General features: G+C 44.2%; 1 protein-coding gene across 1 annotated transcript; it reads left to right on the top strand.

Moving 5' to 3' along the window:
* The first annotated feature begins 143,622 nt into the window (after window positions 1-143,622).
* LOC147703607 (serine protease 27-like) lies at window positions 143,623-456,781 on the top strand. Its single transcript, XM_086931943.1, has 6 exons — window positions 143,623-143,806; window positions 235,916-235,942; window positions 301,467-301,632; window positions 332,711-332,982; window positions 440,352-440,521; window positions 455,064-456,781. The coding sequence occupies exons 1-6, from the start codon at window positions 143,767-143,769 to the stop codon at window positions 455,388-455,390; spliced, it is 1,002 nt and encodes a 333-aa protein (XP_086788069.1). The 5' UTR covers window positions 143,623-143,766; the 3' UTR covers window positions 455,391-456,781.
* Window positions 456,782-576,716: the final 119,935 nt, after the last annotated feature.

Genomic DNA, 576,716 nt, shown 5'->3' with positions numbered 1-576,716 from the left:
GGTTAACAAGAAGCTTGCGGTCAAATGACCATTGGATATTTGGTCTTTTAAAGCCGTCCAAGTCAAAGATCATAGTAAGCGCATTATGGTCAGAAATGGTTTTAGGGGATTTATTTATGTCGATTAGGACCATCTTCTGCAGTGATGTCATGATGTTGTCCAATTGGGCATATTTATTATGGGGGTACGAGTAGTAAGTGAAGCCGTTATCGTTCTGCCTCAACATGTCCCATACATCAGATAGGTCATGGCTGTCCATAAGATGGGATAATGCCCTATAAACTTTAGGTTTACAACCGTTATAATTCTGGGGCAGTTTGTTATTTACTAATTTCCCTATATCCACATTAAAATCCCCACATAGGATGAGTGGGCCAGGCCAGGAGGCCAGTTCTAATTCTAGATCGATGAAAAGTTGTGGATCGTCCAGATTAGAACCATAGAGTGAACAGATGGTAATGCCCGACTCTAGTTGAACCACTACCCACCTACCATGTTTATCAACTAGGCGACGTCTGGGAGCCCCCAAAGGGGGTTTTACCAAAATAGCAACCCCCCGTGTTTTAGATGTTTGGGATGTTGATGCAATCAAATTATATCAAGGAATTTTTAGCAGGTTTTTATCACTTTCATATATGTGGGTCTCCTGGATACAAAGGATGTCAACAGGATCCTGAAGTAGTGATTGAAACAATTGAGCCCTTTTTTCCCCCTCATTAAGACCAGCAACGTTCCAACAACGCAGTTTTACTCTCCCCATTCAGAGCTGTTCCCTAACAAACCGGCACCATCTACACAGTATAGTATGAAACAACAACAACAACTTATACATTCAATGTTAATGTTCCAATACAACTTCCAGTTACTCAAAGAGGTGTAGCTCTTGACAGTTAAAAAGATTAAGGAAGACAGTAGATTTTTTACATCTCTTATACTATTGATCAAGCTCATTTTTATAGTTTTTTCCCCAGTCACACCCACACCCTCCCCTTCCTCCTCCCTCCCAGCCCCAGCTGCCCACCCCCACCCTCCCCCATCCGCATACTAAGGCAATTAGACTCTATCAGAGTCTTTAGTGATGGAGAGACACTCCCAAACCAGACCTAGACAATATATACGTGGGAGGATAAAAAAAGAGAAAAAAGCAAAGAAACAGCCTAAAAGAAGAAGAAAAGAAATACAAATAGAAAATTGAGGAAGAGAAAAAAAAGGAAAAAAAAGGAGGGAAAAGAAGACAAATTATACTAACATATCTAGATAAGATCTAAGTAATGTCTGAATAATGTCTAAATACGCTCTCTTTCCTCTTTCCTCCACTCTCTGGATCAATGTCCGGGTTTCCATCATCCCTAAGTTTACCCAGTTCTCAAGCTACAACCAATAGTCAGCAAAAAAATCATTATACCAGAATTTATCAGAATTTATCAACATTAACTCATTAGGTCAGACTATCTAAGAACTCTTCAGCCTTTATCTCGGAGGTGAAAAATTTGGTCTGACCATTGTACAAAACTTTCAGTTTGGCTGGATTATTAAGGTAAACTTGCCCTTTCTTCTCCATAAAAGGTTTGATAAGTTGTCGAAGGTGCCACCTCCTTTCCACCTTAGTATGGCAGAAGTCCGGTCTCACTAAATAGGAGATGGAGTCTCTAGTCCGTCGGGCTTCTGGCCTGACTCTATCTGAAATGGCTTGTCGGAGAAGAAAGTTTCCAAAAAAACCCAGGACTGCACGTGGATACTTCCCATGTTTCTTGGAGGAGTTAAAGGTAAATGGGGTTCTATGTGCGCGTTGCACCTCTAGCTCCTGATTCCATGAAGAGAGCTCAGGAAGTGTGTCTTTAAATAGTTGGATTATGAAGGCTCGGATATCAGTGCCTTCGACATTTTCAGGTATCCCAAGGACGTGTAAATTATTACGTCGCAGGCGATTTTCCATATCCTTGAGCTTCCATCTGACATCACTTAGTTCTGCTTCATGTAATTCGACCTGTTCCTGTGTGGCTGTAGCCTCAGCCTCATTGATGACTATGCGGTCTTCCATTTCTGTCATACGAGTATTGAAGGTATTGACAGATTTCGATAATTTACGTACTACGCCCTGTACCTTGCGTAGAGCTAGTTGCGCCTTATGTCCATCCCTTGAAGTTTCCTCTCGATGGGAAGCGATAGCCTGGAGGACTGTGCCCATCACTGTGGAGAGTGTAGCATCTTGCTGTTGTGGAGACCTCCGTTGTATAGGGCGAGAGCCAGTGGCGTGCTCTTGAGAACCCAGTGCCATAGAAGGGGAATAATCCCAAGTTAGTCCCTGAGCCCTTTTCTTCCGTAAGGCAGTTCTCTTATTTTCCTTGGGTTCAGCGGATCTCACCTCATGGTCGCTTTCTGTCTCAGATCCAGTGTTGGTCTCGATATCTAGTTCAGAGTCGTCTGACCATCTTGTGCCTTCGATCCCTTCTGAGATCGAGTAAAAAACCGAGGGGTCCCTATCAGTGTCAGTAGGATCAGGGGTTATCTCATCTCCATCTGGTTTCTCACTGCAATCCGGAACCTCCAGCAAATTCTCCAAATTTTTTGAGACATCTCTTGCCTCTAGTAACCGCATATCGCCATTTGGCACATTGCTTATAACCTAATTCAGCTCAAACTGCGGCGTTTGACCATCCTGCTCAACCACAGTCTCAGTAGTATTAGGAACCGTTAGATCGACCTCAAGTAATGTTACTGGTGCTAGCTCTGGTGGGGCTGCCGCATTTAATTGTGTAACTGGCATTGCTGGTGTTACTGGTGTTGATAAGGCTATAGAGGCAGTTGAAAAAGCAAGATTATCACATGCAGAGTGGCTCTCTGTACCTTGTGTTCCATTGTTAGAGTCTGTTCCAGCTATAGGGTCTGCTGCTGCCGCTGCTGTCACTGCAACTGAGACTATGGATTCCTGGAGTATCATAGAGGAATCTTCTGTATTTGCTGAAGTATTTGCGCTAACGTCTATTTTCCCCACATTCCCTGTTTTGCCATTCCTGATTTGCCCACTGGATGTCACTGTAGATCCAGGAAAGAGACTCTGAGTCTTCAGAGTTGATGGTCGATCTGCTGGCGTTTGGATTGAAGGAACCGGGGACAGAGCCGGGACCGGAGCAGGAGCAGGCGTCTTCCTGAGGAGTTCGATCACTGAGGGACCGGCTACGGGTGTATTAGGCTGTTGTCTGGACCCTCTTGCCGGTTTGCTCACTGAGGTATCAGAGTCTGCCAACTCACCGCTCCCCTCCAGTCGAGCGCCACCTCGTTTGGTCAACAGTTCTCTGTCACGGAGAGCCGGCTTTGCCGCTCTCGTCTTGGCCGCAGCGGCGGCTATCGTTGCAGCGTTTTTCGGAGCCATAACACCAGAGTTACTCCGTGAAGGTGGAGCCACGTCAGAAAGCCGAGCTGAAGGGCCAAATCGTTTCCTTTTGCGTGGCCGCTTCACCGTTCTGGATACGAGCAATTAATCTTAGCACTAGCACCCCAATCAATGAAGTGCAGAATGAGAAGCGGAGTTGCAGGGCAGTTGGATCCGGTGTAGATATCAAGAGTCTGTCCTCATCTTGATTCCCGACCATCTCTTTGAAATCGTCATCGATTAACAGTAGGACGATGGGTAAGTCCTTTCGCACCAGTTATTGTTTATTATTACGTAGATAAAACATCTCTGTTTCTTCGCCTTATTCCAGGAGCTGGTTTAGGAGTTGTCTCACAGCGGTCTAGCACACCGCCGCCATCTTGCCTAAACTCACCCGTTTTTACTTCAAAATGTACATTTGATTAATGATGGTTCTCCACCCTTTTATTATTTTTTTTAATGAAATCAAATAAAAGTATTTTTTCAGTTCATTTAATTTCATTTTTTCATTTCATTTCACTAGGCCTTGTATTAAATTGTAGATTCTTTGTTTTATAATTTCAGGAACAATGCCTCTTTTATTTACAAGTACATACAGATTTTTTATCACACCACCCAATACTTAGTGATATCTCTCTACATTTGAAAGTCTACCTTTCAAACCCTATATTAAAAATGTAAACTTCTAAAACAGCTTTTAACTCACTAAACCTTGGATAGAATAAGTGTACCAACAGTTATGCACCTACTGACACTTCTCAAAAAGTTAATAACATATACTTTTTTATATTTCCTGAACTTAGAGCAATTGCTTAAATACAACTGAAGACACCAGTCTGTCTCAGTTCCAAATTCAGTCACTTCTATAAAGCACAGATGCAACAGACTTCCTTCTCCTCCAAATCACGAAGAACAATGTGTACTATCCCTGGTTCTGCACCCAATCACATCACAGCATTTCTTCAACCTTGTAATAAGAATGGCAACTACTGGTTGAGTCTTGGCCTTTTATTTTACTCCTCCTAGTACAATCTCAGGAGATTCTGGAGGGATCATAAAGCACCTCATGGAAGGCCCAGTAATTTTCCATGTGCATCTCTTGAGACACTCGCAGGATTGCACAAGCCTCATGTGGCAAGCCTCAACCCCCAAACTTGCATACTACTCTTGAAAGACTCTCATGAGAAAGCAACACAATTCAAAGGAAATAGTAGTATATAGATGGGACCAGCCTCTCCTCTGGGAACCTTCTCTTTGATAATGGGTGTCCACACTTGGGTGAGAGAAGGGACTGCCCTCTCCTTTCAATGGACTGACCTTCAACAACTCTCTCTCAGATGATGGTTGTGCATAGTAGGGTATGAAGAGGGACTTCCCTCTCCTTTCAGACCACTGTCCTGGATGACAGGTGTATGTAGTACGCTGTGGGTAGGTACTGGCCTCTACTTTTAGGGTTCACTGACAGAATATCAATGTACAAAATATAGATGTAAAAAATATCAGTGAAAAAATATAGAATGCAGAAATATCGACTCCCTATACTGAAGAAGTAAGTACAAAAATATTGAGAAAAAAATATCGCTGTCAAAAATATAGTTGTACAGAATATCTTTTTTTACATATATATAAAATATTAAATAATAAATATGTTAAATAATAAAATTATTATAAAAAATAAAGTAGATTCAATTTACATTTTAACAAATATAAAATAATTGGAAAAAGTTAAACACATACATATAATGACTATATAATATAAATGTATATACATTTACTTTAAAACAATTAATAAACTATTATTTTTAATTTATTTTTTAATTTTAACATTCTAAACATTTTACATATATATATATATTCACACACACACACACACACACATATGTATATATGTTGCCCAAGGTGAGGAGGCCGCCTAGAGTTCCTTTCTCATAACCACTAGGGCCCCAGCAGAATCAGCCTAAAAACCATCCACTGCGCAGATCAAAGCGTTTCAGGCCAACCGCCCTTGTTCACGAGCCTCAGGTAATGCAGAAACTGCACTGATCTGGAACACCTGCTTTATTTTGAAATAGTCCGCTCACATGGGCGTGTCTTTAAGCCACTCACTGCAATGACATCCAATTGCCTTCTGGTATTTGCAGTCCAAATCAGTTGTATTACCTCAATGGGTTCATAAATAGTGCCGTAGTTCAAAATCCCAGCTTAAAATCCCCAGTGGGTGAAGTGGACAGAGTAAGGTGAGTCCGCTGGGTTATGCTACCCCCTCATTTGCGACGAACTCTGCTCCATTGACGCCTGTAATCCTGGCACCTGGATCCGAGCCAGACCGCTATACATAAGTCAATCAGGTTGCCCAAGGTGAGGAGGCCGCCTAGAGTTCCCTTCCCATAATCACGAGGGCCCCAGCAGAATCAGCCTAATTACCATCCACTGCGCGGCTCAAATTGTTTCAGGCCAACTGCCCTTGTTCACGAGCCTGTGAACATTGGCACCAACCCACTTGGGATAACATATCTATTTTGACTGCTGTAACCAGAATGCACTAGTTGCATCAACACCAGGAGGTGGAAGTACACGCCAATTGGGGTTGTACTTTTCAATAAAGAGCAGGTGATCTAAATCGAGTGGTTGCTGTGTGTCCAGTCTTGTCAGGCTCGTGAGCAGAGGCGGTGACCTGAAATGCGTAGACCCGTGAATTGGGAGAAAGTGCGAGCTGAAGCTGCAGGGGCCCGCGCTGCAGACAGTAAAGCCTCTGGGGTGGCTTTCCTTACAGGGGCAACCTTCGTGTGATATATATATATATATATATATATATATATATATATATATCCGCTCAAAGTTTTCCTCCCCCCTCAAAGGAAGGAAGGAATGGCCGCAGTTGCGTGGTCAAATTTCAAGTTTTCACATTTTATTCAGCAAAACAGAATGCACAGAACGCGTTTCGGCATACGTGCCTTTTTCCTACTGTGTATACTATCAAAGCTAATAAGCGCCATTTTCTATACACAAGTTATCGCATTGTTTATCGGAGCCACCAATAGTGATAGAAAGTGGACTGCTATTCGACCTTCATTACGGGCGCCATATTAGAATATGTATATGTGCCAGTATTACATATCTCAGTATTGTAAACAACATTACTTTGAAAAATTAAATTCATTAACTTTCTAAAGGCAGTTCATTTCACCTTTCTGCAGTCTTTTTTAAAAGAACATAATTGAGCCCTGAATGGGTTTTTAATTAATCAAACTAAATCCTCATTTACTTAATCTCAGTCCTTAATTAAATATAACATGATTCTTCGCAGCATGAATTTAAATCACTAGTGACAATCCTCATTGAATCATAACATCCTTTAGGCCTAATATTGCAGCATCAATAGCATTAAGAAATTCACAGTATTCCATCTCCTTTCTTTACAAAATTTATGTTTAACCTAGATGTATGGACAGTTCCTCTAAGGAATTATCATGCGTAGATCAATTATATACCTTGATTCTAGTCTACGTAATCTCATTTCTCTGTTTCCACCATGTTCGCTATTCGGAATGTGGTCGATACAGAAGAATTTAATGAGATTACGATCGCTATCATGGAACTGAGAGAAATGCCTGACTACTGGGTACGAGGGATCCCTGTTTTCAATTGCTCGTGCGTCTTCCAGGATTCTGCGCTTTGTAGGATGTATTGTGCTGCCTATATATATATATGTACCAATAACATAAAATCTAATCAAAAAAGTCAGTCTATCATTCTATTATAAATTAACATTAAACTATTTAAAAATCTTTAAACTTACATTTCCCACTCCAGTGAGTTCAACAGTAGGTAAAGTGTTGGATAGCACAGGGGTAAAAATTACTATTTCCACTCCAGTGAGTACAACAGTAGGGACAGTTTTGGACAGCTGAGGATTATAAATTACTATTCCCACTCCAGTGAGTGAGTGAGTGCAACAGTAGAGAAAGTGTTGGATAGCGGAGAGGTAAAAATTACTATTCCCATGCCAGTGAGTGCAACAGTTGGGCAAATGCTGGAAAGTGGCAGGATAAAGTTAACTATTCCCATTCCAATCAGTGCAACAGTAGGGAACGTGTTGTATAGCGGAGTGGTAAAAATTAACATTCCCACTCCAGTCTGTGCAACAGTGGGGAAATTGTGGAAATGCGGAGGGGTACAAATTACTATTACCACTCCAATAATTGTAACACTTGGGAAAGTGTTGGATTGCAGAGGGGTAACAATTAATATTCTCACTACAGCCAGTTCAAAATTAAAAAGAAACAAAATATTAACAACAGAAATATTTAAAAAACAAAGTAAAAAAAATATTTAAATATGTGGAAAATTTTAAAAACAAATATATACCTTGATTCTAGTCTACGTAATCTCATTTCTCCGTTTCCACCACATTCGCTATTCGGAATGCGGTCGATACAGAAGAATTTAATGAGATTACGATCGCTGTCATGGAACTGAGAGAAATGCCTCGCTACTGGGTACGAGGGATCCCTGTTTTCAATTGCTCGTGTGTGTTCCAGGATTCTGCGCTTTGTAGGATGTATTGTGCTGCCTATATATATATATGTACCAATAACATAAAATCTAATCAAAAAAGTCATTTTATCATTCTATTATAAATTAACAATAAACTATTTAAAAATCTTTAAACTTACATTTCCCACTCCAGTGAGTTCAACAGTAGGTAAAGTTTTGGATAGCACAGGGGTAAAAATTGCTATTTCCACTCCAGTGAGTACAACAGTAGGGACAGTTTTGGACAGCTGAGGGGTATAAATTACTATTCCCACTCCAGTGAGTGAGTGAGTGCAACAGTAGAGAAAGTGTTGGATAGCGGAGAGGTAAAAATTACTATTCCCGTGCCAGTGAGTGCAACAGTTGGGCAAATGCTGGAAAGTGGCAGGATAAAGTTAACTATTCCCATTCCAATCAGTGCAACAGTAGGGAACGTGTTGGATAGCGGAGTGGTAAAAATTAATATTCCCACTCCAGTCCGTGCAACAGTGGGGAAATTGTGGAATTGAGAAGGGGTAAAAATTATTATTACCACTCCAATAATTGTAACACTTGGGAAAGTGTTGGATTGCAGAGGGGTAACAATTAATATTCTCACTACAGCCAGTTCAAAATTAAAAAGAAACAAAATAGTAACAACAGAAATATTTAAAAAACAAAGTAAAAAAAATATTTAAATATGTGGAAAAATTTAAAAACAAATGAATTCAATATTAAAAATTTCAAAAAACATATTAGAATGTTAAATAGGTATGACAAATACATACAAATATTATGTTAAGTAAAATAAAAAATAATTTTCAACCAAATAAGTATTTTGAATTACAAAGATTTAGAAACATACACATTAATTCTTACATAAATGTACTTTTTTTTATTTCCTACCCTATAACACCACACAATTCACAAACCACATCTAAATAAAAAGAAATGTACTTCCCTAATGAACGCAATTAATTACCAATTAAAGAAGTATTGTTAATTATAAAACAAATTAGAATTAATAAAAATTACTTAACTTCCCAATCTTTACCCCTTGAAACCCCACCACCGAGAGCTAAAATTCAACTGTAAAAAAAACAATGACACAATTAAATTATTTTCAATTAAAAAGCTAATAGTATTAACAACTAATTATAAAGTACGTAAAATTAATTTAATCCCCACACTTTACCCCTACAAAGTAAAACCCACACACAACAAAAAATTTAAACAAATACCCTAATTAAATATCAATTAAATATTATTAATGATCAACAAATTATTAATTAATTAAATATAAATTACTTCCCACCCTATACCCCTATAAACTCCAAAACCCATGCCTAAAATTAATTACACAATTTCATATTTAATTTTCAATTCATTAATAGATAATAATTAACAACTATTAATGATTAATTACAAATAAATCACTTCCTACTCTTTACCGCAGGAAACCCCACAACCTGCACCTAAAATCAATTACACAATTTCCATCATTAATTTTCAATCGATAATTAATAAAATTAACTAATTATTAATAAATCAAAAATTACTTCCCACCCTTTATATCATACAACACACAACCAGCACCTAAAAAAATATACAATTACCATCATTAATTACCAATTCATTAATTAATATTGAATATCAACTAATTAAAAATTATTACAAATAAATTACTTAGTACCCTTTACCCGTATAAACTCCACAATCTGCACCTAAAAAAAACACAATTGCAATAATTAATTACCAAATAATTAATATTAATTACCAACTGATTAATAATTAACTACAAATACATTACTTCCCACTCTTTACCCATATGAACCCCAAAACCTGCACCTTAAAAAAATCACACAACTACCATAATTAGGTACCAATTAGGTATTTAATACTAATTAACCACTAATAAATAATTATTTACAAATAAAATACTTCCCACCCTTTACCCATATAAACACCACAACCCACACCTAAAAACATTCATACAATTACCATAATTAATGACCAATTTTGAATTTATTATTAATTACCAAATAATTATTGACTAATTACAAATAAATTGCTTCCCACCCTTTATTACTATAAACCCCACAACCCGCACCCAACAAAATTTCACAATTATAATCATTAAATACCAATCAATTATTTAAGATTATTTAACAACCAGTTAATAATTAATTACAAATAAATTACTTCCCACAATAAATACTATAAAATCTCAATTAAATAATTATTAAATAACAAAAATCTAATCATAATTTATTATACTTAAATGACTTCCCACCCAATTCCCCTATCAACCCACAACCCACTTAAGAACTGAAAAAGCAAAATTTAAATAAAATAATAATTGATAAGTACTAAAAATGATACACATATGTTAAAAAACATAAACAATACTTATACAAAAAATACATTTGAAATATAAACGTAAATATATAACACTAATTAAAAAATTTATATTTTAAACTATATTTTGGCAAATTAAATTAATGACTCCTATATTTTTAAAAACAATATTTCTTACCTTAAATTCAATATTTTTGCAGTTGATATTTCTGTGTCAAGATATTGCCACCTGGATATTTGTATAAGTTGACATTTCCAACTAAAATATTCTGTCTGCATACCCCTTTTAGACCTTTCTCTGTGATGATGGGTGTTCATAATAGGGTGTGGGGAGGGGCTGGCTTCTCTGCGGACACCTCTCACTGTAATGATAGCTGAGCTTAGTCGGATGTGTGGATGGGTTGCCCTCTCTTTCAGGCCTCTCTCTCAAAAGACGGATGTACCCAGCAGGGTATGTGAATGGACAGGCCTCTTCTTTCAGGCCTCTCTCAGATCACAGGTGCTCGCTGTATGGTGTGTAGATTGGCTGACCGTTCCTTCAAGACACCATTCTCAGATGAGGGATGTGGGTAGTAGGGTGTATGGAGAGAAAATTACCTCTCCTTTAAGATTTCTCTATATGATGACAGGTGTGCGTAGTACTGAGGGGGGCGGGTTTGGCTTCTCTTATGAGATCTCGCGCTCAAATGACAGGTGTGCATAGATGGGTGTGGGGAGGGACTACCTTCTACCTTTAATTATTTCTGTTTTGTAATTCTTCATTGAAAGTTAAAGAAAAAACATAACAGTATGAATCAGTTACGGCAAAACATATCCGCAAAGGCCTATTTACATTGTAGGTACAATATATTTGTACTGTTTCAAAGGGAAGCTGCACAGCATGGGGGGCAATTGGTAGGAGAACACAAGGAGTCAAAGGGGAGGGATAAGAAAGGAACCAAATGAAAGGGAAGGGGAGGGGAAAATGTTAGAGAGGAGGGCAAATCAGGTAGATAGATGCATTTCATAAAATAAAAACATCACGGTGGATTATTCAGAGGCAAACATCTGTATTGTGATTAGTGATAGATAGCAGTATAGTTCAGGGGAAGGGGGGTTGAATAAAGTAAGAGGTAAGACCTCTCTCTCAGATTATGAGTGTGTGTCGTAGAGTGTGTAGAAGGCCAGGTTTCTCTGCTGACACCTCTCTCTGTAATAATTGGTTTGAGTAGTAGGGTGTGAGGTGGGAATGCCCTATACTTTCAGACCCCTCTCTCAGTTGATGGGTGTGAATAGTAGGATGTGTGAGTGAACTAGCTTCTCATTTGAGACCACTCTCTGAGATGACAGGTGTTAGTAGTAGAGTGTTTGGATGGACAGGCCTCTCTTTTGAGACTGCTCTCTCAGATGACAGATGTGCATAGTAGGGTGTATAGGGAGCGACTAGTCTCTCCTTTGAGACTTCTCTCTCAGATGACAGGTGTGCATAGGTAATGTCGGGAGGGACTGCCCGCTCCTTTCAAACCTCTCTCTCAGATGAAGGCTGTGCATAGTAGAGCATGTAGAGGGCTGACCTCTCCTTTCAGACCTCTCTCTCAGATGACAGCTGTGCATAGTAGTGTGTATGGAGCAAGTGCCCTCTCTTTTCATACCTCTCTCTGATGGAAGGTGTATTTAGTAGGGTGTGTGCAGGGACTGGACTCTCTGGTGAGACCTCTGTACCTAATAATAGGTGTGTGTAGTAGGGAGTGGGGTAGGACTGGCTTTCCTTTCAGACATGTTTCTAAGATGACAGGTGTGTGTAGTAGGTGTGTGGATGGACAGCCTTGCTGGTGAAACCTCTCTCTGTTATGATAGGTATGCATAGTAAGTTGTGTAGAAGGAATGACATCTACTTTCAGACCTCTCTCTGAGATGGTGGATGTGCATAGTAGGGTGTGGAGGGGGACTGGCCTCTGCTTTCAGGCCTCTCTCTCAGATGATTAGTGTTCGTAGGAAAATGCATGGAGATTTTACAGTTTAGGACCACCCTATTTTCTGGGCCCCCGATGGATGGATCACCCAAAAACATTCCAGGAGAGTACCTACTTACTCTTAATGGTTGTATAGGGTATTATATGTAGGCCATCAGGAAATTGCTCTTTATAAGTGTAAAGAGGTAAGGGCCATGAGGAAAGGCAAGAATATATGGGAACCTCTTACAACATGTATGGAAAGAAAGGAGCGACAAGGGATCAGGGAGATATTTATAACTATGGATGAAATAGGATTTGGACTTTTAGTAAAAATGTTGTATCTATATGGAAACAGCAAAAATATTATGGTATCCCGGCCAGTATGACATTTGGAAAAATGCTAACTCTATGTAAACAATGTGATAAGATCTGTATGATATCTCTGATCTCAATACAAAATAAAATAATACATAAGTTTCCCGGAACCAGCTGAGGTGTATGACAATTTTTTGGGAAAAGCATCATCAAAATTCATCAAATAGGGCCAAAGTTATTAACAAACCAAAAAATGCCATGTTTATGGGAAAGCAGACATGTGATAACTACCTACTGGCGTATGTAAAACCTACTGGCATTCATCAGTAGGTAGGTATAGTTATGACCTAGTTTCCATAGGAAAAGCGTTTTTTGCTTTTCTAATAACATTGGTACCATTTGACAAATCTCCAAGAAAATTTCAGACTAGTTTGTTACTCGCTTCAGCTGCTGTTTGGAAAGTGTTAGGTGATTTGAGAAGTGGGAATCAAGAAAAAGGGGAGGTCCGAATGTGTGTTTACCATGCAATTTCCCATAGGAATTTTTTGCATGACTACAGCCCGAACTGTCAAACGGAATGGCACCAAATTTTAGACAAGACTGCTTTTTGTAATTTGTTGTAAGTACGTTCAGTAATTTTAGAGTTATTAAAAAAATATATTTTTTTTATATCTAGGGCCATGGATGCAGTGATTGGAAAAATTGAAAAATATAATTTTTTTTGCGCCACCCCCCAGGTGGGCCAGGTTTCGGGATGAGGGAAACAATAAATACATTTGGGGGAGGGGCAGACACAGCTCCCCAGGCTGTTTGAGCCATGTGGACCCCATCCCCCAGCCAACTGTAAGAAGGGGGAGGGTGTTGAGCGGCTGCAATTTTAGCCCTGTTGATTCCATACCCCAGGGTCCAGCCTTTAAAAAACAAATGGGTGTGGGGCATGTAACCCCCTCCTGGGGCGATTTTGGCTCTGAGGATACCATCCTTAATCAAAAGGGGAAGGGGGCATGCAGACCCTATTGCAGAGCAAATATCGGCCCAGGTACCCCATCCCCTGGGACCTGGCCTTTTAAAAACACGAGGAGTTGGCCTAACGGCTAGGGCGGTCGACATAGAAACCTGGGGAACTGGGTTTGAGTCCCGGCAATGACGCTGACCTTCCTGTGATTCTGGGCAAATAACTTAATCTCCCCGTGCCTAACAAAAATTAACGTGTCCTAATGTAACACAACTGGCGCTATGTAAGGCGCTCTGATACCTGATACCTGATACCTGATACCTTCGGGTCAAGTTCACGCTATATAAAACTCCATAAAATAAATAAAAAGAGGGAGAGGGGGCATGCAGCTGTCCTCCCTGGCTAATTACGGCCCCCGGGGACCCCATCTGCAAGGGCCCAGTTATATATATAATGAGGAAGGGTTTGGAAAAAAAGGCAAGGTTACAGGGATGTTATGGTTAGGCTCAGGTTTGACACATACAGAAAAATTAGAGCTAACTATAACTCACATCCCCACAATGCACTGCTTATGACCCCACATATTACATCACTCACAACATCGTCACTGAATCACTAAAGACATCTGAAGTGACATCACATATGACATCAACCGTTGACTGTGAGTGTTTTTAAAAAGTTTATGTGTGTTAAATATACACCAGTGTGAATTGGTGAATCAGTAGGTGTATGAGGGCCTGATTGGATGATTGTGTCAGGTTTGCACTCTTTGGTATGTGCGGGGGCAGAGCAAGCCGGAAACAAAAGGGGCTGTGCAGGACGGAAGTGTTCTGTGTTCTTTCTGACACATGCGTGTATCTCATCCGGCCTTTTGTTACTTACTTGACTTCCTCCAGGTAGCTCCGATGGATGTTGTTGTTCTCGGTGGAATCCTTGTTCTGCTCCACTGTTCTTCCAGATGCCGTGAGGGCCTTCAAACTTGGTTCCGCTCCGCTGACGTTACTCCATACCATGGGGGCCTTCACTCCATGTTCTGCTTCGCTCACATTTCCTGACACCACTATGTCCTTCATTCCATGTTTTGCTTCACTGATGTTTCCCGATGCCTCAGGGGCCTTATGAGTTTCCTATAATTACGGTGGTTCTCCTGATGCCGCGAAGGCCTTCAAATCCTTCCCATATTGGGATATTTCGCTCAACGCCACAGGGGCCTACATATGTTTCCTATAAAACAATACATAAAGAAACCGCTCACAAAGAATCCACATTTGTCTATGTTGTAACATTTATTTTACTATTTCATAAATCATACATGGTACTCATCTGAGATGGTCTTCTTGGTGCATGGAGATTCTGCTCCCTTGCTGACATTGCTTGATGGCTATAAACAATGAAAAATACATAATATTAGACTCCTGAAACTAAAGGGGCTTTATTATATTCTTGGTAATTTATTATCCTTTCCATGAGACTATGCTTTTGTTTTCTCCTCGTTCCATTGGATATGGCTGGTTATATACATACCTGTTTTGATTACTGTGTCATGTTTTCCTAAGTATATATATATATTCACTGAAAAATCATAGGTTTCAGGGACATTAAATGGATAGAAATTAGCATTTAAAAAACCTTAGAAATTCACTGACAAAAAGTCACAGTTTCAGGGACGCTATAGTTAGTTGGACATTTCACTCGTACAAAACCAGGAAATTGGGCCCCTATAGTTATTGAGCTATGTATAACTCTCACACCCGCTATGCACTGCTGATGGCGTTACATATTACATCACTCATGACATGGTCAGTGACATCACTGATGACATCTCATATGACATGAATGATGACATCACTGATGACATCATCCAGTGACTGAGTGTTTCTGAAAAGTTTAAGAATCTTACCTATATATATGCCAATGTAAATTGAAGAATGAGTGGGTGTATGAGTGTCAATATGGATGACTGTGTGGGTGCGTGACTGACTGTATAAGTGAGTGATTAAACCTGTTGAATGGTTTAGGTTTCCTCAGACACAGCAACAGGAAAAATACATGTTTCAGATGTGTAACAGCCTTTCTCAATCAGAAAAGTGTCATTTTGGTGCTGCATTTATAGTTATAAACAAAATATATTGAACTTCATGTTCCAGTAATTGACCACTTTTTACACCGTATTCATAACAGTTTTCAATTGTCGTGTGTAAAAAGATTTTGGCATTTTTACCATCCATTACATCTTTGCAAAACAACTCTGTTGTTGTTTGAACGTTTACCTTCTATTGTGAACGGTAGGTTGGAAATGTTTCTGAGTTGTCGGAAGCACAGGTTCCGACACGGTACAGAAAAATCTGAATGCTGTTCGGAGCCTTTCTGACTGACATTGTAATTAGGCCCAACATTTTTTAGCACATTGATTTGCAGGCACCCCCTTTCACCCAAGGCTTCTAGTTTACACTGGATAAGGCTTTGGTGCTTCAGTGGCTCCTAGTAGCACCTACTTTGTCTGAAGAGGGGGGAGCAGATTGCAATTGGGTCTTTGCAGTTCTCACAAGGCCTTTTCCATGAGAACAACAGAAAACAGAATATATTTCATTAGAGGGCTGCAGAAGGTAACCTGTTACTTTGTGGGACCTGGATGTATCATGTAATATGCTTGTGACTTTGGGCTCCTAGAACCACCTCAACAAAAGTTAATGGTGTTGCTATTGTTTTTGTCCACCAACTGGGCAAGCAGACTCATTGTCTGCCAAAGAGTCCAATTACCATCAGCCCACTCTTCAGACAAACATTTTAGAAGCAGTTAAAGACTATGAGCCCAGTCTGAAACCACTCCGGTCAGATCAGAGGTCTAGAATGGAATGGATGGCTGTTCAATTTATTGCAGAAATTCTGCTGGTAAATGCACTATTTTACATCAATTAGTTAGAATTTTCTTTGAAGAAACCACTCGAGAAACCCCCTTAGGAAACATTTACATCGCTTGTGTGACAAAGTTCATAACTTTGTCCTAAGTGCCACCACTTTCAAATACCACCAACGATCACTACACCCTAAGCAATCTGTATATTCAACATTTTGATATCACATAAACAAAGAAACTAATCCTTTCAAAACCAGGATCTGGAAGGGATATATTGACTATATATCCAGCATATGAACAGGAGATGAAGAGGAGTGTGGGCCGTCATTTCATGGATAAATGATCTTGATCTTACTCCCACATACTCTAGCTCTGTGAGCTGCACAACTCTGCCCTCATGTCCTCTTTTGATAATTCCCCAAAGAAGTGGTTTGATGATGGAGGGTTTATGCTGCAGCTACTGACTGCAACTCCTGGCAATGTTATGAAAGCCAACACCCATGTTCACCTAGAGAAAATGTACTGTTTGATCAGTTTTTACAATAGAGATGTTATTATTCAACATTACAATTATTTTTGAACGCTCTGGGTATCTGCCACCATTGTGACGGAGTAATCGTCCCCCAAGATCTAAATCAGGCCCTATTTTACACATTTTTGTTTCATTTTTTGAACACTGGTGTGAGAAGTTGGCCTGATGGGTAGTGTTTCCAATTCTGGAACCACTGGTTATCAGTCCAAACAAACCCCAAAGGTGTCAGGTTGTAAGTCAACCTTGTAGACAAGCTATCCTAGTGGTAGCATGGACTAAGCAGCCTTAAAGGCTTAACTTAAGAGGTCGTGTTAAGCGAGCTGTTTTACCACATACAATCCTGTAATCAAATGAAAGGACACCACACAAGTATATATTATAAAAATATATGTATTTATTTCTAAATTACTCCCCAGTACTCTTTATGAGGAAAGGGGCACAAGCGTTAAATCAAAAGCACTGTTACACATATAAAGTTGCACGTTTATGGATGAGGGCGGGTGGCCACTCAGACCATATATTAAAAAAGTGGTATAAGTAACACTTATCGAACAATGGTTAGGCCTAGGGCCTAGAGATTCGCTGGGAGCAGTCAGGACAAGCAATGAAGAAGTCGGGAGTAGCCCACAGGAGACGGGTGCAGCACGGAAAGTGCGGCGCGCACCAATGCACTGTCAATGGTGCGTAAAAGTCGATTAAAGTGAATTAAAAGATACTTCCGCTGAACCTAGGAACACAAAACTTTAGACCCAGACCCTAGAGGTGTGTACCAGTGTAAAGACACCGGCGTTGCAAAGTTACCTCACCCACAGGCCGTGGGTGCACAGGGTCGAAGTGGCGTCGGGTTCTGTCACGCAGGTTCTTGGTGCTTGGAGCTGTTGCAGCTGCAGGCGCTGTGAAGCAGAAGTGTCCGGTGCGATCCAAGGGTGGATCGATGTAGAAAAGTACCTGAAAGCAGAGGGGACAGAGTCTGGGTCACTCAGCAGTGACCAGGGTGTAACCAGGACGGAACCAGGCAATGTCGGGCGCAATCAGGCGGTTGTCGATAGGCTTCTCTCCGCTGTCACGTGGGCTCTGGGGCATCTGCGACGTCCAGGAGCAGGTCACGATCTGTCCCACGTAGGCTCTCGCCGTCAGCACCGTCGGCTTGAAGATTGTAGCAAACAGCACTTGGCAAAAGCAATCCACGCGGAACCGGGAGATTGCTTATCACTCGAACCAGGAGGGTCAGAGTGGGTGCTCCTTTTTACAGGAGCTGGTGCAGATCTGGAGCAACCAGAAAAGCAAGTCGGATTTCAAAGTTCGTCGGCACAGGGGCCACAAGCCAGCTGGCAAGTGACCGGGCCAACGCGTTGAGCGCACACAAGCAGAAGGGCCCCACGCAGCACTCGTCGAGTGTGGAGGGGTGAGCTTTAGTGCAAGTGGAGCTCGGGGCTGGGGCTTCTCAAACCCCGGTGTACAGCTTCGAGGGTCACTCGTGGGCCGCACGGTCAGCGTCTCGTGGCCTTTTCAAGATGGCGTGCCCCACGCTTCCGGTCGCCTCCACGGGTCTCAGCTCTGCAGGGACTGTGGATCGGGCAGGTAGAAGGCAGGCAAGCTTGATCTCGTCGATCTCTGTCGCTCGAGTTCCGGCGGGAACTGCAACAAAGCAAGGGTCGAGGGCTGGATGGTGCCTGTTTGCACAGGGTGGTCACTCCTTGACCACAAGGGAGATTCTTCAGTCTTCTCACGTCGTGTAGAAAGTCGAAGGGTCCAGATTTCGTTTCTTATGTTTCTTCAGGATGATCTGAGGTCCGTTGGGACTGCTCCCCCTCTTATTCGAATCTAGGGGGTTGGACATCCTGCTAGGTCCCCTCCTATGGGTGGGACCCAGGAAGGGGGTGGTTACACCCCTCTCCTTTGATCCTGGCCGCGCTGGGACAGGGGCTGGGAGGCCCCAGAACCGGTTTGGCCGGATCCTGCAAGGGGCAGCCTTGTGCTCCCCAGGCAGTGTCTGGTTTCATTGAAACCTCCCTACTCCAATCCACTATCTCCTGTCTGGGGTGGTTTGACACCGCCCTGTGACAGGAAACTCTTTGTCCAGGCCTCCTCTGCCGGGTTTCGGTCAGCAGCAGGAGGTCAGACCTGTGTCTGTGGCAGGGGCATCCATTTTGTGGATCTGAGGCTCATTTTAAATCAACCGCGTTTCAGTAAAGTAACATGTCTTCTCCCTCTAGAAGGGTGGAATGCTACCCCCGTCGCCAGAACTGGCGAGGGGGTAGTATTCCAATTCGTATGACACCTTACACGACATGTTTTGATAAAGCCAAACCAAAGTTGCTATATAACCGCGAGGATTATAATGCGCTTAAGAGTATATGGTATGGCATTATCCCGGATCAGCTTAGGGAGTTGTTCCCGACAGCTGCAGACAGGCTCAGCTCATGCCAGAGCACCATCTCACATAAAACCACGCACTCTGCCTCCAGGATTGATGAGGCCTTCCATAGGAGTGGCTTACAGGCTATATATGTGTCCAGATATAGGTTTAGATATAGGTATACTATATCTAAGCAAGGGGTGATTACACCCACTTGCCCCAGCTGAGTGATCAGCCAGTTGTGTCAATTTAAGAACCAGCCAGGGGTGGCAAAAGCTATGCTTCAGCCCCTGGTAGGCCTTGGTGGCACCTATGCCCTGGGCACCTATAGTGCATGGTACAGGGGCTGACAAGGAGTCCATTTCCAATTGTGGTATGTACCTATAGCACATGTATTATAAATTTAGAGAGAGAACAGCAGGCTGGGGGTCTGATTAGCAGGCCCACAGCCTCAGTAAGTCGAAAACCAGTGAAGCAAAAAGCAAAAATTGGGGTGACCATAGGATAGCAGACCCTACTCTCCTACAACTGGGAGATTAAGTGATTTCCCCAAAATCACAGGATGTTGGGTTGAGGGCAGGATTCCAACCTGGTTCCCTTTGTTGTAAGGTCAGCAGTTCTAGCCGCTAGACCACACTACCTTCCCCAATATTTCTGTTTATGGGTTAAGAGAAGGTGAGGGAGGATCGGAACTGATCCTTCCAACAACAGAAAACATTGGATCGAGCTGGTGGACACAGCTTTTGAAGATCTGGTGGGATAGTAATGCCTTTCTTTAGGCCTACCTGTAGTCCTGCGTACCATCTCAATCCTCAGATGAAAGGGGGAAATTTTGGGGAATCCTTCCCAGGCCCATCCAATGTGTGTGTGATGTCACTAGTGACGGCAAATACATACTGAGACAATCTTGACAGAAGCACAGGGCACCTATTCTGATGTGTGCTGGTGTCCAGATAGAATAATGTCTCCTACTAGCCCCACAATGGAGAGGTACTTGTGCACGACTGGGTAGTAAGGGAGATCAAAGAAGAGATTGCATGCCCTTGACAGCTATGACGTACAAATATGTCATTGGAGAATTCTGGAGACAATTTCCATGATGTATATATATGTCTATAGGTTAAAGGGGTTTGTCATGCCTTTACTGATCATCTACTGTTATTGTAGAATAATTTCAAAATATCATGTGTCCATAACAATGATGTCACATGTGTCCCAGCAGAACACCTTTGCCCTTTGTAGCACTGACAACTACCACCCCAAGAGACTCGAACTATATCTATCCATTTTATGCACCATACTTTTAAGTTTAATGAACCCTCTCACTTGCTGCTTTTAGAAAACTTTGGAATGGATGATCCAGTTTCAGAGCTGTGATAGGATGGTCCTTAGAGGCTAGTCTCTTGCTCAGTACTCACACACTGGCAAGTCAGACAAGTTCCATCTAATGAAACATTAGCTATATCAGTTCCTTGTTATAGTCATCAGTACTTCATTTATTTGTTCCTATGTTAGGACATGAATGTCCCCTGCACTGTTAATGGGCATGTAGCCCTACCCAGAGTTCCTGACTGTATAGTAACTAGTATCCTGGCATGAATTTGGCCCTGGTGTCACATTAACCTAGCATTATGTGAAGAGGCCTAGGCCTGTCTCTGACAATGAAAGGTTTACAGCCTGTCTCATGACCTGGAAAGGTGCAACAAGTGTGCCTTCGTATTAGGCAATGGACTATTGTCTGTGCCTTTGGTACATCACTGAAAGTGGTTTTGGCAGCATACCTTGTTTGTTTAATTCATAGCATAGGCAGAACTTTTTTTCTGTGTCAGTTAGAATGTAATCTACTGACCTCTCATGTAAAGTTGTTTTGTTAAATGACACTTAGAAAGTTGTTGTGATTAACTGTAGATATGCAGAGACAGAGAGAGAGAGAGTGTGTGAGCGTATGTGATGGTTGTATATTTTTTTTACATGTATGGTAGTACTCTGTGTGTTTTGTGAGTCTTCGTGCTGGGACAGTGGGATCTGTTTTAAATACCCATGGTTTACTGTGACTCAAGATGGAGGGTGGGAATAACTTCTGCAGGCAGTGGAAGTGTAATGCCTGCATTCTTTTGGTTGAAGGGTGGACACTGGAGGGAATCCGGGATTTAATGATAGCCTTGTTTGCAACAGGCTACCGATTAGTTCTTCCTGAGCACTAGTAAATGGCATGGGTGGGACAACAGTATATGTTGTTCATGGTGGAAAAGTTTCTCAATAGAGCTTGCCCTTTTGTTTGTTTCAGATTACTGCTTCTAGAAATTAAAGGCAGCCAGGGCCAGCGAACTCACTCTATTGTGCACATGTATTGCATACCGTTATTTTCAGAATCTGCATATGCTGATTATATAAATGCTTGTTGTAGAGTTCAAAATCTCATAAAATAACCATTATATTTAACTTCTGACTACCATAATCCGAAGTCATCCGGCAACCATTTCATAACTCTCATGTATCCAGGCCGTTGTTTATTATGCACGATGTGCCCTTACTAAATCGGCATTCAGTCCAAAATAGTTTAATGCTGATTGCTGTGAGTATGCACTATGCATAATAATGAGCAGTTATACAATCAACATATGCTGTTTGTGAAATTAAAGGTGGTGAGACTCAGGAAAGAAATAACATAACCCAGCATTCTATGAAAAGAAATGTAACACTTACAGATTCGAGTTCTATGAGGTATCACATTTAGCACTGAGAAAGTGGAAGAAATGTCAGCTGTTGGCTATGGTTCCAGGGACAGTACCTCACTTGTTGTTTTCCCAAAGCTGTAAGGTGCCTTTTCAATTTTTCTCAAGTAATATGCACAATCGAAATTTGCCTAGCATAGTAACGGTAAGTTTCAATTCTATTAAGGACACGGAGGCGAGGATTATGCTTTTCTCTCTCCGCTGTTTATTAACAAAAAACACATAGCAGCCAGAAAAGCAAAACTTGTAAAGGATATGATATACCACCCAACACTGGGATAAACATATCACAAAAACATCAAACACATGGGATAAACTACAACTCCCATCAGTCCATAATCATAGTCCTTCCATAGTGTCCACTGCGCTAAGGTAGGGCGTCCCTCTTGTGATCCCTTCCTCTTTCTTCGCGCGAGTCACTCCAAATCAACCACGATCCTGTTTAGATTCGCTACCTGGAAGGAAAAGAACAACTGCGTCAGCGCCGCAAACGTTCATAAGTAATTTGAACAAGGCAAGAAACAATAACAATGCCGACACGTCAGAAGCAAGCACTGTCAAGTGCTATTATTTACACCAATACAGTAGAAGCAAGTACCTTCAAGAGTTTTACTTACACCAATACGGGGAGGGATCTCCGCCGGAGAGTGGGTGGGATAATCCTCGCCTCCGTGTCCTTAATAGAATTGAAACTTACCGTTACTATGCTAGGCAAATTTCGATTCTATGTCAGGACCGGAGGCTTCAGATTATGCTTGTTTAAAGCTGACCGACCACCAAACTCGCAATATCCACCACTGGCTTGAAATAGAACCGTTTGAAAGTGGAATCCGAGGACCAATCTGCAGCACGCATTAAGTCCTCCAAACGCGCTCCCAAGGAGAAAGCTTTTGAGGCCATAGCACCTCTGGCCGAATGAGCTCCAAACTGCTTGGTATCAATGCCAGCCTCTTGCAATATCCACCGTACCCAACGGGCTATGGTGGGAGAGGATACCGCCTTATGCGGTTTTCGCAATGCGATCAGGAGCTGCTGTTCGCCCGGAGGACGAAGTTCTAAAGTCATATCTTCATATGCTTTCAGGCATTGGACCACACATAGTTTGGGAACGTCCACGAAGGCCGGATAAGATATAGATCTCGTTGCGGACTTCGTTCGACGACCCACCGTGAAGGTAACTCCATCCGGAGAGAACACTCTCGCTGAGATATCCAAAGCACGTACATCAGATACCCTTCGACACGACACCAGGCACAATAGCATGGCCAATTTTGCCGAGAGTTCTTTCAGAGAAAGATACCTATTCTGTTGCCAGGAAAGGAAAAGGTTCAAGACCAAATTAACGTCCCAAAGGACAGAATACCTCGGCTCCGGGGGCAAAGCCAGACGTACCCCCCGAAGGAGCCTGCACACCAGGGGATGTTCCCCAACCGGGGCACCGTCTATCTGTTCGTGTGCCGCCGAAATCGCCGAGCGAACGGCATTAATTGTTCGATAGGCCAAACCACTAGTCGCTAATTCCGCCAGGAAATTTAGTACGTGAACGATTCCTGCGACCAGGGGATCCAGATCCCGTCGAAGACACCAACGCACCCACCTGGACCACGCTGATCTATATCTCTTCGTGGTACTGCTGGCCCATGCTTTAGACAAAAAGGAGTCAGCTGCTCCCGAAAGGCCAGGGAGCGACCAGCGTCTCCGGAAAGCCTCCATGCCATGAGGCGGAGAGAACCCTGCATTATCAGGGGATGCGGGTCCCCGTCTGGATTGAGGAGAAGATGAGGGAGCAGGGGGAGTAGGATTGGAAAATCCCAAGAAAGTTCCAGAAGAACCGGAAACCAAACTTGCGACCTCCACCACAGCGTCACCATCACCACCTCCGCCTGCTGGCGGTGAAGATGGGCCGCCGACCTCATTAACATTGAAAAAGGTGGAAAAGCATACGGGCGCTCCTGACTCCAGTCTTGTAGGAACGCATCCGTGGCCTCCGCCAGAGGATCCGGCCTCCAGCTGAAAAACCTCGGTAACTGGAAGTCGAGACGGGACGCAAACAGGTCCACCGAGAACGGGCCCCAAATGGTCTGCAGCCAATGGAACACCTGCGTGTCCAACTTCCAGAGACTCGAGTCCCGCAGGTACCTCGAGTGCCAATCCGCCACCTGGTTGGCTCGACCCGGAAGGTACTCCGCTGTCACCGAGACCTGGTGGGCTAGGCAGTAGTCCCAAAAATCCTTTGCCAGGTTCGCCAAGGCTTTGGACCGAGGGCCGCCCAGGTGATTGACATAGCGCACCGCTGAGATGTTGTCCATCCGGAGAAGGACGCATGAGGACGCTGAATCCTTGGTCCAGCAACGGACCGCGAAAGAACCTGCGAGGAGCTCCAGACAATTGATATGGAGTTGCTGCTCCTCTGACGACCAGCCTCCGCCTGTGGAGAAATCGCCGCAACGGGCGCCCCAACCAGATCTGCTGGCGTCGGACTCTATCACTAGATCCGGAACCGATCCGAAAATCGCCCGGCCGTTCCAGGCCTCCATGTGGGAGAGCCACCAGGACATCTCCTCTTTTACCTCGTCGGACAATGGGACCAACTGTTCGTAAGAGAGACCTTTCCGAAGGTGGTACGCCTTGAGGCGCTGAAGGGCCCGATAGTGAAGCGGACCTGGAAAGATCGCCTGGATGGAGGACGAGAGGAGTCCCACCACCCTGGCGATCTGACGTAGGGATGTGCGCTCCCTGACGATCGTCTGCCGGAGTTCGTGCCTGATCTTGGCCATCTTCCGCGATGGCAGACTGAGCGAGGCCTGCACTGAGTCCACTAGGAACCCCAGGAACTCCATCCTCTGGGAAGGTGTCAAGACAGACTTGTCCTTGTTGATGATGAAGCCCAGACCCTGTAATAACGTTACCGTTTGGTTGAGCTGAAAAACTAGCTTGTTGGGACATTGCGCCATCAAAAGGATGTCGTCTAAATAGACTATCATCCGGATGCCCTGACTCCGGAGGACCTCCACTGCTGGATGCAACAATTTGGTGAAACACCACGGGGCCGAGGAGAGTCCGAAAGGAAGGGCTGTGAACTCGTAAATCTGGTCCCGCCAGAGGAACTGCAGGAACCGACGGTGAGGCGGGTAGATGGGCACTACCAAGTAAGCGTCCTTCAGGTCCAAGCGGACCATCCAGTCGTTCACCCGTAGGACGTCCCTGAGAAGATGGATCCCCTCCATCTTGAAATGGTTGTAAACCAACCAACCGTTGAACTCTCGGAGATTTATCACCGGTCTCTTGCCGCCATCCGGCTTCCCCACCAGGAAGATGTTGCTGCGGAAACCTGAAGGATGCCGTGTTGAACGACAGATGGCGCCTTTCTGGCACAGCGCCAAGACCTCCTCGTCGATCAACCGGGCATCCTCTTGGGAAAAAAGAATGGGCCGTGGATCCCTTAATTGAATCGGGTGATCGTAAAATTCTATGTGAAAACCACGCACTGTCTGAAGAACCCACGCGTCCTTCGTAAGTGCCGACCAGGCTTCCCGGAAGCAGGCCAGCCTCCCCCCAATCTGGACCTGGTCCGCCGGGATTACACTCACCGTGAGAGTTGTTGCTGTTTGCGTCATTCCTGAAGCCGCCGCGGCCTCCTCTGAAGCGTTGACCCTTGGAGGGGTAAAAGTTCGTGTAGGTGGCCGAGGAGTTGTACTGCCCTCTGCCGGAGCCTTGACCCTTATTCGGTTGGTTCTGTCCACCACGGCCGGACGTGAGGCCCCTTCCACGACCGGCCCCCCGGGAAAAACGTTGGTTAAACACCCTTTTTATTGTGGACTGTGCTTTGTCTAAGGATGAAAAGGTGGAGACAAATTTCCCCAATTCTTTAAGGAATGGATCTCCAAATAGGCCGCCCTGCGCTACTGCTCCCGCCTCTGACGAGGCCAGGTCCCCCAGTTTAGGGTCTAACTTAATGAGCAGCGAGCGTCTACGCTCTGTTGAGAGGGCGCAATTAGCGTTGCCCAAAAAGATCACTGCCCTCTGAGCCCAATTAGAGAGAACTTCTGGTGAAATGGCGGAACCGGAAACTTTGGCCTCCTCCGCCATGTCTAGGATCTTCGTTAAGGGCCCTATGGTGTCTAAAAGCTTGTCTTGGCATGACCGCCAGGAACGGTCAATGCCTTTTCGCGGGTCCTTAACAAACTTTGCCATAAAAGTAGCCATTTTCCCGTCTAACTCAGGGGTCAGGGCCACTTTTCCCTCCAGTGTAGGCCGCGGACACTCTCCCCTGAGGCAACTACGTGCCTCCTTCTCCAGTGGCCTGCGTAGACGTCCCGCCACAAACTTCGCGACTTTGTCGCCCGGTGCCCAGGCTGCCGACCTCGGATGGATAATATCGTCCGGGTCAAGCATTCCTGAGGCATCATGAGGCAACTCCGCCGCTGATCCGGACGGGCGCCACGAGCGCACTGAATCCTCGTCGTCATCCGTGTCCGCCGGGGAGAGCCCTCCATGGGAGGAAGGGGCTGTCGCGGTCGACCCCGAAGGGCCTTGGGCTGGGAGCGACGCAGGGGTGTCAGGCTCTGTCGCCTTAGCCAGGAACGCATCCCGGAGGCGTTCAAAGGCATCCTTATCCACCCCTTGCGACCCTCCGGAGCCACTATCCCTGCAGACCTTCTTGGGGGCAGGGGGGTTAATCACAGAAGAGGCAGGGACAGAACCCTGGGCACCCAGAGCCGTAGAGGCCAATTTAGTGCACTCCTCCACAATGCGGGCCGAGAGTCTATCCTCCATAGGCCCCACGATCTCCTGCACACACCTATAGATTGACTGATCTACAGCTTCATAAAACTCATCATCCCCCAAGTATTGGTGGGTTTCCTCCTCCACATAATATCCCTCTGCCATGACCAAGTCCTTTAGGGCAGGGAAAGGAGGTTAGACTGGCCCAGGCACCAGCAATGTGGGCTAACCAAAGATTAGCAAGGCTTTTAAAAATCTGGCACACCAGACAGCAAGAGGCAGCACTCCTCGTAACGCGCTGACCCTCTTAGGCAAGACCGGGTCTCAAGCCGCCCCCCAGCGCGCTCACAGAATAAAGTTGAAAACACGCCGAGCAAGATCGGCAAGTGCTGAAAGAATACCGCCCGTAGGCGTCAGCGCGGTAAAACCGCAAGTACAGACCCACAAACGGGCGTCAAGATACTGGGGCAATACAACCCTGGCCGGGCGTCACGGTGGGGCAGCAGTCGAAGGCTCTGGCGCGATCGCTCTCCTCAGCGCGGCTCCCGATGAAGGGAAAGACGCGCCGAGGAGAACGAGACGCGGCAGCGCCCTCTAGCGGCAATCGAAGCGAGCCGCAATTCCGGGGACAGTCGCGTCAGGGGCGAAACGTCCCCGCGACAAACAAGAAAAATACGGGCTCTGTAAGGGAAAACAACGTTTTTCAAACCCCCACAACAAGAGCCCACACAATCGATTAATACACACAGTACCCAAAATCCCAAACGCTCTCACCACCCCAAAAACGAGGGAGAGAACAGGAAAGGCACTTAACTGGCTGCGAAGCAGCGAAGAAAGAGGAAGGGATCACAAGAGGGACGCCCTACCTTAGCGCAGTGGACACTATGGAAGGACTATGATTATGGACTGATGGGAGTTGTAGTTTATCCCATGTGTTTGATGTTTTTGTGATATGTTTATCCCAGTGTTGGGTGGTATATCATATCCTTTACAAGTTTTGCTTTTCTGGCTGCTATGTGTTTTTTGTTAATAAACAGCGGAGAGAGAAAAGCATAATCTGAAGCCTCCGGTCCTGACATAGAATTAGTAAGTATCTAACCCAAAAATGGAACTAAAGTATAATGTATAGGCACAGTTCTCCATCTGAGGGATGATAAGTTGCTACTACCACTATTGTGAGCAATTTCCCTGTTTTATAGTAACCCTCACACACTCTAATAGTGTCATGCTTCATCATCGAGTTCACCCTGGCTCCTAAAGACCAGGGTGGGCTCAACAGTATTTCAGGGAGTTCTTATGAGAAAAGGCCAGGGGGTTAAAGATTAAAAAACCACCATACACCCCAGGTATTCCTTTACTATGGAGAGACGGTGGTTATTAATATTGAGAAAAATAGGGTATTCCAATGATTCAATGGCCTTATGACCCTATGGATGCCAACGTGTTTCAGCCAGTAAACAGCCCTATGGGTACACAGCTTTCTTCAGGGCACAAATAGATGATAAATCCCTCCCTGGAATTATCAGAACAATATGTCAGTTTGAAAGATATATAATCAAACAAAACAAATCAACGGGGAAAACATGGCGGCCGCTGGTTAGGGCGGTGCGCACATCTATAACAGACTTCTCTACCCTGGAGTAGCAAGCGGCGTTTCACCAGCATTTCTGCATGTTCTCTGCACCGGACTTCAAAACCGTGAAAATCTTGTACCTGGCAGCTTACCGTAGGTAAAAGCTTATTCCCAGAGAACCCCTGCTTTTTTTCCCCAGTCGCATCTGTAATTCGGCACCCCGAAGCGGCTTGTAAGAGACAGCTCACTTCGGCCAGGATCTGCCCAGCGGTGATGTGTGTGAGCCTGAGCCTGACACCGCCCCGCCTCTCTCCTGCAGTGGAGGAAAGCCACCGTGGAGCTTCGACAGGGCCGCAGCACAGCAGCGCTCGGACTCCTTAGAGGGAGTATTTGCGTTTCTAGAGGAGAGAGCGAGACAGAGATTGTGCCAGGAGCTTTAAAAGAGAAAGAGCTGAGGACCACAGCAACGGCAGCCAGCGGATCTCTCCCAGCGCCAGGGGACAACACTTCTGAAAGTAAGGAGAGGGCGCAAGGAGGGGGCGAACTCCTGATTTGTCCCAAAACAGCTTGCAGTACTATTGGTAGGCGTGGGGGAAAAGGCAAAAGACGAGGGAAAAGCACAGAAGGAGGCATATCTGCTATAACCTTAAAGCATACACCTGAGCGTGGTCCTGAGCCCGAACTGGGCTTGGAGGAGGGAGGTGAGCCAGAGAGTAAGGCGGGAGCTGAGGCTGTGGCTTCCGTGGGTAAAATTCAAGGGTCCAACATAAGAGAGGGCGCTACCAACCTTACAAAAAGCATCAGCGCCAGCTCAGGAACCCAGTTAAGGGGGGAAAGCAAATCCAAAGGGGCACGCAGGAGTGCGACATGATTTACGCCATCATTGCGTTCTTATTTTAAAGTGTTGACCCAAGTCATTGACATTTAGCATAACACAGAGGTGGTCGGTGGCAATCATGAAAGAAACATGAGTGACACTAACACCAACACGCAGGAGGGAGAGTCCCCCGCCTCAGCCAGCACTGATGTGGCGCTCAAGTCAGTGTCAGCAGTAGATCCTGGGGCGCTCATCTCTGTCGGTCTCACCATTGGCATAGAAAGTGGGGGCAATTCGGTGGCGGCACTTCTAACGGCTATGAGGGAAGAGATTAAAAGTGACTTTGCTGAATCTAAGACGAATCAAACCGAGATTAGGGCGGCATTTGAGACCCTGGAAAAAAAAGTGGACGGCCTCTTTGAGATAACAGAGAGCCTGGAAAGGTCAGTGGAGTAGTTAAAAGCCAGTTTGGAGTCTGCAGAGATCAAAATCCAAGGCCTTCAGAGAGAAGGGGACGCAATGAAGGACAGGGTCGAGTCCTTGGAAAATTACTCACGAAGGAATAACCTTAGACTTTTAAAGATCCCAGAGGAGAAAGAGGGGGGTGACATCAAGGCATATGTGGTGTCATTACTGAAGAATGCCCTCAACCTGGAAGAAGCAACGGAGGATCTGGAGAAAGACATTCAGAGGATCCACAGAGACCCTTTCCGCCTTAACCCAGGGAGAGTGATGCAGAGGAAGATCTTGGTGAACTTCCTCACTTATGCTATAAAAGAAAAAAATTTGAATCTCGCACTAAAAGCAAAGTCACTAAAGGCCCCTTATTGTTCCTTTGAAGTCCGCTCAGACCTGTCAAAAACTACACTAGACAGACAGTGGGAGCTGGGCCAGAAAATGGAAAATTTTAGGGCCTTAGGGTCTACTGTACAGATGAGATTCCCTGCCTTCTTAAGGGTGATGTATAACAACAAAATGCACAACATCCATTCAACTTTAGAGGCTGACGCGTTGCTAGCATCCATCAGCGACCACTCAAGGGGGGGTCACTAAGGTCCTTCTACTCCTAGGTTAAACACCCATACAGAGGGCTTGGAAAAGGTCACAATTAAATGTAAAAAAGAGAGCAGTGTACTTTAGTAAAAAAAAAAAAGATTACAGGAAAAAAAAGAATATAAAACAACATATTAATAAAATAACTTGTTTATGTTTACACGTTGGCTATACAAGGTCTTGAATTCTGTCACAAATGGGGGAGGTGGTGGGGCACCCCATCCTGTTAAACTAACGCCTGCTTAACAAATATTCCGTCAAAAATGCCTGTGTATAGCCGTATCTTAATTAGATATAGGGTTGGCAGGGCAAGAGGAGAGGGTCTGTTCACAGACGTAAAGCTGGCTATCCATTTGGTCAGCGTAAGGGGGGGGGAGTAAAAAAGTCCTTGTATGCCGGTCCTCATTTCTAACGTTCCGATCCTTAACTTCTTTAAGCGCCCCATGAATAGGGCAAGCAAGGGTAATAAATGGCACATTGAGAACATAAGAGAGGGTGTTGCTACAGGTGGGTGGGAAAACGAAGAGGAAAAAGGGAATGATGGGGTTGCAGTTCCTATCCTGGAATGTCAATGGCCTGCGTGTGAGGACTAGGAGACATAGAATTTTACAGTATCTGAGAGACTCCCCCGCGCAGGTCATGATTATCAAGGAGACACACCTACTTAAAACTGAGGTCAACGATATGTTGAAGAAGCTGAAGTGGGTAGACGGATATTTATGTACGGATCATAACTCTAACACTCAGGGAATCCTTATTATATTCAAAAATCAGGCTAAAGTTCAAATCATGGACTATAAGGAGGACCACAGCGGCAGATGGCTTCTTTTAAATATTCGATTAGACAGCTGTACTCACACTCTAATAGGGTACTATGGCCCAAACTGTGAGGACCCCTCATACCTGAATAAGATCGAGAACCATTTGATTTCCTCCCCAGACCGGGTAATATAGGTGGGAGATTTCAACATTGTTTTAAATCCAAAGTTGGATAAGTCACCTAATTCCCGAGCAATGAAGCACTCAAAATCCAGTCAAACCCTATTAGCAATAACGTCTACACTATGTCTAGCGGATCTTTGGAGGGAGAGAGCGGGGAATTCTCTAGGAGTCTCTTTTCACAACTATAAATACAAACACAGATCAAGAATAGATTACGCCCTCTTCAGTTATTGTCTCAAAGACGCATTGAAGGGGTTAGTCCATATCCCCTGGCACATGTCTGATCATTCAGCTATCCTTTTCACATTAAATCTTTTTCAGCCTTCTAAACACCCCTCCTGGTCTTTTGACCGAACGATCCTGCTGGAGTAAGAGGAGACATGTTTTCTTATGGCAGAGTCAGCCTCTTTTTTAGAAATTAAGGTGAATTCGGCCAAAACAGTGATTGTGTGGGAAGCTTTCAAAGCCTACTTAAGAGGGTGCATAACCAACCGCGCCTCTTATAGAGCAAAGGTTTATAGAGAAGCGATCTCAAGTATAGAAAGGGAATTGACTCTCTTGGATTGGGGGAGTGACTTCGTCACTGGATCTTCAGTCGACCAAGAGAGGCGGGCGGAATTAAAACTACATTTTTAAAACTTACTTCAAGAAAGGGTGGCTAAGAAGTGAGAGGCAAGTAAGCTTTCACACTTCGAGTATGGTGAAGCAGCAGGCAAGATTCTGGCACGGAAAGTCAAATCAGACCAAGTCAAAAATTACATCAGGGAAATAAAAGTGGAAGGGGAGATTACAACTAGGACCTCAAACCCAGGAATTGGAATTGCCTTCAGGAATGTTTCCGGAATATCTACAAGGAGGAGATTACAGAGAACCAAACGGCCAGGGATTAGTGGCTAGATACAGTTAGACTGCCTACCCTCTCAGTAATGCAGAGCAATCGTCTGGATGAGGCAATAACCGAGGCAGAAGTCAACACGGTTATCAGTAAATTGAAGCGGGGGAAGGCTGCCGAGTACTGGGCCCTGTTATTATTCCAACCTTGACTGCCATTTTTAATGACATCTTTGTAAACGAGGGGCACCTCCTGAGACGTGGAATGAAGCAACTATCGTCTTGATCCCCAAACCTGGTAAGGACCTGACTGATTGCGGATCCTATCGGCCTATCTCTCTCCTAAACAATGATTACAAGAACTTCGCTGCAATTCTGTTGGCACGGCTTGGGAGAGAGATAGGCTCAATCATCCATCAAGACCAGTAGGGATTTATATGGGGGTGCCAGTTGGCTGAACTCACACAGGATCTGGTAGGTGCAATAGATATCGCCTCAGCTTTTGGTCTCCCCCTGTCTACCTTGACCTTGGATGCTACTAAAGCATTTGATAGAGTCAGCTGGCCCTATCTGGCTGCAGTGATGAGGAAATTTCAGTTTGGAAATAAATTTTTCCGAGCCACCAACCTTCTATATCGGGACCGTAGAGCCAGACTGCTGGTCAACGGTGCCCTCACTGAACCCTTCCAAATTATGAGAGGTACGAGGCAGGGCTGCCCGCTTTCCCCGCTCCTATTCAATGTATATATTGAACCTTTCGTGCAAACATTTAGAGGAAGATCAAAACATCCCCCCATTTGAATTCGGAGGTTGGGAAAAGCGGGTAGGACTCTGTGCGGATGATATCCTGGTCTATACAACTGATCCAGTTCGAGCCTTTCCTGTAGTAGTAAAAAGGGCGGAGGAATTCGGGCGTATCTCGGGGTATGAAATCAATGTGGGAAAAACCGAGATCATGACCTGGAACATTGACAACCCATAGCTTGTAGCGACTCCATCCATGCGCTACCTGGGAATTAGGATCACTCAGGACATCAATACCCTCGCACAGACTAACTTGGACAGGGTTTCTAGAGAATACAGGGCGCTGTTAAAATCTTGGTCTTTCCTCCCTTTGACTATTCTCGGGAGAATAAGCCAGGTGAAAATGTCCATTCTTCCCAAGTTTACGTTTCTTTTCAACTCCATCCCAATATCCTTCGACTCAAAACAACTGTATAAATGTCAGCAGGAAATCAATTCCTTTATTTGGTGCTACAAGTCAACCAGGCTGGCATGCAAGAAATTAAGGAGGAGGAGGGAAAAGTGAGGACTCGCACTGCCAGATCTAGAATATTATGCTTGGGCATTCCTGTTGTCTCATTCAAGGATGCTGTTGAAAACTCCATCAGGCTCCGCAAAAAGGATCATGTTGAAGGCTATGTTAACTGGGGCGAAATTGCAGCTTGACGGATTTTTATTCAAATTCGAAGATCAGAGATACTTCAAGAAGGTGAGGTTGAAGACTTTACAATCCTTGGCGAAAGCTTGGATACAAATAAAAAGAAGAGTAGGGTTAGCTTACTATTCAGCTCTTGCCCCAATCTGGGACTCCCCTGGGCTTCCGATGTGCTAAATGATAGGCTTGCAGTCCCCATAAAGGAGGCAGGAATACTAACATGGGGGGAGTTGCTAGTAGAAGGATCACTGGTTAATTGGGAGGATTTATACGGGAGGGTTGGTCCAGCCTTATCCAAATTCAAATATATACAACTTGTCAGCTGGTCCAGGGAGCTGATTAGGAAAAAGGCCCCAGTTGGAAGGAGTAGCTTTTTGGAACAACAACTGGTAAAGAGGCAAGTGGGGGGTAAAGAGGTAGCCTTTTGGTACTGGACTATTTTAGAGGAGGTAGATGGGGAGCTCACTCTCCCGGACGAACTGTGGGGAGAGGTCCCGGGTGTCCAGTGTGAGGAGATATGGACAAAATCGTTAACTCTCTTGTTTAAAACAGTTACGTCTGCTTGGCTGAGGCGCAACCATTTGTTTAGGTTACATCGCGCATACCTTTCCCCCCTTAGGTTATCCAAATTTCAATCAGGGAAGTGTTGCAACAAGTGTCTCCACCCTGCAGCCTCCGACATTCACATGTTTCTGGATTGTCCCCTCATCAAAGTCTTCTGGGACGTAGTAAAGGGCACTTTGGATTCAATCCTTAAAACATCAATACTATTCACCCTGTCCCTTATAATATTTGGCTTGGATGAAAACATCACCGGGCCTGCAAGGTCCTTCTTGTTCTATGCAATTCTCCTCGCGAGACGGCAGATCTGCAATTTTTGGGTTGAGTTGAACGTACCATCGCATGCAGGTTGGCTAATGACTCTGTATGAAACCTCAAAGGTGGATTTGGACAGGTCCTGTAGCAAGCGAAACCTCACCTTTTGGAACTTGTTGGTCAAGTGGAGTTAGATCGATCGTCAGGTCCGCTGGTTTTTTTTTTTAATTATTTTTTTTTTCCCAGGTCCAATGATTAAGCTGACATACTCCTCGAACCGGTTTGTGGCTTTGCCCAACAAAGAGAACAAACTGGGTCAAACAGGCTGAAAGACGCCTTGATGGAGTAAAGATTCCTGAAAGCTTCTCCCGCCAATCTGGTACAGTTGTTTTGGCTTGGGAGAGAATCATGTTTTTTGCCCTGTGCCAATTGTTACTCAAGGTGGTTGGTGCTTTCTATGGAATGAGAGTTCGGCAAATGAGGACAAAAAAAAACAAAAACAAAAATAAAAAAACACTGTATGGATATATTTATCCTTGAAGAGGATTCCCCATTTCAAGTTTGTCCAGCCAGACTTTCGTGGCCTATGCCCTTCCCACAAGTGCAGAAAAACACAGGGTGGTCTTATAGTCAAACATTCATCAAAGATCCCGACTCCGGGATGTGACCTAATCGGTTCTGCACCTCTGAAACATGATGGCATCCATGGGGTCATAGGACCATTGAATCCCAGGAATACCCTATTTTTCTCTATTTTAATAACCGCCTTTTAACTGACCACACCGGATCTGATTGTCCTAGAGCAGACACTCAGGCAGCTGTGCCATGCCTGGTGCTACCAATGGCACTCGTCCACATGAGACCCTGCTTGTCACTAAGCAGGAAGGATATTTTGAAAAGTCCTGCCTGGCCCGACAACCTCAGCAACCTCCAAGGCAGATTCCTGCCACCCAGAATGAAAATATTCACCTGTCTAGCCCTCCTGCCTCACCCCCACGTAGGGTTCACAAAGTCTTGTAGCATCACTGAGAAGGGCCTGGCAGACAGTCCAGAACCTTGATGTAGCAAGTGCTAGGCTCAGAAGAGAGATATGCTGCAGAAGAAAACTCAGATCCTGACGTTTTTTAAGTCTCTGTGTGAATACCTTGCAGACCCCGAGCTCCTTGAGTTGATCTGTCCTTTAACACTTTGTGACCAATTGCATATTACTGATACTGCAGCCCCTGAGCCCTTCAAAGCCATTTATTTGTCAGCCTTGACTCTAGAATCTTCCCACCTCTACTTGAGGTGAATCTGATAGAGTTGACTGTGGCTGCATACAATCCCTTAATGCCTTGAACCCTTTCATGTGACAAAGCTGCCCCTAGAGCCTCATATACCGTTGAGGTAATTCTCACCTGGTAGAATGGCACTGTTCATTCAAAAAGGGTAGGTCACCTAAACTTTTTAATGAATTAAGAACTTCTACATGCCCCCAAACTCAATGAGCTACTGCACCACATGTGATAGCTGAGAGGTCAAGGTCAAGGCTAAAGGTATGAAGAGTCACTGACTGCACTCTTAGGGAGTATGTGCATTAGTTACTATTTTACATTCCTTCTGGGCCTAACATTTACTATTTTTTACCTCAGAGGCGATGATGCCCTTTAATGCATATTTTACCATAGTAGTGGGGGGGCAGCAATCAGGGTATCCTGCTGTCAGCTACTTAATGAGGACACGTACTCATTAGCCGTCACAAACTGGAATTTAGATTTACACACACTAATCTCAGGGCCATGCTATAGAAATAGGGTATCACAATTGGAAGATTTAATCTCCTAAAGAAAGTCTTACTAGTATTATGCACACTAAGAGCTCAGTTGTTGCAACACAAAAAGAGCAAAATAATCTGGTGTCTTGAAAATAGTTATGATTTTCCTTGCAGGACATGTAGACATCAATACTTATATGCACAGTTTAAACTTTCACGCCCAAGTACTAAAAGAACCTTACACACTGTAGAAAATATTGAAACTGTCCCGTGCGGAGGCCAGAGCGAAAGCACATGCCAGACAAATGGAAAACAGGAGAGCACGGATGGTGGAACAAGCTAATCACATGGCTGGCAATGCCAGGAGACTTGACAAAACTCAGCCACCCCGGATGCCAAAACAAGACGGAACATGCTATTGTTGTGGACTTGAATTACCTCATGTTAGTGCCTGCCCTGCCATGGGTCACAAGTGCCTGAAATGCAACAGGGAAAATCACTTTGCGAGTACATGCATGAGTGGGCAATTCAAAACGGAGCGAGGGAGACAAGCAAAACAACAAACAACGACAAACAGATACGCACTGCACATGTACACACAAAACCGCAGTCCGTCAGCTGACTCAGAGAGCAAATGCACAAGAGACCTCAGAATGACTGTATCTGATGTCATCTGTACCAACAAAATGTCACATGCCTGAGCACATCTAACTAATTTCCAAATAGCAGATAAAGAAAACGACGGCAGTGGACATGGAGGTAGGCCACCAGAGCACAAGTTTTGTGCTAGACAGTGGTGCCACATGCAACTTCATTTGCATGTCAGAATATGAAAAGATGAGATGCAAGCTGCTGCTCTCACCATCCACCGTTGATGTCTTCACATGGGGATCAAGGAAACGGGTGGTTAACATGGAGGCGTTTGAAGAGGCACTAACATACAAAGTAAGGTAAATGATAGAAGAAGTGCATGTCCCATGTGGTCATATCCCAGCACAATGTCTACTAAGAAACTTTACCACACAGGTGATGGGTCTCTCAGCAATGACATACCACATGTCAGAGCAACACAACATTCTGAAAGAACACCCAGAAATTCTACATGTACTCAGGAAATTGATAGACACGTAAATAATGCTGCACATCAACAAAGCAGTCATGCCAGTGCCTCAGCACGACAGAAGAGTGCCCATACACCTTCAACTACAAGTAGAAGAAGAGATATAGCGCCTACTAGTGCAAGACATCATAGAGCCAGCAGATGGACCAATTCTATAGGTATTTCCAATAGTAACTGCACCTAAAAAGAAAACATCAAACATTCACATCTGCATCTATATGCACATCCCAGACACAGCAATTGAGAGGGAAAGACACCCAGGGCCTCACTTAAACAACATGATTAGCTGTATCACTGGAGCATGTAGATTCTTGAAGCTAGACCTGTGCAAAGGGTACCATCAACTGAAGCTTGATCCGCAATCACAATACATCACCACATTCTCCACTCACATGGGTCTGTTTCGATACAAGCAACTCAGCTTTGGAATATCATCCGTAGCGAAAATCTTCCAAGTGACAGTGAGACAGGTGATAAGGCACATAAACAACGGTCTAAATTACACCAATTATATACTGGTAAACGGATGCTTAGATGAGGAGCACCACAAGGCCCTACGAGAAGTGTGAAGTCAACTGAAACACGCTGGCCTGACCCTGAATGTGAAGAAATGTGGGCTGGGAAAGGGAGAACTATTGTTCTTTGGACACATATTTTCAAAGAAAGGAATGAGGCCAGATCCTGCTGCAAAAAGCAAGACCTCCATCAGATTTAGCAGAAGTGAGGTATTTCTCAGGCTGGCGAGCTACTGCGCTTGCTATATCAAAGATGTTGCCACAGTTAGCCCCCCACTTCGGTAACTAACAAAGCAGGGCCAGACATTTCTTGGGACCACTGAATGTGACAGGGTGTTTGAAGCCATCCAACATGCAGTCACATCAGTGGACCACCTTGCCTACTTCAACCCTTTGCTATGCACTGAGCTCACAGTGGATGCAAGCCCGGTGGAGCTAGGAGCCATTCTGGCTCAACACATGCCAGGATGAGACTCACCCAGGCATGTCACGGCATCGCCCACCATGAGCACCAGAGTTCATGTCCATGGTGGAGAAGTACCTAAATTTCATGTTACGACAAAACACCCTCGCTCTAATACCAACAGAGGTACTGGAGCAAGAGACCCCAGGAGATGCTACACTACAAGCAGTTAGAACAACAACAGGAAAACAGAGGTGGAAACATAAACAACAGAAGCCCAATTGACGAAGGAGAAAGAAGGGAGGAAATGTTAGTGTTTAAACAAATACAAGAGGAGCTGTCGGAAACAGAAAGAGGAGTTCTACTACAAGGAACAAGGATAATAATTCCAAAAACACTACAGTGGCAGATGGTGAATCTAGCGCATGGGTCCCACAGGGGTACAGTGGCAACAAAAATGATGCCAGGGGAAAAAGTATGGGTCCGAGGTCCGGATTGACTGGTGGAAGACACAATAATGAACTGTCACCTATGCTAAATAATGGGAAGGCCAGAAAAGCCAGAACAATTGCACATTTCCTACCTCCCCGAGGTGGTATGGACGACATTGGCAGCTGTTTTCTATGGGCCACTGGAACCTGGAAACTACTTGCTAGTAGTCATTGATGCTCCAGATTCCCCATAGAACGACAAGCATCATCAACGCTAGCCACAGCCAACTTGCCGATGCTAGAAGACATATTGCAGCAGTCCCCACAAACAATGAAAACAGACAATGGGCCATCATTCTCTGGAGAAGAGTTTTGCAGATTCATGGCCTATCTGAGAATACATCACAGAAAAATAATGCCTCTGTGGCCACAAGCAAACAGCGTGATGAAGGATTCATGGGAATCATCAAGAAGGCTGACCAACGTGCAAAACTGGTGCAGATCTCAATGGGGCAAGCACTATGCCAAATATTGTGAGACTAACAAAACACCCCACACAGTTCCACGGAATGATGCCCAGCAGAACCTTTATTGGGGAGAACAAGCAGAACAACACTACCCCAGCTGGAAGCATAAGAGCCACATGAACTCAGTAACATCACTGAATGAGATCAAGAGGCAAAAGCGAAAATTAAACAGTATGCAGACGACCAGCAACATTTTACAGCACCCCAGCTGAAGTAAGGTGATTTAGGGCTGCTGCATCAATGGCAAGCAAGGAAGTTGGAGAGCCCTTTTTCAAGTGAATCGCTAACAATAACAAACATTGAGGGGTCTATGATAACAGCAGCAGCAGGCCCCTACCTTATCACCAGGAACAACTCTCACTTCAATGGACTCAGGACCTCAGATAAGGAAGACGAAGAAGCAAATCCTAAGGGAAATGCAACATCTATCAAAGAGGAAGCTGTGGACAGCACAGAAGGGACAACACAAAGCAGTGACTGACAAGACTTGGTGGAAGAGACACCGAAACAGGGAAGAAACATGTCCTGTCCAAACAAAGTGAGCAGAAAACCAAAGAAACTTATTGAGGAACTATAGCGATAGAGGCAGCAAGCAACCACCACTAGCTACAAAGCAAACAAGGACGATGAGAGCATTTCAGCAATGGCAGTGGTCTTTCTTTCTTCTCTTTCTTTGTTTCTTTCTTTCTTTCTTTCTTTCTTTCTTTCTTTCTTTCTTTCTTTCTTTCTTTCTTTCTTTCTCCTCTCTTTTCCTCTTTGTTTTCTTTCATTTCCACAAAAGGGGGAGATGTTGGAGTGAGGTGCAGAGGGAAGAGGGACCCTGCACAAAGGAGAAAGGGAGGTGCCAGCCACCAGGCACTACTTCTGGTCAGGGAAGGGGGGCGGGGCAGAGCAAGGAGATAGGGGAAGGAGCAGGATGTGACTGCGAGCTCAACCAAGAGACAAGCAAGTTTCAAACTTTATTTTTATTAGCGTAGTTACTGAAAACCATTGCTAGAAAATGTATTGATCAAAAGTTTCATTGTAAATTACGTTATAGGAAAAAATTAATTAAGAAGTTTGGTTAAAACAAATAATCATTTGTTTCCAATGCAGTTTATAGTTTGCTGAATGACTATTAGCTGCCATGCATTTGGGTGAAGATGTTGCTCTGCCGAGTGTAATGTTAGTGCTGGCACATTTCTCTCACTGTTATGGCATTTTCTTACACACCTGCTTCAAGAACTTCACCAGGCAACAATTCAGCTGCGGCTCCTCAGGTGCAAAACAGGCCAACACAGCTTGTCTCCACGTGTGAATGCCTCTATGATTAAAACATGTTTTTAAAAGTTGTTTTCGTTCAAGTGTCAGTTCTTTACAAGTACAGAGTAGGTGCCGCATGTCCTCATGTGCTGTACAACATAAACGACAGGTGGAGTCGGTTTGGACCTTCAGCCAGTGCGTAAAGTGCTTTGTGCATGGTAGTAGGCACAGTCGATACTTTAAGATTAGGAAAATATCTAGCATACCCCAGGGCTAGATAGTTTTAAGTGGCGGGGTGGAGTAGCTGTGGGTCCTTTTTGATAAGGCTGCTTTTTCCTTGATCCATGATAAATGCTTTACTGTTTTCCACGCTACTTTTTCAAAAAGGCAGTGATTGGTGGGTGTTTTCCCAGAGCTCGGTTAGCCCCAGTGTGATCTGACTTGTTTGTAGATAATTTGTGGCTGGTGATGATGTTTGCTGTTGTAACTCTAACCACAATCACCAATTAAGAGTCCCTGGTCCACATTTTTGTTCCTTGTCCCAAAGATGACGTAAGCTCCTTGTCTTGCCAGGGTCTGCTTTTGGACACTAAAGTCTAGCATTATCTGTGTAGGAGAGGCTTTTTTTGGCAAACCAAAGATTATTCGGTATGCTGTTGCAACTGTACTGTCTAGTAGTTTAGAGTCCCTACCCCTCTGTGCCTTGCTTCCATAAGCAATTTTTGGTAGGAGTTTTCCCTGTATTACTTCGGCTCATTAGAGGAGTGATAGGCCTCACAACTTGGAAATGAGGATTCTTATTGAAACTGTCAGGTCTGTTCCCTTCTTTCTGACTGAGTTGCTTTGGGCAGTGAAGTGGCCGCCTTTGTCGATGACCACTCCCAGGTATTTATATTCTGATACAGAATCAATGTGGGTGTGCCACCAGAACCAGGCTGTTGATTTCTTTGAATTTGTCTTGATTGTCATGGTCTTAGTTTTCTCCAGGTTGGCTTCGGAGTATTCAAGTGTGGTGGTGAGAAGACGCTCTAAACCCACGTTAGTTGACTAAATAAAACTAAGTCATCTGCACAGAGTAGACATGGTAACGCTGAGTTCCCTAACCTTGTGGTGTGTGAGTTGCTAGCGTTTAGAGTGGGACAAGGTCTCCAAGGAACAGATTGTAGAGACAAAAAATAAAACATACGAAGACAAGTCTGGTCTACCTTATATAAAATGTACAAAAAAAGGTGATGTAATTGGCCCAATACATCATCACACATGCATGGGTTTGTTTCAAGACTATACACAAAACCATAGGAAAACAGAGAAGATATTTCATAGTATCTGACTTAAAGCAAAAAAGTAGAGAGAAATCCCAGCGGCTGCGTGCCCAGAAAACATAATCAGTGGGGTGGTGGAAATCATACAGACTCATGTAACTGGTCACATTAGGCATCCCCTCTAAAACCCTGAAAATCTCAGATTCCGGAAATAGGCGGAATGCATGAGCCACCTTCTTTTAACTTGTAATGATACAGGAAGATGGATCAGTCATAAGGGACTTCATCCTGATGTTAAAATATGCAGTCATTATATTAGCAATCCATAGGAGTAATTGCCCTCTATCCAGGGAGAGACAATCAAGTATATTATCTCTGGGCAAGCAGTCTCAAAGTTATGCTAGATTAAACTCCAGAGTACAACCAGGCGAGCCCAAATTAAACCTATTAAAAAGGGAATCCCTAATCCATTATGGAGGAAAAATTGTGCAGCCGAGATAGGGATAGATAACAAATTTCTACAAAATCTGCTTTCTTCTTGACACTGTGTTTCATAACCTTGTAGCCGTGGTATTGGAGAGCCTCATTCCCCCCAGGTTGAGGAAAACTGCATATTGACGCATTAGAAAATGACAAACTTGGTCAAGCGATGTGTCATATTTGGAGACCATGACCTCTGAGTAGAAAAAAGAATACAGAAATATGAAAAAGTATTAGTGCCGGTTAAGCAATGGGTGCCAAATCATACATTTGGGAGGGATCTGTGTTTGGGACCACAGGACATGATATGTGATATGGCAAATTTCGTCTGCAGATCGAGAGAACCCATGAAGTTAACAAAGGCATGGACTAACATACGCAGTGCCTGAGGAGTTCATGCCATCAGCACTGTATCATCCACATAAAGAAGTGTGAGGAGGAGATTGCCAGTAATCATGGGTATATCTATAGTGGCGTGTGCTAAAGCAAGATGGAGATCGTTTACTTAAAGAATGAAAAGAAGCGGATCATGACAGCCTTTTTTTACCCTGCGATGAATACCTATTTCACCAGCCACCTCCCCCTGTGCACTAATGCAAACTCTAGCCCTCATGTCATTTTGACGGTAGGTGAGAAAAATGAGCAGCATTATATCCGTCTCCGTGCAATGAGGAGGTGCCACAATTTGGCCCTGTAAACAAAGTCAAACACTGATGATAGGTCCATGAATGATAGGTACAAGGGTAATTGCTTTGCCACCGTTTATTTCCCCAAGACAAGATTTAGGTGTATGCATCGGTCGATCATTCCTATTTTGTGCCTGAACCCATACTGGCTGCAATGTAACAATAAAGCCTCATGGACCCAGTCCATTATCCTAGTATAAATGATGCTACCCAGGATTTTTACAGTGGTGACGGTTAATGAGATCTGTGGAAAACAGCCAGGCTGGGAACGTTCTCTTTTCCTAAAAATTAGCACAATGACGGATATACGCAATGTACTAGGTAGGTGTATGGGACAAGATTGTTCAAGACATTTGTTAAGAGTGAGGTAATATGAATTTTCATGTCCAATTGTGTCCCCTATCGTAGACCCCACCGGCTCCATGTACGTGCTTTAAGTATATGTATGTTCCCTCCACTTCCAGCTATGAAGACGCAAATACATTTGCGTCCAACGTTAGCATGTCCTCTTTCAGATCCACCATGAATGGGTCAGATATTCCGTTCCTAAGTGTGCCTTGCCAACGTCTTTATATGGTGCACTTTTATGTGTTTCTAGCTCTGGCAAGTTAGGCCCTGATTTCTGCCATCGAGCCTTTTTCTGCCTTCTGTCTCTGGATGCTACAGCCTGGACCTGCATCTGTATCCATGACCTTTGTCTTACTTCCTGCGCGGCTAGCGGTGCCAGGCTCGGCCTGCTCGCCTGCCAAGACTGTATTCAACCTTCAAGTTATCTGCTCCGCTCCTCGAAAATACATTCCTGTCTAGTAGTTTACGAAAACATCCTTCCCAGCTGCAGAGCAAAGGGCCCGGCCTCACTGTCTCCATGCAAGTAATTCATAGCTCCCGTTACCATAGTAGGCCCATGGCCCCTCGCATCTCATGTAGACACGTAGTCGCATATGCACGCACTAGCAGTCAGTATAGAATAGCCTCTGCCCGAGAGACCTTTCCTTCTAGATAATACAGTTCCTTAAACACAAGATATAGATATGATTTGGGTTTAGGTTGTTCTGACACCCCAGACTTCTGTCTCCTCATGTAGGGCTAAATGTCAAGTCCCCTTCACCCTCCAGTTACACGTCAATTACACGTCATGCTGCTGCGCGCGCATCTCTGCCACATATTTCTGCTGACACTGCAGGATTCTTCTATGGATCCACCCACCTGTGTTACGTTTCCAGTGACGTTGTCTAGCACACACCTCCGTGTACGCCCTTGTGCACGCCTTCTGTTACGTACACATGTTCTTATCTCGTTTCTCTCAGCTGTTACGCCTTCTGCATCAATCTCTATTGTAAATGCATTGACTATATATATGATGTTCCGTTAATAAATCATTGTACATGTCCATATCCATTCCCTTGCACATGATACCTGGTTCGAACCAATAACCAATTCCTTTTTAAGGAATAAAACCCCTTTTTGAAACCTCAAATACCACGGATTCTGTCTCTTATTTTTGACTGAGTTATTCTTATTGATATTTACCGCATAAATTCCGCATAGGTAATTTAAATTTACCACATAATTGGCGCCCGAACAGGGACCTCTCCCCCACCCCACGCGCCGGAGGTGCGTTGCAGGCCCGGTCCCCTGCCACAGCCGGACGGACAACTACGCGTACCCGCAGGATTTCCTGTATCTCCCTCAGGCCAACGGAGGTGACTGAGGCTGCGATCGACACCCAGACGAGGCGATGAGGAGTGCGGAGGATCCCAACCAGAGCCTAGCTGAGAGAGCAAAGTCCGAGGTATTCAGAGGCTCACCAGGTTCTGAAGTTCCGAAGTATTTACGTCACGAGTCGAGTCGAGTCTGGTCCAGTCCAGTATCGAGTTTCCGAGGCCTTCTGTTCCGTGCTTCCCGGTGAGTACCGTTGCTGGGGACGCATCTAGACGAGTGCATTAATTTGTGCCCGGTCAAGACGGGGTTGGGTACACAGCCACGGTCTGCACTGTTTAGCAGTGTATCTGTACTGTTTAGCAGTATATCGAGTATGGAGGTAGCTAGTTTCATTTTAATCATTGTTGTTCGTTTTCAAAATGTTTAAATGTGTTTTTATGTCGTGGTATGAGTGATTGTTCGATCTACATTACTGTGCTCATTGTATTAATTGTGTTCAAATCCAAGTAAGTATCAAGTATTAAGTAGTACGGCTGAAACATGCCGCTGTTCTCCAAACTAAGACAGATAAAAACTAGAAAAGGGATACTAGAGGAAGCTGTTCCCATTCCACCTAGGGACACTCCAGGGTACTTTATGTACCACAAACATGGCCTAGACGCCGTATTATATCTCGATTTGTGGGTAGACTACACCAAAGATTTAGCAGAGAATCAGAGATGGCCCGCTGCAGGGACATGAGATGCCGAGTGCATCATGAGAGTAGAAGAAGCATTATGGAAAAAGAAAGCCAGACAGTCACAGAAAGATGCCATTGAATTATGGCGTAAAGAATCACACAGACGGACAGAGAAAGCACTCAGAAAAGCAGAGAAAAGTAGAGAGGATTCAGACAAAGCCCGAGAAAACGTATGAGTTGAGGAAGGTATACGAGTAAAAGCAGAACAAGTAGACAGACAACGAAACACTCTTATGAATGGTATGTATCCTCTTCTGGCCGAGGGTTTACCTAAGGCCACTCCGGAAATACCGAAGAATCTGCCCCCTCCATTGCTCCCGACTAAAGTACGTCACAAGGCCACAAAAGACATATTCCTTTCTTCCTATTTAGACGATGTAGCCCCCGAATATGTTAATATTCCGCCGCCACGCACACCACCTGCTGACGGCACTCCACCCCGAGATAATCTACCCCCACTTCCGCAACAACAAACTCCTCCTCCCGTTCCACATCCTGCGCCTACTCTCCCAGCCCTTCCGGCACCTATTCTCCCTACTATTAATCCACTAAATCCTTTTGGACCTGGTACTTCGGGAGGGGCAGCAGGAGGTTTTCAAACACCGCCACAAGCACACCGATTGACTTATAGGGATCTAGCACAACAACGTACACCTCAAACAGCGAGTTACGACATACTTAATGAGCCTCTTACAGACTGTAGATATGATCCCGTACCCGGTAAAGACGACAGAATGATGCTATCATCAGTGCGTCTACGACGAGTTGCAAACTATTTAATGTTACTACCTGGAATGATTGACCATCTAGACAGAATATATCATTTTGTCCAAACGGGGGAAGGTCCTGAAAGTATTGGCGAGGCCATGGCATACCAGAAAGTTGACACTCAAAAAATGATATTACGTTTCTTTATAAACTGCTTGATAAGAGACCAAGATAGGCCTGGTGTAGACCAGGAAGAAATGAAAGCACTTAACAAATGGGGTCAGAATATAGCAGACGGAAAACATGATAAACAGAATAGTATAGAAACTATGTACCGAAGGATCCGAAAAGCAGTAGAACAAATACATGAAAGAAGACAGCCTGAAAGAGAAATAGATACAGACAAGACTGAATCCTCGGGGGAGGAGGAACAACCAGAAACGACAACAGGAACATTGCAATTACCAGTTAGAGAAACGATAGCATATGTAGGTAAGGGAAGACCTTTTAATAATTCAATACGTCCGGTACGTCCAGAAAGTAAGAGACTTTTTCAAGCTGCCATGTCAAACCCGAGGACGCCTGAACACTTATTTCAGGCTACCGATAAAATACTTCAAGAACGAATGGGGTACCACGTACTCGATTCCATGGATGAACAAGAATTGGCCAGATCAGCAGTCCAATGGGCTGACAGTTCTGATAAATATAGTGATGATGGCTTAGCGCAGACCTTTTTAAATCTTTCCCCTGATGAACAGAAATTAGCCGGAATATACATGATTCAGCATCTTCTTATATTGTATAAAAGCCAACATTCTGATCCAGGTCCCCTACCTGATATTTTAATGGAGCTACTCTCGAATAGATGGAGAGGTCTAGGTACCGACTTAATTAAAATAATTCTAGAGCATCGGCACAGATACAGTACTTTTCTGAATACACAGTTTGTTCCAGCTCCACCTCCAGAAAGAAAAATGTATTACATAGACAGACAGAATCCCTTGCGAGAAGTACATCCAGTCAAGAATGATGATAATACCTTTAGACGTGTGTTTGTGTACACACCCATAACTAAAATGGAACTGTTAGAAATGAAGAAATTAGTGCCTAGTCATGACAAAGATCCAGCAGGTTTCCACCGTGAAATAAAAGACATGTTACTCATGGGTGATTATACCTATCCCGACATCATGAAAATATTGAAAGTATTATTGCCTGCCGGTATTTACGAGAAAATCAAGGAAAAAGAATGGGAGGTGGGAGAAGCAAAGATTGATTGGGCTGCATTAGAGAACGAAGAAAATACCAGAACCCCAGGTTTAGGGCTTGGGGACAAAACTAAAGCATTACCAGGATTGTTAGTACAAGTATTGCCACGTTTGTTAGCAACGAAAAAGGAGGACTGGGATGCAATCTCAGCCTGCAAACAGAAACCCGATGAAGACACTAGTGATTTTTATTCCCGATTTGAGAAATGTTTTGTTATTAATAGCGGCCTGAAACCAAGTAGCGAGTCATATCCACATCTTTTTGTATCTAAATTGGTCGAAAATTCTCTGCCCCAGGTTAAGAATCGTGTTCTGAAAGTCGAGAGCACATGGCAAGCTAACACGCCTTCACAAATGTTACAAATGTTACAGTACCACCAGAATAGAATTAGAGAAGAACATGATCACGAACAAAGACGTATGAAAGACACGAAAATGAAAATGTTAGTTGCTCAGTCAGTTCCAGCTGACGGTCAGAAAAAGGGTATGACACAGTCCAACAATTCAGCAGCCCCCGTTAAAGGGATATGCAACTATTGTAAACAGCCAGGTCACTATATAAACGATTGTGCAGTTTTGAAACACAATATAGCTACAGGTAAAACTAAAGAAAGGCCGCGTCCTCCTAGACAGGACCAGGCCCAACAACAAGTACCACAGAATATCCAGCCTATGCAAGCTTCGCAACAGACAGTACAGACCGTAGCCGTATCACAGCCACAGCCCATTGCCGCAACACAAAACACGACACAACAGATGTACCAGTATGCACAGAATGACTATCCCGATTATCAGCGATACACATGAAACAGCCTAGAGAGGGAAGTTGGCTTGCCTCTTATTGAGGTTCCTGTAGATCAAGAGGGTCCTTACGTACATAGCCAAGTGTTAGGAAAAGATAGAAAGTTTTTGATTGATACAGGGGCAAGCAGAACAACTATAAGTCATGACGAGGTTCCAGGGGCACCCCTCTCAGGCTCACAGAATGTTTCCCTTGGATTTTCAGGCAAACCTATTGTAAATGAAGTATCACAACCAGTACCACTTTTAGTTGGTCCGTTATCTCGCACTACAGATTTATTGTTAACGAAATCATGTCCAGAAAACCTGTTAGGTATCAAGACTCTGAAAGCTCTAGGAGCTGTGATATGCTGCTCTCCGGAAGGAGTAAGACTGTTTCTACGTGACTTTAAGGGTCACTATGTGTTGAGAGATAGTGATCCCAGACTACAGAATGTTCCTGCACATTTATGGGCACAAGGCCCCACTGATGTAGGTTGTATGCACATTACACCATATCGAGTCACACTCAGACCAGGAGTAGTCTTACCACGAATCCGACAATACAAGTTACCCCCAGATGCTGTAGCGGCTTTACTGAAAATCATTGACGAGCTCATTGCACAAGGAGTGGTTGTAGAAACCGACTCGAATCTATGTAACTCCCCCATCCTTCCGATTCTTAAACGTACTGATCCAAATGCACCCCCAGTTTATCGATTAGTCATCGATTTGCGCGAATTAAATAAATGCATTGTACCACAGTACCCCGTGGTCCCAGATATCTCATCTCTATTGACAGCTATTGATTCCGAAGCAACGTTCTTTACTGTAATTGATCTGAAGAACGCCTTCTTTAGCGTCCCCATTGATTCGGAAAGCCAATACCTTTTCGGATTCTGTTTAAATGGTCGAAGCTTCAAATTTGCACGCGCACCTCAAGGATTCACAGAAAGCCCCAGCATCTATAGCCAAGCACTGAAAAGACAACTAGACAGTATACACATGCCTGATAACACTGCCCTGTTACAATACGTCGATGATCTACTGATCACCGCCCGCAGCGAACCTGAATGTGAGCAAGCGTCACTGACGGTTTTGCATTTCCTGGCTGACAAGGGACACAAGGTGTCCCCTTCGAAGCTACAATTCTGTGTTCAGCAAGTTGTTTACCTTGGGCACTTGCTGACCAAAGGGGGGAGACAGCTGACACCTGACCGCATCCAGTTAATTGTAAACATGTCACAACCCAAGACACAAAAGGAGGTACGAGCCTTTATAGGCCTCACTTCTTACTGTAGACAAAGGATCCCTCAGTATGCATTTCTAGCGAAACCACTCATACAGTTGACAACTCAGGAGGCAGCGACATCGACTGTCCTCCCTTGGACTCAGGAACATACACAAGCTTTTGAAGACTTAAAGAAAGCCTTATGTCAAGCACCAGTTTTAGCGACACCATGTTATAGCAAGCCTTTTACACTTTTGTCACAGAACGTGAAGGTACCGCATTGTCGGTACTCACTCAGGATCAAGCAGGTTCATACAAACCGTGTGCTTATTTTTCTAGTACATTGGATCCAGTAGCCCAGGCTCTGCCTGCGTGCTTGAAATCAGTAGCAGCAACGGCTCTAGCAATCAGACAGAGTGATTCCATAGTGTTAGGACACCAATTGACAGTACAAGTTCCACACTCTGTGGAAGTACTTTTAAACCGAACACAGACCCAGCACTTGACTATAGCACGACTGACAGGTTATGAATTGACATTGTTTCAGCCACACATAGAAATCAGACGTTGCAATACATTGAACCCTGCTACACTTTTGCCATTACGTGAGACAGATCCATTGGCACATGATTGTATTGAAGTCATTACAATTACGACGAAACCCAGACAAGACTTGACAGACACTCCATTACCAGATCCAGACCTGACACTTTATGTGGATGGTTCATGCATGAGAACAAGTACAGGAGAATTAGTGGCCGCCTACGCAGTCACGACAGAAACTGAAGTCATAGAAACAAATTGTATTGACACCCTGTCAGCTCAAGCAGCAGAGCTCATCGCTCTAACTCAAGCCTGTATTCAAGCCAAGAACAAGAGAGTTAACATATACACAGATTCACGCTATGCATTCGGAGTTGTACACGACTTCGGTGTACTCTGGCGAGAGAGAGGTTTTTTGACCTCTCACGGAGCCAAAATTCAACACGGTCCCCTCATTCAATCTCTGTTAGATGCAATACATCTGCCTACAGCAATATCTATCATGAAGTGCAAGGCACATACCAAAGTCACAGATATCATTTCCCAGGGTAACGACCTGGCAGACCGCACAGCCAAGCATACAGCTCAGACTCAGACTCACACAACTGACTTGACAAAGACAATAGTCCAGACACCGACACATTGCATGACAGTTAGGGATCCCGCCCTAGATGTAATTGACATACAGACACATGCTACACCAGACGAAATCAAGAAATGGACTGAACTAGGAGGGATCCAGACAGAACAGGGATGGATGACGAAGGGAAAATCTACATGGTTTCTCCCCGACTCTATGGTCCAAGTAATCATTAACACAGTACACAGTCCTGCACATTTAGGAGAAAAAGCCATGTTAGACAGTATTCAAAATATCTGGTTCAATAAACATTTACGAGCAGCAGCCAAACAGAAAGTGCGTACTTGCATGATCTGCTGTCAGTTCAACCCAGGTAAAGGCATTCCCGTAGAGCAAGGTGGATTTCATCCTCCCGATCACCCTTTTGAAGTCCTCCAGATGGATTATATCCAGATGGAACGTTGTCGAGGATTCAAATATGTCCTCGTAGTTGTATGTGCACTCTCCCGTTGGACAGAAGCATATCCAGTTCCAGATTACACTGCTCCGACCACTGCCAAGCAGCTGGTTCGTGAATTCTTCCCCAGATATGGTTTGCCCCGCATCGTATACTCCGATAACGGTCAGCCATTCTCGTCCGAGCTAATGAAGCAGGTATCTCTCCTGCTCGGCTACCAATGGAAGTTCCATTGTGTCCGACATCCCGAGGCAGCAGGCCTCGTGGAACGCCATAATCAGACTCTGAAAATTCGTCTTGCCAAGATCTGTAGAGAGAAGGGAGTCGACTGGATAGTAGCTTTGCCAGTTGCACTCTTTTACCTAAGAATGGTCGCACACTCCAGAACAGGGCTATCCCCGTGTGAGGTGGTCTTTGGTAGGCCACCGAATATGTGGGGGACGCCTCTGCCTCGTAAAATTACTGATGTTGACTGTATTATGCTGACCGATTACCTTGCCTCCTTGATGTCTGCACTACAATCATGTCGTTCACAGGTTGCTGCAGCCTTTCCCGACAACACCGAGGTGAAGCCCCATGAAGTAGTTCCAGGAGAATACGTCTTCATAAGGAATTTCGACCGAAGAAGTCCGCTGGAGCCCCGTTGGCAAACACCAAGACTAGTACTTTTAACAACAAGGACAGCCGTGAAAGTGGAGGGCCGCAAGGGCTGGCTCCACTCAAGTCATATCAAGAAGTTTCATGGACTGCCTCCAGATTTGAACTCTCAGCCCGGCCCTCCTCCACAGACTGACTCAAAACTCCCCCTGGTCGAGAAAACTTCTTCCCAGGAATACAGACTTAAATTGAGGTCTAGCAAGTCAGACAGTTTAATTGTTTAAGTCCTCCCCTAGGTGAATCGGTTAGACGAGTTTCTGACATGTATCCCCTAGACCCCAATAGAGAGAGAGATAGACAGAGACAGCTCAAGAAACGTGAATACTGTAAATCTCTTCGCAGCCATTGCATCGTGACACTATTGATTATGTTTTTTCTAAGTCTTCTGATTATTGCTGCAAGTATACTGTTACATATCTACTACCCTATTTTCAAGCGTGCACATTCTCCCTTCAATGTTACTGCCGAGCACTCTTTCAGTGAACTGCCCCCGCATGAATTGTCTTACCGACTTGCGCTGCGCAACAACACATTCATTAGTATGTTACATCACTCCCATCAGACCAGCAATGCTACCAATTGTTGGATATGTGGCCGACTCCCTCCCTATCAGAAATACAAGGGAGTTCTGCCTCTTTTTCCGTACCCGTTCACACATAATGGCTCATGTGGTGCATGGTTTAGTTTAATTAATTCCTTAGATTCTGTTTCCGTAGTTTACCAGGGCAACTGGGTATGGGGAAATCTGAACACAGTTCTGCATGGTACACAGACAAAATATCGATTTTTTAATATCGATAAGCAAAAATATCGAAGTTTTAATATCGATATACAAAAATATCGAAGGTAAGTAATATCGACAGTCTAAATATCGATATTGGTATGATATCAGTAATATCGAAGTTGTAAATATCGATGTTAATAATATCGAAATTAATAACTTTGATGTTACTAATATCTATTTTTAAATAAATTTAGTGTATATTATATTGTATTAATTATGTTTTAATATTTTTTTTAATGTTATTTTATTAAATATTGTGTTTTACTACTGTAGCGGGTTGTGGGTTTATAGGGGAATAGGGTGGGAAGTAATTTAATTATGTTAAATTAATTATTAATTATTAGGAATTATTAATTAATTAATTGAGAATTAATTTTAAATTATTTTAATTAATTTATTAATTGATAAATATGTTCTGTAGCGGGTTATGGGTTTATAGGGGAATAGGGTGGGAAGTAATTTAATAATAATTAATTAATTGATATATGTTTGTACATATTTTAAATAATTAATTGGTAATTAATTTCTATTAATTAGTTAATTAATTATTATAATTTTTTATCATATTTATAATTATTAATTAGTTGGTAATTAATTATTATTAATTATTTTATTAAATTAATTAAAGTAATTTTTATATATTATTTATTGTTATTAATTAATTAATTGTGCAAAATAATATTAATTATTAAATTAAATTAATTACAGCAAATGTGCTAATATATTTATTTTATTGTTATTGTTAATTAATAATTAATTGGTAATTAAATAATATTAATTAATTGTGGGTACAGGGGTATTTTTAGGGTTCAGGGTCAGTTTTCAGGTCATGGGTACAGGGGTATTTTTAGGGTTCAGGGTCAGTTTTCAGTTCATGGGTAAAGGGGTATTTTTAGGGTTCAGGGTCAGTTTTCAGTTCATGGGTAAAGGGGTATTTTTAGGGTTCAGGGTCAGTTTTCAGTTCATGGGTAAAGGGGTATTTTTAGGGTTCAGGGTCAGTTTTCAGTTCATGGGTAAAGGGGTATTTTTAGGGTTCAGGGTCAGTTTTCAGTTCATGGGTAAAGGGGTATTTTTAGGGTTCAGGGTCAGTTTTCAGTTTTTGGGTAAAGGGTTATTTTTAGGGTTCAGGGTCAGTTTTCAGTTCATGGGTAAAGGGGTATTTTTAGGGTTCAGGGTCAGTTTTCAGTTCATGGGTACAGGGGTATTTTTAGGGTTCAGGGTCAGTTTTCAGTTCATGGGTAAAGGAGTATTTTTAGGGTTCAGGGTCAGTTTTCAGTTCATGGGTAAAGGGGTATTTTTAGGGTTCAGGGTCAGTTTTCAGTTCATGGGTAAAGGGGTATTTTTAGGGTTCAGTGTCAGTTTTCAGTATTTGGGTTAAGGGGTATTTTTAGGGTTCTGGGTCAGTTTTGGGTTTTTGGGGTACAGTCGTACAGGGTAAAAATTAAATAAATTTAAATTAAATCAATTAAATGAAATTATAAAATATAAAATTACATTAAATTATTACGTTTTTAATTTATTTTAAATGTATATGTATTAGTTTCAATTTTTTTATTATGTTTTAATATTTTTATTTAATATTTGTAAAATTATATGTATTTTATAATTATTTTAACATTATTATTAATACATTTAAAAAAACGATATTTTTAATTCCGATATTTTTGTACTACGATATTATTTTTTCGATATTTTTGTACTTACCTTGTTAGGGATAGGATTCCGATATTTTTGACTTCGATATTTTTGTCCCGATATTTTTGTATGTCGATATTTTTGATTTCGATATTTAGTCAGACATTCGTTCTGCATAAGGTATGTTTCCCTGACAAGGAGGGCCTGCCAAAAAGAACAGGAACTGATTTAGAAAATGAAGTATATGGATTAGGTAACTTTACACTTAACCTCATGATTCTGAGTGTTGAATCCGAATCCGAACCAGTCTTGCCTGCTATGTCCGTATTACCAGTCAAAGGTGAATTATGTGTCAGAAAGAATGGTTCAGTACACCTGGGTCATAGTAAATGTACTACTGTGATCGAATTCAGTGATAAGGGCAAGTCTACATTTAAAGCTTCACGTCATTCCTACTTCGTTTGTGGTCATACCGCATATATACGCTTACCTCTAGATTGGGATGGCACCTGTTACATTGCATTCCTTCTGCCACCCGTTTTCCTAGCCCCTCCTGATTATCATAGGGACACCCATCTAGTACACAATAGACCACAGAGAGATCTCCCGATTGTCGACTATACTGAAACGGCATGGGAACAATATACAGATTTCAATAAAGGCTTCTTTCCCTACTTAGGAGCTGTCTTTAATAGTAAACTGATACGTAAATTAACTAGAACCCTTGAAGCAGTAGTGAATGAAACTACTTCCGCCCTAGGTAACTTAACAGAGGAGCAGTCTGCTATGCGGATTGTTGTTCTTCAAAATCGTCTCGTCCTTGACGTCATCCTGGCCGATAGGGGCGGAGCCTGTAGAGTCATCGGGTCGAGCTGCTGTGTTTTCATTCCAGAAAACGCGCCATCAGTATATAGAGCCATCACTCGTCTTCACAAGATTGCAAGTCTGATACACCAGAATCCAGGCACCTGGACTTGGTCCGGTTGGTTCTGGACCACGTTGTCAGCCTGGGGATGGAAAGTCCTATCCTTCCTAGGTATTGCCCTTCTCATAGTATTCAGTTGTTGCCTATGTCTACAATGTGGGCCAGCGATTTGCGGCCTGTGTGCCACATCATGTATTCCTCATTCAAGTCCTCATTCAAAACGCAAGAAGAAAGAAGAGCAAATGATGTTACATGAACAAATTAATAGATTAATGAGGATTGATATATCATGAAGGGTCCGTAGGGGACAAGGAGGGAATGAGGTAATATGAATTTTCATGTCCAATTGTGTCCCCTATCGTAGACCCCACCGGCTCCATGTACGTGCTTTAAGTATATGTATGTTCCCTCCACTTCCAGCTATGAAGACGCAAATACATTTGCGTCCAACGTTAGCATGTCCTCTTTCAGATCCACCATGAATGGGTCAGATATTCCGTTCCTAAGTGTGCCTTGCCAACGTCTTTATATGGTGCACTTTTATGTGTTTCTAGCTCTGGCAAGTTAGGCCCTGATTTCTGCCATCGAGCCTTTTTCTGCCTTCTGTCTCTGGATGCTACAGCCTGGACCTGCATCTGTATCCATGACCTTTGTCTTACTTCCTGCGCGGCTAGCGGTGCCAGGCTCGGCCTGCTCGCCTGCCAAGACTGTATTCAACCTTCAAGTTATCTGCTCCGCTCCTCGAAAATACATTCCTGTCTAGTAGTTTACGAAAACATCCTTCCCAGCTGCAGAGCAAAGGGCCCGGCCTCACTGTCTCCATGCAAGTAATTCATAGCTCCCGTTACCATGGTAGGCCCATGGCCCCTCGCATCTCATGTAGACACGTAGTCGCATATGCACGCACTAGCAGTCAGTATAGAATAGCCTCTGCCCGAGAGACCTTTCCTTCTAGATAATACAGTTCCTTAAACACAAGATATAGATATGATTTGGGTTTAGGTTGTTCTGACACCCCAGACTTCTGTCTCCTCATGTAGGGCTAAATGTCAAGTCCCCTTCACCCTCCAGTTACACGTCAATTACACGTCATGCTGCTGCGCACGCATCTCTGCCACATATTTCTGCTGACACTGCAGGATTCTTCTATGGATCCACCCACCTGTGTTACGTTTCCAGTGACGTTGTCTAGCACACACCTCCGTGTACGCCCTTGTGCACGCCTTCTGTTACGTACACATGTTCTTATCTCGTTTCTCTCAGCTGTTACGCCTTCTGCATCAATCTCTATTGTAAATGCATTGACTATATATATGATGTTCCGTTAAGAAATCATTGTACATGTCCATATCCATTCCCTTGCACAAGATACCTGGTTCGAACCAATAACCAATTCCTTTTTAAGGAATAAAACCCCTTTTAAAACCTCAAATACCACGGATTCTGTCTCTTATTTTTGACTGAGTTATTCTTATTGATTTTTACCGCATAAATTCCGCATAGGTAATTTAAATTTACCACAAGAGGGGTACCAAAAAACAAGTTATTTTTTAATAAATCAATGGGCACCCCATCAGGGACAGGTGCCTTCCCACCTATGCTTTGTTTGTTAGTGTCCTCCACTTCTGATAAGGTTATACAAAAACCTGAAGATAACCCATGGTCTATGATTAAGATGCCAGATGATGTAGGTGCTGTATACATGACTATGTACACTTCCCAGGTACTGCAAGGTATGTGGCAAGTAATGAAACTAGAGGGCCTTGAGTCACAACACTTTAGCTCAAATACGGTGATCCAGAATTATTTGCTATTACCCGCCTGCGAGGCCTGTGCTTACCTTTCCCAATGACCTATGACTACATCCTAGTGTAGTTACTCAGTAATGGCCTTATACTGCTTATGTCAAAGGGCCACTAAAGCAGGATTTCTTGGTCTAGCTACCAGGGCTTTTCAAAGAGCTCTATTAGCTGCCGAGCACTAGGCATTAAACCAACGAGGAGTATGGGATTTGGTCTGGAAGGGTTTAAAAAGCGCATTTGTAATCCAGGCACAAAAAATCAACAGATGCCTCCACCACCTGGCCATCACAAACACCTTAGCTCAAGCATATAATTACCAGTTTTAAATTTGCACCTATCACCTCATTAAACAGCTGTGCAGTGTCACTAGAATTCCATTCTAGTGACACTGTTCATCCCTTTACCCAACAGCGACACTACATTAAGTGTCTACATACTCCACTGTGGTCTCATAAAGCAGCACTTGAATCCTAAATAGGTGAGCTGATATACACTCACAATGATGTTCAACTACTCTAGCTGGTTGCACTGAGATTGTAAGTGTTTTTTAAAATATAAAAGAAGGCACACATAGAACTTGAGATGCATGAAAGCATTGTGTTTTTATCACTTGTATAGATATAAAGAGATTATGTCGATGTGACACACCTACTGGAATTGATAGGATCATGTACCACTATTTCTAGTTGGGTGTTTTGGTCCTTTTTGTTTGTACTCTAGGTTGGCTGCTTTTCTCCGGTGCAGATTCCTACTGAGAGAAAAAGTGGTATGTAGAACCACATCACACACTGTAGATAGTTTTCATTTAGTTACTTGGTCCTAAGGAATCGCCAACTTATCCATTAGGTACATTTACAAGTGAGAAACATGTTGACCACTAAGGGGTAGAGCTTACTTTTTGTCAGATTAAAACAAAATAGTGGCCCTCATTCTTCTTTTTACTTTTTAATCAGGTTGTGACCTCTCCAGAATAAAAATAATTATAGAGGATTTCCTTACCTGTTTTAACCCATACACCACATCTACATCTCACTAGGCCCCTCACACCCACTGCACCCATGCGGCAAGGAACAAAAGATCACAGATAAAGAGCCCCTTTATGGGTGCCCATTGAGCATTGCAGCGCCGGCTCGACGAGGAGCAGACTCATACAATGAAGCATGAAACCTGGCTTGCTGGATGTGTGAGGGTCTTCGTTTCGAAAGGAGGTATTCCCCACCTCCCCACAACTCTGAGTACTTACCAGGTGTTCAACTTGCCACCTAGGAACACCGTACCTCTCTGGTCTTCTAGCTTTACTCAGGGCAAGTACGGTGGACCTTTATCGAGTACTCATTGTCCCCCAGGTTGTTGACTAAGTACTACACGGGACCCCGTGGGACTTTTTAGGTTACCAGAAGGACAATATCCTTCATTGGCCCATTTCCTGGGACTGACTGCTTAGTCCCTCCCCTTCTATCTTGCCTTCTTCTAATCCTCTGACATACCAGTCATTATGGATGACAATCCAGAACTTAGCTTTGATGATGCAATTGCTGCGGAGATTCTCAGGAATACACCATCTATCCTGGGAGGTGAAGGTTCAACAGCCTCTGGATTACAATCTGAAGACTGGACCTCCCTTGCCAAAATGAAAAGAGACTGGGTGAAAATAACGCTCCACGGTGCAATGATGATGGAGTACTTGAAGGACAATATTGCACCAAACGGCCTAATAGTCAAGAAGTTCCCTAGACTTTTCCTGGATGGTTAATTTGTCACATAGACAACTGACACCTACGGAACAAACAGTATTGGAGAAAGGCCTTGGCTATATCCCCACTCCCAAAGAGGACAGCTTTCGGTAGCAATGTGAAATCCAGAACCTGTTTAGAAAAATACGCCTTAAAACCTACTTCGATGGTAGTGAGGAACCTGCCAGACTGGATTCAGATCTTCGCAATCCCTCGACCCTGGTACCAGCGGAGGTTGTGACTTTTGAAAAAGCTGTCCTAAAGGAACTAAAGAACCAGGACCCCAGGGGCCCGTTCCATAATCTTTCTAATCTAGAACATGCAGCAATTAGATCATTGACTGAGGACACAAGTATTACAATAAAGCAAGCTGACAAAAGGGGTGCCACAGTCATACAATCCACTTCGGATTACAACACTGAGTGCCAACACCAACTACGGAATAGTAAATTCTACACTCCGATAACAACAAATCATCCGACTCGACTAATGACCGAGATACCCACCCTGGTCTTTCAGGCAGAGAGTAATGGGTGGGTCAGTGGTAAAGAAGCTAATTTCTTGATTACCAAACATCCTAAAACACCCTATTCTTACACTCCACTGAAAGTACATAGGGGACCACCCCTGTCCCGGGCAGACCTATAGTTTCTGGAATCGGCTCACTTTTAGCTCCGCTCTCTAAATTCTGGGACCAATACCTACAACCTTTAGTCATGCAGACGGGAAACATCCTTTACAACGAAACTTTTACCACGCAGTGCTGTTACAACGCAAGTATTACAACAAAAACCTTTACAACACATTACACTGGGGGGCGGTCTAGGATAGGGAATAGTTTTAATTTACTATCCAAAACCTTCCCTAATGTCCACGGGGACTGGAGTTGGAATAGTAAATTAAACTATTCACCATCCTGCACCCCCAAGTGTAATGTGTTGTAAAGGTTTGCGTTGTAATACTTGCGTTGTAACAGCATGCGTGGTAAAAGCATGCGTTGTAACGTCATACATTCATTGACCTCCTGGTCACACTGGATGTGAAACAACTATATACCAATATCCCACAGCAAGAGACATTGGCAGTAATAGAATCTGCATTTAGTTGGAGTGAATGGGCAGCAGTGACACCTATTTCGTTCATCATGCAATGTGCCACTCTTGCCCGAACAGAAAACTTTTTGGAGTTTGAGGGCCAACTCTTCCACCAGTCTCAGGGTACTTCGATGAGGAGTACCTTCGCTCCCAGTGTGGCATGTTGTATATGGCGGCATTTGAACAGGAGACCATTCAACATGCGAGCAACCATTTTGAAGCTAACCTGAGACTGTGGAAGAGGTATATAGATGACATACTCATCTTCTGGCAAGGTGACATACAGAGATGCACTGAATTTTGTGAGTGGATCAACACAAGAAACCAGCAATTGAAATTCACCCATATAATATCACTGATGAGCATTGCCTTCCTAGATCTTACCATCAGACCACACAATGGTAGAATTATGACATCCCTGTACAAAAAGCCTACCGACAGAAACAGCTTGCTACTGTACAGCAGCTATCATCCTGCTACACTGAGAAATAACCTTCCTTTCAGCCAATTTCTAAGAATTAGAAGAAATTGTAGTTCTACAGAAGACTACGAAATTGAAGCAGAGACACTGGCTGATAATCTACTGAAGAGACAATACCCTAAGAAACAAGTTCGCTCCTGCATTTGAACAGGAGACCATTCAACATGCGAGCAACCATTTTGAAGCTAACCTGAGACTGTGGAAGAGGTATATAGATGACATACTCATCTTCTGGCAAGGTGACATACAGAGATGCACTGAATTTTGTGAGTGGATCAACACAAGAAACCAGCAATTGAAATTCACCCATATAATATCACTGATGAGCATTGCCTTCCTAGATCTTACCATCAGACCACACAATGGTAGAATTATGACATCCCTGTACAAAAAGCCTACCGACAGAAACAGCTTGCTACTGTACAGCAGCTATCATCCTGCTACACTGAGAAATAACCTTCCTTTCAGCCAATTTCTAAGAATTAGAAGAAATTGTAGTTCTACAGAAGACTACGAAATTGAAGCAGAGACACTGGCTGATAATCTACTGAAGAGACAATACCCTAAGAAACAAGTTCGCTCCTGCATGAAACAAGCAAGAAACAATAACCTTGAAAGCCTCCTAGAGGTGCATGAGAAAGAACCCACAAATATATTGACCTTTGTGACCATGTACACACCTAGATCTAATCTAATCAAGAAGGCAGTGAACAAACATTGGGCAATTCTGAACACGGGTACACTGGGATCCCCACACCAAGGTTTGAGTTTAAACGTACAAGCAATTTGAAAGATATGTTGGTGCACACTAGACCCAAGAACAGAAATATCCCTGACCAGAGGAATCTCTCACCCGTGACAGGACACTACGCCTGTGGCTCATGTACTGTATGCCCACAGACCAGACACACAAAACAATTGGTTCTGTCAGACACTTTTACATGGACGCTAATCAAACACACCAAATGTAACACCCCACGTTGTGTGCACATGCTGACCTGCCCGTGTGAAATGAGATATGTTGGCATGACCCTGAGGTCCGTTAAGGTCAGAATCACTGAGCACAAGAGCAATATTCGTTGCCAGAAAACTACCACAAAACCATACACGCACTTCTCTGAGCTCAGACACCCCCCCCGAGAGTCTATACTGCGTCATTCTAGAATCCCACCAACAAATAACACAGATTGCTTTGTTCAGGATTGAACAAAGGTGTGTGTTCCATCTTGACTTAGCAAATGATGACCTGAATGACGCCATACCTTGGAGCACCATTAATTAGTCTGCCAGATATAAAACAATTGCCTGCTAAATAAACAAATGAGCTAGGGAGTCCACACAATTCATTACATCTCTGCCACATGATATTGACATCATGACATCGACATCAGGCTAGGCAGACATGGAGATTAAGCTATGTTGGGATGATATATTCTAAAAGCTGCTCTCTTTAACAGTATCCTCGGTGGGATGGAAATCCCTAGTACTTGGCTGGGGGCTGAGGTGGTCCCAATATTCAAAAAGGGATCCCCCCTCCTCCCAGCCAACTACAGACCGATTAGCCTGATAGATGTAGCACAGAAGCTGTTCGGCAGGGTTATCCTGAACAGGCTTCAGGAATGGATAGAGGAGGTGGGCGCCCTCAGTCCCTATCAGGCAGGATTTAGGAAAGGGGTATCGACTGTGGACCAGGTCTTTAGACTGAATCTGGTCTATTGGAGGACAGCGAGGTTCGAGGGCGGCAGTTTGTACACGATTTTTGTAGACCTACGGGCCGCCTTCGACCTAGTTCCCAGGGGGAAACTTTGGAGCATCTTGGCAGGGATGGGTGTACCCCCAGATATTCTATTGACCTTGCAGAGGCTGCACCATAATAATTATGCCCAGGTGAGGTGTGGGAGGTCGGGGGAACTGACTGATAGATTCCCCGTTGGCAGGGGGGTAAGACAGGGTTGTGTGCTGGCGCCGACCCTGTTTTGCCTCTTCGTCAACGGGGTAATCGCCCATCTTAACGCCACCGACTACACAGACGCTCCCAAATTAAATGGCAACAGTGTGCCCGCAATAATGTTCGCGGACGACACACTGTTGCTATCTAAAACACCCATGGGCATCCAAAGGATACTCGATGCCTTTGTGGCTTTCTGCCAGGATAGAGGGCTGGAAATCAATGCCACAAAAACCAAATATATGGTATTGAATCCGAGCCCCAAACAGCGCCCGAATCCCCAACTGGGAGCAGTGCGGCTGGAAAGAGTAGCCACGTTCGAATATCTCAGCGTGACGCTCAACGAAACTTTGACCTGGGGGCCCCATCAGAGTAGGGCCAACCTTAAATTAATACAAACTACCGGGGGTATATCCCGGATGATGACCGGCTCGTCCTACCGTCCATTGGGGGCCCTAATTCAGATATACAAGGCCCAGGCCAGGGGGGCGATTATGTATGGGGCTGAATTGTGGGGCCACACCCCATGCCGGAACCTGTCTGTTACAGAAAATAGGTTTATAAGACAGATAACCGCACTTCCCCCTAGCACTCCACTCCTTCCTCTGAGGCTTGACTTAGGGCTACGGCCACTTGCTGATGAGATAAGTTTAAGACCCATTGCCTTTTGGCGTAGGTTATGGAGCAGCGATGATCTCGCCGATTATAGGGCGGAACTGGTCGAACTATTAAATCACCCCAAGGCGCTCAGCATTCCCTGGGTCCAAAACATCCAATCAATTTGCACCGATCTGGGGCTTCCTGATTTGTGGACTGATCCGGCAAACGTAGCATCAAGAATCTCCAAGAGATCCCTGGCGAATCTGTATCATGAACACAAAAGGGCAAGGGCCTTAGCTACCCAGACAGAGGGGTCCCTTTCTTCCATATTTCTGCAAACCAAGGACCTCTACAGATTTGAGAAGGCTTTCGATCCTATATATCCTATACTTACCAGAAAGCTATTTCTACAGTGGCGATACGGTACATTGCCTTTTCGGTCCTTTACAAGCTCCTAGTCACAAGTCCCCTCCACCAAGCAGTGTCCTCTTTGTGATGATAAAGAGGAAAATGACTTGCATGTGGTCTTTTTCTGCCCAGCCTATAAGGCAGCCAGAAAGCATTGGCTGCTTCCCTTGATTAAGAATTTGGGTGGCAGGGAATACACACCTATGTACAGGATTTTAAAATCCGATGTTTCCGGCCCAACTGTTCTTGCACTCTCCAAATTCTTTATGAATGTTTGGTATACGCGCAATCGCCTTTTAAAAAATGCTGGGTAGACCTTAGATTTGTTTTAACTCTCATTAACTGTTTTTATGTCTGTGTTGATCTTAAAATCATGTATTGATGTTTTATCAAATTTGACAGAGTTCATGTGATTTTATTGTAATGTGTATCTTTTATGACCAAATGGTCGAAATAAAGATTGGGAAAAAAAAAATGAAAAGCAACAATAGAGTACAATTCTACACTCTAAGATGGCCGACATATGAATCACACAACCGGCAGCCACCAATAACTACCATTGAGATGAGTGATGAACACCTTATGATATAAAAAACTACCCATATAGGAATTTGACTTAACCCCTCAATACATTCGATTGGGGCTCCACGGAGATACTCAGAAATAAACCTGGTATTGCGAAGATACTCCTATGGAAGAATAAACATAAGCACGAATTAAGCACAACGACGCAAGCATTTTGCACCATGAACGTCCGTGTTCACTTTGTTGATACAACCGCGTTACTCATTACTAAATTTGAAGCCCTTGATGGTTGATCACATCCATGTATAAGCCAGAACTGTAGACTCACAACTCACTCAAAGATGGCTGCCATAGTTAAGCTGAAAGGGATGTCACACGGACACCACCTCACTATACGCCAGGTGCGACTGATTTACCATGCTCAGCGGCACCGAGGGAGGGCATTTGAGACAGGCCCAGACTACCTGTCTTTTCCTTCCTGATGCGGTGGAGCGGGTAGGTGAGTAGGACTGCTCTTAGCAGGAGCAGGTGAGTATGGCTTACCACGTTGACACTATGCCCAGCCATAAGCTTATGAGAGAGGTAAGAGGTGCTGGGAATTGCTGGCAAGTGACTGCTGGTCTTTGGGAAGGGTACGCTGACTCTTGTTCTTTAGAGCTCTGCACTGTGACATGACTTGGGCGCTGTGGCCGCTCACAACATGTTGCACGATTGCCATAATGTCTGAGGGCAAGTTGAGGGCACCTACAGCTACACAGGCAGGTCTGGGGCACCTTTTAGTATGTTGAACAACCTTGTCTATGGTGCCAGTTTCACGACTATAGGCTCACTCTAACCTGAACCATTCCCACTTTCAACTATAAAGCTCTCGAGCCATGGCCTTAGCGACTAAACGAGGTACCTACACGCTGAAGCCCAATACACTGTTGTTTGTTCTTCCCTTTACCCAACAGCGACACTACGCTGAGTGTCCCCATAATCTGCTGTGGTCTGATGAAGCAGCACTTGAATCCAAAATAGGTGAGCTGATATACACTCACCATGATGTTCAACTACTCTAGCTGGTTGCACTGAGGTTTTAAGTTTTAAAAAAAATAAAAAAGAAGGCACACATAGAACTTGAGATGCATGAAAGCATTGTGTTTCTATCACTCGTATAGATACAAAGAGGTTGTGTACGATGTGACACACCTACTTGTATTATTAGGATCATGTACCACAATTCCTATTTGGGTGTTTTGATTCTTTTTGTTTGTACTCTAGGTTGGCTGCTTTTCTCCGGGGCAAATTTCTACTGAGAGAAGAAGTGGTATATAGAACCCCACCACACACTGTAGATAGTTTTCATTTAGTCACTTGGACCTGAGGAATCACCAACTGATCCATTAGGGACATTTACAGGTGAGAAACATGTTGACCACTGAGGGGTAGAGCGTAATTTTTGTCAGATTAAAACAAAATAGTCGCCCTCCTTCTACTTTTTACTTTTTAATCAGGTTGGGACCTCTCCAGAATAAAAATATTTATAGAGGATTCCCTTACCTGTTTGAACCCACACACCACATCTACATCTCACTAGGCCCCTCGCACCCACGGTACCTATACGGCAAGGAACAAAAGATCTCTGATAAAGAGCCCCTTTATGGGTGCCCGTTGAGCATTGCAGCGCCGGCTTGACGAGGAGCAGACCCATATGATGAAGCATGACACCTAGCTTACTGGGTGTGTGAGGGTCCTAGTTCTGATAGGAGGTATTCCCCACCTCCCCACCACTCTGAGTACTCACCGGGTGGTCAACTTGCCACCTAGGAACACCGTACCTCTCTAGTCTTCTAGCTTTACTCAGGGCAAGTACGGTGGACCTTTAGCAAGCGCTCATTGTCCCCCTTGTTGACCAACTCAATTAGCTATCTTTTTAGGCTCCACAGTGGTGGTGGGCCTCAATGTCAAATTCTGCTAGGAGTTTCAGATGCCAGAGCTATCTTGCAACACACTTTTTTAGGGGAGCAGGTGCCAATTGACTTTAGTTGATGGTGGCTTTGCAGCACATCAGAAGCATTATTTTTTTGTGGTTGAAAGTCTTTATTTTGTACCGATACATACGGTAAAACAAAAACGAAGTGCAATGATAAATAAATAGGAACAAATTAACATACTATATTAAGTACTTGAGAGAAGCAGTAAAGTGTTTATAGTTTTGCAAGGGTGGGAAAGGAAAAAGGGGTAATGAAATTAAAAAGGAGAAAAAGAAAACAATCAGTGCCACAAACAAATTACCTGAAAAACAGTGTGCTCACCTACAGCTTAAACAGCATAAATAGAACAAGTACTGTATAATGAATAATGCCATTAAAAATTCAAATATAATAGAAAAAACAGAGAGAAAATACTTATGTAGGATAAAAATGTTCAGATAATGCAGGAATAGTGTTTAACATAACATTTCATAACATTTCCAAACTGGTTCAGAAATGTAGTAGGAGGAAACCAAAGCAATTCAGCATTCTGAAAATTCAAACATTGAATAGTGTACACAGTATTTAATTTATGATGCAAACATACCGAATCAGACCATACCTTGCAAGATAAAATGATTCACTGAAAAGCAATTGGTCGTAAAATATCTAATAATTTATGCTTAGGCTAAGACGGGACAAAGTAATTTGTTAAGTAACCTAGAAAAATATGAAAAATATTAAGAGAAAGAGCCAAACCAAAAATCTTCTTAATCTGGGACTTAACCTATGCCAGAAGGAAAGTGTATTGGGAAATCTCAACAACATATGCATAAGATTTGTCATAGGGAAACCACAAGGCCAACATTAATCAGAGACACCTGAATCAATCAATCAATCATAGGCATTTATATCGCGCACTACTTACCCGGAGGGTCTCAAGGCGCTTGGGGGGGGGGGGGGGGGGGGGTCCGCTACTGCTCGAACAGCCAGGTCTTGAGCTTCTTCCTGAAGGAGAGGTGGTCTTGGGTCAGGCGAAGGTCGGGAGGGAGGGAGTTCCAAGTCTTGGTGGCCAGGTGGGAGACCATTTCCATTTGACTTACAGGCTTTGTTGTTATTTAGGTAGTCTTACAGGGGGTATTAGCCTGTTTTGTCGTTAAACACTTCCCTCGGACCCTCTCTTACGAGTTGTTTAGATACAGGTGGGAGAAGGACCTTCCTCCTGTTGTCGCTCTGCGGATGCGGGGGACGGCGGCGAGGGCGTGACTGGTCGAGCGGAGGTGGCGTTTGGGAGCGTAGAAGTTGAGGCGGCTGTTGAGGTAGGTCGGGCCTTGGTTGTGTAGGGCTTTGTGTGCGTGGGTGAGGAGCCGGAAGGTGAATCTTTTGTTGATCGGGAGCCAGTGCAGGTCTCTCAGGTGTCTGGAGATGTGGCTTCTTCTGGGGACGTCGAGGATGAGTCTCGCCGAGGCGTTCTGGATCCGCTGGAGTCTCTTCTGGAGCTTGGCGGTGGTTCCGGCGTAGAGGGCGTTGCCGTAGTCCAGTCGGCAGGTGACAAGGGCCTGGGTGACCGTCTTCCTGGTCTCGGTGGGGATCCACCGGAAGATCTTACGTAGCATGCGCAGGATGTTGAAACAGGACAAGGAGACGGCGTTGACTTGTCTGGTCATGGAGAGGGAGGAGTCCAGGATGAAGCCCAGGTTGCGTGCGTGGTCTGTCGGTTTGGGTGCGTTGCCCAGGGCGGGGGGCCACCAGGAGTAGTCCCAGGCGGAGGGTGAGGAGCCCAGGATGAGGACTTCCGTCTTGTCTGTGTTCAGTTTCAGGCGGCTGGTCGTCATCCACTCGGCCACGTCTTTCATCCCTTCGTGTAGGTTGGCTCTGGCGGTGGCGGGGTCGTTGGTCAGGGAGAGGATCAGCTGGGTGTCATCGGCGTAGGAGATGATGTTCAGGTTGTGTTGGCGTGCGATGGCTGCAAGGGGGCTCATGTAGACATTGAAGAGGGTGGGGCTGAGCGAGGATCCCTGAGGGACGCCGCAGATGACTTCCGTGGCTTCTGATCTGAATGGGGGGAGGCGGACTCTCTGTGTCCTTCCGGTGAGGAAGGAGATGATCCATTCCAGTGCTTTCTCCTCGATTCCGACGTTGCTGAGGCGCTGCACTAGGGTGCGGTGGCAGACAGTGTCGAATGCCGCGGAGAGGTCCAGGAGGATGAGGGCCGCTGTTTCTCCGTTGTCCAACAGGGTTCGGATGTCGTCGGTGGCAGCGATGTGGGCGGTCTCGGTGCTGTGGTTGGCCCGGAAGCCTGACTGAGATGGGTCGAGGGATCCAGTCGTCTCGAGGAAGGCTGCCAGTTGCTTGTTGACGGTCTTCTCGATGACTTTGGCTGGAAACGGGAGGAGCGAGATGGGGCGGTAGTTCTTGAGTTTGGTGGGGTCCGCCGTTGGTTTCTTTAGTAGAGCGCTGAGTTCGGCGTGCTTCCAGCTCTCAGGGAAGGTGGCGGTGTCGAAGGAGGTGTTGACAATGTCCCGCAGCTGGGGTGCGATGACAGCGTCGGCCTTGTTGAAGACGTGGTGAGGGCAGGGGTCGGTTGGAGATCCGGAGTGGATGGAGTTCATCGTGCGGATGGTGTCTTCGAGGTTGATCGGTGTCCAGGCGTTGAGGGTGGTGGTGGGGGGCGTTGGTGTGGTCGTGGGGAGCGTTGTTTGTGTGCTGAAGCTGTTGTGTATGTCAGCGATCTTGTTGTGGAAGTAGGAGGCGAGGGAGTTGCAGAGGTCTTGCGATGGGGTGATGTCGTTGGTTCCGGCGTTGGGGTTGGAGAGCTCTCTCACGATGTTGAAGAGTTCCTTGCTGTTGTGTGCATTGTTGTCCAGCCGGTCCTTGAATGCTCTTTTCTTGGTGGCGCGGATCAGTTGATGGTGCTTTCGGGTGGCGAGCTTGAGGGTGGTCATGTTGTCCGGTGTTGGGTCTCTTCTCCAGGCTTTCTCGAGGGCACGGCAGTACTTCTTGGAGCTCTTGAGTTCGTCAGTGAACCACGGGGCCTTCTTGCTTCCGGGTCTGCTGGGCGGGGTCCTCAGAGGGGCGAGTTCGTCCGCGCAGGTGTAGATCCATTTCGTGAGGTTGTCGGCAGCTTGGCTGGGGTTCGCTGAACTGGCGGGAGGGTGGTGGCTCAGGGATGCGGCGAGTTGGTCGGCTGTGATCTTGTTCCAGCTTCTTCGTGCGGCCTGTTGCTGGTGGTGGTGGACCGTGGTTCTTCTGAAGGTGAAGTGGATGCAGCTCTTATCCGTCCAGTGGAGTCCAGCGGCGTGGCTGAAGGCGACGTCTTTGCTGGACGAGAAGACGGCGTCGAGTGTGTGTCCGGCGAGGTGGGTGGGGGTGGTGACCAGCTGCTTGAGTCCGAGGGTGGCGAGGTTGTTAAGCAGGGTGGTGGTGTTGCGGTCGTTGTTGTTCTCCAGGTGGAAGTTGATGTCCCCGAGGAGGATGTAGTCGGCGGAGGGGAGGGCGTGCGGGCTGATGAAGTCGGCGATGTCTTCGCTGAATTGAGTGCGTGGTCCCGGGGGTCGGTAGATCAGGGAGCCCCTGAGGGTGGTCTTGGGGTCGGTGTGGATCTGGAAGTGCAGGTGTTCGGCGGTTGTGAGGGTGTTGTCGGTGTTGGTCGAGATGCGGATGCTGTTCCTGTGGATGATGGCGATACCTCCTCCAGTCTGTTTGTCGCGGTCTTTCCGGATGATCTTGTAGCCCTCTGGGATGGCGATGGCGATGTCGGGCGCTGAGGATTCGTTCATCCAGGTTTCCGTGAGGAAGGCAACGTCAGGAGCTGTGGTGTCGAGGAGGTTCCAGAGTTGGACGGCGTGTCTGTGGACGGAGCGGGTGTTGAGCAGGATGCACTTGAGGTGGTTGCTGCTGGTGTTCGGCTTGGTGGGCGCTGGTGCAGTGCAGGTCCGGATGCAGGTGAACTTGCAGGACTGGCAGGTGAAGGGTCCGTGGGTGCATCTCGGGGTGGCTCGGTAGCATCCAGGGGTTCGGCCGGAAAATCTGGAGCAGTGTAGCGGAGTGAGATATAATCTATGATATCTAAAAAAGAGAGATTGAGTGATACTAGCTGATAGAAACATTCTATAGATTCATGCCCATATCATATTCCAAAAACAAACCTTCCAAACAATATACAGGTCCCTTTCCCATAAAAACTCCTACTTGGATTCGGTTCAAGATGGATTCGGAAGAGAAAGAGATTTAGAAATAAGCAAGTTTTTGAGAAGTCTGTAAAACTGGAAGAAAGAGACACTGACATTGTGGAATGTTGCAATGAAAAATAAACATCAAGAATAGCATTCATCAATGATAAAAACCAAGGACGAAAAGTTTGAGCCAATGATAAGTAAGACAAAACTGAGGAAAAGATATAGAAGATTTATTATAAAGGAGTTAAGACACGCACATAAGACCCCTATCCGTTTAAGTATGCCAAAAGAGACGTATGTTATTATTTTTAATCAGAGAATTGTACCATATCATCATCGTCAGGAATATAGAAGTCAGATTAATAGGGAGATACGTAGATTTGATCAATGAAGCAGTTTCTTTTCAAAATAGGAGACTGGAGAAACAGCTTTGTAGAAGAGAAAGATAACACCTCGTTGAAAGTGAAAGGAAAGTGGAAGGCTTTTCAAGTTCAAGCCACAAGGGAGAAAAGTATGAGGCAAATTGCAGCTTAACAGACAGCAAAAGCCCTATGATAATCATAAATATTCAGAAAAATCACTCCTCCAGCCAATATAGATTTTTGTAAAGTATTAAAGGTACTCTATGTTTTTTATCATGCCATAAAAATTTGAGAAGATTTGAATTAATTTTTTTAAAGAAATGTATTTGAATATGAACTGGCAACATAGAGAGAACATATAACTAAAGAGGGAAATCATCATAATAATAGAATCCAACTAACCCCACCAAGACAATAATAAGGGATTCCACAGAGATAGATGTTTCTCTATTTTGGCACTGAATTCTTTAACATTAATTTGAATGGTATCTGAAATAGAATTAGTAAACCAAAGACCTGAATATTTAATCCTGGCAGAAGTAGACCATTTATACCCCGTAAAACAATAGGAATGATTAAATGCATATTTAATACGTGTAAGAATTTCATTTTTTTCCCTATTCATTTTATAGTCTGAAAAAGTGGATAATAAGGAAATCTCTTGCAAATTTTAAATGGCGATCACCAAATGTGGGAGAGAAAGGGTTCAAGTGCTAAAATAAATAATGAAGGAGAAAGTGAGCACCCCTGCCGAACTCCCCTATGAAGAGAGAAATAGGAAGAGAGTCTACCATTGACCAAGACTGATGCACGAGGATCACAAGAAAGAATTGAAATAAGAGCTGTAATTTTAGAACTAAAACCATGCCAATGTAACTATTTAAGCATAAGCTCCTGGAGTATCCTTTCAAACACCTTTTCAGAGTCAATTGTTATAGCTGCAAGGGAACATTTAAATATAGGAGCATTACTAAGAACATTAAGAAACAAACAAGTGTTAACTATTATAAGTCTCCCTTTATTCTAAATATTCTTTCCCAATAAGATGTGGAAGGAAGGACTTCAGACGAAGGGCTAAAAGTTTGGGAAAAAATGTATATTCAACAATTAATAAGGAGATGGGCTTATCATTTGTACAATCTTTGGGATCCTTACCATCTTGCTAGATCAGACAAAAAATTGCCTCTTAAAAAGGCAACTAATATAAATAGGGAAGGAGAAGATGAGAGAAATGAAGATACATAGAATTCCATTGTAGAACTATCAGGGCCAGATATTGTCCCTAATTCGAAAGATTTCAATGCTCCATTAGGTTAATCAGAATTAAGATCATCCTTTAAAGAGTCGAAATCCAGGTCAGAGGACCATGGTGTGAAGTCTGACTTAAGTATTCTGCAATTGTAGTAGATTGGATCCCTAATTCTGGAGTATACGGAGACTTTAAAATTTGAACAAACTCTTCTAAAATAGCTTGATGGTTAGTATCAGACTGCCCTTGTGAAGATGATACAGAGTCAATTATATGTTTTTCTTTCCTAACCTTCACATATTTTGCTAACTGTTAGACTTGGCACTTACCCTGACCAGAAAGAAGGGTCCCTACTGAGGTTCCGTGACAATTGTAAGTGGTGTTTTCGACTCGCACGAATATGGTCGAGTCTAGTATCTATGAACCGCAAATGACGAGTTTAGTAAGTGTGCGCAGTTTCGCTGTGCTAACTTAAACCGTTCGTTTGTTACGTGGGCTTTTCATCTGTACCCACGGGTTCCATCTTAGATACGGCATCCATTTTGTCTCTTGCCCTCAAGTAGTCAGCGAACGGACGCTGTCCGCTTCGCGACCCTGGGACTCCCAAGATATTTGCGGAAGACACATGTCCTTTGAAAGTGTCTTTATGACGAGGGGGTTGCTACTGTAAGGCAGGTGGCGCCGCTCGAGGCTCATCTTGCCGCACGGACTTATTGTCTCAGCCGTGCATCTCATTAGGCACGTCCCTTTGATGCCTGTATCTCGTGCTTCCCGGCACCTCCCCTTTTACACCCTTTCCGATCTCCCCACTGTCTCCGTCTTCCTCTGCACCTGTCTTCGTTCCTGTTTCAATCTACTTTACTGCTGATTGGAATTTGCTAATGGTGGGAAGATGGGTTTTTACAGTTGGGAACCGCCAAATGTTTCCGCACTTATGTTCCGGACCTTGTATGTTTCAAAGCGACCAAAGCGACCCCTCTGGGAGCTAGATGTGGGAACTGAGTTGTAAACCTTTGTGTTCAATGTTAGCCTATGGGTAAAAACTGTATAAAAGGAGCGATCCACAAAACCAATTTGAAGCAGTCTCCCCAAGTTGCACGTGGTGTACTTGCCGTGACTTCTGTGTTCCCTGCAGTAAATAAACCTTGACTCTTTGACGCCGAAGGAAGTGTCCCGTGTCTCTGTGACTTGTACGCCGGAGCAGGTTACCCACGAAGGTTTCAGGTGTTGTGCCCTGGCACCGCTGGGTCCAAAAGAACCCAGTCCTTCAGTTGGCGCCCAACGTGGGGCTGCATCAGTGGTACCGGTCCAAGCCCGACGATCGTGAGGAACTTCGTGTGAAATCTCCGAGGGAAGGTGCACCCCGCTTCATCGATCCTGTTGTCGAAATAAGTGGCCCGAAGACTTTTCCCGCGAAGATTCCCGCCTCCTAACGGCTGCGACGGACTGCTGCCCTGACTGTAGACCTGTTTTGGCGCCTGGCGTAGACCTTGGTATAGCGAGACGATTGACGGGCCTTCCTGAGGACGCCATTGATCTTTGAGTTAAGTATTTGTGGGTCGCTCCCAGAATCCTTGGTTGTAGACACTTTAGCGAGTGTCTTTGTTGTAAACACTAGTGGTTTGTTGTTGTTGTACACGCTGTGTGAGTGTTTTTGTCGGTGACACTTTTTCTAAGCGTACTTTGTTGTTGTATTTGTTTGACGACTGCAGCCGCCAAAGACCGAGGGTTTTGTTCTTGCTGGGACTTGGTAAATCCCGTAACCCTTGAAGTTTGTGAAACTCGGCTAGCGTGCAAGATGCCTGGTCGCAGTACTTTGTTCAGTTGCTTTAGATCTTGTGGTGCGGATTCCCTGCTGGAGGACTCGTGTCCGATACCTCCGGTAGGAACTCCTACTTATGACTTATATAGCAAACATGGGCTAGGCCCGATTGCTTTTAACGATTATTGGATAAAATATACAAAGAAAGACGGCGATCTTCGTTGGCCACCTCACGGTAGCTTCGAAGCGTCGATCTTAGATAATTTGGAAATTAAGTTGTTCGAACGTAAATCTAGGCCGGCCATGTTTGATGCCTTTCGGTTGTGGCGCAAAGAAGCCCGACAGAAAGAGATCAGACAGAATAAACGTAGTGAGCGAGATAATGTTGCTACTATTGTAAAGAAAGCTGAGCAGTTTCAGCGTGATAAGGAGGATAAGGATAAGGAAGTGTTTGAGAGGCTGCAACGTATGACCATAGATAAATGCTATCCTGCTTTGCCTACGGAGTCGGATAAGAAGGAAGAGGCAGTTGAGGATCCTTTAATGTCCTATCTTATGAAGTCGCCACCTCCGTACGTACAGGGTACCGCAGCTCCTGTGGTCCCTGCCGTACCTGTTCTTCCACCTGTTATTCCTCCGCCTATTCCTCAACCTGCACCCGCTCTTCCGACTATTCCTGCTCCTGTGCCTGTGTCTATTCCTACTGCTCCTCCGCTTCCACATACTCCTGCTCACACTACTGCTCCTGTGTTGTTAACCCCTGTCGTTGCTAATGTTTCTACTCCTTCCCTTGTTAGTCCTGTGTCTTATTCTTGTCCTTCTACTCGTAACCGTAATTCTCCCATTGTGGCTAGCTTCTTTCAGTCGCTCGGACCTGTTTTTGGGTCCGCTGGTTCTGATGGTCCACCGCAGAGGCGTAGTCAGCTTCCTGGTAATAGGGAACGCGCTGCGCTATACAATATGGCGATGAGTTGGATGGACAATCCGCAGAGAAATCCACCCCGTGTTGTTCTTGAAACATTTAGTCAATTTAACATACCGACTCAGAGATATGTGTTTGACGAAATGTGTAAACTTTTACATGATCAGATAGCGGCAGTTGCGCCTGACGAGGTGCTGACCGCCCTGTCTAATCTTCGGCTTCAGTTCGCAACTGGACTGATAGTCGATACTAATGTCCGACGTGCTATCGAGCAATTGCTGTCTTTTCGTCTAGCTCCTATTCCTCACGCACTGTTTGTAGAGGATCTTGAACGCCAACAAGCTGAGTCTGGCCAATATCCTATGCGTGAAGTTCCGCCGGTTTGGGTACCTGCTGATAATACCGATGTTAATAACCCAATAGCGGCGCATTTCCAGAGAGTGTGGATACATCTCCCATGGAAACGATCGGAAGTGCTTCAGGTGAAACAAACTTTGCCCGATCCTCGCAAAAATCCTGCTGGGTATTATAAGGAATTGTCGCAGCTCGTAGATGCTACGGTAATGAATCTTGCCGATATCGACATGTTGTTTGGCAATGTCGTACCGCAACCGGTATGGGCCAAGATTCGTCACCAAGATCACGCAAATGAATTAGGTGGTGATTGGAATGCCATTACAGCGGCAGACGCTGGACAAGCGGCTGCTACTAAACCCGATCAGTTGATTGAACTTCTTCCCCAGCGAATCATTACGTTAATGAAAACGCTTATGCCAGCTATGAAGGTAAATTGGGATAAGTTGTCAGCCTGTAAGCAAAAGAAAGATGAGAGTGTTTCAGACTTCTTTACGAGGTTTGAGGAAACATTCGTTGATCACAGTGGACAGGATATGGGTACTGAGGGTGGACAAAGGCTGTTTGTTGATAAATTTGTATCGAACTTATTGCCCGACTTGTGCAATAAATTGAAGAATTCAGAAAGTGCGTGGGCCGTTTCTACCTCAGCTCAGATTCTGGCTACAGCACAATATTACGAAAATAGAGAAAAAGAAGAAACTGACCGCGCTGATAAAAAGACAAAAGAGCTGAAAACTAAAGTGTTGTTGCAACAAGCATATCCGCCGCGTTCTAATCAGAATGCGTCTCAGCAGAATAGATCACAGTCGCAATCGAATCGATCGCAGTCGCGTAATGATTCCTCTTTCAACAGATCTTCATTAGGGTACAATCAATGTGCTTATTGTAGACAGGAGGGACACATTAAATTTGATTGTCCTGCTTTAAATGATCGTAATAGTGGTAATTCGTCTAGAGGTGGCCGTGGTGGTCCACAGAATGCATCACGTGGTAGAGGTCGTGGTGCTCAGAACGACCGCTCTGACAACTCATCAAATTCTAATAATTGTTTCGATCAACGTGGATCATCGCAAGGACGATCTGCGCAGTACAATGTAGACGATTACTACGTCGATCAGGGAACTGACGACAGTAATTACTAGGACAGCCAAAGACAAGGAGAGGGAGTGGTATCAGTTCCGGTTGATCAGAGAGGGCCTTACGTCGCAGTTGCTACATCGGGCGTCGTTGAGCCTTTTCTGTTGGACACTGGTGCAGCGAAAAGTTCTATCATGCATTCGAAACTCCCTGGCGCACCTTTGTCTGGCTTAACAAATGTATCCGTTGGATTCTCTGGCGCCCCCGTTAGCAATCCAGTTTCACGCCCTTTGCCCCTTAAAATTGGGCCTCGTGAGCTCGAAGCTCCGTTGATTTTAACCACTGGTTGTGGTGAAAATCTTCTGGGTCTGGATTTGCTTAAACGTTTGTATGCAACTTTGTATTGTTCTCCTGCGGGTGTAAAGCTTACGTTCGGAGAGAAAGTAGTCTCTCCCATGTATTTGTCCCTCGATAAGCTTCCACCGGAATTGGATTCTCTTCCTGCGTCTTTGTGGGCGACGGGTCCAAACGATGTGGGCCTACTTGATATCTCCCCTTATGTTGTTCAGTTGAAATCGAATGTGCGATTGCCACGTATTCCCCAGTACCGTATCTCCCTTGACGGTGAACGAGCTTTGTTAGCGATCATCTATGATTTGATCGAGAAAGATGTTATTGAAGAGACTCGGGGAAACGTGTGCAACAGCCCTGTACTGCCCATTCTTAAACGTACTGATCCTACCAAACCGCCTGTTTATCGTTTTGTTATCGATTTACGGGAGGTAAATAAAATTGTGGTTCCTCAATTCCCTGTTGTGCCTGACATCACGGCGCTACTGACTCTGATTCCAGCTACTGCTTCATGGTTTTCGGTGATTGATTTGAAAAATGCGTTTTTCAGCATCCCGATTGCCGAAGAGAGCAGGGACCTTTTCGGTTTCTCTCTTGGTGGACGTAGCTTCCGCTTCAAACGCGCTCCTCAGGGCTACTGTGAAAGTCCATCGATTTACAGTCAAGCTTTGAAGGGTCAACTGGATGCGTTTAGGTTGCCGGTTGGTGCGGCTTTAATCCAATATGTCGACGACTTATTGGTGGCTGCCGATACTCAGGACATTTGCAAAATTGCTACGGTATCGTTGCTGCAACATCTCTGTGAGTTAAATCACAAGGTGTCACCTTCTAAACTCCAATATTGTTGTCAAGAAGTAACCTATCTAGGTCACTTATTGTCAAAGGAGGGAAGGAGATTGACCCCAGAGAGAATTGCAGCGATTGCGCGAATGGCTGTGCCACAAACCCAGAGAGATGTGCGTGCCTTTCTAGGTATCACGTCGTACTGCAGGCAGTGGATTCCTAATTTTTCATTGCTAGCGAAACCATTGGTGGCTCTTACGTGCAAGGATGTTTCAACTCCTTTACCATGGACGGAAGAATGTCAGAAAAGTTTTTCTGAATTACGTGATTCATTGTGTTCGGCTCCTGTGTTAGGTACCCCTGATTACAGCAAACCGTTCACGTTATATGTTCACGAGAGGGAAGGTTGTGCGTTGAGTGTCTTAACGCAACCTTTTGGTGGTAAGCAACGTCCATGTGCATATTTTTCCTCGACCTTAGACCCAGTAGCTAGAGCATTGCCGAGTTGTTTGAGAGCAACTGCGGCAGCTGCGGTCTCTATCCGACAATCAGCAGGATTGGTCATGGATAATATGCTTACGGTGATGGTTCCGCATGCAGTCGACACTCTTTTGAATCGAACGAAAACTCAGCACTTGACGAGTGCAAGGTTGTCTGGGTACGAATTGACGCTCTTGGCAAGCCATATTCAGATAAAACGCTGTAATGTCCTAAATCCGGCAACTTTGTTACCAATTAGTGCAGAGTCAGATGAAGTAGCAGAACATGACTGCTACTTGCGTACAGAGGAGGAAACAAAAGGTCGAGTGGACCTTAAAAACACCCCATTGGAAGACCCTGACGGCACCCTGTATGTGGATGGGTCATGTTTTAAATTGCCGAATGGTGATGTGACTACTGCTTATGCTGTTGTGACGTTGAATACTGTGGTTGAGACTGCGAGATTGAATCAGAATTCTGCCCAGGCTGCAGAGCTGATTGCTCTTACTAGAGCATGTGTATTAGCAAAAGGGAAACGTGTGAATGTGTACACCGATAGTCAGTATGCTTTCGGTGTAGCGCATAGCTTTGGACGGTTGTGGCGAGAGCGTGGTTTCTTCACGTCGCATGGCACGAAAATACAGCATGGCCAGCTCGTGAATGATCTTTTGGATGCATTGACTTTGCCTGCTCAGGTTGCAATTGTTAAGTGTAGTGCGCATCGTAAGGTGACGGATGATGTTGGTCGTGGTAACGCGTTTGCAGATGAGATTGCTAAGGAGACTGCCCGGAATCTTAGCACTCGTATGTATGTGACGAGTTCGGTTAGGTGGCCTACAGAATCAAGTATGTGTGAGAATACTATAGAGAGCGTGAAAGCGATTCAGAATGAGGCCACCGACACTGAAAAGATGAAATGGAAAGAAAGTACGGGAAGGTTGGATGCGAATGGTTGCTGGATTGATTTGTCGGATCAGAAAAGATGGATGTTACCGGATGCGTATGTACGAGCCGTTGTGACAATGGCACATGGGTTAGCACATATTAGCGCGAAAGGTATTTGCAAGTTGTTGGCTGATGTGTGGAAGAATGATGGTATTACGAAGTGTGCTGAACGTCTGGTGAAGAATTGTATGGTGTGTATAATGTACAATCCTGGCAAAGGAACCCCAACTCCCCCTGGCAGTTTTGCTCCTCCTTCGTATCCCTTTGAGGTGATTCAATTGGACTTCATCCATATGGAGCGATGCAATAACCTGAAATACGTTTTGGTTGTAGTTTGCGCATTCTCTCGATGGATCGAGGCCTATCCCCTCAAAGATAATACTGCTTTGTCTACTGCGAAAATCCTACTGAAGGAATACTTCCCTCGGTACGGAATGCCTAGAGTCGTGTGGTCAGATAACGGAAGTGAGTTTGTTGGAAGTGTGATGAAGAGTGTGTGTAAGGGCCTTGGAATTAATCAAAAATTCCATAGCGCCAATCATCCCCAGTCAGCTGGATTGGTTGAAGGTTACAATGGTACCCTTAAACTAAAATTAGCGAAGATTCAGGCTACGACTGGACTTTCGTGGCCTGACGCTTTGCCTCTAGCACTACTGTCAACTAGGGCGACTGTACACTCCCGAATAGGGCTTAGTCCCTATGAAATAGTGTTCGGCCGTCCTGCGAATGTGTGGGGGGTTCCTAGGCCAGGTATATTCGTTGATCTTGAGTATCCGATGTTGATTGACTACTTACATGACTTGACTGCTAAACTGAGGTTAATTCATCAACAGGTTTACGACGCCTTGCCGACGCAGACGGAGGGTCCAGGTCACCAGCTCCAGCCCGGTGATTGGGTTGTCACCCGTAATTTTTCGCGCAAGAAGAATCTGGACCCCCGCTTTGTTGGACCTCACCAGGTGCTCCTGGCCACGAGGACTGCTGTTCGTCTTGAGGGGCGGAAGAATTGGGTACATGCTACCCACTGTAAACGAGTCCCTATTCCTTTACCGGCAGACCCGTGGGTGAGGAAAGGCATTGCGTCAACAGAAGCAGAGACATTGCCGGCGTTTGTACCTTTTAGCGACGCACAGCTTGTTGGTGAACACTCAGCGCAGCAGAAAGACACTGTTGGAACATTGTCAGCAAAAGACTCAAGACCAAATCAACAAACTGATCAGCAGGACGCTGTCTCTTCAACGGATCCTTTGTTTGACGAGCAGACACGTCCCGGGAAACATCGATATTCTTTGCGTTCTCATACTAAGGACAAATAAAATTGTTTTCTTGCTTTGCTGAAACTGATAACTGCAATATCCTCGTTTCCCCTGATCAACTTTGAACATTTCGTATCATTGAAACTTGTTTTGTGCATATATTAAGCTTCTTCCTTGTATCTCTTTTTCCTTTCTCAGCTGAATTATTGTGCTAAATAAATACATATTGTGTATTGAGGGCCGTAGGGCCGCGCGCGTACTTCCTTCTGGACAGTAGGTCTTGACGCTAGGTTAAAGGCCGTCGGTTCCTAGGAACTCCTGGGGATTGACTATTGCTGCACAGAACGAAGTGCGTCAAGAAACGTTGCGGACGGTCGTAGGGAAATGGCATTTTCGAAGCTGAACGATTTGGAAGGAGCTCAGGCGTATAGAGTCAAACTGCAGAAACTTAGTCGTACTAAATGTGTTGTATTCCAATTGTTTGTACTGTTTTTAACTGCTTCTGCATTCTTGGCGGGTGGGGTGTATTATGCTATGTCTCACTTCTTACTTCCTACCCCTACTCCTACTCCTTACCCTAACCTTACTCTTACTGCTACTACTGCTTCTCCCCATTCCTTTCACATTTTACCGGAACACGAACAGGCTAGACGTGTAGAATTCCGCAACAATTCCTTTATCCAGCTCCTCCATCAGCATCAGTTAGTGGTTAACACTACTAATTGTTGGGTGTGTGGGTTGATGCCACATACTACGGGTAAGGGAATTCCATATCTGGTGTTACCGTATAGTTCCCAAGGGTCAGCTCGAGCATACCAAACAATGCTTCGAAGCGCACTAGGTTTCCAACCCACTCCAGAACAACGTTCCCCCAAACCTGGTCCTACCTCGTACCAGTGGGTGCTATCGATGGCAATACAGGATTTGGAAGATGAGATCCATGATGCTTTTCTCATCCCTAAGGAAGAGGTACAAGCCTATAGGGCCCCGAGTAGAGGGGAATATAGTATGTTCACTAATGAAAAGCAGCTTCAAAGCTCGCCTCCAATATGGGTCGTACCCCACACTGGTAATCTTTGTCTCGTGGGTCGTGGTTCGCAAGCCTCACTTGGAGTCAGTGTTTGCACTGAAAGTTACGTTCTGCCAATGTCCCCGTCCCCTGTGTTTCTGGCTGCCAAGGGTACGTACTTCATCTGTCATGATCGTGCATATACATGGTTGCCCTCAGACTTCATGGGCTCATGTTTTGTTGCAAATCTGTTGCCCCCGACGTTCACTGTAGATGCCGATTACCATAAGACTAGAGTTGTACGAGGCGTAATTAGCGAAGAGGATACTGCCGGTCAAGAGGCAGGAGACTTTTTCAAGGGTTTCCTCCCGTTTTGGGGACCTATGGTTAATAGTAGGAACCTGAGACATTTGACTCGAGTGGTAGAATCGACAGCTAATGTTACTGCCAGTGCCCTTGGTAATATCACCACAGAACTTCAGGCGGAGAGACTTATGACGTTGCAAAACCGTATGGTTTTAGATGTCGTCTTGGCAGATCGCGGTGGGGTATGTAAAGTGATCCATTCGAGCTGTTGCGTTTTCATACCTGATAATGCTCCTACTGTCTATCAAGCCATCTCGAAGTTGCATAAGATCTCCGAATCCATACACGTGGATGTAGGGGATTGGACGCTACTCGGTTGGTTTTGGGGCCTGATGTCGACTTGGGGTTGGAAGATTCTGATGATCATCGGGGTTGTGGTAGTGTTCCTGTTCACGTGTTGCCTTTGTGTGCAGTGTGGTCCTGCCTTATGTGGCCTCTGTGCTACAACGTGTATGAGACAACCACCTGTTACCAAGGGGACTCGGTTGGACAGATCTATGCTGCAACGACATCTTGATGGTCTGATGAATATCGAGTATGATTCCGACTAGTGCTTGCCTACATGAGGGCAAAAGGAGCGTCTGAGGTTCCGTGACAATTGTAAGTGGTGTTTTCGACTCGCACGAATATGGTCGAGTCTAGTATCTATGAACCGCAAATGACGAGTTTAGTAAGTGTGCGCAGTTTCGCTGTGCTAACTTAAACCGTTCGTTTGTTACGTGGGCTTTTCATCTGTACCCACGGGTTCCATCTTAGATACGGCATCCATTTTGTCTCTTGCCCTCAAGTAGTCAGCGAACGGACGCTGTCCGCTTCGCGACCCTGGGACTCCCAAGATATTTGCGGAAGACACATGTCCTTTGAAAGTGTCTTTATGACGAGGGGGTTGCTACTGTAAGGCAGGTGGCGCCGCTCGAGGCTCATCTTGCCGCACGGACTTATTGTCTCAGCCGTGCATCTCATTAGGCACGTCCCTTTGATGCCTGTATCTCGTGCTTCCCGGCACCTCCCCTTTTACACCCTTTCCGATCTCCCCACTGTCTCCGTCTTCCTCTGCACCTGTCTTCGTTCCTGTTTCAATCTACTTTACTGCTGATTGGAATTTGCTAATGGTGGGAAGATGGGTTTTTACAGTTGGGAACCGCCAAATGTTTCCGCACTTATGTTCCGGACCTTGTATGTTTCAAAGCGACCAAAGCGACCCCTCTGGGAGCTAGATGTGGGAACTGAGTTGTAAACCTTTGTGTTCAATGTTAGCCTATGGGTAAAAACTGTATAAAAGGAGCGATCCACAAAACCAATTTGAAGCAGTCTCCCCAAGTTGCACGTGGTGTACTTGCCGTGACTTCTGTGTTCCCTGCAGTAAATAAACCTTGACTCTTTGACGCCGAAGGAAGTGTCCCGTGTCTCTGTGACTTGTACGCCGGAGCAGGTTACCCACGAAGGTTTCAGGTGTTGTGCCCTGGCACCGCTGGGTCCAAAAGAACCCAGTCCTTCACTACTTGGACACAGGTGCAAGCCCTTGCCAACTAGAGACCCCCATTTCTAACTTTGGTGGCAGTGGTGGGATGGGACCTGGTTTGCACTTGACTTACATTGATTGGTGTGCACTGCTACCATATCACAGACCATTATGTGCCACATACTAGTCCTTTTTTTTTTTGGCCTATTTTTTGATCTTGCCAGTTTGAACTTGCTACTTTGTCATGCCGGAATTAAAAGCATCACCTGTTACATCCCTGCAAATTGCCTTTAAAGAGTATAGGTAGAAACTCTACAATGTTAGGAAATTGAAATCCACCTGCAAGAGCCAAAAAGTCCAAGTCAGAGGCCTCACTTGGAAGGACGAGCTACAAAAGGTGCTGAGGGTCTGGGTAGCAGCCGGAGATGCAAGTGGGCAATCTGGCGATCTTATGGAGAGGTGGAGGGGCCTATTCCTGTCTGGATGTGCTTCTGGGAGGGGGAACCCTTCAGGCAGCAGTAGCCTGTCCCTAGAGGAGCTGGAGGACAGGTGGGAAGCAAGGAAATTTGAGTTGGAAAAACTCAGGATGGAAAGTGAGAGGGAAAACAAAAGAATAGCCATGGAGGAAAGGAAGATGATGTTAGACCATGAGCGAGGTCTTAAGGAGCTGGAGCTAAGGAATAGGCCCCGCTCAGATGGTGGCAGCAACTTGTCAAGACAGGTAGACAGAATCATGCTCATCCCTAAGAATGTGGGCAAGGAATTCAAGAATGGGGATGACATACAAAGGCGGTTTCAGGGGTACGAGGCAGCAATCCACATGAATGGGGTCCCTGAGGATAATTGGGGACCAGGATTGTGGCCTCGCTTCCCTGAAGAAGCGATGGACACTTTAATAGCTTAGGGTAAGAGATATCAAGAAAGCCTGCTGAGACCAGCCCCCACAAATGTTTTTCATGTGATCAGGTGGGGCACACGAAGGGGGACCCGGTGCTCCATGGGGGCAATGCCATCCACTGGTGGGCAGTCCAAGGTGTTTGCTAGTGTCGCACTTGGGGAGGAGGAGGAGTACCCACAGGAGGGTGGGGACCCCGCAGAAATGACCCTGTCTCACTAGGGGACAGTGAGATGGTTTCAGGGTGACCGTCAATGGGAGAAGGGTAGAGACTCTTGGGGATACTGGAGCCAGGTGACCTCAGTCCGGTGTCACCTGGTCTTTGAGGAGCAGGGAGTCCCCAGGGCATTCCACCAAGTAATTGTAGTCGACAATTCAGAGGCCCAGTGCCTGGTAGCGCAGGTTCCCTTCAAGTGGAGGGGGGTCTCTGGTCCCTTGAGGGTGGGTGTGGGCCCTTCCATGCCTGTAGATTGTCTGCTCGGTAACAACCTGGAGCTGTCCTTGTGGAAGGATGTTGAGCTCAGGTCCCCCTTGGAGATGCTTAGGGTTGCCAGAGTGGGCATGCGTGTCCACTCGGTCCATGGCAGCCAGCGAGGGTGATCAGAGGGACCAGGATCCTGAAACAGTGACCCAGTTCCCTGTCAAGAGAAAGTGCACGGGTGCGGGAAACCAGCCCCTGAAGTTTCCATGGCTCGGAAGGAGGCGGACCTTGAGGGGTACGCCCTGGTACCTGCAGTGGAATAGGTAGTCGAACTGGGGGACATCTCTGAGCTGACCCATTGGCAGCAAAAAGTGGGTCCCACCAGAGAGGAGTTCTGCCGGGAGCAGAAAGAGTGGCCTTCTCTGGAGGGTCTGTGGCAGCAGGCCCCAGCCCAGGCGACTGGTGATCAGTCCAATCCCATTGGATCTACTGGAAGAATTATCTCCTGTATAGTGAGCCTGAGGTTGCTGAGCCTGGGTCAGCCCATGTGCTGGTGGTACCCCAGCGTTTCAGGACCTTCCTACTGGGTCTGGCTCATGACATGCCTTTGGCAGGACATTTGGGGCAGGACAAGTCACTTGACCTTGCTTGTCACACACTTCTCCTGGACCTAAATGTGAAGACAGTCAGATGTACATTTCCGGTCTTGCCAAACTAGCCAGGCAAGTGGTAAGAGTGGGAGGAAAGTCAAAGCTCCTCTCCAACAGTTCCCCCTTGTTGGGACACCCTTTGAATGGGTAAGGATAGACATTGTGGGGCCACTGGATACCAAGACAGCCATGGGCAGCAGGTACATCCTGGTCTTGGTAGACCATGCCACCCAATACCCGGAGGCAATCTCTCTCAGGACAACAATGGTGCCAGTGGTGGGCCTGGTGTTAATTGTTAATGGGAATCTTTTCCCATGTGGGCTACCCCCGAGAGGTGGTTTCCCACAGGGGGACCAATTTCATATTGAAGTATATGACATCCCTGTGGAAGGAGTGTGGTGTCTGGTAAAAAGGTTTAACCAGACCTTGAAGGGCATAATTAAGGATCTAACAAAACCCATGATGTGTAAGTGGGAAGTCTTCTTGCTGTGACTTCTCTTTGCCTAAAGGGAGGTACTTCAAAAGTCTCTCGGGTTCAGTCCCTTTGAGCTTCTGTATGGTCAACCTGTGAGAGGACCTCTGAGTTTGGTAAAGGAAGGCTGGGAGGCAGCTCCCTGGAAATCTCCCCAGGATGTGTTTAGTTACATACTGGCCTTCCAGATCCAAACTGCCCGCTTCAGGAAACTCGCTCAGGCGAACCTCAAGGTCAGCTAGGAAGAAATGAAGAAGTGGTATGACCAGAATGCCACTCTGGTTGAGTTTCAACCTGGACAAAAAGTGTGGGTCATGGCCTCAGTGGAACCTGGTGCCTTACAGAACAAGTGGACTGGGCCGTTTGAGGTGGTGGAGTGCAAAAGTGAGGTCACCTAACTGGTGGATTTGCAGGTTCCCAGGAACACTTTGCGGGTCCTCCACGTGAACCACCTCAAACCCCACTTCGAGAGGTCTAAAGTGAGCATGCTCTTGGCGAAAGATGATGGGGTGGAAGAGGAGAGTGAGCCTCTCCCCGACCTCCTGTTGGCCAAGGAGGGTGATGGGTCGGTGGAAGGTATGATCCTCTCCCTGACACTGACTCCCGAGCAGAAGAGTGCCTGTCACCAGTTGCTGGGACAGTTTGCCCCGCTTTTCTCCCTGACCCCAGGTGCTACTCACTGGTGCACCTATGATGTGGAAACCGGTAACAGCCCCCCTGTAAAGCACAACATTTACAGGTTGGCTGACTGTGTCAAGGCAATCATCAAGGAGGAGGTCTCCAAGATGTTGGTGTTAGGTTTGATTGAGCCTTCCAGTAGTCCGTGGGCCAGCCCAGTGGTCTTGGTCCTAAAGGCCACTGCACCCTGGGCCACTCCAGAACTGCAGTTTTGTGTGGACTACCGTGGGCTCAATGCAGTCACCATTACTGATGCACACACCATCCCCAGAGCTGATGAGCTCATTGACCGGTTAGGAGCTGCTGTGTTCCTCAGCATGTTTGATTTAACATCTGGGTACTGGCAGATTGCCTTAACTGATGGGGCCAAGGAGTGGTCATCATTTTCAACCCCAGAAGGACATTACCAGTACCGAGTGAACCCTTTGGGTTGAAAAATGCCCCTGCCACCTTTCAGAGGTTGGTCAACCAGGTGTTGGCTGGGTTGGAGGATTTCAGTGCTGCCAACCTGGATGACAGTGCAGTGTTCAGTTCCAGCTGGGAAGAACACTTGCAGCATCTTGAAGTGTTAAAGGCGCTGCAAAGGGCAGGCCTCATGATCAAGGCCAGTAAGTGCCAGATCCGGCAGGGTTCTGTGTTGTACTTGGGACACCAGGTAGGGAGCAGCCAGGTCGTGCCCCTACAACCCAAGATTGACACCATTCTGGCTTGGGAGCCCCCCAAGATGCAGACACAGGTGGGGGCCTTTTTAGGACTCACCAGGTACTACAGGAGATTCGTTAAGGGTTATGGCACAATTGTTGCCCCTTAACCGAGCTGACTTCCAGGAAGCAGCCCAAGAAGGTGATCTGGACTTCCAGAAGGCTTTGGTGCCCCATAGGCCGCCATGTGCACAGCACATGTGCTCAAGGCACCCGACTTCTCCAAGAAATTTGTTGTGCAGACTGATGCTTCAGAGCATGGTGTGGGAGTGGTGCTCTCACAGCTGATCAAAGAGGGCCTAGACCAGCCTGTAGTCTTCATTAGCAGGAGACTACTCCCCAGGGAACAGAGGTGGAGTACCATAGAAAGGGAAGCTTTCGCTGTGGTCTGAGCACGGAAGAAGCTGAGACCCTACCTGTTTGGGACTCACTTTTGGGTTCAGACAGACCTCAGGTGGTTAATGCAAATGAGGGGTGAGAATCCAAAACTGCTGAGGTGGTCCATCTCCTTACACGGAATGGACTTTACGGTGGAACACCATCCTGGCACAGAACCCCCAATGCAGATGGTCTGTCCAGGTTCTTCCGCCTTAGTGAAGAGAACTCCCAGGAGGTTGGGCAGTTCTCCCTACTTTCAGCTGGGGGGGATATGTGTTAGACTTGGCATCTTTTGGAGTGTTTCCCCTGAGTTTTTGCTTTCTGCCCTCCTGGTTTTAACTCTGTTTTTGCTGGCGTAGGGTTTCTGCGCACTTTTTCGCACTGCTGACCAGTGGTAAAGTGCAAGTGCTCCTGTGTGTTAAAGTATGTTATGGATTGGTGTTTCCATGATGGGCTGTTTGATTTTCTTGTCAGCCCCTAATAAAGTGCACTGAGTGTGCCAGGGCCTGGAAACCAAAGGTTACGCGTGAGCCTGCAGTACGTATTGTGCCATCCACGTGAGTAGCCCGGAAAAGGTACCTCAGACCTGCCATTGCATAGTCCGCACGCAGCTTGCAAGTGTCATGTCGACTTGGCCCGTGCACACACGGGCCAGTCCCTAACCTTCCCTTTGCTTACATGTCAGGCACCCCTAAGGTCGGCCCTAAGTACCCCTCTGGGCAGGGTGCAGTGTATGTGGAAGGTAGGACTGCCCATTTCGTTTTTCACTATTGCAAGGCTATCTGTTCCCCTATAGGACAGAATGGGAAGTTTGTTTATAACATCTAATAAACATAACTGCCCGTAGGAAATAGGTGGGAAAACAAATGTAGTATGCATGAACATTCTGTGTTTGAAAATACCACTTTTAGGAAGTAGGAATTTTCTTGCTCAGTCATTCTGAGTGTCTCTGCTGGAATGTGGATTGCCTGTCTGGGTTTTGTACAACAGATGGCTAGGAATCAAGGGTGGCGCCCCCTTTGGTAGGTCAGGAAAGGGCTGAATAGACTTGGGCTGTGATGGGGGAAGAGGGTGGAGATTTCCTTGCACCTCAAAGGGCCTGGTCTGCCTCTGACAATGCCGTTTCCAACCCCTGCTGGGAATTCACACCAGAGAAGTCAGAACTCGTTCTGGCTGGGCACAGACACCCTCTGCCTAGAGGATCAAAGGATTTTTGGATACAAATACTGGGGTCCAGGCCCCTGAACATTAGAACTTTTGGGGATCAAGAAGACTGCCAGGAAAAAGAGCTGGAGAAGCGGTGAGGAGGGTCTACCACTTTGCTGTGTGCTTTGCTGTGTTGGCCTACAGTGGCTGCGTCTGTCTTGTGAAAGTGAAAAGAGATTCTTTTACACAATATCACTACCCCATTCTTATTATTCACTGAAGGAGAAACAAATAAATGTACAACCCAGTTCTGTTTCAATTTCAATGCTTCAGATGGAGTAAAATGAGTTTCTTGCAGAAGATTGAGGTCAAGATTAGATTTACCTAAATCCGATAATACTCTGTGTCGCTTAACAGGATCAAGAGACCCTTCAATAGTCTAGCATATTATTCAGAATTATACAAAATAAATAAAGATTAGACGGTGTGAGAATATTAAACCTGCTAAAAGATAATGCAAAAAATATCAAGAGATAGAAAAAGAAGAAGAATGAAAAGAGAGAAGAAAAGAAGAAAAAGACAAACGAATGAGCAAAGGAGAAGAATAACAAGTAGAAAATAGAGGAAACCAGTAAATGCAAAAAGGGAAGGTGAAAAAGAGAAATGACAAGCAAGAAGAAGAGACAGTACGTATTAAAAAAGGATGACTGCAAATACATACCTGAATAAATAACAAAGGGAGAAGAAATGGGGTGATGACGACACATGAAATGATGACACACCCAGAAAGAGAGGAATCCATGTCACACCAGGACCATATACACTTAAGATCGAGGACTGCACAATGCCAACATATAAGATGAATCTGCAAAGAAGACAAGGAGAACATCATAAAACAAATAAAAAAAATACTGAAACATTACCAAAAGAAAATACATATGAAAAGTATCCAGTGCTTCAAGGAAACTATATTAGAACATCAGAAACATGGAAGCAAGCAAGAATATAAAACCAGCTGTATCCAAAGTGAAAAAGATATGCATTTGTATGAACTTGTTAGGTTCAGCTGGGTCCTTAAATAATGTAGCATTATTCTGGAATGTCACCTTAAAGTCACAGGGATGAAAAAGACCATATCTGGCACCAAGAGAACGAAGAGGAGCACAAAGATTAATAACTTCCTTGTTTCTGGCTGCAGTGGCATTGGAAACATCTTTGAAAGGAAAATTCTATGACCTGTCCAAGTCACTTGAACCTTAGGTTTGGCCTCAAAAAGAACAGTCAACAAGTCAATGAACTTCAAGAATAATATACTGAGTTCCTTTGGTGTGGCAGGGGACACCGACAATGCAGAACGAGGACCAAGCCTGTGCTGCCTTTGAATACCCAGCGTAGTTGAGGAAGGCATATCTAACAATTTTGGAAGGTAGGAGATGAAAAAAGAGACAGGGCCATCCCCTTCAGCACAGTAGCAGCACCTACACGTAAGAGTGATGGGGCGGTGGGTCCAGGTTGGGGGGATTCGACAGATGACCATGAGAGAAAATTAAATAACTAATTAGTTTTCCCTTATCATCTGTCAAAATCCCCCCCCATCAGGCCCCTGCGCTCTTACCTGCATGGGCTATTGCTTTTCCAACACCTCAGGAAGGCCATAAATGCGGAGATTGTTCTGCCTATCCCTGTTTCCAAATTCTCTGTATGCTGTTTGAACCAAAGAACTTCCTTCTCCTTCTCCAAACAGGGAATTGTATCAGTCTCATGCAGAAATATGACCCTCCATCATTGACCATTTGTCATCCAAATGTTGTATCCTAATATTAGTCACTTCAGCAATAGGACGTAGTGCATAAAGTTCCTCCAACAGCAACTCTAAAGAATTAGGGGACATGGACTTCAAGCTGTACTTTCAAAAGAAGCTGCACACAGCATCACTCCACATTCCTCTGCCTCTGCATTCCCAAGTCTCTGGGGAAGCGGCGTCAAGAATGCCAATAGGCCAGCGACTGGTCGGCAATAAGATGAAGACTCTCCAAGAAGTGGATATCTTAAGTGGCATTGCAGCCACGGCTCCAATCAGGAGCGTTCTTAATAAATCAGGCCAGTGACTTTACATTTTAGGGTGTTTTCAGAAAATTCATGGCCTGTTCAGATCCCCTCATCGCTCAAAGGGAGGTTATTTCTGATATTTTTCTTTTTACGTGGACTTAACCTGTTGGTTTTACTCACAAAAAAGTGCCACTCGTTTGGCAGTATGTCATTCTTGCACACTCAAAGCATGGAAATGTCACACCTACGCAGTGTGAAAACCTGGTAGCATGCCAGCATCGCTGGGAGAGAAGCTGATCTTCATTCTTTGTTGTTAACTGCTGATGGCATTTGGTCCATTTTGGCTCATACAGTTATTTCATTTACTACAGTCTTAAATTGCCCATTGAATGGAGTTTTGGTTGTATTTGTTAGTTCAATAGTTTAAAAACAATTGGAAGCAAGAACGTGTGAAGCCTGTCCAGTGGAAGGTGGGGCATCTGGTAAAAAAAACAAGTGAGAGAAAATATGTGAAAGGATGATTCAGGGACATGAGATTATTTGAGCTGTTAAGAGAGAGATGAAGTGTGCTGAGTGCATGAAAGAGTGCTAAATGAGAAATGGACTCAACAATAAGAACAATAGAGGGGAAGAGACAGGACGTGTTCTCTGAAATGCTTTTTTGAAGCAGATGTGTTGTGGATCAGAAATTACAGGGTTGTTTCAGTACTTGAACAAAGCTGCTGAAATAAGAAGCACCCCTCCTTCAGATGTCCTGGCATCTGCAGGTCTGGGCAGGTAACAAAACTGGAGCTTTGAAACATTTCAAAGTCACAGCCAGATTACAAGTAGGAGCACATAGGGTGCATGGCATGCAAGGTGCCAGGAATTGAAATACACATGATGAGTGTGGCAGAAGCAAATATGAGAGAGGACTAATACTGCTGGCTCAGGGTAATGACATGGAAACTAGCAGTTTGTGGCTTGCATTAGCAGCAGGAAGGCTGCACACACAACAGAGGGAGTGAATACGCAAACTAGTTGCAGGGATGTTTTATACAAAGGAACCTACATGAAAGCAACAAGCCTTACATCAAGCGACTACTGCCTCCAAAAATGGCAATGTTCTTCAAAGGGTTTGGCTGAAATCAAGTAATAGCTGAACAATATCACTTTCTGTAATATGTACGCAATAAAGCACTAGAAGAATTATGTCAAAAAACAAATTCCCATTCCTGACTACTTTTTTAATTGGGGTAAAATAACTGATTCACATAGTCCTGCTCTCTTTCAGTAACAGTATTAAAATATATACATAACGTGGTTCTCGTGAACCAGCCGAAATGATACTTGAAGAAGATTGCAGTAGCAGCTTCTCTCCTCAATATAATGTAAACCCCAGTGATACATTAGATCATGGGAATTCACAAAAATGTTCCCAAATGAACAAAAAGCTTAGTCTGTGGTGTGACCGAGGGCCACATTGATACCAGCAGTGTGTCAGCGGGGGCAGGGTAAGTAAGTAAGTATATTTTTATTTGCATAGCTAATTAAAACCATTGCAATACAGAACATCAAAATTAAAAGGAAATCAGCGTACATTATTAAAAAAAAGTAATTCATAATATGCATTATTTAGCTTATTAAAATCAATTTTTAAGGTTTTAAAATGTATACCTTTTGACAACCATAATTGTAAGCGCTATTTGTGTTGTTATACTATTTTATAGAGGATTAGAGATCTAATCTTGGCATTTTCCTTTCCACCCCCTTCAGGGGCAGGGGGAAAAGGGGGCGCTGTAAGGTGGCTGTAGGGGACGTGAAGCATGCACATCTAGTGGTTGAATTGCATAATGTGAAATAAGAAAAACTGAGATAAATCCTGGCTTCCCCTCTTTGGGTGATCCTTGCCAATTATTTTATTTCACTTTCCTCCTTTTACTTTGTTATCACATGTAAGAGGACCATGAAATACAGGGTTCGTGACTTCAGGATGTTCGCTGTACGAAACCTTCTCCTGTGTATGATTTAATAAACTATAATGTTGTCTATGCATACTAGCCCACACCAACCAAAGAGTGCACATAACAAGTAACTTGCCTCTCAGTTCACTATTGCAACTGTGTCTTTTTGGGTGGAAGGTAGCATGAATGTTTCTTAAATTCATGTTTGAAAAATGTATCTTTAAAAAACACTTCTCAATGCACTGACATAATTTGGTGTACTAAGGTGAGCTGCATGTTAAAGAAATACACTTTTGCAATGTTGCAGAAGTTTTATCATAATTTATAGGTTTGTTGCAGGACTTTTTTCAATTAATTGTGGTAGGAAACCTTAGTTACTTTCTTCCTATGACCGCAAATAACCTGAAATTTAATGCTTGCCCCTTTATTTAACATTTTTTTTAATGTTATGGCTGATTCAAGTAAACAGCAGCCCAGTACTGCTGTTGAACAGAGGGCTGCATATCAAGGCCAGGAGGGCCGCATGTGGCCCCCAGGCGGTACTTTGAGTATCACTGCATTAGATCCTTGCTTCCTCCTTTCAGCAAAATGTGTGTTGCTCCACGCAAAGATCTATCTGGCCACGCAGCAGTCATCACCCACAGGGGCACGTTGTGAATAGTGCAGTAGATGCAGTGGCTTTGACCCCAGCTGTGAGGATCATTTTGCACCCCAACTGTGGGTGATTTTTTTTGTTGTTTTTATTTTTACTAGTCACAGAGGAGGCCCATTTTTCCTGATTGATCTAGAGCCGACAGCACCCTGCTGTGCCACAGGATAGCTTATATTCAATCACATTCGCTAGCTCCATGCAAGTCAAAAGCGATTTGTACGGTGAATCACTTTTAAATTTCACCATCTGCCACTTACCACAGGGCACCAATGCCAAACAACCTCAACCACCACAGTGGAGTCCAGTAGCCTCTTGAACAGGATCTGATTACCTATTTTAAGAACTGTTTTCGCAATATAGTCTTTTAAATCCTTATTCACTTAACTCAGAAATGCCCTTGGTTACCATTCATAATTTCACCTCGGTCCTCCAGCTATGTGTTGCCCAGAATTTTTTTTTTTTGCAGAGTTTTATATAGCGCGAACTAGACCCGAACCGAATCGGGTATCAGAGCGCTTTTCATAGCACCAGTTACATTACATGAGGACACACATTCATTTTAGGCACTGAGAGATTAAGTGATTTGTCCAAAATCACAGGAGGTTTTGGCATCGTTACAGAGACTCGAACCCAGATCCCCAGGTCCGAGGTCGAGCGCCCTAGCCGTTTAGCTAGGGCGTGTATGTTACTTCTGTGGTGTATGTTACTTCTGTCCTCCATTCTTTCTCTTGTAGAAGGGGATGCTCTCTTTTCAATTCCCCTTCTGCTCACTGCCAGCTTGCCTGCTTTTTTTTTCTTGCTTTTTTTTTGTGTCCTCATAACACCATTGTTTGCAAATTGCAGCCTGACATCTGATCTGTACTGCCCCAGGCTGTTTGCAGTATCGCAATAGTCCTGTGGACCAGCCCGTCCAGTGACTTGGTTGCTAGTTCCACGCAGATGTAATCATAGGACTCATAAGGTTAAGTTCCTATTGTGCAAAGGCGTGGCTTACGCGCCGAAGGGAAATCGCGGCTCTCCTGTGAGCTCCGTAGAGCTGCAGGACTCCTGGTGTTATCAGGACCTTTCTTTACACCTCGAGGAGCCTGCTTCTTGGATTTCCTGCTAGCGGAACATGGTCCGTGACCGCTGACGGCAAATTTTGTACGTTACATGCTGTTTTTGCGGCTTAATTAAACTTCGGCGCTTTTCTGCAATTACGGGACGCGGGCGGCCGCCATTTAGTGCCGCTGAGCCCGCGTCCTTTTCTTCACGACTACAGCACCTCGCTTTGCCGATATGCAGTCTTCTCCTTCGCGTTGCCATCCTCCTTCCAGCAAATACTAAGGTATGGCATAATTTGCGAGGTTTTAGCAGCTCTGACCCGGCATGTCTCCTCTCAGTTGCCACTTTCTCAATGTTCCTCTCAGACTCCAGCCGCCATTTTAGTTTTTTCTTTTATGGAATGCTTTCAAATACCATGTTCTGCTTCCCATTACTGACGCAAACAATATTTTATTGGAATGACTGTTTGCCCCTTTGTGACTAATTTAAGTATTTGAGGCAGTTGAACATCCAATATGGTATCCTACATCCATGTTTCTGCAAGATCACTCATAATGGCCGTACACGCACGTTTGATGATCCTCAGAAGCTCCACGCATACCTCCAAAGTGTCTCCTCATCTAACATGGACATTAATATTTGATATTTTTCACCCCACTGAATGTACTAGAATTGCTGTTCTGTATTACTATGACTCCACTCAATGTTTCCTTTTTGCGTCATTCTTCCCTTGAGGTTCTGTAGTTTCATCCTTCTTTCGACTTCTTTCTCTTCCCTTTATGCTCGTCTACTGCTTGCTGGAGTCCGTGTTCTCTTTGGCGTATCTTCGCTCCTGATGTCTTGTTTTTTTCATCCTTCTCAGATCAGGCATTTTTGCCTTGATCTGTTTATTCATCTTTCTCTTCTTACCTATCTCTTTTCTCTCCTTTTCCTACCTTACTTTTTCCTTTTTCATATTCCTTTCTTGGCTTGTATAATACTCTACTTTCCTCTCCTTATACAGTCTCCCTTTTATCTTTGGTTTTTATTTCCCATGTTGTTGTGTACTTTGCACTTGGGGGTATTTTATCCAGTCGATCTGATTGTGTTGGATATTTTATTCTTACGTCATGTTTTTGTTTGTTGTCTTTTTGTTTGTAGTTATTCTCCTGCAGTGTATCCACTCCAAGTATATCTCCCCTTCCTTGCCTTCCGCCATGTGTAAGTTTGTCACGTGGAACGTTCGAGGTCTTGGACATCCTGTCAAGCGTCAAAAGGTACTGTCTTATTTATCCAAACTTAATTCGCAAGTTGTTTTTCTCCAAGAGACTCACTGTACTGATGTGGAATCAGCTAAGCTAAAACGACAATGGGTGGGTCAGGTTGTATTTTCTCCTGCTGTTAACAAAAAAGGGGGTGTTGCTATCTTATTTCATAAAGGATTGTCTGTTCAAATTATCTCTTCTCAACATGATGATGAGGGTCGTTGGGTAATGGCTAAGGTAGTGATCCAGAATAAGACATTGGTTGTTTTGAACATTTATGGTCCTGTTCGCCCTGACCCCAAATTTTGGAATGATATTAAAATTCTTATCTCCTCAATAGATTGTCCAAATATTGTACTTGCTGGTGATTTTAACCAATGGCTAGATCCCTTTTCTGATAGACTCTCCTTAAGCAAATTTCACCCTGATAGATCCCATAAATGTTTCCAATCTGCCATTACCTCTCGTCCCCTCTATGATGTATGGAAAACGTGTAACCCTGACTCCCTTGAATATACTTTTTTTTCAAATGTTCACCAGACCCGCTCCAGGATTGATTACATTTTGGTTAGTAAATCCTTACTCCCTTCCATTCAAACATCCGAAATTGGTTCCATTTTTATTTCCGACCATGCTCCTGTCCATGCAGTCCTTGACCTTACCGTTACTTCTTCCAAATTTAATTGCTCGAAATTCAACACTTTTCTTTTGTCTGATAATGCTTTTGTAAAAGAAATTACTGTCTTTATTAACGAGTTTTTCACGCTTAATAACCCATCGGACACCTCTATCCCTAACACTTGGGATGCTTTTAAGGCGGCCCTACATGCTTTCATTACATCCTATGTCTCTAAAAAGAAGAAACTAAATAGAACTAAGTACGAAGACCAACTTAAAAATTTCAAACATCTTGAACACATGTATTTCTCCTCCAAATCTCCTGATGCCCTTCAGAACCTAATACACGTAAAAACTGAGTTGAATAAAATTGCTACAGTTGAAGCTTGCAATACTCTACTAAAAATTTAATCTAAATTCCATGGGGGCCAAAACAAGGCTGGTAAAATGTTAGCAAATTATCTAAAAATAAAATCTGAACGTAAAAATGTAGGTCCTATTTTTAATGATTCTACCAACAAACTGGTTACGCCCGATAAAGATATTGCAGAGGTTTTCCATAACTATTACCAAGCCCTTTATACCGACGATACATGTCCTTCTGCACATAATTTAACTTCGTTCTTTGATGGCTTACCCTCGCCTTCGTCTCTTCCTGATGAATTTGCCCAGTTAGAAAAAGATATTACCCCTCAGGAAGTTCTCTGAGCTATTAATTCTCTCAAAAAATCGAAAGATCCAGGGCCAGATGGACTGCCTGTTGAGTTTTATTCTACATTTCATGCCATCTTCGTACCGAAGTTGCTACAACTTTTTAACTCCTTCATCACTGATGCGAAGGCTTCTGGGTCCTTCATGGATGCTCTAATCATTATAATCCCCAAACCCGACAAAGATCATTCCCAATGTAAAAATTATCGTCCTGTATCCCTGATTAATTATGATTGTAAAATTTTTGCAAAAATCCTAGCTTCCCGTCTAGATTCTCTTATTCTGCTTTTGATTAAAACTAACCAGGTGTGTTTTGTGAAGGGTAGACTTGCAGCTGAAAATGCTTGTATGTTTTCTAATATTATTTCCCACAGTAAAAATTTCAAGGATCCATTAGCAGCCTTATCCTTGGATGCTGAGAAAGCTTTTGACCGTATTAATTGGCAATTTATGTTCCGTACATTACACTGATTTGGTTTTGGTCCCATTTTTATTTCTCTGGTTAATCTCTTATACTCCTCCCCTAGAGCCAGTGTTTTTGTTAATAACAAATTTTCTGAATTTTTTCGCTTATCTCGTGGCACTAGACAAGGATGTCCTCTTTCCCCGTTATTGTTTATCCTTTGTCTTGAACCTTTTTTGGAACGAATCCGAACCAATCCTAACATTAGTGGTTTTAAACTTACCTCTATTGAAACAAAAATCTCTGCTTATGCTGATGATATTTTAGTTTATATGGCCAACCCTGTCACCTCTCTCCCTCCCTTTTTAGATGAAGTTCGTTTATATTCCTCCATTTCTGGATACAAACTTAATCTTTCTAAAACAGAAGTCTTACCGTTAAATTCTATCTGTTATCAATACATGTTCAGTTCTACGGATTTCTTATGGTGCCCTTCCAAAATTAAGCACCTTGGAATTTGGTTTTCTTCTTCGCTTACTGACACACTCAAAAATACCTTTGGTTCCCTTACACAGAAAATCCAATCCCTCCTTACTCTCTGGTCTCCTCTATTTTTGTCCTGGTGGGGTAGACTTGATACTATCAAAATGATGATCACACCTCATGTACTTTATACTGTCTCTATGCTTCCCATGAAAATACCCAATTCCTACTTCACTCGCATAAATTCTATTTGCTCTAAATTCCTGTGGAACAATAAACACCCTCACATTGCCTTACACAAACTCATTCGTCCTGAAAATGAAGGGTATGTCCGTTTCCCCAATTTTAAAACTTACCACTCTGCTTTCCTGATTAAGCAATCATTTTCTTACCCAATGACTTTGTGGATGCTCCGATACCCGGGTGGGTTGCTTTTGAACGATCATTATTAAAGGATTTCTCGTTTCAACACATTGTTATTATGTCAAATTGTTCTTTTTTGTCCAAGCAACCGGTTCTTAACACTACTCCAGGACACTTTCCCTAAAGATTTATCACCTCTTCAATGTTTTTTGTCATCTATTGTGTGGTACAATAAATTCCTCAAATATAAGGGCAAGTCCTTCTATTACAAACATTGGAAAGAGAAGAACATTTTATTTGTTCATCAATTTTTTTCCAATAATTCTCTTATCCCTTTCCATGACTTGCAAACTTTATATCACTTACCCATAACTTGTCTTCCAGAATATATACCAATATTACTACTGCCATACAGTCTCACTTGTCCACTCTTTCTGCTCCTGACACCTTTCGTCTTTCTCTCCCTCTACTCCTCTATATCCTTTATTTTAACTACACCAACCTAAACCTGCCCTTGTTTATAAAATGTTGTTATCAAATGTTATTGATAGATCTAAATCACCTATTGAGAATGCCTGGGAGACTGACTTATCTGTTTCTTTATCTGTTGATGTATGGGATCGTTTATCGTCCAAATTGTTTAAAGTTTCTATTGCTGCACGCATTACTCAATCACTATACTTTATCTATCATAGAGCTGTTATTACGCCTGTTAGTAAGTCTAGGTTTTCACCATCAACTTCTTCATTATGCTGGTCTTGTTCTTTAGAAACAGGTACACTTAAGCATCTTTTATATGAATGTCCTTCTGTTTTATCCTTTTGGAATTCTGTTTGGAATATTTGCATGCGTGTGTTTCATTGCTCCTCCTCGTTATCATTATTGAACGTGTTTGTAGGTTCTGTTTCAACTGACATTGATATTGTATCATCTAATGCTAGACTGCTTGATCTTTCTATTGCTGTTGCTTTTAAAGTTATTTTATCATGTTGGAAAGATAACTCCAAAATATCTGTAATTTCCTGGTGGAATTTCATTTGTGACAAGCATAGGATTGCTTTTGCTTCATCCTCCTCTGTATCTCTGAAAATTAAATCTGATCTTCTTTGGCTCCCCTTTACTACCTATCTCTCGTCTAAATCTCCTAACTGATTACATCGTTATCTTTTCTTTCACTGCATACATTCCCCTTATTCCTATTATGGATCCCTTCTGTTCTTTTGTTCTGTTTGCCTCTTCTCCTTCCCTTCTCTTCTTCCCTTTCTTCTTCTTTCATTCTTTACTTTCCTTCTCTTCTACTCTTTCTCTATTTAACTTTTTTTCATTTTTTTCATTCCATATATGCCTTATGTTTTATATGATTATGGTTTTACCTGTACCACTATAAGGCTTTGTATTGTGTTCGTTAAAATCTAATAAAAACTTTCTTAAACTGAAAAAAAGTTCTTATTGTGCCATTCCATTTCAAAAAATCCTCCCAGATCTTAGAGTGTATACTGGTCTTTAGTCCTATGTACATTTTGCAAATAGTTTTGACTGCCTGGAACGAGTCCAACCCTTGGGGTGGTACTGCATCTCTCCATTTTTTACAAATTTCTCTCCAAGCGAGAAGAATCAGATAAAAGAGTAGGGCCCACCTATTCATCGATAAGGGTAACATCGGTTGATCCTCCAGCCCTAACATAATCAATGTCAAACTTATCTTTATATTGGTGCAGAGAATTTCATTTATTGCCTTCTCAACTGAAGACCAGTAGTTCTGTAGCAGGGGGCATTCAAAAAACATATGTTGATCATCCACACTCAACATACCACATCTGTGACATCTTGGGGCAACAACTGTTATGAATGTTGCCAATATATATGGTGACCAATATAACCTATTAACTGCGAAAAAGTGGTTTCTTTTTAGATTTGCTGGTTTGACCTCCTTATACAAGAGCTTAAAAGAACGTTGCCACATTCTCTGTGGCTCCGTCATCTGAATAGCACCATCCCACATCTCATATGGTGCCATGAACTTCTTCTCTTCAAAGAACACCAGGGTCCGGTACCAGTAACTTAATTCCTTCCTTTTTGGGGCTTGGTTCTGTAATTTCTTTTCCAACTCCCAAAATCCTCTGATCTCTTTCCTGTTTGGCTCTCCCGAGGATAGCAACTGCAAATACTTAAACCTTGAGAGGGACCCCCCTGTCTTTGCCATCAACATTTCCCATTGTACCACCTCTTTCATCACCATGAGATCCCCCCATAGTTCAATTCCCGCCATCATTAGTGGGAAACTTAGTTGATCTTGCAAGCATTCTGGTGTACCTGGTGAGGCCCATATTGGTGCCACCCCGAATAGTACCCCATTCCCAGTATGTTCCTTATTCCAACCCAAAGGATGAGTGTTGCCTTTAGACTCCTCAGTCTGACTTTTTTTAAAGAATTTTTTTGCCCCAAACTTAAAGAGAACCCCTTTTGTTGCCCACTCCTTAACCATCTACTCTAACAACCCACCCCAGACCGTGGGCCCTGGTGCACCTAAAAGAACTTGGCAAATTTTTCACTGAAATGCTATACAGTATACCCTTAAGTACGAGAGTGCCAGCCCGCCTTCTGCCAGTTTACGCCGCAATTTCTTCCAGGACATATGTGCTCCCCTAGCTGCCCAAACATATCTACTCAATTTGCCCTGTATTTCATCAATCAGGCCTCTGTGGAAAGTAAGGGGAACACAGGTAAAAAGAAATGCAAACTTAGGAAGTAACACTATTTTGATTAGATTTACTCTTCCATATAATGACAATGCGAGGTTCTGCCATCTAGTAAGTGATTTCTCGATGTCCTTTACAACCCTCTCTAGATTATACTCGGGAATTCCCTCTAATGAGTTAATAATACTGATTCCAAGATACCTGATATCTCTCTGGACACTTCCCTCCCAGCATGGGATATTCCAACACATAATCCTCGTTTTCTCTTTATTTACTGAACATCAAGAAAAAGCTCTGTATTCTTTTGCTAATAGCTCCACCCTGGGAATTGTTACAGCTGGTTTTGCTGTATAAATTATAGGGTCATCCGCATATAACGTGATTTTGGTGTACTAAGGTGAGCTGCATGCTAATGAAATAAATTTTGGGAATTTTTAAGAAGCTTTATCATACTTTATAGGTTTGTTGCAAGATGTCTTTCAGTTAATTGTTGCAGGAAACCTTAGTTACTTTCTTCCTATAACTGCAAATAACCTGAAATCAAATGCTTGCCCCTTTCTTTAACTATTTGTTTAATGTTATGGCTGATTTGAGTAAACAGCAGCCCAGTACTGCCATTGACCAGAGGGCCGCATATAAAGGTCAGGAGGGCTGCATGCGGCCCCCAGTTTGTACTTTGAGTATCACTGCATTAGATCCTTGCTTCTTCCTTTCAGCAAAATTTGTGTTGCTCCACGCAAAGAACTATGAGGCCACGCAGCAGTCGTCACCCACAAGGCCACTTTGTGAATAGTGCAGTAGATGCAGTGGCTTTGGCCCCAGCTACAAGGTCCATTGTGCACCCCAACTGTGGGTGTTTTCTTTTGTTGTTTTTATTTTTACCTACCAAACTAGCCACAGCGGAGACCCATTTTTCTTCATTGCTCTTGATTGATCTAGGGCCGACAGCACCCTGTTCTGCCACAGGATAGCTTATATTCAATCACATTTGCTAGCTACATGCAAGTCAAAAGCGATTTGTATGGCGAACCACTTTCGAATTTCACCATCTGCCGCTAACCACATTGCACTAGTGCCAAACTGCCTCAACCACCATGGGTGGGTTCCAGTAGCCTCTTGAACAAATCTTAAATACCGAATGATACCGATTCGGTATTTAAGAACAGTCAAATGGGATGTAGGTAATTTTTCCGAAAAAATTACCGAATCGGTAAGTTTCGGTAATTACCGAATTGGTATTTACCAATTCGGTAATTGCCATTCATTCCTATGGGCCTGGAGGCCCATAGGAATGAATGTCAATTATCGAATCGGTAAATACCGATTCAGTAATTAGGGGAAACATTGAAGGTTGGCAGGGTGTCACTTTGACACCCTGTTGCACCCCTCAATTGTGTATGGGTACACATGTTGCAGACATACTTGCCCTAAGGGTATGTATGTCTGCAACATGGTACATTATTTGCCACCAACTTCTAGTTGGTGGTAAATAACGAATCTTTAACTGAGGAATGCACTAACTTGAGTGCTTCCTACATCCTGGAGTCGGTATTTTACCAAATCGGTATGTTAAGATTTCGGTATTTTACCGAATCCTTAAATTACCGATTTGGTAAAATACTGAGTCCTTAAAAAATGCCCGCTACATCTGGAAAGCCCTATACCCTTCGGTAACGGCCGAAATTCGGTAAATTCAGCAGTTACCGACCGGTATTGGGCGACCTACATCTGGCCCATAGTCTTTTTAATCCTTATTCACTTAACTCAGGAATGCCCTTAGTTACCATTTTTAATGGATCGATTCATAATTTCACCTCTGCCCTCCAGCCATGTGTTTTGCCAGAACTCACCAAAGGTTGTGTATGTTACTTTTGTCCTCCATTCTTTGTCTTGTAGAAAGGGATGCTCTCTTTTTTATTCCCCTTCTGCTCACTGCCAGCTTGCATGCTTTGGTATTTGACAGATCTACAGATTTGTGAAAATGAGTTAACAGACTTTCAGACATGGTTCCTTCAGCACACCAAATATTTATAGTGTAACAATAAAACTTATGGTCTTAATGGCCAAAGGATTGCCTGCCGCCAATGCCCACACACTCATGGAATACCAAAGAAACAGAATGGAGATCCTAGGGATTTATTGTAACTCCTGATATGAGGAGCCACAGCATCAACCTCTGAAGCTGGAAAGGCATTGTGTTCTCAAAGGCTGTCTGAACATATGAGTAAAACCATGTACTTTCAATAGCTTTGTTCAAGACAATGGATCGGTGTAGCCTTTTCTGGTATAACAACTTGTTCCTTAACAACACAATACTCACTTGTATCTTTAAATTTGGACTCATCGTTTTTGCTTTTATTATTTGTAATGCTTGAATGCCATTATAGCCCATCTGCTCTCCCCGTCATTTGATGCCCTCCAATTTTTATACACTCGAAGTAGCATAGAAAAACCAATACAGATTGTGGCTGCTGGCAATAATGCAATATTATGTCATCGTCCTATATGTAACTATTTTTACTAGTGACAAGTGAAAGTTATGGAATATTAGTGAATGCAGATAAAAATGTCTTCCAACAAAAATATATAATGGAAGTAAATAAAATTGTTCTATGTTTCTATCACCAGAAATATTAGACAGTGAGGCATGAAATATCAAGGTTAGTAGTGTGCACTTGGTAAGGTTGGAAAATTGTTGCTTACGTCAATGTATGCAGTGAAGCTCAGGAGCAGTAGCATCCATCAGTGGGAGTTCCTGCACTGGAAGAATTGGTGTGGCTAGTCAGATCTTAGAGGAGTTCCACAATGGAGATGAGCCATGCCGACACTGCTTCCAAAGGTGACCCAGGAGGAGGGGCCAACAGCAGTTGCAGTGGCAAAAGATGACAAATCCTACTGCTGATGTGGCCAGAGTTTGTGCAAAAAGTATGCCTCAAGAAACTTTCCTTCAATAACATATTGCTAAATCCAATTATTGTAAGCAGTAACCTTGGTGTACACTCCGGGGCATTTCAGTAAAGCACATCCATCCCCCCAGCTCACAGTGCCTGCAAGGTACCAGGTTCCAGTAGATTGACAGACCAAGGACCCTCCGGAGTCTCTCATTAACCCCTTCACTGCGGCGGCTATTCCGCTGCAGTGCTAAGGGGGAGGTGGGCCGCGCGGCGGTCCCATGCTCGTGACGGAACAGCTCCGTCACGGCCCGTGGGTGAGCTGTGCTTGTGACGGAACGGTTTCGTCATGGCCCCGTCCGCGCTTCAGAACGTCAGTGCAGGCGCGGAATTCGCGCCGCGCAGGTGCGGCGAGCGGGTCGGGCCGGAACCGTTCCGTCACCAGCACAGCCCACCCGAGGCTTGTGATGGAACGGTTAAGGTTTGTAAGTCTATATACAAACCAATATATACTTACATTCACAATATTCAGGGTGTCAAAACTTTGACCATGGTGTTTTGCGTCTTGACTCTAGATGGCTTGCATGTGCAAGATCCAGGCACGTGAAGATTACTGAAGCATGAATAACAGGAGTAACAGACAGTATTCACGGTCAACAGTACAATGAACTTCCCATAGAATAGGCAAATGTGTCAGAAATAATAATGGTAATGGGGTCCTGAATCAGGCATCATTTTCATACTAATTTCCCCAACCATTGCATCACACCAAGTGTCCTTTGACAGATTTGCTCTTATTATCAATAGTATCTAAGATAAGAACCACTTTGGAAAGATTATGTGAAACATAAGCTACAGATGGGTCTGCTTCAATAATATGTACTTGTGGATTACCCTTGCTCCTACAAACTCTCTGAAAATGTCCAACCTTACAACATTTACTACACCTCTTCCCCAGAGCAGGACAACAAGTAAAATTGTTCATCTGAAACAAAAACCAGAATACTTTTTGGATACAAACTTGTTACGTTTCTCCTTTAGAGAGAGTACTAAAGTGCACTGGGTTGTTGAGTAAACTGTTTCAGCCTTCAATATTCATTCGAACCTTCTGGTTATGCACATGGTAATATTTTAGGTAAATACCCCAAACGTTGTTGAACTTCAGTACCCAAGTGATTAAAGAAAATGGCAGCTTTCCTTTTTAGTGAATATTTTTCAGCTTCTAGTGTAAACAAATAACTTTCAACATTTTTAAATCACTGTTTCCAGGTTAAAGGAGGTTTTCCAGGCAGTTGTAGAAAAGGGTGTAAATGAACAAGTTGTGCTATATTGCTCATGATGCACCGGTAAAAGCAAAGCACAACAAAATTCCAAATTTGATATGAAGCAAATCCAGATATCAACTTTTGTTCATTTATTCTCTTTTTAAATATAATAGTGAAAACAAATAAAGCAGATAGGAAAAAAATGGAGAGGCCTCTCTTTGCATACCGCAGAAATAGAAACATTAGAAATTGTTCAGTGCATACATATAGAGATTCAAAGGAGCTTCAAGAAAGAGGAATCTCTGACAATAAGAACATTGTAGGTAACTATCCATGTAGCACATGCACTAACTGCAGTTCTATAGTTGATGGGAAACAAATGGAAGTGAACTGGGTGAAATCGGTTTTTAATAATATGATGAGTTCCAAAATGAATAATGCAATATATCTAATCATGTGTCCTTGTAAAAAAGGCAATGTAGGGGAAACAAGTAGAGAAGTAGGAACACAATTAAATGAACATAAATCAGCCATTAGAGCTGGCAAGAAGAATGCCCCACTAACAGAACATTGGCTACAGCATGAACACAAAGTTAGTGATTGGAAATGGTGTGTTCTAGAGAAGATTACTGGCACAAAGAGAGGAGGAAACCTAGAGAATAAAAGAAAGAAAAGGGAGAAAGTTTAAGACATGTACTTATGGTCTAAATAATAGAGAGGAATGGGAGAAAATATTCAGGTAGTACCACCTGGTAGGGGTGTCTTACAAAAATATAAAGAAAACCCTGTTATAAGCTTTTAGAAGAATATCTGTAATGTCATATATTATACACTGTAGGAAGTGAACGCATCATGCGGACTAGAATGAAAAAATGATGTATTCATACATAATTTGGCCTTCAAAGAGAGCCACTATATCAGGGGAATAAGAGTAATGGGTAGATCATAATCACTACTTAGAATACTACTCTTGAGAGTGACTTCTATCAAGTAATATTGGTGTTATGAATGTAAAGGTTGAGTATCAATAGGAGAGGGAGGAACAAGGGGCTAGTTCTCTTCCCCATGTAATATATATGAAATCAAGGAGAACCAGCTAATGTTTAAGAATTGTGTGGTTTGTCTGGGAAAGAAAAACTTTTTCTTCTGAAGGCCCTCACCCACCAACCTAGTTGCTGGCATGCTTAATCATAGGGCCCCACCTGGTGGCACCGAGCGTTCCCAGGGTGTGTTATGACGCCTGTTTACAGCGGAGAGGGTTTTTGTGAGAGGTGAGAGTGCTGTGATTGAATAGGAGTGTAGTTAAAAAACTGTCCTCGGGTCCCTTTACCCACAGAGTTATTTAATGAATGGGCCTTTGGCAGTAGTAAAAACAAGGCAGATGTGTACCATTTCCCCAAGGTCCCCAATTACTATATCTCTGGTCCAGACCCTCACGAACACATACTTGGTTGCTTCTGATCTCCGTGGTTACTGAGTCCTGGGTGTGGAGGCTTTAAATATCATCCAGAGCCGCTCTGATCGCAGCTACCGGTTATTCGTGGAGCGAATCAAGAAGACGAGGTTCTTATTTTCCAGTAAGCAATACAGTAGGGAGGCTCTTGAGTCTACCACGGGCCCGGGCAGAACGAGATGAGATATGTGCATTACAGGAATAGTTAAACCATAGGAGTCAGTTTTTTAAATAAGTAAACCAAGAATACTGCCTTGTTTTATGACATAGTTCCAGGGAAAGGATATGCAGACTTAACACATATAGATAACAATAAAAGCTTTATTTATACACTTTTAGTACTAAAGGGCAGAAGTTAGATACCAACGCCTCAGAGAATTTATTTGAAGAATACGGGCAAGTTGTAACGGTCCCTGATATCTGACGTATTGCAGCCATGATTGTAAGACAAGGTGTATTTACGCCATACAGATTGATTTCTGGGTAAGCAATCAAATTCGCAGCTGAGGGATTGTGAAAAGACCTAGCGTTTATATAACAATATGTAATGTTTATATAAGAAAATATATTTTGTAGTCACAAAGCTGTTCCTGAAAATGCATAAGAGGAAGCATTAATAATACCACAAGGGCAATCTACCTTAACTTATTCTTACTGACACCTTACAATCTGGAAAAGAGATTATAAGAACGTTTTTGAGACAAAGTGATTGAGTGAGAGTATGTGATTAAATAGGCAACATAGAACAGCCTCATAAACAATAGAGGAATGTTAGTAATCCTGTGGGATTTCCCAATAACAATATTTGTGGGAGATATTTTGCTCTTAATAATAAGGGTTTTGATACCATCCATGCCATGCAGAGGTGAGAAAATATATATTCACCTATGGAATATTTTAATATACCTACAGTTGCTGATGTAAGTAAAAATACGGCACAACAGACAAGTAAACATGTAGGAATGATAAGGAATAAGTGTTGAATGATGAATAATGCATGAATATTTTGAGAAGGGTTTGGGAAATTAATGTTAATAAAGATAAGGCTGTTTTTTATAAACATAACTGATCTGAATCAGTTCTCATGGTTGTAATATGTTTTTATTTGTTTTTACTCCCATAGAGAACATCATTGTTTTTAAAGTGTTGTCCTAAAGAAGGTGGAGTAGACCAACTGTGATCCACCGAAACACCGCATCGCCAACTAGTTAATTTAATTAATTGTTTTTTTTTAATGTTTCTGATAATTGAAAACTGTGCTTATGTAAGTCCTTAGGTGTAGGCCTATATGTGTTGTTGTGATCATATTGGTTTGAGTATATTTAAAAAAATAATGACACCCTACCTAAAGGATGCAGTAAAAGAGCAATAAAGGATAATATTCGAGGAATATAGTAAGAAAATATTAGTGATCTGTGTATATGTATTGTTGATTTTAACCCCTGCTCTGTGATATATTTTTATGCAATGAATTGTTGATATTTGTTTTTATGAGATTTTATGGGAAGAAAAAAACATAATTTTTTAATAAAAGGTGTAGATATCTTTACAATCAACAGGTCTCGTAGTTTAATTGAGAGTATGACAGAGCATTGATGATGTTGATATATATGATAAAAGATTGAAGGTAATAACATATATAGGTGACACAAGAGGTTTTTTTTCTTATCGAGGTGCTTTTCAAGTTCTCCAGCATGTTAGCACTGAAGCCTGCTGGTGTTTCCCTTCTTCCTAATTTTATGGTTGGAGAGGACTGATTTGTAAAGAAATAAAGAAGTGAGCAACTTACTGTTAACATGTTTCAATAACTTAGAGGTATGTTACACAACAGCTCAAATTTTAAACAGATGTGCATGCAGAATAACGCAGTTTTAGGCTAGAGATGGGGTCCGCAGTTCTTCCCCTTATGGTATTACACTGTTACATAAAGTTTGTCTAGCGACTATTACCTGTGTCCCCTTATGGTATTACACTGTTACATAAAGTTTGTCTAGCGACTATTACCTGTGTGCTTGGGGCACATGTCTAGCAAGCTTCACAATGTAGGGCTTGTGGATGGAAGTATGTTTTTTAGCCTGTTTTGAAAGTGTTTTCATGTCATGCCTGTTAAGGTGGGGTAGGTCTGCACATCTGAAAGCTCAACGGGTTGGCAACGTAAATACATTTGGGATTATTTTTATTGATATACACAAGTGCATTAACCTTGCCACTGCCCATAGCTCCCAGACTTCCGAGACCTATTGGCTTTGCCAACTCTTGTTGCATTTGCCATCAATATTCTGAAATACTAATAGGAAGAGCCTATAACTGGCTTTGCCAACTCTTGTTGCATTTGCCATCAATATTCTGAAATACTGCTAGGAAGAGCCTATAACTGAACCTCTCTCCACCTACCACTGAATACACAAATCAAAGGTAGAGCTTAGTTAAGATGGGGGGGCAGAGTTCAGACCCTCATCTTGGCTACTGTCTACCAGATGGCTGATAACAGTGGAGTCCCCCAGTCTCCGTGTCCTAAGGGGTCAGCAACTTACGCCAGTAAGAGGCTTCATGCTGGCTGCATAGAAAGTGAAAATGTTCATTGAGTGCACTGCTGGTTGTCTGAGGCATTTTATGATGACAAAGCATTGTCAGTTAGATTCCGACCGAACAGCAGTCTGCTAGCTCTATGTGGCCAAGCAGAAAGCTGCAAAACGTGTCTTTGGTAGATTGAAGTTGACTGTTAAGAAGAGGCTAGAAAAGGCAACTATGTAAATCAGACTCATTTTTCTATTAGTAAAGGGAAGAAATATCAATGATGGTTCTCAAGAACTGGACAAGCTGTTGCACCAAAGCAGACTGTGCCCAAGCTGACATACAGTGAGCACTAAAACCTTACCAAAGCAAAGCATGAGTGCATGGGAGAGAGGGAGTGAACGGGTGAGAGCTAGTGAAGAGCGTGACTAGTATATTGTAAGTCAGGTTTCCATAGCAGGAGCTGGATAGGACCGGTCCGAGGTCCATAGGAAGTCAGAATGGAACTGCACTTAAATCAGAGGCAATACCCCCCATTTTTATTCTGCTTGAGCATTTTAGGGAACTCCCCACACTATTGCTAATGGGTAAATGCAAATTGACACAATTTAGATGGTGCTATATACTAGTGTTGGCCTGTTTGTTTTGGGCAATCCAGGTGAAGTTTTCTGAATTCTTTTAGTCTCACTGGCTATAAATGTGGGCTGTTTTCCAGCTTTGATATGTTCCACCGTTAAAATAAATACACCAGACAAGAATTTGAGAGTACTTGTGTATTGGAGTAGGCACATACCTAAAGGAACACAAACAGAGAAAATGCCTATTTTTTAACTATTGGTATTCCTTCTCACTAGTGAGATCAAGCTTCAAGGCTCTATACCCATGAGGGTAGAAATTGTACTTTTCGTACAAAAAAGGGCAGGCCGACTCTTTGACACTGTGAATTTATGTGGGCGAGTGGGTGGCAAAATCAACTGATAAAACAATCCCACTAACTAACAAAATGGATGTGTGGGTGACAGCTGTAATCTATCATCAAACTGTAAATACTTATGAAACATTGTCGCCACTACAAGAAATATTCAAAGCGTAGATTTGCCCAGCGTATTATGTACCAATGCCATACAAACTCTGTTCAGTAGATTTAACTAAAGCAACTATATACATGAAAACAAACTTCGTATGACAATAGATGACATGGAAGTATAAAAGATGCGTAGTTCAACAACAACTCAGGTCTTCAGTCGTAGAGAATTCATGGAAATATTTCCCATGATGGAGGACCTCCAGCTAAGTAAGAAGCACCAAAGGTTCATAGTACTCGTTAATGGAGAGAGTCTGGGTGATGGGGAGTACAGAATTCCTCGCTGTTGCCTCGAAGCTGCAGACTTTTCCAAGTAGTAGAATACATAAATTATTTTAAAGTTACATTTTGCATCACTGGGTCGGGCAAATCACAGGAATGCGGGAGAGGTGTTGGATGCAAGGCAGGCTGGTTCACCGGTTATGGGACGCTGAGAAGATTTCTTAGTTTTGCTCTCTGCTCTATTAAGCAATTGTGGAAGGTACGTTTGAAGTCTCAATCCTATACTGCTGGCACTTCAGCATTAAGGGAAAAAAATGGAAGTCTCCCAGAGGCAAGTAGTCGGGCATGGTGCTTCAAACATAGAGCACCAAGAAGGTACTGGGGAGGCTGGGATTTACATCTAGATTTTCTTATTCATCTCTAGAATCCCAAACCAGGTCGACTGGACCTTTTTCCCTGTTCTAGAAGTATAAAGGGAAGATTTTACAACAATAACTTTGAACAGCTTTACAATCAAATCCAAATTAAACTCAAATGATCACTGACTATGAACTGAAATTTCAAAGATTTATTACAAAGCCAAAAAAAGTTGAACATACAAAACTCTCAGCAAGAGGTTTAGAAAATAGACTGGCACTAAAACAAACATAATTCTACGCAGGATTCTTAATCGACTCAAAATAAAAAGCAAAGTCAATTTGAGTAACATCAGGCAACAGAGAACAGTTCCTGCTTGAAGTTTAGACTGCATGTACAAAAGAAAAGATAATGGTTAGTCTGTCCCATCACTATTCTAGAGTGGCATCTCTACTTAACATTCCCTTCAGACCAGACTAAAGGTGTCAGCAGTGAAGACTTCCAACGAAGTACATTCACTTTCTTTAGGCAGATAGTCTAACTATCGAGCTCATTCTAAGATGCTCCTTCTAACACCCCACTCTGCCCTAAGTTCCCCAAACTCTCTCTACAGCTACCTACATCCTGTTCTGTCAATCTCCTAACAAAATCTTCTCTCCACCCTCGGGTGCTGTCCCTGATACAAAATCACAAAAACAGTTGACACGGCAAGAGGTATGCCCCTCTGGCAGGTACAGATCTTCAGACTTCTCCAGCATGGCACCTTTCCATCAAGCGTCCATTGGTGTGTCCTTGGGTCCCAGGCATCTTCCTCGCTAAATGTTGCACTCCCAAATTCTTTGGCAGCTCCTCTGCACTCCCAACTACTATCCTAACTCCTAAACAATAGACTCTTCTACCTAACGAGTCTTGTGCCTTGCACCTGCAAGCTGAAACACATGGGAATATCTCTGTGAACATTCGAAGTTACAATTTAATATTTGCTGTGGACAGCTTCTTTCCGGATGAGAGAAAATCATTCCTTCTCGATTAAAGTGAACTAAGGAAAATACAGTTAGGCCTCTACCGGCTTCAGCGTGCCTCAGGCCTTTACACGTTTAAAAACATTTCTAACATGACATGACATTACATTTCATCACTTTAAAATGTTAATCCTACAAGCAATATCTCTTCCACATTAAATCTATGTTAATCCACTCATTAATAGGCACATGTATTAATTCATTAAGGCACATCATTACTAATACGACATTTTACCTATGGTTACATTTCTACGTTATGCAAACATTATATTTCTGATTAAGGCACATTAGTCTAGGATTAATAAACACACCACTTCATATTGCACTGATCCCCCACCTACTGTTACATATCTAATTTCATTAGTAAGATCCTCTAAATATGTGGGTGCTGACTACTCGGGATTATGGTGCACCTCTACACTTTTCAAAAAGAACATGGCGCTCTCTCAGTACCAAATAACCAAGGCTTGTTGAATTGCATCTGGGACTTTTCTGGCAATGGAAAAGATAAAACATTCGTTGGAACACAAAGACAAGGCATATGAGGTGGTCTGCAGTTGAATCATATTGTACCTACCTGAATGCCTAAGGAATTAACCAGTCCGAAATACCCAAATGTTACACTTTTAATATGTCCAAAATGTAAAAACAAGATGGCTTCCTGGTGAACAGTTTGTAGCGCCATTGGCTGTGTCCGTATGTGAGCATCGTTTGAATCACCTTGCATTTTGGGAAGGGGGAAGACAAGTAAGGATATAGAGGAGTGTGCTATTTTCCTTTACACTGCCTCGCCCATTGGATGTAGGCGATGGTATGTGGTTGTACTTGACTAAACGTGAATAGGGACTGCTATTACTAAAACTGCTAATAATAAACAAAACAACTGCCAATACTGTTCTCCTTCTGACCTATTATTTTTCACAGCACAATGGAGTAAAACCAAAGTGGGTTCCCAGACTAATTGTTTAGTCAGATTGAATCATCATTTAGTTTTATTCACTTTAAATGCATATGTTAATTATTCGATACACTTTATACAAATCTTTACATCCCTGCAATAAAAAACATTATATACAATCAATATTAAATACAGTTCAAAAACAATACAAAGAATACATTAATTCCCTACCAATCCAAACATCCAACATTCACCCAGTCACTTTCATACTCATAGAAAAATTGTTCACCATTTACATAAAACAATCATTGCACCATAAACAATATTTATATATGTTTGAAAATTTGAAGAATAATTACGAATATTTGAGATCATATGGCGTATAAACTAGCGGTCCACGTGTTTCCAACTCCAAATGGGTTAGGAGTTCTCATCAGGACCTCATGACTGTGGGAAAAAATAGAAAGATCTGTTTATAACTATTTCTTGTTTATGGATCAATAGCTGCCCCCTCAGGAATGCTACTACCTCTTACCTCCTTCATCGAAGAGGAGTCTCCAAACTTAATCCAACGAGGGACACTGTGACAAAACAAACAAGCCACCATTATTTTACCATAATGTTCACCCAAACATTTCTTACGTTCCACATGCTGCACACTGGGCGGGGATACTCACAATTGTCCCTGGTCTGGTGGAACAGAAGCGGTTATTTTATGGAGATAATAAGGAAGCAGGGATCCTGTATGGAAGTGCAATGAATACTGCTGTGAGATTCTCTGTTAAACCCAGCTATCTGTCTATCAGTAAGTAGTGGTTGTGAGCCAAGATGGAGAAATTACCTCAATCGTAGTCACTTTAGTTCTTAAAAAGCACTGTATGTCCAAAGGGTCTGATTGAATCACGCTCGTATTAAATCCTGAAAGACACAAGTAAGTGGTGTATCAGGGAAGCGTGCCCCATGCAGATGAACGCCCTGTATGCCTGAAACGGTCCAATTATGATTCTTACCTTCCACGAGCAGTCCGGCGTTCTGCAAAGCACCGCGAAAGCAACTGAAGTGGACAGCTGGTCTCTTCGCGTCTGCGGGTTACTAAAATTGAGTGGCAATCAAGCCTACAGATGGGAATTGTAGTTCGGTGTGTCACCAAGAGACGGGATATATGTTTGGAATATTAATTCCAATAATGTACCGCATTGCTTGACAGAGGGAGTAGGTCCCTGCGGGCGCAGACAAGTAAATCTTCTGAAGTTTTGCTCCAATTGTTATGGCGGGTTATTGAATCCAACATCCCAGGTGGTGCTGGGGATTGTAGTGTTCTTCGCGTTCCACAAGCGGCTGTGTCAGCATGCTTTGGAGTGATCGAAGGTCAGCAGTAGGGGGCACTTGTGGTATTATCAAGGACTACAACGAGGGCTGCTCGGTATAGCCTGCATCAACCAAGGTTGAGCTGGGATTAATAAAAATTCTTGGCATGCAAGTGTAAGGTATGATATGGTGAAGGTGTGTCCAGAGTGAGTCCCTTCTAGGCGGATGGCCCATTAACTCACTTCCCTCTGTGACAGAGACGTTGGTGTTCTCACTTCCTCCTCATTCCATTCTCTAAACGCAGTGATTGATGCCTCCTATGTTTCTAGGTCCTCCACAGCCTTATCATACCTCTGTGAAGCCCTGAGGTGTACCTTCCTAGCTATCGCCCTTTCATTGTGTCCTGACACCAGTATATGACTGCTGGAGGTAGCGCTCACAGACATCCCATTGCAATCAATGTTTCGCCAGCAGCAACGCCAATGCAGGAATTTTAGGTGCATATCTCCCTTCTCCGTTGATTTTTGGTGATTCCCAATTGGCAGTGTTGTGGGCTAAGTTCAACAGCAGTATCAGTCACTTGCAGGAGGTGAGACAGCATTGCACTCCAATAAGTCTGTGCAGTTATGGCATGGGGGGATCACAGAAAGTCCCCACCTCTCAGATGTCTGTGTTTTGGACATAATTATGTTGGATGTCAGCTCGGGGCAGGAACACTCTCTAAGAAAGTTTCTGATCGGCCATCTTGCCTGGCCAGGCCCCCAAGTTCAAAGATAATTATAAAAATTCATAAGTAATCTTTGGATTGCTTATCGGAAACCTTTATTACTCCATTTGTTCCTTTTTTCAAGTGGTTACTTAAATGTGCTGAAGCCCTCTAAAATCCTATCACACTCTTTTACAACCTTCTTTCTTTATCCATGGTTAATACCTTACAATGCAGCTCCTTACTATCCTTATTGACAGACATTGTGGGCCGCAGTTATGAAAAGTGACGCATCGCTGCGTGAAAACAGCGATACGTCACTTTCACTGCGCCCTCCTTGCGACACCAATTATGCGTCATATTTACAGTAGGACGCATCATGGCGCAAGGAGTTACAGATACGTCAGTATTTCTGACGTATCTGTATGGCGCAAAAGGGACGCATTGCTGGAGTGTGTCACAAAAGTGACGCAACTCCAGCAATGTGTCCTTTCACATGGGGCAAGCCCCATGTGAAAGGGCCTGCGTCAGTCTTATGCCTGCTGTGAGGCAGGCGCAAGAATTTGACGCATTTGTGTCCTAGAAGTGGAGCAGTGAGATCTTATAGATTTCACTGCGTCACTTCTATGACCCTTTCTTTCGTCAGAACGCCCTCCCTGCATACATTATACCTGGTGTAGGTATAATGTAGCGCAGGGGTTTACAAAGTGAAGCATCTACCTAGATGCGTCACTTTGTAAATATGGAGCAACAAGGCACATTTTTTATGCTGCTGGTGCATCACAAAAAGTGACGCACCAGCTGTGTAAAAGTGACGCACTGCCTCATAAATGAGGCCCTAAGCATCTAATGGCAGAGCCACATTTTATAAAAAGGCAGTCATATTGCCTGGGCTTCACAGATCCATGCAAATGAATCTGAACAACTCATCACATCTAACAGATATAAATTATCCTCCGAGTAGCTTAGACAAGGTCAAATAACAAGGTTCATTGTTTCTCTGTGGTCGGATTCTACTACCTGGACAAAATAAAGCAACCAAGCTTTTGTTTGTGAACACATATGTCTTATCATATAATTCGGAACTCGCTGAAAACACACTAAGCGGAGACCTGCACACTGAGGTCCTAAGGCATGATACTGATGTTGCCTGGGATGTAGAACAACCATCTCTTTATGCTGAGGCATGGGGGCCACCATTGCTCCCAGAGATCTGTAACCTATAAATACTTAGCTTTAGTAGTGAGGGTGGATTTAGGAAAATCTGTCAGCTACTATGGCAGGGTTTATTTTGGCTATATTACTGGCATTATTGACATGCATCAGTTTTCTAATTGAGGTGAAGCTATTGCATATTAGAGCACACTAGTTTAAATATTGTAAACTGCCTTCATGCTTCTTTTCTGTTTATTGTGGACACATATGAGTGAGAAAACAAAAAGGTTTGATCTGCTACCTACCACTATTGCTCAGAGGGTGGGGAGTTTTGTGTTCTGGGGTGCCAAATCATTTGCCTTTCTGGAATGGTTAGGAGGCCAGGTTAGACACTACAAGCCAGTCAGATACAGGCCCATACGTATGGATGAAGTGTGGTGACTAAGTCCCAAGTTCTGATATTCTATGGCATCAAGCATAGTTTTGTTACTGAGTGGAGTCCCTGCAACAGCAGCAGACCATAACTTCCAACTCAATCCTAAAAGTCATAAGTGCCACTAAAAAGAATACCTTCAGAGTCAAACTTCAACGTTCAAAAGGGGAATCCTTTGAGCCTAAAAGAGACAAGTGCATCAATGATATAACCCCTTCAACTTTGGCCTAAATAAATCTCTAATCAACATGGAACTCAAAGACTCAACTGAAGATGGATAATCCTACAGAGTCCTAAATGCTATGATGGCTAACCGATGCAATTTTAAGGTAGACAGAGAAATACCTCTATCAAACTCCTCCTGTAAAAACTGCAAAAATAATTTGAGGAGGACATTAGGGATGACATTTTTAAAAACAAAGCTCAATTATGGTAATAAGCCCTTTTGGTACATAAATCTGGATTGGGATGGAAAAAAGAGAGAAACACAGATTTAAACTCCCTCTCAGCTCAACTTCCTTCAAGCAGGAGTGGAAGAATTGTCTCCTTGGCCAAGAGGAAGCAAAACAGTTTCCTCCACCCTGAACCTCTGTATTTTCACTAAAACTTGAGGAGCGAGAAGAATTATGGGAAAGGCACACAAAAACAAGACTTTCACGCATACATTCAACAGAACATTTGTTCCCACTGTTAGAGTGTCCTGGAGCCTTGAAAAGAATGGTGGTAAAGTTGGTATTGTGGGAACTGGAAACTAGATCTATTTTGTGGAATCCAAATCAGCAACAAACCTATGGAAATACATGAAGACTGGCAGAAACTTCTTAAGATGACAGGAACAACAGTCTTAAGCAGTCTGTTTGAACATGATCCACCTCTAAAATGTTTATTTTTATTTTTCGGAAACCGTTTTTATTGTTTTTAAAGATATCAAACAACCATACAGGTAAAGTGCTAACCTGTTGTAGTGGTCTCCCAATAACCATACGAATTTGTTTGGTTAATACCACAAGATGTTTTTTTTCAGGTCACTGATAACAGCACCAGACAGCAAAAGCCAATTCCACATTTCATTAGAATGTAGAACATCTGTTCACAAACCATGCTAACAAATTCATTAGATTGGGCCTGATCAATACCAGTGAAAGTGGAATTTCCATGACCCCTCATCCATAGACCACTCTCGTAACTCAGTCCATAGTAGTGAGACCATTTACCCCAAATTGTTACATGTTTAGTAGGGCAGCCACTCGACTGGTAGAAGGACTCCTCCTGCTGTTCATACCAGTCCATACACTCACGACATGACTTCAAAAAGGGGTTCATCAGACTTTCCCAGCCTTGGGCAATGTCTATCTTGGTCACCAAAAAAGCCATGCCCACCAGAACAAGGTCATTTTGTGGCACACCCAGAATGCTGAATAGGGCTGCTTTAACAGTCATGTCAACATTCTATCCCATTATTAGATGTTGTGTACATCCAATATGGCCCCAATATCTGGCAATCATAGAGCAGTACTAGACAACATGGAAAAATCAGCATCTGAGTAAATGACATTGTTAACCAGTCAAGGTAGCGAATTGTCCTGCATGCCACATGTAGTCTGGGGATGTATGTCATGTGAAGGTAGTGTGGCTGGATCAACTGAAGGTGGTGGAATATGGCCAGCTCTTGGGCGCCATTTGGCCCTCTCTCTATTCCACATCTTCCAGCTGTCCCACCCATTTCTCCCATTTCTGTCTGTGCTACAAATTTGTCAGGGACATTGATGATGAGGGTGTGACATATTTGGGAAAAACCTTCTCTACCCCAGCTTCCCATCCTGAGTTTTGCTTTACGATAATGTAATTTGGGTAGATCTGCCACATCTTCTTTGTGTCTTAAAAGGGCTTGTCTAAATTGGAGGTTTTTATGGAATTGGTTCTGCAATAAGCTGTAATGGGTCTAAAGATCCTGAAAGGTCTATCGGACCCTTTCTAGGCACATGTCTCCATATCCAATCCCACTTGGAAAGGCCTTCAAATTGTCTTGTGTGGTGTATGTAGCGATCCTACCATAGTGGGGTTATGAGGTAAATCTTTGATACCATACCATTTCATGCAGGGCTTGTTGCCAGTTCAAGAGGACTGCTCTTGTGAATCCTGGAAGAGATTGAAGAATAGGGTTTCCTTGTAATAATCCCATGAGCCAATCAAGGTTGAGGAGGGTGCGTTCGGCTAGGTAGGTTGGGTGACTCCACTCTCTATTATGCCAGTCATAAATTACCAGGGTTTGATTCACTCAATAGTATACCTGAAGGTTGGTCATGTCCATTTCCCAATCGTAAACTGATTGTGATCATTGTCCAAAGCTATGTTGGGGCGGTGGCCTCTCCACAAATAGGAGTGAATACAGGATGTTAAGTATTTGAACCAGCTTTTAGGGATCAGCAACGGGAAGCTCTGGAGGGCATAGAAAAAACAGGCATGCACCATCATTTAAAAATAGGCCACTACCCAACACGTTGAGTAGGGGCTGTTTCCACCTGTGAATGTCCTAATTTATCTTGATCATGAGGGGAGAGAGGTTTAGGTTCCATGTTAGGGCAGGTTCTAGTGCTGTGTGTACCCTGAGGTATCGGAAACCGTGCAGCTGAATTGGAATAGTCATCTGCCAGGATGTAGTGAAATTATCCCCTTGACCTGTAAAGATTTGTTTGGATTGAGTTTGAGGTCAGAGTCCTCTTTGTACAGCTCCGTGATTCCTATGTGTCGGACCCTGAAAGGTGGAGTTTCATGAGGAATAGGGGCACATTATCGGTGTTGAGAACTTTTCTCTCCTCTGGCCCCTGCTTCCATTGCCAAGCGGCAATTCGTGCATTACAGCATAACATATATGCAAGGAGTTGAAGGGCAAAAAGGAGGGCATGTAAGGGGCATCCCTGCCGGATTCCTCTTCAAGTGGATAAAAACGTCCGATAGTATTCCATTCACTAATAGCCATGCTGAATGTTCGGAGTAAAGGAGCTGAATATATCTATACAATCAAGGACCAAATCCTAGGATCCTCAGAACCATATGTAGGTGTTAGAAATCGGGGTCTGTAGTGGCAATGGTTTTCACTTTTGTCCAAATAGGGACCTTTCCTTCTAGTCAGGATAAGGGGGATACACTACTGAAATAACCCCTGCTCACCCCCTTGGTAGCTTGGCTGAGCAGTCAGGCTTATCTCAGAGGCAGTGCTTAAAGCATTTGCACATAACCAACAGTCATACAGTGAAAACACCGCAACCAGACACCCCTTCAGTTGTAGAAAAAAAAACAATATTTTATTTGTGTAAACAAAACCAAAAATTATAAAAATCCACCTTACAGTTATCAGAAATGTCAATACTCAAAAATAGACTTGAAATACAGTTCCTTGAAGTTGATAGCTCCATCCGGGGCTATCACGGCATTGTGAAGAAAAAATCCAAACAGTTTTGGCTGACCATGGCGTCACAGGCCAACTACAACCAGCAAAACAGTACGTGTAGAAATGCAGGGTGTCAGCCGCCTCACGTTGAGTCCCAAATAGCAGTCGTCCACAGGCATTGGTTCTGGAGGAGGGTGCAGGAGTCGTTGTGCCCTTGAACACAGACGTGCTGCAGGTGTCGGGGCTTCGGTGTGAAGTGCAGAGATGCAGTGTGCTGTACCCTCAGGTCGAGGTTGAAGGCAGCGGCTCAGTGATGGTCATCCAGCAGAGTCGGTGAGACCAAGTCTTTGGTGCGAAGTGATTTGGTGCTTGTTGCTGTGCTTGCAGGTCAAGGTGAAAGCAGCGGTGCCATCATTGCAGATGTGCTGTAATGGGCTGACAAACCGGACTTGATGGCACCGGTGTCGGTAGTCCAAGGCTGTGGTGCGGGCTGAGGGGGGTGAGTCGTGTAACTTAAGAGCGGTGCACTCAAGCCTCACGGCACGTCCTAAGCGCAGAGATACCCCTTTGGGAGTTGATTCAAGTGCTATATAGCAAAAAAATTGTGCAAGCAGCAGCATTGATGTCAGCGAGGAACTTTGTCATTGGTCATACAAGGGCAGCGGCATGAAGCAAGGTGGTGCAGAGTGCGGTGCCCACATGTCATGGTGCAAGCAGTGGCTCAGTGGCGAAAGCAAAGTGGTAGTTCCTCCTCACAGGTTCTCCAGCTCTTCCTCTTAGCAGTCCTCTTGGTTCAAAGAAGTTCTACAGTTCTGGGGTCTGAGCCCCAATATTTATACTGCATTTCTCTTTATTATCTTGAGCAGAAAGTGTATGTGCTTAGTCCATACCAGTTTTTTCCTCTCTGGCTCATTTTCCTGGCAGGAGGTGGAGACAGCATTGTCCAACACAGACCAGTTCCATTCAGCTGCCGGGATATCTCCTCCCACTACTCTAAATGCAGCCCAGGTCTATTTAGCCCAGTCCTGACACATCCAGGAAAGTCAGGACACACCTCAACCACCCAGTGGCAGTCTGAAAAGAATGCATATCCCCAGCCTCTTTCACTCAAAAGCCAGATGGTAAATCCACAACCCAGCAGAGGCACACAGGATGGCTAAGCAAGATAATACCCACTTTCAAAAAGTGTTATTTTCAAACACAGAATATAAAAATCATCTATACTAAAAGATGAATGTCTACATTATGAGTTCAGGCATACTAAACCCCATTTCTCCATCTTGTCCTAATGGGAAGATATACTTGTAGGGTGTTACAAAGTATCACCAATTCTATCCTATAGGACAGATAGCCTTTCAATAGTAAAAAACGAATGACACTGTATTTTACTATCAGGACATGTTACACACACCAGAACATGTCCTGCCTTTCACATACATTGCACCATGCCCATAGGGGTAATTTAGGCCTACCTGAGGGTTGACTCACATGTAATAAAAGCAAAGGTCAGGGCTTGACAAGTGGGTGCACTTGCCAAGTCGACATGGCAGTGAAACCTGAGTGCAGAAACTGCAGTGGGAGGTCTGAGAACTCTTTGAAAGGCTTGTAATGTGGGTGGCACACTCAGTGCTGCAGGCTCACAATCAGCATTTGATTTACAGGCCCTGGCACTTTCAGTGCACTTTACTAGGGACTTAAAAGTAAATTAAATATGCCAATTATGATAACACCAATCCATGTTACAGTTTACAATAGGAACACTTACACTTTAACACTGAACAGCAGTGAGAAAGTGTGCAAAGACACTAAACCAGCAAAAACTGAGTCAAAACCAGGAGGTCAGAAAGCAAAAAGACAGGTGAAACACACCAAAAAATGCCAGGTCTTACATTAAGAAGGACCATTCGATCGAGTTGAAGGCTTTGTAAAAGTTTAGTAATAGACGAGAATAAGGGACTTGAAGCTCCTGTAAGCAGGATGGTGCCACATGAAAATGTTGAATATAGTGTCAGATGCTTAGACTGGCATGAAGCCACATTGATGTGGATGAATTAGGTTTGTAAGAGCACTTTGGAGCCCTTTTGCCAGGATTTTACCAAATATTTACCAGTGCTCTTGCACTCCCCAGCAACACTACCATGATCTTCCTTATCATCTTCTCTTTCATTCTTCCATTTCTCTTTCTGATCCTCTTGAACACATTCAAAATGCGGCTCTGCAGATTACATCTTTTAAACCTGATTCTCCAAATATTTAAGGGCAGATTTACAAGCCTCATGCGCCACATTTACGCCGCTGTTGCATCACTTCTGTGATGCAGCAGCGGGGTAAACCCTGTGCCACATGAAACCTGCGTTACATTTCAGATGGGCGTTCTGGCACAGGGTGGGCATTCTGTCGCAGGAACGCCTCGTAAAAGTGACGCAGTGATATCTACAAGATTTCACAGAGTCACTTTTACGTTCATGTTACATGAAAACCCTGTGCCTCCTTGAAGCAGGTGTAAGGAGTGACGCAGCATATTAGGCATAGGGCGCCTCTGAGCATTGCTGGAGCCGCGTGGTGCTTGCAACACGACTTCAGCAATGTGCCCCCCTTACACCAGAGGATGCGACACGCATCGCCCTATCCTTGTGCCACGGTGCGCCGCATTGTAAAAGCGACGCATTCGTGGTGGCACAGGGAGGGAATTGCGTGTCACATCTTTTCTGGTGCATCTCCGCTGATTTGCAGAGATGCGCCAGAACTCATAAATCTGCCTCTTAGTATCTGAAGCCTTAGCCACACTATCAAAATAATATGATGAAACCGAAATTCTCCATTATAAGCAACACTTTTTAGGATTTATCATCTATGGGGCAGCAGCAGTTCAGGTATCTTCTTCTCTTTGCAAAATGATCTAATGAGGACCATAGTGCACAACTGGGTTCACTTCCAAGAGTAGGAGGGTGTTAACCTCCCCAAAATATGTTGGTCTGTTCTAGAAAGTCCCTGGTTATTTCCTTTACCCAAGAAGCCACTGTGGAGCATCACATATGACATAACACAAAATGAGGGGCATTATGGTAAACGCCAATACACTACCCAAGGTCTTAGCTTAAAAGGTAACAAAGATTAAGCTATCAATAAAAACTTCTTGGATTTTGTATCAAAATGCAAGGAAAAAACTTTTAATAGGTGAAGTATCTTTTACCTATCCAATGTATTAAGTTTACTACTGCAATTTATTATCAACTGAATGGAAAATTAAACACGATAGCGAACTATATGCCATGAGTAAATATCGTATACTAAACAGAGTACTGTGTACTAAGGATCAGGCACAGCTTCTCAAAAGAGCACTTTAAAGTTTGCAAAAATGTGTTTCAAGAAAGATGAAATTTGAACTGTGATTCACACACACGCGAGCACCCAAACACACACACACACACACACACACAGCGGAAGCATTATGTGCAGCAGCATGGAAAGCTTCCACTACTCACAGAAGAGAAAACATTGCCTTTCTTCAGCTTTTTACGTTTTTTTCGACAGAAAATAATTGCCAACACCCGCCCAGTTTCAAAGTGACAAGGTGAATGGTATCAAAGTATACTCCTTAAAAACAACACACAGATGCCATGAAAAACATATTATAGTTCACTTAAATATGTTGCCAGTTTGCCGGGAAAAATAGGTGAGTACTTAAACATGTGCAATCTGGAACATCTACAAACTACGGGTTGGAGAAAGCTCGTCATCTGTACAAGACTTCCTGAAAGAAGATGCCCATAGCTGGGCTGAAGCACATTTGGGCTGGACCCATTCCACACTGTGAGTAAACCTTCAGAACTCTTCTATATTTCTTGAACTAAGGGAGTGGTGCTCTTTGGACAGCTCAGTGACCAGAGGGGTGGGCTTCAAAAGTGCTGAATAGCCAACAGCCTGCTCAAACCATAGGCAAAGGAAGAGAAACAGGCTCCTGCATTAATCCCTGTCTGCAAAGTAGGGTGCGCAAATTGCACTCTGACTGATTTGAGAACAGGGATGAAACTTTTGATGCAACATGTGTGACAAAGAAGTCACGTCACAAATAGGCTTCATTAAAATTAGAATTAGGCTGGTGAATTTCAAGTTGTACATCTTTGCATAACTTTTATAAGCGAGCATGCACCTCTCATAGAAATGTATTGTATCTTGTTGTGAGATACCAGTGGAAGCAACGCTTGCACAGAAAATATCCAACCCAGAGACATTTCTGCTCAAACAAGTGTACTGGCAATCACTCATGGGACCCTATTATGGGAGGTGGGTGTTTATGTTGAAAATTCAAGAGAGATACTGACAAAACCAATTTCACTAAAAGTATCAGATTTTATGAAATTTTGAAAAAGTCCATGAAAAAAATTAAGTCATTTCTATCATCCCTAACGACTGCCAATTGTTAGAGGGTAACAAAATGCCCTGTCTATTAAATATTAAGCAGATCGCTGTCTGTGACCCAGCGATTGGCTACAAATGCAGGGATGATGGCTTGTTAGGGACACACGACTTCGAACCAATGAGTTTACATTCCCAAAAGGAGAATATATGCTTTAAAAAGCCGCCCACATCCGTTTAGGAACAACTCTTGATAGCGGGAGGTTCATTCAATGGTCCCCTTGACGACTGTCTGCTCCGCCTGTGGTTATCTGACATGTTTCATTAAGAGTGAGCTGTCCCTCTGAAGTAGCTTCCTCTTTGTGGCACAGATAGCACCCCATGCCAAGTGCCATAGGGACTTGAAATTGAGGGAACACACCTTTCACACCATATCCTAATGAAAACTGAAGTCGCAGAACCCCTTTAGCAAGCTGGAAAGACATCTGACATGCATGAGAGTGTTGTGCATCACAAAACTCTCTTTTACTGTTACGAACTCGGTAGTTTTGCAAACCACAGGGTTTGCAACAGAAAAAAAGGTTTTGTACATCAGACCCTGGATTCCTCTGTGATAGGTAGGAACTGGGAGGGCTGTGAGTAGAGGTACAGGCGACAGAGTAGGCAACAAGGAACAGAGGGGATAGTGATACTTGTCATGTATGAAGTAGGAAAAATAATCTGAATCCACTCACCACACTACCTTCCTGGGTCTAAACCACCACCAATGTGAATATTGATGCTGGACTAAACCTCAGAGGACAAAAGGAGAAAGGTGCAAAAAAACAGCCACTGCATATGGGAAGATGGGCACGTGTCTCTCAATAGTACATTTGCTCCAAAGGAGTAGATATGTGGAGAGGATGACCACAGTATGGCATCACAGCCTAATGAAAGAGGCAGAGTGAGAAGCAGCAAGGACCAGGTAAGTGTATTTAAAGTGTACAAACACATTCGGAACTGTAGTAAGCTTACCAGTAGTAGTGGAAATAAAAGCTGGGCATACCAGGAACCGTTCCCAGAAAAAAGGAAGTGCCCGGAGTAAGTGTAGGCTGAGAAAACATCATGAAAGAAGAGGACATGAAGGAAGCTTGCTGGAGCATGAAATGGAAGTGGAAAATTAGCAAGAAAGGAGTGGTGACTCGCCCCACTGCTTTCAGCAATGGTAATAACGGGAAAAAAATATAATAACTTGTTGTTATTATCATTTTATTTGTTCCTGCTGCGGGCGTCATTGCGGGCGTGGCTGAATTGCGCTCAGGGCAGGAAGGAGAAGTGGTGGGCAATCTGTAAGTAAGCAATGACTGGTTGGTCAGTCCTCTCGGGCCAGCAAAACAGTCATGCATAATTTGCATGTTCTCCACCCGGGCATCATTATTGCCTGGTGGAGAACATGCACAGGCTCCCATTCCCTGTCTGAGGACCGAACCACTGTGCTCAGACCAATCACAACGCTTCATTGCAGCGTTGTGATTAGTCCAGGGACTCTGCATGTGCTTCCCTACCTGGCTGGGAGAAATGAAGCAAGAAGACAGAGAAGAGAAGTGGTGATGACTGAGGAGAGATGCCACGAAGAGGTAGGTGCTTTTGTTCATGGTTTTTTACAACCCTATTCCTTCCGCACCCCTGCATTCACCCACCACCCCTGATCCATGCTGACCGCCACTTGTGGGATGTAAATAACAATTACAGACAGGCGTGCGAGATTAATGCCTTAACAACATTGAATGATAGACATTGGCTTAGAAGTTAATTAGTTTCTCTTATTGCTACTGCTATGCATGTTCCAGAAGTACATAGGGCCATATTATCAAGAAAGGGTGCTACATTATCGCCGCTTTTATCGGCAGGAAACTGCCGCTAAAGCGGCGATAATGGGCTTGATAATATTCCCTTGTGAATTTCCATAAAAGCCCAGGTTCTGGTGTTAATCTGGGCTTCTATGGGAATTCACAAGGGCACATTATCAAGCCCATTATCACCGCTTTAGCATTTGGGCTATTTCTAAGGGGCAGTTGATAGCAAGAAAAGCCTATCATGACCCATAAATGCTATGGTTCATACTTCTGTGGCCTTTTGTGAATTTTTGTTTCATATTTTCTAGTGCACTGTAGGGCATAGTCTCCACTCTTTCCCCTGTTGAATCTTAAACCTCTTCTTTGGGAAAAATTTACACTTTTTTAATACATTGTTTTTGCCCCTGGCCTCGCACTGTTAACCGAGAGGTCGGATAGTAAAAGTACACTCTTAGATTTACTTATGTTGTTATTTTTGATTCGATATTATGGTAGCATGATATTAAAGTCCCAATATTTAAGACATTATATATGGAACCTAGGTCTACCGGAAGATCTACTAACCATGGTTATGAGGTTATATGAGGCTAATTTTGCCAAAATCCAGTGGGGTAGGAATGGAGAAGTTACGGCTGACTTCCCGGTTGAACGGGGAGTTCGCCAAGGGTGTGCGATGGCCCCCTTGCTTTTTTCTCTATTTATTAATGCCCCGGTTACTTACCGGTAATCTTCATTACTCCGAGTATAGTCTTCCTCGCCACATGACTTACAAAGTGAGCTTCAGCTCCACGACAGAACCCTCCAAAGTAAAAAAAGCCTCCCATCCCCTCCCAACATGGCCGACCAGTCACCCCTGACCTCTATAAGAGGCGGGCCGGCCCAACCAACAGCCTGAACCACCAAGCAAACAATGAAGCCGATAGCCAGACAGGGAGGGGGGAGGGAACTCATGTGGCGAGGAAGACTATACTCGGAGTAATGAAGATTACCGGTAAGTAACCGGGGCATTACCTCCTCGTTAGTCTTCCTCACCACATGACTTACAAAGTGAGCAAATACCCAAGCCAAAAGGCTTCATTGACCACAAGAAAAAAACAACACCACACGGTGAAGTAGAAAACCAACACAAGGTTTATTCAGTACAAAAGAAAGAAAACAGGAATACCAGCAAACCTGAATCAAGAAACAAAAGGGCCATCAAGGAACCACCGCCCCAGCACTCAGTACGGCCCCAGCGAAGTCCCCAGGAACAGAACCACCCAGGACGACACGATAATGCTCCATGAACATGTGGGGGATGACCACGTCGCCGCCTGACAAATCTCCTCAGTGGAGACACCATTGAAGGAGGCCCAGGACACAGACACACTCCTAGTGGAACGACCCTGGAACCCCACTGGAACAACCGAATCCAGCTAAGCATAGGAAAGGAGAATAGCCTGCTTAAGCCAGCGACTCAAGGTGGAAAGAGAGGGCTTGTGGCCAGAATGAACGGGACCGAACGTCACAAACAGGCTATCACACCGGGAAAGGGAAGACGTGCGCTCAAGGTAAACCAAGACCGCACGCCGGACATCCAGCAAGGACAGGGAAGGATCCGCGTCGGGAAGGAAAGAAGGCAACGACACCTCCCGAGACCGGTTCACCAAGGAAGGAACCTTGGGAAGAAAACGGGGGTCATGACGGAGAACCAGCCGGTCAGGCAAAACCCGCAAGAAGGGAGGAGAGCGAAGGAACGAACCCAGCTCGCCCATCCGACCGGCAGACACAATGGCCACCAGGAAAATCACTTTAAAAGTGAGAAACCACAGAGCCACCGAGGCCAGGGGCTCAAAGAGGGGAACCTGAAGGGCCCGCAGAACGAGGGGGAGATCCCAAGGGGGAGACAGGCAGAGCAACCGAGGGCGAGGGAGAAAACAACTCCGGAGCAAACGAGCCACCAGAGAATCCAGCCCGTCGAAATCCGGACTTCGGAAGGCCCGCAAGGCCGCCCACTGGGCCCTCAGGGACGAAGGGGCCAAACCCAAGGAAAACCCCTCAGCAAGAAAATCCAAGACCCGTAAGGGATCCACGGAGGCGGGCTCAGCACCCTGCAGACCGCACCAACGCGAGAAGGAAGACCAGTGCCGGGCATAGGAGTACAAGGTGGAAGACCTGCGAGAGCCCTGCAGCAAATCCACCACCCCCGAAGAGCAACCACGTGAAAGCAACGTTACCCGCTCAAGAGCCAGGCCTGCAGATGGAGCCGGCGCAACACCGACCCCGGGAGCTGGGGGCCCCTCAAAGGAAAAGGAAGATCCGGGATCGGCCAGCAGGCCTGAACCGCCAGCTCGCAAAGGAGAGGGTACCAGGGGCGGTGAACCCAGTCGGGAACCACCAGAAGCACCCTGGCCCTGTCCATGCAAATCTTGCAGAGGACCCGAGGGATCAGGGGGATGGGGGGAAATGCGTACAGGAGACCGGAGGGCCAAGGGAAAGACAGGGCATCCACACACCACAGCCCCGGAACCGGGAGGAGAGAGCAGAACCTGGGAGGAGGGCCGATTCCTCGTCCGCGAACAGATCCACCAGAGGTAGACCAAAGCGAGACACCAGGCAGTGAGTCAGGGAGAGACAGGACAAAGACGGAAAGATCCGACTCAGACGATCCGCCTCCACATTGTCGGACCCCGGAAGATAGACAGCCCCAAGAGACAGGAACGGCGACTCCGCCCAAGACAACAACTCCTGAGTCAGCAACCAAAGGGAGCGAACCCTGCACCCCCCCTGGTGATTGATATAGCTCCTCACAACCTGGTTGTCCGTCCTGACCAAGACATGGCGACCCCGGAGAGAAGGAGCAAAATGAAGGCAGGCCAGGTGGACCGCCTTCAACTCCCGAAAGTTCGAGGAGCAGCGGGACTGGAGGAGATCCCAACGACCCTGAACCGACCTGAGCCCAAGGACGCCCCCCCAGCCGAGGAGACTGGAATCGGTCGTGACCACCCGGGAAGGGGAAACCAAGAAGGGAAGACCCTCGGAGAGGTGAGACTCCACCAACCCAACTCCGAACGAAGCTGAGGGGAGATCGGGACCAGGAACTCGTAATCCTCTGAGCGGGGATCCCAGAAGGAAAGCAGATGGTTGACCAAGGGATAAAGGTGGAGGCGAGCCCATGGGAGAACATTGATGGTCGCCGACATCAGGCTCTGAACCCTCAGCCAAAGGCGAACAGGAGCAGAACCCCGAGCCAGAAGGGACCCCAGATCCCGCCACAAAGTGTCCCGGCGACCCAGAGGCAAGAACACCTTCCCCAGCACCATGTCCAGTCAACCCCCGATTAAGGCCAAGTCCTGAGAGGGGAACAGATGGGACTTCCGCTCGTTGATCAGGAAGCCGTGGGAGGAGAGAACCTCGCAGACCCGTCTGACGTGCAGCATCCCCTTGGAAAAATAAGAGGCAGAGATTAACCAATCGTCCAGGTAAGGAAAAACCCTGATCCCCTCCCGGTGAAGAATACCCACCAGGGGAGCCAGGATTTTAGTAAACACCCTCGGGGCAGAAGACAAGCCAAACGGAAGTACCTGGAACTGATAGTGGGAACCCCCAACGCAGAACCTGAGGAAGGACTGAGAAACTGGATGGACCGGGACATGGAGGTAGGCATCGAAGAGATCCAGAGAAGTCACCACTTCGCCCTGAACCAGAAGAGGCAGAATTTCCTGCAGAGAGATCATCTTGAATTTAGTATGTGGAATGTAAGAATTCAACCACTTCAAATCCAAAACTGGCCGAAAATCCCCAGAAACCTTCCTTACCAGAAAAAGGATGGAGTAGATGCCCGAACCCCTCTGAGAAGGCGGGACGGGGCGGATGGCCCGCTTGGCAAGCAAGTCCTGAACTCCGGCCAGCAAGGCCCGTCTCTTGACCAGGGAGGAAGGCAGGGGCGTAGCGAGGAAAAAATCCGGAGGAGGGGATGAGAAGGTGATGGAAAATCCCTCATTCACAATCCGAAGAGCCCAAAGATCCGTGACAGACTCCTCCCAGGCCGGGATGAAATGGGGGAGACGGCCCCCCACAGGGAACACCCAGGAGGGAGACGGACGAAAGTCAGGATTTAGGGGTAGAGCAGGCTGAAACCGGGATTTGTTGAAGAACGGGGCGCCCCGGCCACGACCCTTCCCTCAAAAGGGCGCGCTGCCCTTACCCCTGGACGACGAGAAGAAAATCCGGCCGTGACCAGGAAAGCGGGCCCCAGAAGACTTGATGGGAGACAGCAACTTGCGGTCCTCAGCAGACTTCTTAATCATCACCTCCAGAGGAGGGCCAAACAACTTAGCCCCAGAAAACGGTATCTTCATGAGCAAAGCCTTCTGGGCCGCCTCCGACTTCCAATGTCGCAGCCAGATCTGACGCCGAGCCTGTATCGCAGCACCCCCAGCGGCAGCCGCCGCACCCAGAGTGTCAAAGGAGATGTCCGACAGAAGGCACGTCTGCTGTTCCATCAAGGCAAGGGTCGGGACAACATCAGCCCCCAGATCCAGGAGCTCACCCAGGGACTGGAAGTCCTTCAACAAAGACTGCACCGTGCAAGACAAATAGGTCGAGGCCCTGATGGTGAAATTAGCCGCAGCATAAGAACGTTTAGCAGCAGCTTCCACGCGCATGTCCACAGGGTCAGAGGGGGAGGCGTCCTCCGAAATGATCGAACCCTGGGAAGACAGCCCCACCACCAGAGAGTCCACCTTTACCGCCTAAGGGAAATCTTAGTGAACTCATCAACAGCGTAACGCTTAGATAGATACCATGGGAAGGACTGCCTGTCCACATCCAACCACTCCCCCTCAATGACCTTTTTGATGGACGCATGCAGAGGAAGGGAGTCCGGAGCCTTGCGTTGGTACTGTACAAAGAAATCCTCGGAAACATCCTCCGCCGCAGGAGGAGGGAAAGCCAAGTTATCCTTGATGTGGGATAGAACATCACGAAGCTCTTGACCCTGGATGTAACGGCCATGGAGATCCTCCTCCTCCCCCTCCGCATCAGACACAGGAGTGGGGTCCCTGCGAGGACGCTTCGGCGAGGAAGGGCCCTGGGCATCCCGCTGCGCAAGGGCATCAGCCACAGCAGACTGTATCATCAACTGCAGGGACTGTGCAGAAAAAGGCACAGCAGACAAGGAGTCAGCCACCGACCCCGCCTCGACAGGATCCTGATCCATCAACCCAGAGCAACACACCACCACTAGCAGAAGAAATGGAGAAACTCAGGGGCACCCAGGATGCCGGCAAATAAATAGCCAGGGGAGACGTGACATCAAACCCAGCTAAAGGCATTTGAAACCGACAAGCAGCACCTGGCGCGAAACCCCGCCCACAAGGGGCGGGACGCGGCCAGGGCCAATCCCAGCACGGCACCGAGCCGCGGGCCGAAGGCAAGAAAACCCTGTTACAGGCGGCAGCGTCCAGCGCCGTGAAACGAGCATCAGGACCGGCATCAGGTAAGTGTAGGAACACCCACACCCGCGGCACGAGAGACCGAGGGGAGCATGTAGCAGCGCCCCAGAGGACAGCCCGAGAGCCGTAGCACGGACGTGCCCGCCTAAGCCGAGCAAACGCGGCAGACAGGGACGCGCCGCAAGACGGCGAAGCGGCAAACAGCGCTAGCACCAAAGAGGCCGGGCCCGCTTCAAGTTAGCAAAAAAGAGAAACGGCGGACGCCCCACGCAAGGGGCCTGTAAGCAACCGGAGCCCCAGCAACAAAACAGGGGTACCCCCAGCGCCAGACACCAGAGCCCGAAAGGGGCGAGGGCCCATAAAATAACGACTGGGAACAGACAAGGGATTAAACAAAAACCCCACATCCCCGGTCGCCCCACCCCCCCCCTGTATACCCATGGTACGTCAAAGCAGCACCTAAACGGCCCCACAGGACCGGGGGAAGGAAGGGGGGGGGGAATTGAAGTCCTAGGTCCCAGGGTCCGCTAGGCCAGGACCTCCAACCCTAGACCCATGAACCAGCTAGAGCAGGTCCAACTTACCTGCACAGAGCCTCTGGAGAGAATCGCGCAGAACAAAAAAAACAGGCTGTTGGTTGGGCCGGCCCGCCTCTTATAGAGGTCAGGGGTGACTGGTCGGCCATGTTGGGAGGAGATGGGAGGCATTTGTTACTTTGGAGGGTTCTGTCGTGGAGCTGAAGCTCACTTTGTAAGTCATGTGGCGAGGAAGACTAACGAGGAGGTAATGGGATAGTCGCTCGCATGTTGGCTGTTAGTGTAGATGTGCCCTCTTTGGCGGGCATCAAAGTTCCAATTTTGATGTTCGCCGATGACACCTTAATTTTATCAAAGACCCCAAGCGGCTTACAACGTGCTCTTCTTATTTTTGATGAATTTTGCGGGGAGCAGGGATTGGAAGTCAATGTGGTTAAAACCAAGTTAATGACTTTCAACTGCCATCGTAGTTTTAGACCCAAAATATTAATGAGCAATTCTCTGTTAGAGGTTGTCATGGCTTTCACTTATCTTGGCATTTACATACCGAGGATTTGAGATGGTCACAGCACATCGATATGGCGGCGCTAGGACATAGACAAATATCTGGTGCTCTGGGGGAGGAGCATAGAAAATTAAGCCAGTTTTGGAAGTTTATGAGGCCAAGGCGCTAGGGTCCGCTCTGTATGAGGCAGAACTGTGGGGCTTTGGGAATTTACATTTAATGCAAAAATTGGAAAATAAGTTTCTTAGGGCAGTTACTGGCCTACCTAAAAGTACCCCATTGCTCCCCCTTAGACTTGACCTGGGGAGGAATGCAGTAGGGGATTTGTCGAGGCTACGACCTGTTCTATATTGGAGACGGCTTTGGACGACTCCGGAGTTACATCATTACGCGGAGGGGTTCTTAGCTGTAATAAAAGCAGATATCTTCCATGGAATAGGATGGTTAAAAGAACTTAGAAACATGCTCTGTGAGCTTGGTCTTCAAACCCTATGGGAGAATCCTTTAGGAGAGGTCTTTCCGAGTAAAAGAGCATTGAAAGGACTATATTGGGATTTTGTGGCCCTGCGAGATTGGAGAAAAAACGCTGCTGATTCTATGACGGGCCGCTTCTTGGAAGACAAATTGTATCCTGTGCTGAAAGACTATTGGGACAGTATAACAACGCCAGGGGACAGGAAGCTCCTATTCCAAATTAGATCTAGTGCGCTCCCTCTTAAATCGTTTACAGGGAGGTGGAGAAGTTCTTCTAATATAGATTGCCCTGTATGTGGAGCCCCAAAAGAAAGCATAGGTCATTTTTTATTTTCCTGCAGGGCTTACGCCACTCCAAGACGAGTTTGGCTAGCCCCCGCATGTAGAAACTTAGGTACTACCAGTAGCCTAGCGGCTTTGAGAAATATTTGCACCAGCACTACTATGCCACTAGTTATAGCAGTTGCCAAGTACCTGGGAAGGGCATGGTCTATTAGACAGAGAATTGTGACCAAGAGCTTGCCCTTATAAGCACCCTTTCCAGCAATCAGTGTTATTAAGTAAAGTTTTAGCATTGTAATGTATTAACCATGTATTTTATCTTTTTTAATGATTGTCAATCAAAAATTAGGTTTTTATTTAATGTGGTTTTTAATATATAAATGTCTGTATGTGCGTTTATGAGAATTTTACTCGAATAAAGCCTCTTTGATTTGATTTGATATGTCAATACTTCTGAGAAACAGTATTAGTGAGTAACTGAAATTAAGGATGTGCAGAAATACTATCCTTTGGCTATACATTTGCTATCCTTTGGCTATACATTTAAAGTAAATGAGTAGAATAAACCCCAAATAGTATACATCCTTTATCCTTACATACAGTAACCCACAGACAATATAATGTAACTCATTAAAATAGGAATTGCCGGAAGTCACATGCTTAGTTGGCACAACCAGTGGATTTGATGACAATGCTTGGCTGAAGAAACTGTGCTATCTAGCTAGCAGATCAATTTATGAGTTACTTTAAGTAACTCACATATATATTCAGAACAAGTTATTATGCTTTTAAATTACTTGGGGGCCGTGGGAGAATTTGATGATCTTGAATTTTCAATGGTGTCACTATATGAACAATTAGGATGAAGTTTGAGACAACAAACTCTGTAAGTTATTACAAGTTTTATATTTTTGCATATTTTAGTAAGCAATTGTAGTGTTTAGTATTGTTTTAGTATTTTTAAATTATTAAACCCGCAACCAAAAAACAAATTTACTTCTAGACTTGGGTAGGAGCATCTTCTGGTCCAGCTTTACAGCTGGTGGGCGCTGACCACCTTAGTATCTTTATGATGCACAGGTGGTACAAAAATTGGGGAGGAACATAATTGATGTATATGAAATGTTGGTGCACAAAATCAGTATCAACTATTTACAATGCTTTGTCCACTTCATGGTAAAAACCTCACAGACTCTAAGGGACATTTGTTTACTTGCACTGGTTTATCAACCTCCTGGGAGAAGTGGTAGCCTTCACACTGATCTTCTGGAACTTATATAGTCTAATATACAATATCAAAGTCAAAATATATTTGTAGTAGACTTTACCCTCTTATTTCAAATTGCTTTATTCGATTTTTTGTTTAAAACCATAAAAGCATACAATTTAAAAATACAATCATAATTTAACAAGCAACATACATTTAAAAAGCAACATATTATCTACAAGTTAATAGGATTTGCTAACCCTGCGATTATGATTATCTAAATAGATTACATGGTATTCACAAGCCTAATATTAACAGTTCTTATGTTACGTCAAAGGGTTAAATTGATAAAGGTTGCTATTCTTAAAACTGCTTTGTGGTAAAACAAATCGATTAAAAGTAGTGATGCTACGCTCATTTGGTAAGCAAATTCTATGACCCAACTCAGTGTTATATTTGACGATTTGTTTCCGGAGAGGGATATATGAGTTGCTTGGATAAAAATTGTGTAGATCCCAGGTTGTTATGGGGCCATCACCTTCTTGGGGCTGCCAAGACTGGAGATAGGGAACAACTTGTCTGCTCCTAAATCTAATTAAAACCAAGTCGCCACTAATATCTTTTCGAAGGGGACCCAGCCAGCCGACTCTCCTCGCACTGATTATCCTGCCATCAAGGTCATGGGGTAAGGGTCTATTTTTCGATAGCCTAAACTTGACTTTGTTTAGCAGGTCGGTGGTTCTCTCAGATTTTCCATGTTTCAGTGGAGGGACCCCCGAGAGGATGGACACAAATGGAGCGGCCTCTGGGGGAAGATTAATACGAGGAATCTTAATACATTCTAGTCTGGGATCAACATTGCGATCTATGACAGGTATAGGTGGTGCCTTAGGGACATATGGAGGCACAGTGGTAGGGACTGATACTTGAGTTGGGGGAGCTTTGTTTTGCATGGTTTGTTTGGGCGTATTGGGAAGAGCAGGATGGAGCAAACAGTTAGATGTTACAGTATGGGAAGATTGTGCCAGATTGGATTTAACAGTTTCCTCAATCCCCGTCAGTCTATCCCCTAAGGTGTTAATTTTATCGATCAGGGGATGCATAATAGTTTTGATCAGTTGTTCGATCATGGCCAGTAAAGCCAATTGGGAAGAGGATGCTGGATCGTCTAGTTTTTTACCCACCTCTGGAGTTGACAGAGCAGTAATAACGGGCAAGTTTATATTTGGAGACGCATTCAGTAATTTTGATGTTTTGGTTTGGGACCCACTTTCTCCAACTCCGTCGTGTTTCCTTTTAGCAGATGTGACCTGAACGGGAATTGTACTTTGGGCATTGGCTTTTATGAGTGTAGGTAGAGGCCCCTGTATACTTGCGCTGCGGGCTAGCGGACTAGTGTTTGTTGCCTGGTGGGGTGGTGTCACAAAGGTATACCTGATATTACACATACTATTTAATTCGTCTAGCCAGGAGAGATTAGACGCTGTAATGATTGTTTTTGGAGGGGATTCCATGCTAGTTGGGGTGTCTATGAGCTGAGCTGTAGTAATCATATCAACTGTACTATACATTCATTAGTACCGAAATGTCAGTTGCATGCCTGTCTTATGTCCTAAGGCATGGGTCCAGCCGAAAGGGTATATTTGTAACCACTCCCCTAGGGGTCTAGTTAACAGTTTCTAGGCGGATGTGATAGTCAATGGAATAGTCAATCAGTGGCTTTACCTCCTCTTTGAAGGCCAAGGGGGGTGGTCCGTCCCGTCCTCCTATGGCCTCTAAGGGCCACAGGGGGCCCGCCCTTTGCCCAGGCTTAGCCTGCGCGCGGTTCCGCGACGCGGGGGTTGTGACCCTTTTTGTGCGCCTCCTGGCGCGGAAATTACGTGCTGCGGCTTCCGGTGCCGCTAGGTCGTCTGGGAGTTGTGGTCCGTGATTGCCCCCCCTCCGCACTGCGGCCGCTGGTGGCTGTGGGTTGCGGCAGCGGGAGGGAGGAAGACAGGAGCAAGTTCGGCGGTGGCTGATGCAAAAAGATATTGGACAGAGTTTTCCCCCAAGCTGCAGGTGAGTCCCCCACTCCACGGAGGTTGTGACCCTTTTTGTGCGCCTCCTGGCACGGAAATTGCGTGCTGCGGCTTCCGGTGCCGCTAGGGCGTCTGGGAGTTGTGGTCCGTAATTACCCCCCCCCCTCCGCACTGCAGCCGCTGGTGGCTGTGGGCTGCGGCAGCGGGAGGGAGGAAGACAGGAGCAAGTTCAGTGGTGGCTGGTGCAAAAAGATATTGGACAGAGTTTGCCCCCAAGCTGCAGGTGAGTCCCCCACTCCACAGAGGTTGTGACCCTTTTTGTGCGCCTCCTGCCGCGGAAATTACGTGCTGCGGCTTCCGGTGCCGCTAGGGCGTCTCGGAGTTGTGGTCCGTGATTACCCCCCCCTCCGCACTGCGGCCGCTGGTGGCTGTGGGCTGCGGCGGCGGGAGGGAGGAAGACAGGAGCAAGTTCGGCGGTGGCTGGTGCAAAAAGATATCGGACAGAGTTTGCCCCCAAGCTGCAGGTGAGTCCCCCCTCTTATCTAGAGTTAGGCCTGATGTAACAGCAGTGGAAGTATGGCGGAGGCTGTAGGAAATTGGGTAGATATCAAGATGATAAGGACCATATATTGATTTGGCTATTCTTTCTCTTCAAGCTCATGGCTAAAGAGTCAATTTATTGTCAGCCAATCCTCTAATTAATAATCAAGACTCCACCATAAAATGTGTATTGACATAGAACAATAACAATCTATTTTCTATGAGAAGTGTGATACAAAGAAGGTGAGGTAGGGCAATGTCAGAAAGAAATAAAAAACGGGTTGCAGAGAGCTGTGAAACCACAAAATGGGAAGTAAAACATTCTATAAGGATGTGACAGAAGAACCCCACAGAGACAATTCTGAAATCCCTTATGTAAATGAGGAGCTGGACAAGTCAGTCATTCAGGAGGCAAAAAAGTATTTATTTTCAGAGGCCTTCAGGAATTTTAGGCACATCACATGTGAACTCTTTAGGGCTCTTGAGGAAACCTATTGGTAATCCATCCTCTGGAGACAGTGAATCACACACTTGCAACTGACTAGGCTGTGCTCTGCCTTCATACAAAGGACGTGTTGCCACTCCATTATCCCTGCAGCCAGCTTGGAGTCAGAACAGGGAAGTAAGGACATTCCAAGTACTTTAAAGGAGCACTTCTAGAAACTTTTTCTACTTCAAGGAAGGCACCAGGAACATGAATAGGGCCCTCAGACCCAGACTTCAGTTTACTCTCTGGACCTGTGGAAGGACTCTCAGAGGACTACCTGCTGTCATGCCTGCTGTGTTCTCCACAAGACTGCTTAGCTCTACTGCCACTTCCACTGTCTGTAGCCTGACTTGAACCCCCAGATACCTGCCCAGCTGTTTGAGCCCTGCTTTAACACCTGAACCCAGAACCACCAGAGTAACTGCAAGGGCTAGTTTGGTTGTGGTGCTAATGGTGCCCAGATAGCCAAACTCCAAAACTTGGGACTTATAAAATATTTGGCTAAAAACTTCCCTGAGAACCAAGGGAAGACCAGAATGAATCTGCTTGCCTATCCACCCAAGGTGCACCGTTGCTCAGCCTGACTTTGTGGTAGCCTACGCTACAATCTGCTCCCCAGCAGCAAATTCTCTTTAGCAGTCCTTCACCAAAGAGGTATCTGTCTCCCTGGAATTGACATCAGCTACAGCCTTCTGCCTCATCCAGTTGGAGATTTTTAACTTCCCAAAAAGTGACTATGGGCCTGATTTAGAGTATGATGGACAAGGTTACTCCGTCCCAAACATGATCAATATCCAATCCACTGTATTAAAAATCCATTATATCCCATAGCACTTGCAATATGGCAGAAGGGACATCCATCATGCTTGTGACTGAGTAACCCCGCCACCAAACTCTAAATCAGGGCGAACATAAAAAGCTTGACCTCAGCTTCGTCCAGTGACTCTGCAATGATGTCGATCCCTCCTAGGACACTGCCTGTAGCCTTGCCCCGCTGAAATTTACCATCTCAGAAGTTTTTCTTGAAAATGTCTTTAAAATATGAGCTAAGTGCTGACCAGGCACAATCCACTTTTTTTCCCTGACGTATACTCAATTGCGGTCGGCCATATTTTTTTACTTTGACCAGTCCTCACCCAACACTATGTCCGCAGTTGGTGCTTTCATCTTTACTGTGCTAGATTTTTATTTCAACTTTGAAGATGCATAACTCTGATTTTCCTGTATGGATTTTTGTTGTTTTGATGTTAAATAATTTACTAAAATGTACTCTATTGTTCTACACTGGTGTGGGATTTTTCTTATGTTGTAATTTCACTTTGTACAGTTTGTGTGCTGCTTAAATACTTTTCACATTGTCTCTAAGTTAAGCCCGAGCTTTTGAACACCTTCTCAGCCTTTGCTAGGGGGGTATTAATCTGGGGGAAGCCTGGGTTTCCCTTCACCCTTGAACACTCCTGGCTTGACTCAGAGGGATGGTATGTCCTAATTACGGGGAGACTGGCAGGACACGAGGTGACGCTATACAATATGTAGACACTTAACCAACATCAGATCGGTTTCCTGGAGTCTTTTTCTGCTCCATCGGCTCTCCACACGTGTGGACATCTTATTGTAGGGGGCAACTTTAATTGTGTTGCAGATGTCGCGTTGGATCGCTCCCACCCCCCATTGCTGGCAACTCAGCCCTACTGTATGGCAATGGGTTTGCACAATTGGATGTGCCACTGGCGACTCAGGGATACATGGAGACTGCAGAATGCAAGGGACAGGGAATATTCATTTTTTTCACAGGTGCACCAGGTACATTCTAGGCTTGACATCTTCCTCTGTTCCCCGGCCTTTAATAGTTCAGTCTCCCACGCTGAATATCTGTGGCGTACCCGGTCAGACCAAAGCCCATTACTAATGTTGTATCAGCCAGCAGGAAGGCATCCTCCGATTCCCACTTTAAATCCATTGTTACTGGACGATGCCCCTTCCAGGCCTCGTTGCTCACACTACTTGAAATAGATTTTCCCATTAACACTAATACAGCCTCATCCCCTCAGATGGAATGGGAGGCATTTAAAGTGGCCATTCAGTCCTTTGTATGAGTCAGGCATGTGGTGTACACAGGGAATTGAGTCGGGAGCTCCTGGAACTGAGGGTTACATTAGCAGACTTGATAACTTACAGGGTGGGGATGAGGATGCCCGGTTGCTCTACAGGAAGTGTGGGAGCGCTATAACAATGTGTTGGACAGGTAAAGGTGTTGCCATTATAAAGACTACTTGGACAGGGTGTAGAGGGAGGAAGGAAGAGTTGGCCGCCTGTTAGGGAGGCTGAATAAGTCTGAGTTGGGGGGTGTGCCCATTACGCACTGGGCTTGGACTCGTGAGACATGGTACATGACCCGGATGTAATCAATGACTCATTCCAGATGTACTATGAAAAACTATACGAGGCTCTGGCCGTGGTCCCCCTGCAGGATATACGCTTGGGTCCCCTAACGCTCCGTACACTAGAAGATGAAGTCCTGAGGGATTGGGAGACCCGAACACCTTGCAGGAATTCAAGGCTGCCTTTGCGGCTCTTGCACATTGCAAGACGCCGGGGCCTGACGGCCTTCTGGCTGAGTTATACCAGCATTTTGCTGTTATGCTAGCCCCACACTTAGTTGCGTTATTTGCAGAGGCATATGAGAGGAGGCTGGGTTGCTGAATTCCACCCAAACAGTGCTTGTGATCCCTCTCCCAAAGTCAAAGAAGCCAAGGAATGGAGTAAGAAACTAGAGGCCCCGATCCATGCTTAATTTAGATTTTAAGATCCTGAGCAATTTGCTGCCAGGTAGGCTATTCCCGCATATGAAGGACCTGATCCACCCGGACCAAAATGGGTTTATATCAGTGCGCAATACCTCTTACAACCTCCTAGACTCTATTCTATATTGTACCATGTGGATGCCCCTGCAGACCGACGGGTGGCAGTCCTATCGGTGGACTTGGAAAAGGATTTTGACACAGTGGGCTTGGAGTACCTGTTTGTGGTGATGTTACAAATGGGCCTGGGAGAAGACTGGGTGTGGTGGGTGTGGCTTCTTTATGCTTCACCTCGAGCAAGAATTTGGACGGGTAGAACTATCTATCTGCAGTATAAGATATCCCGGGGGTCATGGCAGGGGTGTCCCCTGTCCCCGCTGCTGTTTGCCCTGGCCATCGAACCCTATCTGAAAGGTTTCGGTTGGGAGGGCAGGGTTGGGAATATCCCTTGGCGGACAGTGACACCACATTTCTTTGTGTACAGATGATCTGCTGATATATTTCTCGGAGGCGGTTGAGGGTGAGGCTGCAGCTTTCCAAATCCTGGAAAGTTTTGTCTGGGTTTCAGGCATTAGCATTAAGAAATCTAAGATGTACCTGTTCCCGATAGCGGGACCAACACCCAGACCAGTGATGCTGCCTACCGACGTTCTTTGTGCTCAGAGCACCTTTAAATATTTGGGCATCCACATTTATCATGATTTAGATAACTTATGAGATGGGAACCTGGGAGGGGCACTGCGTTCACTCGGTTCCTGCGTTCATTTCTGGTGCACATTATGGTTACCCATTATGGAGGGGATTACACTGTCCAAAATGGTTATGCTGCCCCTGCTATTGTACTTCTACGTAAACTTACCGGTATTGATACTGAGTGGTTGGTTCCGCCCCTTGCATGCCCTTTTGCTAGAGCTGGTGGGGGGGACGGGCGTCTGAGGGTGTCCCTATAAATTTTGCAGCGCCCATGTTGGAGGGTGGCCTATTTCGAACACTATATTTTGGTTGCCTAGTTGCAGTGGTTAGCACAGTGGGGGTAGGGGGTAAATGAGGGAGACACATGTCTGTCGGACCCAATGTCTAACCCTAACATTGTAATGGCAAAACTGCTGTTGCCATCCATGCCTACACCTTACTGCTCCCTGCTGTAATGTACAGCTTTCCATACATGGAGAAGGTGCTGGGGTGTGACGGGGTCAGACATACCCCCATGCTGCCCCTAGTGGGGTTGCCGCACTGCGACCCACGATCTACATTTACGAGCAAGCAATTAGTGCAGTGGTCCGAAGCTGGACTGAACAATGTTGGAGATTGTTATTTAGACAAAACATTGACACCATTTGCAGGTTTGGTTGAGAGCTGCAGACTTCATCTGGGTCAGTTCCTTCAATATGAGGCGCTGACACACACGTTTGCACAGCTATGGGGCAGTGGCAGAGAGGAGCCTGATACACACCCATTCTTCCATGCCTTGTGCACGCGTCGCACTGCAGGCCGTCTGGTTACATTTTTATATGCCATCCAAGTGGACGTTTAGCTAACCCCCTGGACAGGCTGCGGGCAATGTGGGATAAGGCTGGGGGATGGACTCTCACCGACTTGGAGTGGAATAAAGTGTTGCAATATCACAAGAAGGTCTCCCGGAACACCCTTTTAAAATATATTCAATTTAACTATACCCACAAGACTTACATGACCTCGCACCGGCTTAATGTGGCATATGGAGGGGAATTGTGACACTGTCCAAGCTTTCTTCATCCAGATGTCGATTTTCATCAGAGATCTTTGTACTGGGGTGAATGTAAGACATTGTTCTGCATTCTGTCCATCAACTGTGTTTTTTGCAATTTTCACCCCGAGTGGGCTGGGTATGCTCAGACGTGAGTCCCAGGCTCTCCACATCACTGGAGTCAAGCTATCCAGGCTGAAGAAGGCTGATAGCCAGAAACCGGTCCTTGGATGCTTGATTCCGGTCTAGGAAAGACATGGCTTGGTAGTTCGGGCTGGACTGTTCCCATGAGGCACAGGGTCAAGGCTGATTTGCATATAGCCATTGTCTGACCTAGGGTGGTGTGGAGTGCAAAAAAACGATGGATTTTGGCCTAGATCTTTGTACTGGGGTGAATGTAAGACATTGTTCTGCCTTCTGTCCATCAACTGTGTTTTTTGCAATTTTCACCCGAGTGGGCTGGGTATGCTCAGACGTGAGTCCCAGGCTCTCCACATCACTGGAGTCAAGCTATCCTGGCTGATTAAGGCTGATAGCCAGAAACCGGTCCTTGGATGCTTGATTCCGGTCTAGGAAAGACATGGCTTGGTAGTTCGGGCTGGACTGTTCCCATGAGGCACAGGGTCAAGGCTGATTTGCATATAGCCATTGTCTGACTTAGGGTGGTGTGGAGTGCAAAAACACAATGGGTTTAGGACCAGATCTTTGTACTGGGGTGAATGTAAGACATTGTTCTGCATTCTGTCCTTCAACTGTGTTTTTTGCGATTTTCATCACATGACCTGGGAATGCCAAGGACTGCGTTATTTCTGGGAGGCAGTGTCGGTCAAAATCAAGGCAGTATTGGGGAAGGAGCTGGCTCCCCTGATACAAGTTTGTCTGCTGGGTCTCTTCCCCGACCTGCTTACCGCATAGTGGTGAACAGGTTGGTTGATTCTGCACTAGGCTTTGCTAAGCGCAAGATAGCGATGGGGTGGAAATTGGTGAGGGGGCCACAGTTTGCAGCTTCGAATAAGTATGTGATTGCATGGGCCGGAGCAGAGGACATGATACTGAGCTAGGAGGAGGCTTGGGAAATGAGAAAACACCCTATTGCTGAGCAATGGAAAGAGACTGTGACTGAGTGGGAGAATCCTGTAGGTGAAGGCGGTGAGGAGAATGGCCTGATCAACATAGTTCATAACCTGATGCCATTGCATCAAGTGTTTTCCTGAGACCCTTTGGAGCTTTGAGGGTCTGATACTTGAGTGGTATGCATAGAGACCTTAGCTTACCCTAGGCTGGTTGGTGTAAAGCAGATGGGAAGTACATGGTGGTAGGGTTCCCCCTTCACCCCCTGGACCTGCTTGCGGGTCATGCCTACTGTCAATTTCCTGGGACTTTACTGAGGCAAGGCATATGCACCACTCCTCTGCACAAGTTACTTTAGGTTGTTTTAATTAATTGGGACTATTCTTTTTTCCTTTTTTTTCACTTTCTCCTTAAGATGGCTTGAACTCTATTGGTAGTGTGATGCTAACACAAACCTAAATGTCATTTCCGCAAGATGGACAAAATCTGGACGGCTACCCATGTAATAGTTGTAAACTCACTGTAATAGTAGAGCAAGCACTGGTAAATGTAACCATTACAGGGTGATGTAAATAGCCCCTCAAACCGCTCTGATTCATGCGATGGTTTCTGCAGCACACATGGAAAGAGGAAAAAACGATGAGAAATAAACATGTTTTTCTCATTATGGCTCACCTTGGGAGGTTTAATAATTTGGTGCTTCCCCAGGTTTACATGATTTTGTAAATCTGGGACAGAGTCAAAATTCATGGGTGTTGTGTGAAAACACCCACTGCAGCAGCCATGGAATGCCTCTTGAACTCAGAGTAAGGTGACACATCGATTTGCACTGTGCCACATTACTCAAGATTTATGAGGCCACTCAAAGCCAAGCAGAGTGGCTTTGCATGGCTTCATAAATCTAACTCAGAGGCCTGCTTCAGACATATACCACTTTACGTGGTGCTAAAGTGGCGCAAAGCTCTCATAAATAACGCCCTGGGTTTTCAGCGGTTGCCAATGAACCTGAAAAACAGCAACGCATTTCCTTGGTTGACACAATTTCAAAGTTGAAATATTGACCTACAGGTAAATTGTGACCTTAATATCAGCTACCAAAACACTGTCCAGTTAAATATAGATTCACTAATATTAATTCTGCTTTAATAATATTTTGGGAATGTACATTATTGTTATATTAAACGGGTTGATGCTTCAAATCCAATGTTGTCGTGCAAGACCAATCACTTCAAACAATAACACAACTTCCGGGTTCATTTATCTGACCGTGCACTGGTGCATGACACACAATCACCTTTGCCACTTGTCATCATTTGTATTGTTTGAAGCGCCCAGCGCACTCTTCAAAGCCAAACCATACAAGATGCCTAGGATACGGCACAGAGCGACAATTCGTCTTTCAGTTTCAACTTCACCTTTGCTCGTAGTGGCTTCTACGAGTATTGTAGGTTGATACTGTGACTCCGGTTGCCACCCTTCTCAAAGAAAATTACAGGCCCTTTTTGCACGTTTTAAGTTTCTCCAAAGACCTGGGCGTGAGATGAAATCGAACTTTATTTAAAGTCGTCTGTATTCTTTTTAACATGATTTGTGCTGTCTTTGTTTACTTTAATTATCTGTCTGGGGCCATTAACGTAGCCCTAGAGAAAATTTTTGAAGGGTTTTATTCTTATATTTACTGCTTGAAGTCTCAATTGATAAGGGGAAAAACGCGGCCATTCAGTAGTTGTCTTGTACCTGTTGGGACTTTAGAATACTCGTCAAGCTTTTTTTTAAAAAACGGACAGGTGACAACCCTAGCTGTAACATTGCGAACCACAGGCATTACACACCACAGCACACGTATTAGGTCGTTTACACACAATATTGTCACATAGCCTGCAGTACAAACCGGGCACTTCTTCATACGAGCTGTCTAGTCTTTGAACGTTTCAAAGTTGTTTGCACTATAAACAGTCTCTCACGCCCCACCCAGCTCTGGCAGGCCATGAACGCTTTGAACGGAGGGCTTAGTAAATATTCGTTATTTTAAATGCTTTGCTGCCTTGGTTTCACGACTGACCCCTTCTCCACCATCAGAGGTAAAGGAAGACATATCGCTGCAGGGCTTCCTCATGACGCAGGGTGATGGAAAAAAGACTCAATGCCCAAACTCTTAGTCATTGCTCTCGAACCACCAAGGCGTAATTCAAGGTGAGCGCGGTTGGGTTTGTTTAGGTGTAACATTGTTCTGCTCCTCTCTACGGCTAAACAGGTTTATAAAAACAACTCTGCAAGTCACAGAGGGGAATGGAAAACATGAGTGGTCAGCTCTCACTGGCCCAGCCTCGCCTGCACTAGTTATTTGTTTTCAGCTGTCTTAGGTACTGCCAGGTGTCTGTACCTGTCTATAACCTCAGAATCTCCAGCCGGTTGCTTTGTTTGTCATGCACAGTTTCCTTCTAGGAAAGAGCTGTTTCCACGTCATGCTTCTGTTGCCACTCAGTGATTACAGCAACCATTTCTTGGGGCACTGTCTACCGGTTCGTTGCATATCTTCCTGCTCAGCGTCGAGGGTTTAACAGCTGATCAGAAAAATTATTCTACCTCAGGCGGCCGGGACCATAGGAAAGAGGAGATGGCTGTACCAGTCTCGCTGATTGTGGTTCTTTACACAGGTACGTCTGTTCCCTTCTTCACTAACGCAGATGTTAAGATTGTTCTTATCCTTCACCTTGGCACAGGTTAGAGTTGTAGCTCTTTCTTCACCCAGGCACAGGTAGGCACAGGTAAGAGCTTGTGCCTCCTTCTTCTATGCACAGGTAGGAGTTTGTAGCTCCTTTATCTAGGCACGGGTAGGGGTTTGCAAGTGTTTTAGCTTCTTCACCAAAGCACAGGTCGTAACTGTTTGTAGTTCCTTCACCTAGGCACAAGTAAGAGTTTGTAGTTCCTTCACCTAGGCACACGTAAGACTTTGTAACACAAATAAGGGTTTGGAAGAGTTTGTAGCTCCTTTGTCTAGGCACAGAAAATAGTGTGTAGCTCCTTTACCTAGGCACAGGAAAGAGTTTGCAGCTCCTTTACCTATCCACAGGTAAGAGTTTGCAGCTCCTTTACCTAGGCACAGGTAAGAGTTTGCAGCTCCTTTACCTAGGCACAGGTAAGAGTTTGTAAGAGCATTAGCTTCTTCACCAAAGCACAGGTAAATTTGTTAATGTCCTTCACCTAGGCACAAGTAAGAGTTTCTAGTTCCTTCACCTAGGCATAGGTAAGAGTTTGAAACACAAGTATGGGTTTGGAAGACTTTATAGCTCCTTCACATTGGCACAGGTAAGAGTTTGTAGCTCCTTCACCAAGGCACAGGTAAGAGTTTGTAACACAGATAAGGGTTTGGAAGAGTTTATAGCTCCTTCACATTGGCACAGGTAAGAGTTTGTAGCTCCTTCACCAAGGCACAGGTAAGAGTTTGTAACACAGATAAGGGTTTGGAAGAGTTTATAGCTCCCTCACAAGGCACAGGTAAGAGTTTGTGGTTCCTTCACCTAAGCGCAAGTAAGAGTTTGTAACACAAGTAAGGGTTTGGAACAGGTTATAGCTCCTTTACCTAGGCACAGGTCAGAATTTGTAGCTCCCTCACAAGGCACAGGTAAGAGTTTGTAGCTCCTTCACCTAGGCACGGGTAACAGTTTACAGCTTCTTCGCCAAGCCACATTTTAAGTTTGTAAATGTTTTAGCTTCTTCTCATAAGCACAGGTTAGAGTTTGTAGCTCCATCGCCTAGGCACAGGCAAGAGTTTGTAGCTCCGTCACCCAGGGACAGTAAAAATGTGTAGCTCCTTCAACGAGACACAGGTTTGAGCTCTTTTTAACTGCGCTAACGAAATACTTTTTGTTCGTAATCATCTGGGCACAGCCTGGGCGTTCCGGCTAAATGAGGCACAATACAGTGGCAAACCGGGGAACAACTTTTGCTTTTATGGCAAGATAACTGATAAATCCCCGCAAAAGCAGCCCTAAGCCCTGCTGAGAAAGAACACCACACACATATCCTGGAGTCAAATGGGCAGCTTGTTTGAAGTGCCTACTCTGTTCTCTATGTGGTAAACATTACCTTTTTCCTGAGATTATGTTATTTCGCTTTCCAGCCCGGAGGCGCAGTGTTTGCTTTGAATGACAAGAGGCCCAAGATGAGAGATATTGCTCTGTCAGAATTAGAGGCAGAATTGAGAGAGTGTCCAGTTAACTCACTCATCCTTTTGATGGGTGATTTCAACTGTACCTTCGAGCCACTATCGGCTGATGACATCCTGGACCTAAACGAAGAGGACTCAAGGAGAGGCATACCCTCTCTTAGCTTGCCTCCGGTGAAAAGATGGTCACAGAGGGTTGTGCAATTGAACGCACTAACGCTGGAATTTGGGTTAAGGGCGACGAATGGAAGAACTACATCTGATATAAATGGGGCCCACACCTATAATAGGGTGGGACACACCTCTAGAATTGATTATATATTTCTTAATTTCAACCTTTGGGCCCATCTAGTTGACATGACGGTTGTTGCTTCTACCGACAGTGACCACAACCCCCTCTCTCTATCCCTGACCCCCTTGTGGAGGTCTAATGGACCCACTGTAGCTGTACCATCAACAATCTCCATAAGGGAAACCGGGGAAGTGGTACCAGCTAACTGCCTTAGACGCCTAAAATGGGATAAGGTGGCTATTGACTCCGAGAAGGTTAGCAACATTGGGGGGATTATGGCTAATGCTATGCTGAAGTTAGAACATGGGAAACTGTGCCCTGAGGATATCTCTTCCTTATTTTGTGAGACCGTAAGGTCCATTGGGGACATGTTCACTGTAACAAGCAACCAGAGAAGGGCACATGGGCAAGTTCACCCAAAAAAGAAATTGGGCTGGTATACTCCTGCATGTCGGACAGCGCAGAGAGCAGTCATTATGGCAGTCAAACGCGGGGTCGGGGCCGAGGTCTCATCCAAGCGCAAACTCTATAAGGCTGCCCTAATTTCTGCAAAAAAGGACTGGGAGGACATCTTTTGGAATGAGTTAAAAGTAGCCAGTGGTGATAGGAACTCCAGAGGTTTCTGGAATCTCATTAGGGAGAAACACAGACCCATTGATACCCTCTTCACTTGTAATATCCCTGAGGCAGCCTGGTACAGTCATTTCTCTAATTTGTACAATGTAGCAGCGGAGGAGGAGGGGGACTTTGCCCTCTCGCCAATCGATTTTGGCCCTTTACTTGGTGTGGGCACTATCTTCACCCCAAAAGAAGTTGAGAATGTAGTGAACAGTCTTGTGCCACGAAAAGCTGCTGGACCTGACGGCTTGCCAGGAGACCTGCTCCGCATGAATCCCAAGGAGTGGGGAACTATGATTGCCTCCCTGCTCAATGCATCCGCTGAGGGCGCTGCCCTACCGGATTCATGGATGGGCGCCGAGGTAGTTTCGATCTATAAAAAAGGCAGCCGGGACGACCCAGCCAACTACCGGCCTATTAGTCTAATTGACTCTTCCCAAAAAGTGGCTGGTAAGGTTGTGCTGGGTCGGGTTTTAGACTGGGGTGAAGATAACAATATCTTATCTGACTTTCAAGCCTGGTTTAGGGTAGGAACTGGAACAATCGAGCAGTCATTGCGACTACTCATGATATACTGGAAAGTTGTACTGTTGGGGAAAGGCAGCTTATATCTAGCATTCATCGATCTCCGAACCGCTTTTGATCTTTTGCCCCGGAATCAATTGTGGAGGGTTTTATTAGAATTGGGAATGCCCGAATATCTGTTGTCCCTGATTATGAGGCTCCATGAATCCAACTATGCGCAAGTGCGCTGGGGGACCCAGGGGCAAAAGACAGGTCGCATCGAGGTTAACAGAGGTGTCCGCCAGGGGTGTGTAATGGCCCCCACCCTCTTCTCACTCTATGTAAACGGGGTAGTCGATCACCTTTTGTCATCTCCGGCTGACGCTCCCCGTTTGGCAGGGCGGCTAGTACCCACACTCCTATTTGCGGACGACACCCTGTTACTCTCGAAATCTCCTGTGGGTCTCCAGCGCCTGTTAACCAGCTTTGAGCAATTCTGTGCATTCAGGGGTCTCAAGATCAATACTGATAAAACTAAATACCTCATCTTGAACCCCCCCAAAAAACTTGGTCCACCTCCCTTGTTGGGCACTGTCCCCTTAGAGAGAACGAGGGAGTTTGATTACTTGGGTATTCGACTTGTGGACTCAATGAGCTGGGACAGCCATCTGAATAAAATGCTCCTGAGCCACAAAAAAGTAACGGGGGCTTTGTTGAAGGAGCAGAGAGCCTCGACAATGAAGCCAATAGCGACGGTGCTTGAGATTTACAATTGTAACAAAAAGAGGGAACAGGAAGGCGGACAATATTTACCGGGGTCCAATGTACATGTCCTAAAACACGGAGGTCAACAAAAAGGTGTACAGAGTTCCCCACGGAAGGTGGACTTAAATAGCTAAAGCAATCCTCTCTCTCTGTGAGCAAGTAAGAAGGGCATATGATGATCCCTTGACGGAATTAAGGATGCCTCACACAATGCAAAGGTTGGACGACTGTTGCCATCCCACCCAATGATCGTATCGTGTCATCATTGGCTTCCTGCTCCCACGGCAGGCTTTGAGATTTACAATGCCAGAGGCGTCAGCGCTGCGCTTTATGGTGCGGAGCTCTGGGGTGCATTGAATATGGGACAGCTGACCATTTCCGTAAACACTTTCCTCAGAAACCTCATGTGTCTCCAAGCTTCCACTCCTATCATTCCCCTCCAATTGGACATGGGTTGTCGCTCTATAGAAGATCACGCGAGGCTCCGCCCCCTCCTCCTATGGGCTCGCATTTGGAGGGTGAAGGAACTTAGTAGCTATACGGAGGGCTTGCGAGAAAGCTTGGATTCCCCAAGCTGGGCGAAAGTGAAATGGCTTAGAGACATTAAAGCTCTATTGTTGAACTTAGGGCTGGGAGAGGCTTGGCACCAGCGGACTGCCCCTCCAAAGCTAGAACTCAAAAAACTTTATTGGTCCTGGATTACGGCCAAAAGGAACACCAACACCAACTTGTGCAGATCATCCAGGTCTTTTTTGTTGATTAAAGATGTCCCACTGCGCGAGATCTACTTGGATATTATCACAACCCCTTGGGACAGAGCCCTCTATTTTAAATTTAGAACTGGCATGCTCCCGGTAAGGGAGTTCACTTCCCGGTGGAAACCACCATACCAAACTGTTTCCTCTTGTCCCTTTTGTCCCTCCAGGCCTGAATCCATTCCTCATATGCTCTTCGAATGCCCTGCCTACAAGACACCTCGTGGACGGTGGATCAAACCCGTGTGCCTGGTTTTGGGCACCAGGCAGTGCTGTGTTGCCCTAAGAATTTTACAGACGGACACTCGTTCGTTATATGTATGTGCCATAGCCAAGTTCTTAGGATGGGCTTGGCGCATAAGGTCAAACTGGCTTTGCCAAATTGTTTAATTAAGGTCTGTATATACAGACCATCTTAGTTAATCTATTACCCCACCGTATTGCAGTTAGGATTGTGCTATTGATGCATACTGTGGGTTTCTCAACTCATTATATGTGTGGGAAGGTTCTCTTTTTAACAATGTGTGTTTAACAATGTTTTTATGCTGTATGCTTTTTAAGATATTTTTTATATCGAAATAAAGCCATTTTGACTGACTGACTGTCTGACATACTCTGTCCTCTATTGTATATTACAAGGATATTGTAAGTCACAGAGGAGATCCACAACCTTCTTCAAACAAGTGGACAAAGGCTGAGTGCCTTTAGAAGGTAGTGGAATACGAGGGATTTGGAATATCTTTTTTAATTTATATCTGTGAATGCTTTATTCCTTATACTATATGGACACATCCGTAACATTTCCTCAACAAACTTAAAACTGTGTTTCTTTTCTGTTTCACCTAAAATAGATGGCATAGTTGCAGATATGTAGAATGAGAGCTGTCTATGTAAGGCAGCATTAAAATACCCAATATGCAGCTAGGAATTTCTGACTAATACATAACTAGTCTCATGTTGGTCACTTTCAAAAACAGATATAGTTCAGAATGTGTTTTAATAGAGAGAATTCTGCTTTGTTGTAATAATCTCCAGCCATGACAACATATTACATTACTGATATTTTTCCTAACTGCAAATAAGCGCTACTTTCGAGGAAAAATGGTTCTGAAAAAAAAGCCTCCCTTTGATTGTATAAACAGTATGGCAAGTAAGCTGCATAACCTGTTTTTCACAATTCTGCAGGGTGTGGCTGCAGGCATTGTGATCTCCCAACTTAACTATAATAAGTTATTACAGAGGAGCATCATTTTGTTTTATTACAGGTGACTAGACTGAAGTAAGCAAATTAGAGACATTTATTTTCATATATATTGAAGGCATCTATGCATTATAAAGCCATTCTACAAGGGTAGCCTCACTTTAAAGTTGACTTTGTCGAGCAAATCAAAGCATTTTTCAAAGATGTTAAACAACCACAAATGAGTTTGCAAATTTGCTGCACAGTTCAGCTTGCATCTAGATCTTTTTTAAAACCCCTTGATGTAGACTTTGGGATCAGGCACTGACACATTCCGCTGACCATTGCTTTTAATGGTGGGTTATTTATTTTCTTTGATTTCTCTAATATTCTCATTGGTTTGCTACTTTCCATGTTTATATTTTTTAAAACATATCAAGGTCAATTTAAATCACTTGATGCCTTTGATTACGACCATTTCTGTGCATCTAAGAATGTATGTTTTGGTTCCTGTTTTGTTACCTGCTTGGATATTGAAATATTGTATAGCAGGAGTGGGTTTTGCTGTCAAATTTGTGTATTGAACCAATGAATCTTGTGGAGTTCTTTACAGTGTCACAGTAGTGGCATAGCAATATACAGAGTCAATAATGCATTGCAGGCTTGTTGTAAGAATTAGTTTTTTTAGTTGAAAATATTTTATTGAAAATTATATAGTACAGCTAATATACACAAGGTGTTTCAGCTTTAATTTTACTATTAGAAGCAGAAAAAGCTTTTGATTTGGTGGTTTGGGCAACACTTTTTATTATTTTAGAGCACTTTAGAATACCGCGACACATTATTAATTTAATTCAGAATTTGTACACCGGTGCCAAAGCCAATGTGAATATTAATTCTGTTATGGTGGGATCAGTTTTAGTTAGACGAGGCACCCGGCACGGATGCCCTCTGTCTCCTGTTCTTTTTGCTTTTTTTAATGAGCCACTAGCCATCGCCATTCAGAATTGTGCGAATGTTGCCCCCCCCCCCCGATTATTTCTATGGCCAAAATAAAATTATACTCTGACAACATTATTTTATTAATTAAACCAGATCTGTAATCACAAATTTATGCTTTACAGATTTTTGAAGAATATGAGTCCTTAGGGGGATATCTTATTAATAAAAAAAAGACTGAAATTTTGGTCTGTGGGGGCGGAGAGCCAGAATTACATCCAGATTTCAGTCGCTGTATTAATTCAAGGCCCAAACGATATTTGGGGGTCCTGTTCTCTGCCTCAGTACTAGATTTATATATACTTAACTTTGACCCTCTTCTTCAGAAAGTCTGTTCTATGTTTGCTAGGTGGAACCCACTGCCATTATCCATCTTAGGCCGGGTTGAACTGATTAAAATGTCCGTACTTCCACTTTTTAATTTCTTATTTTCCACCATTCCCTGCTTTTTGCCCTGTATTTTTTTCTCAAAAGTAGAATCGTTGTTTTCAGGTTTTGTGTGGCGTAAAAAAACTCCTCGTATCTCAATAGGTACACTTCATGCAGATACAGATCAAGGGGCGGTCTTTCGTTACCAAATCTAAAAGACTACTACAATGCATACTTTGCACAATATTTAGAGAGATTTAAAAATGGATCTCATAGGCAGGATATATTTATTAATTTTATTTTTGATCGAATCAGTCATGAGGCTCAAATTCCCTCCCACCTCCAGGTACCCAAATCACCTAAACGTGTTCAATATAAGATCATGAACTGGTTGTTTAAAAGACGGGAAGCCATGCTTAAAAGATATTCACTCCCCCAGATTAATTTAACGACCCCTTTAATAAATGTTTTCATCCTTACAGGGATTAAAATGGGATTAGAAATAATTTGAAATTGGGAACGCGCTGGGTTCAATATATTATTAGATTTTTTAAGGGATGGAACGTGGATATCTCAGGGAGAGATGGCAAGATTAATCCCGGATTTTATTTTGCTAATAAGTTCTTATAGTTTGATTTATAAAACCTTGATGCAATTGGACCCAAGATGCATTAGCCCCCCTACTTTTCTATGGAAAGATCTTTTACTGACTGTAAGAGCTAGAAAACCCGGGGAATGGAAACTATGGTTAGCACAGAGTAGGGAGGAAGATTTGAGTTTAAAAGTGACTAAAAAATGGCAGGAACAAGAGAACCATCTATTATCCATCAACACCTGGAAGACTATCAATAAACTCAATTTTAGTATATTGAGAGGTGCCAATTGGCGTAGAATGTTATTTTTTAGTAAATGGTTATTATATCGTACTCCGGCTGTTATCGCCAAAATGTATATTATTACCTCAGCTAACTGTTTCAGATACCTGCAAGACGCTCCTGCCAATTTGTCCCATATAATTGCACACTGTTGTAAAATTAAGCTATTTTGGAATGAGGTTTTTTTTATCTTCAAACTTATTTTAAGATTACGATCAAATGCAATGTTAAATTAATATTGTATGGCTTTGACCCTGATCTTAAATTAGTAGACCATTTGGTAAATTTGATTTATATAGCAATGGCAGTGGCAAGATCATTGATATTACAGAATTGGCGCTCAACACAGGTTCCCTTGTTCCCGGAATGGCTTCAAAGGATGAAGAAAGTTAGTAAGAGTGAATTACTATATGCACAACGAATAGGAGGGGTGAGAAAGTTTGATAAAACTTGGAGATTTTATTTTGATTAAATTAGGATAATAGTTTTAAGCTGAAAAAGTATTTGTAAATCCTTCCATGTGTTAATATTTTGCAGTTTATGTTGGTATGTTTTGTTTCAACGATCCCAAGAACTTCAATAAAAATATTCTATAAAAAAAAAGTTATTACAGAGGAGCATCATTTTGTTTTATTACAGGTGACTAGACTGAAGTAAGCAAATTAGAGACAGTTTTTTCATATATATTGAAGGCATCTATGCATTATAAAGCCATTCTACAAGGGTAGCCTCACTTTAAAGTTGACTTTGTCGAGTAAATCAGAGCATTTCTCAAAGATGTTTAACCACCAAAAAGGAGTTTGCAAATTTGCTACACAGTTCAGCTTGCGTCTAGATCTTTTTTTAAAACCCCTTGATGTAGACTTTGCGATCAGCCAATGACACATTCCGCTGCTCATTGCTATTGATGGTGGGTTATTTATTTTCTTTGATTTCTCTAATATTCTCATTGGTTTGCTACTTTCCATGCTTCCTATTTCTTAAAACATATCAAGGCCAATTTAAATCAATCGATGCCTTTGATTGCGACCATGTTTGTGCATCTAAGAATGTATGTTTTGGTTCCTATTTTGTTACCTGCTTGGGTATTGAAATATTGTATAGCAGGAGTGGGTTTTGCTATGAGATTTATGTATTGAATCAATGAATCTTGTGGAGTTCTGTACAGTGTCACAGTAGTGGCATAGCACTACACAGAGTCAATAATACATTGCAGGCTTGTTGTAAGAATTAGTTTTTTTAGTTGAAAATATTTTATTGAAACTTATATAGTACAGCAAATATACTATAAATATACAAGGTAAGATATTAAAACGCTAATAATAGAACTAATACTTCAAATATTGAAATAGAAGGGAAAGAAAATGGACTAGAGACAAGAGGCATAAATAAAGTGTATGTTGCACTTACAAAGTTCCAAGAGCATAATGTTCATTCCTCGCTTAGTAGAATTAAGCCATCCCTCCAAAGTGTCGAATGACAGACACCTGATGTAGGACATATCAGTAAGGCAAGAAGTGATGTATTTATGCAGACTCCTATTTTTTGAATTTCTCAGCAGCTACTGAACAAATTGACACCATTTAAAAAAAAGTCGCTTTCTGAACCAAGATATTCACTGAAAAAACCGTAGGTTTCAGGTACCTTATAGTTAGGAATTAGCATTAAAAAAGCCTTAGAAATTCACTGAAAACCATAGGTTTCACACATGTTATAGTTAGCTGGGCATTTCACTCATACAAAACCTTTGAAATTCCCCCGTTATAGTTAGTTCAGCTAACTATAACTCGCCCGCCCGCAATGCACTGCTGATGATGTCACATATTACATAACTCATGACATGGTCAGTGACATCACTGATGACATCTCAAATGACATCACTGATTACATCACTGATGACATCATCCAGTGAATGTGTGTTTCTATAAAGTTTAAATATGTTTCATATATATATATATATATATATATATATATATATATATATATATATATATATGTATATATATATATATATATTCCGCTCAGTGGGGTTGTCCAACTAGCGGGTAGCACCCGAGCCTGCGTGCGCCTTCCCCAAGGCGTTAGTTGGTATGGGCAGTTGCGTGCTTGTAATAGGCGGACAACCTGGAGCGAGAATATATATATATATATATATATACATATATATATATATATATATATATATGTATATATATATATATATATGCCAAGGTGTATTGAAGAATGACTGGGTGTATGAGTGTGTGTATGGATGACTTAGTAGATGTGTGACTGATTGTATAAGTGACTGATTAAGTGTATCTTACTGAATGCATGGGTTAGTGAGAAAACTGTGTAAATGTCTCTATCAGTTTCTTAGTTGGTGTGTAAGCGGCCACATGGGTTGGGGAGTAGCTACATGAGTGTCTATATGGGTTATAGCTTGGTTATCTGAGTATCTGTGTGGGTGGGTGGGGGTGTGTGACTCTGTGCATAGATGTGTGAGTGGCTGATTGTATGGGTACAAGAGTGAATCAGTGGAGGGCTGTATAGCTGTGTTGGTGAGTTAATGTATGTCTTAGTTGTACATGCAGGAGTAACTACATATTTAAAAGGCAGTATATTTGAGTGTTGGAGTATATAAATGATTATATGTGAGAGTGTGTGAATGTGACAGTATCTGTATGGATGAGTGTGTGCTTGTGTCAGAGATTGTAGAAGAGAGTAAGTATGTGTTAGTATCTGTATGAATAAGTAAAGTTGTGTGTGTGTATAACTGTATAGGTGAGTAAATGGAAGTATGTGATTATTTGCATGAGTGACTAGGTGTGTGAGTAACTCTGTGGGTGAGTGGTGGTGTGTGAGTGTCTGTATAGCTGTATGAGTGCATATGATAGAGCTCTACTGATGAGTGACTGCATGTATGAGTAACTGTATGGGTGAATGAGTGGACATGTGTACAGCCATAGGAATTAGCAAGTGGGTATGTAGTAACTGGTATTGGTGTGTCTATTGTTTTGAAAATGGTATTCTGCATTTTTAAGTGGGTGTATCAAAGGTTATATTACAGTGTGAGAAGGCGCATCAGATTATCACATGGGTGATGTTATCAGTGATTTCATTTGAGATGTTATCAGTGATGTCACTGACCATGTCATGAATGATATAAAATGTGACATCATCAGCAGTGCATTGCGGGGCGCGAATTGTAGTTAGGTGAACTACCTAAAATGGGGGAATTTCTATGGTTTTGTATGAGTGAAATGTCCAACTAACTATAACGTTCCAGAAATCTATGGGGTTTTCAGTGAATTTCAAAGGTTTTTTAATTGCTAACTTCTAACTATAACGTCCCTGAAACTTCCCCTTAAATCCTGAAGGTCCCTGGTGTCCAACATGCACACCAGATACCTCCAGTAAGTGCCACAGAGCTGCGTTGCAGAGAGGTGAAAATAGGGGCGTGGCCTCGAGACCACCTCTCTGCAACGCAGGACTGTGGAGCTTACTGGTGGTACCTGGTGGGATAGTTGGTCCCGAGTGACCCTCAGGATTGAAGGGGAATTCATTCTCCAACTTAAAATGCGCCACAGGGCTGTTTGCACACATGTCACATCAGGCCCACCCCCTCCCTTCACCACTGTACAAACGCACCCTGTGGCACGTTTTAAGTTGGGGGATTAAGTCCCCTTCAATCCTGAGGGTCCTTGGGGTTCAACTAGCCCCCAGGTACCTCCAGTAAGCGCCACAGCGCAGTGTTGCAGAGCGGTTCAAAAATAGGCGTGGCCTCGGCCCACCTCTCTGCAAGTGTTGCTGGGAGGGGGCTGGGACTCTGGCCTAATGCCGACATTTTTTTTTTTTTTTTTTTAGAAGGGGGCTGTGTGCCCCCCCTTCCTTTCCTATTTCTCTGGCCCTGGGGACCCATCCCCTAGGGCCTGACCCCTATTTTAATAATTTTAAAAAAACGGAAATGGGGCCATGTGGCCCCCCTCCTGAGGCCATTTTCGGCCTCGGGGACTCCATCCCCTGGGGCATGACCAGTATTTCTTAAATTTTTTGTTTTATTTGGAGGGAGTTGCGTGGTCCCCCTGATCAGGCCATTTATGGCCCCCCTGACCCTGTCCCCCGGGGCTGGCCTTTCCTTTTTAATTTTTTAAAATCTTTATTTTAGGGGACTGGGCCACCTGGCCTCCCTCCCTGGCCATTTTTGGCCCTTGGAACCTCATCCACTGGGGCCTGGTCACATGGTTTGGGATTGTGAGGGTAGCCCCAATTCCACCACAGTCCCGCCGTCTCCCTGCCTCCTGCAGGAGCCGGCATTGCTTTTCCACACGGGGAGCTGCTGACATGCAGCTCCCCATGTGGAAAAGAAATCTGCTTTGGATTTTGGAAGAGAGAGCAGGTTTCCTTGCTCTTGCTTCCAAAATCCAAAGCAAGTTTGCTATGGTAGGGTGGAAGCTGCATAGCGCCCTCCCTACCAAAGCAAACAGCAGTGTCCCGGGGTGGGCACTTCAAGACGCTGCAGGAGCTGGCCCTAGGGATCCCCAGGGACATGGAGGGCTCCATCATTTGTGAAGGCCCAGGGAGGTGGAGGTCCCCGGGCTGGGGGTCCGTAACGGACCCCTGCATTTGCATTTAAGTTCCCCAGGGAGATGGTGGTCTCCAGGGCATGTGGGGGGACTTGAGCCCGCTACACAAGTTGAGAGCCCTTGGGAGGTGGTGTCCCCTGGGCTGCGGGGGGGCTGCGCTTCGTTTTTTAAAAATGTTCTCTTCCGGATTGGCGCACCCTGTGCAAATTTGGCTGATTTAAAACAAATGCTTTCTTTGGCCCTGGGGGTCCCTGTGAGACCCCCTCAGCAGGCCTAGAGGGTCAGGTTGTTTGTACCCTGCTCCCTTTTCTTGTTTGTCATCCTTATTTCTCTGTTGTCTTGTGAATCATTTCTGCCGAGTCACAACATGGCTGCCAGCACTTCCTGGTTTGGAGTGTTGGCGGCCAATAGGAATGAAGCTTGTGGTCGGGTGGGTTCAGGGATAAACCGCGCCCCTAGATATCGTTATTTGTTTTTTTATAATTTCTTAGCAACTATTGAACAGCTTTACACCATTTTTAAAAAGTTTGCTTTCTGAGCCAAGCAGTAACTTTTTGCCAAATTTGGTGTCATTCCGTTCAGCAGTTTGGGCTGTAGCCTTGGCTAACGTTTCCTATGGGAAATTGATTTTTTGACTCCTATTTTTTGAATTTCTCAGCAGCTACTGAACAAATTTACACCATTTAAAAAAAGGTTGCTGTCTGAACCAAGAGCTACCTTTCTGCCAAATTTTGTGTAATTCCGTTCAGCAGTTCGGGCTGTAGCCTTGGCTAAAATTTCCTATGGAAATTAAGATGAAGAAAACACTTTTTGGGAACCCCTTTTTTTCTCAGCTCTCACTTGAGAAATCACCCCCATACTTTCAGGATAGGATCTGACCTGGATAGACCTTTTTTTGGAGAATTTCACAAAGATTCATCAAACGGTGCAAAAGTTATTGGCAAAAGAATAAACACGTTTTCAATAAAAACAAGGTCCTAACTATAACTGTGCACTGGCCAGTAGGTTATATATATATATATATATATATATATATATATATATATATATATATATATATATATATATATATATATATATATATATATATATATATATATATATATATATATATATATATATATATATATATATATATATATATACAAACAAATCGCTCAAAAGCAGCAAGAGGGCACACCACGGCACTTTACCATCCGGTTTTCTGGCCTCGCTGCAGCTCGCCTCTCATTGCGCAAAGTATTTCAGTCTGCCTCTGCCGACGCGTTTCGAGGCTAAGTACGCCTCTTCATCATGGGCTAGCAGTAAAAAACACTGATCACGCACCTCCATTACAACTTGCCATTTATTCAATGTAACTCCCATAGTGGGCGTGGCATAGTTCATTAGCACGGTGATGTTATGGGAAATGTGGTCCCCTTGGAGGTGCAACTTATTTCCTTTAGTAGGTTCAGTGTAATTCTACCAATGTCACAGTCTGTTTGGTACCCTTAGTAGGGAGGGAAATTAAAAAGACAAGCTCATTTTGCAAGAAAGTACTGTGCTGCGTCGGGTAGGAAGGGTTCCATCCTGCAGTCTTCCAATTTGATTGAAGCGGAGCTCCTCTCCACGACATGAGCAGCCGTGATTAAATGTGCAAACAAATCATCCAAAAGCAGCGAGAGGGCACACCACGGCACTTTACCATCCGTCCAGAAAACCGGATGGTAAAGTGCTGTGGTGTGCCCTCTCGCTGCTTTTGGGCGATTTGTTTGCATATATATATATATATATATATATATATTCACTGAAAATACCATAGGTTTCAGGCACGTTATACTTAGGTATTAGCATTAAAAAAAACTTAGAAATTCACTGAAAAAAACGTCGGTTTCACACATGTTATAGTTAGCTGGGCATTTCACTCATACAAAACCTTTGAAATTCCCCCGTTCTAACTATAACTTGCGCGCCCACAATGCACTCCTGATGATGTCACATATTACTTTGTAAACAACAGTGGTCCCAAGGAGTATGCGGATATAAATTTATCAGATAAAATACAGTCCACAATAGGAGCTATATTGGCCACTGTCCAGCCGGACAGGGTATTTTTTATTTTTCAATGAAATATATAGTGGAGTAGACAAAGGCACAATCCTGTACCGTTTTGTGAACAAACAAAAAGGGTTTTTAGGCAAGAAAGAGCATAGTTGGCCACTTGTACTTCAGTAGGGTTTTTAAGTAGTGCCAAGCAAGTGCTAGACACAGCATCAATCAAACAGAATCGTTAGGCTGTGAAAACACTTTTAACAAGTCGACGTTTCGATCCCTTATGCTCAATATTACGGGATCATCATCAGGACTAACAATCCATACATTTGCTTGCCTGGTATAAACATTTTAACACACAACCGCCTAATAAGTACAGAAATAAAAAGGAAGAGAAAAAGAATAATAATAACAAGGGGATAAACAAGAGAGAGAGAGAGGGGGTTACCCACTGTGTTAAACTCTGAATATCACTGACATTGCACTGTATTCGGAACCGACTTAGCGTGCCTAATAATTACATGCAAGTGATATCTGTAGCCTTGACTCACGCTGAAAAGTGAAGTGGGTGACATAGGCTTTGGATAATAATAAAATGGTAGACCGGTAACACTCTTCTATCAAAAATTGGGAAAAATTAAATTAAATTAAACCCTTGTAGCAATTATCAATAGTCATTCCAAGGATCTTTAAGTATATCTAGCGATTTCAATACAAAGTCCGCGTGTGTTCTTCAATCACGGGCATTCGTGTCTACTCGTGTAACATGCACGCTCATGAGCATTCATTCCGTGTGTATCTGAGGGCGGGGGGAACGCTTACCCAGTGGGGGTCGGAAGGGTTCAGGGATAAGATTACAAAGGTGGACACTGCTTTAAAAGGAAACCTAGGGTAAAGAAGAGAGACCAATAAATAAAGCATGGCCAGTAAGGAGTTATACTACTGGTTATTGGTTCGCGGTTGCCACAATTTACCTGGTAAATACCGGTTGTTATGTGCACTCTGCCTCGTCTTCAATTAATTAAAAAATGTCTGTGGGGTAGAAGACTGGGTTTAGTAACGAGATGGTTTTAGTGGCTCTGAAATGCTGCCTGCAAATTGACGGGCTTACCTTGAAGTTACTGTTGGCCCGTGTGGTCAATTGCTTGCTCGAAATCGAGTCTGTAAAAGAAACTGCGTTTCAGTAAGCTGGCGTGTAGGGGCGAGTGGGGCGTCTAAGTTCTATCAACTAAGTGGCTTACCTTGGGAGGAGAGAGCCTCCTCAGTGTCCGCTGCCCTGGGTGTTCTGTAGAATTACATTCACTACGGAGCTAGGGAGGGAGACGCTAGATAAGCGTGATCTCACAAGCAGAGACGAAGGACTAAGCGCGCATGGGCGCCATCTTGGAGTGGGGTTTTTTGGTATTTCGTCATTATACAGAGTGCACCAGTGATGTGCTGTGAAAAAATACGGCGGCGCAGTGACATTATGCAATATAGTAACGGCGCAGTGCTGGGGTGGCTGTGACTGTCATTAAAATCAATATGAAAAAATGAAAAATAATTACAGTTATGTACACATTATTAATTTACATATGCCTGTTCAAGGAAGGATGGAAATAGGGGGGTTCCATCTCTCAGAGTTATTTGCAACGTTTTAAGTTCCATTTAAAATGTTCAAAGTATTCCAGACTGTTCCTTTTTCTTTTATAACAGTGTGGTCCAATCCTCAGCTCGGTTTAGACCATCACGGATAGTGTTGAAATGAATCATGAGTTTCAATTCTTCTCTATTCAGCATTTGCGCCAGGTTTCCGCCTCTCAGTGGTGGTTTGATAACTTTCAAGATTGTCCACTTGATGTCATTTTCATTGTGGCCTGCTTCATTATAATGGTCCACCAGTGGGGCATTAATTGTCCGGCACCTGATTCTGCTTCGATGTTGGCAGATGCGGGTCTTCGTTTTCTGCGTAGTTAGTGAGTGAATGACTGTCTCAATAGTATCTTTATGAATAACTACATATGTTTTAAACTAGTACATGTGAGTATTGATGTATATAAGTGAGTATATGTGAGAGTGAGAGATTGGAAGAGTTCCTGTATAAATAATTATGTGTTTCTATAAGTGATTGTTTAAGAGAGTAGGTATGGGTAAGTTTCTGTAGAAGTAAGTGTAGTGGTGTGTGTATAGCTGTATATGCAAGTAAATGGATGTTCAATAGTTTATTTCCTTTTGTGAGTATGTGTGTGAGTAACTCTATGGATGAGTATCAGTGTGTAACAGGATGTATAGGTGTATGAGTACATATGATGAGTGAGTACATGTATGAGTGACTATATAGAACTGTTGGTGAATGAGTGGATGTGTATGCAGATTTTGGAATTACCTAATAGGTTGTTGTAACTGGTATTGGTATCTCCTTTTAAAAAAAAATTATAGTTTCTATTTTTGAATGTGTGTATCAAAGGTTATATTAGGGTGAGAGGAGGTCTGCCACTCTTTCACAAGGGTGATGTCATCAGTGATGTCATTTGAGATGTCATCAGTGGTGTCCTGAGTGATGTCACTGACCATGTTATGAGTGATGTAATATGTGACGTCATCAGCAGTGCATTGCGGGCGCACGAGTTATAGCTAGCTGAACTAACTATAACGGGGGAATTTCAAAGGTTTTTTATGAGTGAAATGCCCAGCTAATTATAACATGTGTGAAACCTATGGTTTATTCAGGGAATTTGTAAGGTTTTTTAAATGCTAATTCCTAACTATAACGAGGCTAAAACCTATGGAATTTGCAAGGTTTTTAAATTCTAATTCCTCACTATAAGATACCTAAAACCTAAGTTGTTTTTTCCAGTGAATATATATATATATCTCTCTTATTTTTCACCTTATTCATTTTCCGCTCAATCAACACATCATCCACAAATACACACACCTACTTACTGCCTTTCTTGGCTGGGCTTATCAATTTTTCTTCTTTAATTATAATTCAAAGTCAAGGTCCTTTATTCAGCCTTCTTCCTAACTACTACCCATCAATAGTGGGTAATTTCCACACTTCCGTCCTTTCTTCCGTCCTTACTACCGCACACTATGTGTACTTTATGCACTAGCTGGATGTGCTACTTGTTTCTCTTGCTCCCATGCAGAATTCAACACCCTATCTGTGTAATGAGCTGGAAATCCAAAGATTCTCTTCACTGACAAGGCAGTGGGTAGTTTGTGTGTCTCCAAACTTTCTTATTTTTCACTTTTTTCATCTTCCACTCAATCAACACATCATCCACACATACACACAACTACTTGCTGCATACATTAGCTGTGATTATCAACTATTCTTCTATTTCATTTACCTATTCAAAGTGCAGGTCTTTATCAATATTTTTATTGAAACAAGTACCCCAGCCGAAGACATTGTAAATTTGCACACTTGCTTCCTTTCTTGGCTGGGGTTATCAATTATTCTTCAATTTCATATTCTGATTCCAACTCACGGCCCTTTATCGAACCTTCTTGTTGTAACTACTGTTGCAGGAGTACCAAAACCCACCTTAGTACCCAAACCCCGTATCAGTCTAGCAATCAGTGACTCATTGGTTCTTCGTCCTATAGCAAAAACACCAATGACTAGTCAACCCAGAACATGCGACTTAGATTACCTCAAGTAAGGTAGATAAAAAAGAGCACTCTTTTGTTATAGTCTTACAGCAGTCCAAAACAAGGAGTAAATAAAGACACATGCAAGTTTGAAATGTTTATTTCTAACGCCGTAATCTCATGCACAGTACCTTAGATAATACAACCACACATATTATCAGAAACAAGGTTGTCAACATTGTTACTATTCCATAAAATACAAAGGGAGAAATCATCTTATATTGCTACATTTCACCCTCCCTACCTACCAGGTTAGTTAGTTTATAACTACAGAAGGTCTCGTAGGATTACCTGGATGGTCCCATACCTCTGGTACTCAGCAGTAGTGGATCACATTGAGTTTTGCACAAACTGTCAGGATACCAATGCTCTCCAACTGTGTCTAATTATGCCCCCACAATGCATTATTAAATGCGCCAGTATCAGACGTGGCCACACCTGCATATGTGTTATAGGTCGAACGTGCGAGGATCATTCCGAATAACAGACACAGTATCCAAGATAACCTTGATGTTACATGCTCTCACTATACACACTAAACTAGCGAGGCAGTCTAGAAATGTAGCATAACAAATTATTCTCATGTGAAACAAAAATACTCAGCCTTCTCTAAACAATATCAAAATTGCGTGTCATATGCAAAGCAGAGCAGGAAAGCAAAAATGGTGTTTAAGCTTCTAATGAACCCATGCTAACTAAACACAGTGTGAATGCAAGGCTCAGCCCACGACACCCTCCCTCGATAGAACCATGTTATATAAACGTGGGCGAACTAGGACCGCAGAGTCCAAGCCTGAAAAGCAGAGTCAAGTTCAAATTTGCATAAAAAATTATTCGCTGTTTGATAGAAAACAGTAACTAAATAAAAAAGAAAAGGTAGAAAAAATCAAAGAGTCTTAATCCAACAGCATATAAGCACAGTATGTAGCAACAGCCTCCAAGACGAAGTCATTGTTCTCATCTGAAAACATTGCAGCCATCCAATTCAATAGTGGGAATGAACATACATGTTCCTCAATGACCGGAGCCTCTATCACCATCGGAGGAAAACTCGGGTCATCTTCAATGTACCAAGAAGTCATGCGCCGCTGCAAAAACATACCAAAGTCCCACTATGCCATGTATCGCTGCTAAGGCCATAATCCCACCGGCAGTACAGAGCAAGTCATGAACCACCAAGGGGCTCATCAGCTGGTCATAATCCGGGTTGGGAGATACCGTACTGCAGAGACACAAATCCAGGGCCCAGTCAAAATCGCAGCTCAGGCAATGGAAGACAGGTTGAACGCATGTGAAAAAAGAGAATCAAAACGATAATTCATAAGCTGCACTCTATGTAGCCAGAGGCAACGCTCAGTAATAACTAAGCATTCGGTTGCGGAGCAGCAACAGCATAGAAATATTGTTGTGTGCTGGAGGATGTGCATCCATATTTAACTAAACAAATAATAGAAGCACACCAGCAACTAATGCAACTATTAAGGGGAATCCACCAAAGATGCTTGAAAAAATTGAATGAAAAAAATCAGGACAAGACACCAAATATAGTTTGAAAAAAAGTCACAAGACCACTGCTTCTAACTTTAAAAAAGTAAGGTAACCCCGTAATCAAGGACACATTAAAGATACTCTGAATTAACTCCCCAAAATACAAAGGCACGTCTGTATTTAATAAATCATACACTTCTGTGTGTGTGTTTATTACATGAAGGACAAATGTTTCCCTATCAGATGTAAGAGTGACCTCTTTTTGAGACAATATCGCTCTTATACGGCTCACTTGGTTGACTCTTCTTTCAAGGTCGGAATCGATGGCCAGATGGAAACATCCAGCTTCCCATGCAGAGGAGTAAACACAACTTTTTTTTAGCAAACCACACGCTCAGTTACCGTAATCATGTAACCGATGCCTGTTAACATTGCACAACAATCTGCATTATTTCAAATCAAATAACTCGCGTTTCCAGTAAACTGAACGATGGTATGATAGCAGGTGTCGCAGTGCCTTTCAAAACTCACACCAATTAAGGCCATATTGATTACAAGAGCCATGCAATTGTATGTGTCTACAAATTAAGGAGTGATGTGGTGCTATTGTGCAATCCTCGCCATCCACATAGACTTCTTTTCCCTCCCTCAGACAACTATATTTAAATGATAATAACCAAGCTTCATAGAGATAAGCGCTGCCTAAACATCCATATCTGCCTATAGCATAGTATTACATGCAAACCTCAAACTTAAACAGGCTAAAAATGTATGTTATGATACCTTTGATAAGCCACACAACTGAATCGGATTTCCAATGAGTGACCACTTCTAACTATTCTCATAGCGCGCCATGTGCTCTGATTTGACAGTGAGAGAGTGATCGCACCATTGTTTGTACTGCTAATCATTCTCAGCATACGCTACGAATACGCTTTCACGATACACGTCGCATGAAAGCTTCCGTGTAACATCATGTACGCGCCTCGTACGCAAAGACGCAAATGTTTTTAATTGTTTAAAACATATATTTATGTATTTATTGAACATAATAACAGAACACATTATCTAGGATAATTATGAAAACATTTTTTTTTAAGTTCCAATAATCCTACATTACTTTTAAAAGCAACTACACGTGTACTCGTATCCAAAGAACACCGTAATAACATCGTAACTGTACGCAAAGCCATATGACTTTAAAAGAAGAAATTTCATTGGTTCATAACACTTCCTATTACAACTGTTGAAACTTCCGTCCCATTTTAAAAATTCTTCTTTGACTTTCTAAAATAAGCATCTCTTCTGAGAATCTTGTCAAATAGAATGAAGTTTACCATATTAACAGCAATGGACTCATCTTCCAGCCATTCTTCAGAAGAATATTTAATTCCTAAAGAAACTCCAAAGAAGAGGAAAGAAGATCTAATTTGGTATTTTTTTACTTTTCCAGAAGGGCAAAAAAACGTTAATACTCCAAAACTAACCTGTAAAATTATCCAAACTCTTTCAAGGGGTGATCCATCTCAAAAATACTCCTTTAGCACAGCAAATATGGAGCGACACGTAAAGAACTTACACCCCCAACAACTTTCTCGAGCTGCAACATTGAGGTTGAAGGACAACCCACCTGCTACTGCACCAAGCGTATCAACTGCTGCACCAGCATTTTCAGCAAACAGTCCACGCACACAAATTCATCCTGATTTTGCTCAAGTTAAAATTCTATACATTTATTGCAATAAACATTTGTGTTATGGGAAACAGTCTATTGACAACATAAAATGCAGGAAGCAGGAGCATCACTGTCCTCGACATTACTTTTTTTTTTCATTCTTTTCTTCCTGTAGGACAATGCCAAGCCTCCCACTATAGAAAAAAATTGCCCCTGGGATTTGGCAGCCCCTGGGAGCTAATTAGGAATAAAACAAACTTCTAGTTTTTTTTCCTTTTCCACCGCGTAAGATTACAATACGTGTACAACGTGTTTTTTTAATTTTACGTGCCCGTAATTATATGGATTTCCGTACCTGTGCTGTACTTCGTCTTTAGATATCGCTATGATTTTACTTTTGATTTTCTCAGGAACTACTGAACAGATTTACACCATTTAACAAAAAGCACAATCTGCGAACCGAACTCTACCTCTCTGCCAAATTTGGTGTAATTCTGTTCAGCCGGTCGGGCTGTAGCGCTAAAGGTCCCTATGGAAAATTGCATGAGGAAAACACCTTTTGGGACCCCGTATTTTCTCGTCCCCTGCTTGACGAATCACCCCCGAACTTTTAAGGGAAGAAGCGGAGCAAAGCAGGCTATTTTCTTGAAAAAAATTGCGACGATTCATCCACCGGCGCAAAAGTTATTCCAAATAGAATGTTGTGGATTTCCTATGGCAACATCGGACAGCTAAATTAAGGGGCTACACCTGTGTTTTTGCCAATAAAAGGTTGCACTCAACATCGTGGAGTGGCGTTTCTACAGTTCCGGGGCATTTGGTTGAATAAATATGCGGCATGCTCTGAGCCGCAAAGGAATGCACCGCCTCTAAAGGAAAGCAGGTCTGCGAAGTTGTTACTGGAAACACCTTGCTGGCGCGATGTTTTGACATAAATTAAACACACGAGTGGCCTCATAGCCCACTGGAGGGCTTGAACAATAAATTTAATTTGGAAGGGAAAATGGAAAACAAAAGACTACTAAAACCAGACCCCACTAAAAATGAATGACGAACTTCAATACCCAGCATTCAGTGAGAAAACTTGGCATCTTGGGAACAAACGATTCTAAAAGCAGTGGGATGCACTACTTCCGGTTTTAAAATCTCCAACTCCCCATGAAGAAGTTGCAGCAAGCAACGAAACGCATTGGGACAGCTAAATGAAGGGGCTACAACTGTGTTTTTGCCAATAAAAGGTAGCACCTAACATCGTGGAGTGGCGTTTCTACAGTTCCGGGGCACTTGGTTGAATATATATATATATACATACATATATATATCGTGGCTCCTAGTGCACCTTGTCAACAACGGGGCACTCCTAGGCGGGTGCCGAGAACATGGTGGTGCTCCGTGTCAATATTACCGCTCCTAGACTCCCCTCTCCCAGCCGGGAAAGAAGCACGGCACTCGCGGGGTAGTTGTCAATTATTTCTTTATTTTCAACGCTCGCACAGACGCGTTTCGGGAAACCCCTTCCTCAGTGTGTTCACAGAATGTGAACCCAGGAAGCATGTATTTATGAAAACACTCTCGGTCATGAAGTACAAAGGTAGAGGTAGGAATGGTCACCCTGAGTATTTGGTGGGCGCCATCTTAGAACGTGCAAATTTGACATTATTATTTCAAAAACAATGTCCAATTATTATCTTAGTTACTTTGTACCAATAATATTATTATGTACACCAAAACTGTAAATAAATATTACGTTGCACATTAAATCAACAATCTTGCCGCGGATCGGCATTTGGCGGTTCCATATTTTGGAGCCGCCTTATGTCCTCTGTTATCAGGCCGTGTATCCGCATATTTAAAAATACTTCAAAGTTTATTGTTCGTTCCACATTTGTTTTACGGGTTCTCAATCGAAAAAGGATAGACTAGTTTCCTAGGTGGACTGCAAGTTCTTCTCCACTGTTCAGTCCCCCAGGATTCTTTGTTTGCAAGTCAATAATGAACCTGAATTCCAGCCTTCTTAGTTTCAATGTCATATCTCCACCTCTTATGTGTGTCGGGATATGGTCCAGTCCAAAGTATTGGAGCAGATCTCTATTGCTTTGATGTTTGATTGCGAAGTGCCTCGCCACTGGATATGTCAGATCTTTATTGGCGATGGCACGCATGTGCTCCAATATTCTCAGTTTCACAGCGTTTATTGTGCTCCCTATGTATTTTAACTTGCACGGACACATGAAACAGTAAACAACATGCGTGGTTTGGCATGTTATGAATTTATTTATGAGTCTTCTGTCTTTTAGGCCTGGAACCTCATAGCCCAATACCCTCTTGCTGTGTGCGCATGCCTTGCATCTTCCACAAGGGAAGAAGCCTTTCATTGCCGCAAGTGAGTTCAATTTAGATGGAAGCATATCAAGGTGGCTATGGACCAACTTATCTTTAAGAGATTTTGCTTTCTTGAATGTCACTAGAGGTCTGGATGGAATGTCCATACCGATAATGGGGTCAGTCCTTGATATGTGCCAGTTTTTTCGCAATGTATTTTTTAAGAAATTTGTATCTTCAGAGTCAGTTGTAATCATACGGAATTTGTCTTCGTTTTTCTTTTCATCTCTATCTTTCCGCAGTAGATGTTCTCTGGGTATTCTTGTTACTTTCTTAAGTGTATTTTTAAGATGTTTGGAATCATAACCTCTGGCTGAGAATCTTTCTATACTTTCTTTTGCAGCTTTTTGGAAATCTTCCTCTTGGGAACAATTCCGTTTGAGTCGCAATAGTTCGCCATAGGGAATACTTTGTTTTAATTTCATTGGGTGTCCACTCGCTGCATGTAAAATGCTGTTACCAGATGTTGGTTTTCGCTATAGAGAGGTGGTGATTTGATTATTCTTAATTTCGACCCTAAGGTCGAGATAGCTCACTGCCACTGAGCTTATCTCGCCCGAGAATCGTAAATTAATGTTGTTGTCATTCAGATGGCTCCTGCAGTGTCCCTGGGTGCCCACCCCCGGACACTGCCATTTGCAATGGCAGGGTGGGAAACCTGCTCTCTCTTCCAAATAGGAAAGCAGATTGCTTTTCCTCAGGGGGAGCAGCATGTTAGCTGCTCTCCCTGAGGAAAAGCAATGCCGGCTCCTGCGGGGAGCCGGCTGGGACCGTGGGGTCATTGGGGCTCCCCCCGTGGTCTCCAATTTATTATATAGGCCCCGGGGATGGGGTCCCCGGGGATTAAAAAAAATTACTGATAGGGGCTAATTGCTTTTATGGTAAAATTAGGAGTTCCACGCCCAGTGCGGTGCTCAGTGTGGCCCCTGTTGTGCACGCGTTGGATGCACGGCGTCTAACCCGTAGAGTCCGCGAATCCAGCACGTGTGGTGCATGACTTGTACGTGTTGGCTGCATGACTCCTATCGTGTTGGGTGCGTGACTCCAAACCAAAAACAAATAAATTTTTTCAGATATACATCAAGCTTATGTGTTTAGTTGTTAGGTGGCTCTAAAAAAGAGCCCCTGAGTTTATTGAGAGAATGTAGTACCTACAAGTAACTATAGATGCAGAGTCTAATGTTCAAGAGGAAGAGACTGTTCCCTTCATCTGTAAAATGTACACCATCTCTCCTATAGATGCCCTGCATATTGAAACACAGATTGTTGTGGTATATGGACCCCATTCTAAAGTCTCGGAGAAAAGCAGAAACAGATTTATTGACATGTTTCCTAGCTTTCTCAATCTGTGGACACAATTGATTAGACCAGTTCCATTTCTGCCTTAGGCATATGTTAGAATAGACAAAGGCAGTTTGGGGGAAAAGTGAAAACAATTCTCCAAAGGTGTCCTTCATAAGCATTTCCAGACCTACCCCAGTCAAAGTGCTGAGGTCATTGCCACCACAGTGCACAATTATGAGGCCAGGGTGTTGGAGATGCAAAAAGGATTTCACCAATGTCATTAATTGGTACTACTTTAACCCTCTCTGTCAAATCCATTTAATGTCTACATGTGGTAAACCTAGGACTTTGTGACGTCCTTTGTGTTCTGCATACCTTTGGCTCTAGAAAATATTGCTGTGTCCCACAATCCACACTCTAAGCATCTTGAAAGGAGGTCTGGATGCACTCAGATGGTCTTTGTAAATGAAATTGCAGTTTGAAAACTAAGATTTTTCAAAAATGGTGGATAAGATGCAGTGTTGAAAAAATAAAAGAAATGATTGGTTTTTTGACATTATTCTACACTAAATACTAGTGTGCATGTTTCTGTTTTTTAAAAGCCTGATTCTTATTGGTTAAGGAAAACTGATAGAAAAGAATGTTACATAAGATAAGCTGGAATATTGAAAAGTCAAGCACACTTGCTGTTTTGATTAGCAACATTGTGTGATGAACATTTGATCTGTGTGCTCAGTTAAGTGTTCCATGAAGTGTGTCTATGGTAACAGGCAGAAGGCAGGATGAGGGTAGGGTTGAAATGTATGTTATTTGGAAAGGATTGAAATGTCTAACCAATAGAAATGTGTGTTTGCTTTTGAATTAATGTGGGAAGCAATGTAATTTTATATGAAGTTGTATATGTGTTCAAATGAGAGGGAAACTCTGCCATTCTATGGTTCTGGTGAGAGGTGTTGAAAACAGAAATTCTGAATAAGAAAATATGCTGTGTGACTGACATACTTCTTATTCGACAAAACAATTGGAAAGGTGAGTTATTAATTTGTGAGAGAATGTATGTGGTGCATTTTGATTTTAAGTAATGTGTTTGTCCTGCTAAAGTGCAGGAAATACTTTTTTTTCTCTAGAATTTTATTGTGAGTGTTTGTGCATTTAGAAAGCATTCTGAGATGACCATTTGTTTATTTTATGTGTTTGCACACAGATAACTATGCTGTTCCCATGTTTTGGTAGAATTAGAAACCAGTTATTTTGTATGTATTTGCAAAATGAGTGAAGTTTCCACATTAAAATGCAGTACTTATTCTACACTATGAAATGTGTTTTGGTAAAATACAAGGGATAGTGTTGTGCATTTAGGAATCATTCTGATAGAAGCACTCTATAGTAATGTATAGTAGAAAATGTTGTGCAATGTGTATACTAGTAAATGTGTTTTGGTAAAATGCATGGGATAGCATTGCTTGTGTAGAATCACACAGTGAGTCTGTCCTGTCTGCATTTAGGAATCACTCAGAGAAAAGCATTTTGGTACTTCATGTGTTTCCTGACATCTAATTGATTAAAAACGAATTGTGTTCTCACATGTTGGTAGAATTAGAAAATAGTCAATGGTTATGTGTTTCCGAAATGAGTTTAGTATTAAAAGTAAAATGCAGTTCTGAAATATATAGAATGCATTTTAGATGTTTTTGCAGACAAATAAGTGCATGTAGTCTTGAAGTGACACTACCCCAGTATGTTTTCCTACACTACCCAAACACCACTGCACTACTGTAAACCCGTGATCTACCTCCAGTTTGACCACCTACACTACCTATTCACTACTTTACTACCCTAAACCTTAAATCTACCCCAGCAAGACCTCCTACACTATCCAAACAGCACATTATTTCCTAGAACACTACCCTACCACAACCCCCTACACTACTCAAACACATGTGCACTACCTTAAACCCAAAAATGCTATCCCTAGCATGATCCCCTACGGTACATAAACACCACTGCACTATTCTAAAACACTACCCAAGTATGACTCACTATACTACCTAAACACCATTTTACTACTATAAAGCTTAAATTTATCACAGGACCCCTTACACTATCCAAACACCACTATACAATCCTAGTACTGTATTTATAAGAAATATTGTTATTTGTCTAGAATCACACAGTGAGTCTGTACATTTAGGAATCACTCTGAGAGAAGCATTTTGGTAGTTTGTGTGTTTTCCGACATGTAATTGATTAAAAACATATTGTGTTCGCACATTTTGGTAGAATTAGAAAATAGCCATTGGTTATGTGTTTCCAAAATGAGTTTAGTATTAATAGTAAAATGCAGTTCTGAAATATATGGAAAGCATGTTTGATATTTTTGTGGACAAATAAGTGCATGTGGTGTTGCAGTGACACTACTCCCAGTATGATTTCCAACACTAACCAAACACCACTGCACTACTGTAAACCCTTCATCTACCTCCAGCATGACCACCTATACTACCTATTCACTACTTTACTACCAAAACCTTAAATCTACCCCAGCACAACCTCGTAAACTATCCAAACAGCACTTTATTTCTTAGAACACTACCGTACCACAACCCCCTGCACTACTCAAACACCACTGCACTACCTTAAACCCTAAAATGCTATCCCTAGCATGATCCCCTACGGTACCTAAACACCACTGCACTATGCTAGAACACTACCCAATTATGACTCCCTATACTACCTAAACACCATTTTACTACTGTAAAGCTTAAATCTATCACAGCAGGACCCCTTACACTATCCAAACACCACTATACTATCCTAGTACTGTATTTATAGGAAATATTGTTATTTGTCTAGAATCCCACAGTGAGTCTGTGCATTTAGGAATCCCTCTGAGAGAAGCATTTTGGTAGTTCATGTGTTTTCCGACATGTAATTGGTTAAAATATATTGGGTTTCTCACATTTTAGCACAATTAGAAAATAGTCAATGGTTATGTATTTCCAAAATGAGTTTATTATTAATAGTAAAATGCAGTTCTGAAATATATGGAATGCATGCTTGATGTTTTTGCAGATAAATAAGTACATGTAGTTTTGCAGTGACACTACCCCTAGTATGATTTCCTACACTACACAAACACCACTGCACTATTGTAAACCCTTAATCTACTTCCAACATAACCACCTACACTACCTATTCACCATTCTACTACCCTAAACCTTAAATCTGTCCCAGCATAACCTCCTACAGTACCCAAACACCACTTTATTTCCTAAAACACTACCCTACCACGACCCCCTACACTACACAAACACCACTGCACTACCTTAAGCCCTAAATCGCTATCCCTGGCATGATGCCCTACAGTACATAAACACCAGAGCACTATGCTGGATCACTAACCCAGTATGACTCCCTATACAACCTAAACACTTTTCACTACTCTAAAGCTTAAATCTATCACAACAGGACCCCTTACACTACTCAAACACCACTATACTATCCTAGTACTGTATTTATAAGAAATATTGTTATTTGTCTAGAATCACACAGTGAGTCTATGCATTTAGGAATCTCTCTGAGAGAAGCATTTTGGTAGTTCATGTGTTTCCTGACATGTAATTGGTTAAAAAGTATTGTGTTCTCACATTTTGGTAGAATTAGAAAATAGTAATTGGTTATGTGTTTCCAAAATGAATTTAGTATTAATAGTAAAATGCAGTTCTGAAATATATGGAATGCATGCTTGATGTTTTTGCAGACAAATAGGTACAGGTCGTCTGGCAGAGACATTACCCCGAGTATGATTTCTTACACTACTTAAACACCACTGCACTACTATAAACCCTTAATCTACCTCTAGCATTATCACCTACACTACCTATTCACCAACCACTTTACTATACTAAACCTTAAATCTACCCCAGTACAACCTCCCTCACTACCCAAACACCACTTTATTTCCTTGTGCACTATCCTACCGCAGCCCCCTACACTACACCAATACCACTGCACTACCTTCAAGCCTAAAGCGCTATCCCTAGCATGATCTCCAATGGCATATAAACACCACTGCACTATGCTAGAACACTACCCCAGTATGACTCCCTATACTACCTAAACACCATTTTACTACTGTAAAGCTTAAATCTATCACAACAGGACCTCTTACACTACCCAAACACCACTATACTGTCCGAGTACTGTATTTATAAGAAATATTGTTATTTTTCTAGCATCACACAGTGAGTCAGTGCGTTTAGGAATCACTCTGAGAGAAGCATTTTGGTAGTTCATGTGTTTTCTGACATGTAATTGGTTAAAACAGATTGTGTTCTCACATTTTGGTAGAATTAGAAAATAGTCAATGGTTATGTGTTTCCAAAATGAGATTAGTATTAATCGTAAAATGCAGTTCGGAAATATATGGAATGCATGCTTGATGTTTTTGCAGACAAATAAGTACATGTAGTTTTGCAGTGATACTCCCCCTAGTATGATTTCCAACACTACTCAAAACCCACTGCACTATTGTAAAACCTCAATCTACCTCCAGCATGAAAACCTACACTACCTATTCACCATTTTACTACCCTAAACCTTATATCTATCCCAGCACAACCTCCTTCAGTACCCACATGTCACTTTATTTCCTAGAACACTACCCTACCACGACCCCCTACACTACACAAACACTAAAACGCTATCCCTAGCATGCTCCCCTACGGTACATAAACACCACAGCACTATGCTAGAACACTACCTCAGTGTGACACCCTATACAACCTAAACACTATTTCACTACTCTAAAGCTTAAATCTGTTGCAGCAGGACCCCTTACAATACCCTAATACCACTATAGTATCGCTCTACTGTATTTATAAGAAATATTATTATTTGTCTAGAATCACTCAGTGGGTCTGTGCATTTAGGAATCACTCTGAGAGAAGTATTTTGGTAGTTCATGTGTTTCCCACCATGTAATTGGTTAAAAACATATTGTGTTCTCACATTTTGGTAGAATTAGAAAATATTCATTGGTTATGTGTTTCCAAAATGAGTTTAGTATTAATAGTAAAATGCAGTTCTGAAATATATGGAATGCATGCTTGATTGTTTTGCAAACAAATAAGTACATGTAGTCTTGCAATGATACTACCTTCAGCATGACCACCTACACTACCTATTCACCACTTTACTACCGTAAAATTTAAATCAACACCAGCACAACCTCCTACACTACCCAAACACCAGTATACTACCTTAGAACACTATCCCAGCATGACCTCCTATACTAGCCAAACACCATTGCACCACCCTAAACCTTAAATGTATCCGATGAGAACCTTATGCACTACCCAAACTCTACTTTTACTTTCCTAGAACATTGCTCCAGCATGACCCCCTACACTAGACAAACACCACTGTATTACCTTAAAAGAGTAATTCAACATGATCTCCTACACTACATAAACACTACTGCACAACCCTAAACCCTAAATCTACCCCCAGCAAGACCCCCTATACTACCCGTTCACTACTGCGCTAAATTAAATGGTAAAACACTACCCCAGCACACACCCCTACACTACCCAGATACCATTGCACTATTCTAAACCTTAAATCTACCACAACAGGACCTCTTACACTACCCAAATACCACTGTATAACCTTAGAACATTATCCCAGCAGATCCCCCTAACCTACCCAAACAGCATTGCACTACCCTAAACCTTAAACCTACTCCAGAAACCATTTACACTAACCAAACACCACTGTACTACCCTACTACTCAATTTATAAGAAATATTGTTATTTGTCTAGAATCACACTGTGAGTCAGTGTCATTTGAGAAAATTGAGAGAGAATGATTTGGTTACTTTATGTGTTTGCAGACATATGAGTACAGGTACTCTTGTAGTGACACTATCCCTAGCACGATTTCCTTTACGGAACAAAGACCAGTGCACTACCCTAAACCCTTAACCTACCTCCAACACGACCACCTTCACTATCTATTCACCACTTTACTAACCTAAACCTTAAATTTACCCTAACATGATCTCGTAAACTACCCAAACACCACTGTACTTTCCTAGAACACTACCCCAGCACAACCCCCTACACTACACAAACACTACTGCACTACGTTAAAACCTAAAACACTATCCCTATTCCCTACCATGACTCTGTACACTACATAAACACTACCGCAGTACCCTAGAACACTACCCCAGGACGACTTCCTACACTACCCATTCACCAATGTACTACCCTAAACTCCAAAACACTATAACACCACAACCCACTACAGTACCCAAACACCATTGCACTACCCTAAAGCTTAAATCTGCACCAGCATGACCCCTACACTATCCAAACACTACTACACTACCCTAAAACACTACAACAGCACGACCCTCTATACTACAAAAACACCAGTGTACTACTATAAACTCTAAATCTCCCCCTTGTACGACTCCCTACACTACATAAACACTACTGTACTACCCTAAACACTAAAACACTACCCAGCACAACCCCGTACACTACTCAAACACCATTGCACTACCCTAAACCTTAAATCTACCCGGCACGACCTCCTATACTATCCAAACATGACTGCACTATCCTATAACACTACCCCAGCATGACCCCCTACACTACCCAAACACTACTTCACTACCTTAAAAAACTACTCCAGCACGACTACATACACTACACAAACACCACTGCACTACCTTAAACTTTAAAACACTATCCCTATTATGACCCCATACACTATATAAACACCACTGCACTACCCTAGAACACTACCCCAGCACGACCTCCTACACTACTGAAACACCATTGTACTACCCCAGCATGACCCCTTACACTACACAAACACCAATGCACTACCTTAAACCCTAAAACACTATCCCAAGTATGACCCCGTACACTATATAAACACCGCTGCACTATCTTGGAACACTGTCTCAGCAGGACCCCCTACACTACACAAAGACCACTGCACTACCCTAAACCCTAAATCTACCCCAGTACAACCACCTACACTACACAATCATCATTGTACTACCCTAAACTCTAAAACACTACCGTAGCATGACCCCCTACACTTTTGAAACACTATTGCACTACCCTAAACCTTAAATCTATGTCACCATGACCTCCTACACTGCTGAAATACCACTGCACTACCCTAGAACAGTACCCCAGCACAACTCCCTACACTAGACAAACACCACTGCCCTATTGTAAATTGTAAATCTGTACTGTTGGAAAACCATAGTGACTGTTTATGTACCATGTAGTAATCTGTTTACTAAATTAAAAGTGAACCAATTATGAATTCACTAGGTGTCTTTCCTTATAGTATTGTGATCATTTAGTAAAAATACATGTAGTCATACAGTGCTTCAGGTTCTACTCTTATGGAGTGTTTATGGAGTGTTTCAAACTGCTATGCATTATGTATGCATTGCTCTTATCAGCTTTACAGTTCACCACCCCCTTTTCTAAAATCGATTTTGTCCACACTAAGTGTGGGAGGGTATACTCAGACGTGAGTCCCTTGCTCATTGCACCATCAGGATTCAAGCAAGCCGGGCCGACGACAGCTGAAATGCCAGAAACCAGTCCCCGGAAGCTTGTTTCCTTCAGAGTATAAGAATTGGCTTGATAGTTTGGTTTGCCCTGTTCCCATCATGCACTGGGACAGGAACAGACTGATTTGCATGTAGCCAGGTTCTGAGCTGGGATGGTGCAGTGAGCTAAAAAACTGTGATGGATCAAGCCCTGATCTCTTGACTGGTAGGAGTATTTTGCATCATTCAGAAACTCTGTCCATCACCACCCCCTTTTCCAAAATCGATTTTGTCCACACTAAGTGTGGGAGGGTATACTCAGACGTGAGTCCCTTGCTCATTGCACCATCAGGATTCAAGCAAGCCAGGCCGACGACAGCTGAAATGCCAGAAACCGGTCCCCGGAAGCTTGTTTCCTTCCCAGTATAAGAATTGGCTTGGTAGTTTGGTTTGCCCTGTTCCCATCATGCACTGGGACAGGAACAGACTGATTTGCATGTAGCCAGGTTCTGAGCTGGGATGGTGCAGTGAGCTAAAAAATGGTGATGGATCAAGCCCTGATCTCTTGACTGGGTAGGAGTATTTTGCATCATTCAGAAACTCTGTCCATCACCACCCCCTTTTCCAAAATCGATTTTGTCCACACTAAGTGTGGGAGGGTATACTCAGACGTGAGTCCCTTGCTCATTGCACCATCAGGATTCAAGCAAGCCGGGCGGACGACAGCTGAAATGCCAGAAACCGGTACCGGAAGCTTGTTTCCTTCCCAGTATAAGAATTGGCTTGGTAGTTTGGTTTGCCCTGTTCCCATCATGCACTGGAACAGGAACAGACTGATTTGCATGTAGCCAGGTTCTGAGCTGGGATGGTGCAGTGAGCTAAAAATCGGTGATGGATCAAGCCCTGATCTCTTGACTGGGTAGGCATATTTTGCATCATTCAGAAACTCTGTCCATCACCACCCCCTTTTCCAAAATCGACTTTGTCCACACTAAGTGTGGGAGTGTTTACTCAGACGTGTGTCCCTTGCTCATTGCACCATCAGGATTCAAGCAAGCCGGGGCGATGACAGCTGAAATGCCAGAAACCGGTCCCCGGAAGCTTGTTTCCTTCCCAGTATAAAAATTGGCTTGGTAGTTTGGTTTGCCCTATTCCCATCATGCACTGGGACAGGAACAGACTGATTTGCATGTAGCCAGGTTCTGAGCTGGGATGGTGCAGTGAGCTAAAAAAGGGTGATGGATCAAGCCCTGATCTCTTGACTGGGTAGGAGTATTCTGCATCATTCAGAAACTCTGTCCATCACTACCCCCTTTTCCAAAATCGATTTTGTCCACACTAAGTGTGGGAGGGTATACTCAGACGTGAGTCCCTTGCTCATTCACCATCAGGATTCAAGCAAGCCGGGCGGACAATGGCTGAAATGCCAGAAACCGGTCCCCGGAAGCTTGTTTCCTTCCCAGTATAAGAATTGGCTTGGTAGTTTGGTTTGCCCTGTTCCCATCATGCACTGGGACAGGAACAGACTGATTTGCATGTAGCCAGGTTCTGAGCTATGATGGTGCAGTGAGCTAAAAAACGGTGATGGAAAATCCCTGATCTCTTGACTGGGTAGGAGTATTCTGCATCATTCAGAAAATCTGTCCATCACCACCCCCTTTTCCAAAATAGATTTTGTCCACACTAAGTGTTGGAGGTATACTCAGACGTGAGTCCCTTGCTCATTGCACCATCAGGATTCAAGCAAGCCGGGCAGACGACGGCTGAAATGCCAGAAACCGGTCCCCGGAACCTTGTTTCCTTCCCAGTATAAGCATTGGCTTGGTAGTTTGGTTTGCCCTGTTCCCATCATGCACTGCAACAGGAGCAGACTGATTTGCATGTAGCCAGGTTCTGAGCTGGGATGGTGCAGTGAGCTAAAAAACGGTGCCCTGATCTCTTGACTGGGTAGGAGTATTCTGCATCATTCAGAAACTCTGTCCATCACCACCCCCTTTTCCAAAATTGATTTTGTCCACACTAAGTGTGGGAGGGTATACTCAGACGTGAGTCCCTTGCTCATTGCAGCATCAGGATTCAAGCAAGCCGGGCCGACGACGGCTAAAATGCCAGAAACCGGTCCCCGGAAGCTTGTTTCCTTCCCAGTATAAGAATTGGCTTGGTAGTTTGGTTTGCCCTGTTCCCATCATGCACTGGGACAGGAACAGACTGATTTGAATGTAGCCAGGTTCTGAGCTGGGATGGTGCATTGAGCTAATAAACGGTGATGGATCAAGCCCTGATCTCTTGACTGGGTAGGAGTATTCTGCATCATTCAGAAACTCTGTCCATCACCACCCCCTTTTCCAAAATTGAAATCTATGAACATTACAGTGGGCATCCACTTTATTCAAAAGAAGTGATGGGGAACACTACTGATTTGTTCGAAATGAAAAAGCAAAATGAACTCCCATGAGTGTATAGTAAGAGAGCTTTGAAGCTTGTTGTTTTCCATGGTTGTTTCCAACTGGAAAGGGAGGACGATATGATGAACGTCCTGTGCAGATTACTGCATCTGAATATCAGATAACAAGATTACATGCAGAAGATCCAAGATTTCGACAATGTATCCCTTATATATTTAATCTTTTGTTTGAAAGTGACTTGTCTGGACTTTCATATTCAGTGAATCATATTCTAAAAAGTGGAATACATCTGCAAAATGTATCTGCGGAAGATTTTATGGATAAAGTGCACCAGAGAGATTATCATCTAGAATCTCAGCTCATTAATTTGATGGCATGTCAGCATGCCACTAATGAATATTGGTACCATCGTCATGGAGAACTGAAATGTATGCTACAGAACTTAGGAACTCCAACATGGTTCCTTACCCTAAGCTGTGCTGAGTATGCTTGGGATGATTTACTAGAATTTCTTGGAGAGGCAAAATCTAATTAAAAAAATTATGGAAAACAAGACACCTGGAGAATTGTGCTCTTTTGATCCTGTTAATGTATGCAGGTATTTCAATTATAGATGTGAGGCTATGATTTCTTTTATCTGCAATAAAACAATTCCCCTCTTGGAGAAGTTGTGGATTTCTTTTGGAGAAAGGAGTATCAAGCACAAGGTACTCCTCATATACATATGCTGTTATCCCAAATTTGGAACAGATGTGGATGATACTGTTTTGAGCTTTATTGAACAATATGCAATATGTGCTGTACCCAAAAGCACAGAAGAAAACAACTTAAAGCACAAGCGTTATGATTCCAAAGCCACTGATGTGGAAAATACAATCTATCAAAGTACAAATCTAAGGACAAGTTCTGCACCAAATGTTGTTTTGGATTTCCACCTCCTGTAATATCCAAAAGAAGAGCAAACAGTTTTATGTCATCTTTGCGACATACTATCACAAGAAAGTCTCCAGAAAATACTTTCATCTTAAGAAGAAATGAAGAGTCAAAGTACATAAATGACTACAACCCAGTCATTTTTTCCATGTGGAATGCTAACATGGATATTCAATATGTTGCGGACAATTCCATTGCTGTTGCTCGATATGTAATGTTCAATATTACAAAATCAGAAAAGACGGAATTGAAAGAAATGTGGGAAGAGATTTCTCATGAGAAGACTCTCAGTAAGAAATTATACAGTTTCAGTTTGAAGCTGTTATCCCATCGAGAAATTGGAGCAAATGAATGCTCAGATTGGTTATCATCTGCAAGTCTATACTCCAAATCTATAAGAATCCTTTATGTGAGTCTAGGTCTTGCAGCAATGCAAAATCGAGTACTGAAATCTGTACAAGAAATTGAATATTTAGCAGCAAAAGATCCAGAAAGTACAGATATTTTGAAAACGAATATGTTGGAACATATTACCCAAACATCTTGAGAACATGTGTTTCTGTGAAGTGCTGCAAAACCACACTTTTAAACGGAATACTACAGAGAACATCAATGATGGAAAATATGGAGACATTGGTTCCGAAGGATGTTTGGTGAAACAAAGGAAAGGAAATTTGATTAATCACAGGAAGCTGAGTTGCGACACTGCTGATAAAAGGTAATTTTACTATTTAGCCCTTTTACAACTGTTCAAACCGTGGCGTTCAGAACTGGAATTACTTGGAGATTTCCAGAGCTATGAAGATTAATTTAATGCTTGTAAAGATAGCATACAATGCAGTGCTTTTACAAATTATGTGAAAATGTTGAACGATGAAATTGATCAAGAAGCTACAATTGCAGCTGAGATTGCTGGAGACAGTTCTCAAGACAGTCAAAAAGTTCTCCTGCGCTGAGTCAAGATCCACTAGGACAACCAATTGTTGAAAATAAAGCTGCAATCGCCATGAATGAGGTGGACACAGCAATGCATCAAGCTCAAGAAGATGTAACAAACTTATTAAAGTTGGAAGAACAACTAAATGTTGAGCAAAAACAAATATATGAACAAGTGAAACAACAGATTGACCATGGATTACTTCATGAAAAGAAAGAGTGCTCATGCACGTCATTTTAACCTATCCAAATGTACGTGAGTGGAGAAGCTGGAACAGGAAAAAGTTTCTTAATTAAAGTCATTACAAGCTATCTACAGAAAACAACTTAGTCGCATTTGTCTTGTGTTGTCACTGCTCTAACTGGGTTGGCAGCACACAACATTAAAGGAATTACTTTACATTGTTTAGTAATGCTACCAGAAGAGCATGAAAACAAATTGGAATACCATAAGCTATCTGGAGAAGCTTGTTGTGAAGTTTCAAGAGTCTTGATGAAAATGAAACTTCTCATTATTGATGAGGTAAGCATAGTATCAAACTTAATGCTTGCCTTTATGCATTTAAGAATGCAGCAAATTCTCAAAAAAGAGTATGATGTGTTATTTGGAGGAAAACACGTCATAGTTTTCGGAGATCTACTACAACTGCCTCCTGTAAAAGGACAACCAGCATTTAAATCGCTTGCGCATGAAGACACCAGAAAGTCTCTGGGAACTGTTAGAAACGTGAACATTTGGTCATATTTTGAATACAAAGAAATCATTACAAATATGCGACAGGCAAACAATGTTGATTATAGAACTATTCTCCAAGATATAAGAATTGGACTACTGACTGATCAGGGCAAACAAACTTTGCAGAGTCATTTACTTTCAAATTTGTTTCCAAATAAAGATATAGTTCCTGAGAAAATATACATGGAAATTGCAGAAAAGAAATCTGAAATCTGCTTAATGGCAATACTGTGTGAGTGTTCTACATTAAATGAACAACTTTTGAAACTGGAAAATGAAGAAATAATAAAAATGGAAGCCATTGATAAAATAGAGCATGAAGGAATCACTATTATTTTGACCGAAAAACTGAAGACAAAACTGGATTCTTTAGAAAAATCAATATCTAAAACTGCTTGTTTAAAAAAGAATCTATATGCATGTAGAAACTGTCGGGTAATTTTAAGGCGTAATTTGGATGTAGAAAAAGGTTTCGTTAATGAAGCAATGGGCAAAGTTGTGGAAATTGTTAATTATCAAAATAAAGATGGTATTGAATTCTTAAAAATAAAATTTGATCAGATTGAAGAAGTTAAACAAATAGGTTGTTGTTCAGTTCGTTTTTTGCTTGTTAAAGATTTATATGTCCGTAGAAAGCAGTTTCCAGTTTCTCTGGCATATGCAGTGACTATTCATAAATCTCAAGGTTAAAGTGTTGATAGTGCTTTGGTGAACATTGGAAGTACCATGTTTAAAGAGGGTATGGCATATGCCAACTGTGTCAAAGAGTATAATAGGTTAAGAAGAACATATGCTCCTAATTTAGGTCATCATCCTGTATTTGAAAAGTGTGTGGTTGGTCAAAAAAGAAGAGAAGGGAAAAAAACAAGATAATGTTGTGATTGCAAGCAAAATGAAAAAGGACACTGTTGAAAACATTGTTGGTTATCAGTTTGAAAATAGTTCTGGTGTCAACTGCTATGCTAATGTAGTGGTCAATGTTTTTTTTTCTTGAAGGTTTGCAACATGAAATTATGGAGAATTGGGAAAAAATATTTTGTTCCTTGTTGCATTCTGTTTATGGAAAATTGAGAACAGATAAAAGTAAAATGCAAAGTGTTTTTGATGTTCGTAATCTTTTGGATGTATGTTCTGGTTCTACACAATTTACACAAAATATCCAATAAGATGCTCAGAAATTTTTAATGTATATGCTTACTGTTTTGGAAAATGAAGGTGTAGACATAGAGAGTATTTTTGGCCTTTGTTATAAATGGGATCATTATTGTGAGAATTGTATGTATACATGTAGCACTAATGTAGACACTGAAACATTTTTATATTTGACATTACCTGACAGTAAATCAGTGTCTTTCAATAAATTAGTTAAAGCTGCAAATCAAAACATGGAGTATACCTAATGCAAATCAGAAATGTTATCAACATTATTTATACAAAGATATGGACAGTATATCATTTTAATGATGCAACGTTGTACTGATGACGGAAGAAAATTGGACACTTTAATAAAACATTTTGTAGCTACACAACTATCAATATCAGGAAGGACTTTTGTAGCAGGACCAATTATTTTCCATGATGGTCCTTCAACATCTGGACATTACACTGCCTATTTAAAAAGTGAGAAAGGCTGGAGCCTTTGTAATGATGCTGAGTTGGTTTTCAAACAACGTTTGCCTAGCGAATTACCAAATTCCTACCTAATATTTTTAAAGACACAGTTTTAGGAAGATAATTCAGCCTCTGAAGAATTTATTATTATGATTTATTAGGATTTCCATTGCACAATTTACATAAACATGACTGCAAAAATACAATTTGGCCTCAAGGAAAGGTATTTCTTTGAATTATGGACTTTTTGTTGCACATTCTCGGTGTATAATTTTAACTGACATCATTTATAGTGTTACAAATGTAACTTATAAACTTTTCATAGCAGTAATCCTTTTATATATGTGTGTTACCACATATCTTGCAAAATAAGGAATCCTACATTTTGTGATTCCTTGTTTTGCACCAGCTTTTCTCTGATACATTCCATTTAGCAAATTTGCATTTGCAAACGCTGAAATTCTGGGAATTTCGGCGTTTGCGAATGCGAATTTGCTTGATACATATGGCCCTCAGTCAATTTCAATATATGCTGCAATGCATAGCATATATTGAAGAAGAAAATTCCTTTACGGATTGTTTTTGTGCAGGAAGGTGCCCCTTCCAGCACAAAAACAATCTCCGCATGACACGGACATCTTTGCACATTGGTGCAAGGGTGCCTGTGTCATCACATGGCTGCAGTTTAAGCAGCTGTGCAAAGTGAAGCACAGAGCTGCAACATATTTATATACATATGTTGCAGCTCTGTGCTTCGGAAGTACCACAGCATGCTGTAGTTAAACAGTCTACAGTGTCATGCTGCAGTACTTCCTTATAATTCTGCTTTATGCATTCACCACACATCAGAAATGTTTTTTACAGTCAAATATGCACTACACATACATTCATCTAAACTTTCACACACTAGCATACTAGTTTAGCTCTTTCTTTAACCAGAGTAGTTAGTTCTGAAAATAACTTTTTTTTTCTTTTTGTTGTTTTGTTTTTTTGGGGGGATTTTGTGAACGATTTTGTATTTTTTTTGTATTGGTAAAACAGGGTAAAAAAAGTGAACTGGGAAAAGAGAACTAAAAACTGGGAGGAGAGGAGAAAAGAAAACTACAATGGTGGTGGTCAACAGCTCAACACACCAGATCCACGACTGCTCCCCATAAGCAATCAGCAGTCCGCATTTTATACATGTCATTCTTAGTTTCCCAAATTGGGGACGAATATCAGGCTGTGAGGTAGAGGTTGATGGTGCTGCTCCACTGCTACTCGGGATGACCGATGAATCTGAAAGAGTCTCCCTCAATCGTCTTAACTCCTCCCTGGCAAAGTTTATTGGATGCTTCGTTTGCAAGTGCTTGTGCATACTTGCAGTTCCGCAAGAGTATTTCTTAGTGGGGTCTCCCCTTGAATGCACTGCCTTGCAAATGCAACAGGTGACTTTCGTCACATTTACCTTTTTCAATCCAGGAGGAAATATAAAAAAATTCCAAGCAATACTGCTGTATCTTTCCTTTGGGGGAGGTTGTGCAACAAATTCCTGCTCAGAAGAATGTTCTGAATCTGAGGATGGTGGTTGGTTTGCAGCCATAGTTGAATAAGGTGCATGTCTTCTCCATCAAGAAACGAATAGAAGATCTTCTCTGGAGCTCTTTTCCTAGGAAAAGTTCTAAGAAGAGTGATTGAAATGGGTGGGGTCCTTTAATAGTTTCAATAGGAAGTGTAATGAACAAATCAAATCTCTTTCTTTGTGGTCACATGGGGTGAGCATAGGATACGCGCATTCAGCACGCACCGGGCTCGCACCCAGCGCGACTTTGCGAAATCGCATTAAAAAGTGATGTACTTTTTAAGAAAGTTAAAGAATATTCAGATGATATCTTGTCTTAATATTTATATTAAATATATATAAATAAGTTTTTCAACATCTTGTCCGAATTCTTTAAGGTTAGGCCTGAGCTCTAGTCTCATGGTTATTCCTGAGATCGCCCACGAGGAACTAAGTAGGCTAAGCACGAAAATTAAATCAGGCTCCCCAGCTGACCCTTTAAAGCCTGCTTCTTTTAAAGAGTCTCTTTCATTGTTTTCCACCCCAAGCTGCCAGATTATCAACTCGTCCTTTTCCTTTGCCTTGGTGCCCACTCAGTGTGAAAAGGCTTGGGTGTCCCCCAACCTTAAGAAACCTACATTGGATCAGGTTAAGCCTGAAAATTTCAGCCCCATATCTCTTCTTCCTTGGGTGGCGAAAGTGGCGGAGTCACATGTCAACACCATATTAACCCCATGGCTGCTAGGCGTTTTCCCGTCCTGCGCTGGGATTTATTGTTTTACATTATTTTATGACGAGCTGGCCTTGTCATCCGCGCACGGCAGGTAAGCGCCATGACGAGCCCAGCTCGTCATTAGCCTCGAAGGGGTTAACCAACTTTTTGCATTCCAATAACGTTCTGGATATGTCACAAAACGGTTTCCGTTCCGGACATAGTACTGAAACTGCCCTCCTGGTCATAACTGAGCATCTGGGGACCATTCTTGATGCAGGTCAGACGGCGGCACTGATCCTGTTGGATCTCAGTGCCGCCTTTGACACAGTCTCACATGGCATTTTGATACAACGTCTGGAGGAGGCAGGTATTATGGGTATGGCTTTGGCATGGTTCCAATCTTTTCTGTCTCTGAGATCTTTTCGGGTCACTGCTCCACCATTTTTATCTCATGCTCACTCTATTGAACAGGGGGTACCTCAGGGCTCTGCCCTGAGCTCCACTCTGTTCAATTTATATGTTCAGCCATTAGCTGCGGTCGCCAAGCAGTGGGATCTTTCCATCGTCTCATATGCGGATGACACGCAGCTGGTGGTGGCTCTGACAGAAGGGTCCACTATGCTTGCCTCTAGATTTAGAGATGGTTTGACGACAGTGTCCGAATGGATGACTTTGAACTACTTACAGCTAAATACAAGCAAAACTGAGGTTTTGATAGGTGGTAAGAACGCTAGCCTGTGGGGTGAACATTGGTGGCCGAGGGCGTTAGGTAAGACCCCTGAACCTTGTTTCTGCAGGAGTAAGCTCAACATCTGAGAGATTGAAGAGTGTGCTATCTGGGTTTACAGGGTCCATTGTATTGGTAGGGTTGATTACTGTCAGGCCACTTCTTTGCTCTCTGCCCTCTCCCTCTGTTGTTTCCTCCTGAGTTTGCACATTTGTTTCCTGCGCTTGATTCATCTTCGCCGACTTTCTTCTCAGGATTGTGTGGACGTAATGTTTAGCGGCGGTCTTGAATTAAAAAAAACAATTCTTTCGATGGTGAAAAGCTACCAGGTGCCTGCACTTGTACATTCCCTGCTCTACTATAATTATACATTAAGAATAATGGGGTATCCCAGTCACCCTCAGAACCTAGGTATTTATGCAAAACAACAACAGTGGTTCTGTCGGGAGTCAAGTATATTTAGGGGTCGATTAGGATGGCGGACAGACAAAGTCCATCTGCCATCCTGTCTGGGGCAGGGACCGTCCGCCACAAGGGCGGAGGTACCATGCCCCGAATTAGGATGCACCAGCCACAGTGGTGGGTGCATCCCGCATTTTTAACATTGTGGCCGACGGTGCTGAAAGCACCGTCCACCGCAATGTCAAAAATGCATGTTGCGCGTTTCACAGCACAACATGACAGGCACCGCGTGATGCCTGCCATGTTGTACTGTGAAACGCAGGGGGGTACCACAGGTACCCCCCATGTGTGTATCCCACACAATCACCCTGGGGGCCCGCAACGGGCCCCCAAAGCAAAGCCCGTATGACTTTCCGTGGCGGCTTTGCTGCCACGGAAAGGCATCGGCATCCGGCCATCCTAATATGGCTGGTGGTGTCTGATAGACACCGCCACCATATTAGACTTTCTCCACCGCGGTCGCAAGGCGACTGCGGCAGAAAACGGCAGACGGTCTTCCCCTCCGCCACGGTCTCCCGGCCATTGTAATGCGGCGGGGGAAAATAGGTGGCGGATGGGCAAGGATGGCGGTGGTGATCCATCCGCCATCCTAATTTACCCCTTATTTTCGAATGTACTTAATACGTGTTATGAAAATTACATTAATCAATAATGGAGGAAACACACAAACACATAACGGTACACTGAGTTCAGGAAATGAGTTCCTTTTTATTCTTTAGATGAATCAGTCAAATTATATACAGCTGTCCAACACAATAAAGCACATAGGACTGTGAAGCAATTAGTGACTGATCGTGTTTAGTGACATGCTGCAGACATTGTATTTGCAACCTACGGCCCATATTAGCACCATGGGACTTGTGTGTGGGGTAGCAGGTAACCAGGGATTCCCTTTAATAAATTTTTATGTAATTGGTATAAATTGTTTTATCTGTAATGTTGTATGAGCTGTACTGTGTTTAATGAATTTTTTATTCTGTGACTATGTATTTTTGAGTAATTGTTTTGATTTTATGTGCTTTTATGAGAATTGTCTCGAATAAAGCTTATACAAACCAAACCACCATGGGACTTGTGTCTGATGTAGTACTAATACAGAGAGGCACCAGGCAGGGTTACCCCTGCTCTCCTCTATTATTTTCATTGTACATCAAGCCCTTTTTAAGAATGCTGGAAGCTTGTTCTAGGATTCCCCCGGTGGTGATGCAAAATTATCAATTTAAGGTCCTAGCATATGCTGACGACGTGGCAATTGTTACGACATGTCCTACAGATGCAATGGTGGAGATCGAATCTATTGCCGCAAACTTTGGTGTAGTCGCTGGCTATAAATTGAATGCTTCTAAAACCCAGTTACTGTGTGCCAACCTGCCAAAGTACTCTGATCCACGGGTTTGTGAAGAAGTCCCTTATCTGGGGATTAAGTTAAGGGTCTCTCCAACGGCCTTGGTCAAGTCTAACTGGGAGAATTTACCATCAGGGGTGTGGAAACAGTTGGATCAGGCGGAATGCCTTCATCTTTCGTTAGTAGGGCGATTTAGTCTAATAAAAACGATGATTTTGCCACAAATACTATATTTTTTCAGATGTGTCCCTTTAGAAATCGCTACAACCAGCCTGACACAACTCCAGACTCTTTGTATGCGTTTTATGTGGGATGGCAGTAAGGCCCGTCGTGCCGGGTGTTATATGATCTTACCAAGAAACTCAGGAGGCTGGTCAGTACCAGATTTTACTCTTTATTATTATGCCTGCATGCTTCAAGGCATGAATGTCTTGCTAACAGGTGTAGGTCCTGTGAATGCGGCAGAGTGCCCTTCAATTTATCAGATGCTATTGGGTGTGAAGGCTAAAAACTGTCTGCTACTGTATCAGGAATGGAGTTATTAGAAACGCACACATTTTAAGGTTCTGCTGGCCGCATATAAGATTTGGAGAACACTAAGGAAAATGTTTGGAATAGGAAAATTTCTTGGTACACACCATTGACAGCTCCTATATTCCTGACAATTGATTTATGGGATAGGGTGGTTTATGTATGGGGGCAAAAAGGATTAAGGCTGGTGGGAGATTTTTTTAGTGACTGTTGTCTAAAATCTTTTGAGCAACTCCGTGAGCAATATCAGCTTCCCAGGGAGAATTTTGCGAAGTATCTGCAAATTAGGAATTTTTTATCTCAAAAAGCAAGCAATCTACAAGCTAACCCTCTGATAGAAGACAATATTGAAGCTGCAAAAATAGGAGTGTTATATGGCTATTTGTTGAATACCAAGGTGAATGATCTAGAGCAACAAAATGTTAAATGGGGGAATAAACTTGGGAGGCAGGATATACGGATAGAAATTTCTCTGGATATGGCGATAAACTTATTTCTTTCGGCAAAATTATTTGCACAGCATTATAAATCCATTTTTAATTTATATTATACAACCGACAAGATCTCTAAATGGCAGGGTGATACTATTGGGAAATGTTTTCGGTGTGGATATATATCTACGGACGACCTTCATTTTTTTTGGGTGCTCGCGGTTAATATCTTTACTTTCCCAGATAGAGAATTATTTAACAGCCATTTTGGGTTTTCCAGTTAAATTAAGCACTACGCAGATAATGCTAGGTGCAGAAATGGGGCCGGCAATACCAGATTTATTTCAACACATGTAAAGCTAATATTTTTGGTCACATCTGTATATCGGCTCCTAATAGCATCTTGGTGTCTACTGCAGGAACCCCCTTCCTTTGAATTATGGAGGGCACGTTTTTTTGCAGTACATAATATGGAGCATAGTCTGTATGCCCTTAAGGGGCATAGAAAAAAGAAGCTTGGTCAACAAATTTGGGGCAAGATTACTAATCAACTAGAGTCTACTGTCTGATTGGTTGTTACTGCTAATTGCTCTTTTTTTTGTAGCTCCATATACATCCATTTTATTGAATGGTTAATGGCAGTATTATGTATGCATTGTTACTAATTTATCATCTTTAATTTTTTGTATATTATGTATTTAGCTCCAGGATTATTGATGTTATGATCTTCAATAGTATACATGTATTGTGTAAATTATGACTCTCTAACGACTAATTCATGTATTTTGTAAAAATAAAAAGAAATTAAAAATAGTAATGCGGCGGGGGGAAAATAGGTGGCGGACGCGCAAGGATGGCGGTGGTGATCCATCCGCCATCCTAATTGACCCCTTATTTTCGAATGTACTTAATACGTGTCATGAAAATTACATTAATCATTAATGGAGGAAACACACAAACACATAACGGTACACTGAGTTCAGGGAATGAGTTCCTTTTTACTCTTTAGATGAATCAGTCAAATTATATACAGCTGTCCAACACAATAAAGCACATAGGACTGTGAAGCAATTAGTGACTGATCGTGTTTAGTGACATGGTGCTGTACAAAAATAATAACATAGATAAAACATAATTACACAGGAGAGGCAAGATGGCGTCAACTGCACGGACATGTGTGTGAGGAGCTCCTCTGCTGTGCAAGTCGGCTCACCTTTCCTTGGAGCCTTAGGCGGTTGTCGTCCACTGTTTGTCCATTAGTGGATTGCTGGTGGATGTGCGGTGTTCGTGTATGTGGAGAAGGCACGAGAACCCGGCACCTGCAAAGAAACGGAGTCAGTCTATGACCTGTGGAACGCTGAACGCCGGACCAGGTGTGAGCAGGGGGCCAGCAATAACGGCTGTAATCGGGCGGTGCGCCTTTGGACTGCTGCGGCGAAGAGCGTCATAGTGGGGAAAATCTGGCTTCTGCTCCTACGGAGAGTGCTCGGCATGCACTGAGCAGAGACACCGGTGAAACCACTTGCTGAAGGACTTGGAGTCTCCGTGTTTTAAAATAAACCGGAGGCAGAGGTATCGGACGTGAGTGGGAATGAGTTGCTGCAAGTCGGAAACATTTGGAAGCATTGGTGATCTTATGAGCTTCTGAGGTGAGCGGCAAACATAGTGCAATAATATTGCAATTTGAGGTTGAACTGTGGCAAAAAGACATTGGTGAAAAAGCGCCTGAGACTTTGATTGGATGTCTCGGCTCTGAACTGCTAACGCATCCAAAAATTAATTTCGTAAAAGGATACACAGTTTGTCCAAGGGAAAAAAAAATATATATATATGTACGTGGATTGGGATATGCACTGTCTGACTCCTGAGGGAAAAAAAATTGAATTAGTTAGTTAATTTAACAGTAATCTATTGTGTTCAACTATGCCACCCAAGGCGTCCCGTGGTGGGAAAACTAGAGCCGTGGGGGATGGGTCTGTTGGTACACATGCAGCATTTGCAGCTAGAAATAATGAAATACTGGGTGCGCAAGACTCCGAGTGCGGTGGTCAGAGTAAAGGCACAACATCAAGGCACCCCAAGATACCCCAAATGTTTCAACCTGCAAGCGGGCTGCTGAAAAGCAATATTGTGGTTTCTAAGCCTCAAGTAGAGGTTGAGGTCGATGTAAGTGGTACGGGTGGTGGTACGGACCAGGACATACCTGAACTTGAGAGGCTGACTACTCCTGAGGTAATAGGGGAGATCGCAGCAGTGTCAAATGCTACAACGGCAATGGAGGTTGGTGATGGCGATGGCGCTGCTAGCGAGGAGGAAACTTACGAGCCGCCGAGTAGCAAGGATGGTGAATTCTATTCATTATTTGAACAGTCTGAAGGGTCAGATTTGGAAGAAGTGTCACTTCCAGAAGATGGTGATGGGGAAAGTACTCCAACTATGATGGAGGGTGGTCTTCGGGAGAATACCCCATCTACAGAAGATATTTCAGGTCAAGCCTCTACTATACGAAGGAAGGACAGGGGAGACAGCCCTGATTTAACTACCGCTACTATGGAGACGGAATGGGATCTTTCTGCAGGCACGCAGCTACTGGAGCAGCTAGATCTTTCAGATCAAGCCAGTGGAGGGGCTAGTGGAGGGGTGGAAGCGGTGGTAGCAGTAGATCACAGTCAAATGCCTAGCTCAGTTTCATTGAAGGAGATCTATCGATCCATTAATGATCATCGGTTAGAGGCTCGAGCGGAACATTTAAAGACACATACTGCTTGTAGAAAACTACAAAACACCGTTTGACGTCTGGTAAAAACTTGTAACGACTTTACAGATCGAATGACAGAGGCTGAGGCAAGGTTGTCAACTTTAGAAGATCAGATGGTTTCACAGTCTGCTGATGTTGTTGAAATAAAGACACATCAAGATGAGGTGCAGGACAAGCTTGTTGAACTTGAAAATCACCTCCGCCGTAATAATTTACAGTACTTGGTGTTCCGGAAGGTCTTGAGGGGCAGGATGTGTGTAAATTTATTGTTGAATTATTTACGGAAGCGTTTCCTGAAGTCACTGAGTGGAATTGGAGTCATGAGATAGAACAGGCTCATAGATTTCCATTTAAACAGCGAGCACCACGAAGTGGACAAACAAATCCACAGCAGCCACATGCTATTTTGATATCTTTGAACAATTTTCTTGCAAGACAGGTATTATATGATAAGGCGAAACCTGATAAGAAGAGAACTGGGAAAGGCATACAGTTTTTTGTTCGACCAGACTTTTGCCATTCTACTGTTGAGAAACACTGGAAATTACGACAGCTGATTGTACCCTTGCAAGCAAAAGGCCTACAAGTTTTTTTATTGCAACCTGCAACTTTAAAAATTGTTAACAAAGGCCAGAGCCGTTTCTTTACATCCGAAGCTGCCGTGAAAGAATATATGCTTACTCTTTCTTGATGTATCAAGCTGGAATATCTTTTTGCTGTATATATTGTATACTTCTTTATTAGTCCTATATTTTTGTTGTTTTTCCAGGAGATTACTTGCTAGCATTGAGATTTGAGATAAAGATTGACATATATAGTTTTGGTGAGCCGAACAGCATGGGAACAACTCACCAAGCATCACAAGGGCTATTTGCCCTATTGCCTTAGTTAAGGGGGGGGGGTTCACTTTGGGTGGTTGGGAGGGTTTGGGGTGGTGGTGGTGGGATGAGGTAAGGTGCACTGGGAGTAGTGTGGGTAAGTGGGGTGTACTGGGGAGTGAGCGGGAAAATGTTAAAATGTCAGTTCATAGCAGATATCTTAAATGTGCTGGAGCGAAGTTAAACGTTTGTTTGCTTATAAATGACCTGCAAAATACCTGCTTTGATGGCGGCTAGGAAAGTGCGAATTTGTTCTTTTAATGTTTGCGGTCTTAATAATGTTTTGAAACGTAAACGGGTTGCTAATGAATTACGTTTGATTAACCCAGACATTCTTTGTTTACAGGAAACTCATGTTCCCGGTTCTAACTATAAGGTTTTATTAGAACTGGGTTTTTCTATACCAGCGGTGTCTAAACAATCTACTATGAATCGGGGAGTAGCTATAATGGGCAGTCGTGCTGTAGTAGGCATGGGTAGGATACGGGTGGACAATTTGGGACGATGGGCGATTAGCGAGTGTATAATAGGGGGTACCAATGCTACAATATGTACAGTATATGGGTCTAATGTTGATGAGGCAGACATTTTTGAGTTTCTTAATGTGGAACTAGCACAGTGGCCAACACCGTTGATACTACTTGGTGATTTTAATATACACGGGGATATCCATACATGGGGATCTCAACCACAGGTTTATCAGGGCCAGAAGCCGAAAGTGTATCAGGCATTATATCAGTTGATATCTCAACATGGATTAGTTGATGGATGGTCTAAGCTAAATCCGGGTAACCCAGGGTACACTTTCTTTTCTTTTCCCCATGCAAAATTTGTGAGGCTAGATTATATTTTTGTACCCCGATCATTTATTGTTGGTGCAAAAATACAAGTGATGCCTTGGATAACGTCGGATCATAGCCCAGTAAATTTAGACGTGATCTGCATGCAGCCAATACGTGCAGTACGTACATTCACATTTAACAAAAAACGTATGTCTGATGAGGAGTATATAACTCGTATTAAACAATGGGCGGTGCAATTTCTAGAATATAATAGAGGTACTGCTAGTCAACCGACGGTGTGGGACTCCTTTAAAGCAGGCGTTCAGGGAGAAACATGGAGCTATGGATGGGTTAAACAAAAAGAAAGGAAAGCTATGATAGCTGGGATGGTTGAGGATTTAAGAGTGGCAGAGTGTTAGCTTATGCTGATAATTCAATCTAATGCTGACTCTCAAGCTGCTCAAACTAAGGTAGCTAGTTTGAAAGCAAGGATTAACGGAATTCGGAGCCAAGATATTGCTGCCCAGTATAATACTCATAAAGCTGAAAGATATGAATATGGAGAGGCAGTGGGCAGATGCCTGGCTCAAAGAATGCGGGGCAATCAGGTGTTCCAACGTATTGATATGCTGGAGAATGACAGAGGAGAATTGGTAGAAACTATGGATGGCATTATGGAGGTCTTTTGTATATACTATAAGGGATTATATACTCAAGAGGATATAGGGCAAGATCAGATACATATCTTTCGTCAAGATTTTAACTTTATTAAAATCGCTTCTCCCAAGAGGGAAATGTTAGAGGCTCCAATTACGATCCAAGAACTGCAGCTTGCAGCCGAACAGTGAGCACTAGGAAAGGCATCGAGTCCGGACAAACTGCCTTTAGAGGTCTATCGATAATTTTTTTGTGTTATTAAGGAGGATATGCTCGCTACATTTATTATGGCTTAACGGGGGAACCCACCGGCATCATGGGACAAAGCCAACATAGTTGTCTTTAAAAAGAAAGACAAGCCCTCCTCATTGCCGGGATCATATCGGCCTATATCATTAATTAATGCCGATGCAAAAATGTATTCTAAAATATTGGCTACTCGGTTGGTGCGAGGTATTTCAATGTTGGTGTCCCGGCATCAACATGGGTTTCTCCCAGGGAGAAGCACGGTAAATCATCTCCATCGGGTAATAGCGTTAATAGACTATGCAACCGCACTTCAAAAGAATTGGAATTATATTTTTGGATGCGGAAAAAGCCTGTGATCGTGTTACGAGGGTTTTTTAATGGGCCATTATGCGCAAAATGGGGTTTGGTCCATTATTTTTACAGGCAGTACAAACCATGTATAGGAATCCTCGGGCCGAAATATGTACAATAGGATATGAATCATCATTTGTTTATATTACCCGGGGAACGAGACAGGGCTGTCCTTGCTCCACATTGCTTTTCGCAATTTACATAGAGCCATTAATACAACTATTGGAGTCCACTAATCTAATACAATCAATGCTGGTGGGCGAACTTGAAGTGCGTGTTCTTGCTTATGCCGACGATATTGCGGTAGTGACTTTGGATCCGGAGCCTGCATTAAGGGAGGTGGAACGGCTGACACAAGCATTTGGACAGGTGGCTGGGTATAAACTAAATATCGCTAAAACCCAAGTAATCTGTACGACTGGTCTGTGTTCAAGTGAAACACGAGTAACAAAAGAGGCTAAATATTTAGGGATTAAAATTCGATTGTCCATTCAGGAGATAGTGGATGTAAATTGGAGGAATATAATAAGGGCGGTTAAAAGCCAGCTTGATAAGTTAGAATGCCTACACCTTTCGATGGTTGGACGCCGAAACATGCTTAAGATGTGTATCCTCCCTAAAGTGCTATACTATTTCCGGACGGTACCTTTGGAATTGTCAAAGGCACAATTAACACAACTTCAAAGTATTTCAGATAGGTTTATTTGGGGTGGACGTAAACCACGCCGGGCTTTCTATATTATTTGGTATGCCTTATACAAAATGCGCGATATATGGTGATTGGGGGGGCACACAGTATTTTGAGACACCGAATATCTACCAGATGATATTGGGAACTCAGATGTGTGAAGCGTTGTTGAAATTCTATGAGCCAAGCTACTACAAATGCACCAGATTTAAAATCATGACCGCAATGTATAAGGGGTGGAAGTGGTTGCGGAAGATTTTGGTGGTCCAACGGATTCATTTTTATACACCTCTTGACTCCAGGGCTATATTGCCCATGATATTCTGGGATACAAAGATGTGAATATGGCGTGAAAAAGGGATCGGCCGTCTAGGCGATTTCTTTAGGGATGGTACACATATGCAATTGTTAAGAATGATTTTTTAAAATATTTACAATTACGGGACTTTCTATATAAATAATGTCGACTTCAGCGTATTGTTAAGATTGAATTTATTGAAGCTCTCTTAAAAGGGGCCAAGATTGGGGCTTTGTATGAAATTTTAGTGTCGAAACAACCGGACGATATTGAAATACAGGATTTGAAATGGCAAAATCGAATGGGTAGCTCGGCTTCTTTTTTGCAAGTATCGATTGAGATGGCGACAGAAGTAGTTCTGTCTGCAAATTTACTTACTCAACATTACAAAGCAGTGTTTAATTTGTACCATACCCCGGCTAAAATGATGAAATGGGGGGACGTCTACGATGGAAAATGTTTTAGATGTCAAATGGATGAGGCAGACATTGTTCATGTATTTTTTGATTGTAATGCACTCCTCCAGTTTTTTGTACGTATTGAGGAATTTTTGTTTGAAGTAGGAAGGTGCAATGGCATATTAGCCGTGAACTGCTGCTTTTCGAGGTTGGTAATGATATACCTAGAACACAGAATTCTTACTCCTATCGTTATTTTATTTTTATGGCAATGGCGGTAGCCAGGTTATATATTGCTACAATGTGGCTGAAACCAGAAGCACCTGCATTTGAAATGTGGAGAGCTAAGTTTTATAATGTGTTCCATCTAGAATTTAACCTATATCGCATCAAATCTGTTAAAAAAAAAACAACTAGGGTTGAAGATATGGCAACCAATGCTCCAACATTTTGAAGTTTTACTTTGAAAATTTGGTTTATGATATATGTACTGCTATGAACTGAATAATAAAGAAATTTAAAAAAAAAACATAATTACACAAATGGACGAAATTTTACACATATGTCCAACATTAGATGCATGGACCACAGTAGGATTATGTATTCCTTATTCTAGTTTTGGGGTTGCGTGGACAAGTTGAGCTACCAACGTCGACATTTTGACCCTAAGATGTAGTGCAGATTTGTGAGCATCTATGGTGGGTCTTCATCAGGACAGGAAAGGATAAGACAGCCTAGGTGGCAAGGAAGTGTAGTGATTTGCTTCCTTGTTTCCTACTCGAGGAGGTGTCAGCCGACACCATTCAGGATCATCTGTTCTATGCAGACATAATTATCTATTCATCACCAGCCGGTGAAATAGGGTTGGGTGCCACAGGAGCAATCACCAAGAATAGAGAGAATCAGGAGGGAGATGTCCTCTTCCGTCTTGTGCTTCCACTTTACTCCTGACGGACTTTGGGGGCCAAGAAACCCTCCTGGTGCCTCCTGTAAGTCCTACGCAGCGGAATTCCTGAGCACTGATCAGAGGTCAAGCCCTCATTCTCCACTACTCTGCAAATGCGACTACTAGTTGTAATATGTCTTGGAAAAGCGAGAGTACAAGTTATTGGCATTGTAAATATAAAAGTTTTTTAATAATGTTTTTTTGGAGTGGAGTGGATGAACGTTGTGTGTAGTGAAAATATGTGGTATGTATTGCAGTGAAATGATGTGAATATAAAATATGTGGTATTTAGTGCATAGGAATTATGTAGAGTGGGATTATGTGTTATGGAGACTAATTATGTGATTTGGTAGTCTGTGTTGTGGAGTGGTAACCTCAGGTTTAGTCTTTCTCCTCCCTATAGAAGTTAAAGTATAAACTCAATAAGACAAAAGAAAGAAGATACCACTAAGGAGTACTTTTGGACCTAGTCCTAGGTATGAGCAGAGCCACTGGAATTGTGTGACTGTTTAACTGCACTAACTTTCGCACAGTTATACATTTTCCGCATTTTCCACATAATCCATCTCCTGCTGCATTATCTGCAGATTTGAACTTAAAAATCCTTGATTCTAGCTTAAATGGCTCAAACATTACCAACAATGCAGCAACAAGGGTTACAGTGTGGTGGAAGGCCCTTTGCAAACATAGAATGGTCACATGTAACTTATTACTAAATGTGGGTGTTAAATTGGTTTGGTAATCTGTGTTGTGGAGTGGTAACCTCAGGTTTAGTCTTTCTCCTCCCTATAGAAGTTAAAGTATAAACTCAATAAGACAAAAGAAAGAAGATACCACTAAGGAGTACTTTTGGACCTAGTCCTAGGTATGAGCAGAGCCACTGGAATTGTGTGACTGTTTAACTGCACTAACTTTCGCACAGTTATACATTTCTGCATTTACCACATAATCCATCTCCTGCTGCATTATCTGCAGATTTGAACTTAAAATCCTTGATTCTAGCTTAAACGGCTCAAACAATACCAACAATGCAGCAACAAGGGTTACAGTGTGGTGGAAGGCCCTTTGCAAACATAGAATGGTCACATGTAACTTATTACTAAATGTGGGTGTTAAATTGGTACTAATGGTGTGCAAACCACCCTTTCTTCTTTCCGCGCCTCTCTTGCCACTTTCTTTATTTCTCATGCTTCTTTCTGCAAGTTCTTTCCTTTTTCCGCTCTTCTCTTGCCTCTTTCTGCACCTCTCTTTCACTTTCTGCATCTCCCTTCTTTCTGCACCTCGCTTACTTCAGTCTGCACTTCTTTTGCTTCTTTCTGCAACTCTCTTGCCTCTTTTTGCATACCTCTTCCCTCTTTCTGCACCGCTGTTCTCTCTTTCGGCACCTCTGTTGTCTGTTTCTATAACTTTCTTGCCTCTTTCCTCACTTCTCTTGCCGCTTTCTGTACTTCTCTTGCCTCTTTCTCCTTTCTGTTGTTCTTTCTGCTCCCCTCTTAGCCGTTTCTGTACCTCACTTGCCTCTTTATGCACCTTTCTTCCCTCTTTCTGTACTTCACTTGCCTCTCTGCACCCCTCTTACTTCTTTCTGTACCTCTATTGGTTCTTACTACACCTCTCTTGCAAATTTCTGCACCTATTGTGCCTCTTTCTGCAGCCCTCTTACCTCTTTCTGCACTTCTCTTGCCACTGTCAGCACCCATGTCCCCTCGTTCGGCACCTCATTTGCCTACTTCTGCACCCCTGTTGCCTCTTTGTGCACCCCCCTTACCTCTTTGTGCACCCCTATTGCTTCATTCACACTTCTCTTAATTCTTTCAGAACCTCTCTTGCTTCTTCCTGCACCCCTCTTGCCTCTTTCTGCATCCCTTTTCCCTCTTTGTGTACTTCACCTGTCTCTTTCTGTACCTCTGTTGCCTCTTTCTGCACCTCAGTTGCCTCTTTTTAACTGCCCTTGCTTCTTTCTGCATCTCTATTTCAAAATTCTATACCCCTACAACCTCTTTCTACATCCTTCTACCCTCTTTCTGCTACTCTCTTGCCTCTGTCTGCACCCCTTTTCCCTCTTCCTGTACCTCTTTTGCCTGTTTCTATAACTCTGTTGCCTCTTTTTGCAGTTCTGACTCCTTCTGCACCACGAATGCTTCTTTCTGCACTTCTCTTGCTTCTTTCTGTATCTATTTTGCTTCTCTCTGCACTCTTCCTGTATCTTTCTGCACCCACTTTTCTTCTTCATGCACCTCTCATGCCTGTTTCAAAACCCCTCTTTCATCTTTCTGCACCCCTGTTGCTTTATTCTCTACTTCTTCGGCTTCTTTCTGCCCCTCTCCTGCTTCTTTTGGAACCCTTCTTGCTTCTTTCTGCACCCCTCCTGTCTCTTTTTTCATCCATTACTTCATACTGCACCTCTCTTGCTCCTTTCTGTACCCTTCTGGCCTCTTTCTGCTCCCTTCAACCCTCTTTGTGCACTTCTCCTGTCTCTTTGTGTTCCCCTCTTGTGCCTTTCTGCACCCCGCTTGCCTCTTTCTGCACCCCTCTAGTCTCTTTCTGCACCACAGTTACTTTATTGTGCACTTCTCTATATACTCTCTGCACCTCTTGTGCCTTTTTCTACACCCCTCTTGCCTCTCTTAGCTGTCTGCTTACCTCTTCCTGCACCTCTTTTGAAAAATGCTGTACCCCTCTTTCCTCATTCTGCACCCTTCTTCCTTCTCTCTGCAGCTCGCTTGACTCTGTCTGCACCCTTGTTCCCTCTTTCTGCAACTCTGTTACCTCTTTTTCAAGTTCTCTTGCCTCCTGCTGTACATATGTTGCTTACTGTACTTCTCTTGCTTCTTTATGTACCCCTTTAGCCTCTTCCTGCACCCCTATTGCTTCTTTCTGCACTTCCTTTGCTTCTTTCTGTACCTCTCTTCCTTCTTTAGGCACTCCTCTTGCCTCTTTCTGCTCCTTTGTTGCTTCTTTCTTCAATTATCTTTCTTCTTTCTGCAGCTCTCATGCTTCTTTCTGCACCCCTGTTGCCTCTTTCTGCACCTCCCTTCCTTCTTTTTGCACTATTACTGCCTCTTTCAGCACCCTTCTTCCCTCTTCCTCTACATCTGTTGGTTCTTTCTGCACTGCCCTTGCCTCTTCCTGCCACACTCTTGCCTCTTTCCGCACCTCTGTTGCTTCTTTCTGCGTTCCTCTTGCCTCTTTCTGCACCCCTCCTGCCTCTTTATGCACCTCTGTTGGTTCTTTCTGCACTGTTCTTGCTTCTTGATATACCTCTCTTGCAAATGTCTGCACCCCTCTTTCTGGACTTTTCATGCATCTGTCTGGACCCTGTTCCATCTTGCTGTACCTCATTTGCCTGTTTCTGCAACTCTCTTGCCTCCTTCTGCACCTAGGTTGCCTCTTTCTGTACCTCTGTTGCCTCTTTCTGTACCCATCTTGCCTCTTTATGTACCTCTTTTGCTTCTTTCTGCACCCGTCTTGCCTCTTTCTGCACCCTTATTGCCTCTTTCTGTACCTCATTTGCTTCTTTTTAACTGCTCCTGCTTCTTTCTGCACCTCTCTTGTAAATTTCTGTACCCTCCTACCTCTTTCTCTACCCTTCTTTCATTTTTTTGCTGCTCTCTTGCCTCTGTCTTCACCCCTGTTCGCTTGTTCTGCACCTCTTTTGCTTGTTTCTGCAACTGTCTTGTAAATTTCTGTACGCTCCTACCTCTTTTTACACCCTTCTTCCCTCTTTTTTCAGTTCTCTTGCCTCCTTCTCTATTTCTGTTGCTTTTTCCTGCACTTCTCTTGCCTCTTTCAATACCCCGTTGCTTCATTCTGAACTTCTCTTGCTTCTTTCTGCAACTCTAATGCTTCTTTCTGCACCCCTCTAAACTCTTTCTGTACCCCTCTTGCCTCTTTCTGCACTACTATTACTCATTGCGCACTTCTCTTGCTTCTTTCTGTACCTGTCATGCATCTTTCTGCACCGCTCTTGCCTCTTTCTGCTCCCGTCTTCCCTCTTTGTGCACCTCTCTTGTCTCTTTCTGAATCTCTTTTGAGTCTTTCTGTACCCCTCTTGCCTCTTTCTGTACCTCTTTTGCTTCTTTCTGTACTTCATTTGCCTCTTTCTGCACCCCTGTTGAATCTTTCTGTACCTCTGTTGGTTCTTTTGCACTGTTATTCTTTTTGCACCTCTCTTGAAATTCTGCACCCTCTAGCCTCATTTGGCACCCTTCTTCCCTCTTTCTGCAGCTCTTTTTCCTCAGTCTGCATCCCTGTTCCCCCTTATTGCAACTCCGTTGCCTCTTTTTGCAGTTCTCTTGCCTTCTTCTGTACATCTGTTGCTTCTTTTTGTACTTTTCTTGCCTCTTTCTGTACCACTCTAGCCTCTTTCTGCACCCCTATTGATTCTTTCTGCTCTTCTCTTGCTTCTTTTTGTACCTTTCTTCCTTTTTTCTGCACATCTCTTGCTTCTTTTTGCACTTTTCCTGCCTCTTTCTGCACCTCTGTTGCTTCTTTCCACACTTCTCTTGCATCTTTCTGCAACTCTCTTCTTTCTGCACCCCTGCTGCCTCTTTGTGCACTTCTCTTGTTTCTTTCTGCGCTCCTCTTGCCTCTTTCTGTACCTCTTTTCTTCTTTATGTACTTCTCTTGTCTCTTTCTGTACCACTATTGCCTCTTTCTGTACCTCTGTTACTTCTTTTGCACTGCTCTTGCTTCTTTCTCCACCTCTCTTATGAATGTATGTACCCGTCTCCCCTCTTTCTGCACTTTTCATGCATCTGTCTCCACCCCTGCATTCAGGCAATCCCATTTCTCTCTTTTTGCACCTCATTTGCCTGTTTATGCAACTCTCTTGCCTCCTTCTGCACTTATGTTGCCTCTTTTCGCACCCCTCTTGACTCTTTCTGCACCCCTTTTGCCTCTTTCTGCACTCCTTTTACTTCATTCTGCAACTCTCTTGTTTCTTTCTGTACCCCTTTTGCCTATGTCTGCACCCCTGTTGCTTCATTCTGAAATCCTCTTGCTTCTTTCTGCACCTCTCATGCTTACTTCTTCACCCTTCTTGACTCTTTCTGCACCCCTCTTGCCTCTTTGTGCACCTCTCTTGTCTCTTTCTGTGCCTATATTGAGTCTTTATGCACCCTTCTTGCCTCTTTCTGCATATCTTTTGCTTCTTTCTGTACTTCTCTTGCCTCTTTCTGTACCCCTCTTGCCTCTTTCTACACCTCTGCTGGATCTTTTGCACTGTTCTTTCTTCTTTCTGTACCTCTCTTGCAAGTTTCTGCACCCTCTTGCCTCATTCAGCACCCTTCTACCCTTTCTGCAGCTCTTTTGCCTCTGCATCCCTGTTCCCACTTTCTGCAACTCTGTTTCCTATTTTTGCAGTTTTCTTGCCTCCTTCTGCACATCTGTTGCTTCTTTCTGTACTTTTCTTGCCTCTAACTGTACCACTCTAAACTCTTTCTGCACCCCTATTGCTTCTTTCTGCACTTCTCTTGCTTCTTTGTGTACCTCTCTTGCTTTTTTCTTCTCATCTCTTGCTTCTTTCTACACTTCTCCTACCTCATTCTGCACCTCTGTTGCTTCTTTCTGCGCTTCTCTTGCTTCTTTCTGCAATTCTCTTCTTTCTGCACCCCTGTTGCCTCTTTCTGCACTTCTCTTGTTTCTTTCTGCACTCCTCGTGCCTCTTTCTGCATCCTTATTTCCTTTTCCTGCACATATCTTTTCTCTTTCTATACCTCTTTTCTGTGCCCCTCTTGCCTCTTTCTGCATCTCTTTTCTTCTTTCTGTACTTTTCTTGCCTCTTACTGTACCACTCTAAACTCTTTCTGCACCCCTATTGCTTCTTTCTGCACTTCTCTTGCTTCTTTGTGTACCTCTCTTGCTTTTTTCTTCTCATCTCTTGCTTCTTTCTACACTTCTCCTACCTCATTCTGCACCTCTGTTGCTTCTTTCTGTGCTTCTCTTGCTTCTTTCTGCAATTCTCTTCTTTCTGCACCCCTGTTGCCTCGTTCTGCACTTCTCTTGTTTCTTTCTGCACTCCTCATGCCTCTTTCTGCATCCTTATTTCCTTTTCCTGCACATATCTTTTCTCTTTCTATACCTCTTTTCTGTGCCCCTCTTGCCTCTTTCTGCATCTCTTTTCTTCTTTCTGTACTTTTCTTGCCTCTTTCTGTAGCCCCCTTGTCTCTTTCTGCAGCTCTGTTGGTTCTTTTGCACTGATCTTGCTTCTTTCTCCACCTCTCTTGTAAATGTCTGCACCCGTCTTCCCTCTTTCTGTACCTCATTTCCCTCCTTCTGCACCTCTGTTGCCACTTTTGGCACCCCTCTTGCCTATTTCTGTACCCCTGTTACTTCATTTTGCACATCTCTTCCTACTTTCTGCCTCCTCTTGCCTCTTTTTGCAACCCTCTTGCCTCTTTCCACACCTCTCGTGCATCATTCTGCACCATTCTTACATTTTCCAGGACCTCTCTTGCCTATTTCTGCACCTCTCTTGCCCCTTCCTGCAGTTCTCTTGCCTCTTTCGACACCCCTCTTCCCTCTTTAAGCACTTCTCTTGCCTCTGTCTGCATGCTTTTTCCCTCTTTCTACACCTCTCTTTTGGCTTTTTCTGCAACACTCTTGCCTCTTTTTGCAGTTCTCTTGCCTCCTTCGGTACATTTGTTGCTTCTTTTTGTACTTTTCTTGCCTCTTTCTGTAACACTATAGCCTCTTTCTGCACCCCTATTGCTTCTTTTTGCACTTATTGTCCTTCTTTCAGTATCTCTCTTGCTTCCTTCTGCACTTCTCTTGCCTCTTTCTGCACTTCTTCTGCCTCTTTCTGCACTTCTCTTGTTAATTTCTGCACCTCTCTTCTTTCTGCACCTCTGTTGCCCCTTTCTGCACCTCTGTTGATTCTTTTGCACTGTTCTTGCTTCTTTCTCTACTTCTCTTGCAAAAGTTAGCCCCCTGTCATCCCTCTTACCGTACCTTATTTGCCTGATTCTGCAACTCTCTTGCCTCCTTCTGCACCACAATTGCCTCTTTTGGCACCCTTCTTATCTCCTACTGCACCCCTTTTGCCTCTTTCTGCACCCCTGTTACTTCACTTTGCACCTCTCTTGCTACTTTATGCCCTCACTTGCTTCTTTCTGCACCCTTCTTGCCTCTTTCTATACCTCTTTTGCGTCTTTATGCACCATTCTTCCATTTTACAAGACCTCTCTTGCCTCTTTCTGCACCCCTATTGTTTCTTTTTGCACTTATTGTGCTTCTTTCTGTATCTCTCTTGCTTCGTTCTGCACATCTCTTGCCTCTTTCTGTACTTCTCCTGCCTCTTTCTGCACTTTTCTTGCACTTTTCTTACTTCTTTCTGCACCTCTCTTCTTTCTGCATTCTGCTGCCTCTTTCTGCACTTTTCTTGTTTCTTTCTGCACTCTGGTTGCCTCTTTCTGGACCCTTCTTCCCTTTTCCTGTACATCGCTTGTCTCTTTCTGTACTTCATTTGCCTGTTTCTGCAACTCTCTTGCCTCCTTATGCACCTCTGTTGCCTCTTTTGGCACAGCTCTTGCCTCTTTCTGCACCTCCTTTGCCTCATTTTGCACCCCTGTTACTTCATTATGCACCTCTCTTGCCTCTTTCTGCCCCTCTTGCCTCTTTCGGCACCCCTCTTGCCTCTATTTATACCTCTCTTGCTTCTTTCTGCACCCTTCTTCTATTTCCCAGCACTTCTCTTGCCTCTTTCCGAAGTTCTCTTGCCTCTATTGGCACCCCTCTTCTCTCTTTAAGCACTTCTCTTCCCTTTGTCTCCATCCCTGCTCCCTCTTTCTGCAACTCATTTGCCTCTTTCTGCAACTCTCCTGCCTCCTTCTGCACCTCTGCTGCCTCTTTTTGCACCCATCTTGCCTTTTCCTGCACCCATTTTGCCTCTTTCTGTACCCCTATTGCTTTATTCTGCACTTCTCTTTCTTCTTTCTGTACCTCTCTTTCTTCTTAACGTACTCTTCTTCCATTTTCCAGCACCTCTCTTGCCTCTTTCTGCAATTTTCTTGCCTCTTTCTGCACCTTTTTTGCTTCTTTCTGCACCCCAATTGCCTCTTTCTGAACTGCTGTTGGTTCTCTGCTCTGCTCTTGCTTCTTTCTGCACCCCTCCTCCTCCTTTCTTTACTTCTCTTGCCTCTGTCTGCACCCCTGTTCCCCTCTTCTGCAACTCTTTTGGCTGTTTCTGCAACTCTCCTGCCTCTTTCTGCACTTCTCTTGCCTCCTTCTGCTCCTCTTTTGCCTCCTTCTGCACTTTTCTTGCCTATTTCTGCAAATCTCCTACTTCTTTCTGCACCCCTGTTCCCTCTTTCTGTACCTTTCTTGCCTCTTTCTGTACCCCTCTCGCCTCTTTCCTCATCTTTTTTTCTACTTTCTGTACCTCTTTTACTTCTTTTTGCACTTCTCATGGCTGTTTCTGCAACCTTCTTGCCTCTTTCTACATCTCTGTTGGTTCTATGTGCATTGCCTTTTCTTTTTTCTGCACCTCTCTTGCAAATATCTGCACCCCTCTTACCTCTTTCTGCACTTTTCATGCTTCTGTTTGTCTGCACCCCTCTTGCTTCTTCCTGTACTACTCATTCTTTACCATTCTTCCCATTTACTCTTTTGGTTCTTTTGGCACTGCTCTTATCTCTTTCTGCACCCCAATTGCTTCTTTCTGTATCTCTTTTGCTTAATTCTGCACGTATCTTGCCTATTTCTGCACTCCCCTTGCCTCTTTCTGCATCTCTGTTGGTTCTTTATGCACTGCTCTTACTTTTTTCTGTACCTCTCTTTAAAATGTCTGCACCCCTAACCTCTTTCTGCACTTTTCATGCATCTGTCTTCATATCTGTACAATCGTTCTGTACCTCATTTGCCTGTTTCTGCAACTCTCTTGCCTCCTTCTGCACCTCTGTGTCCTCTCTTGGCACCACATTGCCTATTTCTGCCCCCTCTTGCCCATTTCTGCACCCCTCTTGCCTCTTTCTACAACTGTCTTGCTAATTTATGCAACCTTCTTTTGTGTTCCAACACCTCTCTTCCCTCTTTCTGCACCTTTCCTGCCTCTTTCTGAAGTTCTCTTGCCTTTTTCGGCACCTCTCTTCCCTCTTTCTGCACTTCTCTTGCCTCTGTATACATGCCTTTTCCCTCTTTATGCACCTCTTTTGGCTCTTTCTGCAGTTCTCTTGCATCCCTTTTCACATCTGTTGCCTATTTCTGCACCACTCTTGCCTCTTGCCTCTTTCTGCACCTCTGTTGCTTCATTCTGCACTTCTCTTGTCTCTCTCTGCACCCATGTTGCCTCTTTCTGCACCTCTCTTGCCTCTTTCTGCACCCCTCTTTCCTCTTTCTGCCCCTTGCTTGCTTCTTTTTGCACCCCTTTTACCTCTTTCTGCACCCTTCTTCCCTTTTCCTGCACATCTCTTGCCTTTTTCTGCACCCCTCTTGCCTCTTTCTGTATCTCTTTTGCTTCTTTCTGCACTTCTCTTACCTCTTTCTGCTTTTCTCTTGTTCTTTCTGCATCCCTCTTGCCTCTTTCTGCACCCCTTTTGGTTCTTTCTGCACAGCTCTTGGTTCTTTCTGTACCTTGCTTGCAAATGTCTGCACCCCTGTTCCTTCTTTCTGCACTTTTCAGGCATCTGTCTGCACCCCTGTTCCCTCTTTCTGTACCTCATTTGCCCTTTTTCTGCAACTCTTTTGACTCCTTCTCTACCTCTGTTGGCTCTGCCTCTTTCTACACCCCTGTTACTTCATTCTGCACTTCTCTTGCTTCTTTCTGCAACTCTCTTGCTTCTCTCTGCACCCCTCTTGCCTCTTTCTGTGTCCTTTCCATCTTTAGGCCCCTCTGTTGTCTCTTTCTGCACCTCTCTTGCCTCTTTCTGCACCACTCGTACCTCTTTCTGTACCCCTCTAGCCTCTTTCTGCACCTCTCATGCGTGTTACTGCACCCTTCATCCATTTTGCAGCACCTCTCTTGTCTCTTCTGCACCTCTCTTGCCTCTTTCTGCCTTTTTATTTCTTCTTTCTGCACCTCTTTTGCTACCTTCCGTACTTCTCTTTCCTCTTTCTGTACCCCTTGTGTTTTTTGCACCACTGTTGGTTCTCTCTGCACTGCTGTTGCTTCTTTATGCATATCTCTTGCAAATATATGCACCCCTCTTACCCGTTTCCGCACGCCTCTTCCCTCTTTTTGCACTTCTCTTGCCTCTGTCTGCATCACTGTTCCCTCTTTCTGTACCTCTTTTGGCTATTTCTGTTACTCTCTTGCCTCTTTATACACTTGTCTTGCCTCCTTCTGCACCTCTGTTGCCTCCTTCTGCACGTCTCTTGCTTATTTCTGCACATCTCTTACTTCTTTCTGCACCCTGCTGCATCTTTTTGTACCTCTCTTGCCTCATTCTGCATCCCTCTTGCCTCTTTCTGTACCTCTCTTCTATTCTTTGTGCACCTCTTTTGCTTCTTTCTGCACTTCTCATGCCTGTTTATGAAGCCCTCTTGCCTCTTTCTACACCTCTGTTGGTTCTATCTGCACTGCCCTTGGATTTTCCTCCACCTCTCTTGCAAATATCTGCAACCCTCTTCCCTCTTTCTGCTCTTTTCATGCTTCTGTCTACACCCCCATTCCCTCGTTCTGCACCTCATTTGCCTATTTCTGCAAATCTCTTGCCTCCTTCTGCACCTCAGATGCCTCTTGGGGCACCCCTCTTGCCTCTTTCTGCACTACTCTTGCCTCTTTCTGCACCATTCTTCCTTTTCCTGCACATCTCGTTGTTGTTTTTGCACTGCTCTTGACTCTTTCTGCACCCCTCTTGCCTCTTTCTGTTCTTCTTTTGCTTCTTACTGCACTTCTCTTGCCTCTTTCTGCACCCATCTTGCCTCTTTTCACACCTCTGTTGGTTCTTTCTGCACTGCTCTTGCTTCTTTCTGCACCTCTCTTGCAAATGTCTGCACCCTTTTCTCTCTTTCTTCACTTTCCATGCATCTGTCTTCACCCCATCCCATCTTTCTGCACCTCATTTTCCTGTTTCTACAACTCTCTTGCATCCTTTTGCACCTCTGCTGCCTCTTTCGGCACCCCTCTTGCCTCTTTTTGCACCCCTGTTGCCTCTTTCTGTACCCCTGTTTCTTCATTATGTACTTCTCTTGCTTCTTTCTGCACCTCTCTTTCTTCCTTCTGCACCTCAGTTACCTCATTTTGCACCCTTTTTTTCTCTTTATGCCCCTCGCTTGCTTCTTTCTGTACCTCTCTGACCTCTTTTGTCCCCCTTTTCCTTCTTTCTACACCCCTCTTGCCTCTTTCTACTCCTCTCTTCTGTCTTTCTGTGACCTTTTTCCATTTTCCACCACCTTTCCTGCCTCTTTCTGTACCTTGCTTGCCTCTATTTGCAGCTTTCTTGCCTCTTTTGGCACCCCTCTTCCCTCTTTCTGCTCTTCTCTTGCTGCTGTCTCCACGCCTTTTCCCTTGTTCTGTACCTCTTTTGGCTTTTTCTGCAGCTCTCTTGGCTCTTTCCGCAGTTCCCTTGCATACCTCTGTTGCCTCTTTCTTCATCCAGTGCCTATTTTTGCACCTCTCTTACCACTTTCTGCACCCCTTTGCCTTTCTTCGCCTCTTCTGCTTCTTTCTGTACCCCTCTTGACTCTTTCTGCAACTCTTTTGCATCTTTCTGCACCCCTCCTGCCTCTTTCGCACCTCTGTTTTTTTCTTTCTGCACTGCTCTTCCTTCTTTCTGTACCTCTGTTGCTTCTTTCTGCACTTCTCTTACCTCTTTCTGCTTTTCTCGTGTTCTTTCTGCATCCCTCTTGCCTCTTTCTGCACCCCTGTTGGTTCTTTCTGCACAGCTCTTGGTTCTTTCTGCACCTCTCTTGGAAATGTCTGCCCCCCTGTTCCTTCTTTCTGCACTTTTTAAGCATTTGTCTGCACCCCTGTTCCCTCTTTCTGTACCTCATTTGCCTGTTTCTACAACTCTCTTGCCTCCTTCTCTACCTCTGTTGCCTCTGCCTCTTTCTACACCCCTGTTACTTCGTTTTGCACTTCTCTTGCTTCTTTCTGCACCTCTCTTGCCTCTTTCTGCACCTCTCTTGCCTCTTTCTGCACCACTCCTTCTTCTTTCTGTACCTCTCTTGCCTCTTTCTGCACCTCTCTTGCCTCTTTCTGCATTTCTATTTCCTCTTTCTGCACCTCTTTAGCTTCCTTCCGTACTTCTCTTGCCTCTTTCTCTACCCCCTTGCCTTTTTTTGCACCGCTGTTGGTTCTCTCTGCACTGCTGTTGCTTCTTTATGCATATCTCTTGCAAATATATGCACCCCTCTTGCCTCTTTCTGCATGCCTCTTCCCTCTTTTTGCACTTCTCTTGCCTCTGTCTGCATCACTGTTCCCTCTTTCTGTACCTCTTTTGGCTATTTCTGTAACTCTCTTGCCTCTTTCTGCACTTGTCTTGCCTCCTTCTGCACCTCTGTTGCCTCCTTCTGCACGTCTCTTGCTTATTTCTGTACATCTCTTACTTCTTTCTGCACCCTGCTGCACCTTTTTGTACCTCTCTTGCCTCATTCTGCATCCCTCTTGCCTCTTTCTGTACCTCTCTCCCATTCTTTTTGCACCTCATTTTGCACCCTTTTTTTCTCCTTATGCCCCTCCCTTGCTTCTTTCTGTACCTCTCTTGCCTCTTTTGTCCCTCTTTTCCTTCTTTCTGCACCCCTCTTGCCTCTTTCTACTCCTCTCTTGTGTCTTTCTGTGACCTTTTCCATTTTCTACCACCTTTCCTGCCTCTTTCTGTACCTTGCTTGCCTCTATTTGCAGTTTCCTTGCCTCTTTTGGCACCCCTCTTCCCTCTTTCTGCTCTTCTCTTGCTGCTGTCTCCACGCCTTTTCCCTCATTCTGTACCTCTTTTGGCTTTTTCTGCAGCTCTCTTGGCTCTTTCCGCAGTTCCCTTGCATACTTCTGTACCTCTGTTGCCTCTTTCTGCACCCAGTGCCTCTTTTTGCACCTCTCTTACCACTTTCTGCACCCCTTTTGCCACTTATTTAATCTCTCCTGCTTCTTTCTGTACCCCTCTTGACTCTTTCGGCAACTCTTTTTGCATCTTTCTGTACCCCTCCTGCCTCTTTCTGCACCTCTGTTTTTTTCTTTCTGCCCCGCTCTTCCTTCTTTCAGTACCTCTCTTGCAAATGTCTGCACTTGTCTTCCCTCTTTCTGGACTCTTCCTGCATCTGTTTTCATCCCTGTTCCCTCTTTCTGCACCTCATTTGCCTGTTTCTGCAACTCTATTGCCTCCTTTTGCACCTCTGTTATCTCTTTGTGTACCCCTCTTGCCTCTTTCTGCAACCTTTTTGCCTCTTTCTGCACCCCCGATACTTTATTCTGCACCTCTGTTACTTCATTTTGTACTTCTATTTCTTCTTTCTGCACCTCTCTTGCTTCTTTCTGCACCCCTCTTGCCTCTTCCTGCATCCCTTCCACCTCTTTCTGCCCCTCTCTTGCCACTTTCTGCACCTCTCTTGCCCCTTTCTGCACCTCGCTTGCTTCTTACTTCACCCTTCTTCCATTTTCCGACACCTCTCTTGCTTCTTTCTGTATCATTGTTGCCTTTTTTCTGTTCCTCTCTTGCCTCTTTCTGCACCACTTTGGCCTCTTTATGCACATCTCTTGCCTCTTTCTGCAGTTCTTTTACCTCTTTTGGCACCCCTCTCCCCTCTTTCTGCACTTCTCTTGTCTCTGTCTCTATGCCTTTCCCCTCTTACTGCACCTCTTTTTGCTTTTTATGCAACTCGCTTGCCTCTTTCTGCAGTTCTCTTGCATCCTTCTGCACCTCTGTTGCCTATTTCTGTACCCATCTTGCCTCTTTCTGTACCTCTGTTGCTTCATTCTGCACTTCTCTTACCTCTTTCTGTACCTCTGTTGCTTATAACGGCAATGCTATTGTTTTTTTCTGCATATATTCTGCGTCTTTCTGCTTCACTGATGCCTCTTTTTGTACCTCTCTTGCCTCTTTCTGTACCACTCTTGCCTCTTTATGCACTTCTCTTGCCTCTTTTGTTACTTCTCTTGCCTCTTTCTGCATCCTTCTTGCCTCTTTCTGCACCTCTGTTGGTTCTTCAATGCTGCTCTTGCTTATTTCTGCACCTCTCTTGCAAATGTCGACACCCGTCTTCCCTCTGTCTGTACTTTTCATGCATCTGTCTGCACCCCTGTTCCAGCTTTCTGTACCTCATTTGCCTGTTCCAGCAACTCTCTTGCCTCCTTCTCCACCTTGGTTGCTTGTTTTGGCTCCTGTCTTGCCTCTTTCTGCATCTCTTTTGCCTCTTTCTGTACTCCTGTTACTTTATTCTGCAGTTCTCTGGCTTCTTTCAGCACCTCTCCACTGCTTCTTTCTGCACCCCTCTTACTTCTTTCTGTGACCTTTTTTTTACCTCTTTATGCCCCTCTCTTGACACTTTAGGCACCTCCCTTACCTCTTTCTGAACGCCGCTTGCCTCTTTCTGCACCTATCTTGCTTTTTACTGCACCCTTCTTCCATTTTTCAGCACCTCTCTTGCCTCTCTTGCCTCTTTTTGCACCTCTATTGTCTTTTTCTGCAGGTCTCTTGCCTCTTTCTGCACCTCTTTTGCTTCTTTCTGTACTTCTATTGCCTCTTTCTGCACACCTCTTGCCTCTTTCTGTACCTTTCTTCCCTCTTTCTGCACTTTTTTGGCTGTTTTTGCAACTCTCTTGCCTTTTTTTGCTCTTCTCTTTCCTCCTTTTGCACCTCTGTTGCCTCATTCTGCACTTCTCCTGCTTCTTTCTGCACATTTCTTATTTCTTTCTGCACCTCTGTTGCCTCTTTCTGTACATCTTGTGCCTCTTTCTGCACCGATCTTGCCTCTTTCTGTACATCTCTTTCTTCTTTGTGCACCTCTTTTGCTTCTTTCTACACTTTTCTTGCTTCTTTTTGCTCCCCTCTTGCTTCTTTCTGCACCTCTGTTGGTTCTTTCTGCACTGTTGTTGCTTCTTTCTGCACCTCTCTTGTAAATGTCTGCACCCCCTTCTCCCTTTGAGCACTTTTCATGCATCTGTCTCCACACCCATATCCCTTCTTTCTGCACCTCATTTGCCTGATTATGCAACTCTTTTGCCTCCTTTTTCACATCTGTTGCCTCTTTCTGTGCCCCTCTTGCCTCCTTCAGCATCCCCTTTGCCTCTTTCTACACCTCTGTTGCTTCATTCTGCACTTCTCTTGATTATATCTGCACCCTCTTGTCTCTTTCTGTGTACCTCTTCATTCTTTATGTACATCTTTTGTCTCTTTCTGCACCTCTATTGCCTCTTTCTGTACCCCACCTGCCTCGTTCTGTACCCTCTTACTTCTTTCCATACCCTACTTCCATTTTCCTGCACCTCTCTTGCCTCTCTGTGTACCTCCCTTGCTTCTCTCTGCAGTTTTCCTGTGTCTTTCTGTACCTCTTTTGCTTCTTTCTGCTCTTCTTGTTCTTCTTTCTGCACCCCTCTTGCCTCTTTCTGCACCTCTGTTGATTCTTTCTGCACCCCGGTTGCCTCTTTCTATACCTCTCTTGATTCTTTCTGTACCCCTCTCACCTCTTTTTGCTCCCTTCTTCCCTTTTCCTGCACCTCTCTTGCCTCTTTACTACCCCTCTCTTGCTTCTTTCTGCAGTCCTCTTGCATATTTCTGCACATCTTTTGCTTCTTTCTTCACTTCTCTCATCTCTTTCTGTACCCCACTTATCTCTTTCTGCACTCCTCTTGCCTTTTCAGCACTTCTGTTGGTTCTTTCTGCACTCCTCTTTCCTATTTCTGCACATTTCCTCCCTTTTCTGGCACCTCTCTTGTCTCTTTCTGTACTCCTCTTGCCTCTTTCTGTGCCCCTCTTCCCTCTTTAAGCACCTCTCCTGCCTTTTTCTGCTACTCACTTGTGTCTTTCCGTACTTCTCTTGCCTCTTTTTTGCACATGTTACTCTTTCTGTACCTCTCTCAATTTTTGTGCACTTCTTTTGCTTCTCTCTGAACTTCTCTCACCTCTTTTTGTGTACTCAAATGGGAAGTGGAAGCTGTCAAGTTTAAAGGTCTGTGTGCTCTCGTGACTGATGCATATATCTACGTGTACATGGATTATTTCATGTGTTATGCATCTGAAGATGGTAGCTTAAAAAGCGGGTAGCTTCTCCTGTAGGTGGGGAAATCTTCTCAGTTCTGCTCTGTCATAGCGTTGCACATAGATAGACATGTCTAATGTATACAGGTAGTATAGAGCCCCTCAAATATACTATTGAATACCCATGTGCCCTTTATTATGAGCAGAAAGAAATGCATACACCTGTTTGAACAAAAATTTACAGGGTATGCTGTTAGAACGCAAATCAAGGAGATGATGGACGGAGCTCTGAAACTTTCCAGACATTTACCTCCATGAACAGATTTGGGTTGAATATATCATCATTCTTTAGCTCACTTCGCCACCCCAGTTCAGACACAGCTATATGCAAATCAGTCTTGACCCTGTCCCTCATGGGAAATGGCCAGTTGAAACTGCCAAGGCATGTCTTCCTGGGTCCAGAAACAAACATCCTGGGACCGGTTTCTGGCTAGCAGCACTCATCAGCCATGCTAGCTTGAATCCAGTGGCAAAGTGAGCAAAGGATCCACGTCTGGGCATACCCTACCAACTGAAGACAAACAAAGCAGACACAAGGAGATGAAGGACTGAGCGCTAAAACTTTTCAGACGCTCACCCCCAATCACACTTCTGGGTTGAATTCAACATCGTTCTTTAGCTCACTTCGCCACCCCAGTTCAGGCACAGCTATATTCAAATTAGTCTTGACCCTGTGCCTCATGGGAACACTTGGGCCCGTACTGCCGAGCCATGTCTTTCCTGGACCAGAAATAAGCATCCTGGGACCAGTTTCCGGCTACAATACCACAAGTAGATTCACATAGTATGTCTATATATGCAATTATTAGCTTTAAAATGTGATAAATCAAATATTATATTAATTCCGGATTAGTTTGTACTTTAAGTGGAACTGATAAAGGGAAATTTGGAGAAGGTCTAATATAGATATGTAGGTGCAGTACCGCAAGCTGCGCTAAGAGGTCCCTATTCACATCATACCTTTTGTCACATACGCGACTCCCCTAATGCATTGCATGCAAGTCAGTACCACAAGGACATTCAAATAGCTATGGCTATATATACAATTAATAGCTATGAAATTTGACAAACAATCATTATTTTATTTCTGAATAAGTTGTACCTAATGTGAAGCTGATGAAGGGAAATTTATAGAAGGTCTAATATAGATATTTATGTGCAGTACCACAAGCTGCGACTAGAAGTCCCTAGTGAGCATCAAACCTTTATCACATATGGCACTCCCCTACCTAGTGCATTGCATGCAAGACAGCACCACTAGTACATTGAAATAGCTATTCCCATACATACAATTAATAGCTATGAAATGTAACAAAACAATTATTATATTAATTCTGATTAAGTTGTGCTCTATGTGGAGCTGATGAATGTAAATTTATAGAACGTCTAATATGAATGTGAGATGTGTAGGTGCAGTGCCGCAAACTGCGTGTAAATGTCCTTAGTGAGCAACAAAAACTTTAAAGATTTGTAAAATCTACCCTTCCCATAATGCATTGCATGGAAGACAGTACCACAGTTCATTCAATATATACACTTAGTAGCTTTGAGATGTGACAAAATAATTATTATATTAATTCCAGATTATGTTGTTCTCTTTATGGAGCTGAGGAAGGGAAATTTATAGAAGGTCTAACATAGATGTGTAGGTGCTGTACCGCAAGCTTCACCTAGAAGTCCCTAGTGAGCATCACACTTTTGGTCACATATGGTAATCCCCAAATGCATTGCATACACGTCAGTACCACAAATACTTTCAAATAGCTATGTCCATATATACAATTAATAGCTATGAAATATGACAAATCAATTATTAAATTAATTTTGATTAAGTTGTACTCCATGTGGAACTGATGTAGGGAAATGTCTAGAAGGTCTAATATCAATGTGAGATTTGTAGGTGCTGTACCGCAAGCTGCGCCTAGATGTCCTTAATGAGATGCATAAACTTTGAAGATATGGTAAATCCACCCTACCGATAATGCATTGCATGGAAGACAGTACCACAGTACATTAAAAAAATACAGTTAGTAGCTTTGAATTAAGACAAAATGATTATTTTATTTTTCTGAATTACGTTGTACTTTGTAGAGCTGATGAAGAGAAATGTATAGACGGTCTAACATAGATGTGTAGGTGCTGTACTGCAAGCTGTGCCTAGAGGACCCTAGTGAGCATCACACCTTTGGTCACATATGGTTCTCCTGTAATGCATTGCATGCAAGACAGTACCTAAAGGACATTCAAATAGCTAGGTCCATATATACAATTAATAACTATGAAATGTGACAAAACAAATAATACAATAATTCTGATTAAGTTGTACTCTATGTGGATCTAATTAAGGAAAATTTATAGTAGGTTGAATATAAATTTGAAATGTGTAGGTGCAGTACAGGAGATGCACCTAGATGTCCCTAGTGAACATCATAAAGATTTGAAGATATGGTCAATCCATCCTATCCATAATGCATGACTATAGCATAACAGTACATTCATTATATAAAATTAGTAGCTTTGAGATGTTTCAAAAGAATTATTATGGTAATTCACGATTAGGTTGTACTATATGTGGAGTTGATGAAGGAAACTTTATAGTAGGTCAAATATAAAAGAGAGCTGTTTAGGTGCCGTACAGGAGCTGCACCTAGATGTCCCTAGTGAGCATCATAAACTTTGAAGATATGGTCAATCCACCCTACCCATAATGCATTGCATGGAAGATAGTACCACAGTACATTTAATGTATACACTTAGTAGCTTTGAGATGTGACAACAACATTATTATATTAAGTCTGAAACTTACTCTATGTGGAGATGATGAAGATAAATGTATATAAGGTGTAACACAGAAGTGTAGATGCAGTACTGCAAGCTGTGCCTAGAGGTCCCCTGTCTGCATCACACTTTTGCTCATTTATGGTATTCCCCTTATGCATTGCATGCATATTGTAAACCCATCCTACCCATAATGCATTGCATGAAAGATAGTACCACAATACATTCAACATATAAAATTAGTAGCTTTGAAATGTGACAAAAGAATTATTATATTGATTCCGGATTCTTTTGTACTCTGTGGAGCTGATAAAGAGAAATGTATAGGTCTAACATAGATGTGTAGGTGCAGTACCGCAAGCTACGCCTAGAGGTCCCTGCTGAGCATCAAACGTTTGGTCAAATATGATACTCCCATAATGCATAGCATGCAAGACAGTACCACAAGTACATTCAAATAGCTATGTCCATATATACAATTAAGAGCTATGAAATGTGACACAACAGTTATTATATTAATTCTGATTAAGTTGTAAACTATGTGGAGCTGATGAAGGAATATATATAGACGGTTTTATATAAATATGAGATGTGTAGGTGCAGTACCGCAAGCTGTGCCTAGATGCCTCTAGTGAGCATCATAAACTTTAAAAATATGGTAAATCCACCCTGTCCATAATGCATTGCATGTAAGAGAGCCACAGTACATCCAACATATACAATTAGTAGCTTTGTAATGTGACAAAAGAATTATTATATTAATTCTGGGTTAGGTTGTACTCTATGTGGGGCTGATGAAGGGAAATTTATAGAAGGTCTAATATAAATGTGAAATGTTCTAGCAAGTAAAGTAACTGCTGCCAACCTTGTATAGGACCAAGTGAGTGTTCTGTCTGAAGGTTTTTATGAAAATAGTGCCTTGAGTTTGTCATTAAAGTCTAGGGGTAACAACACATGTAATAGGGTTGTTGCCATGGAAGTTACAAAAAGAGACAGGGAGGTACTAAGGAGGGACTACAAAGCCAAATAACCAATGAAAAACCACCCTTTACAAAAGAAAATGTCAGGCGCCAATTAAAAAGGTGGGTGGAAAGTAGGCAGAGCTTTAGACACATATCCTGAATACAGCCTGTTTCATAGAGACAGAGCAAGTGCTGTCTAGGAGAGACCTAAAAAGTTGACAGCAAACACACACAGGAAAATAAATCAATCTCATATGTGAGTTGCACATCCTTGTGTACTATGACTTTTAACTGTTCTCCTTAATAACCCTTAGAAAAAGTACATGAAGCGTGAATAGTAAAAAAACACAATAGGCAGATTTCCTACCAAAATATCAAGATTGAGGCATTTCCTAACTTGCCTATCATGCGGTTGAATGGGACGGTCTGAGTTATTTCCATTTCTGTATAAATGATGAACCCTGCTTGTGCCTTGCAATAGTACAGCCGAGCAGTTTTGTTGGAGTCTGAACTCTTACGGTGATCAGTGAGTAGCAAGGTGAGTGCCTTAGAATACGTTTAGTGTACAGAGCTCTGGGTGTGAATCATGATGCGGTGTGAGAGGCGCGTTTCTACACATCATTTGATTAGAGGTAGGTGCTGTTAGCCCCTGCCACGCGGCGGTTTGCAGAGTTTTTGCCAAACTTCCCACTCCAAGCAGAGTGTATAGTGGCCAAACTCTGCTGGCTGAATGGAATTTACCGGCCACCCTTAGTTCTATCCATTTGACACTGCTACAGTGTGTTCCCAAACAAGCTGATCTATTTGGCCGGGATGCCCGCCACCCCCTCCGAACACCAATTCCCAATGGGAGTAGACAGACACAGGTTTGAACTTTTGGAAGGCGGGGGGGAGTTACCCCCCCGGCCGTATTTATTAAAATATGAAACAAAATTTAAAACATTAAATAAAAGTTTCATGAATTATGTACAATTTTACATTTATTACATTTCGATGAAGACATGTTCTTTGGCTAACCTTAACAGACCTCTAATACAAAGGTTTCCTAGCCGAGTCTAGCATCCTGAAAATGCATCCATTCTAAATTAAAATTGTACATCCTAGCATTAAGGGCCAACGGCAAGGTCTTAACCGGTGTCAGATCCCTACTACCAAAATCCCGCCCTCACGGTGTGAGTGGCACATGCGCAGAGGACTTTACCCTCATTGCCAACTGTAACTTCCCTTGTCGTGGGGGCCCCCTTTTCACTCTACGCCATCTTAAAGGTCGTCCGAGTTCCCGTGTGAGGTATCTGTAGGAAGGACAGCGTGGACTCCCCCCCATCCCCACACTCTCTATCCGCCGTCGCGGATATCCAGCCCCTGGGAAATTTGTAGGAGGGGCATCTAGCCGCCTCCCCCCTGGGAGGGGCCTATGGCCGTCTCCCCCTAGGCGACCCATCCTTAGTGGGTGCCGCCTCCCCGTGGAAGGGGCCAATGGCCGCCTCCCCCAGGGCGCTCCCATCCATTCTGGGTGGCGCCCCCCTCTAGGGACCTTGAAATTACTGCTCACCGATCATGACCTTACCGCCCGACCAAAAAATAAATACGACAGTTGTTTTACCTATTAAGGGAAGTAAAATTCTGACATAGCCTTGATGAGTCATCAACTCCATTTTCCTACAAAGGGAAACATTATCCTAAAGAGCAGAAGCCACATTTTTATATGACACATTCCCTTGCTTCTCTACAAAGGAAAAAGGCCTATACATTTCTATCTAATCAAACTTTATTTAAACAAACATTGCCATAAGGGGCTGGTGGGTGGTGTGAGAAGTTGGCCCGATAAGCAGCGTTCGCTATTCTAGCGACCACTATGTATCGTTCCAAACGACCCTTATGGTGATTGGTTGTAAGTCAACCTAAGACCAGCTATCCTAGTAGCGTGGATACGAGCAGTCTTCGGGCTAAACTCTAGAGGGCGTGTTAAGCCAGCTGTAATACCATCACATACCCCTTGAACACCAAGTGAAAGGACACCACACAAGTGTTATGAAAATAAACAGTATATTTATTAGAATCACAACAGCCCTGTACTCTTTATGAGGACAGGGTACTAAGCACAGAACAAAAGCTCTTAGAAAATACTTCAAGTGCACAATTAAAACAAGTGCCCGAAGGCACGGAAAGTTTAGTGGTCTCGGGCGGACCCGATAAGGCAAGTCGGAAGCGAGGGACTCGGGACCCTAGAGTAAGGAGGCTATGCAGGCACCGAAATGCCGAAGTTACCTAGCCACGAGGGCTGCGGCTGCACAAGTCTTACAGGCATCGGGGGTCTTCGCTGACGAGCCAGGAGCCGGAAGAAAAGGAGTTGCTGGCCGGCGACCAGTGATGAATAGTTTGTAGAGATCCAAGCCTGGATCAGTAATCGTTGATACCTGAAAGCAGAGGGGACCAAGTTCGTACTACTAGCCAGTAGTCAGAGGGTACCAGGAAGGCACCGGATGGCCGTCACCTCGACTAGGTGAGTGGGCGACGCTAGGCTCTGCAGTCTCACGGACTAGGAGGCGTTGTCGGCGACCAGGATGGAGATGCGAGCTGTCCCACGGAGGTTGATGCTGTCGGCGTCGCTGGGCCCAGGATTGGGGCAACAAGCCTTGGCAGATTTCAGGGCCACGTGGTGGGCCTTAAATGGCGTCTCGAGTGGACCAGGAGGGTCCGGGGTGCTCCTCTCGAAAAAGGGAGCAAGGGCCGATCTGGAGCAACCAGACCAGCAGCGTTGGTTGTCGGATGTCGTCAAAGAAGGGCACAAGCCAGCGGCTAGTGACCAGACAACGTGCTGAGCAGCGAGCAGAAGGGCCCCACGCAGATCGTGGAGATGCTGGGAGGCTGCACTTCGGTGCTGGAGCTACTCAGGGTCAGGGCTTCTCGGACCCCAGAGCACTCACCAGAGAATTGCTTCGATGGTCGTGCTGATTAAGAAAGCGTGCAGGTTTTGATGATGGCCGGTCCCTCGAGGTCTCGTCGCACCCACAGATCTCAGCTGAGCTGACGACGTGGGTAGAGGTCAGAGGTGCCAGGGAAGCCGGTTCTCGTCGAGCTGGGCCGTCGGATCCTTGAGGAAGGACTTTCAGCAAACCGCAGAGTTCTTAGATGGTGCCTGCGGATGCAGGGTGACTACTCCTTAGCCACAAGGGAGAAATTCTGAGAAGAGTCTCGAAGTCCTTTCGTAGAAAGTATTCTTGATTCAAAGATGATCTAATTTGGAAGGGTCCCCGCTCCGGCCTTTATCCTAAAGAAAGGGGTGGGTACATGACTAGGTCCTGCCCTAAGGGTGGGACCAGGAAGGGGGGTAGTTACACCCCTCTCCCCCTGCTGGACTTTCCCCAGGTCAGGGGCTGCGCGCCCCTGGAACTGGTTCTAGCCGGCAGATGCGTAGTGAGCACCGGGGTGCCACTCCGCAGTCACCTTCTTGCAAAGCCCTACCTACCCAGAATACACAAACCCTGTCTGGGACGGTGCGAACACCGCCCTTGACAGGAAACCCTTTGTCCAAGCTCTCCTCGCTGGAAGGACTCCCAGCAGCAGGAGGTCAGACTCGTGTCTGTGGTGGCAGCGTCCATTTTGTGGAGCTGAGGCTTCAGTTAACTTTAACCGGGGTTCACAGTTACGTACATGTCGTGTCCCTCTAGCAGGGCGGAATGCTAACCTCGTCGCTAGAATTGGTGAGGGGGCAGCAGCCCGATTCATATGACACCTTACTCGACATGTCTTGATAACGCGATACCGAAGTTACCGATATGATACGCGTTATCATGGAACAGCCATTGGGTCTTGGTTCCGCAAGCTGCAACCGGGCTCGGCTCATGCCAGAGCCCAATTCACACGGTTCCATGCACTCTGCCTTCAGGACTGTCAAGGCCTGCCATAGGAGTGACTGAGAGGAACTCGGGTGTCCATTTTAAGGTTAGGTATAGGGATACTACACCTACAGCAACGGGCGAGTACGCCACGTGGCCCCAGCTGTCGTGCAGCCAGTTGTGTCAGATTTAGATGGCCATCCAGGGGTGGCATAATACATGCTTCAGCCCCTGGTAGGCCCTGGGTACACCGGTGCCCTGAGTTACAGGGTCTGACAGGGTGGCCCAGTTCCAATTGGGTAATGCACCTAAGGCACATGGAATCCATTTTAGAGAGAGAGCAGCAGGCCTGGGGTCCTGATTGGCAGGGCCCCAGGTCAACTAAGTCGGAAAACCAGCAAAACACCAGGCAAAAAGTCGGGGGTAACCATAGTCAGGTATCTACCTTCCTACACAACCCCCCCCCCCAAACGAAAGGAGATGAGGCTATCCTTGTCCAGGTAAGCCTATATTGCCTGAGTGGCCATATGAGGTGCACTGGCATGGTTACCCCCTGTATCATGGTCCACTAAGCAACCCCTCACCCTAAGGGTATCTGAGGGTCTCCACCATAGGGAATCACTACCTGTGGCGTGCTTTGGCAAAGTAAAAGGCTGGTGTGGGAATGGAGTACTGAAGTGAGACTTCACTACTGTCGGGCTCAACTTCCTCCAATCACTATCCACCATATGTGCCTTTCTTTCCAGTACTGAATTGCTATGAGCTCTCAGGGTCAACCTCTGGCTACCTAAAGCTGGAGGCTGAGTCCCTCTGTTTGGCTTACTGAAGGGACAGGTCAGGTTAAGGGTTTTTATGCCCCATGTTTGGCTGTGCCCCGCAGTGTCCAGCTGTGGGAGTTCCTTAACTAAGTTTGAGGGGGATCCCTCAGGAGTGTGTTTCATTTTCACTTGGCTAGGGCTACTAGCTTCAGTGATCCTAATCTGCGGGTTGGGAAATTCTTTTGGACAGGGGGCCCTTTGGGGTCCACCACTGGCCTCCCTGACCTCTACAGCCCTGGGCTGACTGAGGCAGGGTAGAGAGGGGCAGGTTACCTGCTCCAGACTGGGTCTCACCTGGGAAGGTTCCACTGTCATCAGGGGCTCTGCCAGGCTAGGCCTGACTACCTCTGGGGCAGTTCCTTCACCAGGGGTAGAGTCAGTTCCCTGAGGAGGCTGGCTCTCACCTAGTGTCTGGGAGGGGGAAGACTTTTCTTCCTCCTCAATGCTCTCTGTTTGAGTGGAGTGATCCATTGTTTTAGGCTTCACAACACTATTATCGGTCTGAGTTTGAGCTGTGGCCATCACAACTCCACCAACCTTTTCAGGAAGGGACTGTTATGGCTGGATTTTCTGAGTAGGTGGGATCAGCCCCTAAGGGCCCCTCCAACCCAGCCAGAACGTAATCACATCCCTCCTCAGGACCAACTATCCAGGCACCTGTACCTACCTGAGGATGGGGAACTCGCAATATACAAGCTCATATTATTAAAAACACCACTAAATCTATAGGGATACTAAGAATACTCACTGATTACTAGGGATATCCATACCCTACACCACACTTATATTCACATCAGTTGGTCTCGCGGCCACCCTGACCCAGACCGTTCTACCCTAGGGCAGATATGACACACAATCCGGTGCGTCTACACATGGGCCTGCAGAACCCAATGCTCCCTTTTCCAAACTGTTTGCAAGCCTGCAAAACTACACGCTAGTTCAACCCCCTAGCGCTCTCACTTATTCAAGCCACAATCCTGTGGGTATCGGCACTGGTAATCCTCCCCAGTGTTCTCATTAACGCCGTATATCAACGACGACCACATTCCTATGAACACCTATATATATATATATATTGGGAAGTCTCTTCACTAAGGGTCTGCTACTACAATAATAGGAGTTAGCCAATTACTTAGTGTCAACAATTCCCTAGCTCAAGGGCTCCCTGTTCTCCCTATTCATTCAGACTTACCGGATCAGGGGCAACATCTGTTCTGGCTATAACATCTGACTAGGAGGAAAAAGGTTACCTATGCTTTGGAACAGAAGACGCTGTTTACAGGATTATGGGAGGGTGTGGTCCCTTAGTTGCAGGTCTCCTCTCTCCCTCACTATTACTTACCTGATCAGGGGTAGCATCTGTTCAAACAGTAATACTACTAGAAAAGGGGATTACCCTCACCGTATGGGATACACACTATGTGATTGAGTTATTTCTTGATTTAAGAGCTCCTACTCCCTTCTGATCCATCAGTGGCTCAACAGCAACTGGCTAGAAGCCAGGATAACTTTATCATAAAAGAACTCATGCACACTAATTCACTAATTAATGGGGTCATTTATTTTATCAATAATAAAACATACATATACAAAACTATGGGGGGTCTCTATAACTAGCAGTAACTTTAACACACCGCTGAAAGAGAAGGATTAAACATAACAGGAACACTCCGCTGAAAGGGAAAGGATTAGTTAGCCTAGGGAATAAGAACAAGATTAAGGTGTTGTAAGTGTAACTAATTCAGACTACCTCACCTATTAGAAGGAAGATTTCTCTCTCTGCCTCTGGTGGGATTAGGGCTCTCTCTCTGCCTCTGGTGGGATTAGGGCTCTCTCTGTCTCTCCCTCCTTCACCACATCACCACGCCTCTGGTTCAGTTGCTCCAGCTGACAGCCTTCTTTGATGCTCTCTGCACTGCTTTCTCTCTCCTCATCTTCAGCAATCGTCTGCCTTCTTTCTCCATTTAAGAACTGCACTCTATTCTGCAGCTCCAGCAGACATCCTCTCTCTCTCTGCAAGCTGTTCTGAGCTCCAAGCTGAACTGAGCTCCCAGCTGTTCTGTGCTCCAAGCTGTTCTGAGCACCACGCTGAACTGCACACCACGCTGGACTGAACTCCAAACTGAACTGACCACTCCTCCTCTCCTGTAGCTCACTAATATGGATTCCTCTCCCCTCATGGAAATTTCCACCGGAGGGCTGTCTCCTACCGAATTCCTGTGCCAGCTCCCAGGCTTCCACGCAACCGCAGTGGCCATCTGCTTGTTACGTCTGGGCCCAATAGAAAAACACATTTCTCGGATAAGAAGCAGTCCTAACTGGATTTTCCTCTAGCAAACAACAGCCTTAACTATAAACTTTGCCTTTACCCTGAAAAGCCTCTCAGCTTCATCAAGATGGAGTCCTTCTAGCTCTAGGCCTGTAGGCCTGAAAGGGATGCAGAATACCTACATAAACCATACCAATGTGTCTAATATGTCAAAGCCAATAGGCAATAGACAGGTTAAAGTCAAGAATAAAGGCATATTAAGCAGCTATCCTCTTCTAGGTCTGGAAAAAAGGGCTTAAAAGGGCCAACACAGGCTAAGAATACCTATACTAGATGTGAGCAAGATTAATGATCTATATCACTGCTAAATAAAGCCAAAAACTCTGCCATTACAGGGACTCAGTTTGGGTTTGGGCTGTGACCATCACAGCCTTGCCAACCTGTTCAGGAAAGGCATCTTTCTGGGATAGGGCTGTGACTGGCACAGCCCTCCTGACCTGTTCAGGGAGGACATCTTGGACTGGGGCTGTGGCTAGCACTGCCCCACTACCCTTACCATGGAGGTTTACCATTTTAAAATGGGTTTCTTGCTCTACCTCAGCCCAGGCTGAGGTCTCCAAATCATTCCCCAGTAGGCAATCTACAGGCAAGTTTGGTGACACTGCCACTCTCTTGTGACCAGTGACACCTCCCCAGCTGAGATTTACCACTGCTATGGGATGATCTCTCTGCACTCCATCAATGTTCACTACCTGGTATGTGGCACCAGGCATAAGTTGCCTCGAGGGGACTAGGCTCTCAGCCACCATGGTGATGCTAGCCCCTGTGTCTCGGTAGGCCTCAACTTTTGAACCATTGATGAGGGGCTCCTGTCTGTACCTGCCCAAAGTGTTGGGACAGGTGGTGAAGTTGGCAAACCCCATGCCAGTCTCACAGACAAGAGTATCTAAGTCAGGGGACCTGGTTAGGCCAGAGTCCCCAGGCACTTCCAAAGAAAATGCACCCAGATTCTTGGGGGCACTCCCACCACCTGGGGGATTACTACTAGTAGTAACAGGAGGCTGGGAAGCTTTATTTGGGGGTATGTTCTCCTTATTGTTGTTGGCCTTGGGACAACTGCTGTCAGTTTTGTAATGGCCCACCTGTTTGCAGGTGTGACAATAAGGTTTCTTTTGGGTTTTGGGAGAAGTTTGGGACCCACCCTTTTCAGAGGAATTTTGGGGCCCTGTGGTTTGATCAGAAGATTTATTCCCACCCTTCTCTTGAGGCTTGGTCGATTCCTTCTTTTGGTCACCACCCTGGTTCTTCGGCCTGACCCTGGTTCTGACCCATTTGTCCGCCCTCTTACCCAATTCTTGCGGAGAGGTCAGATCAGAGTCTACCAGGTGCTGGTGTAATAACTGGTTCTGACAATTACTTAATATTTGCTCTCTCATAATTAGATTGTACAATCCTTTAAAATCAGTAACCTTACTTCCCAGTAGCCAGCCTTCAAAAGCCTTAGTGGCACAATCGACAAAGTCAGACCAGTCCTGAGACTGAGTTTTCTGGGTATCCCTGAACAGCAACCTGTACTGCTCAGTGGTTAAGCCGAACCCATCAATCAGTGTGTTCTTCAGGACCTGGTAATTGTTAGCATCCTCGACTCTAGTAGTGAGGAGCTTATCTCTACCTTTACCTTCAAAGGAGAGCCACAAGATAGCTGCCCACTGGCTCTGGGGGACGCACTGTACAGTGCAGGCCCGCTCCAAAGCAGTAATCCATTTGTGGATATCGTCCCCTTGCTTAAAGGGGGGCACTATCTTATTCAGGTGCTTAGTGTCTAAACTCCTGGGTTCCCATGGGGGAATGCTGCCACCAGTGGGAATTGTCCCACTCAACTCTTGCTCTCGAGCAAAGGCGAGTCTCTCTTTGGCTAGGGCAAGTTCTTCCCTCTCGGTCCGCAGATTGACTTCCCTCTCCTTTGCTTCGTACATTCTCCTCTGAGGTGAAGTCATCCCTCTCCGAGCAGAACCTCGAGAGCCATTGGTTCGAGCGGATCTGTTAGAGCCTCTCGACAGAGACCTAACTCGTCCGTTCCCAATGTTAAGCTGGCCCGAGAGAGGGCCCAGGGGTCCCCTAGTACCAATCTCGTGCCGGCTTAAGTTGTCCTGAGTTAGCTGACTAACTATGACTGGACCTTTGTCTGCCTCATCCCCAGATGTCTCTGGCTCCTCGTCCTCCTCTTCACCTTCTGCGGAGAGATGGATAAGGTCAGGGTCACCTCGGGTTCCCTCGAGGGGGGGCATATCCACTTCTGGATGAGAAGGGTCGGTGTTACCCACCCTCCTTGCATCATAAGTCTCTAAGAGACCAATCAGACACGGGATGGTAGGGTTCACACCCTGTTTTAACTTCCGAGATGTACAGATCTGTCGCATCTCTTGGAAGCTAAGTGCAGCATATCTGGAGGTGACCTGTGGAAGGTCGACTGACACAAGGGGAGACTCAGAGTTTCCTCCTTTGTCTGACATGCTGCTTCTAGTGTGGTGTAAGTGATGCACCTACCTACACTATATGTTTACCTACTGATCCCTTGCTAAGAGTTGTAGCCAAGGTGTGCTAAGCCTTGCGGAGCTACAACAGCTGGTTCAGTAGAACTCAGAGTATTCTAAGCTAAGTTATATGTACCTGGAGTACTTATGCGATCTTTCACAAGATATTCTTAGGATACGCGTGGTAAAACAACAGCAAGCTCAAATCCCAACCGCTGCTCACCAATGTGAGAAGTTGGCCCGATATGCAGCGTTCGCTATTCTAGCGACCACTATGTATCGTTCCAAACGACCCTACTGGGCGTGGTCTTCCGTGCGGGTGTCTAGGACAACCCCTCTTGGGCGGGAAAGGGCGCGCCCCGGCTATGCCACTTCGGGCATACCAGCCGAGCCACGCCTCCCGCCCAAAATGGTTTCCCGGGGGATCGGGGCACCCAACCATACGTTCGGGGGGACCGAGAGGTTGCCCCTTTCCATATGGCCAGGATGCCCGCCACCCCCTCCCAACACCAATTCCCAATGGAAGTAGACAGACACAGGTTTGAACTTTTGGAAGGCGGGGGGAAGTTACCCCCCCGGCCGTATTTATTAAAATATGAAACAAAATTTAAAACATTAAATAAAAGTTTCATGAATTATGTACAATTTTACATTTATTACATTTCGATGAAGACATGTTCTTTGGCTAACCTTAACAGATCTCTAATACAAAGGTTTCCTAGCCGAGTCTAGCAACCTGAAAATGCATACATTCTAAATTAAAATTGTACATCCTAGCATTAAGGGCCAACGGCAAGGTCTTAACCGGTGTCAGATCCCTACTACCAAAATCCCGCCCTCACGGTGTGAGTGGCGCATGCGCAGAGGACTTTACCCTCATTGCCAACTGTAACTTCCCTTGTCGTGGGGGCCCCCTTTTCACTCGACGCCATCTTAAAGGTCGTCCGAGTTCCCGTGTGAGGTATCTGTAGGAAGGACAGCGTGGACTCCCCCCCATCCCCACACTCTCTATCCGCCGTCGCGGATATCCGGCCCCCGGGAAATTCATAGGAGGGGCATCTAGCCGCCTCCCCCCTGGGAGGGGCCTATGGCCGTCTCCCCCTAGGCGACCCATCCTTAGTGGGTGCCGCCTCCCCGTGGAAGGGGCCAATGGCCGCCTCCCCCCGGGCGCTCCCATCCATTCTGGGTGGCGCCCCCCTCTAGGGACCTTGAAATTACTGCTCACCGATCATGACCTTAGCGCCACAGGCCGGATAGTTGACCGACTATCCGGCCCCCCCACTCCTCCTAAAGGTCATGCTTTCTCAACCCCCTTAGCCATGCTATGAAGTCTCCTATGAGTAAATCATTTCCCTCCCTGGACAGGTGAACCCCATCATTCAGATACATGTGATCTCCCCGAATACACCCGTGAGGAATGCTATGCAACTGCGCGGAGCGAAACAATTTCCCAACTTTATTTTTAACCCTTTTCACAGAGTGGTTCAACGCTGACACTGAAATGCCCCCCCGCCAACTCTTCCTGGGGATCATGTGGGACCAGGCAATCGTGCATCCCAGGACTTTTTTAGCCAACCAGCTAACTGCCGACAGGATGTGTTCTAATAACACTCGTCTACCCAGTGTCACCAAGTCATTGCCCCCCAGGTGTACTATGACTACAGATGGCGGTGACCTTTGCCGCCCTAAAAGACCCTCAAGAAACGATTGAAATTGGTCAAAACAGAGCCCGCCCTTCCCATGGAAGGTCACTCTGTACCCGTATTCCCCAGATGCGTGAGTCACGTCACCTGCCTTGAATACGTCCCCGGCGCGCCTCACATATGAGTGGCCCACGACCCATACCACTCTCTCTCCAGTCGGTGATCCTCGACCGCTGGTCTCCTGATGCTGGGTCGACTTCCAATTCCGCCCCGCATGACAGGCTCGCGAAACTGTAATTCAAACAAAAGACAAGAAGCGTGAGTGCATGTCAAATAATCTTTACAACATGTGCAATCGCACATACCTTTTGAAGCAATTCGAGGACCAACGGCCCAGCTGCTTTACTTCCTCCGCACTCTGACCCCGGGCTGTAGCCTCAGTAGCAGCCCCTATCCTAAATGAGTGGGTCCCAAAATCGCACGGGTCCATGCCCGCGGCAGCGATTGACAGTGCTAGCACCCTCTGAAACTGAAATCTCGTCAGTGGGGTGCCATCCTTGTGCCTCAGCAAGCTCCCCCCCCATGTAGCCGTCCTCAATGCCAAGTAATCCTCTACGCATTTTATCAGACAAGTGGGGGACCCTTGTGCGCGCTGCACGATAACACTATCACCCATAGCTCCCTGGTCAGTCTTGGACCTTGGCCTCCTCTGTGCAGCGCAACCAGGAACCCCAGGAAGGAGTCCTCCTGACCCCAGCTCTGTTCCCTTGATGGACCCAAAAATGTGCAATAGGAACGAAACGCTCCTTCGTATGCCTTCCTTGTTCTGTGTGCTAAGCTGGCTGCCACGAGGTCTTGTAATCCGGGGCACCGATTAGCCATAGTGCTTCGGGGAACGGTGCCGCCACTAGGTCCGCTGTGGGTAAATAGCCCCTGAAAGCCTGCATGTGTGAACGGGAGAGTGCATCAGCTGCATAATTCAGTACTCCTGGCACATGTTTTGCCCTGAACTGTACATTCAATCTCATGCAACGTAATACGATTTCTTTCAATAATCTCAAGATCCACTTGCAGCATGCTGCCTGCTGGTTAATGCACTCAACCACAGTCATATTATCAGACCAAAACACCACCGAGCGGTCCGTGAAATCGTCTGGCCATGCCATCAGAGCAACCCAAATGGGGAATAGCTCCAAGAACCCAATGTTACCTGTCAGACCGCTGGAGTGCCACCACGTCAGCCATACTTGCGCCGACCATCGGTTACCAAAAATGGCGCCAAATTCCACGCTCCCAGCTGAGTCAGTCCACAAACCTAGTTCATCCGAAGATGCTGGTGGCTTGTTCCACACGACTCGACCGTTGAAGTCCGCCAGAAATGCCAACCAAATGCGCATATCCTGGCGAACCTCTGCCGACAGTCTCGTACGGTGGTGTCCCTCCTTGAGACCAACCATAGCTTGTGCAATAGAGCGTGAGAAGGGGCGGGCCATTGGTATCACCCTCAAGGCAAAGTTAAGCTGACCCACTGTTTGCTGTAATTGGTGCAGGGTCACTTTCCCCTTGCCCAGGCATTGTGTCAAGGAAGCCCTAAACTTGGCCACCTTTTCCATCGGTAAACGGAAACATCCTTCCACAGAATCGAGTTCAATAAATTCTTTTTAGCTATCCGGAGTAATTTTGCTAGTTATTCAGATTGCAATCAGGGGTTGACTGAATTAGAATTTTTATAATTTCTTTACCATAAGTGAGAAAGTAGTATATGTCTATCGTAATGTGTATCTAAGTCCATATGGTATATCGTTTCCATTATCAATGCACCCTTAAATCCCCTAACCATAAGTCAGAAAGCAGCAGATGTCTATCAAAATGTGTATCCTTGTTTATATGGTACAATGTTTTCATCATTACTGCACTCTTAAATCTTGGAGTTTTTTTCAAACAGTGGAACCGCATATCCAATTTTTATAATTTTCTCATTATATGGTAGAAAGCAGCATATGTTTATTAAAATGTGTATCTCTGTTCATATGGTATATCGAAACGAGTATTCCTGTTCATATGGCTTATCGTCTTTATTATCATTGCACCTTTGAATTTTAGAGTTTTTTCAAATAATAGGAACCTGTTCATATTTGAATTTTGTGAAAGCATGGCAGTATGACTTCTTGCGTATTGCATGCTGTCGGTTCTAAACATTGATGAATCTAGATCCACCATCAGATGAAATAGAAGTATGTTTGATGCAACTCATGTACCTCTCACACTTCTTTTTACCTTTTGTTAAACACTGCCTTGCAGAAATATGAGTTTGTGAGCTACAGTAGAGGCTATTATCAACCTTTGCTCTCATTTTTCAGGGCGCAATAAATTGCCTTATATAATAGGACAAAATATCCCCTTTTTTACGCAGTTTCCTCTGTTTTAATTGTAACATATCTGTCGTAATAATTTGATAAATATAAACCTTAAGATTAGGAAGCAGTTATAAGTTTTGTTTAAATGTTGTACTAAAATATGTTTTTATTTTCAGAAAGTGTCTTCTGTCTTGATAAAGGCGCTGGACGCCGAAACGCGTTGACATACAACTTGACACACCACCTTTTCGCAATTTGTAAAAGAAATCATTTTGTGTTTTTTATTGTGTTTTTTTGTTTATGAAATGTAATTTTATTCTGTATTGAAATACATGCATTTTTATACTGTCCTGTTTAAAAATAAAATTTATTTAGTATATATAAAAATAGTATAATTTTTATTGGAAACTGCCCCCTTCCCAGTTTTTGTCCTGTGACCATTGTGTAGGCAATCTAAGATTTCCGCCTAGGTTGTTTTCTCCATTGTGTATTTTCCCTGACCTAGGGGTATATGTTTCATTTCTGTATACAGGGAGCCCTTGTTTGATGCAAGAATGAACCCTCCCCTGCCATTGATTGGCAATGCGTGCTTACCAGGTTCGGCCGTCGTGTCTGCCGCCTTTTCCCGGCTAACCGCAGGTCCTCCCGGCGCCAACTGTGGGGGAACAAGAGGAACATTCGCAGTCGCGGCCTCTCTCGACTGCCGCAACTGCTCGATTATTAGTCTAGCCTCCTCGGCCGGGTCCCCCGCGGCCACTGCCCCCCCCGCTTTCTTCTTGAGCCATGGCAACACTGCCGCTAACTGGATGGCCAATTCGGGGGGCATCTCCTCATTGTTAACAGGCGTGATTACAACCGGGATCGGTAAACCTATATCTGGGTTTGGTACCGGGCTACCCGCCGGTGTGATGGGCTGAAAGAGAAACAACAAGATTACAAGTTCTCAAAATTGCCGCTTGTTCCGTCGAGGGCTCACGAGCAACGAGTTGGTGCAGCCTTCAGAGCACAGGAACAAGAGGACGCTTCTTCGGATTCCCGCTCTATTTATTCATCCGCGGGAGAGCGGGGACCCTCCTCCGGTACGCCTACTGGGCGTGGTCTTCCGTGCGGGTGTCTAGGACAACCCCTCTTGGGCGGGAAAGGGCGCGCCCCGGCTACGCCACTTCGGGCATACCAGCCAAGCCACGCCTCCCGCCCAAAATGGTTTCCCGGGGGGATCGGGGCACCCAACCATACGTTCGGGGGGACCGAGTGGTCGCCCCTTTCCATTCACCTCCCAAGAATGCCAATCATATGGTGCACCACTGATTCTTACTGTAATCAGTAAGTGGAGAATGCAGTTCATACACTTAGTCAATGAGCTCCATTCAAAGGTCAGGCCAGATGTTTTGCTCCCTCACAATTCAGGAAGTTAAGTGTTGAGCTTTAGCAGGATTAGGTGTCAAGACTCAGGTTGATTCTGCAATGTGCTTTGTCAGTATATTGTAACTTGGTGTAGCAAACCAGAGAGTATTGGGGTTAGAGTGTGGGAAAAAGCACACTGTAGAAAGCAAAGAAGCATATGAACTCTGATGGAGTGCTGGAGCAAAAGAGGAAAGTAGCTCCCTAAAAGTGAGCAATGGAAGGACAGAAGCTAATTAGCAATGCTCCAGGAAAGAGACAGACAGCAAATGGACAAGGCAGCCCTTGAATAAGAAGCAGGTAAATAAGTGTAGCAGTAAAAGACAATAAATGGTAAGAAATGGGTGCTGCAAACCTCTCTTTGGGGCATATTTTCTAGGGACAACGATAAATAACGCAAAGCACACTTAGTGTTTTTTCATTTATCGCCATCCATCGCTGGAACATATCGCCCTGGTAGCACGGTATTAGAAACATGTTTTCCCAGAGCGATAAAAATTCCAGCGATAGCGGGAAAATCGCAGTTTTGCAGGGAAAATCACTGGTTTTCCAGGGATGTTCCGTCAAAACGGTGATAACCTTGCTGATACGACCCTGTGGTGATGCCCAGCACCTCCCTCCATCCTGTCCGCATGGCCCATCAGGTCACATCTAAGCTCCCACTGTGTGAGGAGGAAGGCAAAACGTTTGGGGATGGCCCTGCAGACAGGGCCATTTTCCAACAATCTTATATATGCAGGGTTAGTCAGGCAATGTAAACATGGCTAGATCTCCCACTTCAGTACCAGTAGTTCCCAGCCCATCTGACAAAAAAATGTAATTCAACCAATTTTTCTGTGCCTCCACTATTATTATTTTTAGGTTTGCAAGATCACTATCTATTAGTTATGTAGTTGCCGAAATCCTGATAAAAATATGGTTCACCTAAGACCCTGATTCCAAGTTTGTCATAATTCAGGTGTTTTTTATTGCACTGGATGAATAACAATACCGTGGGAAATGTTATTTATAGGGTTCGATAATTAGCACCTTTTAAAAGTTTCTGTGGAATGACATGCAGATTTTGGTGCAGTGAATACTGTAAGCATTATCCCTGTTTAATTCTGGAAGGTTTGACTTGCCAAAATATAATGAAGGGTGAGATATTTAACTTCCCTGGTAATTAATTTGATTACTACTAAATGCCACCCAATTTGTAATTCCAACCCCTCTGAAAATAGGCATTTACAGTGGGGTTGAAAAATACAGACTAACTCAAAATCAGGACCTAAGTGCGTATTCGATTTTTGCTTAGCCACTTTATTAAACCATAAACTCTGGTGGATGTCTTGTTGTCCTGGCCAATACAGCTATTTAGATTTCAGTTCTTAATATGTATTTTCAGTGCCAGGAAAAGCAGCATAGGGGACATGCACCTTTTATGAAAACTCCTCCGAATATACCCTTCCCCCGCACAAAAAGAAAACACTTGTTACCAGGAGCATTGAAAAAAAATATTTCTTAGTCATAAGCTTCATAACCTGCCTTAGCAGCCACAGCTCTTATGAAAAAAAGCCTACCAAATGCAGAAACTGTCTACTTGTATTTGTCCAAGCAGACAGAAGAGAGGAATAAACACATAAGGGTGGAATTATCTACTCACACTGTTATGTGACAAGAAATAGGGGCTATGGGGTGGCTCCTCTGTTACGGTGGAGGATCATCCCCCCCCATCAGAGACAAAGGACATAAATAAAATGATAATAAAACATTTTTATTATAGTTTTATTTTCCATCCTGAAGTCCGTCAGCTGAGCTGAGGGAGGGCGAGGACATCCTGAGTGATGCTGCAGCAAGCATCAGGGAGGGGAAAGTGGTGGGCACAGCTAAGTGTGCATGATGCTTTGGCTGTCCCAAGAAGGCTAGCAAAACTGTAATGCGCACTTAGCCATTCTCCAACCGAGCTGCATTTCATAGCCGAGTGGAACGGCGAATCAGACTCCCAGTCTCTGTCTGAGCACTGAACCATGGCGCTCAGACCAATCAGAGCTCGGCTGGGTTTAGCAGGTGGACGCCTGCACAGTATGCAGCAGTTCCTGGAAGAGTGATTAATATTTGAAACTCAGTGCCGCATCATTTGATAAATCCTGGTGAACAGACTGAGCAGTAACATTCCATGCAAGGACTGTTGGGCCCCAGATGCCAGCCCCAGCCGGTGTGAGGGCTCAGGAAACTGAGGGATGTGAGGGGTTTGAATCCAGGGCTGCTGTTATCGAGGCAACTGGACCGTAGCAGGCATCAGGAGTTTCACAGGAGGTTAGAAGGCTGGGCCTAATTTTGCAGCAGTGGGATCCGGATATGTTACTGAGGGTTCGTTTTGCAGTGGTGCTGCAATATCGCCCCGGTAACAAAAGCAGCAGTAGTTCACATTTGTACTCCCCCAACCACGGTCAACCCAGGGGCTGGTCCGACCAAATTGCCAGGGTTGCTTTGGGTTCTCAGTCCTGCCCTAGCAACAGTCCCTTAATAGACACTATGGGGCAGATTTACAATAATTGCCGCATCCCGAGGGATGCGCCAGTTATTGTGCGCAATGCCGCCGCCACTATGGATGCGCCGCATTTACAATGCGGTGCACCATGGGGCAAGCATCTGTGCCTTAAAGGCGGCGCATTGCTGGAGATGCGTCGCAAGCGCGACGCAGCTCCAGCAAGGCTCTGGGGGGCCCTATTCTTCCAATGCTGTGTCAATCCTTACGCCTGCTTCAAGCAGGTGCAGGGTTTTGATGCAGCATTGGCCCAAAAGTGACTGAGTGAAATCTTGTAGATTTCACTCAGCCACTTTTAGGCGGCGTTCCTGCGCCAGAACACCCCTCCCTGCGCAAGAACGCCTATTCCTGGCAGGCAGGGCATTACAACGTGAGACATCTCCCAGATGCGTCACGTTGTAAATACCCCGCACCATGGAGCATCTTTTGCGCTGCGTCACAAAAGTGACGCAATGGTGGCGTAAAAGCGGCGCAAGGGGCTTGTAAATCTGCCCTTATGTCTGTACTCTAGTGGGCTCTGGGGACTGTCGGGAAACAGACGCCTGTCCGAGACTGAAGGTAGTCGGCAGCTGTCTGTCTCAAACGTGTGTGATCTTGGTTACCCTTTGTCTTTTACTGCTTTACATGGTTATGTTTGAGGATGATTTATGATTAACAAACTTTTCATCAGAAGGCACCCACTCCAACCGCAGGCACCGCTTTTTGACAGTATGTCCCAATACAATGAGCTGTAACGGTGAACTACACCCGCCTGTGAAAGCAAATATTGCATGATGACATGTTCAGTTTAATATCTTCCATTGAGACTGGTCAGGAACCTCAGTGAATTAGATCACATGTTGTACAGTCTAATGTATGTTTTATCATTATACATTTAAATTGAAACAGAAAATATATATTTTCTTTGTTGCACCATTTCATAAAGATGCTAAAAATTGACTTTCTTTGGTAAGCTCACCATGCTTTCACTTAGACTACCAGGCCCATTGTGCAGGCTGACAGCATCAAAAGTGTAAAGACTATGTGAAAGGTCCTTATACTAGCTGGCTCTGCAGTCATTCAAATCCCCCGTTTCCCAATTAGCAATATCCCTCACTACCATTGAGAATGAAGCACGGTCCATTTTCTTCTAAATGTGGGTTAAGCCAAAACGTATAAAAATAAACAATATAATGCATTACTGTTGTTTATAATCCTTCCCGGGACTGATTCGTGGGGGCATAGCTTGGTCAGTAAGGTTTGGGGTGGGGAGGAAATTGAGGTTCACATTTCCCAACTATCATGCAGGTCTCTCATGGTAAAATACATTATTTGAGAAGTAGAGCTTGAGAGGGCTTAAAGGGCAGTGGGAAGGGATAGGAGTGCAGTTTGTTAAAGGGGCCTATGAGACACTACGCTGTAAAATAAGAAACAGTTTTAAGAGTTTAAAAACAGAGAGGAGAGAATGTGTGTGTATGTTTTTGTCTGTCTGTGCATGTAAAAATGATAGGTGAAATCATCAGCCACTACACAATACCGGACTGAAAGCACCTGTACCCAACTATATACTAGAGAATACATTTATTAGGGACATGCAACATCACAATCACCCTCTCCTTCAGCTATGTCCCTACTGGATCAACAGTTTTGGGCAGGACAAACTTGACATCTCCAGAAACAGGTTCTGTACAGTGGTGCAATGATACTGCCCCCAACCATCACTTGGATTGACAATAAAATACATCCATGAATTGAGGTTAAGTGGGACCCTCACACTTCTGGGCCCTAGTGCCACAGCCCCAGCTACACTATTGATAGCTACATACCTGGTTCGGCCTAATTTCACAGGGCTGTGAAGAACACCAGCTTCCAATTTTCTTCTTCCACCATTTTCCATCAACTTGATAAACTTGACTGTGTCTTAAGCCACTGATGGTATCGCAGTGTGTTTTAACTTTGTCCACTTTCTTTATTTTCCAGGGTTCCTTGGAATGGCCTCTGCACAAGGTGAGATGCTTAATATACATATTTTCCAAGATCCTTTAGCCCATTGTTTCATTGCTTGATTGTTGAGGCATTCCCACCAAGCCTTTCATCAGGATCTCTGTGCAGGCCAAAGCTTCAACCCAGCACTAGTTGATAAAATGATACCAATACTGTAGTGTAGTTCCTAGTTTCCCACTAGGCCCTGCGCATTGGAATAACATAAACAGTAGTATCAACGTGGAACTGCGGATATTCCAGGCCTCCACTGACTATGCTAAACTTAATTGGGTTGTGTTACCAACTAGCTCAGAGGTCACTGGAAACTTTCTTCTCTGCATAGGAAGTGATCAGCTTCCCTGGCACAGACAAGAAGGGATTCAGTTTTCCAACAACCGTGCAACATGACAACTTTGCTCCTCAGATCAAGAGTCGATCTCTAGGGTCGTGTGAAACAATAGACACAGATTTCACTCAGTCAGTCTAGTGCAGTTTACTTTCACAGTATGTAGAGAATAGAGAGACGGGCGTTTATCAATAAAGGGTTAACATTTATTGAACAGTCTTTCTTCTCGTACAAGAGAAATGTATTGCCACAATTGCAATAACTGTTATTATAAAAAGTACGTACAGTAAGATAAGTATTGCGAAATAGAACTGTAAAAGCATTGATATGGTTTCTTAGCCATACAATGGTTTAAAAGTAATAAAACATATATACAGTCATATATACATTAGGCTAACATACTCAACTGGTGCTTCTAACTAAGCCTACCCCAGTGTGCCTGACCTAAGCCTAACACGTGAAAGGGGAGCAAGTAAGTAGCTTTAAGTTAAGTTGGTTTTGCCAAGGTTTGTTTCAAGAATTCTCGTCTAAGGGTTTAGTCAACACCATACCTCTGAATAGAATGATGGAGGATTGGTATCTCCTTCAGGGGTCTCTCTCGATATCCCAGTCACCCGCGAGGGTAAACTGGAAGCGCCGGGACTGGATTTCTCTGCACGAGAAATGCAGCGGCTTCTCTCAGCGCGTCGAGGAAGGAGGGGGGACAGCGTCCGCGGGCAGCTGGGCTGGATGTCTTCGCAGACGACGGCTGCTCGGCTCCTCAAGCGTACTGTACCATAGTTCACGCTGTAGCGGCGATAATGGTAATCAGCAGCTTCACCACCACAGGATAGCAGGCTGCAGCGACAGAGTGCTAGTTTTTACCAACACAGGGTCATGCAGGCAGCTGGCATCAGCAACAGGGAACGAACTCGCAGCTCGTATCTTTCTCTCATTGCTTAAGGCAACGTGGGTAATATTTATACCCGACAGGTGCCGGGTTTGACGCAAGTTTGCTGGACATAAGACGTCAATTAAAGATGTCACTAGGAAGTGACAGTTATCAGTTGCTCATTAGAGTTCCATTACTAATCAAAACATAGCAAGCGGGGATTTCCAGGTTTGCTAAGTTTTTATCTTGTTGAAGAACTCGGAGTGTTATCTAGGAATATCAGATAGTGACTGCTGCTCTGTCATTGCACTAATTGGTCGCAAAGGAAGTAGCAGGGAGTCATGCTGGAATGTGGCTCTGTTCGTGTGAGGCCAGAGATGACTTTTCAGAAAATCGCACTTGAACGGTTATGCCAATATAGGGAATAAATGGATTTATAGCCGAATAGGGGCATAAGGTCACAGTATCGATCAGGAACCTAGATAAGCACGCAACACCCACTCCACGTTTTCATGTCCATCAAAATTACTAAAACTAAGCAATTAGATGCATGTGTAACATTGCCCACCCCAAAATACATAAATGCATTCGAAATAGGCGTACTTGTAATACATGGAATTTAGGTACTGTACGTTTTTTAAAACATAGTAATCATTCAAAAGGTATTGCATATGAAATCAATGAACGATTATGCAAAAAGAATTACACATGAAGTATCTCTGACAGAAGAAATGCGAGATAAATCATCACATAAAAATGCATTGTAATAACATGTGTGCTAGAGGCTGGTGTTATGTTGTTATGTCTCTAGATGTGCTTAGAAATAGAAGTGTGAAGCTTCTGTTCTCTAAGAATAGTTTTTACGTTAAGCAAAGAATTGTTCGTGCCAAAAAAGGGGTCAATATATTAAAAAAAATTTCCAATTCAAAGAAAATAGATTTCCAAAGCTCCTGGCAGTTTTTGTTGATCAGAACTGAAGGCCGAATTCAGAGTTCATGGGAACGCTGTGTGTCGGAAAGCTTTTCAAAAGTTATTGTTTCTCCATGGGTGAGAACATCGTATCAGACAGGCTCGCAAAGAATTGGTCTACAAAATCAGGTGATAGTTCAACCAAATTAGATAGCGCTGTAACTTGGCAGGTGTGAGAATGATTGCTGTCATCGAAGGCAGGACCAGCAATGCTCACAGAACGTTGTACCTGGATGATGTTGCTTTTGTCACTCGCTCCACTGTTACCACTTGGCTGTAGTACAGGAGTCTCCACGAATGCCGTCATCAGGATTGGTAGCCGCTGGGGACAACACAATGCGTGAGCCGTTATTGGACTGAGCAAAGTATCGACGTCCATTGGTACTGCTGATGGAAGTGAAAGACAGATGTCCAACATGCATTCATCGCCGCAAAGCATACACCGTAGCACAGGTAAAATGCAATTTTGCCATATCGGTCTGAATGAAAGGAACCAGGTCATGTTTAGATCTCTCAGCCTGGCCAATCCGAGGACGTTAGTTATCCTGTCCCTGTAGCGCATTGCTAGGATTGTCTCTTCCATTCCCATGGGAGCTATGTCTGAGCCGAGGCTTGCCATAACGTAGCAGGATGGTCAAAAATAGAATCCCTGCGATGAGTCCCAAAAATAGTGGAATGCTGCCAAAAATGGAGTGCACAAAATTAGGAAAGATTCCCAAAATTGCCTGGAAGGGTGTTAGCAGTCCCGTAAAGACTGTCTTAAATATGCCTGGGATGCTTGTTGCACTAGACATGTTAAGGAGTTGGCTGAACATTTCTACGAAATGCACGGGGCAATTTGTTGATAAAAGGTCATGGACTTCAGTAGCCGTCCTTGCGATTAGAAGATCATACGTCTCTTTAGATGACGTTATAGGCACTGTTGTCTGTAAAAGTACAGATTTCATTTTGCTTAATGTATCAATTCGTATAGAATAGAAATTCAGACGAGGCCAGAGAGGAGTCACTATGTCTGGAGGCCCGCTCGGAAACAATGCTTGCATACAACATTTGACCATGGACGTTACTTGTATTAGATAACTTTTCCCTGGCGTCAGGCCACAACATCTGTGATCCGTTCTAAGAATGTAACTCCCGTTCGAAAGTTGCATAAAGAAGGGCTCTATCTGAGTTGCAGGTGTGACTAGCTGGTGGCATGAGAGGTTGTTTGAATTTCCATCACATGCTCCGTGTAAATTAATACCCTGACACAAAAGTATACCGCTTAGTGAGTGTTTACAGTTGTTACCACTAAGAAATACATTTTTGTCGCTGTCACTATAGCAAGAATGAGTGTATGGTAATTTCCATTCGGATTTTACATATCCCTTACCCAATTGTTCATATTGGCCAGCAGGTATGTACTCAAGGCATTTATGAAATCGGAAAGTTGTTATCGGAATTGTGATAATTCCGTGTATTATCCATTCAATGACAGGACTCTCTGACATTGTCAATGGTAATCTCTCGAGTTTCTCGATGCTCAAGATTGTATAGTCTGCTCCTTTCTGTGCCAAACTGATCTGTTTATCAGTAAGGGTAAAACTGGAAAATAATGACGTCGTGTTGATTAAACGCCAAGGCACATAGCCTGAACGAAGATTTTGCAGCGTCCAGCCTAGTTCTATAATAGAGCGTAATTGAGATTGGCCATGTTGTAACATTAGCAAATCTCTGTCTATCACATCAAAGGCAGAGGATACAATATTGTCCAAAGAATATATTCTGGAAGACAGAGTCCTTAACCCATTGTCTACTACAGAAAGTGATTTCTCCAAATTAATACGATCAATTTCTCGTATTTTTTCAGCAGTTTCAATTTGCTTTACTTTCCAAGCCTCGTTGTAAACAGCATAGATACTGGTCGCTATGAAACGCTTTTGATGCTGTTTGCGTGGTCCAAGAATGAAATCGCGCAAATCAGCACCATCTTTTAGTAAAGACAAGTGTTGCTTAATTTCAGCCAGTGTGGACGAAGTTAGCCATTCTAGGCAGAGTTTCCCTACACTGTATGTTGTTATAATCCCTGGATGTTGTCTCTGGGAGTATCTTGAGTCTAATCTGGTCATTTTTAACCCCTGTGTTTTATTCAGGAACCTATCTTGACAGCTATTTGTGTCTGTAGGCCAGATTAACCACTTTTTCCATTCAGGATTTGTTCTGTTGAAATGTAAAATTTGTGACACGTCTAACTCAATATCAGCTGTTGCGTTTTCAGGTATTGGCTTTGGTATAGACGGTGTTTTAAGGTCTTTGTTCTTAGCTAGGCCAAGACAAGATGTTTGGTGTACTGTGTCATTTAAAAATAACATTTGTTATGGTATCATGCAGGTTCTAAATAGTGCTTCTATGCCTTGCACCTGCCAATCTTTTGTACCCCAAATCGTTTTCGTTTCAATATTATTTTTCCAATAATCAAAACCAAATGTCATCATTTTGTCATAAAATGCTTCTGAATATATCAATTTAGAATTTGTCAGCATCGTTTTCATTCCTGTTTTATCTATCAGTTTATAATAAAACGTTTCTGCATCACTGGTGTTAAACCCTGAGAAGTATTTGAATTTCTCAAAAAATGCTTTAGAACTGCTTTTAGGTGGTGTAGCACAATGTTCCCATTGATTATACATAAAAACATTTCTAGGCTGTGCAGATTTATGCAAGTAATGATCCCCATAGTGGGTATAACAGAATAACTGCTCATAACTAGATGAACCTTGTAAATAATCATGATCTGTGAATCTAGCTGACATTACTAAATCAGACATCATGTCATTAATACTGTTAAAGTCCCAATCATCAGAGAATGTACTAGGAGTCACAAAGTCACTTAAGGAAACCTTTAGTTGATGAGGATACTTCAGGATTTCGACCGGACCATAGATCTCATAGTCTGTTTTCTCCCATACTACCCCACCAGGTATTGGAATTGCTGTGACATTTACTGTTGACAGTTCTCTTTTCTTCACGTGGGATGATCTGTGTGGTTTCAGGACTAGGTTGATGTTCTGACTTGCTGTGTCCATTGTAATATATTTTCCTTCAATTAATTTTCCCAAACATAGTACCATGATGAGCCAAAGCAGGAGGAAAAATACACCTAGACCGAACCAGAACTCTAGCCAAGGGGAAATTAGGTAGATTTCCTTCAGTTGATGAAAGAGTTCCGTTGCTTTTTCTTTAAAAGACTTTTTTGTTTCTGGCATCACTTCGGGGTCGTTTAAATCTTCAGAGAAGTTGTCGAAGTTGATGAAATAACCAGAGGCAGTTCTGTCAATTGATGGGATTGTTCTTTCAATCTGTCTCTCGGTAGCACTTTCTGATGCCACATCATTGTAGACTGGTGTTGTTTCTTGACGAACTGTTTCAATCTGTGTTTCAAGAGGCACGAGTTCCATGGCATTATTGCATAGTCCTTCATTGTGCACTGCAGGCTGATCGAATGTGATGAGTCTTTCAGTTTGAACCTCTTGGATTGTTGCAAGTTTGGGTATTCTGTTGTTTCTTGGGAGTCCACTGGGCCTACTGTTGATTATAGGCCACATGCTTGTGGTTTTACCAGGTCGATGGACACGACTCTGTTCTCCTTTTTACCAGCAAGGGGCGGTAGCACAACTGATCTTGTTCCGGTGACTGCTAAGACAGGTACTGCTTTTCTGTAAGAAGGCCCAAATTCCTTCTTAACCGTGATCTTTTCTCTGACTAGATCCCCAATCTTTGGAATCCAGACAGGCCTTGCTGGGGCTGTTGCGGGTGGTGCCTCGTCAGTGGTATTTGGCTGTTGCTTTAACTTTATGTTGCTTAATGATTTTCTTGTTTCATTCAGTTCCTGTAAAACAGCCAAACGGTCTTTTACATCAAACTGCGTTTTTTCTTCTTGTACCACTGACATCTGACTATCGAGGTCCTGAACGTTCATTCTAATTCCGAACAATAGTTCGTATGGGCTGAAACCTTTTAGAGAATTTCTTGGCATGTTGTTAAGACTAGTCTGGACACTTATTAAATGTTTGACCCACCCAGCGCCTGAACCTAATACCTTCGCTGTTATAGATTGCTTTATGTCCCGGTTTTTTCTTTCTACCACACTATTCCCTTCAGGGTGCGACGGACAAGAATACCGCAACCCAATTCCCATGCTGGCCATGGCCTCCTTATAGGCTCGAGAGCTGAAAGCAGGACCTTGGTCAGAATGGAACGTGGTAATTGCGTATGTGCCGATATGGACTCGCAAATCTTTTATAACCGTTCTAGCGTCAGCCGAGCGCTGGAGGCCTAATTTTTTAAGTGCTTTTCGTCTTAACTATTAATAGGACGCAGGATGGGGTGCAGGCAGCGTTACGCTCTTTCTGACTGGTAGCCGGTAGCAAGGTTCGCTACTGCGATCCCTATTACAGTTTTCACAGTTGTTTGCATATATTTGGTGTTCTACACTCATTCCCGGCCACCAGAATACTGATTGTAATTCAGTCAGTGATTCCTTGATCTCTCTGTGCCTTAGACCCAAACCCATGTGTGCGTCTGCTATTAAAAATATTCTCCTGTTCGTGTTTGGAATTACTCTGTCCCCCACTCCAGGGATTCGAGCAAAAGGAACGGAGTTTGCATCGATTATGTATGCATAATTGAGTGGATAGTTTACGGGTAGTGCTGCACAGTCGCCTTTTACGGTCGTTTTTACTGCTAGCATGGTTTCCCCGTCTATGTACTTATCTGTACGCTTTTTTGTGGCTACGGAAGCCGGGTTAGTTGCTTCCGCTTTGGCTGTATTAGCCAATGAATTCCCTGCAACGTGAACGCCATCACGTTGAAGACTCTGTGCGTGAATCACGTGAGTCTTTTGTAGTTCTTTACTTAAAAGAGCTACCTCGTTCCAGAGCTTTTTATGCTTTATTGTGGCACCTGTGTCATCTTTGTAGTCGTTTTCGATCCAACTCTGCAGTTTATTGTTGTAAGAGTTGACGCAAAAATGAGAATCGCACACTATAAGTGTGGGGAATTCGCGTTCTGCATTTCCGAGCGCCATCTTTAAAGATCTGATTTCAGTTCTTTGAACCGAACAGTTTCTTACAGATTCAGTTTTTGTTACTTTCGGTCTGAATTTACCGCACAGCCAACGACCTTTAATGATCGCACATGCTGCATTGTAGGATTTACTCTCTACATTAAAATGCTGTACAAAGCTATCTGTATAGATTATACAGGCGTATTGTGGGAGAGGCAGAATTTCGATTGGCAGAGGATATTCTTCTTCATATTCTAAATCATTCAGTTCTTCAAATTGCGGGGCGAAATAGTATTTCACATCTTCCGCTCCTAGAGAATCTATGCACTGTATCCATTTCGGATCCAGTGACACTGTAGGCAGGTTTACTGGGCTGAATAGCGCCTCGAAGGCGGATTCCGCTGTAAGGATATTAATCCGTTTGCCGTGTGCTAGTTCTCGTTCATTTGCTAATGCGATTTGCACTGCGTTCACAGTTCTTTCTGTGTGACTGAATGTTTTTTCTGCTTTTGTGTACAAGTGAGATTTAATTGAAATCGGTACCTTTTCTCCCTCATTAGAGGTTAGGTACGTGAATCCGCATCTTCCTGGGATGACTCGGATTACAAGATCGATCGTGTTGTCACGTGTATCTAATTTTGTTTTTGCTAACATGTCTGTTTGCAGTGATCTCAAAATTTCTGTGTGTTTTTGAGTCCAATTGATTTGTTTTAAATCAGGTTTAATTAGTTCGTAGAGAGGTTTAACCCTCTCTGCGTAATTTAGGATGTAAGTTCTTCCGAAATTCAGAAAACCTAGTATTGATTGTAAATTCTTCAGCGTTTTTGGAGCTTGGAGTACAGCGCACTTCTCTAATAAGTTGTCCGCTAGGCTTTTCCCTTCGCTTGATAATTCGTACCCTAAAAATAGTACTGTCAGATGGGCAATTCGGGACTTTTTAAAGTTGAATTTGTAACCCTCTGCAGCGAACCCAAGTATAATGGTGTTCACTCTCTTCAAGTGAGTATCCAAGTCGTCGTCTGTGAGATAAATATCATCTACGTAAGACAATGCTTCATCATCATAGATTTGTAGTAACTCTGTTACCCTAGCTGAGAATAGTCCTGGGCTGTTCTTGAACCCCTGTGGGAGTCGACAGAATTTTTCCTGCTACCCAAATGCGGAGAAAGCGGTCAAATATCTGCTTTCTGGTGCAATGTTTTGACAAAAGAAACCATTAGAAATGTCTAATGTTGTTTTGTATTTTTTCCTAACTATGTTATTCATTAGGTCTGCACTATGCGAGTTTTGTACTGCAAAAGTTTTGCAACATGTATTAAGGTGTCTGTAGTCCAAAACTAGACGATATGAATTGTCTGGCTTGGAGACAGGAAACAAAGGATTGTTCATTTGAGAGGTGCATGTTTCAATCACCCCCTGGTATTCAAGTTGATCTAAGATCTCCCTGACTTGTTTTTTAGCTTCTTGCTTTATGGGATACTGCCGTTGGGCAGTTGGTTCACTTTTTAATTGGATTTTGTGAGGTGGTGAATCCTCATCCCATCCTACATGATTTTTATACAATGCAGGTGCCTGGGCCACTGCCCATTTCCTTGCATATGTGTATTTTTTATGAATCGGAATGTGATTCGAGAAGGCAGGCATAATCACTTCTTCGCCACGAGGGCACTCCCTGACAAACTCTGGGGGCCAATCTTTTTCAGCTAACAGAATATCATAGCCTTTTGAGAGCTTATCCCAAAATAGACCCTTAATTTTCCTAGTCTTATCACCCTCTATACGCAATGTTATTTCGTATATTTTATGGGGCTCGCTAAGCCTGGCGTCGGCAGTTTCAACCTGAATGTATTAATTCGTGTCCACTGTCTCCAGATGACTCATCAAGATCTTGCGCGCTATACTGATTTCTGCTGCACTGTCCAACATTGTCAATGCCCACTCCCCGTTTTTCAACTGTGTCCTCAGTATTCTCGGCATGGTTGACTACTCTAATACTGGCTACCTTCTTTTTCTGAAATTGAGATTTCTTATTTTGAGCAGGTTCCTTGTCTTTGGACTTGGTGTGCTCTCCTGGGTCTGACCGTCCTCTTCTTTCCGAATTCTGTGGAAAAGATCGAGAGCGACGTGTATCAATACTTTGATATCTATCAGGTTTTTTCGGATTATCCCTATTTCTAAGGTTATATCTTTTCTCAGAGGGCTCCCTCTGGGGAGACTGGCGTTCTCGAGTCGGAGTTCTTTCCCTCCGTCGAGGAGACCTTCCTCTGGACTGGAAAACTTTTTCCTTGGGAGTGGATTGTTTATTTCCATCCCAGCTCTTTTTAGGAGTGTTTAAATTATTTTAATGAATAATTTTTCTGGATTTTCGAGCAGTTGGGGCTTTACTGGTTTTCCACCCAAGCTGTCTCTACCTAATTCTTCATAGCATTTTTCTATGATTTTTGCAAGCTCAACAGGATCTTTTATATCTGTTTCCTTCAACTTCTGGCGAATCGCCACAGATGCTGCTTCTCCCTTTATGTTGGCTAATAATATAGCCGTGACCTGCTTGAAGTCTTTCAGTAATTTCATACCTAGATTTAAAGCGGGCTCTGGACCGAATTCATTTTGAATCTGTTTTAGCACTTCTGGTATTACCGCCATAGACGGAACACCGTGTGTTTTTGTGTAAATGGAAGCAAAGACTGTACCCCAAGTGTCACAGTCCTCCACGTGTGGTGCGATTCCCATAGGAAGGCAGATGGTCAAGATTCTGTGTTTCTCAATAGGGGTAGTATCAGGAAATACTGCCTCTATTTGAGTGATTTTCTGTGCTAACCAGAAAGGAATTTGTTCCCGTTTTACGGGTGTTTTACCAAGACATGACTGTATGTTCTGTGGTGTAATTTTATTTGTGTTCCCCTGATGAGGGGTCAGCTGTGGTGAATTAACAGCTGGCTGGACAGTTGCAGTCTGTATTACATATTGGACTAATTGCCTATGTATTTTTATTAATGTGTTTAGCTGTGCTAACAGCTCTTCTCTAGACATTCTTGCAATGTCAGGATGTGGTGTGTAGCTGGCTAGAACCGGCCACGTGGCTCCTGGTCTACCTAGTGGACCGAGCCTAGTTATGTGATCATTGTGTTTTAGGGCGCCATTAAACCAGAGCAGGTGCTCTTGAAATTTAAGTGGGATTTCAATCTCCTCGAAAGGAGCGTACTCTCCCGGAGGTTCCTCTATTTTGTAATAGTGAAACTCTTGTGTCATAGCGTTTACCGCTGGAAAGTTTATCCATGAATAGAATACCTCTGTCTGCCGATACTCGTGAGCCTCTATCACGAAAATTACTGTACCACCTTGTGGTGTCAGTCCGTTTTCTATAAGTTTTAAAGTTATAGATCTTCTTAACTGGACCGGGATGATAATAGCATCCGGGTCTGCCTGTAGGAGACTCGAGTCCTCCTCTATTAGTATGGAAGCTAGTCTAACTGCTTCCCTTTCTTCTTCACTGTCTGTCATTTTTTTAAAAATGCAGGCTTTGCAGAGTAGGTCTCCAAGGAGACAAAGATTAGATGCACAATATTTTGGAACACTGTATCCTTCAACGTTGAATAAACCAGAGCTTTACATAGGAATCTCTTCCTACTAAGGTCGGGCGGATTTTAACCTTTCACCCACTCCAGACGTCTATTGGAGTATTTACGGGAGAAAGGGGTGTGAAATATGCACGACTGAGTTACTCTACAAGTCTTGCGTTAGTTTATCGCCTTACCAAATGTTAGGGCGCCATGTAGTGTAGTTCCTAGTTTCCCACTAGGCCCTGCGCATTGGAATAACATAAACAGTAGTATCTACGTGGAACTGCGGATATTCCAGGCCTCCACTGACTATGCTAAACTTAATTGGGTTGTGTTACCAACTAGCTCAGAGGTCACTGGAAACTTTCTTCTCTGCATAGGAAGTGATCAGCTTCCCTGGCACAGACAAGAAGGGATTCAGTTTTCCAACAACCGTGCAACATGACAACTTTGCTCCTCAGATCAAGAGTCGATCTCTAGGGTCGTGTGAAACAATAGACACAGATTTCACTCAGTCAGTCTAGTGCAGTTTACTTTCACAGTATGTAGAGAATAGAGAGACGGGCGTTTATCAATAAAGGGTTAACATTTATTGAACAGTCTTTCTTCTCGTACAAGAGAAATGTATTGCCACAATTGCAATAACTGTTATTATAAAAAGTACGTACAGTAAGATAAGTATTGCGAAATAGAACTGTAAAAGCATTGATATGGTTTCTTAGCCATACAATGGTTTAAAAGTAATAAAACATATATACAGTCATATATACATTAGGCTAACATACTCAACTGGTGCTTCTAACTAAGCCTACCCCAGTGTGCCTGACCTAAGCCTAACACGTGAAAGGGGAGCAAGTAAGTAGCTTTAAGTTAAGTTGGTTTTGCCAAGGTTTGTTTCAAGAATTCTCGTCTAAGGGTTTAGTCAACACCATACCTCTGAATAGAATGATGGAGGATTGGTATCTCCTTCAGGGGTCTCTCTCGATATCCCAGTCACCCGCGAGGGTAAACTGGAAGCGCCGGGACTGGATTTCTCTGCACGAGAAATGCAGCGGCTTCTCTCAGCGCGTCGAGGAAGGAGGGGGGACAGCGTCCGCGGGCAGCTGGGCTGGATGTCTTCGCAGAGGACGGCTGCTCGGCTCCTCAAGCGTACTGTACCATAGTTCACGCTGTAGCGGCGATAATGGTAATCAGCAGCTTCACCACCACAGGATAGCAGGCTGCAGCGACAGAGTGCTAGTTTTTACCAACACAGGGTCATGCAGGCAGCTGGCATCAGCAACAGGGAACGAACTCGCAGCTCGTATCTTTCTCTCATTGCTTAAGGCAACGTGGGTAATATTTACACCTGACAGGTGCCGGGTTTGACGCAAGTTTGCTGGACATAAGACGTCAATTAAAGATGTCACTAGGAAGTGACAGTTATCAGTTGCTCATTAGAGTTCCATTACTAATCAAAACATAGCAAGCGGGGATTTCCAGGTTTGCTAAGTTTTTATCTTGTTGAAGAACTCGGAGTGTTATCTAGGAATATCAGATAGTGACTGCTGCTCTGTCATTGCACTAATTGGTCGCAAAGGAAGTAGCAGGGAGTCATGCTGGAATGTGGCTCTGTTCGTGTGAGGCCAGAGATGACTTTTCAGAAAATCGCACTTGAACGGTTATGCCAATATAGGGAATAAATGGATTTATAGCCGAATAGGGGCATAAGGTCACAGTATCGATCAGGAACCTAGATAAGCACGCAACAATACTTGTGGGTGATTGGAAGTATTTGTTGGAAAATGTACACATTATCATTGTGTTAACGATTTCACCAAGTGACCTTTCATGCACATGATTATAGATAAGTTGAGTCCCTTTACAAGGTTTTGGTAACTTCAGGGTGACTTGCATTGACTTTGGTGGACTTATTTGTTTGCTTATAATGTATGGCCCAATCAAAACCCCTCTATCCTCTTTTATACATTTGAGTAATGTAAAATACAAGTGGAAAAATAAATCATCCAATTTTGAGCATGTAATTTGTCCTATACATATGTTTGTAGCATTTTTGCATTCATTGCTTTCTAAATTTGAATATGTAATAGTACACAAATATGTTAGTTTTGCAATATTAGGTCATGTTGCATTGGTTATAAATCCCACCGTTGAACTCACATAGTGCAATAAATGAATACATTATCATCATTGTCAAAATTTGACTCAATTGTTGAAAATCGATGATGCTGAATGAATTGCTAGAGTCATAGAAGGAATATTTTGTCAGACTTGAATATTTAAATTTACAAAACAGTGGAGATTCAACGACTTGAAAAGGTTTAGAAACGAATACGCAATATCATATTTTTTAGAGCTTAAATTTCAAATCCAGGCCTGTTGTCCTAAAAGATCTAAAAATATGCATTAATTTAATTAAAATCCAATGTTAGCCTCGTTGCAACACTGACATGAAGAGCCTGCAGAATATAACTCCACCCTGGCTCTGTTCTCTTCATGGAAAAATGTTGCAACTGGAAAGTCTAGCTGATGTGAGTGTGTGAAGTATTTCATTCTGATCACCCATGGTCACACGGGCAAGTATCTGTACGTGTGAGTTTGCAGCAAAAAATCCATTTAAATCAGCTCATTGGGTTACGGTACCTGCCGCAAAGAGCTGCATTAGCCTGAAAGTCACATACAAAATTACCTGAGTGGATGGCTTATTTGTTTTTAATTCATTGGCAGATATTAAAAGGACTTTTATTGAGTTGGGTCTTTTTGTCCATATTTAGGTCGAGCCTACCGTTACAGCGCATGCTCTGCTCGCTTTGCGAGGCATGCAGTATTCAGTATAGTGGGGAAGCCTCATGGAAGATCCTCTCACTCTCCGCCCATTTTTTTCATTGGCTCAAGTGCTAAATGCTGCCTTCTGATTGGTTTTAGGCTTGTTAGTCCCTCCTCATGACAATCATGTCCTCGTTGGTATCCTTCCATGGCTACTGGCCCCTTTACCCCGAACACTATATCCTTCCCTGTCTCACCCTGCCCCCTCCCACACTCTGTGACTTCTCGTCCCCCACTCCCGTTCGTGCCTACTTGCCCTCCCGCACTCTTGATTTCAATGCGATAGGTTTAGCAGAAATGCAAGTCCTATTGCATTGCAAAGGCTTGTTTCTGGAAGGGCTTTCTCCTTCCCACCTGATGTGTGCCTGTTTTGTTCCGTTCACTTCCCTCCCACCCCCACCCTACTTGTTTAATTTCGAACATACATTATCAGCAGGGCGCCTGTTACACGAGCGCCAAGCTGGTATTGCTTTCATTGTCTTTTCCCAGCTCCTCCACCCACTCTCTGCTCTCACTCCCCTCCCTTGCAATCACTCACCGGGCTCCGGCTTGTTTCCATGAAACTGTTCACTGTGAGAGAATACTTTCCAAACATTAAGGATCATCCTCCTGTGTGAGTAGTGACAAAGGGTCGACACTTATGGTACACTTCCTGTCTTATCTTGGAATGAATTCCAGTATTTATTTTGCTAGTCGGTGTTCTGGTTTAGAAATTGCGAAAACTCCAGAGGGATTTCTCAATTAGGCATTGGTAGAAGCGAAGAGCTTTAGAAGCATGTTAAAGATGGAATCTGTTAGATCAACTTCCAAATACATCTCCACCAGTGGTCGAACTGGGGAAAAAAAGTAGGGGAACTCTGGGGGGAGAATCAGAGGGCGGGAATAACCTAAGGATTGGATCAGTGGGCGGAGTTAGAGGTGTGGCCAGGATGCACAAAACATCCCAATGTTTAGTATTTGTTTGGCATTTCACTGACCAGTTACAACTTCTTATGTTATTTAATTCAACCTATGGATACACTTGATTATTTAACGATTAATATGAGTTATTGACATTAAAATATCACAAAGTGGGATATGTTTGCAAACACAGAATGGCCCAAATATGTTTAAAAGTGGAAGCGCAAGCCATTTGTTTCTGAGCCATGGAGTTTCTGTTGTCAGCAATATACACAGAGACAATACATTTTACGTGTGTAAATCAGTGTATAGGAAATGTTACCTAAGACAAAGGACTACAAGGTATACCATAACGCTCTAGTGTATACCTTGCAGTTTGTATGCAGCTGTTAGATGACAGTCAATAGCTCACTGTTCTTTGTTAGGATTTTAACTTATAAACTGAAAGTAACAAAAGGATCTCACTGACAAAAGCAGTAGCCCACTGACCTATTTACATTATGTGCACCTTGTGATGGGCATGGTACATTTTCTTTGCAGCAGGCACATTAACCCACTGCTCTATCTTTCCATGAGCCAAAACTTCCACTAGACAAAACTCCAATCTTGCTCTGGAAGAAGTTTATTCACCGGAGTTATAATGACATTTTTATTATTGCCGACAATTTCTGGAGGCCAGGAAGGAGACAGCAAGTGCTTTTAAAACGATAATATACAATGCCCCCACTCAAAGTCAGCGCCTGTTTCGGTCACACCGGTCACAACGCCCTAGAGCCAGCTCTAATCAGGGGTCCTGTGACCTCAGTGTCAGAGTCACTGTTGCTCTATTGTCTGCTACTTCGTAGGCCTGCCCGCAAGACTGGAGGTGAACTTCAGTATGGATTGTGAACCCACATTTGCCACTGCATGGGTCCACCTGCTAGGGCTAAGACACCAGGGCTCCTCCAGTTTTGGTGGGCCTTCTAACGTCTAGCATGGGAATGTGCTCCCTCAGGAGAGTGGTCTGGTGGACTGGTCATGAAGGCTGAACCTGGTTCCCCACCTCTAAATTTGGCAGCTCTGACCACAGTGCTACTTCCGCTCCCTCACTAAACACCATACTGCCCCACTGAGAGAAATTGACACTGTCTTCAACTACAATCCAACTTGACCTGCTATAAACAACTGGATGCAACTCAATTCAAATTGCGCACTAGGCAAGAGCAATTTGCTGCCTAAAAGAAGAAGTAACAACATCCTGGAAAAAGCAAACACTCATAGAGAATGAAAGATTAAATAAAGCATGTGAAATGTAAGCAGGAACAACATGGTGAACTTAACACTTTTACAGTCATTATTCAGAAATCAAGAAGTATTTTTGCCTGAAAAGTTAAGGACATGACTACAGGGCCCAGAAAGGACCCGTTTCAATGCCCACTGCTCATATGCTTACAAAACGTGTGGTTTAAAAAGACCAAATTTGTGAAAAGCCGCCATTATATTTTGTTTTCCAATCCTTCCATCAACCAGGTACTGCAGTACCTTCAGGTTTGGTCACTTCCCCACGGGGAAAACAATGCTGTTCAAAGAAAGACATGAAAACTAAAGTAGCACTTCACTGGCAAACTCTGTAAAGTAACGCTAATGTGTTTGGGTGTGAATAAAATCAATCTGGCCACATTAAGAACACTCTGTCTACCTTTATTTAGTTATTTATTTTAATATTTTGAACCGTTTCTTTCCGAGGCTGCACTTTGGAATAGAAACATTTTAAAAACGTGACTTCCAGCAAAAGTGGTTTACTTATTTGCATCCATTTCATAGAGGAACAAATGAACGACAGAAAGAAAGAGAGGGTGAGAACCATTTCTTGAGTCATGGTTTTCGGTAAGTGAGGAGGAGCTACACAGAAAGAGAGGGCATAAGAGTAAGAAAGGGAGGGGGCACTGTTAGCGTCAGAGCTGAAGCTGACACCTTCCTTGTCTTGTCTGTGCAGGAAGCAACGGACAGAGACCTTTTCCCTCTCTGCTCCCCACCCGTCCCTGAACAGCCACTAATGCCGAGCCTTTTCTGCAGGCCGTGGATATTTCTGAGGTTCGGGGACGCATGTTCAAAATAGAAAAGTAGGGGAACGGAAAGTATAGAATTAAAGTAGTAGGGCCACTTCGACCACTGATCTCCACTCGACCTTCCGTGTAAGTAACAGTGGGGCAAACAAAGAAGTTATTATGGCCATAGTAATTATCACAATTACAGTAATATTTTTTGTCTGTAATTACCTCCTTTCTGTTTGCATTAATCAAAGCTTTGGTTTAAATAGAAACCGTGTTGCACCATCTGGGTCTATTTTCACATGGCTGATGTATAACGCGTGGGAGCATTTGGTGGAGACGAGGCTGGCTCGAAATAACAGAATGAGTTAAGGCTGTTGAGTTTGTTTGATGTTTGCAAGCACTCTGAGTTCTGTTATCTGCCTTGTCAGTAATTGCATAGCAAGCTGTCGTGCCTGGGATGAAATGTCAACAGCCTCCTAGAATTCGACTTGTGTCCATCTACCTCATGTCAAGCCCTGTGACCCCTTTCTTCATTGCCAGATACATAATGTTTAGATGCTCTGTCAGATTTCAGCGATAGATATCCGCAGGGTCAGTGCAAATGAATGATATTCATTAATAATAATTATTCATATAATTGATTGTTCTTTAGGAGCGCCCTTTCACCTAGCAAAAATGCAGTGTTTATGGCTTTTGATGCCATATGGCACCCTCTTGCTTGTAAGAAAGCCAGAAGGCAGCTTCTGCAGCCCTAATGTGGTGAAAAAGGGTGAATATTATTTAGTTATTTATTAACAGGCATGTGTAACACAGACAAGATCCAATACACAATAGAGGACTTCACACTGGAAGTGTAGTACTAGTTGTAAAAGACAGCTAAATATAAAATATAAAGCAGTAAAAATATAGTAACCAGTATTTGCAATGCAATAGATCTTGTATTTGCAAGAGTTTGAGCTATTGGCATTGTAAATGACAATGGGGCAAATGTAGGTAATTGCCAAATACCGAATACTTAATTCCGAATTTTACTGATCCGGTATTAAGAATTCGGTATTTGTGATGTAGGTAAAAATTCGGTAAAAAATACCAAATCGTTACTATTCCTATGGGCTGGAGACCCATAGGAATGGATGTGAAGTCATTCGGTATTAAAGATTCGGTATTACCGATTCGGTAATGTCCAAAGAACACCCTGTTGCACCCTTGAAATGTGCATGTGTGATTGTGTGCTCATGTGGTGCACACACATGCCCTAAGGGCATGGATGTGTGCCACATGGCACTTTTAAAAAAGCAAACATTTTATTTTTTAAAGGAATCCGGTAATTACCATCAACTTGAAGTTGGTGGTAATTAACAAATTCCTAAGGCCCAAAAGCACTCTTAAAAGTGCTTCCATCATTGCATTTAAGGAATCGGTATTACCGATTCCTTAAATGAAAGACCATTTAGGAATCAGTTTGCAATGCAGAACATCATTTGTAGATCTAATTCTGTGAGGGTAACTGTCCCAGTTAGCACTGGGCAAAAAGAATCTAGACTATTTCAGAATTCACCAGCTAAGTGGAGATGATTTCTGCCCGCGAAGGGAAGCGTGTCAAAGCAGAATGACGGAGATTTTAACAAAATCATATCTAAAAATTGTCACTCATCTGAGAGCCTCGACAGGGCTAGGGCCCATGTAGAACAAGAAGTTCTGCTTCTGACTGAATGCAGACAGAGACTAAGGAAAACCCCAGAGTGATGGGTTGAATGCTAGAATTCATTTCAGACACTGGGCCTTATCCCAATCCATTGTTATTTTGCACACCAAGGCACCTCCGAGGAAAACCAGACGTATGCAAATCAGACTTGGTCTTGCTCCAAGGGGAACAAATAGTTCAGGCTGAACTTAACCCCTTCGATGCTGGTGACGGAACCATTCCGTCATCAGACATGGTTGAGCTGTGCTGATGACGGAATGGTTCAGTCACGACCACACCCATTATCATTGGGGCCCAGCACAGGGGGAAAATATCAACAGCAGCGATGAGGTTAAAGGCCAAGTCCCCTCAAAAGTATGACATAATTAAGCCTTGTCAGTAGGTACAGCTGGGTTCCTGTGGTACAGTGAGTAGGTGATCAACATCGGTGCATACCCATTCCACTTAAGGTGTCGTACTGAGAAAAATAATAAATTGCTTGTGTTACCGCTCTGAGGGGGCATGGTAGGCAAAAACAATGCACTAGATTGTGGCTCACAGTAATTAGCAGTGGCTTACTATTATTCAGGCAATCTACCTACCAAGTTTTCGTTTACCCATAAGTACAGTCAATAGACAGAAGGTGGATGGGCAAGGCTGTTGTCCAATAACGATGTTGTTTTCCTATCAAAAAATGCAGGGCGTTCTGGGTAACAATCAGTGGACTCTCCCTGCCAAGAGTAAAGGAGATCTGTGGGCAAGACCCTGATCTGCTACTTTCAAAGAGGGAAAAAGCTTTTTTTCTTGGGGGGATGAGTGGAGTCAGGCCTTATACTAAGAGGGGTCTGCTCCCCAAACATTTTTCCTGGAGTCTAGTAGGTATTCCACTTCCCTTTGGGGACAGGTATATTCAGACCCTCTGTCATTTTCCATTGTTCCACCACCCTGCTTCAGTGTCTGTATTTGCTGCTGAAGTGGTCAGTTTTACTTTTGCCATCTCTGCAGCAGTGTTTGAGAGTATTTGGAATCTGCACCATGGCAAAGCTGCTGTGAACCATGCCAAAGAGCTGACAGCTAAAATGTTGCAAATGCTAAAACATCACCAAGCACTTAACATTCACCCAGAGAATCTATCGGCCCATGAACCTCGGAGCTAGGGGTGTGTACTTGTTGGGACAGAAAAGTCTTATGCATGATAAGAGACCTATACGCCTGCCCTGAGTGCCCAAATGTATTGTTTTCTGGATTCCTAATGCTGATTTTTTGTTATAGGCAAACACAGATCATGAGTGAGCGCCATGACATGGAGCTGTTTCACAGATTGCTGACTTGTTCGACCAAGAGGGGTGCCCTAAGTGCTATCCTCATAGTGGTGGACTCTACCACTTTTACCAGCAGTTAAGCAGCACAAGCATGTTGGTGGCAGCATACCCCACAGTGATCAGTAGTAGTAAACAGGACCTTTTTACCCTATGTCACTGGAGTGATGCCTACAGGCTCACTAATCCTATTGAGGTTTAGCTTTTGTATGTTTAACTCACCATTGACCTACATCAGTGAGAAAGCCCACACCTGCCTGGCGAAGACATGAGGAGGAGAGGAATCCCCCTGACAGATGTGAGGATTGGTTTATTCTTGAGAACTGGGTGGGGACACAGAACAGACTACCTTTACATTTCATAGACTTCTCTTTGATTCATTGATAGATCTGAAGGAAGAGTCCTTGACACAGCTCAGTTAGGGAGATTGGCCTGATAAGAGAATCACAAAGAGTAGGACTGAGGGTCAGGGATTAACCCTTTGATGAACATATTACTGTGGCTGACATCCAGGTGTAAACTCTGGTCACTCCCATGAGTTACATTGTGGACAGTAAGATTCAGAGTCGTGCCTGTTGTGGCATACTTTTTTCATGAAGAAAGATAAAAAGGAGAAGTGCCCACTTCAATAGGAGTAGACCCCAAACATAAAACCTTAAAGAGCCAGAACCCAAATCACATTTGATGCTTGAAAAAGGACTATAAGAAGCTGAGGTTGAGTCCCCAAAATTGTGTCATCTTCTATGCATCCAAATGGACTACATGAGAAGGGGAAGATCTGAAAGACTTCTGCCTGTAATCAAGACTGAGGGCCAAGACCAGCTAGTCTCCCTGCTGGGTGAGGGGAGATGAACCGGGGAAACCAAGATTACTTCCTGGAGCCTGTAACACTATTCCCTGCCTGCTTGCCAAAACCAGTATGCCCTGTGAGAAAAAGGAGAGCTTTGGAGGGGCCGAGGTCCTTTAGGGAGCCCTGCTGAGAGGACTCTTCCAAGCAAGGTGTGAGGAGAGTGGCTGTACGCTGATTGGGTCATTTTCCATGTGCACAACCAGGCCAACGAACCCTATATGCCTGTAGAAAGACGCTGTGACGTAAGCCATGTGATGTGCACCATTCAGGAAGCATCAGGCACACACCAGTGCACCGCAGTGAACAGGTATGTCAGAAGAGGCCTCCTGTAACCTTAATTGTGCTGGAGCATTAGACTTTTGCCCACTATGTTTGGCGCAATCACAAGAAAAGACTTTGTGCCCAATAGTAAGCAATGTGGTATTTCCGTATGTCAGAGGGTCTCTCTGTATAACTGCGGCCAAATGTTTGGGCAGTGGTCAGGATGAGATGATTACTGCTGTGACATCCAGCAAACACTGGAAAGGACAAAGATGTCTCATACTAGCCCTAGAAGTCTGGATCTATTTTGTTTCCTTTAGTCATCCTTCCAGCTGCAGACTGGCTTCTCTAATTATGCTTTGTATTGTTCCCACAATAGATTGTTTAAATACCAGGTAAAGTTTGATTGGGTTAGTTTCCCCCAATGTCTTATCATATTTTCATTATTTCAATGTTCATGGGAATTTATGTATTTTAAATTAGTTGCTCCCTGTCTTACTCATTAGTCAGCTTTGGTTGCCAGAGTGAATAGTGTAGCTTTCTGGCTCCTCTGACATCTGACATCGTCCTTAACGGCCGCTCCCCTCGCTTCCTGATTCCAGCCCTGTGCAGCGCCCACAGCCCACAGCTGAATCTCGTTTGCCTTGTGACTCGCCTGCAGAGTCTGGTATCGTTGCTCCGACTTTTCATATCGATCTGTGCATTAATTTTAGGCTGCGCTTTTTAACTTGTAAGTGCTTTAATTTCAGGCAGCGCTTTTTCACTTGTAAGTGCTTTAATTTCAGGCAGCGCTTTTTCACTTGTAAGTGCTTTAATTTCAGGCAGCGCTTTTTCACTTGTAAGTGCTTTAATTTTAGGCAGCTTCTTTTAACTGGTAAGCGCTCTCACCGGAATTCACTTAGTGAGCACGCTGGTAGTCCTGTGCATTCGACATTATCAGGCTTTGCATTGCGCCCTCCCGGTTTCACTTTCTAGCTACCCCACCATCTTGTTGTTGTGCTTTTCCCCTGGCCCGCCTCCACGTCCCCGCCTCCCAGCTGACCCTCCCACGCTCCGCCCCCTCCACCACCTATGTTAGTCAGATGGTTCCACGCGCAGCGTCCACGCGCTACTGCCGCGCCGAAGGTGCGCCAAAGGTAAGCCCGTCTTCGCCCGTCCCCGCCTGGACCGCGCCCAGCGCCAGACCCCCTGGCCCTCGCATTGCCCAGCCCTCCCGCATTACTTACGACGCCTCCACCCTCCTAGCCATTAACCCCGGCCGCTCACCCAACTGCGTCCAAGCCGCTCCTGGACTCACACATGGACCCTTCTCTTGCAACTCCTGCAAGTTCGACGGCACCAAATCCAGATCCTCATCTACCAACACCAATCAGAGACCTGACACCAACCACCTAAAATGCATCCTGCTCAACACCCGCTCGGTCCACAGACACGCCATCGACCTCTGGAACCTACTCGACACCATCTCACCAGACGTCGCCTTCCTGACAGAAACATGGATGAACACCTCCTCAGCCCCAGACATCACCATTGCCATCCCGGACGGCTACAAGATCATCCGTAAGGACCGCACCGACCAAACAGGAGGAGGCATCGCTATCGTCCATAAGAACTCCATCCGCATCTCAACCAGCTCTGACGCCAACCTCGTCAACGCCGAACACCTCCACTTCCAGATCCACATCGACCCCAAAACCACACTCAGAGGCACCCTCCTCTAGCGGCGTCCAGGACCCCGTGCACAATTCAGTGACGACATCACTGACTTTATCACCCCACACGCCCTCCCCTCCGAGGACTACATTCTATTGGGAGACCTCAATTTCCACCTGGAAAAGAGCAACGACAGCAGCACCACCACCCTTCTGGACAATTTTGCCAACCTCGGACTCAAACAACTGGTCACTACCCCCACCCACATTGCTGGCCACACACTAGACCCTATCTTCACTTCCAGCAAACTTGTCTCCTTCAGTCACACCACAGCCTTTCACTGGACGGACCACAGCTGCGTTCACTTCACATACAAGTCCACAATCTACAACCATCCTCAACCCACCATGCGAAGAAACTGGAACAAAATCACCATCAACCAGATCTCCTCATCGCTTCTTCAAAACCCTCCTGTCCACTCCTCAAACCCCGACCAAGCAGCCACTAACCTCACCCAATGGATATCCAACAGCGCCGACATCCTAGCCCCACTGAAAAAACGTCAAAGCAAACCAGGCAGCAAAAACGCCTCCTGGTTCAACGATGATCTTAAGAAATCGAAGAAACTCTGTCGATCCCTCGAGAAGGCATGGAAAAAAGACCCAAACTCCAGCACCAGGGACGCCTTCAAAAACGCCACCCGCATACACCACCGACTAATCCGATCTGCCAAGAAAGCCGCATTCCAAGACCGACTAAACAACAACGCCCACAACAGCAAGGAACTATTCAACATCGTCAAAGAATTCACCAACCCATCAGCCAACTCCAACGACATCACCCCTTCCCAAGCCCTCTGCGACTCCCTAGCTTCCTTCTTCCACAACAAAATCGCAGACATCCACAACAGCTTCGACAACCGACCCGGAGACCAACCCACCCAACCTTCTGCAGGACCTTCACCCCCCCTGAACATCCTCAACGACTGGAACCCAATCTCCACTGAGGACACCATCCGCCTCATGAACTCCATCCACTCAGGATCCCCAACTGACCCATGCCCTCATCACATCTTCAACAAAGCAGACTCCATCATAGCACCACACCTCCAAGATGTCATCAACTGTTCCCTCAACTCCGCCACCTTCCCGGAAAGCTGGAAACACGCAGAACTCAGCACCCTTCTGAAAAAACCCACAGCTGACCCCACCGAACTCAAAAACTACCGCCCCATCTCGCTACTTCCATTCCCGGCCAAAGTCATAGAGAAAGCTGTCAACAACCAGCTCGCCACCTTCCTCGAAACCAACAAATCCCTTGACTCCTCACAGTACGGCTTCCGAGCCAAACTCAGCACTGAGACCGCACTCATCACTGCAACTGACGACATTCGAACTCTACTGGACAACGGAGACACAGTCGCCCTCATCCTCCTCGACCTCTCCGCTGCCTTCGACACAGTCTGCCACAGCACCCTTCTACATCGCCTCAATAACGTGGGAATCCAAGTAAAAGCACTGGAATGGATCACCTCGTTCCTCACCGGAAGAACCCAGAGAGTCCGCCTCCCACCGTTCAAGTCAGAGGCCACTGAAGTCATTTGTGGCGTGCCACAAGGATCTTCTCTCAGCCCCACCCTCTTCAACGTTTACATGAGCCCCCTTGTGACCATCGCTCGCCAACACAACCTCAATATCATCTCCTACGCTGACGACACTCAATTGATCCTCTCTCTCACCAAAGACCCTAACACCGCCAAAACCAACTTACACAAAGGAATGAAAGAAGTAGCCGAGTGGATGAAGCACAGCCGTCTGAAACTGAACTCCGACAAAACAGAAGTCCTCCTCATCTTAGGCACCTCCCCTTCTGCCTGGGACGACTCTTGGTGGCCAGAGGCCCTTGGAAAAGCACCCATCCCGACAGACCACGCACGGAACCTGGGCGTCATCCTGGACTCCTCACTCTCGATGACCAGACAAGTCAACGCCGTTTCATCATCTTGTTTCAACATTCTTCGCATGCTCAAAAAAACATTCCGCTGGATCCCCACCGAAACTCGAAAAACGGTCACCCACGCACTGGTCACTAGCCGCCTGGACTACGGAAACAGCCTCTACGCCGGTACCACAGCAAAACTCCAGAAAAAACTCCAACGCATCCAGAACGCTTCAGCCAGGCTCATACTAGACATCCTGCGTAAAGAACACATCTCTGAACACCTGAAAAACCTCCACTGGCTCCCCGTAAATAAGAGGATTACTTTCCGCCTCCTAACCCACGCACACAAAGCACTTTACGAACTTGGACCTGAATGCCTCAACACACGACTATCCTTCTACACCCCCTCTCGTCAGTTACGATCCTCCAACCAAGCTCTTGCCACTGTACCTCGCATCAACAAAACCACCATGGGAGGCAGATCCTTCTCCTACCTGGCAGCTAAAACTTGGAACTCTCTTCCTACTCATCTTCGCCTCACTCAGAATCACCTAGCATTCAGAAAGCAACTTAAAACTTGGATATTCGACAAGTAATTCCCCACCCCTCCTCAAGCGCCTTGAGACCCTATGGGTATGTAGCGCGCTATATAAATCCTTTGACTTGACTTGACTTGACTTGACTAGTCAACACGGTATGAGCTGTATACTAAAATACCCACTACATGCTGATATTTAGTTTGGGGCGGGAGCCCAAACGTTGCCTACTTAAGTCTGAGTCCTACCACCTCAAACAAAAATAAGATCAGCTGTGCTTGCCTGTGTTGGTGCCGCTGCCTGCCTGCCTCAAATCCTGCCATTGCTGTCACCTGAAACCCTGGTGGGATGAAGGTCCCAGGGGATAACACCGCCACCATCACGCCATCACAACACTCTGGGGTGGACTCCAACTCCCAGAGTGCATCATCGGATTCCCACAGCGGCCGCGAGTGAGCGAGGGAGAGGCGGGGCCAATGCACCTATAGCGCAGCCTCTCCCACAGCAGTGCGGGACGCACGCGGGACGCAGCCTGGATGAAACCCGGACCAAGGCGGGCCCGTCTGTGCCCGTCAGTGGCTGTTGGAGGCTGGGCTGGGCCAGGTTATTTTAGTTTTTGCTTTCAGATATATGGACATTTATCTATAGTATATGGTGACTTTTCCTCATCTTCAAACAACTGTCCTCATCTGATAATATCTGGTGGCTCTTGTGTCTGTGAGTATAGTGTCAAACTTGCTGTAGGCCGTATACCAAGGGCCTATTTTTCCCAGGCAAGCTTGGGATAATCATCTAGTTAATTTGTCATGGGGAGGCGAAAGACCAAGGAGAACCAGGAGGGGACTATAGGCACAGCTAGAGCAACTGTAACCACCATGGACGCCTTTTTAACAAGAACTGCTTCAGTTATAGATAGGGAGATCGAACTAGTAAATAGGTGTTTATCTAGATCTCCCACCAGGGGCCTTCTTTCTCTCCTGGGTGGGACTAACAATCATTCAAAGGACTGTACTGGTGAGGCCGGAAGTATTATACTTTCACCGGGGCTGGGTAGTGTTACCCAAGACATGGACGTGCTCTCCCCCGTATTTGAATCTCAGGGGTAGGAAACACCCCTGCCCCTGTCTCCTGTTGTAATTATTGAAGATAGGAAGGGGGCCGCCCCCCTAGCCACCAAAGGGGAGTGTGGAGAGGGTGGGAAGACTTCTTACATTCCATTAGCGACATCCGGTGACCTAAACCTGCCACAACAATTGGGGAAGGCACAACGGTCTTATGGTAGCACGAAAAGAAAAGGTAAAGCAATAGGTAGCCAAGCCAAAAAGACTAAACCTAATGTGTTGTCAAAACCAGCATTAGATAATAGGGCATCTTTGTCAGTAGCCCCTTCAGCGGTTCACCTCCCCATGATGGAAGTTCTTAAATCTACCCTGTGCAGTATGCTAGAAGAAAAGCTACGCCCTATTCTGGCTAAGCTAAACTGCATTGAGCAAAGTATGACAGACCAGTATAAATTAACACAATCAGTTCAACCCCAAAGCTGTGCTGCACCAGTTTTAACAGAGCCCAAAACTGTATTGGGCACTGTGCCTTCGGGGGGGGGTGTCTGGGGTTTCCTGACCTCCAATTAATTTTGTGTCTCCTGCCACAAATGCGGCCCATAGCAGTTTAGGGGGGTTGCACTACAAGGCATCTGATAATCTGACATCAAAGGGGGTTTTGTTAGTAAAGCAATCTGGTCAAGCTTCCCTCGATTCAGGAAAGAATGAGGGCATGCCGCAGGGGCATTCTAACTATGTGCAGCAGAACCTAGCAGCTATTGATCTACTGCCAGAATTGACACCACTGGTGGTTATCCTATGGAACGTCCTGTCTCTCCCATAAGGTTCAAAGGAGGGCTTTTCCCAACTTAAAGAATAAGGTTACCCACTGGTTGTCTATTAATACTACTATGGGCCCAGCGATTGCACAAAATATTATTATGGTACGCCGTGTTGCTTGGCTGGGAAATTCTAAGAAATCAAGTGGGGGGGGGAGGGGAGGTGACTCTATAGTTGTGAATTTTAACAACGCACTGCCTGTGGAGGAAATTTTTGGGGAGGTCCGTGTTGGTCTGGCAAATAGGGAACACGGTATTCAGGTTTTGCCTTTGGGTTTTTTCTATAAGGCTGACCTTCCAAGGCATAACAATCTGAATTTATCATGCTATACGTGGTCTCATAAGCCGGCTGAGCCGACTAGGGCTAGTCATCTTAACCCCATGGCAGGGAGGTATAATTTGACGGGGAATTGCCATTTTTACTCCATCCCGAGGGGCCAAATAGATTCTGAATAATTTTTTTCCACCATAAGCGTGGAAGGGTATACTCAGATGTGAGTCCCTTTCTCATTGCACCATCAGAATTCAAGCAAGCCGGGCCGAAGACGGCTGAAATGCCAGAAACCGGTCCCCGGAAGCTTTTTTCCTTCCCAGTATAAGAATTGGCTTGGTAGTTTGGTCTGCCCTGTTCCCATGATGCACTGGGCCAGGGTCAGACTAATTTGCATGTAGCCAAGTTCTGAGCTGGGATGGTGCAGTGAGCTAAAAAACGGTGATGGATCAAGCCCTGATCTTTGGACCGGGTAAGAGTGGTCTGCTTAATTCAGACACGCTGTTCATCACCACCCCCTTTTCTGAATCATTTTTTTCCACCATAAGCGTGGAAGGGTATACTCAGATGTGAGTCCCTTGCTCATTGCACCATCAGGATTCAAGCAAGCCGGGCCGAAGACAGCTGAAATGCCAGAAACCAGTCTCCGGAAGCTTGTTTCCTTCCCAGTATAAGAATTGGCTTGGTAGTTTGGTCTGCCCTGTTCCCATGATGCACTGGGCCAGGGTCAGACTAATTTGCATATAGCCAAGTTCTGAGCTGGGATGGTGCAGTGAGCTAAAAAACTGTGATGGATCAAGCCCTGACCTTTGTACTGGGTAAGAGTGGTCTGCTTAATTCAGACACTCTGTTCATCACCACCCCCTTTTCTGAATCAAATAGATTTGCAGCACTTTCTAGACTGGATGATTGTGATTGACTGATCAAAAGATTAAAGCCTTTAGAACCAATCGCTCGGCCCCAGGCATCTGCTCATCCTTCTTTTTGTGCTGGGTCTCTAGTACAGTTCATGTCTGAGTTGCCTAACCCTGAGTTATTAGAGGTTTTACCTAGTGTACCCCCTGGGGATTCCTTCAAGTTAGAGTTCTGTATTGGACCATTGCCGGGCTAGCATAGAAGATAGTAGACCCAATATGGGTGCAGTTCATCAGACAATTCTCAGTGATTTGTCTTCAGGAGACTTGGCTGGTGAACTGCAACCTATTTTTGGAGGGGTACAAAGGTTTTTTTGTCCCCGCCTCCCCATCAGTCAGCGGAAGAGCTAGGAGTGGTTTGGTCATCTTCACATCAATAGCCCTGAACTGCAGGATTAAGGATCTTTCCTCTGCTCAAAGTGACTCCCAAGCTGTAGTTTTGAAGCATGGAAATGCTAGTCTGGGTTTGATTTATTTTTACAGTTCACTGAACAGACAGGGGGTTTGTAAGATAACACAGTTGAACGGTCTTGTCAGGCAGCATTGTGGTCATGTTACTACCAGCCTTATGATAGCTGGGGACTTTAATGTTCAGCGGTGTGGTGACCCTGAAACCACCAGTATGGGCGATATGGGTTGTGCCAGGACTCAGGGTCTCCATTTTGAGCACTCTGTGCAGGGAGACGTACTTAATGATCTGCTCAACGAATATGACTTGATCTCGTCCATGTCTTTTGCAGCACCATTCAATTAACAGACCGTTCCGTCTTTTAGAGGACGTAACAATGGGTCCTTCATAGATCATATTTTGATCTCAGCTAGCCTCCAGTCCATCCTTCGGGATTTATAATCATGGCGAGTGCATTCAGTGATCATAACCCAGTGTGTGTGCACCTGGCAGGCGGTATGCTGAAGAGGCAGGACAGGGTGATTTTGCCGGGCGCGCTGAAATCTACGGATGGCAGGAGCCACCTCAAGTGGTCACAGGTAGCCTCGAGCCTTTTTGTATGAAAAGGTGCATGAATCCTGTGTTGCAGAACTTGCATTCTGTGTGTCCCCTAACTCTCCTGCTGTGGTTTTTCTTAAGGCTTTTGAAGGGATTGTTTCCAAGGTGAGGGCATTATTATCCTTCCCCGCAAAAGAACGTTGTCTAGCGATCCTAAATGGTTTAATCCACTATGCTCCAAAGCTGCCAGAGACTTAAAGGCCGCATTGAAAAGATACCCAAGGGATCAACCCCGGATCTGTGCCCTATGTCTTAACTACAAAAAGATACTGGGTAGTCATATGACAGAATTGAAGGAAGTAACCTGGCGGGAATTACTAGATCCAAGCACGTTAGGTAGTAGCACAAGATTTAGGGGTATAGATTTAGGCACCCATATAACGTAAGAGGAATGGGTGTCTCATTTTAGTCTTATTTTCAAGAGCTCCACAACTTTATATCAACCGCAAGTTAGAAATCAAAATAACGCCATGGTTGTATTTACCCAGAGTGAAGTGGAGAAAGCTATTGTCGGTTGGTCGTCTAACAAGGCGCCAGGTCCGGATGGTATTCTGCCGGACCTTTTCAAATGAAATCCTTCCCTCTGGGGCCCGGACTTGGTGGCCGTGCTTAACGCGGCGGCAAAGGCCGGGTGCCCGGTGTCCTGGGGCACCTCTACAATCGTACCAGTGTTCAAAAAGGGCGATCGCAATAGCACGCTGAATTATAGACCGATTTCCCTTATTGATTCTGTGGTTAAGATTGTGGGTGGAGTTGTATTGACCAGGTTGGCTGCCTGAACGGAAGATAATATGATCCTTTCCGATATCCAATATGGGTTCCACCCAGGGCATTCTACCCTAGCACAATGCCTTAACCTTTATCTGATCCTCGGGAAGTATACGGTTGCCCGCCAGGGGATGATCTACATGGCCTTCATGGATCTTTCCTTTGCTTTCGATTGTGTCAACTGGGGGAAAATGTGGCAGTCCATGAGGTCCATGGGGGTGGAGGCTAACCTGGTTGACTTCCTGAGGGATCTGCATAGGGATACTAAGGCAAATATTAGATTCGCTCAGGATCTCAGGGTTTCTAGGGATTTCAGTATTGAAATGGGTGTACGACAGGCGTGCATTCTAGCCCTGTTTCTTTTTAATATTTACATCAATGATCTAGAAAAGACCTTGATAGAAACTGGGTCCGATTTCCCATATGTGGTGCGAAGGGGTCTACCCGTTCTCCTCTATGCGGACGACGCGGTTCTCCTAGCTTGAACCCCAAGAGGTTTGAAGACTCTGCTCGACACCTTTCGTAGCTTCATGGCAGAATGCAACCTGGCCATAAATATTTCAAAATCCTATATAATGCAAGTCGGGTTGCGTCCAAAGAGGCAGAATCCCATCAAGGTGAATGCAGAGAAAGTGCCCATAACTTTAACTTTTTCTTATTAAGGCGTCCTACTGGATGATCACTTGGATTGGGGTGCTCTAGTTTGGAGAAGGAGGGGGGAGGTGATAAGAGCAATTTTCACACAGCTGTTTTCACACAGCTATTTTCAACTTTGCCGCAAAAATAGGTAAGCGCCCGATTGCGGCATTTCTGAAAGTATATCAGGCAAAAAGCATAGCGTTTGCTAGTTATGGTAGTTAATTGTGGGGATATGCAGCATCGGAGGGTATTCAGTTGGCAGAGAATCATTTTTTAAAACAGCTGTTGGGGGTACCTAAAAGAACATCTAGTTTAATAGTAAACTAAGAGACAGCGATAACATTCATCTGTGACATACTTGCTATGCGCCCATTGCTTTTTAGGCTATACTGTTGGTTAAATAAAGAACTTGGCCTTAATCACGAGCTACTGAAATAAGTTTTGAGCCTGGACCACATGATTAATATCCTGAGGCTAAAATATATAAAGGGCTGTTTTGGAGAGCTGATCTTATTACCACAGCAGATGTGGCGTTTGTAAAGAAATCTTTTATCTTGCTTAAAAAATTGAACGGAGATGGGTAGAACTGTCCAAAACTAAGGTCCGTAAATTTGTGATGCTCAAAACTACCCTAGACATGGAGCCATATCTTTTGTGGCTTCTGTCGGCCCACAAGCGTTTTTTATTGACCAGGTTCCGAATGGATTATTTCCACTTTTTACTTGCCGTTCCGAAGAGGTGCCATAGAGGACAAGTGCTAGCACCCTGTGGCTGCACAGGATCTGCTGCACTTCATGTTCTTCTGTAGCTTGTATGTTGCTCCCTGAAGGTCTACAATTGTTAAAGCCAGAATGTATCCCATTTGTGGTTGGATTCCTGAAATCTTCATTGAGGTATAGAAACTGTATGGGAAATTATTTTTTACCCACATCACGGCTGTTTTATCTGCTATCTCCTTTGAGGACACATGTTCTTCCTAGCTGGCTGACTCATTTTATTTGTATTCTTAGTATTTTTTGTAACTATTGCCTATGGTGTACATATACCCCCTCACATCTTTAGAAATGGCTTATCGTGTAATATGTTTATGAAATGTATATATGGGCCTCGTATATTTTATTGGAGATCTGTAACTTTTATGGTTTTCTACTTTGTAAACCGAATAAAGTACTTTGAATTGAATTGGACTACTCTGCTACTACTTATTATAAATTACTAGCTTGGAATATTCATTGATGCACGCAGAAAGCAAGCATATTATATTTACTCTAATGTTCAACGTCAGAAAGCGCACATCATTTCCCTCTAGGAGATACACATCTCCTTAGCAGAGACCACCATGCTACAGAAACGATGGCGAGGCCAAGTGTATTCCACTAGCACCCCGGCTGAGGCAAGGGGGCCATTGGTGTGGGTGCAAGCAGGGCCCCCTTCCAACCACTCGCAACGATCATGGATATGGGTGGTAGATATGCAGTGGTAGAGGGCCAGTTGGTGGGCAAAAGTGTGCTGTTAGGTAGCAACTGTGCACCAAATGTTGACTAGATTTGCTTCCTAACCAAACTATCTGATTACTTAGCACAGTGAATGTACATTATAATGGGGTAACCCAGTGTCCCTCTGATCCTGGGTACATATGATAATTATTACAATGGGTTCTGTCGGGTTCTACAACTGCTTAGTGTTTAAGGAGAACTAATCGTTATTAAACATTAGAGGCTCAAAAATAACACAGATCTGTTGGGACACACCAAATAGAAAAACAAGGTAGTAATGTTTTGGACTTTATATATCCATTAAATGTCAAATGAAATATAACGCTGTTGTACAGTGTCTTCAAGGAAAAAAAAAACAAGTGAAACAACTTATATGCGGTGGTGCAACACATATATATATATATATATATATATATATATATATATATATATATATATATATATATATATATATATATATATATATATATATATATATATATATATAAATTTTACATCATAACCCCCCGCAGCAACTTTCCCGGTGTCCTGTACATGAAGGATTCTGGGATGTGTAGTTTCCCTTCAGACGGACTGCTACACAGGTGTGCTGCGTGGATCACCAGGGGGTGGAGCTGACCTTAAACAACAAGGCCTACAAAAGGGCGGGCTCAAGTCTACGGTGTGCTGCACTACTTGTGAAGGCTGGAGGCGCTGACGACGGCATATCAACAGCCAGAAATGCATCCGCCACAAACACTGAATAAAAGCCTTCAACTGTTTCCCTGGGGTCCTGCTTCTTCCTTTCGGCTAGAAGATCACCGCACATATATATATATATATATATATATATATATATATATATATATATATATATATAATTCGCTCCAAATCTCCAAAGTACCCAACTGGCATATCTTAAAAACTGACCATATTGTTGGCCCTGATATACCGGTTGCCCCATTGATTACCTTAAAAAAGGCAAGATCTTTACGTGATTATATGGTTCAAAGCCATTTAAATTTCACACGAAAGACCCAGGGAACTTTGAAAGATGCAAAGGGCTTCTTCCCTTGTGGGAAGTGTAAAGCCTGTGCATTCAGTAAACGTACCCTATCATTTGATGTGAAGGGCTGCAAAGGTGGAAAAAGAATTAACAAATTCATGTCTTGCCACACAGATCATGCAGTTTACTGCTTGGTGTGCCCTTGCCAGTTAAAATATATTGGCAGCACTATCAATCCAGTTAAACTGAGGGTGCTAGAACACATGCGAGCGATTGCAAACAGAGATTTTTCTTATCCTGTCGCTCTGCATTTTTCAATAAAGCATAATAGCAATAGGGATCTCCTGAGATTTTTCTGTTTAGACTACGTCCCTGATAGACCGCGGGGAGGGAATATATTACAGATACTCAGGAGACTTGAGTCTCGATACATAATTGATTTAGAGACTAAAGCACCGGGAGGACTGAACATGGGTGAGGAAATGTCATCTCATTTGGGAGAACTGTGAATATTAACAACTGAAATGTGATGAATTCTGAAACGTGTTAACTTAATTGTGACAAATTACGTGCAACAGTGACTTAATTTATAATGATGAACTGATGAATAATTTGTAATCTTGAGAGACTGATGTAGTCGATAAGAAGGTTCAAACTGTTTACAAAGAGAGCATTTGAAATGCAAAATACAGTGTCAGTACAAGTAGGGAGAAGATTTACCATGAGGGGTTCATCTGGACACATTTTATTAACCTGTTTTCTGGTGGCCTAATTGGCTGCAATTGCCGATACATGGCAAGATAGTAACTACAAGAGGGATATTGATTTACTTGCATGCATGAGTTATATGTATGGAGCGATGTTTTGAGGTTTTTTGACATCGCTTATCAGGAGTATTATGTCCAGGTGACTTACACATACGAGACACTGTACATGTTAAAATTAATTACAATTTGTACTTTTGCCGATACACGGCGGGATGAGGTTCGGGTGAGATGCATGTTTGAACAAAGATCATCACTCATACAATTGTTAGTAACAATAATGTGCACATTCAAAGATGGCGTGTGAATACGAATGCTTGTAGAAGCCCTATGTTTGTTTCTATCACCTGTAATGAACTAATATAATGGCGCCGAGCACTGCGTTCATGTGTAAACACTGACGAAGGGAGTTTCTCCCGAAACGCGTTTGTTTGGAAAATAAATCTTTGCTGAGAATTGGAACCCCGAGAGTGCTGTATTTCTTCTAACCCGGTTGGGTATTTTGGAGATTTTGAGCGAATATTGTGACCGTGGGGCACCACCGCGGCTACAGCACCCGCTGCTGGAGTGACTTGTGCAATTGGTGTTTGTGGAGCATCAATATATATATATATATATATATATATATATATATATTACCTACTGCCGGTCGCCAGTAGGTAGTTATAGTTAGGATTATTTTCAATGCAAAACCTCAACATTCTATTGTGAATAACTTTGGCGCCAGTTGAGGAATCTGCCTGAAGATTTCCTCAAATTTGCCTCGTGGTGCCCCGGTCCTTCCCCTAAAGTTTGGGGGGGATTTGTCAAGCGGGGGCCGAGATAAAAGGGAGGTCCCAAAACGTGTTTTCCCCATGTTAATTTCCATAGGGCGGTCGACCTCACTTTTAGCTCAATCGGCTGAATGGATTTACACAAAACTTGGCAAAATTGTAGGGACTGGTAGCCCGATGTGCCTTTGCTATGTCTCAAGATATGTGCTCCAGAGGATTTTGAGTAATTTAGGTTCAAAAAAATATATATATCTATAAGCGCGCCCCGGTACACGCACCGGGGCGCTAACCGGCGCGCTACGCAAGTTCGCGCGCGGAAAGCTGATTGGCTCTTGGGTGTCTGTAAACATTCCAAACAGTCCGGAGCGGCCGCCATCTTGTGTCTCGGTAGGATCGAGACACAAGAGGTGGCAAAAACAAAGAAGAAAATGAGCAAAAGGGGGCAGGTTAGACCTGCCCTTACCCCCTAGGTTTGATGTGGGGGCTATAAAAGGGCCCAGCGGGACCAAAAAAATATATATATATTTTTCGATTTTCTCAGGGGACCGCCCGGTACGGGCACCGGGTAGCAGACTGGGGAGCGTACCATAGGGAAAAAAGAATGACAGATTTAAAAATATATATATTTTTTTTTAAATTAGAGGTAGTTCTAAAAAGAACTGTTTTTTTTCTTCTTTTTGTTGTTCTATATTTATTTATTTTTGAACATTTTTTACTTTTTTTGGCTTTTCTGAACAGTTTTATATTTTTTTTGTATTTTTTATAGGGAGAAACAAAAAACAGGGATTTCTAAACGGCTCAACTGGAGCAAAAAAAACCAGGAAAAAATTAAGGCTTCTTTTTGCATTTGTGGTTATCACCAGCAAGCATGATGAGTGTAATGCTCTGCTCATCATAAGTAATTAATTTCCCACAATGTACACAAACAATTTTGTATCCCCCAAACTTTGGTTGTATACTTGAAATCAACTGACTTGCTTCTGGACCCAATGGAATGGGTTCTATGGTTGTTGAGGTTGTGCCAGATGATTGGGGTAGGTTTTTGCAGAGTTCTCTCACCTCTGCTGCTGAATAGTTAATAGGGTGCAAACGCTGCATATGCCGAATCATTGTATGATTCCCAAAGGAATATTTTTTGGTAGGGTTCCCCCTGGATAGCACAGCACCACAAATGAGACAGGTCACCTTTGCAGCGTTTACTTTTTTGAAACCAGTTGGGATTTTATAAAACTCCCATATGAAGTGCTCCCTAGGTTTGTATGGTGGAGTGTTTTTAGGCAGGAACGCCCTTGTCCCTTCCTCCTCTTCCTCCTCCTCTTCCTCTTCTTCTTGACCACCAATGAGATGTTCTGGTGGTCCTTGTGGTGGTGGTGGTGGGGCAGATGATCCAGCTGCAGATAGTACAGTAGCCATATCTGTAGGAAAAAAGCAGGTCTTCCTCACTCAAAGAACAAAGTGAGAATGAGGAAAAAAGGTGAGGTTTTTCATCATTTGGAAACCAAAACTGAACTGAACCAATGAAAAGTGCTATTTTCAGGTCACATGACCCGACGCGCTTATGCTACGCGCCCCGCGGCGCTTACGTAGCATGTTCGTATGCGCATGGGTGCATCCGGGCTCGCTTACGCCGCGCATATCACGCGGACACGGCTACGCGATACGTCACGATGATGTTTTCGTTCGCGGCAATAGCGCTAACGGGACGCTCACCGGTGGGCGCCCCGGGGCGCACCGGAAAAGTGCGCTTTCCGGTGCGCACACCGGGGCACGCACCGGGAGCGCACCAGGGCAAAAAAAATATAAAAATAAAAAAATTAAAAAAAGTATTATATAAATGTACAATATAGGATTCATTATAAAAAATATTAGATTTCATAGCTCTGAGGCCCTATATATAGTTAGGAACTAGCATTTAAAAAAACCTATGAAATTCACTGAAAAAACCAGAGGTTTCACAGCAGTTATAGTTAGGAATTAGCATTTAAAAAAACCAAATAAATTCACTGAAAAAACCATAGGTTTCACACCAGTTATAGTTAGGAATTAGCATTTAAAAAACCTATTAAATTCACTGAAAAAACCATAGGTGTCACACCAGTTATAGTTAGCTGGAAATTTTACGGACATAAAACCATTGAAATTCCCACGTTATAGTTAGTTGGACTCACTATAACTTGCGCGCCTGCAATGCACTGCTGATGACGTCACATATTACATCACTCCTGACATGGTCAGTGACATCACTGATGACACCATCCAGCGAATATGTGTCTTTCTGAAAAATAATTATGTTTTATTTATGTATATGTAAAGGTCGATGGAAGAATAAATGTTTAAATAAGTGTCTTAATGGATGTTTTTTAAAAAGGAAATTGATTGGTTAACTGGCTTAGTGTGTATATGTGTGTGTTAGTGAGTGAATGACTGTCTAACTAGTGTCTTTATCAGTAACTACATATGTTTTAATCTAGTAAATGTGAGTATTGATGTATATAAATGAGTATGCGTGAGAGTGAGAGATTGAAAGAGTTCTTGTTTAAATAAGTATGTGTTTCTATAAGTGATTGTTCAAGAGAGTAAGTATGTGTAAGTTTCTTTAGAAGTAAGGTGGTAGTGTGTGTATAGCTGTATATACAAATAAATGGATGATCAATAGTTTATTTGCATGTGTGATTATGTGTGTGAGTAACTTTTGGATGACTGTCGGTGTGTAACAGGATGTATCGGTGTTTCACTACATATGATGAGTGAATATATGTATGAGTGACTATATTGAACTGTTGGTGAATGAGTGGATGTGTATATAGATGTTGGTATTACTGAATTGGTTGTTGAAACTGGTAGGGTATCTCTATTTTTTTGAAAATTTTTGTTTCTATTTTTGAATATGTGTTTCAAGGGTTACATTACACTGAAAGGAGGTCTGTCACTCTGTCAAAAGGATGGTGTCATCAGTGATGTCAGGAATGATGTCACTGACCATGTCATGAGTGATGTAATATGTGACGTCATCAGCAGTGCATTGCAGGCGCGCAAGTTATAGTGAGTCCATCTAACTATAACGTGGGAATTTCAATGGTTTTATGTCAGTAAAATTTCAAGCTAACTATAACTGGTGTGAAACCTATGTTTTTTTCAGTGAATATAGAGCAGCAGCAAGAGCAATTTGGAATACAATATATATATATATATATATATATATATATATATATATATATATATATATATATATATATATATATATATATATATATATATATATATATATACATATATATATATACATAATATACAAAAACACACACAACATGTAACTGGTACGCACCTCAAAATTACAAAAACAACAACAGAAAGTTACTGGACCTAGCCGTCCAATTGTTACATATATGGTTCAAACTAAACCCTATGTTATTCTTCACACTAATTGTAAGGGTGTAGTGACTCTGGATGTGATATCATTAAGCATCGATGTTTCGACCAAGGATGTATGTGTTAATGGTAAAACATCACCAGGGGCTTCTTCAAGACTGTGAGCTGTTCTGTCAACAGCCAACCGAAATTATAGCAAGTATTTAAGGATTCTTCTTGTTTCCTGATGAATCATGTAGGATGATGCGGCATACAATCATGACTTGCGAGCAAATTACTCAAAATCCTTTAGTGTTCCAGACTGGTAACACTGTTGATAGCGTCCGTATCTGGTCTTTGGTGGATTCATCGATTTCTATTTAGGCAATATCCATAGTCAAATTTGGGTAAGGTCCTCGCTTGTGTTGCCGAGAGACCTTGTCAACTGAGGGCAGCTAAGGCAGTGAAGACATGGCTCTGTGAATGATGACCTCATTGACAGAGCCGTTAGTAAGGTACCAGGCTATAGATCGCCCCCCCAACCGCACTGTAAGAGCAGCAGAGGTGAAAAATAAAATGATAATAAAATTAACGTATTACCATTGTTTTTTTTCACTGCTGGTTTTAGCCCGATTTGCAGCAGGGCCCACTCCATTTCACTTTGGCTGGCTGTCTTGCGGTGGCCAGCTTGACATGTGCACTTTAAACTTCTCCAACACAGCTGTCTTAGACAGCTGGGTGGATAGGAGGCACAGGCCCCCAATGCCTAAAGAGAGCTAATTCAGCCCGCTACAACCAATCCAGGTGTTTCTCTCCTGCTGCTTAGCATTAGAGCAGCGTCTGGAGTGGTAGAGGGTAGTCAGCTGAGGCTCTAAGATTTCTGAAGAGAACACGAAGGATGCGTGGGCAAGTAAAATTGTTTCTGTTTTATTATTACTTGTTTGACCAACTGACAGACACTGTGAGAAACTCGCAATGCTTTCAGCCTCAAATTTATAGCTTGCAATCACACCAATTTACAAAACAAACACTGTTGACTAGCCATGATTGAGAACTTTGGCATCAAGCCTTAAGGCATTGTTGGTCTATCACAGTGCATTTCACAGGGTTAAAACATTCACTGTGCACTGCTGCCCCTTAACTTCTAAATGTCATTGCCTGCCACTGGCACTGTCCGCAACACTACTGTGCATTATTCCTGTCCAGTTCTGTGATTTTTAAAACAAAATAAAAGCACCTTGAAAAATGTGTTTTGATACTTTAGAAACATTTTTGAGGTGTTTTAGTCAATAGCCATTGGATCTTTACCTTTCATGAAACGCTTGTTTTTTAGGTCGAATGACCTTATGTTTATGGTTTACGGCGTTCAAATCCGCTAATTGTTTACCGTTGCTTTTCATTTGTCTACGACAATGTTCTTTAAAAATCCTTACTTGCTAGTGGTCAGTCGTGCCATTTTTTCCCTCCTTTTTTTCTCCCGTGCCTCCCACGGAGCAGGGACTAGTAACGTTATCATTACGCAATGGTTCTTTATCCTTGAGGGACTCTTTTTTTCTTGGTTTCCTGCTCTGTTACTGTTTACCTGTGTTCAGCTTGGGTGCCATAGCTGCTTATATTTTAATATAGCATTCTTTCATCCCACCTCCTTCTAATGCCTGAGTTTTGTTAGTACTGTCTCCTGCGCCGTTGCTTGTATTTTGTAGCCTTTTTTTGCAATTTTTGATGTTGATCGTCAGTTGGGCTTCTTTTGGTAAGATATTCATTTGGGTTTGGCTTCCTTTTAGGGGGATTGGGCTTGTTTTTGGCTTTTTCACTTTTGGATGTCTACCTTGTTGCGTTTCTTTTAGTAAGATATTCGTTTTGGGCTTCCTTTTAAGCGTAATTGGGCTTGTTCAGCCCTTCTCTTTATATGTACCAATAAAACTTGGACAACATTTAAATTACAGCTGCCCTATCTATCAGCATGGCATGCTCTAGTTTGTTCATCATTATTTGGATATGTATGTCTTAGGATGGTTTGATTTCAACTGGGACACAATGCACTTGTATGACATTTTTCTTTACTTATATTTCACTTACTGCATAGAAGGCAATTAAAATTTCAATTTGGAGTGATGGTTTCATATTTTGCAAAGAACATTACTTGATTACAGTCATTGTTGCTGACCAAATTGATATTTTAAGAATATTGATGCCAATGAGAACCACTTTGTTTTGAAAGTATTTCTCATACAAGATTACAAGCTGTTCCTCGTGCAGATGTTACAGCAGGTAAGGACAGTGTTTGCTTGATTTAAAGGGTGGTGCAAATCTCAAGTCTCACCTGTACCCAAAAGGATGGATCTCTGACACATGCTAGGTTTTTAATAGTTATACATTACCCTGCAAGCAAACTTATTTTCCTACTGGCTGTTAAAGTTTTTTACAACTTAATGTCTTGGCTGATCCTTTAGGCAGCCTGCCAGCAATTGAGCACACCTGGACACGAGATAAAGGAAGGGCCATTAATCTGTGCAGTGTGTGTCAACAAGTATCTAAAACACTAATTCATTTTGTCTGCACCTCTCCCAACTTACGGGCATGAATTGCATTGACACTTTTTTATCAGGTCTCACCCAAGCAGTGCTTGCGCTGTCTCTTTGAGATATGTTGAATTCAGAATATGGGCATTTTGGGTTTAAGCTCTAAACAGTGCTTCTGGCTGCTTGGTTGGCCTGCATTTTTGAAATTCTTTTACTGCTGTTTGACAATAGTTTTCATCTGTTGTGCCTTTGGATGCTTGGTTCCCTCCCATGGGACATCACCAATTGTTTTTTTTGGCTGGTCATCTGGCTCGCAGACATACCCCCTCCCTTCCGTTATTGCAGCCGTCCTTCATGTCATTCATCACACAACCTTTTCTTTCTGTTTATTTACTTTTGTGGCAATGGCAGCACACCCCGCTTTAGCTTTAAACATCTAAAGTGCAGCGTGCCACCATTGCTACAAAATCAATAAATAAAAAAAACAAAGACTAGCAGATGCCACATTTCTTTTCCATTTATTTACTTTTGTTGCAAGTGCGGCACACGAAGCCAAAAATATTTGTCATTCAATAAAATGGCGATGTGGGGTGAAAGATCACACATGATGTGAGAAACAGTGGAAGGATGACACATGATGCATAAGTTGCTTAAAAGAAGTATGCAAGATTTGTAAATCCACCACTATGATGGAAGAGGAGGAGCTATAAAAATTGCTGGCGTTCTGTTTTATTGTTATGGAATTGCATATAAAAAGCAAATTTTCTATGAAGCAAGAATCAAGAGATTATGCATCGAAGTTTCAATCCTGGTAGTTGATGTCCATGGATTTTAACAATAAACGAGGAGCAGTATAGAAAAGGTATCCCTTTTTCAATAGAAAAGGTATCCCCTTTTCAATGTACAGAGGGAAGGAAATGGGCAGCACCTATTAATGTTCTAGTCTCAGTCTTTATGGTATAGAACCAGGTAAAAAAAACACACATCTGAGAAAATTTGCTTTTTAGTAGAAAAATTGAGAGTGTCACAGTGTGATGCATAGCATCGGTTAATGCTGGGAGAAAAGGTTCTTTAGTTTGCCAAAAATGCTGAGATGTTGTGCATGAGAAGGAGAGAGACATATCTAAAGAGATATGTCTCTCTCCTCCCTAGTGCCACCACAGAATTATGGTGCCGTGTGCCATGCACACACTTTTGCACCATAGTACAAGGCTGTGTGCATGAGTCTAGGATAGGCTTTGTACTACAGGTTTTCCCTTCCAGTATAAAATACTTTGCCTAGACAACTCTCAAAACTTTTTCTAATTTGTGTGCATGCTGTACAGTGCAAAAAACACCACTGGATTCAAGCAAGCCGGGCTGAAGACGGCTGGAATGCCAGAAACCGGTCCTCGGAAGCTTGTTTCCGGTCCAAGGAAGGCATGGCTTGGCAGTTCGGGCTGGACTGTTCCCATGAGGCACAGGGTCAGACTGATTTGCATATGGCCATGTCTGAACTGTGGTGGTGTGGAGTGCCAAAAAAAACGATGGATTTAGGCCCAGATCTCTGTACTGGGGTGAATGTATGACATTGTTCTGCATTCTGTCCATCAACTGTGGTTTTTGCTGTTGCTGTACAGTGCAGCACACATGCAAAGTCAGAATAGAAAAGAGAAATGAAAACATTTCCCCTTTTAATACCTGCTTTCCAGAGGACTTTCTGTAGTGTTGTTCCTATATTCCCAATAGGCTCTATGCATTGGAATAACATATCCTATAGATGTGACGTAGGACTGAGGTCTACTAGGTCTCTATTGAATATATAGACTTAAATGTGAGTGCTAGCTAGCTCAGAGGTCACTTGAAACTTTCTCGAATTCACAAGAAGGGATCAGTTTCGGACAACCGCATAAACATGACAACTTTGTTTCCCCAAGATAAAACTGATCTTCAGAGTCGTGGAAACAATAGATAGATATTTTGCTCAGTCAATCGTGCATGCTTCGTTTCACTAGAGGTGCAGAGAAATAGATAGGCGGTAAGTATGAGCTGAAAATCCGTTCCGCTCGCGGATTTTGCGAATTTTCGGTAAATTCGCGATCCGCGAACTCCCGCGAATTTACCGAGAATTCGCAAATCCGCGAGCGGCGGATTATTCCGGGGGCAAAAGTTGAACCTGTTGTAACTATTTTAGGATGGCGCCGGCAAGCTGCCAGCGCCATCCTAAAATAGTTACTAAGTTAGCTTCAACAGGAAGCTCTAATAGATAAAATCGAGCAGGTGCTCGATTTTATCTATTAGAGCTTCCTATTGAAGCTAATTTAGTAAGTATTTTAGGATGGCGCTGGCAGCTTGCCGGCGCCATCCTAAAATAGTTACAACATGCCCTTCCTGTAGCGTCGTCGAGGCAGGTGTGCCTTCTTCACAAATCAACCGTGGAAAATCAGCTGTGATGCTGGATAGAGGCTTTTGCATCCTTGATTTTCACGAGCACAATACCCGTGCTGTTCTTGTGACCAGGGGTTTCTTTCTCTTCATCTGCTGAACTGATCTTTCTCTGACCTTTTATACACACAAGAAGCATGTTGACCGTGCATGGTAGCCCTGCCCGTTTGGCCCCGCCCACACACTCGCGGTTTGCACCGTATGCCCGCCATTCACCCACTATGATGGACAGCTCACTCAAGGGACCCCTACGCCCGTCGGGGCGATTGCATAGTAACACACACATGGTCGCTCGAACTAGTTGATGCTCAAATTCAGTGACTCATTCATTAGCCCAAAAACAATTGTGAGCGTCGTCGAGGCTGGACAGGTGTGCCTTCTTCCCAACTCTACCGTGGAAAATCAGCTGTGATGCTGGATAGAGGCCTTTGCATCCTTGACTTTCACGAGCACAATACCCGTGCTGTTCTTGTGACCAGGGGTTTCTTTCTCTTCATCTGCTGAACTGATCTTTCTCTGACCTTTTATACACACAAGAAGCATGTTGACCGCGCATGGTAGCCCTGCCCGTTTGGCCCCGCCCACACACTCGCGGTTTGCACCGTCTGCCCGCCATTCACCCACAATGATGGACAGCTCACTCAAGGGACCCCTGCGCCCGTCGGGGCGATTGCATAGTAACACACACATGGTCGCTCGAACTAGTTGATGCTCAAATTCAGTGACTCATTCATTAGCCCAAAAACAATTGTGAGCGTCGTCGAGGCTGGACAGGTGTGCCTTCTTCCCAACTCTACCGTGGAAAATCAGCTGTGATGCTGGATAGAGGCCTTTGCATCCTTGACTTTCACGAGCACAATACCCATGCTGTTCTTGTGACCAGGGGTTTCTTTCTCTTCATCTGCTGAACTGATCTTTCTCTGACCTTTTATACACACAAGAAGCATGTTGACCGCGCATGGTAGCCCTGCCCGTTTGGCCGCGCCCACACACTCGTGGTTTGCACCGTCTGCCCGCCATTCACCCACTATGATGGACAGCTCACTCAAGGGACCCCTGCGCCCGTCGGGGCGATTGCATAGTAACACACACATGGTCGCTCGAACTAGTTGATGCTCAAATTCAGTGACTCATTCATTATCCCAAAAACAATCGCGAGCGTCGTCGAGGCTGGACAGGTGTGCCTTCTTCCCAACTCTACCGTGGAAAATAAGCTGTGATGCTGGATAGAGGCCTCACAAGAGGCATGTGCACTCGCATGGAAGCCCCGCCCCCGCCGCAAATCCGCGGATCCGCAAATCCGCAAAATCCGCCGATTTTGCGGATCCACGATCCGCAAATCCGCAAAATCCGCGGATCGTAGATCCGCAAAATCCGCCCATGCTTAATAATCGGGCGTTTTCAATAAAAAGGTTTTATTGAACAGTCTTCTTACTCAAGCATAAGAAATGAACTGCTACAACCAAAAGACTGGTTGCAAAATATAATACATACAGTAAAAAGAGTAGAATAAAATAATACTGCAAGAGCATTGTATGGTTCCTAAACCATAGATAAATACATACATAAATAACAGAGGCTCAAAGTACTCAACTGGTGCTTCTAAAAAATGGCTAACCCGATGTACCTAACCTAAGCTTAGTACGAGGGAAGAAGTAAGTGAGGTGTAGCATAAATATAGTATCCTTTTGCCTAGAATCGGTCCAAGATTTCTCTTAGGGTCTGATCAGCTCCGTACCTTAGTTTGGAATAAAGAAGGTCAGTCTCGGGACTCGATTTCCCAACAACCCATTAGGGTAGCTTGGAAACACTGGAGCTGAATTTCTCGGCAGAAGAAAAGACAGCGTCTTTCTCGGTGCGTCTGCTGGAAGGTCGGCTTACTTCGGCACGTGCAGTAGCAGGGCTTGTCAGGCAAGTAGATAGTCTAACTGCTCCAAACCACTGTGTGTTTGCTAAGGCAAGTGTGGGCATATTTATACTTTGAAGTTGCCGAGTTTGACGTAAAGGTGGACATAATAACGTATTAAAGACTCTTAGTTCTTGGAAAACTCCATGAGTTCTTGGACAAGACAGTTCTCGAGCAAGGGAAAGTCCCTAGCTGCTGAAGCCGAGTTTTCCAAGAAATCGTTGTAGATTTTCGGAACTAGTGGAAGTAGCCCTTCCGTATAAGAACTGCATGAGCTATGTCTTAATATGGTTATGATTCTTATGCCTATATAAGGACATAGTGATTTATACCTATATAAGGGCATGAATCGCGAAATTTCCAATAGTTTCCTAAAATGGTTTACAACATTTCTACAACTTCTATTTCTGAGTATCTCCAAGGGATTGAGGCAGAGCTTCACCCTGTTCAAGAACTCTCAGGAACATCAAAGACTTTGCCTTCCTCTGGGTACCTGCATCTGGATCTGCATGTTTCAGCCACCACAGAGGGAAAAAGCAACCTGATGCCGAAAAACACCGCTACCAGCTCCATTACCTGAAGGCACCGCAGAGGGCACCACTACACTTTGCACCACTACCCTGGTCTCACTGATGACACCATCTGCCACGGCCACTGAGCTGCTGCTTGCACCGCAACCCATGGGCACTGCACACCATGCCACCTCGCTTCACACCATCATTCTAGTCTCACCAATGACGACGCTGCAAGCTGACATTTATGCCGCTGCCTGCACCGTGGTTTGGGGCACCACTCTTAAGTTACATGACACACCGATCCATCTCACACCACAGTCTTGGCCAACTGACACAAGCACCATCGACTCCAGATTGTCAACCAACACTGCTGCTTGCACCGCGACTTGTGGGCCCTGCACACTGCTTTGCCCCTTCTGGCACCGCTGCCTTGGGTCTACCGATGACAGTGCTTCAGCAAATATGCTGCTGCTGCCTGCACTGTGACCTGCCAGCACCACAACGAGCACTGCCCCACTTTGCACCACCGCCCTGGTCTCACCAACACAGCTCGACAACCACAACTGAGCCGCTGACCGCACTGCGACCTGAGGGCACCACATGCCGTACCGCTCCACTTCACACCACAACCTCAATACCTACCGATGTAGGCGCTCCTGACTTCAACCTCACAGAGTTCGACCTGAACATGTACGACTTCAAGGACCTGACAACTCCTTCACCTACCTTCAGAACCAACGCCTGCTGCCACAACACTTCGTTGCTCATCGATAGGTCCCTGTTGCCCTGCATTTATCAAGGAACAGTTTTTTTGATTCTTCCTGACACCGTAGCTGATCCGAACCACCACAGACTCAAGCAGCTGGTGTCCACCCCCACCCACCTCGCCGGACACACACTCGACGCCGTCTTCTCATCCAGCAAAGACTTCGCCTTCAGCCACGCCACGGGACTCCACTGGACGGACCACAGCTGCGTCCACTTCACCTTCAGAAGAACGACGATCCACCACCACCAGCAACAGGTTGCCCGAAGAAGCTGGAACAAGATCACAGCCGACCAGCTTGCCGCTTCCCTGAGCCAGCACCCTCCCGCCAGCTCAGCGAACCCCAGCCAGGCCGCCGACAACCTCACGAAGTGGATCAGCAACTGCGCGGACGAACTCGCCCCACTGAGGACCCCGCCCAGCAGACCCGGCAGCAAGAAGGCCCCTTGGTTCACCGACGAACTCAAGAGCTCCAAGAAGAACTGCTGAGCCCTCGAGAAAGCCTGGAGAAGGGAACCAACACCGGACAACATGACCACCCTCAAGCTCGCCACCCGGAAGCACCACCAACTGATCCGCGCCACCAAGAAAACTGCATTCAAGGACCGGCTGGACAACAATGCACACAACTGCAAGGAACTCTTCAACATCGTGAAAGAGCTCTCCAACCCCAACGCCGGAAACAACGACATCACCCCATCGCAAGACCTCTGCAACTCCCTCGCCTCCTACTTCCACAACAAGATCGCGGACATACACAACAGCTTCAGCACTCAACCGACGCACGCCACGACCGAACCACCGCCCCCCACCACCACCCTCCGCGCCTGGACTCCGATCAGCACCGAAGACACCGTCCGCATGATGAACTCCATCCACTCCGGATCTCCGACCGACCCCTGCCCTCACCACGTCTTCAACAAGGCCGACGCTGTCATCGCACCCCACCTGCGGGACATCATCAACACCTCCTTCGACATCGCCACCTTCCCGGAGAGCTGGAAGCACGCCAAACTCAGCGCTCTACTAAAGAAACCAACAGCGGACCCCACCGAACGCAAGAATTACCGCCCCATCTTGCTCCTCCCGTTTGCAGCCAAAGTCATCGAGAAGACCGTCAACAAACAGCTGGCCGCCTTCCTCGAGACGAATGGATCCCTCGACCCCTCACAGTCTGGCTTCCGAGCCAACCACAGCACCGAGACCGCCCTCATCGCTGCCACCGATGACATCCAAGCCCTGATGGACAACGGAGAAACAGCGGCCCTCATCCTCCTAGACCTCTCCGCGGCATTCGACACTGTCTGCCACCGCACCCTAGTGCAGTGCCTCAGCAACGTCAGAATCCAAGAGAAGGCATTTGAATGGATCACCTCCTTCCTCGACGGAAGAACACAGAGAGTCCGCCTACCACCGTACAAGTCAGAGGCCACCGAAGTCATCTGCGGAGTCCCTCAAGGATCCTCGCTGAGCCCCACCCTCTTCAACGTCTACATGGGCCCCCTCGCAGCCATCGCACGCCAACACAACCTCAACATCATCTCCTACGCTGACGACACCCAGCTGATCCTCTCCCTGACCAATGACCCCGCCGCCGCCAGAGCCAACCTTCACGAAGGGATGAAAGCCGTAGCCGAGTGGATGACGACCAGCCGCCTGAAACTGAACTCAGACAAGACGGAAGTCCTCATCCTGGGCTCCTCGCTCTCCGCCTGGGACGACTCCTGGTGGCCCCCCGCCCTGGGCACCGCACCCAAACCGACAGACCACGCACGCAACCTGGGCTTCATCCTGGACTCCTCCCTCTCCATGACCAGACAAGTCAACGCCGTCTCGTCGTCGTGCTTCAACATCCTGCGCATGCTACGGAAGATCTTCCGGTGGATCCCCACCGAGACCAGGAAGACGGTCACCCAGGCCCTCATCACCAGCCGACTGGACTACGGCACCGCCCTCTACGCCGGAACCACCGCCAAGCTCCAGAAGAGACTCCAGCGGATCCAGAACACCTCAGCCAGACTCATCCTTGACATCCCACGACACAGCCACATCTCCGGACATCTGAGAGACCTGCATTGGCTCCCCGTCAACAAAAGAATCACCTTCCGTCTCCTCACCCACGCACACAAAGCCCTACACGATCAAGGCCCGAGCTACCTCAACAACCGCATCAACTTCTACGCTCCCAAACGCCATCTCCGATCAACCAGTCACGCCCTCGCCGCCGTCCCCCGCATCTGAAGAACGACAACAGGAGGAAGGTCCTTCTCCTACCTGGCCGCCAAGACCTGGAACGCCCTCCCTCCCGACCTGCGCCTGACCCAAGACCACCTCTCCTTCAGGAAGAAGCTCAAGACCTGGCTGTTCGAGCAGTAGCAGCACCCCCCCCCCCCCGCCCCCCCAAGCGCCTTGAGACCCTCAGGGTAAGTAGTGCGCTCTATAAATGTCTCTTATTGATTGATTGATTGAGACAGCCTGAACCATTGGATTTGTTGTTCATGATGCCATGATATCCCCGGATGGAGATATCATCTTCAAGGAGCTGTATTTAAAGTCAATTTTTGCATTATTTGTATCTTGATAATTGTATGTTGGATTTTTATAGTTTTATCTTGTTTTACACAGATAAATATTGCCTATTTCTTTTAAACTGGTGTAGTGTCCTTGTGTAGTGTTTTTACTGTATTACTGTGTATCATGTGCAAATGCTTTACACATTGCCTCTGAGATAAACCTGACTGCTTGTGCCAAGCCACCAAGGAGGTGAGCAGGGGTTATTTTAGAAGTGTAACAGGGAAAGAACCTGCCAATTAGAGAACCCCATTTCTAACATTCTTTATTTGCATAATGGTGTAGTATCTTTTCTTTGTGGCTGTTTCATTCAGTTTCTGTCCCCCGACGTGTAGATTTTCGATGTCGCTTTCTTCATCTTCAAGCATTTTGTACAGGCTTGCATTGCTCTGAGACTCCACCGGGGCCAGCATCGAATCTACACTCCGACTGCAGCACACGGGGCACACACAAGCAGTTTGCTGGACCACTGTAAACTCACTCGAAAAGAGATTTCAGTGTACGGGCTTCATATCCCCTATCTTGGCACCAGGAGCAGCGTCCTACCAACCCAAGCATGTGCCAAAAGTCACATGTCTGTATGCTGCTGCATATAAGTCAGAACTCAACATTCTAACCCTGCCTTGAACTTATCTCTCTAACGCTTACGTCATAGGCCTACGAAATGCAGTGGGAACCAAAGGAGTTCCAGCATTCCTTTGTTTGAAAGACACTATAGGGATCACGAGAGATAAAAATAAATTCTACCATCAGTGTAGACTCAACTACAAACAAGATACAGTCAGTGGTTAGCTCCTCCTTTACCATCTAAACATTATCAGTCAATCAAAAAAAACTTTCTTTCGGCCAAATTAACCATAAAAGTGAATGTGCATAACAGTAACATTTCATTAGGACAATTCACATGCTCAGACTCCAAATCCTTAGGTTAAAATTGCCATCACATAGGCCAGCACCCCATAAAATTGACATAAATGAATACAAATATAAAACAATAGTAAAAACAAGTGTAGGTCATATTGCAGCCACAAAGAACACACATAAAACCATAAAATGAACAGAAGAGGGACCAAGTCCAGTTAAAACATCATGGCAATATGAGTCTGAGAAACGGTATTCAAAAGTGTCCTGCATGCACACCACATAGAAAATAAAAAACTTGACACCACAAATACAATAGTAAGATGAGTATTATATTTCAAAAGTCTAAAGGCCTTCGCGCAGTGCCTGGTTCCCAGGTTTCTACATAACTGGATCAACCATTGATGCCTAGCCTTCCCACATCCTGGACAAAAAAAGAATACATGAAGTTCTGACTCCTCTACATTGCAGCAGGCCAGACAGTCTAAAGGGGTTGAGCTGACCCATTTGTTAGTGAAGGCACGAGGAAGGCATGATTCCATACCTAAATTGTAAGTATAGCTGCCTGGCAGGGCGGGATGGATGTTGACCAATACTGACTCTAAGCTATATTGAACTTTAATTCCCAGAAACTCTGCAGTGAGAGAGCCAGTTGTAGAACCCCCTTGCAAATGAACGAGTTTGCTCTCCCATTAACTCATTGCCAGTTCCTTCCTGGATATTGTGGGTCAAGCTGCCTCAGCATTGTACCATATATTCACCAAAAGTTTGTCCCTGATATGAGCCAACCATAGTAGTTTACTCGCACCATGTAGGCTCAAAACCTCCCTCAACTCTACCCTGTAGTCAACCATTTCGGAGGAGGCCCACAGGTGACGCCACAATACAAGAGGTCTAAAAGCAATTTCATCTGCAATTGGCCTTACCCCAAGATCCAGGCGAAGTGGGGTCTGATAGCTGTCTGAGAAAGGTGTTCTTAATCTCAGATATAGTGCAGGGAAAACAGTGCCCCCAGATTTTAGCCCTGTACATGGCGGCACCTCTGGCTTGTTCTTTGTAAGTTTCAAACAGGCCAACGGGCTTGTAAGTGGGATTCCTAAGTAACTTAAACAAACCCCCCATGGGCTGGGCTAACTTTAAACTATTTTTTTTAATATGAGCTGCCCAATCCAGTTTTTCTATAAAGGTGTCCCCGAGATACTCAAAAACGGACACCTTCTCCAGTGGAGTACCATATAACATGGGTTTGGATGCGTTCTGCTGACTATATTGAAGACCATGTATTTGGTCCTCTGGGTAATATTCTGAAGCCGTTTGCATATACAGAAGGCATTGAAGTTGTTGAAGATCCTCTATAAGCCCATAGAGAGCAAAAGAGTATCAACAGCAAACATCAATGGTGGTACTTCATGGTTCGCTATCTTGGGCGCAACAATGTCCTCCCCCTCGATCAATGTCTATACCAATGCATATATTAATAGAGAGAAAATAGTAGGGGCAAGGACTCAACCCTGGCAAACTCCTCTATCTATAGAAATAGGGGAGGTGAGCGGTCCATATTTGACAAACCTGATATGGGCATAGTTGCCTTCGTGAAGCTGCTTTAGCAGATGACATAAATAAGCCTGGGACCCCCAAATCACTCAAAATCTTCCACAATTTGTCTCTTGGGACCAAATCAAACGCTGATTTTATGTCCAGGAAGATTAGGTAGAAGCTGCCACCTTCTATAGACACTGTCTTCCAAAACAGCCTTAAGATTTGGTCAATTGTGTACTTCTTTTCTGTAAACGCAGCTTGGAATGGGCTCAGAACATTGTGCTCTTCCATCCAAGTCTGAGGACGGCCCAGCAATACACAAGAACATTTTTTGGGACTGAAGTCAATTAAACTTTTAGGTCTATAATTTGTGTGAATAAATGGTGAGCCCTTTTTATAAATTGGCAAAATCTACTTCCACGTTGGTAGGAGCATATGGCCGGGATGCCTGTCACCCCCTCCCAACACAATCCCCAAGGATGGGAAGACGGACGCAGTTCTGAACTTTTGGAAGGCGGGAGGGAGTTACCCTCCTGGTCGTATTTATTAAAAAATGAAACAAAATTAAAAGATTAAAATAACAGTTTCATATCATGTACAATTTTCATTTATTACATTTTGATGAAGACATGTTCATTGGCTAACCTTAACAAATCTCTAGTACAAAGGTTTTCCTAGCCGAGTCTAACATCCTGCAAATGCATACTTTCTAAATTAAAATTGTACATCCTTGCATTATGGGCCAACGGCAAGGTCGCAACCGGTGTCAGATCCCTACTACCAAAACTCTCCCCCTCACGGTGTGAGGGCGGTCGCGCAGAGGACTGTACCCTCTGTGCCAACTCCAATTTCCCTTGTCTTGCGGGGGCCCCCTATTTTAACTCGACGCCATCTTAAAGGTCGTCCAAGGACCCGTGTGAGGTGTCTGTAAGCGAGGCAGCGTGGACTCCCCCTCCCACCCCACTCTGTCTATCACATCCGCCGTCGCGGATATCCGGGCCCCAGGAAATTCGAAGGAGGGGCATCTAGCCGCCTCCTCCCCTGGAAGGGGCCTATGGCCGTCTTCCCCTAGGCGACCCATACTTAGTGGGTGCCGTCTCCCCGTGGGAGGGGCCAATGGCCGCCTCCCCCCGGGCGCTCCCATCCATAGTGGGTGGCGCCCCCCTCTAGGGACCTTGAAATTACTGCTCACCGATCATGACCTTACCGCCCGACCAAAAAATAAATACGACATTTGATTACCTACTAAGGGAGAAAATTATACTGTTTATTTGCAATATTTGTCTATACTACCAGAAACAGTACATGCAGACATTCATCATATCACTAAACTAGACCGTTATAAACCGCTAAACAAAGGAAGAAGATGTTATCAAAGCAAATCACTTTATTGCAGTACTAACATTGCCATAAGGGGCTGGTGGGTGGGTCAAAATTGCTCCTTGTTCCGTCGAGGGCTCACGTGCAACGAGTGGGTGCAGCTTCCAAGCACAGGAACAAGAGGATGCTTCTTCGGATTCCTGCTCTCTTTATTCCTCTTCGGGAGGGCGTGAAAACCCTGCGCTGGTACGCCTACTGGGCGTGGCCATCGGTGTAGGAGTCTAGGACAACCCCTCTTGGGCGGGAGAAGGCGCGCCCCGGCTACGCCGCTTCGGGCATACCAGCCGTGACACGCCCCCTGCCCAAAATGGTTTCCCGGGAGGATCCGGGCCCCCAACCATACGTTCGGGGGGACCGATTGGTCGCCCCTTTCCATATGGCCGGGATGCCTGTCACCCCCTCCCAACACAATCCCCAAGGATGGGAAGACGGACGCAGTTCTGAACTTTTGGAAGGCGGGAGGGAGTTACCCTCCCGGCCGTATTTATTAAAATATGAAACAAAATTAAAACATTAAAATAACAGTTTCATATCATGTACAATTTTCATTTATTACATTTTGATGAAGACATGTTCATTGGCTAACCTTAACAAATCTCTAGTACAAAGGTTTTCCTAGCTGAGTCTAACATCCTGCAAATGCATACTTTCTAAATTAAAATTGTACATCCTAGCATTACGGGCCAACTGCAAGGTCGCAACGGGTGTCAGATCCCTACTACCAAAACTCTCCCCCTCACGGTGTGAGGGCGGTCGCGCAGAGGACTGTACCCTCTGTGCCAACTCCAATTTCCCTTGTCTTGCGGGGCCCCCTATTTTAACTCGACGCCATCTTAAAGGTCGTCTGAGGACCTGTGTGAGGTGTCTGTAGAAGGCAGCATGGACTCCCCCTCCCACCCCACACTGTCTATCACATCCGCCGTCGCGGATATCCGGGCCCCGGGAAATTCGTAGGAGGGGCATCTAGCCGCCTCCTCCCCTGGAAGGGGCCTATGGCCGTCTTCCCCTAGGCAACCCATACTTAGTGGGTGCCGCCTCCCCGTGGGAGGGGCCAATGGCCGCCTCCCCCCGGGCGCTTCCATCCATAGTGGGTGGCGCCCCCCTCTAGGGACCTTGAAATTACTGCTCACCGATCATGACCTTACCGCCACAGGCCGGATAGTTGACCGGCTATCCGGCCCCCCCACAAACTCCTACTAAAGGTCATGCTTTTACAAACCCCTTAACCATGCTATGAAGTCTCCTATGAGTAAGACATTCCCCTCCCGGGACAAATGGACCCCATCATCGAGATACATGTGATCCCCCCGAATACATCCATGCGGAATACAGTGCAACTGCGCCGAGCGAAACAACCTACCAAGTTTGTTCTTGACCTTTTACACTGAATGGTTCAGTGCTGACACCGAGAGGCCCCCCCGCCACACCTTCCTGGGAATCATGTGGGACCATGCTATTGTGCACCCCGGTATCCTTCTCGCCAGCCAGCTAACAGTAGATAAAACTCGCTCGAGTAGTACTCGCCGACCGAGTGTCACCAAGTCATTGCCCCCCAGGTGTACTATGATTACAGATGGCGGTGACCTCTGCCGTCCTAAAAGTTCCTCGACAAAACATTGAAACTGGTCAATACAGAGCCCGCCCCTTCCATGGAAGGTCACTCTGTACCCGTATTCCCCAGCTGCGTGAGTCACGCCACCTGCTTTGAATACGTCCCCGGCCCGCCTCACGTATGAGTGGCCCACGACCCACACCACTCTCTCCTCAGCCGGTGATCTCTGACCGCTGGTCCCCTGGTGCCGGGTCGACTGCACAGTCCGCCCCGCATAGCATGCTCGCGAAACTGTAAATCAAACAGAAGACAAGAAGCGTGAGTGCATGAACTTGACTTCACAACATGTGCAACCGCACATACCTTTTAAAACAATTCGAGGACCATCGCCCCAGTTTTTTCACCTCTTCAACACTCTGACCCCTGGCTGTAGCCTCTGTAGCAGCCCCTATCCTGAAGGAATGGGTCCCAAAATCGCACGGGTCCAAGCCCGCCGCTGCGATTGCCATTGTTAGCACCCTCTGGAACTGAAACCTCGTCAGTGGGGTGGCGTCAATGTGTCTCAGCAGGCTTCCCCCCCATGTATCCGCCCTTCGCGCCAAATATTCCTCAACGCACTTTACCGGGCACATGGGGGACCCTCGCATGCGCTGGACAACAATACTGTCTCCCATAGCCCTCTGGTTAGTCTTGGACTTGGCTATTGTGATCACCATTGAATCACCCCTAATCAGAATGTGATCACGACACAGACCTCCCTCCACATCTTTCTTATTTCTTGCTACCAGCTCGCTCACCCGCATAGCCCCATGGAACGCTAATGCGAAAGCGGCCCGGAACAGAACTGCTTCGAAATGGGAGGAACATGTCGTGGGAAGTATCGACATAAGCAAGGACAACCTTTCTAGCCCAATCGGGCACCTCTCGTCTACTCTACGACCCTCAAGGCGTTGCCAACCACGAAGGGCTTTCTTTACCAAAAAGGACGATGTCGGGTCCTTGATGCCATGCGCCTGCGCCATGAATGAAATGGCGGCCCGGTGCCTATTGGCCGTTGCCGCTGATCGGCCTTCTCTGTGCAGTGCTACCAGAAACTTCAGGAAGTAATCCTCCTGACCCCATTTGTCCTCCCCTGCCGGACCCAAAATTGCACAATAGGAACGAAACGCTCCTTCGTATGCCTTCCTTGTCCTGGGGGCTAAGCTTGCTGCCTCGAGGTCTTGTAATCCGGGGCACCGAGTAGCCAGAGTGCTTCGGGAAATGGTGCCGCCACTAGGTCCGCGGAAGGTAGATAACCCCTGAAAGTCTGCATGTGTGAACGAGAGAGTGCATCAGCAGCCTGGTTCAGTACACCCGGCACATGTTTCGCCCTGAATTGCACGTTCAGTCTCATGCAAAGTAGTACAATTTCCTTCAGTAATCTTAATATCCACTTGCAGCGTGCTGCCTGATTATTTATAAATTCAACAACAGTCATATTGTCGGACCAAAACACCACAGAGCGATCTCTGAACTCATCCGGCCATGCCATCAGAGCCACCAAAATGGGGAACAACTCGAAGGAACCCAATGTTACCTGTGAGACCGCTGGTGTGCCACCACGTCGGCCATGTTTGCGCTGACCATCGATTACCAAAGATGGCGCCAAATCCCACGCTCCCCGCCGATCCGGTCCACAAACCCAGCTCGTCCGACGACGCTGGTGGCTTGTTCCACACCACTCGACCGTTGAAATTCACCAGAAATGCCAACCATATGTGCATGTCCTGGCGAACCTCTGCAGACAGTCTCGTGCGGTGGTGCCCTTCCTTGAGACCAACCATAGCTTGTGTGATAGAGCGGGAAAAGGGGCGGGCCATTGGTATCACTCTTAGGGCAAAGTTAAGCTGACCCACTGTTTGTTGTAACTGATGGAGGGTAACTTTCTCCTTGCTAATGCACAGTTCCAAGGAAGCCCTGAATTTCGCTATTTTCCCTACTGGCAAACGGAAACACCCCTCCACAGAATCGAGCTCAATTCCCAGAAGCTCGAGTGTAGTAGATGGTCCAACCGTCTTACCTGGTGCCAATGGCACCCCGAATCCCTTCATGAGGGTGCAAAATTCCTGTAACGCCTGCGCACATTTTGTGTCACCGGCTGCCCCCAAGAACAAAAAATCATCCAAGTAATGCATAACATGGCTATGGCCAGTGGCTTTGGTGAATGCCCATTCCAAAAAACAGCTGAATTTCTCAAAATAAGCACAAGAGATGGAGCAACGCATTGGCATACATATATCCATGTAGTAACGTCCCTGGAACACAAAGCCTAACAGACGCTGATCCCGTGGGTGTACCGGGAGCAACCAGAACGCCGACTCGATATCTGACTTCGCCATCAGCGCTCCGGGCCCCAGGCGATTCAACAAGGTGACGGCATCGTCGAAGGATGCGTACCACACCAAACAAACTCTTGGGTCAATCGCATCGTTCACCTAGAGACCCCTCGGAGCTGACAAGTTATGGATCAGCCTAAATTCCCCCGGGTCCTTCTTGGGAACCACTCCTAACGGGGAACAGATGAAATTAGTTACTGGCGGGTGCCTATATGGGCCAGCAACCCGGCCAAGGGCAACCTCTTTTGCAATCTTCCTCTCCACCACCGCTGGATTATGCTGAGCCGACAGTTGGTTTCTACACAGTGGTTCCCCACGAAAATCCCCCGCCGGGATGTGGAAACCATATAAGAAGCCATTCCTCAACACCCCAGCGGAGACATGATCAGGGTATTCGTTTAGCCAGGGGATCATTGCCATGATATCAACGGGGGTAGGGAGCGGTACACAATGGTCCCCCTCAGTCCTGTTTGGCCCCTCCTCTACCCCCCGTCCCACTATTCCTGGATCTGCACGAACTCTCGGGGTGTGAGGAATTTCCGCAACCTGCACACGCATGTCTGAACTTACATGTCCCTTGTGGCTTGGTGCAATTGCCCCTGTTAAAATTCCAACAGACCCCTCTCTTACCCCCATTCCCACCATTCCTTGGTTGGTGGTCGCCAGCGGGGCCCGCTCGAAAGGGCGCCGCGGGCTGTTGGCGGGAAGGCCCCGACCCATTCCCGCCTAGCGAGGACGACTTCGTCGCGCCCCGCAGGAGCTGCTTCTGCCAAGAAATCGAGTCGAGACAATCCCACGTCAGAGATGAATCGTACTCCTTGGCCTTACGAAACTTCATATCGTAACCCATCCACTCATTGCCCTCATATCTTTCATAAAAATCCATTATTCGTGCCTGATAGCAGGACAATTCGGGCAAAACCTCGGGCTTACGTTCCCCAATAATTGCAGTAAACATCGCAAAGGCCTTGGCCCAATTTGTGATTGTCTCATCAACCCTGAATCCCGCCATTTTTGCACGCCATACACTCGGGTGCCACAAATCCTTCTGTGTCTTAGCATACTCCATCTCGCGATGGTCAGTCAGCAGAGAAAACATATTCACATACTTATCAGCACATATCAATTCTTTCGTGGCCAACGGTATATGTTGGACCACCTTCTCCCGTCTTGAGGGCAAAGAACCCTCCCTCGCCATTGGCAATGCCTGCTTACCCGGCTCCATTGCTGTTCCCGCTGTTTTTTCGACGCCAGCTACCGGTCCTTCCAAGGTCACCTGTGGGGGGACAAGAGGGAGATTCGCCTTTGCGGCATCTCGCGACTGCCGCAACTGCTGCATTAGTAACTTGGCCTCTTCGGCCGTGTCTCCAGGTGCCGTAGCACCCCCTGTTTTTCTGCCGAGCCATGCGGCCAACTGGGTAGCTAATTCCGGAGGCATGTCCTCCTCACTGGCGGGCGTAACAACAACCGGGATCGGTTGACCCGCGTCCGGGATCGGTACCGGGGCCTCGACTGGAATGGCCGGGCTTGCCGGGGGTACCTCGGGAACTGGGACCTCCTCCCCTGCCGCCCTATTCCTGACCCTTTTACCCCTCCCCGCGGGGACAACTCCCGGCAATGCCGGGCCTATTACCTTCTTCGGTTTACCCGTATTGTTCATCGCAGCCATCTGCTTCTTCATGCTCGCCATATCTTTTATCAGCATGCGAAGCATCTGGTCAGTCCCAGACTTCTTTCCCGCCTTCTTGCCAGGCATTGTTATCGGATATTCGATTTCCGTTGATCAACAAGGTCCTGGATCCTTAGGCTCGAAGTCGCTGAAAGAGAAACACAAGAATTACAAGTTCTCAAAATTGCTCCTTGTTCCGTCGAGGGCTCACGTGCAACGAGTGGGTGCAGCTTCCAAGCACAGGAACAAGAGGATGCTTCTTTGGATTCCTGCTCTCTTTATTCCTCTTCGGGAGGGCGTGAACCCTCCGCTGGTACGCCTACTGGGCGTGGCCATCGGTGTAGGTGTCTAGGACAACCCCTCTTGGGCGGGAGAAGGCGGGCCCCGGCTACGCCGCTTCGGGCATACCAGCCGTGACACGCCCCCCGCCCAAAATGGTTTCCCGGGAGGATCCGGGCCCCCAACCATACGTTCGGGGGGACCGATTGGTCGCCCCTTTCCAGCTGTGTGTGTTGTTCTTTTGATGGGTGAATTCTGTGCACTAGGCGGAAGAGGAAGGTAATGTGTTTTCTTCATCTGGTGGATGAACACAGACATCCATTTCTGTCCAGCCTGACCATAAGGGTAGCACACTGACTACTCCTGGAGTCGGACCATGGTGAAAATATGACAGAATAAGTAAAACTGAACAAGACATGTATAGTGAACTATTACGAATTGCTTGTGTTAGCAAAATATCTAGTGCACATGCACCAAAGGTCATTTGAACAGAGATGTGCCTGCAAATGAAATTCAGGGCCATCCACTGCAAACACCAAAAGGACAACAATTTACAAATTTATGATAAAGAAGTAAAGTGAACACAAATATCTGGTCATGAATGTCTTCGGATCAACAATTTAGTGAATGTACGTCTTTCTGAGCAGTGTTAAATGTTACATCTTTTATCATTTCAGAACATTTAATCACATAGGTTTTGTGCTGCTTTAATTTCAAACGTGTTATTTTCTGACTTGTCAGTTTTAAGAGCCCCACCCATTATTAGGTTTTTGTTTTTAACTAAGACAACATGGTGTTAAAAAGCATTGCTATCAATTAACAATCTCGCAAATATCCCGCTTGTGACTGCTGCACCATTATGTAACTGCTGCATTCGTTAGTGATTGCGCGCATTAAAGACACATTCGTCTACTGGTAACTTTTAAACCCATTATGGGCTCCTGTACTACTATGTGACACATGCTCCCATCTGTTATTGTTGCTCCCATTAGTTAATGCACTGCAGATTACTGTTTGTTGCCCGCATTAGTAATGGCTGCCCTGCATTCACTGTTGCTTTGATGTTTTTTTTCCCTTCATAAAAGATTAGTTGCAAGCACTCTAGCCATACTACACAACACAACGCCAGGAGAGTTCTTGCATTCCTGTTATTAAATGGGTCTGTTGCCTACGGGGCACAAGAGGCAAATCCTGTTTAAATTAGGCTTGGGTGAAATTTGAATTACAGAGTCGTAATTTTAGGAAATTTGCATTATTCTTGTTACATGAAATTCATGAAATTACCATTAAACAGGCTGCGTAATTACATCAACGTTCTCTGTAAAAAAAAAAAAAAATGATTGCTGTATTTTGTGACAGTTTTGCTTTAAGTGCTTTTGGGAACAAATGCAAATGCAAGGCGGCACCCCACATAAGGGACGTGGCGCCGGTAGTGGCAGCCAAAGGGCCACGAGGTAAGGAAAACCCTTCCGGATCGCACGACCCGGAAGGGACAAGCGAAGGGTAAAACAGGAAACGCGTCACCAATAGGGTAGAAGGGACCGGAAGTAGTCTGGAGCGCGAAGCTTAAAAGCCCGCGCCTCACGTGAGGACGCCCTCTTTTGTCCACTTGACCTCCCAGGAGTCGGACGTCGCAGAAAGAAGTTACAGCGGAACCAGGGTGCGTGAAATCATCCGACTTCAGGTTTAGGTGAGTGGGCCTCGCTGTGTGAAAAAGTGTGGGAAGATGTCCCATGCGAACGATGCGTGCGGATCCAGAATGAGAATCTCTTGAACACCGCGGCGGGTTGAGCGGTGGGTTGTGGGGTTTATAAAAGCGTTGGAGCGCGTAAGTTTGAGGGGGTCCGCTGTGCGTTGAGTGAGAAACGGAGCTCGTGTCCTCTCTAAAACATAAATAACCAAGCTGCCCACCTAGAAACGCAATATACACTGAGCATTTGAGGCAGAGAAGAGTAACTAATCAGCCGGTCCGCAATAGGGCGAGGGGAATATCCATCGAAGGCCGAGTACTGGCCTGTTTGCAGCGGTATAATTGCCGGGCTCAGTGGCCATACAACAGCGAACTAAATACAGCCTTCTTTCCGACAGGTACAACGTTGGGGCAATCCTAGACTAAGGCTAGTGTCATTGCCAAGTAGCGCTAACACTTTTTATCTTTAAGTGCAGAATGCCGCCGAAACGGTCAACGAAAGGCAAAGGGGCCACGGCCAAAAGTGATGACTACCTCGAATTGGCGGAGCTGCTTGAATTCACAAAGGAGAAAGGCGTCGATTGGGCGTTAAAAGCAATGAGAGAAGGAGCAAGAGCGGATGCCCAGGAGGAAAGAGGGCGAGGCAAACGGGCGCGGCGCACACCAGAAAGGCTCAAAGATGCGGCGAAGGAAAAGCGGCCCAGGGCAGCTGAGTCCCAACCAGCATCCTCAGGTGAGAAGGAGGTGATTGAGACATTAGACTTGATTCCCAACGCAACGAAAGAGAACAATATCCCTCGTCCGGGCATGGCTCCTGCTGCTAATGCGGAGGCGCCCTGCGCTCATACATCTCTGCCCCCCTGTAGTCGCGCAACCTGGTAGCGGAATAGCCCAAGTCTGGGTACAGTCTGGGGGGGTAGCGCAATCCCCGAGGGTAGCGGCGACAACATCACACGGGCAGGCAATTAGCAATGGTATTTTCCTCAGCTTACCCGGAAATTTTAGGACCAGGGGTTATGGGCCCAGCCCAAAATGTAGCTACTTTGTCCACACAAGGGCAAACACCAAACACCAGCGCAAATATCGCAGGGCCAGTGATTCATCAGATGCAGGGGGGGCCAGTGCCAACAGGGCAGCCGTCATTAGCTTACAGCCCGTTGATCTATGGTTCCTCATCCATGACTTTATCACCATCTGCAGAGATCACATGACACGTGCCCGCAGACACTAAAGAAAAGATTCTACAAGGGGAATATATTGACGTGTTCGATCTCATCAATGCGGGTGTAGTTCCTGGTAAGATTAGGGAAGGCAAGGAAGGCGAGTACAAGCAGAAAAAGGTATATGTTGAGTGGTCTATAAGGAATTGGATTACAGGATTCGCCATTTACGCCACCATCATGGTAGAGAGATACCCCGCGTTGGCCCCCCAGATAATCAGTTACATATCATTGATACATGGAGCAGCTTCTGAGTTTCCAGGCACAGGGTGATTACAGTATGACACCAAGTTCAGGCAAATGAAGGCAGTGCATCCCGGGATAGCGTGGGACCAACGGGAGATCAATGTATGGCATGCAGTGCTTTATTCTTCGGCACCGGCAAACAAGGCTACTTACCCTTCAAACAATCAGTCCTTTCGTAGCGGCAGGGGGGAAGAGGATAAAAAACAGGCCTGCTGGTTGTATAACAAAAACGAGTGTACTAGAGGGGCTACATGTAAGTTCAAGCATTGCTGCTCCTACTGTGGGGGCAAAACTCACCCAGAGATTAGGTGCTTTAAGAAGTCAGGAAGGCCAAGAGAGCAGCCGGCCCAAACCCCAGCCAAAGGGAAGGCACCCCAGCCATCCGAGGAATCTGCCAACTCCCATTAAGACACATGTCCTGACTCACCTCCTTAGCAACTACGGCAATCTACAAGAGGCTCAGTTCCTACATAATGGTTTTATATCTGGTTTTCGTATCCCATCTTCAGCCACCCCTACCAGTGTCCCCCCGCGCAACCAGAGCTCGGTGCTGCAGAATATGGAAGCAGCAGAAAATAGGATAATGAAAGAAGTTGCTTCGGGGAGGGTGGCGGGCCCTTTCAGTCAGCCTCCAGCACTCGATTTGGTTTGCTCCCCACTGGGGTTAGGGCCTAAAAAAGAGAAAGGGAAATTTTGCCTGATACACAACTTTTTGAGCCCCCCGGCCTATCGGTCAATGACAAGCTTGACCCAGACCTTTGCACGGTCCGTTATACAACATTTGACACTGCAATCCAAAAATTGCAGGACTTAGGTGAAGGGGCCTTAATGGCCAAATCCGACATCGAGGCTGCATTTAGGCTCCTGCCAGTGCATCCGGAGGATGCTAAGTTCTTGGGTTTCACCCTCAGGGGAAATTACTTCATTGACCTGTGCATGCCAATGGGCTGTTAAATCGTGTACGCAGTATTCAAATCTTTTGCCAGATTTTTAGAATGGGCGGTGGAGCAATTCCATTCAACTGATAAATCCCATGCAGTAGTACATTACCTAGACAACTTTCTATTCCTCGGTCCTCGGGGTTCACTGTCATGCAGGAAGGCCCTGATGGGATTCCAGCACCTGGCTGAAGCCCTGGGGGTTCCATTGGCAGCAGAGAAGACAGAAGGGCCGACCACTTGCCTGACATTCTTAGTCATTGAGATCGACACAAGAGAAGGGGTTTGTAGGCTACCCATGTCAAAGGTTTCTGCTGCTATTGTGGACTGTTTAAGGTCCAGGAAGGTCACGTTGCATCAGCTGCAAGTCCTGCTGGGACAACTGAACTTCACCTTGAGAGTCATCCCGATGGGCAGGGCATTCTCTAGGAGCATAGCAAGGGCGATGTCGGGGCTCCGCGCAAAACACCATAGGGTTAGGCTATCAGCCGAGGTAAGGAATGATTTGAGCATCTGGAAGGCTTTCTTAGACAATTTTAATTGGTCTGTGATGTGGCGGAAACCGGCCTCCTCGAATGCAGACCTTGAAGTATTCACCGATGCGGCAGGGAGCGTAGGCTTCAGGGCGATATTAGGTCCAAAGTGGTGCATGCAGTATTGGCCGGAGGAATGGACACGGCAGGGTCTGACACGCAATGTTACTTTCTTAGAACTGTTTCCCATAATAGTGGCACTGCATCTGTGGGGAGAAATGCTAGCAGACAGGCGCATTGTTTTCTGGTCAGACAGCATGTCAGTGGTGATGGCGATCAACAACCAGAGAGCAACTTGCACATGGATGCTGCGTCTACTGAAAGAACTAGTGTTGCAATGCCTGCGGCGCAATGTACATTTTACTGCAAGACATGTTCCGGGGGTAGACAACCATGCCACTGATGCCCTGTCCCATTTTAAGTTGCCAGACCTCCACGCACATTGGCCGCAAGCAGACAGAGAGATGACGGACTTCCCAGTGGGGCTATGGAAGCTTGGTGCCCCGCATCCCCCGATTTGATAACTGCATCAGTGGCCCCCAAGACTAAGAGTATGTATGAGAGGTCATGGCAGTTTTATCAAGATTACTTAAAAGGGGCAGGTTTAGCTGAGGTCTTCTCACCCTTGAGCGTGCTAGGATTCATAGTGTATCAGAGGGACAGCGGGAAATCAGTGGCAATGATGAAGAGGCAACTGTCGGCGTTAGCATTCTACGCTGGCTTAAGTGGGATGGTAGATCCAACAAAAGACCAGAGAGTGAGGAGGGCAGTGAAGGGATGGGAACGTTTAGCCCCTGGGGCGACGGATTCAAGAAGGCCCATAGACGTGGCCAGGCTGGTAGACATCCTGGAGACCCTGCCTAAGATTTGTTTTTCCCCTTACGAAACCCAGCTGTTTAGGGTAGCTTACGTGCTAGCTTTTTGTGGGGCACTCGGGATCTCGGAACTGCTGCCGGCTTCTAAGGCGGACAAGGAGGGGGGCTTACTGTGCGGGGACCTGATTGAGGCAGGGGGCATCTTGAAAATCAGGGTGCATAGGTCAAAGACAGATCGTATGGGTAAGGGGACGTGGATACAATTAGGTAGTGTGGCGGGGGTGTCGCACTGTCCGGTTAGATTGACAGGGGAGTTCTTGCACATCAGGCCGCAAGGGAACGACGACAGGGTCTTGTTGCATAGGGACGGTTCCCCCCTCACTAGATTTCAGTTCACAAGGGTAGTAAAGATGGCCCTGACTAGGTTAGGCGTAGACTCTACTGATTTTACATCTCACTCATTCCGTATTGGGGCGGCTACTACAGCGGCAGGCCTGGGGTTCCCTGAGGAAACTATTAGGAGGCTAGGGCGCTGGAAGTCAGCATGTTACGAGCTTTACGTTCATCCGCAACTAGTTTGAGTGTAGGAGCGCGCCCCCCCCTTATTGTACATAGTTAGGACTGACCGTTGTTTCATTTCAAATTTTGCTCTAGATACCACACCCAAAAGACCCCAAATATGTTGGTGCAGCCACTCCTTTATTTGCAGGGCGGGGTTGGCCTTCTCCAGTTTGCTGGAGAGAAAGTCGCTGGAGGCCCAAGGGTTGGACCACCATTGGGTGGGGGTAGGGGGGCAACATTTAGCTGACGCCCCCGGCGACCTGCGGGCAGCCATGGACAGAGGCATGCCTACCCCAGATGTACTGGTGTTGCATTGCAGAGGCAATGACATGATCCCGGCGGGAAGAAGGGGTGTAAAAGAATCATTGTTCACTGCGCTGGCAGCTATCAAGAATATGTTACCGACTGTCATTTTACTATGGTCCGAAGTCATTCCGAGGCAGGCATGGGCAGGGGGCGCGCCCCCGAAGGCTGTGATTAAATCAGTGAAAAGGTTGAACCAGTCAGTAGCAGAAATACTTCAGAAATCGAGCATTGGTACGATCAGACATAAACTGATACAAACCTCTAGGTCTGAACTGTACGCTAGGGACGGAGTGCACCTCTCAGAGGCGGGCAATGAACTTTTCATACAAACAGTGTTAGGGGCCATTTCGGAAGCTCTTGAGCGCAGGGGGGGAGGCCGAGTCTGCCAGTAAGCGCCTCGTCCTGTGGCGGGGTCCGGGGCAAGAGTTATCACAGGGACTCCTTTGGTCAGTGCCATTTTTTACCCCAGAATGGGTCTTAAATATCATCATGGGCTCCGGGCTGGTGGGAGATTTGGGGTTGTCCTGCTGGTGGCCCTGGATTCTCAGGCTCTACCCTGGAAGCCGTTAGGAGCCACAAGTGGTGGCAGTTTATTTACCTGCGGCTCTGTTAACCGGAGGGCGGTTACATTAAGCAGAGCAGGCTAACTTGGTTGTGGCCTGCTGGCAGAGCCCGAAGGTCAAGCAATGCCCCGTTGGAGAGCGGGCTGTAAATAGAATGAATATGTACATACATGTGAATATTAATATTTGAAAGACTGTGATGTTGATTAACAAGTTAAAAGTTTACAATAAAGAAATGGAGACCAATGGAGTCATTGGTCTTGAACTGTAATTTTAATAAAAATATAAACACTGCGGAAACCAAACTGGACTCAGGTGTCTCTATCAAAGGGGTAAGAAATGTATCCCGGGTGTGTGCACTTTGTATGCCATCTATGCTTCCTTGCATCACAAATTGATGCAAGGACGTATTTTGCTCTAAAATATAGCGTTAAATGACAGATTGCATTGTTTCACATAATTTAGTACAATTTTCTCGAAATATTGCATAATGATTCAAAAAGCAAATTACGCAAGTTTCCCACACATCGTGTTAACTGGCATTTTGATTATTACCATTGAAGCTCATGAGTTACTCCAATTCAGACTGCTGTGTGTGAATCCTGCGCTGCTTCCTCATCTTTGACTTCATTGCTAGAATGAAGAGTTAAGCAATTATGATCTTTGTTTTGTTTCCTCCAGGGTGTGGCAAACCTGTGGTTTCTGACCGGATAGTGGGCGGACAGGATGCCGTGAAGGGGGCGTGGCCATGGCAGGCCAGTGTGCAGGTGAATGGACGGCATATTTGTGGAGGAACTCTAATCACAGACAGCTGGGTGGTGTCCGCGGCACACTGCTACTACGGGCTGTAAGTAAAGTTCACGATCACATAACTATAAAATAGTGACTAAACTATGACCACCCTAAGCAGGATTATCAGTAATGACCACCCAAGTATTTCAGGCACGGTTACCAGCGGAAATGCCAGAAAAAAGTGCAGCAATATTAAAGGCTTACACCTGATTTTTGAAGTAAGATCCAAATCTTGGCATGTCCAGTGGCACAAAGGACATAATCACAGCAGTAGATCTCCCCATCTTAGCTTGAATTATCATTCTCAGTTTCTTACAATGCACATTTTTCTATCAAATACCACTTTCCATTGTGGGCAAACAAGCTAAATTTTCCGCAAGAAAAGCGATATCTGAAATACAAAAACTTCCTTTAAAATATCAGATTCCATTTTTAGAAAATGCACAGTACCAAAACATCAGCTTGTCATTTGCATTAAGTGCTCCCAAAAATCAAATGCCTCATTCAGACAGACTACTTTGAATGCCCAGGTATTACAGTCATATGCCAATGAGGCCACAGTTTTGCCAAGGCTGGAAACATAAGGGCCAGGGTAGAGACCATATTAGTTATGACTCCTATTATGCCAATAATAGGTAAAGGTAGGCCAGTCATATTCTTAGTATGTCAATGATGGGTGCCACTATACCACAGCTAAACCAAGAATACTCAACATAGTAAGGATGACCATTATTATGCCATTGGCACTAATGCAAGGAACTCCCACGATTATGCCAGAGAAAAAAGCACCCTTATGATGAGGTCTAGCATACACATCTGGTGGTTCTTGACACCAGGTGTAGCTTTCAGGAAGCAATAGTGATTATTATGGATGTACACAAATTCTGAAGAGTCTCCTAATTTTTTCCGGTCTGGATCATACCCTTTTCTCCTCTGGTCTTGGGCTGATCATGCACCCAAATGACGTGTTTCTCTCTGAATACTGCAGTCCCACACTTTGGTGGGTCAGCACTGCTTCAAGCTCAGGCTACTGCTGCCATACATCTTTTATGGTCCACTGTTCACACACATGTTGTGACTGATTAAACAGGGACTACAACACAGTCAATTTTCTTGTTGGTTAGGTATAATAAAGCAGGGACTACAACATGTTCAATCTCCTTGTTGGTTAGTTATATATTGAGATTGGATATAGACTATCATGTGGCAGGCCAGCACTGGCAAGAGCGGTGGTGCAAAAGCGGGGTGGTGGGAGTGGAAGTGAACAGACAATGGGATGAGTAAAATTAAATAAGAAAATAAATAAAACCACTTACGCCGAGTCTTACCTGTGCCCGCCGCGCCTGCAGACACAGTGTGTATTTAAGTGTTAGCATGAGTTACGGCCATAGGTTTAGGTGGTTGCCACTCTAAGGGTCTTGAGATGAGCAGCCCTGCCTTCTTTAATAGGCACCTACTCTCTCAATTAAATACGGGGCTTGACTTCACCTCTGAGAGCTACTTTGAAGGTACTGGTGAGCTATCAGGAGTTCCTGAGCTACTCGTTGGAGACCCCTGATTTTAGACAATAATTTTTTTTTGGCTTACTTGTTACTCCTCAAATATTTTGTAAATGTTTTTAATAATTTAATGTGAGGTTATTTAAAAAAAAAATTACGTCCATATCTCCATCATTTTTTTATTGCTGAGTGTTACAGTGCCAGTGGTTGGCTATGTGTGGTAATGGACTTAATTCAGTTTGAGCTAAAGTAATTTCCTATTATTTTATTTCCCTTTCTGGCTGCTGTAACTTTAGATGTGCAGTTTGTGAATATCAATGGGCTTACTAGTTTGTGGGTAGTTACACACCCCTCTCTTACACCCTCCTTAACCCTCCATAAACCCCTATTTACTCCACCTTAATCAGCGCCCCTTTAATAATGACCATTCCCTATATTCAAGCCTTTCTCTTCTGTCCCTACCTCATTTACTACTAAAATGTCAACTTATGTGTGCTTAAAGTCCATTGTTGGGGTAGAAAATCCCACAGGAAAAGATAAGAGAGGCAGTGGCGACAGAACTTCTGCAGGTGGGGGGCGGAGCTAGCCGGCGTCGATGGCGGACGCGTGAGCCCTCGGCTCCTCGCAAAGCTCCAGAATTATCCTGCTTAAATATCCTTGATAAGCTCGAATTGGCTATAGCGGGCAAGGGGCTATCTGCTGGCACCCCGGGCGACCTTTGAAGATCCTGTCGGCAGGTTGCGGAGAGCGAATTCCTGTACATCCTGGTGCATTGCGACTGGGGACTCGCTCGGAGCGGACTAGGCCGAGAGCAGCGGACTATCCTAGTGAGGAGGCCGGGCGACGTCACTGTACGTGCGGCCATACCATCGGCAACCGCCGCGGGCTGTGCAAGCCGAGACATATCTGGCACGGGCACTGGTTGGTGAAGCCCTCTACCTCCCTGCACGGCACTGCCCTGGTGGGTGAGGGGATTGGAGAAGCAGCGGAGCAGCGGAGCACCCACACTGCGGAGCTACGCCACGTGGTGGGGAGACATCGGTCCCGGCGTAGCTGCCTTGCTCGCCTACACAGTGCACGGGAGATTTCGCCTTCTGCGGAGAGACTGAGCATCTGGGACGACTGAACAAGACTGGCTCCCAATTGGCACTGAGCTGCTCTGGGAACTACTGGCGGAGAGGTGCTGCCGCCCGCTGCAGCCGCCATTTTCTTCGCTTCGGCCGCCTGACCGCTAGAGTTGTGGTATCGGGAGCGGCGGTGGATACTTGTTCGGCCTGTGCGGCGCACGGCCTCGCACTGTGAATAAGATGGGGAAAAACGACGCGAACCAGGGGAAGATCTCCTTTGAACGGCGCCGTCCGAAAGGTTCGGAGGTTCCGGCACCAGACTCATCGCCGAAGGGCGCGGCAGCAGCGCCGGCCCAGGCTCCAACGGAGCTCCGGGACATGTTGGCAGCCATGGAGAAAGGCATCCAGGAAAGTATTGCAGCAGTGGGCACCAAAATAGATGCTCTATCGTACAGAATGGACCGTATGGCAGAGCGCGTGGACAAACATGCGGAGCGCCTTGACATGGCGGAGCGCCGGCTCACTGAGGCCGAGGAAGCCCAGATGGAATGGGACAAGGAGCGCAAGCAATTCGACAGACTTCTGACCGTCATAAGGGACAAGACGGAGGACCTGGAGGCCCGTTCCCGCAGATCCAACCTGCGAATCACGGGTGTGGCGGAATCCACGCAAACGGGGAAAATGGAACTGTATGTGGAGAAACTCCTGAAAGCACTCCTGGGAGAAGAAGTTTTTTCCCCCATGTTCATTGTGGAACGCGCCCACCGCACGCTGGGCCCGCAGCCCCAGCCTGGCTTGCCACCTCGCCCCATAATCGCGAAATTGCTCAACTACCGCGACCGGGACACGGCTCTGAGAGTGGCGCGAGAGAAGGGCAACCTTCAGCATGAGGGCATGAATATCTCCCTCTACCCGGACTTCACCGCCAAAGTGCAAGAGTAGCGGCGACAGTTCGCGCCATACAAGAAGCAACTCAGAGCGCTAGGCCTTGACTACGCCATGTTGTATCCAGCCAAGCTTCGGATCAACACTGGAGGGAAGTCACACTTCTTCACGGACCCGAAGGAACTGCACAAATCCCTTAAAACCTGGATGCGGGAGAGGAAGGAGAACCGGAGTAGCCGGGAGGACGAGGAGGAGGTATCCCTGGAGGAACAGGACTGATTGACGACCGGGGATGGGACCGACTCTGCACACGTGAACCAGGTCACGGTCCCGGACATTGGGGGCACCCCGACCTGGAGATAGCGCCTGATCCACGCAATGGGAACGGACAACCTGGTTACCCTATGGCGCTGGTAAGGGGGTATGTACCTCGCGGCAATATACACTAAGCCGGGGTGGCTGAACAAAGGGGTGCTGAGTGACACTTTTAATCCAGCCTTGAGCACTGACATTTGCATGGAGCTGAGGGGGAGCAGAACTCGCAAACTTTTGATACCGTTAGGGGTGAACTGCATTGGTGCGCTCTGCCCTTGAGCTTTTGGTTGGTTTTTGTTGTTCACTGCGAGGTGGGTGTCGGACTATTTGACACCACACCGTTTGGGGATTCATGGGGGGGGAATGTGGGGTCTGCCTGGCCAGGTTGGGGGAGGTCGGCTGTGGGTGGGTCACTGTTCTTGGGGTGGGCGACGATTCTGGGGAGGGGAGAGGGGAAGTTTGGTTGGGGTTGGTGACGGGGTTTGCCAGTGATGTGTGTGTATTGGGGTGCCTTGCTGTTCTTGTCCGCAGGCGCCGGAAGACGAACATGGGTGGGGGTGTCCTACTGTGTCCCGCTTTATCCCATTTATTGGTCCACGCTCTGATCCCGCCTGACAATGGCTAATACCACACCGACTACGCATACACAGGCCCGCAATGGGCTGAATTTAATGACGTGGAATGTGCGGGGACTGAACGACTTCCGCAAAGTACGGAAAGTTCTCCACTACCTTCACAGGCACCATGTTGACATAGCTCTGCTGCAGGAGACACACCTACCACTCTCCAGCAGAATGCTTAGGTCCAGGGGGCTATCGGGGAACACTGTGGCGGCGGGCTTCACTACACATGCCCGCGGGGTGTTAATCTGGGTTAACCCGAAGTCACAACTGCAGCTTACTCCGGTACACTCGGATCCAGAAGGTAGATATGTACTGGCGAGATGTGTGGGTAAGGGGTTGGACATGCTGCTGGTGAACGTCTACGGCCCTAACTATGACCACCCTGAATTCTACAAGGCCCTGGCAGCTATTGCAAGAACACACACACAACCTTGGGTACTCTGGGGTGGGGACTTTAATTTTGTGTTTGACCCGTTGCTAGACCGCTCTGCGGGACCTGCCCGCAGACCTGTTGCCTCGGCCACGTACATGACGGCTGAGATGGTCAAATCTGACTTGCTGGACGTCTGGAGGGAAAAACATCCGAGGGCGGGTGGGTTTACGCACTACTCTGCATTTCACGACATTCACACCAGGATAGACTACTGGCTGGCAACTCCCCTGGTACTCAATAATATTCACACGTGCACAGTCCTCCCACGCACACTCTCAGACCACGCTCCTATTCTCCTCCACCTCGCAGCTCCCAGAAAGGGGATCCCGGCCTTCACATGGCGGTTCCCGCCTTTTGCACTGCTGGACGAGGCCTTCAGGGGGGAACTGGCGGAGGCTATAGAACAGTTCTTTATTGAAAACGTAGGCACAGTGGAAGACTTCTTCACGGTGTGGGAGGCATTCAAGGTATACATCAGGGGGGTGGCGATTTCGAAACATTCTGGAGTGTTGAGAGCCATACGTAGGGACCTCACCACACTGGAGACAAAGATGGCTGCTTTGGAGGCGGAACAGCTGCGACTGGGCAGCGAAACCGGAGCCGAAGCCCTGTCCCAACTCCTGTCTGAGTTTCAAGCGCTAGCGGATAGAGAGGTCCTTTATATGGGCAAATACGCCACGGCGAGACAATATGGGGAGGGTGAGAGGCCTGGAGCGCTCCTTGCACGTATGGCTCGTAACACCAGACGACCACTGGTCGTAGAGGGCCTGAAGACCCCGGAGGGGGACACGGTGACTGACGAGGAGCAGATCCTCCACACATTCAGGAGTTACTATGCGGAACTATACCGTACGAAAACACGGGGTGTGGAGGGTGAGATGGAAGACTACCTGGACCATTTAGCCATGCCGTTCCTCAAGAATTCGGACAGGGAATTCTTAATGGCCCCCTTCCACCAAGACGAGATATTAGAGGCACTGGCGAGCATGCGCTCGTGTAGCGCGCCGGGGTCGGACGGTCTTACGGTTGAGTTTTATAAGGCATTTCAGGACCTACTGTTGCCACACATAATCACACTTTTTGATGCCATTTGCGAAAACGGGGAAATGCCGACCACCATGCGCGAGGCGCTGCTTATCACCATCCCCAAGCCCGGTAAACCCCCCGATCTCTGCGGCTCGTACAGACCCCTCAGTCTACTGAATGTAGACGCCAAAATCTATGCAAAGGTCCTAGCTACTCGTCTGGCCCTATTAGTACCTGGGCTGGTCGCCCCGGAACAGTCCGGGTTTGTCCCGAGCAGGAATCTGACCTACAATATCAGGACAGTGTTGGGCGTGATGCAGCATATTAAGCAGGATAATAGCGCATTGGCGATCTTTTTAGACATGGAGAAGGCGTTCGACTCGGTTGAATGGCCCTTCATGGTTCGGGTGTTGCGCAAGTTGGGACTGGGCGAACAGTTCCTTCAGCAGGTTGGCGCACTGTACCATCGTCCCTTCGCTAGGCTCCGACTGGGTGACAGGGTAACGGACCCGATAGACATAAGCAGAGGCACCCGACAGGGCTGCCCTTTGTCACCGCTACTTTACGCTCTGGTGGCGGAACCCCTGGCGTGCGCCATGCGGGAGTATCACAGCCTAGAGGGGATTAGCTTCCCCACATACAAGATAGGGATTTCAACCTACGCAGACGACACGCTGCTGTATGTCCGAGAACCGGAAGTCAATCTGCCTGCGGTCCTCCGAGAGGTGGTCCGTTTTGGCTCACTATCGGGCCTGAAAGTGAATTGGGACAAGTCGATCGCGTTCCCGCTCACTCCGGTGACGCGGCAATTCGACATGGACTACCCACTGCAGTGGTCCGCCGACTCAGTTCGCTACCTGGGCATCCAACTTCATTCGGACCCGGAAGTCCTTGTCCGAGATAACTATGGAGTTGCCTATAACAAACTAGTGGACGATGTGGATCAGTGGATTCGTCTCCCACTCTCCCTCTCGGGTAGGATTGCACTGATGAAGATGGTGGTGCTCCCCCGGTTCTTGTTCCTCTTTCTGAATTTGCCGGTGGTTTTGACTAAGACCTTCTTTCGACAACTCACCTCGGTGTTGGTGAAACTGGCCTGGGGGGGAAACAGCCTCGGGTTAGTTGGAAGACTTTGACCCTGCCCTGCGAAATGGGGGGGCTGGGAGCACCAGACCTAGAACGGTATTACAGAGTCGCCCAGGCGTCGCACTTATACTCCTGGGTACACGGTGACTCGCGGATCCCGCACCTTATACTGGAGCGGCTGTTCGCAGCTCCGCTCCCTCTCCCTGCCACTGTCTGCTTGCCCACGGACCGCGCAACTGGCCGAATGGTCTCGCTGAAAGCGACCAACCACGCCTGGAACTGCCTGGTGCGCGCGCGGGGCTGTACACTACTTTACTCCCCACTGTTACCGGTGGAGTGGGCCCTTTGGCTCGATCCGCTCGGCGAGAAGGGAGTAATCAAAGCGCTGTGTTCTCTTGGCGTCACCAAGATGGAACACCTGTTTGAGGGAGGCGTGCTCAAAACCTGGGACCAGCTACCAGTCGCCGGGACGGGACACACTCCTTTACAAAAATTCCAATACCATAGGCTCCGCTCGGCCTTTCGTGAACTACTGGGACCAGAGCTGGAGGAACCTGAAGAGATCCCGGAACTGACTTATATACTGAAGTCCACCTCCGCGGCGAAACTCATCACACAGCTTAACAAGCTTGGTGTGACACAGCAGCGTCTGCAACCGTCGAAGGCCAGGGAGGCCTGGCAGGCAGACCTACAATCTCCCATAGACGACGGAATGTGGCGCTACTGCTGCACAAGCACGCGCAAGATCTCATTAAACGGTCGGCACCGCCTGGTGCATTTCAAATATTTACGAGTGTATTACACCCCTGCTCGCCTACACCGCTATGGCCTCCGCACATCGGCCGAGTGCGAGCGCTGCCGGACTCCGACAGCAGATTTTTTCCATTTGGCATGGCTGTGCCCTGGAGTGCAGGCATTCTGGGCTGAGGTCTTTGCGGAACTTGAGCAGATACTAGGGGAGCCATTGTCTCGAGCCCCTGCCTTGGCGCTACTCGGCTACTCGAAACCTCTGGCCCCGGGACTGCGTCGTTTGGTGGACCTGGCGCTGCTCCTTGCCAGGCGAGTGGTGGCGACATGCTGGATGAGGGGACCCCTCCCCACCAAAGCTGCATGGCTACGAGTCCTGCAGTACTGTTGTACCCAGACGGAGCTGTATAGCGACCTCCTTCCACCCAGAAGCAGGCCAAAGAATTTTTGGGACCTCTACAAAGAGTACAAGCAGAGAAGTGAGGAGATAGACTCTGACTCCGCTGAGGAGGTGGAGCTGCATGACAGGGTAGTAGAGATCGAAGCCCATACTGAACTCGGGGACACGGGGGAGGTGGGAGGGGGGAGGCCCCTGGCTGACTGAGGGTAGCTGTAAGTACCAGTTGACGAGTTGCGGATGGATAGCTATACTAGAGTAGGTTTGTGGGGGGGACGGGATGGGGACACGGGGTTGGGACGCTTGGGAGGTAGCATAGTCGGGATGGATTAGACAGGCACACAGTCACACACACGCGGGCGGGGGGGGGGGTTTGTTGGGACTGTTTACATTTTTTGTTAGGGTAACCTGGACGTTGGATCGCTAACTAGCAAGTGGACAAACGGATTGCCAGTTGACACACCACTACAGTACACTACTTGCATTGGGAGTACTCGCTTGACACTGTTGCACAACTTCCTTCCTACTTTGCCGCCGGGCCTCCGGGATGCTGGCACTAAGGCTGTGTACTATCGACATCTACTTGAGATTGTGTATCTGGTGCTATATGTGATGTTTACTGATGCTCATGTGATAATGCTGGTGCTGTCAATGGCTATGCTGTCAATAAAGATCTGTTTTAAAAAAAAAAAAAAAGAACTTCTGCAGGTAGGTTTTTCAATATTTCTATCAATGGTATGGTCCAATTGGAGGCGGAGCCACCCAAGTATGAAATCATGAATGCCACCTTTGCCTGGTCGGTCGGAAAACAAGTGGGTTTACACATAAAATGTAACTGGCACTGACTGATAAAGGCAGCGCATCTTGTAGGTTCACCAGAAAATCTTTCCGGGGGCGCAAGAGGCAAAGGTGGAGCAGGAGTAACTACTTGTATAACGGGTGTTTGTGAACTCGAAGCCGCCCCTGCTCCTTCTCTATCCATTCTATCTAATCTCGTAGCCAGGGCCTGAGTTTCAATCTGAAGATTCCCCATCATATTGGCTAAATCCGTTAGCGTCACTTCCATGGTGTTTGGGCGACAAATATGTCAATCAGGCTTTGCGTTCTGTCGTGCCTGGTAGAAGGTTATCTCGGAAACACCATGCAGTTGAAGCTTAATCCTGAGCTCCCCCACACCGGTTCACTCCACACCAATTATATATACACTTGGTGATAAGAGTAGATGCCAGTGCCAGGGACACAGGGAAACAAAACAAGGAAAGATGGGGAAAACACAGGAATCTGAATCCCAGATGCAAGAGAACTGGTCAACACTCGTCTGAACCCCTCCTGTTGATAAAGAAAGAGTGATTAGGTAGATATTCTATGTTATCTGTAAGTGTTTATGCTAAAAAACGCTGAGATGTATAGTACCTGGTGATTACTTGTAATGCTTCTACCCGTAATCAATCTTCCTTCTGTTGACTTCACAGTTAGGTAAGTAATGGGGGATATGGACAATGTATTCCTATGACATAGAGGATTGCGTTAGCATTAAGGGAGTAATCACAGAACACCTATATTTATATATCTAGTAATGGAGTGTACCTAATTGGTCCAGTGCCTTTCTGAAAGTTGACTCTCTGTTCTCCATAAAAGAAAATCCTGTGTTATAGTAGTGAGTCCCTGTTTTGCATATGCGAAGTTCGTAATCACTTCAATCTCAATTAAGCACTGACTTGTGCCACAAAGGAAATAAACCTCCTCGAGGTAACTATAAACGCGGACTAGTCTTCCGCAATTACCGGTAAACATCAATCTTCTCCGTGTATACAACCATAAAATAACGAACACGGATAAGGGAAAGTATCTAGAAATAATAAATGACTCTCCAACTTAGCTTATCAGAAGGAGAGAGTCCAGAATCGAAGCCCTACGCCGAGACGCGAGGAAATCCGTCGGAGCCCGAAAACGCCACCACCGTGACCCGGAAGCTAAGCTGGAACCCGGAAGGAACGCAAAGCGTCTTCGCTATGGAGAGGGGAGAATAAATAGCGTAAAGGCGCTTTTCTGTTGTCTGCTATTCTGCCAACCATGTCTTTGCCAACCACGGCTTCCGTGGATCGGCAGGCATGACAGGGACGATAGAAAGTATCTCCAGAAATTGAAGGAAACAGATATAACAGACCAACTATTTGAACTTGCCAGAATCATAGAAAAATCCTATGAAGAGCTAGGAAGAGACAGTTTGGGTGGGAAACCGGCAAAACCCCAACTAACTGAAAATCCTAAAAAACAATTTATTAAATAATTTAAATACTCCAAAAAAGGGTTGGGAGGGTAATAAACAATCCACTCTCAAGAAAAAACGTTTCCAGTCCAGAGGAAGGTCTCCTCAACGGAGAGAAAGATCTCCTGACAGAGGAGGCAAGTCTCCCCAAAGGGAACCCTCTGAAAAGAGATATAATCTCAGAGATAGGGATAAATTGAGAAAACCTGATAGATATTAAGTTATTGATACACGTCCCTCTCGATCCCTCTCACTAAATCTTTCTCGATCTTCCTCACAGAAATCGGAAAGAAGAGGACGGTCAGAACACAAGGAAGAGCACGTCAAGTCCAAAGAAAAAGAACCTGCTCATCAAAGTAATAAATCACAATTTCCCAGGAAGAAGGTAGCAAGTATTAAAATTAAACATGCCGAGGATTCTGGGGACACAAGTGAAAAACGGAGAGTGGGCCCAGACATTGCTAGACAGCACAGCAGAAGTGACAATAGCTCGCAAGATCCTAATGAATCTTCTGGAGACAGTGTACACGAATGATTACATTCTAGTGGAAACTGCAGACACACGAGTCAGTGTGCCCCATAAACTATATGAAATACCATTACGCATAGAGGGAGATAAAACTAGGAAAATAAAAGGTCTCTTTTGGGAGAAACTTTCTAAAGGCTATGACATCCTTCTAGCAGAAAAAGACTGGCCACCAGAGTTTGTCATGGAGTGCCCTCATGGCGAAGAAATGATTATGCCTGCCTTCTCAAATCATATTCCGATTCACAAAAAATACACATTGGCAAGAAAAGGGGCAGTGGCCCAAGCCCCTGCATTATACAAAAATCATGTAGGATGGCATGAGGATACTCCTCCCCACAAAATCCAGATAAAAAGTCAACCCACTGCACAAAGGCAGTACCCGGTTAAACAAGAGGCTAAAAAGCAAGTCAGGGAGATCTTAGATAAACTTGAATATCAAGGGGTGATTGAAACATGCACCTCACAAATGAACAATTGAAAATCCAAGCCACACGATTCATTTTGCCTAGTTTTGGACTACAGACACCTAAACTCCTGCTGTAAAACTTTTGCAGTACAAAACTCACATAGTGCAGCACTAATAAATAACATCGTGCGCAAAAAATATAAAATGACATTAGATATCTCTAATGGATTCTTCTGTCAAAACATTGCACCAGAAAGTAGGTATTTGACCGCTTTCTCAATAATGGGGTCGCAAAAACAATTTTGCCGACTCCCACAGGGATTCAAGAATAGCCCAGGGTTATTCTCAGCAAGGGTAACAGAGTTACTACAAATATATGATGATGAGGCATTATCATATGTCTATGACATCTATCTTACAGACGATGACCTGGAGACTCACTTAAAGAGAGTGAACACCATAATACTTGGGTTCGCATCAGAGGGTTATAAATTCAACTTTAAAAAGTCAAGAATTGCCCATCTAACAGTCCTATTTTTAGGATATGAATTATCAAGTGAAGGCAAAAGCCTGGCGGACAACTTCCTAGAGAAGTGCGCAGTACTCCAAGCACCAAAAACTCTGAAAAATTTACAATCAATACCAGGCTTCCTGATTTTGCGTAGAACATACATTTTAAATTATGCAGAGAGGGTTAAACCTCTCTATGAATTGATAAAACCTGATTTCAAACCAATAAATTGGATTCAGAAACACACAGAAATTTTGAGATCATTACAGACAGACATGTTAGCTAAAATAAAATTGCAAACTCGCGACAACATACGCAACCTTGTAATCCGAGTCATCCCAGGAAGATGCAAATTCACATACCTGACCTCTAATGAGGGAGCAACGGTACCTATAGCTTACAAATCACATTTGTACACTCAAGCTGAAATGAAATTCAGTTCTACAGAAAAAATTCTAACAGCGGTTCAAACTACGGTAGCAAAATAAAGAGCCCTGGCCCAAGGCAAGGGGATAACTGTTTATACAGCAGAATCAGCACTTGAGGCATTAACAAGTCTACGCAATCTGAATACAGTGGCATTAGATCCAAAATTGATACAATGAGAAAATTCTCTTGCTACAGAAGACGTGAAATACTATTTTGACCCGAAACTGAAAAACTAGATGATCTAGAATATGAACAAGAATACCCTCTGCCAATCCAAATTCTGCCTCTGGAACAATATACCTGCGTAGTCTATATGGACAGATTCGCACAACACTACGATGTAGATAAAAAATCCTACAATGCAGCATGCGCGATTGTTAAAGGTCACTGGCCCTGGTAAATTCAGACCTATGATTACCAAAACTGAATCACTCAGAAACTGTTCAGCTGAACGAGGTGAATTAAGATCTTTAAAGATGGCGCTTGAAAATGCCGATCGCGAATTCCCCACACTAATAGTGTGCGATTCGCATTACTGCGTCAAGTTATACAACAGTGACATGCAGACATGGAACAAGAACGGTTACAAAGATGACACAGGTGCCACAATTAAGCATAAAAAGCTTTGGGAACAAGTAGTTCTTTTACAGAAGGAACTACAGAAGACTCACGTGATACACGCACTGAGTCATCAACGTGATGGCGTTCACGTTGCAGGGAATTAATTGGCTAACAGAGCCACAGCGGAGGCGGCTCAACGGGCTTCCGTAGCCACAAAAAAGCGTTTAGAAAAACACATAGATGGAGAAACCATGCTGGCTGTAAAAGCCTCTATAAAAGGCGATTATGCAGCATTACCTCTCAACTATCCACTCAGTAATACCTACATAATTGATGCAAACTCCGTTCCTTTTGCTCAAATCCCTGGAGTGGGGGATAGAGTAATTCCAAACACGAACCGGAGAGTTTTCTTGATTGAAGACGCACACATGGGACTGGGTCCGAGGCACCAACAGATCTTGAAATCTCTAATAGAATTACAATCAGAATACTGGTGGCCGGGGATGAGCTTGCAAATCTACACATTTGCAATGGATTGTTCAGAATGCAACAGAGATCGCAGTAGTGAACCGGACCAGACTATTGCCAGGACACCTTTATTAGAAAGCATCAGGCGATCTATAACGCAGAAATCCAACCAGAGAAATGCGTCCCCATCATTTTTAAGACAAAATTAACTTAAAAATGTAGACCACCAGCGCTCGGCTGACGCCAGAACTGTTATAAAGGATTTGCGAGTCTTTATCGGCACATACGCAATTGGCATGCTACATTCTGATCAGGGTCCTGCGTTTAGCTCTCGAGCTTACAAGGAGGCCATGACCAGCATCGGCATCGCATTGCGGTACTCTTCTCCCTTCCATCCAGAGGGAAATTTGGTAGTGGAAAGAAAAAACCGTGACATAAAGCAATCTATAACGGCAAGGGTATTAGGATCGTGTGATGGGTGGGTCAAACATTTAATCAGTGTCCAACGTAGTCTTAATAACATGCCAAGAAATTCTCTAAAAGGTTTCAGTCCGTATGAACTTTTGTTTGGTACTAGAATGATTATCCAGGATCTGGATCGTCAGACTTCAGTGGTTGAAGAAAAAACGTTTGATATCAAAGATCATTTGGCTGTTTTACAGGACTTGAATGAAACCAGAAAGAGTCTAAGAAACACAAAATCTAAGCCAACAACCACTGAAGAGCCACCTGTCCCAGCAAGACCTGTCTGGATTCCAAAGATTGGGGATCTGGTCAGAGAAAAGATCGCGGTGAAGAAGGAACATGGGCCTTCAAACAGAAAAGCAGTACCTATCTTAGCTGTCAGCGGAACAAGATCAGTAGTACTACCGCCACTTGCTGGTAAAAAGGAAAACACAATTGTTTCCATCGACCTGGTAAAACCACAAACATGTGGCCGATAATAAATAGCAGGCCCAGTGGACTACCAAGAAATAGCAGAAGACCAAACTTTTCTACAATCCAAGAGGTTCAAACTGAGAGACTAATCACATTCGATAAACCTGCAGTAAATAACAAGGGACTATGCCACAAAGCCATAAAACTTGTGCCTCTTGAAACCCAAATTGCAACAATGTGTGATGATATACCAATCTACAACGATGTAGCATCAGAATGTACAAACGTAACAAAAGAAAATGCAAAGATCAATGGAAATCCGGAAGCAATCCCACCAATTGACAGAACAGCATCTGGCTATTTTATCAACTTTAGTGACTTTTCCGATGATCCAAGTGAACATGGAGGTATGCCAGCAACAAAAACTTTCAACGGAAAAATGACCGATCTTTTTCACCAACTAAAAGAAACATATCTGATTTCACCATGGATTGAATTTTGGACTGTGTTAGGTGTACTTTTTCTCCTGCTTTGGCTCATCATGGTTTTGTGCTTGGGTAGATTCATTGATGGAAAATATAGTACAATGGACAAAGCAAGTCAGAACATCAACTTGGTCCTAAAGTCCCACAGATCCTCTCACATCGAGAAAAGAGAACTATCTTCAGTGAACATCACAGCCAATCCAATACCTGGGGGTATAGCATGGGACAGAACTGATTATGATATTTATGGCCCGGTTGAACTCTTGAAGTATCCACACCAGTTTAAGGTTTCTTTAAGTGACTTTGTGATACCAAATTCTTTTTCTGATGATTGGGACTTTGAAAATATTAATAATATGATGTCAGATTTAGTAATGTCAGCCAAATTTACTGAACATGATTATTTACAGGGTTCATCAAATTATGAAGAATTATACTGTTACAATCACTATGGTCATCACTGTTTGCATAAATCTGCACAACCTAGAAATGTTTTTACTTATAATCAATAGGAACATTGTCCGACTCCACCAAAAGGAAGTTCAAAGTCATTTTTTGAGAAATTTCCATACTTCTCAGGGTTTAACAACAGTGATCCAGAAACGTTTAATTTTAAAATGTTAAATAAGACAGGAATGGAAAAAATGTTGACAAATACTTAATTGATTTATTCTGAGAACTTTTATGACAAAATGTCTACATTTGGTTTTGAATTTTGGAAACATAACATTGAAACAAAAACCATCTGGGGTACAAAAGATTGGCAGGTACAAGGTCTAGAATCATTATTTAGAGCCTGCATGATCCCAGAACAAATAATATTCCTGAATGATACTATTCAACAAACTACTTGTCTAGGTTTAGCTAAGATAAAATACTTAAATAAACCGTCTATTGCATATCCCAACCCTGATAGTAATAGCACTACAGATGTGGAAATAGATGTATCCCATATTTTTCAACAAAACAGAACAAATCCTGATTGGAAAAAATGGTTGATCTGGCCCACAGACACAAACAACTGTCAAGATAGATTCCTGAACAAAAGATAGGGATTCAAAATGACCAGGCCAGACCCTAGATATTCCCAGAGACAACATCCAGGGATAGTTACAACATACAGTGTAGGGAAATTATGCCTTGAATGGCTACAAAAATCCACACTGGCTGAAATTAAGCAACACTTGACTTTACTTAAAGAAGGTGCTGACTTGCGAGATTTCATAATGGGACCTCGCAAACAGCGTCAAAAACGTTTCATAGCGGCCGGTATATACACTGCATACAACTAAGCTTGGAAAGTAATGCAAATTGAAACAGCGGAAAAAATACGAGAAATTGATCGTTTTAATTTGTAAAAATCACTTTCTGTTGTGGACAATGGGTTAACGACTCTGTCTTTCAGAATATATTCACTGGACAGTATTGTATCATCTGCCTTTGATATAATAGAGCAAGACTTGCTAATGTTACAACATGGTCAGTCCCAATTGCGTTCTATTGTACAGCTTGGCTGGACATTGCTAAACCTACGTTCAGGCTACGTGCCATGGCGTCTAATCAACAAAACATCATTATTTTCTATCTTTAACCTTACTGATAAACAAATCAGTTTGGCACAAAAAGGAGCAGATTATACGATTCTGAGCATTGAAAAACGTAAGAGATTACTATTGACAATGTCAAAGAGACCTGCCATTGAATGGATAATACACAGAACCATTGCAATTCTGATAACAACTTTCCAATTTGAAAATTGCCAAAAATATATAGCAGCAGTCCAGTATGAAAGGATACATCAAATCAACCTGGGGTTTACCTTACACACACAAATGTTATAGTGAAGGGAAGAAGGAGGTATACCTTAGTGGTAATAATTGTAAAAAATCACTAGGCGGTACACTTCTATGTCAAGGTATTAACTTGCATGGAGCCTGCGAAGGGTCTTCAAATAACCTTTCATGTCACCTGCAAGGCACTCCTGCAAAACAGATAGAGCCATTCTTCAGACAACTCTCCAACCAAAGCTACATTTTAATAAATGACCACAGCTGTTGTGGAATGGTGCCAGGAGAATGCTATCTCGTTACTGTTACTTCCAGGGTCGTTTGCTGTATGCAAGTATTGTATCCAAACAGCAATCCAGACATGGAGGCGGCAATATGGCCTCATGTGAATATCTCTTCTATTCGAATTGATACTTAAGACAGAATGAAGTCTATTCTTTTACAGACTACTGTGCCTCTGACGTCGTCCAAAGAAACGTATGATCTGAAAATTGCAAGGACAACATCAGAGATGCATACCCTTTGATCGACAAATTGCCCCGTGCATTTCGTAGAAATGTTAAGCCAAATTTTAAACATGTCTGATACCAGTGGCATCGCACATGTATTTAAGACATTTTTTTCGGGACTGTTAGCACCCTTTGAAACAGTTCTGGGCATCTTCCCGAATTTTGTCCATTCTGTTTTGGCGGCCTACCCTTAATCTTGGGACTCGAGGTAGGAATTTTATTTTTGTTCCTTCTTCTCCGATATGGCAAGCCAATCCACAGACAAGACTCCAGCAACGATGGAAGAAACGATGTTAGCAATACGCTACCGAGACCGCATCACTAAGGTCCTCGGATTTGCCCGGCTAGGAGAATTGAGTGCAATTCAGACCAATCTGGCGAGATTGCATCTTTCCTGTGCTTCGATGCCTGCTATGCGGAGAAGAATGTGTGTTGGACGTCTGTCTTACACTACCATCAGCAGTACCAATGGATATCACTACTTTGCTAGGTCCGGTAATGACTCATGCAACGTGTTGTCCCCAGCAGGTACCTATTCTGATGACGGCATTCATTGAGACTTCACCATTACGAGTAGGTGGCCATAAAGTACGAGAGGAAAGCAGCACCAAACAGGTACAACCTTCTGTGCGCATTGCTGATCCAAACATCGATGATAGCAATCACGCAGAGAATTGCACAGTTGCAGTGTTTTCGAACTTGGTCGAACTTTCACCTGATGCGGTAGACCAATTTTTTGTGAGTCTGTCTGATATGAAGTTCTCCCCTGAACAACGGGAATAACTTTTAAAAAACAAAGATCACACAGCGTTCCCTCAATTTTTTTAAACAATGATACTGAAAACATTTGGTACTATTTTTTTCTCTCCCTTTCCCCTGAAAGTAAAAATTTTTTTTTTTTACTTTAAAAATATTTACCATTTTTCTGGCACACGGTACTCTGCTTAAAGTAGAACTATTCTTAGAGAACAGAGCTTCTATTTTTAGAGACGATAGAGACAATATTTACCTCAGCCTCTAGCACATGTACAATATCGTATAAATATGTGATGAAGTGGTCTCGACCTTCTTTTCTGTATACAGAGCCATTTCATGTGTAATTTTCGCAATTCATTCAGCTGATATATATATGCATTTAACTGAATGATAACCCTGCTTGAAAAGCGTACAGTACCAATACTCATTTTCTTGTATAAACCATACACCATTTCAAATGCAATTTATGTATTTTGGGGTGGGTTGGAAAACACACATGCATCGTTATATGTTTATATTGCTTATTATTTAGTAATGATGGACATTAATACGTGGAGTGGGTGTTGTATTTCTATCTAGGACCCTAATTCGATATTCCCGATTCATGCCCTTATGTGGTTATAACTAATAATATCCTTATAAAGGCATAAGAATCATATCCATATTTATTATTAGCCCATGCAGTCCAAAGCACGGCAAGGCTACTCCCATAGACTCCTAGAAAGCACAATGCGTTCTTTAAACAAACCAAGCCTCCAACAGCCCGGGAAAACCCCCTGCTTTTGTTTTGATTTGCACAAGAACTCATGGAGTCCAGAAAGAACTGTTAGTTCTTAGTGACGACTTATGTCCAACCTTACGTCAAACCTGGCACCTTTCAGGTATAAATATAGCAATGTTGCCTTAAGCAAACACACAGTGGTTGGGAGCAGAACGACATTCTACTTGCCCGGGAGCCCAGCTGTTATGAGAGCCGACGGAAACCGCCCCTCCCCTTGACGCACTGAGAGAGATGCTGTCTTTTTCTCCAGCCGAGAAAATCCAGCTCCGGTGTTCCCAAGTCACCCTTGCCGGTTTCTGGGAGATCGAGTCCTGAGAAGCGAGATACAAGACCTCCTTCATTCTATAACCAAGGTACGGAGCTGATTAAAACCTTAGAGAGAATTCTTGATTCCGATACTTGGCAAAACTTAACTTAACTTAAAAACTGCAAACTCACTTACTCCTTCCCACGTATTAGGCTTAGGTCAGGTACATTGGGGTAGGTGTATCTAGAAACACCAGTTGAGTTCGTTAGTCAATGATTTTATGTATGTATATATTTTATCCATTTTAAAGTATCATATGGCTAAGAAACCATATCAATGCTTTTACAGTATTATTTCATAAAACTACTTTTACTGTACGCACTTTACTTTACAATAAGTATTGCAATTGTGGCAATTCATTTCTCTTGCATGAGAAAGAAGTCTGCTCAATAAAATAACATCTTTTATCGAAAACGCCCGCCTCTCCATTTCTCTGCAATCTGGTGGAACTAAGCATGCACGACTGACTGAGTGAAATAGTTGTCTATTGTTTTCACATGACTCTGGAGATACACTCTTTATTCTGGGGGAGCAAAGTTGTCATGTTATATGGTTGTCAGAAGCTAATCCCTTCTTGTCTAAATCAGGACGGGTAACCCTTTCCTGAACATTCAAGAAACTTTCTAGTGACCTCTGAGCTAGATGGTTTAATATTTGCGACCTGCAAGGTGCTAAAAACATTCATTCTTAAATTCAATGGTGGACATGATTACAGCTGCACCCCAATTCCACTCAGCCTGTTTTAGTACAATCTGTTTGTCATCAGCTAGAGCCCTGACTACTTCTAGTTCAACCTATGACATATTGTGAAAACTCTGCTCGGAACAGCCTGTTCCAATGTCAAAGGCTTATGAGGTATCATGACAGTACTTGGAGTGAAAGTCGAGGGGTTGCTCAAACCAGAATCTGTCTGCACTGGAGCAGGTTTTTCATGAACAACAGCTTTTAAGCGTATTTTGCTGAAGAAGTTGTGTAGTTTGCAATTATTCTGAAATTGATACATTTTCAGGGTGGGAACAAAGCCCAACCTCTTCTGTAGTACTTTGTCTTCAGTTTCAGTGAGTCTTATTGGAGATAGATTCACACTAATCTTTCTTCCCAGAGTGGCTCTACAGTACTATCTCTTGTGGCGGTGTGTTCCTGCCACTGTACTCAATCAATCAATCAATTCATCTTTATTCGTTCATGTTAAAAAGATCATAAAAGCACATAAAAATAGATCATTTTAAGATTATTTCAATATTCTTTCTTTAAAATTACAAATGTTTCATCACAAATCTGGGATAAAGATGAAGATACATAAAAATGTTAAAAAAGAGAAACCTTTCATATGTTAAGTCTAAATACTTGTGTTGTTTTTTAGTGAACTCAGTAGAGTACGCGCTGTCCCCTCCCTCTTCCTCATGCAGGCCCATAGGAATGTCGCACCTGAATAACAAACCAGAGGGTCAGGTAGTGTTTTTAGAAAATATAATGCTACCCGGCACTGCTTGAAATTCATTTTCTTTAAAATTGGTTTGAGGTGGTCATTCCTTTCATTCTCGTGTAGTCTGCAAAATAAAACTATATTCAATTCAGTTTGAAGTGATGGATTATCACATGGGCATGCACGTAAATCAGAGTGATTATATGTTTTTTCAGGATCACCTAACATAAGGGGAATCAGGTTAGTGCGAAACCTCAGTAATATGAATCTATGTTGCATCCTATTTACATTTACGTGCAAATAATGGAGGGTTAAGGCCATATGCCCGGGCTGCGTATTTCTCTTTATAGTGCTCCTTACGCTTATACTCGGCCATCAACATGAACATATCACTAACCCTCTGTTTAGAAAACTTCTTACACATCAGGGGGTCTTCAAAAAGCTCATGGAGACCAATCTCCCTTAGCACAGACTCTACATAACTAAGCCACCTAGACCTCTTCCACTTGTCCATGGCTAAACAGCTAGTTATTATTGATTGAGTCAATGGAACTGTGGCTCCCCTCCAGATTGACTGCCAGAGTAGAAGTGGGGATAGATGTGTATAATCTGAGACATAAGGCACGTCTAATTCTGTGTGTAGACTAACATTTGTAAAAGAGGCAGGTAAGCCCACTACAGATTAAAAAAATATATTCTCAATAGTTTGTAGTGGTGTTAGTGCAACCATACCCCAGACCCCAGCTCCATAAGTCGCTGCTGCTTTTACTTTGCTCTGGTAGATTTTTTTATCAGTAATAAGGGTTTAGCACCCAATTTTCTACTCAAGGATGTTATGGCAATGATACCCCTCTCCATAACCATCTTTCTTCCCTCCATCAATTTTGCCCATGACAGATCTTTATCAAAAAGAGTCCATTACCTCATTTTTTTCTTTTTTTGTAGCCCCAGCTAATATTACAAAAGACTTAGCGGTCCATTAGGATGTAGGGTGGATTGCCACCGCCATGTGGGCGGTGGCGATCCGCCCTACACTCTTCCCTGCCTGCCACCCATTTAGGTACCACGGTGGACGGGAAGACTGTCTGCCGCTTTTCCACCTGGTCAATAAATGGACCGTGCTGAAAAGGGTTCAATATGGTGGTGCTGCCATCCATATAAGAATGGGGGCGGAAACATGCCTTTCGGCGGCGGCGTTGCTGTCACGGAAAGGCATGCAGATTTGGCTTTTGGGGGCCCATTGCGGGCCCCCAGGGTATTAGGAGTGGGTGCGCATGGAGGGGTACCTATGGTACCCCCCTGCATTGTCATGGACATGGTGGCAGGTACCTCACGGTGCCTGTCACCTTGTGCATGACAAAGCATGCAGTGCATTCCCAGCTTTGTGGCCGGACCCAGCACCTCTTCCTCCCACCATCAAAATGGGCCCCCAAGTTTGGTTCACTTTTAACTGAAGTGAATCCATAAAGGAGACATACGCAGTTATCAGCATTTGTAGCGCAATCCCAGTTCTGGTGATTCAAACCACGTTGCCTGCATAAGCCAGTATTGGTAGCATTTGATTTTCAAAGAGGGGAACATCCCTAGTAAACTTAAAATATCAGCAGGAGAGAGAGGGCATGAGTAGACACTCCTAAACCCCTATCAATCTATCATAAACAACTAAGGAGTGAGAAAAGGATGAAAAAATATTTTAATTTTATTTTACCCCCTAAAAAACAAAGGTGAACCAGATTAAGGAAACAACTACAATGGGCAACCTATGTTCATGTGTGTTTATAAGAAAAGGGAAATACAAGTCTCTCTCTTTATAAAAGGACACTCACTCACCACTAATTGGTGACATGCTTCATCATAGGGTCCCCGCTGGGGTGGCCGAGTGCCTCCCCAGCGTGCTACAATGCCTGAATTACAGAGGAGCAAAATGGTGGAGAGTGCAACAGTGCTCTAACTGAAATGTGAAAATAACTGTGAGTGCAGAATTAAAAAATACTAGGTCAAAAGAATATAGTCAATCATTCACTCCACCCCATTTAGTTGAAAAGTTACCAGCAAAGTATCTGTTATGAGGTCTGGGTCACAAATTATTTCCATATTTAGGGAGGCTGATAACTTATTTAGGCAATTACTATACTCACTATGTAAAAAGTGATGTATGGGATTTCCCCTCATGTCCTCTAGTCCACAAACAGGCAATATATTTTAGGTACAGGGGTCTATATTAAAATCACCTAACCATATGATGTTTATATTTAAGGACTTATTATTACATACAATGTCAGAAATAGCTTTGTCGACTTCCCCACAATCGTATACATGTTTGGACCAAATCTGTTGTTATAAAAATGTATTAGTACCCATGTCCCTTCCTGATGGATCTCCATTACCAAAATGTGAAAGTTTTGATTTGATTGTGAATTCATTTTTACTTTTACTGGTTAATCATTCCTGATTAGGGTCAAGATGCCCCACCTTGCCATCCCCGAAATAGATGGATTTGCTTGGGTCTGAAAGGATCTGTAACCGTTGATAAATACTGGGTCCTTTGCCCATGTTTCCTGGAAACATACTATTTCCTGGTCCTGCCATATCTGTAGCCTGTTAGTATCACTCACTTTATGGGCGATACCAGCCACATTCCATGAGGCTGTTTTCTGTACATTTCTTTGTCTCTCCTGTTGTTTAGGAGATGGCTGTAGGCTCTCGATATTAACCGTATTTGGGGGAAGTTGCCTTTCATAGCTCATCTGTGGGCTTGTGTATGCTGGCTTTAGTCAGTCACAAGCATCACGGTCGGACAGGAGCACAAACCTATTCTCAAGCCTCAAATCCATATTCCCACTATTTCCCCAAGATGAGACCCCTATCAGTCTTTCCTTAAACTGTAAATGTGCCACAGATATTAACGGTGTGGGAGGTTTATAGAAGAAACCCAATGGTAGGACAGTAATATGTGAGATTCTAATGTAAGCATTGCCCAGTTGCTCCAGGAGAAAACCAACAACAAATTTACTTTTAAAGTTTAGAACCACACAATCTCCCGGCAATTGTTTCCTAGCTGACCCCACCCATAATACGCTTCTTGCCATAATTACCTGGCTTGCAATATTACTAACTGCAGCCCCCACCATATCCAAATTTTGAGTTAGCCAATGGACAGATTTGGACATTATTTGGGAAGTTGATTCTACTTGCCCCTCCAGCAGTGATGGCACATTCCCCAGCACTAGAACCAGGGGGACAGCTGCTGGGGGTAAGTGTGAAATCTGTGCTTCGTTCATCTGATTACTCAGGGCAGAACTGCCTTCCTTCTGAAAACCATCCTGGTTGCCCCATCCTATCAGTGCGCTATTTTCACCCCTAGGAGCTGTGTTAGAATTTGCCTCTTCCCGAATTGTTATATCATCCGTTTCTTTCGAGTTATTGGCAGTAAGAAACCTTATGTTGCTATAGGCAGGGTAACTAAGTAAAGCTGGAGCTGCCTTTGAGGTTATTTCCTCCCGATTATCACATCGAATGTTGAGCCCTATTTGTTGTGAGAGGAGGTATATTTAGTGTCACTGTGTTAGAATCACTTCTAGGCTTCTCCTAAAAAGTTGTGGGCTGTCTTGTCATCATTGGGCTATACTTTGTTAATACTGCCTCTAATGCACAAGAGTTATCTTTAGTAAGTATGGGTGAAATTTGCGAATTCGGGCTCCGCGAATTCACGCGAAATCAAATTCGCAATCCGCAAAATCCGCGAATTCGTGCAAATTTGTGGATTTTTGTTTTTTGCATGTTCGCGGGGTTTTTTGCGTGTTCGCTGGGCTTTTTGCGTGTTCGCGGCAAGCTTGCATGGCGAAGTTACCCATGCGGTCGTGTATGGGCACAGCACCCTCTGGTTCGCCACTGCCATCCTCTGGTTCATCACTGCCACACTCTGCTTCACCACTGCCACCCTCTGGTTCACCACTGCTACCCTCTGGTTCCCCCCTGCCACCCTCTGGTTCACCATTGCCACCCTCTGGTTCAGCACTGCCACTCTCTGGTTCACCCCTGCCACCCTCTGGTTCAGCACTGTCACCCTCTGGTTCACCACTGCCACCCTCTGGTTCACGACTGCCACCCTCTGGTTCATCACAGCACCTCTGGTTCACCACTGCCACCCTCTGGTTAGCCACTTTCACCCTCTGGTTCAGCACTGCCACCCTCTGGTTCACCACTGCCACCCTCTGGTTCACCCCTGCCACCCTCTGGTTCACCACTGCCACCCTCTGATTCATCACAGCACCCTCTGGTTCACCCCTGCCACCCTCTGGTTCAGCACTATCACCCTCTGGTTCACCACTGCTGCCCTCTGGTTCACAACTGCCACCCTCTGGTTCATCACAGCACCTCTGGTTCACCACTGCCACCCTCTGGTTAACCACTGTCACCCTCTGGTCAGCACTGCCACCCTCTGGTTCACCACTGCCACTCTCTGGTTCACCACTGCCACCCTCTGGTTCACCATTGCCACCCTCTGGTTAACCACTGCCACCATCTGGTTCATCACTGCCACCCTCTGATTCACCCCTGCCACCTTCTGGTTCACCCCTGCCACCCTCTGGTTCAGCACTGCCACCCTCTGGTTCAGCACTGTCACCCTCTGGTTCACCCCTGCCACCCTCTGGTTCATCACTGTCACCCTCTACCGAGACCTTTTGTGACGCAGCGGCAGCACAAAAGATGTGCCATGGTGCTGATTATTAACAACGTGACGATTCTGAGAGATGCATCACGTTGTAAAGCCCTGTGCCATCAGGAGGCATTCCGGCGCAGGGGAGGGCGTTCCTTCGCAGGAACGCCTCCTAAGAGTGGCTGAGTGAAATCTACAAGATTTCACTCAGTCACTTTTAGGCCAATGCTGGGTCAAAACCCTGTGCCTGCTTGAAGCAGACGCAAGGCTTGATGCAGCATTGGGGAGATAGCCAGAGCATTGCTGGAGCTGCGTCGCAAGCGCGACGCAGCTCCAGCAATGCGCTGCTTTTACGGCACAGATGCGTCACGCATCTGTGCCATTTTTGCCACATGGTGCGCTGCATTGTAAATACGGCGCACCATGGGTGGCAGAGCTGCGGCGCACAATAACTGGCGCATCCCTGGGGATGCACCAGTTATTGAAAATCTGCCCCTATACATTTAGCCAATGAGGGAGCACTTACTGATTAGACAGTAGAAAGTATTCCAGTTGAGTAGAGGTATTGCACAAAAAGGTGGCATCTTTGTGGACAAACACGCAGGGCGGGATTCATTCTTCCCCCTGTTAGACTCGTTTTTTGTGCCCTTCTGCCCTCTGTTAGACTCGTTTTTCCCTTGTTTTTCTGCCCTTCTGCCCTCTGTCAGACTCGTTTTTCCCTTGTTTTTCTGCCCTTCTTCCCCCTGTTAGACTCGTTTTTTGTCCCCTTCTGCCCTCTGTTAGACTCGTTTTTGTGCCCTTCTGCCCTCTGTTAGACTCGTTTTCCCTTGTTTTTCTGCCCTTCTGTCCTCTGTTAGATTGTTTTTTTGTGCCCTTCTGCCCTCTGTTAGACTCGTTTTTCCCTTGTTTTTTTGCCCTTCTGCCCTTTGTTAGACTGCTTTTGTGCCTTTCCGCCCTCTGCATCACCACATCATCACTCAGCGCTACCCCAGCATCACTCAGCACTACCATATTATCACTCAGCACCACCACAGCATCGCTCAGCACCACCACAGCATCACTCAGCACCACCACAGCATCACTCAGCACCACCACAGCACCACTCAGCACCACCACAGCATCACTCAGTGCCACCACAGCATCACTCAGCGCCACCACATTATCACTCAGCACCACCACAGCACCACTCAGCACCACAACAGCATCACTCAGCACCACCACAGCATCACTCAGCACCACCACAGCACCATCAGCACCACCACAGCACCACTCAGCGCCACCACAGCACCACTCAGCACCACCACAGCATCACTCAGCACCACCACAGCACCACTCAGCACCACCCCAGCATCACTCAGCACCACCACAGCACCACTCAGCACCACCACAGCATCACTCAGCACCACCACAGCACCACTCAGCACCACCCCAGCATCACTCAGCACCATCCCAGTATCACTCAGCACCACCACAGCACCACTCCGCATCACCACAGCACCACTCAGCGCCACCACAGCACCACTCAGCGCCACCCCGGCATCAATCAGAGCAACCATTCAACAACAACTGGTTCAAATATGTTCTCCCAATGTTTCAAACTTTATTACAAATGTCACAAAAAGATGTTAATATTTCACTTCTGTTCTTGGATTTTCGTCACAATAAAATACACTGAACATAATCTTCACAAAAGTTATTTACAAAAGTTTAAGCTATTGCCATTATAACTTAAAATCACTTTTATTTAAGTATTCATTATTTAAAAAAATTAAAAGCCATTGTAATTTGTAATATCAATACAGCTAAGTCACAATACAAAACATGTTGCATTACAAATGCTTTGATGTCACATTTGCAAAAGTTATAACTATTGGTATTGTAAATGACAAAGCTATTAATTTAGCTATTTTCAAAACCAACACATAAATAAAAAAAAATTGTCATTTACAAGACCAATAGCTCAAACTTTCCTAATGCAAGACCTATTGCATTGCAAATGCTTGTTTTTATATCTGTCAGTGCTTCATGTTGAGGTTTAATTTTCGTGACAGGCGCCTCATTGCCTACTTGTAACTATTCTCTGACCCTGCTTCAAGGGTCAGAGCAGGGTCAGAGAATAGTTGCAAGTAGGCAACGAGGCGCCAGGAAGCACTTACAGGCTTACTGTAGCAGGTGCCCAAGTTGAAGTTAATGTCTTTGTAACCCTTTTGTAAAAGGTTACAAAAAATTAGCTCCAACTTTTGCACCTGCTGCTGTAACCCTGTAAGTGCTTGGCTGAAAATTCGTCCCCGCTGATTCGCGGATTTTACCACGATTTCGCGAGATTCGCGGATCGCGAAATCGCGGAAAATCTGCAAATTCCGCAAGCGGAACGAATTTTCAGCCCATGCTTAATCTTTAGCATGGGATTCTAAGGTGGTTAACTTCTCCTCTATCTGACTTAGTCTTAGTGAGATAGGGTTTAGCATAGTGTAAACTAGTGTTTCTAGTCTCTGCCACATAGTTTCAGTCATCAGGGAGCAAGAGGCAATGTTTTCTGTTTCTGTATCAATTAGTTTCTGCTGAGCTGTTTCTAATGCTACCTCTTCCTCATGTTTATTAAGTGTCCAGGCTTTTGCCGGTTTTGGTCTTTGTGGTCCCGCAACCCTATTTCTTTTTACTGCAGCATCAGTGTTGTTCTTCTGCAATTTTTTCATTGCTGCCACCCTTGAGGAAGCTCTTTGTGACGTGCCAGTCAATTCCAAGTCCTGGGGTATTGGTGCCATGGTGATAGCTTCTTCCATGGCCATATCTGTGAGCGGGGGCTCATCTAATATATCAGGGGACGATATCCCCCAATGAAAACCTTTTATGATTAGGGGGCTCCAGCGATAGTTGGTGTTCTGTTAGTTTGATTTTGTGTGTCAGAACTTATGTTGTCCTAGTTAGCAAAGAGTCAAGTGTCCCCACTATGCTTGCGCCCACTCAGGCATTCTGGCCCTCTCATTTGCTCATACTGTCTTTATGTCGCCCCCGTATTAAGACTATTGGTGCTATTAGTATCAGCAGTCACAGACTCACACTCAGGGTAAAACACTTTACCTTTGGTACTCTTCCGTGCTCCGATGGGCCTGAACGGACCCACCCTTGGCCCGAGCTTTGCCTGGGCATAGCCCAGGCGCGTGACTACGCCTGTCCCACGCTGGGGGTCAGCGCTTCGCTTTTGAGCGCAACCTTCACGCTAGTGGTGGTGGAAGTTGTAGCCCCCGCCTCCTCTGCCGGGATAGTTCCTTCGTTGGCGGTCTCACTTGCCGCTTCCCCGCTCCTCTGTGAATCCCGCTTATCAGCTGCCAAGTATGGGGTATGAAGTCAGTTTCCCAAAACAGATACTAATTTTTGCTTCCCCCTTCTTCTTCCTCCCCCTCTGCCCCAACCTCTTTCTAAAAAAGAAGGGTGTTTGGAAAGGATAGTGTGGGCCTTGAGGAAACATCAAATAATGCCACATTAGTGGTCCACGAAAGGGCATCATCACATAACCGTATGGTCGTTAGGGAGGGGGCCTTTTTCTATTCTGATCGCAATTCCAACAATGCAAGCTGGAATTGCTGTTGGGGAAGTTCTTCCTCTTCCAAGAGGATAGGTCCCTGTACAATGAAACATCCCCTATGTCCTCAACAGAAGCTGCTTACAGATATGGATACATTTTTTCTTTATCAATTTTTTTAATATCCTTTTGTAGTTTTAATGGCATAGCAAGGGGGGGCGATCTGCCACAGGCATCATGAGTTTTGGGGGCGGCAGGCCCTACCCCGTCTTACCTGCAGCTGTTGCAGGAACTGGCAGCATCCCCCGCTCTTACATCCAGTACTGTCACAGGGACAGCCAGCAGCCCCTCTGTCATGTGGGTGCTGGGCAGCAAACGCAGGGACCGTCACATGCGGCAGAATGTCTACCTACCCCACAGTGTAGTTTTGTTATCTTCTGTTTAGTCAGATATTCTCTGCTCTCAGTAATTTCACTGTTAATCTCTGTCAGTTTCATTTTATAGGTAGCTAACAGAGGGTTGATTTTTACGACTTCTTCAGCTATATTGGTCCTGATGATCAATGCGTCAGCTAGGAGTTTTACTATATTTATAATGTGTGCCAACCAGTCCCTGGTACACAAACAAGAATGGTCCCAGGCAGCCTGGAAATTTACCAGGGACACAAAAATAAGCATGCAATTCTCGAGTAAGGGCTATATACCAGATGACATACAATGGACGTTGCTTAAAGCACATCAAAACATGAACCAAAGAGCACTTTTTAGAAGGGAACAATAATGTATATCCGGCTGTCCTCTAACACCATTGGTCACAATGATAAGATTCCATGGAAGGAGATGTATGTCTAAATACAGTGTCTACTCTGAAACATAATTGAGGAACATACACATAAGCCTGGATGACTATTTACATAATGTTTGTAGTCAACCAAGACGGGCATTTTGTAGTAATAATCTCAGCCCACACACTATGATCATACCCACCTCCATATATTTAACATTCAGGACAAAAGCACTCTGGTTTTGACTGGCCTCTTGTAATTTTTTGAAGGGGTCCTTCAAACATAATGTGCACTTTAAACGGCTGATAAATCTGACCTTGATTGACCTTTTTCATACCACCCATAGCCTCCACATCATGGCCGCAATATTTTCCAACATGAGAGAGGGTCTTCCCCTCCTCTATCCAAAATAGCACACAGTGATTATCTTTCCCAATCAGCTACATTGTTCTAGCTGCCTTGAATGGGTGCATTCACATTACATGACACCTGCTCCCATTGAGCAAATATGGTGAGTTTTAACCACAATCGACACAGTGCTTTGGATTTTTAATTATGTGTGTCACATATTGTGTGTGGTGTCTGCCACATCAACGTTTGAAAAACATGGCAAACACTGAAGACTGAGCATGATCAACTATGCAATGCATGCAGTGAATTCCCATTCCCTAAGTATTATAAAGCAAATTGTGCTTGATGATAGTGTGTATTTGTACATTACAGGTCAATCTAAAGAATTTTTTCTTTTTCTTCAACGCAGAAAGGCATGTGTGATTGGGAGTGTATAGAGGAAGTCACTCATTGAAACTCCAATCACTATGTAGATTAGGTTATACTGGTCCTGAAGAAAAGCTGCTAGATCATTTGTATGACTAATTAAAGCTTAAAACATGTTGACCTAACAACTAACTTAGATAATTAGTTCCCCTAGATAGTGCCACTGTTTTTAATGTCGTCAGCAGGACTCTATCATTGAAATGTATTTTGGGGAGTACCCCTTGTCTTATTTTTAACATTATACTCACACCTATACACTTAATACACAAATCAACACCTAGTCTCACACACCTATCCTTCACAGATGACTTATTGAAAGATCTCCAGTAAATAGCCCCTTTTGAGGGTGCCCATAGGGCATTGCAGCGCCGGCCCAATGTGGAGCCAAACCCCTGTAATGACGCATGACACCTATATAGGGACCCGATTCACAAAAGTAATCTGAGTCAAAATCCTAACTTTACTACTCCAAAATGCATTTTGTGAATACCAAAAGTCGTAAGATTTGGATTTTGGCTCAGATTACTTTTGTGAATCGGGCCCTTTGTGTGTGAGGGCATTTGTCCCTAAAGAGTTGCACTTCCTCTTGACTCTTTAGAAGTGGTTCACCTGAGTAGATTTGCACATCCTAATAGAACTGCATACCCCTCCTAACTTTTCTTAAGAATATCCCATATGGGGAAAATCAAATTTCAATATATATTTCTTGATTTCCAAATACTTAGATTTAAGACTTTTCTAAAACCATTTTTAGAATTGCACTGCATGAGGATGTGCTTTGTGGCCTCCCAAAAACAATAATGAATACGTATTTTTTTCCCATGGTGAAAATGTACTTTGTGTAGTCAGAGCTGGGAGGCAGCATCTGCCAGGTAGTCAACTAAAATAGAACAATCACTGGGGGTTGTATACCTAAAAGAACATATCCTGTTTTGATGCCTAAGAACAGATACATAGCAGAATATTCTGTCCTGATTCTTGGAGGTGGTGGAGAGTGAAATCATTTAAAATGTAAAATATGCTTTTGCAGGAGCCAGTTGAATAAATAAATCATCATACATTTGGTCCTCCATTGTCATTAAATATACAAAATTCCTCAACTGGTCCAGACTTACCATTCCATACTGTGAACAGTACCACATATGGATTGATGGGATGTTGGCACATTCTTTGCATTTGATTGAATCTGAATTGTTTTTATGTTTCAGAAACTTTGCCCAATCGACCTACATTGTCTGCTTGGGACTGTATCAGCTCTCAGTGGCCAACCCTGATTCGGTGTGCTCTGCAGTCAAAAGGATAATTTACAACACTCTCTACACTGGCACAGCATCACTTGGGGACATTCTGCTGCTGGAGCTGAACACTACAGTAAACTTCACTGATTTCATCATGCCCATCTGCCTGCCAAACTCCATTATCGATTTTCCATCTGGGTTAAACTGCTGGGTCACAGGCTGGGGTGACATTGCCAGTTCAAGTGAGTGTGGTTGTGGGCTCAGGTAACAATGACACCAAGGAGTGTTAAAATCATCAGTCAATTAATTGTCCTGCTGCTAGAATCTGATTGTAACCTGAAGGCCATAAGGTAGTATCCAGCTTGAACCAAGTCGGCATTCCATCCGTCATAGATTGATCAAATGAATCCTACTGAATGAAGTAATAGCAACATATTCTGTTAAACACATGTTGATATTACTTCATTGCTACTATTCCAAATCTCAAAAAAAAGAAAGAAAGAACTTGGGGCCAGATTTTTTATGAGGAGTACACATTCCACAAAGTGCAAATTGTACACCAACTAGTTTGTAAACAACATTTTGGATGCAGCTGAAGTACTAGTCAGTGGCATCATGAAATGTATTGACAGAGGTTGGCAAAATGGTCATGATCTGTGACACGCATTCACCTGTGTATGCTGGGTGGGTACAGAGAAGCATTTCTCTGAAATTCAGAGAAGCTCGAGTCTTCTGCTGCAGAGGAGGTCAGTGGTGCATGTAGATTGTGAGGGCCAGTTATTTTGTGTGAGGCTTGGAGCGATTGCCCTATGTGCAACATATAAGTGAAGCCAAAACAAACTATATTACCCAGAAAGACACTAAACTCTCACAATATTGACAATGGTGATGCACATCTTAGGTCCATTAGGCCTGAAACATAAAGGTAAGTTAACATGTGTAGCTCCACTCACCTGCTGGTCTACCGCAACACCTAGGTGTAAACTTCAATTTTTTCCATTATCTTTTCCAAGTGGAGATTTACACCACACTCCTACTTCTACATGTAGGTGTAAATCTCCACTTTTTACTATTCATCATTTCTGAGTGGAGATTTACTCCACAATCCTAGTGAAAAGATAGACTCCAGAGTCTCCACCCCTTCAAAAAAGGCTCCTATGACAGAATTTACAAGTGTAAAATTACTACAGGTACCTTTTCTCCTGTTTCTGGATATCTCTGCCCCAAAGGGATCTCTCCATGTATGAACATTTAGGGAAATTTAGTAAGGAAATCCTGATTAGGAGGACACTCCTTCTTCCATCTGGCAGTAAAATGATGGAATCTCCCTTGATTCAGTTCAGGATCCTCAAAGTCTATAAACGCTTCCCCAAAAAGTTCAAAACCTATCTTTTTTAAATTCCCTAACTTTCATATTTATTAGTATATGGTTGATGTTCAGCACTAGGACTTCAGTGTGCATTGGAGACTTTAAAATAAAGAAACATTAAAATACTGTTCAACAGTTTAAACCTAGGACTAGCTAAAAAAAATATACACTACACTTCCTTGCAAAATTAAATGTTTTAATTATAAATGAATTTAAATATAATTAGTTTTAGAAATATTATTTATCGAACAATACTTTAAAATTTGAATCATCAAGCAACACTAACAGATCTATGTTCATTTATTTGCTAAAACAACATGGTCATACATTATGTTTTAAATAGGCCTGGTATGAAATGCCGTTCCGCTCACGGAGGTTGAGGAGTTTTTTTGACTCCATGCTTCTGAGCTTGTTCCCCGCTCGCGCTCGCCAACATTAAGTTGAGCAGCGAGGAAAATCTTACTCCAGACCACCTACTGATGAGATTTCTCAACGCGGCAGTCGCTGATGGCCACTACCATTCGTGTTGAGAACATTTTTGTTCATGTTGAGGAAGCTGGTGCTCAACTAGAACATCTACTTGAGCGACAGAAAGAAGCAGCACCCTTGTGTGCTTTACATGGTGCCATTCAGTCTTATTTTCAAGCACGGAACAAACACCTGGCTTAAAATCAGTGCAAACGGAACAATCCAATGTACTCCACTGCTTGTGGAACTCAGCGTAGCGCAACCTACATTTTTGGTCACTATGCAGAGTTCCGCTATGTGGAAGTCTGTGAAATCCACCCAGGTCTAGTTTTAACTTTATTTTATTTGTTTTAGTAGTTTTACAGTAAGTTACCCCGTGGCGGTCACCACTAGGTATTTATCGTTTGGATCATATTTCCATGGAAAATGATTTTTTTGTGTTGCTAATAACTTTGGTGCTGTTTGACAAATCTTCTTAAAACTTTCCAAAATGTGCTCTTTTTGCCTAGTTTGCACAAGGAACAATTCAGGGTGATTGGTCAGGCGTGGGCTGTGAAAAAAGGGGGGGTCCAAAACACGTTTTCCTCATAAGAGCTTTAGATACAACTACAGCCTAAACCATTGAACAGATTTACACTGAATTTGTTAGAAAGCTGGAGTGCTTTTTGTGTAAATACATTCAGTAGTTGTTGAAGTATTAATGCTCAAATTTTTTTATATCCAGGGACGCGGGCCCGAGTGTATCCCAACAGATCTCAAGCTGAGATCTGATTGGCTAGGACCACCTCAAACCAGAAAGTGGTGGCAGCCATCTTAGCACTTGGGAATCAGTCCTGAGTTCTAATAAAAGTTAAAAAAAACACAAGAGGCAGGGTCGTCATAGCTTGACCACCTAGGCCTGGTTGATGGGTTCCCAAATGGACCACGCATGAGGTTAAAAATGTTTTTTCTAAAATGTTGCTGCAAATTAGCAGAGAATCTGCGAGTGCATGGAGGATTTGTGAATTTGCATAGGATCTGCACATTCTTAGAAAATGTATAAATGCACTGTAACATGTAAAAACAAACGCAGACTCCCACCCTTTTCTATTACTAGACTCCACTGTAAGCCAGGTGTGGGGTGGGATATTTTTCAGAGGGAGGGGGGTATGCAGGGCCCCTGGACCCCATCATCCCCCAGGGCTGAAAGTGTAAATAAATAGGAGGAGTCCACGAGTCATCGTTCCCTGAGCCATGCTAGGGCCCCTTGTTCTCCATCTCCTGGGACCAGCTCAGTTATGATATCCCAGGGTTCCCAACCCCCAGGACACTTTTTGTTTACTCTCCCTTTGAAACACAAGCATACATTCACAATAAATATCACTTATTATCAGATTAAACATTCAAGTGATTATACAAATACAACATAACAATCAAAATAATAATTGTATAGCTAAAGACAGTAAATACATATTCAGAATTCTTTTCACCTGAAAAGATAAAATAGAAAATACCTGAGATAAAAGGGAGAGTGCTAATGCTAAAAAATTATTCTTTGCTGCATTGCAAGAGGATTTTCAAATTATATTCAACTTGAATTGTCATTAATATTCCCATTCTGATCAACTATATGCCGAGTAGGACTTTTCGGTCAGCTGATTCTTGTAACTTGGTCTGCCCCCAGTTTAACCTTGAGTCTATGGGAGGTAGAGCTTTCTCTAGCACTATCCCTCAGGCGTGGAACTGCCTTCCAGTTAAACTTCGGAAAGAAACTAATCTCCCCCCCCGTTAGGAAGAATTTGAAGACTGTGCTTTTCTTGGAGGCCTGGGGCCCCTCTGAGTTGGGTATATGCCTCCCTCGCTGGTGGTATACGTCCGTTGATAGCGCTTAGATACCCCTGGGTGATAATGCGCTCTATAAGTCTATATTAACATAACATTTCATAACATAACATAACATTGTGCATACTTACATAGGTCCCACCATGTTTCACATTATTTATAAATTATTCATGAATTCCTCTTTGTCATGGCTTTGTATTACACTATTGTTGTGCCACTAGGAAGACTAATAGGTAGCAGACAAAAACAACACTTAGTATTTATTATCTTACCTTGTGTGAGGAAGTAAATAAGAAAAATAATTTGTGTCTCACAATCAGAGGGTGAAACAATATTATATGTCGTTTACACGAAACATAGAAGTTATCAGCTATTTCTGTTGAATTACAGTATAGATTTCTGAGAGTGAGCAGATTTACCTACAACAACAATGTTTTAGCAGTTCTTACCTCCTAATGCAAAATAACTGCCAATTCCATTTAACAGGCCTTTTACCTTTGCTCAGATATTGAAAAACAGTTCCAATAAAGACACACATAGATGGGCAGTGATTCATTTTACCAAAATGTATAGCTTTAATATCGCACTTAATGATTCCGAAACACAACTACATTTTTAAAACCGTGCGTCTAAATCCATAGATTTCCATTTGTTCTATATAGAGAAATATAATACCGAAACATTAAAAGCTGGACCATTACAAACCAAAAATATTATCACACCCCTACTTGATAAACCACATAAAATCTTTTCATGTACACAGTCCAATTATTATGAAAGTCACTTCTATACAGTCATGTTCTTACCAGCCTGTCATTTCTCACAGCCTCCCATTCCAAGAGATTAAAGAATTGTATGACTTCATCATTGAACTCAAATATCCTCATTTAGTTACATCATAAATATCCATGTAGAATTAAAATATATTTAAACATGTTAACAAAACTGAAAATAAGAATAGCACAGATCACTAATTTGAAAAAAGCAACGACTAAATATTAATAAATACTTGTATCTTTAAAATACCACCTTCCCAAATCCTCTGTAATCCACACAACCCAATATGAAATATGTAAATGTAGTTAAGACATAGGTAAATATGTAAATTAAAAAAACAAATCAGAATGATCACTAATATATAAATGTAAATTATATACATATAATGTTTTATAAACACTACCCACACAATACTCCAACACCTAACTGCCCCAAATATTGATCAGTATTTTTTTTAACTAATAACATAATAAATACATCTAAAAATTGTAACAAAAAACACTTACAATGATATTACATACCACAATATTTTGGGCAACAATATTTACAAAAATCATATTATGAATAAAGATCAAATCATATCCTTACTCACAATGTTTTCAATCACAATAGTTCTGTAGTCACAATATTATGGCCAGGGTAATATTGAACTATATTCTGGAATCAAAAGTCAGGAGCCATACCTTTAAGTGATATATGTCTGAAACTTTTCTCCGTAAAATTTTGCAATTTAGTCAGTTTATTCAGTTGTCACTGTAACGCAAGAAGTGCAGCAGCCAAAACATCAAATCTTCTGAGTAGGACACTTTCCTTAACTTGTTATGGCCCAACAATCAAGGGAACAATTAAGCATACTGACAATGGTAGGAAGACCCACTTAGAAAAGGCAAACACAAGGAGATGATGGATGGAGCGCTGAAACCTCTCAGACTCTCACTACCAGTCACAGATTTGGGTTGAATCATCATCATTCTTTAGCTCACTTTGCCACCTCACTTCAGACCCGGCTTTATGCAAGTCAGTCTTGACCCTGTGCATCAAGGGAACAGTCCAGCCTGAACTGCCAAGCCATGTCACCCCTGGATCCGACACAAGCATCCTGGGACCGGTTTCGGGCTAACACTCCTCATCAGCCAGGCTAGCTTAAATCCAGTTGCAAAGTGAGCAAGGGACCCACTCCTGGGGTGTTACCCCGAAACCGGTCCCAGGATGCTTGTTTCTGGTCTAGGGAAGACATGGCTTGGAAGTTCTGGCTGGACTGTTCCCATGAGGCAGAGGGCCAAGACTGATTTGCATATAGCTGTGTCTGAAATGGGGTGGTGAAGTGAGCTAAAGAATGATGATGGATTCAACCTAGATCTGTTACTGGGGGTAAATATCTGAAAAGTTTCAGGGCTCCGTCCATCATCTCCTTGTGTTTGCTCACGTAGAAAAGGCATAGTAGAAGCAGGGTTGGGATCCAGCCTTGATTTAGGGTTATTGTTATATTTATGCTGTGCAACTGTTGCAGGGATTCTGCTCAGGGATAAAACTATGCTTAGGACCTTAGAACACCAGCATGTAGGAACTGAGTCACCATACCACCTCAGTATCTATAAACCCAAGTCTGATTAGCTATAGCGCCTCACTTGTCTTCCTAACCTTCCAGAGAGACAAGTGAGTTGACACCCCAGAAAGCAACACTCTTGACCCTCTCAGAGTTCTTGGTAAAAGGACACACGCTTTCACTCTCTCACTCGTACTAGCCCACAATAAGATAAACAAGAGATGCAAAGGAAGTTTATAATATTTATTTAAACTATTTCACTCTGATATGTAGTATTTGCACCACAAAAAAAACAAATGCTTACCAATAATTTCGTTAGAATGGTTACGCAACCATATACCAGAAAAAGCCCTGTCATATTTTAAGACATATCAGTCTAAAGCCCTACCCCACCTACAGAAGCTAAATGATTATATATAAAACATCTCTGGTATGAGTAGCGGACCCCGTATCTTAGCATACACGGATGGATGTTCTACATCTCAGCTGACGCAGTAATCTTGCCTCAAGACCTTCGCTCATTGTGTCTTTTTAGAAATCTCGTCCTCAGTTATATGACAAGACATGTGTGCTCACAAACAGCAGCTGTATTCTCTTGTTATGTCCAGCTGCTTGTGTCTGACAAGAGAGAATATCAGGGGGCATTGTTGTTTGCCCATGTCTGCGGAGTTCAGATTAAATCCCAGAAAGGGAACAGAACACTAAAAGATATGCAGGGTCTGTTTGAAAATAAAATGTGGCACAAAAGCAAAAGTGTTTATGTAGTAACATGTGCAAATGATATATGGCCTTACAACATGCACAATCCGGTGAACATCAGTAAAATTACAATGGGCCATGCAAGAAACACACAACACCCTCCTTTTGGTCAGGATAATAGCACAATAGGAAACAGTAAATGATATAAATGTAAGTGAAAGGTAAACAAACTCAAACAACAGCTAAACAATATGATATACGGAAAATGAATAACTGAATTGTCAATTTTGAAAAAATAATTACATCATGGTGTTTCTGAGGAATCCATTGTGTCACCCACCAATTCAAAGGCTAAAAACTCCATGAAGGAGTCTGTGTCGCCACAGATGATGATTAGTCAATAGCCAAGTCACAAGCTCCAAAGAACAAACATGATCCTCAGTTTCAGAAAATGCTGAGAAGGTTACAGGGCAACTTGCATCTGTGTTTGTAGAGCCTTTATCCTGTGATACATTTGCGATTCACAGGCTTTCTTGTAGTTGAATGGTTAAAACTTCACATCGTGGAGAAGTTGTAAACCTAAATGACAGTCCTGGAAATTGGTTGCTAAGAGACTCATTAGTAGTTCAATGTCCAAGGCAGGGGGTGTCTGCAAAGCCATGCAAATATCCACTGCCTATTCAAAAGGACACCAGAGACAGTGGAACAGAGGTTGGGCGCAGGTAAACCAGGCAGGCCAGAATGTTAAGGACCAATCAAGATCCAGCTCCTGCAGTTGAAATATTCCAAAGATCTGAAGCATAAGCTCATGGTAATGTTGGAGTGGTTCCAGTTCCAGAGGGCCTGCAAACGGAACATCCATTGTGGAGAAGTCGGAACAAAATGAGAATGCTGCAAATGAAAAATAACAGCAACAGGAATTCTCCGAATACACTGGAAAAAATGGAGTGAATAAAAGACAGTATTATTCCAAAAATAGTTTGGAACAAACTAACAATCTTTAAAAAAGTGGCAGGCGGCCATACTAGAGGCATTAAACTTGTTATGCACTAGTTCTCCGAAGTACAGGGGAAGGTTTGCATTTAATATTTAATTATTTCACTAGAGGTTCTGGTCACCTGTAATTTGAAGGTTTTGCGAGCAGGTGTGAGAGCTACTTCTTGTTGGGACAATGATGCTTTGAGTCTGCTTAGTTTGTTGAAGACTACCTTCAAGGTCGGAATGGAAGGCCACAAAGAGCTGTCTACAATCCCATGTGGAGGGGGAAACAAGACATTGTTGCAACCAGCGACTAACTGGGAAACTGATAAAATGTACGGAACTCCAGCTTTCATTGCGCAAAATTTGTTATCACTAACCATTAAATAACTCCTGTTAGGGGGGGTAGAATTGCTAGCACCGGGATTCCTTTTAAATAACAGGCCAAATTGGGCTTTGAAGCATCACATATGCCGTGAATTTTAACATGTTTACAGACTAGTAAATGGCGACAGTAGATGTCCATTTTTCTCCTGTTATACAAACTGCCCTATTGACACGTTCACAATGATATGTAAAGGGAAGTGACTATAATTCATGAATAACGCTGCTTTCAAGGGGTTCATATCTACCTAGAGGGAAATGTTTTATGCAGGCTGTGAATTGAAATGTCTGGATGGGCAGAAAAATTACACCATGTATTAACCACAGAGCTAAAGGAGTTTCAGCTATAGTGAATGGAAGTTGTTCTAATTTCTCTAAATGCAACATTGTGTAGATTGAGTTTTTCATGGCTATACGTTGTTGTTTGCGTGTTAGATTAAAAGACAGGAACATATCACTGCAATTCAAATAGTGCCATGGTACACACCCATTTTTAAGTGTTTAAGGTGTCCAGCTAAATTACATAATAGATCTAAGCTGACTTTGCCCATGATACAATGCTGACATGTCATTCTGCAAAATATCAATAACAGATGACACAATGTCGTTTAAATTGTAAATACGAGAAGACAATACATTAATACTATTATAAACAACAGCACACACTTTATCCAATTATCTTGGTCAATTTATCTCAAACAAGCAGCAGCTTCCATCTTGGATAATTTCCAAATCTCATTATAGGTAGCATAAATAAATATTTTAGAATATGGAGATTTGGGACCTAAAAGGAAATATGACAAATTCATGTCTTCAGACAGGATTGTTTTACTTCAGACAGTGTAGAGTGTTTCAACTATTGTTGGCAAAATTTCCCCACAGAATAGGTGGTAACAATACCACAATGGGGTGATTGAGGGTGTCACATCTTGTTGATTTGAACCCAGGTATGGAATTAGGAAGACAAGCATAGCAACCATTAATATCCACCGGCCACAAAAACCACCCACCAGAACCGGAGAACAAGGAATTAAGTGTACCATTATGCACCATGTTATTTAACTGTTCTTCAGTGTAATTTGTCAGTCTTTGCCAATTATCAAAGCTGGCAAAAGAAGGAATGAGGCATCAATTTCTTTAATTTTTGCCAATCTCAAACAGGTAGACTGTTCGATAATTTTATTTAAGAACGTCATTTGGATGGGAATTAAAAAAGCTCTAAATAGACTTTCTGTTCCCTGTACATGCCAGGATTTTGTTCCTCAAATCAATTTCAAGTCAACTGTGTCCTTTCAGTTATCATAAACTTTAAGGGCTAACTGGCTGAGAAATGAAGCTATATATATGAGCTTAGTCTGAGTAAACATATTTTTTTGGGTGGGGTAGGAATTAATTTGCAATAATATAACGTGGGGTCTTAGGTCTCATATCCTGTTGAATACGTGAACTTGTCTTTTTGCATCTCACTCGTAGGGGAATTGGACAATGTTCCCATTGTGTATAATTAAAATGTGGACGCTTACCACTCGCTCCGTGCAGAAAATGATTTCCATAATGATGATAATAAAACATATTAGCAGAGTTAGCAGAGTTAGGATATAGCTCTTCTAATTAAAAAACTGTATAGTACTCCGAAGGCACAGAATTTAGTTTTAAAATCCCAATCACCTGACAGTAACCCCTGTACTATTACATCACCCACTGTAACTTTAAACACATATGGTATTCTCAGGATCTCTGCAGTATGTCGAAAGGAACTTTATCCCAAACAATCCCATCAGTCACTGGAACGGCTAAAATCGTGAAGATGAACTGGTCTCTTTTCAGTTTATGTGAAGAAGAATGGGGGGCTAACACCTCGTCCACTAGTTCTGTGTCAGAACGTTTTGGGAGGTAATGGCCATTGATTAACAGGAAAAAATAGTCACACATCTAATCCACATTAACAAACAAATCAAGGAGAGTATGATCCAGATATATGTCCAGGGCAGGACTCAATAAGTGTGTTTCAAACATGAAATAAAAACGCAAATCTGAGCTGGAGGCGGTTGCAAAAGAAAAGAACTATCTGAATAAAAATCATCAGTGGAAAACTGAGGGCTGTGACACCTATGGTGGATCCATATAAATGACATCCACTGTGGAAGACGGAATAGTGGAAACAGTTATCTTTTCTGTCAAGTTGTCGGTGGAGAACTCAACCTCTCATCCCCCAACCAGGAAGAATCAGCATTAGTGGTGTTCATGGGCTGTAAGGGAAGGTCTTGGGGAAGTGTATGAACACTCTGTGGCAAACTATCTAGAATCGGCCACATGGTGTAGTTTGACATGTTTGATGGAGACAAGGCGTTTGTCTTTAGAGCCAGGAAGCAGTGGTAGGATGACATTTCATGTAACCTGAATGCCAAGGACTGGAACAGGAGCACAGTACATTGGGCCAATTTACTCGCCACATTCTCATGAACCAGATCTCCCACCTTTGGTAACCAGCCGGCAAGTATTTGCCAGAACGGTTGGTTCAGTCACCCTGTAAGTGTACAGGGAGACTGAATGGTTGAATTGATTCTTGCTACCTCCAGATCGCCGATCATTTTCACCGTGATTGACACACAGATTTCGACGGTGTTTCTTCACCATTTCTGCACTTTAAATAATACTGAATGCCCGATCAAATCATCTGATGATTATACCCTATTAATACACTTGGTATGACGTATACAATTTGCTTGGCTCCCCATCACGCAATTCGCAGAGGGTGACATAGCCACCTTCTCCCAGGTTGCCCTTCACCACCCCAGTCCTGAAGAAGATCCGCACGGCCGAGGCATCCAACCTCCCTTGTGCCCTAAGTCGGATCAAAACATTGAAGCCCTTGGATAGGCCTAGACTTACCTTTCTTATGTGTTCCTTATTGTGCAAAATTGGTATTCAATTCTGTACTTGTGTAAATAACTTCAATGATTTGTATCATATGTGTTGCTAGGCCGTACATGACGGTGATTGACAACCATTCATATTGTTAAAAAAGAATACGAAGTTGCTATTTCCTTCTATGCCAATGAATTTCCTTCTTTTTAACTTCCCAATACTGAGCACCCCTCCTACATGCACGTTCCCCATTGGAGCAACCTTAGTCTGTCTGTATTATTTGAATATTACTTGATCTTTCACCAGAAAATAAGTACATACAATTACTTGGTGAATACAGTTTTTGGTTTGTTGCTTGTTTACCCATTGTCCATTTGATGCTTAAACAATTGACTTAGGTTTAAGGAGCTTGTCCCAAATATATTTTATCATAGCTCCGATTTACATTAATGAATTATAATTAACTATGTTATTTGATTAGCTGCCTCTGTGAATTAGGTTATAGGACCATTGAATGGAATGCACAGCATGCATAAGTCCCAATTAAAACATGCACGTTTTTAATAATCGGTCAAGCGACAGCAGTGTTGTGTGGAGTTTTAGGTTCCGTTTGAATTTTCCAGTTTCATGCCCTTATATAGATACAATTCACATTGCCCTTATATAGGCATAGAAATCAAGCTCTTACTTAGGCATAGCCATGCAACCCAAATACAGGCATGGCTACTTCCATCCGTTCACCAAACGTCACAATGATTTCTTAGAAAACCAGCTTAAGCCGTCAGGGACATCCCCTTGCTTGAATATTGATTTCTCCAAGAACTCAGTTAGTTTTACAATGAACATCTATTCCTTAGGGGTTCATTCATGACGTTCATATGCCCGACTTTACGTCAAACATGGCATTCCTAAAAATCTTTAAGGTATAAATATACCTTCACTTGCTATGGCAAAGCACGGTGGTTCGGAGCAGATTGACAGCCTACTTGCCCGACGCAGCTCGCTTCAGCAAGTGCCAAAGGAAGCCAACTCTCCATTTGACGCACTGATCAGGAAGTTGCCCTCCTTTGCTAAGAAATCCAGCTCCAGTGTTTCTGACTCCCTTTGCGGGGTGTTGGGAAATTGAGTCCTGAGAAAGAGATACCAACCTCCTTCATTCTAAGGTATGGAGCTGATTAGAACCTAGAGAAACCTTTAGTAGATTATTGGCAAATAACTAAAACCTATGCTAAATAAACTCTTACTTCTTCCCTCGTACTAGACCTAGGTTAGGTATATTGGGGTAGGCGTATTTTAGAAGCACCAGTTGAGTATTTTAGTCTATGTTATTTATGTATGTATTTTATGGCTTAGAAACCATATCATGCTATTAAAGTATTATTTCATAATACAATCCTCGCTGTAACCTTTATACTTTGCATTCTGTCTAACGATTGTAGCAGTTCATATCTCTTGTATGAGAAAGAAGACTGAAAACATCTGTCTCTCCATTTTCTCTGCAACTCTGTAGAAATGAAGCATGCACGATTGACTGAGCAAAATAGTTATCTGTTGTTTCCATGACTCTGAGAGATATTATCTTATTCTTGGGAAACAAAGATGTCATGTTCATGTGGTTGTCAGAAACGAATCCCTTCTTGAGAATTCGAGAACATTTCTAGTGACCTCTGAGCTAGCTGGCACTCACAATTAAGTTTAGTAGTATAGTATAGATAAGCTTTATTCGATAAAAAAATGTATCATAAAAGCATGACGAAAAGACATCCATTATATATCCAAAATAACATTATCATTAAAAACCAATATATGTACAATCGTTTCTCAGCCATTAAAAAACTACAATATGTACAGATTAAAAATAGGGATTATGTACACTCGATAATAAAAAAGCTCTGCGCAAATAAGCAATAGGAGCGGGATAGCAGCTATAGATCAGTAATCATGGACGACATTGAATTTTCAGTCTACAGGTCTTTCACCCACTAGTCCATCATATGTTGGGACCTGCTGCGTTCTTGCCTGGTACTTTATTCGCACCAGCCAGGCGCAGCCCAGAGATTTTGACACTCCGCATATTAACGTCAAGGAGGAAGTGTCAGTTTTCAGGATGTGTAATGCAGCATGATAATCTGTGAGGCCCAACATTTTACATACTGGTTTAAGCCACTTAGCTCTGGCTCTCTCATAAGCCATTTGGTCCATCACCTGTTGTGTTTGCATATTCCTCTCATAAGCCGGGCATGCCAGAAAAAATTTGGCAATTGACTTGGTATGGTGTGCACAGCACGGGCAAGGTGCGGGCACTAAATTAGACCCCTTCCATGATGCTATCACATCATTAAGTGGGAGGGTCCCTAATCTCATCTTCATATCTCCCTGTCCCTGGGAACCTGTATGAAGTCAAGGTAGGGTTCCAATCTAGGGTTTTTTTATGTTCAAAGAACCCTTCAGTAAGTTTTTCAGTTTTTGGATTGGAAAGATCACGCATCTGTACCCAATCCCAGTAGGCACGCTTTAGTGCCTGCTTGGGGGGTGGGGTCTGACATGCCCATGTCTCTCCAAGACCAATTTCGACCAAGAGTTGTCTAATACCCACTATCCAGTTTACTCTATTCCCTACATCAATGGATATCAACTCATCAAGGGCGGCAGCATAATTGGACAGCTCAGTAGTTCTTCTAAGCGTGCCTAAAAAAGCAAGGGACATAGGCGCGCAATATCTTGGATAGAACGTCTCTCCAAATCATAAAATAAGGGCTTCAGGGGAGTAGAGATGGGAAGCGAGGTAAGATCTCTTAAAAATGTATTCTCAGACTTAGCCAAATCGCTGGTGTTTTCCATCCCCCAGATTTCTGGCCCATATAGGGCAGAAGGTAATGCTTTACCATCATAAATAGCGAGCCCGGGGCAATTGGTCTACTAACAGACCGATGATGTTCTCTCACAATCACCCCGGAAACCCGCTTATGGTTTAAAAGCATCTTGGCAAGATGGAAAGACCATTTCATTGTTTTCGAAACCCTGATTCCCAGGTAGTCAAAGGAATCCACCACATCCAGGGGGGCACCGTTCAGAGTAATTTTATTTCTGAAGCGTTTGGAAGGGTTGGTTTTACTAGTATTGACTATCAGCCCTTGCTCATTACAGAATGTGCTAAATCTATTTAGTAGCTTCTGGAGGCCACCAGGTGACTTGGAGATCAAGAGAGTATCATCAGCAAATAGGAGGGTAGGTTTTTTTCTCCCCCGCCTGGGTAGGAGCGTCTGTCGGCTCCCCATTAAGGTAGTCCACCACCCCGTTGATGTAAAGTGAAAACAGAGTGGGGGCCAGCACGCAACCCTTGCATACCCACCTACTTACCGCAATCCTCTCTGTCAACTCCCCTTGGGAACCCCACCTTACTCTTGCATAGTTACCATTATGCATCCTATTCAGGAAATCGAGAATCTGGGGGGGATGCCCAGTTGATGGACAACATTCCAGAGCTTATCCCGTGGGACCAGGTCAAATGCAGTCTTAAGATCTATGAAGGCAGCGTTCACGTAGATCATGAAGAATCTAAACACCTGGTCCATAGTTCCCACCTTCTGCCTGAAGCCTGCTTGGAAGTGGGACAAGATCTTCTCGTCCTCTATCCAGGTTCTAATCCTCATAAGGAGGAGCCTGCCAACCACAGTTTGCATCACATCGATCAAACTGATCGGTCTGTAGTTGGCTGGGTCCTCCCTATTCCCTTTCTTAAATATTGGCACCACCTCCGCGCCTTTCCAGGAATCCGGAACAGGAAATACTCTTGCTATCAGGTTCATGATTAGCAAGATTAATTTGGCCCATGGCTTGGGGTCATATAAAAGTAAATCCCCGGGAAGACCATCGGGACCAGCTGCCTTACCCAGAGCAATGCTGCTTATGGCTAGCTCCACCTCATGGAGCTCAAAACTGTCCACTATCTCAGGGGCATCTATTTTATCTAGGGCAGTCTCAGTGATAGGAAATGCAAGGCATTTGTTCTCTAAATATAAATTAGAGAAATGCTCTTGCCATTGCTGGCCCATTATATAATTAGGGATTGGATCAGATATTTTCCTATCCCTACTATTAATGAGATCCCAGAATAGAGTGGTGTCCCTCTCTACTAAGGCCTGCTTTAATTCCTGCCAATGGTCCTCCTCCCAGTACAGCAATGTGATCTACCTGGGCGCCCCGGAAGCGACGCTGAACAAGCTTCAGAGAATTCAGAACATCGCGGCCCGGATTCTCACAAACACCCCTGCCAGAGCTTCGGCCAAACCAGCACTAAAACTCCTCCACTGGCTTCCTATAAGGGAGCGGGTCAAATTCAAGGCCCTATGCCTAGCCCACAAACTGCTACAAAACCAAGGCCCCCCTGTTCTCAGGAAACTCATCAAACCCTACAAATCCTCAAGACCCCTCCGTTCGGACATGGAAAACTTCATCATTATCCCAGATTTAAAAAAGCTCGTTCAGGAGGAAGACATTTCTCAGTCCACACTGCACGCCTCTGGAACTCACTCCCCCGCGACCTGAGACTCGAACCACATCACCTTCGCTTCAGGAAGCGGCTCAAAACCCACCTTTTCCCCTAATGAATCATGCTTGTCCGTAACCCCGATCTTCTGTTCCCCCCTCCCCCTTCCCCCCCTTGTCCCACTGACCTGAAGAGATAGGATCTTTAGCGCTGGGATACCTCCGGGTGACTACGCGCTCTATAAAAAATAAATAATAATAATAAATAATAATAATGCTTCAGGGCCGATTTCATTTCTACAATAAAAAAAGAACTTAGCTTATCAATTGTGTTTCGATAAAAAAAGAGTAAAATTAGGTTGCTTCCACATTCCGCTATAGAGTGACATTAACTCTCTATTCTTAGCTTCAACCATCTTCCCAATACTTCGCAGCTTGTCTTCTTGTTGGGAGACTTTGCGCCATTTCAGTCGACGCTTACAATTAGTGGGGGTTACCTCTCTTGTTGTCAACAATGGGCGGTTGCAAACCTTTGGTCCACACGGTAACCATCTATTATTTAATTGAAGGCAAAGTGGGTTGTGATCGCTGTCTATTGATGGTACAACTACCATGTCTTCTAGATCCTTCCAAAGTCGAACATCAATAAGAATATAATCTATTCAGGATGGGGAGCTTATCCTATTAAAAGAGTTAGCACCATATGGATCAGAGCGTGTTCTGCCATTCGCTGCTCTTAGGCCATATTCCATATTAAGGGCATTAATTTGAATGGCTCTCTGGGACCACTTTTTAATGGGAACCAAACTAAGAGGCGGGATTGCCCATTTTTCATCTTCTTCAGCAGTTCCCAACAAATCATCCGTACTCAAGGGTTCAAATGTGACGTTGAAGTCCCCAGCCAGTATGACATTGGACTGAAATTGATGATGACATATTTTCTAGAGAGGATATTATGGGTGATGACTGAGCACCCGGGAAGCCCCTTGCATAAATATTGAATACTTCTAGGACTGGGCCATTGTGTAGACTTTTTACAGTCAGATGCAGAATATCTTGCGATGGGCAAGGATGGATAAAGATGGTCCAATTGAGTGCAATGCTTATCCGAATTTGCAACCCCCTGGATGGGATGGGCGTCCTCTACCTGAGTGTGTTGCAGGGATGCAATAGGAGGTGTAGTCAGACTTATGTAAGTGGATTAAGCTCCATGTCTCCTGAAAAAGTCATACCTGGTATTTCTCAACAAATCTGTTCCACTCAGGGAGCTGTAGCTTCTTCTCTAGCCCAGCTACATTCCACAAGAGAATATTAAGAGTTGATGAAATTATCTTTATACTTATGGTTTCCCCTGCTACGCTATTTGCATCAGTAAAAATTGCCTGGTCACTACCAACTTCCGTCCCCTGGCCTAACAGAATTCCTGTAAGCAGTGGTGTAGTCAAGATTTCTAACTCCCTTAACCTTTCTTGAATTATGATTGGGGTGCTGCTCTCACTATCCCTGCATGTTAGTCAATCTACTCTGTTCAGCCCAGACCCCCTTCCCCTGTGCTCAGATTCCTCTTGGACCACCACTCTCAATGATGACCAGAGTGGGAGGTGTCTAATCTAAATCGCTGAATGTTCGGGAGCGGTAGTGCAGAACTCCAGGGCCAGCAAGTTATCGCCCAGAACTGCATCTGTTAGCTTTAACTCAATACAGTCTAGGTCTGAGTTTCGCGAAGTGATCCTCCTGGCTCTGAGGATATCCTCGCGAATTATAGACCTGCAGCCCCTTACATGGCGTAGCCAGTGTATTGCCTTATTACATAGAGACTTGCTGCTTTCGTAGCCCTGTCTATTCAGGGGTTTAGGGACTTTCACCATGTAAACTGTTGCCAGGGGGTCCCTAGACGTGGTCAAAGGGAGTTGCGCCTCATACATCGTAGAAGTGGGAGAAGATGGGGTTTGTCAAGCTCTGGGTATTTTTGGGGCATCTGCCTTCGTTTTTTTGGAGCTCAAGTTCAAATCTGGGACTTGAGGTAGGGTAGCTTCGATTGTATTGCATGACTTAGAAGTCATAGCTTCCCGTCTTTCCCGTGATGCACCATTTGTCATAGTGCCCCAAGGGGAAGGCCATTTCAAGGGAAGAGAATGAAATGATTGGGTTTTTTCGGCTATAGGAGGATCGAATCTAGAATTTGAAGCTGCCACCATTTTCTTTAGGACTTCCACCTCATTTTGAAGCAGCTCCACTTTCCGTTGAAAATCCTCATTTAAACCTCTACAGGCACAACTATTTGCCAGGGTACCAAAACTAGCAGAATTACTATTACTTAATTCCATAGTACGCAGACCCTCAGGTATATGCTCCAGTACGGCAAATCTATTTGCACAATGAATTGGAGAGAGAATTGCTAGGATGGGAGGTGTGGGCTGACTAGATTTCCCCATGCCTTCAACCCCAGGGCTGTGGATAATTGGGTTTGTGTTGGGCCAGCCTGTTTCCAAAACATTGATGGAATTGTACACAGGGGATGACCGACTGGTCCATTCTCTTGCAGGTCTGTACCAATGTTAGTTGCTACATTATTGGACCCCAGGATCTCTTCACATTCGGAAATTAACACCTCTATTCCGTCTATGACACAGTTATTCCCCCCATGATTTGCCTTTTTTACTTTTTTCCCTTTTTTATTTCCTGCTAAACCCCCTCCTTCCATTGCTTTCCTTTTCCCCATAGTCTTTCTGTCCCAGCTACTTTTTTATAATAAATCAATGGTCCTTCAGCAAACTGGAAGCAGCTATTAAAAATAGTTCAAGGATTGTTCAGCAAACAGGCCCACAAATAGGCGCAGAAACAGTACCTTGCAGCTGAGGAGTAAGTCACTGAGGGGTGGCCCACCCCAGCCTCTTCCTGCCGTGGACGGGCGCGGACGGGCCCGCCCTTGGTCTGGTCTTGGCCCGGGCAGCGCCCGCACGCGTCCCGCGCTGCAGGAGGCGCCGAATGGATTTAAGCACCTCCGGCGCTTGCTGATGACAACAATGCTGGTGCGCCACGCAGGGGAGCCTGGGAGATGTTGTTCCAGAGCCCAAGGCAACCCCGTGCGCGGCCAGCACAGATGGCAGGGGTCACGGACACAGATCCCCTCCAGAGACCAGGGACGATGTAAATGCGTGCAGATCAGCCCCCAGCAGGAGTCCTGGGCAGAGTTGCGGGCCAAAAAAGCCAAGGTGAGTCCTCGTGGCGTCCCGCGCTGCGGGAGGCGCCAAATGGATTTAAGCGCCTCCGGCGCCTATTGATGACAACAGTGGTGCGCGCCATGTGGGGGAGCCTGGGAGATGTTGTTCCCGAGCCCAAGGCAACCCCGTGCGCGGCCAGAGTTCCAGGCCAAAAAAGCCAAGGTGAGTCCTCGCGTTTAGTATACTCGATTGAGACCTACTGACCTAAGTCCCACTTCAAATCTATAGGATATATTATTCCAATGCGCAGAGCCTATTGGAAATATAGGAACTACACTACAGCAGATAGCTGTGGCCAAATCCGAAGAAACCTACAGCAGTAATCAACTGCACCTAAAATAAATTTGAACGCAGTATCCAAAATCAGTGGACCACAGTGATCAAGGTAAATACAGCAAAAAGGCTTGTTGGAAATTAAAAGATGTGTCTGCGGTGGACGAGACACAGTGGAGCCTTTAATTTCCTGACAAATGTTGCAACATAGGGCATATTTTCCAGTCTGTTAGCATAAGCCTTGCCACCAATTACGTTGTTGGAAGAGCGAAATTGTGGCTGCCACTCCTGCACGGGTGGAAGCTACACCTTCATGTTGGACAACAATAAAAGCTTGCCCGTGGTTTTCATTGGGAATTACACGATCACCAATACCAGGAATAGTTACTAAGGGAAAATTCTGGTCATTTAAATGATAAAAGAATTTAGAAGGAAAACCCTTCTGTAAAGGGATGCCATTTTTAATTGCATTAATGGCAGCCAATACATCATTATCGATATATGTTTTAAAGCGTGTGACTGCAGCTATTTCAGCTGTGGCTACGTCAGATTTGGCTACTTCATCAGCCTGAGAGTTCCCGAAGACATGTATCCCACATGTTAATAACTCAATATGTGCATGACATACGTTTTGTGGCATACAATCCTTAAGATCTTCACTTCAACCCAAAGTAGTTTGTTCTTGATTGCGCTACCCTTAGAATCTGTGAATACATTTTGTCGTCAAAAATGTAAATTATCATTAAAGGACTGTACACAGAAATATGATACACACACAATAAGTGTGGGGAATTCAGGATCTATATTTTCAAGTGCAAGAAGCAAAGCCTTCAGTTCAGCTAACTGCGCAGTACAGTCTCCCAAAGACTCCGTGAGAGTTGTTTGAGGGTGAAAAATGCCGGCCAACAGAGAAACAATAAAAAGGTGAATGCAGCAGACTTCTGGTGCTTAGAACCTATGGCAAGTTGAGCTGAACCATCAGTGTAAATGATATATTTGTACTTATCAAGAGATGGAACTGCAGAGGGAAATAGGTAAACATCCTCATACTGCAGATTTTCTAGTGTTTGTTAAGAAGGGTCAAAGACAAAGTCGACATCAACAGCTGTTAAGAATGTAGCTCATTCTATCCATCTAGCATGGAGGGCCTTAGCGTTAGGTACGCTGGCTTTTATGACAGCCTTCTAGGCTTGCACTAGAGGATCCACAATTATGTGTTTTCCTTTAGCAGGTGGCACTCTTTAAGAATGGCCATCTGCACGGCAGTCAATATTTTTTCAGCAGAAACATCTGTGCATATTAAAGAATAAAGAGGTTTAATGTGTTGTGCATATTCAGGTATGTATGTTCTGCCGAAAATCCCAGCAGATACTTCCATTTTTAAGTGCATTTGGAGGCAGAAGTTGCACAAATTTTTCCAGAAAATGAGGGAAAAGACATTTTCCCTCATTGGTAAGTTCATATCTCAAGAAAAGGACACTCCGAAATGCTATGTTGGATTTTTTAAAGTTGAACTTGTAGCCAAGTTCAGCAAAACCTAATATTATGACATCTACTCTGGCTAAGTGGTGGTTTAGTTTGCCGTCCTTAAAGTAGACAGCGTCCATGTAGGATAGAGCATCAGGGTCAACCTCAGTAGGAATTGACACAATTTTACTGCAAAAACTTCTGGGCTGTTCTTATAGCCCCTAGGAATTCGTGGTTAGAGCATTTGGAAACCCAGGGTGCTAAAGGTTGACTAACCACCACTATCAGGAGCCAATTTGTAACTGAAAAAGATGTTGGAAATATCAAATATGATCTTGTATTTTTAACAGACTACATTGTTAATGAGTGCCCTACTATGTGTATTTTGCACTGGAAATGTTCATATATGACTGTTCAAATGTCTTTAGTCTAAGACAACGCAATAGGAATGGTCAGGCTTCAGAACAGGAAAAAGAGGATTATTCATTTGAGCGATACAGAGTTCATTAACTCCCTAGTACCCCAATTGGGAAACAATTTCTTTAACGGTGCTTTAGCGTACCATTTAATAAGATACTGGGGTTGTACCTGTGGGGTAGACTGTTTAGGAATGATATGATAAAGGGAATCTTTAACTCAACCAACTTGATTATGATAAAGTGCAAGGGACAATGCAAGGGCCCCTTTAGATGCATAAGCTTTTTTAACTTAGTCAGGGACTCAGTGTGAAAAAGAAGGTAGTATTACGTCCTCTGCTTGGGAGGATGCTAGTACAAATGGTGGGGGCTAATCGACCTCCCCCAGTAATATGTCTTAAAAGGCTGTTAGGTTGTCCCAGAATATTTCCATAATGGTGCTTTTTATGTCACCTTTAATTTAAATATCTAAGTGATATGTTCCATATTGTGTGGCTACGTGGCTGTCTGCGGTTTCAACCATATTAAGAGATTGAGTTGCTTTCACTACCGAAACTGGTGGAGAATCCGGTGTACTATGGCAACATCTGTTACGCTGGCAAGGAGAGTCACCATCCAACTCCAGCTCAGGAGGAGAGTTCTCACGCCCTGTGGCATATTTATCCTTTAAGGCTGCAACTTTCTTTTTCTGAAAAGGAACTTTATATGGAGGATGTCTGTCCTCCTTTATTTTCATGTCAGACAAGTATTGCATCTCGCTTTTTGGTTTCACATACTCTTCTTGTCTGTGTTCTGATCTTCCTCCTCCGTCGCACTGCTGGTCAGATGATTCTTGAAAGGAATGGGGAGAACGTGTTTCAAGAACCTTATACCTGTCTAGAGTCTTGATCATTTTTAGTAAACTCATGGGTTGGTCTGGCATTCTTGTCAGCACTAGGCTTGCTAAGTTTTGGTACTGAAGGTCTGGATCCCAGACTATTGCGTCCTAAAGACGTATACAAATTAGAAATACTGACAGGCAACTCACCGTGGCAAGTCGCTGGCGTAAAGTCAAAGATGCTGCTTCACCTTTAACATTAGAAACAATCATTTCAGAAACAAAGGGACAATCACACATAAGTTTCATCCCCAAATTGATGGCAAGACCTGCCCCATGCTCCCTCTGTATTAGTTTGAGAATGTTCAGTAGAATGGCCATCAAGGGAGTGTCATGACAAAGAGTGTAGAAGTGGCAGAAATATTCCCTCAGGTGTTGCAGTCGACTAAAGTGGAAACAGTCCAGTGGGTAACCACATAGTTAAAATGCTGTACTTGTCTAGTGGTCCTGTAAGGGGAAACACAGATACAAATTGATCGATGTTTTTGGACAATGCAAAAAGGTGTTTCTTCAGAAGTAGGGCCATTTTCCCATAACTGAATTAACAATCACAGGACAAATTACAGACGCTGCATGCAACTGGGCTTGTGCTTGCAGGCCACGTCTAGCTGAACCTTCTAATAATGTACGCAAATAAATTGAGTTAGACATCTGTATAAGATGACAAGAACATAATATTTTACTTGGCTAAATCGGGGTATGAGGTATACCTTGCTAATTCCAGCCAAGGGGCTCCATGCAAACTGGCTCAGGAATATTGGGAAGAGCACCATTAAACTAGGTCCTGTGCTCCCAGTCTGTAAGAGGAATTTCAGTAAGTGCATAAGGTCTATGAGAAGTAGAAGCTGGTGGTGTCATGTATGTATGAAAAGTATTAGTGTTACCATCCACAGCTGGAAATGTGAGCCCATAATAAAAGATTTCAAAGTGGAACACTGCGTTTGCTTCAACTGCTAAAATTACAGGCTTGGAGCTGCACATCTTGGGCATCTCCTCTATCCAGGGGATTCCTCGTGCTCTTCCTGAGGTCACACGCGGAGCATTCTTGGCTTGGCATGCATCATTGCGACATACTCAATGGGCGGGTAGGCTGACTCGCTACACTCCCTTGTGGTGTGGCACCAGGCTTTGCGAAGTTGCCTCCCTGTCAGGGTTCCGGCAATGGGACCTCATCGGGGTAACCTTGTTGGGTGACGTCTGGAGTGGTACCCGTATCCGATCCTTCCAAGACTTACAGGCTAGGCACTCCCTCCATCCCTCTCAATTCTTTCACTACTTACAGCTGCGCCACGCCCTTCACTCCCACATTCAAGATGGCACTTCCCTGCCTGAATATAGCCCGTCCGAGGCGCAAGTCCTGACCGGGGATCTAGGGAAGAATGGAGTCTCTCTGATCTACCGCTCACTCCCCAACAATACCCCCAATTCCCTTTCCCTGCTCCGAGAGAAGTGGGAGGGCTGGCTTGGGGCTCTGGAGGATGAGGACTGGAGGGACGCCCTGATGACCCCATAGGACGATTGCGGTATCAGCAAGACTGCGCCTGGTCCAAGTCTATTTTTTGCACGCTGCCTATCTTACACCACTGCATCTCCACCGCGCTGGGCTTCGGCCCGATGCTGACTTCCCCTGCTGCTCCCACCCCCACGCTGACTTTTATCATATGGTGTGGCTATGCACTGCGATTCAGGGGTATTGGGAATAATTAACACAAGACCTGACATGGGTCCTGGGCTTGGAGGTGCCCCTTGATTCCATATGTGTTTTGCTGGGCGTCACCGACGGACTGGACGGCTCCAGGGCTGAGAAGCTCTTCCTTAACACTGCGTTGGTGGTTGCCAAGAGGGACATCACTACTCATTGGCTGGACACTGCCCCTCCCACTGTAAGACGCTGGCGCCGGGGGTGGATTGGTATGCTGCGCAGGAGCGGCCTCTATACCTAGCCAGGGGATGCCCCGAGAAATTTCATCGCATGTGGGGGAATGGGTTGGGGTACTCGATGAATGAGATGATTTGGTCCGCTCCCCCGGTGCACGTGGATATGTTATTCTTGATATATTTATGCGATCTTGATGTCTTTGCGATGTGTTTTTCCCATATCCAGCTAATGTACTGTGTAGCTCTGAATGGTGCAGTTTGTTGTCAAATTCAAAACTCAATAAAATTGATTGTAAAAAAAAACAATTACCGGACCTCCTGGATTAGGGACTCCATGTTGTCTTAGATGCGCATTGACTGCTGTTCGACAGTTATCTGCAATAGCGACAGGTTGCGCCATAATCAATTTTAAACAGATTCAAAGCATAGCAAGCTTGAAAAATTAACAGAACTAGGTGTTCTTTAAAACTGTGGAAGATAGATCCCTAACACCACAGAAGTCGCCAGTAAAGTGGAGTGGTGTGGCTCAATGGTTAGAGGCGGCTGACCCGGGAGCAGAGGACAGCCCGGGACCAGGGTTCAATTCCTGACGCGGCAGGGTCGTGGACCAGGGTCAGCAAACTCGATAATTCTCACCTTGGTGCCTACTCTAACCAGGGATCACACTCGGCAGCTCTGGGCATTAGCTTGCCTCATCTCCACAACGGCCCCCCACGTACGCCAGGGATGCATGGTTTCACCTTGGAGATACCCAGTAGGGACCATCGCACAGGGAATGCCAGCACGGGTTCCCCAGCGGTCTATTGCACAGAGATACTCCTTCGGGAGTCGATTCTAGCGTGTTAAAAACCCGCAATTAATTAATTAATTAAAAGGTGTGAGGGTTTTGTGGATAAGCCCAAGCACTTCTCAGGCATCTCGCAAATAAGTACTGACCAAAACGCTGGTGGTGTCATGCGGCAGGGATTCTGCTCAGGAACAGACCTACACTTTGGACCATAGAACATTAGCATCTAGGGCCTGAGTCATAATACCACCTCAGTTTCTATGAGCCCTGGTCCGACTTTTTATAGAGCCTCATTTGCCCTCGCAACCTTTCGGAGAGACAAGTGATATGTCACCACAACACTCTGTAACCCTGTCAGGGTTCACCTTAATAGGACACACCCTTTCACTTTCTCACTCAACTTGTCCATAATAAGTTAACCAAGAGGAATGAAGGTAGTTTATAATAGTTATTTAAACTGTTATGCTCTAATATGCAGTATTTGTGCCACAATTAGAAGACAAATGCATACCAAAAACATTATTAGCATGGTATGAAACCATATACCATAAAAAGCCCTGTCATATTGTAAGACAGATCAGCCTAATTCCTCCAGCCAACTGAAGCTAAATGATTATATATCAAAGATCTCTGGGTTGAATGGCAGACTCTGTACCTTGGCATACATAGATTGATGTTCTCCATCTCAGCTGGTGCAGTAATCTTGCCTCAAGACCTTTGCTCAGTGTGTGTTTTTTAGAACTACCATCATCAGTTATATGACAAGACGTGTGCTCACAAACAGCAGCTGTATTCTTTTGTTATCTCTAGGTGCTTGTGTCTGACCAGAGAGAATGAAAAATGGCATTGTTGTTTGGCCATGTCTATGGTGTTCAGACTAAATACCAGGAAAATAACAGAGCACAAAAATATATGCAGGTTCTGTGTGAAAATACAATGTGGCACAAAAGCATGCTAGTTTATGTAGTAACAGATGCAAAAGAAATGCGGCCTACACATGCACAATCAGGCTAACTTAGGGAAAACGACAATGGGCCATGTCGGAAACACACAGGCAAACGACCTTTACAATGCGGTCGTTACACCGCAATACATTTACATTGCGGTCATTACAACACAAGTCGTTATAACAACTTGCGCAGGATGGCGCTACACACTAAGGAATAGCATGATTCACTATTCCAACACCTTCCCTACTGTTATATAGGCTGTAGTTGGAATAGTAATTCATGCTATTCCTAAGTACAGCGCCTCTTGCGCAAGTAACTACTTGCGCTGTAATAACTTTGATATAACGTACGTAAATGATCGCGTTGTAACGTCACATTTTAAACTAATGGCATGACTACTGTTACCTGAATGACCAGTTATCCCTTTCCTATGTTTTCATACAGAGTACCACTCTTAAATTTAACATGGTATTGCCCATTCTGCATTAGTTGAGTTTTGACTACATATGTAGATTGTTTTTTTCATCTGAAGCCCCATAGTATTATACAAAGCTGACAAAATAAAGTGCTACTTATGAGCTCCTCTGTCCTTTCTTTTAAAGTGACAAGTATCAAATATGGAAAAAGTTTTTACAAAAAACAGCTTTAGAGAAATGTATCAGTAGCATCACATTTGCCCATGTTTTCAATGCTCTTAGCATCATTCTGGTAGATATTTAAGCCTTGATATCCAGTACTATTTTTAGTCTTTAACATTTTGTATTTCAATTGTTGCCTCCTTTTACTTATTTGCTCGCTAAGGTCCTGGTGACTCTTTCGAGTTATAAATGATTTCCAGGATTTGCACCCCTGTATTCATGATTGTTTAATTACTTTATCCAGATGAATTTGAATAAATCCTTTAGAATGCACCAATGTCTAATCAAGAGCCTACACCCCTATTAGCAGCAACACCTCTGCTGCGGGCAGGAGAGGGAAGAAACAGCTCAAGGAGGCAGTGATGGAGGTAGGAGGAGCGAGGCGGGAGGAACTGTGTGGGAGACAATGAGGGGGGTGAGGGGAGTGTCAGTGTGCAATGAGGTACTAGGGAGAACTGAGTAGGAAGTGTACAGTGAGGTACTAGGGATGTAGAAGGAACTGTGCAGTGAGGTACTGCGGATGGGGGTGAGAAGGAAGTGTGCAGGGAGGTACTGGGGGGGAGGAGGGAGAAGGAAGTGTGCAGGGAGGTACTGGGGAGGGGCTGAGAAGGAAGTGTACAGTGAGGTACTGGGGAGAACTGAGTAGGAAGTGTGCAGTGAGGTACTAGAGAGAACTGAGTAGGAAGTGTACAGTGAGGTACTGGAGAGGGGATGAGAAGGAAGTGTGCAGGGAGAACTGAGTAGGAAGTGTGCAGTGAGGTACTGGGGAGAACTGAGTAGGAAGTGTGCAGTGAGGTACTGGGAAGGGGGTGAGAAGGAAGTGTGCAGGGAGAACTGAGTAGGAAGTGTGCAGTGAGGTACTGGGAAGAACTGAGTAGGACGTGTGCAGTGAGGTACTGGGGAGGGGGTGAAAAGGAAGTGTGCAGGGAGGTACTGGGGAGAACTGAGTAGGAAGTGTGTAGTGAGGTACTGGCATAACTAAGTAGGAAGTGTGCAGTGAGGTACTGGGGAGAACTGAGTAGGAAGTGTGCAGGGAGGTACTGGGGAGAACTGAGTAAGAAGTGTGCAGTGAGGTAATGGGGAGGTAGAAGGAAGTGTGCAGGGAGGTACTAGGGAGAACTGAGTAGGAAGTGTGCAGGGAGGTACTGGGGAGGGAGGAGTGAGAGGGGTGAGCAGGGAGATACTGGGGAAATATGAGGGAGAAGTAAGTGTGCAGGGAGGTACGGGGGTGCAAAAGAAGTGTGCAGGGAGCTACTGGGAGAACTGAGTAGGAAGTGTGCAGTGAGGTACTCGGGTGCGAAAGAAGTGTGCAGGAAGGTGCTGAGGGTGCAAAAGAAGTTTGCAGGGAGGTACTGGGAGAACTGAGTAGGAAGTGTGCAGTGAGGTACTCTGGGTGCAAAAGAAGTATGCAGGGAGGTACTGGAGTTGCGAAAGAAGTGTGCAGGGAGATACTGGGGGGCAAAAGAAGGGTGCAGGGATGTACTGGGAGTGCAAAAGAAGTGTGCAGGGGGGTGCATAAGAAGTGTGTAGGGAGGTACTGGGGTGCAAAATAAATTTGAAGGGAGGTACTGGAGGTGTGAAAGGTGTGCAGGGGGTACTGGGATGCGAAAGAAGTGTGCAGGGAGGTACTGGGGGTGCACAAGAAGTGTGCAGGTAGGTACTGGGAGTGCAAAAGAAGTGTGCAGGGAGGTACTGGGGGTGTGAAAAGTGTGCAGGGAGGTACTGGAGGTGCGAGAAGTGTGCAGGGAGGTACAGGGAGGCACTGGGGTGTGAAATAAGTGAGCAGGGAGGTACTGGGGGTGCAAAAGAAGTGTGAAGGGAGGTACTGGGAAGGAGGTAGGAGTGAGAAGGAAGAGTGCAGGGAGGTACTGGGGAGGAGGTAGGAGTGAGAAGGAAGAGTGCAGGTAGGTACTGGGGAGGTAGGAGGGAGAAAGAAGAGTGCAGGGGGGTACTGGGGAGGTAGGCGGGAGAAAGAAGAGTTCAGGCAGGTACTGGGGGTTAGAGGGGTGTACGAAATAAGAGTGGTTTGCGGCAGCAGGGGAGACGAGATTAAGGGGGGGTGCAATGACTTGATTGGACATGAATCAATTTCAGCCTCTTCCTTATTTTGCATATCTCATGCTGCAGGTCTACAGGAAGAGAGAGATCTTGCCACCACTTGCTATTTATATTCTCCTTTGTCACTCCTTTCTTAGCTCGTGTATCTGTTTGGGAATTTTTTATACAAGGGTCTTCTTAGCAATTGTGTGTTGTGTGGCAAGAGTGCGGGAAGCACTTGCTGTTTTTCAAACCGGGCCGAAGACGGCTGTAATGCCAGAAACCGGTCCCCGGGAGCTTGTTTCCTTCCCAGTGTAAGAATTGGCTTTTGTAGTTTGGTTTGCCCTGTTCCCATCATGCACTGGGACAGGAACAGACTAATTTGCATACAGCCAGGTTCTGAAACTGGGATGGTGCAGTGAGCTAAAAAACGGTGTTGGATCTAGCCCTGATCTCTTGACTGGGTGAGAGCTTTCTGCTTAATTCAGAGACTCTGTCCCTCACCACCCCTTGTTGTAAATATTTTTGTCCACCCTAAGCGTGGAAGGGTATTCTAAGATGTGAGTCCCTTGCTCATTGCACCATCAGGATTCAAGCAAACCGGGCCGAAGACGGCTGTAATGCCAGAAACCGGTCCCCGGGAGCTTGTTTCCTTCCCAGTGTAAGAATTGGCTTTTGTAGTTTGGTTTGCCCTGTTCCCATCATGCACTGGGACAGGAACAGACTAATTTGCATACAGCCAGGTTCTGAAACTGGGATGGTGCAGTGAGCTAAAAAACGGTGTTGGATCTAGCCCTGATCTCTTGACTGGGTGAGAGCTTTCTGCTTAATTCAGAGACTCTGTCCCTCACCACCCCTTGTTGTAAATATTTTTGTCCACCCTAAGCGTGGAAGGGTATTCTCAGATGTGAGACCCTTGCTCATTGCACCATCAGGATTCAAGCAAACCGGGCCGAAGACGGCTGTAATGCCAGAAACCGGTCCCCGGGAGCTTGTTTCCTTCCCAGTGTAAGAATTGGCTTTTGTAGTTTGGTTTGCCCTGTTCCCATCATGCACTGGGACAGGAACAGACTAATTTGCATACAGCCAGGTTCTGAAACTGGGATGGTGCAGTGAGCTAAAAAACGCTGTTGGATCCAGCCCTGATCTCTTGACTGGGTGAGAGCTTTCTGCTTAATTCAGAGACTCTGTCCCTCACCACCCCTTGTTGTAAATATTTCCGTCCTTACGTTAGATCCTCGTGTTGATGGAGAGCGTGATCCAAAGGTCGGGTCTCGCTTAGGTTGAAGGCCGCACTTTCCTTGCTTCTACAGCGGGGCACATCCCTTCTTCTGGTGGGCCCCGTAGATGGCTTCACATCCCCTCTGTAGTTTGGATTCGAGGCCGCGCGGGGCGATCCCGGGAGAACTGTCAACAGATCATTGAGTGGGTGTCGCCTCTCGGTACTAGGCAGTGAAGCTGCACGTTCAGTAGGCCCGTTTCCATTTCCTGAGCCAGGTTCCTTAGACACGTGGATAGGGCTCGGGACACAAACCCGGTGCTTCACCAACCCAGTGCTTTTCTAAGAAGCTGAGTGAGACAAAGTTTTGTTTGTGACTGCAAGCGAAGTACGATGTCTCTTGGAAAGTGATCACTTTTTGCACTACGATTAGTTTTTAAGGCAGTGTAACGGGATGCAAGTGTACGCTCATTAGATCCTTTCAATGCATGCAATGGGTTGAGTTCTTGCCTTTCTTATCAATTCAGCCGCTCTTAAATGTTACATTGCTCCCTTTACAACTGTACAATCCAAAGTCGCGTATTTTGTCACATTTTCGTACTGAAATATAAAAAGCCAGGTAGACCATTTTAACATCTCAATGTAAGTTGTGCACTTGATCGCTTGCAGATAGTTGACTGTATTCTGTCCTATTTTGACAGTCCTTTCTTTTAACGCGCTCACCTGTTGATGTAGTATTCGTTCCAGTTGTCCAGATATTCTTTGCTGCACATGATGTTGCCATTCGGTCCAGGAGCAGCCGGTTGTCCTTAACGCCGAGCGGCAATAAAAAACGAATGGTGCACCATATGCTTTCAATTATTGCGCCCATGTCTGGGCATGATAATTGAAACCATATGGCAGGAAATGCACGTAATAAACAACAATAGGCCAGGGGCGGAGCTATGCGCCCGCCTCTGGCCTATTGTGTGCAATTTTACAAAAGAACACACAGGGAAAGGCCAATAGCAGGCCGCAAAGGTAAAATCACACACACAAGCGTATGCATTTCCTAGGTTCATTTTGAAAACCTGGACAAAAGGACTCTCTGCGCTAGGCGCAAGACCTAAAACTGAAACACAATCCTGCCAAGTCAAAGGTGTCTTAGCAGGGAATGTGAACCTGCCAGCGTTGAGCAGCCTTAGGTCAGCTGTGAGCCCCAACCCTGGTAGAGCAGCACACACGCCATATTCTGCACGCTGCCAGCTGCCCCATTTACTTTTTAGTGGGTAATACATTTACTTTATATGGTAAAGGCAAAGCACGATTGTTTGACAAATAAATTTATATTATTTTTCAAGAAAAGGGTAATAACATACAGAATGTACAAAATACATTTTTAACAGTGCAAAGTGTCCCCTGTGTATTTGAAAAACCAAGAAACAACAGTTGAGTGACACTCGGTGAAAGTATTTACAAGGTTTCTAACTAATTATATTTTCAAGGAAGTGTCGTTCTATGATGCAAACAAGAAAATAGTACAGCCACTTTGAACAATCATAAGCGCTGTCTGAAAGGTTTGTTTCCTTTAATCGTCGACGGTGTTTCGACCAGATTAATTGACGGACCGAATATCGAGTACAAAAATTATTGACGTAATTATATCGATTACAAAAATATCGACTCCCAATACTTAAACATAAAAATACACAAATATCGACTAAACAATATCGCAAATAAACAACATCGAAAACAACATTATCGACCCTAAAAAATATCGCAAACAAAAAATATCGATTTTTAACACACATAAAGACAAAATCAAAAATTTTGAAAACAAAAATATAGACCACTAAAATATCGCTAACTCAAATTATCGACTTCACTATACATAATAAATAAACAAATATATCTGATAAAAAAACACAGTAAATCGTAACATAAAGCAGCATACTTATATAAAATATAACATACTACAAACAAACAATAAATGAACAACAACATTTATAACATATAAAACATTTTTACAATACAATAGGTTCACATAACATAATCTTAAAAAACATTACACAGCTCACATTACAAAATAATATTAAATAAAAATAAAAATAATGAAAAATAAATACATCACAATATTAAACCATTACCGAGCATCCTCAAAATGAATCACATAACTATCAAAAAAATTCAAAATATCTCTAACAATCAATAAAAAACACCAAACAATTACATTGACCAATCAAATCAACCAACACATAATTTAAACACTATATAAAGAAAGAAAACACACAATTAGATACCTCTTGGTGCTACAAAACGTGAAGAAGGGGAACAGAATGCTGCTACCATCAAACAAAGGATAAAGAAAACAAAAGTAAGTTCCTAACATTAACTACTAGGCTTAGCACTACAAGCTACAAATAATAAATTAAACAATAAACTAATAATTTTCTTTCAATTTTACCATTTTTTGCAGATATGCCACATTTAAAGAAAAAAGGCCAACATTTAAAAACCTATCATCTCTAAAAACAAAGTAAGTATACAAACTAAAATAACAGAGACAACTTATAAAACGAAACTTAGAAAGAAAACTTCCAAATGAAAAGGAATCCAATAATTGTAAACAAAACAAATACAAATAAATGATTTTACTTTTACCAACAGAGCCATCAACAAAAGAAACAGAGAAGAATACCATCAAAAACAAAGCACAGCCCTCCAAACAACTGAAAAACTGATAAATATACTGTGAAACTGTGATAAATGTAATGATAAGCGTAAAACAAATGTCAATTTCTCTATGTAACATTTATTTACTCTAGAAAGAAACCAGAACAATGACAGAAGAGGCTAAATTTGTAACTTCACAGAAAGGCAAAATGCTTATTTGTTATATGGGCTATACATATACCCAAGAAAAACAACATCAATTGAAAGTGTTTTGAAAATGCAGCAAATATTATAGTAATAAATGTTATGGTCGTGCTATAACTCATGAAACAACTGTAACTAACACAACTGAACATAACCACTCTCCCAACGTGACAGAAATAGAAATTAGACAAATGCTTGACTCACTAAAAGAAGCAAGCACTAACACAGACTGCCCATCTACAACTATTCTTAAAGACCATCTAAGAACTCTCCCCCAACATGCCGCTAGCCAACTCCCTTCTATAGATTCTCTAAAAAGGACAATAGCTAGGCAAAAAAGAACAACTACAGCTACACCACCTGCCCCAAAAACATTTGAGCAAATCCAAATTCCCCCTGAACTAACAATTACCCATAATAACGAACCTTTCATCATATATGACAATGCATCTAAAGAAAAAAGAATTATAATGTTTGCTACAGCAGACAATATGGTGTAATTACACCAGTGTGAAACATGGATGATGGACGGCACATTCTCAGTGTGCCCAAAACCATTCTACCAATTATACACCATCCATGGACACTATCAAAACTGCAATATCCCCTTCATATATGCCCTACTACCCAACAAACAGCAAACACACTATACTGAGGTACTAAATAAAATAAAAGACCTAACAAGCAATTACTTCCCCCAAAAAATTATCATTGACTTTGAGAAAGCAATTATAAATACAATTCTAAAGACCTACCCTCACACAGCAATCCAAGGTTGCTACTATCACTTTAACAAATATATATGGAAACATATACAAAAACATATACAAAAATCTGCCCAAGCACCCAATACTGCACTGACAGTACTTTTGCCTACCAGGTAAAAAAATTAATTGCACTGGCCTACGTTCCAGTTACAGACATAGCGGAACATTACAACCTACTAATAGATAGCCCCTAATATAAAAAAAATGAAACAAAACTAAGCCCTCTCTAAGGGGTTTTCGAAGATACATGGGTAGGGAGACTACACAGATCAGGACACAGAAGGCATCCTAAATTCCAAATCCCCTGGTGGAACGTCTACCTAAGTACACTAAATAAACAAGCTAAAAGCAACAACGCTGTCGAAGGATGGCACAATGCTTTCCAAGCAGGTACAGGCAGAGGTTCCCTAACCCTACATAAACTCCTTCAAGCATTACAAAAGGAGCAAAGCTACCAAGAACTCCGAATGGAGCAATCTATAACACAAGTAGGCCCTAAACGTACTAAAGTAACACAAAAAAATGTACAAAGCCACGTAACCCTATACCCAACTACCAGAGACCTACCATACCTATCTACCATAGCTAAAACAATACTTTAAACATAACTCACATACATACACTATTCAAATAGTAAACATAAAATATACATATTAAACACATGTTAGAAACTGTAAATAAATTATTTGAATATATTTAATATATTTATTTAAATATATCTAAATAATTTTCTTACAATTTCTAACATATACCATAAAATTACATAAAAAATAAAATGACAATCCCACCCAAAAAATAATTGAAAAATACTTACTCACTTTGTCCCTGAAGAGAAACCTTTGTAACAAAATAAATCATTCCTTAGAAGTAATCCACCCAAACAATTCAAACGAGATCATCCAAAAATAACACGAAATCCAAAAAACTTCTTCTCCAACACAATCCACTCGAAAACCCTTAAAAACCTGAAAATAGTTCACAAAAACCGAAAAAACGCTCGATGGAAATGTACTGTAAATAAAATTTAAAAAAACACATCCATAACGATTCTTATCCATAATAGATCCAACGATAACCCATTAAAAACCCGAAAATAGTGTAAAATATAAACAATGCACCAGGAAAAACAGAAAGGGGCCCATTAGGATGGCGGGCGGATTGCCTCCGCCAGGGTAGCGGTGGCCACCTTCCACCCTGGCGGAGGCAATCCGCCCGCCATCCTTCCCTGCATTCCCCCCCGCCATATTACGATGGCGGAGGGGACCACAGCGGTCGGAAAGACCGCCCGCCTGTTTTCCGCCCCGGTCGCATAGCGGCCGGGGCAGAAAAGGGATAACATGGTGGCGGTGTCTATCAGACACCGCCAGCCATATTAGAATAGGCATTTCTCAATGCCTTTCTGTGGCGGCAATGCCGCCACGGAAAGGCATGCGGTGTTCACTCTGGGGGGCCCCTGTGGGCCCCCAGAGTGACGGGCAAAGGGGGGTGGCACACGGGAGGGTACCTGTGGTACCCCCCTGCATTTGCATAATCGCAGCGGCAGGCACCGCGCGGTGCCTGCCGCTTCGAGTATGCAAATGCGTGCTTTTGTTTTTAACATTGTGGCGGGCGGTGCAGTGAGCACCGCCCGCCACAATGTTACTTTGAGGAATGCGCCCGCCACAGTGGCGGGCGCATCCTAATGCCAATGTCGGGACCCCCGCCCTTTAGGCGGGCGGTCCCGATCTCCGTTAGGGTGGCGGGCGGACTGTTTCCGCCCGCCATCCTAATGGACCCCAAAATGTTAGAAAGTGGGTCTCTAATATATTAAAAATAATAGAGACCATTCTTAGGGAAAAAAACACTATCTTCTCCCAAAACCGACATCCACATGAAGTACCTGTAAAATAGAAAAAAAACATACCCAACCGCACATTCCTACCTCATCAACAAACTAACCCAAAACTAGTAAACCGGAACCAAAACGATAACCGTAACTACCGCCTAAAACACACACATCCTACAACTACCAAACAATAAAAACACCTGCACACACTCCACAAACACTCAAACTAAACATATAACTTAAATAAACTACTTAAAAATAAACGTACCCTTCCACACGCGAAGCAGCCTCCAACAACGAGCTCTTCCAAGTCAAAATGACCCAAAATAACATGGCGCGGTTACAAAATAGTTCCAAACAAACAAACAGTTCCATTTATATTAACATTAAAAAACATTCTAACATTATTTTACACATGTTACAATATACATTATGTAACTATTCTATTTTTTTAATGAAACAAAAATGTTACATTGTTATAAAAATTATTCCAATGTACTATATGTTATTTTCAATGACTGTACATTAAATAAACAAACATTTACCTCATTAAAAATTACTTACCTAACTGTATGAATATACAATACTGTTATTAAAAGTGCAAATATTTACTCTTTGTATAAACCTATATTTTACATAAAACATTAGCAATGTATCTGTAAAAAATATTATTATTAATATTTTATAAATTAATAAAAACTTATTTCAAAAATCAAAAATGTAAATATTATATTAATGTTAACAAAACCTACCTTTTTGTGTTAATGTTTATAAATATGTGTACTACAAAAAATGTTTAAAAGTACTACCACAGTGTAAAAAAATTATAAAAATAATTGTTGTATATGACTTGTCTAATTATTCTTTATTTTTACATTAGAAATTGTGAAATAAACAAAGAAAAGTACACTTAATACATATTATTTTACTTAAAAATAATTGTTCTAAATTATGTTTGCAATAATAATTTTTGGAAACAAATGTACAATTGTGATGAAAATGTCAATATTTTTAATATATTTCATGAAAATACAAAATGTACAGATAACATTTAAAAATGTGAATAAAATTATTTTCTGATTTCTTACCTACTTTTTGAAAATAATTAAATATTTAAAACATGCTGTGACTCTGATTAATTAATTTTTCATTACTAACAATTACAATAATTAAATAATATTATTATATTAATTTCACCATACAACATGAGTTAAACATACTCAATATCATTACATATACTCTCACAAAATACTAAACATTCATACATTACAATTTACTATTCCCACTCCATCAACTATATATTCTACCAAAATGCTGAACAGTCAAATCAAATAATTTATCATTCCCACTCCACAAAGTATAAAGTCAGAGAAAGTGCTAAACCCTTAACCCAAATAAATTACTAATCCCACTCCACCAAGTACAAACTCAAGGAAGGTGCTGGACACAAAACCCATATAATTTACTGTTCCAACTCCACCAACTATAAACTCAGGGAAGGTGTTGGACACTCAAACAATATAATTTACTATTCCCACTCCACCAAGTACTAACTCAAGGAAGGTGCTGGACACAAAACCCATATCATTTACTATTCCCACTCCACCAAGTACAAATTCAGGGAAGGTGCTGGACACAAAACCCATATAATTTACTATTCCAACTCCACCAAGTCCAAACTCAAGGAAGGTGCTGGACACAAAACCCAGATAATGTACTATTCCCACACCACCAAGTACAAATTCAGGGAAGGTACTGGACACAAAACCCATATAATTTACTATTCCCACTCCACCAAGTACTAACTCAGGGAAGGTGCTGGACACAAAACCCATGTAATTTACTATTCCCACTCCACCAAGTACAAATTCAGGGAAGGTACTGGACACAAAACCCATAAAATTGACTATTCCTACTCCACCAAGTACAAACTCAGGGAAGGTGCTGGACACTAAGCCCATATAATTTACTATTCACACTCCACCAAGTAGAAAGTCAGGGAAGGTGCCGGACACAAAACCCATATCATTTACTATTCCCAATCCACCAAGTACTAACTCATGGAAGGTGCTGGACACAAAACCCATATAATTTACTATTCCCACTCCACCAAGTACACATTCTGAGAAGGTGCTGGACACAAAACCCATATAATTTACTATTCCTACTCCACCAAGTACAAACTCAAGGAAGGTGCTGGACACTAAACCCATATAATTTACTATTCCAACTCCACCAAGTACAAACTCAGGGAAGGTGCTGAACACTAAACCCATATAATTTACTATTCCCACTCCACCAAGTAGAAAGTCGGGGAAGGTGCTGGACACAAAACACATATAATTTACTATTCCAACTCCACAAACTATAAACTCATGGAAAGTGCTGGACACTCAAACAATATAATTTACTATTCCCACTCCACCAAGTACTAACTCAGGGAAGGGGCTGGACACAAAACCCATATAATTTACTATTCCCACTCCACCAAGTACAAATTCAGGGAAGGTGCTGGACACTAAACCCATATAATTTACTATTCCCACTCCACCAAGTAGAAAGTCGGGGAAGGTGCTGGACACAAAACACATATAATTTACTATTCCAACTCCACAAACTATAAACTCATGGAAAGTGCTGGACACTCAAACAATATAATTTACTATTCCCACTCCACCAAGTACTAACTCAGGGAAGGTGTTGGACACTAAACCCATATTATCTACTATTCCCACTCCACCAAGTAGAAAGTCAGGGAAGGTGCTGGACACAAAACCCATATAATTTACTATTTCAACTCCACTAACTATAAACTCATGGAAGGTGCTGGACACTCAAACAATATATTTTACTATTCTCACTCCACCAAGTACTAACTCAGGGAAGGTGCTGGACACAAAACCCATATAATTTACTATTCCAACACCACCAAATACAAACTCTTGGAAGGTGCTGGACACTAAACTCATATAATTTACTATTCCCACTCCACCAAGTACTAACTCAGGGTAGGTGCTGGACACAAAACCCATATAATTTACTATTCCCACTCCACCAAGTACGAATTTAGGGAAGGTACTGGACACAAAACCCATATAATTTACTATTCCCACTCCACCAAGTACTAAATCAGGGAAGGTGCTGGACAATTAAACAATATAATTAACTAATCCCAGTCCACCAACAACAAAGTCAGGAAATGTACTATACCCAAAACCAATATAATTTTCTATTTATTTAAAAAAAAAGTATTTTTTTAGTTTTTAAATCAAATTTACAAATTCAAGTTTTTTAAAACACTCCCCACCCTATTCCCCTAAAAAGCCACACTCCATTCCTAAATTTAACTATAAATAATTACATTTTTAAATTATTTTTCTGAGATTTTAAATTTAGAATAAAAAAAATTCAAATTTTAAATTTTAAAACAATCCCAACCCGATTCCCCTAAAAACCCACATCTCATTCCTAAATTTTAGTATACATTTTAAAATGTTTTCATTTATTTATTTTTTTATAAAAATGTAAAATAAATATTACAATTTTCAAATTTTATAAGAATCCCCACCCTATTCCCCTTAAAAACCAACAACCCATGCCTAAATTTTATTACAAATTTAAAAATGTTTTTGAAAATATATATTTAAAAAAAATATTTATATTTTTACAAAACACATTTGTAAAACACTCCCCACATATTTCCATAAAAACACACATACCGCTCCTAAATTTCTTTATACATTTATTAAATTTTTTAAATATTTCTTTTTGTAAAAAAAAGTTAAAAACTTCAATTTTCACTTTTTAAAAACAATCCCCACCCTATTCCCCTAAATACCCACATCCGGCTCATAAATTCTCATACTTGATTAAAATATTTTTTACATTTTATTTAAAAAAAAAATACATCAAATTAAAAATGTTTAAACCACTCCCCACCCTATTCCCCTAAAAACCCACATCCCGCTACTAAATTTTATTATACTTTTATTTAAATATTTTTAAAATGTTTATTTCTTTTCAACAAAAAAAATCACATTTCAATTTTTTAAAACACTCCCCACCCTATTCCCCTAAAAACCCACATCCCGCTAATAAATTTTATTATACTTTTATTTAAATATTCGTAAAATGTTAATTTTTTTTTCCCCAATTTTTTTTTTCAAATTTCACTTTTTAATACACTCTCCACCCTATTCCCCTAAAAACCCACATCCCGCTTCTACTTTTTATTATACTTTTATTTTAAAAAAATGTTAAACTTTTTCTTTATAAAAAAAATATTAAATTCCAAATTATCTTTTTTAAAACACTCCCCACCCTATTCCCCTAAAAACCCACATCCCGCTCCTATTATACATTTTTTTTAAATAATTTATTTTTAATTATTTATTAAACATTATATAAAAATATATTGTTGTTATAACTTAACATATTTTACAATCTAAAATACTATTATAATTATTCTTACACTTCAAATCAAATCAAATCAATTATCTTTATTTAGATATAACACATATATCTTTAAAAGAAGGTTATAAAATTCACATTGTGTATCAATAAATAAGATTAAAAAAATCTTGAAGAATAAAAACATGGTCAGTTAACAGTCATTATAAAAACGGAAATTCTCTTCTCTTAAGACTCTTTAAATGAAATAGAGTAGCTTGAAGCATGATGTATAGGGAAAAAAGTCGTCTCTTCCTCCCTTTTATATTATACTCGGCATCAATGGTATCCTACTTTTAGGAAGCAGCCGACATTCCTGGGGTTACTGGTCGTTTTATTTTAACCTCCCTAAGAGTTGGAAAGTGGGAGGGGCACTTTAGCAGGGCCTCTTTTGATTGAAATTACGGTATGCTTGCAGAATGAAGTTTATGAGTCTTATGTTTAGGGATGTGTTTTCCGGATTTAAAGCTACCATGATAGCTTGCCTGCAAGTCCTGGCACCCAGCCTATTCCATTCTGGTTTTAGTCTCCGCCTGCGTTCTGAATTAAAAGCTGGGCAGAGGCACTTTATATTAATAATTTCGATATTCTAACTTTCTATATTTTTACATTCGATATTCTAAAACTATATTTTTACATTCGATATTCTGACACTCTGTATTTTTACATTCAATATTCTGACACTCTATATTTTTACTTTTGATATTAATTACTTACAAACATAATCGATATTTTACACACTCGATATTAACAACTCGATATTACTACCTTCGATATTTTTTATTTACTATAAAAATCGATGTTAAATACCTCGATATTACCTCGATATTACTTACCTCGATATTATTGCAGACTCGATATTCCTGACGCGATATTATGTCCACTCGATAAAAAAAAATCGATTTTTAGACTGCATACCGTTTCGACCCAACTAAGTATAAGGGGTCTCATCAGGACCAAGGGTGTGTGGGACATCTGAGTTCCACTATGCTAATTCACATGCAGTGAGCTGTGCCAACCATGTGTGTGAAAAGAGTAAAAGTATTTTACTGCCAGTGAACCCAGCCGGGTTCACTGGCGGTGGTGATTGAGCAAACGGATGTATGGGTAACTGGTCTTGGTGCGCGGTCTGTGTGGCGCTGTTGAGTGCTTGGATCTTTCGGGTGGCTCGATGGTCGGAGGATCTTCAATTTGCTTCACAATGAGCAACGCCCGCGGCGGGGCATAAGGTGCCAAGGAGAATACCTTTGGCAACAGCTAGATAGCGTGAGACAGTCTGAAGGGATCCGACTGCTCCTCTGCGAATAAGCATACTTTGAGTATATAAAGTAAATGTATTAACCCACAGGAACCACTGTTTCCCATATAAAGTATGCACCCTGGTTACTAAGTGAGTAGGGTTCCCTTTGTTCTTTCCTTCCCACTTAAGTTTTAGGCAGGCTGCGCTTCAGTAACAGACACCATGCACATGCGTCACAATCCATTTCAGTGCGGTAATGTGGAGTACCACACTGAAATGCATTAGTCTAACGCATGAAGCGTGATACTTGGCAGGACTGGGTGAGACAGTGAAGGAGCGCATGGAAGGGGCAATTCAGTGTTAAAAACATTGTCCACTGTATAATGAAGGATTAAAACCACTTACTGGCAAACTAGACAGAAATGAGCACACAGGGACATGAACAAGACCACAGGGGGCTGCTTTTAGCGTTACCTTAATGCAAACTGCTCCAAACGCCCCTCAAAATATTGGATGTCTGGGCTCAGGTCGCCCATGTTAAAGGCCGGTCCTCCTAACCAACATGACACATAATTAGTCCGCTTTCACTCGTTAGGGACAGCGCCTCGTGTAAATAAACATTCAAACATCTACATCCATTAGGAAATTTCCACTTGCGTTGAAAAAGGACACTGACTTACTCACCTTCAGGAAAGTCCTTCAAACTTGGCTATTTAAATAGTAATCCTGCTCACGCTAACTCAGTTGGCCATCTTCTTATTGAATCTAGCGCCTAGACAATCTCGGGTATAAGCGCGCTTTGACACATTTTATTTAATTCGTTCATCAGTTACTGCTGAAACACGACTAAAAGGACAGGCAGTCTTAGCCCCCGGTTAAGTCTTTCTCGATCAGACACAGATGAGTGAGACTGTACGCCAAAGTGTTAAAGCTTAAAAACAAATTAGGCTGGAGATGAAAATACTTTTTCGTTTTAAAAAGGAGAGGTTGAATTTTTTCTCAGTGAAGAAAGTTCAGGAGAACAGTGGTACATCGCTTTGCAGAGCTACTCGCCGCCATCGTACTGAAGGCGGGACTCCCAGTCAAAGCGTACGAGGCTGGGCTTCTTCAGAAGTACCACCTTTAGGCAAGATTGTGGAAGTAGTTTTGTCAGTGAACATGTCTGAATGCAATGTTTCCCCCCCAAAATCAACAAGCATTTGCAATGCAATAGGTCTCACATTAGGAAAGTTTGAGCTATTGGTATTGTTAATGACAAATTTTTATTTATGTGTTGGTTTGAAAAATAGTGAATTGAATAGCTTTGTCATTTACAATGCCAATAGTTTTAACTTTCGCAAATGTGACACCTATAGCATTTGTAATGCAATATGTGTTGTATTTACGTGACTTAGATGTATTGATATTACAAATAAAAATGGCTTTTATTTTTTTAATAATTAATACTTAAGTTATTGTAATTTATAATGGCAATAGCTTTTGTAAATAACTTTTGTGAAGATTATGTTCATTGTATTTTATTGTGATGAAAATCCAAGAACAGGAGTGAACTATTAACATATTTTTGTGACATTTTTAATGAAGCTTGAAACATTGAGAGAACATATTTGAACCAGTTGTTGAATAGTTGCAAAGATTGATGCTGTGGTGGCGCCGAGTGATGTTGTGGTGGCAAAAAGTGATGCTGTGGCGTTCAGTGATGCTGTGGTAGCGCATAGTGATGTTGTGGTACCCCTGAGTGATGCTCTGGTGGTGCTGAGTGATGCTGTGGTGATGCGATAGATAGATAGAGTGAGTGCGATAGATAGATAGAGTGAGGGTGATAGGTAGAGTGAGGGCGATAGATAGATAGATAGATAGATAGATAGATAGATAGATAGATAGATAGATAGATAGATAGATAGATAGATAGATAGATTGAGGGTGATAGAGAGATAGACAGATAGAAGGGTGATTGATAGATAGACAGATAGATAAAGTGTATTTAAGTTGCATTGAGTAGAGTGTAAGTATGAGGCATGTAATTATATGGCACTGAGTGGTAATATGGGGAGTGTATATTGTATTCAGTAGAGTGTAATTGTGTTCCGTGTAATTATGTGGCACTGAATGGTATTTGGAGTGTATGTTGCATTGAGTGCAGTGTATTTATGTAGCGTGTAATTATGTGATACTGAGTGGTAATATGGGGAGTGTGTGTTGCATTCAGAAGAGTGTAATTATGTGGTGTGTAATTATGTGGCACTGAGTGGTATTGTGTGGAGTGTGTGTTGCATTCAGTAGAGTGTAATTATGTGGTGTGTAATTATGTGGCACTGAGTGGTATTTGGAGTGTATGTTGCATATAACTATGTGATTAAGGAACAGTGAGCAACCCAAAATACCCTTGAGGGCTTGGGTGAGTTAGTAGAAAGGTATAGGTGCCTTCAAGGGGATTTGTTTAACAAAATATAATTAAACGTGATTCAACTAACTCTTTAGGACAGGTCAATGGTCCTTATTCTTGAAAGGACCATTGACTTGTCCTAAAGAGTTAGTTGAATCACGTTTAATTATATTTTGTTAAACAAATCCCCTTGAAGGCACCTATACCTTTCCGCATATAACTATGTGGCACTAAGTGGTATTTGGAGTGTATGTTGCATTGAGTGCTGTGTAATTATGTGGTACTGAGTGTTATTTGGAGTGTATGTTGCATTGAGTGCAGTGTAATTATATGGCGTGTAATTATGTGGCACTGAGTGGTATTTGGAGTGTATGTTGCATTGAGTGCAGTGTAATTATGTGGCGTGTAATTATGTGGCACTGAGCGGTATTTGGAATGTATTTTTCATTGTTTGCAGTGTAATTATGTGGCACTGAGTGGTATTTGGAGTTTATGTTGCATTGAGTGCAGTGTAATTATGTGGCACTGAGTGATATTTGGAGTGTATGTTGCATTGAGTGCTGTGTAATTATGTGGCACTGAGTGTTATTTGGAGTGTATGTTGCGCTGACCGCAGTGTAATTATGAAGCATATAATTTGTGGCACTGAGTGGTATTGTGTGGAGTGTCTGTTGCATTGAGTGCAGTGTAATTATGTGGCGTGTAATTATGTGGCACTGAGTGGTATAAGGAGTGTATGTTGCGTTCACTGCAGTGTAATTATGTGGCATGTAATTATGTGGCACTGAGTGGTATTTGGAGTGTATGTTGCATTGAGTGCAGTGTAAATATGTGGCGTGTAATTACGTGGCACTGAGTGGTATTTGGAATGCACGTTGCATTGAGTGCAGAGTAATTCTGTGGAGTTTCATTATATGGCACTGAGTGGTATTTGGAGTGTATGTGGCATTGAGTGCAGTGTAATTATGTGGCGTGTAATTATGAGGCACTGAGTGTTATTTGGAGTGTATGTTGCATTGAGTGCATTGTAATTATGTGGCATGTAATTATGTGGCACTGAGTGGTATTTGGAGTGCATGTTGCGCTGAGCGCAGTGTAATTATGAAGCATATAATTATGTGGCATTGAGTGGTATTGTGTGGAGTGTCTGTTGCATTGAGTGCAGTGTAAATATGTGGCGTGTAAATTATGTGGCACTGAGTGGTATTTGGAGTGTATGTTGCATTGAGTGCAGTGTAATTATGTAGCATATAATTATGTGGCACTGAGTGGTATTGTGTGGAGTGTGTGTTGCATTCAGTAGAGTCTAATTATGAGGCGTGTAATTATGTGGTACTGAGTGGTATTTGGAGTGTATGTTGCATTGTGTAGAGTGAAATTATGTTGTAAATAACTATGTGACACTGAGAGGTATTTGGAGTGTAAGTTGCATTGAGTGCAGTGTAATTATGTGGCGTGTAACTATGTTGCACTAAGTGTTATTTGGAGTGTATTTTGCATTGAGTGCTGTGTAAATATGTGGCGTGTATTTAGGTGGTACTGAGTGGTATTTGGAAAGTATGTTGCGTTGAGTGCAGTGTAATTATGAAGCATATAATTATGTGCCACAGAGTGGTATTGTGTGGGGAGTGCATGTTGTATTCAGTAGAGTGTAATTGTGTGGCGTGTAATTATGTGGCACTGAGTGGTATTGTTTGGAGTGTATGTTGCATAAGTGCAGTGTAATTATGCAGCATAGAATTATGTAGCACTGAGTGGTATTGTGTGGAGTGTCTGTTGCATTCAGTAGAGTGTAATTATGTGGTGTGTAATTATGGGGCACTGAGTGGTATTTGGAGTGTATGTTGCATTGTGTGCAGTGTAAATATGTGGCGTGTAATTAGGTGGTACTGAGTGGTATTTGGAAAGTATGTTGCATTGAGTGCACTGTAATTATGTGGCTTGTAATTATGTGGCACTGAGTCATATTTGGAATGTATGTTGCATTGAGTGCAGTGGAATTATGTGGAGTGAAATTATGTGGCACTGATTGGTATTTGAAGAGTATGTTGCATTGAGTGCAGTGTAATTATGTGGCGTGCAATTATGTGGCACTGAGTGGTATTTGGAGTGTATGTTCCATTGCAGAGTGTGTGAGGGTGCTGAGTGTGAGGGAATGGTGGCATGCTGCGCTTTAGATGAATATGTTTAAAAGTAAAGTGTGCCATACTGCGATTGCTACATAGTTAATTGTAGATGCGTTAACAATTGATGTGTGCACTGATGGCTGGTGGTGTGTGTGCCTGTAGAAATGGTGCACTGATGGCTGGTGGTGTGTGTGCCTGGTGAAAGCGTGCACTGACGGCTGGCGGTGTATGTGGGCCTGTCCGGCTGGTGGTGTGTGCCTGGTGGAAGTGTGCACTGATGGCTGGTGGTGTGTGTGCCTGGTGAAAGCGTGCACTGACGGCTGGTGGTGTGTGTGCCTGGTGAAAGCGTGCACTGATGCCTGGCGGTGTGTTTGTTTGTGCCTGGTGAAAGCGTGCACTTACAGCTGGTGGTGTGTGCCTGGTGTAAGCGTGCCCTGACGACTGATGGTGTCTGTGTGGCCGGTGAAAGTGTGCACTGACGTCCGGTGGTGTGTATGCCTGGTGAAAACGTGCACTGATGGCTGGTGGTGTGTGTGTGCCTTTTGAAAGCATGCACTGATGGCTGTTGCTGTGTGTGTGCCTGGCCGGCTGGTGCTGTGTGTGCCTGGTGGAAGCATGCACTGATGGCTGGTGGTGTGTGCCTGGTAAAAGCGCGCACTGATGGCTGGTGGTGTGTGCCTGCTTAAAGCGTGCACTGACATCTGGTGGTGTGTGCCTGGTGGAATCATGCACTGAAGACTACTGGTGTTTGTGCCTGGTGAAAGCATGCACTGACTGCTGGTGGTGTTTGTGCCCGCTGAAAGCATGCACTGATGACTGGTGGTGTGTGTGTGTGTGTGCCTGGTGAAAGCGTGCACTGACAGCCAGTGGTGTGTATGCCTGGTGAAAGCGTGCACTGATGGCTGGCGGTGTGTGGGTGTGTGTGCCCGGTGAAAGCGTGCACTGACGGCTGCTGGTGTGTGCCTGGTGAAAGCGTGCACTGATGATTGATGGTGTCTGTGCCTGGTGAGTGTGCACTGACGGCCGGTGGTGTATATGCCTGGTGAAAGCGTGCACTGATGGCTGGTGGTGTGTGCATGTGCCTGGTGAAAGCATAAACTGACGGCCGGTGGTATGTATGCCTGGTAAAAGCATGCACTGATGGCTGGTGGTGTGTGTGTGTGCCTGGTGAAAGCTTGCACTGACGGCCGGTGGTGTGTATGCCTGGTGAAAGCGTGCACTGATGGCTGGTGGTGTGTGTGTGTGTGCCTGGTGAAAGTGTGCACTGATGGCCGGTGGTGTGTATGCCTGGTGAAATCGTGCACTGATGGCTGGCTGTGTGTGTGTGCCTTGTGAAGGTGTGCACTGATGGCTGGTTCTGTGTGCCTGGTGGAAGCGTGCACTGATGACTGATGGTGTCTGTGCCCAGTGAAAGTGTGCACTGATGGCCGGTGGTGTGTATGCCTGGTAAAAGTGTGCACTGGTGGTGTGTGTGTGCCTGTTGAAAGCATGCAATGATGGCTGATGGTGTGTGTGTGCACCTGCCCAGCTGGTGGTGTGTGTGCCTGGTGGAAGCGTGCCCTGATGGCTGGTAGTGTGCGTCTCTGGTGAAAGCGTGCACTGACAGCTGGTGGTGTGAGCCTGGTGAAAGCGTGCACTGACAGCTGGTGGTGTGTGTGCCTGGTGAAAGCGTGCACTGCCGTTTGGTGGTGTGTGCCTGGTGGAAGCGTGCACTGATGGCTGGTGGTGTTTGTGCCCGGTGAAAACGTGCCCAGATGACTGATGGTGTCTGTGCCTGGTGAGAGTGTGCACTGACGTCCGGTGGTGTGTATGCCTGGTGAAAGAGTGCACTGATGGCTGGTGGTGTGTGTGTGTGTGCCTGGTGAAAGCGTGCGCTGACGGCCGGTGGTGTGTATGCCTGGTGAAAGTGTGCACTGATCGCTGGTGGTATGTGTGTGTGCCTGGTGAAAGCGTGCACTGACGGCTGGTGATGTGTGTGCCTGGTGAAAGCGTGCACTGCCGTTTGGTTGTGTGTGTGCCTGGTGGATGCGTGTACTGACGGCTGGTGGTGTTTGTGCCCAGTGAAAGCGTGCACTGATGACTGATGGTGTCTGTGCCTGTTGAGAGTGTTGACTGACGGCCGGTGGTGTGTATGCCTGGTGAAAGCGTGCACTGATGGCTGGTGGTGTGTATGCCTGGTGAAAGCGTACACTGATGGCTGGTGGTGTGTGTGTGTGCCTGGTGAAACCGTGCACTGACGGGGGTGTGTATGCCTGGTGAATGTGTGCACTGATGGCTGATGGTGTCTGTGCCTGGTGAGAGTGTGCACTGACGGCCGGTGGTGTGTATGCCTGGTGAAATCATGCACTGATGGCTGGTGGTGTGTGTGTTTGTGTGTGCCAGGTGAAAGCTTGCACTGACGGGCGGTGGTGTGTATGCCTGGTGAAAGCGTGCACTGATGGCTGGTGGTGTGTGTGTGTGCCTGGTGAAAGCTTGCACTGACGGCCGGTGGTGTGTGTGCCTGGTGAAAGCGTGCACTGACGGCCGGTGGTGTGTATGCCTGGTGAAAGTGTGCACTGATGGCTGGTGGTGTGTGTGTATGCCTGGTGAAAGCGTGCACTGGTGGTGTGTGTGTGTGCGCCTGATGAAAGCGTGCACTGATGGCTGGTGGTGTGTGTGTGTGTGCCTGGTGAAAGGGTGCACTGATGGCTGGTGGCGTGTGTGTATGCCTGGTGAAAGCGTGCACTGATGTCTGGTGGTGTGTGTGCCTGAAGGAAGTGTGTACTGACGGCTGGGGGTGCTTGTGCCCAGTGAAAGCGTGCACGGATGACTGATGGTGTCTGTTGAAAGTGTGCACTGATGGCCGGTGGTGTGTGTGCCTGGTGAAAGCGTGCACTGACGGCCGGTGGTGTGTATGCCTGGTGAAAGAGTGCACTGATGGCTGGTGGTGTGTGTGTGTACCTGGTGAAACAGTGCACTGACGGCGGTGGTGTGTATGCCTTGTGAATGTGTGCACTGATGGCTGATGGTGTCTCTGCCTGGTGAGAGTGTGCACTGAGGGCCAGGGGTGTGTATGCCTGGTGGAAGTGTGCACTGATGGCTGGTGATGTGTGTGTGTGCCTGGTGAAAGCGTGCACTGACGGCCGGTGGTGTGTATGCCTAGTGAATGCGTGCACTGATGACTGATGGTGTCTGTGCCTGGTTGGAGTGTGCACTGATGGCTGGTGGTGTGTGTGTGTGCCAGGTGAAAGTGTGCACTGACGGGCGGTGGTGTGTATGCTTGGTGAAAGTGTGCACTGATGGCTGGTGGTGTGTGTGTGTGCCTGGTGAAAGCATGCACTGATGGCCGGTGGTGTGTGTGCCTGGTGAAAGCGTGCACTGACGGCCGGTGGTGTGTATGCCTGGTGAAAGCGTGCACTGATGGCTGGTGGTGTGTGTGTACGCCTGGTGAAAGCATGCACTGATGGCTGGTGGTGTGTGTGTGTGTGTTTGCCTGGTGAAAGCGTGCACTGATGGCTGGTGGTGTGTGTGTGCCTGGTGAAAGGGTGCACTGATGGCTGGTGGTGTGTGTGTATGCCTGGTGAAAGCGTGCACTGATGTCTGGTGGTGTGTGTGTGTGTGCCTGGTGAAAGCGTGCACTGATGGCTGGTGGTGTGTGTCTGCACCTCTGATGGCCAGTGGTGTGTATGCCTGGTGAATGCGTGCACTGCTGGCTGATGGTGTCTGTGCCTGGTGAGAGTGTGCACTGACGGCCGGTGGTTTGTATGCCTGGTAAAAGCGTGCACTGATGGCGGGTGGTGTGTGTGTGTGCCTGGTGAAAGCGTGCACTGACGGCCGGTGGTGTGTATGCCTGGTGAAAGCGTGCACTGATGGCTGGTGGTGTGTGTGTGTGCCATGTGAAAGATAGAAGGAAGCGCTATGGACTTTGTGTGAAATCCAAGAAAGAGTTCAGAATGCAAAGGCAGAGGGCAGCTCGGATTACAAGCTGCCTTTGGAGACGATCAGGCTGCACTGGCCAACCATGCCAACATTCCAAGGAGCAGATGGTCGTTCACGTTAGAAGTGTGATGCCCTGAGGACATATGGCACTGTGAGGAGCCTGGGAGACACACGTAGACGCTAAGTGCCTGAGGAGATAAGGAGCAGAAGGAATTCCTTTGAATTGTGATGCTGAGGCTCGGGAGAAAAGCGCGTGCACGGGCACATGCACTGTGCGTTATCCGTCTCCCAAAGCCCTTCGTTTTAAGAGTTGGTTTCATCACAATAGTTTCGAGTAATAAATTGGTCGACCTAAAAAGTGCAGTTAGGAGAGTGAGAGGCTTTAACGATTTTAAAATGTATTTATTGTTTAAACCATTTCAGAACAACTCTTTACCCTTCCGAAGACCTCCAACATCAGTGAAACACAGCACAGGTGGGGTGGCAGCCTGTTAACAGGTGCTTGCTGAATGACCCCTTTGGTTGCAGGATTGCCTCGCAAGGTGACTGTGCCTCCGATTGCAGAACCCGGCCCATGACCCACATATTGCATGTTAAAAATAGAGCAGTTGTGGTGTCTAGCTGTATCAACTGGGGGGTTTTCACAGAAGCTGACAACTACCTTCACTCAGAAGCAAGGGTGATTTTCCTGGGCTGTAAACTTTCATCCATCTGAAACTTTATGAAGAGAAAATATGCTTGTCCTAGATACAGCAGTTTCCGAATTTCCAAAACTTTGCGTCGGTGCCCAGTGAGGTTGCAGTGAATTCTGGTACTTGTAGTCTTTCATATTTTGTATGTAACGGGTTCTCAGTCACTCTTGTTTTGGACATTCAGAAGGAAGGGGTTTAAGGGACACCAAGCCATACTCCTGAGATGAGAGCTCTGTATGTTACATTCTGCGTAGGGGAAAGTATATGATGCGGATGCCCCCCTCCCAAGCCTTAACTTTCCTTAATAATCGATCGTGCCAGCAATAATAACAGAAACCGCCACGGCTCTCCAGACTGGTAATCATCCGCTAATATTATGTTTATTAGCTCGATGCCGGGAAATGTATTCATGTAGATATCAAAGCGTCCGGGAGGTAATCTGCAGCCTTTGTGGAACTGCACACTCTGTGGTTCAGTGCCAAGAAGGCCCTTCCTGCGGCGAGCCCCCCTGGGAGTGGGCTGAGCACAGCAGTTCGGCTCTAGCAAGGTGTAGCAGTGATGTAGAGGGATCAGGCTGCCTCCCTGCTTTGTAATTACATACCGTAGCTTTGGGCTGTTCAAGCACGGGAGACGTCCGACCTACTTTCGCGCAAGTATTAAGCAGGAGAGAGCATATTGCAGGGTATGTGTCTTTCCGAGCAGGAGTGCCTGCCCACGAGCATGCAGCTGCCTACAGAACATTTGGTGCGGGGAGCTCCTTACAATAAAACGTCTTTATGAAACTAAACAACAAGCGCTTGCCAGACAGGCTTTTCTCTTTTTCTGCCATCCCACTTGGACGGCTCGGCCTGCTTTCCTTCTGGAGTAAAAGGTTTTCATGGGGCCATGTGGTTTGCCCCCATAAAGATAACAAACCTTTTACACCAGAAGGAAGTCAGGGCAGTCCGTCCAAGTAGGACGGCTGAAAGAGAGAAAACTGTACCGCACCAAGTGCTCTTTCCCAATGGCTGGCCACCATTTAGCATAAACGGTGACGCCGGCCAATGGGAAAGAGGGGCAGGGCTTAAAGCCTGTTACTGAACCCTCCTGAAAACATTAAATCTCGCCAACGAGACTGGGCATGTGCGCAGCTCTAGGCTTTGACCTAAAAAGCAATTGTTTGAAAAGAAACTGAATTTGGGATTTATTAACTGCATAACACATAGGCCTTCTAGCTTTGACGTCTCTGCTAATGCGTGCACTGTAGGTTTAATTGCAGAGTTGAAAATGCAGTAATGTGTAAATGGTATTCATTATGCAGTAAGAAAGAGATTCTGAAAAATTCCAAAGGGTTGAACGTCTCGAAAAAATAAAAATAAAAATGTTCAACGTGTTCCTGAAGTAATCAACAAATGATCCTGATATTATCACGAACCAGTCTTTTTAATTTGAAGACTGTGGTGGTAGTCAAGTAATCTGACAGTCCTTTTCAAACAATCCTAAACCACCAGTAGCTATGCTTCTTGTGAAGTAATCAGGTACTCAGTTTCAAGTCATCCTTAAATCATCAGGTACAGTCACACCCTGTGAAGTCATCAGATAATCATTTTCAAGTCATCTTCAAATCATCAGGTTTAAGTTTCTAAACTCTGCTGATGACTTTAAGAGCTTGATTACGTCAGATGACGTGAAAATGACTTCTAGAGTAGGTGGATGATCATCAAATGACTCTGGGAGGGCTTCTAAAGTAATCCTGTTTGACCTGGGAGAGAGACCTTTGGACACCAATTGAGACTGCATGTAAAGGGGCGCTGTCTCCGTCTCCAGCTCTCCAGGGCTTATCATAGTAGGCGACCGTGCTGCACAGCAAAAGTGGGAGGGTGTTGGAGTGAGGAGGCGTGGGATTTGAGGATAAAAGTGATATAAAAAAAGTACCTCTCACTGCCTAAATGCCCTTGGCAGCCTATGTGCTTTACTCCCGTCTCAGTCTCTTAAGGCACAGGCTCCCCAGCCAATCCGGACACTGTCACTGAAGTTACTTTCCCTGCCAATCCTGAACCTTAGCATTTCTGGTGATGGACACAGCATAGAAATGTTCTCCAGCTTCATGCTCTCCCTCTAACAAGTTTACTGCTCTTCATTTTCATTTGAAAACACTGCGCAGGGGCAGCAGAGCAAAGGAACCTTTGCAGCCCAAGTCGGACAAAATGGAGCCCAAAAAGAGCCCAACTCAACTCTGCTTGACAGAACAAGCCCAACGTCCATCAACAGAAGACCATAAGAAGGAAGACGAAAGCCTGAAAGAACTGGAGTTCCACATAATGATGAAAATAGGTTACAAAAGTGAACGAGCACATCGAGGAGAAACATGTATTATCCGTTGTAAAGCAAACAGCTTTATATGTAGTTCAATTAATAACATATTGCAGCATGAAAATAAAAACATGAATGTAAAATATTTTAATTAAATTGTCTGAAAAACGCAGAAACAACTTTTAATGCTCAAACCCTTTACAGTAGTAATGTCAAAAGGTGACTAAGTTTCATAAATTAGTTTGCATTTTTTTTAGCTCCTAATTAAAATTGAAGTACATTTTGGGGGTTGTAGTTCTAATTCACTTAACCAATTATTAAGCTAACACAGTCTTATCCATGTCACTATCATAGCTGCCAAGGTTTTAGAGTGCTATATTGCTACATTTTCATAATTATAGTGTAATTATGAGTGACATTCAACGATTATGATTGACACTTTTGCACGAGCAAAATCAAGCAATGAAGGCAAGGGAAACATATAAATATCACAAATTACCCCTATTTGAGTAACGAGGAACTCTAAGGAGACCATAAAACTGCTGAAAAGTACCCCCCAAAAATACTGAACTGAATGGAAAAATGTTTTCTCCGTTCCCTCTCTGAGCAAGGCACCGGATCCACAACCTACTCGGCACAACAGCTCTATCCCCCTTGCTCTCGGTCACACTGGCACTGTGCTTCCACTTCTTCTCTGATACAATGCAAGTAGATGAAAGAAACAGAAAAGGTACTGTACCAGATGCCCAGTGCAAGAATTAACTTGGCGGCCATCAAACATATGCAAAGACAACCTGTCCCCTTATACTTACAACCTCTGTGCAGATGTGCACAGCATCTTTAGAAGCCTTTATTTTTGTTTGTTTGAGCCAACTATTGTATAAGAAGGTGAGACACAGAACACTTTTTAATTTGTGTTGAAAGTAAAACGTTTAAGTGGAGTTTTATATAGCGCAAACTTGGCCGAAAGACTTGAGAGCGCGCTTTATGTGAGAACAAGATATTTTTACACTTGAGAGACGTATTTTGCAATTTTTTTTAGGAACAGGGAGGGTAAATGAACTAATCAGGGGTTGTTGAACAGAGTTCGGGATTCAAAACACGAAGTTGTTTCAACACTTCACTTATTCTTTAACTATAACTGTCACAATATTATTGTGGAACTGTGTATTCCTTTACTATAACAGCCACATATATTAGGGTTTTTTAAGAGTACCTAAAATGATTAGAGGAAAAAAACCACAAACAGTTTGTAAACTTTATTACTAGTTAGGTACATCTTTTTTCAGAATAGCAGTACATTTTAAGGCTCTAATAATTTAAATTGATCCTAATAATAATGAAAATATATGCACACACACATGCATGTTTGTTTGTTAGTATTGTGAAAGAATATTATTAACCTAGCCATACCATTCAGTTAAGCTTTCAAAGTTCGGACGAAAATGCTTTGCACATACATCTTTTTAATATGTTAGTAGTAAGCACATAATAGCTCCTATTCATACAAATCTCTGCATACAAAATCATTCAATTCAGCATGCAACACTTGAAAAGAAGAATGTGATCAGTAGTCTGGTAATATTCATTACAGTACTGTAGTATTCATATTCACTGATTTTTCTGCATTGTAAATGAAGACTATTTGATTAGAAAATACGTTTTTGAGAAGTATTCTGCTAGTGTTCAAGAAGTATCACTCACATTCCAGTAGTCTTCATACACTAAGCTTCACAAAAAGAATATTACTGAATACTAAAATTGGCATAAAATAGTCTTCGAATGCTGTTAAAAGACAGGTTAACCACTAAATATAGTATTCGACTTCGGTAAGGGTTGTCTCGATTCGGGTCCTTTTTAGCACAAGGTTTAATCATTGAGCCTGCTAAGTTCGACTAACTGGTTTGAAATAGCAGATGTCCATTTCCTATCCAGGGACATGAGTTTGAAATGCTATTTCATTTGCTTATGACGGTTTGGGAAACTCCTCTAGCTGCACCAGGGCTTGAGTTTACTTTTCTGCTTTGTGGTTAACCACATGGCTGCAGCTTGGTGTCGGCTTTAGGTCAATGTTCCTTTTCTTACATTTCCTGCTCAATTGGTTAGGTGGTTATAGATGGGATGAATTTTACATTCCTGATTGGGTGTGTGCTCTCCTGGACTTTTTGAGATTTCTTAGTCCACTTATCATTTGATAAGAATATCTAGTTAATGGTGCCTGCTCCTTTCTAAGACAGATGACTATTGCGTTTGAAAGTCTCTTGAGATTGGTTCTGGTTTGCCTGCAGTTATCAAGCATAGGGCATAACAGGATCAGATGCTAAATATTAGAGGCTTCTGCACTGGGGAAGTCCTTTATTCTCATACTTCTAAAGAGCATCACATTTCTGCCTTCAATGTTTCATTTTAGTTGCTGGAATGAGGAGGAGTGGGTTTCTCACCAAATTCTTTTATAAGCACCTTACAGGTACGGTGCATAACATTTTAGTGCAACATACTTCTAGAATTATTGGTTGCCTTCGTTTGGCCAATTTTATTGGGTAAAAACAAGGCTATACCCCTATAAAATAAGGACTGCCCCAGAAGAGGTAAACAAATTGTACTTCTCTTGTCACATGAATACTGTCCAGTCAAACCAAAATGTTTATCCAGATATATATGTTAAAAGTCCAGTTTCGCACGAACAATTAAAATCCCTATGTCACATATTATATTTACAAATACAGTGGTCATGATGGTTAGCTAGTGGGGCTTCAATGAGGCAATTGTCTTTCGCAATTCTGTTAGTTGGACTGTAAGAAATCAATACAACTATTAAAAGTAGCAAATCCATTTAAGTTCCATTACTGTCCTGAGAGAGGGCGTCAAAATAGAAGAGAGGGGGGAGGCAGGAGTAATAAATAAAGGAAGACAAAAAAGAGGAGAAAAACTAGAGAAAGAAGAAACTAAAGGAAGAGAGGAAAGAAACAAGTTGAAGATGAGAAAGAAAGAGCAATATAATTGCAGATTGGAAGAACGAGCAAGAAAGCAGCATGAAAATATTGTCTCAGCAATGCAGGAGTAAGATCTGCCGGATATCTAGAGTGAGAAGAGAGAAAACGAGAGGGGGACTGCGAAGGACAATGTTAGAGAAAAAAGAAAGAAGTGAGGTAATGGAGGAAATGGTAATAATGGCACCGAGGGCAAAAATATAAGTGAGTGAGAATTTGAATATTTGAGGAAAAAATGAATGGAGGCAGCAAAACGAGAAGGTGAAAGAAAACTAGAAAGATGAGGAACTAGGAGAAAGAATGAAAAAATTTATAGCACCTTTCTCAGTTCTACAGTCTACTTCCTATTATTATTCCATCCTGCCTTCCATGTCAGTTCTTCGTCATACCTTAGGGACAAAAAGGTAACCCACGTTGCTGAGCGGGAAAATTTAGAGTTGCCCAAAATCCACAATCTCTAGTTTTAGACAGTATAACCATGCATCAAATCAGAGCAACCAATCAGATTACAATAACATTACAGGTTTATTCATGAGGAAGAATAAAGGCACAAGTATGTGCCATTTTAATTGCATCCAAAACAGCTTTAAAAGTGTAGATACTATGCTCCTCTATTTGAAACATCAAATGACAATTGCAGCTGCAAGTGTTCTTTGGTAGCATTAAAACAACATCAGTAATGTGTCTCTCACATAGAACCTGAATTATCACTCCGCATTCAACATGTTTTTTAAATGCATCAATGTCTGCAAACATTAGCATGGCAATTTCTAAAAATGCACGGTTTTGCAATACAATTCTAACTTTCCACTTAGGGCAACAAATCGAATTACCCCCAAACAACATCTTTTGATAAAAAATAAAAAATCGTATTTTGTCCATAACCAACACCTTTTCACTTTTAGCAAACATGTTTGTCACCAAACATCGGGTTGTCATTTTTATCAGCTACACACATTTACTACTCCCACACATTATACCTTTTCTTGTATTTGCCTAGAAAGATATCATATTCCAAATTCCATTGATGCTTGTTATATGTCAGAGAAGGGCACCATTATGCTAACAACAGCCACAATTATATCAAAAATGCTCAGATTGTGCCAGGGATAGGCCCCATTATTATTTATTAATGAATATACCCCCACTACATATAAAATATGTCACGTATGCATTTATTTGTAATTCCTGCTAAAACTTTCCATACATTGTGTATGAATCGTAAGAAGTCAGGTAAAATGTTATTAATATTTCCTTAAAACAAAGTAATTTAGGGGCACATGCATTAAGCTATTTACCAGGCGCAAAAGAGCCAATTCGCAGAATCAGCTTCTTTGCGACCGGTAAATAGCCTTTTGGGATGCATCAACCCCAAAGGCATTTGCAAAATAGGTAATCCCAATTTTTGCGATTACCTATTTTGCACATGCAGTTAGGGAATCGCAATTTGCAATTCCCTAAATGCAATGCAAGAACTATTCTCAGAATGCGACTTTGTATTGAGGTATCGCAAATTACCATCAACTTCAAGTTGATGGTAATTTGCAATTCCTTAGAAAAATGCACTAAACTGAATTTTTCGAAGTGCAATGGCATGTGTGTGCACCACATGTGCACAAATGCAATTTTTGTGGGTGCATCAGGGTGGCCTTTCGGCCCCCTTGCACCTTTGAATTACCATCGCAATTTGTGATTACCTACTTGGTAATCGCAAATTGTGAATCCATTCCCATTTATTCCTATGGGCCACTAGGCCGATAGGAATGAATGGGAAAGTATTCCCTAATAGAGAATCGGGAATGATTAGGAATGCTAATATTTCTGTGAAACCTACATGCATAAGGAATTGCAATTCCTTAATAGTGATTCCTTAATAATCGCTATTAAGGAATCACAATTCTTTTGCTTGATGCATGTACCCCTTAGAGTTTGATGATAGTGCTCTGGTCCTGGCCCTCGCCAAGCTCATGGTATTCATACCCCGTTTAGAATAGATGGAAATGCTGGCTTTGCCATGGTGGACCAGCAGCTGGCTTTGCCGATGTAAACACTTGATCTGGTGCCTGTCTGCCAATAGGCTGCTAGTCACGGTAGGATACGCCCTGTCTCCTTTTAAGACTGAGGCAACCATCACTCTTTTTTTCCTACCATGGACTGCCATGCCAGGAAGTCCAGTTGAGGAAAATCCACAGTGGCCCCATGCAAAGGGAGCAAAATCTGTGTGTATCACTTCCATTTTAAGAAAAACTGCTGATTTGGTGGTTTGTTCCCAGAATACAAACAACTTTGCAGAACAGGTGTCTCAAAATTAGCACCTAGTTACCAGAAGATCAGTGCCTTCAATGGAGCCTCTGCAGTAGTGCCTTTATTAAATACACAAAGATCCCCACCTGCTTGGCAGGGATCTCTAAAGATGGCAGTCAGTCCTCCACCATGGAAGCAAAGGCCATAGCCGCTGTAGACCTGGTAGGATGGCATGCCAGCCAACAGCCTCTAAAAGAGCCCCAAAGTTTTCAAACTTCCATGACACAAAATAACTTAGTGTATATAAAAAAGACAGAGTTTCACATGAATAGTCTTATAGCAGAAGGACACAATTAAGGTAATTCAAATGGCTATCATACCTACACCTATTGTGTGTCAGAATAGAATTGCTAATAACCTGGAGAGCAACAAATAATGGCGAAAAGGATTACATATTTTGGGCCAGATTTATATATTGTCATGAAGGGGACTACATTTTGGCAGCTACAGAGTTCCTTCCTTGTCAACACTGTAATCCGCCGGCCCAACCTATTTGAGGGTAAGGCCCAGAACGGAAAAAAGCAGTAAATGGGGCTGAGTCCTCCCGGGAAATAGATGGCTATGTAATGAATAATAACTCAACAACATCTCCCCATGTCACATATTGGTTTACATTTAAGGCTCTAATTAGAGGCTATTTAAATGCTCCCAACCCTTGTAGTGTGGTCAAAAGGATAGTGAGGCGAATTCCACCTTCTTCTCTTATAGGTGGTCCCACTACCTGAATCCATATCCAGCAGAGTAGGGAGCACCTGTTTCAAAAAGGCGAAAGACGGTCTAAGGGATGAGACAGCAAGACCATCATTTCAAGCAGCATGGTTGTTAGAAGATCTGGATTGGACTCTCTGAGGTGCAGAATTACACTGATTTGCTGTTACACACTTCGCACCACTGTCAAGAAAAAAAAACAGATGACAGTAGTATTGAATATTTGAGAGTACTTCTACAATAGGTCATTCTAGTGCCAATACTGTGATGTGGCTTACCCGATAGCAGAGGAGTTGATGCTGTAAGTAGCTCCCAGGCAATCCAGGAAACTTGCCAGAGATTCGAAGATGAAATTCAAACCTTTCTATAGGAAAGCAGAATCTACCCACTAAAGCCAAAAGTGGAAATTCAAAGTCAGGTTCAAAAGCAGGTTCCAATTAGTCAAGCTAATCAGAGGTGAAGTCAAGAGTACATGAAAAACTATAGCTAAGTCAAAAAACAAGAATAAGCCCAAGACAATATATGATTAGGCACAGGGAGTATGGAAAAGAGAAAATTAAGGAACCCAGAAAGAGAAAACCAACAAAATTGAGGGAACGCAGATACGGATGTGAACTAAAGCGTCAAGTGAAAAAGTCAAAATAACCAATGTTGGAAGGCATAGTCTTTAGTGTTCACTATCTCTTTACAGTGCTCTGCCCTCTCTGACCTTGATGATAAGTCTTAGTGCTCAGGTGGCTGAAGCAGCATGCTTTGAACCCACCCTGGCAGCTGCTGCCCTCCATGATTGCAGTCTCCACTTGCCCTTCTTGCCCTTCTTCCATTTCTTCCATTCCCTTCTTCCATTTCCTCCACGTTGGGCAATTCCTGCGTTCGATACCGTGTCTCATTCCATTCTTCTCTTATCCCTCCAATCCCTGGGAGTTGGGGGTTCGGCCTTAACTTGGATAGCCTCTTACTTGAGTGGGCATACCTTCCAGGTTTTTTCGGCCAAAGCATCCTCTAAAATGTGTGCATCGGCGTACGGCGTGCCTCAGGGGTCTATTCTTAGCCCATTACTTTTTAACATCTATATTAGACCCCTGGTCACCATTGTGGAAGAAGCTGGCTTAACTTTATTTTCGTACACCGATGACAAACAAATTATTTTCTCTCTATCTGTAAGGGAAGGCAGCAATATTTCGGCTCTTAAATTGGGTTTGTCCCAAGTGGCAAGATGGATGCAGGTAAACTTCCTTAGGTTAAATGGCGACAAAACCGAGATTGCGATCCTGGGTAAGGACAAAGATCTCTGGGGCCCCCAACATTGGCCCCAGAGTATGGGTCCTACCCCGAAGCCCGTGGCCCAGGTTTGCAATCTCGGATTTTTATTTGATGAAAGCTCACTATGCGACAATAGGCCGTAAAGGTGGCTGCCATTTCCTTTGCCACACTAAAATGGCTCCAAAAAATCTTGTGGATGCTTCCGGTTTCCACTCAAAGGACGGTGGTCCAGGCTTTAATAACATCTCGCCTGGACTATGGGAATGTACTGTATCTTGGTGCCGATTTGACAACTGTGAGAAAACTTCAGGTTGTTCAAAATGCGGCCACACAGTTGTTACGTAATGTTCCCCGGAAAGTTTCCGCATCCTCAGCCCTTCGTGACTTGCATTGGCTAGAAATTAAAAATAGAATTAAATTTAAGGCTCTATCTTATATCTTCAAGATAAAACAGGGCTCTGTCCCCAGGTACCTTCAAAGTCTTATTCCAGCAATAATCTTCAGAACAGTCTCTTTCTGGTTGTCCCACTCTTTAAAGCTTTGTAGTTCTTTCTTCTCTAGTCTATCCCTTGGCGCCGGGAAACCCATTGTGGGTAGCTGCGCGCCTTATAAGTTTAAATAAATAAATAAATAAATGGTTGGGGTCTTGTGTCACAAACTGGAATTACCCACGACCCCAAAGACTACCCTCTCTTAGGCTGGTGGAAACATGTTCCAAGAGATAGTTTTACCAGTTTTGGGCCATGGTCATAAGCTGCTGGTTCCAGAAGTCACCTGATTCATCATACCCCTTCCATGCTATTAAGTAAAGCCTTAATGAAATGCCAATTAAAAAAAAATGATATAGTTAAGGGAAAACACCGTTTAGATGGCAGATTATTGAAGCTGTTCTCTGCAAGGTGCAGCTGACACAAGGCACTGGTTGAAATGTCAATGCCCAGGCTTTGCTTACCTTTCATGGATAGGATGTTGATTAAATAATGGGCAATGTTAAAAAAAACGTAAAGCAATTGTCCCTGATAATACCTTTAGTCTAGTAATTCTTCTACTTCATACCAAGGTGTTGCATCCATGAAAGTAGATGGAGGAGCTGCAGAAGTAGAATAGGCAGTAAATCATTCAGGGATCTCATCAGCTGTTCCGCGCTACCTTTGGAGCGCCACGCATGTGGGTAGGTTTACGAGCCCTGGCTGCACGCATTAGAGGTACCGTACCTTATTGTGCTGCCCCACGGGAACAGACTGCGGGGCCCATTAGGGACACCCCTAGGGTCACCACACTACAGCAGGACCTCCTGGCCTGCCCCCTTACTGACCCAGAGAGGTTGTATCTTTTATTTTTCTTTGTTGTTTTTCATCACTGTGTAGTACTGAGCACCTGAGGTCCTGAAGAATTGCCAGTTGGGCAAGAAACATGTCGACCTGATCAGAGGGTTTGAGGTAGTCCGCTGTGCCCCTTACAGTCTCTATCTCCCCTCCCACTCTTTTAATCAAGGGAGTCAGCCACGTGAATAAAGGTACTTGTGAACGGACCCACCTTTTTTAACCACCACCTCCTCACGACTACACCTTCACCTGACCCCTCACTCGCACTCAACCATTGGCTGGAATAAAAAGAACTCCAACAAAAAGCGCCTGTTAAGCGCCCGTCAGACATTGCAGCGCCAGTCTGACGAGGAGCAGGGGCCAATGGTGAAGCATGACATCTAGCTCACTGGGTGTGTGAGGCCTTCTAGTTCCAAAAAGGGAACAACCTGTTCCCTGCCTTTACTCTCCTCCTTTACACACATACACTTTCTTGTCTATCCCCCGGGGAACTTTGTACCTTTTTTTGTATAAAGTCTAAATTCTAAGTCAAATGTCTCAAGGCACTAACATAGGGGCCGATTAGGATTGCTGTGAATCCGCATCCTCCGGGCTGGCGGAAGCCACCGCCGGCCCGGAGGATGTGGATTCACCGCTGCGGTGATTGCAAAGACCCCCCGCCAGATTAGGATGGCAGGGGGGTCGTCTGTGGATGTGAAGACCGTCCGCCGCTTTTCCGCCGCTCTAATAAGGTGGCGGTGTCTATCAGACACCGTCAGCCATATTAGGATTCATGCGGAAACATGCTTTTCCATGGCGGGTTTTCTGCCGTGAAAAAGCATGTGGTCTTCAGTGTTTTAGGGCCCGTTGCGGGCCCCCAGGGTGTCGGGGGGTGGGGGTACACATGGGGGGCACCTATGGTACCCCCCAGCATTTACATGCACAAAGTGGCAGGCACCGCGCGGTGCCTGCTGCTTTGTGCATGTAAATGTTAAACATACATTTTTAACCTTGCGGCGGTTGCTGCTTCAAGCAGCACCCGCTGCAAGGTTAAAGGAACAGGGTGGCGGTCACATCCTAATTTGCATGGAGGGACCGCCGCTGCCCATGCGGACTGTCCCTCTTCCTCGGGGGTGCCATCCTAATGACCCCCTAAGTTGTTAAGAACTTCCCTGTACGCCAGACTTTACCTCTACTAGCCCACTAGATTGCTTAGGTCTGCAAATAAGGATTTATTAAAAATCCCTTGTAGCCGCACTTCCAGATTCAGAGGTAGATCTTCTCATATCGTGCCCCACTTCACGGGAACAAATTCCTCTGAAATTTGGATGTTCCAATATCCTTCCAAGTTCAAAAGACCTTTAACCGCACTGTACTGATTCCAAGTAGCAAAGTGCCGAGGTACGCCTCTGGGTGTGAGCCAATGCCTTATAGTAAGCGCCCAAAACATAACATAACAATTAATCTCAATCTGGGAAGGCATCCTACAAATCTTGGTGCAAACTTGGTATGAGACAACAGGATGCCCAAGTATTCAGCAGACAATCAAACCTTTTCCCCTGTCTGAAACACTACCCTGCTCTGCGCTTCCTGTTAGAAAACTTCTAGAAATGAGCTTTAGATGAAATAATGCCCAGTCTTGTACCATACATATGTTTTAAAGTAGCATCTGGACCAACGGAACTGCAGAGGAGGAAAAGGAAGGTGGACCAATGTGTGTGTGTGTGTGTGGGGGGAGGGTCAAATCCTGTTGACCAAAACGAAATTGAGAATAACCCAGGGAGGTTTATAAAGTATAATTGAATGAGAATTCCGCTATTGGAATACATTACAACAATCTTTATCAATAGTTCATCAAACAAAATCTAAAATATTGGTCAATGGTTTGATTAAGTGTTTTTGTCTGCCCATTTGTCTGGGAATGATAACTTGTGGACAGAAAGTGTACTACACCTAATTGCTTAAGCAAAGTTCTCCAACTCAAAGAGAACTAAGAATGGGAAAAAAATAAAGGTAGGGAATGGAGTTAGATTTGGTACCTAAAGCGAGAGTCAAAAAAACGGATCTTGTTAGACACCAACTTTGTTGCCCACTAGCTTTTTATAGAGCTCTCTCTGACCCGGCAGTCAAGTACCGGTCCTCAGGTGGCTGTGGCTGCACGTTTTGTACCTGACCCTGTCTGGGGTTGAGCAACATGCAGGATAGTAAGGAGGTTGCCAGAGGAGGAGAGTTGAGGGTGCTCAGGCAGGTAATGACGAAACATGTTTTGCAAACAGACTGTTGTTGTTCTGGTGAAAGTCCTTTTAAACTAGACAGAGAGATTTAAAAATGTATATTTTGGAGAAGGGCACCGAGTGAAGAGATTGAAGATGAGAAGAAGTGAATGATGGATGCAGTTATCTAGGACCGAAGGCTCACTTTTCAGCCTCCCATTTCCCCCTGGAGGCAGGGCCCTGTACGGTTGCTATAGATATATACTTCACAATGTATTCGGGTGGCATCTTATGGAGTGGAAATCTGGGTTATTGGGGATCCCATGGTAATTCAGGTAGAGGAAAATTGTTTCTTCAGAAAACCTTTGACTGGCCTCCGATCTCCTTCCCATTGTATTTGCCTCAAAGAGCTAGTTTTAAGTTATTTGAGTAACTTAGGTGCCTATTAGGATGGTAGACGGACCTGCGTCCGTCCGCCACCCCGAGGTAGAGGGACCGTCCGCAGGGGCAGCGGCGGTCCCTCCGGTGGAATTAGGGCTTGCCCGCCACCCTGGCGGTCACATCCCGTATATTTAGCATTGCGGCGGGTGCTGCTTTAAGCAGCACCAGCCGTAAAGTTAAATATGCATGCTGTGCATTTGCATGCACAAAGCGGCAGGCACCTCGCGGTTCCTGCCGCATTGTGCATGCAAATGCAGGGGGGTACCACAGGTACCCCCCCATGTGCACTCCCCACCCCCCCTTCACCCTGGGGGCCCGCAACGGGCCCCCAAAGAAAAGACCGTATGCCTTTCCTTGGCGGCATTGCCGCCACAGAAAAGGCATGTCCTGAAGCACATCCTAATATGACTGGCGGTGTCTGGTAGACACCGCCACCATATTAGAGCTTTTCCACCACGGTCGGAAGCCGACCGCGGTGGAAAAGCGGCGGACGGTCTTCCCCTCCGCCGATGACCCCCCAGCCATCCTAATGTGGCGGGGGTCTTTTCATTCACCGCAGCGGTGAATCCGCATCCTCCGGGCCGGCGGTGGCTTCCGCCGGCCCGGAGGATGCGGATTCACCGCAATCCTAATCGAGCCCTACATTCGAACTCTCCCGCCACTGATATGGCTCTCCATTTGGAAAACCGAAGAAGTCTCCCCATTGAGAGATATTATCAGGAACTGTTTTGCTTGCAATAGAGGCCTCGCCATGCCATGGATAGCCTTTGTAAAGCAACCTTTTGAAGAGATCTGTCTAGCTGAAGTCCTTTTTTAAAGAAGCATTGAACGTCAACTTAGCGAGGACGCATGCTCAAACTTTATTGCATGCCCAAGCACAAGAGAAAAGGCCAAGTGGAGAAACGTTAAAACCTACCACTGCAGCTTACTTTTAGATGAGTCCTGAAACCCTTCCCAGCAGCTACTTATTTAGCTCCAGGGTACAGTTGGAATACTCTTTACTGTTTTGGTTCAGGGTAGACACAATTAAGTACTTGATTTGTTTTGCGCTAGGCTTCCAGAGTAATCTCAAATCTAGTCCATGCCCATATAACAACACTTCCGGGCAGCACGTTACATTATCTTTTTGGTGACTTTCATCAAATATTTACTAAAATGTTGTTAACCTTTTCCTGAGGCACTGTATCCAGGTGAATAATGTTTTGCTTGATGATGAGACCTCTTTTTATGTAACCTCTTTGTCTACATGCTGAGGTTCATTCATGGGGTACAATACAGCCTGATTAATTTTTTTAAGTGCTACATTTTATCTTTTTTATATAAATATTTGTATATATAATGATAGTTCTTCACTATTTATGAAGCCTTGCCTGTCTGCTTAAACGTGGATTGTAATGTATGTTTTTATTGCCTATTTGCACTTTTATGACTGCTTCGCAGCTGAATAAAGTTTTTGAACTGAACTGAAAATCATGGAGAGAGATGGTAAATGGCCCGAGTGACTGGGTTCTGAAAACTTTGTAATCGTTGTATATAATTGAGGGGGCGACCTAATACAACCATCTGCAATAATCTAGCCGAATTGAGATTGCGATTTGTACATAAGATAATGAGAATCAAAAGGTGAGAATGGAAGTATTTTGAGCAAGAATCTCAAATGGAAGCTTACTGACATGAGTGGAGAGGGAAATCAAATCAAACTAGAATCCAAGTTTGTGGACGGAGGTGGCCTGTGAAGGAAATGTAGCAAGCTTTGGAGGCCAAAAATCACCAAATAGGTAGCTGTGGCAACTCTGCCCAGACTCAGCCAACATTGCCATTCTTATCAGTATTCAGTTTGAGAGAGTTGGAGTTAGATTTACAAACATTTTGCGCTGGTTTAGCATCACAAAAGAGACGCTAACCAGCACAAAATGTTTTTTTTCTAATTCACTTTCCATTGCAAAACTTGTTTTGCACCGGAAAGGACCCAGAACTAATGCAAAGTACTGTGAAGCACTGCTTTCAGGCGCGGTGCGTCCATTCGGGCGTGGGGCGTATCCCCCCCGCCCGCAGCTCCCTCAGCGTTTCTGAAAGTAAGTAAACTGAATCAGTTTACTTAAGTTCAAAGTAGACGCCGAGGGAGAACAGAACTACTGACAATCATGTCAGTCAACATGACGCTAGACCGCCGACCCAGTGGGTGGTCTGGCGTCATGTTGACTGACATGATTGTCACCAGGGCAACAGGCAGCAACACAAGTGTGCATGAGTGGGGACGGAGGGTAAATTTTTTACCCGTGCCCACTCATGCACACTTGTGTTTGCGCTTTTTTGCGCATGCCCATTAGGAGCCCTTCGGTCTCCTAATGGGCGTGCTGGGGTGAAGAGTAACCTGTGCCCCAAGCCAAACCTGGTGCTGCAGCAGCGCCAGGATTGGCTGGAAGGGGCTGCCAGCCCACTCCAGCGCCATTTGTGACGTTAATGCGGTGGCGCCAAGGGGAGCAGAGGCACGGAGAGGTAAGTTTTGGTTTTGTTTTATATTTATTTGCCCCCCTACACCCCCCGCGCGACATCCACCCCGAAGGCCAGGACACAGTTGTTTGTAACGCGCACAAAGTATGTTTAGACATTTATATGCTGTGCCCCATGCTTCCATAAACTGTATCAGGAGGATGATAAGCCGTAAACGTACGACAAGTGCAAATCAAGCAGCTGCCCTGTCATGGGAGAGCGATGGCTTCCGCGGTGGTGGGGTTGAGGGAGCCACTAACAGGCGCTCGCTGACAGGGTCGACTTCGCCAGCTCCCCTGAAGTCCTGTCACACATGGCACAGCCGCCTCAATGGGTGAGCCTTTTCTCGGGCTGGGAGCTGAGTGACACTATGCTCAGAGAAATAAGTCTCAACCCTGTGACTTCCTCTGAGCTCCAAGATGCGTGACTTGTGCACAGTGAGAGAGAATGAGTACCGGGGTATGAGTGCCCGATCTAGTGAGTGTGTCAGAACCTCTTTAACTATTAGGTGTGGGGTTCACTCCAAAAGAATGAGCCCGTGGCGTAAGAATGAGTTACGCTGCGATTCATGGCGTGGGACTGCCCTAACTGAGTGAGGTTGCAGTTCATAGAGTGAGACTGGCAATCTGTGCACTCAGAGCAGCCTTGCCAATAAGTACACTGTGCCGGTGTGCTTTACTTCAGCAGACACGCTGCTTGGAGGCGCTGTAAATAGCAGACAAAAACATTATTCTCTAGCCCTTTTACCATCCTTGGACGAATGGATGGCTGAGTCAGCCCTTCTAGGATCCCGACTTGCAAATCAACAGGGACACATACAGACTGGGCTATCTGATGGATGGGGTCACGCATGCTCTCGGAGAGATGCACCATGTATTAGCCGTGCTTTCTTGCACCAGGCCCAGCTGAAGTAACGTACCCCGGTCTAGAAAAGGCCTCAAAATGCTGTGTGTTTTCAGTTTTGCTGAACTAATTGCTTCATCAGTGGCTCGTTTCCCGACCCTCGATGTTCGCTGCTGCCTCAGCTCACCGGACACCGGCAGGCGGTGACGCGGGGGGATGGCGGAAGCAGTGACCTCCTGTCCCCTTCGCAGGTTTCGTCCAATGGCGCCCGCTGTCGAGGCAGTAAATGGCTGCAGTGCGCCACTGCCCCAATTAAAGACTCGCTCGACATGGTGGTTCCTTAGTATAAGGTTTAACTGACTCCCATGTCTTTATTTCTTTGTGCCCGTTAAAGAACTACAGGAGGGGAGATTTGATCGTTGCAAACGGGGTTCTTTGGGACACGTCCGCTAATAGGATCACATAGGCAAATGGGAAATCCCTGGAGTACATCATGGCATTGGCGGAATATGTGGGAAATATGAGATGCATCCTAAGGCACTGAATGGTCAGTGGAGGTTAATTAGTTACATGAAACATGTCGGGCATATTATAGGGTAACTGTGCATATGATGACAATGACTGGTGTGTGATGTGACAATTTAGTGTATAAAAGCAATGGCAATCATTAATGCAGGCTGTAATTTGAGTACATATCCTAGAGAAAATTGATGCCACTCTGTGGTTATACTGAATAGGCAGCCACCTATATCATTTTCATGTGAAATCTTTTTTATTGATGTCATAAGTATGCCTTCCCAAGTACCTTATTAACCTTCTTGCTTTCTCAAATTCATTTGAAAGTGCACCATTTACCCAATTTTTTTTTCAAAATGTTCTCAAGAGAAGTACACCCCCCCCCCCCCCCCCCACCAGCCTTTATAACAGTTGGGCTAGCTCGCTATGCCCGCTGGATTCACATCAGTCATCTGATTTTTTTTTTACGCCCACCACTTTCAAATGTCACCAGCTGCCCTTGACTGCTTTGCGTTACTTAACGCCAATGGGGAGTTACATGGGTAGTGCAAAGTTGTTCCCATACAAACACCCATGCCTTCTGATGAAAACAATAACTACAAACAATAGTGGACAGGATTTTGGGCCAAATGTTATAACCCTCGCATGTGCCTATTCCGCGGAGACCCAAGCATACATACTTACCGGCCCCCGCATTCAGCTGTTGCCAATGGTGGGAAATAATGTCAGCCAACAATAACTGGTATTAGTAGTGGTCGTTGTTGGCCGCAGTTTATTAATAACCAAAGACATATTAATAACACAAACTGGTTTCAAGCAATCTTCCATTTTGCGAACAGTAATCATCAATCATACATGGCATATTACAACTTATGACACCATCTTGTGATAACAGGTGTCAGCCTTTTTTGTGCCCTTCTTAGTTCGAAAATGGGGCTTGTACACAAACCAGTTTGTTGCCAGTCTATTGGTGCTCCAGTGGTTGGTTGCCCACGCCTTCTGCGTGCTGCGGAGGGGAGCTTTCCTGTCGGGAGTTAGGTCCCCAGTTCGCTACCATTTGCGCCCTGCCGTCCGGCCGGGTCGGGGCCGCGAGTGCCGTCTCCTCCTGTTACTCTCCTCCTTTATGCCGCCACGTCACCCTGCCGTGCGGCATTCAAAAGTGAGTGGCCATCCTCTTACACACCGCTCGCCGGTGTGTTTTCTTAGCCAACCAGTGTAGGATTTCCGCCACGCCGCAGGGAGGCTCACGTCTTACTGCGGCTCCCCCCCTGCACCTGGTTTGTGGCTCCCACCTTTTCCATATTTATGTATATATATATATATTTTTTTTAATTGCAACCTGCGAGTGTCATTGCACCCCACAAGTTATCCCAGAACACCTTCATCCCCTTTTCGGAGAGGTGCACCCCGTCCTGCCCGTAGAGTTCTGGGCGGCCCGGGTGGATGAGGCCGTGCCGGATTGATTCCAGGCCATTGGCGAGGCAAAACTTGTGCATCCGCATCGCAACATTTAATTTCCTCCTTGCGTTATCGATGGCCTTGTTGGAATCAGTACCTCTCCAATGTTTCCTGCTGATCATTTCGGACCAGACTACCGTTGTGGGTCCCAGCCACGCTGCTGTCTTGGTGAGATCCTTTTGGATGGCCTGCCCGACTGCTTTTCGCCCTAGCCGGGTCAGGTCGTTGCCCCCAAGGTGGATGATCAGGACGTCGGGCAGCCAGGCCGAATCTGCAATGAGGCCGTCCAGCGTCGGCAGTATCTGCTCCCATCTCATACCTGGCTGCCCTATCCAGCGGATGTACGTCGATTTGGGCCTGCTTGTGCTGTGGCCCCCTTGCCGCCACCAAGACTCCATTCGGGACACGAATGAATGTCCCACCACCCAGACCAGCCGCGGGCGTCCCCCTGTCGAGAGAAAGCATTCTGTTAGGTGGCTTTCTGCGCACCCTGTGTAGTTACGAGGGGGCTATCACCCTGCCGTGCGGCATCCCAAAGTGACTACCTCCCCTTCTCCCCCCTTGGGGCTTTCTCTTTTTTTGTTTTTTTCCTTTTTTTTTACACGAGGTGAGGGCGTATGTACGACTTGTATGCCCTGGAGCGCCATCTGCCCACCGCCTGGATCCTGTCCTCTGGCATGCCATGCTGCGCTGCCGAGGTCGCTGCGCCGATCCTGAATGAGTGAGAGGCAAACGATGCCGCACGATACCCAGCTTTACCAAGGCCTTGGCGCATTATGGCTGTAAACTGGAACTTACTCAGGTTCCTTCCATCCTTATGTATAAAGAGGGGGCCCTCACCAGCTGGTCGAGCCCCCATGTACCTAAATAGCCAGCATACCGCGCAGAGCCCAGCCTCTGGGATGCAATGGAGACGTATCATCGTCCCCCTCCTTGCCTTGTCCGTTTTGGACTGTCTCAGCGTTAATTCCACTGCCTTCGCCATTGGTTTAATGTCTCTTGCCTGCAGGCATTGCTGCGCTGGACCCGACTTGCTGGGGGCTACTAATTCGCAGATTTGGAATGCTCCGAAGAAAGCCGTGGTGAATGCCGCCCTAAATAGTAGCAGCTCATATTTGTCTGATATTAAGCCTGTGAGGGCTCCAAGGAGCTGCCCCAGCTTGGCGAAATCGATGGGACGCCTGTTGTCCTTCTTTTTGCCTTCAACCCTTCTCCAGCCTTTTAGGGCAGTCTTTAGATAGGCCGAGGTAGTGGGGTCCTCGCCTGTATAAAGCCTGGCAAATAGGCGATGGCGGACAAGTGCGCCTGGGCCCACGATCTCGTTTTCTTGGACTTGAATGCCCATTGTACGAATTTTTCAACTGCTGTGCGAGTTTCCGCCCTGTCTTCCAGCGATTTTAGGCCCCCAACTCTCTTTACCGTGCTCGCGTATGTCCTGTATCTTCTGTTTGCCTCCGCGGTAAGTGATTGCCCTATTAGCCAGGATAAGTCTACTCCCCCAGGTCCCAGAGGGACGGTGGAAAGGGGGTCATCTCCCTGTCCGCCCCGGGCACCAGTTCTCTGAACCGCTTTATTTGGGACCGGGAAAGTGCATCTGCTGCCGTGTTCTCTGACCCTGGCACGTGGCGTGCTTTCAGCTCCAGATTCCCTTCCAGCTGTAATTTAATTAACCGTCGCATTAGCCTCAGCATCTCAGGGCATCTCACTGCGCCTCTGTTAATGGCCTGCACTACTCCCATGTTATCTGACCACAGCGTGAGTTTCAGGTTTTTTATATTTTCTTTCCAGATGGTCAGTGCCACAATTATCAGGAACAGCTCGAGAAACGTGATGTTCCTAGTGAGCCCCTGCGCATGCCACTCCTCCGGCCACTGGCTGGCGCAGTAACTGTTTCCCAGGACCGTGCCGAAACCCAGGCTTCCGGCCGTGTCCGTGTAAAGAGCTATCTGTTTGGCCGTCACCCACCCCTCTCTCCAAATCCACACCCCATTGAAATCTTGTAGGAACTCGTCCCACACCTGCAGGTCCTGCTTCACGCCTGCGCTCAACCTGATGTGGTGGTGTTTGTGGGGGACGCCGGCCGTTAGCCCTGTTAGGCGCCTCGAAAATACCCTGGCGGGCGGGATTACCCGAGCCGCGAAGTTAAGTCTACCTATCACTCCTTGGATATCCCTCAGGGTGGCTTTCTTCCGACCCCGGAGCTTCGATACCTCCTCGCGAAATTCCTTTACTTTGTCTGGAGGCAGCCTGGCCGTTCCTGATATAGAATCCAATTCTATGCCCAGGAACGTGAGTCTCGTGGTCGGGCTTGTCGTTTTTTCCCTTGCGAGGGGGACCCCTAGGGACCTGGCTAGTTCCTCGAAGGCTGCCAATGTGCTAGCGCACACTGAGGAACCTGCCGGGCCTGTGAACAGGAAATCGTCTAGGTAGTGCAGTTTTCCACCCTCCTGGTGCCGGTCATGAAGTGCCCATTCTAAGAAAGCGGCGAACTGCTCAAAATATGCGCATGATATCGCGCAGCCCATGGGCATGGCTTTGTCAATAAACACCTCCTCGTCCCATTGGAAACCCAGTAGGTGAAAACTGGAGGGGTGGACCGGCAATAGGCGGAACGCTGATTCAATATCCGCTTTCGCCATGAGGGCTCCTATGCCTGCCGCCTTCACCAGCTCAATTGCGTCGTCGACTGACGCGTAGCCCACTGAGCAAGCTTCGGGGTCGATACCGTCGTTCACGGAGGAACCTTCCGGGAACGATAGGTGGTGTATCAGCCTGAATTGACCTTCTTCTTTCTTGGGGACCACGCCCAGCGGGGAGACGACTATGCCTTCGTGTAATTCCTTTGGGAGAGGGCCCTCAACTCTACCCAGGTTCAATTATTTCTCTATCTTAGCGCTAACCACCTCGGGGTGTTGCCTTGCCGACTTCAAATTGCTCGCCCCCGCCGAGGGGAGCGGGCCCTGGAATGGAATAACAAAGCCTTGCTCGAAGACCTCCACCAGTATCCTGGCATCTGTTCTGTTCGGATATTTGTTTGCCAATCTGCGCAGCTGTTGTGTAATAATGGGGGATCTGGCCAGCTGGCACTTACTAATGTCCACCAGTCCCCCCCTTCTCCCTGCGTTGGGGCTAACGCTTCTTGCTCTTTTCTTTCTTTTCCCCTTTTGACTCGTGTTTGGAACCTTTGCATGCAACGGTAGCGTGCCTGCCCCCGCAGCTAGCGCATGTGTGTTGAAACTTACAAGAAGAGCCCCATGAGCAGTCCCCCGCCTCGTATCTCCAACAGATCGCCTTAGTTGCGGTTGGGGAGTAAGATCTCCTGTTCGACCGCCTCTGATATATACCACTCTTCCCCTTTTGGTATGAGCTTCGAAAGGGCTGGTCGCTTTTGCCCGCCCAGGCCCTAACCTCCTTAGATGTAAGCATCTTGTGGATGAACCCCGAGACATCCTCCTCATTCCACTCCATTTCGGGGTGCCTCTGCATTTTTAATCTAAACCCTTTATCGTACTCTAACCAGCCATTCCCAGGGAACTGCCTCTGTGCTAGGTGGATGTTGGCCTCGTATAGCCACAAATCAGCAGCGCAATGGGGGAACCTTTCCACTATAATGCATGCCATGATTCTGAACGCATCTAACCAATTGTCGAAGGTGCGCTCCTTTCTGGCCCCGCGCCTTTCTCTCCTGTCCTCCTCCTTCCTGTCGCACGTGGTTAGATCGAGCCCCTCTAGCTGTATTTCCAGCAGTGAAAATATGTCTATGAATTCCTTGCGCCATATCCTCTCTTTTACCGCAAGGGGGATGAGACATGCTAAGCCGGTGGCTTTCGTAGTCAGGGACGCCGGACCAGGGGATGGCCTGATGTAATGATCGTTGACTAGCCCGCTCGGAGGTGGGCTTCCCGAAACGGGGCCATAACCCCACCCGGGTAGCGGGGAAATTTGTTCACCTTGGGCGGACAAGCCTACCTGCTCTTGCACTCTTGTCTGCCGGCCCACCCCTGATCGACCATATTCCAAGTGAGACCTGCCGCTTCCTCTGCGCGCTGCTCCGTAGGCCCTGCCACTCCTTGCCCTGTGCCATTAAGTAACCCCGGCGCCAGCGATTTCAAACATTCCTTTACGGGGGGAGGAGCCAAGATGGCGACCGGAGCGGACGTGTAGGCTCTCGGCTCCGCCGGCCCTTGAGTCCCGCACCGGAATCCTGCTCAATATCCTGAGGTGATTCAACGGCGGGACGTGCGGGAAGATGTGTTGACTTCGCCAGCATTCCTCCGAGTCCTCCGCCCGCCCGGTGACCGAAGATATCTGAAAATTGCCTCGCAGCCCTGGACCCCCGCTCACATCGCTGCGCGCCGCCAGACCTCGCGGGCTCCGTGAAGGCCGGGCTGCTCGCTTGGGGGCCGGAGTTTGGGAAGCGCTGCCTTTGCCCGGGACACAGACTGACCTGCACAGGCTGCCAGGGTCTTATCGCGCATTGAAATTGTAGCGCGAGTGCGAGGCGGAGACGTGTTGTGTGCGAGACTCCTTTGTTTGGCGCTGACGGAGTATTGTTTGGACCCCATCGCTGCTCTTGCCTGGCATCGGCGAGCCCTCCCTCCGCCCTGGCTAATCAACTAAGTCGATGCGGCTCCCTGCAAGAACCGCTGGCCGAGGGTTGACCCTGGAGGCACCGAAGGATTGAATTGAAAATCGGTCGTGCCTCGCAACCCCCCCCCCCAGCTCTAGCACAGGATCGTAGGCAAGATGGCAATGCCTGCTTACTTGCAACATGGGGAGGACTGCCCACCCTCGCCTTGGAACTGCGATCTCACGTCCAAGCTGGGGGCCAGATCACATGCATCCTCCTATGATTTGGAGCCAAAGGGACCGCAGCCTGCGTGGTCTTATGGAGATGTTTTAGCTGCTCTGGGTGAACTACGATCAGCGCTGGAACATGACTATTGTACACTGGGTGAGAAGCTTGATGCAAGTGTGCTCGATCTGGGGCGGGAGCGGAGGGTCTGTTCCTGACAATGTTTGGATTTGCCCTTGCAGCTGACTGACTGGGATACAATGTCTCCGAGTGCTCATAGCGAAATTAGTACTGTTATTGCCGGTACTTGTAGCGACTCACGGCCACCCATCAGTCCTGTTGGTGCTACTTTGTTTCCCTCTCGTTCCGAGACTGAATCTCTGCCTCATTCAACATCGCCACAGTTTTGGGCACTGGATGCATGGTCTCTCGCCCCCTCGCTTGCTCTTTCTTTGGGGATTTCGCTCTCCCTGTTGTGGAACTTTTGCCATCTGGATGTATCGGAGGGACTTTTAATCGAGGACAATGAACATCTTGGAGGCTGGCGACGTCCATTTTGTGCTCATGTACCTCCCCCTCTCTCATTGCGGCCATTTTGTTTCTTTGTCTCAGAAGGTATTGGCTTTCCATGGAGGGTGGGCATGGGGGGACATCCAAGATCGGGCCAGGGCTAGGCGGTTTCTTTAGTGGAATTGACACACCGGCGGGCGGGGACTAGGTTGGGACTGATTTCTGTCTGATTTGTCTGCACATTTAGAAGTGACTCTCCCCATTTGCCATATTGTTTGCTATTTCTATCGTGCTGATATATTTGGGGTGGAGGATGTTTATGGGGCCGGTGGTAGCCGGGAGTATGTGTAACTGGCCCTCCTCTCGGCTTTTTTCTCTTTTATGGGAGTTATAGATTAGAATACTCTTTTCTTACTCTCTATATTTCAGATGTTATAATTATTCCTTTTTCTTTTCTCTTCTTTCTACCTTGTCCTATATTTCGGGTTTATTGGGCGACAGGCACACTGCTGGGGGGGGGGGGGGTAGGCCGTAGCCTCTGCATGCGTGTAGGGTGGGGGGTTTGGGGATGGGATTTTAGTTTCTTGATTTCAGTTTCTATGGTGCCTTGATTTTTTTCTTTGTTTTGTTTCTCCCTCTTTATTCTATCTTGGGTCCGTGTCTGATACAGTTAAGGGGTGGGTGGCGGTGGACACTGGTATGATGTTAGAACTGTAACTCCTTTTGTACAAATTTCGAGCTGCCATGCTGCCTGGAGGGACTTGACTATTGGGTAATTTGATTGCGTGGTAAACTTGTTGCTACTGTCACTTCATGCTTGCACGGACTCCATTTTCTTAGCTTATTGTTTATGTAAAACACCAAAATGTCAAACTTCAATAGCTGCAACAAAAACGTAAAACAAACCTTCATTGTTCCTGGGACCCGGTATCACGATGCTCTACAGTGTAACTTTTAAATGCTTGCTTATCGTACTGATGTGTTACTGTGTCACCGTATTGCTTGCTTTGGTGCTTCAAACGTATTCGTGGCCGGCCTGTTGGTTTTGGGCCCGTATTTGTTCTTTTACTAATGCACAATAAAGGTTTACAAAAAAAAAAAAAAAAAAAAAACATTCCTTTACGATGTTGCTAATATGCTCACCCTTTTTCTTTTTGCTGGCCGTCTCACCCTGGTCGCTGCCCTCCGGTCTCGACGGAAGAGGTTTCTGCCGTACTTTCCTCGGAGGATTCCTCTTGGATGTTCTATTCATCGGCGTGTTTTTCAGCTTCTTGGGTGCGGAAGGCCCTGGTTCTTCGTCTGCCTGTTCCACCGGTCTGTTCTCCTTCCCTTTACCCAAGTGAGGGTGGAGCCAGTCGTCACCGTGGATGGCCCATAATTCACGGATCTTCATCAGTACCTCTGCCATCTCGTCTGGCTGGCCTTCCGACATGTCGTGAGCCTCTGCACACTTTTGTGTGGCTTCTTGGTTTCTCGTGTCTGCGTCAGGCCGTCGGCTGGGGCACAGCTAACTGCGTGTGCTTACCCCGGGCTCTGAGCTTGCTGCCGCTTTACCTGATATTCGCTTCGGGGGAGCTGGCACGGCGCGCCGTACTCCACGAGGCGTCCTCGGCGACGATGACCTGGATCTCCGACAGGGGCCTCGCCTTCTTCAGCTTCGTCCTTCGCTGCGTCGCCTCCTTTCCTTCAGTCGTTGTTGCTGTCGCGCCGATCTCCCAGCTCCTCGAAGGCGTTGTGCTTCTGCTGGGAGGGCGGCGTCGCTTAAATCCTCTTGAGCCCTCCATGCAGGCCTCAGGTGAGTCCCCCTGATTGGGGGGTTCAAATAAAGCCAGGTTGACCATTGGAGCCCTTTGGGGGCGCTCAGGTCAAAAGGTCACTTCCGGTCGGGTGGCTGGTGCGCACCCCGCTTCCGCTGGTTCCTGGGCGCATCAAAGCGCCCAGAACCAGTTTACCCCCGCTGGTGGCACCACGAGGGTTATGGCGCCGGCCTTCAAGCCTCCCCCACCCTTACGGGAGGGTGCGGCGGCCTCTGCAAATACCATTTCAAAACAGGTGTTAAGAGGAGAAATGTTTTTATTTCTCTTCCGACTTTGTATGCTTGCTGCACTGTGCTGCACACATACAAAGAAGGAAAAGTTGTAAAGTGTGTCTCAGTATATTCCTGTACAAAACGTATGTTAGACTCTGGCACGCACCCAAGCGCTATGACTTTAAAGTGTGTGCTTGGCACACGGCAGCTGAAATCAGTGCTGGCGCTAGGGAACGGGGAGGAGAGAGCCATATCTCTGTAGAAATGGCGCTCTCTGTCTTCCTTTCTCTCATGCAATGCAGCACAACATTTTTGGTCACTGTGCTGCATCCCATGCCTTGTTCAAAAATCTGGGTGTTGGAGTTCATTTATAAAACAACATTGCACTTTGAAAATGTTCACTTGCATCTTCGAACTGCTTACCAAGCGATACAAGCAGGTGACTGTCATCCGCATAGCACATGAAACGAGAACAGCAGAGCATGCTTCTGGTTAGTGGAAGAACATTGGCGAAGAGCTTAATGAAGTGCACCAAAAACATAAACAATTAGGAAAAAAAGACAACCTGAAAATGTCATGAACCACAGGGCGTATTAAGGGCCCTCTTAGCAATAAAGCAGAGAGGTCTCGCCTTGTACTGAAAATATACCAATAAATGTAAAGCTAGATTAAGCAGCAAAGACAAATTTGTACTGAGAATTAATACCGGGAACACAACATACAATTTCAAGACAAAACCAAATATGTTTGGTTCCTTTCTTTCTTCCAAAATATTTTTCAAGGAGGAACAAAGCCAAGGAAAAAGAGAGGAAAGGCCAGCCATGTGGAGCTCCTCTTTGAGAAGATGAAATAACAAGCATTTGCAATGCAATAGGTTTCGCATTTGCAAGACTTTTAGCTATGGGCATTGTAAATGACAATGCTTTTTATGTATGTGTTGGTTTTTAAAACAGATAAATTAAAGGCTTAGTCATTTACAATGCCCATAGCTTAAACTCTCACAAATGCAAGACCTATTGCATTGCAAATGCTTTTTTCCTTAATATGAATCATCAGGGATTCTCGATCTGCTCCACGTCTACGTCTGTGTCTCTTACTGAGCCGTGCACTGGTCTGTTTTAGCCATCCTTGCCTTCTAATAATGCCCCCTCACAGCGCATCATACATCCAAGGAGAAGAAGTAAAGAGCATTCAAATGCCGAAGACTTCTACAAAGCAGCTCTGTATACTCAGCGAGGAAGGTGAGAGACTCAGTGAACTGTGAGCATCAAACGCATGCACCTACAAAAGACCACAGAAACTTACGCAACTAAGAACTTCCACATCAGTGCATTTTACTTGCAGATTTTTATAGAGCGCTGGCTAGACCTGGAGGTATCAGAGCGCTTTACATGAGGTTAAAGTTACAAACTGAGTTACATACTAACATCAGTTACTAGAACATAGAATAACACACAAACAAGTCCATAAAGCATAGAAGATAGTTAGGCGAGCATCAGGGGGCTAGAAAGTAGATTAGGTATGGCACACCAGCAGTGGAAGATAGGATTTGAGGGGAGACCAAAGAAGTAATAGTTAAAGAGTCAACAAACCAGATGGGGTCAGGAAATAACAAACATCCAGTGCAGGACTCACTCACTGCATCGAATCAAGGTGTAAAACATTGGAGAAGAGTAACAATAGAGTGGGGGGAAGAGAATAGGGCAGAAACGATCGCAAGTTTAAATGAAATTCACGATTCCGCTGAACGGCACGAAAAATAATGGAGGCATCCTGGGTCGGTTCAGCACACCGGGCCGGCAACAGAGGCAATCCCCACCCAAACAAAGCAAAAATTCAACAATAGAGTAGGGGGGAGGGAACAGTGCAGAAACAAAACGCCAGTCAAAATCGGACTCAAGAATCTGCCGAATGGCACCAAACCAGTGGAGGCATCCGGGACCGGTCCAACTCATCAGTCTGGCAACAGAGGAAGTCCCTATCCAAGTCCAGCGCAAAAAAACGCAGATGTGGTGGAAGTCACGGCCGCGAAGCACAGCGGGTTGGCAAACGATCCTGCAGCCGAGCCATTAGCAGCGGTGCAGGCCAAAAGCATTTATTTATACAATGGCCATGGATACAATTAGAGGCCACGTAGCGCGTGCCTGCCGAGAGAAAAACTAAATCTGGAAAAGTAGCTGCTATAAAGTGCATAGAAGACCCGTGTGCTTATGATGCTCCTGGAACTGTGTCTACTGTCCTATTTATATAGTGCCTTGTGCGGCGGGCGAAACTCCCAAGCGCCTCCTTATTGATCATGGATAAGTACACATTTCTTCAAATGTTAAGCTCTATGCTCGCTCCTGTAGGTTGGATGGCAACGCAACACATGGAAGGTGATCAAGGATCTAGCACACACCACACACTGACATTTCTTGGCGCTGTTTTTCACAGTACTTCGAAGTACGAAACCCAAATTAAAATGTTTTTGCACTGAGGGTGGAATGCATGCCTGGCGTGTCTGGTTTTGCACGGGGCGCGCAGGTTGCTCAGATGTTAGAAGCAGGTTTGTTAACCCACTTACCTACCTCACTTGTAATGGACCGACATTTAACGAGTTAGACTAATATCTGCGTCAGGCACAAGAGCCCCCGGGGCTACCTCACTCACAGGGGAACCCTATTGACAAAGGGAAGTGCCCAGCTATTCCAAATCGGACCCCAAAAGGCCCACGTTTTTGTTTTTCTGAAATGTTTGGCAAAAATTTGGCGAAGAGAGGCAGAAACAACACAAGACACATGGGGGCACGTACCTTCCAGAGCCAGGCAGAGGGGCAGGAACACAGCTAACAGCTCAAGAATGCGCTCCATTGCGACCAGAAATCAGAATATTCAAAATTATAAAATAGAAGAAGTTGTAAATATCGCTGTCACCGACGTAGGCCCTGGGGCGGAGGCGGGCGCCGGGCTTTGGGGCATGATGCCCTCTCTCTGCACCGGAGCACGGCAGGGGGCTGCACACAATGCGAGGTGGGTTCATCCCAGAAACAGGGCAACATATGGGTTCAAGCCCAGAAAACACTCCAGACCTGAAAAAAACACAAACATACACCACACACACAACACATAAACACCTGTGACGCAGGAAGTCATAAACAAAATGCACACAATCTCACTCTCAGTAAAAATGCAATCTCAAGTCAAAACGCAACACGAAAACAAGCACATAACCTTCTCATAGGCCCCGACACGCAATGGATCTGGCACAGAAACAAACGCACAGAACGGCAGACCTCTGCATACGTAACCTTAGAGGCAGGACCTCATTAGAGTTGCAAGGATGGCAGATATAGCAGGTTACATGGTAGTCACAACAAGCATTGTAACAAGCACATCAGATGCACGAACAGCAGCCATGTTAAGAGCGAGCCTGCACCAGAGACACCGGGGCCATGGCCGGCGTCCATCTTCCGCGTTGATGTCTGGGGGCGGACCTAGCTGCTGCATGGTCATGTGCTTTGCTGAAAGAATGCCTCCCGCCCCGATGGAGAGCAAGGAAAACACGGAGCCGATATGTCAGAAAGGGTCTGAAGAAAGTGCTTAAGTGTTCCGTTTTGGTTAGGAATAACAATATTAAAGTTGCACACGAGCGCGTTCCGGGTTGCACAACTTACAAAACAAGCATTTGTTATTATTAACCTGTTGCGTGCTCCCATCGGCAGCCGACGGAACCCCGCCCACCCTTTAGAACGCCCGCACCGCGGCAGAAAAACCTCTGTGGTTAAGGCGTTAAAGGAGTAGTGAGGCTTGTGGACGAAAACAGTAGTTAGAGCCCCCTGCTTGCGGACCACACGGAAGTCAGTATACCATCAACAGCCAATGAAAACCAAGCTAACAGGAGCTCTGCTAACCTTAAACAAATGGTAAGCAGCAACAGAAATAACACGGCAATAGGCGGCGTTTCACCCAATATACTGATTACTTGATGCCTCGTAGAGGCAGCGCATGTGCTGCCCTATACAAGACCTAAAAATAGCTGTAAAAAGTCTGAGATTGTGTGAGGCCCAAGGACCTGATGGCTTTAGTGGAGACATCCACAAAATATATTTCTCAAATTGATTGCAGTTCTTAAGACAGAGTTTCAATGTATTTCACAGTCAGGCAGAGTGACACCAACCATGGAAGATGCCACTACTGTAGTGTTCTTGAAACCAGGGAAAGACCGTTCAGAATATGTGGTTTTTGGGCTGATCACTTTATTGAACCCTGACCTATATACATGAAAGTCGGGCAATGTGACTGGCGCCTCTTCTTTCATCCTTGAAACATGTTTATAATTTTGGGTTTATCCAGGGAAGATGCACATTTGACAATATTCAATGTGCTGCTGGCCTTGTCAGAAAGGCAAAACTCAAGAAATTGAAGGCAATTTTGCATGCTTTCGATGCTGGAAAAGCCTTCAACAGGTTGGATTGTCCTTTATGACAATGGTACATAATACATTCAGAGTAGAATTCCATTTACAGATATGATAATGGGGGTGGGGGGTATTTGACTCTGAAGAGCTAGGGTAAAGGTAGATGACTTGATCATCAAATACACTGCCCTGCTGAAGAGGTATAGAGCAGGGTCCCCGCCTAACCTTTGGTTTATGACCTAGTAATAAAACGGCAAGGGACCACCCTCGGAATATCCAGGAAACTCTTGATGGCTTGAGTATAAATGGTGGACAAAGCCTTCCAGGCATGTTGAATTATTAATAGAGCTGCCCAAACATGCACAGTAGCACAGCAGTCAAAGCGAGAAACTGATGCACATTTGATTTATATGGACCCTCAGTGGTAAGCTGTGAAACCTGATGACTCCCTTGAAAACACAGGTCTCTGAATATTTAATGCCGAATGTTACTAAAATGCTGCAAGACATATGGATGTGATAAATGTGGGAAAATGTACATGCCCTTTGATGCCTATTTTGGGCAATGGAGACTTTACTCTAGCTGTGGAACAGTTTGCTCTCCAGGAATGGAGAGCAGGGGAATGTTGAAAGTTGTCTAATATTTCATTAGAAGAAAAGATCTAATCATTTATAGTTGGTGCAACAACTTATAGACTAGCAGAATACATTTATTTGGGTTCTCCAACCATGAATTAAGGTAGCGACCACTAGAACATTGACCTGAGGAGAAAATGTCCTTACCACATATCAGGGTGCCAAGGGTTGCTTATCAGCTGCATGTTTCTGATTATTTCATGAATGGATAATCCAAGGAAATATGTGGGAAAAAGACCTAAAGAAAAGATAACCAGAAAGAGGTGGGAAATAGTTTGTAGAGATATTTATAAGGATAGATTATCAGTTCAACACAGTCAGCCCTTGGGAGAATGGTATGTCAGACACCATAGGCTCCGCAAATGTTCTCTGGATCTTCGGATTGCTGCAGGAGAGGATGAGGAGGTGAAGGTTTGCTCATTTATATATGGTGGCCAGGTTCATAAACCCATATTTATTGGAAGATGTGCGGTTTGCCACTACTAAAGAGAAAAAGGGCTTATCCCTGCCAGCACAACTGACCAGTTTGATACTTTGTCTAAGCCCAACCAACTGTAAGGAGTTCCTCATGATGATATGGATATTGGTACATCAATTGTAATTAAAAGCTAGCCTTACATTGGCTACGACATTGAAGCAACATACAAGCCCTATGTCACACATGTGCAATTGGAGAGTATGGGAGGTAAGGGCAATAGGATGATTATTAGCGGAGTCCTCATCCGTATCTTGAACAACTCCATCACCTCTGAGATGTTCCCAAATGCCTGGAAACACGGGATGGCCAGCGGAATGCTAAAGAAACCTCTAGAAGACCCCGCTCAACTGGCAAACTATGGCCCGATCTCTCTTCAACTCTACCCAGCCACAGTAATGGGGCAAGTTATTAATATCCAACTCTCTCTCTACCTTAATGCACCCGGTATCCGACGCACCACACAATCAGGTTTCCAGCCCAACCACAGCACTGAGACTGCCCTCAATGCAGCCACTGACAACATCAGGCTGATCCTCAACCGTGGAGGCACAGCAGCCTTCATATTGTTCAAACTCTCTGCAGCCTTTGATATGGTCTCACCCTGCATGAAGCAGGAATCCCAGGGCCTGCCCAGACCCAGATCAAATCTTTGCTCACAGGAAGAACACAAAATGTCATCCTTCAAAAACCTCATATGCAGAATGTCCTAAGGATCATCTCTCATTATGATTCTATTCAACATCTTATTAACACCACTGTCAAACCTCATCACATGAAAACACTAAAGATGCCAAGGTTGTTTAAAGCACCACCTGTTCAATGTAACGTACAGTAACTGCCATGCACAGTTTTCTCATCAATACTTTATTGTAAAAGTTGCAGTGATATTATTAATTATTTCATAGAAGATGTAATCTGTGATGAAATATGTGGGATATTTAGCAGTGCATGGATAGGGTGCAAGTTATAGTTATCCTTAAGGCACATGTTATAGTTTCTTTAGATAACTCTAACTATAACTGTTGAATGTCTATGATTTCTTGTATGCTTGCAGGGCAGGGGGTTTGCAACAGGCCCTACAGGAAATCCCCCTCCTGCAGCCAATCATACGCCGTGCATTGCCTTTGGCTGTGCATGATGGGGGCAGGCCACAGTGGCTTGTAGCCAACCCCAAAAGGCAACCAACATGTGTGGGGGGCCCTGGGGACCTCATCTCTCAGGGCCTGGTCTTATTTCAAATGGGGTTGTGTGGCCACTACCTCGGGCTGATTTCTGGCGCAGGGGAACCCATCTACCTTACCCCAGGGAACCTATCTCCCTGGCTTGGCCATAATTATAAGGGGGAGAGGAGAATGGAGCCCCACCCCCAGGGCAAAATCTTAATAATTGGGAAGAGAGCGTGCATACCGCCTCACAGGTCAATTTAGGTCCTGGGGAGCCCACCCCCCCAGAGCCCGGCCATTGTCTGAAGGGGAGGGGCCCACAGACCCTCTACTGAGGTTCCGTGACGGTTCCGTGACGACTTGAACCCGTGTTTTCAAGTTTGTCGGAAATACATGATATTGGTATCAGTGAACCGCAAATGATCCATTTAGTATATCCTAGTGTTTTCGCTACGCTACGAGCAAGAGCACTCCTTCCATTAACATATTTCTGATATACCCATGGCATCCATCTTAGATCATGGCCGCCATTTTGTGTTTCCTTGCCCTCACATATGCAATAGCCTCTGATCACTTCATTCACTCCACTTTGATTAAGGACACGTAGCCTTAGCCGGAGATTCACCTCTTACATGACACGTGCACCTTAAACCAGATCACGCTGTAGCTGCATGACTCGACAAAGGCTGCCTCCTCTGCCCGAGGCCAGTCCTGCCAAACTGGTCTTCGTGTCCATTGTACCTGATCATGATTAGGCGGCCGAAGTCGGTAGCCTTGCCCATTTACAACCCACAAACATCCCTTATCCCGCTTTTCTATCTTCCACACCTGGCTCTGTTTCTTTCTTTCTGAATCTTTATTAGGGGGAGGTAACGAACTTTACGATGAGGCGGTCCGGGTCCTGAATGCAATATTGACAGGGAATTGTGACGAACTAGTGGGAACCCCTCTTTTCGCAATGTTTGGCCTCAGATATTATCGACGGTTCCTGTGTAACGCCAAATATTTATTGTTTTAGACACAAAGGTTTTGGGAATGTATTACATGTAAAGAATTCGCCCCTAGCATAAAAAACAGTATATAAGGAGCAACCCACTTTGTACAAATCGAACAGGCTCCTAGTCTCTGCCCGTGTGTAGATTCTGTGACTTCTGTGTCCCTGCAGTAATAAACCTTTGGTCTTTGACGCCACCATCGAGAAGCCCGTGTTTCTGTTCATTTGTGCACCAAGGCAGGTGGAACTCCGGGGTCTTCGGGTGTTGTACCCTGACACCTCTGGACGGAACCAAAAAGTCCAGAACTCCAATTGGCACCCAACGTGGGGCGACGTCATTCGGTACCGGTCCAAAAGCCTGAAGAGTTCGAGAAGCTTCGTGTGAAGATTCCTGAGGGAGGCGCCCCACTTCATCGATCCCGGCATATCGCAAAAGTGGCCCGAAGTTCTCTTCCACGAGGGTTTCCCGTTCAGGACGGCTGCAGTGGGCCGTTGCCTTGACCGTCGCCCTGTCTTGGACCCGAAGTGGTGCAGTCCTTAGTACGGCGAAACGTGACGGTTTTCTCCTTGGTGACGTCTTCAGTGACTCAGTTAAGTATTTAGTGATAGCTAGCTGGTTACTTTGTGAGGATTGTTAAAATCCTTGATCGGTTCTTGGTTTGGTTTCGTCAGATTATCATTGGTTGTTCTAGTTACGATAATCTATTTGGTTTAGTTTGGGTATCGATACATCAGTTTGTTTTGGTAGGCCTAAGTTCTTGGTTCGAGTGCACATATTTGTTCCGTGTTTTGTTTGTTTTGTGTTCCGGACTGAAAATGGTAAGTCGGAAAATGTTGTCTTGTTTTAGTTGCAACAGTGACTCACGATTGGAGGACTCTTGTCTGGTTCCTCCGATTGGGACTCCCCTATATGATTTATATTGTAAGTATGGCGTGGGTCCTATATCTTATAATGAGATATGGGTCCGCTATTGTAAGAAGGATGGTGTCCTTAGTTGGCCACTGCATGGTAGTTTTGAACCAGAGATTCTCGACAACTTAGAAGCGAAATTGTTTAAGAAGAAAGCCCGGCCGGCAATGTTTGATTCCTTCCGTTATTGGCGGAAAGAATCCAAACAGAGAGAAATGAGAAGGTTGAAGAAAGAGCAGAAAGAACAAGAAGAGTTAACTCTAGAGCAAGCGACTAAACAGTTGCAGGCTAACGAGTGTGAGAAGGCCATAGATGTAGCCATTAGAGAGCATAACTTAGCGATTGACAAGTGCTATCCTGCCTTGCCATCGAAAATGGCTAAGATACTGGAGGACTCCGAAAACGATCCTCTGCTATCTTATCTGTTACGGTCACCTCCACCGTATGCACAAGGTGCTACGGCTCCGCCTGTCCCGAATGTTCAATTGCCGGTTGCTGGACAACCTGGTGCTCTTGCTCCTATCCCTCAGAATCAAGTTCCTGTACTTCCTGTGATGAATGTGAATGTTCCTACAGCTCCTCCTCTTCCTACACTGCCAGTCCCTATACCTACCTCTGTACCTACTGCTCCTCAAACTGTTTTCCTCGATACTCCTACTGCTTCCTCATCTATTCCTACCTCTACTGCATTCTCTATGTCTGCGAGTGTACTAACTCCACTTTCTGTTCGTCGAAGAATCACTGATTCTGTTACTAATATGCTGTCTCCTATATATAAAACTTTGATTAAGACTCCCACTACTGACTCTGTACAGAGACGGAGTCAGCTTCCAAGTACTGAGGAACGGGGAGTTTTAGATTCCACGGCTCTCAGATGGATTTCGAAAAGTAGAAGATATAGTACGAGAGATGTGTTAGACACATTTATGCAGTGGGGAGAACCAACGCAACGATACGTCTTTGATGAGATGTGCTCGTTGTTACGTGAGGAAATAGAAGAAGACGATGTCGAATCAGATTTAGAAGATTTAATTAGGGTTCAAAAGGAGTTTGCTGCTGGAATGATAGTGGGTGAGAATATAAAGGAAGCGATGGAACTCATTTTAAGTTTTAGGAATGATCCATCTCTTCGTTCACCGAGAGATTTAGAGAAAGGTAAAATGAAGCTAAGTCGCCAATATCCTATGAGGGAGGTTCCTCCAATTTGGCGCGAAGCTCTGCAAGCTGACGCACCGAATGGTGTTGTAGCTGCTCCAGCACAGTTCCAACGAGTGTGGATACACATTCCATGGAAGCGAGCAGAAGTGTTAGCAGTGAAACAGGCCTTGCCAGATCCGCGTAAGAATCCAGCCGGATATTACAAGGAATTAACACAGACAGTTGAGGCTTGTATAATGAACTTAGCCGACATTGATATGTTGTTTGGTAATGTAGTTCCGCAACCAGTGTGGGCTAAAATTCGTAGAGAGGATCATCAGGCTGCTTTAGGTGGTGATTGGGCAGCTATCACTGCAGCAGATGGTCAACAAATAGGTGGTGCGAAACCTGAACCTCTGATTGCTAATCTGCCAGGTAGAATAATTGATCTAATGAAGACTCTGATGCCAGCATTGCGTGTTAATTGGGACAAGTTGTCAGCATGTAGGCAGAAGAAAGACGAAAGTGTCTCGGACTTCTTCACGAGGTTCGAAGAGACTTTTGTGGATCATAGTGGTCAGGACATGAGTACAGAAGGAGGACAGAGACTGTTTGTAGATAAATTTGTGCATAATTTGTTACCTGAATTATGCAATAAATTAAAAGACTCAGAAAGTGCGTGGGCTGTATCTACGACAGCGCAAATACTTGCGACTGCGCAGTACTACGAAAATAGAGATAAAGAGGAGAAGGAAAAATCAGAAAAGAAAACGAAAGATTTAAAAACTAAAGTTCTTTTGCAGCAGGCGTATCCGCCTCGCACGAATCAGACTAATACGCAGCAAAACTCATACCAAAGGACAGATTCTAGTACATCAAGGCCTCAATATCAGTGGAATCAATGCGCGTACTGCAAGAAAGAGGGTCACTATAAAAATGAATGTCCGATCTTAGCGCAAAATAATGCAGCAGCAGCTCAGAGAGGTCGTGGTGGTTTTGTGCAGAATTCTAGAGGACGAGGACGAGGTGCTATGCCTCCACAAACGAATGATCGTCCCTCCAATCACTTTGATCAGCGAAATGGACAATCTGCTCAGCAAAATAGATCTCAGCAATATCTTGTTGAAGACTATTGTGAAGTAGATGAGGGTTTTCAACAAAATGGGTACTAGGACAGCCATGGACAGAGAGAGGGAGTAGTATCAGTTCCAGTGGATCAGAGTGGGCCTTATGTCGCAGTAGCAACATCAGGTGTAGTCGAACCGTTTCTGTTGGATACTGGTGCCGCGAAAAGTTCTATCATTCATGCGAAACTCCCTGGCGCACCTTTGTCTGGCTCAACAAATGTTTCCGTAGGTTTTTCAGGCGCCCCTGTGTACAACCCGATATCTGGTCCTTTGTCTATTTCTGTTGGACCGTGCCAATTAAAAGCACCCCTGATTTTGACGACAGGTTGTAATGAAAATCTGCTTGGTTTAGATTTGTTAAAACGACTATATGCGACATTGTACTGTTCTCCGGAAGGAGTACAGCTTACACTGGGTAAAAATATCACCTCACCGATGTACTTGTCAATGGACGCACTCCCGCCGGAGCTACGTTCACTCCCTGATTCTCTTTGGGCGACTGGTCCCAACGATGTAGGTCTCCTAGAAATTCCACCGTATGTAGTAACTTTGAAAACGAATGTAAAATTTCCAAGAATTCCCCAGTATAAAATCTCGAGTGAAGGTGAGCGTGCACTTTTATTGATTGTGCAAGACTTAATTAAGAAGGGTGTGGTTGAGGAAACTAGAGGAAATGTCTGTAACAGTCCTGTCTTACCGATTCTGAAGCGAACCGACCCTACAAAACCTCCAGTTTATAGGTTTGTCATAGACCTTAGAGAAGTTAATAAGATTGTAATCCCGCAGTTTCCTGTAGTGCCAGACATTACTGCCTTGTTAACATTGATTCCTGCTACAGCTACTTGGTTCTCAGTCATCGACTTGAAGAATGCCTTTTTCAGCATTCCGATAGCCGAAGAAAGTAGGGATATTTTCGGCTTCTGTTTAGGAGGTCGCAGTTTCAGATTTAAACGCGCACCACAAGGCTATTGTGAAAGTCCATCTATTTACAGTCAAGCTTTAAAAAGTCAATTAGATTCTTTTGTCCTTCCTCCAGGTTCTGCCCTAGTACAGTACGTAGACGATCTTTTAGTGGCTGCCGATGACAAGGAAACTTGCAAAGCAGCTACAATTTCCCTATTGCATCATTTGTCTAATTTGAATCATAAGGTGTCTCCTTCGAAAATGCAATACTGCTGCCAAGAAGTGACCTATCTAGGTCATCTCTTGTCAAAAGAGGGAAGGAAGTTGACCCCAGAAAGAATAAAAGCAATTACGCAGATGAGTGTTCCACGCACACAGAGAGAAGTACGTGCCTTCCTAGGTATTACCTCTTACTGTAGGCAGTGGATTCCAAATTTTTCTCTTTTAGCGAAACCATTGGTAGCTTTGACTGGGAAAAATGTTCCGAGTCCGGTGCCATGGTCTGATGAATGTCAAGAGAGTTTTACTGAATTACGAAAAGCATTGTGTTCAGCTCCTGTATTGGGTACACCTGATTACAGCAAGCCATTCACGCTCTACGTTCACGAAAGAGAAGGTTGCGCGTTGAGTGTTCTGACACAGAAGTTTGGTGATAAACAACGCCCTTGTGCGTATTTTTCATCAACATTAGATCCGGTAGCTAGAGCATTACCTAGTTGTTTGAGGGCTACAGCGGCAGCTGCAGCTTCCATTCGACAATCTGCTGGTTTGGTGATGAATAATATGCTAGTGGTCATGGTTCCTCATGCAGTGGATACACTCATGAACCGAACGAAGACACAACACCTTACTAGTGCGAGATTATCTGGTTACGAGCTGACATTATTAGCGAGTCATATTCAGATCAAAAGATGCAATGTATTGAATCCAGCAACATTGTTGCCGACTGATCAAGAGTCGAGTGATTCTGAGCCACATGACTGCTATTTCAAAACGGAGGAAGAGACAAAAGGACGTATCGACTTGAAAGATACTCCCCTGTCCGACCCAGATGGTACGCTATATGTGGACGGGTCATGTTTTAAATTGGAGAATGGTGATGTGACTGCTGCCTACGCAGTAACGACTTTGAAGACGATTGTGGAGACTGCAAGAGTGAGTCAGAATTCTGCCCAAGTTGCAGAATTAATAGCTCTAACGAGAGCGTGTGTTTTAGCTAAGGGAAAGAGAGTGAATGTGTTTACAGATAGTCAGTACGCATTTGGCGTGGCCCATAGTTTTGGCCGGTTGTGGAGAGAAAGGGGTTTCATTACGTCCCATGGGACTAAGATCCAACATGGTCAGCTAGTTAACGACTTGTTGGAATCTCTAACCTTGCCGACTGAAGTTGCGATTGTGAAGTGCAGTGCTCATAAAGCAATCACGGATGATGTTGGTCGTGGGAATGCCTTTGCTGATGAAACTGCTAAACAAACAGCTAGAGACACGATGAGTAGAATGTATGTTGCTACGTCTGCAAGATGGATTGCTGAGTCTGGAATGTGTGAAGACACTATGGAAAGTGTGAAAGAGATTCAGAAAGAAGCGACTGAGGAAGAGAAACGTGTATGGAGAGAAAGTACGGGCAAGTTGGACTCGAATGGATGTTGGATTGATTTGACAGAACAACAGCGTTGGATGTTGCCTGATGCGTATGTGCTTGCAGTAGTGACGATGGCGCATGGAGTAGCGCATATAAGTTCTAAGGGGATATGTAAGATGTTGGCTCCGGTCTGGAAAAATGAGGGAATCAGTAAGTGTGCAGAGAGAGTGGTGAAAAATTGTATGGTGTGCTTGATGCATAATCCTGGCAAGGGAACTCCAACTCCAGCTGGACATTTCGCTCCTCCATCCTGCCCCTTTGAAGTGATTCAGTTAGACTTCATTCACATGGAACGTTGCAACAATTTAAAATACGTCCTGGTGGTAGTTTGTGCTTTTTCCAGGTGGATAGAAGCATACCCACTAAAGGACAACACTGCTCTATCTACTGCCAAAATTCTTCTCAAGGAATTTTTCCCTAGGTATGGAATGCCACGGATTGTATGGTCAGATAACGGAAGTGAGTTTATAGGGAAAGTTATGCAGAGTGTGTGTGCCGGCCTAGGATTGAAACAAAAATTCCATAGTGCAAACCATCCCCAATCTGCTGGTTTAGTCGAGGGTTACAATGGCACTCTGAAGCTTAAGATAGCCAAAATACAAGCATCCACAGGTTTAGCTTGGCCAGACGCACTTCCTTTGGCCTTGTTATCAACGAGAGCAACAGTGCATTCTAGAATAGGGCTTTCTCCATACGAGATTGTGTTTGGCCGTCCGGCAAATATCTGGGGTGTGCCGAGGCCTAAACAGTTTTGCTCCATTGAATATCCTATGTTGATAGACTACCTTTACGACTTGACTGCTAAATTGAGTCTTATTCATCAACAGGTCTTCGATGCTTTGCCAAAACCTCCGGAGAGTCCAGGGCATCAGCTGAAACCCGGCGACCACGCGGTGGTCAGAAATTTTGCGAGGACAAAGAATCTTCAGCCTCGCTACATCGGCCCCTTCCAGGTCCTGCTGGCAACGAGGACAGCTGTACGTGTCGCTGGCCGTAAGCACTGGATTCACGCTTCTCACGTAAAGCGTGTTCCTTTGCCGCTGCCTTACGACGACTGGGTGAAGAAGGGAATTGGTGCCTCCGAACCTGAAATCACTCCGAAGTTTATCCCTTTCAGCGATGCCGATTTGATTACTGACACTTTGAAACTTGACTCTCCTCCTGAAAAGACTCCTTTGAACACTGAACATTTGTCTCCAGCATCAGAAGAAACTTTGTTATCTGCGAACTTAAACTCTGCAACAGCTGCTAGTGATACACTGTTTTCCGATCAGACAGTACCAGCGAAGCAGAAATACAACCTTAGAAGCCATAAAAAGGACAAATAAAGCAGGCAACTGCATATTGTGATTTTTGATATATTGAACTTTTGCCTTCAGCCAGGAAGTTTGCTATTGTTATTGTTTTTAAAATTGCCTTGCCGTCTGGGTAGCCGTAGGGTCGTGGCTGTGTGCCTAGTTTGAATTTGCAGGGGTCTGACACAAGGTCGATCTTTCTGTTGGTTCTGGGAACTCCCAGGGCTGATAGAGGCATTTTCATCTACGTACACATCATCAGTGGTCGCGAGCGGATTGTAGAAGATGGAGCTTCCTGCGCTGCAACGAGAAAATGTGATTTACGTTCGCAGAAACAGACTTAATAGAATTCTTCACAGCAAATGTTTCTTGATGCAATGTGCCGTTACATTCTTGATTGTTTTAGCAACATTGGTGGGTGGAATCGTCTTTAGCATAAATTTGATTTTTGTGCCAGTTTCTACAGTACCTCCCCTTGATCCTGCTATTTCTACTGTTTCTTCTATACACTCATTTCACTCGTTTCCGGAACATGAGCAAGCCAGACGCTCAGAGTTCATCAACAACACTTTTGTACAGCTCTTGCACCAACACCAACTGGTAGTTAACACTACAGACTGCTGGGTGTGTGGCTTGATACCTCACACTATGGATAAAGGTATTCCCTATCTGGTTTTGCCTTACAGCTATAATGGATCATTTCAGGCCTTCCAAACCATCTTTGCTTATGCCCTTGAAACCTATCCTCCACGTCCACCGCGTTCCACTAAATATAACTCTGCTAACAAAGCTTTAGTCCAGGGAATTATTGACATGGTCAAGGACGTCAATAATACTCCATCATACCCTAGAGACGAATTGCGAGTATATTTAAGTTGGAATACTTCAGAGTATCGCCTTAGTTTAGGAGAAAGCAAGCGTAAAAGCTCAACTCCAATCTGGGTCGTACCTCACCGAGGTCAGGTCTGTTTGCAAGGTAATGGGAGAAATCCGAGAGCTCAGCTAGGGAGGAGTGAGTGCGTAGAGACTTATGTGTTTCCGGCTAACTCTTCCCCTGCCTTTCTTACTGCTAGGGGTACCTACTTCATTTGTCGAGATAGAGCTTATACATGGTTGTCTGCCGACTTCTCAGGATCATGTTATATTGCTCGACTGTTACCTCCGACATACACTGCTTCACCTGATTACCACCGAACCAGAGTAGCAAGAGGTGTCTTCAGCAAGGAAGATACCGCTGGTCAGGAAGCTGGAGACTTCTTCAAAGGCTTCCTTCCGTTCTGGGGACCTATGGCCAATAGTAGAAACATACGTCAGCTAACACGGGTAGTTGAATCTACTATTACTGAAACTGCTGGTGCCCTTAGCAATCTGACAGCTGAGCTTCAGGCGGATAGGCTCATGACGTTGCAGAACCGTATGGTTCTAGACGTTATACTTGCAGATCGAGGTGGGGTATGCAGAATGATCCAATCGAGCTGCTGTGTCTTTATTCCTAATAATGCTCCAACAGTCTATGAGGCGATCTCTAAATTGCACAAGATTTCAGACTCCATACATGTAGACAAGGGAAACTGGTCCTTCATGGAGTGGTTTTGGACTCTGATCTCAGCGTGGGGATGGAAGGTTCTAATGGTCATTGGTGTCATCCTAGTATTCCTATTCTCATGTTGTCTGATTATCCAGTGTGGTCCTGCTCTGTGTAGTCTTTGTGCTGCGACTTGTCTCAGAAAACCACCTGCGTTTGGAGAAAAGACACGAGAAAGGATGATGATACAACAACATGTCACTGACCTGATGAGCATAGAACTAGATTCTGACATAGACTGAGTAATTGCCTATGTAAGGGCAAAAGGAGGGTCTGAGGTTCCGTGACGGTTCCGTGACGACTTGAACCCGTGTTTTCAAGTTTGTCGGAAATACATGATATTGGTATCAGTGAACCGCAAATGATCCATTTAGTATATCCTAGTGTTTTCGCTACGCTACGAGCAAGAGCACTCCTTCCATTAACATATTTCTGATATACCCATGGCATCCATCTTAGATCATGGCCGCCATTTTGTGTTTCCTTGCCCTCACATATGCAATAGCCTCTGATCACTTCATTCACTCCACTTTGATTAAGGACACGTAGCCTTAGCCGGAGATTCACCTCTTACATGACACGTGCACCTTAAACCAGATCACGCTGTAGCTGCATGACTCGACAAAGGCTGCCTCCTCTGCCCGAGGCCAGTCCTGCCAAACTGGTCTTCGTGTCCATTGTACCTGATCATGATTAGGCGGCCGAAGTCGGTAGCCTTGCCCATTTACAACCCACAAACATCCCTTATCCCGCTTTTCTATCTTCCACACCTGGCTCTGTTTCTTTCTTTCTGAATCTTTATTAGGGGGAGGTAACGAACTTTACGATGAGGCGGTCCGGGTCCTGAATGCAATATTGACAGGGAATTGTGACGAACTAGTGGGAACCCCTCTTTTCGCAATGTTTGGCCTCAGATATTATCGACGGTTCCTGTGTAACGCCAAATATTTATTGTTTTAGACACAAAGGTTTTGGGAATGTATTACATGTAAAGAATTCGCCCCTAGCATAAAAAACAGTATATAAGGAGCAACCCACTTTGTACAAATCGAACAGGCTCCTAGTCTCTGCCCGTGTGTAGATTCTGTGACTTCTGTGTCCCTGCAGTAATAAACCTTTGGTCTTTGACGCCACCATCGAGAAGCCCGTGTTTCTGTTCATTTGTGCACCAAGGCAGGTGGAACTCCGGGGTCTTCGGGTGTTGTACCCTGACACCTCTGGACGGAACCAAAAAGTCCAGAACTCCACTACCAGGGCCTATATTGGCCCAAGGCCCACCCAGGGTACTCAGTACATATTCAAAAGGGGGAGGGGGGGACACAGTCTCCCTTCTCGGGTCAATATTGGCCCTGGTGACCCCATCCCCGGGGGGCTTTGTAATTACCATATTGGGGGGAAAGGGTCACCCTCTCTGGTCCGATTTTGGCACCTGGCATGCCATCTCCCAGGAACAGGCCACACTATAAATTGGGAGGGGGAATGCAGCCCTCCTACTTGCGCCAATATTGAATCCAGGAATGCCCTCCATCAGGGCCTGGCCAGTGAAGTGTGGGTGCCTTGGAAACATCCCAGGGCACCCACTTATTTTTTGTTGAGGCTGCAGGGGAGTCCTAAATCTCCTGCAGCACAGCCACCTCTGGCCTCCTGCAGAGCCAGCATTGCTCCCAATACCTTTGTGCTGGTTGACGGATCTTCGCGATAATTTCAAAACTTGTGACCCTTTTCGGTCAGCTCCTATCCTGAAAGTTTCGGAGTGATTTGCCAAGCGGGGGCAGGGAAAAAAGGGGGATTCCTAACCATGTTTTTTCCATGTTATTTTCGATAGGAACCTTTAGACACAGCTACAGCCCAAATTGCTGAACAGAATTACACCAAATTGGCAAAAAGATAGCCCTTGTTTCAGAAACAACTCTCTTTCTTAAATGGTGTAATCCATTCGTAGTTCCTGAGAAATTTGAAAAAAAGGACGAACAATGTATTTTTCATAGGAAACTTTAGACACGGCTACAGCTCGAACTGCTGAACAGAATTACACCAAAATTGACATAAAGGTAGCCCTTGTTTCATATAGAACTCTTTTTCTTAAATGGTCTAAATCGGTTCAGTAGTTGCTGGGAAAATAAAAAAACAATAGTTTTGATATATAGAAGCACAGAGGATTCGGGCACCCTCCCGACCACGAGCTGTATTCTAATTGGCTGTCAACATTCCAAACGAGGAAGTGTTGGCAGCCAGTTTGTGACTCAGTAGAAGCACCATGACCCCCTAGGCCTGGTCCGGGTGTCCCACAAGGACCCCCATGGTGATAAAAAGCATTTTTATAAAAAATAAATTGGCGAGATTCGCGCACCCAGCATGAACTTCGGCAGAAAAAAGAAGAAGCGCGGGGCATGCACCATTGTAATTGTGGGGGCCCAGGGAGACCTCTGCAGCCCCAGGGACCACCACCCCCCTGGGCTTTCCTTAAATATTTGAGGGGGCACACGCTCCCCTGCATCCCCGGGGACCACCAGCCCCCGGGGATTGTTTTTTTATGTGTGGGGAGCCTCCAAGGCTCCCTCAAGCCCCAGGGACCACGACTCCCCTAGGCCTTTCATAAATATTTGTGGGGGGCACATGGCCCCCGCAGCCCCGGGGACCGCCTCCCCCAGGGCTTGTTTTTTAAAAACTAAAAGGACCTGGGTGGGGGGGCTCGAGCCCCCCCTCACAGCCCGAGGATCACCACCTCCCCGGGGCTGTGTACACATTGGGAGGGGGGCATACAGCCCCCCTCCTGGAGCCGTTGATGGCCCTGGGGACCGCCGACCCCCCAGGGCCGGCTCCTGCAGTTTCCCGGGGTGCCCACCCCCAGACACTGCTGTTTGCAATGCCAGGGCGGGAGCCACACGGCTCTCGCCCTGTCATTGCAAACTGCTATGCTTCATTGAAGCGAGAGCAGGAAAACCTGCTCTCGCTTCAATGAAGCAAAGCAGGATTGCTTTTCCATAAGGGGAGCTGCATGTCAGCAGCTTCCCTTGTGGAAAAGCAATGTTGGCTCCCACAGGAGGCAGAGATCTGGTGGGACCGTGGGGGAATTTGGGTCCCAAATGGATAGGGCCCGTCCCGGGGGATGGGGTCCCCGGGGCCAGAAGTGGCCTGGGAGGTGGGCCAGGTGGCCCCCTTCCCAAAAAAAAAAAAAAAAAACAAAGGCCAGACCCGGTGGATGGGGTCCCCGGGCCAATATAGGCCTCAGGAGGGGGACCCCATAGCCACCCTCCATAAATAAAAAAAAAATATGGCCATGCCCCAGAGGATGGGGTCCCTGGGGCCAGATTGTCCACAGGGGCCCACACATTTATTCATTTTTTAAAAGGGGTCAGGCCATGGGGAATGGGGTCCCCAGGGCCCAAAAAAAGCAAAACAAAAGGGGGGGGGGGGACACAGCCCCCCTTCTAAAAAAAAAAGAAATTGGAAAAAGACCAGCATCGTACCTTGGCCCTGCCCCCTCCTAGCAACACTCTGCAAACACGCCCTGAGGCACGTTTTAAGTTGGGGAATTTATTCCCCTTCAATACAGGGGGTCCCTGGGGGCTAACTATCCCACCAGGTACCTCTCTGCAATTTAGCTCTGTGGTGCCTACTGGAGGTATCCGGTGGGCTAGTTGGACCCCAGGTACCCTCAGGATTCATGGGAACATAATCCCCCAACTTAAAACATGCCACGGGCGTGTCTGCACAGTGGTGAAGGGAGGGGGCGAGGCTGTAGGTGTCATGTGTGAAAAGATGCCCTGTGGCACGTTTTAAGTTGGGGACTTAATTCCCCTTCACTCCTGAGGGTCCCTGGGGGCCAACTAGCCCACCAGACACCTCAGGTAAGCGTCACAGACCTGCGTTGCAGAGAGGTGGTCCAGGCCATGCCCCTTTTTAAACCTCTCCGCAACGCAGTTCTGTGGCGCTTACTAGAGGTACCTCATGGGCTACTTGGACCCCAAGGACCCTCATGATTCAAGGGAACTTCATCCCCCAACTTAAGATGCACCACGGAGCGTGTTTGAACAGTGGTGAAGGGAGAGGGTGGGACCTGAGGGGACATGTGTGCAAACACACCCTCTTGCACTTTTTTATTTGGGGAATTAATTCCCCTTCAATCCTGAGGGTCCCTGCGGGCCAACTAGCCCACCAAGTACCTCCAGTAAGTGCTACTGGGCTGTGTTGCAGAGAGGTGGTCCAGGCCATGCCCATTTTTACACCTCTCTCCAACGCAGCTCTGTGGCTCTTACTGGAGGTACATGGTGGGCTAGTTGGACCCTAGGGACTCTCAGGATTCAAGGGACTTTATCCTGCAACTTAAAATGTGCCATGGGCGTGTTTGCACAGTGGTGAAGGAAGGGGGTGGGGCCTGAGGTGACATGTGTGCAAACAAGCCCTGTGGCGCCTTTTAAGTTTGGGAATTCATTCTCTTTCAATCCTGAGGGCCCCTGGGGGACAACTAGCCCACCAGGTGCTTTCAGTAAGCGCCACTGCACTGTGTTGCAGAGAGGTGGTCCGTGTCACCCCCCTTTTTACACCTCTCTGCAAAGCAGCTCTGTGGCGCTTACTGGAGGTACCTGGTGGGCTAGTTGGACCCCAGGGCCTCTCAGGATTCAAGGAGACGTAACCCCCAACTTACAAAGCACCAGGGGGCACATTTGCAGAGTGGTGGAGAAAAGGGGCATGGCCTTTGTCTACCTGTCACCAATCCCACTGTGTTGGGCTTACTGGAGGTAAAAGGTAGGCTAGTTGGCCCCTAAAGGACCCCGAGCAGTGAAGGGGACTTCAATCCCCGTCCAAGAGCGTGCCAAGGAGCGTGTTTGTAGAGTGCTGGGGAAAGTGGGCACGGCCTGGTACGAGTACTTACCAGTGCTGCTGTGTGGGACTGACTGGAGGTATTAGTTTTGAGAAGTTGGCCCCCAAGGATGTCCTTCGGGGCCAACTAACCCTCTTGTTACCTCCAGTAAGTCCCACACAGTGGGATTGCTAAGACGTCTTCGGAGGCCATGACCCCATTTCTCTACCACTCTGCAAACGTGCCTCGTGGCAGACTACAGAATGGGGGATGAAGTCCAATTTAGTCCTGAGGGAGTTTGGGGGCCAAGAATCCCACCTGGTACCTCCTGTAAGTCCTAAGCAGCGGAATTCCTGATAGTTGGTTGGACGCCCAGCACCATTTCTCCACCACTCTGCAAACCCAACTACTAGTTAAAGTAGCATATTTCTGCACTTCTAACTTAAAGGTAGTTTTAATCCCCCTGCCCTATTATGTACTAGGGCCTTAGAGAGGAGGTCATGCTAATCACAGGGGTACCCCAACGCATAGTGTTCCCTAGTGTATGTAGGTGTTTTCACTGTATTCTAAGTGTCTTTTAGTATAGCACTGGCTCTATGCCTGGTTAGTCAGAGTCAGTTACCACCAGTATCCGTCTGAAAAAGTGTTGTGGGAACAGGATGATTTTGCAACAAGACCTCTTTCTAGGGGAGGAGCTTTGCGGGCAAACAAGATGGCCGCGTAAGCTCGGAGCTCCGAAGACCCTCCGATCCTCCGCATCAATCCTGTCATCTATCCTGATCCACGATAGTGGAATACTGTAGGTGAACTGCTGCTGGTGCGGGACTTGTTGTCCGATTGAGATTCCGACGTTCCTAGGTGGAGTTACACCGTGTGCAAGTTTGGGGACGGCGACGTGACCAGCGCCCGTGCTTGGGCCGGCGAGTGTGACACAGCCGTACGGAGGTGGCTTGGAACGAGAGTGACTGCTCCGCCTCGAAGCGGAGCTTGCGGAGTTATGGAGTGTGTTGGTACAGAACAGAAGGCAGGGACAGCTCGTCACATTGGTGAGCCGTTGAGGCCCCGGGGTGTTATCAACCATGGTGGTCGTTCATCTATCATGGTGGGCAGAGGCGAATCCGACAGAGAGAAGTCCCGGTCAAACAGGAAATCAACCTACTCCCAATCCAACAACATGGAACGGTATGCCCACCCTAAGAGCTCGCCTGGTGCCGCTGCGAGACCCAAGGTCCCACATCGGGAGGTGTCGGCAGACGATTCGGCCCTAACCCTCCGGGACGTTATGGGCGCCATCGAGGGTATAAAAGCCGAGATGCATAAACAGCACGAGGTCCTGGCGCACAGGTCGACACACTGGCCATTGAGGTCAACCTGATCAGAGCCGATTTGGGCAAGACCAACGATCAGGTCAAATCACTTGACATTAAAACCTCGAGCCTGACCACGGATGTCTCGGACCTGCAATTAGAGGTCCGGGACCTGAAGTCAGCAAACGCACTATTTACACGTAGGCTTGAGGACTTTGAAGGACGTGCCAGGCGCCAGAATGTCCGTATTGTCGGTGTTCCAGAGGGGGCCGAGGAGTCTGCCACCGACCTCTTTGTTGAGGTCTTGATTCAGAATCATCTGGCCCCTGGGGGCCTTAGCAAGTTCTTTTCGGTTGAGCGTGCCCACAGACTGCCCGGAGGCCGCCCGAAGGTGGGGACCCTTCCGCGGCCCATCATTGCCCGTGTGTTCAACTTTAGGGACCGGGACGCTATCCTGCAAGCATCAAGGAGAGATGGGCCGCTGAAATACCAAAACGCAGATATCAATTTCTACCCGGACTTCACCCAATCGGTTCAGCGGCGGAGGCAAAGCTTCACGGCCGTGAAACGGCGACTGCGGGAGCTGGGGATGAAGTACTCCATGTTGTTCCCTGTGAAACTGCGTATTGAGCACGACGGCCGCGCCTTGTTCTTTGACTTGCCTGAGGTCGTGGGGGACTGGCTGGACACTTTGCCTCAACAGCGCGAGGAACACGAGGAACAGTCGGAAGGAGCAACGGGTGGCCCTGAGCAACAGGAGTAAAATGATCCTTCTGACCTTTTTCGGACAATGGGACTGCCCATGGCAGTCGGTATCACAGTACTGTACTTTTAGTTACTATCCTTACTTCTTGAACGGGGGATGGGGGGGATAGGGTAACCTCCTTTCTCCTCTAGGGGCTTTTCGTAGTGTAGATTTCTAGGGGTGACAGGCACACTGCTAGTTGGGGGGGCTCTTTAGTCTGATGCAGGGGTGCGAGGTGGGGGGCGGTTGGGTTTTTTGTTGTTCACTTGTTCTCTTTTTACACTTTTCTACTTCAAGGCAAGGTAAATGTTGTGCTGCATATGGTTTCGTAGCGACGCCACCCGCTAGGGCTGGCATGGGCCTGCACTTTGACGATGGGGGGTAAGAAATTGAATGTATTGTGTTGGAATGTTAATGGGCTGGGGGATCGTATTAAGAGAGGTGTAGTACTACAAATGTTCAAGAGATTTATACCTGATATTATTTTCTTGCAGGAAACTCATTTGGTAGGAAACACATGCCATGCGCTTAATAGAAAGGGTTTCAAGATGGTGGCACACTCGGGGTTCTCTTCGGGGTCCCGGGGGGGTGGGGATCATGGTGCGCGTGTCTCTCCCATTCGAGATAGAATCCAGCGTGACTGATGAGAGGGGGCGCTACGTCGCCGTCACTGGTAGATGGGAGGGGCGTACCCTAGTTTTGGTTTCTGTTTACATCCCTCCTGGTTTGCAAACAACCATGTTTCAGGACCTTGGGGGCGCCATTTTGGGTCTACCTGAGGGCCTGCTTATTGTGGGTGGGGATTTCAATGCGGTTGGTTCGGGGACCTTAGACAGGCATCCATCCAGAGATCTCCGAGGTGCGCAGTCCTTGCTTCCCGACTTCTTGGACGCTATGGGGCTTATTGACTGCTGGAGGCTCTTGCATCCTACCCAGCGTCAATACTCGTTCCACTCAGGGGCTCACGGTAGCCTCTCCAGAATTGATTACGTTCTGGCTCTAGCGGCCCACGCATCGGCGGTCTCTGAGGCCCGGCTGATGGCCAGGGGCATTTCGGACCATTCTCCGGTCTGGGTGTCCTTTGACTTTGACATCGTGGTAGCCGAGAGGGTGGCGCCGGTTAACCCGTGGTACTTCCGTAACCCTAAGACGCGTGGACTCTTGGCCAAAGCCATTGAGCTCTATTTCTCCGAAAACACGGGCTCGGTCACATCAGCTGTCTCCCAATGGGAGGCCTTTAAGACTGTCTTGAGAGGAGAGGCCTTCTCCTTAATAGCCGAGGTGCAGAGACGTAGGGACGCGGATGTGGTGCGGATTGAATCAGAGATCGCGGACCTCGACTCCAAATTGGAGACCGATCCGACACCGGACCTACTCCATGTTCTCTCGCTTAAGCAGTCAGAGTACCGGGCCACTGTTACTGACGCGGCTAAGATCATGGGCAGAGAACAGCAGGGGAGGATCTATGATGTCGGGGACAAGGCGGGCAAGCTTATTGCATGGCTTGACAAGAAGGAGAGGGCCAGCCGAGTGGTCCCTGAGGTGCTGGGGGAGGACGGCGTGGCTGTTACCGACCCCAGCGCTATAGTCTTGGTCTTCGCCGAGTACTTCGAGTCCGTTTACACTTCGGTCTCTGAGATGTCTGAGGTGGACCCGATGCCCTACTGCGAGAGGTAGACCTTCCGTGCCTGTCAGACACTGAACGTGACGACATGGATAGAGATATAACTGCTGATAAGGTCGCTCTCGCGATACGCTCCCTGAGGTCCGGCAAGGCGCCCGGCCCCAACGGCATCCCGGTGGAACTCTACAAGATAAAGCCCAATGCCATCGCCCCACCCTTACGTGACATGTTCCTGGAGGCGCGGGAGGTGGGTACGCTTCACCCGGACCAGAGATTGGCCACCATCGTGGTCATTCATAAGGAAGGGAAGCCCAGAGACCTGTGTCGATCATATCGCCCCATTTCTCTGCTGAATGCTGAGCCTAAGATCTTGGCTAAATTGCTAGCTAACCGACTGGTTGGCGCGATTAGCGACTTGGTTCATCCGGATCAATCTGGCTTTATTCCACACCGCAACACCACCCTTAATCTTAGGAGACTCCACTGGGCCCTCCCGAGGGTCCGTACGCTCCGGCGGCCGGCCATTTTGGCGTCTTTGGATTCCACGATGGCCTTCGACTCCCTTGAGTGGAACTACCTGTGGGCGGTGTTGGCGAAGTTTGGATTTGGTCCAGAATTCATAGGATGGGTCAAGCTTCTGTATGCCAGTCCACTTGCTAACGTTCAGGTCAATGGCCGCGTATCTGCGTCATTCGCTCTCCACAGGGGCACCAGGCAGGGTTGCCCCCTGTCGCCCTTGTTGTTTGCATTGGCACTTGAGCCTCTGGCTGCGTGGCTGCGATTTCATCCGGACATTAACGGGATAAAGTGGTCTCCCGGATTCGAGGACCGTGTGTCTTTATACGCAGATGACATTTTGCTTTATCTCACCTCTCCTTGCAAGTCCCTTATCGTGGTGTGTGACGTGCTGCATACCTTCGGTAGGCATTCGGGCCTGGTCATTAATTGGTCGAGGTCACACTTATATGTTCTGAGAGGTGAGGTTCCGCGGCTCCCGAGGGATTGCAACATACAGGTCGCGAGGCAGGGGTTTAAATACTTAGGTATCTACATTTCAGTCGATGCCAAGACACGTTATGCAAACAACTTGCTTCCCCCTCTTGCGCGCCTTCGGCGGGATGTAGAGGGATGGGGGAAGCTGCCGCTTTCTCTGCCCGGACATGCGGCATTGTTCAAAATGATGTCCCTGCCCAGATTCATGTATGCGCTTCAGAATACCCAGGACCCGGTCCCATCCGGGTATTTCAGAGAGGTCAAGGGCTTACAGTGGGCCCTTCTCTGGGATGGCAGGCCGCATATTGCTATCACTAAACTTACGCTTCCGTGGTACGACAGAGGTATTGCGTTGCCTGACATCCAGAGGTATTATTGGGCTTCCCAGCTAGCCGCCCTCAATCATGGCTTCTATGGTCCAGCTGTTAGTCCGGGTTACCCCATGGATCGGAGGCTCCTGGACGACGGGAAATATTACAGGACTTTGTACTCGAGATCTCTGGGTGGAAGAATGACAGGCCCGACTAGGACAGCGGTTCACATATGGAGGGCGGTCACAAAAGCGCAGGGATGGAAAGGAAGACTCACGATGGCCACTCCACTTTACGACTCGGAATTATTGGGCAAATTGTGGCATACTAAGGGGTTTGATCGATGGCACCTGATTGGTATTTCTAAGGTTGAAGACATGATGGTCAAGGGTGAAATAAAATCCTTCGCTGCTCTGCAGACGGAGTTTCAGCTGGGAGCAACAGAATTTTTTAGGTACGCCCAACTGCAACACGCCCTTTTGGCGGTGATGCCGGAGGGTGAGAAGATCCTCGAATCATCCCCGTTGGAAGACAGGGTACTGGACGGTCATATGCCGGACAGTGCCATCTCGTTGATTTACAAAAAACTAATCAACATCCGCACTGACCTTCTTCTTAGTGTGAGAGAGCAATGGGTTCGTGATGGTGTTGAGTTGGATGACGAAGATTGGCAGTATGCGGTATCATCCCCCAAGGAGGTAGCGATCCCGGCCAGACTGCGCTTAGTCCAGCTGAAAATCCTACATAGGGTTTATGTAACCGGCCCCCGACTGATACATATGGGCCATTCGGTCGATGGCCTCTGTAGGCGTGGTTGTGGTGCATTGGCTACCTTCATGCACATCATTTGGGAGTGTCATGCGGTCGCTTCCTACTGGAGGCGCATCCACATGGTGATGAGTGAGGTGACTGGAGTGGACTTGCTGGCCGAGGCCCGGCGCTATCTGCTGAATGTATGGGGCCCCACAGATTACAACAGTGCGCAAACCCAGTGGATCACCTTGGGTAACATGGTGGCAAAGCGTGACATTGCCCAGATGTGGGGTGCAGCGTCGCCTCCCTCGGTGACATTGTGGAAGACCAACATGGATTGGTGTATGTTTCGTGAGAAAACAGTATATGTGGCCCGGAGTAGACCCAAGAAGTGGCATAAGATCTGGGGGGCCTGGAATGAATATAGGGGTGATATCTGTCTCCCGCCTGACACTGCCCCCTTGGAGGAACGATTACCTCCGTAGCCTGTGGCTCCAACCCAAGTATTACTAATAGACACATCCTGCATTCTTTCCCTCCCATGGTCATCCATTTGGCGCTGTTCATATGTGTGTTCTTTCAGGATTATTGGCCTAGCCTTCCCCTGGCCTGGGTATTGTCGCATACATGTCCTTCTGCCTTGCCTTCTAGCACTAGTTTGGTGCTCTTTTTATTGTGTTCTATTTCGTTTTTCTTAACCTTTATAAAAATTAAAAATAAACCTTGTACGATTTTACACTAAGTGTTGTGTGCACCAGCCGTTCTAACGATATTATGCTGCCTAGCCTTCGGGATGTATGGCTAAATAGCTGTGTATTTTGATTTAAAAATAAATGTTTTCCAAAAACAAAAAAAAACAAAAAAAGGCCTCTTTCTACTCCTCTGTTGGTTCTTTCAGCACATCTTGCTTCTTCCTGCACTTTTCTTAGTCTTTGTGGACTTCTGTAGCTTCTTTCTTGCATTTCTTTTGCTTTTTTCTGTGAGTTTTTTCTTCTTTCTTCACATGTCCTACATCTGTAGGCATAGTTAGAAACCTATGAAATTCACTGAAAAAAACATAGGTTTCAGGCACATTATAGTTAGAAATTAGCATTTAAAAAACATTAGAAATTGACTGAAAAAAATAAGTTTTAGGGAAAGTTGTAGTTAGTTGGACATTTCACTCGTACAAAATAAAACATGGAAATTCCCCCATTATATTTAGTTCAGCTAACTATATCTCACGCCCCCGCAATGCACTGCTGATGAAGCCACATATTACATCACTCATGACATGGTCCGTGACATTACTGATGACATCACTGATGACATCTCAAATGACATCACTGATGACATCACTGATGAAATTATCCATGTGATAATTTGATGCATCTTCTCACACCCTAATTTAACCTTTGATATACCCACTCTAAATTACAGACTGCCATTCTAAAAACTGTAGACACTCCAACACCAATAACTACATACTCACTTACTAATTCTTAGGTTTACACACCCATCTACTCACTCATCTGTCCAGTCACTCATACTTATAGTCACTCAGTACTGGACTATCATATGCACTCATGCACCTTTATAGACACTCACACATTGCCACTCATTCATATATGTACTCACACACCTAGTCAGTCATGTAAATAATTAATCACACTGCCATTTACTCGCCTATACAGTTATACACACACCAGCTCACTTACTCATACAAATACTAGCCCATTCTTACACTCTAATACAATCACTGATACAAGCACAGACTCGATCATACAGCCACTCTCACAATCACACACTCACCTATAGCCATTTATATACTCCAACACACATATATACTGCCTTTCACATATGTAGTTACTCACACATGTACTACTGAGATATACATTCACTCACTAACACACCCATACACACACTCACCCACCCATATAGTCCATCACAGATGCATTCTTGAAACCATGTACCCAGTTAATCACCCACTCACACATCTATGTACAAAGTCAAACACCTCACCCACACAAACACTCAGGCACCCATATAGATACTCAGACAACCAATAATAACCCATATGGACACTCATGTAGCTATTCACAAAGCCATGCAGCTACTTACACACCAACAGACAGATGGATGCAGACATTCACACAGTTTAGTCACTAACTCATGCATTCAGTAAGATACGTTTAATCACTCACTGATAGAGTGAGTCACACACCTACTTAATCATCCATTCAGACACTTATACACCCACTCATTCTTCAATACGCTTTTCCCTATATATATTAAATATATTTAAACTTTTCAGAAACACTCATTCACTGGATGATGTCATCAGTGATGACATCAGTGATGTCATTTGAGACGTCATCAGTTATGTCATCAGTGATGTCACTGACCATCTCATGAGTGATGTAATATGTGATATCATCAGCAGTGCATTGCGGGGGCGCAAGTTATAGTTAGCTGAACTAACTATAACGTCCGAATTTCTATGGTTTTATACGAGTGACATCTCCAGCTAACTATAAGATCTCTGAAACCTATGTTTTTTTCTGTGAATTTCGAAGGTTTTTTAAATGCAAATTTCTAACTATAATGTGCCTGAAAAATATGGTTTTTTCAGTGAATACAAATTATTAAAAAAAATAATATATATATATATATATATGTATATATATATATATATATATATATATATATATATATATATATATATATATATATATATATATATATATATATATATATATATATATATATATATATATATATATATATATATATATATATATATATATATTGGTTTCGAGAAAGCACTCACAGGGGTCTTTGACTTTTACAAATCTCTTTAATTCGTACAGCCCACAGTCAACATGAAGCGTTTCGGCTTAAGCCTTAGTCAAATGTTTACATGTTATGCGCCAAAATGCAGCAGATTTTTAAATACACATACTGGGTCACATGATGCATTACTCATTGGAAACCAACGAAGGACCATCCTATTTCCAAAATCAAGCGCCATATTGGAATGTATATCGGCAAGTCAAATCCCTGTGAACAAAGCAAAGTTTGTATACGTTGCTAAGCTACCAAGACTATACAATATATATTCTCATCTAATTGTGTGCACATTTCATTATTCCATATCAAGAATTAAAAACGAAACCCAGTAACACACGATTTTGTTGGGATAAAACCAATTACTAAATTATTAAGCTGTGTTTTGGCTTCATGGTAACCCTGGGCAAAGCACTACACTACGCTTGCGTAGTTTGCAAAGTTTGCGCTACTTAGCGCTATGAGAATTGCATGTAGCACAGTGCAAACATGCGTAGCGTAGTGCAGCAGTCATTTATTTTTTGCTTGCGCGCAGTCCTCATTGTCAAGTTGACAACTGCGAGCAAGCAAAATGACATCCCGGTGAGACTTTTTCCTCGTTCGCAATTAGCAATATCAAGTTGCCGATCGCGACCGTGGAAAATAAACCTCCCATCGAGATTCTCAATGCGGGGAGGTCAGGTTTCTCATTGGGAGTGGTCAAGTATGCTCGCGACCGCTCGTGACCAGAAACTACGAGTCCGCTTTGAGAAAGCTGCAGCTCGAGTAGAAATCTACTCGAGCGGCAGAAAATGACCGCTTGCAGTGTGCAAGATGCAGTTTGCACTGCTTGCACAGTGTGGACAAGCATCCGGCTCTGTGCAATCCGTGCGAACAGCATTTTGCACAGTGCACTACGCAGTTCGCGTAGCTCACATAGTGCGAAGTGCACTTTGCGTAGCTACGCGTAGAGCTACTTCGCGAACTATGCCCAGGGTTACTTTATGGTTCCTGAACAAGGGTCGTTCCTAATTATGCCGTGGATTGGCTTAAACTTACAATTGGTATCACTCCCAAAATGCAATAAGGACCAAAATTAATCAAAAACATAAAATTGTACACAGATCTGACATTTGAGTGAGTTACTTTACACAATCATTTATGTCATGTTCAAATTCAATCTCCAAGATGAATTGCTAGTTCTTCCCCTAGATTCATACCTTTAGGGGTCTTAGTTCCCAAATCAATGATATATCTGGATTCTAGCCTGTGTAACTTTTTGATCCTGTTGCCTTCCCTCACACTAATGGGGATCTGATCTAGCCCATAATATCATAACAGCTCCCTATCACTGTCGTGTTTCTCTGAAAAATATCTCGCTACTGGATAAGTGGCATCCCTTTTAACTATCATGTGACCCAGTAAGAGTATTTAACAATCTGCCACATTTTGGCATGTAATATGTAAACATTTGACTAAGACGTACGTCTTATATAACCCAGCGACAATTAAGGAAAGTTACTGATGAAGGCTAAAGATGCAACTGATAAAATCCAGCCAGATCTGGGAGGATACACAATAAGGGAGGGGGCAAGGAGTTAGACAATTAGATGTTTTACTCCAGTAGACCTGACAGCAGATACCTAACGGGTATCCATGGTAAAAGTCAGCCCTCTAACAGACGTAATGCTAGCTCCCCACTTCTAAATAGCCACAGTATGTGCCACGGAGAAACCAGGATTTTTTTGCTGTAGCCTAATGTCTAAATGGACCATGTTTCAGTTTATGTCCAGGGTTTGGAGGGAGGGTGGGTGAGAGAGGAAGAAAGCAAGTTGTGCAGCCCTAAAGGGTAAGTATAATTAAACTTCAGGTTTCAAAAATACTCTGAGCCACATAGAATCCACTGCAGACCCCCGACAATAATTAAACTTTGTCAGTACCTGATCAGTCTGGAATGACCTAATTTGCATTTTTTATTTGATTACATGTGGCAATTAAACTATCTGCACAAAGCTCCCTAACTAGTGTCCTAATAACAAAATGATGTCTGTAAAAGGGCACTACATGTGGCACCAATAATTCTGGAAGGGGGGTACTCAGGCGATCTTGACTCAGTGTCACCCAGTTTATTCACAGTAGTCTGTTGGTTTTCATATCACTACAGTTATATGTTGTTTTTAGGTTCCTTTTAAAACCATCTTTACAGCTCATGCTTTGTCCAAAATAGCTTTTAAAGGGGAAGAGTCCCATTTTGTGGCCAGCAAATAAAGCTGCTTTCTGCACATGTGGATTTGAGGCTATCAAACCAGGCTTTATGGCTCCTGAATATAGGCAATGTGAGACTTCTGTTAAATGTCAGTTCTGATTACTTAAGCAGTTTTCTTAGAGTGAATCTTCTATAAAGTATATGTTTATTTCCACAGCCCATCTTTATTATCCAAAGACAATGCAAGAAGTGATGGTCCCACTCATTGACCAGCCAAGCTGCGATCGTCTCTATCACATAGGGTCTTCTGTGAGCTCCATAAAACCTTTAATCCTCAATGACATGATATGTGCCGGCTATGTGGGTGGTGGAAAAGATTCTTGCCAGGTGAGTGAATGTGAAGTATTAGTTAAACTATTTCTCATTAAGGAGCAGGTGACCAAGAATGTGTGATGTTTGAGAAACTGATGATGATCTGACCATGCAATATAAAGAATAAACTTTCCTCCGATGTCTCTTAATACATACTGCAATTTACCTCATAGTTTGACTGTCTTCTAAATTGACTCCTTGGAAACTTGGAATAACCTTATAATATACATTAGCACATGAGGGGGATATTATGAACTGATCATCCAGTCAAAGAACTGGCTTTGCAGGCCATATTTAATATTACAGGCCCAGAAAGGAAGTAGTCTCTGGCTGGCAAACTACCAACATCCCCTCCTGTGTTCTGTGGCAGCTAGGGATCACAATTATTATTAAACAGCCCTTCCCAACCATACATTTCAGTAGACTACCTATTTATGTATGGACTTCGGGTGAAAAAATCCACTACATTAGCTTTTTTTATGACTAAATGCATGCTGCACAATAGTTAAATGTTAATGAACTTGTACGGCACTCTTGTTCACTGTGATCAAAATGCATACATGAATGGTACACTAGTGAAATCATGTCCCCCGGGGCACATCCCTAAAACAATGCCTCATGGAATTGTTTCAGAACCTTTGAGGAAATTGACAGTCTCAAACTTCTAGCAGCTCGGAACCCTTCAAGCGACTGTAACATCCCTCTACCTGCCAATTTCTTCAATGAGATCAAAAATGTATTCTACCACTTTGGACAGAGATTGTAAATGCTGGTCTACTTCAAGGTACTAACCTTGACTGCCTAAGGTCTGTGCAGGTTTCCCCAATCCTAAAAAAAAACGCAGACCACACTGACCTAAAACAAATTCTGCCCTATCTCCAACATTCCAACCCTGGCGAAGCTCCTTGAAAATGTGTACACTTTCCACTCTCTAAGGACATTGAATACTTTTGTCTATTTGACCAATTTCAATATGGCTTACATTTGGGCATAACATTGAATAGGTTCTTACACACATTGTGGACGATGCAGTAAAAATGTTGGATCAGAATGATTCATGCCTGCTAATCCCCATTGTCCTATCTTCGGCATTCAATACGGTTAAGCACGACAACCTACTCCAATTATTCGAGCATAGGATGGGGTTATCAGGATCCATCCTAAACTGGTTTGCCTTATTTCTCCAAAACAGAACTAAAAGACTCAAGGCTAATTAGTCTCTATCTAAGACCTCTCTGGTCATGTTAGGGGTTCCACAGGGCTCCTCCCTCTCACCCACGCTCTTTAACTTGTTCATGGAGCCTTAATGAAAATTTTGAGTTTATCCAGCATCCACCGTCACATGTACGCCATTGACACCCAATTATACCTGAATGTCTCCTGCCCATAGGACATTAAGTCCCTTTACCTAACTGTAAAAAAAAGACAACATTGGCCTATTTGCAACCACCTCAAATTAAACACTCTAAAAACTGAATTCTTCCCAAACAGTCACCGTCATTGAGGAATGGTTGAAGCAATAAACAGCCATCAAATTCTTGCCACAAATTATTGATTCAGAGAGATCACAGGGAATACCTCTCAACAAGAACCTCAACAAGCAGAAGCACATCAGTTCTCCCACAAAAGGAGTGAACCTCCTAATGAACATCCTGAGAAAATGAAATCCCTTCATTCCCATCAATAAGTTCAAGTCTGCTGTTAAATCCCTAGTGATTCCCAGGTTAGACCCTCTGCAGCTTGTCCAGATTTCAGACGGCTTCCTTAATGGCCTCCCTTAACTTTGCTGCAAGGCTCATCACAGGATCAAAAAGAAACAGCCAATGTTACCTACTGTGCCAGAGGATGCCCGAAGTTCAACGAGGTGTGGCAGCCCAGCTAAAACGTTATGTTAGGAATTGGGGAGAACAATGGCCTACCCCAGCTAACACACCCCGGTAATGTGCAATAGAAAGTTATATACTGTACTACCTGTCTTTATGAATGAATACACTGATAACATTGCCACTGTACTGTGCTATTGCTAACTTGAATGATGGTGTACATACTCCCATATGTCTATGGTTCCCGATGCATTGTTTAGCAGATTGTAGTGCCTGCAGAAAACGTTTATTAAAATATTGATTAATTAAAAGAAACAACCACATCACCACCAATTTGAAATCCCTCCCTTATAAAGCAAGAACACATTAAAACATTGCCTGCATGACCCATAAAGCCCTACACTTCAATACCTCAGGATAACTTGCTCAGAAACTGGAATTTTCTGGCAGCTGCAGATCCAACAGACGCTCTAGCATCATGCTTTTGAAACTGCAGAGATTCTATTAAAAGAAAACCTACAACTAAGCCTTCTCTGGCATCACCCCGAGAATTTGGAACTCCATGCCCCTTGAAATCAGACTTAATCCCTCAACTGCATCTTTCAAGAAAGAAGTTAATGAGAAAATTTCTGCCCTAGAACCTGGGAACTCCTCTCTCTGAGCCTATCACAACAAGCTAACTACACTCGTGTCTACTGCTCGCTTGTTATGCTATTGTTTTTGATCAATTGGACTTGACATTGAGGTGATCACTCCCTCTTCTGGGGAGTTGCCTGTCCTGTATTGTTCCTAACTACGATATAATTGGTTCTGTATTTCTCTTCTTTCTGAGCATTTCTAAAGCACTGATCCCCTAAAGGGTCACGTTTGCGCTACAAAAATCTTTTTAAATAAACTATAAATAAATAAACAGTTGTTGAAGAGGAGACAACGTTTTTGAACATAATAGTCAAGCATATACATTTTATTTTATTTTAGCTACAAGATGGATTCATACATATACTCATCATCATTATCATCAACTTTATTAGTTTTTTACAGGAAAATCATAAAAGTCAAACAAACACCTTTAAAAATGACTCCATCAAAAAATTTAACAAAAACAGTATATAATACAAAGTTAAATAGCAAATACTTTTGATGGATAGATAGGAAAAACAATATCATATTACCACGGCAACCCTGATTTAACCATAAAAATGTATCGCAGTTGGACCTAAGCCTAATTGCAGCCCTTAAAATGGTAAGAGTTTGTAATACCGAGTTTTTTTTAAAGCAGCTGTAAAAAGATAAAAGCCTGTATAACCTGCTGAAAGCTAGATTTCTTAAGAAAAGGAATGATAAAAGTATTTCTTGGAACCTCATAAAAACTTCAAAACATTAAAAACTGAATTATATCCTGTGGAGACTTTCAGTCGCAGCCACAGAGTAAGAGACACTGCCCTCTCCAAGGGAAAGTGGGGCCAACATCCTTTTTGCCCGGGGGCAGCTTATACATAGCAGACAACAAATCAAACTCATTCAAGATGTCGTTAGGATAGAGCCCTGATAGGTGTGTTCCATATGCAGACTAGCGTGGAATGCACACCCCATGTCTTTAACCACCCCAGACCTGGGGTCCACACATTTATGGACATTAAAGTCCCCCTCAATGAGAACATTCGAGCAAATCTGCTTCCTCTGGTTCTTGTTTCTCAGACAAAAAACCCAGCCTTTTAATATTGCATATTTCTAAAGGACTAACTACCGCATTATAAAAATGTTAAAGCAAGAACTTATTTGTCCCCCTACATAACGACAGCACCTGTAAGTTGGGGGAGTCTTGAGGCAACATGACAGAGCTGACTTGGACAGCTAAAGAAACAAAACTCTGGTGGAGGCTGACCAGGCTGGTTTTGTCCCAGGAAGGCAAACAGTCGATAACACCAAGAGGGTGGTGCACGTCTTGGAGAAAGCCTCACGGATCCCCGGAGAGAGAACGCTGCTAGCGGTGGATGCGGAGAAAGCCTTTGACCGCGTTCATTAGACTTATCTTGAACAGGTGCTGGGGAAGATGGGTATCGGAGAGAAGTTCTGCTCGATGATTTTTAACTGCTATAAGTCCCCATCGGCGACGGTTAGAGTTAATGGCTGTAGCTCCCGCAGCTTCTAGATAGAAAGGGGCACTAGACAAGGGTGCCCGCTCTCCCCACTTCTCTTTGCCCTTTACATGGAGCCATTTGCCCAGAGGATTCGCCAGAACCCGGATGCTATAGGGGTGAAGATGGGACAATATGTCCACACGGTTAGTTTCTATGCGGACGATGTCCTATTGACCCTGGATCACCCGATGAGGGCCCTCCCTGCATGCATTAAGGAGCTGGATGACTTCTAGGAAGTGGAGGGCTTCAAGATGAACATGGGCAAGTCAGCAGCCCTGGATGTGTCCCTGGCGGCTGATACGAGAAGAGACCTGCAGAGGCTTTTTCCTATGCAGTGGTCATCGACCCTGGTACCTTACATGGGGTTTCTCTTAGCACCGACGCTACCGGCAATGGTGACGGCCAATTACGCAGCCCTGGGCAGGAAAATCAAGGAGGAGTTGGGCCGCTGGGAAAAGGGATGCTGTCTTGGCTCGGCAGAATAGCTGCGGTCAAGATGACGGTCTTGCCCCAGATTTTGTATCTCTTTCGGGCCTTGCCACTTCAGCCGCCCAAGGGATGGATCAGACAGACGCAAGCAGATATTGCACGCTTTTTCTGGCAGGACCGCAAGCCGTGAATGAAGAAGGTTCTCTCTACACTAGCTCCGGAGGCGGGAGGCCTCGGCATCCCGGATCTCCGGAAATATTTTCAGGCAGCACAGTTGCGCTACCTGGTGGAATTGAGCAGATGGGAATCTGACAAGCATTGGCTCTTTCAAGACCAAGCGGTGGCGGGGCGTCCCTTACAGGAGATACCGTTCTTGCGACGGATCCACTGCCCCCCCAATCTGTACGCGTCCTTTGTTACGTGAGTTCCCATGAGAGTGTGGGACGCTGTTAAGGAAGATCACGATCTCACCACGTTCCCCTCGCCATTTACGCCGATAGAAGAGAACCCTGATTTCACCCCGTGTCTAGAACCGGGCGCATTCACGCACTGGAGAGCAGCGGGCTGTCGTGCGCTCTTCCAGATGTATGACACGGAGGGGGTGGTCCCCTTTCAGCACCTTAGACAGGAATACCAACTGGCCAAAACGGAGAGGATGAGGTACATGCAGGTTAGACATTGGGCGCTTCAACTGCAGGTACGCGAGACAGCAGACCGTCAGTTGAAGCCGTATGAGAGGTGGTTGGTGACTCGCATCTCAGACGCTAAGCTGATCTCGGACCTATATAAGTTGCTGCAACCTCCCCCATTTCACTTTTATAATCCTGGCAGGGAGCGCTGGAATAGAGAGCTGGGGAGGACGCTCTGCCGTAGGAATGGGATCAGATTGCATACCGCGTGAGACACTCGGCATACCACACGGGGCTCACCGAAACACTCACAAAGGTGTCTACATATTGGTATTATACCCCAGAGAGATTGCATGAAATGAATAGGAACATTGGGAAGGTGTGTTGGAGGGACTGTGGGCAGACAGGGACTCTCACGCATGTGCTTTGGGATTGCCCATTGTTGAAGGATTACTGGAAGGAGGTTATAGATGAGGTGGCCGCTCACTTTGACATAGAATTGCCGCGCTTCCCGGCGTACGTTCTGTTGGGCCTCCCGAATCGGCTAATGTACCCGTTGAAGTCCCGTAGGGATCGGCAAATAGCGATAGCACTGGGTTTGGCGGTCCAAAATATACTGATACACTGGCGCACCACCACAGTCCCCTCCATCACAGGTTGGCTCAACAGACTTTGGCATGTCCTGGGCATGGAAAAACTATCGCTTATGGTGGCGGGGGACGTGGAACAATTTGATGAGTTGTGGCAACCCTTTCATGCGCTATTAACCACAGAATTTAGAGAACTTACCTGTCCGAGATACCTTAGACTCCTGAGACTAACGCCTCCCATAGACCCGATTGCTTAAACAGACAATGAGAGGGGAGCTCACGAGGGGTCGGGTGGGGGAGAGGGGGCAGGGCGCAAGAACAACCCAAGCACTGGATGGGGGAAGTTGGGGAGAGTTTGGGGAGGAGTTGAGGGAGTTGGAGGGGAGGGGATCAAGGAGGGAGGGAGGTTCAATCTATTGTTTGCTTTTTCTTTTGACTTCCAGCTTTATTGACAATGGCGGACACGCCAAGACTCTCTTCAAAGGAACTTTATATGCTACTGCCATTGTCTATCGCTACGTTTCGACTACTTATGCCTTGTATTCTCTTGTATTTCGCAAACCCTATGCCCTCCTTGTCCTTTTTCTTATGTTATGCCTTAATAAAATGCTTTAAACCTAAAGAAACAAAACTGTCAAACTGTCCAGGCCCCCCTACGCTCTGCCTGCTGTAGAGGGTGTGGCCGTCAAAAAGAAGGTTTTGTAACCTTCAAGATAATAACTGTTTACGGCCGCCCATGTCCCCTGGAGGCAGATCACATCAGACCTTAAAAAAACCCTCAGTCTGGATTGTCAAACTTGCTTGCCAGCCCTGCAACGCTATATATACTAATATTTTGATGTAAGAATCTTTGTGATTTTTTTATTGGTTCTTTTACAGGACGTCAGGGTTTAGAATCAACAAAGGACAAGAGTATTTATGCTGTCCTGGGGCTGTAGTACAACAAGCTCCCCGGGAGATCAATGGGCATGTGCACCAGCTTTGTGCACCCCCAGGTCACCTTGGTATTACAGATTGGTATTCAGACACTTGTACAGCCCCTCCTGTAATACTAATAGCACATGTGCACATATAGAACCAGCACTATCTCAAGAGAACATTCCATCATTTACATGGGGACACTGCACCTGTCTGCAAAGGGATCGCTAATCCCTCTTTAAAGTGAAGGCAGGTTACCGCCTGCATAATGAAACACGTAGCAGCTTTGAAGTAGCTGCTCTATATTTCAGTTGAATTTTCTGCCCCAAAGTCCGCACAAAATTGTAGGTGCCCTTGGGTCAGTGCATTCATCTGATAGGGTGTGTTTCCCTGTTTGTGCATAGCGCAATTATTTAAAGGAAAGGGATCTTTGTCAGCAGGAAAGAGGTGGGGAATGAGTGAATTTATCAAGCAGATTTCCTTTCTGTCTGTTGGTTTGAGTAAACAGATGTTATGGTGGCCTTTCTTGTCTGACATCATTGTTTTCAACTGTGGAGCCAATTTGGCCACCATTCTTTGGGATATGGAGGCCTAATTCCCATTAAAAATAGGTAGGAAGAGTTCTTTTGATAAGGAGGTAGAGTATGTTCTGTGGAATTAGTGTTCTTGTTCTTGTTCTTAGCATGCTAATTACAATGTTGAAAGCCAGCACGTTTTCTCCACCCAAAGACCACAACAAAGCCAATCTATTGTATTTAACCACTTGGCAGTGGCGGTAATACTGCTGCAGTGCTGGGGGGGGGGGTGAGAGCGGCGCCACAATGCTCGTGACGCAACCACGCTGTCATGAGTTATGGGAGAGCTGTGCTCATAACGGTGTGGTTCTGTCACGACTCCGCCAACTCACTAATTCACCTGCACAGGCGGGGAATCAGTGCCGCGTGGGCGGAGCAGCCGCAGCATGACGGAACCACACCGTCATGAGCACATGCCGCCCATGGTTCATGACAGCGTGGTTCAGTCATAAGCAGGGAAGGGGTTAACAGTAGACACCCGAAATTCTTGATTAGGAGAGGCTCTTGATTGATAATTGTTTTCTCTGGCCTAAAGCCCCCACACAACTACACCCAGGGAAGCTCCATCTCATACACAAGGTGGGTGAATAGAGAGAACTGTGGGTGTATGTGTAGCCTCTCACCTGAATGTTTTCGTGAAAATAACAGTTTCATCCTCCTGCAGCCTCTTCACTAGCAACTGCTGGTTAATGCAAGGCTATCTGGGCTCTCTCCGCTTACATTTGTTGAGAGGGGATGCACTTTGGCAAAATAAAAATGGTGCACAACTTTGGGCAGGCACTATACCAATACCAACCAGTGTAGCCCTAGGCATCAGGCGATAATGCAGTATTATGGCTGGTAGTTTATCTCACATTTATTATGGTAAATTTTCTTCAGTAAGAATATGCTTAAGATCTTTAGAGTGATAATATATGTTCTAATCCACCAAATCTTGGGACCAATGCGATTCAAGACCTCCATGATGCACGATTGTTTACTCTTTTAGACAAACAGCTAGTCCAATATGAAGACCATATGATGGGGTTCAATTATATAGAAAAAGACAGCAGAATGCATAAACAGGGTCTTAATTTAAGTGAAGTTATGAAATCTAAGAAACTGCCTTATTTGAAAGGGTGATTTTTTTTTACTTGCACAACAGGCCGGCCCAACAATTGCGTTGAGAGGTAAATAGTATTATTGTTCATTATTTCACATTAGCAAGCCTTTGATGCTGTGACAAAGGTAACAATAATATTTTGAGGGTGGCATTCAGCTCACATGTTAATATAGGAAAAACATTTAGAATAGTAAGGGTCGAAAGCCTCATTTTAGATGGAAAAAGCCTAAAGTAGCAAAACTTAATTCTTAGAGCTGATCATTCAGTAACTTTAGGTATCAACCTAATTGTGTTTGTGTGTGTTAGAAAGTGGGTTATTAGCAGTGGTAAATATGTATCCACCCCTGGCAATAAAGCCACTAACACAGTCTAGGGCTCAGAATAGGTCTCAGTAAATTATGTCCATGCTCAACTGTTATGTAGTTCCTACCAATCTGTAGGACCTGCGCATTGTTTGGACAACATAAACTAAGTGCTTGGTGTCAAGATTTATTCCGGACACCCCTACAGGATATGTTGGCCTATAGACCAGCTTGCTCACAGTGCCACTGTAAGCCCCCCTCACCTACAATGGAGTGAATTGTTTCTGGCAACCTCTAAACATGACAGCCCTGACCCCTCATGTATCATGGAAACTGTACCGAAACATTCGCTCACTTATTCTCAGAGTAATATACAGAGAATACATAGTGGGACTTTTTCATTAATATTTATTGAACTAACATTATTCTTGCATAAAATACGTGTTCTGCAATTAATAGTAGGCAGAAGCAGATCAACGTGATTACAAGCACTAAGAGCATAAATACTAGTAGATATAGTTCTTCCATGGTGCCAAAAAATGCATATATGCAGGCATATAAACAAGACAGTATTCTAGTGTACTCTTACTTTGCCAACCATACTCTAAGTGCACCTAGAGTGTGTGTAGGTGTAGAGCCAAGAACCCCTCCAAGGGATGATCGAACCCCATTACCTGATGGAGTGAAGGACCCCGTCTTGGTCACAAACTGGACACCCCTCATGAGATGCCAGTCAGCCGCATGGTGATTTCTCAGTATGCGAGGACCCTCGGTGTCAGCGGAAGTACCTCCTCTGCTATTCTATTGTGATGCTCATATTTTATAATAGAAAGCAGCCTTGCAATGTATGTATATATTAGTGATGTTATAGATAAATAGATAGCCCTGTTGCCCATAGATGAAGATAGTGATGACATTTGTGCATAGTGTGAAACTAGACCTTGTACATAATGTTCCAGGTGTTGTGATAATGATATGCAAATCTAGATGTAAAAAACTATTTTAGTTTCAGAGAAACTAATCCAATATTGTTGTGCATGCAAATGTGTGCCAACGGTCACAGGTGGAAATATTATGTGAGGAACAGTAAAAAATAAGCAGCTTCTCTACATGGGCCAAACTCTGGAATATAACACAACCCTGGGTAGCTTTACTGCAAGGAGACAGACGTAACCTAGGAGACATGTATATAAAGCATTTAAAAACACCAATTCAGTAGCTAATTAAGACACAACCCACAATAAAAATCCACCACCAATATATAAAAATAGGAAATATTTTTATCTTTGAAGTTACATGTAGGGAAACTGAAATATGATTGTTTTAATATTTAGAACTATATAGCACTTAGAAACATTTAGTGCCACTCTGCGACATCTGGTCATGCTTCACAGGGACAAAGTCAAATTTTAAGGCTGACTGTGATTGAGCCCTGCTCACACACCCCTCATGGGGGGCCTTGGTCAAACTTTTACCTGCTGACTTAGAAACTTTTCTGGAGCTGTTTCTGCTGGGGTTCCTTGATGCTCTTCACCAGGCTGGATTAGGTGTGGGTTCGCCAGCTTGCTTTTCAGGGAGATCCTGGTCAAACTCTTGAAGTAGGACCTCCTGAGCTTTTCTATGAGATGAAGCAGTAGGTCAGGCCAGCACGCAGTTGAAGGTGGCCGGTTTGGTTCTTGCAGTTGAGTCAGTCCCCTTATGGAGCTTTTTTCAAAGTTGCCATAAACTACTGTAACTCCTTCCTGAACTTCCTCTTGATAGTCCAAAGTGTCCAAACGCAATTCAATGGTCTGGAAGCTCCAGGATGGCACTTGAAAATTTGGGACCAAAATTCCTACAATGCACCTGGACAAAACCCTTACAAATCCACTGGACGCACTTCAGACGTGGATTCTTGGTGTTAATGGTCCAGGTGAGCTCTGTTAACCTGTAGTATGCAGGGAGTCCACTCTTTGTTCCCCTTGAAGGGAGGTGCCTCCAAAGGGCTGTAGTTCCACATAATGCAGCAGGCAAAATCAGTTATAATGCAGGACCTGATGGTACAAATCAAGTTTCAAGCTTGGTAAACTTTTTTCTTATCTTAGTTTCAAGCAGCAGATCTAAGAGGCGCGGCTCCTCTCACATATTTATTCTCTGTTCGCTGGGGGTGAAGCAGAGGAGCACTCTTGTCCAATTAGGTGCAGAGCAATTCCCTAGAGCATGGCCATTTGCTCCAAAGTGTGGCATAATCCTATCCCAGAAAGCAGTATTCCTCAAAAATTCAATAAGGCTAAAATATCAGCAAATTATCAAGTACTAGTTAAACAAGCCCCCAGTATGGCTCATTTCTGTAGGTCTCCTCCCCCTACCATTTTCAAATTCCTGCCCTAAGCCTGACACCTGGCTGGGTCAGAGGGGCTGGTAGGTAGAAGGACCTGGCATTCACTGTCTGTCACATTCCCCATTTGAAGCTTCATGCTTTAAGACCCCTCCCCCCTGCTCTGTCATTTCTGTATAGCAGAGCTCTCTCCACCAGATCGCTTCTCCCTGGGTGAGCCACGTATCACTTCATCAGAGCAGCCTGGCTAATCCTTTTAACTCTGGCCAATCGGGCAGGGAGAGGACAGGAAGGCTGAATGTTGACCTACAGACAAGAAAGTCTTGTAATTAATTTTCTGTGAAATTTAGGATAAATTCAGTAATGGCATATTGCTGGATTTATCAGTACTATTCTCCTAAATCCTTGAATGATATTCTAATTCATTTCATAGCGATAGTTATACATTCATAAACTATTTCCATGTTATCCTAGGGTGCAAGGCATCTAAAATGGGTAAAGTGCAATGTGCAATATCTCCATCATCAGGACATGTAAAACATCTTTTATAAGGGCCCTGCTTATATCTACATGACCCCCCCCCCCCAACCCTGGACACCCAGGGAAGACTTTAGGGGTCTTGAATATGCAAAATAATGTAGATCCTCACTCCACAGTGCTCCTAAAACCACATTTGATTTTGAGAGGCACTTTACTGAAACTATAACAGGGAAAGTGAAATGTGCAATTTTTTAATTCCCATGGAATATAAAACATCTTATATAATTGCCCGCTGTATAATGATGTGACCCCTCACCCCTGAGACACCTAGGGGAAAACCTGGGGGGGTACCAAAAAGACCAAAATATTGTAATTTATCACTTCTTTAGTGCCCTTACCCCCAAAGTCGAGTTTGGGCTCTATTTCTATTTAAAGGCAGTGCTGCAACAGTGGGCTGCGTTTAAAAGGACCTCAGACTCTCATCAGTGCACACATGCACGTGCACCAAAGGCTGCTGGCCTCTAAACTGCATGCTGTATTACACACTGGGGACTTAAAAGTAGTTTTAATCTCCCTGCCGTATTATCTACTAGGGACTTATAGGGTAGGTCATGCCAAATATAGGAGTACCCTGCACTTAGTGTACCCTAATTAATGAATGCGTGTGTTTTCACTTGTGTTTTCAATATTTTTCGATAAATAGTTGAATAATATATTGGCTCAAGGGTTTCGTCCATCAGCTCCTAGCCAGAACAGAAAAAAATCACCTTGGTGGGGGAGGAGGCTCATTGAAGATTGCCGAAAACAAACAGCCCCCTTTTAAAAAAGAAAAACTGAACAAGTCCTTCTGATGCCAAGCAGAAATTTCTGAAATGAGAAGAAAATATTAGGTCCGCTTAAAAGTCTGGCTGAGCGGAAACCCTGAATGGGCTCCACTCCACCACCTTACAACTAGACTAGTGGTCCTGCACCCACTTTCTCTGAGAGTGGGACAGTGGGCATGAGCTTACAGACCCAACATTTCTGACCCGAAATCACAGACGTATTAGTCTGCAAGGACAGCTAGACCACAAGCAAGGGCCCCTACCCACCCACTTCCTGCAGTATGGGGCTAGCATGGAGTATTCCGTCTTCTAAGTCTATAGGCTGTCCCGTCAAATGACCCCCTCCACAATATTTTTTATCTAAATACTCACCCCGGTTCCTATTAGGAGAAGATGGTACCCTCTATGGGTATTCTGCATGAAATTGGAAATTCTCAGTGTACTCTGACTCGGAAAAAGGGTTCATGTGGTTATTCCCCATTCTGGGGGATTCGAACGGAAAAGCCAGGTTTAGGTGTGTGAATACCGACCTGAAACCTTATTTCCAGGAGCACAGTGCCCCTCCTAAAAATCAGGCCCATTTATAATCTGTGCCATAGTAGGGACAGAGTTTTAAGGAAAAATAAATGAATAAACAAGCATGGACACATTTGCAAGGTGTCTAAAAAAGTAGGGGCCCTAGGGATTCCGGAATCTGGAGACGCCTATGGGTATTTGCTCGCTTTATAAGTTGTTTTAACATAACATAACATAACATTAGTAATTCAATGGGATATGTTTACCTGTAATTCCTCAAAGGCTTACGCATGGTAAAATGCCTTGTGTAATGAATATCACGATATGATACAACACCTGCAGAGTTCTCTATCAACGGACAGCCTACTCAGCCTAGGCTGCCATGCACACTCTGGGTCTCACTTTTAGCGGACCTGAATGCCGCTGGCCTCGAGAGGTTGCTCCCAGGGCCGGACTGGGAACCACAACCGGCCCTGGCAAAGTGCTCGGCCAGCCCTCCCCCACCCCACTCGAGGGGGTTGGAGGTGCCGCCGAGCTCTTTTCGGCCGATTTTGGTAAAGGGCCGATTTTGCAGCTATGATGCAAAATCGGCTCTGTAATAAAATCGGCGCCCAGGGGCCCAAAACCGCCCCCCACCCGTGCGGCGCACCGGGGAATTGCCCGGTGCCCGCTATGGCCAGTCTGGCCCTGGTTGCTCCCCACATCTTGGTAGAATGATATCATTGTTATGGAACAGTGAGAAAAAGAAGACATTTTTAAATGCAGTACTTTAATATAACGAGGACTTGAGTTGGAAACTCGTATTGCCTCATAGAAGTACCAAATTAAGTCATGCTGATAGGTTATTTTTTTTCAAAAGTTGAGAAGGAAAGAAGACCTGACCACAACTAATTCGATTTCGAACTAGATTGCAAGTAAGGCGGTATGTGCCCATTCCCTAATTTGAGCTGGTGGTTCCAAATGGGTCTACTGCCACTATTTTTTGGGGACTGGAACTTACTTTTAATCATTAGATTTGGACGCGGTACAGGAGAGAGGAAGACAGCACAGGAGTAAAGAAAGAGAGATACGAAAAAAACAGTGAGAAAGAGGCAAAGCAGGTGTGAGAAAGATCCTGAAAGAGTGAGATAGTGGTGGGAGATAAAGGGGTAGGGAGAGTATATTAGTGGAAGGAAGAGTTTAAAGGTACAATCAGAGTTATACATCGGTATTTGGCAACACCGACATTCAGTAGTGTCAGCTGAGAAAATGTGGGTCCTGGCATTTTTAATATTTACAAATTAAGCACCGTATTTGCTAATGCACTAATTTCTCCTGTGTTTTTTGCCCGTGTGAAAATTAAATACCCTGCGCTATTCAGCCACTAAATTCCAGTAGATCTGGAGGGAATCTTTTGGAAAATAGCCAATTATTCCAATCTGCACACCCTGGAAGTCTTTTTTACAGTGCATTAATCCAAATTTCATAACGCCGCCAAGATCCTCACCAGATTTACCTGGTTTTGCAACTATCATTACAATTTTTGCCACTCACTTCTATTCTGAAAAATCCTTTGAATTTTGAATTCCAAGAATGGGTCCTCAATAGAAATACAGTGATTCTTGTAGTAATATTCGGAGGTTCGAGGGGGAATATTGTTTACTTTTGTTTGTTCAAGCTGGGCCACTAGTTTTCAAATGAACGTTTCAGGGGAATTAACCCTCTGCTTGAGCATTAATTGAAAATGCTTGAAATCCGACCACGCTTTGAAATGTGAACTTCATTTTTTCACCCATAACCTCAAGTAAAAGAATTATTTCTGTAGATTCCAGAACCGAGAAGAGGCCAAAAGCACCACTTGTTCTATTTGTTTGCCTTCGTTTTGTTTCTCCTCTAACGTTCCTGTATGTTTGATTCCTCCTTGCCATGTAGGGAGACTCTGGAGGACCTCTGGTGTGTGAAGCAGATGGCGGCACCTGGTTCCTGGCCGGCGTTGTGAGCTGGGGATACGGATGTGCTGTGGCCAATCGCCCCGGAGTCTACACCCGTGTCACCGCTTACACCGAATGGATTCAGCAATATGTGGCAAATGTGACAACCCACCAGGGGGTTTTCAGCACTACTAGTAGCAGTATAAGCAGCAGCTTTGCTACGACCATTGGCGCTGGCGTCATCACCAAAAACAAGAGCAACGTTTTGTGTAGCCTCTTAGCTTTCTTTCTCCCATTTTTACTACTTATTTTATTGAAGGAATTCTAAAAGTGCATTGATGATGTGGCTTTCCTAGATATTTAGGGGGAGATTTACTAAGATTTTGTGCCGTGTTTGCATCACAAAAATGACGCAAATCAGTGAAAAATCTTTTTTTCCCAATTTACTTTCAATGCGTAGCACCATATAGTGCTGTTTTGTATTACTCTGAGCCATGAGGGTGAACAAAGGGTGGAGCATGGGCATTCCTGTGCAACCACCCAAGGTGTCTCACGTTAACCGAATTTGCTAAACATAGTAAACAGGGTTTAGTGTGAGAAAATTGCGCCCTTTTCAAGTAGGTGCAAGGAAGGAGAAATGCTTTCATTTCTCATTCCTTTTCCGACTTTCATTCATGCTGCACTGTGAGGACACATATAAAGTGGGAACATCTTTGAATAATGTCTAGGCATAGTACTTTGAACAGGAAGGGTAGCCTTCCTGTACAAAACCTATGCTAGACTAATGCAGACATCCTAGCACTATGGTGTGTGCTTGGTGCACGGCTGCTGAAAACAGCGCCAGCACAAGGGAAAGGCAAGGAGAGAGCCAGATTTCTGAAGATATGGTGCTCTCCTGCTCCCTCCCTGTTGCGCAAGCAGCACAGCCTCACAGGGGGCTTTTTGGTAAATTCCCAACCTTAGTATCATATTTCTTATTGTTTTGATGAAGATAACTGTATGACAGAGAAATTCCCCTATGATCCACCACAGACTGACTGGTGCCATAGTACTATCATTTATTGATTGAACTTACCTCACAATCAAGGCACAAGCAGCAGACCAGATGAGATCCAACAGTAATGAGTGTTAGAATGTTTAACGCAGAGGGAGCGTACTTTAAGCACATGTTATGGGGCTGCCCGTTTCTAGACAGTTACTGGGAGGAATTAACAATGGTACTGACTCATGTCACTGATAGGGTACTGGAGCCTTCCAGGAAACACTGCGTCTTACACTGGTTCCCTCACACGTCCAAAAATTAAGTCATAAGTAAGTTTCTAGATTTGGGTTTACTCCTGGCCAAGCGAAATATCACTATGCACTGGAAAGCAAAGCGGGCCCGAGCATAGCACGCTGGAAAGCAGAGCTCCTTAAATGGGCTGAATGCAAAGGAGTGATCAGATTGCAAGTAGCGAAACGAACAGGGAGCGAGAAGGCTTTGGAAGCGGCGAGGGTCTGGGAGACACTGGATGTAGCACTCAAATCCCCTGATAACAGTGAAGACGATGCATCTATAGGGGTACCCACAGCCGACACAGGGTAATCTGTGGGCAGAAGCAGAGTTCCGGGGGCATGCTGCCCTGCCTCAGGAGAATACATTGTAACACCTTACTGAGGGGAGTTCCCTTACTGTGATACTCCAATTAGTGGGGATGCCCAACAATCCCTGTGCGTGTATCTCATATTACTGACATAAAACTACGTGACATGCCTGGGGGGAGGGATGGGAGGGGGGTAGTTAGAGTGGGATAGTTGGAGGGCAGGGGTCAGTTTGGGGACAAGAAGCTGCAATTGGCGCAGTTGCAGCAGGACCTGACTACAAGAGCTTATGCAGAGCTGGCTGGTCACGATGTTCATCTAAAACTCCAACTGAACTGTTGCCTTGTGGGTTATGTATTGCACTACTTATGCTCCAAGTAACTTGTAACTCAGCTGTTTAATTGACCGGGTCGAGATATCACAGCCTATATTCCTTGTATGAAACTCAATAAAGTCTGTTTAAAAAAATAAATAAATGAGTCTTAGAATGTTTTCTGTCATAAATCTGTCACTGTCGTTTTAAGTTTAATGTGTACCTCCTTAATCACTTATGGTGATGTCTATGAAATAAGGAATGGGTGCTGAAGGAGTAAAGTAAGTGCAGACTTTTCAGCACATGTATTTAAAAAAATATATATATGCAATTGTTTTTATACTTTCAGCTTGCATCACTACATTCCACATTCCATCATAATTTAAATATTATCTATACATTATTGTTGCTTTTATAAATTCTCATAGCTGCTTGCAGGATATTTCAGGGCATGCCTACTCTCACATTGGCATATATAAAAAGCAGATGTGCCCCTGCACTGAATCACAATCAATGAGTCAATAGTAATGCTTAAAGGTCGTTCTTTAGAACAGTAATGAAGGTATCAGGACAACTTTACACATTAAGTAACTCTCCGAGAATGAATACATATAAATCACGATATATAGGTGGATAGACAGTCTTTTCGTGGTGTGGTCACTTCTGTTTATTGTTCCATAACACAAGCCATCACGTGTTTCATCGCAGGGAACAAACTGCGAATCTTCAGGGCCTTCTGAAAAAGGAGAAAGGTAAATGTTTTTTTTTTTTTGTATTTGTATAAGCCCAGTCCGAGCGTTGTGTGGAGATCTGAATTCGGAATGCCAAATAATATGTTCTGGTAGTATACGATCTCGTTGCTTTCTTAGTCAAAAGGTAGACCGGGCAGAGAAAAAACTTAGTGGATGGGCGGGTACGCCGTTTCGTCCACGTAGGAAGTACACCTTATCTGTGTCAGTCTCCCTCTTGATTTGCCCGGCGCCGTGTATCAAAGACGGACTTCAGATCTCCACACAACGCCCGGACTGGGCTTATACAAATACAAAAAAAAAAAAATACCTTTCTCCTTGTTTCAGAAGGCCCTGAAGATTCGCAGTTTGTTCCCTGCGATGAAACACGTGTTGGCTTGTGTTATGGAACAATAAACAGAAGTGACCACACCACGAAAAGACTGCCTATCCACCTATATATCGTGATTTATATGTATTCATTCTCGGAGAGTTACTTAATGTGTAAAGTTGTCCTGATACCTTCATTACTGTTCTAAAGAACGACCTTTAAGCATTACTATTGACTCATTGATTGTGATTCAGTGCAGGGGCATATCTGCTTTTTCTAATTGTGTGGATCAGCTTGCTGGTCCCCTTTTGGAGCGGTTCTGGGATATTACCGCTCGCCCCATTGCCTTCACGGATTAACGTTTGAACCTATTACCTTGCGGCAACCCAGGAGTTGCGCCTAGTAATTCTGGAATACTAAAATATCTCTTAGCTGTTTCTGTTATACTCTCACATTGGCATATATCTTTGTTAATGCCTGTCCGAATCAAATTGGACGCCATATTCTCGGTTGTATCTTTTTGCCTTTACTCTAGTCCGACGTTTGCCATCCATGTACCCCATAATTTCTGGAATTTCAGGCAGCACATAGATCTTATGATTACTTATTTACTAGCCACATTCAAAGCCAGATTTATTATTCATTTACCCAACACAACAAAACAACTTGCTGCACTGAGTGAAAGGGAGAGGGTAGGAATGCACCATATCGATCAAGAGATGGCACATTTATGCTCCCTGTCTGCAGAGGAACACCATCTGCTGTCTAGCATCAATGCAGGCACCTCTGGTGCCAGCATTTCAGGAAGGCTGTTTTTGTGCAGGAAGGGACACCTTCCTGGTCAAAAACAATCCTATGAGGTTTTTACCTCTTCCAAAGTGTGCTGCAGAATGCAGTACACTTAGAAACGAGAAACAATGAGGAGAAATAAAGATATTTCTCCTCATTGCACCTCCCTTGGGAAGAAGTAGCATTTTATACACAATTCCAGGTTTACCATCTATGGGTGGTTGCATGGGAATACCCAGGTTCCACCCATGGAACCGCTTCCCAGGGCAGTGGCGTCAATTTGTAGTGTGGTCACTGGGTTACTGTATGTGGTCACAAATGCTTAACTTACAACGCCTCTGAAGTAAACCTTGCTGCTCGCGCCACGCAACCTAGAGGGAGAGCAGGGGTTATTTTAGGTGTGCAATCCCCCTTACCCTGACTAGAGTAGAGGGTCCCTACTTGTCACAAGTACCTACCTGTGCCAACTAGAGACCCCCAAATCTAACACGTACAATGGCATTTGAATCATGAAGCTCAATGCCCTTTCACAGGGATAACAGGGCGGTGGCATCAGGCATACCCATTGGCATTACGGTGGTGGGGCACTACCGTGGTGGAGCACACTTTATTAATCTTGGGAGAGGTTCATCACCATACCCTTCAACTATGAGACAATCATGTGCCTTGCTTCAAAAGGCACTTGGAACTTCACCCCGGTTGGCAATCGCTCATAAACACAGTTGTGAGCCCTTCTCAAGGAGTTACCACGATCCTTATCAGGGTGAGGCACAAGCCAACCCTAACTAAACCCATCCTTAACCCTCTGGTGCTTGGCACATAACAGTCAGGTTGAACTTCGAGGCAATAAGTAAAGTATTTGTGCAACACTTCAAACAGTAATAAAGTGAAAAACACCACACAAAAAACATCCCACTTCAATTTAAAAGATAGGGGTTTCTTGATTAAATAACACACGATCAAAATGCCAAAAATCAAATTAGAAGAACCAGAGATATGCAAGTTTAAAATTTTTAGTGAAAATAGCACAAAAAAGCACAAAGCATCAACTGTGTATAGCTGGTGCCTGACCATGACAAAGTCTCAAGTTCACGTCAACCATGATGGAACATGGGCCACCTACAGGGACCCAGTTAGGTCCTGGTTTGTGGAGCATTGCAAGGATCCGTTTCAAAGATATATTGCACAGTCGAAGCGATGCATTGGTTCCAAGATGCAGGGAGGCTGTGTTGTGAGGGTCTTTGTCATCATCCAGGATCCCATTGATGGGGCTTACAAGGAGTGGTTCGGCAGCAAGGATCTGGTGCACAGTCAGGTGATGCGTCGGTTCCAAGGTTCTGCGAGGCTGTGATACAGAGTCCGTCATCATCATCGAGGCTTTTGTTGGCAAGAGATGCAAGAGCATGCACTGAGAATGTGTCATGCAGTGGCAGTTCTGTTGGAGCTGGGAAGGCAATCAGGGTCTTTGCAATGGGTTCAATCCACACTGCAGAAGAGATGTGTCTGTTTTGCTCGGGTTTGTGCTGCACAGCAGAGGAGATGTGTCAGTTCCGTTGGAACCACAGAGTCTGGCAGAGCATCTTAATCCTACTTCAAATGATCCAGGACAGTGGTGGCACCACCTGGCAGAGTAGACTCATAGATGACAGAGTACAGGTGCAGGCTCTGGATTGTAGGTAGCCTGGTATGTCCCTGAGGCTTCAGATCAGTAGGCCAGCCAACTAGCCCTTGGAACTACTTTGGGGTTCTGTAGGTCCAGGCCATCTTACCCAGGCAAGAGGGCAGCAGGTCTGCAGAGTGGCAGTCCTTTCAGAAGCACAACAGTTCTTCTTCCTAGCAGAGTATCAGCAGATCCAGAAGTATCCTGAAGAGTTTATGTCTAAGGTCCAATAGTTATACCCAGTTGTGCCTTTGAAGTGGGGAGAAGCTTTTAGAGGCCTGCCTTTCAAGTGCACACGCGCCCTGCCTTCCTGGCACTGGGCCTAGACAGGAGATATGCAGCCCTTTGTGTGGATTTAGAACACAGACTATTAGAGTGTAAATGTGGCTGGGTCCTGCTCCTCTCTCCCATCCTGCCAGTGATAGGCCATCCAGTCACATTCCCCATTGTTGAGTCGGGCTATCTAGGAGGAATACACACAGCCCAACTGTCGACTACACCCAGTCATGTCACCCAGAGACAGTATTTTCAAAATTGTAATTTATAATCTGACTCCACTATAAGTTAGGATTTTTCATTACAATTCTAAAGACACCAAACATTAACTGGTTACCTGTTTGCCATTGGAAATTACAGCTTATTAAATGAAACAAGGTAACTCCAATGTTATGCTGTGGGTGTAGTATTCCTTGCATTAGTAAAAAACGACTTTAAGGGTTCTTCTCTACCAGGGCATGCAAAACTTAAAATTATATGCCCTACTTTTTTAATACATTGAACCCTTCCCTAATGCTGTCCAGTGCCTACCCTAGAGGTAACCTCTATGTATTAAAACGGATGTTTGGGCCTTGCAAAAGATTTATTTTGCAAGGTCAAAATGGCAGTTTAAAACTGCACACACAGGCTGCAGTGGTAGGCCTGAGACATTTTTAAAGTGCTACTTAAGTAGGTGTCACAATCAGTGCTGCAGGCCCACTATTAGCATTGACTTACAGACCTTTGGTACAAGCCAATCTAACATGTTTTGAAGGAGAGAGCCCAATCACTTTAGCACTGGTTACCCATGGTAAAGTGTGCAGAGTCCTACGGCCATGCAAAACAGGAGGTCTGAAAACAAAAGGTTAGGGGAAACCACACCAAGGATGTCAGGTCTAACAGGAGACATCATGACAAGTGAAGTTGATGCAGCATATCACTCTGCCTCGAGAACAGCGGCATTTCACTGCAGTGGAGTTATGGCCAAATTGTCTATCTAGAGCTTGGATGGCAGTTGATGCAAAAGCAGCATCTTTGTTGAGCTTTGGGGGGGCTGTGATGGTGTTCAGAAAGTTCTATATATCAGGAAAGTTGACCCACTATCACAAGCAGATGTCTTCCAGATGTCCATGCTGATGTGGCCACAGAGCCGGCAACTCAGTTGTGGTCATTGTTGGAGATTGTGGCATGACACAAAAGGCCTTTTCAAACCTGAACCTCTACTAATAGACCGACTTTAGAAAATCACCCATGTTCATTTGGTTTTGTCTTGTTCATTGCCACTCTCTTGTGTCCACTGTGCACTAGTTGTACTGTTTCTCTTAGCACTAGTCCTTCCAGTGCCACCGACATCCACTGCCAAATGTTTACTATGGCTTCTGCCACATTTCAGTGGAGTTGATCTTGACACCTTCCAAGCATATCTTACCACATTCTCTTATTGTGTGGCAGGTACCACCTGTAGATAGGGATCATTAAATGTTTCCATTTGTTGTTGTGATGAGGTGGATGTGGTGCTGACTTGTGAAATAGTTGCATCAGTGATTTATGATTGGTTATTTGGTGGAAGGGGTGGCCATAGATGTATATGTAGTATTTATAAGTATCTGTGGCCTCCATGTATAGGAATACCTACCTTCTCTGTCAGCTCACATAAGCAAAGGGATAGAAATTCCCCCAGAGTCTTTCTGGACAAGTACAGCGCAAAATCCATCAAGGTTGTTATTGAAACTTCCAATATCCTGCAATCCATGTGGAATAAGTAATACATACAAAGGTATACAAGTTGCATGCCTGCAACAGTAGACAGCATGAGAAATGTAATAGTTGTGCAGACATGACAATAGTTATATATTGTGTAATACATGAAAGTAGGATGCAACACATCCCCTCATTAAAATAGAGAAATAAAGAGAGGGGAAGGGACGAGGGCACAACATGTGGCTAAACAAAATCATTTAATTTTTTGGGAACTTGTCTCAGGCGGTCAGACACGTTGACTCTTAAAGTCATCATCTCATTACTCTGCCCACCATGCAAGTTTTCAGCATTCACAACTTGGTGGGTTATATTACTATGGTCATTCAACTGTGGGTCGTAACTAACAGGGCATTTTGCTACCTTTCTGGTATTCCAGACCTTCCCTTCTTGGGTAATGACTCTAGTGCTAAACACTTTTTTGACTTGCATAGCTTTACCAAACTTATTGCAGCCTTTATTGACAAAACTAGGCTTTAAGATCCTGACCCATTCACCCACTTTGAACTCATGTATTTTCGTTTTCCATTTGTTATCATACCATTTTTTAGTTTTGTTTTGTTTACATTCTACCCTCTGCAGTGTCATGTACACACTTGTTATCAAGAAAACTTTTATATTTTCCTTTGAACCACCATGGGCACATGCTGGAAGCAGGATCTCTTCCCTTTAGTAATTTGAACGGACTGACTTCAGTGGCTGAGTGTGGAGCAATACGATATACCCACATCGTTCCCTCAAACACACTTAACCAGTTCCCACCTTGTTTGAAGGAGTCAGTGACAAAACCTTTGAGCACTCGGTTGAAGTGCTCAACTTGTCTATTCTCAAGTGGTTCATAGAGAGACGTGAACTCTTTAGAAACATTTCCATTTCGGATGAGATAAGTTGCAGTCCATTGTCCGAGACTAAAATGGAGAGACACACTTCTCGTGCAAAAACCTCTTTAAAGAAATTTATGACTGCATTCGTAGTGGCTTTTTGAACAAATTTTACTTCTGACCATTTAAGAATGGTAATCAATTATGGCCAACGCATAATGGGAACCTTCGGACAAAATGTTAAACGGTCTTAATATGTCGAAAGCAACCTTCTGCCATGGTCCCTCAGGCCACTTAACTACCTTTAAAGGAGGAGTATATACTTTTAGCAGCTTATCATGGATACACACTCATTGCATTCTCTTACTAAGCGATCAATGAATCTATCCATACCAGCCCACCAGAAGTAGCTTCTGATTAGGCGTTTCATTGACGATATCCATGGGTGTATCTTGTTAGTAATTTGTAGGATGATGTCTTGCATTCCCTTTGGTGGAACACATTTACCAGATTTGAAAATCAAATTTCCCTTAATTTCCAACTCATCTGAAACATTGAAACAAGGTAACAATTCTGAGCTTATGTCACACTTCTTCGGCCATCCTCCCATTACAAATTTCTTTAACTCACTCCACCTGTCATCACTTTGTTCGCTTTCTTCCCTGGAATTCTTACATGGAATTGTAACAGAATGATGTAATTGATGCCCACAACAAAATCACACTCCTTAACCACAAGGTAAGAGTGAAAGAAAATCTGCTGTAACATTTTTCTTTCCAGGAATGTGTTTGGTCTTGAAATTGTACTACTGAAGCTTTGAGGCAAACCTTGCAATCCCGGCTGTGGAATTCCACCCTCCTCCGGTGGAAAGAATATTCAATAGAGGTTTATGATCCATCCTCAAGGTGTATTTACTGCCCCAAACATAGATTCTGTAAGGTTCGACAACCCATACACAGGCAAGAAGTTCTCTTTCAATCACAGCATACTTGTTTTCGGTCTCCTTCAAGGTCCTGGACGTGAAAGCGACATTCCATTTATCTTTACCATCCTTCTGTGACAGCACACCACCAAGATCATACAAACTAGCATTGACTGTGATGATGCATTCCTTTACCATGTGGAATGGTCTTAATGTGGGTGCATTGACAATATTTTTTTTTATGTCATCAAAAGCTTTTGTTGCTCTTCAGCCCATTCATATGTAACATTTTGCCTGATTAACCTTCTCAACTGTTCCATTTTTGTAGCAAAGTTCTCTACAAACTTGATATAATACTCGCACATGCCAGTGAAAGATAAAAGTTGTTCCTTGTTGCTGGGTGATGGAGCATTAAGAATGGCATCAACATTGGATTTGTTTTGGAACAACTATGTCAGCAGACAACGTGTGTCCTAGATACTGCACTGAGCGTTAAAATAAGTTACATTTGTGTGCCTTAAGTGTGAGGCCATGGTTTTTTAACCTTTAGCATACTTCATTTAAATGAATCTCATGCTCAGTTTCATCCTTCGAAAAGATCAAAATATCCTCTCGGAAACATTTTACGTAGTGATCTATGTCCCTGAAAATGTGAAACTTTACCCTCTGATAGACTGATGCGGCCGACGCCAGTACAAAATGCATCCTTGTATATTAGTAAAGCCCTTGTGGAGTGATGAAAGCTGTGTATTTCTTTGACTCCTCTGTGAGCTATACTGATGATATGCAGACCTTAAATCTAATGTGGAGAAAATGTGTGCATCCTCCAACATGGAGACCACTTCATTTATGTTGGGTAGCGGGTGGCAATCCATAACAATGTTGGAGTTTAACGCTCTTAAGTCCACACACACTCTCAACTTTTGATCTGGTTTGCGTATTAAAACTATGGGTGAAACCCATTCGGAAGACTCTATGGTCTCAATAATGCCCTCATTGGATATTTATTTGAGCATGTCTCTTAGTTTGTCTCTTATGTTAATGGACACACCCCTTAATTTTTGACTGGACAAGCATTTTCTTTGAAGACAATCTTATGCGCAAAATTCTTCAATTTGCCCAATCTGTCACAGAAAACATTGTTATAAGAGCTAATTAATTTCACTTCTCTGTCATCACAGGTAACATTTGTGTTAATACTTGCAATTTTTCCCATTTCTTGTTCCTCACATAATGACACAGGTTCACCAGACCGCAGATTTAGTATGATACCTAATTTACACTGGTCGCGCTAGCCCAAAACATTCACTCCTCTACCCGCTATGTATAATTTTATGTGTGCACATCTTTTAAAGTATAAAATCACTTGGAAGAACCCTTCCATTTCAATTCTTCACCCATCAGAGCTCTCAGCGACAATGTCACATGGTTATAACAAATCATAATCACATAAGCTATGCAATTTTTCTTCATAATACTGAGAGTTAATAATTGTGCAAGGTGAGACTGAGTCTACCATGAGATCTAAGTCTGCTCCTAGAACTTGCACAGAGACTTAGGAGATCTCTTAATAATTTCTTTTTTGGATACACTGTTGATGATGGACATCACAAACCCTTTGTTGGATTCAGATATTTCCCTAATGCTGGAGACCTTACTTCCTTCAGATATGTAAGAGACAACACCACGAGACTGATTAGTATGACGTCTATTGTCCCTGCATATACTTCCAAAATGCCCCATCCTGCCACAAATTCTGCATTCCCTATTACCAGCAGGGTATCCTCGGAATGATGCTACATGAGATCTATTTCCACACCTATAACGTGCACTATGACAAACATATCACTTTTCTTATTGGTTTAACTATTATTGTACTTTGTGGTATTGAACTTCCCCTGTGTAACATTCCTTTTATGTTTGTTTTTACCTTTAACTACATACATCTCTTTTTTTCAGGCATAGTCTTACTTTCATTTTGCCTTACAGTTTCCATCCACTACTCGGACTGTTCCAAAGTTTTAGCTGTGGAAATTGCTTTCGCTTGTTTGGAATCTCCCATGAACCATAACTTCTCCTATATTTTCTTGTTTTTGACATGAACAATATTTTGGTCCTGTATCATTTCATCTGCCATTGTTCCAAAGTTACAGTGCATGCTTAATGATCTCAAAGCGGTTAAAAAGTCATCAAACAAGTCTTCCTCTTTCTGTGCCCTGGAATAGAATTTGAACTTATTCAAAGCAATATTAGTGGTAGGTTTGATTCTCTTCTCCATTCTTGCTAATGCCTCAACATAAACATTCATGCTATCACCAGCTCCTTCTCCAACTTGCGTGGTGATTTGTCCTTCAGAACCTAGGCAATGTAGGAAAATTATTTTCTTCCTTTCAGCACCCATGCGTTCACCGTCATTGGCCTTTTTATAGGTGATAAACCTGTCTTTTCACCATGTCAAAAGGTATTGGTGTATCACCTCTAATTTACAAAGTGTTCGCTGGTGGATCAAATTGCATTTTTAAAATTTATTTTTTAAAAATATATATCTTAATTACGAAACTTGTAATACTTTTTGCCCAAGGAGATTATAGAGCTGATAAACTTATTTGCCAAATGGAGTCTGTTGTTATAAACAAAATGCATATAAAAATTAATGTCATGGAAAGATAGGAAATATACAATAAAACTCACTTCTTGTATAATATGCGGAGAATGCGCCACCAATTCCACTCACCGTGATGTGTGATGCTGAAGGATCTAAAGAAATCCTGCATGGCATTGTGTTTCGTTAATTACACACATCCGCCGATGCGTGTTAAAGGTTGACATGAAAATGGCAAAATGGCCACCATATCCCATTGCACACATACAGGGGTGCGTGATGATGAAAGGAACTAGCTTGAAATCATGTTCTATTTCCAGAATGCATAAACTTTGAAACGAGCAGCAGTGCAAACAATGTACAAGGCAAGTAAGTGATCAGTTGCCCCGTACTGTTTATCTTCCAAAGTCTGCTTGTAATTGATGCACCACCTTGCTCCAATTGGCAAACATGAAAAAATAAAATAAAAATCTAGTGACACTCCAGCGAAGCGAAGCGTTGCTCCGAGGGCAAAAGCAGAAATAGGCAAATCAGGGAAGATTAAAAACAGATTCCCCATATTGGTAAAAATTATCATAAGTAGAATACGTCCGCATGTCCAAGGAACACTCTGGTCCCGTGCTGCAATGAAGACAAGAATGGTTCTTCAGCTTGTCGCAATTATTGAAACTGCCAAGAAGCTGTCCATCTCTTGTTTGATCAATGTAGGCCATTGTAGTTTCCCAATGCAGGCTGACTTCCCTTTCATATTCTTGAATGCTTGCAAATGGCACCTACTTCAGCTCTGCATTTTTCTTATTTGCTCCCACAGTGGTCTGTCAGTGGGAAAGGTTTGGATGAAATATTCGCTGTAGCCTCCATACCCAGAAGTCCGTGTGTTTCAGGCACATTTTGGGGACCTTATGTGGTTCCACCATCCACTTTGACCTCTGCAGCTGAGATAATATACATCAAGAATTCCAGTTAACCATAAACTCCAACAACAAAATGTTGAAAGATGTATGCCTGTTACCTTTATTGAGTCCTCAACAATCCTGCAAATCCCACCCACAAACGCTTACCCCCGTCCTCTCTTACCCCCATTCACTACAGTCTCATACCTAGCACTAAGATATAATCTATGGGATCCACTCAAATTAGCAATTAGATCTACATCAAACAACTACCTTCAATAGTACAGACACTATCAACTGTTCATCCGTAGTCATTAACACCTCCTTAATCTATTCATGCTACTCAAAATCTGGTTCAAGGACACCTCCTACAGCCTTGTAGTCACATCAACATCATAGTTCACATGGATTAGGATGATAATACTAGAGAACCAATTTGTCACAGTCACTAAAAGTCTTGATTTGAAGACCACTGCTAGACACAATTGACTTTTGAATAACTTGTAGGTATTAACCTGTCCACTACATTCTCAACATCATATACCTTACCTGTTCTCAAACTGTGAACTAGAATGACCAATCCCCATTAGCTCTCTTATCTCCTGGCATTGTAAACTCAAACCAGGCACTTCTCCTCCAGGTCCTGCCAACATAGCACCTAATACAGATTTAAAGTGCTCTCCTACATTCGTCACACCATCACTACATCATCTATCTTATGGCATCATTTTCACAACTACAGCTTCTATTAATGTAATCACTCTAACTTTGACTTTGTTAAAAATCAAATATACAAATCATACATACATAAAAATATAATGTGTAATAGCAGTATACAAAAACAATGACTGTCAGTTATACTCAACATCATTACATGACTGATGAAACGTCTGTCAGGTATAAATTCAATTAAAACGTTGGTTTGAATGACTGCAAATTCTTTAAATTATATAATCTATCCACAAATGATTCACCGACAACAGAAACCTGCAAGGTGCTCATTTCTAGATCTGTGGTAGTTCATAAAACTGAAATGGCTGCCATGACTTGTATGCAAAAAGAACACTTGATGGATGGAATGCTGAAACAATGTCAAACATTCACATCCAGTGAAGAGATCTGGGTCTAAATCCATTCTTTTTTTCAAATCAAGCCATTTTAGTTTAGACCCAGCCATATGCAAATCAGTCGTGACCCTGCTCTCCATGGAAACAGTGCAACCCGAACTGCCCGGCCAGCGCCTCCGTGGACCGGAAACAAGCATCCTTTGACGGGTTTCAGGGTATCAACTCTCATCAGCCAGACTAGCTTGACTCCAGTGGCATGGTGAGTACAGGACCCACGTCTGGGCATACTCTTCCCACATAGGGCGACAAATGCAAAAAGAAAATTGATTGAAGGAATACTGAAACAATGTAAAAAACTCACCCACAGTACAGATATCTGGGCCTAAATTCATAGTTTCTTTGCACATCATTCCCTTCCAGTTTAGACCCAGTAATATGCAAATCAGTCCTAGCCTTGCTCACAATGAGAACAGTAAAGCCCGAACTGCCAGGACAGGCCCTCCCTGGTCCGGCATCAAGCATCCTGAGAGCAGTTTCAGAGTATCACCCCTCCCCAGCCAGGTTAGCTTGACTCCAGTGGCATGGTGAGCATGGGGCCCACATCTGGGCATAACCTTCTTATATCGTGTGACAAATGTAAAAAGAACAATTGATGGTCCGGTCCCAGGATGCTTGTTTCTGGTCCAGGGAGAACCTGGTCTGTTTGGTCGAGCTGGACTGTTCCCATGAGGAGCAGGGTGCAGACTGATTTTCATATGGCTGGGTCCAAACGTGGGTGACCTGGCGAGCCAAATAATTATGGAACCTAGATCTGTGACTGGGGATGAGTATTTGAAAAGTTTCAACCCTCCATCCCCCATTTTATTTTGTGATGTTGCCATTATTCCTAAGCAACATTGATTTATGCATGTATTTTTTTTTATACTGAGGAATCTCTATAAAGTAAACCTGGCTAGGTAGACGTGTAGCACTGAAATTTTGTGGCGGACCTGAGGTATGATTCCAGATTATATACAATTACTGAGTTTTGGAGAAATTAGTACTTTGATGTGGAGCTGTGATGTTCTTTGTAGAAAGTGCCTCCATTGCCTCATACCTAGTGGAACCGTGGTCAATGACATCTCTCAGGGGTGACCTCTACAAAGCTGGCTAGGGGAATTAGGTTGGCAAAAGCTTTCTTTCCCATTCTGCCTCCTGCCTTAGAGGCAGAGTGCAGACAGAATGAAAGGTGGAGTACAAGCTGACTTACATCACCTACCCCAGTTCCAGGGTTGACCTTGTCCCAGCACGATATTCCACTGTCAACGGCCCAGCAGCTTCTGCATATGCTTGCAAGTGGTAGAAAAGCCAAATGGGACTAACTGACAGTTGTAGGCCAGACGTAGGTTTTCTTTTCGTGGCCACGAACAAGCTCCAAATTACGGGTTTGGAAGAAGGGTATGAGCAGGTCTGGTCGTAGGATTTTTGATGCAAGGGAAAAAAGGGAGCAATTTGACATTATTTGAATTAAACTGACAGAAAGAACCTTTACAGAAAGGGGCTTCATTTGACAAATAATCCTCTTTGACATTGTTGAAATGACTTGCAAGAAGAAACTTTGCTAGTGTGGATATCTGTAAAATTGAAAATATATAAATATCTCTAATAATGTACCTGCATTTTAAAGTACTATATGGTAAGATACTCCTTACAATATGAAAAATTGATTGGAAAGCAAGATCCATATATCCCTTAAATGAATATCTTTACTCCAATGTTTGCTGGTTGTTTCAGATTAAAGCTTGATTAAAATTGTAAGAGAGATAGTCCCTAAAACAAAACTGAAATAAAATGGCATAGAGATGCAGCACAAGATAAGGCAAACAGCACAAAAGATTTTTTTGCAGAATGCTATGAAAGTGAACTACTCCTTGGTGGAAAACAGCTCAATGACATAGCTGGGGTCCATGTAAAATATAAGCAACATGATCTAGTGAGAAAGAGCTCAGATCTGATAGATGTACCTTTTTGATTTTTATTTATTTGAACGTTTTGTAGATTACAGAACAGGCTTAGCGAAAGGGCGCCTGAGTGCTGAAGGAACAAAGAATTAGGATTTAGGGAACAGAAGATAGCATTCACCTTGCATGAAGATGGGGTGATGGAAAACAACTAATGTGAACGTGTGCATTCCCTTGTGCCAATTTAAAGACTGAAAGCACAATCCTTGATTACTTTCTTATTTCTTCCTAGTGGCTTAAAGGTATTGTTCACTGAGCTAAACCTCAAATATAATTGATAAGGTATTTCATACAATACTATAGCATTTTCTAACCTCTGCAGATAACAGTTCTTGCTGTTACCCAATTTAATTATAATGTAGATGTTGTGTCTGTACACACTAATGCAAGGGTGGAGTGCATTCAATACTGTCCAGCAGCCTGCATCATCTCCACCATCCAAAGACCTCCAAGACGGGTCACTCAGCAGAACTGGACTTTCAGTTCTGATGACAACAGCAATAGAGAAACGGGGCCCAGTGATACCTAGCAACCGTCCCCTCCAATGTGGTCTTCCAAACTCAACTTTTGTGTACTAGCCAAGGCAGTCTCTAGGAAATTGCCATCCATCCTCTCCCATTTTTATGATGAGGCTAAGGACGTGGAAAACAAAAAACCAAAGAACAATCGCACATACAGTGGATTCTCTACTAGAGAACCACACACAGCAAGACGGGACAGCAGGCTAGCAGGAGCCAAGTATTAGCCTAGTGGAGAAAAATGTCATTTGAGATGTCATCAGTGATGCCATAAATAATGTCATAGAGCATGTCATGAGTGATGTCATATGTGATGTCATAAGCAGTGCATGGAGGGGGCACAAGCTATTAATAGCACTGCTAACTATAACTGGTGATTTTCTGTTTTTTTTGTTGAAAATGTTAATGTTGACACAGGCAAATTCACCTCACTATTTTTTTAATGAAAACAGATATTTTTATGACACGTAACTATAATGTTGCTTTAAACTTGTTTATTAAATGAATTTTTAGGGTTTTTGTAAAGTATTTTTTTAACTGTATGTATGGTACAATAACTGAATAATATATACTGTGTGTGAACATTATTCTGAAAGGGAATTGCTTTGGTATTGTGTCTTAACAGGAAAGGGTGCACACATTGCAAAACGTTTCTCAAAAATGATGCTTGAGTATAAAACAGCATATTACAACAATATATGTGTTGAGATTGTCTATCTCCTCAGTTCTTCTGACTCTCATATTGAAAAATTGTCCAAGCAAGTTCAATAATATTGTAATAGCATACTTTGCATAGCCTTTATATGTGCCTTTACATTAAAGCTGTAATTAAAATTCAGAAAGAGAGTAATCAGTTTCCATGGGCTGGGGTGTACTGCTGGTGTCCAGAGGTGGGTGAAGGTGTAGCATCAGTGACGGCTGGAGAATAGGCCTTGGATGTTGCTCGGCGTTGAGAGCTGGCAGTTGTTGCTGTGTTCGTGGTTGAGAGCATAAAGGGTCCAGGGATCGTAACAGTGGAGGATTGGGAGACCAGGGATCCTGGCACTGGTCGCGGTTGGGTCACAGATGGTCACGAATGGGTGCAGACGGCTTGCCTTTGGTGCACCTTTGGTGTGCCAGCAGCACAGCCACACAACAGGCCACTAAGTAGGGGTTGGGGAGGTTGATCAGCTGGGAGGCGGGAACGACATGCTGGGGGTGTGGAGCTGAAGTTGCAGCACCAGTGGGGAGCAAGGCAAGGAGGCAAGAGAGAGAAAAGGACAAAATAGAGGCAAATAAAAGAAAAAATTACAAAAGAAAAGAGGCAAAATAAAAGAGGCAGAAAAGAACAGAGTGCACAGAGTGCAATACCAGACGAGCAGGGTGCTTTTTCACTAGACCACCAGAAATGAGGTTGAGGCAGAAGCCTGTGGGTAGAGAAGGGCCTCAAACACCTACCTGGAAGGAGCTCGAGATCAAGGGCAGCGCCTTAGCGGTGGAGCTGCGCGAGGGAAGAGCAGTGACACTGACAAAGAAGGTCAAAGGTCTTGCTCTTCTTGACCTGCAGCGGACACAATTAAGTAGGGGTCGGGGGAGGTCGATCAGCTGAGAGACGGAGTGACATGCTGAGGGGTAGGGCAGCAGTGGCAGGGAGCACGGCAAAGAAGAAAAGAGAGAGAAAAGGACACAGCAGAGGCAAATAAAAGAGAAAAGAGTCAACTTCCTCTCAATAACAATGACCGCAAAATGCATTCTTACTAATGGAGTGTTTTGAGATCTCATCTACTCTTTATTACTACTTGTGATCCTGTAAGAGTCCAAAAAGATTGTAAAATTACTTAAAAACAATATACATTTATTATCTTCACAAAATATATCCCTTAAATCAATCAATCAGACATTTGTAAAGTGCACTAATCACCCGCGAGGGTCTCAAGCCACTGGGGTGGGGGAGGTGCAGCTACTGCTTGAACAGCCAGGTCTTGAGACGTCTCATGAAGGTCAGCAGGTCCTGGGTCTGTCGCAGATGGGTAGGGAGGGCATTCCATGTCTTGACGGCGAGGTAGGAAAAGGATCTGCCACCGGTGGTCATCCTGTGGATGCGTGAAATGGTGGCAAGGGCGAGGTCAGTGGAGCAAAGCTGGTGGTTTGGGGTGTAGAAGGTGAGTTGTTTGTTGAGGTATGCTGGACCGGCGTTGTGGAGAGCTTTGTGAGTGTGGGTGAGGAGCTTGAAAGTGATCCTCTTGTTGACTGGGAGCCAGTGCAGGTCTCTCAGGTGGGCTATGATGTGGGTGTGGCGAGGAATGTCGAGGATTAGCGGTGCAGAGGCGTTCTGTATGCGTTGTAGCTTCTTCTGGAGTTTGGCCGTGTTTCCAGCATAGAGGGCGTTGCCGTAGTCCAGGCTGCTGCTGCTGACAAAGGCCTGGGAGACTGTCCTTCTGGTTCCAGTGGGGATCCATCTGTAGATCTTGCGAAGCATGCAGAGGGTGTTGAAGCAGGAGAAGGAGACTGGAGAACCACAGCCTTAAGGCCCGGCGCGCAGGGTACGCCTAAATCCCCGGAGTTCACCTACCTTATCAAATACAGAGACACGGACTCTTCGTCTGGCGTAAAAGATGGTATTTATTAGCCTCAGCTAGTACAGTGGTCTTAGAAGTCGTCAGTGCAACGAGGTTCAAAAGAGACTGCCACTTAACTCCGTGGTGCAGAGGTTTATATACAGTACAACACAATGCAAAAAGGCAATTACACACGAGCATGAGCTATAGGCAAATGTTAGAGACTAAGGCAACTCAAATTCCCGGTCCCGTTTGTCACTCGACCCCCTAAGTAAATTACAAATGAATCCACATTATTCGTTTTACAAGCAGAGAAGAAACACAGCTGTGTGTCGTAGAAGGACAGTCGTGAAACAGGAGAATGCAGGAGACATGTAGCGAAGGACAGTAGATATGATAACCTAGAGGAAACAATGGTGTGAACCAACATGTAGTCCGGAGGGAGATTAATCAGCTCAGACAGGAATTAGTGTACTCGGCCAGACCCTGACACTGGCTAGTAAACATTAGCAGAGAAGCCACCTGACACGCAAAGGCAGAAACGACAAAAACATTGCGTTCGCCTAGCTGCCTGAGTGAGGGAAACCTAAAATGGCGGAGATCACAAAATGCAGGCTGAGTACGAACAAATTCGTAATTTTCAGAACCTCAAGACGGCATTGACTTGCTGGGTCATTGAGAGCGATGAGTCCAGGATGAACCCCAGGTTGCATGCATGGTTGGTGGGTGTCGGTGCGGCTCCCAGAGTAGCCAGCCACCAAGAGTCATCCCAGGCGGAGGGGGTGGAGCCGTGGATGAGGACCTCCGTCTTGTCGGAGTTTCGGTTCAGTCGGCTGTTCCTCATCCAGTCTGCGACGGCCTTCATTCCTTCGTGGAGGTTGGTTTTGGCGGTGGCGGGGTCCTTGGTGAGTGAGAGGATCAGCTTGGTGTTGTTGGTAGAGGAGACGATGTTGTGCTATTGGACGATGTTGGCGAGCGGTGCCATGTAAATGTTGAAAAGGGTCAGGCTGAGGGATTATCCTTGGGACACGCCGCAGGTGATCTTGATTTCTTCAGATCAGTAGGGGGTGAGGCGGACCTTCTGGGTTCTGTCGGTGAGGAAGGAGGTGATCTAGTCTAGGGCTTTGTCGCAGATCTCTGAATTGTCGAGGCGTCTACGTAGGGTGTGGTGGCAGACGGTGTTGAAGGCGGCCGAGAGATCCAGGAGGATGAGGGCCGCGGTTTTGCCATTGTCCAGCAGGGTCCTGATGTCGCCGGTGCCAGCGAGGAGGGCGGTTTCAGTGCTGTGCTTGCTGTGGAATCTGGATCGGGATGGGTCCAGGATGTTGTTCTCCTCGAGGAAGTGGGTCAGTTGTCTGTGGACGATCTTCGTGATGACTTTCGCCTGGGAACAGGAGCAGCGGGAGTTGGGCCAGAAATACCTGAGGTCCTATGGGTCCGCTGTGGGTTTCTTGAGTAGGGCTTTGATCTCGGCGTGCTTCCAACTTTCCTGGGAAGGTGGCGGTCTCGAGGGAGCCGCTGATGATCTTGCAGAGTTGGGGTGCGATTACGTGGTTTGCTTTGTTAAAGATATGGTGAGGGCAGGGGTCGGAGGGTGAGCCGGATGGATGGTGTGCATGGTTTTGTTGGTGTTGTTGTCCCCGACGTGGGTTCAAGAAACCAGGAGGTTGGTGAGGCTGGGAGGTGGTGAGTCTGCAGCATTGTGGGTTGTTGGGAGAGTCTGGGTGTTGAAGCTGTCATGGTTGTCTGTGATCTTGCAGTGAAAGAAGGTGGCTAGGGAGTCACACAGGTCTTGCGATGGTGGGATGTCGTTGGTGTTAGAGAGTTCCTTCATGAAGATGAAGAGCTCTTTGCTGTTGTGTGCGTTGTTGTCGATGCGGTATTTGAAGGAGGTCCTTTTGGTGTCTCAAACGAGTTGGTGGTGTTTGCGGCTGACGTTTTTGAGGGATGCGTGGTTATCCAGTGGAATGATTTACCCAGCACTCAGTGAATCCTTGGGTAAGTTTAAGATAACGTGGTGATTATTCATGTTCCTGCTACAGAGAGATCAGAGTTCTCTCGTGCAGCTTTTGACTCATCAGGAGCACAGAGGGTTAAAATGCCTGCTGCAACAAACGTGTATTCTGCCTATCTCAGAATCATATTTTATGTGGGAAGCTCTTGGGGTTTCTATTTTTGTCACATTCTGTGACCTTGTTACCTCCTTGTGTTTCTTGCAATTCATAAATTTCAATCCTAATCTACACAGTGACCTACTATTATCAAAGGCATCAGCTGCATGTAAAGTGCAAAGTATGACTGGAGTCGCCGTGACTGAGTTGGCCTGTACTGTGTCACTCACACTAGTGCCAAAGTACTTCTAACCAATTTTATTTAATTTAGTTAATTTACACCTCTGCTCACATTTCTGTATACTGACTGTGCTCTGTAGTATAGAACTTTGGCTGTTAGTTAGTTGGGGTTCAGCGTCCGCAGCAGTGGCTCACTTCTTCACCAGACGTTTTACTTCGATAAACCAGCAATTTGGCTTTAATTTATCACTACCGGGGCCTCCTGTGAAGTTTGTGCCCTTCCATTTCTGGTGCTTTGCAGCAGTTTTTGGATTTTCATAGAGTTTCCTGTTGCTCAGATAACTGTAATTTCTGTTATTTATAGGTTTTTCCTCTTCTTTATGGCTTGATATTACTCATGAGAAAGTGTCATAGTTGTTGAAATGCCACTCATAATTACACTGATATTATGAAACTGTCACACACAAGCAATCTGAAACCTTGGCACCTATGTGTAAAGCACACATCGTGCTTTTGGGCTTTTGGGCTCGCTACAACCAAGCCTCCTAAAAGTTATACACAGCATTAGTTGGCTGCCAGATTGTGAGCTGTGCACGGAGAGAGGCCAAGATCGCTGCCGGGCTTTGCTGTATAGAGTTGACATACATATAATGAGGGTGTTATCCTCATGTGAAGAGTAGGATGCAGGGAATGGCAGAAGTTTCTCTATGCAGACAAACCGTTTGGCTGAAAGTTGTGCCCAGGGCCGGCTTCAGATCGGTGCCACCAAATCAGGCACTGACTTGGGGTGGGTGCATCATTTTTGCAAGTATATTATCATTTTGAAAGCATCTTCTGCTCTGTTCCTGGCCTCCAGCAATTTTCAGGCATCAATTAAAATGTCTAGAAAACTCTGGTGATTAATCGTCTTCCTATAAAGAGACAGAGGTTTGTCTAGTGGTAAGTTTTGACTCATCCAAATGTGGTGCAGTGAGTTAAAATGCCTGCAGCTAAGAAAGTTTACCATGCAGATAACAAAGTGCATATAATGTAAATAGGTTAGTGGATTACTGTTTCTGTAAGAGAGCTTATCTTGTGACTTGTGAGTCAAAATCCTAATATAGAGCATTGAGCTATTAACTGTCATCAAACAGCTGCCTGTAAACTGCAAGTACTATGTTAGAGCAATATGTTTTTTTATGCCCAGTCTTTCATTATCCTAATCTTGCCAAAAGGGTTCATTTGGGTAGAAAAGAACTCTTGTTTTTAGAGATAACCTCTAACAATGGTGTTACATTTTAAATTCTGAATTTATACTTTTTCAGGATAGGCACTCTTAAACTATCAGTATCAATGACATGTTACTCCTACACTACACCTTGTAGTCCTCTCTGATTTCACACTTCATAATCACTGATTTACACACCTATTATTGTCTCTGTGCAATGTGTGGATGATGTAAAGTGCTCTGACACCTTACACTGGAATGAGTGGTGCTATAAAGATAAATGAATCTGAGAGACAGTGGTTATGGAGACTTGAGCAGCACTGTTAAAGGGAGCTAGTGAGGGAGTCCATGGTAGAAGTGGCCATTGGGGGGACGCCAACAAACACTGTCGCACAGGGCCCCACCAATGTTAAAGCCGGCCCTGGCTGTGCCTAATGAAAGTTGACCGCCCAAAGTCCAAAAGCACGACATGTAAAGCACATGGCGTTTTTTTGGACTTGCTGTATTTCCTCTCTTAATGTAGTGCGGCTAAGGGCTGATTGTTGGCATTTGTGAAAGTATTCCTGTTAATTGCAGCACCGTCTTGCACTGCAAGTAACATAAATATTTTCACAATGGCCCTCAATTAGCACTCAGCCCTCTCCTTGAGAGAAGTAATGCAGTAAACCCAAAAAGCAAGACATGTGCTCTACACATTGTGCTTTTGGACCTGATCCATGTCTTTTCTTAATGGAGCACAGCTATGGGCTAATTGTGGGCCACTGTGAAAATATGTATTTTTTAATTACAGCGCATGACAGTGCAGTAAATGTACGCCATAAGGACTTTTCTAAAACGTTAAGAGATAGCTTTCAGCTGCATAATTCCATAACAGACAACACAAATCTGAATCTCCTCCCTTCTTTTCAATTCATATGATAGCTACTTATTAGGAAATGGAAAACAAAAATGGCTGAACAGAGCGATTTCCAAAAAGATAGACATATTAAAATGGATTACAGAGATTGGAAGCAAAGAAAAATATTGCAATCTAACAATATATGTTCTGGCCTTACCACTGCATAGAAAAACTATATTGTCTGTGGAACCAGTCAATGAGATCTCCCTATAAAAACCTAGTCCCCCTCTGTGGCTCTGGTACTGAATCTGTATCATACCAGACTTTATTTGTTGTTTTACATGTTGCTTTACTTGATGTTTAAACATATGGGGTGTTGGTGAATTATGAATGATTAGGAACAGCTTGCAACAAAAAATACATAGTTACGAAAGGGAGGGAGCTCTAGGCATGGGGGGTGGAATTGCCTGCAGTGCTTTATCTGTATAGAGGGGTTTCCAGTTCGTTGTTAAGGACGTCAACTTTTACATCTAGAAAATTAGTGACTGTATTGCTGATTTCTGCTGTAAATTTTAAGTTCAAATAATTGTGGTTAATGCTGTCAATGAATGCCTTAGCTTGTGTTTCGGAACCATTCCATACCATAAAGACGTCGTCTATAAATCTCATCTTGCAAATTATATGGTTGTCCCACACCTTTTCGTGTGTGGTCCTGAGTACCAGCTCCTCCCACCAACCTACGTTTAAACACGCATAGCTGGGGGAGAGGCAGGCTCCCATAGCAACACCTCTTGTCTGTTGGTATACTTCCTTATTGAACAAGAAAAAGTTATTGTGCAAACATGTATCATCTCCAGGATCATTTTACCGTGTCTATACCTTTCAATAGGAGCATTTTCTAAAAGGAAACCTGCTGCTTTGATCCCATCAGCATGATTAATGCTAGTATATAAAGCACAAATGTCTAGCGTTACTAGATAATACTGGTTTGACCAGGAAATAGTTTTAATTTTGTCTAGACAGTCATTAGTGTCCTTTATAAATGACAGTTGAGCTTTACCAAAACCCTGTAGGTAATGGTCCACGTATTGGGACACCTTCTCTAATGGTCCTCCTCTGGCTGATATTATAGGTCTTCCGGGGATTGGCGAGATTTTTTTATGGATCTTGGGTATAAAATAGATTTTTGGAGTGATTGAAAAATCTGTTTTTAAAAATTGGTATTCGTCATTTGTCACAATGCCTTCCCTCTTCCATTTCTTAAGAGGTTGTTTGAGTTGTTCTTGTACCGCCTTTCATTTTTGGTGATTGGATTTTACGTAGCATGTTTTATCGTCCAAATGCTTGTGGGCTTCCACTAGATAGTCATCTTTTGGCCACAAAACAATATTTCCTCTTTCGTCTGCTTTGTTTACGATGACATCATTTTGGTCCTGTAATTTTTTGATGAGATTGTGATACATTTTTGTTTAAATCCCATTAATTTCTTTTTTTGTTGGACTTTGCTTTTTTAGTTCATTTACTACTACATCCTGAAAGATGTCAATTGCATCACGGGGCATGATGGGAATAAAGGATGATGGAAGTTTAAAAGGACTGTGAAATGGTTTCCTAAGTCCAATGCCTGCATTGTGTAGGGTTTCTTGTGTGTTGAGAAAGTGGGTGCACCCACCACTCTCTAATGCAAAGGTTTCCAATGTTCGTAGGACTGAACTATCTTATACTGTTTGTGAGGATAGGTGTTTTGTCTCTTCTTGTTCTCTTTGTACCGCAGGATCTGAGTTATTCTTAGAGTGTTTAATAGCAAAAAAATTTGTAAGTTTTATATTCCGTAAGAATTTGAAAATATCCATGCGGGTTTGCACATAATTAAAACTACTCTCAGGACAGAAAGACAGACCTAGAGATAACAATTGTAGTTTGTCCTTGTTAAACTGAGTTTGGGACAGATTGATGATTGCATTGGTATTCAAATTAATTTTTACTTCCTTTTGTTGTACTGCTGTTTTCTGTTCCTTCCGTTTCCTACAATTTCTTCTAGCCTTCCTCCTTTGATTCCGCCTTTGTTTTGAGTTGATGCTGGCTTCCGTGGTTTGAGGGTTTGCCGTCTGGCTCGCTGTAAAAAAATCCAGGTCTTCTGCAGTGGTCAAAGTACCATAATCTTCACTCCCTTGAGCTCTTCCTTGCAGTCTGTCATCGGATTCCGTTTCGCTGGGTAAGGAGCTTGTATCTGATTCTGATGGTGCCTGTACTCCTCCAGAGGCAGAAACTGGACCACTGGTGTCTTTGCATAAGCTGTTTTGTAGGAACTGCTTGCGTTTGATGGCATTGTATTTACGCGGAAATGTAAAAATCTGTCCTGACTCATAGTCCTGCACAGAATTCTGAGGAGGTAACAGGATGGGTAGTTGGCCCCCAAGGACATCCTTGGGGGCCAACTACCCCTCCTATTACCTGCAGTAAGTCCCACACAGCAGGATTGCTAAGTTCTCATAGCAGACCATGCCCCCTTACCCCAACACTCTGCAAACGAACTCCCTCGCAGGCTCTTGGATGGGGATTAAAGTGCACTTCACGGCTGGTGGTTTGTAGGTGCCAATAAGCCTACCTGATACCTACAGAATCCCGAGATACTGGGATTGCTGACAGGTGGACGCAGGCCATGCCCTCTTTCTCCGCCACTATGCAAACGCCTCCTGGTGCGCTCTTGGTTGGGGGATGAAGTCCACTTGCCTCCTGAGGTTTCCTGGGGGCAAATTAGCCCACCAGGTACCTCCAGTAATCCCCACACAGCTGGATTCCTGAGAGTGGTCCGAGGCCATGCCCCCTTTTTACATCACTCTGCAAATGCACCTCCTGGCACACTGCTGCTCGGGAGATGAAGCCCACTTCAGACCTGAGGTCCTCAGGACAGAAGAGGACCTAATCACCCAACCAGCACTGCTCCAAGAGGCAAGTTTGCAGACTGGTGTAAAAAGGGTCATGGCCTAGGACCACCTCTCAGCAATCCCACTGTGTGGGGCTAACTAGAGGCACCTGGTGGACTAGTTGGCCCCTAAGGACCCTTAGGATTCTAGGGGACTTAATCCCTCAACCCAGAATGCACCAGGAGGCGTGTTTGTGGAGTGGTGCAGGGAGGGGGCAGGGTGTCTGGCAAGATGCCGGCTTCTCTAGTATTTCTGTTTTTTAGAAACGGGGCTGGGTGACCCCCTTATCTTAGTAATTTTTTGGCCCTGTTGACTCCATTCCCCAGGGCCTGATCCTATTTTTATATTTATAAAACAAAATGGGAAAGGGACCACGCAACCCCCTTCAGAGGCTGATTTCGGCCGCGGGGACCCATCCCTCGGGGCATGGCCACTTGTTTTTTTTATTCTAAAAATTACATTTAAAGCAGGGGGCCAAGCAGCCCCCTTCTGAGGCCTTTTCAGCCCCATGGACCCCATCCCCCAGACGTTGCCTCTTTTATTTATTTATTTTTATTATTGGCCCGGGGGTCCCCATTCCCAGGGGCCTGGCATCAACAATTTGGACCGCGGTGGAGCCCCAATACCCCCTTGGTCCCAGTTGGCTCCCCGCCTCCAGCGGCAGGAGGCATTGCTTTGGGACAAGGGGAACTGCTGACATGCAGCTCCCCTTGTCCAAAAGCAAACTCTGCTTCGCTTCATGGAAGCGAAGCAGAGTTTGCAACAGGGCGGGAGCAGTGCTCCCACCCTATCATTGCAAACTGCAATGTCCTGGGGTGGGCACTCCAGGACATTGCAGGAGCCAGCCCCTGGGGGTAGCAGTCCCCACGGCCATCTAGGGCTCCACGAGGGGGGCTGCGTGGCCCACTCCAACAAGTGTAAAGCCCCGGGCTGGTGGTGGTCCCTGGGGGCCCTAAACAGAGCCCTGCACTTCATTTGTCTATGCCCCAGGGGAGGTGGTGATCCCTGGGGTAGTGTAGGGAGCTCAAGTCCCCTAGCACACAGCTTTGAAAAGTCGCCCCGGGGAGGCAGTGGTCTCCAGGGCAGTGTGTGGGGGGAGGGCTCAAGCCCCATAACACAGTTTTTAAAACTAGCCCCGGGGTGGTGGTGGTCCTTGGGGCTTGGGGGAGCCTGTGAGGCCCCCCATCCATTATCTTCACATGGCCTTGCAAAGTAGTGGTCCTGTGGAAGCATGGGGGCAGGAGCCCCCCCACGCTTATATTAATAAATAAGCCCCGGGGAGGTGGCAGTCCCCGGGGCTGCAGGGGGGTGCCACATGTTTAATTAAGCCCTGTGGAGGTGGCAGTCCCATGTGCAGGAGCCCATGTGCCCCTTCATATATTTGGCATATTGCCCCCATGACCTGCCCCTAAGGGGACTTATTAAAACAAAGCACAAAAGACCATGCTTTGTTTTTTGGGGGGATTTTGGTGGGATTCACGCACCAAGCGTTAAAATGCTTGTTTGGTCCTGGGGTCCCTGTGGGACCCCCTGAGCAGGCCTATGGAGTCAGGGTATTTCTACTCTGCACCTTTTTATTTTTTTACCTTTTTTCTTTTGACTCAGTTCTACTGAGTCACAAGATGGCTGCCAACACTTCCTGGGTTGGAGTTTGGCAGCCAATCAGAGTGAAGCTTGTGATCAGGAAGGTTTTGCAGGTCCACCGTGGTCACCATATATCAAGATTTTTTATTTTTCAATAGTTAGGATCTAGTTTCCATAGCAAAAGTGTTTTTTGGATTGCTAATAAAGTGTTTCACAAACATTTCAAAATTAGTTTGCCACTCACTTAAGTTGCTGTCTGGAAAGATTGGGGGTAATTCATCAAGCGGGTGTGTAAAAAGGGAGTTCCCAAAAATCATTTTCTACATGCAATTTAATATAGGAATTTTGGACATGACTACAGACCAAACCACTTAACAGATTTACACCAAATTTGGCAGAAAGATGACTTTGTGTAAATCTGGAGTTGTTAAAGAAAAAAGATTTATGTATGTCTAGAGTTGTGAATCTACTGGAGTGGATCCGCAGATTTACGCTTCAGCAGCAATGTTGTGATAAGCTGCCAGCACTTCAACCCGGAGGTACTGTGGCTAAATGAAAAGAAATGCTTGTTTTCTTTGCACCCCCCAGGTGGGCAATGTCAGTTATATTTCGGGGAGAGGACTCATGTGACTCTGTTTTGGCTATGGGAACGCCATCCTCTGGCCGATTGTGAGAAGGGGAGGGGGCCGCATGGCTTCGATTTCAGCTCTGGAGACCACATCCCCTGGGACCCAGCCTTTTAAAAATAGGTGGTAGGGTAGCACGTGGCCCACATGCGGCCTCCCCACCTGGGCCAATTTCAGGCCCTGGGGACCCCATCCCACGGGCCCAGTCATAATCAAAAAGGGGGTACTAGGTTTCCCCTTCCAGGCTGATTTCAGGCGCTGGGACCCATTTTCACGAAGCTCTTCCTTTCAAAAACAAGTGCAAGAGGAGCATGCAGCTGCCCCAATCCTGAGACGATTTCAGCCCCTGACAATTCATCCCCTGGGGTTCAGCCATCATCAAAAGGGGGGGCATGCAGGTCCCGTCCCCAAGCCAATTGCAGCCAAGGGACCCCATCCCCTAGGGCCCAACCACACCTACAAAGGACATGAAGTCATGTGGCCCCCTTCCTTTATTTTTTTTTTTATTTATTTGCAGGTTTATAAAGCGCTATGAATAAACTCCCGTAGGAGTATCTCCGCGCTGGTGACACCTGGTAGAGAACCTGAGAGGAAGCCACAAGGTTAGAAATTGTGTCAGAAGAACTATTAAGATCCAACAGGATAGATGTTAAAATGAGCTAAACAGAAAGGTTTTCAGACATTTTCTGAATTTAAGGTGATTCCGACATTGTTTTAAAGAGAGCCGGAGAGAGTTCCAGAGGTTAGGACCTACCACGGACAAAGCCCTACCCCCTAACCTAGATTTGGCTATCTTAGGAATGCTTAACAGCAGCTGTTCACTGGACCTAAGGGTATGGGTAGGAGCGTATGGAACAAATTTATTGGCCAGATACTCTGGTCCCAATTCATTAAGGCCTTTATGGATAATACAGCAAGTCTTAAACTTCACTCGTTGCCGTATTGGCAACCAGTGAAGCAGGCAGGAAAACAGATGAAAAGATTGCTCCTGACCAAAGGGAGCAACATTTTTAGCTGCTCCCTGCAGGTTGGAGTAATGCCTGCTCTTCCTGGAGGCAGAGAGCTGGCTGAGGCTGTGGGGGCCTTAAGACGGATGTATGACGTTACAACGCGTTATTTTACAACGCAGATTGTTACATCGCAATTTTTACAACGCAGGATCCATTACAGTGCATGCCTTTACAACGCATGTCATTACGTAGCAGATACTATTACAACGCATACCATTACAACGTAAGTACAGGTAAGTATATCTTTTTTTAAAAATGTAAATAAGTTAAGTCTTCCCTCCCTTCCCTACAGGGCCTTTCCACTTTCTCCCAGGTTGACGCCATAGACCAGTGGCTCTCCTCTGGCCGCGACTCCGTTGCTCTGCTCAAGCGCATCACCTCTAAACATGACAAGGACGCCAATCGGTGGTTCAACGAAGAGCTTAAGGCCACCAAACTAAAAGTACGCCGCGCTGAGCGGGCATGGAGGAGAAACTACTGCCCCACTCTAAAACTGGAGTATACCAACACCCTTACCCAGTATAAAAAAGACATCTTGGAGGGCAAAACATCATATTTCTCCTCCAAAATTCTAGCCGCGGAAAACCAGTCTAAGGAGATTTTCACCATCGTCCACAACCTGGCGTTCTCGGACAGAACAACCCTTAAACCCGCCCCGTCCGAAGAACTCTGCCTCTCTCTTAATAATTATTTTATTCATAAAATTGCTACCATCAAGGCCAACATCCCTCACCCCTCTCCCTCCTTTGTTGACCCCCAATGTCCCCCTCCCAAGGGCGAACTCACCACCCTCCCCCCTATCACTCGGGAATGTTTGACCTCCTTGGTGCCCTTGGTCAAGTCTGGTTCTCAGCTTGACCCCTGTCCAGCTCACATCCTCCGCCATATCTTTGTTTCCTGCCCAGACCCCCCCCTTCACCTCCTTAACAGTTCTCTCACTCAAGGCATAGTTCCCAACCCCTTGAAGTCCGCGGTAATTGTGCCTATTTTGAAAAAACCCGGGGCAGATCCCTCTGTCCCTGCCAATTTCCGCCCCATCTCCCTCTTGCCATTTTTAGCCAAAGTGCTCGAGCGCCACGTCACCGGCGCTCTGAGCTCCTTTGTGGAGAACCATGGTGCTCTTGCCCCTCGCCAAGCCGGTTTCCGCCCCGCACACTCTACGGAGTCTGTTGTCATTTCGGTCCCGGACAACCTCAGGGAGGGTATGGACACCAATCAGCACCAGGCCCTTGTGCTCCTCGATCTCTCAGCCGCCTTCGATACGGTGGATCACACCATCTTACTTTCCCGTATCAAGGCGGCGGGGATCGGGGGGACCGCCCTTGTCTGGTTGTCCTCCTTCCTGAGCGACCGTACCCAGGCTGTTCGCCTGGGTGACTTCACAGCGGACCTCCGGAAAGTCCAGTGCGGGGTTCCCCAAGGTTCTTCCCTCTCCCCCCTCCTGTTTAATCTGTATATCGCCCCTCTGATTTTCTCTCTCCAACAGATGGAGGTCGCCGTGTTTAACTATGCGGATGACCTCCAGCTTGTTTTCAATCTATCCTCTTCCCCCTCTTCTGTTCTAAACTTTCAATCTGTCATGCTCCACATCAGGGACTGGATGAACCACAACCACCTTGAACTTAACCCCGACAAGACCGAGCTGGTGTTGACGGGTGGTTCATCCAGCCCCTGGTCCTCTCTTTTCTGGCCTCCCTCTCTTGGCCCCTCTCCTGCACCCTCCTCCTCTGTCAAAACCCTAGGCATAAAACTTAATTCTCAACTCACCCTTCACTCCCAGGTTAGCTCTGTGGTATCTTCTTCTTTCCTTTCACTGCGCACCATACGCAGGGTGTCTCGTTTCTTTACTTTTTCTGCTCTTAAACTTATCATCCTGGCCATGGTGGTGTCCCGCCTGGATTACGGCAACGCCCTGTATGCCGGCATTCCTGCATATAGCTTGCGTCGCCTACAGCAGATACAAAACCAGGCGGCCCGCCTGGCCTTCAAACTTCCAAAATTTCATCACTCTACCCCTCTTCTGAAATCCCTACACTGGCTCCCCGTGCGAGCCAGAATCCAATTCAAGCTCGCCTCCATCACCTTTCTGACCCGCCTTGGCCTGGCACCAGCGTTCATTTCCTCCGAAATCGTTCCTTATGTTCCCACCAGGGAACTCCGTTCGTCTTCCCAGTCCCTCCTCACCATCCCACGCTACCGGAGAAAGAAGTGGGGAGGCTCTAAATTTGCCACCCTTGCCCCAACCCTTTGGAACTCCCTTCCCATTGAACTTCGTACCATCACTCTCTACTCACAATTCCGTAAACACCTCAAGACTCACCTGTTCACGAAGTCTTTTGAATAACTCTCCTTTAGTCCTCCCAGCCTTTTAGCCCTGGATCCTGTTAGCTATAGCACCAAGAAACCGCTGGTATACGTGCGCTCTAAAAGTAATTTTAAACTCATACTTAAACTCAAACTTAATTTAATTAATTTAATTTAATTATTTAATTTAATTAATTTTTACAATAGTAATTAATTTAATTTAATACATTTAATTCTATTAATTTAATATAATTAATTTAATAATTGTAATTCATTTAGGTTAATTAATTTAATTTAAATAATTTAATTTAATTACTTTTAAAATTGTAATTAAATTAAATTAATTAAATAAATTAAATTAATTTTATTTAATTAAATAAAAAAATGGAATTAATATAATTTAATTAATTTAATTTAATTTAATTAATTTAATGTAATTAATTTTAAAATTGTAATTACTTTAATTTAATTAATTCAATTAATGTAATTTAATTAATTTATAAATTGTAAGTAATATAATTTAATTAATTTAATTTAATTTAATTTAATCAATTTAATTTATTTAATTTATTTAAAGTCGTTTTTTAAAAAAATGAACACTAAAAATACCCCTGTACCCCAAAACCCAAACCCAGCCCTGAACCTAAAAATACCCCTGTACCCCAAAACCCAAACCCAGCCCTGAAATCTAAAAATACCCCTGTACCCCAAAACCCAAACCCAGCCCTGAAACCTAAAAATACCCCTGTACCCCAAAACCCAAACCCAGCCCTGAAACCTAAAAATACCCCTGTACCCCCAAACCCAAACCCAGCCCTGAAACCTAAAAATACCCCTGTACCCCAAAACCCAAACCCAGCCCTGAACCCTAAAAATACCCCTGTACCCCAAAACCCAAACCCAGCCCTAAAACCTAAAAATACCCCTCTACCTCAAAACCCAAACCCAACCCTGAAACCTAAAAATACCCATGTACCCCAAAACCCAAACCCAGCCCTAATACCTAAAAATACCCCTGTACCCCAAAACCCAAACCCAGCCCTGAAACCTAAAAATACCCAAACACCCCAAAACATATACCTCAGTACCCCAAAACATATACTCCTATACTCATACTTATTTTAAAAATTACTTAAATTAATATATTTAATTTATAATATAATAAAACATAAATAAATATATGTATTTATAATTAATAATAATTAAATAATATTAAATAAAATAAAAAACAATTATATACTTACCTATACTTACGTTGTAATGGCATGCGTTGTAATAGCATCTGCTATGTAATGTCATGCGTTGTAAAGGCATGCGATGTAATGGATCCAGCGTTGTAAAAGTTGCGTTGTAACAGAAGTCCGTTGTAAAAGTTGCGATGTAACGGTGCAATACCCTTAAGACTCCCCCTGCAGCCCCAACCATGCTGTGATGGATGTCCTGGGTGGCACCAGCACCCCAACCCTTTGATGGTCAGGCCACAGGGGATGGGGTCACCTGAGCACTAACCTGCCTGGGAGGAGGCTGTGTACCCCCACCCCATAATTATAGTTTGGTCTCTAGGGTATTGCGTCCCAAGAGCCACATGCCCTTCTTCCCTAAACAAATATGCCATGCCCCAGTGAATTGTGTTCCGGGGGCCAAAACCAGCCCAGGGAGGGGAGCACGTGCCCCCTTCTCCTACAAAATGTGTGGGGCACTGATGGATAAGGTTTGTGGCCCAAAATCAGCTCAGGAAGGAGGGCCACATACCCATCTCCCATTAAATATTATCCTGGGCCACAGGGGATGGGGTCGCCTGGCTAAAATCAGCCCGGGGAGGGATGTAGTGTGCCCCCTCCCACTGAAAGATGTGGCCAAGCCCCAGGTGTTAGGGTCCTCAGGGCCAAAAGCAGCTCAGGGAGAGGGGTCCCATGCCCCATCCCCATAAGAAATGTGCCGGGCCTAGGTGATGGGAACCCGGAGCCGAAAGTGGCCTGGGGAGGGAGACTGCAGTTTGGCTGCCTTTGGGGGTTTGGCCACAGTGCCTGGCCACTGGCCAGGGTTTGTGGCCAACTCCCAACTGTATACAGCAGCCAGGCCCTGCTGCCAGCCCTCTACCGCAAATGACCAGTGGTTAAATACTACTTTACATGAAAAAAAATCCTAAAAATTCACTGAAAAAACAAAGGTTACAGGGACGTTATAATTAGGTTCAAATAAGTCAATGGAAATTCAGTAGTTATAGTAGTTATAGTTATCCCAAGAAACTATATTGATAATAACACTGTAACATTTGCAATAACATTATTGATGAGAAAACTGTGCATGGGGGCACGAGTTATAGTTACCTTAGGGAACATGGTATAGTTTCTTGAAATAACCACCACCACTGATTTTTTTTTTTTATGTATGTAAATTCTGAACCTAACTATAAAGTCCCTGTAACTTTTTGTATTTTCAATGAAGTTCTAAGTTTTTATAATTTTATTTCCTAACTATAACATTCCTGTAATCCCTGTTTTTCAGTGAATTTCTGTGGTTTTGTTATGAGATTTCCTAACTAAAACATCCATATAACCTTTGGTTTTTTAGCGCATTTCACCGTTCATTTAAATATAAATTTCACTGCATTTTCACAAGTTTATGAATACATTTCATGAACACAATCAGTATTATACAATTTAAAACAAATATTAACAAATGAACATAACATAAACATAACTTATTGAACTTTTTACAAATGCAAAACACAGTATTTCTCTATCTTTCATGAATTTTATGGATCCAGACATCTGCTGCATGGCCACCACAAATATGGCCACCCATCCGCATTGAAAACCACACCCTAAATCAGTTATTTCAGTTTCACATCTCTCTAAAAACAGTCTCTGCAGCACAGCTCAAACATATTTTTCCTTTACTAAGCCCACTTCAGACCTGAGGTCCTCAGGACAGAAGAGGACCTAATCACCCAACCAGCACTGCTCCAAGAGGCAAGTTTGCAGACTGGTGTAAAAAGGGTCATGGCCTAGGACCACCTCTCAGCAATCCCACTGTGTGGGGCTAACTAGAGGCACCTGGTGGGCTAGTTGGCCCCTAAGGACCCTTAGGATTCTAGGGGACTTAATCCCTCAACCCAGAATGCACCAGGAGGCGTGTTTGTGGAGTGGTGCAGGGAGGGGGCAGGGTGTCTGGCAAGATGCCGGCTTCTCTAGTATTTCTGTTTTTTAGAAAGGGGGCTGGGTGACCCCCCTTATCTTAGTAATTTTTTGGCCCTGTTGACTCCATTCCCCAGGGCCTGATCCTATTTTTATATTTAAAAAACAAAATGGGAAAGGGTCCACGCAACCCCCTTCAGAGGCTGATTTCGGCCGCGGGGACCCATCCCTCGGGGCATGGCCACTTGTTTTTTTTATTCTAAAAATTACATTTAAAGCAGGGGGCCAAGCAGCCCCCTTCTGAGGCCTTTTCAGCCCCATGGACCCCATCCCCCAGACGTTGCCTCTTTTATTTATTTATTTTTATTATTGGCCCGGGGGTCCCCATTCCCAGGGGCCTGGCATCAACAATTTGGACCGCGGTGGAGCCCCAATACCCCCTTGGTCCCAGTTGGCTCCCCGCCTCCAGCGGCAGGAGGCATTGCTTTGGGACAAGGGGAACTGCTGACATGCAGCTCCCCTTGTCCAAAAGCAAACTCTGCTTCGCTTCATGGAAGCGAAGCAGAGTTTGCAACAGGGCGGGAGCAGTGGTCCCACCCTGTCATTGCAAACTGCAATGTCCTGGGGTGGGCACTCCAGGACATTGCAGGAGCCAGCCCCTGGGGTAGCAGTACCCACGGCCATCTGGGGCACCACGAGGGGGGCTGCGTGGCCCACTCCAACAAGTGTAAAGCCCCGGGCTGGTGATGGTCCCTGGGGGCCCGAAACAGAGCCCTGCACTTCATTTGTCTATGCCCCAGGGGAGGTGGTGATCCCTGGGGTAGTGTAGGGAGCTCAAGTCCCCTAGCACACAGCTTTTAAAAGTCGCCCCGGGGAGGCAGTGGTCTCCAGGGCAGTGTGTGGGGGGGGGGCTCAAGCCCCATAACACAGTTTTTAAAAGTAGCCCCGGGGTGGTGGTGGTCCTTGGGGCTTGGGGGAGCCTGTAAGGCCCCCCATCCATTATCTTCACATGGCCTTGCAAAGTAGTGGTCCTGTGGAAGCATGGGGGCAGGAGCCCCCCCACGCTTATATTAATTAATAAGCCCCGGGGAGGTGGCAGTCCCCGGGGCTGCGGGGGGGGGGGGCACATGTTTAATTAAGCCCTGGGGAGGTGCCAGTCCAGGTGCTCCTTCATATATTTGGCATATTGCCCCCAGGACCTGCCCCTAAGGGGGTTTATTAAAACAAAGCACAAAAGACCATGCTTTGTTTTTTGGGGGGATTTTGGTGGGATTCACGCACCAAGCGTTAAAATGCTTGTTTGGTCCTGGGGTCCCTGTGGGACCCCCTGAGCAGGCCTATGGAGTCAGGGTATTTCTACTCTGCCCCCTTTTCATTTTTTTACCTTTTTTCATTTGACTCAGTTCTACTGAGTCACAAGATGGCTGCCAACACTTCCTGGGTTGTAGTTTGGCAGCCAATCAGAGTGAAGCTTGTGATCAGGAAGGTTTTGCAGGTCCACCGTGGTCACCATATATCAAGATTTTTTATTTTTAAATAGTTAGGATCTAGTTTCCATAGCAAAAGTGTTTTTTGGATTGCTAATAAAGTGTTTCACAAACATTTCAAAATTAGTTTGCCACTCACTTAAGTTGCTGTCTGGAAAGATTGGGGGTAATTCATCAAGCGGGTGTGTAAAAAGGGAGTTCCCAAAAATCATTTTCTACCTGCAATTTAATATAGGAATTTTGGACATGACTACAGACCAAACCACTTAACAGATTTACACCAAATTTGGCAGAAAGATGACTTTGTGTAAATCTGGAGTTGTTAAAGAAAAAAGATTTATGTATGTCTAGAGTTGTGAATCTACTGGAGTGGATCCGCAGATCTACGCTTCAGAAGCAATGTTGTGATAAGCTGCCAGCACTTCAACCAGGAGGTACTGTGGCTAAATGAAAAGAAATGCTTGTTTTATTTGCACTCCCCCAGGTGGGCAAGGTCAGTTATATTTTGGGGAAAGGACTCATGTGACTCTGTTTTGGCTATGGGAACTCCATCCTCTGGCCGATTGTGAGAAGGGGAGGGGGCCGCAAGGCTTCGATTTCAGCTCCGGAGACCACATCCCCTGGGACCCAGCCTTTTAAAAATAGGTGGTAGGGTAGCACGTGGCCCACATGCGGCCTCCCCACCTGGGCCAATTTCAGGCCCTGGGGACCCCATCCCACGGGCCCAGTCATAATCAAAAAGGGGGCACTAGGTTTCCCCTTCCAGGCTGATTTCAGGCGCTGGGACCCATTTTAAAGAAGCTCAGCCTTTCAAAAACAAGTGCAGGAGGAGCATGCAGCTGCCCCAATCCTGTGCCGATTTCAGCCCCTGACAATTCATCCCCTGGGGTTCAGCCATCATCAAAAGGGGGGGCATTCAGGTCCCGTCCCCAAGCCAATTGCAGCCAAGGGACCCCATCCCCTAGGGCCCAACCACACCTACAAAGGACAGGAAGTCATGTGGCCCCCTTCCTTTGCCATTAATGACCCAGGTGGCCCCATTCCCCAGGGTTGACTTATATGCTATGTCCCAAGGTGCCTACCCCTAGGACATATTAGTTTCCCTGCACAAACTGGCGCAGGCAGGGAAATCAGTGTTTGCTCTCACTTGGTGAGAAAAATGATCCTGCCCACTGGAAGCAGACATTTATTCTGTTTCCCTGCTCACACTGAAGCAGGCAGGAAAACAGATGAAAAGATTGCTCCTGACCAAAGGGAGCAACATTTTTAGCTGCTCCCTGCAGGTTGGAGTAATGCCTGCTCTTCCTGGAGGCAGAGAGCTGGCTGAGGCTGTGGGGGCCTTAAGACGGATGTATGATGTTACAACGCGTTATTTTACAACGCAGACCGTTACATCGCAATTTTTACAACGCAGGATCCATTACAATGCATGCCTTTACAACGCATGTCAATACATAGCAGATACTATTACAACGCATACCATTACAACGTAAGTATAGGTAAGTATATCTTTTTAAAAAAATGTAATTAAGTTAATTTAATTAATTTAATTTAATTAATTTAATGTAATTAATTTTAAAATAGTAATTAATTTAATTTAATAAATTCAATTATATTAATTTAATATAATTAATTTAAAAATTGTATTTAATTTTAGTTAATTAATTTAATTTAAATACTTTAATTTAATTAATTTTAAAATTGTAATTAAATTAAATTATTTAAATTAATTAAATTAATTGTATTTAATCAAATTAAAAATGGAATTAATATAATTTAATTAATTTAATTTAATTTAATTAATTTAATTAAAGTAATTTTAACATTGTAATTAATTTAATTTAATGTAATTAATGTAATTTAATTAATTTATAAATTGTAAGTAATATAATTTAATTAATTTAATTTAATGTAATTAATTTAATTTATTTAATTTATTTAAAGTCGTTTTTTAAAAAAAAATGAACACTAAAAATTCCCCTGTACCCCAAAACCCAAACCCAGCCCTGAAACCTAAAAATACCCCTGTACCCCAAAACCCAAACCCAGCCCTGAAATCTAAAAATACCCCTGTACCCCAAAACCCAAACCCAGCCCTGAAATCTAAAAATACCCCTGTACCCCAAAACCCAAACCCAGCCCTGAAACCTAAAAATACCCCTGTACCCCAAAACCCAAACCCAGCCCTGAAACCTAAAAATACCCCTGTACCCCAAAACCCAAACCCAGCCCTGAAACCTAAAAATACCCCTGTACCCCAAAACCCAAACCCAGCCCTGAACCCTAAAAATACCCCTGTACCCCAAAACCCAAACCCAGCCCTAAAATCTAAAAATACCCCTGTACCCCAAAACCCAAACCCAACTCTGAAACCTAAAAATACCCCTGTACCCCAAAACCCAAACCCAGCCCTGAAACCTAAAAATACCCAAACACCCAAAAACATGTACCTCAGTACCCCAAAACATATACTCCTATACTCATACTTATTTTAACAATTACTTAAATTAATATATTTAATTTATAATATAAAAAAACATAAATAAATATATTTATTTATAATTAATAATAATTAAATTAATTAAATAATATTAAATAAAATAAAAAACAATTATATACTTACCTATACTTACGTTGTAATGGCATGCGGTGTAATAGCATCTGCTATGTAATGTCATGCGTTGTAAAGGCATGCGATGTAATGGATCCAGCGTTGTAAAAGTTGCGTTGTAACAGTAGTCCGTTGTAAAAGTTGCGATGTAACGGTGCAATACCCTTAAGACTCCCCCTGCAACCCCAACCATGCTGTGATGGATGTCCTGGGTGGCACCAGCACACCAACCCTTTGATGGTCAGGCCACAGGGGATGGGGTCACCTGAGCACTAACCGGCCTGGGAGGAGGCTGTGTACCCCCACCCCATAAATATAGTTTGGTCTCTAGGGTATTGCGTCTCAAGAGCCACATGCCCTTCTTCCCTAAACAAATATGCCATGCCCCAGTGAATTGTGCTCCGGGGGCCAAAACCAGCCCAGGGAGGGGAGCTCGTGCCCCCTTCTCCTACAAAATGTGTGGGGCACTGATGGATAAGGTTTGTGGCCCAAAATCAGCTCAGGAAGGAGGGTCACATACCCATCTCCCATTAAATATTATCCTGGGCCACAGGGGATGGGGTCGCCTGGCTAAAATCAGCCCGGGGAGGGATGTAGTGTGCCCCCTCCCACTGAAAGATGTGGCCAAGCCCCAGGTGTTAGGGTCCTCAGGGCCAAAAGCAGCTCAGGGAGAGTGGTCCCATGCCCCATCCCCATAAGAAATGTGCCGGGCCTAGGTGATGGGAACCCGGAGCCAAAATTGGCCTGGGGAGGGAGACTGCAGTTTGGCTGCCTTTAGGGGTTTGGCCACAGTGCCTGGCCACTGGCCAGGGTTTGTGGCCAACTCCCAACTGTATACAGCAGCCAGGCCCTGCTGCCAGCCCTCTACCGCAAATGACCAGTGGTTAAATACTACTTTACATTAAAAAAAATCCTAGAAATTCACTGAAAAAACAAAGGTTACAGGGACGTTATAATTAGGTTCAAATAAGTCAATGGAAATTCAGTAGTTATAGTAGTTATATTTATCTCAAGAAACTATATTGATAATAACACTGTAACATTTGCAATAACATTATTGATGAGAAAACTGTGCATGGGGGCACGAGTTATAGTTACCTTAGGGAACATGGTATAGTTTCTTGAAATAACCACAACCACTGATTTTTTTTTTTTTTATGTATGTAAATTCTGAACCTAACTATAACGTCCCTGTAACTTTTGGTATTTTCAATGAAGTTCTAAGTTTTTATAATTTTATTTCCTAACTATAACATTCCTGTAATCCTTGTTTTTCAGTGAATTTCTGTGGTTTTGTTATGAGATTTCCTAACTATAACATCCATGTAACCTTTGGTTTTTTAGCGCATTTCACCGTTCATTTAAATATAAATTTCACTGCATTTTCACAGGTTTATGAATACATTTCATGAACACAATTAGTATTATACAATTTAAAACAAATATTAACAAATGAACATAACATAAACATAAGTTATTGAACTTTTTACAAATGCAAAACACAGTATTTCTCTATCTTTCATGAATTTATGGATCCAGACATCTGCTGCATGGCCACCACAAATATGGCCACCCATCCGCATTGAAAACCACACCCTAAATCAGTTATTTCAGTTTCACATCTCTCTAGAGACAGTCTCTGCAGCACAGCTCAAACATATTTTTCCTTTACTTCAAAAGAAAACAGTTTCAAAGTTAAGATCTCTTCTGCTGAAGATAGAAGAGAACAGAAAATGCAGGACGTTGAAGACTTACCACCTCCAAAGAATTCCTCCAACATTTGGAAATATTTTCCCATCCCTTCAGGAAAAAAAAAGTTCTTCCAAAAACTGTGCAATATAATCTATGCAGCAATAAACTGTAAAGAGCTATTCCGAAGAAATGTTCACATGGCACAGGTATGTTTCAAAACACCTGAAAACCATTCATATAAGGACATTTCAGAGGATGATATGAGAGAGGGAATGTTTTTTTTGTTTAATTTTTTTATTGGAAATACAGGAGTCAGTAGGTTCAAAACAATTACATACAGTCGACATACCGCATGACTTTTTCAAATAAAATCAAGAGAAACCAATATTTGCATACATAAACATTGGCGTAATCAGGCAGGGCAAATAGAGATAGCATAATACAAAAGAAATAAGCCCAAGTTGGGGAACCAATTAATTAAACAAAATGTAAGCTTCTAAATCCAAATAATTAGAGACTGCGCCCCAAATTTATCTCCCTAGCTTCTTTTTGCGATGACCTTTAAGGGCATATAAACTATGCTCCATATTGTACAAAGAGAAGAACCGTGCCCTCCAACCCTCAAATGTAGGTGATTCTTTTTGAAGCCAGTGAGAAGCTATACACAGTCTTAATACAGCTGTGGCTAAAAAAATTAAATATATCTGTTGATTTGGTATTCCTGCTGCCGCAGATCCCATCTCCACCGCTAGCAGAATCTGAGCAGCTGATAATTGCGTAGAAACACCGAAAATCTCTGTTAAGAATTTCTCCAGCTGCATCAATAATCTAGCTAGTGATGGGCACGCATGAAAGATGTGCACATCATCTGCAGCAGGGTTTCCACAGCGAAAACATTTCCCTATTTGATCCCCACTTCATTTCGAGATCTTGTCCAGGGTATAATAGAGATTAAAGACAGATTTGAAGTGTTGAGCAGATAGTTTAGCAGACAGGAATAGATGAGTAGCCAATTCACTGGAGGCCTCTAGACATATATCCTGTTGTCCCTGTCTAGCCCCCTATTTATGATTTTGCTCCTCTAAATCATTAGGCTTTGTACTGATCATAAGACCATATAGAGTACCTATTCTTGCTGATTTACTATTTGCTTCTACCAATGGATTGGCTTGGATATTAACACACGTATTCAACAAATAGCTCCTAATTTGTAAGTACTTAAAGAAATCCTCCCTGGGCAACTGATATTGCTCCCTAAGTTGATTAAATGATTTGAGGCCCTCTCATATTAGATGCCGAAAAGGCGTTTGACCGAGTCTCATGGGACTTTTTATGGGAAGTAATGAGGCAGCGTGGTTTTGGTCTACAGTTCATCACTGCCATACAGGCACTATACCGTCAGCCCGTTGCCAGGATAAGCACCATCGGACTCGAGTCGGAGGCAGTCTCCATCCAGCGGGGCACTAGACAAGGGTGGCCGTGCTCCCCTTTACTCTTTTCATTATTCATCGATCCGTTCTTAAAAATGCTGGAATCAAGCACCAAGATTCTACCAATAACTATACAGGACCATCAGTATAAGGTCCTTGCTTATGCTGATGACGTCGCAGTTGTCACGCCCAGACCAGCTCTAGCGATGCAAGATATCGAGTATTTGGCAACGGAATTTGGGGTAGTATCTGGCTATAAGCTAAATACAGCTAAAACCCAGATGTTATGCGCAAATTTGTCTACTTATTCGGATCCAAGGGTCTTACAAGAGGTCACTTATTTGGGTGTCAAGATCAGGACCTCAGCAAATGCACTGGTTAAAACAAATTGGGAAGCGCTGTTAACGGGGGTTAGGCGTCAGTTAGATCGGTCTGAATGCTTACATCTTTCTCTTGTAGGGAGATGTAATCTGTTAAAAATGATGATACTTCCAAAAATATTGTATTTTTTAGGTGTGTGCCCTTAGAAATTTCAAATGCTAGTTTGGCACAATTACAAACTATTTGTATGCAATTTTTGTGGTGTAGGGGGAAGGCTCGTCGGGCAATGCGATATATGGTCCTACCTAGAATGTCAGGGGGTTGGTCTGTACCGGACTTTACCTTGTACTATTATGCATGTATGATCCAAAATATGAACATACTACTCACAGGGGTGGGGCCTTTAGATATTGCGGAGTGTCCCTCAATATACCAGATGCTATTGGGTGTGAAAGCAGAAAATTGTTTGTTTTTAAATTTAGATTGGAGCTACTACAAGCGTACTAGAGAGGGAATGTGGTGCATCTTCATCAGCAGTTGGAACATCTGTAGCGCCCTTGCTATCTGATCAGATACTTACCATCCCTGCTGATTCACCTTAACTACAAGACATGGTCACTCATTGCGTAAAATGCCATATGCCAGTTCAACTAAATATATCATCTGTTGCCCAGTTTATGGATGCTGTCAAGTCAAGTAGCATAACTCTTAATATTTTTTCATCTAATCCTTTCATCTTCCATTACACTTTAAACACAATTAGATATCTGTAAAATAAATATAGAATACATTTAACATGAGATTACATATTATTAGATTACATGCGATAAGCAAGTGAGTAGCTATATAACTGGTTATGTCAGTGTGTAAGAGGCTGTGGAAGTGTCTGAGTATAGGTGTATAAACGGGTCAATGAGTGGCTACACAGGTGTGTGACTGATTGAATGGATATGTGTAAGAGTGTATCAGTGCCTGTGTGGGTATGTCACTGGATGTGTACATAGCTGTGTAGTAAGGTAAATAGTTTATTGTGATGATTATTTAAAATCTTACAATATTACACATCTCAAACAAAGACTAAAAAAACTTTTCTTGAATAAAAACACTTAAAATGTCATTGCATCAGGTTATCAGGTTTGTAGGTGATTAAATATTTAAAGTAGATATGACATCTAGTTTCCTTTTGACTATCAATAAAAACTTTACAAAGATAGCATTCAAAATAATGTCGTTCGAGTTCATGCAATTAATCAAGGCCTGCCTACATGTCCTTATGCCACGTACTTTGAAGGGAAACTTTAATAATGATTTTCTCTCCTGTAGTAGTGCAGGGCAAGTACAGAGAAGATGAAGCATATCCTCCTCACCATTATCACACAGTTTGCATTTCCTTTGAGTTTCTGGTCTCTCCCACGGGGGAAGGTGACACAGGCCTGGCATTGTTCCAAATCTGGCTTTAAGGAGCACCTGTTTTCTTTTTCCGTCCATGGTGTTACCCGGTATTGTTGGATTTCCTTCTTTTTATATCCATTAATTATCGCCCATGCGTGTTTTATTTTGGTGAGGATAGCTTTATCGTTTAAGATGGATAGATGGTTTACAGTTTTATTAATTATTTTCTTAAACGATGACTTGACTATATTGTTTTCCCATATTGACGTGATTGCAAAATCCTTTATTGCTTCACTAAGGTAGATCCCCGCAGTAGAGTTTATGTCCTTATTTATTTCTCTCCATAACAGTTGCGAAATTTCATTTTGATGGTAATTTTTTATTTGATTCAATACTTTTATAAAGTGGCCTTGCCTTGCATATTGCTGATTAGTCAGTCCAAACTCCAACCTTACTTGGGCTGGGGACGCGTTTGCTGGTAGATGGAATATGGTTCGATAGGCTCTGGTTATGATCTTGTTCAGAGTTTCGCTATCCTTGCCCATTACCACTTCACTACCATATGTGATAGTCGGTAGGAGTTTTGCGCCAATTACATTCAGAAGAGGACCATAGATTAGGCTGGGAAGTGACTTTTGCATGATTCTGAATGCTGCAGTTAGTGAGTTCGCTTTTCTTTGAATGTCACTTTTTTGGAGTTGGTAGCTTCCCTTCGAATCAAATAGTAGACCCAGGTATTTATAAACCTCTACTTGCTCCTGCTCATTTGTATCCATAATCCATTTACTTTTGTATCTTCTCCTATTGTTTTTGGTTACTACCATAATCTTAGTTTTGGTCTCGTTTATGACCATCCCGTTCTCCTTCGAGTATATGTGAGTCCGCCTGATTAGACTCTGTAGTCCCACTTTGGTATGGCTCAATAGTATGACTTCATCCGCATACATAAAATTCAGGAGGCGCTTATCAGCTAGTTTCGGGAGGTGCGCATTCTCGTCATCCAGTATTCCAGTTAGGTCCGCAAGAAACAAGTTCAAAAGTAGGGGGGCTAAAACACAGCCTTGTTTCAGGCCTTCCTTTGCTGGAATCTCCTTTGATAGCGTTCGGCCGCCCCCCATCCTCACACTTATCCATGTATATAAAAGGCGAATCAACTTGAGGAGGGGAAGTGGGATATTCATTTTTTCAAGTTTATTCCAAAGAAGGTTTCTTTTGACACAGTCAAATGCTGATTTAAAATCTATAAAATATAGGTACAGGGGTTGGTTGAGTCTGATTGATTTATCCATTAGTAGTGCAAGAACCATTATGTTTGTTGTTGTTCCTAGGCCTTGAATAAAGCCTGTCTGGTTTAAGGGCAATTTCTTTGTTTCTCTCACCCATTTGGATGGATTTGTCAACAAAATTCTTGCAAATAGCTTAGCATCCGTGTTTTGAAGAGTAATCATGACTCAGGGACGGTTCCAGTTCTAATGACTTCTGTGTATAGTTTCTCTAAGATGGTCGCCCATAGTTCTGGGTTTTCTTTGTAGAGAGAAAACGGTATCCCATTTGGTCCGGGAGAGCCGTTTTTCTGTTTTTTATAAGTTTGATTATTTCTTCTTTTTCTATGGCTATTGACGTGTCCAAATCCTTATCCTTAAAATGAGGTTTGTCTTTTTTGCACCCATGTCTCTTTTCGAGGGGACTTGACTGTGAAGTGTCCTGATTTAAATGTCTCCTCAGAAAAGTCTCCCTTTCCTGCTCAGTTAATGGTGATGAAATTACCTGCTTGTTAGGTCTAGCAAGGCTATTGATAATCTTCCAGAAGTCTCTTGGATTCTTTTGCTTGCTGGCGTGGAATACTTTTGCCCAAGCTGCTTGTTTTGCCTGATTTTTTTCACCCCATATTAGCTTCTTCAGATTTTGATTTAGTAACTTTAAGTTTACCATCTTTTCCGCTTTTATCCCTGGTTTCTTTAGTAGCCTGATAATCCTGTTTCGTTCTTTCTTCAATGTCCTTAAGTGGTGTTCCTTATCCCTGAATGGTTCTTGATCTTTTTGCTTCTTATTGGTATTTATTTGACTTTGCGGTATGGTCAGCTTCCCAGTGAAGTATTCCCATAGCTCTATCATTGTTTTTGTTACTGTGTCTTTAAGGCATACTTCCAAGATCCTTTCCACTTCTTCATTCATTATTTCTTTGTTTTCAACATTCCAAAACAGTTTTTTATAATTGATTGTTCCAATATGCCCTTGAGCGGATTGATACTCCTTATTTCTATTTACTCCGATGTTCATTATAATTATCTGTTGGGCATGATCACTTTCTTTTACTTTCTTTAGTTGGTACGAGGTAATGTTGTAGAACATATATAACGAAGTCATGGTGTAATCGATCCTGGAGTATCCGTTATACCCAAAGTAACTGTTTCATGGTGGAACGTCTGTTTTTATTCTACTGTTAAGTATTCGGAGTTCCATTGCTTCAATGTCCTTCACAAGTTTCTTTCCCATTCTATTCTCATTAGCATTATTGTCTATCCCTAGATCTTGCTCAGGAATTAGCCATTGATGGTTTTGGGATAGTGTTATGTTGTCTCTTGTGTGGGATGACATGAGATTTAGATTAAAGTACCCGGTAATCAGAAAGTCTGCTAGGGGATCCTCTATCATTATATTAATAAGAACATTGTTCAGGGTTCTACAGGTTTCCTCCCTGCTCCGATTGGTAGGCAAAATATATACTGGGTCCAAAACATTCAGTCAGTTTGCATTGATATGGGGCTCCCCGAACTGTGGACTGAACCAGCACATACAGCACCAAGAATTTCCAAGACACAATTGGCGAAGCTGTACCACGAGCATAAAAGGGTAAGGATTATAGCTACCCAGACGGAGGGGTCCCTATCCTCTACATTCTTGCAAACCAAGGATTTGTATGCATTTGAGAAAACTTTGGACCCTGTTTTCCCCATATTTTCCAGGAAGCTATTCCTCCAGTGGAGATACAGCACACTCCCACTACGGTCCTTTTGCAGCACATGGTCTAAAACCCCCTCCACCAAATTCTGTCCTGTTTGTGCCGATAAAGAGGAGAACGACTTGCACGTGATCTTCTTTTGCCCAGCATACAGGGCAGCAAGAAGATACTGGCTACTGCCTTTGATTAAAAATCTGGGTGGAAGAGAATATGGACCAATGTATAGGATCTTGAAAAGTGATGCCTCCGGCCCTATTGTATTTGCACTCTCCAAATTTTTTATGAATGTGTGGCACACGCGTAGTCGTCTTTTAAAATCTGTTGGGTAAGAGTGCAGAACTGCTACACCCTTTTTTTTTAAACAATCACCTGTATTGTCTGGCTTTGATTTTAAAATTACGCTTTGATGGTTTATGATTGTGTCACAATTTATGCGAATGTATTGTACATGTTTCTTTTATGACCGCATGGTCGAAATAAAGATTTAAAATGAAATATACTGTAATCAGATATAATATTTTAGAATTTTAGTTAGTTATTTTATAGGTTAGTTTGACTATCAGGATATTAGTGCTATCTACTATCACTTGGTAATGCTGTACCTGTAGTGTATTAGAGATAAATATTGCTTGGCCCCCACTGGCTCGTCCGAACCTTCGCTCTTTTTTTGCGTGTTCATAGTAGCCGGCGTACCCATGTAGCATGAATGGGTTACTTTCCCGGGTTTCTTGTAATGCTATAATGTGGGAGTTTCCCACTATGGAGTCTATCTGAGCATTTAGGATCTTAGCTCTCAGTCCATTTATATTCCGTGAGCATACTCTTACTATTCCACTATCATTACTTTTGTCTCCTATTTGTAATAAGGTACCATATCATTGTTTCTGGTTACTGTGGAGTGCCATATTTACCCATTTTTCCTTTATTTCTAAATTTCTATCTATGGTATTTTGTGGCATGGTACATATGTTTTTTGTCGGGGACCTACCAAGTGCATTTTTAAGGACTGAAATGGTCTGTATGTCTACCTTTTTATGTTTTGGTGTTGTTTCCTCCCCAATGAAGGGAGTCGGGTAAACATCTAGTAATTTTTTGGTAAGTACTATGCCCCAGGTTTTAAATGTTGTTTGCTCATTCATAATCTGTTCAGCTATTATTGGTGACATTAATGTTATTAGCGTTGAGGTTTGAATATTATGTTTCCCCTCCAAAAACTCGACAAAAATAATGTCCTCACTGTCGATATTGGTCAGTGCCGGTATTGATTTGAAAAGTCTAAGTAAATTCCCCCTATTAAGTGTGTCCTGCCTACCTCTGGATTGAAATTATGGTGTGAATATGATTTTTTCACTAATTGTAGGGCTTTCTTCAGTAGGGACATTTTTTTTCTCATGTTGCTTGGGTATGTAGATAATTGTTTTTTCCCTTCCCTGCTTTTGATCTGTAAATGGTCCCATTCTGATGTATTTGTGGGACCATTCCCTACCTTCGGCAATGTAAGGGCCCAATCTTTCTTTATTTTCTCATCAGTGACATGGATTTGGTGCAAAGTCATTATTTGGATTGTTTTAGTTGGATTGCTTCTGTTCATTTTGTCTGGATTACAAATGATTGGCGCGCTTTCTTCTTCTTTTGGATTTGTATCCAGTTTTGTTATCTGTGGCGGGTTATCTAGGGAATCATTATCCATTTGTCCTCCTAGCACTCCATTGTCGTTTCTCCTAGGCATTTGTGTTTCATTTACTAGGTGGCACATTGTTTGTATTGGGTCACTTGTTGATTTTTTCTCAAAGATTGGAAAGTAGTTATTTCTACCTTTCGCTGTATCTTCAGTAGTTGCTGATATCGGTTTGTTGTCTGTCTTTATTGTGGAAGGTAATTTCAGTTTATCTTTTCTTCTTGCTTTGTGAAGTTTTTTCCTTTGTTGTTTTGTCATTGTAGAGAATCCGTCTAAATCAGTGTGATTATTGCTTTGATCCTCATGGTTAACTATAGACGTAGATTGATTCCCCAATATCTCCAAGATCTGGTGGACTGGGAGACTAACTGTTTTATCTGGAAATGTTATTGAGACTTTTGATTCTGTTCCTTTAGAGCTATCAAAGCCATTCCCAGTTTTATTTATTTCCTCTTGCTTTGTAGGAGTATTATCCATCATAACTTTCTCCTGTTTGATTTTGATGTTTCTTTTGGTATCTTCTATTATCTATACTACTATTATAAAGGAAGAACTTTGAACCTTTGAGGCGGGTAAACTCGGGAACCACAGCACCAATCCACACACCCGATACATCGTTGTAATCGTCAGGGTGTGCAGATGGACATAGGCTATATAAACATAATAAATATATGTTATTTAAAAAATTTACCAATAAAAAAAAAAGTAGTCCCTTGGAAGAAGCGCCGGCCGCGACGTGCATGCCCAACGTGAGGAGCGCGGGAAGGAGCGGCGTCCAGGAGCGCGAGGAGGACCGCCTGACACGGGGTGGGGAGGAGCGGTGAGGAGCGGTGGACAGGCGGTGAGGAGCGGCAGACAGGCGGGGAGGAGCGGTGAGTGGCGGATGAGGTAGGTTATTTATTTATTTATTTAGGAGCAGTGAGCGGATGAAAAATGAAGCAAAAATTAAAATCGTGAGCAAAGGAAGCAAACGGAGCATTACAAAAGTGAGCCAAACGGTGCATTACAGGAGGAAAAAGTCACGTGTGGAGGTTACAAAAGCGTACAACGCAAGCAAGAGGAAGCAAACGGAGCATTACAAAAGTGAGCCAAACGGTGCATTACAGGAGGAAAAAGTGACGTGTGCAGGTTACAAAAGCGTAGAAAGTAAACATAGAGGTATAGGAGGGTAAAGTGACGTGTGCAGGTAGCAAGAGGAAGCAAACGTAGCATTACAAAAGTGAGCCAAACGGTGCATTACAGGAGGAAAAAGTTACGTGTGCAAGTTACAAAAGCGTACATCGTGAGCAAGAGGAAGCAAACGGAGCATTACAAAAGTGAGCCAAACGGTGCATTACAGGAGGAAAAAGTTACGTGTGCAAGTTACAAAAGCGTAGAAAGTAAACATAGAGGTATAGGAGGAAAAAGTGACGTGTGCAGGTAGCAAGAGGAAGCAAGCGGAGCATTAAAAAAGTGAGCCAAACGGTGCATTACAGGAGGAAAAAGTTACGTGTGCAGGTTACCAAAGCGTACAAAGTAAAGATACAGGTATAATACTGCAATATATGGAGAAAGGCTCCGGGGGACCCACGGACAACGTCAGGGCGGGCAGGGGCCCTGAAGCCTAATTGCTCCCAGACAACGGCGGGACCGGCTGCTAGTACTAGTTAAAACTGCTGGTAGTACTGCTAGTTTATCCATAATAGGTACATAGATACAGTCAGAGGTCGTTTTTTCATTTTCTGTTTGAGCTCTGATTATCAGATCATTTAGTTGGGCAAGTTTGTTGTTGATTCCCACCACATTATTTGCCATCATTTTTAGAAGTTCGATTTGTATGTCCATTTTATTTGATTGGTACTGGAGTGCCTCTAGCGTGAGGGTCGATGTTTGGTAAAAGATATCCCAGGTTATTGTTGCTTCTTGATGTTTTTTTCCAGTTTCTGGGGTATGAGCCATTTCCGACTTAGTTTGTTTGCTACCCCCGGATTTTATTTGTTCTGCCATTTTGTTATCAGTAGGAATTGAAGTAGTAAATGAAGTCAAGTCATTGTTTTCCTGCGGTCCTTCAAAGTATTCCCCCAACATTTTAGTTTCTTTTAATGATGTTTCAATGAGCATATCAGACCTGTTAATACACTCATGTTCTACCCCATGTTGAATTAGGTGTGTTTCCCCTTGCTCAGGGGGCACACACGACCGTTTGTTGATTTCAACATTAACCTCAATCGGGCAACTTTGGGCCTCCTGCTCCGTTCTGCCTTCATAACGGTATTGGTTAGTTTCCAGCACTTGGCATTGTGATTTGTTTACATTTACATTTCCCATTCTTTCAGTCTCTGTCTTTATATTGCAATTTTGTAACCCTATTGAGGGTTCTTGCTGTGTTGTCCATTGCAATTGGTCTCCGATTAGTGTGTCTAAGTTTACAAGCTGGTTTTTATCAAAATTTTGCTCTGATTGCTCCAATTGGTTACTAGTTTGGAGCGTGTTATGTATTTCGCTGCTCATAGGTTTCATGGGGGTCTGCTCTGTAGGTTATCTTTAATTGCTTCCAATTTCATTCACATAAAAGCTCCTGTTGGATCCTTCGCAAATTGGAATTTATCTGGTATTTTACCAGCCTTCTCAAACATCCGTGCAATCGGGGATATAAGAGACTGGGTTAGCCCCGGTGCGTTGGTTTTTACTTTTTTGATACCGAAGATTGCTGCATTCTTTTTGCACGTTTTCTTGTTGAACCTGCAGTCCTTTCCCTTCCTGATCTCATATTATCGACTGTAATATCACTGGTTTTATTTTGTAGTCTTCCTTGGAACTGTCAAAGTCAATCTGAGACAAACCTATATTTCGCCTCCTCAGCCTGTGGCACAGATCCTCATGATCCGCACGCCCTCCCAAGCCTGTCTGCTCCCTCCTTCTCTGCCGTGTAGTACCGTGTAGTACCACTTCCTACAGGAATACAACATACATAGAGTCTGGTGCAGCTGCCATCAGGAAGGAAACGTGGCGATGATTGCGGGATTGCCGTATAGGCAGAGGCAGTGAAATAGTCAGTGATATAGGCAGTTTGTCCCACTCACAGTTAGCAATTTTTTTTCTTTTTCTTTTTGTGTGTGTTAACAGTGCAAATTACTATAAGTGACTTTTCAGGAAAGTTCTGGACCATGCGGTTACAGTTTTTGTGTTGGTTATAATAGAAACATAACATTTAATTGGGCTTACCCTTCCAATTCAGTTCCCGGTGGTGCCCGGGTGGTTCCGAGCCCAGTAGTTAGCCTCCTTGTGTCTGTACTCTTGCAGGGGGTGGAGCAATGGCGCAGTGGCAGCACACAGGAGGCAGGTGGATGGAAACTCTGGGCAACAGGAACTCAGGGCTCAGCGCTCAGCTTAATTGATCCTAAGCCTCACCCTGTGCTCAGTAGCGCTTTTCAGTACCACAACCACAACATTGTGGCCGCAGTCCCTCTGAAGACGACGTCCGGGCAGGATGGTGTTCTGGCGTTCTGGGGTTCTCTGCAGAGTTTATCGCTGCTCTCTAGTGCACTCTGCTGGTGCTCCAGCGGCGTGTAGAACTTGCTGCAAAACCCAGACTGGAGTCAGCTCTGCACTAGGGGGCAACTTAGGGCTCCTGCCGTACTGAAAGATGGCTCGCGGCTCCTGCCGCCCTGATCTGCGCTTTAAAACAGCACTTTGCCGCTTCTGTCGCACTGTGGGGCAGCTGGCAGCTCCTCGCACTCTAAGTGTCCTGCAATATTTTGCCGCCGTGGAAAAAAAAGATTTGCGGCTCAGTGTCGTTTGAAGTCCTGCCGCGTTTGGAATGCCCGGGTCACGGAGCTCGGCTCACGGAGCTCACAGGAGCGCTCCGCTCCGCCGGGCTCAGAGGCCCCCGTGTTGCCGCGGTAAAGATAGCCACCTTTGTCTTTCCCTTCTCCTTTGCGACTTTAATGGCTTCAGAGCTTGTAGTTATGACTGCGGGGGATTAATGACAAAATGACAACATTTTCGGCTTTCACGCCGATCAACTGATGCTGCAGTCTGCTCCTCAGGTGCTGGCTCTGCACAGTCTCCCGTAGTAGCCCTAGTCCGAACAAACCGCGGTTGTAACCGCCCACTCGAGTGACACTGGAGTATTTCCACTGGAGTATTTCCAAAGTTTCCAAAGTTTCTGAGAGCTCCTGCTCCCGCTGTCCCAGCCGCCTGGAAAAGGGCCTTGCAAAAAGTGCTTTGCGGCGGTTCCCGCCGCTACCCGGCCACTCCCGGGCCGCTCCTGCTTTTTTCCCCAGTGCAGCTGGCTCTGATTCTGGCGGCCTCCCGCGCTCACACTCCCCCGCGTTCCGCACTTCACTGCACGGGGGGGGGGGGCAGGGTACAGGGTTCAGCAGGTACCTAGCCGGGAGAGGTGGAGAGGGCCGAAGATGGTAAGGACGCCTCCTCTCGCCCTCCTCTCACTCACGCTTCGACACTTCCAACGCTTCACGCTCTGCACTCTACTGCTTCAGTCTGCTTCCAACCGTCGACACAGAAGAATCCAGTAGCTGTGTAGTTGTATTGGTGTGCGACTGGGTGTGTTAGTGACTGTATGGGTGTCTAAATGGGTATGTAAGTGGCTGTATGGATTGATAACTGGTTGTGTAAGTGAGTGTTTAAGTGTGTAGCTGTGGCTGCAAGTGGCTCTATTAGTGGTGGACACATAAGTGCCATGTGGGTGGGTGAATGTTTATGTTATGGCCTCTGCTGCTAATATGTTATGTTACGTTATGAGATTTAGAAAAGGGCACGTACACCGGTTGGTTTCATGGCGCTGAGTCTAGGATTATGCCAAACCCAATGGAAAGATTATTGATAGGCCTGCACTAACAACCATGTCTTAATACTCTCCCACTTCCTTTCCTGTTGTTGCAGGGCCAGTTTTTGTAGTTTTAGTTTGTGGGAGAACCATCCGATCGGTGTGCCACTTCTAATTTTTTGAGTGGGTCATACTTATTACTGGCCGCTAATAGCCAAGCTGAGATGTTTTGAGATTGATATCAGGATCAAATATTGGGGCTGTGCTGCCAATGTGTCATGGCATTAATTTTTGTCAAGACAGTTTCATTTTCTGGCCATTCCCCCCTCAGCCGTAGGGATTTTGCCAGTGGTAGGGTTCAGTATGGTAAACTTAATTAGGTGATGATATGACCATATACATGGGAGGATAACAGGTGCAGATACTGCAAGGTTAGTAGTTCAGACTTGGTCCAGTATGTGCCCTTTATCTGTGTGGCTGAAGATACATGCTGGATAAAGTTTAAGTTAGTTAGGAGATCTGTTAGCTCAGCGGAATGAGACCCATCATGTGTGTCATTAGACCAATAATTAAAATTGCCTATTAACAAAATTTTAGCGCAGTTAGTTATCTGGTTTGCAATTTGTTCGCTCAGTAGATGATGGAACAGGGGCATGTGCTGTGGGGGTCTATAGACTAGAGAACATATGAGCAGGGCAGAATCAGACTCAAATGTAATTACAATATTGTGTACTGCAGGGAAACAAAGAGAGGTAAGGGCAGTGAATTTGAGGTTTTTGTGAATAATGGCTGATACTCCACCACCCATTTTTCCTGGTGGGCTGTTATCTTGAAGGATATAATAGTCATTGAGTAATGACACCAGAATGTCAGGGGTGGAGTCAAGTGTGGGCCAGGTTTCCGTAATTAAAAGGATATCTGGTTTTTCAGATGCTAATAGGAGGAAGATGTCAAGCTGAGGTTTGACTAGCGAACAGATATTTAGATAATAAATGAGTAATGTCGACTGCCTGTGTCTGGTAGGTCCCCGTGGCTGCGGGGTATGGGAGATGGGTTCTAAAACTTCCGGGAAAGATCTCCTTTACCACAGGATATCATTTGGCTCAGGCTCACGCGGGCGGCAGGATTGAGTGCACACAGCACAGAGTGATGCTATCTAAGGTCCTCAGAAGTGTATGTGAGGAATTGGGCATGGTGGCTGGTCCCTGGGCCCAGATGGGTGCGGATGGGCGCAGACGGGCTTGTCTGTGGCGTGCCAGTGCACCCGCTGCGTGCGTCCGCTGCTCTCCCGCACTGCGGCTGGCATAAATGCCTGGTCTCAGTCTGAGGCTCCTCCCTCACCCCTTGTGATTGGCTGCCTCATAGGGGTGTGATCAGAAGCAGCTGGGGAGCTGGGGACGCTGAAGATGCAAATTGCATTATACATTGGTGGTCTTTAAAAAAATACATTCAGATTCATTCAATTTTAAAAGTTTCTAAGCAGGTTAAAAAGCAGAAAACAGCTCTCCGCAGGGTAGCGGCACAATGCTGTCTGACTGATTGTGCTGCTGTATAGTTTTCTTAATAGGTATCTAGTGGCTGTATTGATAGATGACGGTGTATAACTGGGTGCATAATTGCATGTGTGACTGACTAAATGCTAAATGAAAGTGGGTGAAAAGAGCACTCGGTTATAATGTGAAATCTTATTTATGTCCTCGATATGTGTGCAGTGTTAGAATTATGTCTACTGGACATATGTAAAACTAGAAATGTAAGTGGCCTAGCTCCTACACAGACAGCTAGGACTCTAACACGCAACAGCCATGACAATTTTTAAATAGTACATTCAAATTTAATGAAAACCTTGTACAAATCCAAATAAACAAAAAAAAATCTCTGAAAATACAGGTCTCCAATAATACATCTGATTGTTATAATGCAACCTATTATTTTACATTAATACAGAAGTGACAAAATAATTAGCTCATATATTTCTTAAAAATCCAACCTTATGCATTTCGGGACCATGTCCCTTCGTCAGGGGTTATCTGTGAAAACAAGAAAAAAAAGGCAAAAAAATCATATGTGCTACAAAGTAGATATCTTTTATGTTAGTAAAGACACACATGAATAACAATTTCCAAACAGGCTCCACATTGTGATATGCACCATCACCCATGTGCAAAAACCAAAAAAATGTAAGTCCAAACTTACTGCAAGTCTCTAAACAATTGCTGCTGCCAACTGAAACAACATAAAACAAACCAATCATATGACATGATCATGTAGGAAAACGAGATCTACTGTCCCTGTGTGATGTCCAAGTGAACATACCATCTGACAATAATTCCTTAAATGGCCACTACGCCATGTTCTGCCACTGAATTAGAATGTTCTAGAAATAAAGTTCACTCTATTAGAAACCATGTGTATTCATTGGCAAATGATAACTTAGTCTTTAGAAACTTATGTGCTCACCTGAAGAAAGCAGGAGCACAGAGAACGATCGGTATGTCACATGCAGGATCTAAGTTTACTGAAACCAAGACAATGGAGCTTCATGAGCTTCATAGTGATATATTACACTTATGCAGAAAAAGAAGCATAAGTGGACAAAGGCTCACCTAATAGCTAGTAGCAGGCAACCTGAAAATGTGAACCTAGACGCTAAGTCGAAATCCTAGAATCAAATTTAAAAAAATGTTCAGTAATTGAAATGCTCGATGTGTAACTTAATAACAATGCACAAAACGCCGAGACATGCGGTTTATAAAAGCTCACCTGGTAGCTTATGACAAAAGTAGCCCGATTGTGTGTAACCAGACGTGAAGTAGAAATCCTAGAATCAAATTTAAAAATGTTATTTAATTAGAATACTCTATGTATAACTCAATGCCAATGAACATAACGCTGAGACATGCGGTTGTGAAAGCTCACCTGATAGCTTGTGACAAAAAGGCCTGATTATGTTTGACCAACGTGGCGTACTGTGGAGAAATTCGGTAGACGATCTAAAATGTAATTGGGAACAAATGATATTCGAGAAATGGCTTATGAGGGAAATAAGAATAGAGGAAAAGTTTTCTTACCAGCAAGCGAGATAAAATACTGCAGGGAATTCCCGCGCCATGTTTGAGGCTCCGAGCGTCGTCATGACTACAGAGCCCAACTAGATCAAAATACCTGTTCGGCGGAGTCACCTGATGCGGAAATAGAGACGTAGAAAAAAGACTATCGCCCTAAATCTAGATGATACGGTGAAAAACTACATCCCAGTGCCAAGAAAATATTTGGAAAGTATACTAGTGAGTAAATGAACATGACAATAGGAGAAAAAATAATAAAAATATTAATAAAAACGGGAATCAAAGTTCGTAGCGGAGTGTATCGAACCATAGACATATACGAGCAAAATCCATATAAAAACACAAACAACGAACTGTTCTAGCAGCAAGTATACATCATGAACATAACCGAAAGACTATATAGCAACCAGTAAACTCGATCTTTGTGTGCATCAATATAACTCAATGTGCTCTTGACAGTTCAGTCACCATGTGTGTTTATAGTCCTATTGTACATAAATGTAAACAAGTTGTTAGTAATGGATCCATGAAAATCTCAATTTCTGATTGGTTACAATATTCAGGAAATGACTATCAATGTTACCTCTAGTGAATATTTGATGCCGGAATTTGTGAGAAAAACCCCAAATGTGGTGTGTGTCGGTCACATTCAATGTGGAAAGTGTAGATAATGTTTGGCTTTTATAGGAAACATGACATTTTCAATTTATCATTCAGTCCTGATGGAGTCATAGTTTTCAATTCTTTTATCCAGTATACTTCTCTTTGGAGACGTTTCTTTGAATTGTTCACCCCAGATTGTTTAGCAACCTGTTCAATAATCTGAAATTTCAATTGAGCTATCTTATGACATTGTTCAATCCAGTGTATGGCTAATGGGGAGGTCAAATTGCCAGTACGTATTCTGCTTTTATGTGAAGAAAGCCGAATTTTTATTTGTATTTCCGTTTTCCCCACGTATAACAGTCCGCAGGGACATTTGATGGTGTACACGGCATGTTCTGAATCGCAGGTAGTGCAATTTTCTAATTTGATTTCACTCCCTTTTCAGGGATGTAAGAGGATATCCCCCAAAATGGCATTATTACAATGTATACAATTCCAACATTTATGTGTGCCGAGTTTTAATGATGCTTTGTCGGCTTTTGTTCTACCCTTGTTGGAAAGAATTTCCTTAAGATTTTGGCCTCTGGTGTACGCGAACAGCGGTTTGTCTATGAATAGATTTTGAAAGTCCTCTTCAGTTTCCAGTATTTATTGACTGAATTCTAGGCATATGAATGGCTGGATAGGTGTGTGAGTGGGTGTGAAAGTGCCTGTATGGGTGTGTGAATGATTTTGTAAGTAGATATATAGCTGAGTAAATGGGTGTGTGAATGTTTTTATGGGTGTGCAACCAAGTACGTCAGTCACTGTCTGGCTATATGAATGGTGTGTACATGAGTGATTTGTGGGAGTGTAACTGGGTGTGTAAGTGCCTGCCTAACTGTGTGATTGTGTTCGCTATATTTTTAGTTAAAGTTCTCATCTAAGCTCCCTTCTATATTGTCAGTCAGTCAGTCAAACAAACAAACTATTTTGTTTGTTACAACCATAAAAGTGCAATTTACCTCTTATCCTACAAAAAATAAAAAAATTAAAACAACAACAGATACATAACACGGTGGTATCAAAAAAACATATTACTTCTTGATATACATATAATTTTACTATCATTTTTAAAATCGGAGTATTATAACAGTTAAATTATTAAAATCACTTAATTCATGCCAATACAACACCTCCTTAATCATGCAGCACTTACTACTGTAAACACTAATTGTTTCACCCTTATTTAATGTGGAGGACTTATATTATTAGTTCTTACTCTGTGCATTTGAGGAACACCTTAACTTTATTCATGTATTTCCCCAGGGCACAGGCTATATCTAAGTTCCCCATTTCCACCAACAGATTAGCGGCTTGCATCCTTTTCGTAATATTATAAATTTTAAAAATCGGACATAAAAACTTCTTTCGTATGTCTAAAAACCACATACAATCTAGTAAAATATGTATAATATTGCAGGTAGTACCTAAAGTGCAGGTGCAATTACCATTACTTCCTATCATTTGATTTCGAGCTCCATTATTAGCGTAACATGGGTTTATTCCAATTCTCATTTTTAGGACTTCCCGCCTTAAGCTATGACTTGGTAGCCAGTCCACATAGGGAAAATGTTGGTCAAGCTCCCAGGCCGATGTCATGTGAGCTACTGAGCTTTTTTGTGAGAGGTACTCCCGGTCATAAGTACGGGACATATCAGTCCCTTGAAGCCTTAGTTCTTTCTTACCTATTATTATGTGGTCTTGCAGCGGGCAAACCTTCAGTTCGAGCACCCTATATGCATTACGTATGATGCTCTAGTCTCCTTTGCCCAGGGTAGCTCGCTCATGGAAATTTCCTCTTTGGCCCACTGGGAGATTTTGAGGAGCTCCTCTGCTCTCAACCGCTGCCAGAATCGTACAGGCAGTTATCGCCCACGAGGTAATTCCCAACTCAAGTCTTGCCGCCTGTACCATAGAAGATTTAGGCAGTACGAATAAGCTTTTTAGTATATTTCCCTCCTCTCTATCCCAGGAGGTCTTACCGCTTCAGTAAATGACTTCGGCTTCATACAAGAATTGAGGGGGCACCATTGCTTGGTAGGCATTTAGGACCGGTCTATCCGACATTTCTCCATAGGTAATATTGAATCTTTTTAAGCCTTTCGCAGACGCCAATGCCCTCATTTTTAATGCTTGTAAATGAGTATACCATTTCAGGGTACCAGAAAACCACATTCCCAAATATCTTTAACCCCTTCGATGCTCATGACGAGCTCAGCTCGTCATGCAGTACACTGCTCGTGTGCTCATGACGAGCTGAGCTCGTTATGAACAATGGGATTCAAGGGAGTGCAGCATCCGGGATGAATTGCTGCAGCACTGATGGTGATAATAAGCTACCCTCTCAAGCAATACTGTGCCCAGGTGCCAAGAAAACTTTGTTTTCCTCCTACCAAAGCAAACAATTTTTGTTTTCTCCATGTTTACTACTAGTTTTTTCCTTATACAGTATTTAATTTCCTTTGGAGGCCTATCTCCGTCTGATCCATGATTACCAGATCATAAGCATAAAGGAGGCACGATATCTGGTTTCCTCCCAGTTTTGGGTTTGCCCCTCTGACCTCTCTTAATTTTTGGGGTAAGTCTGCTAAGAACAGAGAGAATAGTAGGGGGGCGAGTACACACCCCTGCCTTAAGCCGTTCCCGATTGGGTTCTCTTCATCAAACCTCCCTCCTTATCCAGAATTATCTGTGCCCAATTTTCTGTATGCAGTGCTTGGATTAGGGCTAGCAGGTCACCCTGTATTTCATGCCCAACCAATGTTGACCACGTTGCTCCCTGTCCACCAGGTCGAAAGCTGCACGGAAGTCCACGAAACAGCAGAATAATTTACCCCCCTGATCGATCGACTTCCGTGCAATGGACCAAAGAGCAAAACAGTGGTCAACCGTTGAGTGGCCTTTTTTGAACCCCCCCTGTTCTGGGGTACTATCTGTTTGTCATCCACCCAATCCTTTAGTAAACCCAAAATTGCTTTAGAAAAGACCTTTTCGCCTATATCCAAAAGGTTTATTAGGCAGTAATTTTTGGGGGAGTTTACATTGCCTTTTTTATGTATTGGCCAGACAATAGCCCCTTTCCAATTATCTGGGAAAATACCCGTGTTTAAAATCCCTTGGAACATATTAGAAAAAAACTCCGCCCACCATTCTATGTTCGTTTTTATTATAATAGCTGGTAAATTATCAGGGCCTGCAACTCGTGTTAGGTTTAATCTGTTTATTATACCTCTAATGGCATCTGGGGAGAAGTGTACTTTTGTTTCTTCCCTTATTCCAGGCCAGTCGTTGGCCGTTCTTCCTTCCCTGTTTGGCCATTTACCATATATTTCTTCCAGATAGGTCACCCACTTGTCCTCTGGCACCGAGCAGTGTAGGGTTCCTAAGACTTTCCCCGTACATTCCTGAATTAACTTCCAAAAGCCTCTCACATTTTTTTCTTCAATTGTCTCAAGTAAATTCCCCCAACATTTGTCCTTAAAAATCCTTTTTTTATCTCTAATAGTGGCCTTATATTTAATTTTTAGTTTCTTAAGTTCTATTACCGCTTCATCATTATAATTACCTCTTAGGCGTCTCTCCTGTTTTCTAATACTGGCCTTTACCTTCCGGCATTCGTCATCGAACCAATGGATGGTACTACTGGGGTATGGTTTCACAATATTTACTGATTTATATTTACAGTGCTTTAATTTTATCCTGAGGCATTCCACCAGATCCATTATTGTATCCTCATACCAGGTTATGCCCTCCTCTGGGGCTAGGTTATCTAAATTCACGGTTAACTGGTGTGCACTCAGTTTTTTATGTATTCATCGGTAATTCTCGTAGTGAGTCGCTTGCGGTATTCCACCTCTACTGGTAGCACTTTTTGTCTATTTTGGGAGCTATTTACCTGGAGTTCTACCTGCAGTGGGTTGTGATCACTACCCTCCACCCTGAGAATTTCAAATTGTTTATTTAGATAAAAATTCAAGGCCTGTATGAATGCGTAATCTATTGGGCACATTTGTTGCCCTACTTTAAAAGTACGATTTGCGGGCTGGTCTGCTTCCTTTCTTCCATTTACGCAGACCAGACCCATGGCCCCCAGCAGTTGCCCAAGCTCATCATCTTGAGTTGAGATGTCACAACGGGGAAATTGTGCAAGCTCTATTTTATATAATCCTAGCAGATCCCTCAGCCAGGGGTCCGTTTTAATGGGAATTAATCTATGATTGAAGTACCCCAGTATCATGAGCACATCTCTTGGGTAACAATCGCATAGGTATTCCAGGTCTGATTTTAAACATTCCAGGTCAATCTTATACTCGTTTGTTTTCCCTTTCTGTATATACACATTTATAATACATAGGTTTTCGACCCCCAACATATTGTTTAGGGTTCGCACTCTACTACCCAAAGCCCAATTACACTTGAGTTCGAGGGGTTCCATGTCTTTGGCTATCCTTGTTGAGCCCAGCGTCATCTGGCCGCCAGAATGTCGACCTGATATGTTCTTTTTTGCAGGTTTTACGTGGTGAGTGAAGCTTTCCGTTACAGGGGTTTTGTAGCACAGGCAAGTTTCCTGGAAGCATACAATATCATTTTTCTTCAAGATGTTTTTAAAATCTTCCTGTGACATTATTCTATTAAATCCGTTTACATTCCAGGACAGAATGGATAGGCTGTGCGGCGGCCCTTCTTCCTAATCAATGTTGCTCACATAACCGTCTTCCTCACCATTCATGTATGCCAGTTCTCTATATGTATTCCCAGCAAGGACATCTTCAACATCCCACCTCTGATCTTTTGGTTTTATCGTAATTTCAAGGGCGTCTTTCTTGCCTCTCCCCAGGCTAATCATTTTTATTTGTCTTTCACCCAGGGCTGCATGGTTCCTAAGGAAAGAGTTCCCTGTTTTGTTCAGTAACACCTCTTCCCTTTTTACTATTCTAATTCCTTCCCAAAGCATCTCGGACTCTGCCTTTTCTATTGTGTCTTTTGTTAAGGCTGAGTGGAGTAGGACCTTAGTTATTTCCTCCCCCTTGCTATTCGCCATAAACCCAACTTCTTTTAGGTCAGCAGTACTAACATATCTTAGACTGGGACACATTGCAAAAGACGATAGGAGCTGTGAGCGATTTAAGGGGTTTAATTTCCTAGTTCTTTTCCCCCCCTTTTCCTGTCCTAATGGCTCTACGAATACCCAATTGTCTGTAGGCAGTTCTGGCTGCCGATGTTGTAATATTCTATCTGGCATCTCTCCCCTTATGCACCTGCTTGCTTCTTCTCTGTCTCCGGCTCTAACCCCCTTTACCTTGTTTGGGTTAGTAGGCCCCACACCTGCAGACTTGTCCATCCCCCAATCTACTGCTGTGCTCTCCTTTACCCCAGCTTGGGTCCTCCTGATAGCCTTTTCACCTTTTCCCAATCTATTCCTTGTTATCCTCCTGTTTTGATCGTCGGTCTATTGCTACTTGCTCCTATTTCTGCAAAGTTTAGTTTTTTAATTCCTTGTCTTAGCTCCTTATCCATTGTCTTATAAGGTGGAGTGCCCCCCCTCCCATACTCCTGTTGCTTCGGGGGGTGGCAGTTAACTGGGGCCTTTTTCCCTTTCCTTTGCTTTGTTGTTTTTTGCATTCTATACCTCCTTCCCCCATACCTTTTTATTATCATTGGGCAGTAGGATATGCATTCTGTTCTGTGGGTACATCCTCTGAATGACTACTCGCCCTTCTTGCTTTCCCCCCCTATCCGCTATATCTCTTCCTGGGCTTCTACTGGTCTTACTAATGCGGGCATCAAGTTTTTAATCTGTACCAACTCTCCAATTATATCCTTAAATTGGTCACCTTGTCTCTTTATAATGTCATTATTTAGGACTGAAACCTCTAAAATGCCCTGCAGAGTTTTCTGGAGCATTAGCAGAACCTCAAGCATGGATAAGCTGGTGGATCCAGTCACCTCCAAACTGCATAGAGGCACTCCTGATACATCGAGACCGACAACATTTGGGTTCACTACTCTTTGGTGTCCATTAAAACTGGATTCACTCTCAGCAGAGTCCCCAAGGGGTTGCTACTGTTTATATTGTCATCATTCACCGCATCTGCTCCTATGTCCTGGGTGAATAACGACTGACACATCCTTGGTGAGGAAGACAGTCGAGGTTCCAATGGTATCTCAGCGATATTGAAGTCAGACTGGTTCAGAGCTTCCATGCTAGATGCTGCCGAGTCTTTGATGGTTTGCGGGGTCTCTAAAACACTTGTCTCCTTACTTGCTGTCTCTTTCCCTTTAAAATGTTTGCCGGTTGAAGTCCTTAATGGATTTTGATACTGCTGACCCCCCTTTTGCGCCGGCCGACTTAGAGGATGCAGGCGCTGGCTGTGGAGTTGAACTCGGGGGTGAAATTTCTCCATTAGCCATTACTCTACCTCCTGTTGGTGTTGCCATATCTTTGTTTGCGTCGTCCAGGCTTTTCGATACGTCAATCACATCCACCGTTCCGGATTTATTTCCTGATTTTTTAGAGTTTTTCAGGACCTTACGTTTGGTTTTCCCAAAGGCCATTTGCCTTTGCTTTTGAATTCTTCTTCACTGCGTAAGCGAGGATGCAAGGGAGTTTTCTTTCCCCTGGGAGGCTTCTGCCACTTAATGGGTGTGCAACTACCCTCACCCCCGTTAACTTCACTTGATTGTTTAATTAGGGCAAAACAATCGGGTTAAGGATTGCCCCTTTCACTTACCTCTGTTTCTGTAAGCCCGCTCTCCTTCCTCACCTCACCACTCAAATTCCATGCACCACTACAAACTTCAGTGACTGTGTTCTCCTCTCCTGGGCATTGATGCTTATTCTTCTGCCGCCAACCGCCTTTCAATTATATACACTTGACGGGCTCCTCTCCAAGCAGTCCTTTTCTTGCTGCCACGGTTATATCCAGCCCACGCTCTGCCCCTCGTGCGATAAAGATTTCTAAGCGCTTCACGCGCTGTATTCTGGGTCAGTGCGCTGTGTCCTAGATCTGTGGGCCCCCGCGGGGGGTGCGGGTGCCACGCCCCCTCTAACCCCCACTACAAAGCAGGTTGCGGCTTCAGTACTTGCCGCTTAATGCTTTCTGCGCTAATATGAGTCCGTTTTCGTTAAGGCAGCGGCGGCGGCCGCAGATGCGGCCGTAGATGTGGCCGTAGATGCAGCAGGTGTTCTTGGCGCTCTTGCTTGTTGCACTTGCTCGTTCCGCGAAAGCGGAAGTCGAGCGGAAGTCGAGCGTCGGAAAGTCGGAAGGTGGGAGGTCCTGTGGGAGTGTTGTAGTCGGGCGCAGAAACAGAGGTCAGTCACAGTACAGTGTAAGGCATTCTCATTCAGGCACAGAGGTTGTGCGCATGTCTTTTTATTGTAGTATCTAGAAGCTACACTTTTTCTTTGAGATTAAATATGCTCACACTTTTTTTAATATACTTTTTTATAGTACATTCTAATTAACATACCTCTAAAATCTCTTTGCTGTTGTCCAACTTTAAGTGTCAGTTCTGTTAACATCGGTTTTCCACTCCAAATCTCTTGTCAGAACTATGGCAATCCTCGTCTGCTCTCAGTAGAAATGTACCTAAAATGGCTACCCTTCCCCATGTGCTCTTACTTGTACTCCCATACTTAGCGAATCACAGACTTTCTTTCATCTTTTATTTTTGTTATACCACACTAATGGTCTCAAATGTTTAAATGTTGCCCTGAAGAAGCCCAATTTTTGTTTCTGGATCCTTGGATCCACTTTGGAGCTTGGCATGGTCCCCCATGTTAATCCATGGTGGATCTGCAGATCCACCCAGAAGTTCTGGAAAGCATTCAATGATTTGCTGTTAATGCTTTTCATTTAGTAAAATGTTTTCAATTACAAGACATACACTCCCTACTAAGCAGTTTTTATATACTGGCCTGCGTTTCAGTTTCACACTGCAGTCTTTTTTATTCCCTTCCCCACACTCTTTTAGCTTAGTTTCTATAGTAACCATGTTTCCAATAGTCTCGGCCTGCCAGTACGTCAAATGTTCACAAGACTTTTTCTAAACCGCATACTAGCTTCAAATTACCTGTAGCAGGTGTGGCTAACTGTTAGTAATTCCAAAGATATCCCAAACAACAGAACATTTCTTTTTTCCAAAGCCAATCACAGAGTTAGGTACTTTTTTTCCCTAAAGTCACTACCTAATTTTAGTTCCGTGCACATCGCCACCGTCCAATCAAATATGTTCCTTTCTATATTACTTGCTGTCTGTCATCTTCAAAACTGCATCGTTCTGCTGTAGCTTTTTCCTGTGTGGTACACCTGCTTGTCTCTAAAATGGTCAGAGCCTGGATTAGAGGCCATATGTTTGTGTGTTGGGCGACAGAGAGAGTTCTAGAAAGCGTGGTATTGACAGGGACCTAGGTTTACCTAATTTACACATCACTTGGGTCAGTTAGAGAGGGTTAAAGTGGCATCAATTTCTGCCTTTGGTTGAAAGCATTGCCGATTGCCAACATCTAGAACTCATTATTGTGCACTGTGATGGCAATGACCTAGGCACAGTGACATGGGGTTGGACTGGAAATCCTAATGAATGATACTTTTGGTACATTAATGTCACTTTTCCCACATAATGCCTCGGTGTTCTTCAACACTTGCCAAAGAGAGGAGTGGTAGTGGTCAACACAATTTTATCTGCAGTTAGAGACATCAAGGAAACATGTCAATAAAACAGTTGTTGTATTTCTCCAAGACCACAAATGAGCTGTATATACCATAACAACGTACGCTTCAACATAGATGGAATATATCAAAAAGACGGAGTACATTTCACAGACAAAGGAAACAAGGTGTTCCTCAACTTAAAAGATTACATCCTGTTCTATGCTTAGTTGTCATCTACACACCAGAAACACAAAGGCTTCTTTTAGAGCCAAACCTTTTCCCCAAACCGAGTTCTTTTTATTTTCAAATCCTTTTTTCTAGTTGCTCTCCTGGATCCGCTGATCCATTGTGGATCCTCGCCCATATAAGTGGTCTGCCGTCTATGCTACAGGTGGATCTATGATGGATCCGCAGATCTGTTTCCAGCGAACAGCACACATTCAATACAAACAACATATTTAATATAAACATATACAATTAAAATGTATTTAACTGAGTGGGTGGTTGTGTTTGGGTGTGAGAGTCTGTTTATATTTAACAACAGGGTGTGTAAATGGCTGTGTGGGTCTTTGGGTAGTGTGTGAGTGGCTGCATGGGTATGGAGTGTGTGTTAGTGGTTTTGTAGGTGAATGTGTGAGTGTATTAATGGGTTTGTGAGTAGGCAAATTAGTCTGTGAATGGGTGTGTGACTGGGTATGTGACTGGGTGTGTGACTCGGTATGTGACTGGGTGTATGAGTGTGTTGTGAGTGTATGAATGGGTGTGTGTTTGTGTGAATGGGTGTTTTCATGCCGGTTAGAGTAGATGCAGGTGTGTCACTGGGTGTGTCACAAACTCACTCACACACCTATGTAGCCCCTCACACAGCCACTAACTCACCCATACAGCCACCCACCCACTCTCTAATACAGCAACACACACAGCCACTCACTAACCCACACAGCTACTCACATATCCACTAACATGTCCATTAAGCCTCTCAGACAGTATAAGTACCTAGCACACTGTATGTGTGTATGCTTATATTTGTGAAATGGTGTATAAGTGGTTGTGTGGGAGTGTAAGAGAGTATATGAGTGGACGCATTTCTTTTTATTGAGCGTGGATCTGTGGATCCATCACAGGTTCACACAGGGGCTTTGCCGAGTGCCACAGCGGATCAATGTTTCCTTGTATGGACCCCCAAAAAATGTGGGCAATTTCTTGTGCATGGGGATTCCCTCAAATACCCCTCCATCAGTCCCAGGAGGTCAGGATACCTCTATCCTGACCCCTTCCATTATATTTCATCGTTATTCCCTCCCGGGGACCAAGTGCAGATACACATAATGGCAGCTATAACTTTTCTCTCAGGTTGTGACCAGCCAATCACAGCATGCGTGGATCCACATTTCTAAATATACATAAATATTTTCTCCTTAATAACTCCAAAACTACTGAACAGACTTACACCAAATTACAAAAAGCACTCTTTCTGGACCAAGATCTAGCTTTCTGAAAATGTTGTGTAATTCCGTTCAGCTGCACATGCTGTAGTGTCTTAAATCCAAATGAAAAACTGTACGGGAAAACATGTTTTGGGACAACCCTTTTTCTTGGCCCCCACTTGATGAATCACTCTGAAACCTTTCAAACAGTAGCTATAGGCAGTGGCAAATCTGTTTTGAAATTTTGCGACAATTTGTCTAATGGCGCAAATGTTATTAGCAAAACAAGCAAACTATTCCTATGGAAACTAAGGGCCAGATGTACGACCCTTTTTTGAGGCTGCAATCAGTATAACCTCCTGTTTACAGCTGCAAAAAAGGGTAATAGCATGTACAAATGCTATTATGGGAGTCCTTGGCTCGCAAAACAGCATTTGGCAACTCTCGCGAATAGGAAGGGGCGTCCCTTCCTAATAGCAAGCCAACATGCTATGTACAAATGGTTTGCGACAGCATTTGCGGTTGCAAAACAGTCACAGTCCACCACCTACATCAAGTAGGTGGTAAACCACCTGCAAAGGGGAAGGGGTCCCCATGGGACCCCTTCCCCTTTGTGAGTATGTTGGAAAATATTTTTTAAGAGCAGGCAGTGGTCCCAGAGACCACTGCCTGCCCTTAAAAAAATTAAACTGAATAGTTTCATTTTTCTTTTTTAAATGCATCCCGTTTTCCTTTAAGGAAAATGGGCAGAATTTTTTTAAAAAGCTCCTTTATTAAAAAGCAGTCCCAGACATGGTGGTCTGCTGAGCCCAGCAGGTCACCATCCCTGGGAGGGCTGTCATTCCTAAGGGGCACGCAAATTGCAAGAGGCTCATTAATAATAATGAGTATCGCAATTTGCGACCCCATTAGGAATCGCAAACAGTGTGAAATACACTGTTGCGCCTCGCTAATTGCGCCTCGCAAAAGAGTCACAATTTGCGATGCTCACATTTCTTGGTCATATATCTGGCCCTAAGTCCTAACTATAACTACCTACTGGTGGCCAGCAGAAGGCTTCATATATTTTATACATATTTATTAAAAAACTACTGGCGGTTGCTAGTAGGTAGTGTTAGTGAGCACCTAGTTTCCGTAGGAAGAGCATTTTTTAATCTGCCAATAACTTTGGCATCATTGATGAATCCTCGCATATTTTGCAAAACTATTAGGATGCTCATTTCAGCTGTTGTCTTGAAAGTTTGGTGGTGATCCGTCAAGCAGGGCAGAGAAAAAAAGGGAATCCCAAAATGCATTTTCCCCATGTTAATTCGCATAAAGAATTTAGACACTACTACAGCCCCAACTGTTAAGCAAAATTACACCACATTTGGCAGAAAGGTAGCTGTTGGTCCGCAAAGTCACCTTTTTGTAAATTGACATAAATCTGGTCAGTAATTTTTGAGATATTAAAGGAAAAATTGAATTGTATATATAGGGATGCGAAGGCTCTGTGAACCCTCCTGATCTTATGTGGAGATCTGATTGGTTGCCAACACTTCAAACCAAGAAGTCTTGGTAGCCATCTTGGGCCTGAGCCAAGTCCCACTAATAGACATAAAAAAGAAGAGAAGGGGGCAGGATAGGAATACCCTGATCCCCTAGGCCTCCTAGGGGGGAGGGGGTCCCTCAGGGACCTCTCAGGGCAAGAAAAGTACTTTTTTAAACAAAAATATTTGGGTGGAAGTTGCACTGGATCTGTTGTTCCGGAAGACAATTACAAAAAAAGAAGCACTGGCTCCTGTGCTTCTGTAATCTTTAGATCCTTGGTGGGCCAGGTCCCGGGAGCACTAGTAAATAAAACTATGCGGGGTGCTGGCACGGCACTTCTCACACCCCAGGGACCACAACCTCCCTGGGCCAAACATGTGAACTAATGCCAGGGGCCAACACTGCCCCCCACCACCCCACGGACTGCCACCTCCCCAGGGCAATTTATTGCATTTAAGGCGGCCCGCATGACCACTGCAGGGACAGCTACCTCCTCGGGCTGAACTAAATGAATGTTGGGGGTCTGTCACGTACCTCTGGCCCCTACGACTGCCACCTTCCCAGGAGCAAACTTTGTCGATGTTGGGGGGTCTTTGGACCCCTCTCGTGGATTCATATTTGACCCTTGGGGCCGCCACATCCCAGGGCTAGATTCTGTTACATTCCAGGGTCTCCATCACTCTGCTAATCTGCCTCCTGTTACCCTAGTTGCTAGGGGATACAGCCTATACAGCCACTCATACAACCACTCACACCCCCATACAGCCACTCGGACATCCACTCACATACTGATACAGACAGTCCTTTAGCCACTCAGGTGACATATGTTAGAAATAGTATGACTAATTAGTAGGACAGAAAGAATAGTAATTTGACTTATGCTGTAGCTTGGTCTATATCTTTAAGTCTTAGAGATGTCATTTGAGATGTCATCAGTAATGTCACTGACCATGTCATGAGATATGTAATATGTTAGGTCACAGCAGTGCATCGAGGGGGTGCATGTTATAGTTAGCTCAAGTGCTTATAGCTGCTGAATGTATATACATTCACTAAAAAAAGCATAGATTACTGGGACGTTATAGTTGGGGTCAGATTTTACTCATACAAAACCAGAGAAATTCAGCTGTTATAGTTACCTGAGTTAACTTTAACTCACACACCCCCAATACACTATTTTTGATCTCACATATTACATCACTCAAGATATGGTCAATGGCATCACTGATGACATCTCAAGTGATGTATCTTCATTTCAAGTGTAACTTTTGTTTGAGATATTTCTGAATAAATGTTTTAGAAGCAGAAGAAGTATTTGAGAAATGATGTAAGTATGCAATTTGCAAAACGTTTAATCTTTGAAAAATGTCAGTAGTTGTTTTCCATTTTAGAAACGTACTGATGCATATGCATGCTCAGTGACAAAGGAATGTATGTTTCTAGAGGGCCATGTATGCAAGTATATAGCAAGTGTGATACCTAAAAGCATTCACACATAGCTCATTAGAAAATCATGTATACATTAAAACAGGTAGTTTGATACTGACAGAAGGAGATAACGAATGAGTCAGAGATATAGTGACAACTAACAGCAATGAAGGTACTTTCTGAGTTAGTCAGGCAGTATTCAGGTACTCATGGAATCACGCAGCCACTACGCAGGCAGTCATCAAATCAGTGATTCAGTATCCATGGAGTTATTCAATTATCCAGAAACTATACATGTACTCTTGCTATTAGGCAGGCAGAATTTATGTAGCCATTGAAGAATGCAGGCACTACATATACATTCATCTAATCACCTAAGTACTATATATTGAGTTATGCAATTAACAAGGCTGTAACTACGCAATCATTATACATTTGGGCAGAACATATGCAGCCATCTAAACACCCACTTACAACCCATGTGGTCGATGAAATACTGAGGCACACACGTGCACGTAAGAAACACTCAGGCTCTACCAACGCACTCATGTAATTATGTATAGAGTACCATTGTAGTAAACCTATCACCCATCCAGTACCTGCAGTCATTTAGTTACTGAGCCAATAGTTTTGCACTAATACAATCAACCCATCAGTATGCTTACTTTCATCCAATCTCTCAAGCTTTAAAAATGAAAAAATGCAGTCACTCAGAAAATAGTCATGTACTCATCTAATTAGGTAAGCACTACTGATGCATTTATTCAATTCACCAGGCACTACCCATGTAGTTATGGAAGCATCCAGGCACTAGCTGTTCCGACAACCAAAAAGACATGGACAGTATCCAATCACTGAAATACTATTCATCTACTCATCCAATAGGCTAGGTGCTATGCATCGGCTAAAACAATCATATATGCACTATCCATGCATTGCATAAATCAGCTATATACTATGTATGCACTTTTTCAAACATCTAAGTACTAAGAGTTGCACTAATTTAATCATCCTACCAGTATAAGTGCATGTATTGAATTATTGAATCATTAGTCACGCTCTTGTTGAATCATTCAGGCTCTCCTCATGCACTCATCCAAACACTGAGATGCTAATTTTATACTCACGCGAAAAAACACAGGCAGTAAGTATGCAGATATGGCATGCTTCATGGAGTTATGACATAGTCAGGGGATCATCTAGGCACTACTTCTATCCTCAGTAAATCACCTAGGCACTACCTATGCACTCTTTCAATCATCCAGGGAGTATTGATGTTTTCAACCACAAACTCATGTATTTATAAGTTTTGCTGAGGAATATGTAGTCTTTAGACAATATAGGTGAAAGATTTACTACAATGATATTCTCTACGTAATTACATGAGTGAATGAGTTGATACTGAGTGTTTCATTAGAGCAAGTGTGCGCCTCAGCATTTCTCTGATTGCATGGGTTGTAAGTGGGTATTTAGATGGCTGCATAGGTTCTGCACAAATGTTATAATGATTGAGTAGTTACAGCCTTGTAAATTTAGGGTTATTTTTGAAAAAGTGTAGAAGGAGAGATGCAGTGAAACATAAAGAACAAGTTGACAGAGTAGTTGATAAGGCCTTTGCTTCGAAGAGGAAGCTTTTCATTTTGATTCTAAATAGAAAGAATGACAATAGTGTTGTACATGAGGAGACAAACTAGAACAAAAGTTTAATGAATAGAAGAAACTGTTGTGCAGTTTTTAGTGGACAATGGATACATACTTCTAGTACAGAGGCTTTCTTTAATGAAGAAAGCTATCTCCAAAATAACAAATTAGTTAATGCTATTGGTTAAAGAGGACAATTCTATGAAATGGAGAATGACAGTCCTATAGCAAAAGAGGTGATGGTGCCTAGACGTTATTGCAGAAGAGGTACAAGGAAGGCGTAGACAGGGTCCTGTATACAAATGGAATTGCAATAGTATTTCTAGTATTGGACAGCAATTATTTGATATATTAAGAAAATACCAACATTTCTTTCCAAGGCGAAGTTTAAAACACAAAATAAGTAATGCCACTCAACAATGTGAACATTTAGGTAGGAGCATGTAATATGTGAAAAGTCCTGCTTTATTTTTACTAGAAATAAATGGAGCAATTTAGCATAGTGTACGGCAGACATAGAAAAGGTTTGTGGTGATGTGCAGTTTCGTTTCTTTGGTCCTGACCAGGCTTCTAGGGAAAATGAAGAGTTGTTAAGAGGATGAGTCGCAGAACAACACACATATATTACAGTTGATGGTTTTAAATAAGAGATTACAAAATGTAACACAGTGTTCTGTAAAAAAAAAAACATAGTATGTTTGTATATGTTGTTGATACATTAACGAGTAGACTTAAATACAGACTTTTGACTTATATTGAAAAAGTGCAAAAGTAAATTATAATAACTGGCAAAAGTTACCTGTGTATTTATTTGTAGAGGGACAGTTGAACTTTTCAATACAGCAAGTTATATGTATGTATTGTTACAATAAATTGGAAGATAATAAAATAAACAACACATAGATATTAGATACCCATTTTGCAAGATTATAAAATGCCTGCTAATGTAGAAAAACTATGAAGAGCCAAAAATAAAAAAAACATCATTATTTATTATTCTTTCCAGCTTTTGAATGGACTCTCTGCTTCGGTGTTTTTGTGCTGCTGTTAAAGTAGAGGGACCTTCAGCTTTGCGTTGCCTTCTTGCTGCTCACTATGAACTCCTTTTATGAAAAGTGCAAAAAATATAAAAGGGGGAGAAATACCATGTATGATTCTCGGCACTATTGTGAATAGCTGTAACACATTGCTCACCAGCTGTTATATCAACACTAGTCTATACAATACATGGCCATTATTGAAAACTCTGGAGCCATATCTTTTGTAGTAGTCTGTACCTCTGAAGGGACTTTCTCGCAGGGAATTGTTGTTTCTGCTGCCACTGAGGTAGATGCTCCTTCAGCTTCCCTCGGCTTCATCAGAAGTTGGAGATATTTTCTATGATAAGTTTTAAGATGATATAACATGAACTCCGTCCCACATGAGTCCAAAAAAAGTCTCCAGCCAAAATCTACCACCTGCTCACAAAAAACTTCTGGAAAAGAAGATTCAAGAAGGAGAAGTGAGGGCATATTTCCTATTCATTTGACTGAACAGCCCAATGATATGCTTTACTTTCACGGTCATGTAATGTTTTGAGATTGTGCATTGCACTAGTTTGGCAACAAATTTTAATTCCCAATGAGTTTGGGTTACAATGGGTAGTTTGACGGGTGTTTGGTAGTTATGTTCTATTTGTGAGTTCAGATGTTGAGTTATTTTTTTAAACTGCTTGTTTAAAAAAATGTGTTAACGTAAAGTTAAACCAATATGTTACTAAACAGACAGACTCAAACTTTGTGTAAAATATGTCTATATATCTGTTTTTCACTTTGTTATTTGTATTTGTGATTACTGATGTCATTGCGACCTCTGGTGTTGCTGCGAAGAAAAATGAATTTTTGATTTAGTTCAACAAATGAATACAAATGGAAAAGTTAAATGAGTATCTTACTAAATAGCTACACTGAAATGGTATGTAAAATATGTCTATATAAGTGTTTTACACTTTGTAAAAACACCCAGGAATTTGCAGTCTGTCCTTTGCAATGGCACTCATAGAATCATACAGGCACTATCTGTGCATTCATCAAATACGTCCTTTCTCTATCACTATGCAAACGTGCCTCCTGGCATAGTACTATTTGGGGGATGAAGTCTCCTTGGGTATTGAGGGTATTTGGGGGCCAAATATCCCTCTTGTTACCTTCAGCAAGACCCACACAGTCAGTTTGCTAAGAGGTGTTTGGAGGCCACACACCCTTTTTGCACCACTCTGCAAACACGTCTCCTGGCATACAGCCATTTATACACCCACTCAGTCACTAATACAGCTACTGACATATCGATTCATACACCCATACAGTCACTCACACACTGTCATACACTCATCTAGCTACTCACAAAGCTACTCACCCACCCATAGAGTCAATCACACCGCTTCTTACTCACTGATACAGTTATACACACACTAACTCACTTATTCATACAGATACTAACACATACTTACACAAATATACAGTCAATAACACACGTACACACTCAACCATACTGCCAGTCTCACACAGTTACTTGTATACTCCAACACTCACCTATACTGCCTTTCACATATGCATTTACATATGCATTTATTTACCCATATACCGCTGACACATCCATTCACTGACCGACACAGACAGACATACACACATTCACTCACCCTTACAGCCCCTCTCAGATGCACTCATGAACCCATACTGCCAGTGATTCACCTACTCACTCTTCCATGCAGGGAGTCACACACCCTGACACCCACCCACACAGACATTCATACACCCATAGAGGTACTCAGAAAACCAATCAATAACCCATATAGCAACTCATGTAACTACTCACCAACCCATGCAGTCACTTACACACCAACTGACAGACTGATTCAGACATTCACCCATACATTCACTGAGACATGTATAATCATTCACTTATACAGTCAGTCGCGCACCCACTAAATCATCCTCATAGGTACTCTTACACCCACTAATTCATCAATACACCTTGGTGTACGTGGGCTATAAAAATTTAACGCTGTTGTTTGATATGTCATCAGTGATGTCACTGACCATGTCATCAGTAATGTAATAGCGAGGTGTGGCGGCTGCTGCACAAAGGATGGAGAGATATATATATATATATATATATATATATATATATTATATATATATATATATATATATATATATATATATATATATATATATATATATATATATATATATATATATATATATATATATATATATATATATATATATATATATATCTCCATCCTTTGTGCAGCAGCCGTCACACCTCGCTATGACCCCTCCTCTGGCAACAGCGGTCCGTACCGGGCAGCGAGCCCAATAAATTCCAGAACAGTCACCCTCTCGTCCTTTAGATAAAAGGACAGTGTGAAGTACGGACTCCAATCAGCGTATTCAACAAAGTGTTATTTATTCAGCAGGAATGGCAACAAAAACATAGTCACTTCGACGCGTTTCGGGGCTCTTCCCCTTGGTCACAAGTCAGTGAAAGGTGGTTGGTGAAAACATGATATAGTACAGATCACATGGTTTCCAACATAAATAAACATAAAGAAAATACTATCACGCTCACTGACGCGAAAGGGATTACAAAGGGGTACGGTATGATTACAACACAGAAATAATTGAATCATAGGAGCAATATGTATTCATTGCATTAACGGTATTTTAACAGTGCACATTACATCATTCAAGCAATTCATATCAGTCCTACATGAAAGCCAAGTTCAGCCACAAAAATAAATGACGGAATTGAGATTTTCCCACAAAGCGATGAAACGCTGTGCCAACGGAAATAACTTGGTGTCTAATACAGGTTTACACATATGATCACCGCCCAAGCGGGCAATAAATTCAATCTCCCCAGGATTCTAAGAGTGAAAGTTAATTCATATATATATATATATATATATATATATATATATATATATATATATATATATATATATATATATATATATATATATATATATATATATATATATATATATATATATATATATATATATATATATATATATATATCGCATGCAGAGTATAATAACATTTTCTTCTATGTAAATTTTACTGGATGCTTCTGGTCTAAACTGCTAACACAATTTCGCCAACTACATGTATTTTATTCTGTTTTTATTGATCTCTTTTTGTATATATATTGATTTAAAAAAAATCACACTTTTTTGCACTATGGCCAAGTATGATTTAAACTGTTTTTGTAAGCATTAGATATCTCTATTATATAATGTATTTTAGAATATTTATTGTCTCATTTATACTCTGACACATACTTTGGCATTTCCATTTTTCTCAATAGAGATCTTATTAGCACTATTTTGCACATATTTTCATTGCTGCTATGCTTAGTTTTGAACATCCTTAAAGTTTATTGTCCCAAATAGAATAAGATTCATGCATTTAAGCTGAAAATATTAACCACATAAGTTTAACAGTGAACGGATTTATCCGGTAATATTTAGTCAATTGTGACTTTCACGTAACCTATGTCATAATAAGCGGAAGGCAAACGTGGCTCCACACAAATAAGATGCAGGATTTTTCACTGCAGATAGGAGTTGCGGAGCTGTTATTATCAGGTTGTTTCTGTTTTTAACATCCATATTGTTTTAAGTGCATTTTTAATGTCATATTGCATGGCGGTTGTCATAATATTTGGGCGGGATGTTGCGTAGCATTTAAAATGGCCATACCCAATCCAGTCTTTATGTGATCAAGGGCTCTCGAGCCCGAAACGCGTCATCTGTCGTATGCTGATTTGGATGTGAACGGTTAAATAAATAACATCTTGCCTGAAGTGAAGAGCTCCGTTTCTCCTTCTTCCTTCTTCGCCGCCGAGCCTTGGTGGAAGTAGTCGGAGTGTTGGTTCGAAAATAAATATATATATATATATATATATATATATATATATATATATATATATATATATATATATATATATATATATATATATATATATATATATATATATATTTCACAACTCCTTTCTTACATGAAGGTAAAAAGTGTCAGCACTCACAAAAGTTCCTTTCCCAATCCTTTTTATTTCGCCGGCGCCTGCTGCCTGAATAAGACGCGGACTAGTCGAGTCTGAGGTGACCTGTTCATAGGAGGGCCGCCTGCAGGCACCTGTGCCATTACTATCAGCGGGAAGCGAGGGGAGCCTGTCCAACCTCAAAATATCATTAACGGACATGACGCTGTAACGACACAAAGGCATTGAAATGATAAAGCCTTACTATTCATCACCAACGGCAACGGAAAAGAATGAAGGTGCATTATGGAACATTGAGTTCCCGCCATTTCCGCTCTCGTTATCCATTGAAGGAGGTGCCGTTACAGACTGAGAAGCCCGATCCAATCAGGATACAGAGAGGATTTGAAATATCAGAGGCTGAACAGGGCATTGACAATCGGTTTGGCACTGAGGAAGGTAGAAGTACCGAAATGCATTTGCCACATTAAACCTGAAATTTGTTGAACAATCCCGTCTGTGCTCCGCGTGTTTAAAGTTGCTGGCGAGGCGAAAAGGAGTCACCTACCTTACGGAGGCACCCGCTGCTGTGTTCGGCTGCCGGTGGACTGGTGTTGCGAAATATATATATATATATATATATATATATATATATATATATATATATATATATATCTCTCCATCCTTTGTGCAGCAGCCGCCACACCTCGCTATGACCCCTCCTCTGGCAACAGCGGTCCGTACCGGGCAGCGAGCCCAATAAATTCCAGAACAGTCACCCTCTCGTCCTTTAGATAAAAGGACAGTGTGAAGTACGGACTCCAATCAGCGTATTCAACAAAGTGTTATTTATTCAGCAGGAATGGCAACAAAAACATAGTCACTTCGACGCGTTTCGGGGCTCTTCCCCTTGGTCACAAGTCAGTGAAAGGTGGTTGGTGAAAACATGATATAGTACAGATCACATGGTTTCCAACATAAATAAACATAAAGAAAATACTATCACGCTCACTGACGCGAAAGGGATTACAAAGGGGTACGGTATGATTACAACACAGAAATAATTGAATCATAGGAGCAATATGTATTCATTGCATTAACGGTATTTTAACAGTGCACATTACATCATTCAAGCAATTCATATCAGTCCTACATGAAAGCCAAGTTCAGCCACAAAAATAAATGACGGAATTGAGATTTTCCCACAAAGCGATGAAACGCTGTGCCAACGGAAATAACTTGGTGTCTAATACAGGTTTACACATATGATCACCGCCCAAGCGGGCAATAAATTCAATCTCCCCAGGATTCTAAGAGTGAAAGTTAATTCATACATATATATATATATATATATATATATATATATATATATATATATATATATATATATATATATATATATATATATATATATATCGCATGCAGAGTATAATAACATTTTCTTCTATGTAAATTTTACTGGATGCTTCTGGTCTAAACTGCTAACACAATTTCGCCAACTACATGTATTTTATTCTGTTTTTATTGATCTCTTTTTGTATATATATTGATTTAAAAAAAATCACACTTTTTTGCACTATGGCCAAGTATGATTTAAACTGTTTTTGTAAGCATTAGATATCTCTATTATATAATGTATTTTAGAATATTTATTGTCTCATTTATACTCTGACACATACTTTGGCATTTCCATTTTTCTCAATAGAGATCTTATTAGCACTATTTTGCACATATTTTCATTGCTGCTATGCTTAGTTTTGAACATCCTTAAAGTTTATTGTCCCAAATAGAATAAGATTCATGCATTTAAGCTGAAAATATTAACCACATAAGTTTAACAGTGAACGGATTTATCCGGTAATATTTAGTCAATTGTGACTTTCACGTAACCTATGTCATAATAAGCGGAAGGCAAACGTGGCTCCACACAAATAAGATGCAGGATTTTTCACTGCAGATAGGAGTTGCGGAGCTGTTATTATCAGGTTGTTTCTGTTTTTAACATCCATATTGTTTTAAGTGCATTTTTAATGTCATATTGCATGGCGGTTGTCATAATATTTGGGCGGGATGTTGCGTAGCATTTAAAATGGCCATACCCAATCCAGTCTTTATGTGATCAAGGGCTCTCGAGCCCGAAACGCGTCATCTGTCGTATGCTGATTTGGATGTGAACGGTTAAATAAATAACATCTTGCCTGAAGTGAAGAGCTCCGTTTCTCCTTCTTCCTTCTTCGCCGCCGAGCCTTGGTGGAAGTAGTCGGAGTGTTGGTTCGAAAATAAATATATATATATATATATTCACTGAAAAAACCATAGGTTTCACACCAGTTATAGTTAGGAATTAGCATTTAAAAAACCTATTAAATTCACTGAAAAAACCATAGGTTTCACACCAGTTATAGTTAGCTGGAAATTTTACTGATATAAAACCATTGAAATTCCCACGTTATAGTTAGTCGGACTCACTATAACTTGCGCGTGCAATGCACTGCTGATGACATCACATATTACATCACTCATGACATGGTCAGTGACATCACTCATGACACCATCCTTGTGACATAGTGACAGACCTCCTTTCACTATAATGTAACCCTTGAGACACATATTCAAAAATAGAAACTGAAATTTTTAAAAAAATGGAGATACCTATATCAGTTACAACAAGCAATTCAGTAATTCCACTATCTATATACACATCCACTCATTCACCAATAGTTTTATATAGTCACTCATACATATACTCACTCATCATATGAAGTGATACACCTATACATCCTGTTACACACCGACATTCATCCAAAAGTTACTCACACACATATTCACACGTGCAAATAAACTATTGGACATCCATTTATTTGAATATAGAGTTATACACACACTTCCACCTTACTTCTATTTAAAATTACACATATTTATTCTCTTAAACAATCACTTATAGAAACACATACTTATTTAAACAGGAACTCTTACAATCTCTTACTCTCACATATACTCACTTATATACATCAATATTCATATATACTAGATTAAAACATATGTAGTTACTGATAAAGACACTAGTGAGACAGTCATTCACTCACTAACAAACACATATAGACACTCATCCACCCATACAGTCCTGTACATATGCTGTCTTCAAAACACATAGAAACAGAGAGTCAGTCACTCATGCATCTATGTGCTAAGTAATACCCCCACCAAACCATATAGACACTCATACTGATACTAAGAGAAACATCTAATAACCCATATACATACGCATGTAGCTACTTACCAACACATGTAGCCACTTATACACAAAGTAAAACACTAATATATATATTTAAATATTTAAACATTACTCACTAATATTTACTTTTTCAGAAAGGCACATATTCACTGGATGGTGTCATCAGTGATGTCATGAGTGATGTCACTGACCATGTCATGAGTGATGTAATATGTGATGTCATCAGCAGTGCATTGCACGCGCAAGTTATAGTGAGTCCGACTAACTATAACGTGGGAATTTCAATGGTTTTATATCAGTAAAATTTCCAGCTAACTATAACTGGTGTGAAACCTATGGTTTTTTCAGTGAATATATATATATATATATATATATATATATATATATATATATATATATATATATTCACTGAAAAAACCATAGGTTTGACCCCAGTTATAGTTAGCTGGAAATTTTACTGATATAAAACCATTGAAATTCACACGTTATAGTTAGTCGGACTCACTATAACTTGCGCGTGCAATGCACTGCTGATGACATCACATATTACATCACTCATGACATGGTCAGTGACATCACTCATGACACCATCCTTGTGACATAGTGACAGACCTCCTTTCACTATAATGTAACCCTTGAGACACATATTCAAAAATAGAAACTGAAATTTTTAAAAAAATGGAGATACCTATATCAGTTACAACAAGCAATTCAGTAATTCCACTATCTATATACACATCCACTCATTCACCAATAGTTTTATATAGTCACTCATACATATACTCACTCATCATATGAAGTGATACACCTATACATCCTGTTACACACCGACATTCATCCAAAAGTTACTCACACACATATTCACACGTGCAAATAAACTATTGGACATCCATTTATTTGAATATAGAGTTATACACACACTTCCACCTTACTTCTATTTAAAATTACACATATTTATTCTCTTAAACAATCACTTATAGAAACACATACTTATTTAAACAGGAACTCTTACAATCTCTTACTCTCACATATACTCACTTATATACATCAATATTCATATATACTAGATTAAAACATATGTAGTTACTGATAAAGACACTAGTGAGACAGTCATTCACTCACTAACAAACACATATAGACACTCATCCACCCATACAGTCCTGTACATATGCTGTCTTCAAAACACATAGAAACAGAGAGTCAGTCACTCATGCATCTATGTGCTAAGTAATACCCCCACCAAACCATATAGACACTCATACTGATACTAAGAGAAACATCTAATAACCCATATACATACGCATGTAGCTACTTACCAACACATGTAGCCACTTATACACAAAGTAAAACACTAATATATATATTTAAATATTTAAACATTACTCACTAATATTTACTTTTTCAGAAAGGCACATATTCACTGGATGGTGTCATCAGTGATGTCATGAGTGATGTCACTGACCATGTCATGAGTGATGTAATATGTGATGTCATCAGCAGTGCATTGCACGCGCAAGTTATAGTGAGTCCGACTAACTATAACGTGTGAATTTCAATGGTTTTATATCAGTAAAATTTCCAGCTAACTATAACTGGGGTCAAACCTATGGTTTTTTCAGTGAATTTAATAGGTTTTTTAAATGCTAATTCCTAACTATAACTGGTGTGAAACCTATGGTTTTTTCAGTGAATTTCATAGGTTTTTTAAATGCTAATTCCTTTCTATATCGAGTTTGTATCCTTTTTTTTTTTACAATTTGCTGTTTTTTTGTAAGTATTCTTTTTTTTATATATTTTTTTTTTTTTGCGCTCTTGGTGCGCGCTCCGAGAAGCTTTCAGCTAAGCGCTCCCGTAAGCTTTCCGGTGAGCTTAGCAGAAAGCGCACCCGGAGCGCTATTGTCGTTCGTGAAAAAAAATATGAATGAAAAGTTAATAATAATGCAAAACTTTTCGTACTATACAAATAAAATCAGTTTTTTTTAATAAGGAAAATGATTATGCATTTCTGTAAAAGTTTGATGACATCACTTCGGCGCGCAACGTAAGTGCCCTCGGAAGCGCCTACGCTCGCGCCTCGTAAACGCACGCAGAAGCGCCTACGGTCGCGTCATATGTGCGCCCCGGAAGCGCCTCAAATCGCGCCGCGTAAACGCACCCGGAAGCGCCTACGATCGCGCCACGTTTGCGCCCCGGAAGCGCCTCCGCTCGCGCCGCGTAAACGCACCGGAAGTGCTCCGAAGCGCGCAGCGTAAGCGCGTCGGGTCATGTGACCCTAAAATAACACTTTTCATTGGTTGCTAACAGTTTTTTTTACAAAGAATGAAATCCCCACCCATTTCCTTCACTATTGCTTTGTACTTGGAGAGAGCAAGAGCTGTTCTGTGTACTATCTTCATCTCCTACTTTCCTGATCTACAGCAATGGCTGCAAGAGAGTCATCCAGCAGTGATTCAGATGCATTTGTAGATGAGGACCCTCCTACGGAGAAGAAAAAAATCCATTTCATCTGGAAATTTTATAACATCCCTGAAGGTGAAAAAAAAGTCAACGCTCCAAAAGTAACCTGCAAAATATGTGGGAGTACTTTATCCAGAGGCAATCCTCTGAAAAAATATAGTTTTGGTAATGCCAATTTAATCAGGCATGTCAAAAGAAGACACCCAAACAACTTTGCGAGGGAGAGTGTCAGAGACCTGGCACGGAAATTACCCACAGATGGCGGCAGCACCTCCACTGGTGGAGCAACACCTTCGGGACCATCCCGTAGAAGAATGGTCCCTAACATACAGCCAGAGTTTGCAGGCATCAAATTTCTGTGCACGGAGTGTAACGAACTGCTCTGCTATGGGGAGCAGAGTGTTGAACTTATTGCCCTAAAGAAACAGCAACACCGCTGCCCTGACAGTCCCTAAATTTTCACATTTTTTTGCTCCTGTTGAGCCGTTTTTGAATTCCTGTTTTTTGTTTTTCCCTTGACAAAAATCCAAAAAAATTATAAAATTGTTTTAAAAAGCCAAAAAAAGTTCAAAAAGTTCAAAAAACACAAAAAAATATAAAACAACAAAAAGAAGAAAAAAAAAAGTTCTTTTCAGAACTACCTCTAATTTATAAAAAAATGCATTTTTTTGTGAAAAAAATCTGTCATTTTTTTTCTCCTTAGTACGCTCCTCAGTAAGCTCCCCGGTACGCGTACCGGGTGCGCCCCCCGCGGAAATCGAAAAAAAATAATTTTTTTTTGAGGCCCCGCGGGGCCCTTTAATGGCCCCCACATCAAAACTAGGGGGTCAGAGGGGGTGTACTCTTCCCCCTTATTGTCATTTCCCCCTTTCTTTTAGCCACCTCTTGTGTCTCGATTTTACCGAGACACAAGATGGCGGCCGCTCCAGACTGTTTAGAATGTTTACAGACAACTGAGATCCAATCAGCTTCCTGCGCGCAAGTCGCGTGTCGCGCCTCGAGCGCTCTCCGGTGCGCGCACCGGAGCGCGGCTATAGATATATATATTTTTTTGAACCTAAATTACTCAAAATCCACTGGAGCACATATCTTGAGACATAGCAAAGGCACATCGGGCTACCAGTCCCTACAATTTTGCCAAGTTTGGTGGAAATCCATTCAGCCGTTCGAGCTAAAAGTGAAATCGACCGCCCTATGGAAATTAACATGGGGAAAACGCGTTTTGGGACCCCCCTTTTATCTCGGCCCCCGCTTGACGAATCCCCCCCAAACTTTCAGGGAAGGACCGGACCGCCATGAGACCATTTTCCTGAAAATTTCAGGCAGATTCGTCAACCGGCGCCAAAGTTATTCAAAATAGAATGTTGAGATTTAACATTGAAAATTATCCTAACTATAACTACCTACTGGCGACCGCCAGTAGGTAATATATATATATATATATATATATATATATATATATATTTCACAACTCCTTTCTTACATGAAGGTAAAAAGTGTCAGCACTCACAAAAGTTCCTTTCCCAATCCTTTTTATTTCGTTATCATTACTCCAGCAATGCAAAGTAAGATGAGGTGCAGAGAATCAAGACAAATCCTGAATTTCCGAAGAGAAGAGAAGATGAAGAAGAGGGGCTGGCCACCATTTTATAGATAAATACCTCTCATATATTCTAGCTTTTTGAGCTGCACAACTATCTCCCTTCTTTTCCTCCTTTGATGATTTTCCAAGGAAGTGGTTTGATGGTGGAAGTTTTATGCTAAAGCTACTGACTGCAACTCCTTGCTGTGTTATGAAAGTTAACACCCATGTCCACCAAAAGAAAATGTAGGTTTTGGTCAGTCTTTACAATAGAGATGTAATTATTCAGTGCTAACTAGATTTGACTTACAGACAGACAACCTTTCGTCTAAGCTCAGAGACAAACAATATCCCATAAATTCAAAAAATAAAGCAAGAAACTACACCTGCAATAACTAGAAAAAATAACTCAATCAGAAATATCAAAATATATCTTGTGCTACTACTTTTTTTGAAATGGCCATCAAACTTCGAAAATCTACCATGAAGCATAGTGACTTACTCAATGTTGGCAACAATTGTTATGAAAAATTGTTATTTGTGGACGAAACATGACACAAGACCACAACCTGCTGCAGGCAACCCCTAACAACTTACCAGCGGGAAATCCCCAGCGATACAATCCATCACTCGTGTGTGAGATGTCGGGTTTGTCCCTTAACCAGAACCACCAATAGCTTGAAGTAGGTACTCAACACAACCTGGATACAAAAATGAGGCATTGGGTGTTCACTGTGCTTTTGTTTAAATGCGCCTTCATGAAAAAACTTGACACAAGTATGCATTTCGCTATAAAATTATGTATTTGTATTTTTCATAGTTAGGCGTAATTTCATGTAATTGTGTGAAAGCACTCTTAATGTCCTATTACTTACCGGTAATCTTCATTACTCCGGGTCCCGTTGTCCTCGTCCCCTTCATTAATAACAAGTGAGATCTACCATCTCTCAGACAGAAAAAAGAAAGTAGGAATGCTGGTACGCCCCTCCCTCTCCCTATAGGTAGTACATAAGGGTACAGTACCCAGCATGCCTCCTGAACCACCAAGCCCAAGATGAGGGCCGGAAAGCCCGGGAGGGAGGGAGGGATGTAATGAAGGGGACGAGGACAACGGGACCCGGAGTAATGAAGATTACCGGTAAGTAATAGGACATTACCCCCAGGTCCCTCCTGTCCTCGTCCCCTTCATTAATAACAAGTGAGAATACCCAAGCAGCACCCGGCCATCATCAAACAAAAAACCACCAGGACACAGCATAACAGCAACACCCAGCAATTTATTGCAAACAACAGCACAGCACAAAAGAAAACAAGGGGATCAGGAACACACAGCCCGAAGAACCCCCAAACCAAAGTTAGTGTCATCCCCCAGAACATTCTGGATACGGTAATGCCTAACAAAGGTATTAGCAGAAGCCCAAGTAGCGGCCCTACAAATTTCCGAAAGGGACACCCCACGAACCTCCGCCCAGGAAGCAGCCATACCCCTAGTAGAACGCCCCTGAACCCCAGCCGGGGGTGGGGAACCAGAAAGGGAATAGGCCAGAACAATAACCTGCTTCAACCAACGCCCAATGGAAGAAGTGGAAGCCCGACCACCCCTGGAGACAGCACCAAAAGAAACAAACAGGGAGTCAGAAAGCCGGAAATCCCGGGTCCGATCCAAATAAACCCGCAAAGCCCGGCAAACATCCAGCAAGGACCAAGGGAGGTCGTCCCCGTCCACCGGAGCCGAAAGCAAAGCAGGGAGGACCAGCTCCTGTGAGCGATGAAATTGGGAGGACACCTTAGGGACGAAAGAGGAATCCAAACGAAGGACCACCCCGTCAGCAGAAAAGGACAGAAAGGGTTCTCGAGCCATCAAGGCACCCAGCTCCCCCAGGCGACGAGCAGAAGTGATAGCCACCAAAAAAACAACCTTCAGCGTGACAAACTTGATATCCACCTCTTCCAAAGGTTCAAAGGGAGCAGCAACCAGTACCCTCAAAACCAAGGGAAGATCCCAGAGAGGAAAAGACGGACGCACCACAGGGCGTGAGTTAGAAAAACTACGCAACAGCCGGGAAACCAGACCATCCACATCTGGCAGGTTCCCCCAAGGAGCCCGAAAAGCCCTGATAGCAGCCCACTGAGCCCGCAAAGTAGAAACGGACAAACGTTTCTCGAACCCATCCCAAAGGAACTGGAGAACATCCGGCAAAGGACAAACCAAGGGAGACAAAGCCATGCCAAGACACCAACGCTCAAAGTTGCCCCAATGCCGACCATAGGATTGAAGGGTAGAAGGCTTCCGAGATTGCTGAATAGCCAAGGCTAAATGCTCCGGGAGACCCCTACGCCTCCACCCTTGCCTCTCAACCGCCAAACCGACAGCCGAAGCCGCCGGAGGGGCAACATCGGAGACGACCGCAAGGGAGACGGAAGGAAGGGGAAGAACCACGGACCCTGAACAGCCAACAGCATCAGCGTGGGGAACCAAGACCTGCGGGGCCAGAAGGGCACCACCACCACCACCTCTCGATCCTCCCGCAACAGGCGGGACAGAAAGCGAGATATCAGAACCAGAGGAGGAAAGGCGTACAGCAGGCGAGACGGCCAAGGAAGGGACAGAGCATCCACCCCCCAAGAACCCTCCTGAGGAATCCGGGAGAAGAAGCGGGGAAGCTGCGCATTGAGCCGGGAAGCAAAGAGGTCCAGAAAGGGCTGACCAAACCTCACGCACACCAGATGAAAGGCCCCCGGTGTCAATGCCAACTCCAGGGATGCAGGAAAAAAACGACTGAGGGCATCCGCCACCCCATTGTCCACCCCCCGAACAAGTACAGCCACCAGGGACAGAAGATGGCACTCCGCCCAGCAAAACAACGGGGACACCACCGCGTTCAGGGACCGAGAACGGATACCGCCCTGGTGATTTAGGTAGGACACCGTCACTGAATTGTCCGACCGAACCAACACATGGCGGCCCACCAGAAGAAGCCGAAACCCCCTGACAGCTCGACACACAGCCGACAACTCCCGCCAGTTCGAAGACTGACGACCCTCCAGAAGGGACCAACGACCCTGAAGGCAGTCCGACCCCAAAGTCGCACCCCAACCCAGAGCGCTTGCATCCGTCGTAAGTACCACCGGAGGAGGAGACTGCAGAGGCAAGCCCTTGTCCAGACTGGAAGACAGAGACCACCAACGCAGGGCAGGAAGGATACGGAGAGACACAGGAACAAGAAGGGACAAATCCCCCGACAATGGATCCCACCGAGACAGCAGGTAGGACCACAGAGGACGAAGATGGAAACGTGCCCAAGGAACCGTGAACACAGTGGCGGCCATCAAGCCCAGAAGACGCAACCACAGGCGGACTTGAAACGACCTCCCCACAAGAAACCGATGAGCCAGAGAACACAGGGTCACAGCTCGATCCACCGGCAGGAACACCCGATTCAGATCTGTGCGGAAACGGGCCCCAATGAACTGCAAGTCCTGAGTAGGGGGGAGCCGGCACTTGGGGAGATTCAACAGGAACCCATGGTCCCTCAAAGCAGCACACACCACCCGCTGATCCGACAACAACCGCTCCGCTGAGGGGGAATGCAGGAGCCAGTCGTCCAGATACGGGTAAACCATCATCCCTTGGAGATGCAAGAAAGCCACCAAGGGAGCAACCACCTTCGTAAACACCCTGGGAGCCGACCTCAGGCCAAACGGGAGAACCACAAACTGGTAATGGACCCCCCGAAGGCAAAAGCGCAGGAAGGGACTGGAGAGAGGATGGACAGGGACGTGATAATAGGCATCCTGGAGGTCCAGAGAGCACATGTAATGACCCTGCAGAACCAGGGGAATCACCCTCTGAAGAGTCTCCATTTTGAACGGGATCCGCACCACAAACTTGTTCAGGGCCTTGAGATCCAGAACAAGGCGAAACTCTCCCGTCACCTTGGGTACCAGGAAAATGATGGAGTAAAACCCCCGACCCCACTCCCTCGGAGGCACCGCCTGAATCGCTCCTTTGTCCAACAGTGACTGAATCCCCCGAGAAAGTTCCGCCCGTTTGGACGGGCAGGACGGCCAAGGAGTCGGACGGACCCCCGAGTCCGGAGGCAGGCTGGAGAACTCCACTCGATACCCCAGGCGGATCACGTCCAGGACCCACAAGTCTGAACAGGAGGACATCCAGGCCGGAAGAAACAACCGAAGCCGACCACCTACCAATGGCCCGACCTCGGACCCCAGATAGTCAGGAACGAGGCTTCGCAGGAGGGGACTTCGCCTTCCTGTCCCGTCCCCGACCAGGCTGAAAACGGCCACGAGCTCTGGAAAACTGTCTGCGAGAAGAGGGTCTAAAAAAAGGCTTCGGCTTAGAAAAGGCAGGAGCAGCCGTGGGCATCTTGAAAGAAGAGGAATGTTTCTTCTCCTTAAAAAGACGATGAAGCTTCCCCTCCAACTCAGCTCCAAACAACATGGAACCCTGAAACGGCAGACGCAGGGCAGCAGTCTTCTGGGCAGAATCGGTCTTCCAATCCTTGAGGACCACATTCCGACGAGCCGCTATACAAGCACCCCCAGACAGAGCGGAGGCCCGAACCACGTCAAAGGAAATGTCAGACAAAAACTCAACCTGACGCTCGATGTGTGCCAGAATATCAGCACAGTCAGTGGTATTATCCATAGAATCAAACAAATTCTGCAAGTCCGACAGAAGAGACTGTGCCACATAGGTCCCATAAATACCCGCCCTCAGGGCCAAATGGGAGCCAGAATAAACTTTACGAAGAGAGGCGTCAACCCTCTTATCCACAGGGTCACGCACCACAGCATCTTCGGCCAAGGAAGTGCGACCAACCAGACTGGCCACCACAGAATCCACAGGGACCGAGTCCGGCAAGTCCTTCGCCATATCCTGAAGAGGATACAGCTTCGCCATGAAGCGGGGCATCAGAATGCGATCGGGATCCTTCCACTCCCGATCCAAAACCTCCCGCACACTAGGATGCACCGGCATAACCGTAGGAGCAGAATACTGGAACTGGCGAAGGAGAGAACCTCCCGACGAACCAGGCACACTATCCGCCGGAAATCCCATATTTTCCTTGATATGGCTCAGCAAATCCGGCAACATGTCCTTGTCAACATACTTGCCCTTTACCAGATCAGCGTCCAAACCCCCATCCTCAGAGCCAGAGGACGAAGAAGAGGAGGGAGAAGGAGGGGGCCCACCTCTAGCCCGCGACCTGAACTTATTCTTAGAACCCCCAGGCCTGGAACCACCCATCTCCAGCAAGGACTCCCGGATGAGAGCCTTCAACTTCGCATCCCCCTTCGAACGACGCCTGGAGCGCCGGGGATCAGGAGAAGGGGAGGAGGAGGAAGGTGAGGAGGTGGAGGACTCCTCGACATGCTTGCGCTTTCGGGAATGTTTCCCCATCAGAGAAAGCCCCAGCAAGCAGGACAGACCAGCAGGCAGGAAAACCAGCAAGAAAATGAGGAGCCCAGGCAGCAGCAGGAGAAACAGCAACCAAACGCCTGCAGCAGCACAATTCAGCACAGCGACCGTTATCCCCAAGAATAAGGACGAAATGCAAGGAACAAAGTATATCCAGACAATTTAAATGCCCCAAAACCGCTATGCGGTACTTACTGCCGGAACCGGCCAACAAGCCTCACACCGCCCGCAGCCGGGAACCTCAAACGCCTGACTTCCGCCTCCAAAACCAGGAAGTCAGGCAATGGCCGGAAGGAAGCGCCCCAGCAACCACGGAGCCGCCGCACCTCCCGGAGCCTCAGAAGATAATGGCCGCGTCTTGCACAGCCCGGCGGCACAGAGACGCGGCCCGACACTGCTTCCATGCCTCCAGAGCCTCACCCCGCCGGAACCGACCAAGACTCCCACGAGCAGGGACAGAGGCGGCAGACAGCGTCACAGGAGACTCCTCAAGCCCGGCAGGAGAAGTCAGCCCGGAAGAACCAGCCCCCACCCGAGGCCAAGCCCCAGGTGAGACCCCAGGAGCTCAATCGCTCCTGGACCTACAAACAGAAAACTGTCGACAGACAGAAAAAAGAACAGGAGGCATGCTGGGTACTGTACCCTTATGTACTCCCTATAGGGAGAGGGAGGGGCGTACCAGCATTCCTACTTTCTTTTTTCTGTCTGAGAGATGGTAGATCTCACTTGTTATTAATGAAGGGGACGAGGACAGGAGGGACCTGGGGGTAATGATAATGTCCCGGGAATAAGCCTCTCTGATCCTTCCTTATTTGGCACGAACAGAGATGGGATGTCAAAGTCCCTGCCACTCTCAGGGGCCTGAATGATGACATTCATTTACAATCTCTATGATATCATTAGTTAAAAAACAATGAAATCAGCATTATTGAATAAGAACCTTCCCACAGATCATGTACACTTGAATAACATGCCACATACAAACCCATTACCATTTCAATATGGAGACACAAAGAAACCCTTGGCCTAGAAGTTTTTGAGCCTTTATTTTTTCAGTCTGCTTCGTAGGTATGTAACACTTATTTTTGGAAAGACCCAACATCACCTAGCAATCACCCACCTTGTGGGACTAATGTTGTTGGTACGCTACATCATCATTTTTTATTGATTCAGTGTGCATACGTAACTTGAAGAGTATTCCTTATTAACTTTTTGCATCCCTTCTTATCACAATAGGAGCCTATGTTAATAGCATCGGTGATGTTGTATCCCATTAGGTTGCTGTTTTTCCAAGCACATAATAAAATGTGGGATACATAGATGAGTCGACACTGTATACTCTGATAATACCATCATAAAGCATGTGGGGCTAGAGATGCATAGCATTGACAAACTACAACATGTCCGCTGCTATTCAAAACACAATGTGGTCTAGTTTTTCACTAAATATGTGTGTACTCTGCTATTGACGTCACACACCATCTTGCATTGTGCCTTTCTCTGTCCATTCTTAAGCCTAGGCTCTATATCAGACCCATCTCCATGTGACTTGATGCGATCACGGATTTCCAAACACCAACAGAAGGTGAACGCACCCTTCAAAACAGTGACAAGGTAAAAATGACCATGTTTCCTAAATGATTTTAATTATTGTTAACTCTCTTTCTTGCAACCGAGAGGTAGCTTTTTTGGGGGAAATAAGCATTAGGTACCCAGGAGCCATAGCAAGTGAGCACTAGGTCTGGTAAGTGCCTCTAACAATGGTTGCTTCACTTTTCCCCTCGCTTATATGTGTGCTTCCAAGTCTATACTATGCTACATATTTTTGGTTTGCTGTTTTGAAAATTGGTAGATTAAGTGATTTACCCATAATCACAGGAAGTTGAGTTGCGGCCTGGGTTCCAACCTGGTTCCCTATATTGTAAGGTCAGCAGTTCTAGCCACTAGACCACTGTACCTTCACCAATTCTTCTGTTTGTGGGGTACGAAAAAGAAGGGAGGCACTGGACTGATCCTCCCACCAACAGAAACAAGCACTGGCATAGCCAATAGGTCTCGCCTTTGGGACCTTATACATATTTAGCCATGCAACAGTTAATGTTGTTGCACCAAGGATATTGTGCTGCATAACTAAATACCTATAAGGTCCCAAAAGCGCGACCTATTGACTTTGATAATACTTGTTTTTCTAATCTTTTAAAGGTCTTTGGTTTTATATAAATGATTTATTGTGACCTAACCAATGAAATTGTGCTTTTATGATCTATTTCTACATTTCTACATAGATCGAATAAAGATTTGAATTGGTTTTTTTTTAATCCACTGGCCTGTATTCTTGCTACAGTCCACATTAGCATACATATACCAGTAGACGAGCTAACAAGATGAACGGCACCTTGGTTGTTCACCATTGATCCCCTAACCAGTAGAAGAACATTGGCTATTCTATACATAGCCAATGAATGCTGTTTCACAGAACATCCTCTTAACCAATTACCATATTCTGGTAATGTATGTGCCATCTAGCTGTAATGACCGGATTTTTATCCAAGTTATCAGTTCATCAGTTATTGCACATCCAGCCACTACGTACCACAACACTTTTCAGACCTACAAGACACAATGTCTAAAATACCTACCTGAGAATGGGGAAAATAGCAATAACCAGGATTGCACAGTTAGAAATACTACTAGAATCTGGGGAAATCCATACTATATCTTATGATTACCACAATGCACTGGTTTAGAGCCTCCTGCACTTATTTATAGTCTTCCGACTGCACTTATTTATAGTTTTCTGACTGTCCCTATTTATAGTCTTCGGACTGTCATATTTACCGTCTTACGACTTCTTTATAGTCTCCCGACTGTCCCTATTTATAGTCTTCTGACTGTCACATTTACCGTCTTACGACTTCTTTGTAGTCTCCTGACTGTCCCTATTTATAGTCTTCCGACTGTCACATTTACCATCTTACGACTTCTTTATAGTCTCCCGACTGTCCCTATTTATAGTCTTCCGACTGTCACATTTACCGTCTTACGACTTCTTTGTAGTCTCCCGACTGTCCCTATTTATAGTCTTCCGACTGTCACATTTACCGTCTTACGACTTCTTTATATTCTCCCGACTGTCCCAATAATTTGGGTATCCCTGATGAGAGCCGATTTCACTTCCAGAACTGTTAAGCCAAATCACTCCCATCTGCAATTATCTCTAATCATGAGCCATGCACCTTTCTTTCACCAGTTACCTGCAAGAAGGGAATCGCACATCCTTCTATACGTTAGAGCCTGGCTAAAAAGACACTGGGGCTCCTTAGAAATAACATACAAATGGAACTAATGCACACTGGGATCTCTTTATTACATAATGATAGAATGACAAGAAAGAATCTTTATTACACAATAATATAATAGCAATCACCAACACATACATACATATAGGAAGCTGAAAGAAAAAGTGATTAACCCCTTCCATGCTGATGACAGAACGGTTCCGTCATCAGCTACGGGTGAGCTGTGCTGATGACGGAACCGTTCCGTCATGAGCCCGTTAGAACCTTAGAACCCTCAGCACAGCGCGAAAATTCGCGCCGCGCTGAAGGGGTTAAAGATATAATGAAAACATTCTTAGAACACCTCACCATATTAAGAAGGGTCCAACTCTCTGTTCCTCTCTGGTTGGATGAGGACTCTCTGTTATCACCAAACCACCATCACCAACAGACCAACTTCTGATGTTCCTTATGTCCTTTGCACTCCACTGGCTCAAACTGAAATGGACTGAACTCTACCATAACTCCAAAACAACTCAATTCCAACTCTCCGGTAACTCCAAATGACTTCCAACTCAGTTCCAACTGCCTCACTCTTTAACTGTTCTTAGTTAATATGGAAGGCTCTCTCTCTCATGGAAATTTCCAGCAAGCAACACGCCTCCCACCAGATTCCTGTACCAAGCTCTGCACTCCCTACGCACCCCCAGTGTCCAGCTGCTGTGTCATCTGGAGCATTGAAAATAAGCACATTCCTCTGATAAAAGTCGGTCCTCACTGTTTTCTAGCTAGCGAATAACAAGTTATAGCTAAAACACCACCCTTCACCTACAAGCGCTTCAGGGTGTCAAAGCAGGAAGAAATATGGCGTAGTATGGGCCTCTAGGCCCAGAAAAAGGCAAAAGAGACATAGAATCATGTCAAAACAAGTAGGTAAGACTTGCAAATAGGTAAGGTAAAGTCAGAAATAAAGGACTTATCATCATATAGTGAGATGGCAGTGGACAACGGTCACCACCAGCCCAATGGGTACAAATTATCCTGTCCCTACACTAGCATCCTAAGGCCAGAAACAAGCATTCAGGCAAAATTTGCTAGCTACAGAAAAACTTGTCTGGGAAGGGTTTTTCCACATAGGTCTGGGATACCAGATGACCACCAAGGCAGGCATTAAAATGTTGGGTTTCACTGCAACTGGGCTCTTCACTCAAGCATACGAACTCCCTTGATGGGTTCTAGTGCTAAAGGGCCAGCCCAGCAGGGCTTACACTGAGGTTTTAAAGTAAACACATCTAAGACACATGGGTGCAACAAAAAGCAGGGGCCTTGTTAGGTCAATAGGCTTTTCCTGCAGTTAAATTCTACATGATGAAGAGGAGTATGTGAGCTTCATTATATGTAAGGTAACCTACACTTTTCACCACAAGTCCCCAGGCAGACCCATCTACAAGCAGTGGCGGCTGGTGACATTTGAAAGTGGTAGGGAGTAACGGCTCAGGATGAGTGCCCTATGGCGAGGGAGCGTAGCGAACGAGGCTGACCGTCGTAAGAAAAACACATGGAGCTTCAGCCTCAGATAGCTCCATGTCCTTCTCTGCCCTCAAAGCTCCTGGTGATGGAAGACTATTCTAAAGGTAGGCCTAGTTTTAACAAGAAAAGCTAGCAGATTTTTCAAATGGACTCACTACCTTTGTCAAAATGTAAAAGCCATCTGACAAATGCAGGAATGATGAATGGTTTTATATGCAAGGCCACTGAAATTATGCAGCAACGGAGCCTCAATTTATAAGATAAATTATGAGGCCAAGCACAGCAAGTTTTGTGTATGATGTAGCAGTCTCTTATTGACATTTCAGCAACTGTTAATAGTGTCTGGGCAAAGCTGTGCACATCATTACCATCTGAGCATCTGAATATAGCAATATCCAATTGAAAGTTGATGCGTTAAACTTTACAAAAGAAAGAGTTGCCACTGCCTAAGTTTTACATGTAGCTCGTATTTGTGAACTTCTGAAATGAAAAATAAAACTTATGTTCTTTACTTTTTGCCTTTATGCTTGTGGGCAATCAAGGGTTAAACAGGCCGATTGCTGAGAGAGGCACAGAGACTCTTTCAAATGGAGATGACAGCGCCCCACTAGTAACGAGCTGACCTCAATACTCCTGAGATGGGCACAGTGGGGGGGATAAAAATAAGTTGTCCAGAACGTCATGAGCATTAAGTCCACCAGGGATTGGGTACATATTTAGCATGTAATAATAATAATAATAATAATAAAACATTTATTAAGCGCCTGGCTACACAAAACTGTGTGTCCCCGCGCTAACTGCTAATACATAATAGATCCAGAGGAGAAGTGTTGTGGAGCTCAGCAGAAGACTTACTTTCTAGGGAACAGGTGAGTTTTTAATTTTGCCCTGAATCTCATTTCGGAAGGCTCCATCCGCAAGTGAAGCGGAAGTGCGTTCCAGTGTTTTGTGGCCAGGTATCGGAAGGATTTACCTCCCATTTTGGCTCTTGTGATACGGGGAATTTTGAATAACATCATACCTGACGATCTTAGATCTCTCGTCGGGCGGTGAATGGTGATAAGACTTTTCAGGTAGTCGGGGCCTCTAATCTGGGCGATACGGTGGGCATAGCAGAGAGTTTTAAATATAATTCTTTCTTTAATAGGGAGCCAGTGGAGTTTGGATAAAGCGGCTTTGGTAGATGTTTTTTCTGGGAGGCCAAGCACCAAACGGGCTGCTGTGTTCTGTACACATTGTAGTTGGTGCAGGCCCTTCTGTCTGAGGCCTATCAGGAGGGCATTACCATAGTCCAGATGAGGTGTTATTTAAGCATGGACTATGGTTTTCCTGGCTTCGGTGGGAATAAGTTCAAGTACCTTGCGAAGAACTTTTAATATGCCAAAGCATTTGCCTGTAACTTTATTTACTTGGGTTTTACCAGAGAGGTCAGAATCTAGCATGACGCCTAGATTTCTAACCGTCTCAACAGGAGTAGGCAGCTCGCCCAGTTCACTGGGCCACCATGCATGAGACCAGCAGAGACATCTCTTCCCACTACCAGAACCTCTGTCTTGTCTCCATTCAAACGGAGACAGTTGTTGTTCATCCAGGTAGCTACCGCCGACATACAGTTCGAGAAATTGGTGGCAAGTTCTCTACGCTCTGGAGTCAGCTTGAACACCAACTGGGTGTCGTCAGCGTAGCTGACAATGCTCACCCCAAAATCCTCTGCAATGTGTGCCAGGGGTTCCATATAGATGTTAAATAACGTAGGGTTCAAACTGGAGCCCTGTGGAACCCCATGGCTCACCCTTCGAGGAGATGATCTAAAGGGTGGGCAATGTAGTTGGAATGTTCTGTCAGTCAGGAAGGATTGAAACCAGGCAAGTGCTGAGCCCTTTACTCCCATGTCCGAAAGACGAGACAGCAGCGTTGAGTGCAGCATGGTGTCAAATGCTGCACTGAGGTTCAGTAGGACCAACGCTGCCGTCTTGCCCTCGTCCACCATCTTCCGAATACATTCAGTCGAGTATAGGACTGCCGATTCCGTTGAGTAGCCTGCTCTGAATCCTGACTGGGAGGGATGAAGGAGGGCTTCTTTCTCCAGAAACTCCATTAATTGTTTATTTGCCACTTTTTCTATAATTTTAGCACAGAACGGGAGAAGTGAAATTGGCCGTAAATTTTGAAATTGGGAAATAGGAATGTTCGGTTCCTTTTTTAAAGGTATTACTTGAGCAGATTTCCAAGTTTCCGGTACGTGGCATTCCTGGAACGATAAGGTTATCATGTTACTGATGTAATCAATTAGTGTGTTTTCCATAACTCCCTTACATTGTTCCAGAGGGCAGGCATCGACGGGGGAGCCAGAGTGTATTCCATTAATGATTTTCAATAAGTCCTGTTTATCCGGGGCAGTGAACCTGGTGAATAGGGATTTGTGCATTTGGGTGTTTTTATTATCTACGTTACTATTGACGAGAGTTGTGTTGCTTGTAAAAGTGGCGTGCATTTTTTCTACTTTTCCTACAAAGAAATCGGCTATCTGATCACATATCTCTGCGGAGTATGTGTCTTGAGTATCCAAACGTGTGGGAATAGTGAGTTCTCTATAGATACAAAACAACTCTTTCGTCGGGTTATTAGCTTCCTCAATTCTGCTTTTGTAGTGGTGACTTTTTTCTGTTCTAACCAATTTCTGGTATTTTTTTAGTTCAATTCTGCAGCTTTCTTTAAGTTCCGGTGTATAATTTTTCCTCCATTTACGCTCTATAGATTTGCATTGGGCTTTTGCTGTTTTGAGTTTCTCTGAAAACCAAGGGGCGGTTTTGGATTGTCTCGTCGGAGGTTTGGTGGTCCAGGGAGCGATTTTATCTAGTGCTTTTACTATCCATAGTTCGTAGTTGTCACAGACCTCTTGCAGGGAGTGACCTGTTGTAGGAGGCTGTTCGGCTAACATGCTTTTGAAGAGTTCAGGGGTGAATTTTTTCAAATTCCGGCGTTTGTAAGGCGGATGTTTTGTGAGAATGTTTTTTGTGGGTTCTCTAGTTATCTCAAACGGCACCATACTGTGGTCAGACCAAATTAATGGAATCGGAGGAGAGGTTTTAATACCATCCCAATTAGCAAAAATAGGGTCTAGAAGATGTCCCTGTTGATGGGTGGGAGTTGTAGAAAGAAGTTTTATCTCTACAGAGTTGAGTGCGGCCGCTAGAAGTTGTGCTTCACTGGAATTGATATCTTCGAAGTGAAGATTGAGGTCGCCTAAAATGATTAGATTTTTATGTCGAATAGCAAGCTGAGTGGCTGATTCAATAAGTTGGCTGCAGAAAGGCACCGCAGTTCCAGGGGGTCTGTAAATAAGTAGACCAGTGATCGTAGTTGTAGGATCTAATTTTATTGTAAAAATACCACACTCACTATTGATTATAGTTGATTTAGTTAGAGTGCATTCTAGTTCTGCCTTACAGATGAGTGCTAGTCCTCCTCCACGTTGTTTTTGTCTGTCAATTCTCAGAAGACTGTAATTGAGGGGTATGGCTTCTAGGATATCTGGGGAGGATGCTACTTCTAGCCATGTTTCAGTGAGAAACATGGCGTCCAGATCTCTATTTATCAATAGGTCGTGGATTTCCATTTTATGTTTTGTCATGGACCTACAGTTTAGTAATATCATATTCAAATTAGTAGTCTTTCCTGAAGTTTTGGTTATAGTAGGAAGTGGCTGGTTACATAGATTACAAAGCGAGGGTATGAACTCCGGGTCTATTGTGTGGAAGCAGGTTTGAATTGGGTTCTTACCAAGCATCAGGAGGTCTTTTTTCGAATAGTGAATATGATGGCTAGCGCTTCTTAAGGCTGCGGGAGTTGTTAGAGGGATAGGTCCATAAAGTCCTGCCCCGCGCCCCGGTCGTTCGCGGACGGGCGCACACGGGCTGGACTCTGGCTTGACTCCGGCGCGCGATCGGCGCGCCCGCAATGCGCGTCTGCTGCGCGGAGCCAATGACGTATGTTTTTATGCCGTCGTCCGAGCGACGTGCACTGCGAGCCCTCACAAAGATGGCCGCTACCCTATCCCTGACAGCCCCTGCAGATGACGGCCCGTGAATCGGCCACACCCACAAGGGGAAGGCAAGTAGTCTGCCAGTTATCGAGGCAAGCGGGTAAAATCGAAAACACCCTTGCCTTGTCTGTCGCTTCAACACAATTTAATGGCAGTGCCTTCAAAACGTTTGTGCCTCTATGTTGATCAGCGCGCGATCAGCCCAAATGCCAAAGGGAGGGGGGGAAAGGACACACGGGGAAGAATTCAGCAATAGTTAAAAATCAATCAAGGTTTTAAAAAGTTAACCTCCCGGCTCAAGCCTCAGGAGTGAAATGCAAAGCAGTAGAATCGCTCACGTGCTTTCTCTGTTTTTATGCCGTCGTCCGAGCGACGTTCACTGCGAGCCCTCACAAAGATGGCCGCTACCCTATCCCTGTCAGTCCCCGCAGTCCATGTAGAAGCAGTCTAAAGCTCCCCCCCCCCTTTGTAATGTCCACCACCCCCAAACTCCCGCCAAATCCCTCAGTGGTGCCAAATAACAAATACTCGACCTTAAGACTCGCAAGATGTAAAACCTCTAAGTCACGTGCTCTACTCACACCAGATTAGTTACATATAATGAAACAGAGCCTGTCCTCGGCTTCTGAAGCATAACCATCACGACCTAGGGCTGTGATAGCTTCTACATGAACTTGGCAATCGAGGGCCTCTCATTCAAATTTGAAGATGAACTTACTTTCCCTCAAACAGAACCAGGTTACAGGAATTTGCAGCTGCCGCGTTTTCTGCATAAGTATGGATTTGCTGCATTTGCCACTGCTGGTGAGAGGGAGCAGTTGATGGGACGCCGACGTTGGATCTTTTATACCTGGAGGTGCAAGAAGGATCTGATCTATGACCCCAACGCAGGCCCAGGAGAGCCGGACCCGGGTCACATGCCCAGGCAGGACAGCCGCGCTGACATTCTGTGAAAGGCTGCGCCTGGCCTGGAATATCTCAGCAGGATGGCTATATGTGCGTGCACCGTGCAGATATCTTTGGGGTGAAAATGAGGGGGGGCGGGAGGTGCCGGGGGCCGGGGTGCCTCCCTCCGAGGCCTAGCTAGCATCTAACTGGCTTGCTTCAGTGTGCATACAATCAATCTGCCAAGTGCCAGCCTAAGGGGCGCCTCCTCCGAGGCCTAGCCAACTGGCTTCAGTGCGCCGCACGTAAAATAAAATCTGTCTCAAGTTGTCAACTTAGTGCCACTGCCAGCCAGGTCATCAATCTAGTATCATCATGATCGTCACACCGCACACCACACGCACTTCTTGTACACAGTCACAGACAAGAAGATGAAGACACTCACTATACTGACTGACTGCAGCAGGCAGGCATGCCGCATGAGTCACGACTCACGACAGGCAGTGGTCAGGTCACGGAGTCACAAGGTCTACTACAGAGTCTGTGTACACACTTTCCTCATGACTCTGCCTCGTCGTGTTGTTGTGGCATGCCAGGCACAGGGACGTCACGTGCGAAGCCACATGGTTGGCCATACTTAGCACAGACACCACCCACGTGCGGGACCAGTGCTGAACTCTCTGCGCAGTGTATACTCAGCCAATCCTGGCGCAGCTTAACAGCGCCACTGTGCCATGATTGGATAAAGAGCAGGGTTAAAACTGCCCATATGAGACCCGGGGGACCCGGATCCCTGCCTGTTTGTGAGCTACAGGAGAGGAGGAGGAGGGAAGGGACTAGTGCGTGTGCGCATGCGTGGGCCAGTCGTAAAAAAATTACTAGTCCAAAATGCGCACACACAGTGCTGCCTGCTGGGCTATTTCTGCTCAGCTAGCTGCGCTGTCACTCACTCCCGCAGCCCCGCCCCCACCCTTCCGCGATGTCCGATTCTGTCATGCTATCATTGACGCAGACTGTAAGTGCGCTTAGGATAATTTATTTTTGAATCACATATTTAATTAAATGCGTGACGTGACAACGGTGGCTAGTGGGGCAACGCCCCAACGCCCCAAATGGACCCACCGCCACTGTCTACAAGCATGTGAATCACAGAAGAATTTCAGAGCGCACACTAATTATCACCCTGTAAACTAAAAAAAACCTATTTTATGTCAAAAGCGGTGCAGGCAAATTGTCAAGCAGCGGGGGACGTGCACACTTGTGTCCTATGAAAAACAATATTCTAGACTATATGCACACCGGCAGAAAACTGTGAAAGAGAATGATGGCCAACTAAAAGCACCCATATTACTACTAAACTAAATAGGATGTTACCGGTTCCAAAATGGAGGTTGCAGTGTTGTGCACTCTCCCTCACATGCGCAATTAAAGTAATCCACAAGGACTTAATGAAGCAAGGATACAGTGATCAGACAAAGAACTGCTATTATTAGCCTTGGGTAGTGTTAGTGTTGCATGGAACAGGCAACTTAAGGGGCATCAGTTAAAAGTAAAGAAGTGCAGCAGAACCCAGAACCCGAGATCACTTGGTCCATTGGCTTCTGATGGTGTGAGTAATTTAACAAACATTATTCAAACAATCGCGGATGGAAGCTAGAGGAACTCTAATAATGGTTTAATAATCCTGTATCAAAGACGCAAGTGCTGCAAGACTGACGTGGCCAAATGGATAAAAATAATTACATTTCCCAAACACATCTGCTAGGCCATAATTTCAACAATCAGTCCAGAAGAGAAATTCCTCAAAAATCGGAGCTTCTGAGCCTAGCAAAGTACCCAGGAATACCATCCCAAACTAACGAATAATGGATGCGCCTTCTCCTGATCATGCACCAGTGAACCCAGAGGAACAGGCACAGGGGTGTCCAGCACAACAGGCATACAGCCCTGCGCAGCATGCGACCACTCTGTGAAGATCCATAGGATGCACTGGATGATTCAAATCCGAGCTACATAGCCAGAGTGGGGCACTATATAGTCACCATGTCTAATGTTAGCAGCTCACACAGCTCGGTTTTGTCTTTGCATTTTGAGACTTGTGGCTTCTTCCAGTTATAAACACAGAACTTCAAATACCAGAATGGAAAGAAAACTAAATACTGGGACCAGAAAAGTAACTCGAACTTCACATTTTTAAGAGACAGAACGACATGCTTAGCCTTAGAGTTTCACTAGAGTGATACAGGCATACTCTCAGATGCCATTATTTAAATATGTTTTTTACAGGCAATCACATACACAAATAAACCACAGTGGCACATATCCAGATGTGAACATGACGTAACTGTAAGCACATGATTAAAGTCATACCTATAATTGAGCAAGCAACACGACCCAGAATGCAATAATCTCTTGGCTGTGCTAGAACTGACAAACAGTGTCACACGACAAAGGACACTTGTCAGCTATGCACCTGCATGGAAGGGCAGAAAAACATTTCATTCATGATGTTAAACATTACTTGCTTTTGGTTTGTTGCTTTAAGCGGTTCTTGTTTTTTTCGGTGCCATACTTTCTGGATATAAATGGCATTTGTTTTGCTGGTTCTCGTGAAGTCTCTACTTACATTCCAATGCATAGACTAGACGATTCTTTCAAGATTTACCATGTTATAAGGTCTTTTCTCCTCTTGCTTTCTTCCACCTTGTATTTCCTTCTCGTTCAGCTTGGGAGCTCTTAGAATCTGCATTGATGTCATACAATGTTCTGTGACTGCTGTAGGACAGTTGACTCATGGCTGAGCTGAGGTAAACAGCTTTTGGTGGGGCCTTCATACCATCATCATCTTGGCCTACCAACTACGTTGCACTACTTACCAACCACCCAAGTACCTCAACATGAATAAAAATATTCACCTGGAACATCTACTTGGACTACTGAGGTATTTACTTTGTAGCATTGGCGACGATTTGATTTTACCTGCGTGATCTCAAATTCCTTGGATTTATCCATCAATAAAATTCTTCTACTGCTACCAAGAAACCTCCTAAGGATTCATTACTATTAATACATCAAAGAACCCAAGCTTATATCATCTTATCAATACCTGCTGGCAGCCCCAGCCCCACCACTGACAAATGACATCGTCAGCTACAACTCGGGCATGCATGTACCTTTTTCAAGCTTGGTGAGTCTACTGTCTTGCAGTTGCTTCTCTTCACTTTTCACTATATGCCTGCTTTGTGTAATTTCACTTCAAGTGAACCTGATGTTCCATAGCCAGTCAGTCAGTCATATTCATCACAAGAAGTGCAGTTGGCCTGATCACCCAGCGTATCAGCGTACACCTTTCATTCAGCTACTATACTCCTATACCAGCTCATTGTTTCCCCGTGCATCTTTACAAGGTTCCTGTTACTCTTAACTTTACTTCGTGGGACATGATTACTGCGTGACTGTTTCTGCTGTTTCTGTGGAGATTATTGTAATCAGGCTTCTGCAACTTTTTTCGTTATCTTTTTGCTGGACTGCCGTTATTCATTTGTTTTTCTGGGGAATTCACATTGTTAATACATTTCTTTTTTGCCCATATTACTTTGCTGCGCCATTGATAACCGTCAGTTTCGCGAGCCTTACCTTTACGCATCTTCCATTGTTTCTCCAGCCTCTATGCTGCCTCAATGCTGTTGCTTGTCACTGCACCGTGACGCCGGGAGCCATCCAGCGCAGCGTCACTGTGCGTGCCGCCATCTTGCGAATGGCATGCTCATCATTTTGCCAAACGTGCGTTTCTCCATGTTTGTTGCTGCAACAAACGCTCGACGCTCTGGAGTTTATGGGCATTTCGGACTCCTGCTCATTAAATTCTACCATTATATCTATGGCACCTTCGATATATTTTTGAGTCTATGAGCATTTTGTCCTCTACAAATGAAATTCCAGCAATATACTCTCTACTAGTGACTTTCTTCTGGAACCTTATATAAAAAGAGAAGTTTGCAACTAATATTATATGCAGCGCTGGCTTTCATTTAAATTTTTACTCACCTTGTGTTCTCCAACATTATTACTCCAGCACTCTGCTTCTACTTCGACTTCAATATTCTAGCTTTGAAATACCCAGGTACTGTTTTAATTTCTTTGAAGCCTCAGCGTGTTGTTTTCACGACTACTGACTGCGGTGACTACCTTTCTTATTTTATTCTATCATTTTTTTCACAGGAACATTATTTATATTCGGGTGAGACATCACTCACCAGCAGCCAGCAGACAATGGTGTCTACTTTTTTTATTTTGCCTTGTTGTGTTCTTTGTATTGCCCTGCATTTACGTAGTATTCTTATGCATAAATGTTTTGTATTCACAGTGTCATAGATATATTTTTCACTTTATAATTTTTATCCTGCATGTATGTTTATGCACCAGTTCATTTTGAATATGCTTATTGTTGTATTCTTAACATGTTTATTCTTATTTCAATCCACACTTGGGTACTACATCGAGTACCGGTGTTATTCCTTGCTTCATTTATTGTCATTTTGTAATATTTCATTGCATGCATTTTCTTCAGTGACACTTTGTGAGGTGACTCAGTTTGAAAGGTTGGATTTCTATTATTCTATTGAGCATTATTCAATTACTTAGAGGGAGGTTATTTTTATTCTACTAGTTCTGTTATTCTGTACTTCCACCTCCTTTTCTAATATGTACTGTGTTTTTTGGGGCTCTGAATTCATATGTTTGTTTTTTCTCCTTGATATTCTGTACTAGGCCTGGTTTCCAACATTTTGCTATTCTTATTGCCTTGTTTCTAATTTAGAAAACAACGAGGGTGCCTGGTCTCGAGTTAAATGCTGTTTTTTAATTATCAGCAATCATGAAGCTTCAAATTAATCAGAAAGCTCCTGTGTATTTTCACATATTTTCAATATTCTTTTTAGACATTTTTTTATCAGAAATGCGAGGTTTAAACACAACCTTAACAGAAATTATACACATTTTGTGAAAACATTGTAAACATTTATGCAAAACAGTTAGATCAAATTAATGCGAATATCTTATGCAAAACCAAACAAATACATCAAATTAATGCAATTTCCTCATTTAAGGTACACCAGAAATATTTGTATCAGTCCTGTCTGCCTATTTCTTTAGCGTTTTGGGACTGAATTTCACCATAGGCGTATTTTTAATCAATTATGTACGACAACCTTGGACTTTTATTTTATGCCATTGGTGAAAGAAAGGATGAATCACTAGGAAAAGCCGACACGTTTCCAAACCCGGTCCAAAAGTGTTCGGGTTTTCCCTCAGGGCAACCTGGGTACCTGATGGTTAAAAAATAAAAATAAACTCCTTTTAGTACCTTCTCCTGTTTGGCGAGCACTTACTCTGCTTTGCTCGTGTGCTGATTACCTTAGATTTTAAAAATCCCGCTTTTTGTCATCTATTTTAAATTTTACTTTGGAGCGTTTCACCCTGGTTTTAACTCCCCGCGCGCACACTTGCACACTAAATTGGTCCCTCACCGCTACTTTGGTGGCCCGGTCCCTCGCGCTCACGATTTGCTGAGCGCCATCTTGGGTGGGTGCAGGAAACGCAGGACACTCCCGCGCTCTAGCAGTCAGGAGGACTGGCTAGAGACTGACGCCAGGAAGTGCTTAAAAGTAGGTAGGAGGAAGGCTCTTCCTGTTTGGCGAGCACTTACTCTGCTTTGCTCGTGTGCTGATTACCTTAGATTTTAAAAATCCCGCTTTTTGTCATCTATTTTAAAAAAATGTTTGGAGCATTTCACCCTGGTTTTAACTCCCCGCACGCACACTTGCACACTAAATTGGTCCCTCACCGCTACTTTGGCGGCCCGGTCCCTCGCGCTCACGATTTGCTGAGCGCCATCTTGGGTGGGTGCAGGAAACGCAGGACACTCCTGCGCTCTAGTAGTCAGGAGGACTGGCTAGAGCTCTACTTAAACCGAGCACGATGACGCGCAGCGTGTGCGCGCAGCGTGATCGCCGCAGCCATGCCGGAGTCACACCAGAGTCCAGCCCATCTGCGCCCGTCCGCGCTGAGGACGGGCTGGACGGCTGGACCACTGGTCAGGATAAGGTAGGCTCATATTCATTGAAATATTCTCTACAGGATGTATTACGGCTCAAACCCACACCTGCGCCATGCTTCCATCGATACATCCCAGAAGACTTTCCAACACTTCTTGGTTGTGCTTGCTTTCAGAAAGATGCGGAGGATCCTAATCTATCCTTCCCCCCCACTCTTTCGGAGTCTTGTCCTCCTCCGGCACGCAAAGGGCCGAGCGAAAATTGCCTTTTCCTTAACGCTCCCTCGCTCATTAAGAACAACATTGTCTTTAAGGAGCTTGTTTTAGATAGGAAACCATCCTGGGTTTTTATCACAGAGACCTGGGCTAAAGACTCTTCTGGCCCTGATCTTGTCGAAGCAGTCCCTGAGGGCTACTGCTTAACTCGAAAGGACAGAATAGGCCGTGTTGGTGGTGGCCTGGCTATTCTGTATCAGGACAGGTTCCATTGCCACACTATACCTCTCTCTGACCCTAAGGATGTGTTCCAAGTTTTATACTTTTCCTTGTCCGACTCTTCCAACCCCGCGTTCAATGGGATTCTGGCCTACCGCCCCCCCGGCCCTAGAGCAGGTTTCGGGCTGAAACTAATGCAGGTCCTGCAACCCTATTTTGGCCGACGAAATCTCACCATCCTAGGTGATTTCAATTTTCACCTAGAGTTACTGGAGGCCCATAACACTATTTCCTTATTGGAAGTAATGTCACCTTGTGGACTGACCCAACTGGTGAATGGTCCCACCCACCGAGCGGGACACCCGCTCGACGGAATCTTTTCGAATGATCAAAGGCTGACAGTCACCAACCCTTTCCATCTTTCCTGGTCGGACCATCTGGCCGTTCCCTTTAATATGACCAATCTGACCCAGGACTCTGTCAGAAGGGCCCCGAGTACTAGGGAAGTACGAAGGAACTTCAAAAACATCAGGGAAGATTCTTTCCATCCGTGGACAACTAGTTTGTCCACTACCCAGGAGACGGACGTTTCCTCAGCGGTCCTTAAGTATGAAAATACCATCTCGGAGGCCCTGGACGTGCTGGCCCCAGCTAGGTCTTGCTATTCAGCCAGAAAAAGACCCTCAGCTCCCTGGTTCTCAGAACAACTTAGGCTTCGTAGACAGGAAGTAAGGGGACAGGAACGCCGATGGCACTCTAGCTGGGCCCCTAAGGATAGAGAAGCTCATAAGGTCTTGCTTAAAAACTACACATTGGAAGTGATTAAGACCAAGCAAGAATACTTCACGGCCCTCACTTCCTCACTTTCATCTCCTAGAGAGCTTTTCAGGATCGCTGACTCCCTTACCTCCCTTCAGATCCCAGACCCTGTGGTTGCCTCTCAGGAACTGTGCAACAATATAGCTTCCTTCTTTCAGTCCAAAATTGCGGACATTTACATTGCCCTGGAAGCTCAAAGATCCTCTACCGCTGTGCCTTCAGTGCCCGCTACCTTGGAGCCTGATGATGCTGAATCATCCCGACCTCAGGATCTGTAATCCTTTCCTCCTCTCTCCTCTCAGGATCTTGAGATCCTGCTCAACAAAACCAAATCTGGCTCTCCGCTAGATGTCTGTCCGCTAAAGATCCTTAAGCAGTGCAGAGAATCCCTCCTTCCCCCACTGGTTGACATCATGAACAGGGCGATGAAGGAGGGCATTTTCCCCAGCAGTGGAAAAACGCTGTGGTAAAACCTCTGCTCAAGAAGTCCTCTCTTGACCCTGGGGTATTAAAAAACTTTCGCCCCATCTCACTGCTCCCGGCTCTCGCGAAGATGTTAGAAGCCCATCTTAATAAACATCTGGCTGCATTCGTGGAGAGCTCGGGCTGTTTTGATCTTTCCCAGCATGGATTCAGGAGGGAACATAGCAACGAGTCTGCCCTCACCATAGTGCTCGATAACATCCGCACTAGGGTTGATGGGGGACAGACCTCCCTCCTGATCCTTTTAGATCTCACAGCTGCCTTCGATACCCTATCTCCCTCGGTGTTAACATCTCGACTGAGGGAGATTGGGGTTCGGGGGTCGGCCCTGGGACTCCTTTCCTCTTTTCTCGATCACAGAGAGCAAAGGGTAATGCTGGGCCCGTTCCTATCTCCATCCCTGTCTGTGCAATGTGGGGTCCCTCAAGGGTCAGTGCTTAGCCCTACCCTTTTTAACATTTATGTGACCCCCCTTGCCAGACTTATTAGATCTTTCGGGATGGAGGTAGTTTCCTACGCGGATGACACCCAGATCCTCGTCTCTCTCTCCCAGTCAGTTACGTCGACTGCCGCCAATTTTAGATCTTGCATGGAGGCAGTTGGCCAATGGATGATTCACAATTCATTGAAACTGAAGAAGTGAATTCATTGAGAAGACGGAGGTGATGGTATTTGGAGGACAGGAAGAGATCTGGTCTGCTGAGTGGTGGCCGAACTCACTGGGTGCCTGCCCCGATCCTATCTCCTCTGCAAAAAATCAGGGGGTTATGATCGATCCCACCCTTAGTATGTGCCAACAGGTCAACAGGACTGTATCGACCTGTTGGGGGATCATCCATATACTAAGAAAAATCAGGCACTATCTGTCCCTCCAGGCAAGAAAGCAACTTGCCGTCTCACTTTTGGGCTCCCGTCTGGACTATTGCAATGCGCTGTATGCTGGACTGAATAAAAGTCAGCTACAGAGCTTGCAGGTGGTCCAGAACGCGGCAGCGAGATTTGTTCTCGACTTGCCCAAACGTGCCTCTGCCACCGATGCCCAGAAGCAGCTCCACTGGCTTCCCGTCGGGGATCGCATCCTCTTTAAATCCATGTGTATGGTGTACAAAGCCTTAGCTAAAACTAGCCCTACGGGCATTGGATCTATCCTGTCTCAGTACGACCCCGGCAGGAATCTTCGTTCCTCACATAAACTTCTTCTCTCTGTGCCTCGTGTCAGGAAGACTAGATGGGGAGGCAAGGCCTTTTCTAATCTGGCCCCTAAATGATGGAATGCTCTCCCTCTGGAAGTAAGGTCCCGCCCCACTCTACAAGCCTTTAGATCTGCTTTAAAGACCCACCTCTTTACACGTGCATACCTGTAGTGGTGCTCTGGAAACATTTTGATCTGTTTTTGATAGGCGCCTTGACACCTTCGGGTTTAGTTTGCGCGATACAAATTGCATAATAAATAAATAAATCTCTCGGTAGGATCGAGAGACAAGAGATGGAGAAAAATTAAGGGGGAAATTAATGAAAGGAGGCAAGGTAGACCCCTCCTGACCCCTAGGAATGATGTGGGGGCTATTAAAGGGTCCCGTGAGGCAACAAAAAAAAAATGTTTCGATTTTTAGTGGTAGAAGCGCTACCCGGTACGCGAACCGGGTAGCTCACCGGTAGCGTAACGGGAGTTCGCCATTTTGTGTTTTGGTCGAATTTAATCACAAGATGGAGGAAAAACAATGTGGGAAATGGGTATAAGGGGGCACGGGAGACGTATCCTGACCCCCTAGGTTTTCTGAGGGTGGCTGAGGAGGCTCATATATGTAAAAAAAAAAAGCGGTTAGCTGCCGGTACGCGAACCGGGTAGCGAACCGGTAAGCGAACATAAGTGAAAATTAGTGAAAAAAGGTACATTCGAAATTTTAAAAGAGTAATTATAGTTAAGGTAGCTCTGAAAAGAGCTTTTGGGTTCTGTGTAAGTTCTAGGTACTTATAAGTAGGTACCAATACACAGTCTTAAATTTTGTATGAAAACTCTGTTTCCCTCATCTGAGAAGTGCACACCATCTTCTCTGTAGATATCTTGCATGTAGTAACGCAAGTTATTGTTGTAGATGGAGCCCATTCCATGGTCTCTCATATAAGCTGAAACAGACTTATTTACATGCTTCCTCGCTTTCTCAATTTGTGGACAAAATTGATTGGACCACCTCCATTTCTGTCTTTGGCATATATTGGAATATACCAAGGCAGTTTGAGGAAAAAGTGCCATCAATTGCTCAAAGGTGTCCTTTAAAAGCATTTCCAGACCTACCCCAGTCAAAGTGCCCAAATCATTTCCTCCACAGTGCACTATTATGAGGTCAGGGTTTGGCAAATGTAAAAAGGTTTTCACCAATGGTATCAATTGGTGACATCTCAATCCTCTTTGGCCAATCCATTTGATTTCCATATTTTGTAAATTGAGGTTGTGTAAATTTCTGTTATCAGCATACCTGTGAGCCCAGTGGATGTAGCTATGTCCAAGAATCCAGACAGAAAACATGGTGAGAGGAGGTTCTGCTGCAGTCAGATGAAGTGTGGGAATGAAATGGCAGTTGAAACAGTAGGAGTTTGTAAAGAAAAAAAACTGTGGAGTTTCAGTGCTAATGATTCACTAGCAGTGATTGGTGGATTTCCATTTCTGAAAACAGAAAGTTAGGGTGCATGGATGTGTTCTTTGAAAGATGTAATTTGAATGGTTAAGAAAAAATGATTTTAAGAAACATTGCAGTGGATTAGCAGGTGTACTGAGAGTTCAGAGTTCATTTGAAACATTGTTGTGTGAACTTGTAAACATGAGACGTCTGTCAGGAGCTAGTTGCTATGGAAAAAAGGCAAAAAGGACAGAGGGGACCGGTAATGAAACAAAAAATATATATGCATAAAAAAATATATTAAAAAGATATAAAATATATTTTTCCATTAAAATAAGAATACTTTTTACAGCTGTCACTGACCATGTCATGAATGATGTAATATCATCATCAGCAGTGGATTGCGGGTGCGCGATATATAGTTAGTGCAACTAACTATATATGCAAATTTCAATTGTTTTGTGTGAGTAAAATAAGGTTTTGTAAATGCTAATCCCTAACTATATATGGTCTATAACCTATGGTTTTTTCAGTGAATTTTTAAGGTTTTGTAAATGCTAATTCCTAACTATATATGGTCTATAACCTATGGTTTTTTCAGTGAATATATATATTTGATATTTGATATTTATTGGAATTTGTATAGCGCAACTATCGCTCCGGAAGGAGCATCTTGGCGCTGAGCAAACAGAAGAAACTAGCTTGGTGAAACGGGAATCAGATGGCTGCGAGAACCGAAGAATCAGGCTGAGAGAAAATCCAAGTCTTCAGGAGTTTCCTAAAAAGGCTTTCTATGTATATATACATATATACATATATGATAATCAATTGATCCATTGTTTATTTATTTATATTTAAGAATTGTTGCCAGAAAGCATTCATGCTGATAGTAAAGAAATATAATTCGAATTGCTTAACAAAATACTCGCAAAATGGTGTCTATACTAAAAATACTCTTTCTATGACCATGAACATGGTCATGTGATTCACAGAGGGTGTTTACTCACATTGCATAAACTACAAAATGATGGCTGACGCGGTGCTCATTGTGTGAACAAGAGCACTTGATGCTCGAAACGCGTCAACAAAGAAGGTTGAAATAAACATTTCCTTGCCTCAAGTCGTGGGGTCCGCTTCTTCTTTTCGCCTTCGTGGAGGTTTTGATGAAAATTGCGCTGATTTTAGACACGGATGCGAGCTGTCCCCGTCAGCGGTACGCCCTTCTCTCAAGTGGCCTCAATTTACAACTACCAAGCAGTGAGATTTCCGAAGAGGGAAAGAACGCGAGGCTCCCTGCAGCTGTATTCGAGGTCACAGTAACCGGAAGGTGAGCGGAGACGACGTGGTCGGAGGACCGGTTGAAACGCATTCCACCAGTGAGTGACCGTAATTAGCTACGAGCAGGTGGGGTGGTCACGACTTTTGGGAGGCAAGTGAGAAGTATACGGCCGCGGCCGACTTCAACAACATACAATCTACATAAAATCCCTTCCGCACCAAAGATATGTCAGCAAGCCTGGAACGGGAGGCGGCAGTGGAAGAGCTGTTTGGCAATCTGCCGCCAGCTAGCGTGAGCATTTCAACTGCAGCTAGCCAGGAAAATAACATGAATAAAGATGTCAAACAATTACTCAGAACTTTGGAGAAAAAAACCCGATCGGAAATAAGTAAGTGGTGGGAGCACAAGTATCTCACCAAATATGAGGAAGTAGGACGAGTTCCCAGAGGTTTAAAGATATTACTGGCACCCTGCTTCGAGGAACCAAATCCTGCTATGTTGAAAGAGTGGGGGGCCAGTAATCTTGAGGCCTTGATGAACCTTGTTAGAATCTTAAAAAAAGATGCCTTGCTGGACCGCCAAAAGTTACTGGACGAAATTGCCAAGATTAATGATGAGCTGGATGGGGAAACACATAGTGAGCACAAAGATTTAAATACGAAAACACGCAAGGAAATATCAGAAAGGTTGCGCAAACATGAGGAAAAAATAAAAATTCGTAAATCTCATAAATTCTCCAGGGACAAGAGAGATTACGAGATGGGACAGATTTACACTTTTTCTCGTAAATTTGAACAGGCAAGAAAACAGAGATTCAATGCCAAAAATACCAATATGGTGCAACAAAGACAACAAGGCCAACGAGTGTGGTTGTTGAATCAGAGGTAGATACGCTGTTGCTGTCAAGCACCACCGGCTCAGATTTGAGTATGACTGAGGCAGGCACCAGTAGCATGATATTAGACCTAGGGGAGGAGGTGGATTTTTTAGTAGAAGATCGCCTGAAAACTCTCCGCCCCAGAACGAGGAATACAGCACAAGGAAAAGTGGTAACGCCAAAAGGAGAGCAAGGAGGAAATGCCGGCAAGCCTGTGAAAAAAAAATAAGAAGAAACCCTGGTACGAAAAGAAGCATTAAAGGACTGCACTATTACAAACCTAAAAACTGAGACTTTAACAGCAGCAGAGGAGCAACTTTTGGCTCTGGGCTTGAATTTTTGCCCTGAAAGTACCTTTAATTACACGAATACAAGGGCTGACATTTTTTGCTATATACGCAAGTTAAAACTAAAAAAGTTTTTCACTATAAAATCAGGCACAAGCACAGATCAAGAAATTGCTGCAATACCTACGCACTCACAAACGAACCACCTTTAGCAGCTGCGGCAAATGCCAAATTACTGTTAACTCTGTGTGACCTGGGAGAAACATCTAACACAGCGTTATAAACAAAAGAAACGGAAATTCCCAGTACCCAAACTGACCTACACTGGATTGGCATCAGACAAAAAGGAGCGGGCGAGAGCCCTTTTAAAGCAAAGAGTACGTTTGTGCAGATGAATCCCAAAGACGCGGTAGACATCTTCCACGAGTGTGTGATTGAAGAACTTAAAACATTGAACCGCAAAGTCAACAGTCATAAACGCATCCAATCGTACAAAGAAATACAATATGTCAACTTAGTTAGCAAGCTCAGCAAAAACCACAAAATTGTGATCAATAAATCTGACAAGGGTGGAAATATTGTACTGTGGCAGAAGAAAGAATATATTGCTGAGGCCATGAGGCAATTAGAAAATGGTGATTGCTATGTGAGATCCAATGGAATGGAATATAAAAGAGCAAAGGACAGTTTGAAAAAATGCCTTTGAACACTAAAAAGGGAAGGTTTGATATCACCAACAGAATTCAGTTTCTTACATTCCAAAAATCCTGTGATCCCGAGTATGTACTTAATACCAAAAATACACAAGCTGCCAACACCAACTCCGGGCCGACCAATAATCTCTGCAATAAACAGCACAAGTGAAAACATTTCCAAGTATATTGATTTTTACTTACAGGATCTGGTTAAAAATCTACCAAGTTATATTAAGGACACTGGAGATTTTTTGAATAAATTGTGCCTTATTAACTGGCAAGATGACTGGTGTATGTTAACATTGGATATAGAATCACTATACACCAGCATCGACCACACTGAAGGGGTGGACGCCATAAAACACTATTTGGGGCAGAGATCCTGTGATTACTATAGACATAACAAAATGCTATTTGAACTGGTGACCTGTTGTTTGAATAATAACTATTTCATGTTCGGAAAAGACATTTGGCGACAGATAAGGGGTGTGGCGATGGGATCCTGCTTCTCCCCCAGTTACGCATGTTTACATGTTGGCTGGTGAGAGGAGCGAGATATCATTGTCACCCCAGGTTTTAATAATGTACGATATTGGATGCGTTTTATAGATGATGTTTTTTGTATTTGGGAAGGAGATGAGTCTAGTGCTTTAAAATTTGCGGAGGAACTCAATATAAATGTACATAACCTCTTTTTTACATCAAAGGTTAGTAAAACCAAATCTGAATTTTCAGATGTACAGATTGAGATAAAAGAACATACACTTGAAACATCTCTATTCTGTGAAGTTACTGCTGGCAATAGCATTTTACATGCCAGCAGTGGGCATCCCAGGCATTTGATTGAAAGTATTCCGTATGGTGAGCTCCTATGCTTGAAAAGAATTTGTTGTACAACATAGGGGTAAGGCCCAATGACAGGAACCAGGTAGGGCCTAAAATACAAATTACAACACAGAGTGCCTGAGTTCCCACTTTTTAAATTTCAAACAACCACACTATATTCTGTTAGCAGTTGGGTTTTATTATTTAACCTCTTATTTTCTTTAATTTGATTCTTTTGTGAATAGGAAATCTCTTCTATTTCTCAGAAGACATATAGTACAATAGCAATACTTTAAATACACATATATACAATTACTCTTCAACGAAAATCAATTTGACAACATTAACACATTTATGTACAACAATTGCTCCAACTTGCTAGTCCATATAATTCATCAATACAAGCAGCATATCAAGTGTTTGCCTATTTATCAAGTATCATATCACGATATTTTCAATCTGTGTGGGTGTCTTAGATAATCATGAAATAATGCCCTTAGTTAAATCATTCAAATCATAAAAAAAATGCCAAATCATTCAAATCATGAAAAAATGCTGACGCGTATATATCCTTCACAGGCTTTCATCAGGGCTTTTCATTCTAGGCAAAAGATGGATAATCTTCTAGGAGGTTCCTAAGTTGCAGATGTTTAATAGTTTCCACAGTGTGGATGGCAGCCAGCGATAATCATTCTTATCTCTACTTATAGTTCGTGCACGTGGCTCGTATTTCTTACTGCGTGGTGAGGCACGGGTTCAGGGGCTGGGGTCAGCTCTGCATAGAATTATGATGGCTTTTTGGACGCGGCTATCTACTTTTATTCCGCTGATCCTGAATCTTCCGGCATGAAAAGAATTTGTAGCACCACTAAGAGTTTTGAGGAAGGGGCTAAAAAAATGATGGAACATCTCAAGGCAAGAAGGTATAGTGATCTAACTCGGTCTAAAGCACTGTCCAAAACACAGGAAAGGTCCAGAGATTCTTTATTAACACCTAAAAATTCCAACAAGGTAGATGTTGAAGATACCCCTCGTCTAATACTAACGTTTAGCAAACAAGAGCTTATCATTAGAGGCATCATTAGGAAAAACTGGCCCATCCTTAAAACCGATGGAGTTTTGGGCAGCAGACTACCTGATAGTCCCACCATCACTTACAGGAAAGCAAAAAGCATGCGTAACAGACTGGTAAGAGCAAGTCCAGAACTGGGTAGTGGCAGTACCTGGTTAAAGCCCAAGGAAGGGTTTTATAAATGTTCAGCCTGTAGGGCATGCAAATTCGGCACCACTACTACCCATTACGAAACTCCATTCTCCACAGTTAAAATTGCAATCAAAGGTAATTACACCTGCCGCACGGAGTATGCGGTGCATGTCCTGGTGTGCTCCTGTGGTTTGCGATACGTGGGCAGCACGAAACTACAGGTGCACGCCAGGATTTTACAGCATTTGAGGGCAATCATGAATAACGACAACAACTATCCAGTTGCACGTCATTTTAGAGCAACACACAACAATGACTTATCATGTTTGTCTTACTTTGTGATCGATGCCGTTGCACCCCTAAGGAGAGGGGGCAACAGGGACAACATTTCGAGGAGAAAGGAAACAGTGTACATAGTTGTGCTGGATAGTAAACATCCAAATGGATTAAATACAGCAGAGGATTTGCACAATTTCCTGTAATTAATTTGTCTTTACTTGGAGCGTAACTTGTGTAGGCTGTTCATGAATATTATTTTCTATCAAATAACTGTTAGTTCAAGAATTGTGGAGATCTGAAGAATACCAATATAATAACTGTACCTAATAATGTTATCACCGGGGGAGGAGCCAAGATGGCGACCTGATCGGACGCTCCGATTCCCGGCTCCGCTAGCCTGTACATCCTGCACAGGCATCCTGCCTCCTATCCTGAGTTTCACCGTAGCGGAGGGATGGTGGTACCGTGCTGAACCCACTCGTGTTCTTTTGAGGTCCGTGCGCGCCGAATTGAGTGAGATATCGTCGTGCTGCCTGATTGACTACGCTGGCCCGGGCTCTGGGACCCGTTCAGCTCCTCTCAGTCGGCGGACGCCTGCCCGTCATCGGGTTGCTGGCTCCGAGGTGTGTTGCCGCGAACATCCACATCGTGCTCACAGGGGGAAGCTGCCGATACTCTGAAGACTTGACTGCCTCACTCTGTGGGAACAATTCGTCGTGCAGACGTGTACCTGCCGCGGACAACCCTCCTGAGAGGCACGGTGATTGACCCAAATCGCTCCGTTTTAAGGATTGCCCCCGTGTTTGCCTCTGCTCAGCGACGGGGTGGTGATGACATCCCCTGTGAGGCGGCTTAGGGCTGAGTGCCGGGCCTTCAGCGACGCCCCGGATTGCGGTCACTAGACACCGGGCTTGTCCCCTTCCCTGTATACACATTCTGAAGAGGTAGACATGGCGGCTGCCTTCCTCGGGACGGCGAGTGCTATCTCGCATTGCTTTACCACCTTGCCGGATACCGAGCTGGGGGCTGCACTACGTGAGCCATCCTCTGCAGCTACACTAGAGTCCCTGCAACCGATGCTGACGAACAAGTCTATCCTGGACGCCCTTGCCGAGCTCCGCCGGGACTGGCGTGCCCTCTCCGGTGTGCTGAGTGCTCAACTTGACGATATCCTTCTCTCCGGTCGGAGGAGACCGGCCACTTCTCTACAACACACTGGATTGCCTCTGACTGATTCTGTGGGGGACGCCGAGATGCGGAGTGAGTGTGGGGAGGTGGTGACTCTCCCGGTTTGCCACAATGCTTGTGAACGGCCGCATACCAGCTACAATGGCGCTACAATGTTTCCCCCATTGCTGAGGTCTGAGACTGTGTCTACGGAGAGGTTAGTGTTTCCATTTTTGCCTTTGCTGACGTCGGCCCCTTCTGCACCTGCAGCCTTGCAGACAATGTTCCCCAGGCGATGGAATGGATGTCGTTTCGTGTGGTTGGGGATGACTATCCGGTGCACTTATGGCTCGACGAGAAGCTGGAGGCGCCCATTTTGTTTCTGCCTCCCCTTTCTTCATCGGAGGTGGCCATTTTGTTCTTCAGCTTTGTCTGGACCGGACCTCCCCCGGAGGCCATGTTTGGGGAGACCACCACGCGCGGGTCAGGGCTGAAAGTACTCTGGCCAGTTCTTGATGTGGACTGCACTGCGGTGACCTGACTCGGAATGATTCTATGGCGTTCTCATTGGATCTGTATGTACCTGATGTACCAAACTGCCTGTGGCATATTGTTTTTCTTTCCCCTGGACTATATTCTCCTGGACTGTCTACCTTTGCGCTGATTTTCCCTGCCTGGCTGATTTGGACCTGTATTGAGACGCACTCCTGAACCTCTCGTTGTCTTGGTGGGGGCGGGCCTTCTTCATGAGCCTCATTTGGGGGAGCATTTGAGACCGGGCTAGGGCTAGGTTCCTCTCTTCAATGTTATCGGCTGCTTGGCTGGTTAGAACGTTATTAGGACTGTCATATCTTGCTTGAGTCATGCACGGCGTATTGTCCTCCCCAATTGTCTCTGCATTATTGTTATTTCTGTACTGTTGCGAACTGTGTGGGGGTAGAGCTTTTGACCGGGGGGCTGGGAATGTTTCAAATTGCTCCTCCTCCCGCTTCCCTTGTATTTTGTGAGAGTTGTAGATTAGGGTGGCCTTTTCTCACTCTCTATATCTAAGAGTTACCTTATTAGTCCTTCTTATCTTTTCCCTTTCTTCTCTTTCCTTTCTTATACTGCATTTCGGGTTCTTTAATGGGCGACAGGCACATTGTCGGGGGGGGTAGGCCGTAGCCTCCGCATTGGTGTAGGGTGGGGGGGTAGACTTAGTTTTCCTTATTTAGTTTCTATGGGCCTTTTTCTCACTTCTCTGCGCTTTCTTGTCCTATTTTCTGTTCTGGGTCTGCGACATGGATTAGTAGGGAGTGGGTGGCGCTGGGGGTGGTACGTGAATGATTCCCGCGGTTCCGTCTGTTTCTACATTGCATTGCCACTCTGACGGGGTGCTTAATGTTACTGCTGCAATTATTTCTGCTGCCTACTCATGTTGAGAGACTACTGTACGGACTCAGTTCTCCTTGCATCTATTCTTCATTGATTTATATTTGATCGTAAAAAAAAAAACTTTAAAAAATTTAACCTTCAAAGCTCCTCCTCCTTGGCGACATGATCTCTGCCAGTGTAACTGTTATTAATCGTTGCTATACTACCTGATGTCGCTGGAGGACCGAATTGTTAGCGCCTGTGCTCAACAGTGTCGTGGCCGGCCTGATGGTTGTAGGCCCGTATTTGTTTTCCTGCTAAGTGCACAATAAAGGTTTTCAAAAATTTAAAAAAAAAAAAATAATAATGTTATCACCCCATGTTATATGTATTTTCCTGCGAACCAGACTATTTTTAAAGTCACTGTATTGATAGAATTGTAAATACACCTCTGGTGGGATTTAGTGTTGGAAAACAAGATTTTAATAAGTTTTTTTTTCTTGATTGCATAGCATTGATTATAGGATAAACCTATTTGGTTTCTGGTACTGCACATTTTTCACAAACACCTACATTTAACAAATCACATGACCAATGGATAGTTGGCATTAATACAAATTGCACATATATATAAAACACAGTTTTTTACTAGATAGATCTAACGCAGTCAAAAACTCAAAGATGGATTTTAATCTTTTTATGATCTGGACATTTTTTCTGGTATGAATACATTGATGTGAATAGTTACTAAATGCATTTGACTGGGTATGTGTAGTATAAATTGGATTGAGTAGTAAGAACCATAGCATTCATGCAGGAATTTTTTATCCAAAGGTATTTATTGTTGTGATAGGTATTTATATATTTATATATATATTTTTATACATATATATTGGTTCCTATTTCTACATGTACATAATATATATTTATTTATTTATTGCACTGTGCCACTTTATAATGTCCTTTTTCTATTCCAGCATTTATGCTGTTGATAATCAATTGATCCATTGTTTATTTATTTATATTTAAGAATTGTTGCCAGAAAGCATTCATGCTGATAGTAATGAAATATAATTCGAATTGCGTAACAAAATACTCACAAAATGGTTTTTGTACTAAAAATACTCTTTCTATGTCCATGGACATGGTCATGTGATTCACAGAGGGTGTTTACTCACATTGCATAAACTACAAAATGATGGCTGACGCGGTGCTCATTGTGTGAACAAGAGCACTTGATGCTTGAAACGCATCAACAAAGAAGGTTGAAATAAACATTTCCTTGCCTCAAGTCGTGGGGTCCGCTTCTTCTTTTCGCCTTCGTGGAGGTTTTGATGAAAATTGCGCTGATTTCAGACACGGATGCGAGCTGTCCCCATCAGCGGTACGCCCTTCTCTCAAGCGGCCTCAATTTACAACTACCAAGCAGTGAGATTTCCGAAGAGGGAAAGAACGCAAGGCTCCCTGCAGCTGTATTCGAGGTCACAGTAACCGGAAGGTGAGCGGAGACGACGTGGTCGGAGGACCGGTTGAAACGCATTCCACCAGTGAGTGACCGTAATTAGCTACGAGCAGGTGGGGTGGTCACAACTTTTGGGAGGCAAGTGAGAAGTATACGGCCGCGGACGACTTCAACAACATACAATCTACATAAAATCCTTTCCGCACCAAAGATATGTCAGCAACCCTGGAACGGGAACGGGAGGCGGCAGTGGAAGAGCTGTTTGGCAATCTGCCGCCAGCTAGCGTGAGCATTTCAACTGCAGCTAGCCAGGAAAATAACATGAATAAAGATGTCAAACAATTACTGAGAACTTTGGAGAAAAAAACCCGATCGGAAATAAGTAAGTGGTGGGAGCACAAGTATCTCACCAAATATGAGGAAGTAGGACGAGTGCCCAGAGGTTTAAAGATATTACTGGCACCCAGCTTCGAGGAACCAAATCCTGCTATGTTGAAAGAGTGGGGGGCCAGTAATCTTGAGGCCTTGATGAACCTTGTTAGAATCTTAAAAAAAGATGCCTTGCTGGACCGCCAAAAGTTACTTGGTGAAATTGGCAAGATTAATGATGAGCTGGATGGGGAAACACATAGTGAGCACAAAGATTTAAATACTAAAACACGCAAGGAAATATCAGAAAGGTTGCGCAAACACGAGGAAAAAATAAAAATTCGTAAATCTCATAAATTCTCCAGGGACAAGAGAGATTACGAGATGGGACAGATTTACACTTTTTCTCGTAAATTTGAACAGGCAAGAAAACAGAGATTCAATGCCAAAAATACCAATATGGTGCAACAAAGACAACAAGGCCAACGAGTGTGGTTGTTGAATCAGAGGTAGATACGCTGTTGCTGTCAAGCACCACCGGCTCAGATATATATATATATATATATATATATATATGTATATTCACTCCACCAAAGCCAGTCAGAGCTTTGCGGTAGTCGTGAGCGGTCCGGGCGAGGTCACTGGCAGACCTTAATTATCATTCCAATCACTTCTCGATCAAGAAGGTCGCCCAGACACACTGCGTTCGCCTATAACCATTTATTTCGGCAAGTAAAAAGTTACGACGCGTTTTACCATTACGGCTTGTTCACGCTCACGCGTGAACAAGCCGTAATGGTGAAACGCGTCATAACTTTTTACTTGCCGAAATAAATGGTTATAAGCAAACGCAGTGTGTCTGGGTGACCTTCTTCATCGAGAAGTGATTGGAGTGATATTTATGTATATATATATATATATATATATATATATATATATATATATATATATATATATATATATATATATATATATATATATATATATATATTCTTAGGTCCTGGGTTTAAAAAAAATATATAATTACCCTATCCTTAATGTAACGTTGTGTAATAAATAGATGCATATTTTGTACAGAAAATTGTGTTTTAAAGATGCTAAAAGTTAGGAAACAGTCATTTGTCTACTCTCAATAGGATTTAACTCCTCTCAAAAAGTAATTGCCTTTTGGGGTTTTACAGAGAAAATAATGTGTCACCATCGGTTTCTGCTAGCTTAGGGCAACACAACCAAGAGGGTTTCGAGTTCTACAAGGTGTATTGGCATGCATTATTTGCACTCTTTTGACTTTCTGCAAGAAATCCAAATTTGAAAGGTAATGTTTTGGATACTCTTGCTTATAGTCAGCTCCATTTTTACGTGCGGTGAGAAACATCACTTTTTCCAAAGGATGCATCTGGAGTGTAGCCTGCAAATCCTATTTAAAAGAGAACCAACTCAAACTGATTTTGAACTGGAGACAGTAGATCTAACTCCCCTGCCTTTCAAATGTGTATAAAGTATAATCCAAACAACACCACTTGTTTCCAGGTTCTAGTACGGGCATGTGATCCATCCAGAAGCAGAGGACTACAGTGAGAATGCGAAGCCGGACCGGATCTAAAATCTGCTGGGTCCCCCTGCTGCTGCTTCCACCAAGAGTTATGTAAAGAATTATTCATCAAGTTGACACTGTGTGGCCCAGCATTGCTTCCATCAACCCGAGGGCCTCGTCATGCTGCTGCCACATGAGGTGCTCACCTGAGAAGAGCAGATGCATTAATCCCCTGGACTGGAAATACCAAAGATAAGACCCTGCCTGGACTTGTCTCATGGACCACAACTGCCAAAGATTAGTGCCCATCTGCATCAGCCCCAAGGGCAGCACATGCCAAATAAGAACATCCTCCTGTACTGGCCCAAAGGCTGACTGCCATCTAGATATCTGAGTGCATTGCTCAGTACCTGTGCTCCTTAAGGTGGCAAGACCCATCCCAGCATGGAAGAAAAAGAGTGCAAAGATACTGACCGCAATAGTCCTCACCTGGGACAATGAGCATGGAATGCAGTATTGTATCTGGGTGTACTGAGTGTAGGAAAGTGCCCAATTGTGTATGGTCACCCCCCAATTTATGCCCCAAATGCCCATTGTTATGACCCTGGGTGACCCAAGCAAACTACTGATAGCAGGTCTGCCATTGCAGAATGCAGGAGCATTGCAAACTTCTGAAATCTCACTAGTGCCCGTGCGGCACAGTCAAATGCACTGCCTAAAATATATGTCAGACACGAGTAAGGTAGGCTTCCTAAGCCCAGGGTCAGGGTGCATTAAGGTGTGGACATATAAGTATAAGCCTATGTGTACCTATAGTGACATTCTCCATTGGAAACTACTATAAGTTTTAGCAGTCCATAGGATAACATAGGATGCCACTTCAGTATTCTGGCACGTAATGTGGATCCATGGACAGCAAATTGCTTGTTGTTTTCTCAAAGTGGTAAGGTGCCTGCCTCACTTCAATCAATCAATCAAGAAATTTATATAG

The sequence above is a fragment of the Lissotriton vulgaris genome, chromosome 7, assembly GCF_964263255.1.
Source record: "Lissotriton vulgaris chromosome 7, aLisVul1.2, whole genome shotgun sequence".
In the NCBI taxonomy this organism is placed as follows: Eukaryota; Metazoa; Chordata; class Amphibia; order Caudata; family Salamandridae; genus Lissotriton; species Lissotriton vulgaris.
The sequence above is the reverse complement of the archived record's forward strand: the minus strand, read 5'-3'. Positions and strand labels throughout refer to the sequence as shown.

Coding starts and splice junctions, on each gene's coding strand:
- LOC147703607 (XM_086931943.1), top strand. CDS start 143,767: ATGGCTGTACCAGTCTCGCTGATTGTGGTTCTTTACACAG. Junction 332,983..440,351: donor GGGTGACATTGCCAGTTCAA/GTGAGTGTGGTT, acceptor TTATTTCCACAG/CCCATCTTTATTATCCAAAG. Junction 440,522..455,063: donor GTGGAAAAGATTCTTGCCAG/GTGAGTGAATGT, acceptor CTTGCCATGTAG/GGAGACTCTGGAGGACCTCT.